General features: G+C 35.3%; 1 protein-coding gene, 1 non-coding gene and 2 pseudogenes across 4 annotated transcripts; 2 read left to right on the plus strand and 2 right to left on the minus strand.

Moving 5' to 3' along the window:
* The first annotated feature begins 11555 nt into the window (after positions 1-11555).
* LOC118528032 (small nucleolar RNA U3) lies at positions 11556-11761 on the plus strand. Its single transcript, XR_004913418.1, has one exon. It is a non-coding gene; the product is annotated as a small nucleolar RNA U3 (small nucleolar RNA).
* Positions 11762-22044: 10283 nt separating this feature from the next.
* CNTN1 (contactin 1) lies at positions 22045-381967 on the plus strand. Of its 3 annotated transcripts, XM_078075892.1 has the most exons (26): positions 22046-22210; positions 104295-104342; positions 139461-139559; positions 216105-216212; positions 217606-217638; positions 225923-226055; positions 229782-229954; positions 232065-232160; positions 234615-234821; positions 238395-238494; positions 238652-238833; positions 243572-243696; positions 244357-244474; positions 251365-251515; positions 254588-254715; positions 255032-255207; positions 274064-274184; positions 300312-300470; positions 310722-310871; positions 319787-319857; positions 331890-332124; positions 334634-334737; positions 342674-342860; positions 345295-345407; positions 346203-346359; positions 379679-381967. In XM_078075892.1, exons 4-26 carry the CDS (start codon positions 216152-216154, stop codon positions 379753-379755), a joined length of 3057 nt encoding a protein of 1018 aa, XP_077932018.1. In that variant the 5' UTR covers positions 22046-22210; positions 104295-104342; positions 139461-139559; positions 216105-216151; the 3' UTR covers positions 379756-381967. The 3 variants fall into 3 exon arrangements, with proteins under 3 accessions (XP_077932019.1, XP_077932018.1, XP_077932017.1); XM_078075891.1 differs by lacking the exon at positions 139461-139559; XM_078075893.1 differs by lacking the exons at positions 139461-139559; positions 300312-300470; positions 310722-310871; ... (5 more) ...; positions 346203-346359; positions 379679-381967 and adding an exon at positions 291860-293885 and having other exon boundaries at positions 22045-22210.
* LOC144382128 (elongation factor 1-alpha 1 pseudogene) lies at positions 74673-76441 on the minus strand (annotated as a pseudogene).
* On the minus strand, positions 186949-187298 carry LOC118528029 (non-histone chromosomal protein HMG-17 pseudogene; annotated as a pseudogene).
* Positions 381968-439942: the final 57975 nt, after the last annotated feature.

The raw sequence follows: 439942 nt of genomic DNA on the forward strand, positions 1-439942 counted from the left end.
TAGAGTTATACTTTGATACATACAATTTCTAGAGTTTCTAATATTCTGTCCATAAGGTGATGGGTGGAGGAGGTCATCAAGAGGATGTGACCACCTGTTGACCACCAAACTGGACTTGGGCAATCAGAGGCTCCTCACCCCCTTTCCTATCCTTGGAAAGTACAATTTGCTCACCATTCCCACAGTAGGGTCAGTTTCAAGTAAAAGAGGACTTAAACTCCCTCCATTTTGACCTCAAACTTTCTAATTATTAAGTTCTTCTTTCCAGCTGTCTCTTAACTCAAGCAAAGGACCTTGTGGGCAAAGCATTTCTTGATAGGAACCAAAAAGACCCCTGAAGCAATGAGGACTGCCCTGAGCCCACAGGATCCCATGACTCTAGGACAATGATCAACTTGACCTTCATTTCCCACTGGTATGTGACCACCTACCTTTGTCCTACATTTTCTTCATATAAACCTGGAAGTATTTTTGGCGCTTTGCAGACAGTCTTTGAGACATTAGTCCACTCTCTTCCCAGTGTTGGCCTCACTGAAATAAATTCCTTTCTTGATTCACCACCACCAGTCTCTCTGCCTTTGGATTTTGTCAGTGGCGAGTAGCCGAAAATGGTCTGTTTGGGACCCCCAGAGCCAGGTGCTCTTGTTCCCTTGCACCCCAGCTATACAAGGACGCAATGTTGAGAGAATAATATGTTGTTGAGACTATCCCAACTAAATTATGTGGCGTAACCCAGTTAAGACCTCTATATAAACTTTTAAGATTCTAACAGGCAGAGGCAGAGATCTGTCTGTCTTGTGGCTGCCCAAGACAAACCTTACAGGTAAGTTCCCTTGCTTATTAACCTGCCACCTACCAGTCTGGAGTGACCTGCCTCTTTCTTCAGTCTCTCTTTGCCCTCCCTTTCAGATTTCACCTGGGAAGGTCCAGAGTTTATAACCAACAAATAATGTATCCAATCCCTCTACCTCTCCTTCCTGCCTAAAAATCTCTGTTTTAGCCCTGATTTCCCTTTTCTTATGTTTATTAATCCATTTTTTTACCACCTTTGCATCTTTGTACTTCTTCCCCTTGTAAAGGATGCATAAGTAGTATACTTTATGAGAACCAAATTTCTAAAATTGTATTTCTTTTGTCCTTGCAAAGAAAAAGAAAAGTGGATCTTACTCTCAAAAAGAAAGCAAAGATAGGATCAGTGAAAGCTCAGTGTCAGGATGATGTACATTTACATTTCAGTTAAGACCAAGAGTAGCCATTTTTTTTAAGTGGGCTCCACACCCAATGTGGGGCTTTGAACTCAGGATCAAGAGTCACATGCTCTACCAACTGAGCCAGCCAGGCACCCCAAAGGTAGCAATTTTAAGTCATAAGATTTATAAAGTGTTTCTCATGCTGTGACTTTTTACACCTGTTATTGCATTAAATAACTCCAAGAAATTTGTGTTTACTTATCTAGGACAAGAAGAGAGAGGACAAAGTTACAAGTATACTTCTTCTTTTTTTTTTTTTTTAAAGATTTTATTTATTTATTTGAAAGAGAGAGAATGAGAGAGCATGAGAGGGGGGAGTGTCAGAGGGAGAAGCAGACTTCCCACTGAGCAGGGAGCCCAATTCAGGGTTCCACCCTGGGACTCCAGGATCATGACCTGAGCTGAAGGCAGTTGCTTAACCAACTGAGCCACCCAGGCGCCCCTACAATGATACTTCTTGATCCACAGTGATGAAATGGTAGCAAAAGAAGGGGGTTGGTGGACAAAAATGTGGGGCACAATAGAGAAAAGGACAGAGGAATGACCTAGAGTATCATTCTAGGAGAATAGTTCTAGAATGATACTATCAGATCATTCTGTGATAGTCTGCAACCTAGCTCTTAAAATATGTCACCATTTCATGAACAATTTCCTTGTAGGGATACAAACTTTTAAAAAAAGTCATTAATACTACGAAATATGAGCAAGTGTCCCCTGCACTACTCCCCTCTCACTCTCAATTTCTGTTTTCCCAGTCCAAACTTTTAACTCTTTTGATTAATTTTTCTCGCATTATTGCTATAACTGTAAGTTGTATGTTTATTCTATAAAACATCTATTGTCTACATGTCATTTTCAAAATATCTAATGATCTAAAGATGAAGACTGACTTCTCATATGTTTCCTTCTGAACCTTCTGCACTCTTTCATTCCCCTTCTTGTAAAACCATTTAACCAAAATTTTTTCAAAGTAGAAGCTCTTATTGTGTTCTATGATGACATCTCCTTAGCTGAATACATTTCGGCTCTGGAATTAATAAATATTGTGTATATTTATGATACATGCATATGGATACACTATATTCAAAAGATATATTTTTATATTTATAGGACAAATTTTTTTGGAAGGGCATCCAGAATCCTCTGTTGCCTCAATTCAAGGGAGACTTAATACTACCTTAGCCTATTGCACAGCTGGCTTCCTTGTCCTTCTTTCCCACTGACCCTAGAAATCCCCTATGTTTATTTCTCTCTTCTGTTTGATCCTTTGTTTCCTATATGCTACATCTTGTTCTGTATTGCCATAGGGGTGTCATTGCTTCTAGGATCAAAAGACAGAAAGCATAAATTTATAATGACATTTCTAATTTCAGTGCTATACCACAAGCTTATTCTTTGCCCTGTCCCCATTCCATATTTGCATTTCCTTCTCTTACAGTATTAACACTACCTCCCAACAATATTAACCAACTGTCTCATGTGCTCATTCCTACAATACATGTCATGTAGATGAGAATTGATACAGTTATAACAGATTCAATGCAATCCTTATCAAAATTCCAATGGCATTTTTCATAGAATAGTACTAACAATCTTAAAATTTGTATGGAACCACAAAAGACCCTGAATGACCAAAGCAATCTTGAGAAAGAAAATCAAAGCCGGAGGCATCACACTCCCTGATTTCAAACTATATCACAAAGCTATAGTAAGCAAAGCATATGCTATCGGCATAAAAACAAATGTGTAGATCAATGGAATAGAACAGAGATCCCGGGGGGCGCCTGGGTGACTCAATCCTTAAGCGTCTGCCTTCGGCTCGGGTCGTGGTCCCAGGGTCCTGGGATCGAGCCCCGCATCGGGCTCCCTGCTCGGCGGGAAGTCTGCTTCTCCCTCTCCCATTCCCCCTGCTTGTGTTCCCTCTCTTGCTGTGTCTCTCTCTGTCAAATAAATAAAATCTTTAAAAAAAGAATAGAGATCCCGGAAATAAACCCACACATATATGATCAGTTAATTTATTGCAAAGGAGGCAAGAATATACAATAGGGAAAGGACAGATTTCAATAAATGTGTGGAGAAAACTGAACAGCTACAAGCAAAAGAATGAAACTAGACTATCATCTTACACCAGACACAAAAATTAACTGAGAGTAGATTAAAGACTTGGATGACCTGAAACCATAAAACTCCTAGAAGAAAACATAAGTGATAAACTTTTTGGCTTCAGTTTCAGCAATGATTTTTTGGACCTACCTACAAAAGCAAAGGCAACAAAAGCAAAAATAAACAAAGGAGACTACATCAAACTAAGCTTTTGCTAAGCAAAGGACACCATCAACAAAATGAAAAAGCAACCTACTGAATGGAAGAAAATATTTGTAAATTATTTATCAAATAAAAGGTTAATATACAAAATACATAAAGGATGCATGCAACTCAAAAGCAAAAAACCAAACAATCAAAAAATGGGCAGAGCACCTTAACAGGCATTGTTCCAAAGAAGATGTACAGTTGGCCAACAGGCACAGGAAAAGATGCTCAACATCACTAATCATCAGGGGAATGCAAATCAAAACCACAATAAGATATCACTTCATACTTATTAGAATGGCTATTATTGAAAAAGAAAAAAAAAGAGAAGCGTTGGGAAAGATGTGGGGGAACAGGAACCTTAATGCACTGTTGGTGGGAATGTAAATTGGTGCAACCACTATGGAAAGCAGTATGGAGTTTCCTAAAAAAAAGAAAATAATAATATGATCCAGTGATTCTAGTACTAGATATTTATCTGAAGAAACAAAACTCTAATTTGAAAAGATATATGCACTCCCATGCATTATTTACAATAGCCAAGATATAGAAACAACTTAAGTAACCATCAATGAATGAATGGATAAAGAAAATGTGGTATATATATCGATACAATGGAATACTACTCAGCCTTAAATGAAGAATAAAATCTTGCCATTTTTAACAACATGGATGGATCTTGATGGAATTATGCTAATAAGTCAGAAAAAGAAAGACAGGTACTGTCTGATTTCACTTATGTGTGGAATCAAAAAAACAAACAAAACAAAACAAAACAAAACTCATAGATACAAAGAACAGAACAGTGGTTGCTAGCAGAGAAGAAGTTTGGGGATGGGTGAAATGGGTTAAGAGGTACAAATTTCCAATTATAAAATAAATAACTCATGGTGATATTATGTACAGCATGGTGACTGTAGTCAGTAATATTGTAGTACATACTTGGTAGTTGCCAAAAGGGTAAATTCTATAAGTTTTCATCACAAGAAAAAGTCATTTTTTATGGTGACAGATGGTAACCAGACTTAATTGTGGTGATCATTTAGCAGTGTATATAAATATAGAGTCATTATATTATACACCAGAAACTATTATAATGCTATATGCCAATTATACCTCAATAAAACCAAAACCAAAACAAACAGAAATAATTGACAGTTATGAATAATATATTTACTAAAATGCCTGTAAGATTTAATTTGATTTCTTTTTCTTTTTTAATAGATTGCAGATATATAGTCAAGTATTCTGTTTAAAAGTTACTTGGGTTAGGTCTCCCTATACCACTTCAGTATGATTATGTACTTCATTTGGGTTCATTTGTTTTTGATTGCATAAGGTTTTAGTTTCTTTCTTTCATGCTAGTGTTTTAATATGGAGAACATTAATATGTTTCTAAAATCAAACTACACAAAAATGTAAACCAGACAGTATCACTCTCAGCGATATACCTTTCTCTGGCTCCTGCCCCGCCCCCATACCCTTGCCAGTAACAAATTTCATTGTTTTCTGGCATCTTTCCTGTTTCTTTTTGCAAAAGTAAGCACACACACACACACACATACACACCACACAACATACACACACGCACAGAGTATATCATATACTGATACGCACTGTGCTTTTCTTTATGACTATATCCTAAAAATCACCCCATATCTATTCATAGAAGTCTTCCTCATTCTTTTTATAACTATGAAGTCTGTGGGTGTAGTTTAGTAGACCAAGCCTTCTATTTGGGCATTTAGGTAATTTGCAATATTGTGTCATTACAAATAATGTGCAACATATATTTTCATACTGTTCCAAACATACCTTCGTAGAGGTGGGATTTCTGGTACAGAATGTAAATGCATATATAATTGTGTTAGCTATTGCCAAATTCTCCAGAAGAGTTGTACAATTTTGCATTCCCACAGCAATGTATGAGAGTGCCTGTTTCCCCACAGCCTTGCCAGCAGAGTGCATTATTAAGCTTTTGAATTTTTATCACTCTATTGTGAGAAAAGGTAACTTAGTGAGATTCTAATTTAAATCTCCTTTATTATAAATAACATTGAATGCCATTTCATGTGTTTAAGGATCACATGCTCTTTGTGAATTCATCTATATTCATGTCTTTTGCCACTTTTTCTATAGAATTTTGATTTTTTTCTTTACCTAGATAAAAAAAATGCCTCTTTATATACTAGGTATAGTATCCATTTGTCCTTTGATATACGTTGCAAAAAACAGTTTCTCCCTATTTGTTGTTTTGGGTTGTTTTTTTTTTTTAATTTGATCTTTCACTGTATCTTTTACAGAAATTATTCTATTGTCTACCAGACAATTTTGACAAATTTTATTTTTCTAATGAATTATTAATTATTGATTTTATCTATGTCTTCCATTTTTTATGCAGGTGTGCAAAATTTGTTTCTAATTATCTTATATTACATACATAATATAATATAGATTTCTCCCTCTGTATCAATAGTTATTTCTTCCATGTTATTTCTTCTCCCTTTTAAAAAAAATATTCATTTAGCTAGCATTTTGTCTATTTTTTTTACTTTTTTTAAGATTAAAATGTTGATTTAATTAATTAATTAATTTAGTTAAGATTTTATTTATTTATTTGAGAGAGAGAAAGAGAGAGAGTGAGCAAGAGAGCAGAGAGCACAAGCCGGGGGAGGGGCAGAGGGAGAGGGAGAAGCAGACTCCGCGCTGAGCAGGGAGCTGGACCTGAGCTGAAGGCAGGCACTTTACTGACTAAGCCACCCAGGCACCCTAAAATTTTGATTGAATTAAATAGATGATTTTCTTTTCCCTACCTAACTAATCTCTGTGTTTATCTCTATTATTTTCTTCATTGTGCTTATTTTGGCTTACTTTTAATGACTTTTTTAAGTTGGGAATTTATTTAATTTTTATCTATCTTTCTACTGCTCTGGAGTAAAAAGCAGCAAACTTTTTTTGTAAAGGGCTTATAAATGGTATAAATTTTAGGTTTTGTGAGCCATATAATCTCTGTCACAGCTATCCAACTCTGTAGTTGAAGTGCAAAAGCCGGCCTAAGACCTACATAAATAAATAAGCTGGACTGTTTTTGCAGGTCATACAAAACAGGCATTGAGCTGGGTTTGCCCCAGGGATGAGTTTTCTGACCAGATACAGATGTCTAAAACTGAATTTTCCCCTGATCATTATTTTAAATATACCCCACAGATTCTACAAGGTATTGTTTTAGTTCTTTCCTTTTTCAGAGGTTTTGTAACTTATGATGGTATTTCCTCTTCCACTTTATTTAATAGACTAGGGTTTTTAATTTCCATGTGAAATTTCTTTTAATTTTCAGTTGTTTTGCATTGCAATCGGAGTGTTGTTGTAATTGCTTCTAATATGGAAATTACTGATGCTTTCTTCGTAACCTAATATATGGTTAATTTTTTGTGAATATTCTATGTGCATTAAAGAAGAAAACATATTCTCCATATTGCTGTGTAGTGTTTGATATATCCCCGTACACTCTATATTGTTCATTTTGTTATTTAGATTTTCTCTAGCCTGAATTTTTAAATTTTATTTGTCTTGAGCTGAAAATAATGTGTCAAAATCTCCTATTTTTAATGTAACTATTTCATCTTGTATCTCTCCTGGTTTGTTTTCAATAAATGGTTACAGTATTATTTGGTGCATAGGTATAACTTTTATTTCCTCTTTGTGAAACGTGGTGGCTTCTAGCATTTTAAAATGCCCTTTTTTTCTCATTTCATGTTTTTTGGCTTGAATTTTACTTTGATATCAGAAACACAAGCCCTGCTTCCTTATTGTTCCCATTGCCCTAGTATGTCTTTGCCCGTGCCTTTAGGTTTCAAACTTTTGAGTTACTGTTTTCAGTGTGTCTCTTGCACACGGCAGAGCTGGGTTTGCTCTAGGAGCCAATTTGAAAACCTTTTCCTTTGGTATGTAAGTGAAGCCTGTTCACATTTATTGTTATGCTTGATATGTTGTTTTTTTAACATTATTTTATAATTACTGTGTCTAGCGTATTGTATTTACTGCACCTCTTTCTGTATTTACCTCTTTCTGCATTTATTAAGCCTTCTTTGTTTTATTTAACATTTCTTTTGATATTGAGGGAGTTTTGTCTTATGTTTTATTCACGTATACCTATTCATGTATACCTTTTATAGTGCCTTTAATCACCTTATTTCTTTTTTTAAAGATTTTATTTATTTGACAGAGAGAGACACAGCGAGAGAGGGAACACAAGCAGGGGGAGTGGGAGAGGGAGAAGCAGGCTTCCCGCCGAGCAGGGAACCTGATGCGGTGCTCGATCCCAGGACCCTGGGATCATGACCTGAGCCGAAGGCAGATGCTTAACGACTGAGCCACCCAGGCGCCCCACCTTATTTCTTAATGTTTCACTCTGCCATTCGTGAAATGTAAATGGTGTCCTTTGATTCCCACCCATTACATTTACAACAGCCAATGCTCTAATCCCATTTTCTCCTTCCATTTACTAGTTGCATTATTTTTTTTTCACAGAACGTATGATGTTTACATACTATTTTCCCTCATATATCAAAACCCACATCTAACCCTGTATTAGTTCTACAATTAAGTATATGAAATGCTCATCTTCTGTCCTTTTGTAGAAGCTTCCCAATTGTCTTTTGTTTTCCACTGAGTTCATCTTACAGTAGAAGCTTCATGAAGAGCTCTTGGTTACAGTGTGTCTTGAGTTGCTTCTCATTCAAAGTTGTTCATTTTTATAGGCTTGATACTTATTGGATATAAAATCGGCTCACACGTTTTTTAGATTTTTGAAATGCTATTACTCTGTGGCCTTGCTCTTGAAAAGTCTGGCACCAGTGCAATTTTTAAATTTTTATTATTTAATGTCTTTGTCCAGGAATCCTGACGATTTTGTTTTTGTCTCTAAAGACTGATAGTTTTACTAAGATTTTGAGAATTTATTGTTCTGGGTCAACTTTACAAGATACACAAGGGGCCCGTTCAGTATGTAATTTAGCTGTTTTTTGAAAGCTTTGTTAGATTACAGTTTTAAATATTACTGCTATTAGATCGTTTTGCTTTTCTTCAGAAACTCTAGTTATATGCATGCTGGGCCTTCTTAGCTTGCCTTCTGTTTCTTTACCATCTCTTTAATCATTTTTATTTCTTTATCTCATTTTATTTTCTTGATTGTTTTTCTTCCTTCCTTCAATGGCCCTCATTAAATTTTTATTTGGATTTATTATCCCTTGAGCATTTTGTAATTTATTCTTTTTTTAGAAATGGTTTATATCGGTGCGCCTGGGTGGCTCAGTCGTTAAGCGTCTGCCTTCGGCTCAGGTCATGATCCCAGGGTCCTGGGATCGAGCCCCACCTCGGGCTCCTTGCTCAGCAGGAAGCCTGCTTCTCCCTCTCCTACTCCCCCTGCTTGTGTTCCCTTTCTCACTGTGTCTCTCTCTGTCAAATAAATAAATAAAATCTTAAAAAAAAAAAGAAATGGTTTATATCTTTGTTAAATTTCTTTTTTGAACTAACTAAACTCTTGTTGCTTTCTTCCTATGAGAGTTTTGTTGTTGTTATTTTGGGGACCATTTCTATTCTTAATTTTTAAATTTTTGATTCTTATTTTGTTGTTGTTGTTGTTGTTAAAAGATTTTATTTATTTATTTGAGAAAGAGACAAACAGGGGGGAGAGGGAAAAACAGACTCCCAGCTAAGCAGGGAGCCAGATGCAGGATTGGATCCCTGGACCCTGGGATCATGACCTGAGTGAAAGGCAGACGCTTAACCACCTGAGCCACGCAGGCACCCCTAATTCTTACTTAAAAAAAAAAAAAACTTTAAATTTGCATTTGAGGATTTAAAATTCTGATTCAAGTGCTGTGTTGCAGTTTTCTCTAGGGGTGTGTGTGTGTGTGTGTGTGTGTGTGTTTGAGGAGAATTTTCTCAACTGAAATCTTTGATTCTTGGTTTGTATTTTGTTCTTTCAATAGCTGTGTATGAAATTTGACTTTTTTTATTTCTGAACATCTGATGGACAAGATTCCTGGTTTGAGACTGACCTCTTTCAGTTTGTCAAACCATAGTTTAATTAAAGGATACTATTGTTTCTTTTGGGATGGTAGAGCTGGCCAAGTTGTTTTATTTTTGTCCCCTTTGTTTCTGTAAGATTGTTACTTCTCTCCCCCATCTTTTTACTCTTTTTTTTTTCTTTTTTACTAACACATCTTCCCAAGAGGCACTAATTTTCTCTATTGACCTTTCTCTCCCAGCAATAATTCTCTAAGTCTACCACCTTCTCATTTTCAAGTACCTTCCAGATGCTTGGTGATGTGAATTTCCAGATTCAGACCACTATTCGGATTTTGGTGCTGAATTCTGTTTTTCCTAGGGTGCTTTTCCTGCACCTCATATGTGTACTGTTCCCCAAGGAATCTTTTTGTTTTAAAGATTTTATTTCTTTATTTGATAAAGAGAGAGTGAGCACAAGTAGACAGAGTGGCAGGCAGAGGGAGAGGGAGAAGCAGGTTCTCCTCTGAGCAGGGAGCCCCACCTGGGGCTCGATTCCAGGACCTGGAGATCATGATCTGAGCTGAAGGCAGATGCTCAACCGACTGAGCCACCCAGGTGCCCCCCACAAAGAATCTTTTACCCTCCCTTTTCTTACTCTTCAGACACAACACAGGCAGGCAGCAGCAGTGAGAACTCTGGAATTTGGTATTTATTTATTTACTTACAAGTAATTTGAAGTTGATATTTTCTCTCTTCTAGCAATGCTGAAGATTTGGGTCACATGTGCTTGATTTGCCTTCCTTGTTGCTCTTAACGTTTTGAGGGGTAAGGTTTGAAGGGATTGACATTCAGGCAATCATTATTATCCTCCATACGTGAAGTTTTACCTATAAAGGTGTTTTGAAATTGAAACGATATTAGAAAATACACGGCAAAGTCTCCATGTGTACTGTCCTAGCAAGACAAGCCTCTCAGTCAGCAGGTTTATATTCTGAAAATTTCCATTTCTTTGTAGCATAGCAATATCATTTTATTCTCCTAGGAATGCGTCTTTCTCTGAATAAGTTAGTATGTTTCAGAAATGTTTTTCATTAATTTATAACAGAAATAAATTAGAGTTAGTATCTCTGGACTCAATCTTGTGATCGTGCTGCCTAATCTGGTCTATTTGTGGTTTAATTGAGTAGCTTTCTAGATCTTCCTTTCTTCCCTTTGGTGTAAAGCTTATCTTTACTCCAAGTTTAGGGAAATTTAGTCTATATAGGGGGAGTGAAAGTTTGGGTACATAATCAGAAATTATGAGGCTATTTCAATCATTTGAAGGAATTAGGAAATGACACCACTAGTAAATAAAACACCAGGTTGTTTGATATAAAAATGTCAGAAAGCTTTTCTTAGATGTACTGTAGCAATGGAGTGCTAACTCTCTGGAGCCCACCAACTGCCCCAGTCACAAAACCAAGCAGCCTGCTCTGGAGAGTCCAGATGGACAACTCTACAGGACAGTACATCCAGAGGGAGTTATCAGTCTGGACTGTGTGAGTGCTCACCAACAGTGTTCACTGATCCTTTATGGCCTGCCATGGATATTAAAAAAAAAAAGTCACATGTCATAATTATCATTTAGTTTTTTAAAAGTATTTGTTGAGCAGTACCATGTGCCATGCACTGTTCTAGCACTGGGAAGATAGTAGTTAATATGGCAGCCAGCGTCCTTGTTCTCATGGAGCCTATATTCTATAGAGAGAAGAAAAAGATATACAGACAAACATTTAAATGCCAAATATTATGTCTCACAGTCAAGGGCTCTGAAGGAAAAACAATAGTGTGATATGATAGAGAATCTGAGTTGGGGGATATAGGTTAGGAGTGTTGTCACAGGAGTCTTCTGTGAGAGGTGACACTTAAGATTAGACTTGAAAAATCACAGAAAGCCAATCATAGGAAGAACCAGGAGAAGACTTGTAGAAAAAAGGAACAACAAAGACTATGCTTTCAGGGATCATGTCTATGGTTTGTTACTAGAGAAGTTTCTCTGAATGTAGAGTACCTGAAACCATGAGGAGGAGGTGCAGTGTTCTCTCCTCAGTGTGAACCTGGCTCTAGGTGTTGCTTCTACAACTGTCTATTGCCATTGATGATCGTTCTTCTCCTCCTTCCAGGGAGTAAGAGGACACAGTCTGAGTGGAAGGAAAAAAAAAGAAAAAAGAAAAAAGGAACAACAGACTGAATTTGGCACATTTGAGGAACAGAATCAAGCCAGAGTGGCTGGAACTTAGTAAACAAAGAGCTGGGTGGTTTGAGATGAGGTCAACGAGGTAGGGAGGAGACAGACTTGATAATGGAAAAGTTGGACATTCAAACCATAATGCAAAGTCGTTATAAAACATTTGATGGGTGAGTGATCTAAACTGATTCCTGTTCTTAAATGACTGATTTAAGAGTGGGTGATTTGACAAATAGGTAGGAATGAAAGGACGGAGACCAATGATCAGGTTATTGCACTAAGCTTAGAAAAAGGGAATGGTAGCTTTGATCAGAGTGGCAGCACTGTGATACATTAGAATATGATCTGAGGATGGTTAATAGGAATTATTAATAGATTAAATCGGTGAGTGAGGGAAAGAGAAGAATGGAGGATGACGTCTACATTTTGGAATTGAGCATCTAATTGAATGTTGGGAAAATAATCCAAACAAATCGGCATTTAATGTTGCAAGAACTGTTGCTGATACACTGTAGCATGATCACAAAAGGAGGAAGGAGGAATGAAAAAAAGCGAAACAGGAGACTGGTAGGAAGTTTCTGTTTTCTTTTGTTGCACCTGATTGAATTTATGGTTTAATTTCACAGTGTTGTCAGGATTCAGCTGATGACCCAAGAGCAGTTGTTCCTACTGTAATATGCCCAGTCATGTCATCACCAAGTGTTCTCTGAGAGGTAATGTGTAAGATTAGACTTGAAAAATCATAGAAATGTAATCATAAAAGAGCCAGAAGAACCTTTTAGAAAAAAAGGAACAGACTGAGTTTGGCATTCGAGGTTCACAATCAAGGCCAATTAAGGCTGGAGCATAGTGAGCGAAGAGCTGAGTGATTTGAGATAAGGTCAGAGACGTAGTAGGAGCCAGATCACTTACAATGGAAAAAGTTGGACATTCAAAATGTAATTGGAGAATTTTACTTTAAGATTTATTTAATTATTTATCTGAGAGAGAGAGAGAGATGGGGGAGGGGCGGAGAGAGAGGGAGAGAGAGAATCTCAAGCAGACTCCATGCTGAACATGGAGCCCCACTTGGGGCTCCACACAGGGCTTGATCCCAGAACCCTGAGATCATAACCTGAGCCGAAATCAAGAGTTGGACACTTAATCGACTGAGTCACCCAGGCACCTCCATTAGAGAATTTTAAATGGGGGGAGGACTTAAACAGGAGGGTTTTCAGATATTTTTCAGAGTGAGAGACCATCCCAGAATGAAGTAATCCTTGTGTCAACAGCTTTGTATTTCCTATCAATCCTGTTGACCTCTGCAAACATCCTCTCCAAAGAATTGTGCAACACATGAGAAATTCGTCTTTCATATCATTTTCAAGCCTACAGTCCAAATGAACCACTGTAGTCTCTCTTTCCTTTTGTAACTGACTTGACCCATGTCCTATTTCTTTGCCTTCTTATGGGAAATTTGCTAATCAACAAAAGAATTCTTGATAGTATAAGAAATACCCACTTAAGCTAGAGTGACTAATAAAGTTGTAACAGCAATAGCAACATAGAAAAAATTCAGGTATTCAGGTAAACTGAAAAGGTAGGGTAAGCAGTTTCTAGTCATGTATACATGATTGACATATATTTGAAAAAATATATATCAACTTTCTTCAGGTAGACAACCAGGAATCCAGGCTTTCAGCCAATTTTATTGCAATGTCAAGTGGTACAGACTTTTGGAAAAAAAAGATTATGTCCATATAAAGGTTAAAGTAAATTTTCTTTTAAGTATTGCTTCTAATTTGATAATTGGATGGCAGCATAAAGCTCAGATTTACTGGTGGTAGGTAATGCTTTCTTCTTAAACTGCTTTGTGCATTCCGTATGTACTGAGATATTTGTGCTACATGTTCCTCTGAATACTGAATACTCAAAGGAAGGGCAACAAGACTAATGGAATGGCATTTCTGATCTCCTTTTCTTCAGAAACAAGCAAGATTCAGAGTCCCCAAATTTGAATTTTACATATTCTCTACTTGTTCAGGTGGATTTATAATTTTCCATGCTTTTATCAGCAAATTTTCATATTTCTCATAATTAACCTTTAAGTTAATACCGCATTAAGGTAAAAAGTGATAGCCATTCTTTCCATAGTAACTGTTAACGTGATCCTCAAAAATCTATGCTTTCCATTTCAAATATAAGTAAACTAAAAAAGTCATGTAATTTTTAACTCTCATGAATAAAACTGTATCTTTGTTATTCCTTACGCTCTTTCTAGTTAAATTTATTTGTTTTTAAAGATCTAATTCATATGTCACCTTCTCTGAATGCTTCTAAGATAACATGTAGTAGGAAGGAGAGGGCAGTAACAGATTTTTTAGTTCTCACCAGAATTCCCAACCAACCAAATATAGTCCTTGTCTTCAAGGAACTTTTTATTTGTACCAAAGAAAGATATACCAAGGGGCGCCTGGGTGGCTCAGGTGGTTAAGCATCTGCCTTCAGCTCAGGTCATGATCCCAGGGGCCTGGGATCGAGCCCCGCATCAGGCTCCCTGCTCAGTGCAGAACCTGCTTCTCCCTCTCCCTCTGCCATTCCCTCTGCTTGTGCTCTCTGGCTCTCCCTCTCTGTCAAATAAATAAATAAAATCTTTAAAAAAAGAGAGCTCTACCAAAAAATGCATACAATAAAATGTAATAGTAGAATAATAAATATATGTGTAAAATATAAAAGTACAGAAGTAGTTGTGACTATCTGGGTGTGGGTGTGTGAGGAGAGTTTGAGTTTCACAAAATAAATACCAGCTAACACTGTTTTAGAGGATAAACAAGTTTACCTGGTTGAAAACAGTCTGGGTAGGGAAGAGGGGGGAGTAGATCCCAGGTTCAGAGAACAAGTGTGAAGACAGAGTCAAGCAAAAGGCATAGCATTACGAGTACTCTGTTTTGTTTGGGTTCCTAATTCTTCAATCCTTTCTTTTTCACAGTCAACAAATATTTATTGAGTACCTATTGTGCCCCACGGACTATTTGTTCTATCAAATAAGCATTCAGAAGTGAACAAAAGAGAATCAATTTAAGCCACAGTGGAACTCAAATTCCAAAGGAAAGATAGGGTAGTCAAGATAGTCAATAAACCAAATGAGTACAAAAAAATGTATTGTATCGTAGTTGATAAAAAGCACCATAGAGAAATAAGGAGGAAGAAATGGAAATGGGAGTTCTGCAGTGGGGGGATGTCAATTTTAAGTGAGATGATCAAGGGTAGGCTAATAGAGAAGGTAACATTTTAATAAAAATCTGAAAAAAGTATTCACATAGGAATTGAGGGAAAGTATTTCAGGAAGGGAGACCAGCAAGAATAAAACTCTATGATTGAGTGTGCCTCAGTTGGGGAATAGTGAAGAGGTCAATGTAGTTTCCAATCTGTTTTTCATTCTCTTTATGCTTATGCTTTAATCATAATCATATCTCAATCTTTGAGCATGCCTTGATATTTTACATTATATCTTTCACACTTTGTTCTAATTAGGAATGTTGTCTTAAGTTCTAGATACTGATAATTCTTCCTGTAAGAATATACTTAAACATCATCTCTATTTCCTTTTCCTCTCCCAGGTATATTAAGGTTCTCTTTTCATAATGTTCCTTTGTAACTTGTACCAAGGTGATTATTTCAGTTTTGGACATTTTAAGTTTGACATGATTTTGAATCATCCAAGTACAGAAATGGACTTATGAGTCTGTAGTGCAGAGTAGATCCAAGGTTGGAGATGGAGATTTATTAAAAAAATATGAGAAGTTGGAACCAAAAGAACTCATAATATCATACAGGAGAAAATGTAAAGTGATAAGAGGGTTAAGAATTAGCACAATTCTACATAAAATCAACATTGAGAGAGAAAGGGAGAGAGATACAGAGAAAGAGAATTTGGGGAAGGAGCTTTAGAGTTCTTACAGAACTAGAAAGAAAACCGGGAGAGAATTGGAAAGTGATAAGGACATGTAAGGGCCACAGTGGAAAATTTTCAGTTCTCAAGGTCTTATACTGTAATTAGAGGAAAATTTAGGGTCAGAGTAATTTTCTGTGAGGGAGATTTGAACATACATTTATAATAAGGGTAAGTCTAGAAAAATGGGTGTTGAAAATAAAGGAGATATAAACAATAATTGCTGAAAAGGAGACAGGAGGAGAAGGGTTATAAAAAAAAACAAAATATTTGGGTGTAGTTGAAACTAGTCAGCTTTTATTGGAACATCCATGAAAATTCAGAGAAAATTTATAGTTACAAAAGCTTAGTAAATTAATAATATCAAACAATAATTTATCAATTTCTGGGTAGATTTCTTTCCAACTATTATGTCTTCTAGTTTTTTTAATATGTTATATAACGAGTGTGTATGATTTATTAAATTGTGTTGAATTACCCAGGAAACAGATTCTAGGATGAAGATTTGTGTGTAGATTTCCAATTTACCTGGGAAAATACCCATTATTGACAAATTTCCCTTTTTGCTCTTGAGCATAACTATAATAGCAGTTTTAAAATCCTTGTCTCCTAACTATCATATCTGCCTTTACTCTTAAGTATAAATCTCATTTTTTTGGTTTGTTTTTGTTTTTCTTTTGAGAGGCAGGCAGTAGTAGGGGGAGGCAAGTATGTATAGTAATTTTAGATTATATCCTGGACATTGCAATGATACACTGTAGAGATTATAGATTCTGTTATGTCATTGCAATGATACATTGTAGAGATTATAGATTCTGTTATGTCTTTTTGAAGAGTATGAATATGTTTCATTTGTTCATTTAAAAGGTGGTTAACTTGGGTGTACTCAAATTCCAAATTCTGTCTCCGCTGTGGCAGGCAGCAGTTGAAATCTCTGTTAAATTCTTGTACTAGTTTCCTATGGCTTCTGTAACAAATTATCACCACAACAAAACAACTAAATTTATCCTCTCACTTAAATCAACAAATGTCTTAAAACAGTAAAAAATATTCTCTCACAGTTCTAGAGACTGGAATGTCCAAATCAGCATCACTGGGCCATAATCAAGGTGGCCCAGCATGGCCACCCTCCCTCCAACGGCCCTAAGGAGAATCCATTCCTTGCTTCCTCCAGATTCTGGTGGCTGCAGGGGTTCCTTGGCATATGGCTGCATCACTCTAATTTTCAAGGCCAACATCCTCAAATCTCTCCCTGCTCTGTCTTCGCATCACCATCTGCTCTGTGTATAGTGAAATCTCTTTCTGCCTGCCTCTTATAAGGATACATGTGATCTCATTTAGGACCTAGCCAGATAATCCAGGGTAATCTCCCGATCTCAAGATCCTTAATCACTTCTGCAGAGACCTTTGCCATGTAAGGTAACATTCACAGGTTCCAGAGAGTAAGGGGCCATTATTTATCCTAATACAACTCTTTTAACTTTATCTGTACTGCTTGGAGTCCTGCTTGGAATCTGTCCTGTGTATATATGGTTTAGGAGTCAGTTTAAAATTTGGGTAGAGTTTATACTCTGAACTGACAATTCTCCCTTTCTGGATGTCTCCTTCCTGGGACATTCCTGTCTCATTTTCTTTCTTTTGTCATCTATAACTCTGTTTTCTGGTAAGTAAGTAAAGTAAGAGGAAGGAAATAATGGAGGTAAGAGAAGAAATCAATAAAATAGAAAACACATACATATTACAGAAAAATTAAAAAGCCAAAATTGATATTTGAAATGATTAATAAAATTTCTAAACACTAGAAAACTAATAAGGGGAAAACCCCACAATTTATCAACATTGAAAATGATAACTGGATCATAAATACAGATCTAATAGATATTAAACACACAAAAAGGGGATTTTATGAACAACTTTAGGCCAATAAACTTGAAAATTTGGGTGAAATGGAAAATTATTTCCTCTGTACCTCTCCCTTTGCTTCTTTTGGTTGTTTTGGGGAGTAGGGTGTATATTTGGGTAGATGACCTTTTATAAAGATGCTGGTACCATATTATTAACAAATAGTTTTGTGTCATTCTGCTCCTCATTTTATGCTCTAGGAAACTGAGTATTACAGTTCCATCCCTAGCCTCTTAGCTATTTACTAGATCAGAGTAGAACAAAGGTCTTCTAATGTCTCATCCCATGTCCACTCCAGATGTGAAGGTATTCATCATTTCAAGGATGTACTCAGAAAATGAAATTTTCAGTGTTTCTAGGTGGCTATTGGGAAAGAAGGGAAAGGAAATGTTAATTAAGGTTAACAATGGAGTTCACCAATAATAACTGACTACCTACTCTCTGTGAGTAGCAGAGACCAAACTCCAATTTAACAACTGAATTGAGCATTGTCCTTCCCCATGAGTTTCACAAGTTGAAAGAATTTTGAGGACATACTGGCTGACTAAGGAGTAACATGCCTTTTTGTTATATCACAGGTTGATTCCCGTTATGCAAATGGAGTAATATTAACGGGAAATAGTGGGTTCTACTGTGAAACAATGGAATCTGTGTGAAGATGTCCTGGCAATATCAGTAATATCAGTGGCTTTTCTGTAAATCTGCCCTTGTGGTGCACAGCAGTCACTAACAAAACAAAAGGAATTCTAATCCTACTGTTCATCTCCAAAAATATTGCAGTGACCCCGGGTGAGTAGCAAACTGCTACTGTCAACTGTGTTTCCAGTATTTACTATTTGAAAACTATCTTCCCCACCTCTTTCTCCAGCCACATGGTGCAGTGTGTGTGTGTGTGTGTGTGTGTGTGTGTGTGTATCCCTTTGCAATCATTCCCTATTGGCTATGTAAAAGCTAGGTCAGTGGGCTGATGTGATCTTCTTTGAGACACTGCATACTGGGTTTAGCATGACAATCTTTGTACTAGTGGGCAGAGCCTCTGTTGTCTTTCTGCTCTGTTGAGTTTCATTTGAAATTTTGGTTGGAAAAGCCCCTTTTTTCTTATTCTCCCCTGTCTTTGCTACCACAGGCTATGCATGCAACCATTCTGGGCAGCTTCGGAGTGAGGAAACAGTGGGTGGGGCACAGGAGAAAGAAAAAGAATACACACTGTGGAAACTGCACTGCTGCTGTAAGATTTAATCACTGGTTGGAGGAAATTGGAATGCTTCAAGAAAGAGTGCCAATGCAGGGTGGAAGAAGGAGGGGATGGATGGCAGGAGAATTCAATAGTAGGGCCAAGGGAAGTTTAGCAATGTAATACCCAGTACACTGTGCTGGGGAACTCTGCAAGTGATGAGGCAATCAGAGCCAGCCAGAGAACCAGGCAAAATCTTCCTACTGTTTCTTTTCTTTTCTTTGTTTTCCTACTGTTTGTTTTAGAGTTTTGCAAATAGGTTCTTTACCAGGCTGTCAGATAGTGAGGGTTCAGACTAATGTTTCTGCTGTTCTCCTCTTTCTTATTTTAGGGACAGTATGTGCTAGAGGCAATCTGCCTAGCTAGCCACCCATTTCCATCAGCTTTCTGTATACCTGAACACCAGCCCCAATTACTCTGATCCCTGTCTTATGAGGCAGACCCCCAACTGACAAGCAAACTTAATCTCAGCTACTGATTATGTCCTGCTTAATTTCCAGTTAAAGTGGCATGCTCTCATATATTTTTATAGATGCTGGAAAATGAGTATGCTGTTGGATCAGTCTTGAAAATTTCAAAAGGCTGTGTGGTTCAGGGAGGAAAAGGGGCAAGAACTCTGCTGGAAGAGATACCAAAGTTATTGTTCATTGTGGTGAAAAAATAATGAAGGAGTAGCCCTAAGATCTGAGTTCTAGACTCACCTTGGCTTCTAAGTAGGTACGTGATCCTGAGCTAATTATAATAATTGAGTCTCTCCTTCACAGAATAATGGTGGAAACTGAGAGTTTCTAAAGTTCTTTAAATTCTCACATTTTATAAACCATATATTCACCTTTAAGTACTGAATGTCTCTTATACACCTAACATTATATACATAACTATATTTTAATTACCTTTACTTTCAAAGGAATACATTTCCTTGGCTACTTCAATTTCCTCATTTGTGAAATGGAGCTACTAATGACTCTTCTGCTTACTTAAGGAAAAGGGAATTTTGTCTGAAAGTAATTTGAAAAGTGTAAAATGCACTGTAGCAGATACTTTTGATATATTCATATATATAAGAATATATGTATTCTGGGAACAGATGTACAGGTTTTGCTCTCTGAGATAATTACCAATAACCTGGAGATAGTCTGTTTTATCTGAAAATATATGAGGTGCCTGATGCCCAGATAGAAATTATAATCCTCGTAATACTCTTCCCAAATTGTGTGTGTATGTGTGAGCTGTAATTATATCAGTAAATATGCAAAGTAACATTGTCTGTTTGAAAAATCAATATGCTCCATGAGAGCTTGCCTACCTTATTCATCACCATATTTACAATAGCAATATTTGTTGAAAAAAATGAATGAATTAAGGAATGAAAGAATGAGGATAGCAGAGATTTCTTTGGTATTCTTTTCACTTCCAATTTCAACTTTTGTGCTAACCTCAATGTTCAGTTTCTTTCCTTGATACTTCACTTTCTCCTCACTGCTTAAATCTAGGGGAGGGTCTGCTATAGTTCACTGTTACTCAAAATAATATAGGCTTAGGAATCAAAAGATGTTAGTGTTGAAAATACATATTCCTTACTATAATATTTTACTATCTTCATTGCTTCCTGAGTCTCTCTTTAACACGGTCTATGGATTATTCTTGTTTAGTTCCCTAACACCTAACACAGGGTGTGGCACAGAATAAGTGCTCAGTAAATGCACTAAGTAATGCATGATTTGTCCAATTAAATGGAACAATTGGTGTGGGTCCCTGGAGTGGAGATGCAAGACTAATGGCATATTACATAGAACCATGACTGATTGGTTTTGAAACTTGCCATTACATTTCTAGTTATTCCCATTCAGGGGTAAGTGGGTTCCCAGCATAAAAGCCATATGTATTGCTCTCTATAAGTTATCTTTAGGGTCCCTTCCCACTTCCAAATACATTGATTCGAATCATCTAGTTTTATAAAGAGAACATTTTATGAAGAGTCTGGCCAATAGTCATAACAACTATAAGCACTAAGGTATGAGCCTACATTTATTGAGCATTTGATAACAATGCCATTTTCTCTAACAGGTGTCCAGTGAGCTGTGTCATGTTCAGCACTGGTTAAGATGACTACTTAATTTAGGTGGATGCAGAACATGGCTATTTGCAGAAAGGAGGCAGCCTGCAAGTGAGAAGATTGTTTCCTTGTACAGCACTAAAATAAGATGCTTCCCTTCCTCCAATTTTGCTGGTAATCTTTCTATCATTTTCCCCCATTTGAGAAGTGCCTTGAATCCCACAGCTTCCTGATTCCACCTGGACAAATGGCAGAGATGAAAGATGGGAACAAGCTTGTTTTATCCTTGGCCCCCTTCACCTAAAAGGCAGGCTTGGGATCACCTAGGATTAGGTTGGCTTATACATCCTCTGCAGCCTCAGGGTTTGAGCACAAAAGGAATGAGGGACTAATATCAGTAGAAAAGAAACAGATTGATTATCAGTTAGTCTGGTGGTGATTATTTTAAGACTTCTACCACCAAATGAACTGCCCAAGGTAAGTCCATCATGCAGTTTGGCCTTGCTTTCCTTCCTTTACTCTTTCTGGAGAGGTTATTTCCCATTTAAAGCACTGTTCCTACCAGGGGATATTTTGGAGTTTCTCTGCAGTACAGAACAAACAGTTCAACCTTTACTCCACGGGAAAACTGCCATGTTACGTTTAGGCAAAAATGGGAACTTGAAACAAACAAAACCCTCATGTCTTTTTATTTCGTGTGATTTTTTTTTCACTTAAGTGTATGTATTTCTGTATTTTGCTCCATTCTTAACTGAAGTTCGTGCTTCTCTATCAAGGCAGTGCTCCTGGTATTTTCTCCTGTCATATCTCCCAGAGCAGATGGTCCCTTCAGGGAAGCTCTGGAAAGTGCTGGGTGTCTGGTTATGCCTGGCCCTTTCCTCCCTCTTGGGGCTCTCAGATGACAAGTCATCAAACCAATTTCCCTCCTCTTAGGGGTCCTTGATCCAGTGGCAGCAGGTTTGATGCCAGGGACTGCAGAGACCCTTTGCAGTTAGGTTTAGCAGCAACCTCAGTCCGCAGCGAGAACCTGGTCTGGCGTGAGAGTGGCATTCCGCCTATCCAATGAGAGACGCGGGTTTCTCTCTGGTGCCCGCCCCCTTTCCCCGCGGCCCCAATGACCGCTCTAAAAGGCCCGGCTTCTGCTGTCAAGTAGCTAGGCAGGGCTCCGCGGAGGCTAGGAGGGGCGCCGGGTGCGGAGATGCGCTCCCAGGTGTTGGCAGCGGAAGTGGGAAACCTGTAGGTTATGGTCCAGCTGTGCCGCACCGAGGAGAGCAGGAGCGGAGACCAGGTAGGAGGCAGGACTTTTCCTTCTTTGCAGATAGAAAAAAAAAAAAAAATGCGTATTTTCATGCTACTGTTGCCTCCCTTCCTCTTCCCCTTCCCCCAGCCCCGCCCCGCCCTCGTCACCCCCAAATCTGGTGAGGTCGCTGCAGCTCTCGTCGTGAAGTGCGGCTGGAAGGGCTGGGATGGAGGTCGTCTGGGTGCTGGGAAGGAGGGGTGCGGGAGCCCCGGTGACGGGCGGGGCAGGCGGCAGTGCCTAGGAGAGGGGACCGAGCCTCCATCTGTGTCTCGTCAACTTTCCTCTCAGAGGCTTCGGCGCCGCGGCCGGTGTCGCGCCCAAGGCATGCCATGTCCACCCGCAGGGGAGGGTATGGGGGAGCAGACATGTCAGCAGCCGGGAACCCGCAGGTCTTCCTAAACCGAGTAGAGCTTCTGCTCCTCCCCACGCATGTCTGCACCTACTCATTTACCCTCGTACCTTGCGTCTAGACTAGCAAGCGCATCCCTGCAAAAACTGGGAATGACTGGGCCGAGGGGAGGAAGGCACTTGTTTGTTCCCTGGCTCCTCTGTTAAGGACTGGCTCCCTTCAGGAGCGGGGGGTGGGGAAGAAATCCCGCAACTCTAAGGGTATTTACCGATTAATTGCGTCTCTATTGAGAAGACCTGGGCCCTTCTCGCCTATCTGCTGCAGACCGAGGAGGGGAGAGGCAGGGAAGCCTTCGCCTCTTCTCTCCTAGCCTGGTGTTGTCTATGGGGAACCTTTTCGCCTAGTTTGTAAAAAACGGGTTTATCCTCGGAGATTCCCAGAGAGTCAAGTAATTGTGCCCGGCTGGGCTCCCTGCGGTTGCAAGGCAGCCTCCCTGGGTGACCGCATCTGGGAAGTAGGTGTTGGCCCAATGCCGGTTCCTGCCGGAGTCAGATTGCTGGAAGCAGTAGGCAGAAGAATTGCAGAGAAATTAGAGGCTGCATCACTCTAGGGAACCGATGACACCCTGCTTTGAAAATTTGGGGTGATGGGGAAAAAGGAAAGGGGAAGGCTGCAACCTTTTCTCATTTATTCATGCCAAATGCAGCATGGGCATTTGTATGTGTGCTTGTGTGTGCACATCTCCAAGGTGGAGCTATATATAGCTCATGCACACCCAGCCCTGTTTGCCTGCTGCTGAGCAGGCTGCCTGGGCCTTCTGAAGCAATCTGGAAGCACTGAGTGGGAGGGGCAAAAGGGAATCAAATTCTCCATTGGGGGAAAAGCCAGAGAAGATGTGTTCAGACCGAGGAAACCCTGCATGGAATAATGTCTCTGTAACGCACATGAATAGCAGTATTTCCAAATACTATTTTGAATACATTCTTAGAGTGCTATTTGATCTTCATCCATTTCCCTGAATTTTTCAGCTTTACAATGTACCTATGAACCTTACCAGCCTGAAATGTAACACACATATCAAATAAATACATATCATATTGGGGATATTTTATTAAACTCCTCAGAGCACAATGGTTTGTGTATGCCCTACCTTCGTTGGTGGGTTGTAAATTTATTTGGGTGGTAACTTATAGCTAGTAGCATTTGGAGATCTGGGGGGAAAAGATCCACCCACCTTGCAAGATGTAAAACTAGATAGTTTTAATCTATTTCTTTGTACAAATTTTACTTGTGGATCCAATATTTAAATGTGTGCTGCTTTTTCACATATTTATTTGCATTACATGGACTTTCATTTATAGATGTATGTGCATTTATTTTTCCCATTGCCTGAAGTTATTTAATCCAGATGGTAACTTTTTCATTTTCTTAGATGAAAAAACTAAGATTTAGAGGATACCAGAAATTTGCCTAAAGCCTTCTAAAATTCCACTATTTCAACCCTAATATTTCAACAACCTACTATGAATTATATTGCATAGCAGTTACCCTCAAACAGAATCCTTCAGCTTCCTGTGATTTTTGGTATTGATAACAAAATTTGGTCAATGTTATACCAGTAACAATACAGGCCAAAGTTATTCAGTTATTCAGATGCTTGGTCTTATTTATTTATTTGCTTAACCCTTATATACATGTCTGATTTGTCTTCTAATTAGGCAAAGAAGCACTTTGCAGAAAAAAGACCATGACCTATATTTTTGTATACTCCACCACATTGAACACAGTTCTAAGTAGGCTTGAAGATTCTTATTGAGAAAGTATCATCATAAGGAATGATTTGGAGCAATGATTGAGGCATAATATATTTATTAATAGAAGGCTATGTGTTGGGAACTACTTTTGGAAACTTCCTTTGGCTCTGTTATCTTCTCCAAGAGGAGTAATGGGAGACATGAGGCATTTCTGTATCCTGCCACAGAGTGATTCAATTTTCCAATAGGGGTTATGGCTATGTACAGGTTATTCTATATATTCTCTCTTATCTGTGCCCCTTGAGACCAACTACAGACCAAGCTGAAAGATAGACCTTTTATACTTTTCTTTTTTTTTTTCCTTTTATACTTTTCTATACAAAACATGCCATGTTATATCTTTATTAAAAAAGAAAACAACAATGTCTATCCATTTCCCATCACCATCTATTTCTATATATAAATTGGTCATGGTTTACGTCATAACAAAGAACCCATTCATCAGTAAGTTCAAGTCCAATGATTGTTTTTTTTTTAATTGATGTATTATTATTCATTTTTCTTTCTCTTTGAACTTTCAAAGTTTTCCATATTCTCCATCTCCTCCTTGAGATTTTACTTTATGATACTGCAATGATCTGATGTTATAATTTTTCTCTTTTTCTAAACTTCTCTTCTTTGCCTCCCTCTTATCTCCTCTTCCTGCTTCAGGTTTTCAAGTGAATTCCCCCAACTGATGCAATTTATCCTATTGGAAACAAAATTCTCCTTCTGCATTTCTTTCCTAATCTCTCCTCCATTAGGCATTCCAAATTACTAACCTGGTGGCTAAGAGCACAGGCTTTGGAAGGAAGCCTACTTGTGTTAATATCTATATATCATTATGCAGATAAGTGAATGTCAGTAAGTCAAATGGGTATTATAACAGCACTTACATCAGAGTTTTCTGTGGGTTTATTTTTTTTAGTATTAAATAAAATAATCTACGTAACATATTTAAAATAGGGCTTGGTTGTATTCATTACTTATAAGTAATAGCTATTAGTAGTAGGTAGTAAAAACTTTTTTTTTCCCCCAATACTGGCTTTTAGCAAAGGATACCACAGTTTTCCAGGCTTCTGGTTTGTGATTAGGTTTTTTTTTTTTTTTTCCAGACTTCCCTCCTCTATCTCCAAGTGCCATTATCTATTCAGTAATTAAACTATCCATTTTTATTCTGATCTCTAATTTGTATCATATATTTCCCCCAATACAAGTGTATATATCGTTGCATGTCTTGGATTAGTACAGTAGACAATTCATCAAACCTTCCAACGTATGTCTCTCTGCTTTAATCTAGGATGCCACATACTACTGACATAATACATTGTTAATTTTCATTATTGGTTATACTCTTCTTTGCAACTTTCACTGTGATTTACTTCATATCTTCATATCCACAGTGCTAACTTTGGAGCAAGAACACTTGGGTTCAAATCCTGAGAATAGAACTTACTAGTTATAGGACTTTGGAAATGTAGCTGGAGGAAGATAGGTCATTATTTCATGATGGTTGTATGAATGACCTATTGTATAAAATGACATTCAAAAGTATACTAATTTAATATTACATTTAAATGACATTTTTATGATTATAAGGAAATACAGGATCTTTCAAGAAAAGTTGAAAGTGAAAGAAAATTCCACCACGCAGAGAGATCCACTCTCAACCTCCCAATTTTATTTCTTTTTTTTTTTTTTTGAAGATTTTATTTATTTATTTGAGAGAGAGAGCATGAGAGAGATAGATCATGAGCAGGGGCAGAGGGAAAGGGGGAAGCAGACTCCCTGCTGAGCAGGGAAACCGATGCGGGGCTCTATCCCAGGACCCTGGGATCATGACCTGAGCCGAAGGCCGGTGCTTACCTGACTAAGCCACCCAGGCGACCTCCCAATTTTTTTTTTTTCTATGAGTATACACAGGTATTTTAAATGTGCAAATTTGGAATTAGAGCAAATATTCATTTTTATATTTAGCTTTTATCTCCACTTAACATCATACCATAAGCATTAGTTTATTTCATTTAATATTCTTACTAACCATGTATTTTTTTATGGTTGCCACCTATTTTCTTATATAGATTCACTCTTTAGATTGTTTCCTGTTTTTCACATTTATAGAAATGAACATGATTATACATTAATCTTTGCATTTCTGACCATTTCCTATAATAACTTCATAGATGTTACTAGGTCATACATTTAAATATTTTCAGACTCCTAATGCTTGTTGCCAAATTGCTCTAGCAAAAAGTTTAGGCACAAATTAATACTCAGTATAAACCAATTGGGCAATAGTCTCATTAATACTTGGTATTGTGGTTTAAAAAATTGTGACTATTTTGATATAGAAATTGTGTATCTGGTTTTTTAATTGTGTTTCTATGATTTTTTAATGATTTTGAAAAATGTTTTCATGTTTATTGGCTCTTTGTATTTCCTAATTTGTGGATTTCATTTGACTCTTTATTGAGTTATGGTTCTTAACTCATTTAATAGAAAAATCCATTGTATACTGTGAAAATTTTCTTCACCTTTTTTTTTTTTTTTTTTTGGTCTTTTATCTTTTATGTTTTTGGACATATAGAAATTTGTAACCTTACTGTAGTTTAACCTGTAAGTCTATTTGTAGTAGTATTTTTCATTGCTTTAATGCTCAGAAAACTTTCTTCTACCTGACGAAGAATTGAATATAAAAACACACATTTGAGGGTGCTATTGCTGAACTTCTTTTATTCTTTGAAGTGGGATTTGGCTTATGTATATTGTGTATATATCACTGTGTGAAGTGGCTCCTGGGGACATATAAAATACCCTCTCAGTCTATTAAGATCCCATTATTATTTATGTGGCTTTTCCATGAAGTGAATAGTATCTTAATTCTTTCTGAGCTACTATTGTCCATTTCAAAAGTGCCACAGGGCAAAACGTACTATGGAAGATATTAATGACCAGGTTACTCAGCCAGAGCAAGGCACATTGTTTGCACAATTATCTGAATGACTCAGGCACTAAATCTGCTTTTGCTGGGATTATCCAGATGGTCCTTAATTCACTGGATAATTGTTCACCCCTGTACTTGATTTTGATGATGTGGACCTGACTGTCGTTGCTTTTCCTACACAGTTTTATTTGTTACTGGTCTCTGATACTGAGGGTTAGCCACATTCATTTCTTTTATGAGAGGTAGTTTCCTTGGTCCTTAAAGAACACACGTATTAGAGTTGTGCAGAGCTTTGCAGGAAACCCAGCTCACCAGTTACAAACCGTGTGATGTTTGGCAAATTACCTAATCTCTTCAAGTCTTTGTTTCCCATGTAGCAAATGAGGATATTCAGAGTTGAGAGTCCTTACTTCAGTCTCCCTCTCTTACAGTCTTCTACTCAAGCACATTCTCCACACCATAATCAAAGTTCTCTCTCTAAAGGCAATCTCATCTAGTGTCTATTAAGAATAAGATGCCTAGAGCCCTTTGCATTTTACCTAAAGTTCTGTATTAAATGGTCCATGATTAATTGTCTGAATTCATTTTTTATTGTTCTACACTCTTCCATTTCCAGTCTCCCATAATGCCAATCACACAGAATTGTTTGCATTTCTCCTAATGTATCATATTTTCTCTCCTTTTTTTCCAAACTTCACTCTCCCTCCATACTTTCTTCTCTGCCATAAATGACCTTTCTCCTTTCTGCAATATAATTGAGTTTGCCTAATGTCTTCAAGGCTCAGATGAGCTGCCACATTATCTAGGAGGACTTCCCTGAACTTGAAGGCTGAGTTTGGAGTCCTTATTTAGTCCTTCCATAACAATACATAGAAACCCCAACCATACATAGCACTTACTGTGCTAAATTGTAACTGATTGTTTACTTGTTTATTACCCCCACTGTAAGCCCCTCAGGATAGAGACCTTTTTCCTCTTATGTCCAGTGAAGGCTCTGACATAGTTGATACTCAATAAATATTTTTGGAAGAAATGAATAAAGGAAGGTTAAGATTAAACTTGTTTTTCAGATTTCAAGGAAAAAAGGATTTATATCTCTACCTTGGAAACAAACAAAAACTAGAAACTATGTCAATTTTCACATTTTTTTAAGAATTAACTTCCTGGTTCTGTTGATTTATATGAGATGCATAGAAAAGAGTCCCTTAATAAGCAATTTTTTTTTAAAGATTTTAAAGATTTTATTTATTTATTTGACAGAGAGAGACAGCGAGAGCAGGAACACAAGCAGGGGGAGTGGGAGAGGGAGAAGCAGGCTTCCCGCTGAGCAGGGAGCCCGATGTGGGACTCGATCCCAGGACCCTGGGATCATGACCTGAGCCGAAGGCAGACGCTTAATGACTGAGCCACCCAGGCGCCCAATAAGCAATTTTTAATGAAAACTTATGCCTAAGACATTGAATAATCCCCAAATGACTGACCACTAGGTAACTCCCTTTTAAATAATTCTACATTTTAGAATGAATAAGAAATGTATAGTTACATGATAATGTACATATATACATTTAGCTATGTTGGAATTAATATTGACAAAATTAATCCCCTTTTTTCTTCATTTAATAAGAGGTCTTCCATTGTGTCCAGAAGTTTACAAAACATGGTTACATCCATAACTGTGTTTGACTCTGCAACAATTCTAAAAGTTAGATAGAAGGCATGATTATCCACAATTACAGATAAGGAAACAAGCTCAGATAAATAAGTAGTTTGCCTAAAATCATGTTAGTGGCAAGTCCGGACAAGAAGTAAGGTAATCTTACGTACAGTTGCATGTCTGGTGTATTATGCTTAGCCAAAACATCTCAGTGAGAGATGCCAGCCACCATTCTGTCCAGGTCAAGGACGTTGGTCTTGATAATCTACTGAGACTCCCGAACAATCCAGTAAAAATTCACTGCACTGGGATGCCTGGGTGGCTCAGTCAGTTAAGCGTCTGCCTCCCACTCAGGTCATGATCCCAGGGTCCTGGGATCGAATCCCATATTGGGCTCTTTGCTCAGCATGGAGCCTGCTTCTCCCTCTGCCTATGCTGCTCCCCCTGCTTGTGCTCTCTTTCTCTGTCAAATAAATACATAAAATCTTTAAAAAAAAATTCGCTGCACTAATACCTACATGTAGTTTTTACTTTGGTTTTTAATAATCTAAGGTGAAACCCACTGATAGCAATATTGTGTTAAACATATTTTTAAAATCTTGTGTTTATTTGATTATTTACACTACATATGTGTGGTATGTGTGTGTGAGTACATATTATACTTAGAACTTTTTTTACTTCAGAGTGTATTTTTTTAAATTTCTGGCAATAAATACAATACTCTTCATATTTTCTTTACTAGAATTATTAAAGTACCTTTCCAAGATATTCTTTTTTTTTTTTTTTTTTTAAAGATTTTATTTATTTATTTGAGAGAGAGAGAATGAGAGAGAGCACATGAGAGGGGGGAGGGTCAGAGGGAGAAGCAGACTCCCTGCTGAGCAGGGAACCCGATGCGGGACTCGATCCAGGGACTCCAGGATCATGACCTGAGCCGAAGGCAGTCGCTTAACCAACTGAGCCACCCAGGCGCCCTCCAAGATATTCTTAATTAAGTAGACAATATTTACTTTTCCAGCTTGGTTTAGTATATGGTCTATACAGTCTTAAGAGTATCTGATGAGTCAAGTATTTTTTCAGAAATAATGTTTAAAAAGACATTTATGAAAAATAGATGGATACTTACCTACAGCACTTATCTAGCCTAGTTTGAAAATTAAAAATACTGAGATATAACACTGATTTTTTACTATTTGACTTGTGTAAATAATATGTCATCTATAATCTCACCTCAGTTATTGACAACAACCATTTACTGAGTGTTCACTCTGTATTGGGCATTGTTTTAAATGTGTTTGATGTGATATCTCATAATTTAATCAAATCCAGTAAGTGGGATTTTATTTATCATTTTTTACTATTTTACAAGTGAGAAAAATTAGAGATATTAAAAAGCTAATGATTATAGAAGATAGAATTTACATGTAGGTTATCTAACTCCTAAACCTAAATTATTAGGCTTAATCCCTCTCCATGACGTCCAGTTTTAGTTTTCTGTGAGCCACATTTTAAATTTTCTCCTTTTTGGTGACTGGTATCTATCCCAAATAAACTTAGTATCCACACAAGAGATTAAAGCAGTTTAAATTTATATATGTTGTATTTATGGGTATCTTATAAACAAAGTGGTCTTCTACTACAGTGATTTACATGGGGAAGTATCCCAAACATGAATTAAGCAATTGCAACGTGCTATTTAAAAATTCATTATTTTAACTTAGAACTGAGCATCAGAAGTTTTTATGCCTTTCTGCCCTAATTTTGCTTCCTAACACCACAAACCATAAACAGTAATTCTATCTTAAGGCATCTAATCTTATAGTATTTGTCATGGTTACTGAAAGTACAGATGCACTATCTGTAACAGACAAGATTGCCTGCTAAAATATTATAAACAACATTTATAATATTCCAGTTTGGGACTCAACTTGTTTAATGTAACAGAATTTTATATCAGATAAAAATTCCCATTGCATAATATTTTTATACATTAAATATGATACTGTATTTTAACTGAAAAATTGTTTTAAGATCTTATTTATTTATTTGAGAGAGAAAGCAAGAGACAGAGCAAGAATGGAGGGGGAGAGGGAGAAGCAGACTTCCTGCTGGGATCATGACCTGAGCTGAAGGCAGACACTTAACCGGCTAAGCTACCCAGGAGCCCCTTAATTGAAAAATCTTTAAAAATACCTACTGATTGATTGACTGTATTTTTCTTTTTGTTTGCATATATTTAGAGATCATAACAACTCTTTTGGTACTAGAACGTTACCCAGTTTTTCCAAAAAAAGTTATTTTCGATTTCTGGTTTACACACAAGTTAAATGGTAATGAAATTAAGGCATCTGTTTTCAGTAAAACTTTGTACTGCTTTTCTTTACCTTTTTAATTAAAAAATAACAGAAATACAGAAAAGTGCACAGAAAAGGGTCAGTTCAGTGAGTTTTAACAAAGTACTTATACCCATGAAATCAACACTCAGTTCAGGAGAAAGAACTTGTCTGCACCCAAGAACTCCTCTTCCAGCCCCTCCCAATCACTACTACCTTGCTCTTTCCCCAAGGTAGCCACTATTCTGACTTCAAGACCATTGAATAGTTTTGCCTATTTTTGAAATTCATATAAACGGAATCATATATTAATGCACTTTCTTTTTGCATGCGATTTTTTTGCTCAAACTTTTGGGTAGGAATATCCATGTTCCTGCATGTAATAGTAGTTCATTTTTATTTCTCTATAGAATTCCATAGTATGAATACTCCAAAATGTATATATATATCTGTTCTACTTGTTGGACATTTGGGTAGTTTCCAGTTTTCTGTTATTACCGATAGTTCTCCTATGAACATTTGTTATTGTATGTGTCTTTTGTAGTACATATATGTGTACGCGTTTTTGCTAAGATTGAGCTAAGATTAAAATTGCTGAGTCATAAGCCAATGCTTAGTAGGAATTGTTTGCTTTTCCCAAGTGGTTGAGCCAATTTCCAGTCCAGCCTGTAGTGTATGAGATTTCAAGTTGCTGCTTAGCTTTGCCAACTCTTGGTATTAATAGTGTATTTAACTTAAACTATCTAATGGAGATGAATATCTAAGTATGGTTTTAATTTGCATTTTTTGATTAATAAGAAGTTGAACACCTTTTATATATGTTTTGGCCGTTCGAATATGCTGCTTTGAAGTGTCATTCAGAAGCTTTGTCCATTTTGCTATTGAATTATCTGTCTTTTCCTTATGGATTCATAGGAAGTTCCTTATATATTCTGAATTTGAGCCCTTAGAAAATATTTGCCAGTATCTTCTCCCACTCTATGATTTGCTTTGCCATTCTTTTAATGTTATCTTTTATCAACAGATGTTCTCAGCTTTAATGCAGTCTAGAGTTAGTATTTTTTTTGTCTTGTTTAATAAATCTTTCCTTACTAAAGTTATGGAGATATTTTTTGTATTGTGTTCAAAACACTATATTGTTTTACATTTCATCTGGAATTGATTTTTGTGTGTGGTTTGAGTTTTGCTTTCTTACTTTTATGGATATAAAATTCATCCAGAGACATTTACTGAAAAGGCTGTCCTTTCCCCACTGTTTGGCAGTGTTACCTCTGTCTTAAATCAAGTGTTCCATGTATGGGCAGATTTGTTCTTGGACTTTCTATCTATTCCACTGGATTATTTGTCTATTATTCCATAGACATAGTATTAATAACAGTGGATTTAAAATACGTCTTAATATTTGCTAAAGTAGGTCCTCCAGCTTGGTTATTCTTTAAGTTTGTCTTGACTGTTAATGACTCTTTGCCTTGCTATATACATTTGAAATTCTGCTTGTTAATTTCTACAAAATCCTTGTTGGAATTTGATTAGGATGGCATTTAATCTAGAAGTCAATTTGAGTATAATTGACATGTTAAAAAAATTGAATCTTTTCATTTATGATCATGGCCTAAATATATATCACTTTTTTTTGATCTTTTAAGATTTCTTTAAATGATGCTTAAAGTTTTCAGTGTGAAAATCTTGCACATCTTTTGTTATATTTATTCTTAGGTATTTGATTTTTTTTTATGCTATCGTAAGCACTGTAATTTATTTCATTTTCTAACTCTTTGTTAATAATAAAAAGTATGAGGGTGCCTGGGTGGCTCAGTGGGTTAAGTGTCTGCCTTTGGCTCAGGTCATGATCCCGGGGTCCTGGGATCGAGCCCTTCATCGGGCTCCCTGCTCAGAGGGGAGCCTGCTTCTCCCTCTGCCTGCCACTTCCCCTGCTTGTGCTCTCTCTATCAAATAAATAAATAAAATCTTTAAAAAAATTAAAAAAATAAAAAGTATGTAGTCAATTTTATATGTTGACCTTTTATAGACTTACAAAGCTCACTTATCAACGTTAATTTTTCTGTTGATTCCTTTTAATTTTCTAGACTCAATTGTATCTAGAGAATAATGAGCTTATTTCTTCTTATCTATTATTTATAACTTACTAAAATTTTGCCTTTTTGTGTTGGCTAGAATCTCTAGTACATTTTGAGTAAAAGGGGTGATAACTGACATTTTTGTCTCATTCTTTGATCTCATAAGAAAATTTCTCCATACTTTACCATTTAATAGATAACCTTTATCAGGTTAAGGAAATTCCCTCCCATTTCTGTTTGTTTAAATTTTTTAAAAAATTAATAATTTTAAATTTATTTAGATGACCGTATGATTTTTCTCTTATGCTAGATTAATGCAATGGGTAATATTGATTCATTTTTCAGATGTTAAACCAGCATTTCTGGAATAAATTTAACTTCCTCATGATCTGTTTATTACCCATTATGTAGATTACTGTGTTGGGGTTGATAATGTATTACTTAGGATTTTTTTAGCTATTTTTTTCAACTTTTGTAATTTTCACAATTTGATGTCAAGTTTATGTTGGTTGAACTCATGAAATGAGTTGGAATAGATTGCCTCTTTTAATTTGGAAAGAGTCTGGATGATTATGTTAATTTCTTTCTTAAATATTTTATAGAATCCACTGGTAAAGCCATTTGGTCCTAGAATTTTTTTTTTTTTTTTGTGGCACAATTTTAAATGAAATAATTATCTTAGGAATTATGCATTTATTTTTCTTAATTATTACTTAATCTTTTTTTGGTGAGTTTTTTTCTAGGAATTTATCCTTCTAAATTTTCAAATATATTCAATAGTATTTTTCAAAATAATCTCATACTATTTTTAATAGCTATAAAATTTTAATGATAACTCTTCTCATTTATTTAAATTCAACCACAGACCTATTATTGACATTTTATATATGTCTTAAAAATATTTTCATGCATATACTATAGTTTTAAATTTATTATTACCATCAAAATATAGTATGATGTATACTATATGTAATGTTCTGTCACTTTTTTTTCAATCTTGGCCAGCTTTTATTTCCAAACATTATAGTGCTCACATATTCTTTTTAGCATTTGCCAAGTACCCCTTTGCAATGGAACCCAATTTATTTATGTACCATCATTGGATCTTTGGGTTATTTCCAATTTTTTTTTAAGAATGCACAACATTGGGATGCCTGGGTGGCTCAGTTGGTTAAGCATCTACCTTCAGCTCAGGTCATGATCCCAGGGTCCTGGGATCGAGTCCCACATTGTTCTCCTTGCTCAGCGGGAAGCCTGTTTCTCCCTGTACCTGCTGCTTCCTCTGCTTGTGCTCTCTCTCTCTCTCACTATCTCTCTCTCTCTTACACGTAAATAAATAAAATCTGAAAAAAAAAGAATGCACATTGTTCTACATGTACTTTTGCACATTCCTAGAAATATTTCTCTAAGATACATTTCTAGAGTGAAATTGCTGGCAAGAGGAATATCTTTTACAGATTATCAGTGTTTCCAAATGGTCCTTCCAAGAGACTGTAGTAATCTATAATCCTAGTAACATGAATAAGAATGTTTGCTTTTGGGGGCACCTGCATGGCTCAGCTGGTCAAGCATCTGACTTCGGCTCGGGTTGTGTTCTCTGGGTCCTGGGATGAGCCCCATGGTGGGCTCCCTGCTCAGCAGGGAGTCTGCTTCTCCCTCTCCCTCTGCCCCTCCACCCCTGTCATGCTCTGTCTCTCTCTGTGTGTCTCTCTCTCAAATAAATAAAATCTTAAAAAAAATTTTTAAAAATAAGAATGTTTGGGGGCACCTGGGTGGCTCAGTCGTTAAGCGTCTGCCTTCGGCTCAGGTCATGATCCCAGCGCCCTGGGATCGAGCCCCGCATCAGGCTCCCTGCTCCGCAGGAAGCCTGCTTCTCCCACTCCCCCTGCTTGTGTTTCCTCTCTCGCTGTGTCTCTCCCTGTCAAATAAATAAATAAAATCTTTAAAAAAAAAAATAAGAATGTTTGCTTTTGCATATTCTCTCCAGTGCTGAATATTGTCAATCTTTCAAATACTTGAAAGATGTTGTCTTGCCAAATCAAGCTTTAACTTAAGAAATAATATTAATGAAGCATAATTATGTGCTGATGACATCATAAATTCTTTTTGCTATAGATCAAGTTTTGTTATTTTATACATAAAATATTTTAATTATTATTGGAATTGTAAAACATTTCAGTTAAAATGGATCCTAAGTTGTTTTTATAAAATTCAAGCACTAAGAAGCTCCCCTGCTTTCATTGTCATTTTAGGGTCATAGACTTTCAAAATAATATATGACTATGTTTGCTCATGCAGGAAAGAGTATAATACTAGCTATTCAATAGACCTAGATTTAAATCAATGTTCTGGCACTTAGTAGATATGTATTCTTGGGAAACTTACTCAACTTCTGTAACCCTGAGTGGCTTCATTTTCTAAAGCAGAGAAAATAGATATGAGAGTAAGTTTGCTGTATTTTCTGTCTGATTGTTTTCTAGGTTTGATTTAGGTGATTGTCTTAGGCAGGTGCCTCTTCTCTTTCACTTAATTATTTATGACCCTCTCAAAGTTGCTTGTTCTTCAAGGAAAACAAAAACATCAGTTTTCAGAGGTGGCAAAGGATCTGTTTCCCATGAATAATCTACAAAGTAGGTCCTGAAAGAAACAATGATAATAATATATTTTTTCATCATTTGTTATACATTATATTTGTAAGGGGAGGGAGGGAAGGAGGGAGGGGTAGAGAGAGAGAGAATGAGAGAGAGCACAAGTGCACACAAGAATGCTCAGACATACAGATCCACTGTGTGGTAGGCATTGCACTGGGGCCTGGAAATAGAGTAGTAATGAAAAAGTCAGACTTTTCCCTGCCTTCAGAGGCTTCTAAGCTAAGTGGGGAAAATACATAAAAAGATAACCCCAAACTGTGATGAGTGCTTTAATACAAGGAGAATCAATGTGTTAGGTGATTGTCTATGTCAGGGACATTTAGCAGAGCATGACTGATTCAAAACATTGAAAGAAGTCTAATACACGATAGAGTGTAAACGATAAAGTAGCAAAATATATGGCTGAAGAGGAGAAAATAGTAGATCACAAAAGTTCTTTTAAAGAAAATTCTTTGTATTTTAGCCTGGGAGCAATGGTTCCAAGTAAGGCAGTGATTTACTATCTTAAAATGTTTTTTGAGGATTTAATGAATTAAAAGAAAGGTATTAGTTATTAGAGGACTTTGTAATTTCAAAAATGTTAAGGAAATTTACTCTAGATTTGAAGCAGCATATCAATTCTTAATAAGAAATCTTGCTCCAAAATTGGCAGGCTTATAGTCTCTAAATCATCTCTTTTAATAAGTTGTAATAATAATTTCATTTTTGACTTCATCTTGTTATTAGAATGTTATAAAAACTCCCTTTGAGTAATTAAGGAAAAAAATTAAATAAAGGTACTGAGTCACATATTTTCATCTTAATTTTTTCATAGCCTCTTTGAGAGCTAGATTTCTGCTGAGAGATACCTATCTTTTTAAAAGTCCCAGACGTCCACAGATGTACAGAACTTTGGATTTAATCCCCAGCCATGGCTGAGAACACCAGAATGTCACCATGCTTATTTCATAAACACATATGGTTTCCAGTTTGCATACAATCATATTTGTTATAGGGGGATATAAAAATAGTCATTTATAACATGACTAAATCACTAAAGAAAGATGCCTAGTACTAATGAGATTTTTAGAGATATTTGAAACAGGGGTTTTTTATAAAATGCTTCCTGTGTCTCATATCACTAGACTATAAATTTTTTCCTTATTTATTTTTACTGTGGTAAAGTGGCTAGTTGTAAAGAGGAAAAAATGCCATTACTACTGGCCTAAATGATTTTATTAGTCAGAGTAAAATGTGCTTGAAGAGTGACTCCTTGGCATGTGAAAAGTTTATACTTGCAATAAAAATTCTTATATTTTCTGATACCTTGCTAAAATTATATACTGAGAAGTCACAACAAATAACTGATGTTTAGTGATTGTGCATAATTTCTTATTTGTTTCTTTACTTTCTGTCTCCTTTTAATGCTGCTCTTGTTCAGGTAAGTATTATCCTGGGATATATTGACAATACTGGCCACTTTTTGAATGTCCAAAAATTCTCTAATGTACTTTTCAAAGCCAGTTATTGCATATAACTTGTTTCATTAGAGATTTAAAGTTTAAAGAAGCCTTTCCCCAAGAGGATTTTGTTTCATCCAGAGAATATATTCCTTCACAATTGCTTGCAATGTTCTTTGATTTGATACTACTATTTGAATCTTGATTTATTATTTCTGCTTCATTATTGTCATAGCCCTTCTGTTCAGCTGATACATGCTTACCTGTTCACTTATCCTAAATTGGCTTATGTTTGAGATGGGGCAAATGCTTGGATGATGGGTAGTAATGGAGAATTATTTCATTCATACCAGATCATAGTTTTCTTTAACATTTCTTAATAATGGACCTCAGACAGAATTCTGAGTAAAAGCAACATCTATTTTTTTTTTTTAAAGATTTTATTTATTTATTTGAGAGAGAGAGAATGAGAGACAGAGAGCATGAGAGGGAGGAGGGTCAGAGGGAGAAGCAGACTCCCTGCCGAGCAGGGAGCCCGATGCGGGACTCGATCCCGGGACTCCAGGATCATGACCTGAGCCGAAGGCAGTCGCCTAACCAACTGAGCCACCCAGGCGCCCGCAACATCTATTTTTTTAAAGTATCTTCGGTGCTGTAATGAGATAGGCGGTTTTTCTTGGGTCTGCATTTGTATCTAGCAAGCATCCGCTCATCTTCAGATTACTCTTTGCCCCCCTCATTCAGGAGGCTTCTCCTAGCCTGACTTCTCCCGGTTAGATTAGCACCTTTCTTGTTTATGTTCCCAATGTACCCTTACAAACTTCTGACACTGGCCCTTCATTGTCCATACTTATACCTATGTCTGCCTTTCTTTACTAAATTGTACATGTCTTTTCAGGTTTTGTTTTGTTTGAATTTACAGTGCCTTGGACAGTGCCTCACATTTAGGGATACTCAACAGTCCATATATATCTTTTTTATTTTAATAAACAAATAACATATTTTAGAAATGTTCTAATTTTTTAAAAAGATTTTATTTATTTATTTGAGAGAGAGAGAGAGAGAGAGCACAAGCAGGGGGAGCTGCAGAGGAAGAAGCAGGCTCCCCACTGAGCAAGGAGCCCAATGTGGCACTCGAACCCAGGACCCCGGGATCATGACCTGAGGGGAAGGCAGACACTTAACTGACTGAGCCACCCAGGCGTCCCTGGAAGTCTGCATTTCTAACAGCATCTCTGGTACTCCTCAGACTACATTTGAGAAGTAAAAATTTCAGTCGACCTAGATGGAGCCAATGCTCATATCCCAATAATACATACATATAAACACACACACACACACATACACACAGAGCAGCTCAGACTAAGCCTAAAAGGATTGCTTTTAAATACCGTAAGGATCCCATTATTTCTTTTTATCATTCTGTTCACTGCTTTTCTTCCCTTCCTCTTTCTTTTTTATTATCTTTTTTGTTTGTTATCAAAAGAGGACTTATCATGATCATCACTACTCAATTACGGCTTCCTTTTCTTTTATGTTAAATACTAGCCTATTTCAGTGCATAAAATAATCTTTGGGTCTTCTGTTGTGCTCGCCATACTTTTTTTTTTTTTGATGATCAATCATGGGTGACTGATTTGTCTCCTTATTGGAGGAGGAAGAACAAAGATATGTAGAGAGGGAACCATATTTTGGAGTCTTTAGTTTCGTGGGTGACCTTTGGAGGCATGGTTTCTGGATTGCTAAGAATACTAAAATAAGATTTTTGTAGCTTGCCAAATTCTCAAGGTGGTTGGGAACAATGAATAATTTATTTACAAACTCAGCAAAGATCACTTGCTCTAATTCTTATATAAATATTAATAAAATTGATGCATTATTTTATAATATTAACTTTCTCAGTGGATTTTTATTCCTGAGTACCTTTCTCCAGTGTAAATTATATTATGTAGTAGAATTTTGAGTCTAATTTGAAATTTATGTTTTTCTTCCATTTATTTGGTTTTATATTTGATTTTTTAAAAAGATTTATCTATTTATTTGACAGAGAGAGAGGGAGAGAGAAAGCGAGAGAGCACGAGCAGGGGGAGTGGCAGAGGGAGAGGGAGAAGCAGACTTCCTGCTGAGCAGGGAGTTGGAATTGGGGCTCGATCCCAGGACCCCAGGGATCATGACCTGAGCCAAAGGCAGATGCTTAACCAACTGAGCCACCCAGGTGCCCCTGGTTTTATATTTTAGAGAAATAACGGCATATTACTTATGGTTATGCTTTTATTTTAGAAATCAAAATTGTATCACTAAGATTTTCTGTTCATATTTTCCATTAATTATTGGTTTCTGATCATATATTGAAAAATTTCCACTGAAAATTGTCTGATCTAAGGTGGTAGATAGGACTATGACTGCCTGTCAATAAAACACTTCTTAAAAACCAACTGAGAAACAATGCTACAAATGTTAGCACAAATCATGTTTATTCATACTGCCTTCTATTTTTTAAAAGAATACTGAAGAACAAAGGAATTTCTTTTAAGTTTTTGCTATTCTACTAATTTGTAGGTAAGGAGACAATCTTGCTGGACTCAAAAACCATTTTATTTCTTTTTAGATTTCTTAGTATAATTCACACATAACCTAGTTATTTCTGTTTTTGAATTTTAAACCCAGCTTTCCTCCACAACTCTTCTGGAACATATTTGGGAAGATGACACTAATACATATGTTACTAAAAATATCAGCGTAAAGTGGAATGCCTTAGTTAATTAAATTTGGCTTCACTCAACATGTCTGTATCCCTACTGCTGTTCTTTAAACCTCTCAGAGAGAGTGATCTTTTCTCTTTCCTAATTCCAATACCTCTACTTATATTCTGGCTCTCAATTTTCCACAGCACGAGAAAAAAATTTGCTCTTATTTTTATATGCTTTCTCCCCAGAAATTCCAATCTTTCCTTCTCAACGCCCTAATTTTTCCCTATGTTCAAACTTTTCAGTTATGTTTTTCTACTGACTTTCCTACTTTTTTTATTTCATTTTTTTTCTTTCTTATTTTAGAATTACTAGTCTGTAGTTTCTAAATATATGACCTAAACTACAGTAACATTCTCCTTCCATTTTTTAATTCATTGTAATGGAAGAGGAAAGTCAATTTCTGTCTATGTGTTTTTTTCTTCTTAGGTTCTAGATTATGTCTTCCCACCTTTTTAGGGTCATCATTATTATCCATTATTACCTCTTTTTGGATCTTCAACCCTGACCTCTCTCCTGGCTTCCTGATGTCAGCATTTAAGCATGCCTACTTCTCTTTCATCTTAGAAATGATGCAGACCAAATTAAACAGGATCTTTCCTTGAACTCCTGCCTCCCACGGGCTACTACAGTCATTTTTCCCTTTTCTCTCCCACAGCCAAATTTCTGAACTTTCATCTATGTTCACTTAACTATTCTTTACCTTCAATTTATGAAATTTCTAACTATTCTTTACCTATTCTCTAACCTCTGAAACCTGGTTCTTACACCAGACATTTCAGTAAAACTGCGATTTACAAGGTCACACAAATACCTCTTTGTTCCTAAATCCTATGGGTACCTTTCAAATATTACCTACTTGACCCTTTAGCAGAAATTACACTGTTGAATTTTCCTTCTTGTTAAGATCTTTTGGTAGCTTGGATTTATTGTTAAGAAATTTTCATTTTTCGGAACTCCTGGGTGGCTCAGTCAGTTAAGCATCTGCCTGTGGCTCAGGTCATGATTCCAGGGTCCTGGGATCAGGCTCCTTACTCAATGGGGAGCCTGCTTCTCCCTCTGCCCCTCCCCCCTGCTTGTGCGCTCTCTCTCTCTCTGACAAATAAATAAATCTTAAAAAATTTTTTTTTCGTTTTTCTTCCATTCCCACTGTTGATACAGCATATGGCCACAACAATTGATGTTGTGCTCAGTCATACGACTTGCTCTGCACAGTGGAATAGAAGTGGGTGTGAATTAAGCAGACATTATGCATCTGCAGTTTGGCTTAGTTCTTACACCCTGTTGTCTGCTGTGAGAAGCCCACATGCTGGGAACCTGCTCATCCTGGGTGAATGTGGAAATGTGTGAGCAGACATGAAGTTAATACAAAGCTTGGAGCCAAGCACAGTCACCCTGTAGGCTGAAGCATCTGGCTCAGTCAAGTTGTGGACCCATGAGCAAGAAAAAAACATCTCATTATAATTTTGGAATGTTTGTTTTGCAGCATTAGTGGGCAATAGCTGATTGATATAACTCAGTTCCTTGGGATTTCATGAAACCATCATCTGGTTTTTCTTTTAAGCCTCAGAAACCTTTGTAACCTTTGTAGTCTTTTCTTCCTTTACCTTGCTTTTAAGCATCAGAGTTCCTGAGGCTTCTGCCCTAAACCCATTACCTCAATTTAAATACACTTACAATGAAGTATTATACCCAGTGATGGTTTTGATTGCTATCTATCTGCTGATAACTTCTAAATCATTAACTTCAATTTGACCTATGTATTAGGCACATCTTGTCAAAAATGCATTGGCCATCTCCACTTTGTGGTTTCATAAGCACACTAAATTCCATTTCCTGAACACTGCTTCTCTCCACAATCTGTTTCATACTCAACCACAGAAGAAACAATTTAAAACAGTTCTGTATTATTGACAGCATTTCAAAAATTAGCATGGGGTTATGATTTATTTCATTTTTGCTTTATGCCTTTAAATGAATTACCTGTCTTAACTGTCAAAATATCTCTGTGCATTACATATTATTATCCCCCCCTTTGCTGATGAAGGACATGAAAGTCAAATAACCTGTGATCAGTGGCTAGTAAGGGGCTGAATTAGATTAAATGCAAATCTGAATGACCCCAATGCCCACATACTATGGACATTTCAAAACCACTGATGCAGAAATAGCCTGTTTGAATATTTTCCACTGACTGGAAGAGCTCTTTAGAAAGTATGTACCACATAAATTTAAATAAGTATCAGCTAATAAGCAAAAAAGAGGATTAAAAAGTATGTCAGAAAAAAATTATTGGCTGCTTATTTAAATTCCAAATTTAAGGACCAAACTTTCCAATGATCTTTTCAAGGTGACATATATATATATATATATATATATGTATGATCTATTCAACAATGACCATTACTGCTCCCTAAAAAGAAACTTCCTTGCTATTCTCACACAAACCACCCACATTAATGTTTCTGTGTCTTTGTTCTTGCTATTTATTATAAATAGTGGTACCTTGTCTCTACATTTATTCATTTTGAAGCTTAAGGCTTCTATAAATGATTCCCAGATTATTTCCAATGACACTAGTCAATTTCTTAAGTTCCTATAATATTTTTTCTCTAATCAGATCAACTGGCATTCATTGCAAACTACCTACAAGGCATTGATCTTATTATATGGAAGTTTTCGCACTCTATATATAAATAGTATCTACCTCATGGGAATTTTCAACTTAGTTGGAGTTATGCAAGTAAAATATTACTAAAATGTAATTCTTCTATATTACTTAATAGCTTCATATTCCAACTTTTTAAGCTGTCTCTTGAACACAAAGACTGTCTGGTCAGCCTATTTTGTGTTCATTTCAATATCGAGTACATTTCATTGAAGAGTTGTTAAATGAACTGAATCTTTTATTTTTAACCCCATATCCTTGCTTTTTCTTTTACTGCTTTCTCAAAAATATCATTGAAGTGACATAACATCTAGAGAAATATTTCTCTCCCTCAAATCATGAATTCATATAATTCATGGAAGTCATTATAGGAATTGATTTATTGAGCATAAATTTAAATAAACTTGAAGTTAACCAAAATCAAAGCTGCCATCTCAAGAAGCTTATATGTCAAGGTCTTCATCATACTTGTTTATACGGTAGTAAATTAAAGTATGTGGAACAAAAAGTAGAATCTATTTACTCCATGATTTCTATTTCTTTATGCTAATAACCTCTTGATTTTGTGATGCATTTTCATAGACAGATTTTTTAATTTATGAATGGCATGACACATGTACATTGTTCAGCACAGTTTCTCACAAAAGAAGCATTTGATAATGGAAGTGGTGGGGAAGTCATGCTGTAAATATTATGTTTTTAAGGTCTTATCATGTCAAAAAAATTATCATGAAGGCAGAAGAGAAGAAAGTTAGTATTCAGGGAGAGTACTGAGGAGTTATGTACATAATAAAATAAATGAAAAAGTAAATGTCCAACCAGAAACTCTGTGCTTTGTTGCCCTGAGAACCATTGGGAAGTAAAGTTATATGTCTTTTCCATATTTAGTGCTTTAGTTTAATCTATTATTAAATGGCAGAATTATACTGTTTTCCCCCCACCCTGGTATTTTCAGATTACACTCTGCTCAATTTCTCACTGCTAAGAGGAGCTAGAGGAAGTCAGGTGACCTCCCTGGGTGGTATTTGGGATTCTTCTGATCATTCCAAGATCTTTTTCTCTTTGACTACCTAAGTGGTAAGAGATGGGATGATTAATTATGGCCTCAGTCTATTCTCTTGTTAGAATTTGGGATACTAACTAAAAAAAAAAAATCAGACTTAACCACCTATGAATATAAATTTGTAGTCTATTATAAAATATAATATTTTATATTAAAGTCAATATAAAAATTTAAAATTATAATTTTTTCTTGGATTATCTATATAGTAGGTCTTCTGTAATTATAAGGATAATTGAAAGTTGACTTAAGCATCTTATCTGTTTGAAAATCTCCACCAATAGACACATTAATGATTTTCAGAATTTCAAGAACTAGGTATTCATTGGAAGCATTAGTAAACCCAGGAAGTTCATGCAATTTGGGTAACACATGAAAGTGGAGATTTCCCAGAGTGGTAGTATGGGACATTTCTGGAATTAATAGGTTAGGGAGTAGCAGTTGTAAAATCTCACTCAAAGGATCCCATATTACTGAATTATATCTCCTTTATCTCTCCATTCTGGACATGATTAAAATGTTGATCATTAATGAAGTTATATTGTCATCTTTAGTAGAAAGTGAAAAGATACAGTAGCATATTGAATTGCTAATCCTTTATCATTGAGATGCTCTCTTCTCTTGTATATTCTCAGAAATAAATGTTGCTGGACAGTATTATATATTCTTTGCTTTAAGAAACATATTTTGAATTAGCCTTCGTGCAGACTTTCATTTATTCAATTCTGAACTGGTTACCTTATAAGATGTAATAGTTGTCAACAACTCTCTTTAATATAAATTCTTTTATGAGCATATATATAGGCATTCATCATAGAACAACCAAAATGCAAGATTTTATTTCAGTGTGCTAAAAGTGAGTATATCATGTTAACTCTCTTCAGCTTGTTCAACTTTAGAACTTTATACTATCCAGCTCCTGGTGATTCTGATTTCTTCAGGAACTGCTGAAACAGAATATGACTTTGATATTAAACTCTCTGTTCTGTATGCAATCCACTCACTAAAAAATGGACTACAAATGTTTAGTTTCTTTCAAAATGATAACTATTTATCCTTTTATACCAGAACCTCACCAAATCCTCATGGTCATTCAACAGCTGAATGAAGTAATTCTCTCTGGATGAAAATTATTTTGTAAGCATTTTTTTTTGTGTGTGTGTGGAAAAAGGAAAAATGGACGAAGAAAGGAATGAGATGAGAATATATAACATGATAAATTATGAACTGAATTTTATTTGCTTTAGACATCCTCTGAGCCTGTGATTATCAAGTGTGAATATGCATCAAATATCACTGGAATATCTTGTTAAAACAGATGTTCTCCAAGATCCTGATTCTGTAGTCTGGAATGGGTTTGGATAATCTGCATATTCACAAACTCTCAGGTGATGCTGATGTTGCCTTTCTGAGAACCACCCTTTGAGTAATACTGCTCTAATTAACTTTTGTACCAACCCTTCTTTGTTAACAGATAACACTTTTTTTTTTGGTTAACTGGTAACACTTACTTTCAGAAAATAATAGCCACACCAAGGGTATTAGCTAATGGAAGAAAATAACAAAGCAGCTTAATTTATTGTATAGGATGATGCTGCATTAGCAGGATTCTTTTTTCCTTGCTTTAACATTACTAACACATTTTTTCCTTACTATCAAAAAATAACACAAGTAATTTTCCAGGGCCTGAATTTATGAATTGTGTTAAAGAAAATATTGACATTCCTGTTGCTTTTAAGAAATAAATCTGTTAGGGTCTCAAGTTTTTATTACAATCAAGTCTGGGGGAAGCAATGGGACACCCCTGATGCTTTCTCATTACCAAGTAATTTCAAGCTTTTTTTAGTCTAGCAGTTAGAGAATATGGGGCTGAATTTGGCCATGACAAGTAACTAGTAAATGTACCCGTGAGATTAAGGATTAAATTCCACAGATATTTCTAATAGTTTGAAAGTCAGGATGATAGAATATCTTACAACCTATGCTAGATATTAAAATCACATGGGTAACTAGCAGTACTGATGCCTGGACCCCACCATGCAGATATTCAGATTTAATTGATTTGGTTCCTGTTTTGACATAGGGAAATGGATAGAGGAGAATGATTAAGGAGGGAAGTGCAGAGAAAAAGCCAACTGCCACTTCTTGGGACCTACTTTGCATATGTTAGGCATTTCATAAGATATTTTGTCAATATTACCCCTAAACTTCACATAAACTCAAAAGATAACTATTAAGTAAAAACATTTTTTTTTTAATCTAAGGAAAGAGATTTGAATATAGGGATAAAATAACTTTCCTATGACAAGAGGTTATTTACTAAGTAGGGGGCTGGCCATTAGAACCCAGGTTGAGGTAGCTCCAGTGTCCATCCTTCTCCATTTCCTTGTAGAGATATTAGATGCCTCTTTCTTTCTTCCTTTTCTTTCTTTTCACTCTTCTTTGTCTCTAGTTCTGCTACTACTAGTAGAGTACTACAGATCTAAACAGCTTGGAATAAGTGACAAACTCTAACAAATGTTGAAAGGCTAGAGTGCAATGTGATGAGCAATGTTTCCTTTAGAATACAGGCTCAATATAGATGATAAGTAAAAGCTTTGCCTATAGGACCTTGCTATTGGATGTGGGCAAATACGACTGTCTGGATATAGGAACTCTGGCTGTATTTCCCAAGCATGTCTGGAATTCATAGGCTTGACCTGCGGTGAAAAGGGCATCAGAAGATATCAGGTAAAATAGCCTAAATTCAGAATCTGGAACAATTACTAGTGTAATCATAGTTGAAAACCAACTGGATCTCTTCACATGGTTATAGGGACAATAAAATCAATAAAGGATATTCACTAGGCTAAAATAATAGTAAATTCATTAGACTAAACTAAAATGAATATTGAACTATTTTTTATATAAAGAGCTTAGAACAATGTCATGTAGTATGTAACCATACTTTTCATATATTCATACAGAATTTTTTATATATTGGCTTTCCAACTTAAAAAAAAATCTTGCTTTGAATTCTGGAGTAACCTCCACTTAAGTTTCATCTAGTAAGGTAAATTAATATTTAAAATGAGAGAATTTCTGCTTATCAACTGGGTGTCAACATTAGCAAATATAAAATCATCTTCAAATTTACTTCATTTCTTTTGGTCAAGTCAATTCTACTCTTTCCTTGAAGGAGTGCTGTAGCTTCATGAGGAAAATCATCTTCAAATTTACTTCATTTCTTTTGGTCAAGTCAATTCTTCCGTGATGCGGCAAACCTCCTTGGTCAAGTCAATTCTACTCTTTCCTTGAAGGAGTGCTGTAGCTTCATGAGGAAAATGGTTTCACAGCTCTATATGAAAAAAAGTTTTATTTTTCTTGTTTTGGTTTAAGTTGAAGCCAGCATTATAGTCACTATTGGTTACAATCACTCCTTTAAGCATGGTGCCCAGTAGGTTAGAGGAATCTCTTTTACTATTTCTCAAGCAAAATAGGGGCCCCTTATAAAGGAATTGTGCCTATGAATTCTTGTAAAATTAGGTTTATCATAATTAGGTCTGTATTATTCATTCTTTAATCAGCTTTAAAGCTACTAAGTAAACGGATTTCTTTGGGAATAGGTTACATACGTTGTCTTTCAAGAAGGAACTTATAAATGCAGTAGATTGTTTTAATTTTTTTCTCAGCTTTTTATTTATGTTTTCATGTGAAATTGGGACTTTATAATGTGTTTCTTTTATCCCACCTGATGGATATCCCTTTTTAAAGCAATGTGCATTTTTATTTGAAACCAAGAACATGCTGGATAGTTTTAAAGATATTCTTGAGGATTATGAAAGTTTTTTTAGTGCCTTCTCTAATGAGTGACCCAGGAGGCGTCCAGTCAACACTAAGAGTTGACTTCAGTGAATTCAGTCTTGCCTGTAGAGCCCATTAGTCCGCTTCTCCTCCAGTGGGCAAAAAGAGGCTTTCAGGGCAACGGCTGAAGCCCTCTAAGTGCCAAACATGCTGGAGCAGTGAAATTGAATAGATTACTTACGTGGCTTCTATAAGGCAGAGATTATCCTCTTTTTACAGATGAAGAAACTGAGGCCAAGTAAGGTTATATATTTAGAGTTATAAGTCATAGGCTAGGATTTAAACTCCTATATGATGGACTTTGTAAGTATCCTTCAAGGTTTTCCCAGGCTCTACCCTCAATTATCTTAATTTTAACAGACTGTTTTATGCATTTCTGGGCCCTGGTTGTCCATTGATGAAAATTTAAGATTTCTTTCCATCAAAGCATATTCAAAGGTGCCCCTTAGGTAGATAGCTTCATTGAATTTTGTTTCCTTTCACCTTAGCTCGTGTGAGGAGTTAAAGCTTTTAAGGGAAGTTATTTGAGATCTCTACTGTCTGATTACCTGCATGTTATTAAAGTTTAAGCCTTTTTAAACACTGGACAATTAAAGTGAATTATATAGTTATTTGCGCCTTGAGGACAGAAGTGTTACTCATTCGGTTGGAAATAATGTGCTCAGGATGGAAAAGTTAAGAGTTGCTGATTCATCTTATGGAATAATGCACATTTATGGATTTTTTCATAGTAGAGCACCTAAATCAGTAATATGTGAACACAATGGAAAGATGAAGTAATAGTCACTTTGATTTAAAATTGAGGATAGTTATATTTTCAGAGTATAGTATTTAGGGAAGCTTTGCACATAGACCTTTTTAGTTATCATGAAATTTTTTTACCTCAAGAATTTGCTATATAATTTCTAAGCTATTTTATAAGCAGCTTCTAAATAGCAGTCCTTCTTAACCTGACCATCTGGAATGTAGAGCAGAGTAACTAAATATAACAGCTGAAAGGAAGTGTAGTGGCTTTTATTGAAAAAAGCATTAAACCTTGAATCAGGACGAGAACCTTGAGTATATTTCACGTGAAATTGTGGAACTCACATTATCTCATTGTGCTTATGTGGTCAATAAAATAAATCATTCTTATTTGCTTAATGTACTCTTGCATGGTTCAGAGGAAGAACATAATATGCTTGCCAAATAACTGCAAGGGCTCTTAGACAACAAAGTAAGTATTTAAGTATTTACCTTGTGTCAATACCATGCTAAAGTTAAAAGAGTAGAATATTGTTAAAAGATCTACCCTATTGGCCTAACACTTTAACATTCAACAATGTGGCTTTTTTTTTTAAATTAATTTGCATATGAATTTATTCTATATAATTTTCATTCAAATTTGTCTCTAAAGTATGTCAGAGTCAAAAAGGTATGTTTAGGGGTACCTTGGGTGGCTTAGTCGGTTAAGCTTCAGACTCTTGGTTTTGGCTCAGGTCATGATCTCAGGGTCATGAGATTGAACCACACGTGGGCTCCACATACAGCACAGAGTCTGCTTGAGATTCTTTCCCTTTCCCTCTCCTTCCCGCTCTGTCCCCTCTGTCCCCTTCTGCCCCTCTCCCTGCTCCCATGGATGCATGAGCATGCTCTCTCTCTCTAAAATAAATAAACAAAATCTTTATTAAAAAATAGGTTTAGAAGAGCATGTTCATTTACAGTTATTTGGTCTCTTAAATTCTAGCTTTTTTCATTGACTTTTGAAGTGTTAGTTCAGAGTATGCTTTTTTTTAATTGTTAAACACTATAGATAGGTCTTTAAGTAATAGCTACCCATCTTAACGGGTGTGTGTGTGTGTGTGTGTGTGTGTGTGTGTACAGATGAAAGTAGAGAAGTATAAAAAATGATTAGAACACACAGTCAAATAGCATTTAGTTTTTGCAGCTATGTGTTTTGTGTTTTTGGAAACTGAATTTTATTTGAAATGCAAAGGTAATATGGTTGCCAGATAATTGAATCCTGTTTTAAATCTCTGAAAAATTAACTATAACAAAAATATTTCCTTTGTGTAATTCAGCATTTTTGAACGTAAACCTGTCAGACTATTTTAGAATTATTTTTTAAAGACTTTATTTATTTATTTGACAGAGAGAGACACAGCGAGAGAGGGAACACAAGCAGGGGGAGTGGGAGAGGGAGAAGCAGGCTTCCCGCAGAGCAGGGAGCCCGATGTGGGGCTCGATCCCAGGATTCTGGGATCATGACCTGAGTCGAAGGGAGACGCTTAATGACTGAGCCACCCAGGCGCCCCATACCTGTCAGACTATTTAAACTTAAACCTAGCTATGGTTGTATAAAATAGAAAGCGAGGAAAATACATTTTTTTGCCCTTTGAGAGAACAGTTGTCTTTACTAGTTGATCCTCTCTCTCCTTTTTCCAAACCCCAAATTTCACAGTTCATATAAATGTCCTCATTTATCAGAGTTATCTTTCAGACCAGGATGCTTGTATAAAGATGCGACATTTTGTGTATCAGTCCTCCTTTATAGCAATCCCAAGTGTTAGACTGTCACCCTTCCTATCATATCCTCTGCCCAAAAAGTCAATAAAATAAGCTACATGGATGACCGCCATAAAAACAGCTCCTATTTATTCTTTCATGTTGGATCTTTTGTCTAAGTTTTAAAATTTGTTGTTATATAAAGGACTCTAAAAAAATCATCTCATTTTTATTGCAAAGAGTAATGCCCATTTGACTTTGATACTCAATCTCAAAACTTAATATGTTCATTTTTGTAATTTATTGTCAAAGAGTGCTGTTTGGTAAATTGGAGCATATCACATGAATCTAAGCTGCAGAGGATGACAGACCTCTCCATCAGCTAAGAAGTTGATGAAGCTACCCAGGTTACTAACGATGTACAGGTCAACATTTCCTTTCTTATAATTCTGGAATTCAAAAAAGCTATAAACGTGCAGACTTTGTGACTCATTGGTGACAAAACCTCATCTTGACCTGATTTGGTAGCAAAACATATTCTGAACTGATTTAAGGTCATTCATTTTTTTCTTCTGGTGTAAATATTCACAATTTTTCCTGAAGAAATATTGATGTTTTACATTACACATTGCTACTCTAGACAGGTATTTGCCCTTCCAAAATTCCAAAATATGTCTTAATCCAAAACATATTTAATGCCATAGGTTTTGGGAAAGGATTATAAGTCTCTATTAGATACTGTCCTTGCCTTCAAAGAGCTTGTAGTTTTTTGAGGTATGTGACCAGGAAACACTGCCCTCAAACAATCAACAAATAGTTACTGAAAGTCTACTTGTTGGTAGATACATACATACATGTATATGTATATACATATACATATAATATAAACCCATATACTATAGTTTATAGTACATGACTATAATTTATATGTTAATTTTGTATCATAGGAGAAAAGTAATATTAGTTTAGAATAAGTCTAGTGATGTAAAAGGTTTCAGAGAGTAGTAGGACTTTTCGCTTTTCTTAACCATTTTTGAATTTGTTTTTTAATAAAATAAACCACAGTCAACAAGGAAGCCTCTGTGCACTGAAGGGAAAAGAAAATAAGGCAGTAAAATTTTGATGCATGAAAACCCTCCAGCAAATATGTTTCTCTTTCCATGTAATAGAAAGCTGTTTTGAGGATAGATGAGTTTAACAAGTTTTGAGCAAAGAACCAAATAGAATTTAGTTGACTTTTACTTCTGCCCTTACTAGATATGACTTTAGGTAAGTTACTTAAAATCTTTAAGCCTGCTCTATTATCTGTAAAATATTAATAGTAAAAGTAGGTATTCCACAGAGTTGCCAGAAGATTGCATTAGGCAGTGCATGTGTTGGAAGATGCCTGGAGCGTTGGAAGCATGTGGTAAATGCTGCTTATTATGAAGTTGTTCTCATCCAGGCCCAGTGGATAAAGATAATCTTAGGCCATGGAATTCTACATAATTAATTACATAATTAATTCTTAGCTATTCAAGAGAGTTATTGTCACTGCATATTAGATTTCCTTTTGTTAAGATAAATTGTTCCATCCTCTTTAACAATTATCTGGTGAAGAAACCATCTTCAGATTCTTTAGGCCTTCATGTTTAGTATTGGAGCCTCTTGGCTGACTCACATGAGACTTTTAGATTCAACTTGGAGAATTTTTTTTCTGGGAAGCAAAGGATATAGAAGCTGCAAAATGTCTTATGAAACATTTGATGTGTTTTTTTATGGGATTACTCCTGGTGACTCCTAGTTTAATAGCTAAATCATTCAATATAAGGTGATCACACCCTCTGTCCTATAAGAATCTTATGAAATAAACAACTGGGGGAAATAAACTGGGAGGATGGCAATGGATGAAAGTCACAACTGGACACTCTGATATATTTCTGATAGATATAGGGAAGTCATACTAGAATGAAGGAACTACTCATGTGACCCAGAATCTCTGTATGTATTAAAAAGACTCATATGAAAAGGAAATGGAAGAGACAATAGTAGGGCCATATTATGATTGTCATAAATCCTAGGCACTTCTACTTTTGTGGGCCCCTTCCTCCATAAAAAAATAATTTCAAATTATGTTTTACAACTGTCTTTGTATAAAGATGAATATAATCCCAGCTAGATTTATTATTATATATTCACTATTACTATATTTATTTTTATTTTATTTAAAGCAAACTAAAAACATTTTTGTGAACACCTAAAAGTAATATGGACCCGAGGCATTGTGCCTACTGTGCCTAAAGGTTAGAATTGACCTTGAATGCAAGTAGAACTTCACTAATCCTTCCTCTTAAAAAGCAAGTGTGAAGAGATGTTAGCATATTTAGGGGAGGAAGAGAGGACAATTAATGCAATACCCGGATTTCTAGAAGTGCATTTTACAGGCATACAATGGAAGCATGGCCCAGCCAACTACTGGCTCCTTCAACAAACAAAGGGAAAAAAAACAAAAACAAAACCAACTCCTCTTCAACATAGACTGACAGACCATGTCCTCACTTCTATCACCACGAACCATTGCAGGCTATTGGAATGCCTGCTTAGCAAAAATGAAAGTAAAATAATTGAAAGCTACTCCCTTCTTTCATTTGTACTTAGAAGATTTAGAAGTAGATTCACAAGTTTTTTGGCAGAACTCTACTCAATGCTCAATACTGAAAAACCACAAACTCTCCTCTGTTAGCAGGAGCAAACAAAAGAATACTTACTTTGATTCAAGACAATGACATTTGAAAAATAGGGTAGAGTACATTCTTTTGTATTGGTTACTACAACACAATAGAAAATTTTAGAATATGTTACGTTGATATAAAAAAATCAACTTTTGATTTTGATCAAATAAATCAGACTTTTGTAATTAAGATGAAAGAATGATCTTAAACAAGAAAAATTGCATGGAGTGAAAAACACAATTGCCACATTAAGACCCGAAGGAAAATAGAGACCACTGATGGAACTGCACCAAATCAGCCATGCAAATGGCAAGTTCAAGAGATTCTCCTGGAACTCAAAAAAAGTATGAAGAAACCTAAATAACAAAAGACAAGTGACATATAACCAAGCTAGCCTTAAAGTTCCCCTCAGCTTGACTAACTTTAGACAGGCTTGTTCCTGACTCTAGGTCCCAGATACCCCTTTTCTTGAAGGATTTACTTTACAAAACTTGTGATTGCAATTTTTTTCTCTGCTCCTGTGAAATGTATATAAATCATTCTTCAGCTCTAGCCCGTTTTAAAATCCAGGAATATCTTTCTCAAGGACCTGGGAGCCATCCTTTGAAATGTAATCCTCAAGAAAGATAACACTCCCATCACCCAGTTTCTGTGGGAGGGCAGAAACTTAACTTAAATATGCATCAATTAGCATACACAGTTGGCCTAATCACACTGACCATCCCTGCTAAGGTCTTTCTGTACTTTTCTACTAGCTCACCCCAACTCTTAAAACCTCTACCTATTTTTTCAATGAGGTTGAGTTCAATCTCTTTTTCCTATTGTATTTGTTTTGGATAAAGTCTTCCTTGCTTGTTTAAATTTGTCCAGTGCAATTTTACTCTTCCTAATCAAGGCCAGATCTTTGAGATTCAACAAGTGTTTAATAGGCATTCAACAAATAAAAGTTAAAAAAAAGACCAGAGCAAACAAAGAAGAAATCATTTATGACAATGGAAGAAAATTTCCTGAATTCAAGGAAATCTTGAGTCAGGAAATTAAAATGGCTTAAAAAAAGTACAGGAATAACTAATGAAAAGAAAGAAACATAGGGTAAGATAAATGTAAGATATCTTACATTTCAAGGACAATAAAGGATAATAAAAATCGTTATGACAAGGGGGGGAAGAAGGTAGCAAATAGAAATGTTTGAATAACCTCTGAATTAGAACATCAGTAATGAGTCTTTATTTTTTATTTTATTATTTTATTACTTTTAATTTTTTTTAGAGAGAGAGAGTGCGAGTGGGAGTGGGGGGTGGAGGGAAGGGCAGAGGGAGAGAGAGAATCTTAAGCAGCTTCCCTGCCCAGTGCAGAGCCCAATGTGGGGCTTGATCTCATGACCCTGAGTTCATGACCTAAGCTGAAATCGAGAGTCAAATGCTTAAGGTACTGAGCACTCCTATTCTTTATTATTACTGATGTGATTATATAGTAATAAAATGTCAAAATATTTTGGAAAAGTAAAAATATTAAAACAACTCAATAATCCCACTCTACATTTGGATTATATATGCAGAAACTTGGTAAATGAGTTTTACCAAGGCAATAGACACTTTTACTTTTGGATTAATGATACCAAGAAAAGATGTAAAATGTGTTGACATTTAAAAAAATTCTGTTGGAATAAAAATATAACATTTATCTTTAAAACCGCTAATAAACAATAAAGAAAAATAAGTCAAAATAAACACACAAACAAATCCTAACAAAAAGGAAAATAAGGAAACATTTAAAAGAAAATCTATGATATATCATAGTTAATGTAAATGGATAACAACACTTCTGCAAAGACAGTTTCAAAATAGGAAAGAAAAGAAAAAAACAAAGGCTCTAAGATTGGGACAAAAATACAATTATAATATATGCTATTTAGAAAAGAGAAGTTTAAAAGTCAAGGTTTAAACAATATTGGAAAATATGTCATGAAAATATAATAACAAATAAAAAGCAAAGTGACAATATTGAAATATTCAACAGAATTCAAAGGAAAGAGCATAAAATGAATATAGAGATTGATTTTATTGATAAGAAAATTTGTCACAGATAAGACAGATGTCTACCTGAATGAATCAGAAAACACATGCAATTTTTTTAAGAAAGATTTTATTTATTTATTTGTCAGAGAGAGAGAGCGAGAGCACAAGCAGGGGGAGTGGCAGGCAGGGGGAGAAGCAGACTCCCTGCTGAGCAAGGAGCCTGATGTGGGACTCGATCCGGGGACCCTGGGATCATGACCTGAGCCAAAGGCAGATGCTTAACCCACTGAGCCACCCAGGCATCCCCACATGCAATTTTTTAAAAAATAAAGAAAAACTGGTATAAATACAAGGGAAGTCAAATCATAAATAAGTATGAACATACTGGATTTAAGTGATACAACTAATAAGATTAATTTATATATCAAACTTGGTAACTTAGAGGAAAAAAAACCTTTTTTTAAATTTCAAATATCCATGCATCTAAACAAAATCCTTCCTATTTTAGGTCATAGAGAAATTATTTAAAATTATTTAAAAATTAAATTTAAAGGCAAGAAGTCTCTGTCTCTCTCTAAAAAATAAAAAATTAAAAAAATTAGAGGAACTGGGTGGTTCAGTTAAGCATCCGACTCTTGATTTTGGCTCAGGTCATGATCTCAGGGTCATGAGATTGAGATTAAGATTTTCTCTCTCTCACTTTCTCACCCTCTGACCCTCCCCTCAATTTACGCGCACGTGTGTGTGCACGCAAGAGCTCTCTCTCTCTCTTAAAATGAAATAAATAATAAATTTAAAATTACAAGAAGCAAAAGTTAACACATGCTATATCCTTTATTCATAGTATAATAAAACAGGGTATTCATTTAAGCAATGACATAAAAATACCCACTGAATCAGATAGACTTTTCTAGAAGAAAGTGGTTGCTCGCTCAATAGAGTAAGCTAGAAAAATCTATAAGAAAGTGAGGGAATCGGAATAGAATGGGGGTGGGGAGGATTGAAATCTAGCCTCAGTCACTCCCAGTAGCGACTGTGGAGTATGACTCCATGGAAGTATCCCACCTTCAGGCAAGAGAAGCCAGGCTTTTGTACTGCCTTATCCCTAAATAGCTCTTCTTAGTCCAGGGCAGTATTTCAGAGGAGTGTACAGCTCTGAGTTTACCATAGCTGGGGGACATGTGGACTGACCAATAAAGGAGATCTGAGGTGGGGAGACAGACAACATCTATAGCCACACTTTGAGTTAAGATGAATTTGGGCTTCAAGAAAGAAAAAAATCTGATGAAAGTTGGCTTAAATAAAGCAAAGGCCTTATTTTTCTCATGAAACAATAAGTCCTAGAGGTAGGCAGTACAGATCTATGCACCAACTCCAGGATATCCTTAGCTCTCTCTGCTCTTTTCTCCTTCCTGCTACCATATCCTAAGTGTGTGGTTTCTCCTCATGTTCATGATGGCTGCTAAATCTTTGGGCATATGACCACATTCCAGGAAGGAACAAGGAGAAAAGCAGAGGACTAAAGGGACAAGCCAACCAGTATACCAAGCTGTATAAGGAAAAAAAAAAAACCTAATAGAGATTTCCCAGTAGCACTACTAAGAGACTTCTGTTAATCTCCCATGGGTGAGAACTAGACAATACTTTCACCCCTAGCTGCAAGGATTTTTTGAGAATTTTAGCGGTCCATCTTCCATAGGAAAAGAGGTCAGATAAGAAGGGGGATTTGGATTCGCTCTAAACACAATATTTCCAAACCAAATATTTTACCTTTGAGATAAATGATTTAATTAACTTAGGAAAATAGAGATTCAATTCTATAATTATATCGTACTTAGAAAAAAATAACAGAGAAAAAAGTACATATAAAATTATGCATATTATATAATAGGCCTAAACAGTACTCAGAAGAAAATTATTTTACATAGTAAGGACTGAAAATAAGTGAACTAAGTATTACACTAAGCAAAAATTAGAAAAAGAGTAAAAAATGTACTTAAGGAAAATAAAAAATCACCAAGAGCAAAAGCTGACATTTAAAAATTAGGCTAAAAAAGGGAAAAATCCCATTGCTAACTTAATCCAATATTTATTCTTTGACAAGATCAGCGAAATAGACCAACCTCTGACAACACTTAACTGAAAACAAAAGAGAAAGTCACTATATTATGTTAGGAATGATGGAGGGGATATAACAATATATTTCAGGTGTTTTTCTCCTTAAGACTGAAGATGATACTATGACAATTCTATGTTAAGAAAAAGCAAAAACGTGGATGAAGTAAATGGAATTTTTTAATAAAAGACCAAAATTTATTCAGTAGATAATAGAAAATCATGGGGAAAATGGATAAAATAATTATTTAGTTTCAAAATAACATAAATCAAATGGAAATGGAACCGACAATTGAACAAAATATATTGAGCTTATTATTTTTTTTTTTTTAAAGTAGGTTCCAGGCCCAATATGGAGCCCAGTGCAGGGCTTGAACTCATGACCCTGAGGTCAAGACCTGAGCTGAGATCAAAGTTGGATGCTTAACTGACTGAGCCATCCAAGCACCCTTCTCAGCACGATTTAAAAATAAATTGTAGGATTAAAAAAAAGAGTTTTATCTTAGATATTTTGCTTACAGGGGATTTTTCTTGAGGGGAGAATGAGAGGTGTATACAAAGATTTCTGTGACTGTATATGTAATTTAACACTATGTATTAGCATTACTTATAGAAAAATATGGAAAATTATTTAAGTATGCAACTATAGAACATTGTGGTTCATACACACTGTGAAATATATTAGATTGAATTGTATAACATTGCTGCAATTGACCATTTTAAGTCTATAAAACAGTGATTTCATATGTTCCAACACACAAACACAAACATACCCCAATATTTTAACTGAGACTCTCTCAGTGGAGGGATTATTAATGATTTTGATTGTCTAATTCTAATAAATGAACAGAATGAATACATACCATGCATGTATTGCTTTGTAATGTTCCACCAAACTATGCATTCGTGGGGAACAGGCATTTGGTTTTGGTAATCATTATATTCATGTTGCAGAAAGAGCTCTACAAATATTTGTTTAATCAATGATTGAAAACATATCTATGTTATAAAAAAGAAAATTTTAAATTACAAATGAGGGGAACTAGGGAAATTGCTAATTAAATTATTTGCCTCGCCCTGTGAAAGGGTTAAAGAAATTTTAAGCCTATCATGCTCAATTTAGGCAATTATTTTTCCTTAATGTATTCAGTATGTGTAGTTTCTGATAAGATTGCATTATGAGTTGTTATGTCAACTTTATGGTTTTCGTTGAAAACATCCAATTAAATTTCATGAATATAACTTGATGTGGGAAATAATGAAAACATCAATGATAAATGGAGATATACAATCTCAAGAGGAATATTTCTGCCCTGAAGTTCAGAATAGAATGGTAACATAGTATTTTAATCTGTTACAGTGATATATGAAATTGTACCAAATATACTTTACTGATTCATTATCCAGATTCTCAAATTTCAAAAATGAAGTCTTAAAAGATGTCACGATTTTGTAGACCAGGCTTATGGTCTACCAGGAAAACTGCATTTCAGCATTGTAGTTATTTTCTTCTCTAATATAAAGGGGCACACAAGGAAACCATTTACTGTGATGGTCTTTATTGCAAAAGAAGATTGAAATCCATATTTGCTGAGAAATCCCATGAGTGCCTCTACTGAGGAAAAGGCAAAGAAAAGCAGTGAAATGTTAACGATTTGCCCACAATTTTTTTTTGGTTCAAATGTTTGGATAAGCTGACAAGAGTTAATTCCATAAGAATCCTTTCTTTTAAATGATTTTACTGATGTAAATCTCCTAATTCAGTAGCAGTTGATAGTTCTCTTAAACATCAAAATGCTAATTTTGGCCTACATGATATTAATACGTGAGGCAGGTATTTTGTATCATTCTCTGCCCTTACTCATAGAGTTGATGCATATTTTCATTAGATAGAGTATTTTTACTAGGAAATTTATTCTCCAAGTTGTGGATGTGCTAACCTGCAGAGAGATTGGGAACAAGTCTTTGCATTCTGTTCATAAAAGAGATTTAGCTCCTGGGTATGAACTTGGGCTTTGAGTTGAGACAGGTAGGCCAACGCAGGTATTTATGAATATTGTAAGTAGGTGAATTTGGTCATAATATTTTGTGGCTGAGGTCAAACCTGATTTGCAGTTTTTGAAATACAAAATAATAGTGTTCTTGAAATTCAATGTTGCTGGTAACAAAGAGCTTATAAACTCAAAAAGGCTCCATTTATTTTCTGGTATTGTTTTCTCTTGGTCATAAAAAAATAGCTTAAAAATGAAAGCTAAAATATACCTTCAGAACTTGAATGCCTTATATGCCATGAAAGTTAGATCTTTTTTCCCACAAATTGAAATATATTTAGTAGCAAGACTTGGCAGCAAAACACAAGGTTTGTATTTTCCTATCATGATATCATTTTCAAAAGTGTTCAGGTAAGGAGATCTTTTTCCGCCCTGAGAGGAAGAAGTCCAAGAGGTTTTTATCACCCTGAGACAAAGAAAGTCGATAAGCTTAAAAGCAGCATGAATGACTTAGGTTGACTGTGAGGATGTCTTTACCCTAATAGTGTTTGTTCAGTATTGAACTAGAAGGGATTGCAGAATATTTTCAATTTGATCACAAAGTATACAATAAATTTTAAATATTTTATATTTAATAAAGATACATTTTTTCTTTGTCCTGTCTTTTTGCTTTCACTCTTAGTACCACACAGTTCCATTTAATCTGGAAAGTTTGTACCTGAAAAACAGAGCACAATCTCTCAGTTGATCTCTGTGTTTGTCAAGAGCACTGATGATTGATTTGATTGCAGCTCTGGTGGTTAGAGGAGTGTTCATTTCATGATCAAGTAGCTTGAAAACACTTCTTTAAAATGAATGCTTCTTTTATATTTGGTGATTCTTTCAGTGCACACCAGGGTCCCTCTTGCCTGGGCTTTCCCTGCAACCCTCCTTTTGACATTTCCATTAAACTGTAAAAAATTAGTGTTGACTGATTAACATCTCACTTTAAGAGTTCTGCTAAAAGCCATATTCATGAATCAAAGTCAATGTGTACCACTGGTAATTAACTTGACAAGATTCAGCTTTCCTGGCTAATCTAGGGTTTTCTGGTTTCTTTCTGTAATGGCTGTCGATTCAGATCTACAAAACAATTGGAGTCCACTAAAAGGGAGGGGGAAGCATCAGAACTAGTGATTAGGCCATGTTCTCTAGCTGAGAACATATTCTAATTAGAATTCTGAAGTATAATGAGGAAACAGAAACATTCAAAAATGTTGACTTGAGATTCCCACATTTATAATTACATAAAAGCAGCCTAAATAAGATCAAATGGATGGTAGGGGTTAAATAATGAGATTCAATGGAATAAATATCCTAGGGTTGACCATATGAAAGTTTCTGAGCAAGACCCTGACAAGGCAATTGATCACCTGCAGCACTGCAGGGCATTGTGGTTAAGAATGTGGTTAAGAAGGCTGCCTTTGCAGTGAGACATGTTCAAGTACCAGCTTTTCTAGTTGTGTGATTTTGGAAGAACTCCTACACTTCCCTATGCCCATATTTTCTCATTAAGAAAATAGAAAAAATAATTTTATAAACTTTATATGTTTAAGGGTTAAAGCAAGTAATGACCTTAATTCATTGCCTGGCATGTAGTAGATGCTACATAATTATCACATATTATAATTCTGTTATCAATTATGATCTATCACTATGGGAAAAATCAAGCACACAAATTATTATCATATAATAATATAATAAGCTTGTCAAGAAATATACAAATGAATTGCCCTTAGGTTTCAGAAATGAAGAATGAACATCTGGGTTGGGAGAACTTGAAGGAAGAGGAGAAATGGACTTTGAAAATGTTCTTTATAAAGACAGGTATAATTTATCAACTAAGGTGAGGATATCTATTTCAGTTAAAGAGTAGGAGCAAAATCATGCAGCAGGGAAAGCATGAAGTATAATTGAGGAACAGGAAAGCAATCATTTTACTAGATCATAACTTTTGTAATAAAAAGATTTTACTGCAAAGAAAGGTTGGATATTGTAGGTTGACTATATTTAAATCACCCATCAAGAGATTGTTCAAATTTCAAAGGATACTTTGTTCACTTTTGCAGGCTAACATATTCCAACATCAGGGAGTCCAACAGAACCCAGATTCAACCTTCCTATAAAATCGGAGTTAACTTCTGGTTAATAATTAAAGCCATTTATAAACTTTTAGAGAGTAAAACCGGTAGCTCTTATGGAAGTCAATCTAGTACTATATTTTTTTATAAGTAGCAAGAATCCTAAAAGTGTCTAACAGCATGCTTAAAAATGTACATTTGTTTCATACAAAGACAATAAAATTAAGTAGAATCTTTTAAATATTGCTAAAATCTATCTTTGTTTAGCTAAGACTGTAGGTCTCACTCCCAAAGAAGAATCACCTGTGGAGTTTGTCAACTTACACAGCTTTTGGACTGACCCTTGAAGATTCTGATTCCATTAGTTTAGAATGCTGCTTAAGGCATCAATAATTTTCAAAGGCACAAGGGAATTCCAATTGTAAGAAGGAAGAGCAAAGACATTTCTTTTCCTTTCTCTACTCTGAAATCACTGAAACAAAAATAGTGAAAAAATATATAAACCATGTTTTTGACAAAACTAAGAATATCTGTACTCTTGAATCACAGTTTAAGATGAAGCATTTTCATTTCAGAATAATACTCCCTTAGTTCAAATTAGAGCACATGATCAAGGACAAGGGAGAATATATTAAGTTATATTCAGTCATTTCCATGGCTCTTCTAGTTTAAAGACCAAAATATGCTGAATAATCTGCTTTTTCCTGAAGAGCTTCTATCTGAAGAATTAAGAAAAAAATACATAACTGTCAGCAACCATGCACATTTTACTCAATGTTACATGTTAATCATGGCAATGACGTCCTACAGTATGAACAGTACTAGGGTTACGTGTCTGAATCCTCACATTCTGGCATTTTTAATGAGACAAAGCCTCAACCTGAAATAAATTTTTTGAGAAAAAATATATGGATGAAAGACACAAACGTTTTCAAAGTTGGATATGAGTGCCAGCAGGGAAGGCAAAGAGATGTGCAGAAATACCTCGGACTTTGCAGCCAAACAAACTTGGGATCAGTTTCTAACTCTGCCTCTCACTGTCTATGGAATCAGAGGCATGTTACAAGAAGTTGTTGATCTTCTGTTTCCTTACCTGTAAAAAGGAAATAATGATACATACCTCATGTGATTCTTGTGTTAAAAATGATATGATGTGGATGAAAAGACCAAGCACTGTGTGCGCAACAAATAAATGCTCAGTTACTAATCATTTACTTGGGAAAAAAAAAAAAAGATGAAGCATTTTCATTCCATTTTTTTTTTAGTATATGTGCTGCCAAAGCGAGCACAAGATGAAGCATTTTCAAATTCAATAAATATCCATCCAGGATACAAGAAAATACTGACAGAGAACATACGCAGTTACATTGTCTTAGACACAGCCAGCTAAACACGAACATTGTTGAGACCTTTGGATTATGTGAAAGAGAAAGGCAACAATCCTTGGTTTGAGCCAATGGAAACATGTTTGAACTATATATGTAAGTTTTGAAGACCTGCAAAACAATGCTGTCAGATGTTTAAGATTACATAATGTGTAACAGTAGAGTTTTGAAATGTTTAAGCATGATAAAAAAAAAAACAACTTTGGGATATTGCTATACCTCAAGAGGTAAAGTCCGATTTAGCAAATAAAAATGTATTCATATTGCCTATTGCATGAGATATATTAAAAATTGAGTCATTGTTTATCTAAAATTCAAGTTCAATAAGGAATCCTGAATTTTATATGGCATCCCCACTCCAGAGGGGATCTAGAAAGGTAAATAGAGACACCAATCACATCTGTAATGTTTGATTTCTTTAAGGAAAAATCTGAAACAAATATAGTCAAATGCTAGAATTTGCAGAGGTTGATGTTTAGTACAGGGGTCTCCATTTTATAATCCTATTTACTATTTTAAAAATAATTTTAAGGAAAACATAATGGGTGAACAGACCTCCTTGGTAGTAACACAAATGAAAAGCTATCTTGACATAACCTTATCAATAAATCTGAGATCCATATGAAGAAAACATACTACACTATTGAGGGTTAGAAAAGAAGATATGCATAGACAGAAAGACACGCTATATTTTATTTTTGAATAGGAAGACTTATGTAAAGAAACCTGTGCTTTTCATGTTAATCAATAAATTTAATCAATTTCCCTAAAAAAAACCTCAATATAAATTTTTTTTTTAAAGATTTTATTTGTTTATTTGACAGAGAGAGAGAGAGCGAGAGCAGGAACACAAGGAGGGGGAATGGGAGAGGGAGAAGCAGGCCTCCCCCTGAGCAGGGAGCTTGATGCGGGGCTTGATCCCAGGACCCCGGGATCATGACCTGAGCCGAAGGCAGATGCTTAACGACTGAGCCACTCAGGCGCCCCACCAATATAAATTTTTGTGAACTAAACAATATAATGGATTCTAAAGTTCATAAGGATAAATAAATTTGCAAGAATTGCCAGATAAATCTGAGAATGATGATTGATAAAGGGGATAACCCAAACTTGTAATAAAATACATTGTAAATAAATGTAATTATAATACTACATTTGAGCTGCGATTGTGTCCTGTCTTAACACATTAGATGGCCATACAAGTAAAATTGTGACCATCATTGCATAATGTGGATTTACCCACAATCTACTCTTGAGTCTACTATCATTTTCCTCTTTTTTTTCTTTTTGCCTTAGTTCAGTTCTCCATCACCTTTCATATGGAAATTATAATAGCTCTTTAATTGCTCTTTATACTTGCAGTATTTTTCAAGTCTTTCCTTCCACCTCAGTCAAAATGATCTATGGCAAATACACGTAATGTGTTAGCTTCCTTATATAAAATAGTTCGATGCCTCTTCACTGCATAGAATGAAGGACACTTTAGGGCTCAGCCCTGCCTACCTCTTCAGCCCTGTCTTTAGCACTCAAATAACTCTGAAAGCTTCTCCCCATGCCCTCTCACACACCAGGCCATTTTTCACTGCCTGGAATTTCCTTTCAACTTACTTCACCTGGCCAATTTTTATTCATCCTAAAAAATTAATTCAGCTACCTTATCCGCCCCTTCCCAGTGGGATGGAGTAATTGTACCACGTCTGGATATCTCCCTGTAAGTGTGAATTTTATAGCTCACAAGTGAATCTCATAAGTAAATCCTGCAATTTTTAAATTATATGCCGGTCTTTTCCATCACTCAGTGCACTCCTGGGGACAAAATTTCATTTATCTTTTTGCACTTAGTTCCCAGCATGTTGTATACATAATCAATGGTTAATAAATATTGAAATGACTTGTTGAATGTCAATTGAAGTCCTTTCAGTAAAGTACCACACACATGCTTAGACAAATAATATCTCACACAAACAAGCAGGGAAACAAATATATTAAAATTCCTAGAATATTTCTAAATTTCAGCAATATTTCTCATTTTATCGACTATATCCTTATGTCTATTTGTTTACTTCACTTTAAATCAGCTTCAACAAGTTTTACTTCAGTTAAACTTATAAATTAAATAAACTGTAATCCACATTTTTTAAATTTCCAAATGTGGTACAAAGAAAGCCCCTAATGAAAGCCCTCTTTTTTATGGTCCATCCTTCTTTCTCCCCATATATGCTCTATAACGTATCATATACTTTACTACAAAAAAATATAAGAATGATGAACTAAAACAATGACTCTAATTAGAAATAATTTGACCATTTGGTCAATTAGAAATAATTTGACCAATTAAAGGCTATTGAGCAATCCCCTCAATGAGAAACTGAATTTGATTCCTTTACTGTGTTTAAATTTCATTTCAAATGACATATATTGATCACCTATTTGTACCAAATATTATAAATATCAACTGAATACTTGAAACAACCAGTGCATTTGCATATTATTTTTATTTTACAGATGAGGAAATGTGATATTGAGTGGTGAAGTAAATTTTTCAATGTAATGAATAGTAAATGTCAACTCTCAGAGAAGCAAAGAAGTAGATTAATTGATTTTACTTCAGACTTATTTTCCTTGATTACAAGTATGACCTTGTTTTATCTTTTGTGTTAGATGTTTATAACTATTATTAGATCAATTGAATTTTAATGGAAAAATTAAAAATCCTAGCAGTGAATTTGTAATATATTATCATCACTAATTAAACACATCTGAACTTGTTACTTTTTAAATTTTACTTTGAGAGTGAATTTCTTTTCTTGTTTTCCCATTTACTCAAAAGGGAAAAAAAATCTAGATTTCTAACCTTTCCAAGTGTTTTATGTATACTCTCAAAAAATGAAGCAAAACTACTTCTACTTATAATAATAGGGCTTTCTCTCAAGTTAGACAAACTGGCTCAATAATATCACATTACAGTGGGAGTTTGGCCTAAAATGTTTAAAATATAACCCGTGTAACCTAGCCACAACTGGAGGGAGCCAATAATGTTCTCCTACAGTTTGAAGATAAAGAGAACTTCAGGGAAGTTTCATTTATCCTGCTCTTTCACTGTGCAGCAGGTGACTGCCAAGTTGAGTTTTACAATAGCTTAAATGGGCTAAAACTGAAAGCATTTAGTAGAGTGGTATTTCACCATAATAGCTCCATTGGTCAATAGCTGAACCAAGAGTTTACACAAAGAAGGAAAAAGGAAAATGCTTTGTCTTTGTTGCAGAGAATTCTATCCAAATCAACTTGCATTTGATTATTTAATATCTCAGAAATGACAAATTTTCAAGGGAGTAAAGTTTGTTTTTGCTGCTTTTGAACTCCTTCGTCATTTCTATATCTCATCCTCTTTCATGTTCTTTGCCTTTTATCCCTAGAGACCTTTCAGGCTCTTGTATTAGTTCTCTTATAAGTCTCCTTGATCTTGAAGGCTATCTAATAAGAATTACCCTTTCCATGAATATCTGCTTTGTATTATGGTGCTCTGGTAATTTTCTGCATCCACCATTTATTGATTGTCTACTATGAGCCAGGCACTGAGTTAAGCATTATCATGTGGTAGATATGCAACTAATATAATTGGATGAGAAAATGATACAATCTCTGACTCTGGAGGAGATTATCATTTAGGAAGGAAGATAGATTTAGGAAGGAAGATAGATTTTCCTTCCACCTCAGTCAAAATGATCTATGGCAAATACACGTAATGTGTTAGCTTCCTTATATAAATTCTTTTAACTTACAGTAGAGCATGTGTCAGATATGTGAATATAATGTTATGGAAATCTGGAGAACAGAACAAGGTTAATCTGCAGTCTGGTGATGAAGGAGAGGCTTCATGGAAGAAGAAAGCTTTGTGTCTGGTTGTAAGGTATTTTTGGGGGAGGGATTGGGACAATTTTCTAAGCAGTTAAGGCATGCACAAAATCATGGGGTTGAGAAAGGATCCATCATGTCCTGAGTTTCATTCTGTTCAGTTCAGCAGGAACACATGGTGTGGGGTAAGGAGTGTCAGGAGGTAAGCTTGGACAATTACACTTGCTGTAGACTTTCAAGAACTTTATTTGAGATACTAATAAGTTTGAACTGTTATGTGGGCAATGACGGGCAAAACAATATCTGAAAAAGATAATTAGAAGGAGTGACAAAGAGATAGGAGATTGTTACAATAGTGAAAGATCTCAGCTCTGCCACTCACAAGCTATGTTATCACATTACTTACCTTTTGTCCATCAGTTTTGTCTATAAAATGGTGTTAATGTAAATGATTGTTATAAAGATGAAATGAGGTAATATGGACTAAGTTTTTGGAATGTGTGTGTTAAAAAAAAAAAAAGATAGTAGGAAGGGAAAAATGAAGGGGGGGGAATCGGAGGGGGAGACAAACCATGAGAGACTATGGACTCTGAGAAACAAACTGAGGGTTCTAGAGGGGAGGGGGGTGAGGGGATGGGTTAACCTGGAGATGGGTATTAAAGAGGGCATGTTCTGCATGGAGCACTGGGTGTTATATGCAAACAATGACTCATGGAACACTACATCAAAAACCAATGATGTAATGTATGGTGATTAACATAACATAATAAAATTAAAAAAATGGAAAAGAAATGAAAAAGCACCAAGGATGAATGCATGGATGGAGTGAGACTTGAGAAGGCGTGTCACAATTGGGAAACTTCTAGAGTGGAAGAGCTGGTAATTGGTGACTTGTTATTCATGGTGGGAGAGGTAGAGAAAGAAGTGAAGTTAGCTAGTAAGGTTTGTAACTTGAGAAACAGGTATGGTAACATGAAACCCCATACAGGAGGCCAGAGGTGATAAAAGAAACTCCAGTTAATATTTTTGTACAAAATCCTTTCAAGAAAAGTACATTCAGTTCCTTTAAAAAAGGACATAGGGCAGGAACTTAGAATAGAGGTACTAAGTGGGAGAGAGAGACTTGGGAATTAGTGCAATAAAAGTGGTTGTTAAAGCCATTGAGGGTGAATGTAGGAAGAAGCAGAAAGAATCTCTGGGGTTCCCCAGTTTTTAAGAATGGACAGAGAAGAAATCTCTAATGATAGATTCATAGGTTTACTGGGACGAGAGATGTGTGGGTATGAAGACTCTTATATGGAGGCATAACACATATAATATTAGCGGGATGTATGTGAAAAATAAAATCACTTTCTTGGAGAACATTAGAGAGAATAGAGAATTTAACTTTTTAATTATTAGTATTCCCATAATTATTATTGACATCTTCAGTCCCTTCACTATTACAGTCATTTTCAATCAAGATATGGGTATTGGCATCAAATGCTTTACTTTTAAAAAAGATAAAATGTTGGCCAGTCTACTATATACCAATGATATTTAATTTCATAACATTTTAAAGTATTAAAAATACTGTTTCAAAGAGTCTTGGATATTCCAGAATTTATTAAAGAAATTAGTTCTTTATTCATTATTAATTAAAAAACAAACTGTATGAGTTATGTTTATGAATATAAGCTAAATGATTTGCATAGTTGAGGAAATTAACTTAATGATATAAGTTAATATGAAAACCCATTCTGTCTCTATTATTTAATTTCCAGTTGAAAAATTCATAATTCCTTTCATCTCAATTGGTGTGTATCTTTTACAAGTGCAATGATCACATACTGCATTTCTATCTCACTTTTTTAAACTGGTTGACAGTTATACTAGTATTATAATAATATTCTGAGACCAGATGTTTTGTCATGTTCCTTATTGAGGGTCCTTTAAACTGTTTTATTTATTTTCTTAAAAATAGTCAGTGAATGATAACTACGTGCCAGGCATTTTGCTTACCCACTCTTGTCTGCTTTTTTATAAGTACCGCGCGCTAACCGATTGCGCCACTGGAGCTGTCTGGTCTGCTTTTTTAAACTTTTCACTGTAAACTTCAGCATTGAGGTTGAGTAGGGGGATGGAAAAAAAAAATAGCTCAACAAAATAGTTTGCTGTTAGATTTCGAATTATTGTGAATTATTATGGTTCCCTTTGAAGTTTTAAGTGTATCGGTGTTTTTATTGATTTATGCTACCCATCTATATTATCATAAAGAGAAATTTGTCTGGCGACGCTAAGAAAAAAAGCTTAGAAATCATTGTCCTGATTTTAGAAATATACACTTGACTGACCAAAAGGCCCCTTGTGGGCTTTGTGGGGCCTGGAATTAAGGAATTCAATTTATTTAGGATTTGCAAATCCTTGTGATTTAGTTTGATTTCAAAAGAGCTAAAATTCTGTACAAAATAATTTTGCAGATGATTTTGGCAATGAAATCTCTGCATAAAGCAGTTTTTCATAGCACATTGAATAAGAAACCAGATATTTTATAAAATGGGTAGAAAGATATTTTAATTTTATGTTCTATTTTCTGTTTCACTTTGGAAATTCTACTTTGCATGTAATGCTTAGCATGCATTTTACTTTAAACTGTCGTTCTACTTGATTTAAAAAAAATATCAAGAACATTAGAGCATTCAGACAAATCTCTTTCCTTAAGGAACTTATATTCTGGTTAAGGAAACAGATTATATGCTTTTTAACAGGAGGATTAATTTACTAATTGAACAAATGTTTATCGAGCATTTCCAATATAGTGAATTACGGATACGGCTGTAAAGAAGATTATCTCTGCTCTATGGAGTTTACATTCCATTTGAAGAGTTGGGAATATGGTAACATCAGAAATTAATAAATAAGTACAGATGATGATAAATTCTAAGAAGACAACAAAGCAAGGGAAAGGATGGAGTGATCATGTGTGACTGTGTATGTGTGTGTATATGTGCCCGTGCTCACGCACGTGTGTATGTTTTGGCGAATCTTTTAGAAAAGGTAGTCACAGAAGGTCTTGTCAGAGAAGTAAGCCACGCAGAGATGTGTGGGAAGAATTACATAGACAAAAAGGGATAAAAGTGTAGGGTTCCAGGAGCTTAGTGAGCAAGGGCAGAGTGATAAATCCCAGAGCAAAAATGAGGAGGCAGGGCAGGCAGCTGCAGAGTGATGCCTGATGCTTTGTCTTTTCTTCTGAGTATAGGAACCCAGTAGAAGCTTTTCAGGAGGGCTGTGACCTGATATGATTTGCTTTTTTAAGATATCAGTTTGGCTGCTATACGGAGAATGTATTTTGGAGGGCAAAAGAAGAAATAGTCCAGTCAGGAGGTTATTTCTGTAAAATGATAGCGTAAATAACAATACAAAAATTGTAAGAAAAATAAATCATAATGAACATTAATGGACTTGACTGTGATTTGCTGTTAAAAAATGTTCCTTAATAGGAAGCTGTAATACAGAGAAGGGCAAGTCCATTGCAGGCAATGGAGAACTGTTTTGATAAAGGAGGTTTGAATTTGCATTACTTCTTTCTAGGCAATGAGTAGTACTAGTTGAGTTAAATGGAGTATTCATGAAGGAGACTATTAGGTTATAAAGCTGTGTAGGCAAGATACCAGACTGTGGATGGCATAAAATAAATTCAGGAATTTGTACTTCATTCTATAGGCAGTGGGGGTCATTACAGATATTTGGAGAGGACGGTGGAATGTACAGTTTGGTAGTGGTTTGTAGTACTTTTGAGAGCTAATATTGGGTGCAAAAGGATCTACAGGGGAGTAAAGGTGGAATATGAGGTGACCACCTGGGCAGAGGCCAGGTTTAGTGTTAATTATTAGGTGAGAGACATTGGAAAGAAAGACTGCATACTGAGGGGTTGAAGGAGAAGGAAGAATGAAAAGTAACTCCAAGGTTTACATAAAAGATATATATCACTTTTAATCTCTGCAACAAACTGATGAGGTAGGTAATAGTCTTACTTTACAGATGTAGAAGTTGAAGGGCTCAAGGCATAGTAGCTTGCAAAATTCTCACAGCTAGTGATTGTCAGATGGAATTTTAAACCCAGGTAAATTATATAACACTGTTCCCAAAATGTTCTGAAATAATCTAAAGTTTCTAAAGATTGGTTATGCATGCATACAGTACTCTATTCTTAAGATATTTATTTTCATATTGGAATAGTTGTTATACTTGAAAATTGTGCTTATTTATAAATGTTGCTGTTCTCAAGATATTTAAAACACAATACAAAATGAAAACTGTGTTTAAATAGAACTTTGGCTTTCATTTTCACTGTTTAATCACAAAAATGACATTAACATATTGATTTCTAATGTCTTAATTATTAGATGTTTTATTACAAATATTTCATTACTGATTCAATCACCTGTTTATCTATCTACAAGTCTAATTGGAAACCACCAAGCATAACAAAAAAGAGTGGGATAAAGTCAGAGGAATCAATCTAAGAAACAATTTAGCAGAAGAGAAAATGCTTTTCTAATAAATTATAGGTGCAACGTGTATTTTTAATCTATCTTTTCTTGCCAAGTTAAAATTACAATATGTTAAGCCTGAAAAGAGATAAAACACCTCTAAGTTCTTTTTTTTTTTTTTTTAAAGATTTTATTTATTTATTTGAGAGAGAGAGAATGAGAGAGACAGCACATGAGAGGGGGGAGGGTCAGAGGGAGAAGCAGACTCCCCGCCGAGCAGGGAGCCCGATGCGGGACTCGATCCAGGGACTCCAGGATCATGACCTGAGCCGAAGGCAGTCGCTTAACCAACTGAGCCACCCAGGCGCCCCAAAACACCTCTAAGTTCTTATATTTGGTCTTAGAGCATAGCATTCTTGACATCAATGAATTATTTCAATTCTTTCAGTTGTTACAGGAATGATTAACTTGGTGTTCTGATTTATTAGTGCTAATTAAAGAGCACCAATACTTTATTATTTCTCTGGATTCTATTCCATTTTGTAAGAACAGTTTAGGAACTAAGCTATATCATAATTATATAGAGTTGTCCTTTTTTAAAGATTTAAGGTACATTAACATAAATTAATATTTATTGACTTTACACAGTGGACCAGGTATTGTAGCAAAATAGATATATAGTACATTTAAAGTAGGCAGCCTGTATCTCCATTGTCCACTTTTCAGTTTAACCCACCAATGATATTTTTACTGAAAAAAATATTTCTTTTGATGATTATGCTTAGTCCTATACATGTGAAATTCTTAGTGAGTGCAAATAGTAAAAACTGGTTTTTAGTGAGTGCTTAATATGTGCTGGACCTGATATAAACACAAGTCCTTGCTGCCATCAAGCCTCTATTTCACAAGTAACTATATGTCAGGCAGTAACAGGTACTGTGAAGAGCTTCAGTAAAGCTGGCTAAGGGGGAGAAGAGGTGTGGGGAAGAAGGGGTATCAAGGTCTGGGATATTGTGGACAAGATGTTCCCTCTTTTATATATTTGGTTAGGGAAGTCTTGAAACTCTCGAGAAGGAAGGAGTGCTATACTATGTCAAATACTCCTACTAGTTTCTTTGGAAGAGAATTGAGGATTGGCCATTAATTTGGTGGTGCAGCGGTCACTGGGACCTTGACAAGAGCTACTGCGTAGATCCGAGAGAATATAAGCCTAATTGAACTAGTTCAAGAGGATGGGAAAAGAAGAAAGGGGGATAGTATTTACACCTCTTTTGAGTCTTGCTGTAAATGAAAGCAGAGAAATGAAATAGTGGTTGGATGCAGATGTGGATCAAAAGAGTTTGTTGTCATTTTTTAAGATGGAAAATTTTTTAAAATCAGTTTTGCATGATATTGGGAATCGTTTGGTAGAAAAAACAATCCAGGAGGCAGGTGGGGTGGGGACAGATTTTGGAGTGTTGTCTTTGAGTAGCTAAAAAGGTATGGATATGTTCCAAGTACATAAGGAGGGATTAGCACTAGGTAGGAGTAGGGCAGCTTATGCATATTAACAGAAGAAAATAAGTGGTTTATGGACACAGATGAACGTAAATTGGTGGATGTGGTATTGGCAATATTTAGGACTTCTCTTTTGGTTGCCTCTTTCTTTTCAAAGAAATAGAAAGCATAGACATCAGCTGAGAATCAGAAAAAAGAAATATGCTAGTGAGGGAATAGAAGTGTGAAAACTCAGTTTGGTGAGAGGATTATAAAGAAAAAAATGTCTATTTTGCAGATGTTATGTTTGAGGTCCTGTGGTCATTCAAGAAGACAGGATGTGCAATCTTTTTGCTCAGTCAGGAGATGAGGTTCACAAACAGTTTTGGATATTAGTGGCACAGTTACAGTAATTTAAACCATGATGTAAAAGATACGGCCAGGGAGAACTAGCAAAGTGAGGAGAGGAGGCCAAGGTCATAATTAAATAATTTTATTATTTATTTAGGTAAGGGAAGCAATGCAGCAAAGGAGAAAGAAAACAGAAAGGGACAAAGAAAACAAAGATAAAATAGCAATAATAGTGACTAGAATAACATTTATAAGAAAGAGTGTTCAGTTTGTAAATGAGTTCTAATAGGATGAAAACTAAAAAGATACCATTACATATTGATTATTAGGAGGTTATTGATTACCTCCCAGTTGTTTATGAAGCTACAGTACAGTGAACTGAAGTTTCAAGGTATTTGACCATGATAGCAAAAGGACATCTCATGAGAGATTAGTAGCTTTAAAGTGAGGTAGACCAAGGGAACTTTTATATTTTAATAAAAGTTTACTAAGTATCTCCTTTATACCAGACACTATTCCAGGTAACCTTAAACAAAGTGGACATTGTGAACAAAATTTACAAAAATCTCAATCCTCAATATTTTATATTCTAGTTTAGGTTGTTTCTTTAAGCTGCTTCTTTTAGCCTAGGAAGACTTGAACATTTAAAAATTTTATATCAGGAGAAAGTCAAAGGAGAGAGGAAAATAAAAGGTGTGGTTCTTGGGCATGGCAGACTAAGGGAAGAGCATGGTGTCACTTGACATCACAAGAGGAAACCATGATAAAATATCGAACAGGCCTCCTTAATTTTCAGTTTATGTTGGACAAGGATTTTGTACAAAAACACTATGGTTCAATGAAAGGAACAATATAATGGGTTTCAGAAGACTGTGGTTCTATACCCACAATTTGACTAGCTATATCAGCAAAAGAACGAGGCTTGAGGAGCTGTAGCTTCCTCATGTGTAAATTAGAGCTATCTCTTCTATCGCAAGATGTGGTTACATTGATCAAATGAGATTATACATTCTTTAAAGAGCCTTATAAATCAAAGATCTTTTTATAAGAAAATGATAATTGATAGGGCACATCTGCAAAATCTTGTGATCTATATTTTGTGCTTCTTAAAATCCAATTATTTTATAATCATTGTTAATTTGGAGTGAAACTACATCTTTTTATTTCACATTTTTATTTTGTATTTGTAAAAATATATTTATATTTATAAAATCCCTGATTGTTTTTTATGTGCAAGTTAACAAAATATAGAATATATCATTTCTTTTGATCACTGTGCACTAACACAAGACCAAAGACTTTAGTATGCCCTGTGTGATCACATGTTTATAATAGATGAGCCTTGGCTTACAATGACTGCTTTGTTTGATGTTTATTAGCCCATGCCTTAGTGCAATTGAACTTGTCCTAAATTCACTGTTTCAGAGCTACAACGTGTGTAGGACATTCATTGTCCTATGAGTGATACTCTCTTACTTGAGTCCAGACAGTAACCTTAGGACTTTTCAGGTTCTTTTCCTTATAAAGTCTAGAGCTTCTGTTAAAATATTGAAATATGTGAAACAATTAAAATATTTCAAATGGTGGACCCTTTATGTGATACTATTTTGAAAAATATCTGATTATGTATGGGATCAGGCTTGTTTCTCATCCTACATCTAGGTGCTAGCATTAATGAGTGAGATCCGAGAATAGATTCCAATTTGTGGTTATTTTATTTAATTCCAAATAAGACAATTTCATGGTATATTGAATTGTTTATAATTCTAATCTCTGTTGCCAAGAGTTCCCAATAATTTTGAAAACTATTACTTAACATTTTAAAATGATATCACAAAAGTTAAAGACAAAAAATTTGAAGTGTAACATTTTAAACTCTACAGTACCATCTGATTTATAAAAACAATAATACTATGCTTCCCCTTATTCTCCTCTGTATTACTAAATCAAACAAACAAGTAATTAAAATACTAAACTAAAGGGGATATCTCATTCAATCCATTTTTTTTTCCTCATTAAGCTTTTAATGGGTCTCAAAATTCTGTGACAGATTTTTGGTCAAGTTGTTTCCATTAAAAAGTACTGATTTTAAAAACTAATAACTTAAAATCCCCCCCACACACACACACCACAAAACAAATGGTTCACAAAACATTCTCCTTTCCTTCTGAAGGTTTTACAATGCATTGTTATCTTAACTAGTCTTTTACTATTAAACTTAAATGGCCAATTGACATGAACAGTTCTGAGACTGTTCTTCCACCACTGATTAAGACTGGGGTGGCAGGTATTGGGTATAATATTCATTTAGCCTTCTGAGCTTTCTGGGCGGACTTGGTGACCTTGCCAGCTCCAGCTGCTTTCTCGTCCACTGCTTTGATGACACCCACGGCAACCATCTGTCTCATGTCACGAACAGCGAAATGGCCCAGAGGAGGACAGTCAGAGAAGCTCTCAAAACACATAGGCTTGCCAGGAACCATATCGATGATGGCAGCATTACCGGATTTCAAGAACTTGGGACCATCTTCCAGCTTTTTTCCAGAACGATGATCTACTTCTTCAGCTCAGCAAACGTGCAAGCATTATGAGCTCTGTGACAATTCAGCACAGGTGCATATCCAGCACTGATTTGGCCTGGATGGTTCAGGATAATCACCTAAGCCATGAAGCCAGCTGCCTCCATTGGTGGGTCATTTTTGCTGTCACTGGCCACATTGTTAGGATGAACATCTTTGACAGATACATTCTTGACATTGAAGCTCACATTGTCCCCATGAAGAGGCTTACTCAAAGCTTCATGGTGCATTTCAACAGACTTAGTTCAGTTGTAACATTGAGTGGAGTAAAGGTGACCACCAGGCCAGATTTAAGAACACCAGTCTCCACTTGGCCCACAGGGACAGTACCAATACCACCAATTTTGTAGACGTCCTGGAGGGGTAGATGAAAGGCCTTGTCAGTTGGACGAGTTGGTGGCAAAATGCAATCCAGAGCTTCAAGCAGTGTGGTTCCACTGGCATTGTCATTTTTATAGGTGACTTTCCATCCCTGAACCAAGGCATGTTAGCACTTGGCTCCAGCATGTTGTCATCATTCCAACCAGAAATTGGCACAACTGCTACTATGTTGGAGTTGTAGCAAATCTTCTTAATGTAGGTGCTGACTTCCTTAATGATTTCCTGGTATCTCTTCTGGCTGTAGGGTGGCTCGGAGGAATCCATTTTGTTAACACCAACAATTAGTTGTTTCACAGCCAGTGTGTAAGGCAGAAGGGCATGCTCAGGGGTCTGCCCATTCTTAGGGATACCTGCTTCAAATTCACCAACACCAGCAGCAACAATCAGGACAGCACAGTCAACCTGAGATGTGCCTGTAATCATGTTTTTGATAAAGTCTCCGTGTCCTGGGGCATCAGTGATGGTTACATAATACTTGCTGGTCTTGAATTTCCACAGGGAGATATCAAAGGTGATACCACTTTCACATTCACTTTCGGTTTATCCCAGACCGAGGCATACTTGAATGGGCCCCTTCCCATCTCAGCCTCCTTCTCAAATTTTTCAATAGTTCTTTTGTTGATCCTACCACATTTGTAGATCAGATGACCAGTAGTGGTAGACTTGCCCGAATCTACATGTCCAATGATGATGATGTTGATATGAAGCTATTCCTTTCCCATTTTCGTTTTGGTTTAGTGGTGGTTTTCATGACACCTGTGTTGTAGCAAACCCATTGTGAAAAAGTCAGTCCATTTATTTTATAATTAAAACTGAAGTTCAGAAATATTCCCTGACTGCCCAAGCTACATGTTTGTGATATAGAATATAGAATCTCATCACTGTGTCATTGCCCTCAGTGGTTTTCATAATTAAGTATCCGCAAATATGATGGTGATAGTGGTGGCGAAGACCCTGCAATAAGCTAATTTTTCCTGTACAAGGGGCTGCAAACCATGTGACTATCCTGAAACTCTAGTTATTCTAACCAATTCCCACTAAAAAAAAGTGAAGAGAAGAAAACTTTATCCCAATTTGCCTCTTTGCTTTTCTTCGTCTTCATCTCTAATATTTGTTGCTTTTTTAACTTTCTGAATATACTGCTATTAAAAAAGGTAGAAAATACTGAAGAAAATTGCAATTACCCGTAGCTCATAACTCAGAATAGCTACTCCTAATTCCTTGCTCTCTTATCATTTTTGGTATATTATTTATAATAAATATTACAATGAATATTTTAGAAAAATGAGACCATTTGTTTTACACTGTTTTATAGGATGTGGCAGTGTGCCTGGAGCAATGTCAGATATCGTTACACATTCTTCAAGATTATGATTTTTAATTGCCCTATCATATCTAACATAAGGATGTATTATAATTTATTTAATCTACTGTTGGGAATTTATATTTTTAATTTTTTGCTGTTATAAAATAACCACATTTTTTAGACTTTTGCTTTATATTGCCAAGTTACCTTCAGGAAGTTATCAGCTGATGTCCCAACTAGTATGAGAATAGCTACTTTCTTGTATGTTTCACAATATTGGGTACACTACATTTATAGATAGGTAAAAATATAGATACATAGGTGTGTGTATGTTTTGCATGTATATATGTAGGTATATAGACATGTATGATAAATTATAATGCATACATTTAAGTATAAGCAAGAATAGTATCTCATCTTTTATTTTATTTTATATCATTAAATATTTATAAAGTTAAATATGTTTTATATGTTACCAGCTATCTCTACATTTTCTTTTGAATTTCTTAACCATGTGAAATTTTCACCACATTAATTTTGTAATATGTTCTAATACTTTTAATACAACCACAGCTTCATCAATTCTGTAAATTTTAAAGTTTGCTTGGTTAGTCTTACCATTTATTCTTCCAGAAAAAAAAAATTATTTTCTATTTCTAATTTGCTTACTCTTCTAAAGAAATTTATCTGGGAAAAGAGAAGTCACAGCAAGTTTGTATGTTGATAGAAATGAAAAATGAGTGTAGAAAGAAACTGTTGATACAAGAAGACAAGGGGAGATTTACCAAAATGATACCAGCAGGCAAGAAGGATGGAATCTTATGTACAAGTGGAGGTTGTGGTTTTGTAGACTAACACTTACATGGTGTTTATTCAGTAAGGATGGAATGGGGGAGGAAATGTTCACAGTTTAAGGAGAGAAGAGTAAGTATAAAACAGTAATCTAGGACAGTGGGAGAGTGAATGGTCTGTTTTAACAGCCCTTTTCAGGATACTGTTCATGAATGTAAGGCAAAACCATTCAGTAATGTTGTATGGTAGGGATGAACTGGGGATGAAAGACAGGAAATAGGTGGTAAATCCATGGATTGTAGGTCCTGCTGGGATAGGAGAATCATTGCAGTCAGGGTACTTAGAGTGAGTGAACTGGAAAGAAAGGAGGTATAGTCATCCGGGAGTGTGGTGCTAGAAATTGAGATATGGAGGGGTTTTCTTATTGATATTACCAGAGGAGCTGAGGTAGTGTTGATGACAAGATCACTGAATGAGAAGTAGTCAAAGAATCTAGAGGCCAGAGGGTTGAAGGAGTCATACATATAGATATTGACCCAAATTGAGATGAGATTGACGTTGGAGGTTTTTTTTTTTTTTTTTTTTAAAGATTTTATTTATTTATCTGAGAGAGAATGGGAGACAGAAAGCATGAGAGGGGGAGGATCAGAGGGAGAAGCAGACTCCCCGCCGAGCAGGGAGCCCGATGTGGGACTCGATCCCGGGACTCCAGGATCATGACCTGAGCCGAAGGCAGTCGCTTAACCAACTGAGCCACCCAGGCGCCCCGACGTTGGAGGTTTTGACAATAGGCAAAGATTTCTGAGAAATGGGTAGATGAGTGTAGTAATAAGAGGTACTCTACAGTGCAATCTGAGATTCAAAATTGAGGGTTAATATAGAGAGCCAGTGCACTAGAGGTTCCCTATGCCTAGAATATTTTCCACCAGACCCCCCAATAGTATGTTCCTTCTCGTTGATTAGGTGTTTGCCTGTCACTGCCTTCAAGAGGCTTTGCCCCATCATCCAATCTAAAATATTCCCTAAGGCATGTTCTATTTTGTATTTTACTTGTTTTATATTTAAAGAGCATTTATAACTAACAAAATATCTTGTTTGTTTACTTGTTTTTATACACTGGTTCTCTTATAGAATATAAGTATTTTGAAAACAGTGATTTTGCATGTCTCATTTGTGGCTGATTTCCCAGACTTATGATTACTGACACATAGTAGGCAGCCAATAACTCATTGTTGAATGAGTGAATATTTATAGGATTAACTATTCTCTCCCACTTTCCTGTGACTTCTTCCAAAATCCAAATATACTTTTTAAAGGAATTTTCCAACTCAGAGCATCCATTCTTCTTATAAGAATTACTATTCACAACCTTCTCCTCAAGAATGGTGAATTAGTAACACGAGTAGGAAAAAGGTATAAAGTGTTCTGTTTGCCTATGTAGTTATTAGTTAGGACTCAAAGATGTTGTCACTCATTACTTAAGAAAATTCTCACCAGTAAGATAATGAACTTGAAGTATAATTATCTTAATTGGTTTCAACTATCACTATCCTGTTATGCTTAGCCAATAGTCAGCTTCTTACAGATTAGTACCCCACAACTGTAAACTTGAATCTCCTCCCCCATATGAATATACCCTTTGCTTACTTTTTTTTTGAAAGCAGATTAAAGATAAGTTGAAAATCTTATTAGTCAGAAAAAAAGTAAAAATAAAATGATTTATCTGTATTCAGTTGTTCTTTTTTTTATATAAAAACTAATCTTTTTATTTTTGTGCTAAATACAAAGTACTGGAGATAAATCTATGTTCTTATATTTTGGCAATAAGTAGAAATGTTATATAAGTAGTTAACATGCTATTTAGTTTATATGTAGAAAACTAGATATAGTATGGTATAGTAGAATGAGCCCTTGGTGTTGTCAAGGATTAATTAAGATAACAAATGTAAATTAGTTTCCCCTTTTTTCTCTCTAACAGACCAGATATGTGTTATTCATCTTCTTACACAGAATAAAACTATCCACCTTAATTTGATGCCCAAGGCAAGAAATTTTTTCCACATTGTAGATGGTTATTATGTAGCATGATTCTAATTGTTACTGCTCTATTTTTATGAAGTACCATTCTGTAATCACATCGGTGATTTAATGTTTCTAATCATTTACATTTTTAAGCCTCTGGTACTATGAATATTTTACAGAGTAGTTGATTTATGTTTGTATACTCAGAATATTTCAAGTTTAAGACAAAATGTTCTTTTGGTGTTTTGAGAATTTTAAAGGCAACTTAGAAATCTACCATTTTAAATTCTGCTACCATTTATTGAGCACTACCAAGTGAAAGGCCCTGTATCAGCCAACTTGGGCTGCCATAACAAAATACCATTAAAGTAGATGGTTTAAACAATAGAAATTTATTTTTCAGGGTTCTGTATGCTGGGAAGTCTAAGATCATGGTTGGGTTCTGGTGAGAACTCTCTTCCTACATTGCAGATGGCCATTTTCTCATTGTGTCCTCACACAGCAGAGAGAGAAGACAGCAAACTCTCTAGTGTCTCTTCTTATAAGGGCATTAATTCCATTATGAAGACTCCACTCTTAAGACCTCACCTAAAGCTAATTCTCTCCCAAAGGCCTCATCTTCAAATATAATCACTTTTGGAGTTAGGACTTACATGTGAATTTGGAAAGACATAATTCAGTCCATAGCCAACTTTGAGCTAAGAAATACATGCAGCTTTTTTGAAGTAAAAATCAGATCATAATTGCAAGAGGTTACCATCATTTAGATTTTCTTTGGAATGTAGCCCTTTATAGGAGCTTCAAAATTGTGTTTTATATAGATTATAAAGCATTTATGGACCCTCTGCATTATAAAATTTTTCATCCAAATAGACTATGGGACCAGGTTCTTTTTGTTTTATTTTGTGTGTATTATGAAAAATTTCTTATATGTACAAAACTAGACTGAAAAGTCTAATGAATTCTTAATGTACCCACTACACACTTTTAACAGTTACCAACTCAAGGTGAATCTGTTTTTTTCTATAAACCACCCACTGTACATAACTTGCCTCTGGTCTGGAATCAACCATTGTCTCCAAGTTCTAGGATTTCTTTAGTATTTCAAGTCTTCAATTTTGTTGCTAAGAGATCTCTTATGGCTACTTGGTTGATTATTGGGTTTTTCATTTGTTTGTTTTGTTGGAAGACTTAAGGAAAATGTTTTGTTTTGATTTTGAACAAATATATTGCTGGTTCATACTGAGTTTTATAATTAAACTTCAAGCTTTCAGGAATTTTAGTTAATTCCTCCCATCTTACATCTGTATCTCCTTTCTCCCTTGCCAAGAATTCTATATCAGGAAAATCAGGAAAAATAAAATTATATTATCACAAAAATCACACATTTATTTCATCCAACATTATACATATAACAATGTGTGCAATAAAAATACTACCACCAATATTATTATTACTGATAGCAGGTAATTTTTTAAATTCCTTTTGCCCATAGACTAGCCCACTAGGAATCAGCAGTCAAATTACTGTGTGTGTATGTGTGTGTGTGTGTGTGTATTTAATTTTGTGTGTGTGTGGTAAGAACACAAGATTTATCTTCTTAAGTTTTTATAAGCAATACAATATTGTTCACTATAGGGACAATGTTGTTCAGCTTGTCTCTAGAACTTATTCATCTTGCATAATTGAGACTTTATGCCTGTTGATTAGCAGCTCCTCATTGGTTCCTCTCAGTGTGGCAATGCCACCAACTGGATATACATTTGGGTTCATTGGTTTTGCTTTACTTTTTAATTTTAGAATCTCTTTTTTAAAATTGGTTCTGTTTCATAATTACTTGAAATATTTACATGGTTCAGTGACAAAAATACAAAACAAATTATATTTTTTTAAAAAAATCTAGTTTGTAGTTCATGTCCTGCACTCTATTCTGTTCATCTACTTACTTATTAAAAAAATAGTTTGGGATGCCTGGGTGGCTCAGGTAGTTGTGCGTCCAACTCTTGGTTTCGGCTCAGGTCATGATCTCATCGGTCCTGAGATTGAGCCAGGTGCCAGACTCTGCGCTCAGCAGGGAGTCTGCTTGAAGATTCTCTCCTCCCACCCTCCCCCCTTGCTTGTGCGTTCTCTCTCTCTCTTAAATGAATAAATAAATCTTAAAAAAATAGTTTATACTTACATTTTTACAAATATATGTTTTAAAAATATATGCCTATATATTTTAGTAGATGAATAGTAGCATAGGTGGGCTATATATATATACATATATATATATGTATATATACACACACACACACGTGGCCATATATGTATGTATGTATGTATATACGTATACACATTAAAAGGTGCTATTGAAATGATAGTCTGAATTTCTTTCTCTAATAAGTGACTTGGCCATTGTATATGGCTGCCCAAAAGATTTTTTAATTTTCTTTAAAGCCTGATAATTTTACTAGGATGTGTTTTGGGGTGGGATAAGTTATTTTCCAAAGTATGCAGTATGACCTTTCAAAATATAGTTTCAATTTTTTTCCTTTATTCAGGAAATGTTTTTACATTGTAGCTTTTGATACTTGTTCTGTATTTTGTTTTTATTTTATAAGGATATAAATGAGCTCCAGTTCAAATTATTTAATTAATAGCTATTAATATAAGGTTTACCACATGGGGTCAGTTTTGGCCAATACAATCAGAATGTTACTAGTTTTAATTAGAGGTATGTTACACAGCATTTCCTTTTTGATCTCATAGTTAAAGGTTAGGGATGTACTCTGTGATTTGGCTTCCCTGAATTCAACTTTATGCAAACTGTAAGCTCCAGGACACTGAATTGTTTCTTTGGAAAAATAATAACTCTGTCAAATAAGTTTAGAAAAAATTGGATTAGTCAAATTAAACAGGTTTATTGGAAATATGCATTATAATCTTCAGAGAAAATTACATGCAGAATTTTACAAATGTATTTGATAGCTAACACTTCTGCAAATAAACACATTAACATCTCTAAGTGAAATACAATTTGGAAGATATTGACTTAATACATTTACTGTGGAACTATCAACAGATTTATCAAAACACATTCAGATTTTTAACATTTCTCATTTGTATCAATTCCTAGAAAAATATACTCTATACATTAGTGTAGTAACACTTCCTTTTATTTATGCAGCACTTAATTTTTTCATAAAATAGTAGAGTGTATCTTTCTTTCTTTTTTTTTTTTTTTTTAAAGATTTTGTTTATTTATTTGACAGAGAGAGACACAGCGAGAGCAGGAACACAAGCAGGGGGAGTGGGAGAGGGAGAAGCAGGCTTCCCGCAGAGCGGGGAGCCCGATTCAGGGCTCGATCCCAGGACCCTGGGATCATGACCTGAGCTGAAGGCAGACGTTTAACGACTGAGCCACCCAGGCGCCCCGAGTGTATCTTTCTAAAGTGTCTTTGACTTAGGGAATTATGACAAGTTTTGTTCTTTTCTCAATACTAGAGTACTTCTATCCCTTACTTTGCAGTTTCCTTTTCTTCCCCCTGTGAAGTTTTAGTAAAGTATTTCTAAGTTATATAATTCAATCATTTTTGATTACTGGCTCTCAAGTTGGCATTTGAAAAATGACATTAAAGCATATTTTGTGGGTAGCAGTTCTTCTTAATCAGACAGAAATACAGAGACAGAAGTGGATGTCAGAGGGTGGGAGATGTTGAGTTTGTTTTGGAAGGGGCTAAGGGGCCCATGGGAAATATCCAGGTATCATGGCCAGTAGATAACTGAAAATAGGACTATGGCCTTTAGAAGAGAGCTTGGGAATGGAAATAGATTTGAGAATCATATGTTAATAGTAATGAAAACCCAAAGTGGGTAACATTTCTCAAGAACAGTTAGCAGGGGGGCGCCTGGGTGGCTCAGTCATTAAGCGTCTGCCTTGGGCTCTTCCCTCTCTCGCTGTGTCTCTCTCTGTCAAATAAATAAATAAAGTCTTAAAAAAAAAGAAGAGTTAGTAGAATAAAGAGAAAGGAGAAATTGATCAAGATAAAAAATAAAGTTTAAGAATTTTATATGCTTTATTCAAAATTCTTTTGTCATACAAAATATGTCTGTGTTTTATAAAGTTATTTTAAGGAAACCAAATGTAACAATTCAAGAAACTATACATTTTTTAATATACCTGGTAAGATTATTTGAAAATTTCCAATTTAATTTACATATTATCTACTCTGGTTATTACTAGTAGTCAAATAGTACTATGATGTAAAATTTTTACTCTTCAATTATTCCTTTATAATGGAATTGTCTTATTTTTAGTATCCATTATTTTTATGTTACTTAAAAACCACTTGGAAAGTTACCAAACCAAAGTAATTTTCCATCTGCTTTTCTGATTTTTTTTCTGTTTTATTCTTGTAAGTGAAAATAACTTTTAAGGTGTATTTTTAAAATTAATTGACTTTCCCAAGCTAATAAAAATTGAAAAGATCATTAATATTTCTTTAGTCTTTGAATTCATGTTCCTAAAAGGGAAAATCTTAATGTAAGAAATGATTTCATTGCAGTATCTCAGTTTATTAGCTTATACTTCCATGGACTGATAACAATAATTTAAAAATTAATTTTATTTCCAGATTGGCTTTACAATCCTAATTTATATTCTTATTATATTTTGTTATCTTTTAAAATCCTTCATGACATTTGTGTAACCATTCATAATTTATAGATTATTTATAGTTGTCAGTTTACTTAATTCTTACAACAATTCTGTGACATGGGTATTGGTAATGCTGTTTTATGGAAAAGGATATTTCAAATCAGAATTCAATGTCCTACAGCTAGTAAGGGTAGAGAGGGCCTTCAAATCAGCTCCTCCTCCTCCTCTATAACCAGAGTTCTTTGACCATACTTGAGCAATTTTGAAACGATATCATATTTTTGTACTCTTCTTACAAGTCCCTTGGGAGCACATTCTAAGTTAGGAAATTATATCCTTTATGGAAAATGGCTAGGGCATGACTAATTCCACACCGCATCCTACCCCTCACTTTTTAAAAAAAACTAGGTACAAGAGTCTCCTATGAAACTGAAACAAATACTACATTTTGGGAGTCATAACAAAGAAAGGTTATTTTCATCTCTAACAGTTCCTGGCTGGTCACAGTGTTCCATGCCACAGAAAGCCTGAATAATTTCTTTAAAGAAAGCACTGAAGAATTAGCATTCTTTCTGGCTGAACTGCAATTGCACACAGATTGGCCTCTTATTTTTGCAGCAGTGTTTCATTAGGTCAGCTGAAAGACTGCCCCCTCTGTTCTAATGCAAAATGGTAAACTTAGACAAGGAAGGGGAGCTTCAGCAAGAAATTATCTCTATGATGCCCATTATCTACATTTCTCGAATTTTAAATAATTGAAAACTTCATGCTTATTGCAATCAAGGTCTGTTTATTTTTATTTTATTGTACATAAGCACCTGTTTTTTAAGTTGTCTTCCAGTTGTAATTCGTTATTATAAATTACACAGTTACACTAGTGCTTCTGTATGGAAGTATAAAGAATTTATTATGTTATTTTTATTTGTGGATTCAAATGCTTTTAAAAAAAAACTTAATAGGTGGAATAATTCCATCAAGGTGACATTAGTTGTAATAATATCTTTACCTGAAGCACATGAACAATTTAATTATTATTAAGAAGGGGAGAAGAATAACATTATATTAAATTGGATCTCCTTAAAATTCTTTTGGAAATAGCAGCTGAATATAAAGTGCATCTCATAAGTGTCCGTGGCCAACAAGTAAAATTACAAGTATGGAAAAACAATACATTTATAGCTTTAGTGATTAATGATATTTGTACTGACACTTATGAGTTGAAAAGTAGTTACTCTACAATTAACTAATGCAAGATAAAATAAATGGCAAGTGTGAGGGCTTATTTAGCTAGATATAGCATATAATATCTTTTCTTTATTTAAAATTTTAATATTTTGTTCACCAGGAATTTTTGCATTAATTTTTATGTTTTAGAATATTCCATTAAAATATTACTTATACTGATTACTGAATTTGGGGGGTTGCACTTAAATTTTGCCTTTCTGGCAAGTGCCTTATTATTATCATCATGGGCCTGGCCCTGGACCATGTTTAGATATTTTTAGGGCAATAATAAATTGCACTATTTGTGGAAATATACCTCTTTTTTGCCCATTATCTTAAGCAGTTGTCTGTAATATCCCTTTGAGACAATGTTATTAGGGGAAAAAAAAAAGAGAGAAAAATGTATATTGAGGGGAGGAAACAGAAGGGCTTCAGGACTACATTGCTGAAAAGTGAAAAGAGTGTTCCAGATTGTTTTGTGCTCTGGTACAGGTCATGAAACTGAAAGTATAATCCCATCAAGTTTGAAGAAACCATGTGGCCTTATTTCCATAAATATTTCAATAAATATTACTGTATTTCGGGGCGCCGGGGTGGCTCAGTTGTTAAGCGTCTGCCTTCGGCTCAGGTCATGGTCCCAGGGTCCTGGGATCGAGCCCCGCATCGGACTCCCTGCTCAGTGGGAAGCCTGCTTCTCCCTCTCCCACTCCCCCTGCTTGTGTTCCCTCTCTCGCTTGTCTCTCTCTCTGTCAAATAAATGAATAAAATCTTTAAAAAAAAAAAAAATTACTGTATTTCAATAAATATTATTAAATCCTTATTTTGAAGCAATCAGATTACTTGAGCACCCCAAAGGATGCCAATATTACCTGGAGAGAGGGTCCCTTATATAACAAATTGGCAGTCCTCAAAATCCCTGTTATTCTGGAAAGGCAGATTCACCAAGTTGGCCATTTGGAAAGAGAATAGCTCTTAGGACCAGTGTTTCATTCAGAAAATTTTCAGAGGAAGTAGTTAAGGTCCCTTTAAGCTTTTTCTAAAGAGCCATTTATGTGTGATATTATTTGGAACTGGAAATAAAACTAGTGCTAGAAGAATTAAATTTATACTCGAAAAGTATATAAAAATGAAAACAAAAATTTTCTATCTCAAAATTGTTTAAATATTTCCTTCAGATTTTATTAACTATTTATATGTGTGTATTTTAGAGCTTTGGGCATTGAGACCATGAAAATAATGTTTAAAGGTTGTCTATATAAAAAAAAAGTTTGTCTATATAATTAATACCAATTTGCATATTAAGGTTCAAATTGGAATTTTAGAGGTTAGATGCTGCCATAAGGAGTACAGGAGGCTTAAGAGATAACATATAATTAACAAAAATATAATCACAAGAATTTCTCAAATGTGTGTATAAAAGAGGATGATCAGAGACCATGTAAAAAAAGACTGAGACTGGCCTGGCTTGATTAGTGCTTTTTCTATTACTTTTTCTAATCTGAAACACATACTATATGCAAAATAATAAATATGAAGTATGAAGCAATTAAATTTTACTAGTGACAGTGAAATAAGCAGAAGCAGATACATTATGAAACTAATGATGTGGAAACATCCTTATTAGGACTGCAATTTTAATTAATTCTTTTCCAATCCTATGAGTTGGATCTTACTTTGCTTATCAAGCTAGAAGCCTCAGTGCATTTCCATTTGTTAATAAAATATTTTGTGCACATACTAGAGAAGACTTCTCTAAGGAAAACCTGGGAAAGAAATCCAACAGGGTCTCATGAAACCCTTAGACATGTGTGTTATTCCAAGAAGAAATCACATTAGGAATAAATCTCATTGTACTATATCTAAAAGAAAAAAAAAAGAAGAACAAAAAGTGACACCTGTGAAAGCTTGTTAACTTACTTAGAATCACAATTAGAACATATTAGAATTTAGGCTAAAACCACTTCTCATGGATAACAAACCAGATGTTTTTCTTCTACACCAGCCTGACTCCCTGTAGTCTTTTCTTGAGTGGTCAATATGCACATTTTTTCTACACTGGCTTGAGGATAATTTACTGAGCAGCTTAATTTTCAGCTAAACTAAAGTCAAAGTCTAGTGTTATTTTGTTTATAATGTTATTCTTGCAAATATTCTGCTAGAGATGGGAAACTATATATTTAAGAGGATATGTTCTAGTGTAGGTTGTTAGAATTAGGAAACCTAAGAACTTTTAATCTGTGTTGTTGCAGGAAGTCCTCAGTTCAGGGTTAATTAATGATGATATTAATAAATAAGAAAAATTTGTATTGCTATTTTTGTGAACACTTGAGCTACAGACTTAACATGCAGGATGGGCAACTATGGGCTGTGGTTGCTTAGAGCATTCATTATCCGGGAGGAGAATGCCCAATTATAAAATCAAAGTTGGCTTGGGTTGAGTGGTGGATTTGTAACATAGCTGACTGAAAATAAAAAATAGAATCTATTGTTATTATTTGATAACACCAATTATTTAACCAAGGTCAATCTGGAAGGTATTGAGAGGTAAAACAGAAGCAAAGCAGAGAAATAGATATCAGTAACATTTATAGGATGAAAAATTCTGGGTAAGTGCATCATTATCACTAAGATAAATGAACAATAATGATTAATGAAAAGTTCTGATACCATGAATCTGGAGTCTGGGGTTAGTAGAAGAACCAATTCTTTGTTTCAGAGACAAAACTATATTGCTGGGTAATATTTTATGGTCAGTGTAGCCCTGGCACTCTGCAAAGTGCCTAGCATAATATACATTCTGTAAATAGACTAGGAGTTTAGTGAATGAATGAAAGAAACAATGGGGGGCCAGTTAAAGGATTTTGAACAGGAGAGTGAAATGACTAGCATAACATTTTAAAAAGGTCACACTGACTGCAATTAGGATACTAGATTTGATCTGGTAACAATTGTAAGCAGCTAGGCTAGTGCAGAAACAGATGTGAGCTGTGGAAGAAATGGCTATGATTGCTTGAATGGAGATGAAGACAAAGTGGATAGACTTGAGAGATGTTTGAACTGAAGTGTCAATATAACTTGGTTATTGGATGTATGAGGTTGAGAGGGAGGAAGGGGCCGGATGGTGCTCAAAGTTTATTGCTTGAGCAACAGGATGAAACTTAATGCCAACAACTAAACCAGAAAACCTAAAAAGAGGGTTAATTTGGGGAGGGGTAATGACATAGCAATGAATTCAGTTTTAGATTTGTGAAATTTGATATCTCTATGGACCGTCAGTAAAACCGATCAGCAGGGAGTTGTATTTATGTCTGGAACTCAGAAAAGAGACTTGAACTAGCAATGTCGAGATTTGGGTTTATCAGCCTAGAGTTGACCATTAAAACCATGGAAGTGAGTAAAATTGTCCATAGGAAATATGCATAAGAAGAAAATAAAACCCAAGACAGATTTCCGAGGAGTGTCTTCCTTAAAGGATGGGCAAAGGAGCTCACAGAAGAAACCAAGGAGGAGAGACAAATTATGGAGAGTGTGGATAGTGTGGTGTGGCTTGAATAAAGAAAGCTTTTCCAAACAGAAAGAGGGCTAAAATGTAATAAAGCTACATAAAGGTTAAGTAAGATCAGAACTAAAAATACATGTATTTTTTGAATTACTTGTCATTAGGCAATCGACCTTGATGAGAAAACTTTCAGGGCAGGGAGGGAAGAGGGAGCCATCTGTAGTGTTAAGAAGTAGATGGCATGTGAGATCTTGGAGTCCGATAGTGTGATGGGGCAGTGAAGCAGTTTGAAGGAGAGTGATATAAGGCTGAAATAGAAGGCAAAGGCTCAAGCTCCCTCTTTCAGAAGCTAGAAATTTATATTATTATATTATATCCCCCAGACTTCATCTAAATTGACTCCTGTTATGTGGAGTGACTTAAATGTAGATGAGGGGCAGAGTCCTAAACATTATCTGTGTGTTTTTGGGTTTTCTCTGTTATTCAAAGTTGTGGACAGGAAAGAGAATAAGCGTTGAGAGTCATTGTTCTAAAATCAGATAAACCTCACTTTTCCTGCTTCAGTAGTGCTGCCTTTCTTTGATTGCTTTCTCACTTTCCTTATGTTCTTCTTAGTCAAAACAGGCCAGAATATTTTGTCTTTCTTCTACCTAAGATATAAGGTTCTAAAAGTATTCCTCTTGTGGAATTTTGAGTCACACAGCTTACTCAAATTAATTACATAGTTTATGAAAAACCTTATAGTGCCAAAATAGATATTTTTATGCCTTAAGTGATTCCTCTTCCCTAAGAATATATGTGTATATATAATCTGAGTGAAAGTCAAAATATTTAACAACAAAACAGATCCTGTATCTATACTTTTATGAATCTGTGTCTATCTATTTGTATAGATGTATATCTCTATGTATGTATTAGCACAAGCTATTGGAAATTGATCTTCTATAGGCAAATGTGCATTACACATTACCCCGTGGCAATATCATCTCTTTTAAAGATCAATACAATGTAGCCACCATATCTCTTGACTTTGGTATTAATGTTTATATAAAGTAACGCCTTTAAAAAATTTAACTCCATGAAAATTAATACCTGAATTTAAGAAAACCGAATTCCAGACTTACATGAAACAAACTTCTGATAAAACACTTTGTAAACCTGTAGCCTATTTCCTTTTGACAGTGACTGGCTTGGCACTTTCTATTTGAAAAAAAATAGCAGTATGGTTAAATGCACTTAATTTTTACTTTTACATTCATCCCTTGGAACAGTGGTGATTCAGATATTTTTCCATCCTCTCACATGCAAAAAAGCTATATTTGTTCAAAAGATAAGAATATATGTTAAACCTAGAAAATAATTTTATTATACATTTTATTGACTTTCAGAAAGTTAAGTTTGTGCTGTTGTGCAAGGATTTCACTTGAAAGCCTAGAGCAGTAACCCAGGTAGTAGCACAGGCCAGGTTGTTAGCAGAGGAGATGGTGACAAGGGGTCAGATTTCAGATTTGTTTTTGTAGGGGGAACCAGGGCCAGCTTCATGTGTATGACATCAGTGCTGTCACACAAAGTCCTTCGCTCAGAAAAGGCCATGCTTAGTTTTATGCTCTGCTGTTATCATCTTGAAATTATTTTTCCTGTCTTTATTGAGATACAATAAACATATAACATTGTGTAAGTTTAAGGTGTCCCATGTAATAATTTGATACACATAAATATTTGTGAAATAATGTCCACAATAAAGTTAACAACTCTATCACTTAAAAAAAAAAAAAGTGCTGTTGTGCACAGTGGGAAGCTACAGAGACTTTGAAAATCAAAACTGAAATGAAAAAAAAAAAAGATGTTTGCTTTATGATAGTGCTCAGAACTCTTTAAAAAAAGATTTTTCTGACCTCTGCTCTGTTGATGTTGCTATTCTAAGTACTTTGTGGGAAGTGTTAGATACAGATCTCTGTTCTTAAGAAACAAATTGTGCCCCAAAGATAGAAAACAATTACAAACAATTTCAAACAAATTCAATTACTTATCAGCAAACATTAGGTTACATGATTTATATTTTATCTGTAATTGTCAGAAGCATGTGTTTAGTATTGGACAGAGGACTTCAGATATGGTCCTGATCAAATGCAATCTTCATAACACTTATTTTTATCAGCACACTTTGTATCTCCTTTCCCTAAAATTTAAGCTCAATGGGAGCAAAGATGTGTTTGACTTGTTCTTGTTGGTTATCACTGTATTTGCAATACCCAGAAGTGTGTGGAACATAGAATGAGCTGAATAAACTTCTGTTAATGATTTTTATTATCCTTAACATAAATTCTTATTCTGTAGTTACTGATGAAATTTTATTGTGCATTCTCCTTTCACCTCTCTCATTAGTGTTGACTCATATTCAACATTATCAATTCAGATTTGCATGTTTATGTTGTTTTTTCCTTCTTTGGTTTTAAAACCATCCCCATCCTATATGAGTGTAATTGGAAAGTAGTAGTCAATACTACTTTACAGAAGGTAGCAAGAATCTCATGAGCAAAAACACAGAATTGCAAAACAAGAGGACTGTAAGATAAAACACTTGACTGATGTAGGTGGGCTGAGTTGATCAATGAAAAGAGGTGAGTAGAAAACAACTTGGACATGGGACAATTTCTTTCAAAACTAGATCTAAAAGTGAGGATTGTTGATGGAAGGGGCTTTACATTTGAAAGAGTTGCTTGAAAGATTCCCAAGTGGTATAGGTTTTGTGTGGTTAGAATGGCACTCTAAGAAGGCAGTAATGGTTATTGTGTCAGAAGAATTTCAAAGACCATAATTCATTTTTGGATGATTAAAGGAAGAAATGGATCTGTCAGTAGTTTTATCATCCCTGAGAAAATTTGCAATCTCACAAGACAACATATAGTTGAATAATGATTACAGAAAATGCATTTGAGCTGGTAATAATTTCCTTTCATGGAGGAAAAAACTAATGGTGATTGTCAACTCCTGTGAAAATTTTAACAGATAAACTAAAGATGATAAAGTCAGTGCTTTGAAAAAGTACTTCATCTCTTCCTACCCAGTTTAATTTCATGAATACTTATAGAAATCACACATTTAACTCCATCTCAACATATATTTTAGTTATTATTTAATTTTTTGTTATGATAGAAACATATAAATTAGATTTATACTCTTCTAATTTTAAGCTTTTCTTTTCACTTTTCTTTAGCTTTTTAAAAAATCAGTGTTTACTAAAATTTATGAGAAAGAGGTTAGAGCAAAGTAAGTCTTACATATTTCTTTCTAATGTTTAATAAGAAAGTGGCTATTTTTCTTTGTCTACTATATGAAGGAGAGATTTGTTTTAATAACTTTACATATTGTATTTGAAAAAGAGCTAACATATTCAAATGGGTTCAATTAAATGGTTTTAATAATATATATATTATCATATTGTTATAATTTTTTTAAATTTTATTTTATTATGTTATGTTAATCACCATACATTACATCATTAGTTTCTGATGTAGTGTTCCATGATTCATTGTTTGCATATAACACCCAGTGCTCCATTCAGTATGTGCCCTCTTTAATACCCATCACCAGGCTAACCCATCCCCCCACCCCCCTCCCCTCTAGAACCCTCAGTTTATTTCTCAGAGTCCGTAGTCTCTCATGGTTCATCTCCCCCTCCAATTTCCCCCCTTTCATTTTTCCCTTCCTATTATCTTTTTTTTTTTTTAACATGTAATGTATTATTTGTTTCAGAGGTACAGGTCTGTGATTCATCAGTCTTACACAATATAATTTTACATTATAGTTATAATAATTTTATAATATAATAACATATATGTCTTTAGGTAGGTTTCCTTCTCTAGATCTTAACTTGGGGAAATTTTTAGATATGAGGTATAATTACTTAGAAGCTTGGGTGGTTTAGATTTAGCTCTACAATTCTTTTTTTTCTGTTATATTTTTTAATATAAAATAAGTATATATTACATCTCTGTAATCTGATATCCTGACGGGCGGTAACATATGTAGGTATGTTATGAGTAAACCATGGTTAATCTTCATTTTTGTACTGTTTATTTTTTACTTACTCGAAGAGCTTTTTCTCAATTTAGGTAAAGCATGAATATGCTGTAAGTCTGGAAATCATTCAGAAACCAAGTATGCAAGTATCTAAATTCGTGAATTTCACAAAAAACTACAGAAAGGGATAGTTACATGATGTTTGTTATTTGTAGGCACCAGCAAGTTTTCACAACCCAAGATTGAGGTTAAACACAAAGAACTAACACAATGGCTACTTTAAATGGTATGAAATTGCCTTGGGATGTATGACCAAAAACAAGCAAGTGAACAAATTAAAAAAAAAAACAAAACACAAAAACCTAAGAGGTCAATATGAGGCAAAAATGTACTATAGGTAATATGTTACTGCATAGTTACTTTATGAGTCAATTATGGATCTAGATAGATTCTTAATGTTATTAAACAAAAGCTTACTTGATTCATAGAATGTGGCTTATTAATTATCTATTGTAAAGGCTACAAAAGCAACTATTTAGGGCATTTGCCTCATTCCACATGATGAGCTGTAATCTTATTGCAGCCCATCACACTGATGTGTCTCTATTATTTTGTTTTATGTTTCTATTCTTATGATGAGGTTCTGTGTTCTTGCAATACTCTAAGACAGATAAGACTAAGAATTCTTTTTTTTTTAATTTTTATTTTATTTATTTATTTATTTATTTTTTTAAAGATTTTATTTATTTATTTGAGAGAGAGAATGAGAGAGAGAGAGCATGAGAGGGGGGAGGGTCAGAGGGAGAAGCAGACTCCCTGCCGAGCAGGGAGCCCGATACGGGACTCGATCCTGGGACTCCAGGATCATGACCTGAGCTGAAGGCAGTCGCCCAACCGACTGAGCCACCCAGGCGCCCAAGACTAAGAATTCTTATGATTATGTCAGTTATTGGACATGTAAGATTAAAGTCTCTGCAAATATACTAAAAATCATTGAATTTACACTTAAAATGGGTCAATATTATGGCATATAAATTATATCTCAATAAAGCTGCTTAAAACAATAGATAGAACCAGGACAGGATTTTACTTGCAGCCACTAATTATTTTGACTTGGGATTCTTGGGTCTTCTATAACATATAGTAGTGTCACTTATTTATCCCTCACTTTTATATTTCCCAACTTCAAAAGTTTCCAATGAGCTTCCATTCTTTAAAAAAAAATGAAACAACTCTGTCAAATAAATAAATAAAATTTTAAAAAAATGAAGCAAATCTTTATCCTTTCTTCCTCTTTTTCTGCCTTCTTCTAAATTTTAGATTAAAAAAAATAGTCTACACACTCTATTTCTACATCCTTTTCCCCCACCCTATTCTAGCCCCTTCTTTTACTAGTGGATTGAGACTGACTTTGAAGAATTCACTAGTTACTCCTGAATTGCCAGCTGAAGTGATTTCTGCACAGTTCTCATCTTCCTAGAACTCTTTGAAGTAGGAGACATTCTTATGAAACTCTTCATTAACACATGTTTTGTTTGTTTTTGGCTTCAGTGATCCTATTTTTAATTTGTCATATCTCTTCTCTGATCACACTTTTTCTTTCTTTTTATTTTGTGGCTCATCTTGTAGATTCCACCTCTCCCAGTCCTAGATTCTTTCCAACTATGTTCTCTCATTCTCTTGGCATTAGCTCTTATACCTTTATGGAAATGACACCCAAATCCCTAACTCTAGCTTTGACCACTCTCTTAGCTTTGGGTACATATTTTCAACTTCTTTTTGATTTCTCCACCATCTGTATCCTTTTAGCCTCAAAAATAAGTCATCTTCCTTCTTCCTCCAGACACTATCTCCCAATCTTAATCAATAATATATTTCTACATCTAGTCAATCATGCTCTAATGTTCAGAGTATCTTTAATTCCTATCTCCTTTTTCATTCTCTATATTTGTTTTCATGGTAATTAACGATTCCCAGGACTTAAAGGCAGGGAAATGGCTAATGTTACAATGTTACACATACAGTGTAGGAACACGGAGTTCCTCAAGACCTTACTCTTTGTAACCTTCCAGGTGGCTGTCCTGGCACTGAGTTCATTTGGTATAATGTAAAAGAACAAGGTCTTTAGAGTCAACCCAGGATTGGAGCTGTCATATATGGCACATTATTGTGAATTACAAAAAAGGGTGCTTCTAAAATATATATCCTTTCGTTAAAAAAGTCATAATACTGATTTTGTAAGATAAAATTTACTTTCACCTGTGGAAAATTTCTACAATAAACATATAAATCTATACGATCTATGCCCTTTTATGTTCTAAGGGGTGCATAAATTGCGCAACCATACATAGTAGCTCTAAGTATAGGACTACATTGTTCAAATCCTGGCCTTATAGTTTAGTATCTATGTAACCTCGGTAATATACTAAATCACCTTAAACTTCATATTCATGACCTATAAAAGGTGACTTATAACACTATCTCTTTCAGAGAGTTTTTAGGGTAAGTTAGGAAAAATTATATATAATTAGAAACTTCAAATTTACCTGCAGATGTTCTCAGTCTCTCCTTCAAAGGCACACATCATTGTAAGATGCCAAATTGTGAAATTCTTTACACTAAAGAGGAGATGAAAATACTGTTGGTTTTAACAGCTTACTATAAGTCCTTAAAAATTTTGTATTTGAGAATATTTCATTTGAGGACATTCCAAAAGAACTAAAGGAATAGTTGGCCTATTTTTCCACGACTAAAGGTCTAGCCTAAAACCTAATGTTTATACCTGAATGTTGCTGCTAACTATTTGAACAAAGCAATGAGAAGGCTTTTAACACATTATGAGAAAATGTCTTGGCTTCACCATTTCCATGTTATGATCGTATTTTATTATTCTCCTATTCAGGGTCAGCAAACCACAGGCCCTGGGCCATATCCAGTCCAGGTACAGTTTTTGTAAATAAAGTTTTATTGGGACACAGCCATACACATTCATTTATGTATTGTCTAAGCTGCTTTCCCAATCTACCAACCAATGGTAGAATTGTGTAGTTGTGACAGAGACCTGTTGGTCCAGCCAGCATAAGATATTTACCATCTGGCCCTTTATATATAAAGTTTTCTGACCCCTACCTTTTCAACCTTTTTAAAATATTAACACACTCGAACTTCCACTTTGCTCAAGTCTACACATAGAAAAAAACAAAGACTGTGTTGATCTGGAATATGGTGAGTCTTATTTTTTCTTCCAAAATATCTTTTATTAATGAACAATGGAAAGCTCGGTGCTGCCTAAACACATACAGTTCCTTAAGTTTTATTAAAAACAAAACAAGACAAATGAAAAAACCCTAAGGCAGAACAACCTGTTCCTTTTCACCAGATTTTACTGGCATTACCTAGAAAATGTTTCCTATAGGAAATAAGCTTTTAAGAACTGATCTTTTCCCTTCTTTTGACATTAAAAAGTGATAGTGGGGAAAAGCCCATTTAATAGTTAGAAGAACCATCTATTTGATGACAGAGTGAGTGACTCAGTTCCTTGTTGAAAACAAATTTGGATTGGAACTTGGGGAATTCTATTAGTACCTATTTTCATTAAAGCAAGTGGTTGAAACCATACCTTTCACATGAGAAAATAATCCCTATTTTGCAAGATTTCTAATATAATAGTGTATGTTAAAAACTTGGTAAATAATTGTTTCTCAATAGTAGCTATCATTTTTATTGTAAAGATTAAGTTCATTAACTAAAATATATCAAATTGGGCGCCTGGGCGGCTCAGTTGGTTAAGCGACTGCCTTCGGCTCAGGTCATGATCCTGGAGTCCCGGGATCGAGTCCCACATCGGGCTCCCTGCTCAGCAGGGAGTCTGCTTCTCCCTCTGACCCTCCTCCCTCTCATGCTCTCTGTCTCTCATTCTCTCTCTCGCAAATAAATAAAATCTTAAAAAATATATATATATCAAATTAATTCAACTTATCCTTCAGAAACTCTATTTAATACACAATTTCCCATCTGTTTCTTTTAAATTACTTAATTCCTTCTGTGTATTACTTCTCATTCTTTAAAAATGAATAAAAATTTAACCCTCCTCACCTTTTTTCACCTGCCACTTAAAAGAATTCCACCAAGGAGATTTATAATTTAAAAGCTAGTTGTCTGGTAGTGTTTGGATATGTAGATATACCTGAAGGTATAATTATTTATGAAGCACAAAAATATATAGCAACCCTTAAGAAATTTATTATTATTATTTTTTTTTGTCAAGGTTTCCAATGTCCTAAATACCAATAGCTATGGATTGGACCTCAATTATAAGTACACTCTCCCAGAAGTTTGCCATCACTTAATACATTCTTTGTAATATGTTTAATTTTTTTTTAAGATTTTATTTATTTATTTGAGAGAGAAAGAGAGAGAGAGAGTGCACAAGCAGGGTGAGCAGCAGGCAGAGGGAGAGGGAGAAGCAGGCTCCCCACTGAGCAGGGAGCCTGATGTGGGGCTCGATCTCAGGACCCCAGGATCATGACCTGAGCCAAGGGCAGACGCTTAACTGACTGAGCCACCCTGGCACCCCTGTAATGTGTTTTAGAGTCAAGTCATGAAAGTTAAGTTTTTCTCTTATTAACTGTGAAGCAGTTAAGAAATACTTTGGGATCCAATACAGTAGATCCCCAAAGTTAAGTGAAAATGGGAGCAGAAGTGAAATCCCTTTTTAAAAGAAGAAATTGGGGGCGCCTGGGTGGCTCAGTCAGTTAAGCATCTGCCTTCGGCTCAGGTCATGATCCCGGGGTCCTGGGATCAAGCCCCACATCGGGCTCCCTGCTCCGTGGGAAGCCTTCTTCTCCCTCTTCCACTCCCCCTGCTTGTGTTCCCTCTCTCGCTGTGTCTCTCTGTCAAATAAATAAAATCTTTGAGGAAAAAAAATAAAAAATAAAAAAATAAAAGAAGAAATTGATTTTTAAAAGTATCATTTCCACTGATATCAAAACAGAGCTAAAATCAAAGTACAATAGGATACAAGCATAGTTTAAACCAATCTAGTTCTGGTTTCTGCTCCTGTCATTGTTATGAGGGCTCATTTTTTTTTTTTTTTAAGATTTTATTTATTTATTTGACAGAGAGAGACAGCAAGAGAGGCAACACAAGCAGCGGGAGCAGGAGAGGGAAAAGCAGGCTTCCCGCCCAGCAGGGAGCCAGATGCGGGGCTCGATCCTAGGATCCTGGGATCAGGACCTGAGCCGAAGGCAGATGCTTAATGACTGAGCCGCCCGGGCGCCCCATGAGGACTCATTTTAACTGGAAATCTAAATCTCCCTAAAGTCAATGTAGTTTTGGAGCAAATATAAGGAGTTTAAAGTTAGAATTTTATCTGGATTCCTAAAATCTGGATCATATATCTTTCTTCTGAAAAGACTTCAGACCAAAGTGTTGTCTATATTTTATATTCATTGTAGACCCATAGTCTTGTGAAGCTTAAAAAGTTACCTGCTCTGGGGACTATAGTTTATCAGTACAAGGATATGAATGAAAGAGATGTTCTCTACTCTTATTATACCAGGAGCTCTGCTCACTAAAACAAACAGCATTTTCAAATATACCAGAATTTGAAGTAATTGGAAGCCAGTGTGGAGTATTTACATGCAGTAAATACAGCCTAATTTGAAAAACATAGTTTGGGGGAAATTATAAGAAGTTAGGGTTGGACAACATGATGATGAGGAGCTACCTGTCTCACAGTTTGTGTAACATGGAACTACTGGAAAGACTTGTTGCTTGTACATCCCAACTGGGAAAAGTTATAATAAATCAATTGAATGATTAGGCTTTGAAGTTTAAGGCCATCAGGGATTTGGAATGTTTGAGATGAAAATTCTGAAACATCAGCCAAGAATTTATTTAGTTGTCAATTCTATGGGAAACTACAATATGATTCTAGGATAACCAACATATAAAGTAAAATTTGAGAAGATTTCTCATACTCATCTTTGTCTTATATTTTCACAGAGAGTGGTATTTTTTTTTGTTTTTTGAGAAAAAAATGGCCAGTCCTCATTTTAAGGTTCATCTCAAAATTCCATGAATTGAAAGAGAAGGACTTTAAAGAAAATAAGCACTCTATTCAAGCTTCTTGTTTTGGTTAGAGGTTCAGGACTCATAGACTAGGAAGATGTGATCTATTTCCTGGAATGACTGACTGATCACACTAATGGGTGGTAGACTTTTCTTTTCTTTTTTTTTTTTTTTTTAACATTTTTTGTTTAAATACCAGTTAGTTAACTTCAGGTATACAATGTACTGATTCAACACTTTAATGTAATACCCTGTGCTCATCACATGTGTACTCCTTAATCCCCATCATCTATTTAACCCACCCCCCAATCTACTTTCCCTCTGGTAATCATCAGTTTGTTCTCTATAGTTAAGAGTCTGTTTCTTGGTTTACCTCTTTCTTTCTTTTTTTTCCCCTTTGCTCATTTGTTTTTTTCCTTAAGTTCCACATATAAGTGAAATTTTCTTTTTTAAAGAATTTTATGCCAGGATGATAAAAGTCACTTTTCTTTATGAAGATGGTGTGACTCATTAATGAATCGAGATTTGTCTTACACTAGAAAGCAGTCATATGCTCACTAGTAAGGTTACCTCTGTTAGTAAGAGCTGGCTTGTTCATAAACAACTAAAGGTAGGAGCCAAATACATGAAAATAAGTTGGATGTGAAACAAATTGAAGATCCTTAAAATGTAAGTGAACAGCAAAACAAATGGTAATCTTGGGAATATAAGCAATAACTGTATCAGGACTCTTAAGCCATCTGTGCATGAGTGAAGTGTTAGGAACAGGTGAACTCACAACCGTATCTGGGACAAAAGCCTCAAATGAGAAAAAGGGAGGAAAAATTTCATGTAAGCCACCAGAAGATGCATTAAAACTACACTCCTGCACTTGGGTCTCTATCCCATTGTACATCTGTCTTATCATTCAAAATAGAAAATTTAAATCTCAGTTCAGGCTGAGCCATTGAACATGGCCCTGTTGCTATGTTGGCTATGTGTCAGAGATCCCTGGATAAACTCTCCTTTCCTTTCCTGAGGGTTCCACTGGAGACAAGTATATCCCCCCATGTATAGGAATAACAAGGTAGTTTGAATCTTATTATTTTGTTATTTTATATGGGATAAGGGGAGGGTTGTCATTGTTATTCCTGCCTCCCATAAAATTTGTCACCAAAGTGAAGTACTGGTACAAGAGAACCCAAAAGCAACATCAAAGGGTGAATATAGCAGCATAAAAAGTCATAAATTTAATTATCTCTGTGTGTACACTTTGTCTTCTCGATTGTACTCTATTATAGTCAAAATGGATCTTTATTGATTTGCTTAATGCCTATTTACATTTTGCTTCTGCATCTGATTTCATATTTTCTTAGGAGAAAAGAATAACTTTCCCTTAGAGTGGTGGTATAAACAAAATAAATGAGTTTTGGAAATTGAATGCTATCTTTTGTGTTCTCCTCTTTCTACTATTTTTCATTAGTCAGCTCATGAGATTAAATATTCTTTAGAATACTACTGGGTGCAATTTTGCCTTGTCACTTAAAAAAATATTAATCCTTGAAGTTCAATTTTGTGACAAAACATCTTAATTGATTTACTTTTCAAGCCTGCTGTAATTAACAAAATGTGTCTAATTCTTGAGGAAGAGGTTTATAATGCTTCTGCATGAAAATATTGGATAATAAAAATGTCTGGAAAATATTTTTTTCTCCCCAGCCCATCACATTAAAAAAAAACAAAAGGGGTTATAAATTAAAAAAACAAAAGGGGTTCTAAAATGCCAACTCTGCTTTTTTAATTGGCCAGGGGAAAGCCAATATCACCATCTTCCATCTTATTGAATCCAAGAAATGTTCTCCAGTCCTCATCTGATTTGCACTCTGTGGCACTGTACACTCTTACTCAGTCAGTCTCTGTCCTTCCACAGATCCTTCTTTGCTTCTCTAATGCCATACTCTCTTGGACTTTCCTGGCTTGTTTGTTTGTCTTCAGTCTCCTTTGCTGGTTCATTTTCCACTGCCCATTTCTTAAATGTCTGCATTCCTCAGGGTTCTGTCATTATTAGCCTCTCTTCTCATTTTCCCACCTCTTCTGCCTTCTGCAAAGTAGCCCAGACTTTAGCAGCCCAGGCTATGTAAACCAACTACTCAGGTTTCATCATGTGTTATTAGTCTCCTATTGCTGTATAACAAATTACCACAGACTTATGGCTTAAGACAATACTCATTTAGTATTTTACAGTTCTGTAGGTCAGAAGTCTGGATGGATTTCATCTGGGTCCTCTGCTCAGGGTCTCAACAGGCTGAAATCAAGCCTGAGAAGTCAGCTAGGACTGAGGTCTCATCTGAGGCTTGAGGTCCTCTTCTAAGCTCACTGGTGTTGGCGGAATTCAACTTGTTGTGGTTGTAGGACTGAATTCCCCATTTTCTTGATGGCTATTGGCCAAGGGCTATTCTCAGCTCTTAGAAGCTGCTCCCAATGCTCCACCATGTGGGCCTCTGCATAGGCCTTCTCACACTTTTAATCTCTGATGTCAGGGAGGGCCCAATCTCCTTCAAATGGATCAGTTGATTAGGCCAGGCCCACAAGGATCTCCCTTTTGATTTTGATTAATTCAAAGTCAATTTATTAATAACTAAGTCATGGGAATTTTTTCCCATCACATTTGGGGATAGGTTCTGCCCCACACAGGAGCAGAAACTGTACAAGGTGTGAACACCAGGAGTTGGACATGTTGGAGGCCATCTTAGAATTCTGCCTACCATACCCTAGTTCTGCCATTTACTAGGTGTGTGAATTTGGGAAAATTATATAATTCCTTTGTGCCTTGGTTTTCTCATCTTTATTTTTTTTTATTTTATTTTTTTAAAGATTTTATTTATTTATTTGAGAGAGAGAGAGAGCACAAGAGGGGGGGAGTGGGAGAGGGAGAAGCAGACTCCCTGCTGAGCAGGGAGCCCGATGCGGGACTCGATCCTGGGACTCCAGGATCATGACCTGAGCCGAAGGCAGTTGCTTAACCAACTGAGCCACCCAGGTGCCCGGTTTTCTCATCTTTAAAGTGAGATAAAAAACAGAGTACTCTTTGTGGGGTTATTGTATGGATTAACTGGATTGTAACATGTAAAATGCTTAGAACAGTGACTGATACATAGGGTCTGCAAAAATTCAGTTATCATTATTAAGCTATTTTCTCCCTGTAGATACTGCATCCACTCCCATGGCTTCAATGTTACCAATATTCCTATGACTTCCAAATTTATATATCCAGTCAAGATCTCTATTCTGAGCTTTAGACAGTTATGCTTTCCTAAGTCATATCTCCACTCTCTTCTCCTTTTCCTACCATTCATTCATGAAAAAAACTTTTTTGGAGTATCTACTGTGTGCAAAGTATTGTGGCAGAGAATATAATGATCAGTAAAACATGCAGTCTCTGCCCTCATGTAGCTTACATTCAAGTGAGAGAGACTGATTATAATCTATCTCCCAAAACTTATTAAAACAAACCAATTTTATCAATTTATTTTGCGAATATTCTAGTCAAAGCCACCATCCTTCTTTCCTGAACTAGAACAATACCGTTTGCTCAGTTCCTATATTCACTCTTCCTCCACTTTCTCTTTCCTCACCAGAGCTACCATCTTCAAGGAGATCTAACTACCTCACTCCTCTGCATAAACCTTGCAGTAACCTCCTGTAGTGTGTAAGATAAAAACTAACCTTCCTCTAACCTGCTATGGCCCTGCCTAACCTCGCCAACTTTACGCACACCTACACAACACTCCATTTCTGTGTTTTAACCTGAACAGCCTTCTTCCTGCTTCTCAACAGTGCCACGCTCCTTCCTGCATTAGTACATTGCACCTGCCAGTTCTTCTAAATGGAAACTCTCTCTGCTCTGTCTTTACCCAGTAACTCTCAGTTCAAATTTTATTCCTCTCCTTTATTCCCTCAGACCAATTCAGGATCCCCATTGCACTCAAAGTACTATATGAGCCTTCTTCATGACATTTAATATGGTATATAGTTATGTATTGATTTGAGTCATTATCTGATTAATATCTGCTGTCATTCTGGGAGAGGGATGTTTGAGGCAAGATCTAAAGGTCTAGGTTCAGCCATATGAATAAGTAGATTTTACAACTGTTTGATTTATGAGGAAACATGACATAGTCTGTATTTTAAATGGAAAGGCTATTCTCAGAATGTGCATTTGATGGGACAAGCTTTCTATGTAATTACCTCTGTGTCAATTGAGACCAAGTTTACCCTAACAGTATTTAGGAGGGAACACATTTATGGCTATGAGGGTTACTGAAGACCAGAACAAGAATGTGAAAAGTATTCTATAAACTATCAAACTTAACACACAATTTTTGTTGCTATTATTTTTATTAAAATCACCAAAATATCAGTTTATTTAAAACCTGAGCTAGGTTGAATTTAATCCAGTTGATTTTACCCAAATACTTGGCTTCCTCTATGAAATGTTTAGATCTACCTGTTTTTTTCCCTTAAATTTGTATGTGTATGACTATTAGTGTGCCATCTACCAATATGCATACATATATATGGTATATACATGCACACGCATACACGCTATATGTGTGATGAATATGGTGTATATACAGGTTTCTCTAAAATAAATTCCAGTCTAGTGTTCAGTATCATAAAATGGGACCAGTTCAGCAGTTCTTACCCTGTTTTATTTAAAATGTTAATTTTTAGTTCAGTTCAGTAATGGTGAATAAGAGGATATTTGGGCTATGAACCATCAATAGGCTTTGCAAACAATAAAAAAAGTCAAATCCTTTAAGTTGAGAGTGTTTACTGATTTTGTAATGTATTTTAAAAATATGTTAAAACTTTACTGCAATGGTCAAAGCAACAAACAAAAACTTGTAGAGGATTAAAATGCAACTAATTTTTTGTAAAAAATGTTAAAAATCATAAAGTAAAAACATCTTTATCTTCAAGCTAATTGACTGTAATTTCATAATTATTGATTTGTAGATATCCAACTTGGATCATTTCTGAAGCTGAATTCAGAACAATCTTAAGGTAAGCTGTTTACTTGGAGTGTGTGTGTGTGTGTATGTGTGCGTGTTTTAAAGAATAAAAATAATGATATTGATAATGATATTGGTTCCATTTTAACATTCTGTATTATTTCTCAATTTTATAAAAATATCAAAAAAAAAAAAAAAAGAGAGAGGTAAACCATAAGAGACTCTCAACTATAGAGAACAAACTGAGGGTTGCTGGAGGGGAGGTCGGCGGAGGATGGGCTAAATGGGTGATGGGTATTATCACTTGTGATGAGCCCTGGGTGTTATATGTAAGTGATGAATCACTAGATCTACTTCTAAAACCAATATTACACTATATGTTAACTAACTAGAATTTAAATAAAAAATTAAAAAAATATCAAAACATACAATAAACTGCTTGATGACTGCTTAGTAATGTCTTCTAAGAGTCCTATCTGCTAATACCCATATGAGTAAATCATTGTGCAAATATACAAAACAATTAGAGAAAAATTAATACCAGATAGTGTAGTGCTCAATGTTGCTGAGTTAATAGATGTTGGGATGAGGGGGCGCTTGGGTGGCTCAGTTGTTAAGTGTCTGCCTTCAGCTCAGGTCATGATCCCAGGGTCCTGGGGTTGAGCCCAAATCGGGCTCCCTGCTCGGCGGGAAGCCTGCTTCTCCCTCTCCCTCTCCCCCTGCTTGTGTTCCCTCTCTCACTGTGTCTCTCTGTCTAATAAATAAATAAAATCTTTAAAAATAATAGATGCTGGGATGAGTTATCAAATGTGAGCTGAGTAATGGGGACATGTAATGGAATTAATAATAATAACAACAGTGACAATAATAATACTATTTACTTAACATTATAGTCTAGGCACTCTACTAAACACTTTATGAAATGCTTAATGACTGAGCCACCCAGGCGCCCCTTTATGAAATGCTTTATGTCATACAATCCTCACAAATTCTTGAAGCCAAAGTATTATTATTCTTGTTATTATTATTAATCTCATTTTATAATGAGAAACGTGAAGCATGTCTAAAGTCATGTGATAGTGAGTGGCATGGTTATCAGCTGAGGTCTATCCCACACCAAGTTTTGGTTTCCTCCCACTATATAAACTGCCTAGAGAATGTAAGAGTTCAGCATTTTGTGAATTTTGGATTGATAGGACAATGAGAAGGGGATTTTTTGCAGTATGAAGACCACTTAACAAAATTGTGAAAGATGATCTAGATATGTGCTCGAGTGACAAGTTGGAATGAAGAGCATTTGAGGAAAATGTAATAAAAATTGTACAGCCAGAACAGATGGAGGTTATGGATCTATTTTGGTGGATAATACTAAGTAATTGTTCCAGTTTCATCTCTATTGTCCTCTAGCTAAAAACTACTAAACTGGATTTTTACTGTTGTAGTTGAGTACAATAATCCACAATCTGGTCAGATAACGAGTTAAAAAAAACAATTAGCAATAAAGTGCTAGAATTAGGAGGGATCATTGAAAATTATTTAGTCCTTTCAAGGCAGGAAATGACAGCCTAATCCTGATAGAGGCAGTGGAAATAGAGAGGCATACTATTACCAGAAGACATGAAAGCAAACAAATATGACAGGTCTTCATGATACATTAGATAAAAGGAATAAAGGGAAAGGAAGAGCAGAAATGGTTTCAAGTTTATTCTTATAGCAAAAAAGAAAATTGCAAAACTGATGAAAAGGAAATATTGTTGGAGAACAGAGTGAGTTTGGTTTCACTTTTTTGCACCTGAAATATCAACAAGGCCCCACATTCATACATTCATATATCCTATAGGACATAAAAAGTTACATGAAGAAAAGCGGTGAAGATTGGGTTCTAATTTCATCCACTTTAGAGTGGGTGATAACTACAGAAGGATTAGTATAAAAATAGAAGCACATGGGGCTGATATTTTTTCTTTTTTAATTTTCTTTTTAATTTTTTTAAGTTTTAATTTTAATTCTAGTGTAGTTTTATATAGCATTATATTAGTTTCAGGTGGACAATATAGTGATTCAACAATTCTATACACTACTCAGTACTAACCATGATAAATGTACTCTTGATCCCCATCACCCCGTCCCCACCCCCGGTAACCATTGGTTTGTTCTCTATAGTTAAGAGTCTGTTTCTATGTTTTTTTTATCTCTTTCTCTTTTTTTCCGTTGCTTGTTTGATTTGTTTCTTAAATTCTGCATATGAGTGAAATAATGTGGCATTTGTCTTTCTCTGACTGACTTATTTCACTTAGCATTCACTCTGTAGTTCTATTCATGTCCTTGCAAATGGCAAGATTCTGTTCTTTTTTATGGCTGAATAATATTCCATTATATATATACTACCTCTTCTTTATCCATTCATCTATTGATGGACACTTGGGCTGCTTCCATAATTTGGGTATTATAAATAATGTTGCAATAAACATAGGGGTGCATGTATCCCTTTGAATTCATGTTTTTGTGTTTTTAGGGTAAAAAGCCAGTAGTGCTATTACTGGATCATAGGGTACTTCTATTTTTAACTTTTTCAGGGACCTCTATATTGTTTTCCACAGAGGTTGTTCCAGTTTGTATTTCTACCAACAGTGAACAAGGATTCCTTTTTCTCCACATTCTTTCCAACACTTGTTATTTCTTGTGTTTTTGATTTTAGCCATTCTGACAGGTGTGAAGTGATATTTTATTGTAGTTTTGATTTGTATTTCCCTGATGATGAATGATGTTGAACATCTTTTCATGTGTCTGTTGGCCATCTATATGTCTTCTTTGGAGAAATGTCTGTTCATCTCTTCTGCCCAGTTTTATTTGTATTATTTGGGGTTTTTTTGGTGTTGAGTTGTATAAGTTCTTTATGTATTTTGCATACTAACACTTTGTCAGATATGTCATTTACAAATGTCTTCTCCCATTCCATAAGTTGCCTTTTAGTTTTGTTGATTGTTTCCTTTGTTGTACATAAGCTGTTTATTTTGATGTGGTTCCAATAGTTTATTTTTGCTTTTATTTCCCTTGTCTCAGAAGACATCTAGAAAGAATTTGTTATAGCTGATGTCAGAGAAATTACTGCCTGTGCTCTCTTCTAGGATTGTTATGGGTTCAGGTTTCATATTTAGGTCTTTAAACCATTTTGAACTTATTTTTGTGTATGGTGTAAGAAAGTAGTCCAATTTCATTCTTTTGCATGCAGCTGTCCAGTTTTCCCAACACTACAGTTGGGAAAGTTGAAGAGACTGTCTTTCTCCCATTGTGTATTTTTTTCCCTTTTTATCAAAAATTAATTGGCCATATAATTATGGGTTTATTTCTAGGTTTTCTATTCTGTTCCATTGATCGATGTGTCTGTTTTTGTGCCAATACCATACTGTTTTGTTTATTACAGCTTTGTAATATAACTTAAAGTCTGGAATTGTGATGCCTCCAGTTTTGTTTTTCTTTTTCAGGATTGCTTTGACTATTCAAGGGTCTTTCGTGGTTCTATACAAATTTTAGGATTGTTTGTTCTAGTTCTGTGAAAAATGCTTTTGGTATTTTGATAGGGATTGCATTAAATACGTAGGTTGCTTTGGGTAACATAAACATTTTAACAATATATGCTCTTCCAATCCGTAAGCATGGAATGTCTTTCCATTTCTTTGTGCATTTTCAGTTTCTTTCATCAGTGTTTCATAGTTTTTAGAGTACAGGTCTTTCACCTCTTTGGTTAAATTTATTTCTTGGTATTTTATTCTTTTTGGTGCAATTGTAAATGAGATTGTTTTCTTAATTTCTTTTTCTGCTGCTTCATTATTAGTATATAGAAATGCAACAGATTTCTGTACATTGATTTTGTATCCTGCGACTTTACTGAATTCATTTATCTGTTCTAGTAGTTTTTTTGTGGAGTCTTTAGAGTTTTGTAAATATAATATTGTGTTATTTGCAAATAGTGAAAGGTTTAGTTCTCCCTTACCAATTTGGATGCCTTTTAGGGCTCATATTTTAAACACCATTTTCAGTTGAACATTTTAAAAATAAAATATAGGGCGCCTGGGTGGCTCAGTTGGTTAAGCGACTGCCTTCGACTCAGGTCATGATCCTGGAGTCCCTGGATCGAGTCCCGCATCGGGCTCCCTGCTCGGCAGGGAGTCTGCTTCTCCCTCTGACCCTCCTCCCTCTCATGCTCTCTGTCTCTCATTCTCTCTCTCTCAAATAAATAAATAAAATCTTTAAAAAAAAAAAAATAAAATAAAAAATAAAAATAAAATATAGTTATGTAAGCCTGAAAAATGTATGTGAGATGATGCAACCTGTATAATAGTCTCTCTAAACTCTCAAAACTCTCTAAATTCTCAAAGTTTTTATTTGTTTGGGATTTATTTCTTTGGCAAAATAATCTTCATTGTTTTAAAGAAAGTAAATGAAAATTACTTAAAACTTACCTCTAGAAAACATTTATCTTAAATGCTGAAAATATTGATTTTCTTTTATTGGGTATTAGCTTGTTAACAATGTTTCAGGTAAAATACAATTTAAAATCACTTTTTATTTCAGAATAAAAACTTCATTCATTGTGTACTGAAACATGTGAATTAGATGACAAACAGGAGAGAAAGAAAGAAAGGAAGCTCTACCTAGACTACAAGTTAATTCATTTGGAGAGATGTCCCACTAAGGCTGGCTTACAATACTGTAATATTTTTTACAACACTATAACAGTTTTTTCTTAGAATTGGTTAAAAAAGGACAAGTTGAAATGATACATGCTACAGAATTATAAACTTCTTACATTTTACTAAATATTTTCACTCATAGATTAAATTCATCAGATATTTATTCAGTACCTAAATTCAGTGCTAAATTCTGGGCCTACCACAATATTTTTTCTTTTTTTGGTAGGTTTCTGTTTTTGTTTGTTTGTTTTTTTAATTTTATTTTATTATGTTAATCACCATACATTACATCATTAGTTTTTGATGTAGTGTTGCATGATTCATTGTTTGCGTATAACACCCAGTGCTCCATTCAGTACGTGCCCTCTTTAATACCCATCACCAGGCTAACCCATCCCCCCACCCCCTTCCCTCTAGAACAGTTTGTTTCTCAGAGTCCATAGTCTCTCATGGTTCATCTCCCCCTCCGATATCCCGCCCTTCATTTTTCCCTTCCTACTATCTTCTTTTTTTTTTTTTAACATATAATATAGTATTTGTTTCAGAGCTACAGGTCTGTGATTCATCAGTCTTACACAATATAATTTCTCTTTTCAAGAGGCTCACAGTCTAGTTTAAAAAATGTATAAACAAGTTATTATAGCATGGTATAATTCCTTGCTATAGAAGCACAAGGTGTAGGATTACTTCTGATTCAGTGGATCAGGACTGCTCATAAATATCAATAAGGGAATGTAGATCTTTATAAACCTAAAAGAAGATGTACTTTCTAAATTTAGATTTAAGCTTAATTAGTGTTTTTGAAAAATATAAAGTTAATACAAAGACTAATAGTAGGCTTTAGATTTCTTAGAATTTGATTCTCAAAAGATGTGATTTTTTTTCTTCATTTTGAGTCTGGGGGAGGGTCTTCATATAATGTACTATCAATCTATTTTTAGCAAGTAGGCATTCAAAATGTGAAACATATTGCCTCTGATTTACTATTTATTTTTCTTGACATTAGTACCATCAAGAATGTTACTTGTTGGGGTGCCTGGGTAGCTCAGTTGGTTAGGTGTCTGCCTTCCACTCAGGTCATGATCCCAGGGTCCTGAAATCGAGCCTCCCTACCCCCCGTAGCCCATGTCGGGCTCCCTGCTCAGTGGGGAGTCTGCTTCTCCCTCTCCCTCTACCCCTACTCCCTGCTCTCTCTCTCTCTCTCTAATAAATAAGTAAAATCTTTAGGGAAAAAAAAGAATGCTACTTGTTAAATGTATTAAGAAGTTGATTAGAAAAGCTATCACTTTGTTAACAGTTTTACTTAAGGTAATAAAACCTTTGTTATACAGGCAATGAAATGTATTATTTCAATTTATAAAAATAAATTTGGGTAGGTTTTAAAAAATAGAGAGAGAGTTCATTTTCTGGCAGTTGTTAAATGAAAAACTCTAAAAACATAGCTACAAAACACTTCTTTTTAAATGCTTTTCTGAGATGATAGGAAAAGCAAGACTCTAAAGAGGACAAAAACAAAGCAAAAGCAGCAATCCTGAGAAGTAACCAAGGCCAAAGCTGGGGACAGAAGGTGAAGCCTAGGGCTAGTCCAAGTTGGAGTCTAATAGAAGAATCTCTCAGGAAACCAGGGTCCTTAAGGACAACACTCCAAGAGTAAGGATGTACAAGAAATAAACCTACCACTAAGAACGTGCATCAAAAACATGCCTATCTAGACTTTGACACTGAGTGTAGTGACACGGATTTGCCCTTTGAATTCAGAACTTTTGGACCGCCTTCACTGAGGTTTGGTTGTAGAATTCACCTGATCCAACACACTTCATCCAATAATTTATAATGGTTCCAGATTCACAGTTGGTGGGAAGGAGCAAAAGAAATAATTTTCTGTATGAATCTAAATTCAATATTTTGAAGCTAAATTTTGAGATAAATTAGTTAATTCAAAACTTACAAAGCATATAGAATAAAATGGATTTAAAAGAAGGCTGAAAAAATGACAGAAAATATAGTTTTTAAAGGTATATTATGCTGGAATGATCAGATTTGGAAAAAAAAAATATGTTTAATATTGTGTTAATTTTCTATTGTTTCCATAGCAAATTGCCACACACTTAGTGTCATAAAACAGCAAGATTGATCACTGTACATTTCTATAAGTTAGTAATCTAGTACTAGTACAAGTGTCACCAGATACAGTCAAATTGTAGGCAGGATGCATTTCATTCTGGAGGCTCCAGAGGAGAATTGGATCAGTTTCCTATTCATTTGGCTGTTGGCAGAACTCAGTTCCTTGTGGTTGTAGGACTGAGCTCCTTGCTTTGTTGCTGGCTCTAAGTTGAGAATTTCTTCTAGCTTCCAGTTGCTACCACATGCCTTGGCATTGGTGCCCCCCCTCCCCTTTTTTCAAAGCCAGGAATCACAGGTTGAGACCTTCTCACATCATATCTTTCTGACCCCTTTCAGTTCAAGTTAGCAGTATCTTTGGTTGTAGAAAATTCTCAGGAACTCTGTGGGTCTTCCATGGATGTCACAGGATTCACTCCATCAGACAAGCGGCTCACCATCAGATCTTTCCAAGGAAGTTTCTTCACTATTTTTGGCTACTGCTGAGATGGCTGAGGGAATCTATGGTCATTTCCTTAATCTCTTCAAAGAGTCTTTTTTTGCTCCTGAATACTCTGATCTTTTGATCTTTCTGAAGAATCTCAGAAAACTAATCTCTTCATTTTAAATAAAAATTAAATTCAAAATAATCTCTTAATTTTAGCATCTTTGTGATACAGAGAGGTTAAGAATTTCCAAAATCTTCAAGTCCTGGTTTCTTTTTGTTTAATAACTCCTTCATCAATTTATCTCTCTTTTCTCACATTTTATTCTAAGGAGAAAGAAAAAAATCAGTCTGTACCTTTAACATTTTGCTTGGAAATCTTTTCAGCTGAATATTCAAATTCATTGCTTACAAGCTCTGCTTTCCACATAATTGCATGACACAGTCCTGCTAAGTTTTCTGCCACTGTAAAAAAAATCCCTTTTCCTCTGGTTTCCAATAACATGTTCTCATTGCCTTCTGAGCCCTCTTGGACAGTCTTCAACATCCATCTTTCTGTTAACAGTCTATTCAAAGAAATTTTGACTTTTTTTCATGTTTCTCAGAATTCTTCTTGCCTGCTTCCTGATAACAAAATCAATTCCATATTTTTAGATATTTGTTACAGCAACACTTCACTTCTGATACTGAAATCTGTAATAATTTTCTACTGCTGCTAATAATTGCTACAAACTTAATGGTTTAAAACAACACAAATTTCTTATTTTACAGTTCTATAGATTAGAACTCCAGTATAGTTCTCATTGGGCTAAAACTAAGAGTGGCAGATTATATTCCTTTCTCGACGCTCTTTGGGAGTATCAGTTATCTGCTCATTCAAATTACTGACTGAGTTCAATTTCTTATGGTTATAAGAACTGGGGTTCCCATTTTCTTGCTGACTGTAAACTGAAGTTTGTTCTCAGCTCCTAGAGCCTGCTGCATTTCTTGGCTCATGGCCCCATCCTTATCTTTCTAAAGCCAACAACAGTGGGCCAAGTCCTTTTCACATTCCATCTCTCTGACCCATTCTTCTGCCTTTCTCCTCTGCTTTTAAGAGCTCATGTGATTAGATTGGGTCCATCCAGACAATGCAGGAAAATCTCACCATCTCAAGTGAGTTTACCTTGATCAGATGTGTGAAGTCCCATTTGCTGTGTTAAGTAACATGCTTGCAGGTTTGGAAGATTAGGTCATGGGCATCCTGTGGGGGGTGGGTTAGGGGGATGGGGGGCATTATTCTAACTACCAAAAGTATATTTAAAGAAAAAAGTTTGAAAATATGAGCAAGGAACTAAAGAGTATAAAAATGAGGAGAAGTTTTGGAAAAGAATCTAATAGAAATGAAACATTATAATCAAAGCTACAAACTTAAAGAACAGTTTAGTAGAATTGACCCAGCTAAAGACAGAATTCGTGATCCAAAGAAATGCCATCAAAGAGAGAAACATCACAAGGAGAAAAAAGATAGAAATTACCAGAGAAAATATGGACCATGGAATGGATGATGAACAGAATGAAGATATAATATGTGTAATTGGTGTTCTAAATGGAGAAAATAGAAATAAGGAAGATAAAGAAATATTTGAAGAACTAATTGCAGAGAATTTTCTAGGATTGTTGAAAAATACCTAATTGTCATATCCTGGGAGACAAGGAAACTGAAACAGGATAAATTACAAGAAAATTACATCTAAACACATAAAAATGAAACCACAGAATCCCAACAATAAAGAACTGGCAGCAGCTAGGAAAACATGAGACTCTGCTCTGCTAAGGGAAAGGCAATTAGATTAATGGTTGACTTCTAAATAGCTAAAATGGAAGCCAGAAGTTTTTGGGATATGGGATCTATCTGGAAGATTCCCTTTCCCTGTGAACAGCTTCTACCTCATTCTACCCACTTCTCTCTTCCCATTATGTATTATTGTGAAGGCCTTATTTGTATTTCTTCATCTAACTTTTAAATACAATATAATATCTAATATCTAACAAATATGAGCATAAATGTATAACATATTTATCTATTTATTCAGCAGATAATCATTATCAGTTCACTGTGATGTTCACTATACCCCAGATTCTATTCCAGGCATTGGGGATATAAAAAAAAAATCTATCCTTCTGTCATAGTATCTATTTATATCAATTTTTCATCAGTTAGAAGTTGTAAGTATAGTCATGCCTTTTGTTTAATATTTTTTAAAAAATTTATTATGTTATGTTAATCACCATACATTACATCATTAGTTTTTGATGTAGTGTTCCATGATTCATTGTTTGCGTATAACACCCAGTGCTCCATGTAAAACGTGCCCTCTTTAATACCCATCACCAGGCTAACCCATCCCCCCACCCCCCTCCCCTCTAGAACCCTCAGTTTGTTTCTCAGAGTCCATAGTCTCTCATGGTTCGTCTCCCCCTCCGATTTCCCCCTCTTCATTTTTCCCTTCCTACTATCTTCTTTGTCTTTTTTAACATATAATGTATTATTTGTTTCAGAGGTACAGGTCTGTGATTCAACAGTCCCTACACAATTCACAGCGCTCACCATAGCACATCTTATTTGTAAGATGACTTCTCTCATTTGTTTGTCATTTAAAAACCTTTATATCTGTGTAACTTGTATCTTATATGATTTTTTCAACAATTCCATGGACTCTCCTAAATGCTACAGTTTATATAGGACTTGGCAGCTATCATCAATCAAAAGTAATTTGTTTAGCACCAAAATTGTGCTCACTATTCCGTTTGGCACTTTCCAAACACTGGGAAAAGCATTACAGCCCTAGTGTATCTTTCAGTGTCATTAAAGCCTACTTATTATAGTAAGTCTTGGCAGACTCTCCTTGTTGTTATTTCTGTTACACAATTGAATTATTTTGGATGTTTAATAAGTTGAGTTCCTCATCAATTACATTAGAATGAATTGTAGAATACATATTAAAAGCTATTGCTTTATTTTTCAAGCATGACTAATGTAAGAAAATATCATGACTTTTTATTCCATTTCATCAGAACAAGAATTCCTTATTCAGTAAAAGGGAATCCAAGACAGCACAGGGGATTTAGTGCCTAAGATTCAGTGAAGAATAAAATAAAATGACTGTAACTTTTCATAATGAAAACATAAGCTTTATTGTCTTTCAGAGTTGCACAATGATGTTTATCTGGAGTTTAAGAAAACATTTTACTAATTATTAGCAAATAATAATTTACTGGGTCTTACTAGATATATAGTTTTATCTGGAAAATATATAATTTTCTTGTGACATCTCTTTTGTAGAGCACAGAATATTAGTGTCAAACAGAATTGGTTTGAATCCAAGCTTTGCAATACTAGCTATGACTCCTTAGACAAGGTATAAATCTTCTGTGAGCCTTTATCTCACCATAAAAAAATAAAAACAACTGGAATTCAAATGCAGTCATATCTCTTTTATTTTTTTAAATAACTTTGAATTAGCATGCCTATATTAGCAGGATGACCAATGTTTCCATTTTGAAGTCTTCTCTGTGCCCACTTTCATTGCCCAAGATTCCCGGAAGACTACTCCATCGGATATGGGCTGCCCTGCTTCCAAATCCCATGCAGACAGAAAGAAGTCCATCTGTCACTTTTTGTCATTACACATGGAGTTACTATGGAAAACTGGTGCCCCAGCACATTCCAAATGATGATTTTGCACTGCTACTGGGATGTCCTGACTAAAATAAATCCCTGCACACTCATGGGTTTCATGATTCCATCTGTCATCTAGAAGAAGCTCAGCCATTGTTCCTGCAATGTCTACTGTCATACCATGGCCAGGACAGGAGAAAGATTGCCAGCCTCAGCCTTTCCTCAGGAGTCTCTAAACCATGGTTCTGAGCTTGGGTTATGGCCATGCTCTCCCTTGCCTCATGGTGATCCCTTTGAGGCTCCTGGTATCCTTTCCTGACAACAACCTCAAGAACAGAAATCCTTCAAAGTGGTTCCAATAACATTAAGTCACAAAAGGATCATTCTCTGACCCCAAATAACCTCTTGGAAAATCTACTCAGTGACCCTCTTTTAGAGGAGTGAGCCATAATTTAGCAGGTCATAAAATGTGCTATTGTTACCTTTCCCCAGGGAAATAAGTACCTACTAGGTTGCTAAGACAAAGAAAATAACTCTTTAAAAAGAAATTCTTTCTAGTTGACTTTTTAAGTTCACTAGAGAAGCTTCTCTTCCTTTTAGGTTCTGCCTCATCAGATACATCATGAGAATTAATGAGGTGACATACATGAAGCACCTATCAGTGCCCACGACCTAGTAGACACTTAATACATTTTAATTTCTTCCTTTGTCCTGTATTCTTAATTTTTAGTCTAAACCTTTATTGTTCTTTTCTTTTTCATATATATCTCCCAAGTGAGATTATAAGACATAAGGGAAGAGAGTTATGTCTTGTGCATCTTTCAAACCTCCACAGATTATTCAGCATAATGCCCTATAGATAAATACCAGTTGCTATGTAATTATTGATTTAGTGATTACTTTAAGATTGATTTTTCCATATGTAGATAACATAATCTGTTTTTAAAATTTCCTGGTATGATTTTCTGCTATCATATTAATGTTATTATTCTGAGCAGAAGCTTGGCAAAGAGAGGAGATAAAATTCTAATCCATATATTTGCATTTTGATTACTGAATCAGCTATCAGTCAACAACACTTAAATTGATTAGAAATTTTCATGAACACTTGAAATGATGGCTTTCCTTCTCAGAAATGGTGAGGCAAGAATACATTTGTATGTACTGCAGTGAAAAGAACCTAAAGAAACTTAAATTTGAATTTTAGGTCTCCACTGACACCTGTAAGAGTATAGTCAAGCCATTTAATGCTGATACTCATATGGCAAAAGCGGTAACAATGGAAAGATTTTTATAACAATTAGAGAAAATATGTCTTTAATAGGGTGCTTTAACTTAAAGAATTCACTTACTTTGAAAAAATTGGAAAACAAGAGAAATAACTCATAATCTCACATCTCAGAAATAAGCTTTTTTTATTAACATCTTTAGATATTTTGAAGTCATATGTACAAAATTTTTAACACGGTATTTTTTCACTTCACCATACATTGTGTTGAATTTTGAAACTTTCCCTGTCACAAATTCTTCAAAAACATTATTTTAATGTTATACCTTATATAATTTGGCCATTTCTCATGGTTACATAAGTTATTTTTCTAATGTTTCATTTAAAAATAATATTTATTTCAACATCTTCTTAATATTCCCATATTTGTGTATGTTTTCCCAGAATATAAGCTATGAAAATTTGTAAGATTCTTACTTTTTATATTTACACCCTCGATATTTTCTACTTTAACATTTCTGGATCCATCTAAACTTGAAATACCTCTACAGACCCATGACTTGTATACAGCTATTATTTTATAGAAGTTCACACTGGAGTGCTTCCCGGGGCTATTGTCAATAGCACATACGTTATCGATTGCGTGAGTCTAGTGGCTGCATGCCCCTCCCACCCCCACCCAGTACTCAGTTTAATTGTTCTCTCTGCTCCATAGTCCACATTAATCTCCCTTTACCACAGTGTTATAATAAATCCATAGATTTCCTAACATCAAACCATCCTTTTACCCAAAAGCGTATTAATTTAAGTCATTTTGGAGCTTGATTTGCTAGGGTTTTATTTATTAGCACCTATGACTACATCTATATTTTTTCCTTTTTGTCCTTTGTTAGATTTGGTGTCAGAGCTATAGTTTTAGGTTTATACAATGGAAATGGTAGCTTAATCAGCTCCTACATAGTGCAATGCAAACCTGGGAAAATTAAAGTTAAATGTAACAAGAAACTGTCATAATATAATGCGATAATATAATAGTAGCTAATATTTTAGATGACAGAATCAGCATTCAAACTCATTACAACAATTATAACACTGAGCTCAAACCAACAAGGTAAAATGTTTCAGAAATAAATACAAAATTTCCTCTTTTACACTTGAAAATATAATTCTATAAATTGGGGTGGTAAGGATCGGACTGGACACCGGCTGTACATTCGGGAAGTGTTACATGCACTACCACAGTGCATCAGCTGCTAATGAAGCTAGCCTCACATTGTGTTCATAGAACAGAAAAGGAGTGGCATTTTTCTCACCATGTTTCTGAGGTTCTTTCATAGCTGGAAATATAGTACATGAAAAGACTTGTACAATATGTATGATTTCTGCTGTTGAGGCCCACATTTGGTTGGTCTTTGGCACTTGACATATCCAGCCAATGCCGTTTACTGCCTCTAAGAGTGACACAGATGAACTGCTAGAGCCAGTGAGTCTCCCCAACAGCTTTTATTTTAAAAAAATTTTTTTTATTATGTTATGTTAATCAGCATACATTACATCATTAGTTTTTGATGTAGTGTTCCATGAGTCATTGTTTGCGCATAACACCCAGTGCTCCATTCAGTACGTGCCTTTTTTAATACCCATCACCGGGCTAACCCATCCCCCCACCCCCCTCCCCTCTAGAACCCTCAATATGTTTCTCAGAGTCCATAGTCTCTCATGGTTCGTCTCCCCCTCCGATTTCTCCCCCTTCATTTTTCCCTTCCTGCTATCTTCTTTTTTTTTTTTTTTTTTAACATATAATGTATTATTTGTTTCAGAGGTACAGGTCTGTGATTCAACAGTCTTACACAAGTCACAGAGCTCACCATAGCACATACCCTCCCCAGTGTCTATCACCCAGCCACCCCATCCCTCCCACCCCCCACCACTCCAGCAACCCTCAGTTTGTTTCTTGAGATTAAGAATTCCTCATATCAGTGAGGTCATATGATACATGTCTTTCTCTGATTGACTTATTTCACTTAGCATAATACCCTCCAGTTCCATCCACATCATTGCAAATGGCAAGATTTCATTCCTTTTGATGGCTGCATAATATTCCATTGTGTATATATATATATATATATATATATATATATATATATATATGTATATATATACCACATCTTCTTTATCCATTCATCTGTCGATGGACATATTGGCTCTTTCCATAGTTTGGCTATTGTGGACATTGCTGCTATAAACATCGGGGTGCACGTACCCGTTCGGATCCCTACAATTGTATCTTTGGGGTAAATACCTAACAGCTTTTAAAGGAAGACAGTCTTATTGGATAGGAGGCCACATTCCTTTCTTATGCCAAGTGAGCTGTTACCACCATTATAGTACTATCCCTTCGTTCTGCCAGGATACCTCTTATAAGACTTGATCCCTAGTTAGAGCTTCCAGTCATGGTTTGTGGACTACCTAACCTAACAGGAAACTCACCATTCTTTCTGTGCATCGCTGAGTCCCATGGAAAACTAAAGCAGACTTTGCCCTTTTCTTCCTGTTTGTGCCCCGTGGCCATCTCACAGTAGTTCCAGTCCCCAGGCCCTGACAGCACTAGAAATATCTGGGATTCTGCTGCTCAGTAGCCTGTAAGCAGGAAAGCAGAGCCAGCATCTCACATTCAAAATCACTTGCAAATCTCAGGGAGGGTTTTCTGTCTACCTCTCCTACCCCAGGACCACCCCACAGAGGAGGGGGGTAATGAATCTCTTATTTCACCATGAATTCTCTCCAACTCTTTTTCTGAAGCTTCTTTTTAAATTTCTTCTGTTAAAAGATCCCAGAAAACCAGTTCTGCCTGTTTCCCAACAAACAGTGCCCTCACTCAAATTTGAGGGAGGCTGCTTTGCAGCAAATAATGGGCTGGGCCTTTATTCTCAGGTAGCCTTTCCTCCACAGAATCCCTCTTTTTCTTTTTGACACAACTGATAAGAGAGGCTTTCCACTAGTCTATGGCTGAGGTTAGGAAGGAACATTTTTCTCAAATTTTTATTTTGAATTATTACAACAATTTTTATTACTTGTTGCCATTAGAACTAATTTTCTACCCTTTTTAGGTGCCATATTGGACAAATTTAGAATTATTTGCACACATTGATGCATATGATATGTATGTAATTTATCAACTGGTTACCTTTTTACATTTTAACAATTGAAAAGGTGATCACTTTTGAGATGGCATCAATTATCTTTCATTTTACCTAACCCATGTCATTGTACTACCTTCAGAAATGGTTTATCACCTATTCAAGCAGTAAGTATAGGTTGTGTTATTGCCTACCTTTATTACCCCTCAATACATCCAAATTCCCACTGTTTCACTTATCAATGCTCTTGTGACCAAATTGGGTCATTTTCTCTAGCAGGCCAATTAAAAAATATATGGGCACTATTTTTGTTTGTTTGTTTTCTTTTCATTTGAAACGGACATTGATTCAATTATTAGATTAGTGCAGGGATAAATTTGGTAGGAACTAAGAAGCACAAGTAGATTATTTCCTTAAATATTATAAACATAAACCTATATTTCATTACTCTAAAGTCTATAGCATTCATTTACATACATAATCATTTTTAATCTTCACAAAATGCCTGTGAAATAAGTAGCTTGTGCAGGCTCACAGAACATTAGTAGTAAAACTATAAGGTAATAACGAAACCACTTTGTTAAGATATACAAGAATTGACTCTTATGGTATACTACACGTCAAAAAATAACCTACCTACATCTTCTCACTGAGCACTGACAATAGTCAATGATTCATTATGGGAGGGGGGGAGGGTTCTTCTGAAGTGAAAAAAGGGATAAAACTCCTGAAGATGCAGCCTAATCAGCCCTCAGATGTTGCAAGTCACTTGCTATGTGATCAGCACTGTTTGAAGTTTCATGGGTGATGCATAAGAACATAAAATGTGGTTCTTTTCATCAAAGATCTCATAATCCATGTAAGGGAATAGAATTAACCTGAAGAATTAATTAGAAAAACATTAACAGTTAGGGTGTAACAGCATGCTGAACTTGGGAATTCAGAAGATGGTGTCCTAAGCGAGTGATTCCTCTAGAAGATAACGTGTGAGCTGAGTTTTTGAAAGAGGAGATAGAACTGGGCTCAGCTCTCAGCTCCTCCACTCACCCTTTATATTTTGGGGGGAATATTACTTAACCTCTTTGAATTATGCATGGGTATAGTGGTGAAACAAGGAAGCAATGTCTACTCACTTCAATAGCTGTGAGGATTAAATAAGATGTTTTATATAAAATACTTAGAGTGCTTGGCAAAAAAAAAAAAACCACATTTATTCACTATCAATTTCTCATTCTCCTCTTTTCTTTGAGATAGCTAAAATCTGGATATGTAAAGGAAGGAACTTAAACTATTCAAGAAGGTAGAGAAGGAAAAGTATTGTAAACCAAAACACAAGGTAGGAATGAACAGAGTAAGGGCAGACAGCACTGAGGAAACAGGCTTACCTATGGAGCAATGGAGACAATATATTCTTAATTTCCAAAGACCTCCTTTCTATCTTGATTTTGTCATTGTCATTTTTGAATTGTCATATTTCTTAGCTATGAGGTCTTGACCACTTTTATTTTGCTTTTTTTTTTTTTTCGGTTATAGTTGTTTGTTTTTATTCTCCATAAATTTTGGCAAAGTTTCTTGCATATCGATCCTTAGAAAATGTTATTCATTTATATATTCATTAAGTAAATATTTATTCAGCACCTACTGTGTGAATAAATTCAGGTTGTATGGATAACATAAAACCAGATCATGAAGCATGTTGGACTTGGACATCAAATTTTGATATTGATGGCATGGAAGAGTACCTTTCTCTCCTTTCCACTCTAAGGCATACATCATGCTCTATGGTTCTTTCAACAGCGTGAGCCAGGCTGTGTCATTGCTTAATGCTTTTAAGTGGCCTCCTCTTCCTGGAATAACTCCTCCATCCTCCATCTTATCCAGTTGGAAAATATCTACTCTTGTCCCAATGCTCATCTGAATGAAACATTTCCTGACCTCCCTCTTCCCCCCCTTCTCAGATTGATTTTACCAGTTCTCCTTTCTGCTTCCTCTGAACTCAGTACTTATTCTTATCATTGCACCTATAATACTTTATTGCCTCTGTTCATATCTCTCCCTATTAGGTTAGAAATTTAAATACTGAATGATGGAGGAGGGGGACGGAGGAATTTCATGTGGGTAAATTTAGATTATTTCTCTTACACATACCTAATAAATGTTCTGCAATTCAGAATTTCACTTAGATGTACATAAAATGAGAAAAATATTCAGTATCTTGACAAAAATAAAGAATTTAGTTTAATATCTTTATCATTGTACAATGAAGAAACCAACTGAGATAAATATGCTCTTTGAGCAGCACTTTTTGTGAATATTTTTTAGCTTTGCCTGTGAGAGACAGCAACATTATTTTTGTATTGCTGAAGTGCTTTGAGAGCAATGCCCCGGTGACAGCATAAACAAAATACAAAGGCCAGTTTGTTTTTATATCTAAATGGGGGATTGTTGGTGAAGAGTTGTGCCAGCCAGTACAGAGTGGAATAGTGTTTTATTCCTCTCAAGATAGATGGATTGCTGAATTGCCTGAGTTCCTGCTGTTTTATACTCTGCCCCTTGAATTTGAAAATGAATAACTGCCTTTTTTTTCCTTGAACGGATAGTGAGAAAATATATCATTTAAATAAAATTGTACTCATAATATTGTCATTAAAAAATATGTCCACCTGGTATTTTATCCACATGATATATTGCCAAAAATATAAAATGTCATATTTGTTAAATGTTTTATTTTTTAGTAAATCATAACATTATTTAAACTGGGAATGTGCAGTTTGCTAGTGTGTTACACTTTTAAAATGTTGTTCCTTCAGATGAAGTGAATTAAATTTTACATCATTGATAAAGCCATTATTTGAAAGTTTTTGCTGGGAGATAATTTAATAAGTTCAACACTTATCTTTTGAGTACCATATGAAAAGTCTCTGTGGGGGAATAAAAATAAAAAGAAAGCATAGTGCCCGTAATCAAAGAGCTCTTAGCAAACAGAGAAAAATTATTTCATGTATAGAGGATTATGACACAGAGGGGTACAGGAAAGTCACAATGACTATGAGAACAGAGAAAAGAAAGTGCTTCCCATGGAGATGAATAATTGGCTTCACAAAATGATGGAACTTGAAAAATGAGTCTCACAAATGAGGATGGAGGAATTTGAAGAGAGAAATTGAATTAGATCATGGAAATCCCTAACTATCAAGAGAGAATTTTTTTTTTCTATAGATATAAAGGACTTGTAATGGTTATTTTTTATGTGTCAATTGACTAAGCTTAGTGTCCTCTTTAAATACTAGTCTACGTGTTGTTGAGAAGGTATTTTATAGATGTGGTTAGCATCTAAAATCAGTTGACTTTAAGTAAAGCAGATTACCATCCATAATGTCGGGGATTTTATCCAATCAGTTGAAGGCCTTAAGAAAATACACTGAAGTTTCCCAGGGAAGAAATTCTGCCTTAAATCTGCAGCATCAACTCCTGCCAAGTTTCTAGCCTTCTGCTCTACCCTAGGGGTTTCTTACTTGTCTGCCGCACACCCATAATCATGTGAGCCAATTCCTTAAAATAAATTTCTTTAAATATACATACATATATTCTATATATTATACATATATATTTTATATGTTATACATATACTATATGTTGTACATACACACATCTCATCATATGTGTGTAGGTATATGTGTGTATGTACACATACAGTTGGTTCTATTGTTTCTCTGGAGCACCCTGATTGAATCAGGAGTTATTAAAAATTTTAAACAAAACTGGGTTTATAACTTTTGTGGTATTCATTAAGTCTTATAATTTTAAGCTTTTATTGAACACCAATTTATGCCAGGTTTTTGCTACATGCTATGGAGTAAAACAAAGCGTAATACATAATGCCAGTTTTGGTGATTTTCTGTGCTTTTGTGAGGCATGCAATTGTGCCGTTTTTTCCAAATTATTTCATTTAGCCAATCAATGCAACATTCCTCTGAGATAGGTATTATTAGTGTGGCTATTATTATATTTCTAATTTGACAGATGAATAAACTGAAATTTTAGCTATTAAATGTGAGGCTCAGGTCCAAACTCTAGGCTGCAGCACATGAAACATTATATATTTAGCCACTAAAATGCATGTCTTCTAATGTAAAACAATTTTCCTGTGGTCAATGATCAGTGAACAGAATAAAACTATGCTTTTAAATATTCATAAAAGATATCAAACAGCTAGAAAAACTCTTTAAACGGGGGTGGGGTTCATAGGTTGTAGAAGGTTGATGGCTTAAACAGTAAAAGTAGAAAGGCAGCTTAGATCACAATGACCAGATTCTAGGAAAGTTAAAGCAATCATGGCATTTTCAAAACCTGACAGTCAACTTCCACCAGATTTTAACAAACTTGTCTCACACTATTACAGTAATGCTATTCAAAGTATTATTCTAAGACTCCCAGCAACTGCATGACCCAGTAGCTTGCTAGAAATGCAAATATGGGGGCTTTACCTCAGATTTTATATATATCAGAATTTCTCAGAGTGGGACCTGGGAGACTGTGTTTTAAAAGAGCTTTCAAAGAGATCCATGTCATATAAAGTTTGAAAAGAACTGCACTACAGCAACAGGGACCAGCAAAGAAGGGTCTTGTGATGCTGAGGTGAGCTTCTCTAGGAAAGTAGAATGAAGCAATCAAGCCAGAGTTAACTAGAATTAATAATGGTTGATCAATGTTCTGACTTGGGCTCAGATGCATGATGAGTATCTGAGACAAAAATAAATTCAGGAGGGAAAGAACTTAAGTAGGGACATGGAGAAGATGAAACTCTCATTCGAGTGAAGATGTGTTTGGACACAAAGTCAGAACAGGTAACATAACATTAGTGAAAGAGGTCAGGATGATAAACATCAAGAATCAAAGCAGAACTAAATATTAGGGCAGACTTGGTAAGGCAAGGAGGGGAAAATCCTGGAACAAAGGAACAGCTTATTTTAGAGAGAAACTGAAGATGTAAGAATCCATAGTCAAAGGTCTGAAGTTGAATATGAACTATTTGGAAGCAGGAAGACCAGATATATTCGGGCAAACCTAAAATATTTGCCAATTTTCCATCCTAAAGAATCAGGTCTTAATAGCTAATACAATTAATTAGTAACTAATACAGTCACAAACTGTGCCACTGATTCATTCATTCATGATTTCAAAAAATATTTTTGCTATCCTCTATATGCCAAATACAGTGATAAATAAACAAAGGTAAAATGTAAGTGAAACAAATGTGATCTCTGCCATCAGGAGAGTTAGGCATTAAATAAGCAATTATACAAGTAAGTGATATTGCCATAAGTGCTACCCAGAAAAAGTACAGGTATTATGAGAATGAATCACAAGATACTTAACCTAGCCCAAAAGGAGGAGAGTTAGGATGATTTCCCAGAGGAACATTTCCTGGGGAAGTAAATTTTAAGGTACAACTTCGAAGATGAGATGAAGTTGATGAAGAGCTGGGGGAAAAGCATTCTAAGCCAAGAGAGCAGTCCGTGCAGAGTGTGTACATTAAGATAGAACAGGAAGATGACCAGGGTGATTGGAATGTAGTGAATGACGGGAGAATAATATGAGATGAGACTAGTGATGATACAGAGCTGTTGAAGACATAGAATAGCATCCTAATTGAAGTAGGAAAACCCTGGAGGATTTTAAACTAGTAAATATAGGATGACATTTTCATTAAAAAATATATCCTTTTAGGGCATTTGATATGGATTATATAGGGAAATATTTTTAGGAAGTTACTGTAATACGTTGGTCAAGGGATCATGATGATTTGGATTAGGTTAAAGGCAGTGTCAAGAGAAAGGAATAGATAGATTCAGTATATATTTACCAAGTACAAACCAATAAGCTAGTGGCCATAGAGGAAGAAGAAAATATAAAATATCACATCTATGTTTCTGGTGTACGTACAGACCTGTACCATTAACTAGAATAGGGAAAATTGGAGGAAATAAATTTGGGGAGAAAAGTCATGAATTAAATTGTGGACTGCCTGAGTTTTAGATGCCTGTTAGTAACCTAAGTGTAAATTTAAAGTATATCAGTAGATTGGTGGTCTGGAACTCAGAAAAGACATTTTGCCTGAAGATGTAAGTTTGGATTCATTACACATGATAGGTCAAGTTATTACAGTGTATAAAAACACCAAGGAGGAGAGAATGAAAGGGAAGAGATTTTTTATATTTTAATCTTTTAAGGTTGATAATAAAAATGTTGCACTGGCAAAGGAGACTGAAAAGGAAAGAACAAAGAAGCAAGAGGCAAAGGAAATAAGTTTGTGTCCCAGAAACCAGTTGGAAAAATGTCCGAGTTAGGAGTCAGTAAATGTGTGACAGAGAGCCAAGGCATTAAAAAGAATGAAGTGCAAGGGACTGACCAATTTACTACCCTCTATTTTTGTATATTGATTATACTTTCTTAGTTAATCTCAATTATTGTGTCCACACCCACAGATAATTTTTGAAGTCAGAAGCCTCAGTGTCATTCTTAACATCTTCTCTCTAAACTCCCACATAAAACCTGCATCTTTAGCATCTTTAAAGTACTGAAAGAAAAAGGGGGAAAATCCCTATTAATCTAGAATTTTATACCTAGCAAAAAAATATCTCTCAAAAATGCAGATTCATACTTTTCTTCAAATAAACTAAAGCTAAACAGATTTATTGCAATTAGACCTGCACCATAAGTAATGACAAAGGAAGTTCTTCAGGCAGAAGGCAAATGATACCAGATGGTATTCACTGGAGCTATGCAGTACAGAAGCCCATAATACTAAAGTCCATATTTTATCCACGGTACTTTCAGATCAGAAGCTGAAAACAGTATGAACATAAACCCAAGTGTCATTCTAACCTACTTTCTAACTTTTTATGTATTTATAAATAAACATCAGTAAATTAAGTTAATATGTGTCTGAGGTTATTGGAGTATTATTAAAAGAAGTCCATGGGGGTTGGTTGTGGGAATTATTAGATTTGATAAATCGTATAAAGTACTTGAGAAAATGCCTGGCACTAGTAAATCTCAATGTTTATAAGCTATTATTATTTGATAATGAATATGTAATCAAATCTGTTACCTATAATAAAATCTATTATTTGATGTTTTATACATAATTTGTATTTGTATGCACAATAAAATCTATTGTTGAGTAGTTACTTAATAACATATATATAATAAAATCTATGCTTTATTTTTTTTTTTTAATATTTTATTTATTTATTCATGAGAGAGAGAGAGAGGCAGAGGGAGAAGCAGGCTCCCAAGGAGCAGAGAGCCCGATGCGGGACTCGATCCCAGGACCCTGGGATCATGACCTGAGCCGAAGGCAGACGCTTAACCATCTGAGCCACCCAGGCGCCCTAAAATCTATGCTTTAGAATTTGAATTAAGATGATCTGTTTCACCATGCTGGAGTATTAAAATAGGGTCATACTACGTTCAATATTTAAATTACCTTAAATCCCTGATAAGAAGGTTTTTTTCTTCAGCATTAAGGAGTTAGTAAAAAAATTTTTCTTAATCAGCAAACACTTTAAAAATGTGTTTGTATCATTTTTTGGCAGAAAGTAACCCTTGTGTTCCTATGAATGATTTTCCTAGTGGGAGACAGTATTTTCTGAGTCATTAAGACCTGACAAAACCAAAGCACTCAGAAAATCTGGTTGAATTTATTGATCAGTCAATAAACATTTATTATAAGCCTATTTTATGCAAGCCCTGTGCTAGATATGTATAATCCAGCAGCATAAAGCATGGTGCTAGTTTTCAGGGAGTTTATGAAATAATGGTAACTAACAACTTTTAACTCTCACTATGTTAAGGCACTATGCCAGGTAAAGTTGTGGGTTGTTGTTTTTTTTTCATGTTCTTGCATTTAATCAATCCTCACAGTATTCTTATGATGGAAGTATTATTATTAGTAGTAATATTTTCACCTGACAAAGATGGTGAGATTTTAGGAGGTTAAGTAATTTGGCTATGACAAATAGTAAGTGTAAAACACAATGCTAAACATCAGGATGTAAGAAATGAAAATATATCCTTTCATCTGTTAAATACACTGCCTCTCTCTCTTTACAACTCATTGGGAAGGAAAGGAAGATATAATTGAAAATATGAATACAAGTTAGGAGAAAAATACTCTTTAATTTTTCTTTTTTTAAACAACAATCCTACTGTTAAGCATTATTTGTGAAATTATTAAATTTAAAAAACTACTAAAAGCTTATTTACCAATTGAGGTTTCCCAGTTTTGATGAAGAAGGAAAGTGACAGTTTAATTGTTGAAAGTACATAAATAGATCACACCCTGGAAACCAGAAGTTAGAAAAGTTAAAGACATCAGGGTTTTTCAACATCTCTGGCAATCATCTCCACACCAGATTTGAACACATTAGCTTTAAACTACTGGAAATTTAGGAGCCAGCTAGGAAAATTCTCGAAGTGCTGGGGAGAATCTCCCTGGAGAAAGCAAAGTGAAAACAATAGCTAGAGTTATTAGAATTAATAACAGTTAATCAATGTTCTGTCTTAGACTGAACCTAAGTGGGAATATAAGACAACTGAGAATTCAAGTAGGTCAGGGTGTAGGTAGGGTTGTGGAGAGAATAAAACTTTCCCACTTAAGAATAAACGAGTTTGGACACAGAATCAGAGCAGATTGTCCGGCATGAGTAACAACAGGTCAAAGTCTAGTGACCTGTAGAGGTTTGACAAGCTAGGGAGGCAAAATCCTGGGACAGAGACAAGTAGTGACTTTTGGAAAAAGGCTTAATACACAACTATTCTTAGCTAAAGATCTGAAGTTGGAATTGATCCATTTATTCAAAGGCAGGCAGCTCAGTTCTATCTGGTCAACTCTGTCACAGTGACTGATAATTCAAACCTAAAGAATTATATCCTCTGATACAAGCACACACTGTGCCATTGATTCATTTGTCCATGCATTCAGCAAATATCTTCTATGTCCCAGTCACAGTGATGAACACCAGACCTGTGATAAATGAAAGGCAAATGAAACAAATATGGTCTCTGCTGTAGTGAAAATTACATTATAGTGGAAAGATAGGGATTAAATGCATAATTAATTACAATTTGGATCAGTTGTAAAGGAAAGTTACTGAGTATTTTGAGAATGAATCACAGAAAGAACTATCCCAGTTTGCATAAGGGTTAAATAAAGGATAGAGCCTGAAAGATGAGTCAATTAGCAAAACAAATATTTGGAAAAAAAGCATTCCTAACTTAAAGATAGGAAGAAACAGAGATGACCAGTGTGGCTGGAACATAGTGAAGCTAGAGGATTAGTTTGGGGACTATAGGACATTATATGCAATGTTGAAGATTTTTAATATTATCTTAATTGTAGTGGGAAAACACTGAATGTTTTTATGCCAGTAAACAATATAATGACATTTGCATTTTTAAAAGATTCTTTTAGGTGTTCTCATATGGTATTTTGTATGGAATAGCAGGCACAAGAGTAGAATTGGGGAGATCACCTATAAAGCTGCTTCAGTAGTCTAAGCAAGAGATGAGATGATAGCTTGAACTTCAGTTATTGACAGTAAAGACAGAAAGAAGTAGATAAATTCATTATGTAGTTAGGAGGTAGAAAAGAGAGTTGTAGCCATAGACTTTAGGCATGAGTACATGGTGTAGGGTGGTGCCTTTCACCAGGATAGGAAGGACTGGAGGAAAAAAATATTGAGAATTCAGTTATTTCAGAGTGAGATAACAAAGTGGGAATATTAAGTTGACATGTCTAGACTTCAGAAAAGAGATCTTGCCTAGAGAAAAAGTTTGAGTTCATGAACACATATATGATCTTCAAGTATAAAAGATGCTATCTTAGCTTCTGGCATGAGCAGATGAATGGATGAGGGTACAATTTCCTAGCATAGAGAGGTAAAAAGGAAAACCAAATTTAGGAAAAATAAGTTGAGTTCATTTGTGAACTGCCTGAGTTTGAGATAATTGTGAGATACCCAAGCATAAACATTAGGCGTATGAGGGTTGATGGATCTGGAGTTCAGGAAAAATATCTTAGTTAGAGATACAAGTTTGAATTCATTACATGTAATCTATTGAGTTATGAGAGTAGATGAGACTATTTAGCAAAAAATGAGAAAAAGAGATGAGGGGAGAGGAAAGAACAGGACAGGACAAGAGAGAGAAATCTTTAGGGTTACAGATATTTAAGTGGAAATAAAGTAAATGAGCTGATGATGAGAGAGAAATGCCAGAGAAGCAAGGAAGTAAGCAAGAGAGTATGGTATCCCAGGATTCAAATAAATAAATGTTCTGGCTATTAGAAATTAGAGAGAACACTGAAAAGTCAAGAAAGAGGAGAAGTAGACATATACAGTTTACTGTCTTCTATCATTTTATATTTATTCTAACTTTTGGATAATCAGTTTTAGTTGTTGTTGTCAACATCCACTGAGTTTTCAAGGTGTTCCAAACATTGCTTCTTCTATCCCCAACATAGAATCAGTCAGCAAATCTTATCAATTCTACCTCAGAAAACTCTTTGATCTCTTCTTGCCTCTTTATGCTTATAATCAATGTTTCCTTTCAGATTCAGTTTATTTTCACCATTTGACTACAATATACATAAATGTTTATTTATTTAAGTAACCTCTACCCCTAATGTGGGTCTTGAACTCAGGACCCTGAGATCAAGAGCCACATACTTTAGTGACTAAGCCAGCCAGACACCACCTCCCCCTTTTTAAGTGACTACAATATACATTTTAAAGCCTCATCTCCTCAGACATTGTCCAATCCTAAAATATCCTTGTCCCTATATTATTGGATCTGCTTCTATTGACTACTCTCTTGATACGGGACACAGTTTCTTGTTCCTTTTTTTATATCCTGCAGTATTTTTTTATTGTACACTGTAGGTTGTGTGTAAAAGGACAATAGAGACTAAAGTAATGATATTTATCACCAGAATAAAGCATGCTCCTTCTTTTAGTCTGGACATGAGTCGATGTAATTTATAGTTGATCCAGATGGAGGCTTTATTGCCACTTTGGTTAAATCTAATTCACAACTAATTTCAGATGTTTTAAAGGGTAAGAAAAAGACTAACTTTAGTAGCACTTAAGATATGAGTATACAGAGCTCCAACAGAGCTCTAATGTTAGACATTAGCTTAAGAAAACCTAAAGATGGTTCTAGTCTCTCCAAAAGCTGGTACCATCCTCTTCTCAAGTTGAAGCTTTCTGTGTACCCAAATCAAAGCCTGTCAATTTTAAAGATTCTGAGGTAGTCCTATAAGTGTTCCAAATTTAGAGGGATTTGAAGATCCTAAGTAAGACTTACTAGGAGTGGACCTCCCCAATATCCTTCTCATATACTGGCAGAATCTCATTATCATTCTGTGTTCCTGTATTTTTCTCAAGTGGAATTTGTAATACTTATTTTTGATCTTACTCTCTTAAACCATCGCATTATTCTTAAATTATTGTTATATATTTTTAGGTACCCACCTTACTAACCTATTCAACTATAGCAAAAATGCACATCTGGGACTGATTAGTATATTTGTAATTGTTTTATTATTTAAAAATTCTTTTAATATTGTGGAAGAAGGAAGGACAATCAGATAGTTAAAAACATATTTATAGCTAATGTTATGTAACATTTTTCTATGATTTGATGAAGGGATGTTAACCTCAATATTTTTTCTAAACTCTTTGTTTACCTGGATGATATAACCACCTTTGAAAATATCCTGAATTTTTTCCCAGTTCTTTTTTTTTTTTTTGAAGATTTTATTTATTTATTTATTTATTTATTTATTTATTTATTTATTTATTTAAGAGAAAGTGAGCACAAGCAAGGGGAGTGACAGAAGGAGAGGCAGAAGCAGGCTCCCCACTGAGCAGGGAGCCCAGGGGGGCTTGACCCCAGGGCCTGGAATCATGACTCCAGCCAAAGGCAGATTCTTAACTGACTGAGCCACCCAGGTGCCCCTTTCCCAGTTCTTAATAGGAAAAAAGTACAGATCTTTTAGGATAAATATTCTCAGACATTCCTTTAAGTTCAATCATTGTTCAGTTGGCCAAGAGAGTTTACTACAACTCAGCTTTTGCCTGTCCATACTGATAACATTAGTTGAAATTTTGAGGGAATAGTGTTAAAATTAAAATTGGGAAACTGTGTTCATGGAGTTGGTTAAGGATAATTGCTTTTACAACTTTCTAGACATTGAAATCCAAGCTGAGGAGTGCTGGTAAATGTTTAACAACTGGCTTTCCAGGGGAAAAGAAAAGGCCCTGGTTTTTCACATTTGCTGATTTTGGTCCTGTAACTATTTTCCCCATGGTTGGTTTCAACCTAGCAACATGATGTTATTGAACGTGGAGTTAGAGCTGCTCAATAGCACACTATTATATAGCATTTCCACCATACAGATAGAATAGGTGTAAACAATCTCGAAAGCATTGATAATAGTAAAATGTATAGGAAGTGATGTATTTTGAGTATTTGTCTTTTTAAAATATAATTTCTTTAAATGTAAATTCATATTTAATTATAAATAATAACTGTGTTTAATAATTGGCTTAAAGTTTCTGGAAATTAAAATAGTTGTTTAAAAGCTGGTATGGGCTAACTCCAATAGACCACTGATTCTAAACCTTTTGGGATAAGGGCCATTAAATTCCCAGTACTGAACTGGATTTTGATCCATAGCCCACATTAGTGAATATTTGTGAAAGAAAGGGCTCAAGTCAATATTAGCTGGATCAGAAGAAAGCCAGGTATTTTTTGCATTCACACCTGCATGCCCCAAACTAATTTTTCTCTCCCCTCCATTTCATAAACCTGTTTTTCTTTGTGTCACTAATTGGGATTATTTTCCAAGCATAATTATTACTGGCTTATATAATGGCCTCTGTAGCCAAGAGTTTTGCATCTGATACTTCCGCACTAAGAAGGCAGTCTAGATTGTATGTTATCCTTATAAATTCAAACTTGTAGTCCCTACTTTTTTTTTTTTTTAAAGATTTTATTTATTTATTTGAGAGAGAGAGAATGAGAGAGAGCGAGTACATGACAGGGGGGAGGGTCAGAGGGAGAAGCAGACTCCCCGCTGAGCAGGGAGCCCGATGCGGGACTCGATCCAGGGACTCCAGGATCATGACCTGAGCCGAAGGCAGTCGCCCAACCAACTGAGCCACCCAGGCGCCCTGTAGTCCCTACTTTAAATCACTTGTCTGTTTTTAATTTAAATCATCATACATTTCAGTAAAGTATCACTTTGTTCCCTAAGATCCCTACATCCACTCCCTTTTATGAGTGCTTCTTTAATTTCATAGGACAAACATCTGTGATGAAATCTTATCCAGGAAATTACAGTTGCAAATTTAAAGATAAATCTGCTTATGAAAAAGTGAAGTTGATGGCCGTATATAATAACTCCACAAAAACAAATATTTCACAAAAGAATTTGCTGGTACATTAATATCCTGCTTTGAGACCTAGCTTTTGGTAGAAAATAAAATGTGTTCTAAAGTATTCATCTCAAAAGGAACTTATACAAAATTGTTTTATTAAATGAAAATATAACAGTTACATTTTACATTTTAAAACTATGGTCAAATAAGAATGGGAAGAGTGTGAATAGGAAACACTTTTGCAAATTTATTTTTGAAATAGTTCTACATCTGTGGAATTCTGCATCACCACAGGTTAGTTGTGTAAAAAAATCTAATTTATGTTGTTAGCAGTCAGAACAGTGGCTTTGGGTGGGTGGTGGAGAATGGAGGGGAGAATAAAGGGCCTCTGGACCTCTAATAATATATTGTTTGTTGATCAGAGTGCAGGTGGGATAGCTATGTCAGTTTGTGGAAATTCAGCAAGTTGTAGAGTTAACCTCTGTACACTAATGTGAAATATAGTATAATTCAAGTTTTAAAATATTTGTGCATGTATGCACATCCCACATGAATGTACACAATATATACTTGTGCCCTATAATTATGATGTGATTATTTTAAAAATACATGTATTTAGAAGTTTTTAATTAAGTGCCTTTTTAGTGATAGTGAGGCAAAAACTTATATAAAGTCCGTAAAAGGTGTTTGTATTTTTAAGGTTTTATACAATCAAATATTGTAGTTAATGTATCATCTATTTTGTCGTTGGCATTTATTCATACATAAATTCATAAAATAAACCTTTGTTTCCCCATTAAACCTTATTGAAGAATCGACTCATGGGTTGAATCATTCTTTACAAAAGCTTAAAAATCCTAAAAGACCTAAGAGGGTACAGACTTCTGTTCAATTAAAAAATTGAGACACAGTGAAGTAGGCCTAAATTATCTTGAGACTAGAAATATATTTGGAACAAACTATTTTGCAAATATTTTAATTTGTTACTAGAGAAGACAGGAAGAATATAATTTTTAAAGCTCTTCCCTAATATATATCTAGAGACAGATTGACATATACCCAGAGCTGTTCAGTGAATCTCATGGGGTAGAACTGGTTGCTGATATCTCTTGACCTGAAGTTAAATATGCCTTCCTCCAAGAGCATTTAGTCACTTAAAAAGAAAAACTGCTATAAACACATGATGGGGATTAAGGAACACACTCGTGATGAGCACCAGGTGATGTATGAAGTGTTGATTCATTATATTATACACCTGAAACTAATATTACACTGTATGTTAACTAACTGGAACTTAAATAAAAACTTTAAAAAGATCTGCTTCTCTTAAAATAACTAAAAGTAAATAGGATTAAATAAGGATTATAATAATTATTTGGGAGATATAATACCTTTATAGACTTAAAAGGCTTTAAATTATATTTTTCAATTATACCTGTAACCATTAGTAGGATTCTTAGTTTCTTCATTTTACATAGATATTGAACTACAATTGGGTCATTTTTTATGACACCTGGGAAGCCATGGCAGTATACTGATATCTGTAAGCTAACTGAATATTGAGAGAATGGTGGGTATTTTAATGGAACTCAGGAATCCAATGATACAGGGACAATGTAGAAGTACCTCAGATTTTTGAGACATATTAGGATACCTATTCCCTATAGCTTTTTCTTCCTCCTTATTTCATGAATTTATTTCTTGATGACCAAAGAGATGTTATAATATATATACATATATGTATATGTATAACTACTTGTTCTAATATATATTAGAAGTTTTCCATTTTGCAATCAATTTATAAATGATGTCAAGATAGCAAGTTAACATAGGGCTTTCAGTTCATTTCGTTATCTACATCTCAGGGTTTCATTCTCCACCTACTTTTCATTGCACACTTTCAACCCTGAGTTATTTCTTTGACTTCCATACCTTAAACAATTCTGGTCGCTATCCAAACACCTAAGTGTGTTATGGCTTCATTATCAATATGTCTTTTGGAAATTCTATAAGTATCCATTCCTTACCAACCCCTCCCTTGCTGTGTGCAATATTATAATCTCATCTCACCATCTTCTTATGATATCAGTAGTTCTTTTTTCTTTGGATAAGAGTGACAGAAGGACACTGAGTTACCAAGTCCTGAAAGTCTTCCATGATTCCTCCCAACCTCTTCATACTACTTAGTCCTACTGACTCTAATGTTCAAATATCTCTAGAATATTTTCCATATATCCACATCCCTATGTCTGCCTTGTTTAGGTCCTCATCACTTCTGGTGGATTGCAAATGGTATTCTATTAAACATATATTTTTCATTTGTTTACTGCTCCCAGTCTGTCTTTCAGCTACAAAATCTAGTCATATGATTCTCTTGGTGAAATTTTTAAATCTCTCTGTAGAATAGCTTCAAACTCCTTAACAGTGTAAAAAATGTTCTATATAATCAGAATTTGAACAGAGTTTTTGAAAGAGCCTTATATAAGTCAGATTTTATATAATTTTTCCCTATCACCTGACAAAATGTCTATTTATCCAAATTCTCATAATACACACAATTCAGTTTCTCAAGCATATTATGTGATATCTTGCCTCCCTACAAATGCATGTTGTTCTCTTTACTGAAAATGACTTTTCCTTCAAGACTTTTCTTCAAGATTGAGCTTTGGGAAGAAATGAGTTAATGTTTCTAAAGTCCTTACTGTGTCAAGAACTGTGTTAAGTGATATAAAGACATTGCAATATTTGAATTTCCTAATAACTCTAAGATGTTCATATCATTCCCATTTTAAATATGAAGAAATCAAGGAAGAATTTAAACTCTCATCTGGATGACTACAAAAACTATACTATAACTATTGTGCTCTAAATTATTTATTTAATTCTCACAGAAAGCTAGAGAAAGATATTTAATTTTATTTCTGTATTATACAAACAATATAAAGCTGATATTCATGGAGTGTGGCTAGCATGTGAAGCCTGAATTTATTTTCAAATTTGTCAAACATTAAGGCCTATATTAATTCCGTTATACCACTCAGTTTCTTTAAATATCACCACCGCCATGAATCATTTCCTAAATACACTATGGGCAGTTGGTAATGCCAGTATTTCTTCTTACTATGCCTCATCTAGTGGAGTAAAAATAAGAATTAATACCTAGAAGTCATTTAGCATACAGGCATAGTGCCCTTTAGTAATTATCTCATTTGCATATCTTAACATATATCAAAGTGATTATAATCATCACTCTGTATCTATGTGTTTACCTGTTTCCACCACTAAAGTATGACTACTTTGGAGGCGGCCACTGATCTGTACATATTTATTTTCCTAGCACCTAGCACAATTCCTTTCTTGTAGAAGGTACATAATAAATATGTTTAATTAAATAAATGTGTTATGATTAGGGGATGATTATAGTATTGGTAGGACAGAGCAAGAAAAGAAGAAGGGATTTCTTAAATCTCAGAGAAAAAAAAGCAGTATGCTCCTACATCCCTTGAGCTTAGAAATGGAGAAACTTTGGTAGGCTGAATTATTTTCCTAAGGCTACATGGCATTATGTTTTCTTATAATGGATATAAATTATGCATTTTTCCAAATGGCAGTAGTCAGATAGTCTAGTTATATATCTTAATAGATACCACAAATTTAGCAGACTAAATATGCTTTGATTTATTTGCAAATTTTGATTGACTTTATTGACCCTATTGTACATTACAGAGTTTACTTCATATTCTACATGCATTATAGATTCAAAATACTGGAAAAACCTCTTGATCTGCAAAGAGATCAAATTCATCTAAAATCACCATCTCTGTTTTCCCTCCATTTGAAAAGATCGGTTAAGTGTGTTTCTTAGGCATAGCCAGACTTCTGGAAAGCGGAAATTGGTTCTTATTACAGTTTTTGGCTTTGTTTTATGTAAGAGAATAATTGACTACTTTTCCCCCAGTTGTTCCCATTCAAGGCTTGTTTGCAGCTCCCTCTGTGATGTTTTAGGGATTTATCACCCCTATAGCTTTTCTTATGCCATATTCTTCTTTGCAGACTTCTAGTGTTGTTCTCTTCTAGGTCCATGAGGTGTTTGTGTGTGTTTCTCCCCACCTTTAAGACAATTGAATTTGAAAATGCACCAGGTAGATACAAAGATACATTTTAAACTTGGGTCTTAGATATTTGTATCAGAGAAAAGATACTGACTTTCTTCTTGCTCACTGCAGGAGAGATGAACTAAGTTCTTCCTATCCACCTAGTTATGCATTATTCAATCATATTATTACAGAGAGGTTAAATTTCTAATGCTTACATGTGTAATTATTTTAGTTTATGTCAGCAATTTATAGCTCCTAAATGACTATACTCTATATCCCCATACCTGATAAGTTACATTTTAAAGTTTTCAAATTTTCTACTATTTTTAAGTGAGGTGTTATCTTCATACAAAATTGCTACTGTAGATGATTAAACTGATAAAATTCTTGGCAGGATATTAATCCTTAGCTATAACTTCTATAATTTTTTAAATGTTTGAGGTCTTTCAATCTTCTGTTTAAAGAATAAAGAATATTACTCAGATAAATATTATAAAATAAGGTCTAGGTAGTTCACTTGAAGTATATTAGGTTAGAGGCAATATATACAAGTGTTCAAATAGAATCTTCCTGGGGTAGAAGAAAATATTATGGAATATGAGATATATAATATACATAGTAATTGGATGGTTAATTTCTTAGACTGCCATTTAGAGTATTTCAGTATAATCTTGATCAAGTAGGTGCAATTATCTTTTCTATGACCTAGCAGTCATGCTCTTACATGCTTTGGAAAGAAGAAATATTTCTCTGAACATCCCTGAACTCCATCCCTGTTGTCATCAGCACTCCTACTACCCTCACAGGCTGATCTCAGTTGCTACTGGTTTATTGACTGAAAGTCACTGTGATCATGCTTCCTCCAAGGCTGAATTGCTCCCTGTAGAGTGTAACTGTTAGAAAGGAAACCTTGGTTATACTCTGACAGTTTTTCTCTAGTCTAGCCCCAAGCTATGAACTTGAAGATTTCACTTGGGTCTTACAAATAGTCAGGTGTGACAACATAGAACTATGATAATTGTGTGTGTGTATGTGGTACTTATGTGGATATAAAAAGAGGCTTTGGAAAGACACAACATTAGGTTTCTAAATGATCGCAGTAACATCATATTTAATCTTCTTTTGGTGGATAAATAAAGCTTAATTAATTTTTACACTGAAGATACTTTGGGAAATAGACAAGCGTTTATATACATTTGCTGTTTTACATGGCTCTCCCACTTTGGTATTTTTCACAAAAATCATTATGACATTTTAAAATGCTACCTATGTTTTCCTTTGATGAATATTAGCATAATGAAATGCACATTTTGTTTTAAAGCCTGCTTTTTTGAGGTAGTGAAAAAAGAGTAATAGAAACAAACCATGGTGTGTCCTTAGAAGCTTAAATTCTAAAAGAAAGGACTCTCAGAACTACTGAAACTCCCAGAAAAAAAGGTGCTTACCATCCAAAATACTTAACAATGATGAACATATGTACCCACTATGATGTTTAAAAAAATCTCTTCCATGTTATTCAAATGAAAAATTAGTTATTTTAAAATTAAAGTCTTCTAAGAAAGGTTATCCATATGAATCCGGGTAAAAATCTATGATTTGTAGCCATACATCTCTCTTTATGTTTTTTTTTTTTTTCTTAATTTTCAGTTTAGCCTGTTGATTTTTCAGAAATGGCAGGGAAAAAAACAACTCTGTATATCTCACTTAAAATGTAAAATATTCAGTCTAAATCTTCAGAAAGTATGTCTTTTGAATAAAAGAAGACAGATACTACAGTGTTTCTGCCAAAGAGAAAGTCCAGTTTAAACATTCTGCAGTATGCAAATGTTATCTCGTCTATGTGAGTGTTTTACCCGAGTGGATGTTGCAGGGTTGGAGCCTTCTGTCTGTGATTTAGGTTGTAATTTTATTTGTGGAAATAAACCAATTGCTGAGCTTCAATTGTCTTAGTGATGAGGTGATCAATAGCCCATTACTGGATAGAACAGCGACTACAGGAAGTGCATTGAAGATTTTAATGCATGAATTATGCATGCGGTGCTCATTCTTTAGTCTCCAAACAGAATGACAGGGTTTGTGAAGTCGCCTCAGATAGTTTCTTGCATTAAGTGACTGCAGTGAAATGCTTAATATTTTCAGGCATAGAAGCAGCATTGACTTGGGCCAGCCGAATTTGGAAGATGTAAATCCCCCAGCTCCTAGCACAGAATGCTTTATTTGAAAGTATTGCTATGTAGGGAGACAGCTTCACTGTCATCTAACCTGCTCTCCCCAGAAGGTTGGCTGAAGGATGGGAGCGGCTGTGCCTGCCTCTGAGGTCACAGCTTGAAGTCCTTTTAACTTGCTTTCTGCTGCAGGAGAGAGGCGTATTGTGGTATAACTGTCACTGCATTTATTGAAATGGACAATTTGCAATAAATACTATACTCAGAACAACAGACAACTCAGGATATCAGGTAAGTGCAAGGTTTTTCTCTAGGTTAGGTAATTGTGAGAATGTGCTGAGTTAGGATAATGGTGATGCAGTATTAGTAAGGTTGACTCAGACCTCAGTATTGCGATGCAGTGTCAGGTTCTGAATTGTTTTGTTAATTGAAAAGTGACTTTATTTTATATTTTTGACAGTATTGTGCCATAAGGTATTTTATTTGCATGCAAAAGCTTTTCAAGAATGTACCAGAGCTTAGATGTGTGTGTGTCTTGGATAGATAGCCTGCAAATTGGGGAGGGGCAGCACTGAGCATGAGCTGAATCAATAAAAAAATTAACTCCTTCTGGAGAAGTTTTAGCAAGGCTGTGGTATTCCTTTGGCTCAGATTATTTCCTTTATGTCAACATTTTCACATTATGGTGAAAGATGTTGGTAGACACCCAGAATGTTCAGTCCTTCTCCCAGAAGTAGAGGATAGCACTGAGGTACTCAAATTCAAATACTGTGTTGCATACAAATTGAACAGATGGAATTGAAATAATTTGGAATAGCATGTCCTTGAAGGAAGACCTTGTTGTCAGAAAACAGTTTGAATTCTACCTGGAGTGTTTTGTTTTCTTTCCTCCTGCCCAGTGTGCCTTACTCTAAAAAAGAATGGATAGATGGTATATTCTGAAATTTATGCCAAAAAAAGTTTTATTTTTTTCTTGATGTTTTAAAAATTAAGCTTATATAATTGTAGAACCTACTATATAAAAGCTGAATAAAATTCACAAAAACTCTGAAAAACTGAAAAGTAATATACTACTGTATTTGCCAGTCTTTGTGAATTAAAGCTGCTTGCTTAAATATCATGGCAAATAATTAATAAATATGTAAATGATGAGCAGTATGATATGAATTCCTCAACCTCTCTTTAGAGTGGGAAAATAGCATTAAAAAAACATTTAGTAAGAAACTCTAGGTATAGTAAAATGTTTTAAAGATGATTTTAAACAGTAAATATATACTATTAGTGTATATACACTAATAGTATATATACACATATGTATATATGTACACATATGTTTATACACACATATATACATTATAATATATAATTTGTAAAACATAATATGTGCAATATAACATGTATGTATATGTACTTCTTCAAGTAGGATGCTAAGTTTTAAAAAATATGTTTGCTAAATAATCTATCAAGAACCAGTAATAGATAATGCTAAGTATGCTTTGTGAAGTAGGCATCACTTATAAAAAAAGGAAAGAAATACAGAGCAATGATAATAAGAGCACAGGAAAACTACTTTTCAAGATTTCACAATGTATTTCAATTCTGCTGCGGTATTACTCTATCGAGTTTCCTTTCAATTGCCTGGTAGTATGGTGGCACAGAACTCACATTGTAGAACGTGTTTAAATCTGCAAAGCTGAGCTAGTTTAGGTACAGGAGGAAACTCACACATTGAGTTTTTCCTTAGGGAGGGGAAGATAGGAAGAAGTAACCGCCTATACATTTTAGAGTTCTTCTGATGCTGAGTCATGGTGTTCAGTTCTGCTCAAATGCCCCCTGGCTGAGGTGGCCCATTAACAGCTAGTAAAATGGAATTGAAAGGAAAATGAGAAAGAATGGAGGGGGCAGAAACTTAGAGATATTTATTGTCTAACAGCATACTAAATTCTGAGTAATGAGTATAATGGCAGCACTACTTGTTAGAGGTTGCTGATATGACAGTAGGAGAAGAAAAGCCCCCCATGCTGGATGACAAGATCATAGCAGTAAAATTAATGGACTAACATGCTGAGAGTGTATAAACAAAGGGGTCCACGTAACACTGCACTTGTTAAACCTCTCTGTCATCATTCTAGTCTCAAACTTAACCCTAGCCATTACTAAATATCATTGAAAATACGTGATGGTTAGATAAAGAATATTTCCTGGATCATGTGAGGGAAATCTGGAATGAGATGCTCTCAGTTCCCAATTCCCACAGTAGTTGTAATTAATTTTTATAGATTGTCAATTGGGAGAAACTAACAAGAGATAAATGAGGATATTTGAATATCAATCACAATATATGAGATGAGACACCAAAATGAGGTTAGATAATGATTATTATGGCAAAGCATAATCATATTAGATGCAGTTAGGAAGGAGACTGAAGATCCAAAAAGGATATAATAAAAGGTAAGAGAAAATGGAATGAGAAACCTATATAGCAGTGAAATATTAAATGCAGGATTTTGAAAGAAAAATGTACCTAATGAATAGTTGATACATATTATTAGTGCCCCTTAAAATCAATTTATAAGAATTCTGAAATATTATGATTCACTAATATAAGCCTTAATTTACTTTAAAAATGAATTTTGAAGATGACTTAATAGACTGAGAAATCAGTTGAAGAATATTTCAAAATGGTAAGCCATCAATTTTCTTTTTAGTATAAATATTTATACTAATGTTTGCACATATGATATAAGAAATCTAAGTAGAAACCCATCTATATCTAAAATTCTCTATAGGTCCTGTATATCTCTATATGTGCTGTATTCAGCATTAGCCATAAACTAGGATTATAAAAAAGTTATGAATCATTTATTGGAATACTAGGAGAGTAAAAGAATTTGAAAGGGTTTTCCAAACTTAAAACACACAAATTGATTAAATCTGAGTTTATATATATATATTTTTAAAGATTTTATTTATTTATTTGAGAGAGAGAATGAGATAGAGAGAGAGCATGAGAGGGGGGAAGGTCAGAGGGAGAAGCAGACTCCCTGCTGAGCAGGGAGCCCAATGCGGAACTCGATCCCAGGACCCCGGGATCATGACCTAAGCCGAAGGCAGTCGCTTAACCAACTGAGCCACCCAGGTGCCCTGAGTTTATATTTTTGTGACAAGTCCCCCATGTATATTTTTTTAAGATATATTTATTTATTTATTTAGAGAGAGAGGGTGTGGGGGGAGGGGCAGTGAGAGAGGGAGAGAGAGAATCTCAAGCCGACTCTCTGTTGAGCATGGAGCCCCACACTGGGCTCCATCTCAGGACCCTGAGATCATGACCTGAGCCAAAACCAAGACTTGGATACTTAACCAACTGAGCCCCCCAGGCTCCACCAACCCCGCCCCCCCCCGCCGTATTTTTTAGTAAATAGTTCGGATGAGTTATAAGCTTTGTAAGATTCACAGAAATTTTTTCAAGTATGAATTTATAATAGAGAGTGATACCAAGAAATTGCATCTTCTCTTTTCTCTCATTGGAAAAAATAATAAGATTAGTTCCTCCTTAAAATATATTCCCTAAGAAATTAGTTTTTGAAATATTTTCCTTTCAAAAATGCTCCTAAAATTTGACTCTGAGGATGTGTCATTTTAATACTTCATGCATGTTTTAGCAATCTCTTTCTTCTGATTATAAATATAAATTTCACTGTGTTTTTCATTTTAATCACTTTCCTCTCATAAGACAACTAGGTATAATGAAGAATCATTTATTTAAGGATCTTCCTGTGTGCTTTTGCTAGGTATTCTGGCTTCATAGATATGAAAAAAGATGAGGGGCAGTGCTTTCAATAGAACAAATAATTCAAATGTAGGAAAAAATTATAATATAGCACCATCCAAAATATTTGGTAAAAAGTTTAAGTGTCATAGGACAAGTAAAGAACCATACTCAAAATTTTTAAATGAAGTCCAGGAGAAGAATATATATACATAAAGGCATAGAAGCAAAACTTTATATTCTAGTGCCAGGACTGAAATAGAGGAATTGCATAAGTATAGTAGAGAATAAACAGGGTGGGAGCAGGTAATTAAGAATTTAGACTTGGTTTTATAGTCATCAGGCACTCACATATGTTATTTAATCCTTTTGGAGGCATTTAAAGCTCAAAAAGTTTCTGACCCTTGAATCAGATGAATGCTGAACATTTTTTAGTGATTGTTAACTCAAAATTAAATATTATAATATTCTTGCCTTTTAGTCTGTATTCTCATGCTTTGCTGACCCTGGAGGGACTGCCCTTCCCAAGGTTAGCTAATTACTAGAATTAGTGAACCAATTACCCTTGAGTTCACTTTTCAAATGCAAAGCAAGCAACCAGGAACCCACACCTTAAACTTCCTTCTTTATCAGGGTTCTCACATCTGGCCAATTTCTTCTTGCTCTAATCACCCCAGGGACAAGTGCAGGACAACTAGGGACAGTTCTAGTGCCCCCAGAGCTTCCTCAAGTAATTCAAACTAGCCAATCCTAAATCCACTTATTCTGCCTCCTTTCTGAGAAAACCACAATAAAGGCTTTTGCTCATAGTTTTCTCCCTCCTTCTGTCTCCTGATTGGTCCCTGACCCCCAAGATTCCCTGTGTGCCCCCCGGCATGGTATGCCCTCTTCTCTTGGGATGTGTGAGTATAACAGCTATGTTTTAAATGGCAAACATCATCAGATCTATTGGTTTTACCATACCAAAATAATAATAAAACCTATATAATAATAAAACCTATATAAAAAACAAGCATGAGAATGTCTTAATATCTTTAACACCAATTAACATCAATGGAGATGTTAATAATATTCCCAGTATTTAAAATAAGTCAGTCAAGTCTTTTTTAAAAAATCATTACTGTTTTATTAAACTGCTATATTCAGATTTAAGGATAAATCCTAAGTGAACCTCTTATAAACATAAGCTTAACTCCTTTCTAAGTTGTGGTTGATAGAGGGAGGGTATATCCTCCAGAAATATGAATGGACAGTTAGAAGTTTTCAGTCTAATGACAAGCTACATAGGTCTAAAGTTTAAATATTTTCCTGAGTCTGTTTTAACTTGTGGTGTATCTGCTTCATAAAAACAAGCATCTACCTTATCCAGCAACTAAATCGATGTCAAGGGAAAATGCCACCTTATGCTCCTAAAATATCAAATTCTGAAACTGTAATAAGCAAATGCTAGTGTTGTTTATATAATGTCTTTGGTGTCCAGTAAGCAACACACATCCTAATTAAGAAATATTTCTGCTACATTAAGCCTACAAAATTGAATTGAATTGTCTTGAAAATGTGGTGTCCAAGAAAAGCTTGTTGCTAATCAGTAAATGCCAAACATTGGAACAATGAACCAAGCACAATTAACCACAAGACTAACAAGAATTCAGCCACACAGAGGTAGTGCTCTGAAGAATATATACCAAAAGACAGTATTGATATCTTTTAGTGGTACACTGTATTGCTTCAAAACACTATCACTGAAAGAAATAGAGAACAGTAAATGACTTTGAAGGGTAGAAGAATTAAAAACTTAAATGCGTGTTTGAACTTAATGGTTTTTAACTTCCCTTTCTACTCCAAGAGTGTATGCTATGTTATGAATGCAATCACAGTAGTCCTTTAAGATATGAACTTCTGATAAAGAAATTCAAGTAGAAAGTTGGAGATGATTTAGATTGAGAATAGGTTAGAAAAGATACTAGTCATGCTAGCAGATGGAAGGGCAGCAAGGTAGGTGGCTGAGAGGGAATCTGGAGGCAGAGCTGTGCCAGAAAGAACATAGGAATTTAAACAGATGGAAGATGATATATTAGTTGGCAAGAAGAAAAGCTGGGTGACAAACAGGAGGATCTATTGAAGAACTGGGTGAGGAGGCAGCCAAGAGGTGAATTGGATGGACCAGTAATAAACAAAATAGGTCAGTATGAGGGCACCCAAGTTCCAGAACAAATAGGCAAGAATAGTGGAAAACAACTATAATTGCCTTTATGTGAACCTGGGAAATGACTTTTATTAATATTTTTTTAAATGTTTGAAATTATGATCAACAGTCATGTTCTATGGAGGAAAAATTTTAGTGGAAAATTAAAAAGTGCTTACCACTGAGGAATATTATTCTATAAAATTATCGTGAGCATGGAATTTATTTTTTATTTCCTAATTTTGTATTTTCTATATTTGAATTCTGGCCCTGGCTTAGCTAATATTTGAGGATTTGGCTGCAAAATAATACTGAGGGGTAATATAAGTAGAGAATAAGAACTTTAACACCTACCAAAAAGAATTTGTCAGTCTATAGAAAATTTGAATATAATTATATCTTTAGAAAAATTCCATATATTGTATTGTCTGTTAAAAGTGGTGGTAGCAGTGCCTCAGTAAACATACAGATGATTACAAGAAATCTCTCTTTTCTGTCTTCAGACTTATCTACCTTTAAATCACTATATTCTTAGATAATTATTTATGCTTACAAACATTAAGTGGAATTATTTAACATAGTTAAGTACTTTTTACATGAAAACATAACAATTGTGTTACCATAAAAAAAGTGCCAGGCATAGTAATGTTTGTATGAGGGTGTTGGCTTTATGGCATTTTCTTAAAAAGATTTATTTATTTTAGAGAGAGAAAGAATGCACATGCATGGTGGGGAAGGTAGGGGAGAGGGTCAGAGGGAGAGAATCTTCAAGCAGACTCCCTACTAAGTCTGGAGCATGATCCCGTGACCCATGAGATCATGACCTGAGCTGAAACCAAGAGTCCAATACTCAACCGACTGAGCCACCCAGGTGCCCCGGCTTTCTGGTTATTCTGATTGACCTTCAGATAGATACATGGGTCCTTAGCAGAAGAGATACTTCTATTTGTCACATATATAAACTTAGAATTAATACTACTCTTTTGTTCTCCATCTAAACTATAAACATATTTTTCTGATACATCAACCATATTTCTCAGGTCAATCCATTGCTATCTATTTTACTAGCCAAAGCCCTTATGCCAATATGCCTGAAACTTTGATGTTTATTGCCAGTATGATCATTTCTAAAGTATCTGCATTCTGGGGTACCTGGCTGGCTCAGTCAGTAGAGCATAAACTCTTGATCTCAGGGTCATGGAGTTCAAGCCCCGTGTTGGGTATAGAGCTTACTTTAAAAAAATAAAATCTGCATTCCAATTAATCCCACACAACAGAAGCAAGGATGATTTATCACGGGTTATCTGGGCTGTTTGACTTTTTTTTAAGTGATGCATGTAGTTGCCATTTTAATCCTTTGAATTAAACTTTTGAGCACAAGGCTAGCAGCAATATCTTCCCAAGTTCTAAGTAATTCTCTTGAGTTGGGAAACCACATTTGGCAAATTCTACACATATGCCAGCCACTATGCCAGACTTTGGGGATACAAGGATGAATAAAACATGAATCTTTCCATCAAGGAGTTTATATTCTAGTGGAATAAACAGATTTATATATACCAGATACTATGGCACAATTTAATAGATGGAATGATGTTTTATCCATGGGTAATAGATATGTATATTACCCTACATAGTTGTTAATCTCTTGAGGTCATGGAACATACTAATTTATTAATTCAGCATATGTTTATTAAGCCCCTTCTATGTGCAATGGCTATGCAAGGGGAAGTTTATTGCCTATTGCCAAAACAGTCTATTGAAAAAGAGACCAGAGCAAACAGAAAGTTTATTGGACGAAGACAGCTCTTGTAAAGATGTAAACCAAGAACAATAAGTGCATATAAATTGGGCTTTAGCCAAAAGTAAGGGAAGGCATCAAGAATAATTTCCTGGATGCAGCAATCAAAGGATAGTTAGAATGGTTTTTCAATAGTTGTATAATGGTTTATTCAGTGTAGTTATAAAATAAATGGTGTTCACTGGAAAATTTAGAGGCTTACACTAAAAAAAGGTAGTTAATGAACATAGTTTGAAAGGAGAGAGGAAGCAAGCTATGTGTTTGATGCTGAGATAATTGCTTTAATGCATATTCTCATTTAATCCTTTTTAGAAGACTATGAGATTCTCACTTTAAAGATTAGAAAACTGAGATTGAGTTTACACTGTTATTAAAACTCTAGGATTAGGAAATTAAAATCTCTCCGCTATATCCCCATAATTTGCTTTTTTGTTGTTGTTGTTGTTTGTTTTTTTGTTTTTTTGGGTATTTTTGCAGGAATCTTCAAATATCAAAGCATGTATATATTCAATGAGATTTTGGACTCCTATGTTCATAGGTTTGTTCATCTATCATTTATTTAACTAAAATGGATATAATGGAACTGGTGCAAAGTTACAAGTTAATTTTTATTAAGATATTTGTAATTAGAAGAAAGTCAAATATAATTTGAAAAATAAACCATCCATAAACATCCTCTAAAAATAAAAGGTCACTTTGCTCAAGTATGGAAAATTTGACTGATGGATAAAGAACAAAATGACACGAGGAAATACATTTAACGAGATATCTAATATATGGACCAGCTTAAATATCATTGAGTAGATTGATGAGTAATGAGTTCTCAATAAATTTATGTTAACCAGTTTATTATTGTTTCCTTTTTTTTTTTAAAGATTTTATTTATTTGACAGAGAGACATAGCGAGAGAGGGAACATAAGCAGGGAGAGTGGGAGAGAGAGAAGCAGGCTCCTTGCTGAGCAGGGAGCCTGATGCGGCACAGGATCCCAGGACACTGGGATCATGACCCAAGCCTAAGGCAGACGCTTAACGACTGAGCCTCCAGGCGCCCTTATTGTGTCCTTTAAAACGTAAATTACTGATAAGAATAATTTTATAGTGCTTTTCCCTGAGAGGTGCTTTTAGAAGCTTTTATCCTTCTTAAGTCCTTCAGGGGAAAATGTGATATTAACCAGGTGAGTTTCCTACATATAATTGAATAATAGAAAGAGTATCAGTTCTGTTTTACTTATCATTGCATTCCTGGCGTCTAGACCAATGCCATGAACATAGTAGATGTTCAATAAGTATGTGATGAGTGAGTGGTCACATGAATTAATGTTATATTTTATTAATTTGAAGACATTATTTTTAAGTTACCCCATTCAATTAGTAGACTTTGGGGAGCACAATTATTATGTAAATGTACATACCGAATGTAAAATGAATCCTGTAGTAGTAGGATTATTTTTTTTATGACAAAAATCTATCTTGACCTAAAGTACACCTGTACCTGGAGATCTGAATATCAAGTCAACAATGGTAGCTTCTTTATGAGTGTGGCCTTCAACCTCAATGAAGAACAACTTTGCTATGCCTTAGGGAACATGCTTGGCTACCAAGATTTAGAAATCTTTCTGTGTTGTAGCACCCTCTTTCCTACCACCATGACCCATGAGTATATTTTGTGATAGTTTTCACAAGGATTATTTTGTAAATGGGAAGTTCAGGCGGCTGGAATGAATATACAGTGTTTTGTTTTGTTTTTTAATATGTTATTGATTAGAAAATTAATGTAAAGTATTTGGTGATTTAAAATGTGAGTAGATATTCTGTCCAACAAAAATATTGTGGATATTTTAATAAAAGAGAAATCATGTGTTAGGTAGAAGTTATGTCAATAACAGGGATGAAAATAATTCAACTATTTTAAATAATATTCAAAATGTTTTCAGACTCTATAGGCACAATTATCATTCTGTTTTTGTCCATATCCTCAGCATTTAGCACATTGCCTGACATATTGTAAACAGTTGGCAAATATTTGTCATTAATTTACTGATAATAAGGTCTTATTGGCTTATGTAATCAATTCATAATAGTTATCGTAAAATAGATCACAATGAGGCAGTAGCATTGTTAAAGAAGTATTAAGAAAGGGTGAATATATTCCATATTGTGACCTATTCATAGCTAAATGACAAATTATATAAAACAATGTGTTTAGAAATAAATGACCTGCAAGATAAACAGAGATCTAGGCCATAAAGAATGTGTCTTACTGAGTCTAGGGTTGTCTCATGTTGTTAAGGTTGACTGGAAATAGTACATTGTTTCTTTGGAACTTACTAAAGATGTTAAATAAATAGAAAATTCATGAGGGGAGTAGAAATAAGCATAAATAATAATAAAGTTATTGAAAGATGAGATTATTTGTGCCAGAATACTCAATTAGAGGAGAGAAAAAACACGGCCAACTGTGCACATAGATATATTTGGATGAGACCTTTGCAGGGGAGCATGAATGCCACATATTGTTGATTTTTAAATAAATCATTTTGTAGGAAAAAAATGCTTTGTCATAATGACTGTTTTGAAGTTATGAAATACAATATAATATACAAATATGATTATTTTCTGTGTTCTTTATTGCAATAGGATGTGGTCCTCACTTATGGAAATATTAATGCCTTTAAGTGAATCCCTCCTTTCATTTAAATTGAACTTAAATTGATGTTTTTACAGTAATGAGAAAAATATTTTTGATAATCCAAGAGAAAGATTATTTAGAATTTGTCCATCTAGTCCCTCATCAAGAATAAAATGAAATCTTAGAGTTGAAAGTGGTCATATAAAAACTGTGACTAATCTTCGGGGCGCCTGGGTGGCTCAGTTGTTAAGTGTCTGCCTTTGGCTCAGGTCATGATCTCAGGGTCCTGGGATTGCGCTGCATCAGCTCACTGCTTGGTGGGAGTCCTGCTTCTCCCTCTCCCACTCCCCCTGCTTGTGTTCCCTCTCTCGCAGTCTCTCACTTTCTGTCAAATAAATAAAATCTTTAAAAAAAACTGTGACTAATCTTTAACTTTTACATGTGGAAATAGAGTTTCTGATGATTGAGGCTTATTATCTAAGGATCTACTATTTAGGCATACCTACATATAGAAAAAAAGTTTCAAAGCATCCTAGTTAGAAATTGAATAATAATATAAAAATTACAGTAATTTTTTCCTTAATTGTAGGATTCTTGGTTCATATTTAATGTTCTTCATAAAATTAATTTCTTAGTTTAAGGGAAAATGTTCTTTAATGAACTCTTTTGCTTCTCTAAATTATCTGTTTTGAGAAATTCTTAAGAAAAGAAAGGAAACTTCTATGAAAGAAAATCATTCCTCTGTGATTCAAAACATGTAGAATTCTTAGATTTTAACTACAAAAGTATAATGTTAGAAGAAATTCATGAGCATGGAATAGGAAATGGGTACTAATTTAGACATGCTTAGTGTCAATATAAACTTAGTTCTTCTTTAAAAGAGTTAGTCATGTGTCAATCAATGTGCCAAAAATAAATGCTTTGGTTATATTATTAAAAACAAAAATTTCAGTAGCTTGTAATTTAGGAAGAAACAAGAGTAAATGTGTTAAAGATGAAATGGAGGAGGTTGTATAAATCTCCGTTTCTCATATGGAAGACTGATTAGGATTAAAATAGTCCAGCAAAGTGTAGATATGCGATAGATATTACAGAAGAACTATGAAGATTATACTACCTAGGAAATGGTAAAATAAGGATAATGAAGAACAGAAATTTAATTTGTTAATTATCTGAAGATGTTATCACCTGTAACACGGTAAAATTACTCTGTTTTGTTGACATAATAAAGCACTATTTAAAGGGAGAAACGGGTACACCAACATTTATTCATTTTATACTTTGTGCTAGGCAGTGTAAGTGTTTTTCATGTTTATTTAAATGCTGTCACTGGAGTAACAATATACATGTTTTATTGTGTTAATAAAACCCAACATTTTAATTTTGTCTGGATATTATATTTTTGTCATGTATGTGTCATATATGTGATTACTATTTAAAGATAATTTAGTATTTAGTCTTTATAAACCATTACATAATTGCATATGAGACCAATTACAAAGAAATACAGCCTTCTATTTGTTTATTATTTAGTTAAGAATGGAGTGGCTAAGTTTGAGCTATAAAGAAAAATAACAAAAATGCATATGAGTAGAATGAAAATTAAATATTCCATGTAGGCAATAAAAATGATTATATGCAAATTGAGAAAATTGGGGAAATAGAATCATGTGATGACTTCAGAGTCTGATCTAAAATGAATTCAGCAAGGAGCGCCTGGATGGCTCAGTTGGTTAAGTGTCTGCCTTCTGCTCAGGTCATGATCCTGGGTCCTGGGATGGAGCCTCTTGGTGGGCTCCCTGCTCAGCAGGGAGCCTGCTTCTCCTTCTCCCTCTTCCTCTGCTCCTCTGCTCCTGCTCTCTTGCTTGCTCTCTCTCTCTATATCTCAAATAAATAAATAAAATTAAAAAAATAAAATGAACTCAGCAAACAAATCAACGGAAAAGTTTCAGTTTATAGGTGTTAGAAGAAGTTACTTTAGCAATGGCATTTCAGTAGAAGTTAGAGAAAAACAGTAAACTCATACAGACAATTGATATGAAAAGAATAGAGCAAAATTTTTCCTTTTTTTTTAAGAAAGAGAGAACGTGAGACTGGGGAGTACAGGAGGGGAAGGGAGAGGGAGAGAGAGAATCCTAAGCAGGCTCCAAGCCCAGGGCAGAGCTGGAGTTGGGGCTCAATTTCACAATCCCAAGACCTTGACCTGGAAATCAAGAGTCAGATGTTTAACCGACTGAGCCACCCAGACACCCTAGAGCAAATCTATCTGTAATTGAAAAAAAAAGATGGCAGCGATGGGGGTCAGAGTATTAAGAACTCAAATGCTTCCGTGAAGTCTCCTGCAGACCTAAGTATTCCTTTAATTTCTTCCTATGCATCATCACCCAGAGAGCAGTTTTTCTTTTCCAGTACCTGTAACAAAATGACTCAAATTAGCCAGAGCTGTTTTTTTTTTTTTTTACATGCATGTTTCAGAGAAAAAAACTGAATTACCTAATGCTTACTCCTTTTTCAATTTGTGTCACTTTCAAACATTGTGTGGCCTATTTATGACAACTAAAAATATGAGCTGAAAATTATTTGAACTTTATTATTTTCAAAGATCTTTAGAGAAAAGCTGAAAAACAATGAATTGATAATGTGGATAGCAATTGGAACTATATCCTACTAGTTATGCACAGGTGCATGCTTAAATAAGGAGCAATGTTAGTTAGTTCAGCAGGAAGGAGTGACTTGTTCCTCTAGAGCTTCTAAACTCATACCTTTTATTGTCAGAGGAACAATAAGCTTTACGCTTACATAGAATGGATTTTAAGGGCTGCAATTTGATATCAGAATTAATATAAGAATTTATGAAGAATGCATCTAATATTCATTTAAATGTTTCTTTTAAATTGTTTTTTCCCAGTGACATTTCTGTAAGTTCAGAATTTCTCTTAGTGTTTCATACTGGGAAAATGTTTTAATTTAATTAAAAATTATTCTTATTTCTTTTATTCAATATGAACTATATAATTGATTGCCCTTTATTTTACTTTGCATTGGCAGCTAGGCAGCTTATAGCTAAATTTTCTATTCAATTCATAAGTAATGTGCCCTAGGCTAGGTTACTTGATTCCCTTCATGCTGGAGTCTCATTCGTTATCACTATGAAGCTTTATTGACTATGTAAGCTATCACAAATTCCTTTTGGAAGTATTATGTATATAATGAACAAACAAATCTGTGAATAATTTATGAGTTAGCATCTAGACCGTCACCTGTTTTGATGAGTCAAGAGATCCAAATGCTATTTTGTATTTATGATAAACACTAATCTGACCACATCCAGTTCTCTTTAAAAGAGATGCAGATATAATAAAAAGAAGAAGTGATATTTCAAAGGCTTTCCCAATTAAATTATTTTTTTCAAGGCCTTTCAAGAATATGTGCCATACGTCTTGCAGCTGGTACCTAGTCTTTAGATCTTCTCAAAGATGAAACTCCTACTGAAGTTATACTTTATTGAATGATATATTATAGTCATGTAGTACAGATAGAATGTAAACCATCAACTTTTTTTCCTGAAAAAAGGCATTAGGATTATAAAGGAGAAAAATCACTTCTTGCTCCATGAATTGCCTTCTCAGACAAAATAATCCAATATAATATAGAACTGTGATGTGATAGAATTTGCGATAGATCCATATTAAGCAATACATAATGAAGTATAAAAAGAAAACATCCTTGCACAATTAGAAAGATCAATAAATATTAGTGGGGTAGTGTCATCAAACTACTGAACTAAGAACCAGAAAACCTTGAGATTTATTCCTTGAGGTTTTAGACAAATGGCTTAATCCCTTTAAGCTTCAGGTTACTAATCTTTAAAATGGGAATTAGTAATATCTGATCTCACCAATTCTCTAACTGCTTGTGCAGTACAAATAAAGCATTCATGGAACTGTTAGTACTTTTACACCCCTAAAAAAAAGTATAAAGACTGAAAAAAGTAAAAATATTAATAGCAACAATGAAACCGTCACCCTTGATTAAAAAGGTAAATTTTAGGGGCACCTGGGTGGCTCAGTCGTTAAGCATCTGCCTTCAGCTCAGGTCATGATCCCAGCGCGCTGGGATTGAGTCCGGCATCGGGCTCCCTGCTGGGCGGGAGGCCGCTTTTCCCTCTCCCACTCCCCCTGCTTGTGTTCCCTCTCTTGCTGTCTCTCTCTCTCTCTGTCAAATAAATAAAATCTTTAAAAAAAAAAAGGTAAATTTTATATCATGTATAAATAGAAATAGAATGTATGAACAAATGAAAGAAAGAAAGTCATTCATTCAGGGAAAGTAAAACATAAACAAATGCAAAAACTATATTAGTGATTAATCCCAAAACAAACAGTCTTTGAACCATTTCCTGCAAAACTGACTCAAACAGTTGTGCTTCAATCCAATTTCTCCATCTATCCTCTTGTTGCATAAGTACCAATAATGAAACTTGGTTGGGAAACAGTGGAGAAACACGTGGAGAAACAGAGTTAACCAGTGCTAGACGTTATCCTGGAGTTTCTGGTTTATTCTCCTATCATCTGTAGAATTTCTACTAAGGAGACTGACAACAATACCTTCTATGCTAACAATACCTTCTATGATACTTTTGTAATAATTGTTAATATCTAATAGTGATTTGTATTATTAAAATATTTTCAAACAATTTCTTAGCCATGTCATATGTAATTAAAACAAACTCAAATCAGGAAAAGCTTCTTTATTTTTTTCCCTGTGGGACATAGAATACTACCTTAGTGGGAGACGTATATGAATCCAGTAAAGAATAAATCAAGTGATCAACTCTTCAAAAAATGATATTTAAGTAGTATATTTGTTAATGCTTGCATCTTTAGCATTATAAGTACTGCTTATAGATTTCTATTTAAATTAAATTGTGCTTTATACATAGGCACCTGACAATTTGCTTGTTTTTTCTGAACTTTCTTACTATGGATTATGCCTTGCAAATATATCTATATTGTTCATTATGAAATTAACTCATAAAAATCTAATTTTGTTCATTTCATATTTTTTAACAGTTTGCAGTCATTTAGCTTGGATCTTCTAAGAATTGGGTCAGAATTCTTATTTTTCTTTCTGTTGATTTTTCAGACAAGAGTCTGAATTTATTCAATACTTTGCAACTGTTATGTTAGATGCATTCCAAACAATGTCCTGTGGGGGCTGCCCAGAAGGAGTGTGGTAAGAGGAGTGAAGAGTTACTGAACTTTGCTCCTTTACGTGTAATAAAACAAAATGGAATTGTTAAAGCCTCCAACCTATTCCTTGATCATGCTTTGTATTTTAGAAAAAGCTTTCAGAAGATGCAGACACAGTCTGAATCTATTATTGTTCCTATTTCAGCTGACATAATCAAAATTACCCAAAGTGATGATATCAAAATATGAGCTAGTCTTGAGTAACTTGCATGTCTAGATGAATAAGCATAGATAGCTTTTGTATTCTTCAGCTGTCTCTGAGATTATAGTTGGTTCATATATATACCAATTGATTTGACATTATTTTTTATTATTAACGGGAGTTGTAAATGAGGCTATTTACTCATCTTTGCAATTATTATTGTACTAAACCAAAACCAATTATGAATTATCCAGATTCCATTTTATTCTTTTTCATTTTGAGGTTTAAAATACCCACCCCCCTTTTTTGGCATAAGGATGATAAAATGATCAGTGTTAATGATCTTGTCCATTCAGTTCTTTAAAAAGGACATCTAGATCATTTAGATCACTTTTAGAGTTTAGCACATAAAATGGAAATATTCCTGCTGGGATTCGGTTTGAGATTGTATTGCCATGCAGTGAATCTTTGATTTGCTACAAAGTGTTTTCCATAGCCTTTGAGTAGACTTCTAATAATGATGGAAATGGGGACCCTTTGGATCATGTTCTTCATCACAGGTATTGACAAAACTCCCAAGAGCTCAGAGTATCAAAAAATACTTTAGTAAAAACAGACCCTAGAAGTAGGGATCACTCTCTGTCTTTAGTTTACATATTTTTTTTCACTTTTTCTTTCTTATGCTCCTTGTTTTTTTCCAGTACATTGAAAATGAAAGCCCTGGCTTAATATGTATATGTATGTATATATGCTAAATATGTATACATATGTATGTACTTATCCACACATGTGTGCATGCACCTGTGCTTTAAATCCTAGTTCACAAAATAGTAAATATTTCATGTGAAATATACCGTCAAAAAGGAAGTTCCATCGACATTTCGGGAGCTCCCTGGGATATCTTTCAACCATTCACATTTTGGGCTGTCTTGGGTTAGTCTTGTTATAGAACTATATGCTCATTTTTGTAAATCAAACATTAATTTGCAAATTGTTAAACATCTTATCCTCCCATAATATTTTCTTATTCTTAAGATTGGTATGAAAGGTATTTCTATTACCATTTTATAAATGAGGAAAGATTCAGAAAATTTGGCTTCATAAATGTCACCAGGCTCAGCAGCAATACTTATTTTTAATCTAGACCAGCTCTCTCTGGGACATTGCTCTTTCTGTACATGGTATGATTGTGGCTTTTTACCAGATTCTTTAGATTTCATATTATTTATCCAAAATTATTAATATTTTATGAATTACATGTGCCTTCCTTATTTAGCAGCATATTTTTCAATTCTAAATAGCACATTTCCCTCAATTTAATGTTATTGAAATTAAGATGCCACAAAAATTAATACCACAATGAGTTTTTAAAAAATCTGAAATTAAATTGATAAAACAAATGTACTAGAACTGATAAGGCACGGTTTTTTGTGTTCCATCCCTATGTTTAGAAAAGTTTTTTTTTTTTTTTAAGATTTTATTTATTTATTTGACAGAGAGAGACACAGCAAGAGAGGGAACACAAGCAGGGGGAGTGGAAGAGGGAGAAGCAGGCTTCCCCCTGAGTAGGGAGCTTGAGGCAGGGCTGGATCCCAAGACCCTGGGATCATGACCTGAGCTGAAGGCAGACACTTAATGACTGAGCCACCCGGGCATCCCCCTATGTTTAGAAAACTTACTACATTTATATTTGTCTTTGAATTCTCTTCTCCCTGAAAAAAAATTCTCTACTTTGATGTGTAAACTTTATATAAGGATTGAAATCCTTTCATTATTTCTGTTCTTATAATTGCTTCAAACCACTGGCAAATCTTCCTTTATTAATTTTCCTAAACTCATAAATGTATTTTTTGAGGTTAGTTTCCTCCTGAGAAGATAATTTTCATTGTATAGTTTTCTGAGAGAATTTGATCTAATATCTATGAGTTTTTCAAAGTTCTCACTAAATAGTTACTGAGGTGTTTCAATAACAACTTAGTTTATTGGAACATCTTTTCTGCATTGTTTTAATGTAAACATTACTGTCTTCAAACTTACCTATATTTCATGACTTCTCCCCAGTACTTTTTCAGCTTAATGAGGAAAATTATTTGTGAAAAATTGAGTTTTAGAACTTCTTGCAGAACTTTCCTACATTTGCCTTAACTTGTGCAGGTTTTGTTACCAGGGATGACAGGACTTGAACAAAGTGAAAGTTGAAGTTGAAAAATATTAAACTGTCCAAACCATTGACACTAAGAGTTAAGGGAAATGCAGAGGTAGATTGTGTTCCAAAAGATTATGTTCATTTAAACTCAAAAGAATGGCTCCATTTTGCATGGCTAATAAAGTATAGAATAAGAAACTGAGGCTGGATCCTTGTTGAATGGACCTAGTCATTAGTAAAGGTTGTGGGAAACTCAAGTGAGGCCTCAATCCAAGGCCCACTTTAAATTAGACCAATGACATCAAAACTATCTTTAACAATTAGTGAAACAGTCACTCATTTGTTCGTTGTCTTGGTATAGTTTAATTCACTCATTCAGCATCTATTTATTGAATGCTTGCTATATGTGAGATGCTATATTTGGCATTGGAAGGTCAATGGTAAACAATAGATATATGATCCATTTTAGATTGTCACCTTGTTATAAATGCTAGGCAGGAGTTTATGGAAGTATAGAATTTCCTTGTTGGGTAAAAGTGAGTAAGAGCTAATTTGTATGACAGTGGAAAGACTCTTGGAAATGTGATTTATTTTGAATCCTGAAGGATAAAGATTTATCTAAGCCAGAGCACAAGGGAATAATCAGAAAGTAGCCTCAGTTCATCTCATATTTCTAGATTTACAAATTTCATCTTGTTCTATGAAGATGTGAATTACTTAAATTTATATGTCTATAAACCTGGATCAGAAATTAGCTGGAGAAATAAGAAAACAAAAAAAGACTGTCATGCAAGTATCTATTTAAAATATGAGGATTCAAGGAGCAAAAGCAGGATGAGTTACGTGAAAGCTTTCAGCTTCCTTTATAATTTATGTTTCTTCTAAATCTGAAGTTATGTGCTATGACAACATAAATTAAGGGGGTTTCTAACTTGAATTGGAGGGCCAAGGAATATTTTTGAAATAATGGATTTCAGAATTGAGACCTGACTGATGATTAGGAACTAATTAGGAGAAGGGCAGATGGTGGAAGGAGAAGTGAAGGGAGGGAGTGAGGATGAGAAGCCATTGTATTATATTAAGTAGAAAAGTGACTTGATTGAATTTTTACATTAAGGAAGATTAAGAAAGATCACTCTGGCAGCAGTTCTGAAAACATTTTTGAGTAGAGCATGGATGCCAAGCAGGAAGAATATAGAAGGTATTACAGTAACCTCCGTGAGAGATGATAATGGCCTAAACTAGTGGTTTTCAAACCTTTTTTCTTAAAAATCTGCGAAAGAATTTTTTTAAATTACATATCCTCACATATACTTATGAATCAACATACAAATTCATCATAATTTTAAATAGCTGCAAAAGATGTAGTTTTCAGCACATTGCACATTTTGACATTTTAAATAAATCTGTTATATCACTGTTAAGAGTCTGGATAGTATTGAGATTCCATGGTCATTGTTATCCACTTAAAAATATTTGAAATAGCTCTTGTAAAACTTTAAAAATTTTTATGTGGTTCTCATTTCTTTTGAATTCATATTTGTATTCCCATGGATGTTTAACCTATTATTATATAACTTATGCTTGAAAGTATTTAACTTATTACTCTATCATATTTTTAGTTATAAAATATACTTATAATTTGATTTTTTAAATTTCTTTTAGCTGTAAGGTTTAAAGGTTAATTTTTTTTCTTCTAGAATTAATCAACATGGTTTTTACTAATGCACAATTGACCAAAACTATGTAACTGTATTTCAAATTCTGAAAAAATTGTTAGTGACAAAAAAATACAACTTTATTAGAAATGCAGTGCTGACTGTGACAGATGGCCTTCTTTTAATTCCTCTACGTTTGGAACAATGTTACTTATTGCCAAAATGAGACAGAATTTAGTATTAATTCTATTTTGACTTTCCACTTTTATAGATGTGAACTAGAAGATGAAGACTTGAGTTACAACAGTGTCATTCAATTACTGAACTCTTTCTGGTTATACATAGAGAATCACATGGTGATCTATTACCAAAATTTATCTTTAGTAATCTATTAATTTTGTGGAAAGCAAAGAATTGGATTTACCAAATAATCTGACAGTCATTTATTTTCTCATTAGTAACATTAGTACTTCTTTTTTTTTTTTTATTCTAGGGCTTCTCAAAACCTTTAATAATGTACGCTAGAAATTTCTGGGGGAAGTGATGTAGTTAGTAGTTCCTTCTTGAGGTTTTCTTTTTTCTTTTTTTTTTTTTATTATTATGTTATGTTAATCACCATACAATTACATCATTAGTTTTTGATGTAGTGTTCCATGATTCATTGTTTGCGTATAACACCCAATGCTCCATTCAGTATGTGCCCTCTTTAATACCCATCACCAGGCTAACCCATCCCCCTCCCCCCCTCCCCTCTAGAACCCTCAGTTTCTTTCTCAGAGTCCATACTCTCTCATGGTTCGTCTCCCCCTCCAATTTCCCCCCCTTCATTTTTCCCTTCCTACTATCTTCTTCTTTTTTTTTTTTTTTTAACACATAATGTATTATTTGTTTCAGAGGTACAGGTCTGTGATTCATCAGTCTTACACAATTCACAGCGCTCACCATAGCACATACCCTCCCCAATGTCTATCGCCCAGCCACCCCATCCCTCCCACCCCCCCCACCACTCCAGCAATCCTCAGCTTCTTTCCTGAGATTAAGAATTCCTCATATCAGTGAGATCATATGATACATGTCTTTCTCTAATTGACTTATTTTGCTTAGCATAGTACCCTCCAGTTCCATCCATGCCGTTGCAAATGGCAAGATTTTGTTCCTTTAGATGGCTGCATAATATTCCATTGTATATATATACCACATCTTCTTTATCCATTCATCTGTCAATGGACATTTTGGCTCTTTCCATAGTTTGGCTATTGTGGACATTGCTGCTATAAACATCAGGGTGCATGTACCCCTTCGGATCACTACATTTTTATCTTTGGGGTAAATACCCAGTAGTGCAATTGCTGGGTCATAGGGCAGCTCTATTTTCAACATTAGTACTTCTTAACATTGATCCCAGTTGTCTTTTTGTTTGGTGCCCCCAGAAGATTTACATTTACACGATTTAATGCACATAAAATTCTGGGTGGGTAAGAATTATGTTTTTGTTCTGTAAAAAAAAAGAGAGAGGAAACTAAGAGAGGGGTGGTTGGAAAGTAGAACCTGTACCTCTATCATAGATGTACCTTCAGTTCTTCCTTAAATCTCTTTCTGAGAACACCATGGAGAGGATTTTTGTACTCTCAAGAATATGTATACACCAGTTTGAAGACTACTAAACTAGACTAAGGCAGTAATAGTGGTCATGGAAAAAATAGAAAAAATAGGAATAAATAGAAATATGAGGTGGAAAAAATCAATAAGTTTTGGTGGTCTAGTAGATTTGGTGCATGTATAAAATTTCTACAATTTGAGAAGGCGGAGTGCATTTAAAATATTCCTATAGAGCATGGAAAATAATTGACCAGAGAAACATGGAACAATTTGTCTGATAACTGGAGATAACAAGTTTATAGGTCACTGATCTGCAAAACTGTGCAATTTTTTTTATATCATTAGCCACCAGTGTGAAGGTACAGAGAGGACATACATTGAAGGCTTTTCATGCTAATTTCAGAAAGTTGGTTTTGAAGGATATGGAATGGATGCGAATTATTAAGATGGAAGATTCCTGGGTGGAGGAGAACTTTGCTCCATTGACCTAAACATCTACCCAGGACTGCTATATTAGGAGCGGGAAAGACCTTTATTATGTTGAGCTTTAAAAAAAAAAGAGAATAGAATTGAAGAATTGGGAAAGTAGCTTTGCTTCTCTAGAAAGGATAAAATAAAAGTATATGCAGAGGAATATACAGTTGACCCTTGGACAATGTAGGGGTTGAGGTGCTGACCCCTCTCACTGTCAAAGCCATGTATAACTTTTGACCCCCCCCTCCAAAGTTAACTACTAATAGTCTAATGTTGACTGGAAACCTTACCAATAACGTAAACAGTTGATTCACACATATTTTGTATATTACATGTATTATATGCTATACTCTTATGCTAAAGTAAGCAAGAGAAAAGAAAATGTTATTAAGGAAAGCATAAGGAAGAAAAAAATACATTTACAGCCGTGCACTGTATTTATAAAAAGTAATTGGCATTTAAGTGGACCTGTGCTGTTTAAATCTATGTTGTTCAAGAGTCAACTGTATGTTTAATAGTACAGGGAGACTTGCCAAAGTATGTCAGGGATGGAGAAGAACTTGAGAAAAAGCATAGAGGCAGGAGGCCTGGGAGTTCCTCCTAGGGTGACTTTAAGGCAACACATATCCAAGATAATTTAAAAATACATAGTTCCTGATGAAGACTCCCTTGAGATCAAAGCAAGATGATTTCTTATCATAAGAGATAATCAGAGTGGCACATTATTTCATTCAGGAGACAAGCTCATAGAACATTCTAATCTATCTAACTAATCTTTCTCCAATATTTTTTAATTGAAGAGTAGTTGAAATAAAATATTATATTAGTTTTAGGTGTACAACATAGTGATTCAACATTTATATATAATGAGTGATGACCACAATAAATCTAACTACCATCTGTCACCATGCAAAGTTATTACAATATTATTAACTATATTCCCTATGCTGTACATTGCATCTCTGTGCCTTATTTATTTTGTAACTGGAAGTTTGTGCCTTTAAATCTCCTCCCCCTATTTTGCATAATTCCCTAGCCCCTCCCCTCTGGTAACCACCAGATTGTTCCCTGCATCTATGAGTCTGTTTACATTTTGTTTTGTTTGCTGGTTTATTTTGGTTTTTAGATTCCTCAAATAACTGAAATCATATGGTATTTGGTTTCCTCTGACTTATTTCACTTAGCATAATACCATTTTGGTCCATCCATGTTGTTACAAATGGCAAGATTTCATTCTTTTTTATGACTGAGTAATATTCCATTGTGTGTGTGTGTGCGTGCGTGTGTGTGTGTGTGTGTGTGTGCATCACATCTTCTTTATCCATTTATCTATTGATGGACACTTAGGTTGCTTCCATATTTTGACTATTGTAAATAATGCTGCAGTGAGCATAGGGGTACATGTATCTTTTTGAATTAGTGTTTTTGTTTTCTTCAGATAAATACTCAGAGTGGAATTATTGGATCGTATGGTAGTTCTATTTTTAATTTTCTGAGGAATCTCCTTACTGACTTCCATAGTGGCTGCATCATTTTTGCATTCCCACTAACAGCTCACAAAGGTTCCCTTTTCTCTGCATCCTTGCCAACACTTTCTTATCTTTTTGATACTAGCCATTGTGACAAGTGTGAGGTGATATTTCCTTGTGGTTTTGATTTGAATTTCCCTGATGATTAGTGATGTTGATCATCTTTTTATGTATCTGTTGGCTATTTGTATGTCTTCTTTGGGGAAATATGTATTCAGGTCTTCTGCCCATTGTCTTAAGTGAATCGTTTGTTTATTTAATATTAAATTGTATGAGTTCCATATACTGATCTTATTCAGAGTTTATCAATTTACCCACACATGTCCTTTTTCTGTTCCAGGATCCAATGCAGAATACCACATTGCATTTACTTCTTGTTTGCTTAGTATCATAATTTTGGATATTAACCCCTTACCAGTTGATCATTTGCAAATATCTTCTCCCATTCAGTAGGTTGTCTTTCTGTTTTGTTGATGGTTTCCAAGGTTTAAAAAATATGTTTAAAGATTTTTTGTTTATTTATTTATTTGACAGAGAGAGAGAAACAGCATGAGAGGGGATAGGGTCAGAGGGAGAAGCAGGCTCCCTGCCGAGCCAGGAGCCCGATGTGGGACTCGATCCCAGGACTCCGGGATCATGACCTGAGCCGAAGGCAGTCGCTTAACCAACTGAGCCACCCAGGTGCCCCAGGTTTAAAAAATATGTTTAAAGCAACTATACACATTGGGTGTTATACGCAAACAATGAGTCATGGAACACTACATCAAAAACTAATGATGTATGGTGATTAATATAACATAATAAAATAAAATTTAAAAAAATAAAGCAACTATACAATACACACTAAATACACTAAAATGATATTCTTTCAAAATATATATATTTCAATAAGAGCTCAGATACCAATTAATAATATACAATTGGCTATGTTACTTTTTCTAACTTACTTTAGGGAATTCATAGGCAAAAACTTTGTTTGAAGACCCCTGAAATGAAGTACTTACAATTAAGAACAGAGGTTGAGGGAGGTAGATAGTAAATCTAGATGCTAGGTAACATATGATATGATATCATTGTAGTGGTAGTTTTAGAGACAAAAATTAATGACTAATCTACATAATTTTTCCAAAGAATTGAGTGACTGTGTGTTCCAGAGGTGTTCATTCAATGACCTATTTTAGGAGATGGTTACAGCTGTAGAAAATAATGGAGGGAATGTGGAGAAATATTACTTCTTTTAGTGGAAAAGAATTTGATACATTTCTTTTTATTACATTATGGCTCGGAGCAGTTTGTTCACAGTGGAGATGCCATGTGAGTGCTTAGGGAACGTTGATGGGAGGCAGGCCTGGGGCTAGAAACACTTATATCTTTAAATCATTCACAGGTAATTAATGACCTGAAAGCAGGAGGGGTCACAGAAAGTAGGCAGAACCATGGTATTCCTCCAATAAAGATATGAAGTTGCTTACTATTGAAAACATGAAATCAGAACTCTGAAGCCTTAAAGCAAAATTGTATGAAATTAATGAATCAAATTATTCCAAATGGGTAAATCTCATGCATTTATATAAAAACAAGAATGTCAGTCACTATTGAGGTTCAGGTACAAAAGGCTGAGCTCTGTAGATATACCTCTCTTATCCTGAGGTAACTCATGATCATAAATGATCTAGCCAGGCTCCCCGCTCCCTGGATCAAACAGATCCTTTATGGGGTTTTTTTGTTTGTTTTGTTTCATTTTGTTTTCCTGTCTTTTGTGGTGGTAATGGAATATTACTTTTTTCTGTTATGCATACAAAACACTGCAAATTTATTATCTTAAACCTAATTATCTCAGTTTCTTTGAGTCAGCAGTATGGGCACAGCTCAGCTGGGTCCTCAGTTCAGAGACTCATTAGACTACAGTCAAGTTCAACTGGCTCTTTCTTTCTGGAGCTTGGGGTTCTCTTCTGGTTGTTTGCGGAATTCAGTTCTTTGCCATTAAATGAATAAGGTCCCCGTTTTCTTGCTTACTGTCAGGTCCTAGAGGCCATTTGCCCTTTTCATAGGGCCTTTCAACCTACAAAGCTAGTTTTTTCACATCACATCTGTGGCTTTGACATTTGCAATGTGTAGCCTCCCAAGCCACTGTGTTGGCAAGAGGTGGCTGCAGAATTTTAAGGGCCAGCCTTAGACAAATGCCTTCTGCCATTTCTGTCTACATGCCACTGGCTTGGGGCAGTCATCATGCTCCAACCTTATAAATGCAGAAGAGCAGGAAGATAGCACTTGCAGTCTCTGCGGATCATTAAAGCATTTTATGATAATAAAATCAATATGAATCTACTATTTTACCAAAGCGTTCTTTCATATCCTGGCACTGTCAAACAAAGCTGGCTTTCTGCTCTATTCATTTATTAATGCTTTTATTCAAATAATATTTATTCAATGCATGTGGTATGCTTAGAATAGTAGAAAAACTTAGAAAACAAAGACATACTAGACACAGAATTGTGAATAATCAGAAGGCAATGTACTCTGTATGTTATTGCCAAAACACTAGAGGGATACAAGGAGAGACAGTGTTTAACTCTGCCTTGGGCAGTCAGAGAAGTTCAGATTTTAATTCTCAAAGTCAAAAGGAGTGACACATGAATCCTGTTTTGCTAGGTAGATAGGAGTGGGATGCTTAACTGACTGAGCCACCCAGGTGCCCTGCTTAGGATCCAGTTTATGAAACAAGATTATAGAGTATATTTATTTCTATGATTATTGCTCTTTGAAAGAATGTTAAAAGTTTTCTACCCCAACTTCCTCTCATAGTAATATCTTATTTAGAGCCCCCTGATTATGTAGAGGTGCTTACTGAAGTAAATGTTTTTTAATCTCTATTATTGTGAGGCTAGAGGCTTTAGCAACTATCACTGACATGCTGAACCATGAAAAAATCAATTGGGAAATTGTATTTCCTTTGTGTAGGGTGTGTAACTTATATATGGAGAAGTTAAGGTATCTTTTTAAAACCTTTCCTTTTCCTTCCTGTGATAGTCTATCTGCTATAGACAGAAAGTTTGTTTCCCCTCAAAATTCATATGTTAAAATCTAATACCCAATGTTATGGTATTTGGAGGTGGGGCCTTTGGTAGGTGATTAGGTTCCAATGATGGAGCCCTTATGGGGTTAATGCCCTTAGAAGAGAGGCCCTGGAAAACTCCCTTCACCCATCTCCCATGTGAGGACACATTAAAAAGACCTGCATCTGTGAACCAGGAAATAGTCCTTCACTAGACACCAAATCTGTCAGTGCCTTGATACTAGGCTTTCCACCCTCCAGAATTGTGAGAAGTACATCTCTGTTCTTTTTAAAAACTAACTAGTCTATGGTATTCTGTTATAGCAGCCCAAATGGACAAAGATATCATCCCTCTCTAAATATTTTAAAACAATTCAACTATTCCAAAATTTTCTGTGCTTTGACTCATAAATATGCCAGTACACAAGGAGATATTTCCACATATCAGTCAATCAAAACAGAATATGTGGAACATTTCTAACCACTTCTAATTCAAACTCATTCCTTAAAATTAGGAAGGATGAATCAATATTGAGAAATCTATAATTTAATTCATATAATTAATAGGCCAGAGAGTATTCAAGTAGTCAAAAATTGACCTGCATTTAAAAAAATTGGTGGTTTTAATTTAATTTCTAAAATATATCAGGATATAATTCAGAGAGAATGCAAATGTTGTGTAAGTGAAAACCAGAAAGTCTGAGGATTGTATAATCAACTACATGGAACATGTCCTTACTTTTAGTAGAATTTTTTTTAACCTATCAAATTCAGAAATGTCAATGAAATTATAAATATATTCATGTATTTTTACTGGTTAGAATTTTTTATTTTTCTCTTGTTTGTATTATTTGTTACATGCTTCTAGATTATATGTTTTGTTTGTTATCCCTTCATCCCCAGCATTAATATCTTCTAAAGGATCTTACCCTCTTTCTTGTTCATTTGTTGTAAGGATTAAGTAAATTAATTACATAGAACACTTCGATCATAGTGAATGTTTATTATTAGTTGTAGTGAATGCTCAAAAAGATATTAAGTGAATTATAAAATAATTAATCTAAACAGAATTATGCCATTGTCTGTTTATAATTGGTCCTATTAATTTATTCTTCACGTCTCTTTGTATAAAGCACTATGCTAGGTACTAGGGATCTACCCATATGAGTATAGCCATATCTGACCTTAAAAAGTTTATAAGCTGTGGTAGAATAAAAAGGTAGTTATTTACTTAATAGAGTTTTTGTTTTAGGTTACTGTGTCTCCCATATATCTTCAGCTATATTCCAATTTCACATTTACTAGGTCATTGCTTTTATTTAAGTAATTTTTTCTTGAAAACCCCTGTTCAAATCTTAAGATGCCAAGTGGAAAAAATAGTCATTGAAGCCATCATGATCTGTTATCACAAGAGCACAGATCATACTAACCAGCATCCCCACAAAGTTCTGAAGAATGGAACATGAATCATTATATTTTCATTAGGAATGAGTATATAGGGAAGAGAAAAACAGTGATAAAAATTCTTTAGCCATATGAAGAAAAGTTTAAGGCCCCCCTTATGATAAAATTTTTCTTTTATTTATTGAATTTATAGTAAAGTTTGGTATTCATGTTGATTCTTGGATCTTGAATCTTAGATTCTGGTACTCTCATGGGCCATATTCTATAGGATTGGAAATCACTGTGCAGTTGGACAATACTTAGAGATAGGAGCAGATGTTTAGGTTGACTGGGTACCTACCTATATGACTAAGAATCAAAAACCCAGGCTGCCTGAGGTACAATAGCCATAACACTTTGAATAAAAGCCACAAAAAGGGTCGTGTAAAGATGCTCAAAGCAAACACTGACCTCAGCGGTAGCATCTCTACTCCTCATCTCCAATCCTTACCAGGCCTGCACTCGGCTTCAGCCTCTTGGAACTACTTTCACCTCCCTAAAATTTGTGTACTTTGCTCCTCATGATGCTTTTGCACATGCTCCTGTCTCTTTTATTTTTATGCTGCCACTGATCTCTGCTGGCTGCATTTCACGCCTTATAGCCTACACATGTGTTGTTGGTTGTTGTCATTTACTTGTCTGTACATCTCAGTAGATTATAGATTCCATATGGATTGAGATCAACTGTGTTGTCTTTAACAGCAGCTGGAATCTCATGAGGCCCCACTACTAGTTTTATTTTGGAATGCTTGAGAAAAAGTTGTTAAATGGATAAAACTCAAAACAATTCACAGTTTTGCTTGAGTTGTGGATCTTGAGGTTACTTATTATTTAGAGATTTTAAATATTAACCTATCATTATTCATTTTAGGTTCCTTCCAAAAATATTAAGGTCCGTATTATGTTAAAAAACCCTTGATTGATTGATCAAAAAACTTTCTGATTAAATTTATGATTTTGGATAATTTTGAATAAGATGTTACATTTTATGGGTATTTTATATAATGTATAATTTAAGTGATATTCTACAAGATTTGATCTTGAGACATTCAAATGCTGAAAAAAATCTAAATAACAGGATATTAAAATTAAATCTATCACTGCATTGTTTTAGCATATACTTACATTATTATAATCAATCAGAATGAATTATAGGAATATATTTCTAGAAAATATTTTGTATGTAGTTTCTCAATTAACGATGCTTATTATAATGCTAAACTACTGAAAAATCTGTAATGGTTTTTCATTTCATACTGTTATTGTGATTTTCAAACTAAATAAAAATGAACTACCACTGATTTTTTGTTCCTTAGGGAAGATATTGGAATGGAAAGGACATTATCTTAAACTGCAAATACTAATATATACTTTGAACACAATGGTTATTTTTTCTCATGTAAAATATACATATCCCTTTGGAATTATTCAAGGAATAAAGCAAAAAGAAATTAATATAAAATGACAAAGTTATAGAAAGAAGGAACTATACAAGGCAGAATCCATTTATTATAGCAAAAATGATTACACTTTATCTAACATGATACTTTACTAGAGATTCTTTTTTCAATTCTTAAGCAAAAAGTAGTGTAATATGTACATTAATTTTCAGTCTAAGGAAATTTGGAATTAGTTTAAGTTCTTAAGGTTGACACTCCAATCATCAAATGTCTTTCAACTTCCATTTCTTAGTGTAAGGTATTTATTGGTCCACAACCAATCAGACAGATTATAGATGGTCATTTGTAAAACTAATATTTCTAAGTTCTGGGCATCATTTTTGAAGGTTAGTAAATTAATAAATTTAATTTCCATCAGTATATATTGAGAACATACTATGATGGATGCTATCACAGGGATACATATGGGTTAAAGAATGCCAGAAGTTTATGAGACACAATTCCTGATCCAAAGAAGCTTATTATCTGGTTGTATAGACTATACACACACATGCAAGTAAAGGGCTTAATATCATTGAGCTTGGTCAGATCATAAGGGGTTGTTCTGAGTATAAAAATAAAGAGAATTATGACATTCTGGGTTTAAGGATATTTTTGTGTTAGGTTACACAGAACTAACAAACAAGCAGCTAAGGGTACAGGTGAGTAAGTAGATGCACAACTACTTACTGAGGCACACCTAAAATTTGTGGTCAGTCTCTCAGGAGGAAATAGTCAAGCAAGGATCCCGTTAGGCCACAAAGCATAAAACAAGGTCTCAACAGTCTTTATACTCTTGACTGACTAATCCTTACTTGTATTTCTACTTGCTACCATAAAAGACAATTCTTTACTAGGTGTAGGTTACATACTAGTGTGAAGACCATAAGGAAGCACTTGGATCTATTAGAGAGAGAAAAAGAAGCTGGAGGATAACGACACAGGGAAAATGTTATGTGATATGCTCTGGGAATAGATTAGAGCTGAGATAGGTTGAGTCCTATGAGCCTTTTAAGAAGCCTGGTTGAGATGAACATTCATTGCCGGATTCTAGGGAGGGGAGGAAGACAGCTTACCTTTTAAAATTTATTTATTTATTTATTTACTTACTTACTTATTTATTTATTTCTGCTTATCTTTTTAAAAAGATTACCCTAGCAATTTTATGGAGAGTAGACCATAGGGAAGCCAGTTAAGGGAGGGGGCTGGATGAGGGTCTTAGGAGAAGATACGGCGCAAAATGTTTGTATTAGGATATTCTGAAGCTAGAGTCTGGAGGACTTGGAGATAGTTTGGAGAGAAAAATGTCAAAAAAGAAAAAGAGGTAATCAATAATAATCTCTAGGTTTTATGTCTGATCAACTGAATGAATGATAATTCCATTCTCTGAGTGATCCACAGTGAGGGAGTGAGAAGTTAAAATATTTTATGTAAAATTTTAAGTTGATATTTTGCCTTTTACATTGCCAAAACAGAATAGAATCAGTATGGGGAAAATTACTGAGTTTAATGGACTGAGTCAGACTAACTTGCCTCATTCTAAAATAATTTGAATGCTCATCCATTATTTTTCTGTGCCTGGGGGCTGTAGTTGTTGTTGATGGTGGATTAACACAGAAATTTCAGACATTTTTTTGCCACCCAGGAGGAGCAAAAATTCGGACATACAAAAAATATGGTTTAGTGAGTGATTTCCTATAGATGAAAGGTATTTTTCTTTTTTTATATTGTGCATTTGTGTTTGTTCTTTGTCCATCACTGATTATGGTTGGATCCTTTTTGAAATGGAATAGTGAAAAAGTATTTTCAATTTGCTTGGACCCATTTCTTGAAGTTACCTCAGAAATCATCCAGTGTGACTCTTTTGTTCTACCTTGAATATTTCCTATTATACAGATATCTTGAGAGGTATTAGTAAAATTTATCTGATATTCAATTGGCCTTTAGGAAATAATAATGGTAATAATAATAATATAGTTAATGTTATGTGCGTTAGGCATTTTTATATGCATTGTCTTAATGCATCCTCTCAACAACCTTATGAGTCTGATACTGTTGTCACTTTTTAACAGATGTATAAACTTACTCTGAGAGGGGAGATAAATTTCCAAGTGTTACCTAACACCTCGATTACTATAATCCTCTTTACTAAATGCAACTTTGATAGAGCTTTCCTTGCTTAAGGTTCTCATTATAATGCATGTATTTTAAAATATGTTGCAAACTCTCCACTTTGGTTTGATTCTAAGAATATTTTTCAAACCAGAACATATAAAACTTAGCCATTTGTCCTTGCTGCTACCAAACATTCATGCTAAATTTCAGTGTTTTAGGTCAAAGGGCATATATGATTATATGAATCACTCTAACTATCTTTGTGGATTCTAGGATATTTGGCCAAGAATCTTGCTTTAAAAACACAATACAGTTTAAAAATATACCAGTGTGTTTTTAAAGGCTATGTCTGTACAAAACTAAAACATAAGTTTAATCCTTCCAAATTTTTCTGCTCTTCTCCATCCTCTACAAATTGTCTCAGCTTGACATTTTTGGACGAAAAACCTGCAGTTATTCCTCATTTCCCCCAAACTAAACACCTACCAATAGCAGTCAACCATTGGATATTCACTATGTGCTGGACCTTTGCATATATTACTTCTAATCCTCCCAAACGCCCTGCTGTAAATATGGGAAAACCAGGGAGCCAAAATTGAGACTCAGGTATATCTGATTTCACCTTGAATTCTTGCCACTAAAAAATAATGGTTCTCAGTAATTGCATCTCCCATTTAGTAAATGCCTCCCATGTTAAAGGCGCTATATTTGGTCTGTCTGGGTTCAAATCCCATTTCTACCACTTCCTAACTATGTATTCTTGGGCACATCATTTAAACTCTCTTAGCCTCAGTTTCCTCATCTATAAAATAGGGCAAATAAAAGTACCTTATAGGGTTATAAGAAGAATAAAGTGAATAACCTATTTAAGGAGCTTAGTACAGAGCCTAATATTTATAAAAAATTACATTTTGGCTGTTATTATTTTTATTATAAAATACTTCAGATATATAAAAGTTATGAAGATAATTTAATATCAAAGTACTCACAATGAACTTGAAAAGATAGAGCATTATAAATGCAATGGAAACACACATGCACCTATTCCTGATTATATTCATCTCTGTCCTTCACAGATATAGCTATTTTAAAATTTAAAGATTTATCCTTCTCATACCTACTTTTATTATTCACTACAGGTATATATATTATTAAACAATATCTAGAAACATTTTCAAATTTTTAAATGAATGAGATCAATTATATTTTTTCTATAACCTACTTTTCATGACTTTTGCAAAAGTCATTATAATTGGTACATAAACTTCTAGCTTTTTAAATTTCACTAGTATACCGTATTCTATTTTATGAATGAAACTGGTTTCCTCTGTTCTCTTATTGATGTATATTTAAGTTTGTTTACAAATTTTTATAAACTTCTAAGTAATAATAAGATAATGAAAGTAATATAAAACACTTTTCTAGTGTTTATTATGTTTCAGACACTGTTCTAAGTGACTTACATAAGTGACTGAATCACTTAGTCCCACAACAATTTATAGTAAGTACTATTATTGAATGTAATGTAGATAAGGAAACTCCATCAACTTCACACAGTTAGTACATGCTGTTGCTAGAAATCAATTTGACAATCAGGCTCAAGAGTCCGTTTTCTTAACCACACATCTATTTAGGCATACACATGACGGTAGCTCTAAGACCCATCTCAGTCCTGTCTGAATATCAGATTTATCTAGGCACTTAAAAATGATGTATGCCAAATTTTCCCTCCAGATCAGCTGACTCAAAATCTCTGGGGATAGGGTCTATACATAAATATTTTTAATTCTTATTTATTTTAAAGTTTTATTTATTTGTTTTAGAGAGAGAGGGAAAGAGAGGCAGAGAGAGAGAATCTCAAGAAAACTCTTGGTTGAGCACAGAGCCCAACGTGGGGCTCGATCTCACAACCCTGAGATCATGACCTGAGCCAAAATCAAGAGTCAGATGCTCAACTGACTGAACCACCCAGGCGCCCCAAATCTTATTTTTATTTAAACTTTTGAGGCAATTTTAAATTGGCATCCAGTTGTAAAAAGTAATACAGAACAATCTCATTTACCCATTTTCTCCCAGTGATAATATCTTGCAAAACCATAAAACAATACGACAACTGGGATCAACATTAATATAGTCAAGATATGGAACATTTCCATTACCACAAGGATCCCTCCTATAGCCACATCCATTTCCCTCCCACTGATTCTCTTCTCAAACTCTGGCAACCACTAATCTATTTTCCATTTCTATAATTTTGTCATTTCAAGAATATTATGTATATGGACTTATATGGTATGTAAATTTGGGGGAATTGACTTTTTTCATTTAGCATAATTCTCTGAAGATTCATCTAAGTTGTTGCATGTATAAATAGTTTATTCCTTTTTATTGTTAGTGGTATTTCAGGGTATGGATGTACCACAGTTTTCTTAACAATTCACCTGTGGAAGGACATTTTGAGTATTTCCGCTTTTTTGGCTATTACATATAAAACTGCTATGATTGTTTATTTTTAAGTTTTTGTTTGAACTTGTTTTTGTACTTCTCTGGGACAAATGTCCAGGAATGCAATTGCTGGGTCACATGGTAGTTGCATGTTTAGTTTTTTAACTTTCTGTATAATTTAAGTATCATGGTGCTAGGGTTTATAGCTAGGAATGACATTTCTAGGACATATGGCATATGTATTTTCAACTTCACCAGATTTTGGCAAACTGGCTTATAAAATCAGTAACCATTTATTTTTCCTAAGTGAGTGTGTTGCTCTTTTCTCACCATCCCTTAGTATTTTAAAAATCTTTAAATATTTGCAAATTGATGAGTGTTTAAGGACATTCTATTATGGTTTTGTTTTACTTATTTCTATTTACTAGTGAGATTAAGCATCTTTCTATATATTTATCGACTTTACAGTTTTCATCTTCTTTAAGTTGCTTGGTCAAAGTCTCTGCTTACTTCCTAATTTTTTTTCTCTTTTGTCTTTTCCTTTATTGATTATGTGGCTTTTTTCAACATATTCTGGACATAAAAATTTTGGTAGTTAAAGTGAATCACAAATAGGTTCCCTTGAGCTCTAGCATGTTGTTTTACTTTGTTTCTGGTGTCTTTTGATGAATAGAAGGTTTTTTGTTTTTTTTAATATACCGAAATTTATAAACCGTTTCCATATTAATTTGTGCTTTTATTTTTTAAAGAAATTCTTTCCCATTATGAGGTCATAAATATATTTCTATTTTTTCTCTAAAAGTTTTGAAATTTTAGGCTGTGAATTATTTTTTTAAAAGATTTTATTTATTTATTTGAGAGGGAGGGAATGAGAGAGAGAGAGAGCACATGAAAGGGAGGAGGGTCAGAGGGAGAAGCAGACTCCCTGCTGAGCGGGGAGCCCAGTGAGGGACTCAATCCTGGGACTCCAGGATCATAAACCTGAGCTGAAAGCAGACACTTAACCAACTGAGCCACCCAGGCGCCCATGAATTATTTTCTTTACTAAACTTGGAATTAATGTGAGGGCAGGGTCATCATTGGTTGGATCATCAGTTGCTCCAGCTCCAAATTATTAAATAATTGATCCTCCCCCTTGTAGTTACAGGGCTATTTCTATCATTTATCTGGTCTCCTTGAGTGGTGGGTCTGTTTCTGGACTTTCTCTATTGATCCAATGATTTGTTGTTCCACCCTGCATTGTTACTGAACTGTCTTAATTATTATAACATTATAATAAATCATGGTTATTCTAAAGTAAGGACCCCACCCATTTCTTTTTGTCTTGACTCTTCCTGGCTATTTGCTCTTCAACATAAGTTTTAAAATCATCTTACTAAATTCCCTACCAAACTCTGTTGATATTTTGATTGGAATTGTATTGAATTTATAGATTAATTTGAGAGTAAATTGAAATCTTTATTATATTGAGTTTTCTTATTCTTGGACATTTAACAATATTTCTTTGTTTAATTAGCAATTTTTCAAACTCTTTTAATAAGTCTTGCAATTTTCTTCAGAAGGGTTTCATACTACTTTTGGGAAAATTTTTCCTAAATGTCTAATAGTTTTGTTGCTAATGTAGATATTTTTAAAATCACACTTTGTTTCCTCCTTGTTTATAGGACTGCACCTGGTTTTTAGAATTGATCTTATATGAAGAAAATTGCTGTCCTATTATTAGTTTTAATCTGTAATTTGTCTTTCATGTTTTCTGTTTAGACAATCATATTATCTGTGAATAATGAAATTTTTCTTTCCTCCTTCCTAGTCCTTCTTTTATTTATTTTTCTGACCTTGTTGTACAACGCTCAAGTGTAATATTGAATAGAAGGAGTACGAGCAGACATTCTTATTCTTGACTTTTAAGGAAATTATGTTAACTTACCAACACCTCTCCTTTTTGATCACACTTGAAGGTCAAAATGTCTCTCTTAGGGTAAAAATACATATTTTTTGAGTCTAATGATGACTTTTATCATGAAACTTTTATTTTTAATTTTGGGTATGAATGTTCTTTATTTTTTTTAAGATTTTATTTTATTTATTTGTCAGAGGGAGAGAGAGAGCACAAGCAGGGGAATGGCAGGCAGAGGGAGAAGCAGGCTCCCTGCTGAGCAAGGAGCCCAATTAGGGACTCGAACCCATGATCCTGGGATCATGACCTGAGCAGAAGGCAGACTCTTAGCTGACTAAGCTACCCAGGCGTCCCATAATTGTTATTTCTAAGACCTTGGAAAACTTAAAATAGCCACAGTTAATATTGCTAATGTTTTTTAGTAAAAACAGAACTTACTGTTTAAGATTTTCTAATCTGTGATGCATACTATAAGTTTACTAGGATTGATGCCACTATGCATCCATTTTACTAGATTTGTTTTTTAGATGTAGCGTGTGAGAGAAAAAAAATTCAAATGCTTAAGCCCTTTTGTAGTCATCTAGAACCAAATTTTAAAAAGCATATTTTTGTAATGATATGTTCATTGACTTGAAATCAAAGTAACAAGAATACTCTGAAGAAAAAATACCCAACACTTTGTAAACTGGATATAAAACTTTATAGAATGTCGTGGAAAATTTAATCAACTAGCATTGAGTGATATTCACATCCTAGAATGATGTGTCTTCTTTACTAGAAGTGGGACTAAACTATCAATGTGGCCATCTTTATTTTCAAAAATTTTTAATACAGCATAATGCTTTCATAAGGGAAATATAATTAAATCATCACAGAAGTAAAAAAACAACCCTCCATTATGGTTATTAAAATATTTTAATATGTTTATTTGTATACCAAAACACTTTCTATTAAATATATGTACTGAATATATTTTAGTTATTAGCTTTTCTTTCTTTTCTTTTTCCCACCTGCAGCAACAAGAGATTTCTCTGCTTCCTGAAGACAGAAGTATAATTGTATATCTGTAGGACACATATCATTTTCCTCTTTTAACAAACTCTGATAAAAGACCTTTGTGATGATATACTTTTCATGAGTTCAGTACATTTGTAAAGGAACTGGTAAATCCAGTATGTTTGCCTCTATGCATTATTTTCTTTAAAATTTAGCCTAGATAAATTTGAACTATTTGTGTATAATGTTTCAAAACCTAAAATTCAAGTGTATTTTCGTTTTCTATCATGATTAGTCATTTGGTGTTGAGTTGCTGTAAGAACTGAATTTCACCAAAATAATTGTGGATATCCAGTGAGCTTTCTTAGTTTGTGACCTTCTTCTCTGAACATCTTGACATATTTTCCCTTCAACAGTCCTCACCACTGCCAATGTGCCATTATGTCTAGCTTAACACTTACATTTAATTCTCCCACTGTGGACTCAGTGAAGGTCAGGGATTTTAAAAAAAATTTATTTTATTTTATTTTATTTATTTTTTTATTTTACTTTTATTTTATTTTATTTCATTTTATTTTATTATTTTATATTTTATAATTCAAGGTAGTTCACATATAATGTATTATTAGTTTCAGGGCTAGAATTTAGTGATTCATCAGTTGCATTTAACACCCACCGCTCATTATATCAGGTGCCCTCTTTAATGCCCATCATGCAGTTACCCCATTCCCTACCCACTTCCCCTTCAGCAACCCTCAGTTTGTTCCCTATACTTAAGAGTCTCTTATGGTTTGCCTCCCTCTCTGTTTTTATCTTATTTTATTTTTCCTTCCCTCCCCCTATGTTCAACTGTTTTGTTTCTTAAATTCCACATATGAGTGAAATCATATGGTATTTGTCTTTCTCTGACTGACTTGTTTTGCTTAGCATAATACCCTTCAGTTCTACCCACGTCATGACAAGATTTCATTCTTTTTGATGGCTGAGTAATATTCCATTTGTGTGTGTGTGTGTGTGTGTGTGTGTGTGTGTGTGTGTGTGTGTACCACATCTTCTTTATCTGTTCATCCATTGATGGACATCTGGACTCTTTCCATACTTTGGCTATTGTGGACATTGCTGCTGTAAACATTGGGGTGCATGTGCCCCTTTGAATCACTATTTTTATATCCTTTGGTTAAATACCTAGCAGTGCTATTGCTGGATCATAGGGTAGTTTTATTTTTAACTTTTTGTATTAGTAATATTTTTAACTTTAACAGAGTGGCTGTACCAGTTTTCATTCTCACCAACAGTGTAGGAGGGTTCCCCTTTCTCCGCATCTTCGCCAACATCTGTTGTTTCCTGATTTGTTATTTTAAGCATTCTGACAGGTGTGAGTTGATATCTCATTGTGGTTTTGATTTGTATTTCCCTGATGCTGAGTGATGTTGAACAGTTTTTCATGTGTCTGTTAGCCATTTGTATGTCTTTGGATAAATCTGTTAGTGTCTTCTGCCCATTTCTTCACTGGATTTTTTATTTTTTGGGTGTTGAGTTTGGTAAGTTCTTTATAGATTTTGGATATTAACTCTTTATTAGATATGTCATTTGCAAATATTTCTCCCATTCCATAGGTTTTCTTTTAGTTTTGTTGATTGTTTTCTTTGCTGTGCAGAAGCTTTTTATCCTGATGAAGTCCCAATAGTTCATTTTTGCTTTTGTTTCCCTTGCCTCTGGAGACGTGTCTAGCAAGAAGTTACTGTGGCCAAGGTCACAGAGGTTGCTACCTGTGTTCTCCTCTAGGATTTTGATGGATTCCTGTCTTGCATGTAGGTCTTTCATCCATTTTGAGTTTATTTTTGTATATGATGTAAGAAAGTGGTCCAGTTTCATTCTGCATGTGGCTGTCCAATTTTCCCAACATCATTTGTTGGAGAGACTGTCCTTTTTCCATTGGATATTCTTTCCTGCTTTGTCAAAGATTAGTTGACTGCAGAGTTGAGGGTCCATTTCTGGGTTTTCTAGTCTGTTCCATTAATCTATGTGTCTGTTTTTGTGAGAGTACCTATTGTCTTGAGGACTAGAGCTTTGAAATGTAGCTTGAAGTCTGGAATCGTGATGCCTTCAGCTTTGTTTTTTCAGGATTGCTTTGGCTATTTGGGGTCTTTTGTGGTTCCACACAAATTTCAGGATTGTTTGCTCTAGCTCTGTGAAAAATGCTGGTGGTATTTTGATAGGGACTGCATTAAATGTGTAGTTTGCTCTGGGTAGTATAGACATTTTAACAATATTTTTTCTTCCAATCCATGAGCATGGAATGTTTTTCCATTTATTTGTGTCCTCTTTAATTTCCTTCATAAGTTTTCTGTAGTTTCCAGAGTACAGATCTTTTACCTCTTTGGTTAGGTTTATTCCTAGGTATCTTATTGGTTTGGGTGCAATTGTAAATGGGATTCATTACTTGATTTCTCTTTCTGTTGCTTCATTATTGGTGTATAGAAATGCAACAGACTTCTGTGCATTGATTTTATATCCTGCGACTTTGCTGAATTTCTGTATCAGTTCTGGCAGTTTTTTAGTGGAGTCTTTCAGGTTTTCTACATAGAGTATCATGTCATCTGCGAAGAGTGAAAATTTGACTTCTTTGCTGATTTAGATGCCTTTTATTTCTTCTTTTTGTCTGATTGCTGAGCTAGGACTTCCAGTACTATGTTGAACAACAGTGGTAAGAATGGACATCCCTTTCATGTTCCTGAACTTGGGGGAAAATCTCTGTCTTTCCCCATTGAGGATCATCTTAGCTGTGGGTCTCTCCTATATGCCTTTAGGATGTTGAGGTATTTTCCCCCATCCCTACTTTATTGAGGGTTTTTATCAAGAAAGGATGATGTATTTTGTCAAATGCTTTTTCTGCATCTATTGAGAGGATCATATGGTTCTTATCCTTTCTTTTATTAATGTGGTGTATCATGTTGATTGATTTGTGTATGTTGAACCATCCTTGTAGCCCAGGAATAAATCCCACTTGGTCATGGTGAGTAATCCTTTTAATATACTGTTGGATCCGATTACCTAGTGTCTTGTTGAGAATTTTGCATCCATATTCAACAGGGATATTGATCTGTATTTCTCCTTTTTAGTGGTGTCTTTCTGGTTTTGGGATCAAGGTAATGCTGTCCTCATAGAATGAGTTTGGAAGTTTTCCTTCCATTTCTGATTTTTTTAACAGTTTCAGAAGAATAGATATTATTTCTTATTTAAATGTTTTGTAGTTGGGATGCCTGGGTGGCTCAGTCAGTTAAGTGTCTGCCTTTGGCTTAGGTCATGATCCCAGGGTCCTGGGTTCAAGTCCTGCATCGGGCTCCTTGCTCGACAGGAAGCCTGCTTCTCCCTCTGCCTGCCATTCCCCCTGCTTGTGCTCTCTCTCTCTTTCTCTCTGACAAATAAATAAATAAAATCTTTTTAAAAAAATAAATAAACGTTTGGTAGAATTCCCCTGAGAAGCCACCCAGCCCTGGACTCTTGTTTGCGGGGAGATTTTTGATTACTGCTTCAATTGCTTTGCTGGTTATGGGCCTGTTCTGATATTCTGTTTCTTCCTGTTTCAGTTTGGTAGTTTATATGTTTCTAGGAATTTATCCATTTATTCCAGATTGCCTGATTTGTTGGCATATAATTGCTCATAATATTTTCTTATAATTGTATCTCTGCGGTGTTGGTTGTGATCTCTTCTCTTTCATTCATGATTTTATTTATTGAGTCCTTTCTCTTTTCTTTTTGATAAGCCTCACTAGGGGTTTATCAACCTTGTTAATTTTTTCAAAGAAGCAGCTAATAGTTTTGTTCATCTGTTCTACTGTTTTTTTGATTTCTATGTCATTGATTTGTGCTCTAATCTTTATTATTTCCCTTCTTTTGCTGGATTTAGCCTTTATGTGCTGTTCATTTTCCAGCTCCTTTAGGTGTAAGGTTAGGTTGTGTATTTGAGACTTTTCTTGCTTCTTGAGGATGTACTGCTATATAGTTCCCTCTTAGGACAACCTTTGCTGCATCCCAAAGGTTTTGGACTGTTGTGTTTTCATTTTCACTTGCTTCCATGTATTTTTTTAATTCTTCTTTAATTTCCTGGTTGACCCATTCATTCTTTAGTAGGATGTTCTTTAACCTCCATGTATTTGTGGTCCTCCTAAATATTTTCTTGTGGTTGACTTGAAGTTTCATAGCATTGTGGTCTGAAAATATGCATGATATGATCTCAACCTTTTTGTACCAGTTGAGTCCTGATTTGTGACCCAGTATGTGATCTATTCTAGAGAATGGTCCATGTGCACTTGAAAAGAATGTCTACTCTGCTGCTTTAGGATGAAATGCTCTGAATATTTCTGTTAAGTCCATATGGTCCAGTGGGTCATTCAAAGCCCTTGTTTCCTTGTTGACCTTCTGTTTAGATGATCTGTCCTTTGCTGTGAGTTGAGTGTTAAAGTCCCCTGCTATTATTGTATTATTATCAAAGAATTTCTTTAATTTTGTTATTAATTGATTTATATATTTGGCTGCGTCCAAGTTAGGGGCATAAATATTAACAATTATTATATCTTCTTGTTGGATAGACCCTTTATTATGATATAGTTCCTCCTTATTCTCTTATTATAGTGTCTGTTTTAAATCTAGTTTGATATAAGGATGGCTACTCCAGCTTTCTTTTGATATCCATTAGCATGATAAATGGTTCTTCACCCCCTACTTTCAGCCTGAAGGTATCTTTGGGTATAAAATGAGTCTCTTGTAGACAGAATATCAGTGGGTCTTCTTTTTTTTATCCATTCTGATGCCCTATGTCTTTTGATTGGAGCATTTAGTCCATTTGCATTCCGAGTAATTATTGAAGGATATGAATTTAGTGGCATTGCATTACCTATGAAGTCACTGTTTCTCTATATTGTCTCTCTTTCTTTATAGTTCTTGTTACTTTTGGTCTCTTTTTCTCCTCAAAGGCTCCCCTTTGATATTTCTTGCATGCTGGTTTAGTGTTCATGAACTACTTTAGCTTTTGTTTGTCTTGGAAACTCTTTATCTCTCCTTCTATTCTGAATGACAGCCTTGCTGGATAAAGTATTCTTGGCTGCATATTTTTCCCATTTAGCATGTTGAATGTATCATGCCTCTCCTGTCTGACCTGCCAAGTCTCTGTGAACAGGTCTGCTGCCAGCTTTATGTGTTTACCCTTGCAGGTTAAGCACCTTTTCTCACAAGCTGCTTTCAGAATTCTTCTTTATCTTTGTATTTTGCAAGTTTCACTATGAAATGTCTTGATGGTGAGCTGTTTTTGTTGATTTTGAGGGCTGTTCTCTCTGCCTCTTGGACTTGAATGCCTGTTTCCTTCCCCAGATTAGGGTAGTTCTCAGCTATTCTTTGTTAAAATAAACCTTCTGCCCCCTTTTCTTGCTCTTCTTCTGGGAATCCTATGATTCAGATATTATTTCATTATATGGAATTGCAGATTTCCCTAAGTCTACCTTTGTGATCTAATAATTTTCTTTCCTTCTTCTTTTCAGCTTCATTATTTTACATAATCCTCAGTTTTGTCCATCCTCATTTTTATGGCCTCTATGTGGTTCTGTATCTTGCTTATAGCATTTTTAATTTTGGCCTGACTAGATTTTAGTTCTTTTATCTCTACAGTGAAGGATTCTCTAGAGTCTTCTAGCTTTTTCAAGACCAGCTAGGGTCTTTATAATCGTTGTTTTAAATTCTAGTTCAGACATCTTACTTATATCTGTATTGATTAAATCCCTGGCTGTGAGTAATGCCTCCTGCTTTTTCTTTTGGGGTGAATTTCTCCATCTTGTCATTTTGTCCAGAAAAGAAAGAAGAAAGAAAAAGAAAAAAGCAAACAAAAAAACCCAGTAACAACAACAACAACAACAACAAAAACAGCAACAACAAAACACTAGATCCTGGGTGTGTTGTGGTCTGCTTATTAAAAGAAACTAGATCCCAAAATAAGAAGGAATGAAAAAAATATATATATATATATACATATATATAAAATAAAATACAATGAAAGGAAACAAAAATAAAAATTAAAGCATATATAAAAATTTTAAAAAAGTAAAAAATTGAAAAAAAAGAACTGAAATGAAAAAATAATAAAAAATAAAGAATAAAAGTACAAAGGAGGCTAGATACTATTTTCCCCTAGAGCTGAAGCTTTGTAGCCCCCTATGATCAATAAACTTGGTGTGAGTGTGTTGTTTGTGCTGGTCTTCTGGGGGAAGGACCTGTTGCACTGATTCTCAGGTGGGCTTGCCCTAGTGGAAATGCACCTCCAGTGCACAGGGAGGCAGTCTTGGTGTAAGCAGCTCTGGACTCCACTAGGTTGCTCTTTGAAAGCTTTCAACACTGATGGGTGGAATGAATATGGCAGCACCCTGCTCTCTACCCTGGAGCTGAAAACTTGTGCCCTCCATCCTTCAGTGAACCCTTACAGAAGAGCAATCAATGACTGTTGTCTCCCTGGTTTCCATCAGAACCCTGTATTTACCCTGCCTGTGTTCCAGCTTTTTTATCTCAGGCACATGACTGAGTTTCAAAACTCCAAATTTTAGGGACTCCTACAGCATGGATCCCCACCTTTCCTACCAGGGAGTATCTCACCATGTTTCTGCCATTTGTTGAACCCCTCCCAGCAAAGCAGTTGCACAACCGCACAGTGGCTCTTAGGGCAATACAGAGCAGAAAGCTGGCACCTAGACTCACTGTTCCCATCCAGCTTCCATGCTCCTGTCCCTGGGAACAGTGCAGCATTTAAACACCATCCATTCTTCTTGTGACCCAGGGGATCTTCAGACCATTGATTTGATAACTATCTAGCTATATTTGAGTGACAAGACAAACTTAGGGTCCCCCCACCTCCTCTAATCAGGGATATTTAGTAAGCATTTTCTACATCAACTTTTAAAGCTTATACCTTGAGGTTTTTTTGCAATTGCTACTGTGCATTCAGTAACCATTCTAGGTTAACACCCAAAATGGTATGTATGGTCAATTAAATAGACTCATGATTAATTAAGAAATGCAACCATAACATCTTGCAGCAATTGTTTAAATAAATTTTCATAGAATATGATTTTTACTCTAGAATTTTTTTTGTGTGTGAAAGAATCAAAGTAAGGAACCTAAACATATTTGAAAATGTTTCTTTTCAAAGGAAGAGATCATCTTAATCTTCAGGAAGTTGACATGCTTAATGTACTTTCTATGTGTTAATTAGACTTGTTTACACTATTTAGCTTCTCATGAGATGTTTTGGATTAATTTCTGAATTCCATGTAAAATTAATAATATTATAAAAAGAAAATCAACATGACTGGGGAGTCTGAAGGGCAGTGAGGTCAGATCTCCCTGCCTTGGTTTATTAAGAGATTGATTAGTAACTAAGCTGTGCCTTGGAGGTGGCTCATGTGCAAGAGCTAAATCAATGTCATGGCTCTTCAAGTTGAGATTTTGAAGCATTATGATGACCTTAATTACATATATTAAATCATTTATCAACTACTATACACAGCACCGTTTGTCCTTTCCTTATAGAATATTCATGAACCTCTCTTTAGGAAGAGTAATCATCTAATCAGTATTTTATTTACTACTACTACTCAGAAGATTTTCTTTAGCCCTCCTACAAAAAAGAAAATTCCATTTATTTATTTATTTATATGTTCTCTTAGAATCCCTTAGCTTAGTAAAAAAAAAATCTCAGAAAACCACAAAGATCTTGCTGCTTGAAGAAATACAAGACATGGGATTCCCAAGAAGAAATTAATTGGAACATTTTAAACTGCACCCAGAGTGGTCCTCTTTTTCTCTGTCCTTTCTTACATGTTATGCAAAATGAATCAAGTGGTTGAGATTAGGAACGAGAGGAAGAAAATCAGGAAAGAAGTGAGATTAGGATTGAAGAAGGGACTAATATTATCACCACAAAATAGCAAGACATATGTGTCAGGAAACAAGGAGGGAAATTGAAAAACTAACTGAAGACTGGAATAAGAAAATTCTCTCAGTCTTGTTCTTGATTTCCTATGTATAGAAGTAAAATACAGTCTTCTCTAATAAGAGAGGATAAGAAGATCATAGAGATACGTAAGTTTTTCACTATAATCAATCCTACATATATTGTGACTTTTAGCTTGAGTACAATTTTATTTCATAGTTTGTTTATAGGTTGTTGTACATTTACAGGTTTGTGACAAGAAAAAAATAGTTAACTCTTTAGAAGCAAATAGTTCTTAGTGATAATTGTATGCTATCTGAAAATAATTAACATTATTGAGTAAACTAAATATAAATTGTAAAAATATCTGTAATAATACTTGTGCTTCAAGGAGTTTGGTGCTGATTGCTCTAAGGAATACAGAGTATTATAATACAAAGTGTTCTTTTTTGGGAGCAATTTGCTTGGGGTGATAAATATAAACAAAATACTATCAATAGAGAAATAAGACAGAATATCAATAAAGAAAAGGCTAATTATTTAGTTGATACATACTAAGAATATGTATTCATTCAGCAACTCTTTGTTGAGTAATCAAGAAATCTAGAATAAATTAGATATTAGAGGTTGAAAGATCATTGTGAGTTCCATAATTTAGGAAGTTTTTTTAGGAAGAGGATTCTCTTTTGCTGAGTTCTTATGGATAGATAGATTTCTTCCTTCCTTCCTAAGTGGATACAAATAAATTTACTAAGTAAAGCAAAGCCATGTTTTTAGTAGTGATAAATCACTTGGCTGGAGTTAGGGTACAAACAGATTTTTGTTTAAATGATATAGAAGTGAAAGTTTTAGAAAAGACAGATTTTAGTCATTAGCCAGGATATTTGCAATTGGTGTTCTGGGCAAAAAAGAATTTACTCTTAAGCAAGTAAATGGCATAGTGAAAGATTGTGCATCACTTCATACTCCTTTGCTGATCATTTTTGGATAACCCAACTATAGCTAACTGAAGAAAGAAAGGATTCGTACCAGTACATGTCACTGAAAAGTTTAGTAAAGAGGGCTTTGGGAATATCCTGGAGGTACAGATGATATAATAAGGAATTGGCTTTTATCTTTCTCTGAACTCTGTTTTTAATCCTAGGCTCCATATGTTACTTTCTGTCAGTTGTCAGTTTACATCCTCCTAGGATTAAGTCCAGAAAAAAAGAGACAAATTTCTGTTGACTTCTGAATAAAGTTACTATATTTTATGCTTGAAACTTGAGTCACAAACTCATCTCTGAGCCAATTACTATGGCTAAAGGAATAGAATTATACAGATTTACAGGTGTGGATCACAAGCCTATCCCTGAACCATAACTCCTATGGATAAAATAATTCAGTAATTTAATATTATGGCTGGCTGGGCATAGAACCTATGTATTATTCCCCATATCCACATAAATAAGAATTGAGGAAGGGTTGTTTCCCAGAGGAAATTTTTTTTGTATTATGGGGAGAGAAAGACAGAGAGACAGAAACAGACAGAGTACACCAAGTGCAATGTGGATTTTGGAGGCTGAAATCAATCCAAACATTTTTTTAAGGTTGTTATATGATAGCAGTATGTAAAATGGATTGGAAGAAAGAAAGCCTGGTGACAGGAAGATCAAATACTATTGCTATAAATTGTATGAATTTGATCTATATAAATTGAAATGGAAAGAGTGCAAAATTTTTCAATATTAACTTGGTAGAACTTGCTGATTAATTAGCTATTGTTGGTGGTGATGATGATGATGAGCTTGGTGATCAATTAGCTATTCCAGTATGAGGTATTTTCATGGTTACACATGATTTAGAGTTATACTATGGCCCAGAGGTTCCCAAACTTTTTCAAATTACATCACCCTTAATATCCCAGTCATTTTTATTCATGGCACCCCTATACCAAATAAATACCTAAGAGATCTGTTTAATAAGTACTTAAGTCTGAGAAATAATGTGGTTGCATTTCACTTAAAAGAATTTTAAACACCCTGTGGGACCTCTATTTTATAAACCACGGCTATAGCCATTTTCTTACAAAAATGGGTCATTACTTTTTAAGAGTAATCAGGAAATCGAAAATAGATAACATAAGAGTTTCACAGTTACTAGTTTGGTAGCATTGTGTATAAAATATTACCACACTCATTCATATAGATCTTGAGTATGTGATTATTGTATATCCTTTTGTCCAAATTTTGTCCAATTTGAATTCTGATTAATAGAGTCTGATTAGAAAGAAAATTTGATGAACCTAATTTCACATTTCAGGCATTTGTAGCTGGGGAAAAATTGACTTACGTTCTATATATTCAGTTTAGACCATTTGCCTCCTTTGCACAATATGATTTATTTTTGGATATGTAAAATGATTTTTTTTCCAAGCCGAACTATATCCAGCTTTATTAAAGATCCTTTTCATACACAATCATGGTATTTTAGGCAGTACATGGGCAGACAATTGTCAACAGTATACAACAACTTTCAAACTCCCTCTTCAATGGACTACCAACATTAGAAAGCCACTGTAAAACCCAATGAAGTCTTCATGTGGTGCTCTGAACAGGGAAAAGTTTAGAGTGAAGGTTGACAGTTCACACTTAGCATGTTGTTTAACAACTTTTCACAAGCTGACCCTGACTGTCAGGAAATGAAATGAAAATGGCAGAATTATCAATCTGAATATCCACAAGCTAAAAAGGAACTCTTTTGAGGGACGCCATCTCAGTGGTGACAATGTTAAGTCCAGATTGCCTGATATACTGGGAACCATTTATTGGGTTCAGGCTCCAACAGGTCTCTGGGTTTAAGGGAGTCAAGTCTATGTTGAAGACAGAAGAGGACATAAAAAATGAATTTTAATTTTTTCACACCACCAAGGTGTTCGTGCCAAGGTAGCTAATGTGTGTCCACATCAAGGAATCCATCCTCCTGGGAACCACGAGGAAATTTCTCAAAACTAGAAGGGTTTTTCCCTTGTATCAATCTAGCTTTGAATCAATCTGTTCTATTAGTAACATATGTCCTTCTCCCAAAACAATGAAGTGTTCTGTGTGCTAATAACATAGCTTAAAAAAAACACAAAATTCTGCATTTTTATAAAAGTTAATTAAAAAATAGTATTTCAAAGTGTACAATCACCAGAAGTACACAGTTATAAAAAATGCACACACTTCACTTGCCAGCTCCAGCACCTTCAGCTTTCTGTGCCTGGTCTGTTTTGACATCTCCGTTTTCTGCAGGGTTATTCCCATCCTTGCTAGCATCAGCTTTCCCCTTTTTCCCTTTGGGTATCTTCTCTCCATTCTTTGCAGGGGCCTTTTTAGGCTTGGGCTCTGGCTTTGGAGGAACAGGTTTAGCAGATAACCTTGCAGATCTTCTCTGTGTCTCATTCTTCACCTTGGCTTTATCTCCTTTAGCACCCCCTTCAGGCTCTCTCTTGGGCATGGTGGCGACAGCACTGGATGGGGTGGGGAGTGGATACCGCAGCAGGTGGGCTTTGGCCAGTCTGGGGATCGTTCTTGCCCCTTCTTCTTCACACTGCTCTGTGAAATGATTTTTACGGCATTTATAACTTACTGTGAATGATTAGAAAATAATTTTTTTGTGGGGAAGAGAAAGCTAGGAGATAGGAGCCTTATTACAATGGGCATCAGGTGGTCAGAGAGAAAGGGCACAGGGACAAGAAAGATACATAGAAATGGAGCAAAAATAACCTAAGATAAATTTGGATCACTTCTCAATTTTCCAAGAATTAACCTTGATTATGATTGGATAAGTCAACAAAAGAGCTAACTAAGTATCAGACAAGTAGGCATACAGATAGATATTTACAGAACAAGTTGAACTAGCAAGCATTTTTATATACTTTAAATTTTATTAGTGTTTCATTCTGATTATTTAGACATATGGGTTAAATAAATCTCATCAGTATATTTGTGCCTTTTCTTAATTTGATTCAAAGACTGTTACACAGGGGGTGCCTGGGTGGCTTAGTCTGTTAAGCATCTGTCTTCTGCTCAGGTCATGATCCCAGGGTCCTGGGATGGAGCCCCACATCAGGCTCCCTGCTCAGCGGGGAATCTGCTTCTCTCACTCTCCCTCTGTGCTCTTTCTCTCTCAAATAAATAAATAAAACCTAAAAAAAAAAAGGACTGTAAAACACAAGAAGAAACATGTCATTGACAATAATAAAAGTAGACAATTATAAAGCTGTGAAGAGTGAAAATAAATGGTATATGTCCTAGATTATTTTTGCTTTCAGATTCACTCTCCCAGAGAATTCTTTATATACTGTCTGGAATGTGCAACACAGAAAACTGAGTGATTATTCTCTCTTCTAGGACCATAGGGACTAGTCCTTTTAGAGGATACAATCTTATGTGGACTTTTTTCACCTGTTGCTCACCCTAAAGGTCTGTGCCACACTTCATGGTATGTTAGAGCTCAAAATAGTATTCCACCTTCAATAAGCCCATGTGATATACACGCCCTCCTGAAGGAAATATAAATACCAATACACATGCACATATAATTTCTTTTTAAAATGCTTTGAATTCAACATAGTCATTATTTAGTATAAGTAACATAGTTTATAGTAAAATACATTTTAAAGGTTTTGACTTTTCATTTTGGGTTTGTATGGTTTCATTGTTTAAATTTTACATTTGACTCATTATAGCAAATCTAGGTATAAATTAGTATATTTAAGATATTCCTGAAGATCATCTTTTATTAATTTATTCCAGAAACTTTAGTTATCACGTACTACATCACTTACTACATACTTGCTACAATACTGTGAGGGAAACAAAGATGGTATAGGGAACACTAACAATGCAGTGGTTTTCAATTCAGGTGATATGTTACCATCACCTGAGCAATTTTTAATCATCATTCAAGACAGAATAACTGGGGTTTTCAACCTGGACATGGGTATGAGTCCCAGGTATTTCTAATTTTCATTCAAGGTAGAGAAGGACTCGTCAAATGAGAAGTATGCTCTTTTAAGTTAGAGGTATTCCTTAGATTCACTTGCTAATTATTTCTGGTCTTGAGAAAATAAGGATGATATGGTTATGGTATCTGTTCTTTTTCAGTCCAAATCTTGACAATTAAAAGTATTACTGAAATCAGAGGACTGAAAAAAATGCAAATACATTTCCCCAAACTTAAAGCACAGGCATCATAGTGTTCCAAAGCAAATAAGAGAATTCTAGTAATTATAGAATTGATATTCCTTTTCTTCCTTTGCAACTGCCTGCTGGCCCAATTCACATTGTTTATTCACAGGATAAGAGAGATGTTTTTAAGCATTCTCCACAGATACGAGTGATTGATATTAAAAAAGACACTCTGGTTTAAGGATGCTGCTACAAAACACAGTTTGAAGATGAAATCCCCTACAAAGTTATCTTCCATCCTGCAACAAAAAAGTGTAGTGGTAGCATGTTCTGATGTAGAAAATAGGAAATAATCTATTAAATCTGTACCCAGAGAGAATCTTTTATTGATTTACTTAAAGAGCTTAATTTTAAAAATAGTTTTATTTATACTGCACTGAAACTTCCACATATTCTGTTATTTATTTGGGCAAGGATAAAATTGTATGCAAAAAATGATATATTGTCAAAATAATCACTTTTAAAAGAAATGCACATAAACATAAAAATAAACTCATCTTAATTTTTGCTTTATTTTCCATTAAAGTAATGTATCCTTAATCACAGGAAAATTTGGATTGTAGAAAATATAAAGAAGATAATAGAGATCACCCATAATGCCACACAGAAATAACCACATTTGGTATTATTACTTCATAATTTTATTTCTTCTAGATACTCAGTAATGCTAGCTAAAAGCTTTTGAAGTTTAAGTTCTGAAATTCCCTGTCTTCTAGCAGATAAATTAGTTTAATCCATGTGTATTTGTTGTAACTTATTATGACCTTGATGTATTTCTAAAACTTTGTCTTATTGTTTTACTGCCAATACTTTCTTCTCTCTTTCCTCTCCCTTCCTACCTTCTATTCAATTGAGAATCTTTTGTATACCTTGCATTTTTGAGGTAATAATCTATTATATTTAGTACTGCTTTTTTACATAATAGTAAACTTTTTTGTGATTATGATTCTGATTATTATAATGCATAATTTCAAGGCCTGCCTGATATTTTATCATTTTACTTTATTATAATCTAAATAAATACAATTATTTCATTAGAATAGAGTTCTTATGGAGAATCACTGTATCAAAATGTCTGAACTTTTTAAAAACTTTTCATGCATATTACTAAATTATTTTCTCAAAAGATTGTCTTGGTTACTGCTTCTTGTAGTGATATTAGAAAATATTAATCATTGCATCCATACCAGCAATGAATATTATTAATTTTAATGCTGTGAAAATTTGATTAAATAAAATATACATAGCATTTCTTAAAACTTGCATTTTTTGGTTTATTTTTTAATCATTCATTTTTTTCTTTCATGTAAGTATCTAATCATGTCTTTTATCAATTTATCTATTGTGATCTTAATATTTTTTCACATCTGTTGCTGTGAGCTCCATATAACTATGTCTGTAATCTTTTTGAAGCTTTTCCCCGGTTTATATTTTGACTTTTAAATTCATTAATAATTTTTAGTATGTGCAATTTAAAAATTATCCTTTGTGTTTTCTTTTATTCAAAGATTGGTAAATGTTTTTCCTTTTCCTATTAGTTTTTATTTAGTGGGTTTGATTTTTACATTTCAACCTTTAATTCATCGGAGTTTATATTGATGTATGAAGTGAGATTAGAATATTTATTGATTTTTCCAACTGTCTAATTGCCTGTGTCCTTAATTATATCAAATATCATATCTTTATCTGTTGGCACTTTGACAAATGGAAAATATAAGCATTATGAATGTAAGCCTGGGTTCAAATCTCCGTTCCCCTATGTAATGACACCCTTATCTTGGGCAAATTGCTTAATCTATGTGCCTCAGTTATGTCATCTCTAAAATGAACACAAAGAAAGAGTCTGTATCACAGGATAATTGTGAGGGGTAAAAGACATAATACATCTAAAGTCTATGGCATAATGATGTACTGTATGGTGACTAACATAACATAATGAAAATAAATAAATAAATAAATAAATAAATAAATAAATAAAGTGTATGGCACATAGTAAATGCCCAGGAAATGTTACCTTTTATTGAATATGTTTATTCTTGGAAGAACATCACACTTTAATTTATGGAGCTTTATTTTATGGTTTTCTATCTGCTAGGATTTTTCTCATTTTATTAGCCTTGAGAAACAATTTGGCACAGTTATTTAAGCACATGAACTCTAGAGCTGAACTGCCTGGGTATGAATCCCAACATCCAAACTAACTATATGACCTTGGGTAAATTGCTTTACATATTTGTTTTTTAATTTCTCTATCTGTAAAATTGAGATATTTATGTCATTTGGCTCAAAGATTTACTGTGAGGATTAAATATAAGTAGTGGGTACTTAGTAGTAAAAGTGTTGCTAGCATGAGCTATTACTTGTTTCAAAATGTTCTTAGTAGCCTTTCATCCATTTTTATCCTCTAATGAAATTGAGACCTATTCTGTCAAGTTTAGAGAGATTCCATTTCTATTTTGATTGCAAGTACGTTGCTTTGGAAAAATTAATAATACTGAGTCTTCTTCCCAAAGAAAAAGCTGTATTTCTCCAATTTTTCAATGCTGCTTTTAGATATATCAGTAAATAATTATAGTTTTTAAAAAATTTTTCACACTATTTATTAAGAGTACTACTAGAGGGCGCCTGGGTGGCTCAGTTGGTTAAGCGACTGCCTTCGGCTCAGGTCATGATCCTGGAGTCCCTGGATCGAGTCCCGCATCGGGCTCCCTGCTCGGCAGGGAGTCTGCTTCTCCCTCTGACCCTTCCCCCTCTCATGCTCTCTCTCTCATTCTCTCTCTCTCAAATAAATAAATAAAAAATCTTTAAAAAAAAAAAAAGAGTACTACTAGATAATTGTGTTTGATATTGTACATAAGGGCTTTATTTTTCTTATTTCTAAGTATTTATTGTTAATACACAAGAAAACCATTGTTTGGTTTATATTTATCTTCTGTATAGCCACTTTGCTCCTAATTCTAGTATTTTACTTAAATCCATTTTCTTTCCTATTGTATATAATCACATAGTATGCAAATAATAGTTTTGCTTCCTCTTTTCTAATTGTTTAAAATCTGAGTTTTTACTTCATTTTGTACTGTATTTGCCTAAGCTTCCAGAGTAATGCTGAATTCATGTATTTAACAAATATTCAGTGGCTGTTTTCCATGTTTCAGGTTCCATGGAAAGCACTTGATAAATGGCATAAACCAACAGACAGCAGAGCCATGGACCCTGTCCTTACAGAACTTTAAAACTAGTTTCATGGTCTTAACATAGTATCTATCAAATGTTGTGTGTGGGTTTATGTTATTTGGAGAAGATGTTATAGCTTTCATTAGATTATCAGAAAGAGTTTATGACCATAAAAGGTTGAGAATCATTAGTCCTAATTTATGGTGATAAATTTAAGCCTTATTTATATTCTGATTAATTTTACTTCATAATGATTTAAATGTTCTTATTCTCTACTATAAACTTTATATATTTGAAAGTAACTATGGTCACATTATCAATTTCCTTAATGTATTCATATTTTAAAAATTACCCACATTCTAAAATATCAGTTATTACTTTTCCATAGGACTCTGTTAAAATAACCTACACATTATAAAGAAGACTCTCTATAGATACATTAGTTTAAATTTTAAAAACAATATTTTAAGTGTTAAAAGACAATATTGAAAACACAATTCAAGTTACAAATTAGTCACCCATGATTTCTAAGAAACATAGGAATAAATTGGCTTATGGTTTGCAATCTTAACTTGTGATTATTTATTCTAGACTAAAGATTAGGTATTTAAATAAATGTGCTTAAGTGAAAAATAAACAAATAGGCGTGTGTGTGTTTGTTTGTTTGTTCTTTTGCCAGCAATTATTCTTTGCACATTTCTATTACCTGATTGCTAGGGAAGACAGCAGGACTTTCTCAGGGTTTGGTATAATGTCTGCAGGAGCACTTTGTCACTTGAGAGAACAGAGTAAAGAGTCTAGCCAGCTGGGTGGCTCTCCACAAACAAGGTTGAACAATGTGAGAGATGCCCACTCTTGAGGACAAAGAACAAGCCTCACTTCCCCACTGCCTCTCACTTTACCCCACAATAGCATGCCAGTAGGTATGCAGTCCTGGACCAGCAGATGAGTTGCTTCATGGAGTCAGTCATTTCAAATCCTTGAAAGTATTTTGAATGCAGCTATAAAAAGTTACAGCATTGAACATTCCCTTCTCAAGTTATTATCTGTAAGGGTTCAATCTGCCATTTTAGGAAATTCACTTTCCATCTGTTTGCCTAATTTATTTACAAATAAACTAGAGAGATTCTTTCAAAGGTTGATGAGAAGTGGCTAGACTTGTAATTGGAATCACTGACCCTCATTGAATGGATTTTAGCCACAATATGAAGAGGAAAAGACAAAGATAGTGGATGCTATGAGTGATTTAAAACAAAACGAAATTACCAAGACAGTTAAATATGACAGTACAGTTAGAATGTGATTGAGGAAAGAGAACAGGGCAACAGGTATATTCTTCCTTCTCTTTTCAGTCTCTTCGGTTTATCCCTTCAGGTGTTGTACAATATTACATAATTATTATTTTTAGGTCAATGAAATAATTATACTCTAAAGGCATTTATCCATTCAAGGATTTAAAAAGTGTTCATTGAGCATTTCATGTGTAAAGGCAGGTGGTAGCTTCTGGAGCTTTCCCTTTTGAAGCTTATAGACCAGTGGGGGCATCATGCACTGATAATTGTTTAATCATAAAATCCAATGCTTGTAATGAAAGAAAGGCACAGGGAACTATGAAAGTGCAATAGGAAAACCTGATTTCACCTGTGGATTGGGAGACAACTTCTCTAAGGAACGTTTAGGTTCCACTCTGAGAAATGTATGTGTTAGACACAGAAAAGCATGCGATAGGCAAGCAGGAATTAGACAAAGCAGAACCTTGTGGCTCACATTAACACATTTATTATTATTATTATTATTATTATTATTATTATTATTATTATTATCATTATTTTAAATTTAGTGGGCCATAAATGGAGGAGGACCATATCATATTCCCAATATTAAAAACCACTGTAACTTCAGTTTGGGAATATTAAAAAGATCTGGAGATCAATAGTGGTGATGATTACACAACAATGTGAGTATACTTAATGCCACTGAACTATACACTTAAAAATGGTTAAAATGGTAAGTATTATGATGTACATATTTTACCACAATAACAAAATAATATACTCAATTCTCTCTGAAAATATGCCCTTACATGGATAATTATATTAACCATCTCAGCGTGTTATGATAGTATTAAAAGAGGTAATTCACGTAAAGAACTTGACAGATACCCTGGCAGAGTTGAATTTTATATGTATATTCCAATGATGAGAAGAATGAAGATGACCACTGTGCTGTGGATGAAGATGTTAGGATCCAAATACCACCATTTATTATCATTGGCAAATAGTGTAACTGCTTAACTTCATTTTCTTGATTTGGTTTTTGGCATGAAAAGCAGTTACCTATACGTTATTGTGAAGGTGAAAGATATGTAAAACATATCTGCCCAGTATCTGGAAAGTAGTAGGTGTTCAACAAATAAGTAATTTCTTTTACTGGACTACTACTCATGGGATATTAATCCCTAAAACTATACAAAAATTATCAATAAAAATCACATACAAATATATCAGTTGTAAATTCTTTTTTTTTTTTTTAAGAATTTTTTTTTAGGATTTTATTTATTTTTTGACAGAGAGAGACACAGTGAGAGAGGGAACACAGGCAAGGGGAGTGGGAGAGGGAGAAGCAGGCTTCCCGCGGAGCAAGGAGCCCGATGCGGGGCTCAATCCCAGGACCCTGGGATCATGACCTGAGCCGAAGGCAGACGCTTAACGACTGAGCCACCCAGGCGCCCCTATCAGTTGTAAATTCTAAGAATAATAAAGATACTGGACTAGTCCTGAAGTCATTTGTAAGGAGAGTGATTGCTGGATCATATGCTATAAGTATGTTTAATTTTGTAAGAAATTGTCAACCTGTCTTTGAAAGTAGCTGTACCATTTTTGCATTCCCACTAGCATTGAATAAGATTTCCAGTTGCTCCATACTCCTCACCAGCACTTGGTGTTGCCAGTGTTCTGGATTTGAACCATTCTAATACATGCGTAGTGATATTTTCTTGTTTTGATTTGCAATTCCCTAATACATGACATGTTGAACATCTTTTCATGTGCTTATCTGCCATCTGTATATCTTCTTTGATGATGTGTCTATTCAGATCTTTTGCCCATTTTTTTAATTGGGTTGTTTTCTTGTTGTTGAGTTTTAAGAGTTCTTTGTATATTTTAGATACTAGTTCTTTATCAAATATATCTTTTGCAAATATTTTCTCCCATTCTGTGACTTGCCTTTTAATTCTCTTGATACTGTTTTTGCAGAGCAGGAACTTTTATTTTAATGAAATCCAGCTTATCAATTATTTTCTCCATGGATTGTGCCTTTGTGCCTTTGGTGTTGTAGGTACGCAAGGTCACCTAGGTTTTCTCCTATGTTACTTTCTAGGAGTTTTGTAATTTTGCATTTTACATTTAGGTCTGTGATCCATTTTATGAAGAGTGTAAAGTCTGTGTCTAAAGTCATATTTTGCATGTGGATATCCAGTTGTTCCAGCAACATTTGTTGAAAAGATGATCTTAGCTCCATTGTACTGCCTTTGCTCCTTTGTAAAGATCAGCTGACTATACTTAAGTGGGTCTATTTCTGGGCTCTCTATTCTATTCCATTGATCTGTTTTTCTTTTGCCAGTATCACACTGTCTTGTTTACTATAGCATTATAGTAAGTCTTGAAGTCAGGTGGTGTCAGTCCTCTGCATTTGTTATTCTCCTTTAATATTGTTCTGTGTTTTTTTTTTTTTTCATTTTGGTGAGATTCATTTTTTTTATTAACATATAATGTATTATTTGTTTCAGGGGTCCAGGTCTGTGATTCATCAGTCTTATACAATTCATAGCACTCACCATAGCACATACCCTCCCCAACGTCCATCACCCAGCCACCCCGTCCCTCCCACCCCCCCACCCCTCCACCCCCTACTCCAGCAACCCTCAGTTTGTTTCCTGAGATTAAGAGTCTCCTATGGTTTGTCTCCCTTTCTGGTTTCATCTTGTTTCATTTTTCCCTCCCTTCCTCTATGATCCTCTGTTTTGTTTCTCAAATTCCTCAATCAGTGAGATCATATGATACATGTCTTTCTCTGACTTATTTTCTTAGCATAATTCCCTCTAGTTCCATCCACGTCATTGCAGATAGCAAGATTTCGGTTTTTTGATAGCTGCATAATATTCCATTGCATATATATACCACATCTTCTTTATCTATTCATCTGTTGATGGACATCTTGGCTCTTTCCATAGTTTGGCTATTGTGGACATTGCTGCTATAAACACTGGGGTGCACGTGCTCCTTCAGATCCCTACATTTGTATCTTTGGGGTAAATACCCAATAGTGCAATTGCTGGGTTGTACAGTAGCTCTATTTCCAACTTTTTGAGGAACCTCCATACTGTTTTCCAGAGTGGCTGTACCAGCTTGCATTCCCACCAACAGTGTAGGAGGGTTCCCCTTTCTCCGCATCCCCGCCAACATCTGTCATTTCCTGACTTGTTAATTTTAGCCATTCTGACTGGTGTGACATGGTATCTCATTGAGGTTTTGATTTGGATTGCCCTGGTGCCGAATGATACTGAGCACTTTTTCATGTGTCTGTTGGCCATATAGATGTCTTCTTTGCAGAAATGTCTGTTCACGTCTTCTGCCCATTTCTTGATTGGATTGTTTGTTCTTTGGGTGTTGAGTCTTATACGTTCTTTATAGATTTTGGATACTAGCCCTTTATCTGATATGTCATTTGCAAATATCTTCTCCCATTCTGTCAGTTGTCTTTTGGTTTTGTTGACTGTTTCCTTTGCTGTGCAAAAACTTTTTATCTTGATGAAGTCTGAATAGTTCATTTTTGCCATTACTTCCCTTGCCTTTGGCGATGTTTCTAGGAAGAAGTTGCTGCAGCTGAGGCTGAAGAGGTTGCTGCCTGTGATCTCTAGGATTTTGATGGACTCCTGTCTCACATTTAGGTCTTTCATCCATTTTGAGTCTATTTTTGTGTGTGGTGTAAGAGAATGGTCCAGTTTCATTCTTCTGCATGTGGCTGTCCAATTTTCCCCACACCATTTGTTGAAGAGACTGTCTTTTTTTCCATTGGACATTCTTTCCTGCTTTGTTGAAGACTAGTTGACCATAGAGCTGACGGTCCATTTCTGGGCTCTCTATTCTGTTCCATTGATCTATGTGTCTGTTTTTGTGCTGTACGGAAAGCTTGCAGGGAACAAAAGCTACCAAGAGCAAACCCGAGTATATTACTTAGCCTGGCCCCTGGCAAGGACGGGGCAATTCCGACTGGGGCAAAGACATTTGAGAACCACTGCAACAGGCCCCTCCCCCAGAAGATCAGCAAGAACAGCCAGCCAAGACCAAGTTTACCAATCAATGAGAACAGCAGAACTCCAGCACTAGGGGAATACAGCACATAGAATTCATGGCTTTTTTCCCCCTGATTCTTTAGTCTTTCAAAGTTAATTTTTTTAATTTTCTTTTTTTTCTTCTTCTATTTTTTTTGAATTTTTCTTTTTCCCTTTTTCAACCAACATCTTTTTTTTTTTGATGTAGTGTTCCATGATTCATTATTTGCATATAACATCCAATGCAACCAACATCTTATCAATCCCTTTTTTAAAAGTCTTTTTTATTTTTCATTTTTAGAGTCATATTCTATCCCTTCATTGTAGTTAACCTTATTTTTGGTATATATAAGTTGTTCTCTCTTTAAAATTTTGGGGTACAGTTTCTCCTAACAAAATATACCCTAAATTTCTAGTTTATGGCTTTGTTCTAGTCTCCTGCCTGACCACATTCTCTCCTTTTTTTTTTAATTTCTCTTCTTTCCTTTTCAACCAACTTCTTATTTTATCAATTCCTTTTATAAAATCTTTTATAATTTTCATCTTTACAGTCATATATTCCATCCCTTCATTGTATTAACCCTTATTTTTGTACATATTCTTTAAAATTTTGGAAGGCACTTTCTTCTAACAGGCCAAAATACGCCCAAAATCTGGTGTGTGGCACTGATCTATTCACCAGCCTGATCATATTTGATCATATTCTTTTTTTTTTTTCTTTTTCTTTTTTTTCTTTTTTCTTTTCTTTCCCTTTCTTTTCCCCCGGTTTCAGGTCTCTTCTGATTTGTTTAGTGTATATTTTTCTGGGGTCGTTGTTACCCTGTTGGCATTTTGTTCTCTCATTCATCTAGTCTCTTCTGGATAAAATGACAAGATGGAAAAACTCACCTCAAAAAAAAGAACAAGAGGCAGTACCAACTGCCAGGGACCTAATCAATACGGACATTAGCAAGATGTCGGAACTAGAGTTCAGAATGATGATTTTAAAGATACTAGCTGGGCTTGAAAAAAGCATAGAAGATACTAGAGGAACCCTTTCTGGAGAAATAAAAGAACTAAAATCTAACCAAGTCAAAATCAAAAACGCTATTAATGAAGTGCAATCAAAAATGGAGGCTCTAACTGCTAGGATAAATGAGGCAGAAGAGTGAATTAGTGATATAGAAGACCAAATGATGGAAAATAATGAAGCTGAGAAAAAGAGAGATAAACAACTACTGGATCACAAGGGCAGAATTCAAGAGATAAGTGATACCATAAGACGAAACAATATTAGAATAATTGGGATCCCAGATGAAGAAGAAAGAGAGAGAGAGGGGCAGAAGGTATATTGGAGCAAATTCTAGCAGAGAACTTCCCTAATTTGGGGAAGGAAACAGGCATCAAAATCCAGGAGGCACAGAGAACCCCCCTCAAAATCAATAAAAATAGGTCAACACCCCAACATCTAATAGTAAAACTTACGAGTCTCAGAGACAAAGAGAAAATCCTGAAAGCAGCTCGGGAGAAGAGATATGTAACCTACAATAGTAGAAACATTAGATTGGCAACAGACCTATCCACAGAGACCTGGCAGGCTAGAAAGGACTGGCATGATATATTCAGACCACTAAATGAGAAAAATATGCAGCCGAGAATACTATATCCAGCCAGGCTGTCATTGAAAATAGAAAGAGAGATAAAAAGCTTCCAGGACAAACAAAAACTAAAAGAATTTGCAAACACGAAACCAGCCCTACAAGAAATATTGAAAGGGGTCCTCTAAGCAAAGAGAGAGCCTAAAAGCAACATAGACCAGAAAGGAACAGAGACAATATACAGTAACAACTCTTAGTTTCTTGAGAAGCTCACTTTTACAAGGGCAAGAGTTTTGCAACCTGAAACTTTTAATTTTTTAGTTGACCTGACTGTGAGTTTGCCACATCTTATTATATAATGTATTTAAAAAGAAATATAAAAGGCAGTACATGGTGCTTTTGTTTTTGCTGGAATGCTGAGAGTCAAAGAGGTTCAATTTAGCAGAATATAAATCATTGCAAATTCTTCTTCCCAAAAATTCAAGACACACTAAACAAATGGAACTCAAAAATGAGAACAACTGGAGAGTGAATAAACAAAAGCATGATGGGGTTGAAAGCAAAATGTATCTACTGATAGAAAAAAATACTTATTAAAATACCAAAAATATTAAGCAGGAATATCCTGGTTATTATTATTATTAAAAATTTCAGATATAATTCAAATATAAATAAAGAATGAATGGTCACTTAGATAATTCACGTTAAAATATTTATTTTGCCTAAAGTTTACTGCTTAATTGTGTAAGGTTTTTTTTTTTTTTTTACCTTAACTGTGGAGATCATTATATCATTTCTGTATAGTCATGTAAGGCGTTTAATTTTCAAGCTAAATCAAAATCGCTTAAAATGTTGATGATTTAAGATTTGGGGATATAAATATGGACATATTGAATTCAATCCTGATACTTTATTGAATAAGACTAAAAGTCTTTTAGTAGCCTTAATAAGTCTTATGCATTCAAAATTAGCTCACAAAAATAAGAGAGGATGAATTACTGCATTCTCAAACCTATGAGTTTCTAACATCTTTACTCTAAGGAACTGAAACTACGGTAGTGATATTCCTTAAATCTTTGAAACACCAAGCAACATTTTTAAAAATCTGTTTTAATTCAGCAGGGATTTTTGAGCCAAAGCCAAAAGTATTTCTTCTAAACTCATAGAAACTTGAAGAAAGTAAATAATTCTGGCAACTGAGCAAAGGGCTGCAGGGCTCCTGCCAATAGGTACAGCTGTCACTGCTTTCTTCCCTTATTTTTTTAGTTAGTGAGAGGGCCATGTTGGGGGAAAAATCATTTTGGGTTTATATTTCTGCTGTTTATTTTATTTTCCTTTCATTTTTCCATTGCATAAGACAAATTGACTTGGAAGTTTTACCTGTTATTGGGCTTCAAATGTTATCTCTAGGAAATCAACCTATTCCCAACCCCAACACCCTCTATACTCTGTTCTCATTTATTCAGATGTTTACTTGGTATTGCCCCTTGGATGTATAAGAGGAAACTGAAGCCTACCACATACTCAAAACTAAATCTCTGGTCAACTCACTTTTTCACCAAAACGCTGCTTCCCCTTTGCCAAGTGGCAGTGCCTTCCAAACCAATGGGCAAGTCAAGAGGTGAGAACTCATCCCTGACCTCCCCCCTTTCCTGCACCTCCTACTTTCAAGCAGAGTTTATTTGTCACAGGTCTGGAGCCCCCTTGAAGCTGAGGACCATATATTTTGGGTCTGTTGAATCTCTAAGGACCTAACACAGGGTACAGGATAGACCCTTAAATATTTTTAAACAAATCAAATTGCCTACATAACTGTTTCTACATTTGCTAACTAAATTACTGATTTTATATATCTACAGTGCAAATTGTATTGGCAACTGCACAGCATTAGAGAATCCATTAGATCTTGGAAGAGAAATAGTGTCATATCATTCCTCCCATTTGTAGAAATGCATGGAATTATGCTCAATCCAATGTTAACTGTTTAAAGCGAATCTTGTGCTCAACAGCTTCTAAATGAAGGCAGTTACATAGACATTCACAGGTGTGGTGCTTTTTCTTTTAATTATCAGTTTCTTCTATGACGTATCTTCAGTGCCATTAAATACACACATACCCACTCACATGCACATGCACACACATGTATTTATTGATCACACACGATGCAAAGTATTTAAGACCCAATAGGAATATGAAAATATATATGTCATGTTCTTTTTCCTCAATAATTTCTAATCTAGCTAGAGGTGAAGAGGAACTAATACAGGTATCTTGTGTACATTTTTCATGTAATTCTCACAAGTACATATTAATATTTCCATTTGCTAATTGCTGATATAACTTGCCCAAATGAAATAGTCATATGAAATAATTCTGACTGCATCTACACTCTTGTGTTTTAATCTCATTGCCTTTTGATAATATAAAAATCTAAAATGCTCTTACCATATGCCCAGACTTTCCAGGATAGTTTTATAGTCAGATGTTCTGCTATACTTATCCTCATAAGCCATCAAGACCTGTCAAAATACCAAATTTTGGCAAAGAAAACACTTTTCCAAAATAATTTTTTTCTCAACCCCTGAAATTGTCTTCAAATATGTTTTCTAATAAAGTGTCCCTAAATTCAGTTGGAAGTGGCTTTGCATTTGAAAGATAAGCAAGAACCTGATAATAAGGAATCCATGAGTGAGTCAAACAACTCACTCCATGATTTTATTTATTTATTTTTAAAGATTTTATTTATTTATTTGACAGAGAGAGTGGGAGAGGGAACACAAGCAGGGCGGAGTAAGAGAGGGAGAAGCAGGCTTCCCCCTGAGTAGGGAGCCCGAGGCGAGGCTGGATCCCAGGACCCTGGGATCATGACCTGAGCTGAAGGCAAATGACTGAACCACCCAGGAGCCCCTCACTCCATGATTTTAGACAATGGAGAAAACCTCATATGAGGTTGCCAGAGGATAGACTTTCCTATAAAGATAAATCTTGATCTAGGTCTTGAAATATAGAAGAGATGTGGTTTCTCATCCATAAAGTGAGGTTAATAATAATAACTGCATCATTGGTTCATATGAATATTACTTAATACTTAAGCTTCTAGAACAGAGCCTGGCTTGCAAGTTGACTGATGATGGAGTGTGTTTATCTTAATTATTAAACTAAGGACTATTTAATTAATCTTTTAATTTCTATAATATTTCTAATGATAATTATAATTATAGTATATACAATATGATTATAAAGTATAATATATACTATAATATTATAATTATGATTTCTATAATCTAGTATAATATATAGTATAACATATAAAATAGATAATAGATATTTGTTGAATGAATTATGAAATGATGGTGTATCATTGACAAATTTGGGGGCAGAGAGTACAAGAGAGTTAACTTCTTTGAAGATCACTTTAAATTTTGTATTATTCACTGAGCTTCAGATATTTGGATACATGTTCATTAAAATAATAAACTTATGGCACAGATTACTCTTGGTAACAGGGATCAGGGATAGATCCAGTGAAATAGCTCTGATCCTTGTGCCTAACTAGACTTTAAGTTTCTGAAGTTTGAGAATTTGTCTCCACTTCTGTTATCAAACTGGGGTTCATCTGTGCTCTTTCATATAGTAGGTGCTCAATAAATACTTGTTTGGTAAGACTTACACTTGATACAAAGAAATAATTACTTATGTTAAGAGAGAATAAAGTTCTTATCAGAAACTGTGGAATCCCTCTCCCTTAGATTTCAGTTTTTGCATCAGCCACATCTTTGTTCTGAAATTATATATAAATGGAGGGATGTATCAACTCTTATCTTATTGGAAACTTAATATTTGATACAAATTTGAGTAAAAAGGGATAAACCTCTTTGTACAGCTCAAGACCATGTTGTTGCTGGCTGTAAATCTGAAACCTCCACATCAGGGCATCAAAATACATGAGTTAGGGAGCTTCCTCAATATCTCTTCTGTCAATGGAACCATGAAAAGGAGACTGAAGAACAGAGTGTTCATCAACCAAAGCACTTAGGATTAAAGAGAATGATGATATTTTCTTGCAGAACAGTTCAGCAAGGGAAACTCACTCACTGCCTGTGGAAGGAACCAAAAGTTCAACACTTGGCATTTAAGTTTCCATAATTTGAATACACGCTTCTTCCCACTTATATTTTTCTAATGCTTGCTCACATGAGTTCATGCCCCGGCCATATTAAACTCTGGAGAGTTGTCTGAATTTAACCTTTACTTTCCTACTTTATGCTTTTACTATTGCCACTTCCTTCTGCTTGCATAGATCTGCCTATCAACTATAGACCAATAATTTGCTTTTAGTAATTACTCCATAAATGTATTCAACAGACGTTAATTGAGTGCCTTCAATGTGTAAGGCTTTGCATTAGGCAATATGGAGTATAGAAAAAGGAATGAGACAAGCTGCTGTTGAGACGTTTAAATCTAGAAAGTCTCTCACTGAATGTATATCTTTGATTTACCAATATGTTTGCTGCTACTACAAAATGTCGTGACTTGTTAGGTGCTTCATAAATATGCATGGGATGAATGAATAATTAAAATTACCATCCAGCTACATTAATGATTACATTATTTTATAATCTTCAAAGAAAATGAAACAAATTTCTCGGTCTTTGAATAGCATGCATTAAAAAGTGATAATCTGATTAAATAGCACAAATATTATATGTGTTTCAAAAATAAGTACTTGTGGAATTGTTTTAATAGAATTGAAATGCATTTAAAAAATAATTCTCTTATATTGTTTCTAGCTATAGGGGCTTAAATTATTTTGGTAGGAATCATGCATCAGTTTAAGTACTGATACAATGACTTATAGCTAGTGACTCTTCTCTGTTGTTTAAAAAATAGAATGTCAAAGGTTATATCCTACTCTTTCCTTCTGTGTGGCATCTCTCTTAACCTGAACAGCAGCTAATAGGAGATATAAGATCATCAGGCTTGTTCTTTAATCATGGGTGGGTCTCTTGTCAGAAGACAGTAAGAAATTTTATGTGCTTTTAGATTGGTGGGGTAGAACAAACACCTGCTCTTTTACATGCAAGACATACAGATATCGTGCAGCAAGAAGCAGCTCTGACATCCTGAAACTTTGCAGTTGCATTAGGGAGAATGGCTTCAAGTGGAGCTTCAGAAAGCAGAGTGGCAGTAACAGTGAAGCCTTTTTATTAGACATGGCCATCTCTACAGAGGAATAAAGTCATACAAAGGAGAGATTACAGCCCAGGAAGTCTTTAAACTCCCAGTGTAAATTGAGTGAGTGTTTCAATCTGGTATGGTTTCTTCCCAGGTTTTGTTCTTTTGTGAATGTGTGGGAGAGCAAAAGGGAAAGAAGTTTGAAAGTTCTGTCTTGCTGGCATGGGAATTTTTTTTTCTGCTGTCAAAGACTTATTAAATCCTGTTTTGAATTGTTAGATGTGAATCACAGGGAAGGTATCATGGAACACATTTCTTTGTAGTAGTACAGCTATCTCAGATCAGTTTGAACTGCCGTTGGGCAACAAGACAAGTTAACAGCACATTCAGTCATGTCATTATAGTCCAACAGGTCTCATTTAACAGTAGGAACCCTTCCAGGTATTAGTCAAAGTGATATATCAAAAGGCCTTATTCATTATGACATGGTAAAGTAAATCAGATGTAGACATACAGGATATTCAATTCTCACCCAGACCAAATGCCACAAGAAAGTACAGTTCAGACATAATTTCAAGAGGTAAATTATTAAATGTTGCATACCTTCTGATATTTAGATTGTACTTGTTTTAAATGTGGCCTTATGAATTCAGAAAACATTTGATTGTTCTCTGTGAGTATTGGAAATATTCTGACCTTCACTTAATATACTTAATACAATAGTTTTTGAACTTTAGTATGCTTACAAATTACCTGGGAAGCTTGATTAAAATGTAGATACTTGGGTTATTTTCCCACAGACTCTAACTTTCTTGGGAGTTTCTCAGAAATCTATTTTTTTTAACGAGTACATCCAAATGCTGTTAAGGTAGGTGGCCCCTAGCCTGTGTTTTGGGAAGCAATAACAGCATTTTGAAAAATATGTTGATCAACAAATATACAAAATATCCTTTCTTGTAATCTAGAGCAAGGATAAATTCTAAGTATCTTTTAAAAAATAAACAGTGAAGAGTATAGGGCTTATATCTGTCTGGAATAGAAGGATTCACACCCTGGCTCTGTGTATCTTTGGGCAATCCACATGATACTGATGACGCAGTTCATCTCTAAAAATCTCAGAGACATTTAGTAGGATCAGATGAGATGATCTATAGATAAATAATTTGTAAAAATTTTAGCACATATGCTTGTTGTTGCTCCTTTACTGTCCCCATTAGCTGAGGTTACTTTGTTACCTTCATCACTCCTACTCATTATTTGGCTCCATTCAGTTGCTTCCACTGATCCTTTAGGCAAATCATTGACAACACAAGGATTATCAGTTCTGCTTCCCAGTGTCCTTCTAAACTTGTACTAAAACTCACCTGTCGTATTTCACCTTGTATTTGATATTCATCTGTTATTGTGAGCAGCAATTCTTTGCCAAAAGTAGCACTATGTTTAAAGTAGAATAAAATATGTATTTGCCCTTGAGTAATAAACTGATTCATATTAATACACTGATAGGAAAGAAGTTGAGTGGAATCTCATAAATATACGTTTGAGTTTTAAATCTTGCTTGATAAAACAGCTCCTGAATCAATAATTCATTGACTGAATCAATAATTCTTGGAATTGCAAATACTTAAAAAATCATATTGCCTGATTTGTTCATGATTACTATCTCCATTTTCCATTAGTATCTCAATTTTATACTTTCAAGCAAAATAATTGGGTAGAATTGGCACCATGTCATTTTCATGGGAGCGTAGGGGGGAGAGTTTGGAATCAGCAGGGCCTTTCTGCATTTTCTCAAATTTCAAGAGATACCTAACCATATATACATAGACTCCTAAAATGTGGAACAAAATATATGTAGGACTTTCTATTTACTACCTAAAAGTGATGGTTTCCTGAAACTGTCTCAATGAATAAGCATGACTGTATCAGTTATAGTCTTGTATGACATCATTGGCTTAAATTAGCCTGTGAAAAATAATGTGCTATAAATATCACAAACAGGGATTCTACAATTTTTTTAAGTTCCTCTGCATGTATTACATGATTTTAAAAATAAATGAGTAATTAACTTAATCATAAATCCAATTATCTAAAAATGTGAGTAGTTCAATTGTTCTATAAAACGCAGGCCGTGCTGTCAGCACTCAGTTAATATCCATATCTTCAAAACGCCTTCAGATTTTTTTTTCTCAGCAGGCTCTAAATCATATTTCACAATCTGGTGATGTTATATTTATTGAAATGTTTTGAAATGTATTGTATCGCTCCTCCTTTTACATATACTGCACACAAAATCAAGTGGTGGGTGTTTCAGGGACTAAGATGGTTGCAATCCAAAGAATATTATGCTCTACCCACCAGTGGAGCAATATATATGACTGTTCTGAGAAAGGATACTGTTTATGATTATTTTCAGAAAATGGGGTGTTTTCCTTGAGTATGTGCTCTTATTCTTTGGCTTCGAACAGCAAGTTCTTCAGAAAGTTTTACTAATTATATTTGATCATAGCAGTAAGCTGCTACAATATTGTTAATGACTTTGCAGAAAAACTTTTGAACTGAGATAATAAGAATTTGATGATAGAATTTAAGGAAGCCAATGTGAGGCTGGAGAAGAACATCTAAAATAGGCAGTCATTCAGCTAGAGGCAGATATGTCACCTATGTTTAAATTAAATTTCATCTGAAAATTAATTGGAGAGATAGAATATTGATATGAAGATGTTTAATGGACTTAACACTTAAATATATAATATCCCCTTTCTAAAGGCGTAGTGTTTTTTGACTTCAAAACTAATTTTGTTTCTGGAAGATTTAACTTATTCCACTTTAATATTTACTTTTATTATGTACATATGTTGTAGGGTTTTTACTTACACATATACATACATGCACACATGTATCCAAATCCATACATGTGTTAGTATTCACAATCCTGTGAAGAAGGAACTTGAATTTCCATTTTCCAGACTGGGTGACTGACCGCTCAGGAAGATTAAATGACTTGTTTAGCAGAGGCAGAATTTCAGAATGAGTCTGAGGATAAATGTCCCCTGCTCTTAAAATGTAGAGTAGGAGATATTGGTGTCTTTTCACCTAGACTAATCCGTGTTCAATTCCAATAAGCTTCTTCTAACTGTTTTCTGGAAATAGTACTTTATAACAAATGTTTCTCAGAAATAATATGAGTGGCATGAGTAAGTATTCTTTTTAACATGGCCTTTCATGAACTGTGTTGAGGGTAGATCAGGATAGACTCCTGATGTCCCCGCAACTGTCTTTTTTTTTCTTTCTAAAATGGAGGTGTGACCATTTGATTATATATATTAATATTTTATCAGTAGTCCTAAAATCTTGTTCTCTGTCAATGTAAATGATTGTATAACTGTATAACCATCAGTTGAATGAAATATTAGTTGCGTTGGCCTTAGTTATATACATCCTTTAATTGTATAACAGTACTAAATACTTTGCAAATAATTGTTATTGGAGAAATGCTTGCTAACGTATTATTGAAGCTTTTTGAATAACATTTGGATTAGCCTATGCCAGAACGAAACTTAAGAGCTACATGGTGTCTGACCAACAGAAAAATGAATATCTAGATATGGACCAAATTTCTCAAAGAACGCTAGCATTGTCTAAGTTAGAAAGGGAGAGGTGGGGAGAAAGACGAGTGTGGGAGAAAGGAGGAAAAGGAAGGAAGGGATAGAATGTGCCACACTATGTTGCCTTGTTGTAACATGTTGTTGTTTTAATGTGTGACAAAGACATTTAATAAAGGATACTGGAGAAAAGAAGTTGAATTCCCTTGGAAATTAAGGTAGAGCCAGTCTGTGTCAGGGTTACAACAGTCACTAGACGCCTAGAGATCTGTAATGGTTCGGGGGATGCTGCATCTGCAGTAGCAGCGGGGAGAACTCCGCCGGCTAGAGAAGCCACAGGGCTCCGAAGGCCCTCTGAAGGCCAGCAAGTCCAGGGAGCTGGCCAGCACAACGTGGCCTCAGGGACAGGAATGCATCCTTGGTTCCACTTTTAATCATGTATTTTCAACTACTGAGAAGAAAAAGGTCTGCTCCTATAAATGGCACATCTTTGTCAGAGTTGTTTGTTTTTCATTTGCTGAAGCACTTTCAGGCCTGTGGGGGCTGGGAGTGAGCTGGGAAAAGCTGAATGGTATGTTCTCCAGAGTGAAGGAAGAAGAGCAGTTTCTTCTGCATGCAGGAGTGAGCTCAGCCTCTCTGCCTCTCTGCTCTACATCACTGCTGAGGGGATGTGATCAGGGAGTCACAAATGATAGGATAACTGGTGACACAATAGAACAAATCTCTAGCAGAAAACAAATGTGTGGACAAGATGTGAAAGATGCTTTTATATTTGAACAGCAAGAAACCCATTAAATGAAATAAATTACATGCTGTCAGGCTGATGACTCACTGTCCTATTGAAATAGGCAATATTTTGGAGTGAAGGAAAAGATAGCATGGTATGACACAGACAGGCTCAAAATAATGAAAACTTTTCCTTCTGACTGGAGTGTGAATATTCAGATTAGAAGACAGACTTCCAATAACACTCAATAAGTGCGTATTAAAAAATGCTTTAAAATATTGCTAGTTAGAATACTCTATTTTAGACTATGTTTATAAGCAGCAATATTCCCTAACAAAGACCAAAGCTCCAATAGGCGACGTTCCTTGTTATTTATTTTCACCATCCTACCCTTATTTTAAGGAATTAAAGTTAAATTTCAGTTTGTTTATGGCAAGTGCTTTGGAATAGTTATGGAGTGGTCTGCTCACTCCTTCATTTATTCAATAAATGTATATCGAGAGACTTCTATGTGCCAGGCTTTATAAAAGCCAACAATAAATAAGAGCCATGTCCCCTGACCTGGGTGGGCCTATGGCCTAGTAGAATAATAAATTAATATTTATTAAATACTTTCATAATAGGTATTTCACATGCACAATGTTATGCAGCTCTTAAAATAGTCCTATGAAATAGTCGTTCTTTCCTTATTTTACACATGAGGAAAACTAGGGTCAGAGATTGAATAACTTGCCATAAGTTGCAAGCTAAAGAATGGATGAGAAAAGTTGAACTCATAGTAACAGAGAGTAGAATGGAGGTTATCAGATGCTGGGGTGTAGGAAAAAGGGGAAATAAAAAATAGAGAAGACTCTTGGTTGCCAGGGGCTTGGAGGAGGAGATCTTGGGCTTGGAGGAGGAGATCTAATAAGTTATTGTATAATGGGTACAGAGTTTCAGTTTTGAAAGATGTAAAGACTTATGGTGATGGATGGTGGTGATGGTTGTTCAACAATATGAATTTACACAATACAGTGAACTGTACACTTTTAAAATGGTTGGGATAGTATAAGTCTTGCCATTAATGGGGAAACATTTCATGACAAGTACCCAGGGTGTTTATACGTGTGCTATTTGTGAAAACTTTGACAAAATGAAGATTCCATTGCAAAAAATCAAGAAGTTCATTATTTAGTACATTAGTAATTTATCACTAATTGTATTAATATTTAAAAGAAAAACAACCACAATATCTTATATGTCTGGTGTATCAACCATTAGACTTGAGTTATGGCCCTGATTCTAGTAGCCAAATCTACTAGCATAATTAATTTTTGGAAAATATAATAAGGATAAGGTCTTTTTGTTAGAAAATATACATTCAGATATAAATAAATCTTTACTCTAGTAGTTCTGAATAACTGAGAAAACCCCAACTATAGTTTTAAAACTGGTTAATGGCATTGGCTTTAGTTTTACAGCAAGTTTTGATTAACATTTTCTGACAGAGGAAGTGAGGAAAGCTCTTGTTTTGTGACTTGCCTAGATAATAAAACATCCAAATCTGGCATGAGTGAAGATGAATTCTAATTATGCTGGATATATTTTCCTATTTATCCCTTTCTAAAGAGAGAAATTTAATTATATTAATATGTCCACTCAATTTATATGAGGACTTTCTGAATTTTTGAAACACCTGAGGTGGAATTCATTTTTACTTTGAGAATCTAGTTATATGGCAAATAAAAAATATTTTTATCATAAGAAATGGATGAGCCAAAATTCAGACAAGATCTGGCTGAATTCCCTTGTTCTCTTTTCACTATGCCTTGCCATACCTTCCCACATATTGTGATTGTTATCTAAGGAGGAAATGTCAAATGACATCCCAGATCTAGAAAATTCTTATGTATTTTATTTCCAATTTTCTGAAATCACTTGCTTTGTGTGGGCAAAGCTAATCTTTCTTTTGACCAGCTCTCCTTTCTGAGACTACCTGTAAAGTCAATGAGATACATAGACCAAAATCTCACTGACACACTTCATCAAAATTATAAATCTCAAGAAAACTTTCACAGAGATTGTTCTTCATTCTTTACCTCTATATACCTGATTCTTTTTCTCTCGGGTCAGTGCTGGTTCCTCTACATTCAATATCAAAACTGCTGTGCCATCCCTTGCTCTTAAAGTTGAATATCTATGAGAATTATTTAGAGTTCTCAAACTATAACAGTTTATTAATAGGTAAGTCAGAACTATTTAAATCCAATAATTATTGCCACATTAAACTGAAATGCTTTATAATCTGTAAAATTTTTGCAGTATATTACCAAAGTCAATATTTACAAAAATAAGTGATTGACACAACAGTTTTGGCATAGTTTATGTTTGCTTTTTCTACCTCTTTCTTTGTTTCTTTCTTTCTTTGTTTCTTTGTTTCTTTCTCTTTCTTTCTTTCTTTTCTCTCTTTCTTTCTCTTCTTTTTCTTTCTTTCTTTCTTTCTTTCTTTCTTTCTTTCTTTCTTTCTTTCTTTCTTTCTTTCTTTCCTTTCTTTCTTTCTTTTCTTTCTTTCTTTCTTTCTTTCTTTCTTTCTTTCTTTCTTTCTTTCTTTCTTTCTTTCTTTCTTTCTCTTTTCTTTCTATTTTTTCTTTCTTCTTCCTTCTTTCTTCCCTGAAATCAAGAGTCCCATGTTCCACCGACTGAGCCAGCCAGGTACCCCATCTTCCTTTTAATGAAAAGAACTCATCCTAATTAGTGTACATAACTCAGTGAGAGGAAATAGGACCTAACAGATTAAGAAAATGCTCAAATGTACATTTTTTAGACAAACTTTAGAGGACATAAACAATGTGTATGGGTTTCAATAATTTTCGTTTAGGTCTGCCTTTAGATATGAATGATACTATACATCATAGAAATGAAAAGCTAAAAATCTTTCCATAGATCATTTAATTGATTTCCCTGCCTCCTAAAGGAATTTTTTCCATTTACCTATTTCTTTTTCTTCCTGCTTAGTAAAAGAAATAAAATAAAATTAATATTAAGAGTCTAGAAAATACAATTTATACAAACCTATAGTTCCACCTTCCCACCTCTGTCCAAGAAAAAGAAACTGGTCATAAATTGATCCTGGCATTTAAAACATAACTGTTATTTTTCCTCAGTTAAGAATATTTTTAAATATTTCCTGATGCTAATTTGACCCATTTCCACTATATTTTCTCTGTTTCTCTAAAAGTTGAGAATTCACTCAGGTCATGATCCCAGAGTCCTGGGATGGAGCCCCTGCTCAGCAGGAAGCCTGCTTCTCCCTCTGCCACTCCCCCTGCTTCCGTTCCCTCTCTTGCTGTGTCTCTCTCTGTCAAATAAATAAATAAAAATAAAAATAAATAAAAAATAAATAAAATTTGAGAATACAACTCAACTTTTTTTTTTAGAAATAATTGTTTCTTGATTGATTTTTCAATTTAGAATAATCGACATACCAAAAGGAAAAATGTGTTTATCCTGGCCTATGTAGTACCACTAAATATTTTTACTAGTCTCTGCAAATGCTAGGATTCTGGCAAATCAGGAGGGTAAATATGGTCTTAAAATTCATCACAACTGAAAAAAATAAGTAGGATCCCATGTTGGTTTTTTTTTCCCCACATCATTATGATGCAGGCAATTAGTACCATTTTAGTTTTGCTATTTAAGAAAATGTTTAAATATACTTATATATTGAGCATTGTGACATTAGGTATTTTCTTTTCAGAATTGTTTTCATGTTCTATCTTAATTTAGATTTTACATTCAACTCTATGTCATGAGATTTTTCACCGTTATTATATGTTATTTGAAAACATGAGTTAATATCTTTCAAAGTTGGAATTCTATTATGTCCCAATTGAAGAGGTCCCTTTTTAGTGCCTTGGGACATGTTGCTCTCAAGGAGTTACAGAAAGAAGTGGTTGGGTTCTGAAGTCACCAAATGACTCAAACCTAACTAAGTCATATGTCCTGGCTACCATAATCAGATCCATTCCCACTATGATGTATTTTACAGTGCTTTTAGTTAAAATAATTAAAAGTTTTCAAGTTTAGTAACATGTAGGTCTAAACAACTATTCCATCACACTGATTTTTGTACACATCTGTGTTCCCATTGATCTACAAACTTCTTATGGGCAAGCCAACTATCTCTTTCTTTCTGATTCCTCTATCTCTATGCTTGTTCACAGAGATGGATGTACCACAGATAATGAAGCTTAAGTTGTGGGGTACCTCCCTTATATGAGACTATTCCAAGGCCCTGCTGGGCAAAGCCTCACCAGTATAATTACATGATGCTGTGTTTTTGCAAAATTTATAAAAGCAAGGTATTGTAATTAGATTACTGCATAGTTTTGTGGCTTAGTTTACCTCAGTAATTTTTGTTTTCTTCTCCTTTTTAAATACAGCTCCCCAACTTTTAAAGATAAGGCCCCACAAAACCTAGATTCTCCCTTGCTGACACATAAGGATCTTATTTACTTTTACTTTTTGTTGAATGAATAAATGAAAAAAGGGAAGGAGAGGAAGATGGATGATGTGTTATTAGTCAATATATTTTAGTTTTGAAAAAATTAACATTTCTGGCAAAAAAATTTCCACAAGCTACCAACAGGAAATCCTAATATACCACTTTTGTATGATGTCTATAAGTTTACAAAGCTCTCCTTCTATTTTCAATGACAGCCTAGCTGGATATAGTATTCTTGGCTGCATATTTTTCTCATTTAGTGCTCTGAATATATCATGCCAGTCCTTTCTGGCCTGCCAGGTCTCTGTGGATAGGGCTGTTGCCAATCTAATGTTTCTACCATTGTAGGTTACAGATCTCTTGTCCCGAGCTGCTTTCAGGATTTTCTCTTTGTCTCTGAGACTCGTAAGTTTTACTATTAGATGTCAGGCTATTGATCTATTTTTACTGATTTTGAGGGGGGTTCTCTGTGCCTCCTGGATTTTGATGCCTGTTTCCTTCCCCAAATTAGGGAAGTTCTCTGCTATAATTTGCTCCAATATACCGTCTGTCCCTCTCTCCCTTTCTTCTTCTTCTGGGATCCCAATTATTCTAATATTGTTTCGTCTTATGGTATCACTTATCTCTCGAATTCTGCCCTTGTGATCCAGTAGTTGTTTATCTCTCTTTTTCTCAGCTTCATTATTTTCCATCATTTGGTCTTCTATATCACTAATTCACTCTTCTGCCTCATTTATCCTAGCAGTTAGAGCCTCCATTTTTGATTACACTTCATTAATAGCCTTTTTGATTTTGACTTGGTTAGATTTTAGTTCTTTTATTTCTCCAGAAAGGGTTTCTCTAATGTCTTCCATGCTTTTTTCAAGCCCAGCTAGTATCTTTAAAATCATCATTCTGAACTCTACTGACATCTTACCAATGTCCGTATTGATTAGGTCCCTGGCAGTCGGTACTGCCTCTTGTTCTTTTTTTTGAGGTGATTTTTTCCATCTTGTCATTTTGTCCAGAGGAGAATAGACGAATGAGAGAACAAAATGCTAACAGGGTAACAACGTCCCCAGAAAATATACACTAAACAAATCAGAAGAGACCTGAGACTGGGGGAAAAGAAAGGGAAAGAAAGAAAAAAGAAAAAAAAAGAAAAAGAAAAAGATAAAAACAAACAAAAACAAAAACAAAAAACAGAATATGATCAAATATGATCAGGCTGGTGCACAGATCAGTGCCATGCACTAGATTTTGGGTGTATTTTGGCCTGTTAGAAGAAAGTGACTCCCAGAATTTTAAAGAAAGAAAAACTCATATATGTACAAAAATAAGGGTTAATACGATGAAAGGATGGAATATGACTGTAAACATGAAAATTATAAAAGATTTTATAAAAGGAATTGATAAGATAAGAAGTTGGTTGAAAAAAGAAAGAAGAGGATTTTAAAAAAAAAAGAAAAAAAGGGAGAGAATGTGATCATGCAGGAGACTAGAACAAAGCCGTACACTAGAGATTTAGGGTATATTTTGGTCTGTTAGAAGAAACTGTATCCCAAAATTTTAAAGAGAGAACAACTTATATATATATACTTATATATATATAACTTATATATATATATAACTACTATGAAGGGATAGAATATGATTCTAAAAATGAAAAATAAAAAAGATTTTTTTAAAAAAGGGATTGATAAGATGTTGGTTGAAAAACAGAAAAAGAAAAATTAAAAAAAGAAAAAGTTAAAAAAAAATTAACTTTGAAAGACTAAAGAATCATGGGAAAAAAAGCCATGGATTCTATGTGCAGTATTCCCCTAGCACTGGAGTTCTGCCGTTCTCATTGATCGGTAAACTTGGTCTTGGCTGGCTGTTCTCGCTGATCTTTTGGGGGAGGGACCTGTTGCTGTTGTTCCCAAATGTCATTGCCGGAGGTGGAATTGCCCCGCCCTTGCTGGGTCTGGGCTAAGTAATCTGCTCAGGTTTGCAATCGGGAGTTTTTGTTCCCTGCAAGCTTTCCCTACAGCTTTGGAGGGCGAGAATGAAAATGGCGGCCTCCCACTCTCCGACCTGGAGGAGCCAAGAACTTGGGGCCCCACTCCTCAGTGCACCCCCAGAGAAAAGCAGTCAATCACTCCTGTCTCCCCAGTCTCCGGCCGCACTCCATGCTCACCCGGCCTGTGACCCAGCATTTCTATCTCTGGCACCTGACCCCGTGTGGAGTCTCCAAACCCAGCAGAACCCTGTGGTGCCCTCCCGTGCCACTCCTCCCAGGGGAGGAAGAGGAATCTCCCCGGATCTGCCGCTTGTTGGGTCCCTGCTGGAGGAGCAGTGGCCCGACTATGCCACGGATCATGGTTTATGGCAACCCCGAGCTGAGAGCCCGCGCCTCGGCTCCATCTCTGCAGCCGGCTTCCCTGTTCTGATACCTGGGAGCTCTGCCGCACTCAGGCACCCCCGGTCTTTCTGTGACAGCGAGGGTCCTGAGACCACACTGTCCCACGAGGGTTCCAACCCCCCTGCTTAGCCACTGGAGCGACGTCCCTTAGTGGAGCTGACTTCTCAAAGTTCCGATTTTGTGCTCTGCTCTACAAAGCTCTTATACAAACATATCTTTAATTGAATCTTCCTACCAGCCCTCCTTCAGTTAAATATGATCTTCAATTAAATTGATCGATATGGAAATGTTTGCAACTATGCCGTTTGTAGAAAAAAATACTGTTATGATCAATTGTTAGAGTTAAAAACTAGAACACACCAATTGAGTGACTTGCTCATGTTCCTACAGCGTCAATCCTGGAGGCAGCTGATAACCCTCTGATACCAAGTCTATTGTTTCATAAAACATGGTGCTTACAAATATATTTAAATAAGCTAAAACTTATTCTATAAACAAGAAACATAAAATAAAATTGAATCAATAATATTGTTGACCCCAAATAATGAGCATTTACCTTTCCTTTTTTTTTCTATCCTATCCTTTTCCTTTCCTTTTTTTTTTTTCTGTTTTTGATGCAGGTGTTTATTATCCAGCTACCATAAAAACTAACCTTTATACATACAAGATGAAAATGTGGTTGCTCGTCAGTCACCTTGTGATAGTATCTTTTACAACTTGTTTATCAGGTAAGAAATATCCTTTGCATATTCTCCATGAATTATGTCAATATAATTAATATGTGTGTATTCACTTTATTAAATCTGGTACATGAAGTTAAAATTAATATTTTTGACATTTGTGTCAGATATGTAAATTAATATATATTAAAGCTGACCCTATTTTTCTTTTTATTTTCAAGTAAAATTTCACAAGATTTAATCAGTCTTATGTAGTGGTAAGCTGGTAAATGTTTAAAAAATGGACCTCTGGGAGAGAAAAATATCCCTGCTGTGTAGCATTCATCAGTTGCTGGGGAGTAAATATTCCTGCTATGGCCAATCTTGGCAAATTGACATAATTTAATGTGCTGTTGGAAAAGATATACAACAGCTTACCATTATATAGTATTTTCACCATATAGATACAGTATATTCAGGTAACCTCAATAGCTTAAATAAAAGAAAAATGTAGTAAAATAATTAGACAGTAATGGGTTTTAAACGTTTGTTACCTTTGTTTTTAATTTATTTATTTGTAAGTTGATATAATTTAATTTTTCTTACTGGCTGGTCAGTCTTGTGAAAAACAATTTTAAAATAATCTACAATGTGTTCAAGGACATTAAGAATAACAAAGTAGTTTTGAAAGTGCTCTAGTTTTAGGACATATACTATAACTCTATCTTTCAAAGGCAATTAAGGATTCAGAAATATTTCCTACAGGGAGAGATGCATTATATTTTTATCTGAAAGCAGCATGTTTTCTAACAATCAATTTTTCTAACACTGTCATCTCAATTACCTTAGCTCAGTAAATACTTGTTGAGTTGTTAATTAAGTTCAAGACATAGATGGATCTTATCCTTCATGTATCAATCCTCATTGATTGTTTTAATGATGAACCTGCTAGGCATCCTATTACATTTCTTGTTTATTATTAAGGAAATAAAAATGCTATTTTATTTTGGTGGTAATTTTTATTATTATGACTTCAGAATTCATAAAATATAATAATTTCATCAGTGCTTAAGAATTTTAATGACATTAAACTATATGGCTATAACCACAGGAGTTATACACACACACACACACACACAATTACATGCATATTTATATACATATTATACAAATATAATAAAGAAAACTTTGTGGTAGTTTTATTGTGGCTAAGTCTTATCTTTATGAATGAAATAAAACAATAACCTTATTAGTACTGAAAAATTCATCCTAATTCTATTGACCACAAATTTTAATGCAACTATAAAAATAAATAGTTGCATACGTGATGATACATCAGCTGTAATAGTAAAGGGCCGCCAGTGTCATTTCATTAACTAGTATCTCCGTTATTTGATTGATGTTTGAGACCACAACTTGAAAGCTGCTTTGGGATTAAAATTGCTTTTTCTTTTATTTTTAGAGTTTACATGGTACAGAAGATATGGTCATGGAGGTAAGTTAATGAAAGGGTAAATTTTAAAAAATAGTTTTTCTCAAATGAACCATATTTCATCTCTACTTTAAGCTATTAACTCTCTAAACTTAAAGGCAAATGGTTAATGTTAGATCACTTGGAGATTTTATAAGATGGTTTATCTGGGGTCACAAGACAAGTTGTTTGATTGCCAGAATGAATTGAATGTATACACCAAAAACAAATATGCTATTAGAGGATTGTAGCAGATAGAAAATATTCCATGTGGCCTATATTTTTTCCTGCATGCTTTGTAACAATTCTATGCTATTAAATTTTGAAGCAATATTTTAAATATTGTAAACACCTAACTTACTTTGGAAAGCCTCTTGCTTTGCTGAAAGAGATAGAACTAAAGTTAGTGACCTCAGAACCTTAAGATTCAGTTACTTAGGATACCAAAGATGTTGCAGAATTTATTGTTTATGATTTATTACATATAACTGTTAATTCTGCTAGTTTAGATTCTACTTCAACCACTGAACACTTCTTGCCAGAAATAGAGGCAACCTGTAGGAGAAGGCTTCTTCCTTGCCTCTCCCAGCTTTGAGTAGCCTTGGACTTTCCTTGACTTGTGGCATCATGACTCCAACGTCCACCTCCATCTTCATATGTATGTCTTCCTCCCGTGTCTGCCTCTGTGTCTGAATTTACCTCTTTTTAAGTTTGCCAGTCATACTGGATTAGGGCCCACCTAATGACCTCATTTTAACTTGATTACTTCCATAAACATCCTATTTCCAAATGTGGTCCCATTCTGATGTACCAGGGATTAGGACTTCAACATATCTTTTGTGGGGGCACAATTCAACCAATAATATTAAACTAAGAGAAAAGTATTGTGAATCTCTGAGGAGGGAAGAATTGTAAAATATCCAAAAATTACCAAACTTTTTTGATCACCCAGCTAATTGTTACTAAGAAAAAAAAAAACTCATGTATGCTGACTGACATCAAGTTAAATTCATAACTGCTACCTTCAAGTGAACAGCTGGTACTGCCCAGCAAACATACTCCACTTCTCCAATGAATTCATTTTCTTATTTTCCTAGATCATGTCATAGTTGCTCCCCTCCCTTCAAAACTCGACAGCTTCTTGCCATCCTTACTTTGCTTCCTGTTACACAGAGGTATTAGAGACAACCTGAAGATAATTTCCACAAATTCATGCTACTACATTTACTCTCCTCCTACATCTATGCTCATACACTCCATCTTCCTGCTCGTCTCATACATGATGTCATCATACTAAACCCTACACTTGTACTTGTCCCATCCCATCTGGTTTATTTATGTTCATTGCTCCAGCAATTGCCCCCTGTGTCTCCTCATCATCAGTTTCTCCCTCTACTGGATTATTGCTGTCAACATACAGTTACATATACAAATACATATAATTTCTCTCATTTAAAGAATCATTTATCTGCAAACCCCACACCCTATAGCTAATATCCTACTTATCTATTCTTCTTTTCAGTATTATTACTAAAAAAAAAAAAACAAACTATGCTTTCTGTCTCAATTCTCTGACCCGTATTTTCCTTTGAACCTACTGCAATCAGACTTTCACACCAGCATTCAACCAAGATGCCTTGTCCATGTCACCAGTGATGTATATATTGTGAACCCAATAGTCAACTCTCAGGCTTTCTACTTGACCTATTGGAAACAGTGCTGCAGTTGCAGATATTATGTTGTAGACCTAACATCTATAGGTGAAAGAGGTGTATTTTTTTCTCATATCTATTTCTTTTTAAAAGCAAGAGACTTCTCAATAGATCTCTAAACACCTCAATGTCCAGAGTTGGGTCACGAATTTACCACCAAGCTTGTCGTAGGAAGGAGTAATGGCATTAATGATAGTCAACCTGTACTTCTGAGTCATGGGAGGGAAGATTTGATCCTTGAGCATATCTGACATTTATCATCAGGGTAGAAGGGGAGGACTGGCACTGGTGAGTCAAGAAACAATATCTGCCACACCACTTAGGTGAGTTGAAATTAAGGTGTTTTTTTTTTGTTTTTTTTTTTCACTAATGAATGGGAGAGTTCTATCCAATGTATTATCTTGGATATATAATAGTTTTTAACTATTACTACATAATAATCTTAATAGCCTAGGTGACTAGCTTTTAAGTAAAATATATGCATTAAGAATACATAGATATTCTTAGTTTGAAAAATAAAGTACACCAAGGCTTATTAAAAAAATCATCAAACCTAACTCCACTCTTTTCCACATTTCTTAAAAATTTCTTCCCTTTCTATTTTTTGGATTGTATGAAATCAACATGTATCCTATTGAGATAAAAGAATGAATACAACTAAGTTCCATATAGTGAACATGTAATGTTCAGATATTTAATTCATAACTAAATATTTGAGATTAAATATTTATTTTAGATGCTTTTCTCAGTTATGGTCTTTTTTACTTTAATAATAAGATACAGCTATCTCAGGACCAACTTTAACTGAGGCTAACCTAAAATGAAAATAAATATCTCTTTAATTCCTTTGTAATTTAGTGACAAAAACAATAAGGGGAAGAGGTAAATTAGCAGTATAATCCTTATTCTATAGGAATTAGAGTATGACATAATCTTTAATTTATACAATGGGATTATCATATGACGATAATATTCAAAGCTAATATCAAGGAAAATTAAAATTCTGAAGAGAGAGCTGATACGGAATTTCCTGTGTCTTCATTTACTTATACCCAAATTTTCATGATTTTTTTAAATTAGCATTATTTTCATTCATAAAGCATTATTCTATCTCTAATTATGACTGAGATTTTATAGCATTCACTAGCTTATCATTATTTTGTGATACAGTCACTGTTATCAATTAAAATAGACTAGAGATAGCCTGAGGAGGCAAACTGATAAAAGTAGGCGCACCAACTGGAGCATGCTACATAGTGGGGTATACGTGAAGTAGGTATGGCAAGATGCCTAGACAGTTAAGGAAAACACTGTGTAGAGGCTTTAGCAGTGGACCTTAGGGCAAGGAGGTGGCTGCTATCAAGAGACTTCATAGGCTCTTGGGCAGTAAAGCCATGCAAAGAGAAATTTAGTAAACCTTTCTGCTAACCTGACCCCAGTCTTTGTTCTAACAGTTTGATTGCTACAAGTTCTTCAAACCAATTCCTTTATATTTTAGTTATGGCAAATTACTGCAATATTATATATTACCCATGACCCTAAAGGATTAGGGTATCCAAGTATTCAAAGCCCAAGCTCTAAACATCCTTGTTCCCTTACTAGTGGGGAATGGTTGACAGTGAAGACAGGAGGAAAAATGATTCTTTGAGTCAATTTAAATACTGTCTCACTTGGAGAATTTATTGTATTTCAAGAGGCTTGTAACCCTCACCATCCCATAATCATTGTAACATTGTAAATACTGTAAAAATCCCAGTATTAGACTCTATTCAAAATTTTTTGCCATTGCTTTTTTTTCTAATATTTCTTTTCCTGTGACTCTTCTTATAACATACTTATGTAGAAGTATGTTTTTATAACTAACAGATTGAGATGACATATTACGGAATGAGAAATAGAATTTGTTTCAAAATAGATATAAAATGAATTAAAAAAATCTCTCAAGTACAAGTCATAATTATACTTTCAATTTTCAAAAATAAAATAGAATAGCAAGATTACAGTGGACCATCTCCACATAGTGAGAGGTGAAGTAATCCCATTTTAAATAATAAAACTGATTATGTTAATGATGGAACTGAGAATGGTACAGAAAAAAGCAGTAGTTTTTGCCTGTCATTTACATTTGTAAATTTGACAACAAATAATCCTATATGATTTCATTCTTTCTTGTTAATCTTCATGATTAAATTTAAGAAATGATCTTACTTCTCCACAAGACTACCATTATGTGGTAGAAAACTGGTGAATTTGCATTAAGAGCAGATCAAAAGAAAGAGTGATTTGAAATGCTGTCTTTAATTAGCTTGAGAAGCCATCTATAATTTTGTGCTCCTTTTTAGAAGAATCTACCCAGTAAGAAAAAGGACACGTATTTAAAAAGTAATCTTATTTTTCTGAAACATAATACCTATTTCTTGTTCCATGTGCCCTGTAACCCCATAATACATCCAAAGCACCATAATTTATCATCTAATTACTTCCACAGCTGTAGAAAAAAAGCAGTAAGATGGACATATTTTCTGTTGGCTGAGAGTATAATGGTTGCATTAATGAATCCTTTTCTGAGCCTTGTATTCTCCCAGAAATTTATTTTCTCCTCACCCGAGTGCCCTAGCTGAGAGAACAGAGTGATGAGCTCAGATACTCTTCAAGGGGGTTATGAGGATAACATTCAGAGGTTCACTGAGCATGCCCAGGCAATTCAAAAGCTTGTTTTGAGTAATTTATCTTTCAAGGGCCCAAATATATTCCCCAAATAAAATATATGCAGTAATTGCTAAACCATCTAATGGAATACATTCTTTTATTTCGGCCTGAACATTTTACAAAAGCATGAAACATATATTTGTAAAATAATACCAGAAGTACTACTGTGATGAGAAGTGTGTCCTATTCTGCTTTTTGACCTAAAGAATGAGCCAGGGGAACTATCTTAAATGCAATGTTCTTTCAATGTGAAAAATAAATCCAATATTTTGGTGGAAATTAGCTTCATATTTTTATCCCCTGAAGGTTTCACTGTCTGTTCCTATAAAGGCCAGATGGAAGTGGAGTATGAAGAAGTATATACATATAATTTATGAAGAGTACTTGTCATGAGAAACAAAAATAGCATGGGGCACTAATATTATCCAGTTTGGCATATAAATTTCAACCCAATTCACCCAAAAAGTATTTAATCTTTATATATGCCCCTTGAGGTATTGCCCGCAATAGATATAGTCTCATCATTATTATTATGTGACATTCCATTGTTTTCAATGGAAAATTTCATTGCTGTTATCTTTTCTAGAAAAAATTAAACTTATTTTTAATGCATATGATTAAGATGAAGAAACTACTTAAAACATCCTCAGTCTTCTAAAAGCTGACCAACATTTGTCTCAAAAGCATTTGCCTTAAAATCAGAAGATACACTGTGAAATGAAATATTTAAGACTATGCATTTAATTAAAATATGCAAATCTACCAATCTAATCTCGACCTTCACATAGATGTATGCTTATGTCTGTGTTGAATTTGATGGCAAATACGGTACTTTAAATAATGAAGCCCATTTGGTCTGAACGTAACTACTTCAGAGTGACAAAAGTAGTTGTTTCAAGAAAGCTAATGAAATTATAAATTGAGAATTTAGGATTATTACAACCTCTCTAATGGCACTGTCAGTGGGCACTGTGGAAGCAGATGCTAGACAGGCTGGGACTGGCTATTTCTACATTGGAATACAATAATGTTAAAGAGGTTTTAACTAATACAACCCTGCACCTGTTGAGATGAGGACAAATTTTGTGAAATAGTGTGCAATCACTAATATATCCCTATTATTAAATAAGATAGGGATTTAGTTAGTTGCAAGTCTCTCCAATTTGCCCCTTGTGGAATACAAGTTGGAGATAACCCAAAGGAAAACCCCCAAACTTGAACACCTGAGATTCTCTTGAGAGTGTCTTTCACAGAACATAATTTTTTTATTTTAATAAAATCCAGCTTGTCTTTTTTTTTTCTTTAATAAATCACGTTTTTTATGTTGTGTCTAAAAACTCACCATCAGGCTTTTTATATAAACAATGTACTCAGAAGATATTTATGAGCTTAAAAATTCTCTAAATAATATTTATTTTTACCCTGTAAATATCTAGTCTACTTAAATTTTTAAAAAAATTGAAAAATTTCACACTAAAATTGTCATTGATCAGGGTTAGAGTTGGAATAGAAGTCATCTTGTCTTCAAGAAGAGAATGTAAATATATTGATAAAATTGCGCTTCTCTGCTTGTCTTTTTAAACATTTTCATGTGAATTGGGAAGAAACAACAGAATCTCCAGATTAGCAGGTGTTACTAAATTGTTCCAATCAGAAAAGCTGTGCAATTGGGAGAGACCCAAGGAAGAGCTTATAAAGTTGTTCAAATGGGAAGAAAAATGGCATATGATTTTTATCATAGATAAGTACAAGGTCATTTCTTTAAGAGATTGAAAAGTCTAGAGCCTACATCCAAATGAAAGTCTGTAGTTGTCAGTGATTTGGGATTCATTCTTCATTTCCCCTGGTGTGCGGTTATATCCTAAAAGGCCAGGAAATATTGGGCATCATCAGGAAAATTATTAGAAGTGAAGCAGAAAACGTTATATGCATTTTTGGCCTTTACAACCTCAAGAAGGATATGGAATAGACATTGCTCACAGCAGGACTTTCAAAATCATTAGCATAGGGCTTCTGTGAACACCTTGCATTTGTGATCTTATTAATGGTTGTCTTAGGTCTGTGGGCCCTTAGGGCATGTGTGCCTATTCCTTTCTTTTTTAAATGTTGACTCCACATAGGACAAATGGCTTGCATAAAACAACAGTTAGGAGAAGTGCATTGGTGAAACTAAATCTCAGTTTCTCTGATTCCTTTGATTTTGATCCAGCAATTTGCTATCTGAAGTAGGATGGTGATAGGGAATGAACTGAGGTCGTAAATTCTTGAATGGCAATTTCAGCAAATTCCAAACTAAAAATGAAGCATCTCCCTTTGAAATATTTCAGGCAAGCTTAGAAAAATTAATGCTTCAAACTAGGAGAAACTAACTTGAGGATTTTATTGATCACCTACATGTATACAAATATGTGTTGATACAACACTAATAACACCAGAGCAACAAAAGTGAGTAAAACATAGCCTCTTGCTTTTAGGAATTTCATGACTTGATATACATATATATATACATGTATGATGAGATATGCATAAGATATACATAAGATATATAAATCAAATTTTGAAAAGATTGGCAAATTCACAAGAACGTTGACAAAATCAGTATTTATTGAATGCTGACTGTGAGCCAGGAACACTACTGTCTTATGTGTATTGTCTCAAAATAATTCTCACAGTGTCTAATGGGATAGATTTTATTATTATTCTCATTTTGTAAAGGGTGATATTGAGGCTTGGAGAGTTTAAATAATTTTTCCAAAGGCACTGTAAATAGTACTGAGGCAAGATTTAAATGATATAATGAAACTGCTCATTAATAGAAGCTGGAACAAAGTTCTCATCTTCAAGGTTGATGTTGGAGCAGACAAAATGTCTCTGGTGTTTGCTTTAAACTCTCTCTTAAAAAATAATTGGAGGAATGAACCATAGCTTTGCTCTAGCAGAGACATTTTAATGATCTTATGTAAGAATATCATCCTTCCTAGCCACATATGCTAGTATTAATTCATGTGGGGCATATGGCTCTTAGCTCTTCTCTGTAAATGCTGCCACATTGATGTCATATGAGTGATTCTCTTCTCCTCTTCCTGCTGTGAAGCATCGCTCTTCCCTTCCAGAGAACCAGCTGCTTCCCAACTTGGGTTTGCTTGTGATGAATTCTGAACCAGTTGGTCAGATCCCAATAATTTGTTCATTGACTGTTCTAGGTGTTACTGAGTACAGGTGCTGGTCACAGGTTTAGAAAAACTAAATAAACAAGAGACTAATCTCCCCAGCGCTTCTAGAAATTCATCCATTCTCTTATTAAAAAATCATTAAGCACCTATTGTGCTCCAGACTGCTTGACAGCTAGCTGGGAGATTATGGACACAGCCACCTGTTCCAAACATTTGCAGTCTCATGGAACAGACAATTGTATCAAGAATCACAGAAGGTGTGCTAAGTACCATAAGCTGTGTGAGGAGGGGTGACAACACAAATGAGGACCAACCAAAGCTAGGAGGGGTGAGAGGTGGCGAAGGAACTAACTATGGCTGAGTCATAAAGGACTGTCTGAGTTTTGATAGGAGGAGAAATATGAGACGGTGATTCCAGAAAGGGGAAAAACATGTTGCAAAGGCTCAGACGCATGAAGGCCTGACCTGTTTGAGGGGCTATATAGTTAAGCATGACAACACCGGGTGCTTTGGGAGAAATAATGAGAGATGGACAGAAAAGAATTTTGAATAAAGCACCTAAATGTTTTCCTCAGGATTGTGGAGGCAAATATCTTTGTTTTGAATGGAAATGGAGATTTGATGTTTCTAACATTTTTCCAAACATTTTTAAATGTATCCAAATCTTCAACTTATAAGACAGCACAATGTAAAATAATTTTATTTTTCTTGTAGTTTCTGAGGAAGATAAAGGATTTGGACCAATTTTTGAAGAGCAGCCAATCAATACCATTTATCCAGAGGAATCACCAGAAGGAAAAGTTTCACTAAACTGTAGGGCACGAGCCAGCCCTTTCCCAGTTTACAAGTAATGTACCTCACTGCTCTTTTCACAGTGGAGTGTCAGACTAGATATAGATGAGCATCTGTGACCCTGTACTGATAGAGAAAGCTATAAGGTTGTTAACAAAATGCAGGGATATTAACAAAAATATTGACATGTAAGTTATTAAAATAGAGTTGTTTCATGCCCAAATTGATAGTAAGTTTTCTTAACTTAAATATGTGCAAATAATCCACTTCCTATTTCCTGCACAGATAATGCTAATGCCATTTGATATTATCCACTTAAAAATTGTCAAATGGTGATCATGCTATTAAGCATATACAAGGTTATATGAAAATCATGTACAATTTAAATATACATTTGAGGATAAAATGTTCTTAGATGCATCAACCTGAATAACTCATACTTACATATTATAGATAATATTCCTATATCAACTACATCTAGAGAACTTACATACATAATTCTAGACAGCACCACTTTTTTCATTGGTCTCAAATCTATATTCTAGGCAATACAGCAAATTTCTTAAAATTAGATAATTTATATCAATATGTCTCTGTTTTTCTGGGATACCTATTTATGTTATAAAAAATAACTTTATAAAAGGTAACAATGGGTTTTTCTGCCTCAGATGGTTCAGAAAATTATACTAACAGTTTCTAGTCTGATACAAAGAATAAGATTAAAAAATTAACCAAACACCAATGGATCTGAATTTCACCTGTGAAATAGTTCCATGAAGACAAAGCAAGTGATTGATGGGGAAATTGGGGCTCTAGTATGTCAATGTCAGCTAACTTAATTGAAGCTTGTCATTCAACAAGATTGATTTTCATAGTATTTTTTTCTCAATAGAAAAACAACTTTCTATTGTTATAAAAAGTTGTCAAATTTAATCCTAATTGAACTCATTTTCTCTTGAGTTCAAGAGACTCTTGTGAATCTCTGGGCTAAATTACAAAATTATTCTTAAAATAAAATATGAATTTAGGTCCAAAAGCACCATCCCTTTGAAATTATTTTTATTGTTTCAATTTCATGCATGGGAATGCAAAATAAGTAGATATTTTATAAATTGTAAGTAACACATTTATTTTGAAAATATTTGATGGGCTAGACTTGTTTCTACCCTTAAGCCACACGTAATGGGAGTTTATATACATAGTTATGGACATGGAATAGTATAACTAATAGGATCTGTAGAGGAGATCTAATCCAAGCACATAATTTTATAGGAGAGGAAGCTGAATCTTGAATAAATAAACTGACTGGCTCCAGAGTTAGTAAGTCACAGATCCAGGGCTGAAACACAGGTTTTATGGCTTTCAAAGAAACATATAATTTTTTCAGTATGTATCTATCTAGATAGGTTGATAACATCTCAAAAGCTATTTCTATGATCTCAAAAGCTATTTCAGTGATGCTTATTTTGTGACACCTTGTCCTTGACATTCATACATGGAAACAGCAAATCAGTCTACAGCCTGAAATGGAGGCAACAAAACAGAAGAGATTGTTCTCAGATAGTGTTCTAGAAATATGTGTTTTTTGCTGTGCCTACCCGACCCCTACCCCGCAGACACATTAAGAAGGAAAGCTTTGCATAACTAAAATTTTATAAACATTGATTAGCAACTCCCTTTTTCCCCTTTTCTCCAGTCCCTGGCAACCACCATTCTATTCTTTGCTTCTATAGTTTGACTATTTTAGATACCTCATATAAGTAGCTCTCATATTAAGTGTTCTTACCAAAATTTAAAACATAAAATAAGAAGGCAAAGCATTGCTTGACAAATACATTCACCAACTCCCTCCCATAGGTTGCACCAGCACTGAAGTCCCCAGGATGAGTGTGGCCTATCTACACATTAATGTAGAGAGCTGGAAAGGAGAAGTAGATGTTTAATTCTGTTATGAAGGCAGTCTGCATTTGACAGGGAAAAAAAAAAAGGAAAGAATTCAGTTCATGATGCAGCTTGTCTGATGGAAAAGAACATTTGAAGTTTTAAAAATTTACTTAATATTCAGAACAAGCCATACTAACCTCGGTAATCATGCAAGGTGTCATTCACACAGTAGTTTTATATTTATGGCATGTTCTGTGATAATTTCTTATTCATGGCAACACCCTGAAAGGTACAACAGGGAACTTTACCTTCTACTTATCAGCCTTGAAGCTTTCATTATCTTGCTTTGACCCTCAAAATAATGAGAATGCTAATAGAATTGCATTTAAAACTGTCTGAAAGGAGTTACAACAAAGGTGTACATCCTGACAGTAAAGTAAACCAGTGAACTTACCCAAACACAGCAAAACTTAATCATTATATGATATCAAAGGCAGAATCAAATCCACTAAAGAAGAGTTAATGCAATAAATAAAAAGTTGGAGTCAACATAATGGAAAAAAAAAAACAAAACAATTGGTATTGCTCAACAGGGAAACCCATTGCCTTGGCAAATGCTAAGCAACTTGACATTGGATTTTTCAAACAGAGCCAATATTGCCATCAACTGGGGGAAGGGGGAAGATACACTCATTGGGTTGGAATTTGGTAGGTTTTCAAAATGCAAAAGCATCATTTTCTGGGTTTGCTTTTAAATTACCTCCTACATTATAAAAATTAAAACTAAAAACGTTCCAGTAATTTGATTTAATAAAAGATATTCAGAAATAATTAGGCTTTTTTTGGTAAGATTCTGACCTTGATCAGAAGTGTGCAAGGCCATGAGCCATGAGGCCACAGCCCACTATTTGATCATGGCTCTTGCCTATGACATTGCTGAAGACATGAATCCTGATAACAGAATGAGTATAATACATAGATGGTCAGCTTAATTGAAAACTATTTTCTTTTTATTTTTTTAAAGATTTTATTTATTTATTTGACAGAGATAGAGAGAGCACAAGTAGGCAGAGCGGCAGGCAGAGGGAGAGGGAGAAGCAGGCTCTCCACTGAGCAGGGAGCCCCATGCGAGGCTCTATCCCAGGACCCTGGGATCAAGACCTGAGCTGAAGGCAGACACTTAACGACTGAGCCACCCAGGAGCCCTTTGAAAACTATTTTCTACATTTATTCTTCTCATCATCTCACCAAGAAAGTTAGAGTCCTGTTTTTAGTCAATTTATTTATAACACAATCCCTCTAAATATACCTGCAATATTATATTGGAGGCTTGGAAACAAAAGATCCAACTGATTTTTACAATTTTCAAATTGTGTGATCGGCCTCTAGTGGTCAGAGTGTGACATTTACTGAATAGAACACTGATTTCAATTAGTTTTATTGAAAATTTATTTTGATATTTAGAATCAGGTATTGATATTTTATATTTTACTTTTGGTAGAGTAGTGCTTTTTAATATTTTATGCAACACATCTGGATATGCATGAATCTAACTAGTACATAGAAGGTTATAATTTATAATCTATGTATATCTGCTAAGAAACTACTTAATGTAGCAAAATTCAATGAAATATTTGTCCTTTCTGATGCCTCACGAATAAAGAGAACACATTTCATGCACTTGAACATTTACCTTTCTGTGCCTGAACTAAATTATAAATCATGAGCCCAGAGACACAGAATTATAGGGTGTGAAGAAATACCACACTGAGTCATCTACTTAATCATCTGATTTCACATGGAGCTGTACCCATATTATTTTAGAATGATATTAGGCCAGTATGCAGTTTGCAGTCCTCATGACCTTTGATATGACATTTGTTTTTCTCTCTCATAGATGGAGAATGAATAATGGGGATATTGATCTGACAAGTGATCGGTACAGTATGGTAGGTGGAAACCTTGTTATCAACAACCCTGACAAACAGAAAGATGCTGGAATATATTACTGCTTAGCATCAAATAACTATGGGATGGTCAGAAGCACGGAAGCAACCCTGAGCTTTGGATGTAAGTAACCGTAACTTTAACAAGGTCAAGTGTATCTAGGTGACGTAAAAATTAAATGTTATCGTAAGAGTTCAACAAGAAGAAAAATCAAGATGAAAAGAAAATGAGAGAAAAGGTCCATAGATGGAGGGGGTCTTACAAGATCAGTGGGCCTTAACTGTGTGGAGAAAAAAATTCCAAGAGAGCAAAGCATCCTGAGAGGTATTGGAAAATAAAAGAAGGCTGTGTTCTGAGGGATCTTGAATAACTAGCATCAGTAGACATGCTAGGCCATGCATTCTCTCTCTCTCTCTTTTTCTTTTTATTTCTTTTTCTTTTTTATTATAACATTACAGTTGTGTTCTCTAAAGCTTGACTCTACCTGACAGAATCTTACTCCATAGTATGTAATTTACCTTATTAGGAGTAAATTAATTTAAACTAATTAAATTAAGTTTAAATTAAATTAAAATTTCTCCTTATGGATACTGTAATAAAAAAATATTTTCATTGTTTAAGACTGATGAATCACAGACCTGTACCTCTGAAACAAATAATACATTATATGTTAAAAAAAAAAAAGAAGACAGTAGGAAGGGAAAAATGAAAGGGGGGAAATCGGAGGGGGAGACGAACCATGAGAGACTATGGACTCTGAAAACAAACTGAGGGTTTTAGAGGGAGGGGGGTGGGGGAAGGGCTAGCCCGGTGATGGGTATTAAGGAGGTCACATATTGCATGCAGCACTGGGTGTTATACGCAAACAATGAATCATGGAACACTACCTCAAAAACTAATGATGTAATGTATGGTGACTAACATAATAAAATAAAATTAAAAAAATATATTTTCAGAAACCTTGTGCTAAACTTAAAGTTAGAAGCTATTCTAGGAGAAAATTGTGCATCGAAAGAGGAGTTGGACTAGATGATCTCCAGTATGCAATTTTGTAAATCAGCACTTAAATCTTTTGCAAAGTGGATTATAGGATGAAAATGATGTTTTAAGAGGATCCATGTGGCAGTGATTACCAGCAGGGAGTGAGCAGTCTGATTTCATTAATGTGACAATGGGAATGTAAATAATAAACAATCCTTGAAGAAATAATAGATTACATTGCACTGAAGAAAAAAAGGCCCTAAATATTTTTTAAAGGAAAGTTGAGTCAAAGGGCAGAAACATTCTGCTCTCTTTAAAAATGGAATGGGAGCAAGTAAAACAAATTTCAAGGTTGGGAGGAAGCATTGAAATGATGGCTTCACATGCAGAGGTTATGGTGACATTAAGTTATTGTTGTTGAAATGTCAACTAAGTATTTGAGGATAGGGGTGGAATTCAAGTGAAGTATTCAGGATTAGAGATGTAGATCTGAAGGGCTTTCTGCAAAAAGGTAACAATTAGAATGATGACTTTTCATAGATATAAATATATTGAGAGAAGTAAAAATTTGATTTTATAACTTGAGTACTGATCACAGAGAAGAAATAGGAGATGAGGCAGGGTTGGAACAGAATGAGCACCAGTAAAGCAAATAAAAAATCAAATAGAGTATCATGAAGCCAAGGAAAATGTGAATTCTAAATAAACAGAAAAGAATGAAGGAAATGAGACTAAGGAAAACTCAGACTTCAAAAAGAAGAAAAAAATTGATGACCTTCACGTCACCTCAACTAGGATTCTACTTTTCATCCTTATTCCTTCACCACGTTGGAGTCCTCCCTCAGGAAGAGAAATATACTTTTCAAATGAGTCTGTTCCTCCAAGTCACTCCTCTTTACTTAACTTCTTTCGTAGATTCCTGGTTTTGCTTGAGTCCATTGTATTTCCAGATACCCTTACTGAGATTCTTCCTAAACCTGAAGCAAAAGTTGAGGATATTGTAATTTTTAGGGTTGTCAGAATACTTATGCAGGCAGCTACCAATATCCATCTGCTGGTGTTTACCACAGAAGTCTTAGAGTATATGCAAATGCCAGCATGTAAAATAGGGAATTGACTTTCATAGGCTCCACCAAACCAACTGAGAAGTATAATATCCAAAAGTGAGTTAGTAGATGAAAGATAAACTTTAATGAAAATCTCTTTCTATTGACTAGAGAGTGAATATTTTCCTTTTTGCTTTCATAATTAGATCTTGACCCTTTCCCACCTGAGGAGCGTCCTGAGGTCAGGGTGAAAGAAGGGAAGGGAATGGTGCTTCTCTGTGATCCTCCATACCATTTTCCAGGTAAATTTAAAGTTCCTCTGTGACTACAAGCATCCATTCAATGAATGACTACGTTTTAATTTTCTTAACAATAATGGTTCATTTATGATTAAATAAGACTCAGTATTTGCCTAATCTTGTAATGCATTGCTTATGAATGGTTAGAGACACTTCCAGGCTCTTTAGTCACTTGGCCCTAATCCCAAATATCTGTAATCATTTTGGTTTATAAACAACATATATGTTAGATTATGTCCTTATTAACATTCCTGTTACACAGGAAAAAATATGATAGATAGTTTTACAAATTACTTTTAAAATAGAACAGTGCCAAGGAGTGATATATAGTCCATCATTTCATTTAAAATATTACATCTACAATATTCTGTGAATTATATAAATGCTAAAAAAGGATAAAGACATAATAAATTGTTCATCTCTTTAGGAGCATCTAGCAGCAAGAATAATCATCCAATTTAGAAAGGGGTTAAGTTAAATGTCATCTGTAACAAGATTCAACCTTTGAATATGTGTTTTCTGTAATCTGATATGGCTAAAATAAAAACCTCCAAAGTGCTAATTAAAAGATAAACACTTTATATGCTTTCATTAATTTTCACTTGTTTTATTTGTCAAATACCTTCTTGAAATAATATGTAAATACTACTTTTCACAATGAAAAAATAATGTTTTATATTTTTAGAGTTCTAATATTATGTCATAAATTTGACTTTAAAGACTCCATAAAGAATAGGCTATTATAAATCATTTTGTGTGGAATACATTGATGATACATATATAGAGAGGTGAACATATGTAAATATATAATGCATATCATAAAATATATGTTATATATATAATTACATATACACATCTATATGTATTCTATTCCAGTTATATGTATATAAATTCTGGTTGTTTATATATCAAATGTCAGTAATTTTCTCTCCAATAAAACAGGAAAAAGACTATTAAATGGTAAATATAGGAGGAACATAGAATTCAAAATACTGTAACAACATTTCAATGAGAGAATAGTCTTTTTCTTTGAAGAACTGCTGAAACTACAGGAAAAAAAATCCCCTCATCTCCATAGCATTTCCCACAAACAAAGTAAATGATCATAAATAGCCAATGACTACATTTGACTACATTCAGCACTGGATGGGCTTCATTTCATTGCTTATTCATTCAACAAATCTCTTGTGAGCACTTGTTACACAATTATGTGTGCTAAGCACTGTTTATGCCACAAGAATACCTTGGTGAGGGGTGTCTGGGTGGCTCAGTCAGTTAGGGGTCTGCCTTCAGCTCAGGTTATGATCCCAGGGTCCTGGGATCGAGTACCACATTGGGCTCCCTGCTCGGCGGGCGGCCTGCTTCTCCCTCTCCTGCTCCCCCCGTTTGTGCTCTCTCTCTCGGACAAATAAATAAATAAAATCTTAAAAAATAATACCTCAGTGAGTGAAACACAAAAATCCACCTGTCCTCAGAGATTTACTACCAGCAGATACAGCCAATATACAAGATACATAGTTAACAGGTATATCATGCCTAGATATTGGTAGGTAAGCACTAGGAAGAAAAACTTATGCGGGGAACAGGGAAGAGTAAGTATTAGAGGGATGGCTGAACTTTTATAAAGGACAATGCTGTAAAGGTAACTTTGAATAAAGGCCTGAAGGAAATGAAGAAGCTAACAATGCAGATGTGTGAGGGAAAGACATACCAGGCAGATGCAACAAAGGCGTGAGTTGGAACTATCAAGGAAGACCAAGGAAGCCAGAGTGGCTAGAATAGAGTGCATGAGATAGAAGGTAATAGGAAATGAAATTGGAGAGATACAAGAGCTATATCACATAGGACCTTATAATTCATAGTAATTACACTGGCTTTAACTTGAGTGAGATTTACTTTGGAGGGCTTTGACAAGAGGAGTCACATGACATTGCTTAAGTTATAGAAAGATGAGTCTGGCTACTGTTTTAAGAAAAGACTGAGGGGAAATTCATTTCTAAATCTGTAATTAAAAATAGGAGTACAAAAGGAAAAAGATAAAGACACAGTGTGGCTATCAGTCTTCATTTTATTTTTAAAGTGCAGCAGGGAAGATAGGTCATGAGTTCTGGAATTATCAGACCTAGATTAAAAATCCCAATTATATTTACCAGTCATGAAATTCTAAGCAAAACATTTAACCGCTCTGAGTTTCATTTAGCCCATCAATGAAATAGAAGTTAGAATATTAATAGGCCATAAAATAATTGAGAAAGATAAACATAATTGCTTAGCACCATGCTTATATACACTCAAAATATGGTAGCTTTTGGAAAATTTGAATTATTTGTCTTGGCCTACTTCCAACATTTAATCTACAACACCCTAGATTAGATTATGCCCTAGCTTGCTCCTAGAAAACAAAATTTTTGCTTTTGGAGAAGAATTTAATATTTAGAAGACAATATTCCCTTCCAGATGATCTTAGCTACCGCTGGCTTCTAAATGAATTTCCTGTATTTATCACAATGGATAAACGAAGATTTGTGTCTCAGACAAATGGAAATCTCTACATTGCAAATGTCGAGGCATCAGACAAAGGCAATTATTCCTGCTTTGTATCCAGTCCTTCTATTACAAAGAGTGTGTTCAGCAAATTTATCCCACTCATTCCACTACCTGAACGTAAGTATTTTATTTGTTACACACTGTTTTTGCAGGTTGTCTGCTTATGGAGCACTTACAGTGATGGAAAGAAATATCCAACGGGAAGACTAGCTGGCTACTCAGGGCAAACAGAAGATACACACTTTTTTTTTTTTAAGTTTAGAGTTTTTATTTATTTATTTTTTTATTATTATGTTATGTTAATCACCATACATTACATCATTAGTTTTTGATGTAGTGTTCCATGACTCATTGTTTGCGTATAACACCCAGTGCTCCATGCAGTACGTGCCCTCTTTAATACCCATCACCAGGCTAACCCATCCCCCACCCCCTCCCCTCTAGAACCCTCAGTTTGTACACACTTTGAAAGTCTTGGTCATTCCTTAGTTTTTCTAATGGAGATTTACATGATAAAAGTTCCCTAAGATGGTTGAGTTTGGACTGGTTTCCTCTAGTTCAGAGAATGCATAGGGTACTGATTCATTAGCCAAATATCCATATATCAGTTACAGTGGGAATCACTGGCCTCTGCTTTTTTGTTTTTCATGTCCATTCCTACTTTTTAGTAACTTCATGAAAGAAAACAAATGATTAGATCAAAACAAACTATAGTGATTACAGAATTAGGGGAAAAATGCAGTTGCATTATTTTGATATTTTTAAGAAACTATTTTATGAAACAAATAAGTGTATAAATTGCCTTTCTACTGTAAGTAAGTAGCATGGGTGCCATATTTGATGGCCACTGACAGACCTGAATGGCTTTAGCAAGATTCCAATTGAACTACATTCCTTTTTTAATGCACCACTTCTAAGAGAATCAGATTTCAACATATTTGCTTACTTCACATTGTTTTTATCACAGTCCTGCTGTTACCACTCATAACAGTGAGTTCAGGCTTCTGAAGAAATACTGGGTTTTGTTGTTCACAGACTTAGGTTTGGTTCCTGCCTCCACTCTAAGTAGGGTATTACAGTGGGGAAAATGTCATATCACTGTGATTCCATTTTTACTACTCTCCTCGATTGTGGTCACATGGTTGGTATTCAATAAATATTTTTTTTGAAGATTTTTTTTATTTATTTTTTTGACAGAGAGAGAGCGAGAGAGGGAACACAAGCAGGGGGAATGGGAGAGGGAGAAGCAGGCTTCCCATGGAGCAGGGAGCTCGATGCAGGGGCTCGATCCCAGGACCCTGGGATCATGACCTGAGCCAAAGGCAGAGGTTTAACAACTGAGCCACCCAGGCGCCTCAATAAATATTTTTTGACTTCTGGCTCTTTTTTCTCTCCACAATCTTGGGAGATGCTCTCATCCACTACTTTAAAGAATTACAAGGAGGCATCATGTAAAAGCTTCCTTAAGTTTCTTTCCTACTCTACCCCAGAAATTCATCTCTTCTATTTATTTCTTACTATTGTCTTTGTGGAAGAAGTGTTTCTCCTCTGTTCTAGGTAATTCCTCCAGTTGCACTGGTTCATTTACCATTTGATTCATTTAGGGACTTCCCTATATCACTTATTTTCTGCTTTTTTCTGAATCTTTAAACTCTCCTCTGTACATTACCCTCCATATATTCTTCTGTGTTCAATGCAAACAATCTTGATTACTTCTTATTTACTAAATCCAAAGGACACTTTCAGTTCTGATTCTGTATGAACTTTGACACTGTTGATCTCCTATGCCTCCTTGAACTCTTCTTTCTTTTCCAATTTTCCCAATTCCTGCCCTTCCTGTATCTCCCACCTGCCTCTCTGAGAAATTCTATGCAGTATCCTTCCCCACATCTTCCTCCTTCTTATATTTCTCTTTAATCTTTTTCCAGATATTCTCACCAATTTATACCTTTCAACAGCATCCCTACGGAGATGACTCCACATTCTTATCTCCAAAACTTTTCTCTTGTTTAGGACTTAATTCTATCTACCTCCTGGGCTTGTCATACAGAAGGTTCTCGGGAATGTTAAGCTCAAAATGTTCCAGACACATCTGTCATCTCATCTCATCTCATCTCATCTCATCTCATCTCATCTCTCTCATCTCATCTCTAAAACTTCTGGTGTTCTTTGTCTCATTTGGTGATACTGTCATATTTCTAACTCAGGATAGCATTTTTAATCATCAACTCCTCTCCTCCCCTCATCCTCCAGACAGCTAATCCAGTGGTCCCCAGTTAGTATGTAGTATCCCCAATTAGTATACACACTTGGGAAGTTTGCAGAAATTTGGAACCCAGAAATACTGATTCAGCAGGTCTGGGATGTGACCCAGGAATTTGTAGGTTCAGCAAGCATCCCAGGTGATTCTGATGAATTGGATCTTTGATCTACACCTCAAGAAAACATGCACCCAAAGGGCAGTATTGCTGATTCTGCCTCTCAGAGACAACTTGGATCAGTTCTTTCCTTTTTGTTCCCACGGCTCAAGTGCCCACCTGTTTTGCATGAAGTAATGACCTAGCCCCCCTTAGACTCTCTTCTATATTTCTCTTCTCCATTTCCCATTCTTTAAAACTTCCGCCAAGATTTTCTCCTTAAACCAAAGGTGATATTCATGTTACTTCTCTTACCAAAATCCACCAGTAGTTACCCACCAAGAAAATTAACCTCAAAATGTTTAATGTCACAGTTTCAAGCCTTCTAGATAATAGGTTCAAGCTCATCTTCAACTACATATACTTTGACATCGCTTGATTTCCTAGACTTAAAAAAAATCCCCTTCATACTCCGGAGCTTTGTCATAATATACTGTTTCCTCAGTCTGAACTGGTCTGGTGAATTCACATGCTCTTCTTGCCTGAAATTCCCATAGCCCCGGCATATTCAGCAGTCCTCCTTAGCTGCCACTCTTTCAGACCATTTACTTTCATTTTGGCTTGTATTTTAGGGCATGGTGTATCTACTTGTCTCTCAGGTATCATACAGGATAAAATACATATTCACGTTGTAATCTTAAACAATGTATTTTGCCTTTCTGAGCCTGTTTCTTCCCCTGTAAGATTAAGGGAATAATATGCCTTGCAGTAGAGACATGCTCAATAAATTCAATAAAATAACTATATTGATGAGCCCAGTAATGTCTGAATAATCACTCTTCTTTCCCTCTCTCCTTCCCTCTTTTCAACTTGTTTCCCTTTTGCCTTCATCTCCATATGCACATCTTTCTCCTATTCTCCCTCCTTTCTTGCCTGTCCTCTTTCTTTTCCACTCTCCTCTCTTCCTTCCTTTCTTCTCCCTCTTTCGCTTTCTTGTTTCTCTGCCTTCCTGAGTCCCACGTAGCCCCTGGCACAATGTTTCACACGTTTGATGCTCTCTAAAGACATCTTGGATTTTTTTGGTGAATTGAGTCAGATTAGTAACATAGCTGTAAGAATGAGCCAATATGATTGGAAATGCTTGATGAAATTTATGCTATATACATACTGTGCATAAACAAATCTGTGCATTGTGTTATGAGCAGATATTTTCTAGTACTTGTACAGAGAAATGCTTTGCATAGTGAAGTAATTCTATAAAAGTCACAATATTTAAAAAAAACTATTCTGCCTAATAATTAGTGGATGGTTGTTGTATTTTTCTTAATATTAGGAACAACAAAACCATATCCCGCTGATATCGTAGTTCAGTTCAAGGACATATATGCACTGATGGGCCAAAATGTGACGTTAGAGTGTTTCGCACTTGGCAAGTAAGTATACTTATATTTTTTATTAATATATGTAGAAATATATTAATCTTTGTACCGTTTTAGGAAATCAATGATGTAATTGTTTAGTTATATACTAACAAAGTAATAGACTTTGAACTATTGTGGACCTTTAGCTTTTGTTATTTCCTATTTAAAGTCCTGTTCCTGATATCCGATGGCGGAAGGTCCTAGAACCAATGCCAAGTACTGCTGAGATCAGCACCTCTGGGGCTGTCCTCAAGATCTTCAATATTCAGCTAGAAGATGAAGGCACATATGAATGTGAGGCTGAGAACAATAGAGGAAAGGATAAATACCAGGCAAGAATTTATGTTCAAGGTAGACATGTTTTTTCAATTTTTTATAAATTGCATCAATATCTTACTTATAGCCATTTCCATAACTGAAGAGTGAGTATATAATGAATAATAGTTTAAAAACAGTGATGTATATTACATTATGCAAAAAGAGAAAATACTTATCTTATGTCTAAGTCTCAAATATGGCTTATGGAAGTTATGAACTTATACCATTACCATCATACTAACATCAATGGATTGGTAGTAGTGTCCTTGATAATTTTCAGAAAATACAATTAATATAACTTGTATACTCCCTCCATTCTTCTTTTTTTCCAATACCTTTTTATTCATAGAAGAAACTATGCATTATGACTTGGTCCAAGCCACTGACTTGCAAACTTGTATATGCTTCAAAAAAAAAAAAAAATCATATGGAGGGCTTGTTAAAACACAGATAACTGGTTCCCAGAGTTTCTGAGTTACAAGTTCTATTTGGGGCCCAAGATTTGTATTTCTGACAAGGTCCTAGGAGATGCTAATGCTGCCAGACCAGGAACTACAGTTTGAGAATCACTGCTCTAAGGAAACCTTTTTTTTTTTTTTTTTGACACAATTTTCTTGGCACAAGTGTTTGATTCAAACACATTGAAATAAACTTATATTTAGGAGGATAGAATGTTGTTTTTCAGGAAACACTCGAAACTTTTCATACTGAAATCATTTCCATAATGTCTACAATATAAAACTTACAGGTCACAACTGAGTAAATGTCTAAGGTTTCAATAAGACATTCATTTAAATGATAAGCATACATTGAGTGTCTACTCAGAGGCACACACTCTGACAGGAACAAGGAGAAGTAGATAAAAGAAATATTCTCTCTGTCCTTAAGGTATTCATACTCTATACAAAGCCTCCAAATTTATACAAGTATACACAGGCAAAGGAACATACATTTCCACACACACATGCATATGCACACACACAAACATACATAGTTATAAAGAAAATTATGAGAGTGCACTATGGAAATTTACACAGGATATTGATGAAGTATATGGTAAGGGGTAGCTTAACCATGCTGAGAAGATGGATGATAGGATAAACTGGAGATGAATACCAGAATGAGGAGACAGCTTATGGCCCCTACCCAGAGCCCAGGCCTCCGTCTGTACAGGGATGAAGAAAGTGCCTCCAGTGGCCCTAGTATCATCTCAGAATCCAGCAGGATTAGGCTCATTTTGCCTTTACCCTGTTTGTCTCTTTTGGCATAGAAAGCCATGGCCTCTAGGCCTCCCTCATCGCCTGAACTTTAACACCCACACAGCTCTGCACGCATCCTGTTCCGACTCCATCTCCTCCCCATGCCCAGCTTCTGAAACCTTCGCACCATGCTTTCTAAAACACACCGTCTGCTATTGTCACAATCCCCTATATTCTCAGCTTCTACATAACTTCTACTCGGAACTTCTCACCCTAACTAAAACATGGTTCTCCCTTAAAGACACTGCTTCCTCTCAAGCAGTGGCTAATTTTTCTTCCACAGCTCTCATCCCCTTTGACTTGTAATATAACTGCTCTTCTTGCTCCTCATGCCATTTCTAGACTATCTTCCCTTTTTTCCTTTAAACATCCAGTTAACAATCTCTCTGGATAACCCACCTTGTTTCTTTAAAATTTTTACTCTTGTCAGGTCTTACAAACTAGAACACTACTCTTGACATTCTTAGTGACATCAAAATCAACTTTGACTATGATTATTTTTTTAGTAGTTTTGCCTCTCAGTTCTATTGAACTCCTCTTCTCCAATGATCTTGTCCTTCAATCTACCTCAGCAGCCTACTCCCATGGCCACACTTTAGACCTCATTGTTACCAAAAAGTACAATCCCTTTAGAATCTCAATCTCACACATTTCTTTCACTAACCACTACCTCCTACCTTTCCAGTTCAGTCTCTTTAATACCCTGAGACTCTACTACCAGGAACTATGATCAATTAGTCTAACAATTGTTTAATTTTTCTTCACATCCCCTAACACCTACTCACCTCTTCCCTAAATCTGTGATCAATCATTCTTTTTCCCCTGTACACCCTCCCAGCACACTCACCACTCTCTACTTTGTCTTACTACCTTTATAGAAGGCTAACCCTGGAAAAATCTAGCTCTCCGCCTATCAGAGCCTGAACCCAGGAACTTGAGTATGACTTAGATAAACACTAGTATGCTGATTAGTTCATTTTAAATTAATGATCACTAGATTCAAGTGGGTGTTTAGTGTTGCCTGGCAATTATACACAATTCCCAAGGTCCACTTATGTCCACTTACCCACTCTCTTAGATGATCTTCTCATGCTTTCACAGTTTCCTTTAAACCCTTAACACCTCCTCCTCCAACCTTATGCTGAGCTGATAACTTGGCTTCTTCTTTGACAGAAAAAATGAAAGATCAAATTAGAACTCCCACAAGCTCCCACCCCACATCTACCCAATACGGGCATCTTTACCCCTCTCTTATGGCTATGGATTCAGCTGCTATCTGAGGCCAACATCACTACTATGTGCTTGATTCTACCCTCCTACCCTCCTTTTCAATTTTTCTTCTTTTTTAAATGCACTCTTATTTAATTTTCATCCCTACTTCTCTGCTGGAATTGTTCTTCCCATGACCACCAATAACATCATATTGCTGAAGTGGATGGTCACTTCTCAGCTGTATCTTATTTGATCCAACAGCAGCAGTCACCATTGACCATGCACTCCTCCACCATTCACCCTCTGTGCTTGGCATCTGGAACCTACACTTTGCTAACATCCCTGTACACTGCTTGCATTCTCCTCCTCACTCCATGCCCTCTGAACACGGGAGCAATCAGGGTTTGTCTCTGAAAGTCTTCTTGATTTCATTTCTAACCTTTATGATTTCATTCATCATCAAGGCTTTAATGAGGCTCTACACCCTGAAAATTCTGACCCAGACACCTCCCCTGAACTCCAGATTTGTGTATTCAGTACACCAACAAAATTCACTTGATACATATCAAATATGCATAGATAGCCTCCTTAAGTGAGGAAAATTCTGGTTAGACTCTTACATTTGTTAAATAAACCTGTCACTCTACCAGGTTTCTAGAGCTTACAGATCTGTTTTTATTCATACATATTAAGAAAACTGCATTCCAGGTTCTTTTTTTATTTTATTATGTTATGTTAATCACCATACATTACATCATTAGTTTTTGATGTAGTGTTTCATGACTCATTGTTTGCGTATAACACCCAGTGCTCCATGCAGAACGTGCCCTCTTTAATACCCATCACCAGGCTAACCCATCCTCCCACCCCCTCCCCTCTAGAACCCTCAGTTTGTTTCTCAGAGTCCATAGTCTCTCATGGTTCGTCTCCCCCTCCGATTTCCCCCCCTTCATTTTCCCCTTCCAGGTTCTTAGCAGAGGTCTAAATGTCTAATATCTAATTCCTTAGAAGAATCAAGGTGACAGAGCAGATATTTATAAGGGAATATTATTAAGGGAGCTATTATCTCTCCTTTACTAATCAAGGGCACTCAGTTTTTCTCTTTTGGTCTAATCAAACAACCAGAAGGTTACATAATTAAATCATAGATAGAATGTATCAAGTTGATTCAATTACTTAGTCTTCTCATTGTATTTTTTAATGTGATATTTTGTGTCACCTGTTTGAGGCCAAGGCAGGGAAGGGAAGGTGCTCATATTCCTGTTTTATTGCCAAGATTGTGTACAAAATAAAACCTCTATCAATTAACATAATATTTTTATCAATATTTAATTTTTATAACTACATGTTACAAAAATGTAATGATAAGTGAAAATATACTAAATCATTATAGTACTATAAACATATATATATATATATACATATAATATTGATGGGGTTCAGTGAGATCATAAAAATGTTTTCTGTTCTTTTTTATGTGTATTAAATACTTTCTGTAAGTTATATATATTATTTTGTCATAAAATGTATATACCAAAGTTTTATTTTTCAAAGAAAATAAAATACTTCCTCCACTCAGGATTCTCTCCTCCTACCTCCTTCTTTATTTTATGTTAATTTGTTTACCTACATTTATTTAAACTATTTAACTTAAATAAATGCTCAAAAAGATTATCACATTGTTCATTTGCTTCCTCTCCAAAAATATATTTTCTTTTGGGAAATATCTAGCATTTTTCTCTAGGTACCAGAAGATCAGATCATCAATTTCACTCAAGCATAGATTTCAGCAATTAAAGCTACTGTATGATCAAGCCATTTTTCTAATCCTACAGTAAGATGTGACTGTGGCTGCTAGCTGAAAGTTACATCAAAAGGAGGAGACCTGAGGCAGTGGGAAAAAAATGTGATTCTTTATTCTAAAAGGGAAGACATAGTGTCATAGTCAATGAAGACATAATTCTTTAAAACCTTAATTGTCATTTTGAAAGATTTAAGTTATAAGAAAAAGATCAATTACTTTAGTGTTATTCATGAATTAGCTCTCTAACAAAACATGGTTCACAAAGAAAAATAATTATGAATTGAGTTATAGTTACTTCATGTTGTAACAGTGTAGGATAAAGTTTACCTGAAGACCTATGGAAATACAATTTCAAAGGCTCTAACACTGATTTTATGGCATATACGATATCTGGTATATTCTCCATAAGGTCAACTAAATGTAATATTTGTACTCTTGAGATTATTATGAGTGTTGAGATTTGCGTTTGACATTTACAATGTTCTTTACTTTTCAGCATTTCCTGAGTGGGTAGAACATATCAATGACACAGAGGTGGATATAGGCAGTGATCTCTATTGGCCTTGTGTGGCCACAGGGAAGCCCATCCCCACAATCCGATGGCTGAAAAATGGATATGCGGTATGTATGTTCCATTGTTTTGCAGTTCTTGAGTCCATGTTCAGGCAACACTTCCAGTGGCCCTGGGATAAATTTAGCAAGAGAGTCAACAGAGTAAGGGTATCTGGGCCCTGAGATAAAAAAGTCTTCTAAAAAAGGCAAACAAGAAAGTGAGCATAAAGTATCTTCTTTCAGGTTAATCAACTGTCTGCAATCTTATGTCTACCTTCTCTCTCTTTCTCTCTCCTTATTTTTGCCTTTGTTCCACATTTTACCCTTCTTCCTACTCATCCATCTCTACTACCTGATACTGTCCTCTCTTTTTTTGCCACTGTTTCCCTGACCCCACAGAAACAGAGGTAAGAGGGAAGGTTCTACCTTTAGCCCTGGGGACAAGTAACAGCAGTGGGGCCTTTTTCTACCTTCCCTCTGTAATCTCCCAGCTGGGCCAAGAGGGAAAAAGTGGACTCTCAGCTCAGTAGGATGAATAGCACAAGAGCCACTGGGCATGGTAAGTGGGTTTTACTTTCCCATGCCATGAAAAACCTTCCGTATTTGACTTAGTTAACAGTGGGGGCAAAATAACGTATCTAAATGAAAAGTCAAACAAGCCCAGACGTAAATAAAACGTGTATATTAAGGTTTATCAAGAAAACGTGTTTTACTTTGTGTTCTTTTCAGTATCATAAAGGGGAATTGAGACTGTATGATGTGACTTTTGACAATGCCGGCATGTACCAGTGCATAGCTGAAAACACACATGGAGCCATTTATGCAAACGCCGAGTTGAAGATCTTGGGTCAGTATTATTTCTAGTTTCTGTTAACGTTCAGCAAGAGAGCAATGCATTCAACAATGATCATAGGGTCTTGAATTGCTAAAGTTAAAAACTTTGAAAATGGGGTTTGGAACAGGATGATATTATTGTGTTATTTTTTTTTTTTCTTTCATTAGAGAACAGCAAATAAGTTAGAGGCAACACAGAGTACAATAGTCTTAAAACATCTTTAAGCAAACTTTACACATGCCAATTTTTACAAGTCTTGTTCTCTCCTGTGTCTGGGCTGTTAAATACTGCTTGAAAATCACATTGCGATGATTGATGCTTCCGCAATGCATATGACCCAGGCTCAGATGGATCTTGGGCACTTGCTAGTTTTAGCATTCTTTGGATCTCATGCCCTGCAGTTGCTATTTAAAATATTTAGGACATTCCTCAAGCTCTTTACCCCACTCTGACTCCTACTTTGGTATTGCTTTTCTACTCCTCCATGAAAATTGAAACCCTTTGAAATAAAATATTTCAATTTCTCATCCCTCATTCAAAAGTATTTAAATCTTTACTACACTTGCCCTTTCATATTCTCTATCCAGAGGAATAAGTATCTGTCCTTTCCAAAAACAGGTGTACCTCATATTATTGCACTTCACAAATACTGCATTTTTACAAATTGAAGGTTTGTGCCAACCCTGCATCAGGCAAGTCTCTAGGTGCTATATTTCCAACAGCATTTGCTTACTTTGTGTCTCTGTGTCACAATATTTCAAACTTTTTTATTGTTATTATATTTGGTATGTTGATCTGTGATCATTGGTCTTTTTTTATTAACATACAATGTATTATTTGTTTCAGGAGTACAGGTCTGTGATTCGTCAGTCTTACACAATTCACAGTGCTCACCATAGCACATACCCTCCCCAATGTCCATCACCCAGCCACCCCGTCCCTACCACCCCCCACCACTCCAGCAACCCTCAGTTTGTTTCCTGAGATTAAGAGTCTCTTATGGTTTGTCTCCCTCTCTGGTTTTCCTCTTCTTTCATTTTTCCCTCCCTTCCCCTATGATCCTCTGTCTTTTTTCTCAAATTCCTCATATCAGTGAGATCATATGATACTTATCTTTCTCTGATTGACTTATTTCGCTTAGCATAATTCCCTCTAGTTCCATCCACATTGTTGCAAATGGCAAGATTTCATTTTTTGATGGCAGCATAATATTCCATTGTGTGTATATGTGTGTGTGTGTGTGTGTGTGTGTGTGTGTACCACATCTTTATCCATTCATCTATTGATGGACATCTAAGTTCTTTCCATAGTTTGGCTATTGTGGACATTGCTGCTATAAACATTGGGGTGCACGTATCCCTTCAGATCACTACATTTGTATCATTTGGGTAAATACCCAGTAGTGCAATTGCTGAGTCATAGGGTAGCTCTGTTTTCAACTTTTTGAGGAACCTCCATACTGTTTTCCAGAATGGCTGCACCAGCTTGCATTCCCACCAACAGTGTAGGAGGATTCCCCTTTCTCCACATCCTCAACATCTGTCGTTTCCTGACTTGTTAATTTTAGCCATTCTGACTGGTGTGAGATGGCATCTCACTGAGGTTTTGATTTGTATTTCCCTGATGCCGAGTGATGTTGAGCACTTTTTCATGTGTCTGTCGGGATCATTGTCTTTGATATTACTATTGTAATTGTTTTCAGTCACCACGAACCACACTCATATAAGATAGTGAACCTAATCAATAAATGTGTGTGTTCTGATTGCCCCACCAACCAGCCTTTCCCCCATCTCTCTCCCTCACCTTGGGCCTCCCTATTCTCTGAGACACAAAAATATTGAGATTAAGCCAATAGCCTCTAAGTGTTCAAGTAAAAGAAAGAGTCAGACATCTCTCACTCTCACACAAAAGCTAGAAATGATGAAGCTAGTGAGGAAGGAATATCAAAAGCTGAGAGAGGCTGAAAGCTAGGCCTCTAGTACTAACCAGTTAGCCAAGTTGTGAATGCAAAGGTAAAGTTCTTGAGATTAAAAGTGCTACCCCAGTGAACACATGAATGATAAGAAAGCAGAACAGCCTTATTGCTAATATGGAGAAAGTTTAGTGGTCTGAAGAGATCAGACCAGCCACAACATTCCCTTAAGCCAGAGCTTAATCCAGAGCAAGGCTCTAACTCTTCAGTTCTGTGAAGGCTGAGAGAGGTAAGGAAGCTGTAGAAGAAAAGGCTAACACTCTTGTTAGGGGCTAATGCAGCTGGTGACTTTAAGTTGAAGCCAATGCTCATTTGCCATTCTGAAAATCATAGGGCCATTAAGACTTATGCTACATCTAATCTGCCTGTGCTCTGAATGTTTTGTTGCCATCCAACAAAGCCTGGATGACAGCACATCTGTTGACAACATGGTTTACTGAGTATTTTAAGCCCTCTGTTGAGAAACACTGCTCAGGAAAAAATGAATTCTTTCAAAATATTCCTGCTCCTTTACATGGCTCCTGGTCACCCAAGAACTCTGACGGAGATGTACACGAGATTAATGTTCTTTTCATGCCTGCTAACACAACATTCATTCTGCAACCCATGGATCAAGGAGCAGTTTTGACTTTCAAGTTTTATTATTTAAGAACTACATTTCATAAGGCTCTAAGTGTCACAGATGGTCAATTTTGTAATGCATCTGAGCAAAGTAAATTGAAAAACTTTTGAAAATGATTCACTATTCTAAATACCATTAAGAACATTCATGATTCATGGGAAGATGTCAAAATATCAACATAGGCAAGAATTTGGAAGTTGATTCCAACCCTCATGGATGACTTTGAGGGGTTCAAGACTTCAGTGGAGGAAGTAACTATAGATATGGTGAAAATAGCAAGAGAACTAGAATTAAAAGTAGAGCTTGAGGATGTGACTGAATTGTTACAATTTTATGATAGTACTTGAGTAGATGAAGAGTTGCTTCTTATGGATGAGGAAAGAATGTGGTTTTTGAGATAGAATCTACTCTTGGTGAAGATTCTGTGAAGATTGTTGAAATGACAACAAAGGAATTAGAATATTATATCAACTTAGTTGATAAAACAGCGGTAGGGTTTGAGAGGATTGAGTCCAATTTTGAAAGAAGTTCAATTGTGGTTAAAATGCTATCAAGCAGCATCACATGCTGCAGAGAAATCTTTCATGAAAGGATTAATCAATCAATGAGAGAAACTTCAGAGTCATCTTATTTTAAGAAATTGCCACAGACACCCCAACCTTCAGCAACCACCACCCTGATCAGTCAGCAGTCATCAACATGGAGGCAAGACCCTCCACCAGCAAAATTATTATGACTAGCTGAAAGCTCATATGATGGTTAACATTTTTTAGCAATATTTTAAAATTAAGGTATGTACATTGTTTTTTTTCAGACATGCCACTGAACACTTAATAGACTATATAGTATAGTGTAAACATAACTTTTACATGTACTGGTAAACAAAAAAAACCCTCATTTTTCTCGCTTATTGTGATATTTGTTTTATTGGGGTGGTCTGGAACCTAACCTGCAATAGCTTGAGGTATGCCTGTAATCCCTTTACCTCTGCCCTATATTCATTTCTTCTCCCTTACTTCATATGAACAGGTATCTCTTCTCCATGTACATATGTGTGTTCATATTTCTCATGTAGCCTCTTCTTCATGTTTTATTCTTGAATTCTCTGCACCTTTGTCTTTGGTGACTCCATGTTTTCTTGGAGAAATAATCTCCCAGATTATTTCTTCTCAATTACTTTCATTTTCTTCTCTTTACCCCTTCCTCTGCTCAGTTAGAAATCTTGCTTGCTCCCAGAGTTCCTTCTATGATTCCATTCTATTCTCTTCTTCCCTTTTTCATGTATTCTATATTATTCTTCTTAAATTATTGTTATTTTCAAATTTTTAAAAATCCTGGATAATTTCTTGTTTTCCTCCCATTAACTATCAATGATTCTTTAATTTATATCACTGGCCCAGATTTTTATCCTCAGCTTCAAGCTCAACATAAAGCTTCCTAATAGAAATCTTCATTTGGTAACCTCACAAATAACCCAAACCTAGTGTGTCTGAAGCTAAATTCATTATCTCTCACCTGCATCCACATTGTCTCCTCGAAAATTCTGTTCTATAGAATGACACAATTAACTACATCCTTTCTTCCTATTACATCTACTAAATTTCTCAATCTTACTCCATAAATCTCACATTCTCTTTACATTCATTACAACTACTTTAATTAAGGTCTTACTGTATTATGTCTTTCTCATTTTATTTGAAGTAGCTGTCATCAGCTTTATTCATATGAATCTAGATAGCCAGGTTTTCTCTTTTACAACCAAAAAGAATACCAAAAAGATAAAGCAGTGACTCAGTATGGTCTATTTTATTATTGCTACACCAAAGGGAAATTCTTTAGAACATTGATATCACTACAAATTGAGTGACACTAAAAGAATATGAAAGGAAATGAGATAATTGCAAGAAATTATTTTTAAAAATTACCTTTAAAAAGAGTTGAGGCTGGGGCACCTGGGTAGCTCAGTTGGTTAGGTGTCAGACTTGATTTCGGCTCAGGTCATGATCTCAGGGTCCTGAGATCCAACCCCATGTCAGGCTCTGCACTGAATATGGAGTCTGCTTAAGATTCTCTCTCCTACTCCCTCTGCCCCTCCATGCTAGTGCTCACTCTCCCTCTCTAAAAGTAAATAAATAAAAATAAAAATGAGTTGAGGCCTTCTTAATTTTAATTTTCCCTGCCTCTTATTATAAGGCTGAGGATAATATTCCATTTATTCCCCCCAAAGTAAAAATTCCTCGCTAATATATTTAACCTAGCTTATTTGGGTATCAAGCAAACATTCAGGTTTAGTCTTCATGCCATATTACTTTGGTATGAGGTGCAATAAAATCGTTTTGACTCATATAAGATATGAGGTGACTTTAAATGCTTTCCCAAATGTTAACATTCTATTTTTTATAAAAATTTGTTTGTCATCATACATTACAAAATTATATGAAAATTCAACTGCTCAGGCTGAAAGATCTCTCCATATTCAAGCACAAAATCTTGTAATAATTTAATGACTATTATTGTAGTAATTAAATAAATAACATTTTCAGCCTGAGAGCAATGTTTCTGGGCATCTTTATATTTGTTTCCATCTATTTTTTGTTTACTACCTTCAGAAATAGTGTTTCTCTCTCTCTTTTCTTTCGTTATCTAGGTAATTCATTTATTCATCCACCAAATATTTTTGGGAACTTATTCTACACCAGATACCATTCTTTTAATAGGCCCAGTAAAGAATGAAAGAGACAAATAATTCATGTCCTCTTCTTATTTGGGGGAAAAATACTCCCTTATTTTTTTCCCGCTTCTAAAATATATAGGAACATAGTCTAGATTCTGTCACTATAAATTCAAGTATTAGTTAAGTATGAAGTCATTTAAACAACTGTACCAAATCAACTATTTCATTAAAACTTAACTGACTCAAGAAAAATTCTCATTTCTAGATGAATTTAGATTTTTAAAATATAATCCTATTAGATTTTCTCTCATATTTGACAAGCAATATGTCACCCAAAATATCTATTGAGCCTATACAAAATACCACACACTGTGTTAGGTGTACAACACAAGTTGGTTGGTTACTTATTTATTGTTAATTATCAAAACTCAGGTTAAAGGAACAATGGGATAAATTAAATCCTTGCCCTAGAAAGTGTGTCCCACAGGGCAGCAGGAGCAAAAGCAACACCTGAGGGCTTGTTAGAAGTGCTGAATCTCAGGTTCACCCCAGGCCTACTTAATCAACATTTTATCAAGATCATCAGATTACTTTTATGCACAGATAGAATTTGAGAATTTGAGACTAGAGGATGAAGAGTCAACATCTGGATGAAGATGCACTTGGGCCTAGAAAAGCCTCCCAAAAGGACACAGTTACATACAGATGATTGGATGTGCAAAAATAAATGGATGGGATTCCCCAGAAGTCTGCTAAAATACAAGGAAGTTGAGAAATGAGCCAGATGTAGGAGACCTAAAGAAAAATAGAGCATGTCATCAATAAAGTAATCTTTTATGAGACTCTGTATCCTATTTTCATAATTATTGTTCTGTACTTTGATATAAGGGGAAGCTATACCTATAGCCTGTTTCCCTCAATTATTTGCATCCATCACTCCCATAGCTGTTTGCAGGTAGGTCTGAAGGCAGAAGTCTTTTTATTTTGGTATCTCATAGTGTCTGCACACAGTTGATGCTCAATAAATGTGTGCATAGTGAAGGAGGAATCATTGTTTAATGAGGAGAGCATGCTTGCAAATCAGAAGAAAATTGATTCAATTGTGAATCCTACCTGATGCTGCCCGGGGTACCTTTGGCAAATTATATAATTATAATAGATATCAGTTCCCTCATTTGTATACTGGAGACAGTTCACTGAAAGTGTGGTTGAGAGTACTGATTATGACCATATCTTAGTGTTAATAATGGTGTTCAAATTCCTCCAGTCTTTCACTTGATTTCCCTTGTGCAATTGAGTCAAAACAACTAAATTAGATGTTACCTTCAAGGTAAATATATACATAGCATTTGATTGTAACTAAAATTTATAATAATTAATCCTGTTATCACTAAGATTTGTACATATAAAATGGGTGAATTTTATAAGTAAAATATACATCAATAAAGTTATTAAATAAAAGAAAAATATATTAATACTAGGTATGGAATGTCTATTGGTTATATCTGATAATATTTGGTGAGATTAATCTTTTCTGGTGATTATTAATCAAAATAATAAAAGATGGTATAGAAGAAATGTGTTTTTTTTTCCTTTTTAATGAAAGAGAAAAATAATAATTTATTTCCTTTTAGCTTTGGCTCCAACTTTTGAAATGAATCCTATGAAGAAAAAGATCTTGGCTGCTAAAGGAGGAAGGGTCATAATTGAATGCAAACCTAAAGCAGCACCTAAACCAAAATTTTCATGGAGTAAAGGAACAGAGTGGCTTGTCAATAGCAGCAGGTCAGTTCAAAAACTAGAAATCCAATTGCAATTTACTGTTTGGCAAAGTTCATTTTAAAGAGGGCTTTAAAGAGGACTAATGTAAATGTTGGTTGTTCTTCCTTTTCTCCACAGAAGACATCATAATTCTAAGATAAACAGAGGCACTTACCCTTCACTCTTATTATCTGTTATAATCAGTGTTCAATTTTTTAGGTTTCTATAATTTATAAGGAATTTAGAAAATGGAGACTCAGAAATTTTTGGTAAATTGCCCAAGGCCTCAGAAAAAAAATGAACAATGGGAATAAAATATGATCTCTGACTTTTCCCCTTGTAACAAGGCCTTCTGTATCCATTTAAGTTTGTTTTAGTTTTACGCAGTTAGCCTAATAAGTATTTCAATAGGAAAAATTTTTAAAAAAGGTGATTCAAGAATAAATCACTCCTTCCCATCTTTTTAAATTAACAGGAATTTCTCATCTTCCTAATAAGCAGACCATTACCCGCTTTAAGATAAAACATAAAACTGAAGTTCCTAACAAGATAAAACATAAAACTACTTCCTAACAAGTAGACCAGTGGTAGCTTTAAGATAAAACATAAAACATGTGACTTGCATAGTATTTATTTAAAAACCACACTGAATGGTTTCTTTAAATTTCCTAGAGGAAGATATAGTAATACTGAGTACTAAAGTGCAAAAGTACTCAGTTGAGTGCTAAAGTACAGAGAAAAGAAAGCCGGGATAGGAAATGGAATGTGAAAGTGAGGGAGAAGGAAATATTCCAGGCAGTGAATATTTAATAGTAAATATTTAATATTTATATTTACTTTACTAAATATTAATATTTAAACAATTAGATTAGATTAGAATAGTAAAAAAGCACGTACAAAGGGCCTGGGGCAGAGAGTATAGGATGGTGAAGAATGTAAGACCTAAAATCAATATGGTTTGTCCTTAGAGGAAAATGGAGAAGAGTTTTAAGAGATGAGACATAATAATCCAGATCATCAATAATGTTTTTTGCTAGGGGGCTTGAACCTCATCTTTGAGTAATGGAACTTGTCTAAAGGTGTAAATAAGGGAGAAAATGTAGATTTTTGCCTAATAAAGGAATATTCTAGCAAAAGTATATAAGAGATATTCTTCACAACAATCCAAAAAAGTAGGTAAGATAGGTATTATTATCTCTATTTTGATGTATCTAAAGGCTGGAAAGGTTAAAGTTAAGCCTTTTGAAAGTATATTGATAATCTCCAAACTGAAACTTGAACTTGTGGAATGAACCCATGCCAACACAGTTCTCTTATTAAGGATGATCACAAGTATGGCTGTGTATGGGACAAAGATAGGTTGGGTTGGGGAGAGGGAGTACACAGGAACAGCAGTTATTTCCCTGAACAAATTAACTTTTAAAGTGAATATGCTTGACTAAGTTTTTAAGACTTTAGCAAAATGATGCTAGAAGAATCAGTGTTAAAGGAAGAATTAATTTGTTTGATTTTCTGATGAAACATTTAACAATCAGACAATGAGCAATGCAGAGATGTGATCAAAAGGTAGTCCCATTTCTAGGTACTTACTCCTGCAACAAACTTGTGACACAGCACTCCCCCTTAGACCCACCGTTAACTCTGTCCCCTAAATAAAAAATAAAAATTAAAAAGTTAAAAATCTTGCTCTGCTTCTGATGAGGACCAATGAATGGTACAAGTCTCTCCAACCAAGGATTTCTTAGAACCATGTTTCATGGACTTATTTTTCCTAAATATCAACATGTGTTCAAAAAAAGGAAAAGAAAGGACTGGCTCCTAAAATCTTACTATTTTAATCCTGTCAGAATATTTTTAGTCTTTGAATCAAATTGTGTTACTTCTTGACAAAAGAGTCTATAAATCCAGTTTTCGCTCACTACTTTAATCCATTCATATTTTAGGTTATAAGCACCACTTTATAATAGATACAGTACTTCATGTAAAAATCAAATTAAATATTGTAAAATAGTATGCATAAAGAAAAGTTCAACTAATAAATTATTTTCAGAGAAATAAAATATTTCTGTTTCAAACTAATATCCAAGGAGTAACCTTCAAAACTGTCTTTAAGCCTAACTATAATCTCATTCTGATTAATATAATTACAAAAATTGGTTCCACATTACAGAGTTACTACAAGCACTTGATTAGTGGCTTGTAAATGATTTATGCAATATTTCCAATCAGTAGAGAGGAAACATAAATCTTGATGAATTGTAATTAGGTTCTCAATTGTATGATTTTACTTTGGGCTAAATGATATACCTTCTACAACAGAATTTATTTGTAGTTGTTCATTTCATATTTGATGGACTATTACCAGCTCTAACGTGATCTTTATCTGAGCCATTTATATGAGAGTATCTCCAAAATTCTTTTCTTCTCTGGAGTTAGTATGCTCTAACAGTTAATGAATAAGATGGAAGGATAGGTTAGTAAGTAAAACCGAAGTATGTCTGATGGAATGCATATTAGGAGAGAAAACCTTGGAAGCGGTATGGGATGGAGGGTGGCAGGACAGCGGCAGTGCCATGTGCATGCACGTGTGTGCACGCATGCATACAATACTAACTATAATTTAGCAATGCTTTGCTGAAGGTGCAAAACCCTGTAAGACTGTCAGGCCTGAAAGGGAATCAAAGGACTCTGGCTCTTACTATGAGTGAGATAGAAAGTCACTGGAGAGTGTTGAGCTCTAGAGTGCTATCACTGAGCAGAGGGTGACATGGTGTGACTTACATCACGTAGGTCTTCATGTCTGGCTGCTATGTGGAAAAGAGACTATGGCCAGGCAAGGGTGACACAGGAGACCAGTTAGAAACTACTGCAATAGTCCAAGAAAAAGATGAAGATCGCTTTCTTAAACAACTTGTCAATGCTGAAAAAAAAATATTATAAACAAAGGCTAGGATGTTTCATCTTAAAAAAATCTTACCATCAAGTAATTTGTATAAAATGTAATGATCAGAAGATAGTATTTGTAATCTAAGACAGAATAATAAGATATTTCATTAGATTAATTTTGTGAAGAATGTATTTCTTTCATTTGAATAGAATACTCATTTGGGAAGATGGCAGCTTGGAAATAAATAACATCACAAGGAATGATGGCGGTATCTATACATGCTTTGCAGAAAATAATAGAGGGAGGGCTAATAACACTGGCACTCTTGTTATTACAGGTAAGAAACCATTTGATTAATATTGTTTTTTTTCTAGTTTAATAGTGCTTAGTTTCTAATATTACTATAAGACATGATTCAGCACTAAGCTTCTAAGACATTTCATGTACTGATAAGTTTCCATCTCAAAAGCCTTTGGGGCAAATCTCTTGCTTAATGAAATTGTTCCTGGAATTTGAATCTGAAAACATCTTTCTCCCTTTGCTCAGAGAAATAAAAATATATTGATTTTTATTCTTTTAATGTGCCAGATAATATGGTATCTAATATTTTCTTGAATTGTGCTTTCCTCCTTTTTTTTTTTTTAAATATATAGATCCCACCCGAATTATATTGGCCCCAATTAATGCTGATATTACTGTTGGAGAAAATGCCACCATGCAGTGTGCTGCTTCCTTTGATCCTGCCCTGGATCTCACATTTATTTGGTCCTTCAATGGCTATGTGATCGATTTTAACAAAGAGAACATTCATTACCAGCGGAATTTTATGGTATGTGTTTTAAGTCTCATCTGATTAACATTCCAGTGACCCTATGTGACTGCAGCCTATTACTATAATCATTTACAACACTGAAAAACAGGCAAAAAAAGCTTGTCATGGGTTTCCTTATATTAATTGTAGCACTCCTGAACCTTTTTAAAAATGACTAGCTATAAGGATTCTGGTAGAGATATTGATCAATAAATATTTATTGAGCTTTAGGTCTATTTTTCCCTTAATTATAATATAACTTTTATATTGATGTGTACTATGCCTCATTGTATCTGTACTCTAGGTTCTAGGGCCTTCTTGTTCATTTTAAATAAGGTAAGAGCATAGAACTTATCCTTTGTTATAATGATGACTTTAAGGCATTTCTCTTATTCTTTGAGGTTAAGAAATAGACAAAATATGTATATGGGAGGGTTTGGAGAACTAGTCCATGGGATTTTTAGAATGCTTAAATGGCTGTATTTTATTAAGAATAGGAAAGCATACATGACACAAGTCCTATAATTAAGCATAGTGGTGTCCTTGTATAGAAATAAAGAAAATAGAGGAAAAAGACTGGGCAGTAATGCAGGAATACTGACTTGTGTAGGAACATCACTGGTTTGAGAACATCACTAGGTTACAGTGAATAGTTGATCCTTGAAGAACATGGGTCTCAACTGCTGCTAGGTCCACTTATTTGTGGATTTTTTTCAGTAAGTACAATACTGTAAATGTATTTTCTCTTCCTTATGATTTTCTTAATAACATTTTCTTTTCTCTAGCATACTTTATTGTAAGAATACATATAACATACAAAATATGTATTTATTGACTATTATTAAAATTTCCAAAGGAATGGCCCTTAGTAGTTAAGTTTTGGGGGAGTCAAAAATTGTAAGTGGATTTTCAACTGTGAAAGGGGTCAGTGCCCCTACACTCTGTATTGTTCAAGGGTCAACTGTATATAAAATGCAAATTGGCCACTGTTCCTACCTGCCTCTTTTCTAGAAAGGCCATTGGTTAGGAGTGTAAGACCTATTTAGAGCATATGCTTATTGAAGAAAACTAATTTTAATTTTAGAAGTCAATTATTAGTATAGAAATAAAAGTTTGAACTAACTCAGTAAAATAGTAGTAGAGTAGAATATTTAGGATATTTAAAGTCCTATGAAATGTGAAGATTGATATGTACATATAATAATTGTATCCTTTCAAATTGTCTAGCTCTTTAATTTTTTTTTCTAGAGCTTTATGCTTTAAAAAACCAAAACAAGCTTTCAATCAAGTTGGGTGAGACTGATTTAACTTTTCTTGTTAAATTTTTATTAGATAGATTAATAAAACAACTACCAATGCAGTAATCAATGTTTATCCTTCTACATGTTAACTGTAAATTCAGTTCGTTTTGTTTTAATCTAACTGTAAATCTGCAGCAAATCTGCTGATTGTCTTTCAGTTTCTGAACCAAACTTACACTTTAAAAAAATAACAACTGGGAAATGGCAGGGAACTATTTTAACATTATACCATGTGATATTTTTCCTTATATGTCTGAAAATATTTTGATACACTTAATCATAAATATTCCCAACATTAGTAAAATTGGCACTGATATCTTTAATAATTTCTTCAAATTGTGTTTTGTTTTGCAAGTAAAACAAATACTACTTAGTTTTTACTCATTTTAAGGAAAAATAAGTGAGCTAAACAAAGATCTTACTTAAAAAATAGACTTTTGAATTTGCTTAGTTTCTTGGTGTTATATATTGAGTAATTTCAAAACTACAACAACCATAGTTCATATAAGTAGCTACTTAACAACTGCAGTGAAGTCTTCATAAATAGATTTAGGGGTATAAATTGTCCTAAATTAAGCTAAAACTTCATATGTAGAGCTTCTTTATGTTCTTCAAAATAATATTTACATTATATTTGTTGATGCAAATAAACATTTCCAAAAAAAGAAATTAAGAAAAGAAGAGAAAGAAGGAAGGAAAAGAGAGAGAGAGGAAGGAAAGGAGGGAGGGAGAGAAAAAAAAGGAAAAAAAAAGGGAAAAGAACCCCATGGCTTAAAAAGAGAGGAAAATAAAGAAATAACTGGAATAATAATTAAGAAATAAATAACAAATTGGATCATAAAAACATAAAAGACTTTGGTCCTTACTTACTGGACTCCTTTTGCTGATGATAGCCACAGAGGTTCATGTACTTGTCCCTCAGCTAATCCAGAGCAGAACCTAACTGCAGGCCCATGCTCTGGCCTCACTAACTCACATTTCAGCTTCAGTCCAAATAATGATCAGTGGTAGAAAACATGCTCACTGGCTAAATATGTAACTTAATTGAGTAAACATATCAAATGCACATTTGTAACACATTAGATGGGCAGTTTGATTCAGTTCTCTAAATAATTAAAAAAAAAACCTAGACAAGAAATTTATTTTAAAATAAATTATTAAACTTAATTCTGTCTTTTGAACCTGAGACCTATAAAGCCTTCTCTTGCATCTTCCTTCTCTTTTAAAGCAAACTTCAAAGTCAGACTTCACTACTAAATGCACCACATGAAGTTTGAGTAAAAATACTGTATGTGTTTGATCCATCTTTTGGTAGATCATCCTAATGGCTAATAATTGCTTCTGGGGGCATTAACAGACCGCTCTCAGAAGGAGCAGCTCTTATCTCAAGCTTATGAATCAAAACCATGAGAATGGCAGGTACTGGGACAGCAAATGCAAAGGAAGGAATATTGCTGACTGCATTTGTCGATTATTCACATTGCATGGGCAAATGTGTCAGTACATAATTTTGGGGTTCTTCTTAAATAATGTTTTGATATTTGATTCTGGCAACATTTCAATTAGTGAATATCATTTGTTCATTTAAAAATATTGTACTGTGTATATACTACAAGCAGAAACAGTGATGGGCACTAGGGTGAATAAAACACTGAATAAGATAAACACAGGCACTGATCCAAAATAAATTAGAGGTACTCTGTGAGTTTAAAATTCAAATGTAAATAATTTGATAGCTATTAAAACTGATATCATTATTATCATTAGTTTTAATAAGTTTAATTGCTAAAAGTTAATATCAGAAGCTCTAATTAATGAAGAAAGAATATATAAATCAAAATTTAAGTTTTTAATTTCAACAAAGTAAGTTTGTATTTTCCAATTTAGTTTCAATGATAAATTTTATTCAGTGTCAAGTATGCTTTGATTTTAGCTTGCTATTCTTGACTTTGACCACCATGTGGCAACCTTGCATAAGGCTTCAAATTTCACAGCCTAGAATAATTGGGACTTGAAGCTTTATGAAATTAAACAAATAGATTTTCCCATAGTTAGGTCTAAGATATGTGATTACAGGTGATTTAAAAATTTCTACTTTATACTTTTTCAATTATATTCATATAATTATCAGGAAAAAAGTAATTGCACATTTTTAAAGAGGTACATTTCTTTTAAGAATTTATAGTGAACTCCCCCAAAATAAATTACATTGACATTACATTTAATGATCCTGCTTCATGAAAAACTCTTTTGAATTAATCATTTAAAAAATATATAGATCCTAATTTTAAAGCTGTGTGTAAACACTTAATACTGATTATAGAAAAAAAGTAAGTATCTAATTTACCTGTTACGTCGCTTATTCTTTCATTTAGTCAATAAACATTCACTTAGTGTTATATTAGTATGTAAACAGGTTCAGGAAATGTTTCATTTGAACTTGAACTTATGCATAAGGAGGATATTAAGAATATATATAAATATGTATGAATCATAAATTTAAAAAATTGAAGCTTTGCTACAATAAGCATACAAGCAGTTTATCTGGCATTCTTTTATTCTATCAAAGTTATGGGGCAAATACATAAATTTTTCAAGTCCAGCTACAAAATGGCTTCTATTTTGATTTTCCAGCTCAATAGCTGTTTACTCCCTTAAAGTAAGTACAAAAGGCAGAAGCATTTTACTTATCAATTTAATTTATAACTCCTTTTGTTCTGGAAAGGACTTAAGACTATCCACGAAAAAAATACAGATTTGTAATATACCGTTTTATGCCTCTCCCATTGTGATGCCTGATCTGTGGCAATTACTTTTTTTCAATAACCATCTAACTTTTGACATCTCCTTTGAGTCATTTTCTTTCAACTATTTAACAACAATCTCCCTGTCAGAGCCATCATCTTAGTTAACCACATGAGTTAAACTTTCCAATTCTGATTATTGCCACTATAATATCTTTTTTCCGTTTCTCTTAATACACATAAATGTTAACATTGTAATTCAGGAAAAAGTTATTATGTATCTGTTTTGAATTTATAAATAGCATATGAATTGTTCAGAGGCTTTGCCACAACCAATCCTGGCCACTAGGCTTCATTTTGTCACTTATTGTGTGACTCTGAGCCAGTGATTAAACCTCTCTAAACTTCAGATTTCCCTCTCTGTAATGTTTTATTAATAATTCACTTACTTCATACAGGTTGCTTCACCGGGTTTGCAAAACTGGTTACTTCATAGTATTTGTGTGAGGATTCAATGAGAGAATGTCTATAAAGTGCTTGGCACAAGTTCTGGCAGATTGTAAACAGTTATTATTAATACTGTGTATAATAGAGCAATCATTCCCAACTGAAATTTCCAGAGGCTATTGCCATATAGTTTGGGTTTTTTTTCTGCTTACAGATCTCAATTTTCATACTTTAATTCTTGCATTGCTGCTACGCTGGGTAGCTGATCTGAAACAAAAATTTCTAGCTATTTCCTTGCTGGGGGCAATGGGAGAGATAGTGATAGTCAACATTTATTGAGTGCTTTCTGTTTGGCCAGCGTTGGGTTCAATGTTTTTCACGTGTTTCTCAGTTGATCTTCACAGCAATCCTCTATAGAATACATATTATTGTGATTTTTCTCAATTTTCAAAATGAAGAAAATAAGGATTAGAAAGGTTAAGTAATTTGCCCAAAGTAATCATACCACTTGTTGGTGACAAGGAAGATTTGAAACCAAGGTCATCTGACTGCAGACCCTGAGGCCTTCGCCACTCCAGTTTCTAATCTGTTGGTTAATATGCCTGTCTGTGTCTGCTTAAATAATCCCCCTCCCATTATCTGAAGCACTGTAGGACCGTACTGTTCAACTCATTTATTCTATAATTTTGTTTAACAAACTTTTACGTTCTCTCAAGTTTATCCAAATTACCTCATTCTCCCTATACTATTAGCAAGTTTTGCAATACATTGTAAATCAAGTCTACATAGTTTCAGGTGGTCTTTAGTTCCAGGCAATTCTTTAAGATCTCTTTTAGGTAGGTAGGTAGGTGTATGTGTGTGTTTGCAGGTATATGGATTTGCTTTGTTCTCCCTGTATAGAAAACACCATTCAAAACAAAGGAAGACAGATCTCTTACCCTGAGGTTTTCTTTTTAAAATAAAATATTAATTATATGGAACATGTCACAAAATTGTGCTTAAATTTGAGACATATATATTTCATACTAGAATATATTAGGAATCTGAACAGAAATTTTGCTTCTGCACATCCAAAGGGAGAGAGTAGAGGGGCGGGAGGAGAGGGAGAGTGGAGAAGGAACAATAATAATAAAAATGTTATTGGATCTCTGTTACTGCTGAGCAAGAGGGTGAAGATTGTCCAGAATTATGGGGTAAAGGTTGGAAGAGAAAAGGAAGGTCAGGCCATAATCCAGGCAAAGGCAAGGGTCAAATTAGAGCTGAAGAAAGTAGAACAGAAGACCAGCAGGCACAGTGAGATGATGTGAGCCCTAAAATGGTGGTTCTAAACTGGGAGCAATTTTTCTTCCCAGGGGACTTTGGCCATATGTGGAGACAATTTTGGCTGTCGCAACTATGGGAAGGAGGAGGGAGGGCTATGTATTATGCACATTTGTTTAGCACAGGTGCTGCTAAACATCCTATAATGCTGAGGACAGTCCCCCACAACAGAGAATTATCTGGTCCACATTGTCAATGGTACCAAGATTGAGAAATGCTACAGTCAAGGAAGATGAAAAAAGAGAGACATAGGAATAAAGAGACCAGCCACTGAAAGGTTTTAAGCATGATGTGTTAGAAACAAAGAGAAATTGTTTTGAGCAGATGAGAGTGCTTAGAACAACAAAAAAAGAAAATTCTAAGAGGCTAGCTAAAACATTTTCCAAAATAGTATGAGTAGTAGAGAATTATAGATTTCATGTGTTTTGTGAATTTAAGACTTAAATTTTGATGGGCAGTGGAAGAGAGAAAGAAATGTGTAAAACATATATAGTCCCCTAACATAGTTCTGTGACCCCCCACAAAACTGACAAAGATATTCTACCTGTTGCCAAATCCTTTCTCTGCTCTTATGAGTAATTAATTGATAAGCATGAGAGCATTCTGATAAGGAGGTAAAACATTCTGTTATACTTCACTCTGTCTAAACATGTAACTTTACTGGCCTTCCTTTTACTACCCTAATAAATTTTACTTATACCTAACTGTTGTCTTTTATTTGCTATTTTCTACCACTAGGCATGGAGGTAGGTATCTATGCTCACTAGATGTGTCTATACATGGGTTGACTTTTAGATCATTATGCTTCCTGTGTAGAGACCATGTCAGCTAGGGTTATTCTTTAGCACAATGCCCCATAGTCTGGTCCTTAGTAAGCATTTGTTGATGTCAGTGCTAAGTAAATGGATTAGGACATACATCAGCAAGTCTTTGTTCTTCAGAAATGTATTGCCTTGGAAGAATCTCCAAAAATTCATTCAAAGTTAAAGTCCCTTTTGTTGTACATAGAACTCCTTACATACCTAAGCATCACTGCAGTAATTGTTCTGGCAAAATATGGGAAGTATTTAAAATAAAAAGAGGGAAAAATAAATATGTAATCTTTTGGTATCTTAAGAATTTTTAAATTTTACGTGTGGACTTTGATGTTTTATTTATGATATCACACTAGAAATACACTGTTTTCATCATTAGCTGGCATATTCCAAAAAAATCTATCTGATTTTTTCACTTTGTCTTTAAGATCGGAACAAAGATCTGGAGTTTTGTTCTGTTTGGCCTTTGACAGGACAGTCATTCTGAGCCTTAGGCTTCTCATCTACCATATGAGGAAGCTGGGCCACATCAGAAGTTTTAAAATAACAAGAATAAGTTTTTAGCAGCAGAATCCTTTCTGCAAAGAGAATTTAAATCAGAAGCCCAATAAATAAAAAAGGTGAAAGTGAGCTTGCTCTAAGTAAAGAAATTGTGTGCAGGTGTGGGTGTATGTGTGGGAGACTACAGGGCCACATCATGAGGCCTCTCGTTTCTTCCTGTCCCACAAAACTTCCCATCTGATCCCTTCCTTCTACCAAGTGATCCTTGAAGATGTTCAGAACCCCAAGGCTAATGGGAACCAATGTAAAAACCACATGAATTAATATCCAAGTTTACTTTCAACTCTAAAATACTGGTTCTAAATCCAAGGCTTTGATGTTTTGTCCATCAGTCAAAAGGATTATAAAAAATGTTCTTCTTTTTGAATTTTAATTTAAAATTGTCCAAATGATCAAAATTGGACTCTTCAGCCATCAAAATAGACAAATTTAAGGATATTCAACATTTCCATTGATTCTACAAATATTTCATGATCTCTTAATAATTCTAGACCACTTTCCTAATTTACTTAAGTTTTTATATTTATGATGATATTACTTCATTTTCATAAGATTTTTAAGTCATACCTTTAAAAATATTTTTCACATTCAGGCAATCTTAATGCTCAAACATTACTTAAAATAACACTAACTTAAATATTAGGTAATATTAGGAAATTAGTGTTAATTACGTTATGTGTGAAAATGGTTTTGTGATTATGTAAGAGAATGGACTTTTTGGGAGAGTCAACCTAATATTTGAGGAATGAAGTATGATAATACCAGTAATTTGTTTTTCTAGGGTTCAATAATAGATGGACACATTGTATATAGAGACAAGGAAAGATGGAGCTAGCTATATAATTAGATAAAGCAAACATGGTAAATTGAATCTAATGGTTTTTATTCAGGTGACCATGATACTATTCTTCTATTCTTCCTATTTTCTTTTTTTTATGATTTTTTTATTATTATGTTATGTTAATCACCATACAATACATCATTAGTTTTTGATGAAGTGTTCCATGATTCATTGTTTGCATATTAACACCCAGTGCTCCATGCAGAACTATTCTTCCTATTTTCTTATGTTTGAACATTTTAGTAGATTAAAAATTTAATAAATAGATACATAAAATAATAATGTTGTATTCCTTCTGCTATGAGAAACTACCCACTTTTACCTACCGAACTGTGAACTTAAATCCCATTGTCTGATTCATAAAACAGTATCTTGGAGACAGTTTGACCTGGTTAAACCAGTAATGTGTGTTAACTATGGAGCCTTCCACCAGCCACTTAACTGAAAATCTCAAATTCCTTGTCTTTAAAATGGAAATATAGGGGTGCCTGGGTGGCTCAGCGTCCCATTCTTGATTTCAGGTCGGGTCATGATCTCAGGGTCATGGGATGTGGAGGGCTGCACACTCAGGGAGGAGTCTGCTTGAGATTCTCTCCCTCTTGTTCTGCCCCTCCCCATTCTCGCGTGCACACGTTCCTCTCTCTCTGAAATAAATAAATCTATAAAAAATCTATAGATCTATAGATTCTATAGAATCTATAGAAAATACAATAAAATCTGTAAAAAATACAATGAAAAGGAAACAAACAGTCTCTCCCTGAGTACTATAAAAAATTAAATAAGAAAACATATGTACTCCATGCAGAACGTGCCACTGGGTGTTTTACGCAAACAATGAATCATGGAACGCTACATCAAAAACTAATGATGGGATGTATGGTGATTAACATAACATAATAATAAAAAAAATTGAAAAAAAACAAAACAAAACCAAACAAACAAAAAAAGAAAACGTGTGTGAAGTAGTTAGTACATTGCCAGACGAACTAAAAGACAGGTAATAAATTAGATCAGGTATTCCCGGGAGTTCAGGAGTAGTGGTCAGAGTAGTACAGCAAGAATGCAAGTAGCAGAAGCTGTTTTTATAGTAGTATTAGTTGCAGCAAACGTATTCTATCAATAGCAACAGTACTACCAGTCGTGGTGGCTATAGTTAATAACAGTAATGCATCCTCCTCCCCCAAATATGATTAAGAATACTATCTATCTCACAGAGTTGCTGTTAAGAGTAAGTGAGTCTGCACATGTAGAATATTTATTTATAATAGTCCCTGGCACCTATGAAACCCTCACTAATTATTTGTTGTAAATCGTGTTGGTGATGGTGGTGTTGAAGTTTGCAGTTGCAGTGATGCATCTGCTATAGTTACTCCTTCTTTAATCTAACAAGCCAAAAGTAAAAAGAAAAGTTAATTTTTCATGGATATAGCTTGTATCAAACATATTTAATAGCTTTTGCTTATCAGTTTCTAGAATATTCTCTTTAAAGGATATTCTTTCCTTCAACCTTCTGTATGTGCCCTTCCTTCTGAGCTTCAATGGAACAAAAGAGATGTTTTTGTTGATATATAGCTATTATGAGCTCTAAGCTTTATCTCAACCTTGTATGTACCATCCAACATATTTCTTTGTTCATTATGATTAATTAAATTTGTTAATACAACTTAGTAATTCAGATTCATTGATATGGCAAGGATGAATTTGTAGAGTCAGTTCACGGGGGAAGGGGAGGAAAGGAAGGGACATTTATATTTTGGAAGTCTTTTTATTTAAATTTGGGAAATTTCTAAGTGGTAAACCACATCTACACTTTGGAACATCCCTGAGCTGTGCTATCACAATTTCCAGTATGTGATTCAACTCTCCTCACATGAAGGGAAGCATTTTGTAATTCAGCCAAGCTGTGGTTTTTTAGTGAAAATATAGAGAGCATTCATATCTAATTTGTGGCTAGAATGTGCTGAGGTCCATGATCTTTACTTGCTTTGTAAGCGTTCTGTCGACCACTGAGAACCTCAGCTTCTCCTGAGGTATGGAAAGAGCTATTACCATTTATAAAAATTTCAGGAAAGTTTTTATACATACACACTATATTGGAAATAATATAGTATATTTTTCCTTTGCTTTCCTTCTTGAGATATTTCAGTCCCACACCTTTACCAAATATAGAGCAAATGAAAATAAATGTTAAGGTTGCTTATTATTGCTTTACACAAGTAGTCTATCATTACATACCTAAGTCCTAATGTTTAAAACAGAGCTGACATTTAAAAGTACTTTAGCAGTGAACTTTTAGAATAGTTTAATTAAAAGTTTAAAGAGTTTATTTGGAAGATTCAATAAATTTAATATAATTTTAAGACATAAAATAGGTTGTGTTTTTAATAACATGTGAAAAGTATAAAAATCATGACCACATTATTTCTCTGTGAATAAAATAAGTGAATATGTAAACAGCAATATGTTTCAAACTGAGAGTCTGGGGGGAAAAAGATAGCAATTTTATTAAGAAAAAAAAGAATATTAGGTGTACAGAATATAAATATTTTACAAAAGGCAATTACAGTGTCATAACTTGTTTATTTTTATATTATTTTTCTGCCCTCAATTTTTTTTATTGTGAGAACTTGAATTAAAAAAAACATTTTAAATTTCAGAGGTGTTTTATTTTTTTAATTTCAGCCTAATCACCTGACTGCTTAAAATAGTGTGAGTTTAGCAACAGGATTATCTTTCATTTAGGCATAGGAAGCAAACAAAGAAGTGTGAGTTCACATAATGAAAGCATGTAATAGAACTAAGTGCTTTTTACTTTTGTGCAAACATTATTTTCCTCAAATATAACTTATCTTCATCATAGTAACTTAAAAAGATTTTACTTAATATCTTTCCATTACTGAATGTAATGGATGTGTCACAATGCAGTGCTAATTAAGAATGTGAAAACACATTAAAGCAGTGTGTTTTACAAATATACAGTGTTTAAATTATTTTATTTTTTCTCACTAGAAAATTACTCAGAAATATGTGCCAATTAGCCTTTATGACAGCTCAAGAAAAACATATGACCTCCACCATACACACACATTTATTCTCTCCTTGCCTCAAATATTTTTAAAAAAGTTATAAATAATAAAATAATATTTCTTTACCTCCTCTCATAAATGAATTCTATTTAGTAAGGCAGTATGAAGAGTTAGGCCAACTACAAAGGGGCACCATCCCCAAGACCATCTTCACTTCTGAAATGAACTACAAATTCCAGGGGTTGCCAAAACCACCCTCAGTTTTGATTTGCTAGAAGGGACTCACAGAACTCCCTGAAAGCTGTTATATTTATGGTTACAGTTTATTACAGGAAAAACATACAGATTAAAATCAGCCAACAGAAGAAGTGCACAGGGCAGAATCCCAGAGAAGTACCAAATACAGAGCTTCTATTGTTCTGTCTCTGTGGAGTCAAGATGCATTACTTTATCAGCTTAGGTGTGTGGCAGTATGCACAGAGTATTGCCAACTGGGAAAGCTCCTCTGAGCTTTGGTGTTCAAAGAGTTTATTGGGGCTTAATCATGTAGGCATGACTGATTGATTGCCCAAATGGTTAATGTCAGTCTCTGGACTGACTGATACCACATGACCCAAAGCCCCTACCCTAAGTCACTATACGATTTCAGACCCTAAGTCTAAAACATATTATACAAGAGTCTCTAATACCCACTCTAAATCACATTGTTAGACTATCCAGTATGACCCAAGGCAAAGAAAGACACTTTACATTACCTTCCAGAAGCTGAGGAAATAGCAGACCTCCCTTGGGGCAAGCCCAAATTCTTTACAACGCATACAGGTAGTTGGAAAACTTAGAGGTTTCCATTCTCTTATATGTTCACTGCATTTTTTTTTCTAGAAATTTATACATTATTGCTAAAACTTTTATTTCCTCATGAAATTAGTTCATAAATAGTTTGAAATATATTATTAATGGCAGTTTATCTCAAGTATATGGATACCAACAGTTGTTCTCAATTCAGTTATTTTATCTTATAACATTGTCATTATCTTACCTGAAAAAATCATACAAAATTACTAAAAGAATTTAGTAAGAATATTTTAGATAATAGGTATTTATTAATTCATTTGTGTAATATTTATTTGCTGAATTCCTCCTGTATGTCAGATATTACAATAAGTAATTTGTATGTAATAATAAATAAAACCTAGTTCCTCCCTCAAAAAATTACAGTCTAGTAGAAGACACTGTACACATATATAACACAGGGATACAATGATGAACAAAACAGGCATATTCCTCCTCACGTAAAACTTTTTTTTTTTAAAGATTTTATTTATTTATTTGACAGAGAGAGAGACAGTGAGAGCAGGAACACAAGCAGGGGGAGTGGGAGAGGGAGAAGCAGGCTTCCCGCTGAGCAGGGAGCCCGATGTGGGACTCGATCCCAGGACCCTGGGATCATGACCTGAGCCGAAGGCAGACGCTTAATGACTGAGCCACCCAGGCGCCCATCCTCACATAAAACTTAAGAGTCCTCTAGGAAGACCAACTTTAATCCTATAATTATACAAATATTTTATTGCTGTTGAGATATATTATATGACATAAGGTAAAAGGTGCAGTGACAAAATATAACAAGAGAAAATGGAAAGTCTTGCTTGAGGAATAGATTGGTATTGGTGAGTGAAGAGTGTTTACTTAGGTGAATGTGATAAGAGTGTGGGGATATGAGGGGATCACATTCTAAGAGAGGAAATACCATGGAGAACCAGAGATGGGAGAGAACAAGTTGCATTTAAGGTCCTATAAAGGGAATGTTCTCCTGGAGAGCAGAGTAAATGATATGGCACTAGCTGAGCTGGAATATTGGACAGAATTTAGAAAATGGACCCAGATTGGCCATATTCCAGGAAGAGGAAAAATTTTAAAGCTTTCAGTAAGTTGTATTTTTACAAAGAGGGGTGAGTTGGTCATATTGGTGTTTTTAAAATGTCACTCTGTGTGCCAAGGAGAGAAAAGAATAGAACAGGGGTGGAAGTTGTGACCAAACAGAGAATAGTAGTTCGGTGGGAGATGTTGGTAGCTTAGAAAAGGAAAGAGACAGTAGTGATGGAAGGAATGGATGAATTCAAGAATTTATGATGGAATTATAAGGAAGTTGAAGAAGAAGAAGAAGAAGAAGAAGAAGAAGAAGAAGAAGAAGAAGAAGAAGAGGAAGAAGAGGGTTGAGAATGTCCTCAAAGTTTCTGGGAAGTGTGTTGTCATAGATGATTAGAAAGTTGAATATGTGGGAAAAGGTCAAATGCTATCAGAAGTCAAATAAAATAAATTGAAGAGGTGGGGACCAGATTCAAATGAATTGAGGAGTAAGAGATAAAGAAATAGAAAAAAAAAATCTAAGAACAGAAAGTCAGGTTTTGAAGAATAGGTATTATCTGATCCAAGCAACAATCATAGAATTAAGTAGCTTAACATGAGGAAAAAAGAATAATTCTCTGTTTCCAGGGGCAAGAAGAGAAGAGCAGAGAGAAGTAGGAAATGAGAGTGGGAGTGGGTACCAGCAAGGGCACTGGCAAAGGGAAAAGTCACTGAGAAATCCCTAGTAAAAATATGGCCAACAGGAATTTAAGAATAAAAATATGTAGTGAATGGTAATTTTCAATGTTGATTTGCCCTGCCTTGTGGGATACAGCCAATTCCATCATCTTCCATTCAGTGGAATGGGGGTACTTACTAGAGGGTACTTTGTGTTATTAAGTTTTATGACAAAATAGGGAAAGGACTGAATTTCTTGTCTGGTACTCCTTGGTGTGACAAAGAAGTAACTGACCATTGGAGCAGAAGGAAAGTACTCTCCTACCCAAGGAATTTGCAGAAATCTTGGGAACTAAATTTTTAGACCTCAAGGTACAGAAAGACCCCCAACTGACATTAAATTGTATAACCTCTAGCTACATTTTTACTAAGACTGGCTAATATCAAGGAACTATGCATGTGGCCACGGACCAGTTCTTTATATGGAGATAGTAGCATTCTGTTACAACCAATGGAATCAATCTGCTCACATTATAACTAGCAGTTACAGGCATACCTCGTTTTACTACATTTCACTTTATGGTTCTTTGCAAATAATGTGTTTTTACAAATCGAAGGTTTGTGGCAACCCATTGTTGAGCAAGTCTACTTGCACCATTTTTCCAATAGCATTTGCTCACTTTGTGTCTCTGGATCATATTTTGGTAATTCCCACAATATTTTAAATTTTCATTATTATTATATTTGCTAGATCTGTGATCAGTGATCTTTGATGTTACTATTGTCATTGTTTTTGGGTGCCAAGAACTGTACCCATATGAAACAGCAAATTTAATAACTGTTGTGTGGGTTTTGACTGCTCCACAGACTAGCTGTTCTGACTTTCTCCCTCTCCTTGGCCCTCTGTATTCCCTGAAATACAACAATATTGAAATCAGGCCAATAACCCAATGATGGCCTCTAAGTGTTCAAGTAAAAGAGTTTCACATCTCTCATTTTAAATCAAATGCTAGAAATAATTAAGCTTAGAGTGGAAGGCCTGTTGAGAGCCAAGATAGGCCTGAAGCTAGGACTCTTGCACCAAAGAGTTAGCCAAGTTATGAATACAAAGGAAAAGTTCTTGAAGGAAATTAAAAGTTCTACTCCAGTGAGCATATGAATAATAAGTAAGCAAAACAGCCTTATTGATGGTATGGAGAAAGTTTTAGTGGTCTGGATAGAAGATCAAACCAGCCAAAACATCCCCTTCAGCCAGACCCTAATCCAGAGCAAAGCCCTAACTCTATTCAATTGCATGAAGGCTGAGAGAGGTGAGGAAGCTGCAGAAGAAAAGTGTGAAGCTAGCAGAGGTTGGTTCATGAGGTTTAAGGAAAGAAGCCGTCTCCATAACATAACAATGCAAGGTGAAGTAGCAAGTGTTGATGGAGAAGCTGCAGCAAGTTACCCAGAAGATCTAGCTAAGATCATTAATGAAGGTGGCTACACTAAACAACAGATTTTCAAAGTAGACAAATCAACCTTATATTAGAAGATATTATCTAGGATTTTCATATCTATTTAAAAGTCTCCACAACTTCAAAGGACTGCCTGACTTTCTTGTTTGGGGTTAATGCAGCTGGTGAATATAAGTTGAAGCCAATTCTCATTTACCATTCTGAAAATCCTAGGGCTGTTAAGAGTTATGCAGAATCTACTCTGCCTGTGCTCTATAAATGGAACAGCAAAGCCTGGATGACAGCACATCTGTTGACAACATTTTAAAATATTCAGTATTGTTGAATATTTTAAGCCCACTGCTGAGACCTATTGCTCAGAAAAAAAAAAAATTCTTTCAAAATGTTACTGCCTGTTGACAATGCACCTGGTCACTAAACAGCTCTGATGGAGATGTACAACAAGATTAATGTTTTCATGCCTGCTAACACAACATCCATTCTGTAGCCCATGGATCAAAGAGCAATTTCAACTTTCAAGCCTTATTATTGTTTTACATTTATTATTGAAATACAATTGACGTACAATGTTATATTAGTTTCAGGTGTACAATATAGTAACTCAACACATTCTATACATTACTCAATGTTCACCACAGTGAGTGTAGTCACCATCTGTCACCATATAACATTATTACAATATTATTGTAATATATTATAATACAGTATATTATCTATGCTGTACTTTTCATCTCCATGACTTATTTATTTTATAACTGGGAATTTGTATCTCATAATCCCTTTCTTCTATTTTGCCCATTCCCCCACCAACCTCCCCTTTGGCAACTACCAGATTGTTCTCTGTATTTAAGAATCTGTTTCTTTATTTTTTCATTCATTTTGTTTTTTAGATTTCATATATCAGTAAATTATATGGTATTTGTCTTTCTCCATCTGACTTATTTCACTTCAAATAATACATCCAAGTTGTATTAAATGGCAATATTTCCTTCATTTTTGTGACTAATAATACATTGTATGTGTATAGAAGGACACTTGTGTTGCTTTTATATTGTAGCTATTGTAAAGAAGGCTGTGATAAACACGGGGGTGCATATATCCTCTCAAATTAGTGTTTTCATTTCAAGTCCTATTATTTAAGAACTATATTTCATAAGGCTATAGCTGCCATAGATAGTGATTTCTCTGATGGATCTGGGCAAAGAAAATTGAGAAACTTCTGGGAAGGATTCCCAGTTTTAGATGCCATTAAGAATATTTGTGATTCATGGGAAGAGTCCAAAAATATCCACGTGAACAGGAATTTAGAAGAATTTGATTCCAACCCTCATGGATGACTGTGAGGTGTTTAAGATTTCAGTAGAGAAAGTAACTGCAAATGTAGTGAAAATAATAAGAGAACTAGAATTAGAAGTGGAGTCTGACGATGTGATTGGATTGCTGCAATCTTATGATGAAACTTGAACAGATGAAGAGTTGCTTCTTATGGATGAGCAAAGAAAGTGGTTTCTTGAGATGGAATCTACTCATGGTGAAGATGCTGTAAAGACTATTGAAATGACAACAAAAGATTTAGAATATTATATCAACTCAGTTGATAAAGCAGCAGCAGGGTTTGTGAGGATTGACTCCAATTTTGAAAGAAGTTCCATTGTGGGTAGAATGCTGTCAAACAGCATCACATGCTACAGAGAAATCTTTCATTAAAGGAAGAGTCAATTGATGGGGCAAGCTTCATTGTTGTCTTATTTTAAGAAATTGCCACAGACACTCCAACCTTCAACAACCACCATACTCATCAGTCAGCAGCCATCAACATCAAGGCAAGACCCTCCACCAGCAAAAGATTATGACATGCTAAAAGCTCATATGGTGGTTAGCATTTTTTAGCAATAAATTATTTTTAAATTGATGCATGTATATCGCTTTTTTTAAAAAGTTTTATTTATTTATTTGAAAGAGAGAGAGTAAGCACATGAGCGGGAGGGACAGAGGGAAAGAGAATCCCAAGCAGACTCCATGCTGAGTGTGGAGCCCCACGCAGGGCTCAATCTCACCACCCTGAGATCATGGCCTGAGCCAAAACCAAGAATCAGATGCTCAACTGACTGCACTACCCAGGCGGCCCTGTAGGTTGCTTTGTTAGACATAATGCCATTGAATACTTTAATATAGTGTAAGTGCCATTGCATACTTTAATATAGTGTAATGCCATTGCGGACTATAATATGGTGTACATAACTTTTATATGCACTGGGAAATTTAAAAAAATTGATTTGACTTGGCTTATTGTGGTGGTCTAGAACTGAACCCACAATATCTTCAAGGTATGCCTATATTCTTAACCTCGTTAATTAAAAAAGTATAGCAAACCCAAACACTTTCCAAAACCAGCAGGAAATTTGATATATGAAGGAACCACTGGCAAAACCTATGGTGAAGCAGAGCATTCATTCCACATGCAGTCATTAAAAGAATCAAAATTTAAAAATGTGTAAGTCTATTATATTACATAAACAATATTCTCATCTATTATGTAAAATATTAACCTAACCATTAATTTTTCATCTTTTAATATAGCTGGATCTTTATGATTAGAATAGTAAATCAGTATACTTAGTTGTCCAGAAAACCAAATGTCTACTCAAAAATTGAGTTTTCCAGGGGTGCCTGAGTGGTTAAGTCTGTTAAGCATCTGACTCTTGGTTTCGGCTCAGGTCGTGATCTTGGGGTCATTGGATTGAGCCCTGAATCAGGCTCCATGCTCAGTGGGGAGTCTGTTGGAGATTCTCTCTCCCTCTCCTTTTCCCCTCCTACTCATTCTCACTCTCTCTCAAATAGATAGATAGATAGATAGATAGATAGATAGATAGATAGATATATAGATAGATGATAGATAATTGAGTTTTCCAAATTTTTCTCTAGATGAATAGTTTGGAGATAATGAGCATGGACTTTGGATGCTCCCACTACCAAACAAGCTCAGTGACCTTAGTTAAATTATTTGGCTACTCTAAGTCTCACCTTTATCTTTAATAAAATGGACAGAATAGGACCTATCTTATAGGACTGTAGTCAGAAGAGAATGAAATTACACACACACACACACACACACACACACACACACACACACACACTTGCATAGCCCAGAGCCTGGTTCAGAGTGGGCATTCAATAAATACTAGCTATTTTTAGAAATTGCATTGAGATAGTGCCTTATCTCTCACAGGCAAGAGTCCCTCAGGCCTTCTTCAAAAAATGTATATTGAACAAACACTGGGAATAGAGCAGTGAACAAAACAAATATCCTTGCTTACATGGAGTTTGTGTTTCGACCAAAACAGAAAATTTTAGAATTGTCCATTTTGACAGTTTCTTACACTTTTAGTATCTTTGTGTAATTAACTGTAGTACATCTTGAAATTAATCAATTAGATTGGCTTTGCAAAACCAAATTCTTCCTATCCATATACCATTTATCTTCATTGACATTTAGCATGAAGAGTTTTAGACTTTGCCATTTATCTTTAAAAGCTATGAATGAAATAGTTTCATCCCTTAGTTTATCTCTGTATGGCCCTCCTTCTGATAATAGGAATAATAGAATGTTAAAGATATTTGGGCTAAAAAGGATCTTAATTAATTCACTCACTTTACTTTTTGCTTGAGATACTGAAGACAGACTTGAAGTAACCTAAGTAAGGACGTAATTAGCGTATCTAAGAAAGATACCTTTTAATGGTGCTCATATTGTTAGGGGAAAAATGTACCTCTTGTATCCTAAATGCCATATAATTGGTGAGGATTGTAGTGATGTGAATGACTGCTATTTTTGCTAACAGCTGGATTCCAATGGGGAACTGCTTATCCGAAATGCCCAGCTGAAGCATGCTGGTAGATACACATGTACCGCTCAGACAATCGTGGACAATTCTTCAGCTTCAGCTGACCTTGTTGTTCGAGGTAAGAATTTCAACATTTTAAATTTACAAAACCAGAGGTATTTGACTTGCATAACTATTGTATAATCTTCTGGTAACTCTGGTAAGAATTCTTATATATTTAGAGTCTTGGTCCTTGAGAATAGCTCCTCATCCATGCCTAAGAATGATTTATGCCAGACAAGTAGTAAACAACACTGATTTTGTTTGTTTTACTAACTACATATCTTCTAGAAACTTATACCACATACCTCCTACTAAATGTTTGTGCTTTTAAGCTTAGTACTTACCAGAAGTTCTCAGTTTCTGGTAATACTTTTCATGTGTTGAGTATAGTGTTGTTTCCTTTTGTATTTTTTTGTATGGAAAAAACATACTGATGCTGTTTGCTATACCTTGAAGTGTTACATATTTATCACTATCATTTTAGAATAAAAAGTTAATTTATACATGTATCATGTTTCTATTTGTTGCTGGTTTTTAGGCTAGTGCTTTTGTTCTTATATATAATTGAGAATATGCGGCAATACACCCTTATTGAAAGTACAGCCCCTTAATGCTGACCTTTGCTGTAGAGCTGTGAGGCCCGCTCAAAACTTCATTCGTTGGCTCTTCACTCACTGCCTACAGAACAAAGACCACTCCTTTTAGCTAAGTACCAAAAAGCTTCTTGTATTAACTTCAGCCTTTTTAGCTTTAATCTTTTACCATTCCATGTAACCAACTCCACTGTCCAACCCGTCCACAGAAATATCCTAGGGTTTCTACTTCCGTTCCTTGGATCACAGCATTACTTCCATGTCCCACAGTCATTGTTTGTTGCCCAAATCTTAAGCCATCCTTCAAGGCTAGGCTCAAGCATTGCCAAATTCATGAGTCCTTTCCCGATGTCCCAAATACGTGTCCCTTTCTTCTAAACTTTATTAGCAGTCAATACTTTCTTTAATGTGTTTTATAGCTATCTGTGCATATGAGTTATCTTCTCTACTAGGTTGTGAAATTCACATATGCATTTTTTATTAATCCTTAAGTAAGCTGAAGAATTCTATCCCATAGTTTCATAGCTCTCTTTATCAGTCTGTGTCATGTTAAAATTTTTATTTTATTCTTTTTTTATGTTAAAATTTTTATTTTTTCACATTTCATCTACTAGAAATATTTATTGGCTATTATTTATTACACACTTTTTCAGTCAGTTTTTGTACAATTAAACAAATAATTAGTAAATGAGATGATATCTGTGGTTTGTCTTCATACCCCTTTGGATCTAATATAATTTCACCCAACCTCATATATCTCTTGCAGTTGCCTCTAGAGCAGTGGTAATATGGAGTCCTCAATTCTCCATCTGGGGAAATGCTGAAAAGCCCTTTATTCCAGCTGAACATATTCTCCAATAGAGTAATAGAAGTTCAGCTGAAGTTTCTTTATCCAAATGAACTTAGACATTCATTCCATATATCCCTTATGCTAAATTGAAGAAAGTTCATTTAAGTTCTGTATTTTTATTAAAAGTATTTTATGATCTGGGACATCTATTATATTCAAGAGTCATCAGAGAGGGGGACTAGCTCACTGTTTTTTCTAGTTAGATTACTAGCTGTTAAGCCATTTTCAAAAATAGCCTATGTATATATTTAATTGAAAGTGTTTGCATATTTAAAAATTCACATTATGATACAATAGGGATTATGTTTGGGGCGTCTGGGTGGCTCAGTTGGTTAAGCACCTGACTCTTGATTTCGGCTAGGGTCATGATCCCGGGGTTGTAAAATAGAGCCCCCCATGTCGGGCTCTGTGCTGGGTGTGGAGTCTCCCACCCTGCCCCCCTCCACCTCTCCCACATTCTCTAAAAACAAAACAAAACAAAAACAAACAACAAAGCGGTTATGTTACCATGCTCGTACAGCAGTGTTTTCATGTAATTACAATGTGGTAAATTCCCAGTATTCAGAGGGAAGAGGAAGTTAGACAAATGCAGTCAAAGAGCATCAATGGTATTATCCACACATACTTAGGTAATTAGCAATCATCCTAATGTGTATTCTTTTTACAGAGGTAAAACCAATAAAAAAAACTATTTTAGGTATTGTATGGAAATATTAAGTGTTTTCTTTAAGCTTTTTAGTTACAGGAAAAATACTTTAAAGCAATAGAACCTGGCAAGTGCACTCAGTAGAAATATGATATAACATTTTAAGTCCCTACACTACAGCGGGATATTAAAAATACTCTACATGTAGATAAAAAGTATTACCTAGCCCTGTTAAAAGCCTACAAGTTGTAATCACTCTCCAAACTTTATTTCTAATAATCTAAAAGGTATTCCTTTTATGTCAAGAGAAATTTGCAATTAAAATAGTCAAATATATATGTGCATAGCTTGTGTCAAAAAATGTATATAAATTAGACCTTCAAATATGCTTTATATACTTAAGTCATGGGATATAAAATTAAACAATTTTCTATATTTATTATAGTAATGATGAGTAGTATATAAGAAAATATAGCATACCTCAAGTAATATTATTACTGGTCCATTTATCCACTTAATTATGTTTTGTCATCTAGTCCAGGAAATCATAATCTGTTCCTTGGACAGGTTTCAAGAGGTTCATGGACTTTCTGAAATCATATGCAAAATTTCATGTGTGTGTGGCATTTCCCTGGGAAGAGGATTTATAATTTTCATCAGATTTCCAAAGCCAGCAATGGCCCAAAAGGCCATTTTTGGCCCAGAGGCCAAGAAACTTAACCTGCTTCTCTTTCCTTCCCTCATCTAGATCAAGACTCTCTAAAAAGAAAAACTAAGGGATATTCACTTCATGCTAGTAATAAAAAAAAAAAAAAACCCTAATAAGTTCCATGTAGTGAGCTCTAATAGCTCATTTAAATTATGAATTGCATGTGAAAAATTAAATTTTCACTAAACCTTTCAAAAATATATCTGACTAAAAATGTATTAAATATGTTACATATTAGACATTAGATATCTTTAAGAACTTGCCGTATTAGAGATGAAATAATTCTAGTCACTAATTCTAGTGACCTAAATTGCAGATTCTGAAATTAGTGCAATGAGTGGGACAGTGAACAGATTAGAGAGGAAAGTAATTTCCTGATGATCACTGAGAAATTTTTTGGGCAATAGAACTAGCTTAGTGCATAAACTGTTATGCCCTATGAAATGAAAATAGAAATATTCAGACATAACTTAGGTAATGTGGTTTCTTTTAGCCTATGTTACCTTGAAGGGAATGAATACATAATGAAAATTATTGCTGCTATCCGTGTGTGTGTGTGTGTGCGTGTGTGTGTGTGTGTGTGTAGTAATAATCATGTATTGGTGAGTGTGGGTATGTGTGTAAAGTTTGATAAAAGTAATTTGTATGAGAGAGAAAAATGTATTTTAGGCTTATACCTTTCATCATTATTTTAAATTGAGTTTAGAATAGAGGCAGTGAATTAGTAAAATCTGAGTGTTTCTAAATATAAAACTGGAATTAAATATAGGAAAAACATAGACAAAGGAAAATGTAACATCGGATCTGATTTCATGGAGCTTTTTACCCAGAGAAAACTCACCTCCCACCTTTTATCTGTTTATGTATGATAGGATTGAGAAATAAGGAAAAGAATAGCAAATGTTGTCAACTAAAAACAGTTTACAGAAAATGGTCCAATAATCATTTATAAGTCATTGTCTCTGTAGCAGCCATAAATGTTTATGTTTAAAAATCTATAGCACTTCAATTTTTTTACCCGCTAATTGAGTCCGCAGGTGCTCAAGGATTAGACCATAAAAGTGGCACATATTGTCTGTTCCTCCAGTAATGTAAACAGTTTCAAACCCTGGAGTCATATTGGCCATGTAATTTTCACCTTTGATTTCCAAAGCTGCCCTTTATGCTATTTCTATCCTTTCACTTTGGATATATTTCTGCTAGTCTTTGTACAGTATAGAGATTATTTTTGCAAAAGTAACTTTTATTCAAGCACTATTGTCCTGGAAGCCTTACACATAGAATTCAGGTTGCAGTGATTGGAAGAAATCAAAACTATTTACTTTACTGGCAATACGCTAATTCAATGTTCTAAAACTCTTTCACTAAAAGCACCACAATTTTTGGATAAACCAATATACATTCTTCCTCACAGCCCTGGCGAAGGCAAAAAACTACCCTCTCTAAATAGCAAGCCTTCAAACCAGCCCCTTCAGGAGTCCAACAAATTTAGATAAATCAAATATGAAATTATGTAAGAAATGACAAGCAAGCCATAATGAGAGAGAATCAGCAGTTAGATTGATAACAATAGTGTTTGAGTTCAGAATACTATACATATTTTAATCATTGGAATAAGAATGAGAATATTCTTGCCCAAATCTTTAAATAAATAAAAGAGGAAATGGTAAAAATGAGTTGGAAACAAGATACTATAAAAATGAAAGTTTGGAGGAAAAAACAGGAATAATACCTATAAATGATAAACACAATCATTGAAAATAAAAAATCAGTAGGTTAAACAACAATCAGAGACAGATTAGAAAATGAAGGAGGGAAATCGGAGGGAGAGACAACTCATGAGAGACTATGGACTCTGAGAAACAAACTGAGGGTTCTAGAGGGGAGAGGGGTGGGGGGATGGGTTAGCCTGGTGATGGGTATGAAAGAGGGCACATACTGAATGGAGCACTGGGTGTTACATGCAAACAATGAATCATGGAACACTACATTAAAAACTAATGAAGTAATGTATGGTGATTAACATAACATAATAAAAGAAAAAGAAAAGGATTAGGGACCTAAGAGATAGTATATGAGGAAACAAACACAAATAAATAAACACAGAAAGACAAAGACAAATTATAAAAATGAGATTATTATATTAAGGATCTAATGATAAAGCAATATTTGTCAAATCAGATTACCAGAAGGAATATTAGATAAAGTAGGAGAGAAAAGTTTTCAAAAAAGATACTGACTACAAATTTAGGAAGATTAGTGACAAATATAGCTTCTCAGTTTTAAGAATCACAATGAAATACAAGAACAATTAATGAAAATAAATAAAATTGCAGAACATTAATAACCAATAGAAGATTATAAGAGCAGCAAGAGGGAAAAATATTTTTTGCAAAGGCATAGCAATACACTGACCACAGACTGCTCAGCATTAGCAATAAAGAGTCACAAAGTGGGGCGCCTGGGTGGCTCGGTCGTTAAGCATCTGCCTTCGGCTCAGGTCATGATCCCAGGGTCCTGGGATCGAGCCCCGCATCGGGCTCCCTGCTCTGTGGGAAGCCTGCTTCTCCCTCTCCCACTCCCCCTGCTTGTGTTCCCTCTCTCGCTGTGTCTCTCTCTGTCAAATAAATAAATAAAATCTTAAAAAAAAAAAAAAAAAAAGAGTCACAAAGTAAAAAAAAAAAAAAAAAGCCACAAAGTAACGGGAGGAGCCAGACTTCACAATGGCCCCCACTCATTTTGCTTTCTGGTATACCAACACTTGAATAATCCCTTTTACACTGGGAGTTGCTGTATATGCCAACAGAAGTGACATTGCTGAACACTGTCATAAATCACATCACTTCTTCTCCCTTGGTTCTTGGAACTCTCAATCTGGAGGAAGCCAGCTGTCATGTCATGAGGACATTTCAGCAATTTTGTAGAGAAGGCTACATGAGGTGTAGGATGACCTACTGAAAACCAGCATCAATTCCCCAGTCATTCAACTAAGCCATCTAGAGAGCAGATCCTCCAGGCAAGCTTTCAGGTAACTGTAGCCTTGACCAAAATCCTGATCAAGAACTCTCCAGCTAAGCCACTCAAGAATTCTGAATCCACAGCAACTGTGAGAGATAATGTTTATTGTTGTTTTAAGCCACTGGGTTTTGGGGTAATTTGTTATGCAGCTGTGGATACTACTACAGCCATGGAGTAGAGTGTTCAGTATGCTAAACAGAAAGTAACTGTCTATCAAAAAGTGTATATCCAGACAAATTATCACTCATAATGAGGAAAAATAAAGTTATATTTGGACAAACAGTAACAGAGTTTATCCCCCAAGAAAATGTTATGTATAAAGGAATGTCTGATGGGTAAAATTCACGAAGAGAGGAAAATAATCCCAGAATTAAATTCTGAGATGTCAGAAAGCATGGTGAACAAAGAAACTAGTAAACGTGTGGGTAAATCTAAGCAAACTGAGCTAAACCAGACTTCAGGATATGCTGTGGTCTGGGTTTGAAGGCTGATGAGAATGATAATTTGCCCTCTGATCAAGTTGGTAGTCGCTTTTATGTCAGACTTCTAGTAAAATAACAAATTAGACATATATCTGTATATATGGTTGTATATGCATATGTGTGTGTATTTTATATTGTCAAATATAGAGAATGTGTAAAAATGATAATTATAAAATATAGGAGAGTGGTTACCTCTGGGGTTGGAGACAGAAAGGGAGGAGGATGTGATTGAGGAGGGAGAGGACCGACAAGAAGCTACATCTTTATAGGTAATGTTTCATTTATTAAGCCAAGTGATGAGAACATAGGTGGCCATTTCTTGTTTTTCATAACTTTCCCTAAATGTTAAATATTTCTTAATTAATTTAATAAATGGGAGAGTCACAAAGTCACCTGCTATCCTCTACTTCCTCACCACCAACCTTAGCAAAGATTCATAAAAAATCCTTGTGTAACCTCTGAGCAGGGTTCCCAAATATGGCTATACACCAGATTTACTACTATGATTAAAGACACACAATTCTAGGCTCTCTCTTGGAAGATTTTGAATTAATAGCGCTGGGATAAGTTTAGCAAAGTTAGAATAAAGATTGGCTTGATGAACCATGGTGCATAAGCACTGGACACAGAAAATAACCCATACAGATATGCTCAAATGATTTTTAACAAAGATGCGAAAGTAATTCAATGGAGAAAAGATAGTCTTTCCAATAAATGATGTTGGAACAATTGAGCATTCATAGGCAAAAAAAAGAGCCTTGACCTAAACCTCAAACATTATAGAAAATCAACTGCAAGTGAATGAATCATGGACTTAAATGTAAAATGTAAAACTATGGAACTTTTAGGAAAATTAATAAAGGTGAAAATGTTCAGCAGCTAGGAATAAGGTAAGAGTTTGTAGACTTGACACCAAAAGCATAATGTATAAGATGAAAAAGTGATAAACTAGACCTCATCAAAATTAAAAACTTTTGCTTTGTGAGTCTCTGCAAAGATGATGAAAAGACAACCTACAGACTGGAAGGAAATATTTGCAAACCACACGTTCAACAAAAGATTTATATATAGAATCTATAGAGAATTCCCAAAACTCTAAAACAATCCAATATGACAAATGACAAAAGACATGAGCAGAAATTTCAATGGGGGCGCCTGGGTGGCTCAGTCGTTAAGCGTCTGCCTTTGGCTCAGGTCATGATCCCAGGGTCCTGGGATCGAGTCCCACATCGGGCTCCTTGCTCAGCGGGGAGCCTGCTTCTCCCTCTGCCGCTCCCTGCCACTCTGCCTACTTGTGATTCCTCTCTCTCTCTCTCTGTGTCAAATAAATAAATAAAATCTTTAAAAAAAAAAAAAAGAAATTTCAATGAAGAAGATATACAAATGGGAAATAAGCATATAAATGGTGTTCAACAACATTAGCCATTAAGGAAAAGCACCATTTAAAACCACAATGATATATCATTATATACCTATCAGAATGATGAAACTTAAAAAAGAAATAGTGATGTAGAGGAAGTGAGTCACTCACACACTGCAGATGAAAATGTAAAAGGAGACAGCCACTCTGGCAATGAGTGCGGCAGTTTTTAATCATGTACTTACCATACAACCCAGTAGTTGCACTGCTGGGCATTTATCTCAGAGATATAACAACATCTGTTCGCATAAAATATGTATCCAAATGTTCATAGCAGCTTTATTCATAATAACTGAAACCAGGAAAAAACCACATGGCCTTCAATAGGTGAATGATTCAACTGTGGTACGTCAGTTCCATGGAATACTACTCTGCAATAAAAGAGAAATGATCTATTGATACATGTAACTTGGAAGTATCTCAAGGGAATTATGCGGAGTGAAAAAAAGCCAATCTCAAAGTTTACATACTGTATGATTCCATTTACATAACATTCTTGAAATGACAAAATTATAGAGAAGGAAAATAGATTAATAGTTGTCATGGGTTAAAGAGGGCAGAGGAAGGGAAGTAGATGTGGCCATGAAAGGATACCACAGGGGATCCTTGTGATGAAATTACTCTATAACTGCAATGGATAAAAGTTGCACAAAACTAAATAAACATTCAGACATACAAATGAAGGCATGTAAAACTAGTGAGATCTGAATAAGGTTGGTGGATTATTAGCAAAGTAAACTTTCTGGTTGTGCTATTGTACTTTAGCGATACAAAATGTTATGGTAAGGGATGAGCAAAGGAGATACAGGATCTCCCTGCATTATTTTTCACAACTGCATCTGAATCTACAGTTATCTCAAAACAGGAAGTTTAAAAAGTCACTGAACATATAAGACACTGAAAATATAAAAAAAAAATAAGTACTTATGGGCTCTTTTTTTCGAGGATAGTATAATTTTAGAAGTGCAGTATGGCACACCCAGAGATAATGTTTGAGCAAGTGATGGCCACAAACTACCTTCTAAGGCAGTGGGTTCAGTTAACCTCCAGACCTGAAAAAAACCAAGTGGGGCTTGTAGCTTTGGGACCAGAGCTGAATTACTGAAGGCAGCAGAGGACAGTGTGTGTGTTACGCTTTTTTCCCCAGAACCCATCTTCACTCTTTTTTTTCCCTATGTATTTCTATCTTTTCTTTAAATAAATACTAAATATATTTTCTAGTATGATTATGGAGGACATCAAATTAATACAGCATTCCAAAGTGACCAAATATTCAAGCCTGGCTTGGGTTGGCCAATCTTTATTTTTAATAAGGCCCTAAGATGATTGCGATAAAGTGGTCTCTAACTGATTTGGAAATTATTGTTCTAGGGAATCCATGGAAAATAGTTTGCAAATGATATTGTTTTGTTTATCAAATGTATTTTGGAGATAAATTACTTTAGAAATGTGTTTCATAAGATACTAAGGTCCTCTTTTCCTCCAGTGTGTCCTACATAAACCAAATAGAAGTCAATCAGCAGACAACTGAGAAAGTGATATTAATGTTTTGCCAGAAGCCACAGAAGGGAGCTCTGATATAAAGGCCATGAATGGTATGGGAATGGGAAACAGCCCAGGTGGGGAGAAGAGCTAAGTCCATGAGTTTTTCCCACCCCTTCATCATCATTTTAGCACAGCTAAACTTAAAGCCTGAGTCCCACTAAGTAAGATAATTTAGCTTCAAAACCTCTACAGTTAGTCACAGAACTACTCAATCTGACTATGTATCAACAGTAAGGAAAAAACAAAAACAATACGATGAAATATTCCCCAACTAGAGCACTAACATAAAAATTAAGATAACCTTACAAGAGATTATAATGCCATTCTTGGTATTATGACATTTAAAGTTGCTTATAGAAGATTTTAGTGAAAGATTTTTTTTCTACCAAGATAGCATATATACTCAACTAAAAACAATATTATCAGTGAAGGATGTAACTTCAGAATTAACCTTTTAAAATAGATGTGTGTATAATATAGCCAACGGATTTAGAATTTAAACAATGGTTAATTGCTTAATATCTAAAAAATCTTTATAGTTTAAACTATTTCTTTTTTTTAAAGAGTTTATTTATTTATTTGACAGAGAGAGACACAGTGAGAGAGGGAATACAAGCAGGGGGAGTGGGAGAGGCAGAAGCAGACTTCCCGCTGAGCAGGGAGCCAAATGCGGGGCTCAATCCCAGAACCCTGGGATCATGACCTCAGCCGAAGGCAGACACTTAACAACTGAGCCACCCAGGCGCCCCTAGTTTAAACTATTCGTAATTCAAAAAAAAAAAAGAACCAGTTATTAAACTTCAAATGTTTTTAGGCTTCTTAATAAAAATCTAAACTAATAGAATTGATATAAATGCCCTTGTTGTTGCTGTTATAATAAATGTTTTACATCTTAGGTCCCATAAAAATGTATTTCAGGTTGTTTCATGAAGCAAGCTTTGACACACATGAAAAGCCCTGTATGAATATTCTTTAACAAAAGACATTTCTGGAGAACTTAAGCTCTTCAGCTAAAAGATTGTCCTTTAGAGGGAAAGGTTTTTCAGGATTTATTCAGCAGCACTTGTGGGGATATTTCTGCAGCTTGCCAAACCTAAATTCTCTTTCATGAGTGCACTTTTGGACAACATTCAAAAATGGACCATAAAATTAGTTCACAAAAGCAAGAAACTAGGCTTTGACATCCGTGTTTTACCACTTTCCATGGTATTTCTGCTGTGTTATAAATATTCTTGGCATTGCTACCAGCTGTTAGGAAGACCTTCCTGACACCCAGCTGAACATAATGTTTGCCACTAAAATTGCCAAAATAGAAAATGCAATCAAGACTATACTTTTCAGATCCCCCCCTTTTTTTACATCTTCTATACCATATTAAACAAAATTTCTTGATGTAAATCTGAGATTTAAAGACAAAAGAAAAAAGACTTTCACTATCTGAAACTTTTTTTTTGGTCTAATTTCCAAAGCCTAACATATGCTACATGAAATTTGGAAACATTCTGGAAAAAGAGTAGCTGAAATTAAAACAGGTAACACAAAAACTGTATAAATCATTGTATCCCAAATCAAGTTTGAATTGTTTCTATCAGAAGCTTATATTCATAATGCTTTATGTAGATTTTTATTTAGATGAGTAGTGTCTGTGTGTGTGTGTGTGTGTGTGCGCGCGTGCGTATGAAGCTTTCCACTTTATTCCTAAAGCCAAAATACAGTTGCAGAATGGAAATGGATGTAAATTAGATGCCATCTTTATTTGATATAATCTGTTGAAGTTTTTATTACTTGGCCTAATGACATGGTTACCAGACTGGTTCTTAAGGAGATCATTTTGGTTGATGACTAACCCAGTTTTAAAACCTGTGTTGAATAATTTAAGATAACATAGCCAAATAAATAATCTGATGGAAGCTGTCAATATATTTTTTAGTCTAAATAATATTGCTATATATTAAATCATCAATGGTTGGCTAGTGGTCTTTTCTACAGGAAATGCTCCTGAGTATTTATTACTCCCAGCTGTTACATATTAGCAGAGTTCATACCCAAAGCATACATCTCTTTGCTGTCCAGGCCAGATAGGTTCTGATGCATCTACTCAGAGATTGTTGTTCCAGGTTAATTAGTACTCTTTCTTTAAAAAATATGGAATTGATAAACATTTTCTTTAAGATAAATGGGTTTTATTCGTCCTATTATTGTCAAATCATGCATTAGTTGCATCTTGTTTCCTCCTTCTTCACAGTAGCTATATGAAATCTCTGCATTTATGTCCAAATTTGAATATACAATTTGAAATCTAGATTTAATCCTAGAAGTTATCTAGATAATTCCTATCTCTTCATTTTGTAAAGTTGAACTCAGAGAAACTTGCCCTGTCTTACTCATGTACTTAGTGATGATCATCTTGGAAACTCAGTTCAGTTTTCTCATTGTTTTAGGCTCCTTCCAGAGAATACGAATAAATAAAATTGATAGTTAATTTCTAAAACTTCTATAGCTAACACTTTAATACTCTAAAACTTTCTGTAGTTAATTTGGTATAGTACCAGAAAGATTACCAAGTCCATTCTAGAACTGCTGCAACTAAGTAGTAAAAGTTACTGCTTGCAGCTTCTACTCTTCTCTCTTTTCCTTCCCATTGTCTGGCACATGCTAATAAATAGTAGTTACAGTTTTAAAACATTGTGGAAAAAGATAAGCTATAGACAGTTATTAAAAAGAGATTAAATTACTCCTGGATTATTTAGAGTTCGATTTGTATGGCTAACTCAGAGACCTAGGATATCAGTGAAAGCAAAAGGAAAGAAAGTCTGCCATCATGTTAAATTTGTGGAACTTCTGGTGTTAAATCGCAATTTAGATTTCCATGGTATCTGGCGTAAATATTCCCATTGTGTTTTAAAAGTCCAAAATTCAGGGGCGCCTGGGTGGCTCAGTCATTAAGCGTCTGCCTTCGGCTCAGGTCATGATCCCGGGGTCCTGGGATTGAGCCCCGCATCGGGCTCCCTGCTCCGCGGGAAGCCTGCTTCTCCCTCTCCCACTCCCCCTGCTTGTGTTCCCTCTCGCGCTGGTCTCTCTCTGTCAAATAAATAAATAAAATCTTTAAAAAAATAAAAAAATAAAAAATAAAAGTCCAAAATTCAAATTGTTATGAAATACACAACTGTGGATTTATATTCAAAATTATTAAGACATGCTATGTCTAAATGAATTCAAAAGGACTTTGAAATTAATCAATTTAGTCATTATAAAATTAGGAAGAACGGACAAAAAAGTTTCCTGTAGAATACATACCAAGTTAGACAGGCTACCAGTACACACACACACCTTACCACCCCCCCAAACTTCATGAATTTCTGTGAAGAGATGCAGAAAAGAGATACTCTTATATAGGCAGAAAGATGTGCCCAGATCATCATAGTCAACCCAAAAGACGAGTTGAGGTAGTTTTTCAAGTATTTGGGTCAGAAAAACACACATTTACCTCAGATACTTGGATAATTGCCTCTACTTTCCGCTTGCGTGGTCCAAGAAAGTTTGCCACGGAGACAGACTAAAGATTCCATCTCCTCAGCCCTCGCAGGACTGGGGCAGGAAAACGGCCCCTGCTGCCCACACGGGCTGGAACAATGACTGACTGGGCGCCGTCCTGAGGCATCCCAACCTCACCTGGCACTAAACCACAAGGATACATCTGTTAATAGTGAAGCCTGCCCAGAAATTGAGCATTCTCCTTTCCATTGAGATCAACACATTCAAAAGCTGCTAGGGGGCAGTTCTCTGTAACTGTTACATGAAAATGCTGGATTAATGAGCTGGGATGTGTATCTGTTTTTAATACAGAATTTAGAAAGTAGCTTGATTGTTTCATTAATCGTTCTCTACTAAAAGCTTTAGTAAAAATAACAACTTATCCAATTTCTAGTGAAGTTATAAAGTACACCAATGATTTGAAATTGTATTTCTCAATGTAAGTTCATGTAAATTCAAGGTAATTTTCAAATATATCAACAAAGTATGCAATTCATTCAGAATAAGTCACCTATCTTAAGCTTTAAGACGGGTCTTGAAAATTATCTAGTTCAACAGTTCATTTTACAAATTTAAAACTTACAACTGTGAGGATAATAAACTGGTAGACAACACTATAAGGCATGCACTAATATAAATTTAGATCACTTTTCTCTTTCCTCACTGGAGTACAGTGAGAGAAGTTTCCCTGGAAGATTTCTTCTCCTCTTCTTTAATTAATTGCTCCTGACTCTCCTCGTCTCCTAATCAAACTGGTCAGCTTTTGGCAAACTGGAACTTAATCTTTGCTACACAGTCTGTCTGTATCCATGGCTCCCTTAAAAAATAATCATCAAACTTGCTGCTCCTCACTCAGATTCCAGGAGAGAAAAGAGAAAAGCTTTACAGAACTTAATAGCCACGGTATGATTTTAGACGCTGCATGGCAGTGCTGTATACATCTGTTATATTTACCAATGATGCCAAATTCCTCTGACAATTATGCCAATTATATCAAATTACAATAGCAGTACAGATAATCAGTGATACCTAAAAGTCTTTATGAGCATAAATAAATGGCAATTAGTTCATATTTTAAAAGTAATTTCAATTTATATTGGCAAAATATTATATGTTTCCAACTCCAATCTTTATGCCGTGAAAAGACATGTATTATGAATACAAAATACAAAATAAAGATACATAATTACATAATTTAGTGTATAATATAAGACATAATAAAATATTATAAAGATATATATTATAAAAATACATATTCCATATAATGTATTGTGTATTTTTATACCATATAAAGGTATATAATATTTATTAAAGCCTTATTACTTACCAGGCACCACTTTAAGAGATGGATATTATTATTATCCCCAATTTACACATAAGAAAATTGAGTCCCACTGAGGCTAAGTTACTAGCCCACGGTCATACAGGTACTAAGTAGAAGAACAAGATTTGAATCCAAGCAGTCTGACTTCAGATGTAATATCCAAGCTCATTGCTGGATCACAGTATAACCAAACACTAATTCAGATATATTCAAAAGATGAAATAATCAATATGGAAAAATTAAAAAGTAGGTCTCTTTCTTTATGGTAAGAAGTATTTATTCTATAGAAAGTCACAGATGCAGATTTTTGCAATTTTATTTTTGCCCATGATATATTTATGGCTGGCCTAATAACAGGAAATTATAGTAATTTAAAAAATATATATTTTAGCTACTCAACATTGTACAATTATAATAGCAAAAACAATTAATACAGTAGATGGTTTTAAAGCTTAATTTTAAAATGTGCTCTTTAGCTTTAAAATTAATTCATTCAAAATGTTTAAATGTTTACCTTATAATGTATATGCCTATGGGATTTTCATATAAATTTTATGATGTCATCTTAACAAAATTGCTGTGAAATAGTAGTGTAAGAACTGGTAATCCCATTTCATAAGCAAAGGAAGTTTAAAAAAGGAAAAGAAATAGTCTTCCGCTCTTATTTTATAAAGCCAGAAAGTGGCCAGATACTAGTGCTCCAAATATACTATGTTACTTATTTTTCCTCACTACTCCTTAATGTTCAACTTCCTGAAATATAAAAACCAGATCATATAATTTTTATTTTACATCTGCTTCACTGTTGGCATATGGTTTAATAAATTGCCCACCCAAACCACTGTGAAGCATTGATGATAATTCTAAGTTAAGTTAGAGAGTAGAGTAAAATTTTAAATTATTTGAAATTGGAATTTCAAACCTTCTCTTTTGGGTTCATTTTATCAAACAAAAGAAGACAAAAACACCTTAGCTTCATTGCTGAAAATATAACCAAGGAAAGACTTAGTAGTATAAAATCCCATTTAAGCAAAACAATTTTCTTACGTATGATTTTTGTGGAATCTGCCATTTCAAGGTTCTGGAACATCCAGTTCTTTCTTGATGGTGTTTTTGCAGACTGGCTTCCTGGCACCAACATCTCTCTGCCACCAGCCAACCTCACCAGCCCAGCCCCTGAGAATTTGATTGAGTCACAGGTTTTTTTCACACCTAAACAAATGAGAATAAAGGAAACTCAAAAAAAGTCTTTACTCTATAAACCTGTGATCAGTTTAAGAAGTTGCAGGGAGGAGATTTTAGTGCTTTTGAATTCCTATCACACAACTCCTTACACTACCATCATCCCTGGGATTCATTAAGACATACTCGAAGAGAAAGGAAGAAATGTGAAAAGTGTTCTCTGACTCTGTAGATTCTCTCTCGGTATCCTACAAAGCCACCTGTACCATAGTTCGCACCCTCTCCACTTCCTCTCGAAGGTGACCACGGGATCCCTGTTCTTGTGTGACAGAACACCCCATGTGTTATCTAAATGTGACTTAGGATGTATCATTACATCAGCACAGCAGTGAATTCTGTCTTTCCTCTGCTACAGCACTTTTCCATTGTCGTGTTTGACTGCACAATACACTCGCAAGTCAATGCATATTCTGGCATAAATCCCAAGGCTTTTTTTTCCCCCTAAACAGTAACACACTGTTTTAATTTCTAATTATCCAATATTCACAGTCAGTAATGGTTGCTCTGTGGACACAAGAGGAGGTGAGGAAGTTGGCTGTGATTTATGTGTATTTCCCAGGGCAGTGGGGGAGTGCCAAGTCCTTTGACTGAAAGTGGACTGGGATGGTGCAAGTGAGTAAGACTTAGCATATTGAAGGGACAACCTTGAATCCACTTCATTTTAGAAAAGAAGTAATGCACAAATTTATCAGTAACAAATAACTTGTGATATGCCAAGATGTAGTGATCCCTTGTGTGAGTGTCACTAAATAATCTAGGGTCTGTCACACTGAAGAGCACACATCTGGGCTTCAGCTCCCTACAGTCTTGCTGGCTGTCAACAACCAGAGCTTGAGCAGCTCCACACGTTCCCGAGAATTCCTCCAGGAGCACAGGACCCTTACTGACAGGAGTATGTCAGATCTGTCTGGTACTGGTGTTTTAAACAACTTGGAGGACCACTGTCTGATATGTTCCTGTGTATGCTGGTAGCTATGGTGCCTAAATCAAGGAAATGATACTCCGTTGTGCAGCAGTTACACTCACTGTGTAAGTGTGCATAGTACCCTCTCGCCAGACTTAAAAAGTCAGGTTTCAGAGAAGCAAACTCTGGTAATATAGCAAAAACTACCAAAACTATTTAAAGGTGGAGGGAGGGGTGCATGGATGGAATATATCCAAAATTATTAATTTCACTTCTCATTGAAAACTTAGAAATCTCGACAAAATTTGCAATAAGTAGTCAGCAGAAGCAAGTTTTCTCGTAGATATTGTTTTTCATATTTAAATAGCTATCACCAGGGAGACAGTAATGGTTATAAAGTGGTCTACTTCTAATAATCAAATTATCCTTAGTTATGGTTAGGGGAAAGAGGTGGATGATCATCCTATGATTTTCTCTAATAAAATAGTTATTATATCATCCATGATTTTCTCTAATAACATAGTTAATATACACATACAGTCATTAAAAGATCTATATGGTGCAGTAGAAAAGGTATGACTTTTGGCATTAGGCAAACGTACCTTAGAAAGCCACTTCAGGGACACCTGGGTGGCTCCGTCGGTTAAGCGTCTGCCTTCAGCTCAGGGCATGATCCCGGGGTCCTGAGATTGAGCCCCTCATCGGACTCCCTTCTCAGCAGAAAGTCTGTTTCTCCCTCTCCCTCTGCCATTCCCCTGCTTGTACTCTCTCTCTTTCTCTCTCTCTGTCAAATAAATAAATAAAATCTTTAAAAAAATTTAAAATAAAAGAAAGCCACTTCACCTACTATTTAAGCTGTGGTCTTAACCTAGTCAGTTCATCACTATAAGATTCAGATTCCATATTTATGAAGAGAATAATAATAGTTAGAATTCACACATTGACCATGGAGACTTTTTATAAATATCTTCCTTTACTTCCTCCTCCTGTGCTTTTAATGTATATATATGCATAAAAAATAAATACCATATTACTCATGGCACAAATTCCTGTGACATCCATTCCCAAATACTGATTAGTTTCTTAGAATCATTGCTAAGTTCACCCTTTGTATTTTTTCTTAGTTAGAAGCCATCAAACATATGTTTTAGTAAGTAGACTTGCACTATATGGCATGAAATTACAAAGGTTCTAGTGTTTGTTTGTTTAAGGCAGTGGCGGGGGAAGGGATCCAGGTACAGCTCTTGTTCTTTAGAAAGGCAGTCACTGTTACTGGGGAATGGAGGTTTGATTGGGCCAAAGCTTGTCACTTTAGCCTTTTTTCTTTTGGACCCCCATCTCCAGTGTCTAGAAGAAGATGTTTTTCTTTGCTCTTATTTCAACTTACCCATCAAGGACTCATGGCAAATCCCCAAAGTACATGGCTTCCTGCCCCTAAATGGGCATCCACACTGTCCCTTCAGCCTTGATCTTTCCTCTTGCAGGTAAAAACAGAAAAGGTGGAGAGAAAAACATGGTGGATCCTTTTCTCCCCGTCTGTGCCAGCCTGCCTCCAACCTGGTGATCGTTGACACTCACCATTTGTGTGAAAGCTTTTTTTTTCTTTTTTCTTTTTTTTAACATATTATACTAGATTTTACTAATTAACTCAATATTATAGCTCCTGCAGTTTTCCCTTCCAATCTAGTTCTTAGAGGATTTTTCCTTTTGAAACTTCTAAACATACTTTTGAGCAGGAACATATTTTAAAATATAATTATATAGCTTCACTAATATGAAAAATGTCTAGTGAACTAACCTAGTACATCTTATAATGGCCAAGTGAAATTTTTGTGTTTTCATGTCCTGTTTTTCTTTGAAATTATATATCTCATAAATTAGCTCATTACCTGAAAAAAATTATGAAGAACTGGTGAATTTTAATACAAAAGTATTGCCACTGAATGGACTGTTTGATTTAGCCAAGCAGGTAATGAACAATATTGTTGTCAAATTCACTAAGGAGTCATCTTAATTAAGACACAGGCTAAGGGGCATTACTCCAGTAGTCTTTTGTATCCTGGTGCCATATATATATTCTTTGGCAAGAATGGATGAAAAGCAGCAATAAACAACTCACGACTGCCCATGGCTCTGTAGGGTTTTTGGCACAATTCCTGGGATTGGGAAGTGAAAATGGACAGCATGTGGAGAAAATTGTCATCTCGGTAGCGAGGTTTAAGTGAAGATACCAAGTCATTAACAGCATGTATGCGTATTTAATTTTATTAACTCCTACTGTCAGCCTTCTTGGATCTTTAATTTGGGCAGGAAGTTGGAGACTTTTACTGGAAGGACTTGAGGAGAAGTGAAGGATAAAAAGGAAGTGTATATAATTCTTTCTGGAACTGCTTAAATTTCATTGTTTGAAAATACTTTCATTTTCCCTCTTTGGTCAAAGAGATATGCTTAAAATTCTTGTTTCTTCACCAGAAATAGTTTTGCTCTGAAACAGGTTTATATTTAGGTATAGGGTATTATATGAACTTCTCATTTAGTAACTCAAGCAACTCCATCTGTTGTTGGAAGAACTCTCAGGAAAGCTTTGAGGGATATGGATATGACTCTTAAATACATATGCAGTGTTCTTTTTAAAATAATTCATTAGTCATCATAAAAGAATAAATGTTTCTGGCTCAAGATGTTACTTAATTTCCATCTTTTTAATTTTTTAAATTTTCTCATCTCAGTCATTGTCACAGATGGAACTGTCTTAGAGTTTAGACTAGAGATCCAGATCAATTACCATGTTAATACGATATTTAAAATTAATTTGAGATTCTCATGTACCTATAAATATCATCATGGAGATATATGCATGAATCATCATTGTGGGCATCTTCTTACATAGTTCATAATTGAAAGTATACCACCAAGACCAGATGGCAATATAGTTTGAAAAGAAAGAATTTAAAAATTAGGAAGGAAATCACATGACAAGTATGCCTTTCCTGGTGCCAGGAAAGGGAGAATATTCTTGTTTAAATAAACTGCATCGATGACAAGTACAGGTTCTACAAATTCATTGCTCTCCCTTTAGCCTTATTCTCATTACTAATGGATCTAAGTTCACTTTTATAAATGTTAGAGGTTAAAAAACTACCATACTCCTATTAAATGGTAGGGATATTTACCATTTAGCTTTATCTTAGGACAGCTTTAAACATTGACAAAATCACATGACATTGAACTGTATTTCATAACATTATGGTAGAGCCATTGTCTTAACTAATTTTGAGAACAGAAATAGGCCTGTAATAATAAAGGAACTTTAGCTGACACATGGAAAGAAGAGGAAGAAGTTGCTTATCCTAATATAACTGATGTTCTTTCAGTAATGTCATTTTAAGATTATTTTGTTTTAAAAGAGGAGATAATTTGTTCTGAAAAATTTTTGTTTCCTTAACATTCAAACTTTTCATTAAAATTGGCTATTTTAGTAAAAATAAACAATGAACCACAGAATATTTACATGTGGTGTTTGCTTTAATTACTTACCGGAAATTACAGGTAGAAAGAGTGATACTAGATATCTTTCATGCTTGCAGCAACTCTGGAACATGAAGGTTTCTATTAAATACATGTGCCATGTGGAAGGGAGTCCCAAAAGGACCAGGAGTTTTGGGGTCCGGTTGTTTAGAAAGTCCGGGTTTAAGAGGAAGAAAGTACACTTGTATTTAGCACTGCCTGAGGACTGGCATAGACTCAAGTGATGTCTGGGGTGTAGTCAAGGCTGCTCTGCAGCCCAGTGAATTCTGGAGGCTCCCAATTTCAAGTCTTCTATCCCATTTGACTCATCAGAAAATGTGTCTCAATTACTGACTGAGAAAATATGGTCAGACTATAGTGTGTGAGTAATCATTTTGAAAGTACTTTTTTGGGTGCCTGGGTGGCTCAGTTGTTAAGCGTCTGCCTTCGGCTCAGGTCATGGTCCCAGGGTCCTGGGATTGAGCCCCGCATCAGGCTCCCTGCTCAGTGGGAAGCCTGCTTCTCCCTCTCCCACTCCCCCTGCTTGTGTTCCCTCTCTCGCTATTTCTCTCTCTGTCAAATAAATAAAATCTTAAAAAAAAAAAAGTACTTTTTTTTGGCTATTTTTCCTCAAATGTCTAAACTCTTTTTCATTGAATGTTACTACATTCCTAAAGAAGAAATGACAAAATTGATAAATAATTGTGTTCTTGCTCATTTTTTCCTCTGATTACATATGAATAAGAGCTGAGTGGAAATCACATCTGTATTTTGTTCATACATAGGTATTTTTTCCTAAAGACACTCGTAAAATTCAGGAAAGACTAACAGATGCCTTTAGAGTGATCAAGAAAAACTGGGGGTGTATTGAGTATGAATTTATAGATGGGTGATGTGTTTATCTTGATTTATCTGAGTTAACAGATCAAGCAAAGATTTAAAAGTTATGATCAATGTATTACAGTTTTTGTCCTTTTTTCTAAAGTGTACAGCTGTGCCCAAGTAATTCATATGATTCCCAACAAGAAAGGTCTCCAAAGAAAAGCTCAATACCATTTTTGAATTTGATTCTGATAACGCTGTTTTAAATAATTGTACTATAGTTATTGAAAAGATGGTCTCATGGCAAATTGGTTGTGTTTACATCCTAGCTTTCTCATTTGCTAGCTGGATGACTATCGTCATTTAATCTCTCCATGTCTCTGTTTCCTCATCTGTAAAATAGGGAAAATAATGGCACCTACATCATTAGTTATTGGTAAGAATTATGAAAGATTTAGCAAGTACTTCAATATGATAAGGACTCAGTAAAATATTTTTATTAAAATATACAATATAAAATTTTTACTCACTAGGGTACCTGAGTGGCTAAGTCAGTTAAGCGTCTGCCTTTGGCTCAGGTCATGATCCCAGTGTCCTGATATCAAGCCCCACATCAGGCTCTCTGCTCAGCAGGGAGCCTGCTTCTCCCTCTCCCTCTGCCTGCCTCTCTCTCTGTCAAATAAATAAATAAAATCTTTTAAAAAAATTTTATTCACTGTTTTATGTCATGTAAATTTTATGTTGTTATGAGTTCACACTTGTTTTAAAAATAACAGACAAGCCCAAGAAAACAACAGGGTAAACTTGTCAGTATTCAGGTAGTTCTTTGGAGGTCTTTTGCAGACAGGCACATTTGGGTGACAAGATCTAAATTTCAAATGGGCTTTTTCTCATTTCATGTGGGTTATGCTGGAAAACCCAGTCTATTGTCCTGATTCTGCCCTCTGTTACAGACTAGCTGTGTAATGCTGGCCATAGCCCTTCTACGCTTCTGCGTCCTTTGTACAGATATTGGCTTACATGAGCTCTAAAATGTCTATGATCTATATTACATATTGAAGTGTTTCTGTTATTTGCCTGCAATCAATGATTTCATAGTTAAAACATTGAGAACCTAGAGGAATTTAGGGAAAGAGGGTATAGATGTTACAAATTGATACTGCATTGAACCACAGAGGATAGGGGACCATTCTGGCAATTTCTACAGTCCTTCAGTAGGTTAAAAAACAAGATAGAAACACATTTCGGTAATTGTAGACTCCTGCCTGACTTTGAAGAACCTACAACATAGAAACATAACACTAACAAGGACCTTGGTAGACCACTAATTATACCCTGTAGGTGAGATTTTATGGAGCATTCTCAATCAGCAATCTCTGAGAGGGATATTTCAAGCCAGAGGGAAAAAAATAGTGAAAAACAAGAATAGTAAGAGAGAAGGTAATGTAACTGGAAGGGAAGTATATAGTAGCAGCCTCTATGGGGAGAAGTATAGAAAGGTAACTCCTAGAAAGATAGAGATAGGGGCGCCTGGGTGGCTCAGTTGGTTAAGCGACTGCCTTCGGCTCAGGTCATGATCCTGGAGTCCCGGGATCGAGTCCCGCATCGGGCTCCCTGCTTGGCAGGGAGTCTGCTTCTCCCTCTGACCCTCCTCCCTCTCATGCTCTCTGTCTCTCATTCTCTCTCTCTCAAATAAATAAATAAAATCTTTAAAAAAAAAAAAAAGAAAGATAGAGATAGAGCACTGTGATTTTGAATAGGAAAAGGAGATGCAGAGTATCAACACTGAAGTTTGCACTGTTAATTCTATAAAAGGAGAATTTGGTCAGACTGTCGATAAAAAACAAAAAGAGAAAGTATACTTTAAATAGCTTTTTATCTCCTCCCCCAGATCTTTCTCATTTTTCTCCTCATTTCCTTCTCTTTCCAGCTTCCTACATATTTAATGGTAGTGAGAAGAATCGAAAGAAAGCTTTTACCAGCACTAGTCAGAGAAATATCCCAGTTCCTCCACACCCTCACCTGCAATCTTTAGTGATTAAAAACAAAAGAAAGAAAGAAAATGGAAGGCTAAAATAATTTCTAATCTAATGTATCTAGACATTTAAAATGCATGTGAAATTCCAAAGGTCCTTTCTATCTAAACAATGTCTCTGTTTCATTATAATTTAAATTTGGCATAAATAACATTCTTAGGAACCATTAGCTATCTGCCTGAGGACCACCTAAGATATTGGAAAGACATATTAGTAGAGTAATAATGAAATAAGCTGCATGTAACAGTCTATTTGCTTACATTTTTCCTGGCTTCAATTCTTTACTTACAGATTTCTTGGGAGTATACAACAATAGGAGTTTAAAGAGAGGGAGAGAGGAGGCAGAAAAAATAGAAACAGAGGGAAAGAGGAGGCAGAGAAAAAAGAAGGAGAAAGAAAGGAGGAAGAGAGAGAGAGAAAGGGAGAAAGGGAGGAGGAAGGAAGAAGGAACTCTTAGTCAGAATCATGTATTGCTTTTTTTTTCCCCACTGATGAAAGAATAACCAAGGGTGACCAGTTCCTAATGCCTTTTTGTGTGTGTGCTAAGGAACAAGTAGTTGCATTATTTTACTTTCTACCATAACACTTTTTTTCTCCATTCTGAGCAGAAAAAATGAACAAGTATTATCAGCTACACTGCTTTGAAAATCTTCCTCCTGGAGACAGTACAGTACTGGCCCTGAGTTTAACTCCAAGGCTGTGCAAGTTTGTCTCTATAGTACCACTCTGTTTTTGCTACATCCTGATTTCTTAGTACAAACGAAGGGACTACACATTCCCAACTTTTCCTCACCTTCAACAAATTTATCAGAAAACACTTTATTTTTAAGTGAAAACAAGTGGTAAGTGAACAATCTGATAAACAGATCCCTCCCAATTATTAACAAATACTAATAATTACTCCTGCTAAGTAACTCAGATGCCCAGAAAGCTCTTGCAGGAATAAAAACAGTAATACTTTTAGTAGCTAAAGTTTACTGAGGGCTTTTTATGGACTAGGTCTACCACTACCTTCTTTAAAGATATTGTTTCAATCCTAAAAAATGGTTCTATATGATCAACTTTTATTACTCCCATTTTGCAGATGAGAAAATGGAAACAATAAATTTGAAAAACTTGCCCAAGATAAATCAGGGCACAGAATTTTAAGTCAAGCCAATTTTAAACTCTGAAATCTCTGCCTTTAATAGTGTTTTTCTCTCAGGTATTTTCCAGGAGATATTTGGAGTCGATTACTAGATGGATAGGTCTACTCCACATTAACAAGTTACACTGCCACACCAGGGTTTTGAGGATTATCAACCAACACCTTTCCATTTGTTCTCTTAACTTCACCTCTTTATGATGATATTCAAGGCAAATGGAAGAAGGGAGCTTGTATTGTGGATGACTGCTATCTTTATAGAACTATGTGGGAGTTTAATTGTGATAAACTCATTTATATATGCACCAAAATATTTATTAAGAACCCATTAGAGGCCAGGCATATATCAGAGGGAAAAACTGTAAAGGTAATTACAGTATTTTGTTCAACAATGTCTCTCTTCCTTGAATGGATGACTGAGTAAAATTATTTTGCATATAGTATTCCAACAAATATGTTCATAACATACAACTCTAGTCTGACCTTTTAAAATATTACTCATTTGCCACTCCAAGAACTTCAGAGAATAACAGCAGGCAAATAATTTACACTTGCACAGTTAAAGCCTACCCTATGACAATTTTGTCTTAAATTCCCCTTAATATTTTCTTCATACCTTTGTGCTCAGAAAAAGTATCTGAATGCATGACTTTCTCTTCCTTTTAAAAATAATTTCCCTTATTTTTCATCTCTATTTTTAAATTTTAATACCCTGAAATATTCCATTTAATCATTGACTTGGGATGATGCTTTATGTGAAGTAAAGGGGTAATGAAAAATGCAGTTTTTTCTTTCTGAATATTGCATGTGTTCTATATTACTTATGTGTCTATTTTCATTTATTCTGCGTGTTGTATTTTTTACTTTTAATTAACATCAAGAAGTATAAGTACACTATTACAAATTATACATTTATAAAAGTTTATTTACCTTTCTATTCATATGTTATATACCTCCAAATAATAAAATTTACTGCCATCAATAGGATGTGTCTTGTGTTATTTTAGTATTAGCAGTAATATATTTGTGTGAATCTACCTACACCTCTTCCCCCTCAGGACCAACCACTAGGAGATTGTCTATACCTTTTCAAAGACCAAAACCCATTTGGAGGAAAAAAAAAGCCATGAAACCATGTAGGCTAAACATCTGATTTGATCAATAAATAGTAAGGCATTTATATTTAGCTAAGATAAAAACAAATGTCTTATTTAGTACTACATTCAATACGAAAAACTAAAGATATCATTTTAACAAAGTTGTAATTATATTTAATATGCCTAAATTAGTTGGGGATGGACCCTTTCTGGTGCAAAGAAAACAAGTGATAGTATTTTCTGAAATGTCTATTAAAGGATGTCTCTATTAACCGGGAAACTTCTTTAGCATTGTAAGCAATGGATGCCACTGTACCACTTAAAGCATGTTTTTTCTCATTTTTAAAAACAAGAAATTGTGATGCAAAGTATAAATATCTTGTATGCCATTATCATGGCATTTTTGCTTTCAATTATAGTTATTTATTTGCTGGTCCATTTCACCCTTTTCAAGACAAAAAGCTCTTCAAAACCCAGAAGTTATGTCTCATTTGTCTTTTCATTTCTACCACCAGGTACAGTGCTCTCATTGAATAATATTGGTGCTGAGTTAGGAAGCATCTATGAAAACCTATTTTTAACATTGTTTTATGTTTTGCATTAATAACTTTTCTGTCCTAAGCCTCTTCAATATATTATTCAATGTTTCAGGGCATTTCTGGTATATCTCTGAGTTGACAATTGTTTTCTACATTTTATAGAAGTAGAAATATTTCTTTTAATATTATTTATGCCTGTTATTATAACTAACATGAAATATATTATCCAAAATGATACATATAATCATTCCCAGATTGTATGTATTTTCTACTCCAAGTAAAATAAATTTCCAATAACCATTTAGGGATATAGAAAAGTATTTGCCATTTATGGGAGGCACAGTGAAATATTTGACTAACTATTCTCATATCTGGACTGAATTGTGCTACCATATCTGATTTATGCATTCGGCAAGCATTTCTTAAATTGTACTGTGCCACAATCTGTTAGGTCCTCTTAATGCCAACTGCATTTTCTAAGTCAAAGATTTTCATGTGTATCCATTTTATGAGCCAAAGATTGTCATATGTATCTTGAATGATAATGCCATTTTAAAATGATAGCATGTATCTCCTTATTTAAAAAGAGACACTGTGAAATCATTTAGTGAAGACCATAAGTACTATTATTATCACCTCTTATAGTTTATATTTAAAAGGAATGTGGTAACACTGATTATATTGTATAAATGTTCTTTGGATTAATTTCAAAGAAGATGCTTTTGTATTCTAATGTGCACTTAATTCACTAATTGGGATTCACTGATTCATTACCCAAATTTTCATTCCAGGCCCTCCAGGCCCTCCAGGTGGTCTACGAATAGAAGACATTAGAGCCACTTCTGTGGCTCTTACATGGAGCCGTGGTTCAGACAATCATAGTCCTATATCAAAATACACTATTCAGACCAAGACTATTCTTTCAGATGACTGGAAAGATGCAAAGACGGGTGAGTTTCATTTGTCTGATTAATCTGTACATTTTTTTAAATGAATTCCTTTATCAAAAATGAATATCTGGATTTTTTAAGGATTTCATCTACCTTGAAGTTCTTTCCTATTTTTAAACTTTTTTTTTTTAAGTATCCCAGTGCATTAGTAGTGAAGGAAACCACAAGGAACTTAGACATTTTAAAACTGCAGGGGAAGAAGCAGTGGGTCTGTATCTATAATGGGAAAGCAAAGAGAGGCCTCCTGGTTTTCTAATTTGAGCTCTGTGTAATTCTAAGATTTACTAGGGGAAAAAGAACTTTGGGAAATCTTTTTTTTTTTTTTTGGCAAATGACATCTATAGCTTATTATTTATGACCCATTTTTTACAATTATATAGGTACTATAATTCTGCATTTTTAAAAGCCACTTTCATTATAAATATTAATTTAAGCACCCAATTCTTATTACCATAACCTTTACTTTTCAAAGATGATCTTACCTGCTTTGAATTTCCTCAAAACATCTTCAAGGAAGTTTTGGATTTTAATTTTTTTCTTATATTAAGATTTTCTAAAAGTTGATCAGGAAAAAAAATAAATGAGTAAATGGGCTCCTTCCTGTCCGTAATTATTACATCCTCATTTGTCATGACTAGCCTGTAATTTCACACAGCAGTTTATCTCTTATAATATCAAAGAAGATAGATGATCCTTTTGATAAAATAACCTGCTTCTGTTTGTCATTTTGACATTATTTTTAAACAAACTTAGTGTTGCTAGAGTTTCTTTTAGATACATAATGAAGACATAGAAATATGTGCTCAGTTGTCATCAGAGGAGAGAAAAAAAGACAAAAGTGAATAAAATGTTTATCCTTTTTAAAAAAATGAAAAAGAATTAATCCCAGCGTATCCCAAACCTGCTCTCATTTTTGCTTCATCTTAAGGTAATGAGATTTATTTGTATTGATCACTGAGAGGTTTTAATTTAGAGTTAGTTTACTTTGATAATTTATTGCTATCATGGAAAATGAACCAAATATGAACTTGAAGCCTGTTATGAGGGTTTACATATATTCTAGTATTAAGTGATTCTCCACATAAGTGTATAGAATACACATGAGTTAGAAATAGGTAAAATATTTCTATTACATCATGTTGCTGAGTATAAGAGTTACTTATAAATATGCTTGGCAAAATCAGACCATTTGAAAAATTACCTAAGAAACCATTTAGATGTTTGATAAACCTAAAGTGTGGGCAGTTTCTATTTCTCTGAAGACAATGAAAATGGATGATAATGATGAAACTATAGATAATATTAGATATTTGGACAAATTGACACTGATTATAGATACTAGAGAACAAAATGTAATAAACACATTTAAAATTTTTGTTTGCTTTGAAAAAGGAATAATAATTGTAATCATTTCCATTAATTATGTATGCTTACTGGGTAGCTCAATTAAAATACCCTTCTCATTAAAAAAAAAAATCTATCTATCTATCTATCTATATATATATTCCACTAGAAAGCAAGTTCCATGAGGATAAAGATTTTGTTTTATTCACTACTCTATCCTTAGCTCCTAGATCATGGCCCTTAATGCTTATTTATTAAACACATTCACTGAGCCTCCGTTGTATGTCAGAACCAGTCCTACATGCTGGATATACACCTGACCATCCACGAAAAAAACAGAGAGAGGAAACACACACACACACACACACACACACACACACACACACACACACACACACATCAATCCTGCCCTCAAAGCTTTTACATTCTAGTAGGAAAGATGATGATGAACAAATAACAAATCACTGAACTCTACCTCTGAAACTAATAATACACTATATGTTAATTAATTGAATTTAAATAAAATAAAATTTAAAAAAAGAAAAGAAGAAAAAATAAAATGTATAGTAAGTCATATGGTGATTAGTGCTAAAGAGAAACATTAGAGAAGAGGACTCAGGCTGCAGGTGTTGCATTTTAAAAAGGGTGCTTTTGATATTAGTATAGTCACCCCAACTTTCTCATGGTTCCTGTTCACATGTTTTATCTTTTACAACTGTCAACCTATTTGTATCTTTGAATCTAAAGTATGTTTTCTGTTGAAACATATAGTTGCATCTTATTTTTTTTAATTTTTTATTGTTATGTTAATCACCATACATTACATCATTAGTTTTTGATGTAGTGTTCCATGATTCATTGTTTGTGCATAACACCCAGTGCTCCATGCAGAACGTGCCCTCTTTAATACCCATCACCAGGCTAACCCATCCTCCCACCCCCCTCCCCTCTAGAACCCTCTGTTTTTCAGAGTCCATTGTCCGTCTCTCATGGTTCGTCTCCCCCTCCGATTCCCCCCCTTCATTCTTCCCCTCGAGCTATCTTCTTTTTTTTTTTCTTAACATATATTGCATTATTTGTTTCAGAGGTACAGATCTGTGATTCAACAGTCTTACACAATTCACAGCGCTCACCATAGCACATACCCTCCCCAATGTCTATCACCCAGCCACCCCATCCCTCCCACCCACCCCCCCTGGAGCATATGGCAGGGGAGAGATGTCCAGGTGGGAGATGTCACCGGCTGGCACTATGGGATAGCAGTGGGAATGGAGAGGAGTGGGTGAGTTTGAAATATATTTTTGAAGGCAAAACAGAACTTTCTAACAAATCAAGTATGGAGATTTGAGGGAAAGGGCAGAATTGAGGATGATTCATGGGATTTTGGCTCTAGCATCTGGGTAGAAGATAGAAGCACTTACTGGAGAAAGAAGAGAGATTAAGTGCAAGTGAGGACTTTGTTCCATTTTGGAATGGGTTCTCCATTTTTTTATGTACAACTGAATTTCCGTCTAGTATCATTTTCCTAAGAATTTTTTAAATATTTCTGAGTGTGCAGGTTGCTGGAGTCAAAGACTTCAGCCGTAGTACATTAGAAAATTTCTTTCATTTCATATTTGTGATAATTTTTTGAATGTAAGTTCTAAGTTGTTTTTGAGCATTTTTAAAAATATTATTTCTTCATCTTTTTGCCTTCATTGTTTGTGATAAGAAGTCAACTATTGTTTTTACTTTATATTCCTATATTTATTTAATGTGTCCATTATCTCTAGCTGCTTTCAAGATTTCTTTTCCTTTTTGCTTTTCAGCTTGATGAAAATATATTTATCCTGATGAGGGTTTCCTGGCAACTTGGACCTTTGGGTTGATATCTTCCCCAACTTTGGAAATTCTCTGCCATTATATCTTCCAGTATTTCTTCTGTCTCATTCTCTCTTTCTCTTCTTGGTCTCTATTGCCATGTATGTTAGATTGTTTGATGTGTTCCATGGATCATGGATGTATGTTTGTGTGTATTTCTGTTTAGATAGTATCTAATGATTTGTTTTCACTTCCATAGATTCTTTCCTCCGCTACATTCAGTTTGCTGAAAATCTCATTAAAATGATTTTGATTTTGTATTTCTTTCTATTTCCAGGATTTTTTTTTTTTGTTTTAGCATTAAGCTCCTTTTAGTATTATTTACATAGTATTCCATAGAAATTTCTTATTTGTTTATACAAGTTGTGCATCTTTACCATTTGATACTTACACATATTTATAGTAGTTATTCTATCATCCCTGTCTGATCATTTAACACCTGGGCCATCTTTAAGTTTGGCTCTGTTGATTTTTTTTCCTTTGTTAAAAACAAATCACATTTCTTTGTTTTCTCATGTCATGATAATTTTTTTTATATCCCAACATTGTGTAAAAAAGACTAGTAGAGCCTAAAGTAAATATTACTTATGCCCAGGAAAATGCATGTCATTTTTTCAAAATTGTCATTTTGTCAATATAATTTGTAGTTGAGGTGCTCTGAGCTTTGCAGTTGGATTCAGTTCAGTAGAGGCCAAGCAAATTTGAGTGTAAAATCAAAATCCTCTCACATCTGAATGTTTTCCAGCCTTACCATCAGACTTCAGTTTGCTCTTCTAGCCTGGCTCTCAGGAAGGGTTCTTTCAGCTTCCCTTCTTTTGCCCCAGACAGCTATTTTCTGATAACTAGTCTAAAATCTGGAGTTCCTGAGGGTGGGAGAAGTTCTCAGTTCTCCTGTGTTCAGTCAGACTTCAGCAGACCCAAAGCACTAGTCTTTCTCTGGGGAAGCCGATCTGTCTTCGCTTTCCTGCCACTCACCCAGCCACGCATGGTCACACGCTTATTCAGTAGAAGGCCTGAAGTGCAAGTGGCAGGGTCTCCACTTTCCTGCTTTGCTCTGGGACTTGAGCAGATCTGAGATGTCTGTGCCTCAGAGGGAGGTCTCTCTTGGCTCTCTTGTCCTGCCCCCAGCTTTTTTGAGTACTCTTGGTGAAGTCCTACAAAAAGAATTGGCTAATGGGTACAGAAGCTCCTTGATTTGGAGGCTTCTGGGGATTCAATACAGTCATTCCAACCTACACTTTGTCTTTAAATATCTTGAAAAGTTAAACTGTTTTCTTCTTATGAACATTAATGACTATGTCCTCCTCTCCCCATTGCTCTACCTATGATGACTTTAGTTCATTAGACTTCTTCACAAACTCAGCTCTCTGATAGGCTCTGAAAAATGATTATTTTGTAGATTGTCTTACCTGTTCTTTTTGTTAGTTATGTAAGTAAAGTTCTCTTGTGTCAGTATCCTAACTGGTTTTTTCAATAAATGCAGTCATGTAGTCTTTATTTCTAGCGTTGTCCACTAAAAATGGAAGGTGCAGGACTAAACTCAATTTTATGAAGGTAATTATTTAAGGTGTTCAGTAAATATTTTTCAAAGATATAAAGTTTCAGCAGTAGAAGGATTACATTTAGAATAAGGAGATGAAAGAATAGACTATTTATCTTTAAAACAATCTACTGTAAATATTACTTCTCTTGGACTTTCTAGGGGATAGGCAGCAGAAATATGATGCCATTCTCAGGATTCTACAAGATACATAGATAACATTTAGAATGTTGTGTTTGATTCTATGCTGCTACTTAGAGAAGAAAAATTATAGAATATTGTTGGTGATGGGGTGTATGTATGGAAGTGGGTTGAACAAAAAGAGGCCTAGAAACCATGCTATGAGATCAACTGAGAGACCCAACCTGGGATATGATCTCTAAAACGAAGAAGAAAAATGTTTTTAGATTTAAAATTCTGTCATGTGGAAGCCTAGAATTATAAATTAACATCCTAGCACAAAAATGTTTCTCTGAACTTTAGATTATTTCCTTAGAATAGTCATTTTAAAATTAAATTATTTAGCGTAAACATGCTTAAACCCGTGAGCTATACTAAAAAATTGCCCTGTAGAAAGGTAGAAACAATTTTTATTCCTGCCACCAGTCTATGAGTATCTCGTCTACCATATTTTACTTATTACTTAGTATTTTTTAATTCTTTGCCACATTGATAGGTTAAAAAACTGGAAAAAAAAAAAACCCACTATGCTCATTGTAGAGTACTTACTTCTTAGAATTTACTATTCTCTTTTTTGCCTTTCTGTAGCTTCAGTTTTTGTTGTTCTTATTTCAAATATGGATTTCTGGTTTTTTATGAGGCTACATTCAAATTTTCCTTAAAGAAGAATCAATGAATCATATCTTCTGGGATGCCAGAGCACAGTTTGCTTCTCTTTTGCTGCAGAGAACTTTGCCAAATCTATGGCATCTGGCCAAGTTCTGCCAGAAGCCCTGTGAGTTGGGTCTAGAGATGCTAAGGTAACACAGAGCCAGTGAGATGCTTTTAAATGCCCTTTTCCCTTCTCAAACACAGACCTGCCTTATCAGTTAGAAGCTCTGAGTGGGTTCTGGATAATTTCAAGTACTTGGATTTTGGATTGAGAGGGAAGAAGCTAAAGGTCTTGGTTGTATTTAAATCCTAAGGAAATACCAGGATTCACTAGACAACTTCAAAGAATCTAGAACAGGTGGGATAACACTACCTACAGTTTTTCTTGAAACAATTTTTTCTTTTTAGTCCTGAGGTCATCCTGGCTATTTCTGAAGCTTTTCAAACAGCTAGTCCATGTGGTCTGAAGGCAGAGTGTCATTAACATGGCTGCCAGGCAACTAAAGCAGTATGAATTATTGGCCTTAAGATACCCATGAGGCTTGCTTCTCTTTTCCTCCAAAGAGTAGTTAGAATCATTTTATTCTGAGCCTTATGGACTCAAAGTATTTGCAAATAAATCTATGGATTACTGTTTATGGTTGGTTGTTAAAATAAGATCTTCTCAAGAGGGTCTTTTGACCTGAGTGTTTAAAGTAAGGAGTATGTCTCCTGCTCTATATCCCTTTGATTGAGATTTACACTCACAAGTAAAGCCAACATTTAAATAACCATCAGGTTAATACTCAATATGTTTTGTTTTGTTTTGTTTTTACAGAGAGAAGCTTCTGACAGGCATTATACAGTTAAGATCTGATATTTCCATATTGAAATTATCTGTAGAAAAAAATGGCCTAGGTCCAAACTGACCCACTTAAAACTCAGGAACTTGTGACCCCAGTCCTGATTTCTAGCACTTGCCTCTGTTGTGCAAAGTACTCTCCTCTCTTTCTGACTCTAGGAATAATAAACGGATTGTAAAGAACTTGGCTGAAGAGGGGGGACACGAAGTCCCTCTGCTCCTGACTGTTCTCCATTTGGCTTGGGCATGAATCTGCTTCCAAAGCAAAGCTGAACTCTGCTCCCAAACTCTCTATGTAGGTGGTTTTAGAAAAATAAAATATATCCAATAGTTCCTCCCAGGACTGAAGGAGTAGGGGGAAGATGGCATGGGGTAAAAATCCATTTATAAGGATATTTAAGGCCCAAATAAAACAAACAAAAATGTATAATAGAGGTAGAACAGAAGCAGTGGGGGAGAAAGGATCAACTCACAGTTAGAGTAGGAAAGGGATTAAGTGGATTGAGACAAGGTGTATTTTCTGATAAGATAATTTATGGGCTGAATATAGGCATAAGAGCCATAGAGTGTTGGCTATTTTGTGGTGGGGCAAGGTAAAGGAATGCCCTCTTTGTCTTTCACCAGTAGCCTATATGATTCAGAGATTGTTAGTAATCAATCAGTAAAGTGATTGTTATACACAAGGCTGTACTTCTTGCATTGAGACATTGTCTACTCTAAATAAGCATAACTTTTGTATTTATACATTATTTATATTTGTTACAAATATTTAATAAGTAGTACTATTTGCAAAACACTATGCTAGGTATACTAGGCCCAGAGAAGTTCCAAAATAAGAAGTAGAAGAAACATGTGTATGTCCACAAATGAACAAACAAGAAATATTTTTAGTGTGGGATGCCTGCATCGAGATTGGAGCTGGGCAACAGTAAAAGAGAAAGCAAGCTTTAAATCTTGTTCTCATTATGTGGTGTTCAAATGTCCTGCCTCAATCTGGAGGAAAGAAAACAGGCCAGATAGAAGAGCCACTTCTAATTCTAGATACATTTTTCTAAAATGAAAATGTTAGTCATTTTTTTTGCTAAGTTATTCCTACTTCTTACATAGATGGTTTTCTTTAAGGGGTATTATAAATATATACCAAAACATGTTTGTTTTGGATATTTACATTCTCATAAGTTCTGATGTTAATGTATATTAAGAGGAATGATTATAATTGGTTTTATTCTAAAAAGAGCGCTTTTCATGCCTTTAGCAATCCTGGTAGAGAATGTTATCCTTAACTTACAGGTATCAAATTATTTCCTAACTATTCAGAAGGTACGTTCTAGAAGTCCATCTCTCTACCATCCACTTCTTGTTTCCCCTTCTGAGAGAGTTGTTTGCATCCCTGAGCCAATGGTTTCTTACTGGAATTTACCTAATGGTAGTGACTCCAAGGCTTTTTGCTTATTCTTCCTTTCTTCATCTCAGTCATTAAAATCAAGGGACTGACAACCTCACCTGCAATCCAAAGCCCACCACAAAAGGAGCCCCGTTGACTTTTCCTTCTTTACCTTTCATCATTCCTCCAAATATTTTCTGTGGTCAGTTAATGATTTTCTAGTCTTTGAACATACACCTGATCTTCCATTTATTTGGGGGTATTTTCCTACTGGATCCTCACATGTGCTCAAAAATCAATCTATCAGCTGCAGCTTCTACTGCACACCCATCTGGTTCTTCTTGTTTTGACCCAACCTACACTTGCCCATATCTGTTGACTGCCTAGCTACTTGAAAAAGCCTGGGGTAGCCTTGACCATCATGAGAATACCATACCCTTGTCAAGAGAGTGCTTGACTTGTTGGAGTGCTTCCAACATTTCCATTCTTCAGGCATTTAAATGATGCTGGGATTTTGCAGCATAGGAAAGAGAGGAGAGATTGGACTACCTCCTTGAGCCTTCTACTGTATGTTTTTACTTAGGCCTCCAAACTTATAAGATCACAAACTCATAAATAGTTTCATCAACTTCTGATTTTAAAACCCTATATTAGTTTCCTAGGGCTGCTGTAACAAGTTGGTTGCTTAAGACAACAGAAATTTAGTCTCTCATAGTTCTGGAGGCCAGAATCCAGAATCAAGATGTTGGCAAGTCTGCACCCTCTCCAAAGGCTGTAGGGAACAATTCATTCCTTACCTCTCCCAGCTTATGGTGGCTCCAGATATTCCTTGGCTTGTGACCACAACACTTCAACTTCTGCCTCTGTGGTCACATTGCAGCTTCCTGTTCTACGTATTTCTCCCCTCTGTGTTTCTCTTATAAGGACACTTGTCACTGGATTTAGGGCTCATCTAGATAATCCAGCATGATCTTAACCCAAGATCTTTAACATAATTCCAGTCTTAAACTTAGAAGTTTATACAAAAGCTATTTTTTCCAATAAGTTGCATTCACAGGTTCTAGTAATTTGGGCATAGATAAAACTTTTTGGTAGGCACAATTCAACCCATTATTATAAAAGCTCATCTTCTCATAGGAGGCTCAAAATTATTTGAAGGTCTCTAGAAGGGAAGAGGGACCACCCTACCCAGTGTCACAACATCCAGCTGTATTTTTCCCCTTTCTTTACGAAGAGCCCTTTACAAACTAAAACTTCACCTTCCTTCCTCCAACTACCTAAAAGAAGTCCCTTGGTATATGAAGTAAGGCAAATTCTGATTTGGTGTGAGGGAAGGGTGGAAAAAATAGGAAATAGGCAGAATCAAAACATGAGAAGGTAAAGCCTAACTTTTAATCAGAAAGTAAAAAATATATGTCGAATGTAGAGAACAAGTTCATAACAAAATAAGAGAAAAGATGGCAAAATTTGTGTCCAGGAGAGTTAAAATTGTGGTAGGGTGAGGCATGGCATGGTGTGAGCCACACAGGTATTTGTTCAAAGGCAGAAACTGGACACTAGGACCGTTAGCATTTATTGTGGAGACGGGTACAGCACCTTGAAAAGCTAGATATTCATGGTCTGCATTGACAGAAAAAAATTCCCTAAATGAGATGATGAGTCATAGACAAGCCTGAAGGAAAAAATTTTCCAAATAAGTGATGTGCAAGTATTTACACGCATATGTATGTGTAGATTAGTTATTAAAAACACATGTGGAAATATTTTAAGAGAGCTTAAAATACTGGATAGTTCTGCCTTCGTTGTATGTTTTATCATATCTCAATGCAATAAGCAATCTTGGATCATATCCTACCTATAATTTGTAATCTTTTTATTACTTAGAAGCATGAATTATGAGAAGTACTTAATAAATCTTAATAAACTATCATAACATTTATTATCATTGCCCCAAATAATTTGGGTAAAAATGTACAAAACCAACTAAAAAAGGGTATAAACATATAGGTACACTAGTAATAAATCATTCACTACCCATATGCAACATCAGTGGCAGTCCATAAAATTTTTAAGTGCCCCAATTATACACTTGCCTCAGTGTCTTTCTAGATTCTACCTTGAGAATATAGCTTCTTGCTATTCAAGGTGGAGCCCGGGGATTAGCAGCAAAAGCATGACCTGGGAGCTTGATAGAAGTGTAGAATTTCACTCTCTGACCTTAGGTTTATGAAATAGATGATTCATATGCATATCACTTTTTCTAGTTTATTATTTATTTATGGTCTCTCTGCTTACTCCCTTGAACTTAACATTTTGTCATTTCTAGTTTGTATTTTTATTTCAACTCAATGGAATATGTGCCATTTTCTCAAAATAATAAAATAAAAATGGGGGATTATAAAATTGATGTTATCCAACTAATATTCTCTGTTTAATATTCATTTTGTTTAGATCCCCCAATCATTGAAGGAAATATGGAGGCAGCAAGAGCAGTGGATTTAATCCCATGGATGGAGTACGAATTTCGTGTGGTAGCAACCAATACTTTGGGTATAGGAGAACCCAGTATACCATCAAACAAAATTAAAACAGATGGTGCTGGTATGTTGAAGAAACTTTTTAAAATTTAAAAGGTTTATAAATACAGTGCCACTTTAATATATAGCTGAATGTATTTCGAAATAAATAATGCTCTGAGGTAAGTGATTCATCTAAAAAATGTGTATATGTATTTCACACAGGTGTGTGTACTCTGTGTCAAGACAGTCAAAAATTAAAAAAAAAAAGGAAATATGAAGTTTAAGAATATTTTTACATAATTAATATAAGGAAAGAGGTAAATAGAAATCACTACATATTCCACTAGGGACCCCTAAAATGAAGTTGGTATTTAGAATATAAACTTTCATGTAAATTCTGAATCTTAACCAGGCAGATTCTTAATTAAGCAGATCCTGTGATTTAGAAGGTTCACAATTTTGCATGTTACTCAAAGATGTTTATAACTGAGTGGCCGTGGGCTATGGTCAGGGAGGATAAGTTGAGTAGGGAGTAGAGAGAATGGGATGAGAACTTCTCAGATCTATACCACTTGGGGAGTCATAGCATTTCTGAGTAATAGCTGTAATGTGTTCTTTTAATATGAGGTGGGACTCTAAATATGCTCTTTTATCACTGCTCAGCCTTGGATGTTCTTCCAGTTTAGATTCACATTTTTATGCTAAATACCAAGTCCATTTAAATAGTCTTTAGTAGGAGAAGTACTCAGCTCTATTTTCCTTTTCCCCTGCATTACCAAGCAAAAATATTGTTCTGATTCTAATAATAGCTCTTTTTTATTATTCCTTGTCTACGAAAAAGAAAATGTTTTGTAGGATTTCTGAGTTTATTTTTATTATGCCTTGCCAAAGTTCAGTGCTTTATTTGGGAGAAAAGATTTTAAAAGGATGACAGACTGCTGTTAAAATTCTGCTATGATATCTTCATATCACTAATCCACATTTCTGGCTTCTTCAATTTCTTGGGCTAACCTCTAAATAGAATGATGAACTATAATTTCTTAGTTTTTAAAGCCAAGTTATTCACAGAACTGCCATCAATAAACTCTCTTAAAGTTCCATGTAGTTTACTGCATTATTTACCAGATACAAATGATGATTCTGTAATAAAGGGAGAAAATAAACCCTGAAGTACTGATCACAGTACTGATTCACACATATTTCAGTTAATTCCTATAATAATATTTTAAAGTAGGTAATACAATTCAATGCTCATTAATGGGCAGTAGACTCACAGACAGTAAATAGTGTTGAGTGAATGTAACTACTTGCAAGACTCGGTTCAAATCCAGATCTGTTTGACACTTCTCATATATTGAGCTTTCTCTCTTACAAGTGGTATCTCAAGCAGGACTCTCGAAATGCCTATTTATATAAAAGTTTATTAGTGTTCTAGTAGAAGTTTAGATTTCATCCTTAAATATGGAACTAGATATGACTAAATAATAATTTTTTTTTTGTTTTGGTATATCCACCCACGAAATAAACACAACTGTTACTTTTTTCTCACCTCATAGAAATCTCATTAGGATAGGGAGGTAACATAAGTTGAAGCTTTGCAGAACACAGATACCAGATAGCCAGGATTCTTGTGTTTGGTTTTTATTATTAGTCCCTAGAGCCACTTATGTTTTTTTTTTAATTTTTTTTAAAGTTTTTATTTATTTATTTGACAGAGAGAGACACAGTGAGAGAGGGAACACAAGCAGAGGGAGTGGGAGAGGGAGAAGCAGGCTTCCCGCGGAGCAGGGAGCCCGAAGCGGGACTCGATCCCAGGATCCCAGGGGGGAGGGTGTGAGCCGAAGGCAGACACTTAACGACTGAGCCACCCAGGCGCCCCCACTTATGTTTTAAATAGAAACTTCAGTATGATGGACTGAACACAGTTGCCCTTTCTTGAAAGACAAAAATAAAAAGGAACACAGGCGTGATCTGACTGGTGGTTTTAACCACATAATTTCATGCTGAGAGATCTTGCACTTGATTTAACAAGTATTCATTTTCAAAATAAAATTGCAAAAATAAAATTAAATGATTAAATTTATGCCTAAGTAAACTTATTTCAGTTATAATTTTTTAACTTTTTTAACTAATTTTTAAAAAAATTATAACTGAAATATAGGTCTTTTTTATTTTTATTTTTTAAAGATTTTATTCATTTATTCATGAGAGACAGAGAGAGAGAGAGGCAGAGGGAGAATCAGTCTCCCTGCAGAACAGGGAGCCCAATGTGGGACTCGAGATCATTACCAGTGCCGACCGAAGTCAGACACTTAACCGACTGAGCCACCCAGGCGCCCTATAGGCTCTTTTTAAATCTCATTGAGCTTGATTAACTTTCCATTATTTCTTAACTAACATGATATAGAACTAAAACTTAATCTGAACACATTTTTTGAAGTACAGAATTCTTCGTAGGAGAGGGAGGATACTTTCTCTGGCATTGGTGATAGATGTATACCTTCCCCTCTCCTAGGAATTCTGATACAAACAATATCAATTATTTAATCTCAGAAAGTGACTGATCTGGTATACATAGCTTGATCATCTGGAAAGAATTATTTCAAGATCTTTTTTTTTTTTAATCTCAAAGTAGAAATGATTAAATATGTTTTCAGGAATAACAACAAAAAGTGTCTAAGAGAAAGATTCAATCTGATTTTTGAATCTCAGCCTATGAATATAATTTATATTTAATATCATATTTAGAAAATCAGGATCCTTTTGATATACTTATCACCAACAGTTTGTATGTAACTGTGAAGACTTTTCAACCTCAGGGTCTTCTTACCCTTAGAAATGCTGGGAAAAACTTGTTTTTTGTTGGATTGTTTCTTTCAACCAACAAATTTTTGGCATCACCTTTCTTAAGCATTGCCTTTTACATTGTATTTGCTCAAATGGTATTTTGTAAATGAATTAATTCTCTAGTGTGCTTAGAAAATAACTTCCTTTGAGAGCCTTCAGAGCCAAAACAAACAGACCTACAAAGTGATAACAGTCTTGGTCCCAATGCAAGGTACAGCCCTCTAGTGATATAATGAGATGATTCATTCATTTCTATTGTGAAAAAATAACTCCTATAACCTCTAACACATTCATTAATCTTTCATAAGAAAAACTGTAGGGTCTTATATTAATCAACTTTTATAGCTACCAGCATTTCAGCCCCTGCTATATATTATGACACGGTGCTAAGCTTTCTATTTGCATTGCTCCACTTAATTCCCACAATAACTTCATGAAACTGGTATTGTTATCTCTAATTTTACAGACAAGGAAGTTAAGATTACAGCCTAGCTAATGTGAAGCAGAGCTGGGATTCAAATCCAAGACTTTCTAATTCTAAAAGCTCTGCTCCTAAAACACTTTCTAAAAGGACTGTATTGAAGTTGAGAACACTATTTCAGTAAAATTTTGGTGCCATCTTTTAAAACCTTGGATTAGAGGCAGATCATTTAACTTCTCTGAGCCTTAGTTTTCTCATTTCTAAATGGAAATCATTTATTCTATGATATTATTTTTTATGATTAAAAAATGTAAGGAGAGTAGTTAGTACTATCTAGTGCATAATATTTGCTGAATAAAATTTCTTTATGATTCTTCTAATTCTCATTTTAAACTTTAATATGCTTATAAGAAAATATTGTCTACTCTGTAATTGATCACCTCATTTGGCAATATATTTCCATTTTTTTTATAAGCCTAGAGAATCGTAATTTCATGTAATTTCTAATCATCTTAGAGGAAGAATTTTATATATTTACTCTAATAAAATTCAACAGAATATCTCTAAATGTTGTTTTTCTTTTCATCCTGCTTTTTGAAAATTTAATATGCATAAAATTAGACACTTACATTGTTCATTCTTACAAAAAAATAAAAATACTTTTTCAAAACAAGGGGATGTTTGTCTTGTCATGTACCATTATAACAACTCTGTAAGAGATGCCAGCATATGTTATGTGGGATAAAGCCTGGTTCCCATTTGATGGAAAGGTTGCCCCTGCACCTCATTATGCTGATTGAAAGACACAACATTATCTAATGCAGCACATGCCCTTATCTGTCCAATTACTTAATGTTAAGATCGCATTGCACAGTTGCATATATCCTTTGGATTCAGACAAGTGCATTATAAAATGGATGGTCCCAAATGAAGAATTAGAAAATGTGTTTGTAATTCATTGTAGCCCATTTAATTTTGACTGTAAGAAAGAGATAACAAAAGCATCCTTCAAAGTAATGTGTCATTATAAGACATACCCCCATAGCTAATGGATCTGCAGGTGCACTTGGTGAGTTGATATCCTAAAATGGTGCATTTGGGTTTGTTTTGAAAGCTTTGGCATTTATTGACGCAGGTTTAACCTAAGAAGGAAAAGAGAAAAAAAAAAATGATACAAGAATCGGCACTTTCATCCTTTGTATAGAGCTTTAATTTCCTTTCTAATGAAGCTATTCTGCTCTTTTATTTAGTTTTATTTTTAGTTTTTTAAATTATATTTGATAAAGGTGAGAAATGGTGCTAAGAGCGTATTTTGTAGCTAGCAAGGTACTGTTAAATTTAGTTGCTATCATTAGTAATAAAAGAGATCAATCTTTTTTTAAAGTAGCAAAAAGTATAGATTTTTCAGCCGCGAGGAGGCCTGTGTTAAAGCTATGGCTTCTCTACGTGTGAACAGTGTGACCTGGCTAGCTCAGTAACTTCTTTTGGGATTCATTTGCCTCACCTGTCAAAAGAGGATAAAGCTACTTCTCTGTATACTTCTTTCAAAGTGCTGATCTGAGTATCCAGTTAGGTGTGGTACATAAAAATCATTTCTATGTTCTAGATGAGTCTTTTATTAAGCTGGGCTTCTTCATTCATTCAGCAAACTTTCACAAATTAGGGATATTTAACACATTGAATTAAAACTGGTTGTACATATTTACTTGTTGCTATATTAAAGAAAATGCATCTTTAGGCCTGGAATCAGATTCCATTTATGTTGTGATCTTTAGTGGCTACAAAATTATTTGTAGAAGGAAAAGGGAGGAACAAGAAGGGTAATACGGTGGCTCTGGCAGTTGGAAGTTAATAGAGGAGGATGAAAAGAGAAGCAGCTATCAAAGCCACAGTGATATTTGCACATTATGATTTAGAAGAACCCATTATCAATTGTAATTTGTTTTATTTGAAAATAAATTTCACATGTGCCTTAGATACTTTTGTTTTTAATACACTGAGAGGGAGACACTAGGAAGTTTTAATTCTTTTCCTTAATTTAAACAAATAGTGTGTGTTTGGTTTGAGTTCTTCATAATAATTCTACTGTGCATTATGATTACTTCAGTTTGTAGCAGTCTTTTCTGTCAGCATTTCCTCAGATGACTTATTCTTAGATTATCATTCTGTTGAGCAGTTAACAGATTTACTCTACCACCCGTTTAAAATTCCTGTTTAAGATCAAAGCATAGATTAATAAACAGGCCTACAATTTCAGCTTGATAAGAGCCTAAGACGTTAATATTTTTATGAACAATCTCGGACCCTGTATTGTTTTTACCTACTATGGAAAGAACATCAGTGTAACATGGTAGATGCATCAGGAATGTTACCAGTCTGTTCCCGCAGCAGAACAGGAGACCATAAGGGTTACAAACATCTCCTCTCATCTGAATATCCAAGTATTCTGCAGTTCATTTGATTTTGCTAACAGCTAATCAGAAAGAATATATATTTAAAAATAGAATAAAAGCAGATGTAAGATGTTAATCTATACTTTAATTCCTTTGGTATTCTAGATTCTAGAGCATTACGTTTATAACCATTTGAATCTCTTCCTAAAAATTTGGTTTTAAATCACAATGAAATTTTGATGCAAATTAAAATGGAAAGTTACATTCATGGTAACTTTATTTCTGTAAAAATGGCTCTACAAGTTAAGTAATAATTAACAAGAACTAAGTAGTCAACAGTTTATTTTGGGTCAGGGGCCTGTCTTCAAATACTCCATGATATTCACAGTTTAGGATTTGTTGTAAACCCATTTCTATACTGTTAAATAAAAATCCAAAGCTCAAATAGGTACTTATATGCAAATTACCTAAGCTTTCAAATCTAAAAGTAAAATTGGCTTTGTTTTTATAAACTGAAAGAATAATAGTGACGTTGGCTTAATTTTCTTTTTAAATAATTTTTAGTTCTGTGATCGAAATACAGAAGCACTCTTCTAAACCTCATTAGGGAATCACTTAGACTGAACTCATGGCAGAAGGATAAATATAAAAACTCACTATTTTTAACCTTTCACAGTAAAATAATATATTGTTTATTCATGATTAATTCAATAATTTTGTATTTTTCCTAAATAATTTATTAAAATCTTTTAAATGATTTATAGTTAAAAGAAAGTTTAGTTTGTTCACTGTTAAATTACTTTGGATCCAAAAGTTGAATAAGCTGCCTTGTGCTTAGAGTGATTTACTTCCCTGAAAGGAATCATGATTTGCCCAAGTCTTCCTGTTCATACAAGGCTGAATGCAAATATAGAGCATCTAGGTGCTCAGATTCTTGTCAGATATGTAGGTTATATTTCAATTCCGCCTGTGAAAAAAGGTCCCATAACTGTCAAAGCTACAACTGAACATTCAAAGCTAAATGGAGGACATTAAGTCAATAATTAACCTAAGATACAAAACACTCTATTAAGAGGTACAGTACCTTCATTACTGCCTTTTATTTTAGCATTATGAGCTCAGTGAATAATCTTTGAAGAGCAAGTCAGTCTCGACTTATTGAAGCATGTTAAAAGAGCTTAAAATAAACATTATGAAATGGAAAAAAATTCAATCTAACATAAACATATTCCATTTTTAGCTCTGTTCTAAATAAAGAGGCTAATATTGATTATAATGAAAAGGATAACAGTGACATGTTTTGGCAAATAATATTTGACCTGATGAAAGCAATATTTGATTCAACAAATTACAGTATAATAAATTATTCTAGTTATTTTTGAAATTATTTGCCTGTGACCAAAATACTTGTACTTAGAGTTAAATGCACAAAATTTGATTTATTCATTGATTATAAAACAGCATGTTCTTTGTTTCTTGTTTCTTGTAGCATGTAGAGTTTTAACTTCAGAATATGAGTTATGGGGTTTAAAGGGTTTCCAAGAGTTACTTTAATATCCAGCCTTCAATATGTATTTTATCTAAAGTGCTACAATTATCTTTTAACACCTCTGTGCACTCAATTTTTATTTCTAACACTTATGTGGCAACAGTTGAATAGTAAAATAAAATCTCTCAAATTCATATTAACTCTTAATTGGAAATGGAAATCATCATATGGTTTATAGACATAAAGAAAACCATGCATGTTTTTTTGTTTCTGTGCAATTAATGTACCTTATTCAACAAAGAAATTACTAGGTTAACATAGGAGAGGTTGTGAAGTATTTATCTTTGAATCACAATTATTTGTTGGGTTCTGCAGCTTAGTAAATGGATGCATTGCTTTGAGCACTCTGAGGAAGGCATGGCTATTTCCTATCGGGAAGGATCTGGGGAATCAAGGAATAACTCATCTTTCATATGTTCTTTAAAATGTTAACAGATCTTGGGGCGCCTGGGTGGCTCAGTCGTTAAGCGTCTGCCTTCGGCTCAGGTCATGGTCCCAGGGTCCTGGGATCGAGCCCCACATCGGGCTCCCTGCTCAGCGGGAAGCCTGCTTCTCTCTCTCCCACTCCCCCTGATTGTGTTCCCTCTCTCGCTGTGTCTCTATCAAATAAATAAATAAAATCTTAAAAAAAAAAAAAATGTTAACAGATCTGGGAGTGATATCTCAGACTGAGCCACAACAGTTGTATGTAAAAACACACACCATCCATATAGCTGAGTAGCTGATCTCTAAGTGCCTCCAGTGCAGGACAAACTATGTTTATCTATTGGTACAACTCCAGTTAGATGCAAATCCAATAAGACACAGCATACTATAAGATACAGGATGCAAATCTGATAAGATATAGTGACTATCCTGAAGGACTTTCAGGGAGAGAGAATAACTTGAAGAAAAACAAAGAAGAGGCCATTGGACTTGGCAGTTAGAAGCAATTGTGTGATTTTTGAGAGAGTGATTTCAGTAATATAAAGAAGTAGAAAACAGATTATGGGTTGTTAAAAAGTAGTTATAGAGTGAAGTACAAAAAATAGCCATATACCAGTTCTTCTTTGCTGTTCAGTGACAGGAAAGTGTTTGATGGCATGGAGGGTAAGTGGAAGGCAATATTACAGATAATTTTTAAAGATAGACTGCAGAGTAGAATCCAGTAGAATAACTGAAAACTGAAGGATGATAGAGAAGATAGGAGTGTGGGAGTGTTGGCATCCCTGATGGGGCAAAATTCTAGAAGAGATTTAGGACCTGGAAGTGAGAGTACCAGAAACAATATTAGATTTCTAATATTTCCAGATATTTTGGGGTAACATTATCCAATGTCAGTGGACAGGCACTCTTTAACAGTTATTTATAGGTTAAAGCATAAAATTAATACCACAACAGTAAATTATTAGAAGGTCATAGGGTTGAAAAGTAAAAGCTGTGAAGTATTCTCCCAACAAAGTGGATCTAATCTTTCAAAATCATACTAAATGAAAGGACAAAGGGAAAAAAAAAAAAAGAGAGAGATGTGTGTGGGGGGAGGGCAAATTTGCTTTGTTACCATTACTGAAGAAAACCCACACTTTCCTATGGCACTGAATCAATGTTTGTCTTGGGAGTAAAACACATTATATACATATTACAGTTACTATGAGGCATTGTTGTTATAACTGAGCGGATCATGTGTACAGCTTGTCTTTCCCAGTGAAAGAAAAAATTCATGGTTTTTGTAGTGAATAAGAACTCTAGAACCAGAAAAAAATTACATAACCTAATTTTTCATTGTTTCATTTGTTTGTTTGTTTCAGCACCGAATGTGGCTCCTTCAGATGTAGGAGGTGGCGGGGGGAGCAACAGAGAGCTGACCATAACATGGGTGGTAAGTATTAATAAGTTGTATATATTATAGACTGCTTTACCTACACTTAATCTCAAATCCATTTTGTTTCCTGAAATAAACTGAAACAAAAGACATTGCCCAGGGTGAATTGTTTGTATTTTGTTTTGTTTAAATATACTAAGAAAAATTCTAATACAATTAAGGAAATTATCAACAAGTAGAAGAAACTGTGAGTTCACCAGAGGTTTCAATGTAGGTATTTTTCTCCATTAAGTGAGTATAAAGAGAAATTGAAGTTTAAATGGAAAGTAATCCACTCTTATTCCACATATGGTTGTTATTTACATTCATTTGTTGATTTATATCTTAACTAAGTCAAAAGCTTTCTAGTGAGTGTACATTGACCGCTTTTATTCATGGTCAAGATAGAATCAGAGGCCAAGGACACTGGCTATCTATTTGTTTTCTTTGCATTACCATATCTACTACCTTTTCTTGATTTATAAGAATCACCTGGAGAAAAGTAGGAATTTTGTGGCTTATATAGGAATAATATAAAAATCATTGGTATTATTTTTGGTGAAAGAAATTTTTTACAATGTATTTTAAGTAAAATGTGAATTTCATTTTTTAAAAGAAAATTACAAAGGGTGGGGAGGAGCAAGATGGTGGAGGAGTAGGAGACCTAAATTTCATCCAGTCCCAGGAATTCAGCTAGATAGGGATTAAACCATTCTGAACACCTACGAACTCAACAGGAGATCAAAGAAAAGAATAGCAACAACTCTCTGAACAGAAAAGCGACCACTTTCTGGAAGGTAGGACATGCAGACAAGTGAATCCGAGGTGATATTCGGGAGGATAGATGGCGGGGGAGGGAGCCTCCGTCCGCCGCTTCTGGCAAGTGATAGAGCAGCAGAGCACAAAATCGGAACTTTTAGAAGTCGGCTCCGCTGAGGGACGTCGCTCCAGTGGCTAAGCGGGGGGTGGAACCCTCGCTGGACAGTGTGGTCTCAGGACCATTGGGGTCACAGAAAGACCGGGGCTACCTGAGTGCAGCAGAGCTCCCAGGTATCGGAGCGGGGAAGCCAGCTGCAGAGACGGAGCCAAGGCGCGGGCTCTCAGCTCGGGGTTGCCATAAACCGTGAACCGTGGCACAGTCGGGCCACTGCTTCTCCAGCAGGGACCCAACAAGCGGCAGATCCGGGGAGACTCCCCTTCCTCCCCCGGGAGGAGCGGCATGGGAGCACACCGCAGGGATCTGCTGGGTTTGGAGACTCCACACGGGGTCATGAGCCAGAGATAGAAATGCTCGGTCACAGGCCGGGTGAGCACGGAGTGCGGCTGGAGACAGGCAAGACGGGAGTGATTGACTGCTTTTCTCTGGGGGCACACTGAGGAGTGGGGGCCCGAGCTCTTGGTTCCTCCGGGGCGGAGATTGGGAGGCCGCCATTTTCACTCTCGGCCTCCAAAGCTGTACGGAAAGCTTGCAGGGAACAAAAGCTCCCAAGAGCAAACCTGAGCAGATTACTTAGCCCGGACCGGCAAGGGTGGGGCAATTCTGCCTCTGGCAAAGACATTTGGGAACCATGGCAACAGGCCCCTCCCCCAGAAGATCAGCGAGAACAGTCAGCCAAGACCAAGTTTACCGATCAATGAGAATGGCAGAACTCCAGCGCTAGGGGAATACTGCACATAGAATTCATGGCTTTTTTCCCATGATTCTTTAGTCTTTCAAAGTTAATTTTTTTTTAACTTTCTTTCTCTTTTTTTTTTGAATTTTTCTTTTTCCCTTTTTCAACCAACATCTCATCAATCCCTTTTTTAAAAAATCTTTTTTATTTTTCATTTTTAAAGTCATATTCTATCCCTTCATAGTAGTTAACCTTATTTTTGGTATATATATGTAAGTTGTTCTCTCCTTAAAATTTTGGGATACCGTTTCTTCTAACAGACCAAAATATACCCTAAATCTCTAGTGTATGGCTTTGTTCTAGTCTCCTGCCTGATCACATTCTCTCCCTTTTTTTCTTTTTTTTTTTAAATCCTCTTCTTTCTTTTTTCAACCAACTTCTTATCTTATCAATTCCTTTTATAAAATCTTTTATAATTTTCATGTTTACAGTCATATTCCATCCCTTCATCGTATTAACCCTTATTTTTGTACATATATAAGTTTTTCTTTCTTTAAAATTTTGGGAGGCACTTTCTTCTAACAGACCAAAATATGCCCAAAATCTAGTGTGTGGCACTGATCTATGCACCAGCCTGATCATATATGATCATATTCTGTTTTTTTGTTTGTTTATTTGTTTGTTTATTTTTATCTTTTTCTTTTTTTTTCTTTTTCTTTCTTTCTCTTTCTTTTCTCCTGGTTTCAGGTCACTTCTGATTTGTTTAGTGTATATTTTTCTGGGGTCATTGTTACCCTGTTAGCATTTTGTTCTCTCATTCATCTATTCTCCTCTGGACAAAATGACAAGATGGAAAAAAATCACCTCAAAAAAAAGAACAAGAGGCAGTACCGACTGCCAGGGACTTAATCAATATGGACATTAGTAAGATGTCGGAACTAGAGTTCAGAATGACGATTTTAAAGATACTAGCTGGGCTTGAAAAAAGCATGGAAGATATTAGAGAAATCCTTTCTGGAGAAATAAAAGAACTAAAATCTAACCAAGTCAAAATCAAAAAGGCTATTAATGAGGTGCAATAAAAAATGGAGGCTCTAACTGCTAGGATAAATGAGGCAGAAGAGTGAATTAGTGATACAGAAGACCAAATGATGGAAAATTACGAAGCTGAGAAAAAGAGAGATAACAACTACTGGATCACAAGGGCAGAATTCGAGGGATAAGTGATACCATAAGATGAAACAATATTAGAATAATTGGGATCCCAGAAGAAGAAGGAAGAGAGAGGGGAGCAGAAGGTATATCAGAGCAAATTATAGCAGAGAAGTTCCCTATTTGGTGGAAGGAAACAGGCATCAAAATCCAGGAGGCACAGAGAACCCCCCCTCAAAATCAGTAAAAATAGATCAATAGCCTGACATCTAATAGTAAAACTTACGAGTCTCAGAGACAAAGAGAAAATCCTGAAAGCAGCTCAGGACAAGAGATCTGTAACCTACAATGGTAGAAACATTAGATTGGCAACAGCCCTATCCACAGAGACCTGGCAGGCCAGAAAGGACTGGCATGATATATTCAGAGCACTAAATGAGAAAAATATGCAGCCAAGAATACTATATCCAACTAGGCTGTCATCGAAAATAGAAGGAGAGATCAAAAGCTTCCAGGACAAACAAAAACTAAAGGAATATGCAAACACAAAACCAGCCCTACAAGAAATATTGAAAGGGGTCCTCTAAGCAAAGAGAGAGCCTAAAAGCAACACCGACCAGAAAGGAACAGAGACAATATACAGTAACAGTCACCTTACAGGCAATACAATGGCACTAAATTCATATCTTTCAATAGTTACCCTGAATGTAAATGGGCTAAATGCCCCAATCAAAAGACAGAGGGTATCAGATTGGATAAAAAAACAAGACCCATTGATATGCTGTCTGCAAGAGACTCATTTTAGACCCAAAGACACCCCCAGATTGAAAGTGAGGGGGTAGAAAACCATTTACCATGCTAATGAACATCAAAAGAAAGCTGGGGTGGCAATCCTTATATCAGACAAATTAGATTTTAAACCAAAGACTATACTAAGAGATGAGGAAGGACACTATAAATGTTTGGTTTTTTTTAAGATTTTATTTATTTATTTGACAGAGAGACAGCGAGAGAGAGAACACAAGCAGGGGGAGTGGGAGAGGGAGAAGCAGGCCTCCTGCTGAGCAGGGAGCCCGATGCGGAACTCGATCCCAGGACCCTGGGATCATGACCTGAGCCAAAGGCAGATACTTAACGACTGAGCCACCCAGGCGCCCAGGACACTATATCCTACTTAAAGGGTCTATCCAACAAGAAGATCTAACAATTGTAAATATCTATGCCCCTAACATGGGAGCAGCCAATTATATAAGGCAATTAATAACAAAAGCAAAGAAACACATCGACAACAATACAATAATAGTGGGGGACTTTAACACCCCCCTCACTGAAATGGACAGATCATCTAAGCAAAGGATCAACAAGGAGATAAAGACTTTAAATGACACACTGGACCAAATGGACTTCACAGATACATTCAAAACATTCCATCCCAAAGCAACAGAATACACATTCTTCTCTAGTGCCCATGGAACATTCTCCAGAATAGATCACATCCTAGGTCACAAATCAGGTCTCAACCAGTACCAAAGATTGGGATCTTTCCCTGCATTTTATCAGGGAATGCTTTGAAACTAGAACTCAATCCCAAGAGGAAAGTTAGAAAGAACTCAAATACATGGAGGCTAAAGAGCATCCTACTAAACAATGAATGGGTCAACTAGGAAATTAAAGAAGAACTAAAAAAATTCATGGGAACAAATGAAAATGAAAACACAACTGTTCAAAATCTTTGAGGTGCAGCAAAGGCAGTCCTAAGAGGAAAGTATATAGCAATACAAGCCTTTCTCAAGAAACAAGAAGGGTCTTAAATACACAATCTGACCCTACACCTAAAGGAGCTGGAGAAAGAACAGCAAAGAAAGCCTAAACCTAGTAGGAGAAGAGAAATAGTAAAGATCAGAGCAGAAATCAATGAAATAGAAACCAAAAGAACAGTAGAACAGATCAACGAAACTAGGAGCTGGTTCTTTGAAAGAATTAACAAGATTGATAAACCCCTGGCCAGACTTATCAAAAAGAAAAGAGAAATGACCCAAATAAATAAAATCATGAATGAAAGAGGAGAGATCAGAACCAACACCAAAGAAATACAAAGAATTATAAGAATATATTATGAGCAACTATATGCCAGCAAATTAGATAATCTGGAAGAAATGGATGCATTCCTAGAGATGTATCAACTACCAAAACTGAACCAGGAAGAAATAGAAAACCTGAACAGACCTATAACCACTAAGGAAATTGAAGCAGTCATCAAAAATCTCCCAAAACACAAAAGCCCAGGGCCAGATGGCTTCCCAGGGGAATTCTACCAAACATTTCAAGAAGAATTAATACCTATTCTTCTGAAACTGTTCCAAAAAATAGAAATGGAAGGAAAACTTCCAAACTCGTTTTATGAGGCCACCTTTACCTTGATCCCAAAACCAGACAAAGACCCCATCCAAAAGGAGAATTACAGACCAATATCCTTGATGAACATGGATGCAAAAATTCTCACCAAAATACTAGCCAATAGGATCCAACAGTACATTAAAAGGATTATTCACCACGACCAAGTGGGATTTATCCCTGGGCTGCAGGGTTGGTTCAACATCTGCAAATCAATCAATGTGATACAATACATTCATAAAAGAAAGAACAAGAACCATATGATCCTCTCAATAGATGCAGAAAAAGCATTTGACAAAGTACAGCATCCTTTCTTGATTAAAACTCTTCAGAGTATAGGATAGAGGGTACATACCTCAATATCGTAAAAGCCATCTATGAAAAACCCACAGCGAAAATCATTCTCAATGGGGAAAAATGAGATCTTTCCCCCTAAGGTCAGGAACACGGCAGGGATATCCACTATCACCACTGCTATTCAACATAGTACTAGAAGTCCTAGCCACAGAAATCAGACAACAAAAGATAAAACACATCCAAATCGGCAAAGAAGAAGTCCAACTCTCACTGTTTGCAGATGATATACTTTATGTGGAAAACCCAAAAGACTCCACCCCAAAACTGCTAGAACTCATACAGGAATTCAGTAATGTGGCAGGATATAAAATCAATGCGCAGAAATCACTGGCATTCCTATACACCAACAACAAGACAGAAGAAAGAGAAATTTAGGAGTCAATCCCATTTACAGCTGCACCCCAAACCATAAGATACCTAGGAATAAATCTAACCAAAGAGGCAAAGAATCTGTACTCAGAAAACTATAAAATACTCATGAAAGGAATGGAGGAAGACACAAAGAAATGGAAAAACGTTCCATGCTCATGCACTGGAAGAACAAATATTGTGAAGATGTCGATGCTACGTAGAGCAATCTGCACATTCAATGCAATCCCTATCAAAATACCATCCACTTTTTTCAAAGAAATGGAGCAAATAATCCTAAAATTTGTATGGAACCAGAAAAGACCCCTAATAGCAAGAGGAATGTTGAAAAAGAAAAGCAAAGCTGGTGACACCACAATTCCGCACTTCAAGCTCTATTACAAAGCTGTAATCATCAAGACAGTATGGTCCTGGCACAAAAACAGACACATAGATCAATGGAACAGAATAGAGAGCCCAGAAATGGACCCTCAACTCTATGGTCAACTAATCTTTGACAAAGCAGGAAAGAGTGTCCAATGGAAAAAAGTCTCTTCAACAAATGGTGTTGGGAAAATTGGACAGCCACATGCAGAAGAATGAAACTGGACCATTTCCTTACACCACACACAAAAATAGACTCAAAATGGTTGAAAGACCTCAGTGTGAGACAGGATCCATCAAAATCCTAAAGGAGAACAGAGGCAGCAACCTCTTCAACCTCAGCCACAGCAACTTCTTCCTAGAAACATCGCCAAAGGCAAGGGAAGCAAGGGCAAAAATGAACTATTGGGACTTAATCAGGATAAAAAGCTTTTGCACAGCAAAAGAAACAGTCAACAAAACCAAAAGACAACCGACAGAATGGGAGAAGATATTTGCAAATGACACATCAGATAAAGGGCTAGTATCCAAAATCTATAAAGAACTTAGGAAATTCAACACCCAAAGAACAAATGATCCAATCAAGAAATGGGCAGAAGACATGAACAGATATTTTTCCAAAGAAGACATCCAAATGGTCAACAGACACATGAAAAAGTGCTCAACATCGCTCGGCATCAGGGAAATCCAAATCAAAACCTCAATGAGATACCACCTCACACAAGTCAGAATGGCTAAAATTAACCGTCAGGAAATGACAGATGTTGGCGGGGATGGGGAGAAAGGGGAACCCTCCTATACTGTTGGTGGGAATGTAAGCTGGTGCCACCACTCTGCAAAACAGTATGGAGGTTCCTCAAAAAGTTGAAAATAGAGCTACCATACGACCCAGCAATTGCACTTCTGGGTATTTACCCCAAAGATACAAATGTAGGGATCCGAAGGGGTATGTGCACCCCGATGTTTATAGCAGCAATGTCCACAATAGCCAAACTGTGGAAATAGCCAAGATGTCCATCAACAGATGAATGGATAAAGAAGATGTGATTTATATATATACAATGGAATATTATGCAGCCATCAAAAGGAATGAAATCTTGCCTTTTGCACAACGTGGATGGAACTGGAGGGTATTATGCTGAGTGAAATAAGTCAATCAGAGAAAGACATATATCATATGACCTCACTGATATGAGGAATTCTTAGTCTCAGGAGGGTTGCTGGAGTGGTGGGGCTGGTACGGATGGGGTGGCTGGATGATAGGCATTGGGGAGGGTATGTACTATGGTGAGCGCTGTGAATTGTGTAAGACTGTTGAATCACAGACCTGTACCTCTGAAACAAATAATTATACGTTAAAAAAGAAAAAGAAGAAGAAGAAGATAGCAGGAACAGAAAAATGAAGGGGGGGAAATCGGAGGGGGAGACGAACCATGGGAGACTATGGACTTGAGAAACAAACTGAGGGTTCTGGAGGGGAGGGGCGTGGGGGTATGTGTTCCTGGTGATGGGTATTAAAGAGGACATGTGCTGCATGGAGCACTGGGTGTTATACGCAAACAGTGAATCATGAAACACTACATTAAAAACTAATGATGTAATGTATGGTGATTAACATAACATAATAAAAAAAAAAAGAAAATTACAAAGGAATACCCTTTATAACCACAGATACAAAACTTAACAAAATGTTGGCAAATTAAAGCCAACAAAATACTAAAAGAATGATGCACTACGATGAAGTAGTTTATCCCAGAAATGCAAAGTTAGTTTCACATTCACAAATCAATCAATATTACTCATCATATTGGCAGAATAAAGAAATGAAACCATAGGATCTTCTCAAGAGATCCTCATTCATAATTAACACTTATTCATGATTTTAAAAAAATTCTAAGTAAACTACAAATAGAAGGGAATTTCCTACACCTGATAAAAGATATTTATGAAAAATTTATAGTTAATAATAATGCTCAGTGGTGACAAGCTAAATGTTTTCCTTCTAAGTTTGGACATAGAGCAAAGATATCCCCTTTTAATGTTGTTAACAGAGGCCCTAGCCAATGAAATAGGGCAAGAAAATGAAATAAAGACCACAGTGTGTGGGCAGAAAATTCTAGGGAACCTATAAGCAACTATAAGAGCTAATAAACACAATTTAAAATGTTGCAGGATACCCGGTCAATATTCTAAAGCCAATTGTTCTTTTATATTTTATTGGTTTGCTGCTAATAAAACTTAAAACAAACAAACAAAAAACTAAGTTGCAAGGTTTACACTATGAATTCAAAATTTACTAAAGCCACACCAATTAAGACAATGTGATACTGGCATAAGGACTGATATCAATGAAGTAGAGAGCCCAGAAATAGACTCACACTCATATAAACAATTAATTTGCAAAAAGGCACCAAAGCAATACATTGGGAGCAAAGAAAAACTTTGCAATGGAAGGTATTAGAATAATTGGATATTCAACTGGGAAATGTTTATCCAAAATGAACCTGAATGTTCTTCAGCATTGCTTTGTCCAATACACTAAACTGATGGGTTAGTCCTTTTCTAGTTAACATTAGTTAAATATGTATTATCAGTGTAATAATGTATTATCAGTGAGTCAAAATACTATTTCCTCTATTATGGTAATACTTCTACTGCAGAGGTATTATTTTTTTTTTGTAAAAATAATTATTTAAGTTAGAAAGCAACAGATGTTTTATTGATAGCTTCAATGTTAAAGTATAAAGTAAACAAAAATTACCCATGATCACACAACCTAGAAATCACCCAATTTGACATTTTGGGGTGGTCTTTCTAGTCTTCTATATATAAAGTCATAAAATTTGTATAATGCATGTTTAGACTTATTATTTTGCATGTAATTTTCTTTTTGTAAGACTCCTTGAGATTTAATTATTTTTATTACTTTTAATTATTATATTTTATATATAATATGTTTATTATTTTTGTTTGCATGGAATATGACAGTATTAATTTTCATTTCAACATATTTTCATGACATCTGTAATTGATTTTCAAAAGACAAATTTTAACTGCAAGCTTTATCCAACTTGCACTTCTAATAGACATCTATTTCTGGAGTATCTGCCAAGCTCATAATGACTTTTCTTCTGTGGAAATTATTCATTTCACAATCCTCTATCAAAATGTAACTTTACTTAAGGAAAAAAAAGAAAAGAAAGAGAAAAAAAATCAATGCTCAAAGCACAAGAATAGATTACTAAAATTATTTTTTTCTTAAATGCATGTCAGATTTTACCTGGCTTGCTATGGCTTCATATGCAGTTCCTATGCAAAAATAGATCCTGGATGTTAAGGGATCCATTGATCTAAAAGATTAGACAAACATTCAGCTATCTAATTCCAGATATATCTTGAACTCACTGTGGTGTGGTAACCCAATATTAATTTATAGCATTTTGTCTGGACATTCAAACCCCAAAGACTTAGTTAAAAAAAAACTTTTGTATCAACACAGGTTTTTATTTTTTTATTTTTTTAGAGAGAGAGAAAGAGAGTACACATGCATGCGTGTGCAAGAGCAGGGAGGAGGCGGGGGTAGGGAGGGGTAGAGGGAGAGAGAGAATCTTAAGCTCCATGCCTAGCACAGAGCCCATTGCCAGCTCCATCTCACGACCCTAAGATCATGACCTGAACTGAAATCAAGAGTTGGTGGTTCAGCGGACCATCCGAGCCACCCAAACACCCTCAACACCTGTTTTTAAATTGGAGTTTGCTTTTGCACTTGAAACGTACTTTGATCACTAGTGTAATCTATTATGATAAATCTGTCTCAGAAGTCACTCAAGGGACTTGTTATTAAAGCATCCAAAACATTTTGTTAATTTTTTATGACCCATAGAGGAGTTCTGTATCAGAGACTGTAATGTCTGAAAAAAACTGCATTTCAGCTGGATATTTGAAGTGAGAGATATTGTGACGGAGAAGGCTGTGATAGTACAGGCGTGTCTGAATTAGACACAGTGACATTTACTTAGGTAACATGTTGATATAGCTCCATGCACCCATTAAATATTTTTAGTGTTTAATCACTGCAGATAGTCAAAGAGCACAACCTAGGTTCCAAAGGATTTTTTGAGAAGTGCAGAAAAAATAACAGGTTTTAATCTTTGCAAAAATCAAATTGATTTCTATAAGTGGATATTTAGCAAAAATTGACTTCACTCAGTGCTCTGTAGTCATATTTTATTCTTGGCATTTAATTTACATTCTTAAGTAAGATTTAGAAATAAAATGTTGAATCTCAAGTTATTTAATTTGTAAGCTTTAGTGTCAATGTAACATATATAAGTGCAGATATTAAGAAAATTAGAATACTTTACTCTTTTATATGTGGCTTGAATATTTTTTTTTTAACTCAGTGGGTATCTGTTTCAGAATAAGATGGGGATGTTATCAAAATTTCATGATTAGGAAGCCTTTTCTAAAAATTTTAAATCAAGTCTCTGGTGATACAGCCTGAGAATCATTAATTTTTTGAGTTTTATTGAGGTTTTTTTTTTTTAGTTTGCAAAGTTTTTTCCACTTTCATTAAGATTTGAAAACTGTAGATGATTCTGGTATACTCTAAATTGCAAAAACTAGGGAGATAACTATCAAAAAGAAAATTGTTTAAACTACTGTAGAAACATTATATTTTCTAATAATGTAAAAAAAATCAAAATTAGTACATTCTTGGAATCATGCTTTATGATTTACATTTCTATACCATCATGTTCAACATAAGTGTATTCAAGCAACTGTGGTATATTTACTTCAAGGTTTTTCCTCATGAAAACTTAAGTTTGATATTTCCAGTGAAAAAGTAAATATCAATTTGCATATTTATCTTTTTGACTTTTTTAAAAAGACTAAATGATGAGTATTTACTAGAACTAGCTTTGCCATTATTTATAAATAATGAATTGTCAAAGCTGACATGAACTTTATTGAGCAGTTGACGTGTATAATTATAAGAAACTCAGAAAATAATGCCAGACAGAGCACTTTCTTCAATATTGTATCAGACAGGGGCCCACAGCCAGCCTCTTACAGATGAGGGCAGCATCATCTCTTCCTTCACTTTCTCTCTTTTTCCCTCTGACCAGTTTCCACTGTTTGATTATAAGACAGATCTTCTAGAGTCTTGTATAACTCTCTTACCATTGCCTTTCAATTCTAAAGAAATTAATTTACTCATTCATTAAATATTTCTTGAGGCTTTGTTCTAGGTCCTAGGGATAAATATAAATGAAATTCACAGAAACTCTTCCCTCATGAAACTTATGTTCTAGTAATTGAGAGAACAATGACTTGGATAAATAAGTTAAATATGTAGTGTGGATCATAGTAATGTTAAAGAGAACAAAATAAAGCAGGGAGGTGGGATATGGGGGTATTATGGAAAGACTCTTGAAATGGCAGATTCTGTGGCCAGGAAAGACCACAAGTAAGTGATTTTTACCTCAAGAAAGTGAGGGAAGGGGCCTTCTGTTGTATGGAAGAGCATCCTAGGGATAAGGAATTGAATGTAAAAAGGCCCAGAGAAGGAGCCTCCCGAGATATTCCAAGAAGAGTATCTTTGGTAAGTGAAGTCATTACTTGTTTGAACATGTTTTTGCCTTGGCATTTTCAGGCAGCACTAACTTGTGAACATGGTTTTTAAAGTACATTTTTACAAAGAACATACTTTCTTGTGTATTGTTATTATTATTTGCTTTGAATTTTCCCCCTATTAAACTGTATTGCTTAAACCTGTTTAACATTTCAATTTCTGTGTAGCCTTTGTCAAGAGAATACCACTACGGCAACAATTTTGGTTACATAGTGGCGTTTAAGCCCTTTGATGGGGAAGAATGGAAAAAAGTTACAGTTACTAATCCAGATACTGGCCGCTACGTCCATAAAGATGAGACCATGCGCCCATCTACTGCATTCCAAGTTAAAGTTAAGGCCTTTAACAACAAAGGAGATGGACCTTACAGCCTCACAGCAGTCATTAATTCAGCACAAGATGGTAAGTAAAAGAAAGACCTTACTAATATGATGAGGGAGTGGAGAAGCCTAATCCTCTGTAGGCATTTTGTTTGCTGCCTTTTAGAACCTACTTACTAAGATCTTTTCATACTACTAGGCATTTCTAAATGAGTATTCCTTTGATCCAAATTAAAATGTCACTCTGTACATTTAAAGAAAGACAAGAATGCCTCCAAAATCTTTTTCATCCTTTAGATCATGTCCATGATAGTTAGGAAATCTCCACTAAAATAATTGGCTTAGACCCCTGTTCCTGGCCTCTTGATTCTAATTTTGAAGTCAGAAATTCTCCATACTTGATTGGAACCTCGGTATGTCTGTGCATTCACAATATTTACTGCTTATAAATTACTTAACGTATACTTTTTTGGGAGTAAAATTTCCCCCCTTTAACCTAAAAATTGTATAATTATAGCATTTATGTGACTTTTTTGTCATTACAATAGAGTACTAAAATTTTATTAAAGGGAATATAAGCATAATTCTATGAAAAAGGAGTCCGAAAGGCAGTTGAATTTTTTTCTTGGAAAAGAAAAAATTTGTCTGGAACACTATTTAGGGGGTAAATATATAGATACTGGCTGTCTTTGTTTTTCTAGAAACTTTAACTGATCTGAGCATGCTCCTAAAGGACTCTATAGATCTATGCTAAATAATATATAGTTTTAGATTATACATAATGATATTAATTTCTGTGATTTCCTATTTAAGTTATTATGCTTTTTATTATGATTTTCCTATTTAAAGAAAGATAAGACCTCCTTATTTTTTAAGATCTCATTATATCTCCGTACTCATCAGCACTATGTAAATATTAATGACTAGAAAAGCAAATAGGGATTTCATTGCCTTCTGACTTAACACTTTTGTCCTTGGCCAAGTTCTCTTTTCACATGTATGAAAAGCACAAATGGATAGTGTAAAGACTTAAAATTATAAGAGATACTCCTCTGATCTCTTAAAGGAAAAACACTCTATTCATTTACCCAGTTTGCACTATTTTTACTTCAAAATAAACAATTAGCTATCCCATAGAACTCACATATGCTCTTCAGTCATAGAGTTACTAGGTTTCATATTTGTTAAAAACTTAATGTGCATTCAAATCATTCCATGCTCTTTACCGACAACACAAACATGAAAGGCAACCATATATATATGAATATATATGTGTGTAGGTACACACACACACACTTTTTAAGTTAGTTAACTAAATACATAGAAAGAATAAAAATAGAAATTATTTAAGTTTATAATCAATTCAGGTCTTTTTAGTCCCAAGTAATAAATCTTACATTCTCTGTGCTTGTGCTGATTCAGCAGAAATATGATAACTTGACTCAGTGTTACCAGTTTGAACAATATGAGTGCATTTCACAGAGGAAATGAAAGTAAAAAGCATTTTACAAGTTATCTTCTCACCCAATATCAATTTTTTATTGCTTTATTTGATGCTAAAGTAGTCAGGCAAAAGGCCATGCCTGTCATTTCTTTAGTCATGGCCATCTGCCTTTAATTATATTTCTTTTCTAAATGTTTCATGGGTCTCATAAAACCTGCATGTGCCAAAACTTGTATAAGTGTTCATCTTTTCTTTTACTACTAAAAAATCAATCATAGTGCTACATGTTTACCTTGATTCAGAAAGGCAACAGTGTTCATGTGCAGGACATTTCTAACATAAAAGAGGATTATAGCTTGTTAATAAAAGACAATAAAAATTGATCATTCTTGCTTAAAGATTTCCTTAGTTTCTTTGTGTAATTTTCATAAGGGATGTAAATTACTTTTTTTTCACTGAACAGAGGCCTTTTTGATACATACTTGACTTGATGCCCAGTTGGAAGATTAGACTTATAAAAGCTTTCCTGAGCCCAAGAAGCAGTAGATGTCACAACTTGTTTCAAAGGATCTTAAAAAAAAAAACAAAAACTTATGCATAAAAGAGAAAGAAGTATCTCTACGTAGTATCTTTAGCTCATGTAAATACAAAGTATGAGAAAATTAAATTAATTGTAGTGAATAATGTTTTATAATAAATATCAAATTTTCTATTTTTGATAATGTAGAGTTGATAAACTAAATATAATAATTTAATCTGCATCAATGGGCTTTCTTAAGCAGATTAGTTGGGAGAAATGCAAAAAAGAATTAGTACAGTTCTTGCTCACAGATATTGGAGAACTCCATGAAGCTTTCCATATTTTTTGAAAGTGTGTATGTATATGTGTATATATATGTGTATAAGTCTATGTTAACATTCATGTAGATGTGTGTGCATATATCATTGATGACCATGAAATAAAGTAATATTAGTAAAACTAGAGAAAAACATAATAAAATTATTTGACTTATTTTATTTTACAAATATTAAAACTACTTAAAATATTAAAATATAGTTTTAATCCATTCATTCAGCAAATGGTGCTATTTGAATTTTGTTATATAAGCATCTTATATAAAAATATAATGTTCTCATCAAATTTCAGCTCCCAGTGAAGCCCCAACAGAAGTAGGTGTAAAAGTCTTATCATCTTCTGAGATATCTGTTCATTGGGAGCATGTTGTAGAAAAAATAGTGGAAAGCTATCAGGTGAGTTCAATTTTTATCAAACTATGTACATTTATTCATAAATATATTAGCATAAGCTTTCAAATATGTTGCATCTTTCAATGCTCTGTGGCCATTGATTTATGTGGCAACTAATACTATAATCTCTGTATTTAATATGTCAGGCATTAATAAACTATTGGGTTTTTTTTAAGATTTTATTAATTTATTTGTCAGAGAGAAAGAGAGAGAGCAAGCAAGCACAAGCATGGGGGTATCAGGCAGAGGGAGAAGCAGGCTCTCCACTGAGCAAGGAGACTGATTGAAGGCAGACGCTTAACCGACTGAGCCACCCAGGCGCCCTATAAGCTAATTGTTAAGAGTAAGGCAGAGGTTCCTAACTGGCTTATCTAGGAGAGATGTAGAGTCCTGTGCATTCACAAACAGTTAGCCAAAATAAAAACTAAGGTAATAACATTCATGGTTAAACAAGATCTTTTGAAGCATTCTCATAAAATGCTGGTGAATTTTAAGTTTTTTGGAAATCATTTCAGTAATTTATAAAAACATCCTTAAAATGTTTATTCTATTTGTTTCAATAGTTCTACTTCTAAAAGTCCCTATAAAAGAAATAACTATAAAATATGCCAAATATGTGTCTCATAAAATAGACACATATTTTCGTAAGGGATCTTTCATAAGATCACAAATATGTGATCTATGAAGGCAGAAAATTGGTAACATTCAAAATATCCCAAAGAAAACTTCCCTTGATTTGAGTCTTTAAAGACCAGTAGGAATAGCCAGTTAGAAGGGGGAGGATTTATATTAGTTAAAGGGAAAAAGACATGGAAACCTGAAGCTGGAATGATAGCTGGGGTCTTTAATATGATGCTAGCAAAATGTAGATGTGATTATGCCGGGAAAGTGAAATCATCTCATATTTTTAAGCACAAAGAGTGAAAATTAAGAGGAACTGGCAACATCCTATCTTTGCAGATGAGGAAATGTATGCCAGAGACTCAACAACTTGCCTCAGCACAAATTAAGTGTCAAAGCAGTATCTAAAACTCAGCTTTTCTGATTCACAGTTCAGGGCTTTATACCAAACCACAGACTCCTCTCTGTTTTAGGAAGTGAATGGACAGTGAGGGCCCTTCTGAAGCCACAGGCAGTGGGCTGCCTGCCCAATCAGCTAGCCCTCTCAATTCTGGTGCTCTCCCTTCTTCATCTGTCCATGAAATATTAGCTCCTCTAGGGCAGGATTTTGTCTGCTTTCCTCTCAGTGCCAAGAACAATGCTGAGCACAGAGTAAACACTAAACAGATACTCACTGAGGGCTGATTGTGATACTCAAGTATGATCAAATCAAGTGTTACAATCTGGCCTTCTCAAAGCCATGTTCCTGAGATGTAACCACAAAACCAACCCCAGGTTTTAACTTTTAAACATGTAACATATCAGGAAACTCTTTTTTTTTTTCTTTTTGTACTGTAGGTTAGGATTTGGGTACATCTCAAAATGTCTTCAGATAATCTTTGCAAGGATTCAGCTGAAGTTATTATAAAAAGAGTGGAATGGTGGGAGTGAACTGGAAAGACCTAATATTCATAACTTATTAAATTGACAATTACATTTACAGCTAGTAGAAAAGGAATGGGAAAAATAGAGAAATTCACTAGCTGTTGCAAACCCCTGTAATAAACAAGTTCAAGTTTTCTTGGGAGAAGACATCAGTATTTGGAGTTTGAAAGTCATCTCTTGGACCATAGCATTTTTTCTTATTTCATGGTATTCATTTTTAAGTAATAAAAAAGAGGAAAAAGGATTATTTAATATATAACTCACTCATGAATCGAAACACTAAATATATATTTTGCTTTTTAAAAAACATTGTCTTTGCCTAAGAATTATATATTGACTATTTCATAACTTCCAACTAGCAGAGAACCAAGGAAATATGAGGTGGGAAGCAATGATAATTATCAGAATATAAAAGCTTTTTTTTTTTATTGGAAGTAAGCATCAATTAAGGATTTCCAATTAAATAGCAAAAAATCTTTAGCAGGTAATATTTTCTCAAATGATAATTTTCAAGGAAAAAATGTATGCTATTGAGGAATTTAGTTTCACAGATATCTGACTTTTGCAACTCCATAGTAAGTATAAAATTGTGAGCCCTGTTCCCAAGCAGATATAGGTTGATATCTCAGCTCTATCACTGAGGAATTTGGTACAAAATTTATTTGAAATTTCTGAGCTTTGGTTTTCTCATCTGGAAAGCTGGAAAGAGAGTAATCATGCCTCATAGAACTCTTGTGTGGAATGAAATGAAAGCATTTAATGCTTTTCCCTATTCTATGTCATTGGATATTTGAAGACAATGATGATGATGACAGTGATGAAGATGATAATGATAATATTAATTATAAGAATAATAACATTTGTTGAGCCCTTACAATGCTAAATAGTTAAGCTTATTGTATTTAATCTACATGATCCTAGGGAATAGACCCTATTATTATCCCTGTTTTAAAGATGAAAAATTTGAAGTTTAGAAACATTTGTCTGAGTAATAATTGGCATAACCAGATTTGAGCCTAATAAATTAAATAAATTAAAAATATTGGAAATAAATCTCAAAATTATTGTTCCATTTGTTCTTTCTTAAAAACCTTTTGAGTCTTTGACACAGAACCTTGAATATCAAAGAGACAAGCATGAAAGAAAGCTTAAAAGAGAATATCTGTAACATGTATTCTCCTTTAAGAAAATGCCCCTGTAAGGGAGGGGGGTGTCGCTTGACTGAGTATAATGTGGTTATTGTTTCTATTTTAAAATATGATGGGAGAAGCCAGCAGTTTAACAAGATAGATGATTGAGAAAACTAATATCCCAGTGCACTTCCTATAAAAATGTACTCAAGTTCTAAGTTATAAAGAAACAGAGGGGGGGAAAAGTAACACATTAAGAAAATAAAGTAAAAAGCTGGAGGAGCCCATCTCCTATGTGACTGACCCCATCTCAAGGTTAATTTCCTGATATTTCAAGTGAGAACTGTAGGCAATTGAGTTTAAAAATAATCTCTTCCCTTGTGGTTTTAAAATATATCTCAGTAGAGTGTTTAAGTTTTACTCATTTTTTCCTCTTGCCTAGTTAAAGAGCTCCCCACTTCTACCCTTAATACTACTAAGTTTTCCTGCAGTGTAGATGAACTAGAAGAATATAAGAAGTGCTTATCCAACAGGTAAAACATTCACTTAACTTAATGAAAAAAAGCAAAATATGCTATCAGGAACAATGAATGCAAAAACTCTTAGCAGCTGAATCAGAGATTAATGTAGATGATTGGTTTCACAATTATCTTAAAAGATTATCAATCCTGAGTAACCTACTCAGATGTTTTTAAAGGTTAATTTATTATGGTGAGCATAAACTAATATTTAGGAAGCGCTTCATTTTCTTATTTTGATGAAGGCATCTGTCTTCATCTGGATCTCCCCAAAGCAGAGCCTCACACATAAGTGTGGGAAAAGGTAGTGTTTTTTGTTGTTTCTTTTTTTTTTATTAACATATAATGTATTATTTGTTTCAGGGGTACAGGTCTGTGATTCATCAATCTTAGACAATTCACAGCACTCGCCATAGCACATACCCTCCCCAATGTCCATCACCCAGCTACCCCATCCCTCCCACCCCCCCTCCACTCCAGCAACCCTCTGTTTGTTCCCTGAGATTAAGAGTCTCTTATGGTTTGTCTCCCTCTCTGGTTTTGTCTTGTTTCATTTTTCCCTCCCTTCCCCTATGATCCTCTGCCTTATTTGTCAAATACCACATATCAGTGAGATCATATGATAATTGTTGTTGTTATTTGTTTGTTTGTTTTAATATGAACCCAGGGAGCAAGTATGAGGAAAAAGCATAATGAACAGGAAAAGGGGAAACTCGGGTACAAAGATGCTTTATCTTTTTGGCAAACCCTTACAAGAAGCTAATTGAAGCCTACATAGAATTGGTTGGTCCCAGCACCAGTGGTCAAATTTTGAATAGTTCCCAAAAGGTGTAAGGATACCTATTTGAATAATTTATATTATTGCTATTCCTTTCCCATGGAATATGCTAATAATCAAAGTAGTCTGGGATTTGGATAAAATAGTTATTATATAATATATTTTTAGAGATTGAGATTTTTTTATGTCAACATCTCATTTTTTTCACTTAATAACCACATTAAAATTTTTTTGGAAATACTGTATTATATCCTTAACAAAGGAATTTTTACTTGTCACATGATTTTTTTTTTTTCAGAAAATTCAGATTAAAAGGACAGAACTTAGAAATCTGATACAGGGACGCCTGGGTGGCTCAGTCAGTTAAGCATCTGCCTCCAGCTTAGGTCATGATTCCAGGGTCCTGGGATCGAGCCCCACATCAAACCCTGCATCGAGCCCCTCATTGGACTCCTTGCTCTGCAGGGATCCTGCTTCTCCCTGTGCCTGCCACTCCCTCTGCTTGTGCTCTCTCTGTCAAATAAATAAATAAAATCTTAAAAAAAAAAAAAAAGAAATCTGATACAAAGGCTTATCAAAGTAGAAAATAGTAAAATGGAGCAAGCCTAATTTTCAAAAGTACTAAACATCTTTAGGCACTTCCATAATTGTAACATCCATTTCTATATTCTAAACCCCTTGGTTAAAAGAGTCATTTTTCCTGCAAATTTCTTAAAATTTTCTGGGAAGAGATATAACTATATTATCTTTTTACAAAAGTGGTATTAGTGTAGCACACAAATTTATGGAAAGTATAATATTCTTTTGCTAAGGTTTTTCTTTTTAGCTTCCTAATACTTTTGTAAAGAGTAAGCTTTCTTGGGGCAAAATGATATACTTAGATCTCTCTGTCCGAGATATTAGTGATTTTATGTGAGCTTAAACATTTTGATTTCTTCCTTTATTTTTTTAATGAGATCTAGAACAGCAATGAACATGTCGGCTTGGGTCCTCACTGCATTCCCAGCACCTAGCACAGTAACTGGTACAAAGTGGGTACCTGATAACTATTTGTTCAATGAGTGAAAGAGTGTCATACTTCAAATGCAGTCCTATGCACCAAAAATAAATGATAAATACCTTTCTGCAAAGAGTTTCTAAATTAGTAGTGGTTGAGAAAGACAAGTCATGAGGCAGTTTCATAATTGTTTAATAAGCACTATGACAGGTTTACAATAGACGAAGGATGCTGTGGGGATTTTAGAAACATGTAGGCAAAGAGTGAAAATTATAAAATGCCACATCATTAAATAAAAATAAAGATATTTTTTGTTACTGTAACAGATGAAGATGAATTTATGGTTTACTATCCATAAAGCGGGACCCAATCTATGGATGTATGTATATATTTTCTAGTCATGATAATCCATTTCTACTTCATCCAGGCTCTCTTTTGGTCTCCTTAGTGATTAGTCAAAAACAACATATGTGTTCTGCTCCATGACTACAGGTTGTACACTTTACTCCAAGCGATTTTCTCACAGATTACTGTCAGCGTTTCACCACATTGAGAAACTCAGTGAGATGATCAAGATGCAACAGCCCAAATTTATTATCTATTTGGAAATGAAGTGCATGACCAGTGGCTAGTTCAGTGAAAAAAGATGGTACCATATATTACATATATGTATCTACTGTTTATTTTAGTATACTTTAAAAACATTGTAAGTTTTATGTAAACATATACTTTAAAGAGGGACAGATTATTAAATCATTTTGTCTCAGATGCTTTCATTTGTAAAGAGGAACGATACTGTGAAAATTTCAAACTCTCATATTATAAAATAAGGAAATCTATTTGGCACACTTAATAATTCTTTCTGCTCCCTAGTTACAAAGGCATAGATAAGTCACTGCTTTAATTAATTGTGAATTTTGGGCACCTGGGTGGCTCAGTTGGTTAAGCAACTGCCTTCAGCTCAGGTCATGATCCTGGAGTCCCGGGATCGAGTCCCGCATCGGGCTCCCTGCTCGGCAGGGAGTCTGCTTCTCCCTCTGACCCTCCTCCCTCTCATGCTCTCTGTCTCTCATTCTCTCTCAAATAAATAAATAAAATCTTTAAAAAAAAAAAATCCTTTAATTAATTGTGAATTTTAAAAGAGACTGACCATACAATCCCTGCTAAAATTAGATGAATAAAGTCATTTCTCATTTCAGATATAGGTGTAAATAGTAAATTAAGGAAAGCTTTGTTCTTTTCTTTTGTTATTGCCAAAATGCCTCATGGAAATTTGAGAAGGCAGAAAAATTTTGTCACTTTAATTCCTCATTTTTGTACATAGCATCTTCTAGAAATGGTCTTTATTATATTAATCTGGTTAAAAAACTTCTCTTCTTTAAACTGGATAGAAAAGTTGTTATAATGGAATGAAGATTTTGAAATGTGGTATACATCTCAGTCAATAAGCATACATATAAAAATACATGAACTTCAAGGACTTTGGTTTTGATTGCTATAATACATTCTAGATTCGTTGTGAAGATAATGTATGAGGATAATACTACTTTAGTGCCTGGCATTTCATTAGAATACAAATGTTCATTTTATTTCTCTTTAGTCAAGCAATAGAAGAGGCCTTATGTATTATCTAGTTCAAATGCTCACTAAAATATAGGCCATCGCCCTCCTCAGATGAATGTACTCACTGCTTGAACACTTTCAGAACCCAGAAACATTCCTTCTCGAGGAGGCTCCCCTCCTTAGAAAGTCTTGTCTGCCAACCGAGATCTGCTTCTGGAGACATTGGGTGAAATTCTACTTCCTTGGTTCCAAGGCCATCCTTCTGGTCAGATGACAGGAATGCCAAGGAGATCCTCTCAAAACCATTAGGAAGAGTATTATCGACATGAGAAAAATGAATACTAGTAATCAAAATAAAAATATTGCAAAGGAAACCAATTAGCAATTTAGTAACTAGCTTTTGCTCTGAAATGTGCTCATTCTACATATAAACCTTACTTTGTTACCAAGTGAATTCGAGCTGTCTAGTTCCATTTTATAATGGTTTAATTTGTTTTATTTAAATGAATCACTCAAGATTATATAAATATTAGATATTATTGTCTAGGCACTTTGGTTAATTGTGAAATTAAATTTCCATTACTTTATAGACAGGGAATCTAAATATATAAAATACCAGTATATTTTTAAACAATCCTCTCCTTTTCATTTACACCTTAGATGTACAGATTTCTGACCAATAAAACAGCCTTATTAGAAGGATGAAAATCATAATTCACAACTTTTACTTAAACTTTAAGAGACGAAGAAGACTGTCATTGATACATTGGTTGGTAAAAGTGATCAGTTCTAATCACAACTGGATAACATTTTTTAAGATAAATTTATTTTAAGGATAAATAAGTTCCTCAACTAATTATTAGGTATAATTTTTTCTTTGATATCTGGCCTCAATATAGGTTCAAAGGAAATGATTTTGCATGCATACTTCTGAAATGAGCTCGCAGAAAGTTATTACACTGGCGTGGTTAGGCCACATAATGACTGTTTCTGTCAAAAAAGTTTATTCCTGTCAAACTGTTTTATCAATGACTCATAACAAATTTGACATCATATAAACAGAAATAAAACAGGAAATAAAGGATAAAAATTATTGTGGAAATACTTCCAAACAGAGACCAGTGTTGTATTTTGAAGGTAAATTGTATGCAGTTTTTTGTTTTTTTTTCTCGTGTTAGTGTGAGACTATTTCAGGCCATGAGGTGAGCCTTTGATTTGTCTTTGACATCTTTAATAGATCTACGTTCTGTGCCTTGCCATATTCTGACTAACAGAAGTGTAAGTAGCGCTAAGACTTGAATATATGACACTCAGGCTACATCACTGGTGTCAGAACCAATTGAAAAGGATTTTCACAATTGAAATGTCTGAATCATGAAAGAATCTCACTCAGTTTGAATGTTTGCAGATTCGGTACTGGGCTGCCCATGACAAAGAAGCAGCTGCACACAGAGTTCAAGTCACCAGCCAAGAGTACTCAGCCAGGCTAGAGAACCTTCTGCCCGATACCCAGTACTTTGTGGAAGTCAGGGCCTGCAATAGTGCAGGGTGTGGGCCTCCCAGTGACATGATTGAGACCTTCACCAAGAAAGCACGTGAGTTTCAACATCTACATTTTAGACTTGTCAAGAAATAACAATTCAATCCTGATACAGTTACATTTGAGAGAAATTTACTACCTAGCAGTCTTAGTACATTCAGTTTTCAATTTTATCCTTGACAATCACCCAAGATTAAAAAAAAAAAGTTGTTAGTTATTGTATATGATGAAAAAAATGTGGACCATGCCTTCACACATTTAATGTTTTACTATAGAAATAAAATTATAGAACCTCTCTTTGTAAAGGCTACCCCCCAAAATTTTGTATCATTAGATAATTAATTTGTCTTCTCTGTTTTTATTTTTAACATTGTTTTTAATAGGACTGCATCAGTAACATGAGAAAATTAAAATTCTGCTTATTTTCTATGCTTTTATTTATAAGCCTTTGTCAGTGCACAGTGCAAATGCAAGCTAAATGTTGTAGCAGTCTGTTTGCTCTCTTATTACTGTATGTTCTCACTGTTTATATAACAAGACTGCCTACCCTGCTTATATCTTCCAGGCATTCTTGCCTCTCTGGCTTCACTTTGATATCTCCTTCTTGAACCCATGTTCAAGAAGAGAATTTATATTTGAGGCTCTAGGGAGTTTTGCAAGGATTTAAAGACATGAGTACTATTAGGGTTTGACAATTTATGAAATCACTTGGCGAAAAGGTAACTGAACACGGGGTAAAGTGGCAGACTTTGATGTCGGATATGGGTTTCAGATCTGTTTTTGCCACTTACTAAATGTGTGAAGAAAGACAAATTACCTCACACCTTTAAACCTGTTTTCTAATTTGTAAAAGGAGCATTCGTTTCTTTGTTCTTTTTTTCCATTTATTCATTCATCCAAAGTATACTATGTGCCCATCACTGTTCTAGTGGTTGAGGATACAGAAGGGATCAAGCCAGATCCAGAGCCTCTTGTCATAGGATTTACAACCCAATGGAAGGACTTGGGGGAAAAAAAAAAAAAAAAAACCTGACAAATAAGTATGTATGATAATATCAGATGACAGGGCAATAAAATGAATAAACAGATGATAAAATTGAAAGTGACTTGGGTGGAGTTAAACCCCAATTGAGTGGTCAGGAAAAGCCTCTCTGAGAAGATGTCATTTAAGTCAGATATCTGAGTATATGAGTCATAAGAAGGACCCACGTGATGTGACGATTGGCAGGAAGGGGATTATTTCAGGTAGGGAAAGTAACTAGTGTAAAGCCTTAAGGTGGGAATAGTTTGGTATGCCTTAAGTGTAGAAAGGCCAGGGGGGCCAGGGTGTAGGCTGGAGGTGAGAAGGAGGAAGTGTGCTGGGATTGAAATATGAAGGGTCTCATAGTTGTAGGTCATGTTAGGAGTTAAGAGTTTTTCTAAGTTTCATAAGTGCCATTGGAAGATTTTAAGGCAGAGAGTGATATCTAATTCATATATTTTTTACATCATCCTGGCTTCTGGATGGACAATGGGTGGTGTTGGAGTAAGAGTAAAAATAAAAGAGCCAATGGGGGACAATTTTACGTAGTGGTCGGAATTAAGTGATAATGGATATAGAGAGAAGTGGAAAATTTTCTGTGGAAAGATTTGACATCTTGGTGCTGGTTTAGATGTCGGCTTAGATGGAATGGAAGACTGAGTACTGGATTTTTGATTCAGAAACTGGGAGTCCAATTGTGCCATTTGCCAAAAATGGGAAAGACCCACAGAGAGGAAGATTTGGGAGTACATGGCAAATGTTCCATCTTGATTACAGTTGAGAAGACTTTTAGACATTCAAGTAAAGAGAGGCAATTGGACACATTCTTCTAGAGGTCAAGAGAAAGATTAGCCCTGAGATAAAATTGTGAATTATTAAAGCCATGGGCTCAGATGCAAGATTTAGGGAAAATTCATAAATAGAGGAGAGAAGAGTACTCAGGATCAAGTCCTAGGTCATGTCAACATCTAGAAATTAGGCACAGGACATGGAGCCAGGACAGGATGGGTAATGAGAAGGAGCAGCCGGAGAGGTAGGAGGAAACCCAGATGTTAAAAGAACATGAATTTAAGAAAAGAACGAGATTCAGAAAGCGATTAGAAGGTCAACTCTGTGGAATGCTGCAAAAGTATTAAATCTGAAAGAATAAAATGTGACATTAGATTTGGCCAACTGGAGGTGATTGATGACCTTGAAAACAGCAGTTACAAAAGGCTGGTGGGAAAAGAAACCTAAGTAAAGAATAATGACAAGAGAATAAAAGATAGTTATATTACCTGCCTCACAGGGCCATGGGTACATTAATGAACCCAAGGATATAAAGTGCATAGTCTAGTGTATGGCGTGCAGTAAGCACTCAACAAAATTAGCTCTTGTTGTCACATCATTATCATCACTGACTTGAGGCAGTTTGCAGAACTGAAGTTGGAGACGGTGGCTGTCACTTGCATATTATTACTTTCCACAGCTCCAAGCCAGCCGCCAAGGATCATCAGTTCCGTAAGGTCTGGTTCACGCTACATAATCACCTGGGATCATGTGGTCGCACTATCAAATGAATCGACAGTGACAGGATATAAGGTATGTAAAAGATTACTGGATTATTCCCCACATGGGCTTTCTTCTTACAAAGAGTGACTGATGTTTGGACTTGATTGAGGTTTGTTGTACCAAAGCCATTCAGCTTTCCTACTCTAGCTATACAGCAGAATCAAATGACATGGTACCATGTTAAATTCTGAAATGTGCAAAGATCTTGAGTGAATTCTACAAAAATGCTATGTCAACTGAACAAGATAGGTAGAATAACTGCTTTAAGGAATAGAGTTGTTAAAATAATCAGTGCATAAAGAGGAGAAAGAATCCATTTTTGTTTGGCAGTGATTAAGATAGTGTTGCCTAATGCACAGCAGACTGATGTATTGAGTTACCTTCCATAAATGAACATAAAAAGGAAAAAAGATTATTTCCATATATTCTCTGTATCACACATCTTTTATTGGATACCAAATTTTAGGAATAATGTGAAAAAATTAAATTGTGAGGCAATGTTTTAAGATGACTTCAATATGTTGAAAGAGCCCTCATTTTATACCTATTCTGTAAGAAAAAAAAACCCCACATTTTTCCCTCTCTTTATTTTAGGACATTTAAAAAAAAAAGATGCTTAAGGAACTTCCCCTTGGATCACCCTAAAAAATAGGTGAAATCAACTTTTGTGAATTAAAAATGAGTTTTCCAGCTAGTGTTACACATAGTTCCTAAAATTTTTTTATTACTAATAAAAGTCTAAAGCATTTTTATTATGGCTTTAGTGTTTTGGCATTGGCTCATTAGTCCACTTTATTAAATATACATCTTTTGGCACTTTTTCAGGTACTCTATAGACCTGATGGCCAGCATGATGGCAAGCTGTATTCAACTCATAAACACTCCATAGAAGTCCCAATCCCCAGGGATGGAGAGTATGTTGTAGAGGTTCGTGCACACAGTGATGGAGGAGATGGAGTAGTGTCTCAAGTCAAAATTTCAGGTAAGCCAGTCATTTGAGACACATTTACATTAAGTACTTGTAAGTTTTTAGACCATATAGATTCTCAAGAGTAAAGGTAGGATTGATATGCACACCAATGTCAATGTTTTCCTAGGTAAATTTGAAATGTCAAGGATGTCCTAAAACTTGGTATTTCTTCCGTTATAAATCACAAAAGTAACTTTTAAACATACCTCATGCTTTTTGATTATTATCTGGATGACAAAGCATAATTAAAATACCACAGTGCAGGTATGGTAATAGCATTGCATGGTAACAGATGGTCGCTACACTTATGGTGAGCATAGCATAACATACATACTTGTTGAATCACCATGTAGTATACTTGTAACATTGTGTGTCAACTATACTTCAGTTAAAAAAATACCATAATGGGGCACCTGGGTGGCTCAGTTGGTTAAGTGACTGCCTTTGGCTCAGGTCATGATCCTGGAGTCCCTGGATCGAGTCCCACATCAGGCTCCCTGCTCGGCAGGGAGTCTGCTTCTCCCTCTGACCCTCCCCCCTCTCATGTGCTCTCTCTCATTCTCTCTCTCTCAAATAAATAAATGAAATCTTTAAAAAAAATACCATAATGCATTATAGTTTTACATAACACTAGACCATTAGATAATAATATCCAAACTTCTCTTATAACAAAAGGAAATTCACTGGACTACTGTTAATACTCTCTTAACTCCTTTTTCTTTGTTCTACACATATTAATATAGTAATAAAATAGAAAGACAGTAGATGGTAGCTCCTTCCTTTACCATCTCTCTCTGTGCCTCAGCATATGTGTTCTTTTTCTGCAAACTCTATTTCTCACAGCACTGGCTAATCCAAAATAAATACTTGAGCCAGTGACCTCCTCTCTTTTTGGGATTTGTAGAACTCTATTATTTAAATGTTGATACTTTTTTCTCACCCTGCATGATATAGTCTAATTATAATGAATTAAAATTGATGTTAATTTGAGAGTTTTATGAGACTCTGAAATTCTACGAGATGCTGAATTAAAGAGAAGAATAACTGATTTAGAAAACAATGCTGATTTATAGCTAACTAGATGAATATGTTAGATATTTAACTAATAATCAATTCTTGAATGCTAAAATTTTTAGTCTGATCCTAACTGAACAAAGAAACTGTAGAATTAACACTAGGAAATGTCAAATATTTGGTGAATAGTACCATTCTAGAATTTTCTTATTTAAGTTTGGATTTATTTACAAATTGTTTAAATAGGTTTTCTCATAAATTTAATTTACATTGAATTTTTTTTTTTGTTTAGACATTATTATAATGTCTCTTTAGAAATTTTGGAAATTACCAAAATTTGAAAGGAAAAAAAATCAGTCATATTCCAAATAGTCTAAATTAGCTACAATTAATGTTCAGTGGAATTTACTTCTAGTTCTCTTATACACATATGTAATTTTATAGTTTTGTTTCTATTAAATGTATCATGTTATATCCCACTTTTATGAATCGTGTTACATGAACAGTCAGTCCCCATGTCATTCAAAATTTTGTAAATTTCACTTAAAATTATACATAATATTCTCTCAAACAAATGTACAAAATTTATCTACCCATTTCAGTTTTCACTATAATAAAATGCTACTTTGAATACATTTTTTATAAATTAATCTTCCCACTGCACTACTCGGATGTTAGTCTCTTCTTTTTTAGCCATTACTAATTTGATAGGAGAAAATGGCATCTTTTTGTTTTTAAAACACTTTCTACATTCTGAACTTTGATAACACACACTTTCCGTAGTTTCACACTTAACTCAGGCTGTTCCACTAAAGGAAATGAGAGGGAAATGTGGACATTATTTCAAGGGTGGTGAGGTGCAAACTAACCCAGTAATTTGCTTTTGAAAACTGACCTTCCCTGTCAAGAAGTCTGTCATAGCCCACCGTTGCTCTCTTCATTTCCTTACTCTTCATTTATCATCCCTAATGTGGAGCTGAACCCAGTTTCATGGGTTTAGACTACAGAAGTTTGTAGCTGGAGATGCTGAAGTAGTGACGGGAGCATCAGCATAGGTATAACTAGTGACGTGCCAGTTAATGTGAAACAACAAGCTCTCCTGGGGTAGGGGGAGCCCTGGTTTCATTTGCCAATTTCTGTGGTGTAAATATTTCCATCATGTCTGATTTCAAACTTCCCACATGACATCACTCAGTGGGGAGCCAAGAAGAGATGCTGAGTAACACACCATTAATGCAGTAATGTTGTGTTATAGGCATAACCTTAAGAGTATTGATAACATTAAAATGCAGTAAAATAATTAGGAAGTGATGAGTTTTGAGAATTTACTCCTTTTGTTTTAAACTTTCTCATTAATTAAGAATTTTATGTAATTTCAATTTTAATAACAGTGGTTTTTAACAACTTGTTCATAAATTTCCTAAAAAAATTAGCAGTTGGCTGTTGGGAGGCGGTAGGGACCACTCGCAGCACACCATGATTACCCTCTGACAGCCCCGTGTGCCCACGTACAGAAGGCACAGAGTATGCTTTTTTTTTTAGAAAACTCAAATATATTCAGAATAGTTCCCCTTTTTTGCCAACTAATGGACAACGTTCTTATTAAGGCAGAATTTCTATTATTTATTTCTTATTCTAACTATGACTGTACAAAGAAACTATACAATTAACATTAGGAAATGTCAGATGTTTGGTGGATAATACCATTCTAAAATTTTCTTAACTTAGGTTGATTTGCAAATTGTTTAAATTATTTGTAATGAGAGAAACATGTAAATGCAAACAGAAATTTTAGGCTTTCTTATAAATTTAAAAGACTTAATACTTTCCCTAGTTTCTATTTTCATGACTAAAATATGTAGTCAGGAAGAAAGTACATTGCTAGATTTTAATGTTAATAATAGCATCTGCTGTTCATTTATTCACTCATTTATTTATTCATTCAATAAATATACATTAAATGCCTAAATTTCCACATCCGTCCTATTCCACATCACTATTATCCCTTGCTGGCCCTACTGTGATTCTAACGATTCTCTTGACTTCTGGTTTTGGCCTCTATTCACTATGCAGCAACCAAAGGGATCTTCTTATACATAAATCAAATCATGCAATTCTCTGCTTAGAAAGACATCCCATAGCATAAAATCTAATTTCCTTACCATGGCCTATAGTGCTCTATAATAATCTGGCCAAACTCTCTTATCTCAATTAAGTGATTTCATCTTTGTTCCACTGATCTTCTTTCTCTTCTTGAACGTGCACCAATGTTATCCTGACCTTGAACCATTTGTACTTGTTCTTGCTGCTACCTAGAATTCTCTGAATCTTGGCATGGCAGGTTCCTTCTTGTCATTTTTCTTTCTGCTCTGATGTTAACTACTCAGAGAAGATTTGTATGAACAGCAATTTAAGAAAGCCCCCTATTCTATGTCACTCTTTTATTCATAATATTTATAACTATTCAAAATTATCTTACTTATTAATTTATACTGCTTATTGTCTATCTCCATCCTTACTTGAACATAAGCTCCATGGGAACAAGCTCTTGTCTGACTTCTTTAACCTTTGAATCCCCAGTTCCTAGGGGACATATTTGGCACATAACAGTGTTTTAACAAATAATTGTTAAATGAATTTATGATTTCTGCATAGAATAAAATTTAGTTATAAGAACAGTTTGGGTAACTTAAATTACAGTTCATTTGTCTAGAATGTTGATATACTTCCCCATTAAGCACATGGTTTGTGTTATGCCATGTGCTAATCCACAATTTGATTCTTACAAAGCTTAAGACTTCATATGAGAGATAGTCTAGAAAATTATTAGACATGGTAGCTTGCTTCTCCACTCCTCTCTGACCTGAACACTGTTACTGCTGTCTTAATACATCATTCCCTATCAGATATTTACAGCTCACATCTAGGCAAATATAACACCACAAATGATTCATCAGAAATATACTATCCCTAAGAAATTCCATATTGTCTTTTAAGAATCTTTTGTTTTCATTTATCAGTGTGAGCTAAATTAAGAAAGTGCAAATAGCTACAAAATATTTTGAATATCAATTTTAATAAGCTAGTTTGCCTTATTACATATTCACTATAAATTTTAGAATTTAGATTATCAAGCATCTGTGATCATAACTAAATACCGCAAGAAGCATACAATTCATTATTTGTATGAATGTGTATATTTTGAGCTTTTATTTTTCTTTCTAGTTTTAAACAGACAACAGATATCTTGGTCAAATCAAGAAAGACTTTTAAGGGCATTTTAGAGGCCAGACTTCTTCCTAAGGGCAAGTCATAATCATTTGAAAACTTTAAGGTGGTAGGAGTAACATGATCAGATCTTTGCACTTGAAAAATCACTTTGGTGATTGTGGAAAATATATATAGTAGGGAAGAAAGATGTAAGGAGATGAATTACAGGGTTATTATTATAGAATGATTAAAAGATGTTGATGGTCTGGACTGGACTGGAAAGAGGGCAGTGGTTAAGTCTAGGGTGGGTTCTAAAAGAACAAGGCATCTTTGCCGTTTGATTTAAAGTTGCTATATACTCAGTTTTGATTTTGTAGCTTCTAATAAATCTGTAATTTATTCTGATGTTACCATAGATGATGTAATCTCATCATTTAACCTACTACTTTTGGTAACTCCACGTTATTAAGTTAGACTATATAACCAAAGCCACTGATTTAAACACTGATGAAAAACACATTTTATGTTTTCACTTTGTCCTCTTCTTCCCAGTAGCAGGAGAGGAAGGGCTAGGAAGCCATTCTCTAGGTGCAACCTTCAGATGTTAACTCCATTACTCACAGGTTCTCTTCTCTAGTACCTAAGTAAGTAGTACAGTATAAAAGGACTAAGAGGATAGTTGGGATGTTTAGATTTAATCCATACATTATGAAATCAAAATGCTATATTGACATCATCACGTTTGCAGATACTTCTGTAAACATTTCAAAAACCGAAGTTATTTTGAACATCTAATCTTGTACACTAACCCATTCTTATAAGTCCATCATCATAACTTTAAAAACATATATTTGTGATTATGGCACAATCAAATATTATTATTTAGGAAATGCTATCTCTCCAACTATTTTGAAGTAATCAAATAGTTTGTTTTCCTTTGCTATGTTCTGTGTGGGATCAATTTGAGAGTTCAAGTGGACAAATTCAGCCTATGTATTTCTAGGCTGACAAACAGCTTACATTTAAAATTACCTCTAGGAGCACTTGGGGTGGCTCAATCGGTTAAATATCCAACTCTTGATTTCGGCTCAGGTCATGATCTCAGGGTTGTAAGATCGAGCTCCACGTTGGGCTCTCCTTTGGGCAGGGAGCCTGCTGAAGATTCTCTCTCTCTCTCTGCTCCTCCCCACCCTCTCTGTCTCCCTTTCTAAAATAATAAAAATAATAAAATAAAATTAATTCTAAAATAAAAGTAATTCAGATTTCATTAACTTTGAACTTAAAATCTTTTCCAACATTACAGCTGTACTTAACACTTCTAGTTTTGTAACAAGCATGGAAATAGAGGAGAAATTATCTGAACAAAATAATATTTTGTGCATCTCTGAATTTGACTTAAAGATAACACCTCTGCATCTAAACTAACTTGGGCTTTCCTAGATCTTCTCCAAGGTTTCTTTTAGCTACTAGGAAATTAACACAACAATCCCAACATATTATTTTCTTCATCTATTTAGACTTAGAAATAATTAGGTTGGGAAACTCCTCAGTGGAATACATTACACTCATACAGGGATAAGTGATGCAACCTGATTGAAGATCATTTTTGGTGTAGTGTAGACAATACAGTGGGGTGGAACAAAGGGGAGTTGGTAAGAAGAGAGCAAGTCTGACAGCCCATCAGAATAGGCAGTTTCCCTTCCAGAAAGAATCAATTTATGGGATAACTTAAGTTTTTTACTGCTCTAAGATGCAAAGTAAATTACCAGACGTTTTCCAGGACTAATGACTAAAGAATGGATAGGGAGACATTTTATACACTTCCGAGAGGAAAATGTACATTTTAGAATGTTTCTTATATGAATTATCAAAATATGTAAGATTTAGTAATAAAAAGATTGGAAAAGCAAAATAATAAAGTTGCTGGAGAAAAATGTCTAGATCATCTTGTTTGACTCCTTTCCAAGGGTTGGACTTCCCCGCGAGACATTCACGGCTTATGTTCTCTCAGCCTCAGTTTAAACACTATCTGTGATGGGGAGCGAATTCACCATTGTACTAGTCAGTATATTATGGATCTCTGATCAATTCTGTAGTGTTTGAACTAGTTTCTGATAAAATCTAGCTCATAGGATCAACCGATAGCTTTCTCTAAAGTTCTTCCTTTTCTCTCCTCTTTCAGTGAAAGATGATTATCTTTCAGGAAAGATGAAACGTATCTGGATAGTTTAATCAAGTATTGAATTAGGTTCTTAAAAGAGAAAACAAAACCTTTTGTAGGAGTTGTTAGAGTGAATGTCTGCTGGCTTTGAGAAAAACAAGAAATTGCAGTTGAAAGGAACCCCTGCTGGTGGTCCATCTGCCTGCAGCATCCAAGTGGGGGAACCATAGGGGAAGCCCTGAGGGCACTGGCAGCCCCAGTACCTCAGACACCCTAGAGGCCCAGAGCCCTGCCCCTCACTGCAAGAACAGCAGTGCCTTCTGTGTTTCCATGCCCTTCCAGTCCCCCACCCTGACTCTCGGGCAAGAGCATCTAGGAAGTGTAGATTTCACCCTTTTACCTCAGAGACAGACAGAATTCGAACAGAGAAAGCACAAGAAATGCTGCTGAAATTCCCAGAAGAAACACAGCACACTCTCTCCAAAAATAAGTATGTTTACATGATAATATCAAAACTAACAAGAAAACCCCAGCCAAACCTGGATTTTTGGAAATGTTAAAAGAAGTTAAAGAAAATAAGTAAAATGGCTCTTCGCTTCTGAATTGATTTCATGATATAGAAATTCATATTATTAGAAACACCATTAAAATTATAGGACAAGAAAACCTGTAATTATTGAAGCTATATCACAAAAATATCTAAAAGGGGATTTACCCAAGATACAGAAAATAATGATTAATACCACTTGATCACCAATAATCACAGATAACAATGTGGCTACTACATTTAGTTACTCTCCACATTTTCTTTTTCAGGGTTATGACAAGATCATAATGTATATAAAACCTTTTATTCAGAATTTCCAATTTTTTTAGAAAAGTTTCCTAGAAGTAAAATTACTGGATTAGAAGGCAGAACCTTGCAAAGACTTGGCAAATATTTGATAATTGCCAAATTGCTATCCAAACAGCAATGCCCATATTTTATCATTAAAGAATTTTTACTAGCATTTTAGTATTCAGAAATTCTTTTTAATTAAGCAAAAACACTCTCTCAAAATTTTTATTATTTTTAATTACTCTTGAGATGAGTATATTAATATATTTAATAGCTACTTATATATTCATTTCTTGGAAGTCTGTTGATGTTCTTTTCTCTGTTTGATGTTAATAATTTTCCTTAACATTTTATGATCAATTTATAAAGCAAGGTTATTAACATTTCCATGCCATATTTGTAGCAAATATTTTTTCAAGCTTGCATTTCAGTGTTATTGATGCTAGATAAATATGGTTCATTTTTATGCAAAATAATGAATTCTCATTATAAAACACTTCAAATATTTATTGCACGTGAACAAGCCATAGAATAATAGATACAATTTAAGTCCGCTTATGAAGTCCAAAAGCAGAAAATATTGAGGCAGTGTTTAAAGAGGTATATATATGACATGTAAAACTTCCCAAAAAGGAGAATGATTAACACAAAATTTGGTACAGTATTGCCTTGTGAGAGGGCAGAGGGCAATCAGAAAGAGGCTGATAGGGTGGTGACAATGTTATGTCTTTGATTGGCTGCTAAGTATGCAGGTGTTCTGTTGTAGTAGTTGTTAAATTATAGTTTTTAAAATACTAATTTACATAACTTATTTCAAAGTTGTAAAAGTTAAAAGAGTGTTGAAGAAGTGGAGGAGTAAGAAAGTTTACTGAAGTTGTCATTTTACAGGTGTGTATTAGCTTGCTAGGGCTACCATAATGAAGTACCACAGACTGGGTGGTTTAAACGATAGAATTTACTCTCACTGTTCTGGAGGTTAGAGTCTGAGATCAAGATGTCAGTAGGGTTGGCTTCTTCTGAGGCCCTTTTCCTTGGATAATAGATGGCTGTCTTCTCCCTATCTTCATGTAGTCTTCCCTCTGGGTGTGTTTGTGTCCTGATTTTTCTTCTTATAAGTACACCAGTCATATTGGATTAGAGCTGACCCTAATGACCTTATTTTAACTTAATTACCTCTTTAATGACTATCTCTAAATACAGTCACATTCTGAGGTACTGGGGGTTAGGGCTTCCACATGGGATTTTGAAGGGACAAAATTCAGCCCATAACAAAGTTATTGGTAATTTCGAGAGAAAAACTTCCATAAAAGAGTGTGGGTGGAGGTCTTATTTCTCTAAGCCAACCTCACAGAGCTTGCATTCTAAAGAGAGGAGGCAAGATCAATCAATATATAACAACAGATAGTGATAATATCTGAAGAAGAAAGTAAAGCAGAGGGAGGTGGGTAAGTAGTGATGGAAGACAGCGAGGGCTGTGTTTTCAATATGAGTGGAAGGAATGGCTTACTCTGATGGGATAACACTGGAAAAGAGAATCAAATGAAGTGAGTGAATGGTCCATGCAGTTATCTGGAGGACAAGTACTCCTATTAGAACAATACAAAACCCTATTCTAGGAATATGTTCGGATTCTCAAGGAACAGCAAGGAGACCAATGTTATTGGGGTTGAGCAAGGCAGGGGGAGAGTGGACAAAATTAAGGTAGAAAAGTAGATGGAACCTGAATCATCACAAGGTTTACAGGTCCTGCTTAAAGAATTTGGATTTTACTTAAATATGATGAGAAGCTATTGAAGCATTTTAAGATGGGAAATGGCATGATCAGATTTATATTTTACAAGTCTTATTTTATCTGTTCATTGGAAGGAAGTAGAAATCTCATGAATGGTGGGGGAAAAAAATCTCTGTGAATTTTTAGAAACAGGGAGAGCAATTAGAAGCCAAAAGGTGATAGTCCAAGCAGGAGATGAAGTCAGCTTTGACAGGTATGGTCACAGTAGAAGTGAGAAATATAGTCAGGATTTATTTGGAACAAGACCCAACAATATTTTCTGATGATTTGATAAGGGATATGAAAGAGGACTTGGCATAATTCAAAGAATTTACATTAACGAACAGAATCATCTACTGAAATGGCCAACAGAATAATCTACTTTAACAGAATCATCTGCTAAAAATAGATGATCAAGAAAAATAAGAAGGAGTTCAAATTTTGACGTGCCAGTTCCTGCTATGTCCATTAGTCATCCAGGTGGAGATAGATTTTTAAAAAAAGGAAGAGTCATCATCTAGCAAAACTGAGAAAACAGCTGAGGTCAGATTACAAATTTGTCAGAGAACCAAGTGGCATAATTATGTAACTATCTGCAATTCATACCAGCCTGGATAGAGAGATAGCAGATGGTTGTTGACATTGCCCAAAGTTGGCAGCTTGTGTGGTTAATATAGGAGATCAAGGGAAACAAGGATTCATTACTTCTAGTTACAGAATAATTTAAATAGCTGAGTGGAGAGTTTGTATCTATTAAAATGTTTTCAGCTGTCAGTAACAAACCCTCAACTCAAAATTGCTTAAGAAATAGGTGGTCTTTAGGCCTTAGTGAAATCAGCATCTCAAAAATTTCCTCCCAACCCCCTGCATCTCCACATGAGATGTCTCAGAATCAAGTTCATTTAAGGCTCGTCCTCTCTGTGGTTATAATATGGCTACAGCAGAACTAGGAATTATTGCATGCAGACCTTATAATGTCCAAGGAAGAAGGGGTCTGTCTCCATTCAAGCTCCATCTTAAAATGAAGGACCTTTACCAGAGACTCTCAGAAAATCTTTTCCATATTGTCTAGAATTGGGTTTGTTAAACTAGTAAAATGCCATTTGCTCAAAGTGATCAAGATTTATCTCAGGTCTGGGGATGGTAAAACTTTCTTTGGGGAGTGAACATCTGAGCAAAAACTGGAGAGTGTATTGGCAAGGAAATAGAAAAAGATTTCTATTTAATATCAAAAGTTAAGTAACAAGGTGAATAATAAGGTAAATAAATAAAATAAATAAATGAGGATATAGGAAAATGAAGAAGAGGAAAGTAGGTCAAAGAACAGCTTCATAAAAGTACAGTAGAGGCATGAAAAGTTACAGGAAAGATACAAAGTTAGCTTCAAGAGCAGACAATTTAAGCAGGATTGTTTTTATTGAAGTAATAAGGAATGGTAATCAATGTGAATTTTGAGATTAAGACAAGGATTAATAATGTTGAACAAATTACCAAGGATTATATCAAATTGAGAGAACTATGATCCAAAGTCAGTAAACACAGGTTTATCATTAAACATATATATCTAGCACTACTGTTAAAGAATATTTAAATGGATAAATAGAAATGTTTAAGGAACAGTTTAAGTAATTACTATCATGGGAAAATTGTAAATGTTTTTGCTTTGTTTTGTATTTTAGATTAGATACTCTACAATACCCAAAACTATGAGACAACCCCTTTCCCTCAAAGGCTGCATTTAGTGGTGTTTCCTAAATTTAGAAAGTTATACTAGGAGGGTAGAATCTGGAAAGAGTATTGCTAAAGGAAGCTAGCATGAAAAGGGACTCCTATATAAAGTAACTGCTGTAGAAGAGTTGAAAATTAAAGGAATTTATCATTTTTTTCCTTCAAATTTTTATTTAAATTCTAGTTAGTTAATGTACAGTTCAATCTTGGCTTCAGGAGTAGAATTCAGTGATTCATCACTTACATACAATACCCAGTGCTCATCATAACAAGTGCCCTCCTGGGACACCTGGGTGGCTCAGTCGTTAAGCGTCTACCTTCAGCTCAGGTCATGATCCCAGGGTCCTGGGATCGAGTCCTGAGATTGAGCACTGGGATCAATCCCTGCATAGGGTTCCCTGCTCAGTGGGAAGCCTGCTCCTCCCTCTCCTATTCCCCCTGCTTGTGTTCCCTCTCTCGCTGTCTCTCTCTCTGTCGAATAAATAAGTAAAATCTTAAAAAAAAAAAAAAAAAAAGAATAAGTGCCCTCTTAATACCCATCACCCATCTAGCCCATCCCCGCCCCCCACCAGACTCAACAATAGAGAACAAACTGGGGGTTGGTGGAGGGAGGAATTTATCATTTTTGAAATGTAATTACACAGAAGAAGTTTCAGAAAATGAACTGATGGTCCTAAGAGAGATACCTTCATTCAAAGATAAGCTTTATTTTTCTGAATTTTAGATATGAACAAAATTCCAGTTTTACTAAATAGTAATCTATTTTTTCATCTTGTTTGCATAATTCCAAGCTTTGTGGAATATAGTTATAAAGTTTCAACAAATTTTATAATGGGTCATAATATTTTACATCAATAAATTGGTAATGAGAAAATGAATAATCTTGTGCAATGGCATATCTTATATGTATAACTAATTATTAGTAAGCTCAATACATTAGTGGCATAAAAAGTACATTAAGATATCTATTCTCTACACACAAATGGAGTAGAAATACTCTATAATCCTAAGGAAGGAATATTAGGACAGATGTACCTCCCCTCAAATCATGGGATATTGCTTTATATTTTCTCCTTAAATAAAAGCAACAAATAAGTGAATTAAAATAATTATATTATCTTTAGTGATATACACATCAGCCATCAAAACACCATTTCAAAATTAATTTTCCTTTGGACCATTATAGGCTATGTTGAAATTTGTAACCTTCTCAGGAAAATATAAAGATAATTGTTTGTGCTGAGAAAGAGAGTTGAATTTTAAGTTTTTGCTCTGGAGGCTTGATATTTGCCCACAGTAACACAAATATTAAAACTATTTAGAAAAGAAAGTGAGTTTGCCATTGTTAAAACTAAATCCCTGGGAATCTCTCACAAATAGAACTGGAAACCTTTAATGCTATAAGAAGGAATATAAAACACTTAAACTGGAAAGTGATATATCAACATATTAAAATGGTCCATTTGATACTACCTTAGGGACCAGCTTTAGTGATTTATGAAAGGAATGTTTACATCTCAAAGTACTTCCCAAAGTTAGGTAAGGCTAGAAGCAGGCCCCTCAGTAGATTATTCACAGTATGAGAGCAAGGCAGTGAAACAAAAGACATTCCAGAGGCACTTTTTACAGTCACCTTCTGCAAAATGAGCCAGACCAAGAGGAAATAAATCATTTAGAACATGTTCCAAAAGTATGAATTTCTCCAGCTAGTTGTCTTTCTTCGATAACCTACCAGTCCAGGCCTATATAATTGACTCTCAGCTCTAAAGCAAATCACCAGCCTTAGTCAGCAGGCCATAAGAAGCAGGAAGAGTGTTACAGAGGACTAGCTTGGAGACCCTTAGCCCATAGGCGATGCTTCAAAGTCCAGACGTGCCCGAAAGTTGTGAATTCTTTGGATATCAACATCTGTGTAGATAGATGATCCTTCTAATGCCCTGGCCTCTTAATTCTTCTTTCTTGATGATCTTGTCACCTGTTCATGATCACAGCCCAGACAGAATTCACAGACTTGAGTGTGAATTAGAATCTGAGTGCTCCCTGAAACTTGAATGAGAAAAAATAAATGGTAATTTTCACTAATTTTTAAATCAAATTCATTATCCCTTCAAATATGAATTGAAGCAATAAATCACTATCACCAATAACATCCACAGATATTCTCATATAATATTTCAGCTGTTACACTATCACTTCTTCAAAAATATGATATTAGACTTGATCTTAGTTCTTGTTTTCAGTGTGCTTATAAGGGGCCTGGGTGGCTCACTGTATTAAGCGTCTGCCTTCAGCTCAGGTCATCTCAGGGTCCTGGGATCGAGCTCCACGTCAGGCTCTCCGCTCAGCAGAGAGTCTGCTTTTCCCTCTGCCTCTCCCTCTGTGTGCTCTCTCTCCCTCTTAAATAAATAAATAAATAATAATAAAAATTAATGTGCTAATAAATACACTAATGTGTTAATAAATATAATAAACATATATTTGCTTCCTTGATATTTTTATAAATGTATTTCAATATACTTGGTTTTCCTTTAATTCTATGTATTATATTTTATGTATGTGAAAGCATTATTTGCAGCATTCTCAAGAGATTTACAGTCTGCCAAAGTGTTTATGACACACAAAGAGGCCTAGAATCCTTACAATTCTTGATATGACTAATAACTGCAAAAAAAAAATAAAAATTTAATTTTAAGCATTTATTTTCTGACCACTAACTCTTATTTTTCTAGTTTATTCCTTCAGATCTCCTCCCAACTCCACCATTTCTTTCACCATCTCCCACCCGGACCTCCCATTCAACCTATTGCTTGTTTATCACTCATTCCACTCATGTCCAAAGTTCCCTCAGATTCCTAATTAAAACCACTTCCTTATCTATACTTAGCCTTTTTCTCCCTCTATGCTCCTCACATGGCCAAATCTAAACTCGGATTAAATACAGATTTCTGTTGTACTATGTGCATGAATACAAGCAGAACTCTATGTGCTCTTGCCAAGACCTCTCTGTGCATCCCCATCCCCAACATTTACCGTCTCCCCAACACTATTTGCCCGGAGACCCTCAGGTCTAATCATGCCCATAGGTCACATTTATGGCACTAACCAAAAGAAATCCAGGAATCCTTGATTAATACAGTTCCGGGTGCTCCATTTTCTGACTCCATTTCTATCGATACTTAACTCGAAAAACCTTCCCACTCTGCCCTCTGGAATTCATTGCCAGTCATCAGCAAAGTCTCCTATAGTGTTCATCTTTTCACTGAATGTTTCCTTCCCGTTCTTTCTTTTTTTAAGATTTTATTTATTTCTTTGAGAGAGAAAGAGAGCACGAGCAGGGAGGAGGGGCGGAGGGAGAAGCGTACTCCCCACTGATCACGGGGCTCGATCCCAGGACCCTGGGATCATGACCTGAGCTGAAGGCAAATGTTTAACTGGCTGAGCCACCCAGGTACTCCTTCTTCCCTTTCTTAATGCATTTGAAACCTTGCTCTAATTGCTTCTCCTGGAGTTTGTTCAGACCCCCTCTGGACACTGGGCCTGGTGGCAGGGTAGTTGTCCTTCTTGCTTCTTGATGCCTCCATAGTATTCTCCTTCTTTCTTGCCCAAAAAGCCCTGCTTAGAATCCCATATCATCTGCTTCTCTCATTCATTGTCCCTTTTTAAAGTTTTCTACCAATCCCCTGGATCATTTCTACTCATTCCTTGAGGAGTTAAGAGCCCAGATGACTGTCTCCAGAACTACTTCTGTCATACATTTGTTGATTTCAATACACATGTAGATGATCCTTACATTGCCTGTCCTCTCAGTGCCTTCAAAAACTCTCCTCATTTTTGTTGTCCTTCCTATGATTCTACTCTAACTTTATTATTGCTATTTTTATGATATCAAAGACTCTAGTCTCTGACCACTGCCTATCTTTTCTCATTTTTTTTAGTACTCTGACTCCTAAAATTTTTTTGACCCACCAGAAACCATAAACCACTGATCTTACCACTTTTTCTATGTTTCTCTCTCGATTTCTTCATATGTAGCTTAAATCCCACAGCCACATATTATAATTACTCCTGTGTGTAGAACCCCCATTTTCTTTGCTTCTCTTACTTCATTATACTCACTTGGATATATCATGGATTAAGTCCAACTGTCCACTTACATCTATGCCTACAGTCCCAAAGCTAAAGGTGGCTAGAGAAAAATACCCAACTTTAAGACTGGTTACAACACCTTGAATTCATGACCACTCACTTCAAGGAGGACTGCAGTGCTGCTGGGCCATTCCACTAGGTTTTCCTAATACCTTTCATTCTTCTCTTCTTGACAGCTATTTTGCTCTTCTCCTTCCTTAAATTTCCAACATATCTTTCCTATCATCCCTCTTTAGTCAATAACGTGCTTCTATTTTTCTGAGAAAATGAAAGAAATCAGAAGCAGCCAATATCTAAATATGTACCTTGCTGTCCCTCCTAAAAACCTGAATGAACTCTATGTTCTTATCTAAGAGCCACTCTCCATGTGTGAGCCAGTTCCAACACCTCTTGTTAACCCAAGAGTATTGCCTCAACCATTCTTTCTTTTCTCTGCTGCGTCATCATTTTACTTTTTCCTATTTGATTTTTTTGCTTCAGTATACAAGTATTCAGCAATAGTGCCCATCTTTAAGGGAAAACAAAGAAAAAAAAAAAAGGAAAATCTCTCCTTGTTGCTATTGTGTGGTTCTATGATTTTCTTTAGAGCAAAATGCAATAGATAATTTGTTCATCTTCACCATTTCAAATTCTGTCTTGAATTTGCTTCAATCAGGTTTTCATCCCAGCACTCTATCAAAAAGCTCTTGTCAAGGTCACCAATGACTTTCATGTTTTTATTCCAGGAGTCAGTCCTTATTTAATCTCTTAGCAGCATTAATACAGTTGATCACTTTCTCCTCCTCGGCTTTCTGGGCACCAGTTTCTCTTGATTTTCCTCCTCCCTCACAAGCTGCTATCCAGAGTTTCCTTACTGGTTCCTGATCATCTTTTCAACTTTTTGAACTTAAAATGCCCCAGGACTCAGTACTTCAGTATCTTTATCTCTCTTCATCCCTAAGTAATCTTATACAGTTTCAAGGCTTTAAATGCTGAAAGCTCTCAAATATAAGTCTCTAATTTACTCGACTACCTAATCACTAACCACTATTTCCACTTAGACAGCTAAAGTAAACCTTCCCTCTGCCCCACCATATTTCTTTTCCTACATTTTTACCCATCTCGACAAAACATCTCCAATAGTCCTTGAAGTCATCTTTGACTTTTTTTCCCTTACATAAAACATTCATTTCATTAAGAAATCCTATTGGTTTTACCACTAAAATATATCTAGAAACCTCCAGGTCTGCTACCACCATCATGGTTCAGTGATCATGCTTTCTCCCCAGGATTATTGTGCCAGACATCTCTGTTCTCTGCTTTGTGCTTAGCTAGCACCCTATAATTTATTCTCAACAGAATGACCCCAGTGATTCGTTTCACATATGCCAGCTGTGCAAAAACTTACAGTGACTTTCTATCTTAGAATGAGACTAGGTCATATTCACATTTGGATTTTGTCTGATCTGTGTCAACCTTGGCCATTACTATTAACTCCCTAGCTCATGAAATACAAATCTATTTCTGTGAGGTTCTTAATTGGTTTTCCAATACCTTGCAAAATTTGACTCCTCTAATCAAGATGCCAATAATATTCCAATATATTTGTATTACTTATATGCAGTGATTATTTAGCAAAGGTGTAGTCTATTCTTCATATGTAGAATGGGATTCAATGTCTACCTCTTATGTAACTAATAAGTAATGAATAAATAGTTACCTCCCATTACTGTGGATAGAAAATGATAAATAGGTTCTTACTATTGCTGTGAGTGACAAACGAATACAGCAAAATCTGTTTTCTTATGCTTTAAACTTTTGCCACCCAATTCCAAACAAAAGCATGAGTGGAGAGACAATCCTCCATATCAGTGTTTTTCAACCTTTTTTCATTACTGTCTCTCTAATAAGCCCTCTTACACATTTTTTTTTCCTAGAAACTTTTGCCACTCATGACATTTTAATACCACAGCTATATGGCATACCTGTTTATGTAGAGTAGTCCTTTGGAGATGCAAAAACCATTGTAATATCTCAGGTCTTTTCACCCCACAAGATTGTTTTCGTCTCCATAGGGGCCATATTGTCCCTGTGGAGAACGCATGCTCTATGGAGACGCCTCCTTCCATCCATTCCCAAGAGATGCAGTCATTTTATGAATTCATCAATCCAAAATTTTGGTAAACTGTGTGTTTGGAGACATTGTTTTGCACCTTCATAGGATTAATTTTTATTGAATTGTACTTTGATATTTTGCTATTGGCTTATACTGAGGAACATTATAGAAAAAAAGAACAGAAACAAAAAACAATTACACAAAATCTACTACCATATTCCATGATTGTAGAGGATATGTTTGCTGTGCTAAACAGTGTCCTTCTTTTAAGGAACCATGATTAAAAATTTCCCCAGGTAGGGCTGAACCTAGAGAAGTGAGTACCTGGGCCAGGCTAATAAATACATATTTAAAAAAGGTAATTTAATATTTAACATTAAATTAGTAATCTTGAAAATGTTGTACAATATTTAATGGCAAGGATGAGATCTAATTAGAGGAAGGATGTGAAAGAGGACTACTTGTCTAAATTCTAGAAAAATTCATCTCCTCAACATCACTCCCCCTCTCTGACATATACAATGCACACTCAAAAAGGAAAAATACATACTATTAAATAATCCATTCTCTTCTGGAGACAACTTAGATATTACTTATTAGAGCACATTTATTAGAAATCTTATGTTCTATCCATACATACTCTAAATATCTATATCTTCTTTCAACACAACACCCTCCATGAAAAGGACTTGGGGTGGGGGAGGGGAAAAGAAGAACAACCCCTCTGGTAAATATAATTTCCTAATATTCTAATTTGTTGCATTTCCAGTACTATGTTAGCATCCATGATGGATTGTTATCCCAGGTACCTGCCCAGCTGGACTGTCCTTTAACCTGTGTCCATTCTCTGGTCTGAGGACCAGAAGTAGGAGAGCTTTTCTTGGGCACATTCCCTGTTTCTTAATCTTTTGGATAATGAACTTAATGACTGATCTATTTCTCTGTTGCCTGGCCAAAGCTTAGAGCCATATTTCTGACATACCTCTAGCAAAGTATATAGACCATTGTATATTTTAATTAAAGATATGTAATATATCTTATCTTAATATATCTTATAATTAAGTGCTTTTTAAATAGCTCCTTATAAATATTCATAATATTAGCAGTAGCATTAGTGCATGCTGTTGTTGCTATTTTGATATCATTATCTCTTAGCTTAGTCTAATTTTTCCTAAATTTATTTTCCTTCTTCTCAATTTCCTTATTTTTTTCCTTTATCATAATTTATGTATCTTTGTTACAATCTTAAAACCTTTTCAGAATGAGGTAGCTTATAACTTATAAGTAAATATTTTTATTTTATTCTCCAAAAAACCTGACAAAGCATTTTGACTCAGTATTTATTTTCTCAGATAAACTAGCAAAAAAATTATCTAAATAAATATTGCTATGTTAAAATGTCTCAAAAACTCAGATCATAAATGACTTAAGAGCATGTATTGACCTTCAAGAACTATAAAACACATGTATCAAATTTCTAACAGATGCATTATGATTAAAATATGATAAAAAGAATTCTTTAAATATAGAAAGTAATAAAGACAGTATTCTAAAACGTGATAGCCAATAAAATCTAGAGAAAATATTAAAAATGAAGAAAAATTGATACAATTAAAAAGTGCTTACATATTTAGTATGATAATTTTCATGGCAATTGGAGAACTGACACATATGATTCTAAGACTACAAAGAAATTGTAATCCAAGGAGAAACCTAAAACATAAGGCAAACCAATTTAATAAAGATTGGAAATAGGAAAAATGGTGCCACCATATATGAAATATATAGCCATCATAATTCTTATATATATTCTTCCAAAGACCTCAGGTAATGTAGTAACATTATATATTTTGAGGTTTAAGAGAGAGCTTTGGTTTTTATAAAAGAAAGGACATTCTTTCTTTTTATATAGTCATTATAAGTGGCTGCCTAAACCCCCAAACATATAAATATACTGTCATGAGTACCTGATACCCAACATGGATTTGATATAGAGAATAAAGTCCTACACAGATAAAATTTATTTAGCTTCTGTCTCTTTTGTTTTCACTGAATATATTTTTCTGCCAGTAACGCAGAGTTGGTCTTTTAGAAGATTGCTCATTTCTGGGAACACTGGTTATTTTGTGATTTTGTTAACTACTTTGCCTTTTGTGAGGATGATTTTAATGGTTGAACACATCTTTTTTGCCATATACTATTTTTTGTGTCTTTCCTAGGATTGAAAAACTGTCTTTACCAAACAAATTTTAACTGATCTTTAATATATTTAAGCTAACTAAGGTATATTTAAAAATCATTACAAAAAAGATACTATCTCATATCTGTTGAATTATCACTTTTGTAGAACTTTGGGTTCAGGTAAAGAAATAAAACAATAATTTAACTTAGATTTTCCTATTCTGATTTTTATCAATTTTTGCATAATTTTCAAATGAATATAATTTATCATTAAGGTAAGAGCCCCAATAACTCTATTGTCTTATTGTTCTCTAATTCTTTAAGGAATGTTTTCTGTACCAACCATTAAATATATTCAGAAACTTTTTTAATCACTACATTATGATCAAATAAAATAAATAAAAAAGGAAATAGTTCTATATTTGAATATTATATGTTAATTCTCTTTCCTCAGAGTGGGAAAAAGTTACATTGTGTTCTCAAAGAAAATAAAATGCAAAATGAGGATGCTTTTTTATTAGAGTGTGATTATTTGAAATTATTTACTATTTTAAAATCTCATTACTGTTCTTCCTAGAAGAAGATTTATTTTACTAAAATTGAAGATTAAGAAAGTGAGTTATAAGTTATAACTGATAAAATAAGTAATAAATGCCAGGAGTTACAGCATTGATATTAAAAGAAAAGTAAAACATATATATATATATATATTACAGACAATATTAAACTCAGAATTGTATTTCCTAAGGTATATTTGATTATAAGCATTTTTCTATAAATAAAGAATTGCTGTTAATGTCTAGCATTTTAGATTATATATATTTTTAGAACATAGGATATATGAGACAAAGTTAGCTAGACAAAAGATGGAAAATCACAGTGAGAATATGATCAGAAACAGTCTCTGCTTTGGCAAGGAAAGAAATGGTTATTCTCTCCTTACTTTATTTGAACAAACTGCCTGTCTTTATAACTAACCTATTGATATATATGCAATAGTACTTACAATAGCACATAGCAGTTACTCAATTATTTTATTTAATCAGCAGCAGCTAATAATGAATGCTATAAGCTAGGACATAAATAATGTGCTTCACACAGTATGATGTCTTCATATTATATTATTATCAATTACCATGTTATATTTAAAGAACTCATTTTTAGTTTCTAGGTGTACTTAAGTGTATTTATACAATTTAGAGAGTGTCAAATCGTGGAATACTTTTTTGCAAATTTGATAAATTCCCATTTATATGTGTTAGAATCTAAAAATACTTAGTCTCTATTGTTGATTATATTTTCTATACTGATATGCCGTATAGTCAGTGAACAGTATGTCTTTAAGAGCTTGTCCTCAGCCATTTTTATTAAATACATGCAACATTGCAAGTTTAAAACTAAAGATTAGGCATTATTTCCTGTAGCAAATGTTTCTGTTGTGGCTATTTTCCCGAGTTAATAACTTCTCTGATATTTGAACAACTATGTTTGAAATATAGCCTAGCAGAATGTGTTCTTGATGAATCTTATAATATCAGTGAGAATTTTCCAGGCATAAAAGAGGGTTCCAGTCCAAGGAAACAAATGTTGACTCTGAGAGAACATAAAAATGGCATCCTCCTCAGTGCATTTTGGGATGTGACATTCAAAAAGGATGGTAAGGTAGAAATAGTTGGAGTATAGGTTATATTCAGACTGCGAAAAAGGGGCAGATTGAATTTGTGGTTTTTTTTTTTTTCTTCATGTTTTACTTTTTCTTGTGTTTAAATAAGAGGTGATGAGGTCCTGAATTACTAAGGCAGAGGCAGTAGAGTGGAGCAGAGAGATTCTAGAGTTGTACTGGAGATAGAATCAATTGTACTTGGTGATGAAGTTGATATATTAAAATTGAGGGTAAAAGGGTTTTGCAAATGACTCTATGTTTTCTATTATGAGTAGTATTAAATGCACGGCAACATCATTGACTGAGCTGAGTAATTCAGAAATTCAGAAGGATAGGTACATTTTATAAGAATAATGACAGTGATAGAACAGAGAAAATACAGGGAGAGAGAAATGGTTCTGTGACAAACTCTGAAGAACTCTAACATGGAAAAACCAGATCAGGTAAACAAGAGGTACGGCGGTCCAGGTAAGACGTACTATCTCAAAACAAATCATAAGTCTCAAACTTATTTCTAGATTTTACAATATTGTCTCAATACCTAGAAAATTAATTATGAGTTATTTCAAACATATTGGTATAGCATCAATCAATGTCTAAAAGTCCCTCTGTATAAAATACACTGTCAAGAGGCATAAAGACACAAGGCACAAGTATTAAGGGAAGAAAGACAGTAATAACTCCAAAAATTTTATAATGAAATGACTAGAAGAAAACTGGCACTATTGGTAGGAATACAGACAGATGTTGAAAGAATTTCAATTTCCACTCACTGTGTGGGAATTTGGCTTGTTCACTATAAACAAAATGGTTTCTTAAAGAATATTCCAGAATTCCTGGGGGTTAGCAAGGAGTGACTACTCTGCTGATTTTTAAAATAAACTCCTTGCGGAAGTGATGAAAGCCAATCTTCTTTTTTTCCACTTTTTTGAATTTAAAGAATTTGAAAAGAACTTAAAATTTTCAGAGTTTAGCACGTGAAAATAAGACTGAGAGTGAGCTTTCTGGAAAGAGAAAGAATTCTGAAAAATGTATAAACAAATGAAAATTCCATGTAGATACCATCCAAAGTGACTGGATTATTTTATATCTTCTGGATGAGAAGCTAAACAAGCACAAACTTAGAAATCTTTAGAGTAATCAGTGGTGAGTTTCAGCCAGTAATTCCTTATACGTTTCAGACAGTTGTTAAAACAGCTGAGAAATTGTTTCTCCTCTGGAAGTGCAAGAAGAAGATTTGACTGGTTGTAATCCTTATAAGAGTTGAAGAAAGTCAATGAATTTGGACAGTTTCTTATAAAAGCTTTATGTGCATGTGGAAAACAGAGAGGCACCAATTAGTCCTTGCTGGTAGATGGATGACACTGAATCCTGCAGTGAGGCCCCAAGGTTGGACAAATGAGTTCAGGTTCATATTAGGACAGAAAATCTTAACTACCAAAGTACTACCTCTAAGAGGTGAGTCTCTTATTTGTCATAGCCCCAAAGCAAAGATGAATCAAGAAAGATCAAATGGGACCTTGTTCACAGTTTGACCCTGTGAAAGCTTCCAGGGTAGTTGTGTCTCTGAATCACCATGTGAAACCAATGGAGAACTAGGATCCTTGACTGTTTTTGCTATGGAGCTGTTTAGATATTGGTAGTAATTTCCAACTCTCAGCTCATTACATTAGGGAGGTTGGATCACTATACTCTCTAGCCATAGTAAGTTAAGAGATACTCATGAAGCATCCGTGGGATAAGGAAAACAACACTGGAGTTAGAATCAGGTTTCAGTTCAATACCCAATTTTACTTTTGCTAGATGGGCAAATCTGAGCCTTAGCTCCCTCATCTGTAGATGAGGATGATGATGCATACTTCAACTGTGTATTATATGAATTAAGCAAAATAACATGTTACAAACTTCCCCGAACCGAGTTGGCACATAATAAATTATAAAAAATAAAAACAATCCATTGAATGGATATTTGTTGATGATATATGATGGGCCAGACTATCCAGAAAACTTAGAAATCAACGAAATAATTTTAAATAAATGTCCTTTTTATTCTCATATCATTACTATCTGTATATTTAAATTTTGGAATTTTCCTCATTTTTAGATGAAGATTTTATTTAAAAAGAAAAGCAGAGCTAAAATTTAAATAGAAATTAATCTGCATCTATACTTTAATAAGACTAGCCAGGTGAAATGGAAATTACTCCAGGCAGGCCAGCCACTTGAGTGACTGTTACTGATTAGGGTCCCACAAAGGAGTTACATGAAACTGGACACAACTCTCATTTTGGGGCTCATAGAACCAATTGACAGAGTATATTTTATGTTATCCTCATAGTGCTCATCTTTTTGAAGGGCCTGCTATTCTAAGCAAATTTAAAAGACTGGGGAATGATTTGTCCCACAAATATTGATACTGAAATAGACATGCAAATATGTGTCTCCTAGAAATATGTCATATTTCCTACAAATTGAGGGATGCCTTTACAAAGTGACACTCTATGCATGACATCCCGCCACATGATAAGAGTAAGACTTTTGGGTTCCATTGTCTCACATAAAAACAAACACTGTGCCCCACCCTGACCTTGAACATGAGTATTAAAATCAGCAGAAGATCATTTACTCAAATTTATTTAAAGAAGAACTGAGGAGATTCAGTGGGCTTTATGGGAAGACATATCTGCCTGCTTCCCTTAGTTTGGATTTCTTTTAATTGGAAACAATTACAAGTTTAAGGAAAATTGACTGTCATGGACCAGTAGGTTTTACTCTTACTCTTTATTGTCAATAAGCCAAAATGCTAGCTGGTCTTCCAAAAGCATAAAGAGGCAAAGTTATAGAATAAGCAAGACTGTCTGTGGGGTCTTTCTTCTTCTGTAAGTAAACCCAATAAGTCATGTATCCCTCCCTCCTGAAAATGTCTAGAAAGTTTTAGCCACAGACGTACTCAAGGGGTTCCTCAAGCCTAGCACTAAAGAGGAACCCATTAGCCCTAGCAAGGGGAACATACAAATTCTTAAACTTTCTGGCTCTACTTGCTGTCCTTTTATCTCAAAAACTGATTAAGGAAAGGGAAGGTCAGGGCAGAGGAGGAGATAATTTAATATTTGTTTTGATGAGTTTGGCAAAATAAAATAGTCATTCAAAGTCCCCAGTCTTGGCGCGCCTGGGTGGCTCAGTCGGTTAAGCCACCGACTTTTGATTTTGGCTCAGGTCATGACCTCGGGGTCATGGGATCACCCAGCATTGGGCTCTGTGCTCAGTGGGGAGTCAGCTTGAGATTCTCTGTTCTCCATCTCCTTCTGCCCTCCCCCTGCTCATACTCTCTCTTCCAAATAAATAAATAAATCTTTAAAAAAAAAAATAAAGTCCCAGTCTCTCTAACTTTAATCAAGTTTGAGAAAAACTAATTCTTGTGGTAGTTTAACGCATTCCACGAAGCCAGGGCTACCCATATAAGAATGTTCTAATAGCTATTTCCAAAGCCAAATGTAAAGATGATCTAACAAGCTGACTCTGGTTGTGAATTAATCACAAATAAAGAATTTGAATGCTATTTGTTAAAGGTTTTATACAAGTTGGAAAACAATAAACCCATGAAATCCATTATACACATGTTGCACATTTGGTAGAATGGGACCCATGTCTCCTCTGTCTCCTCTGTCTCACCCCAGGCTCAATATATTCTTATGAAAAATTCATGAGGGGCACCTGGGTGGCTCAGTCGGTTAAGCAACATACTTGGTTTTGGCTCAGGTCATGATCTCAGGGTCATGAGATCTAACCCACATCAGGCTCCATGCTCAGTGAGTCTGCTTGACATTCTCTTTCTCCCTCTCCTCCTGCCCCTCCCCCCACTCTCTAAATAAATTAATTTAAAAATTCATGAAATAAGAATTGTTTTAATGAAAAAATTATATTTCATATTTCAAATTTACAATTATCAGACAACTTTTACTATACATTTTTATCATTGTTTTTTTTTTCACTTAATTAGCACAAATACCCTGCTATGTATTACACTTCCTATTTTGCAGATAAGGAAATGGAGGCTCTGAGTGCTTAAGGACCTTGTGAGGGCAAATAAATTCAAATATATTCAAATAGGGCACTGAGGGCAAATATACTCAAATAGAATTCTTTCTAATGTGGAGTCTCATGCTCTGGTGAAAACATCACCTTGCATTTCTAAAGAAGTAGGTAAGCTAATTTAAAAGATCATTTCTAAAGAAGTAGGTAAGCTAATTTAAAAGATCCTCATAGTTATAGTCTCATCTTGCCCCCAAATCATATCAAAATTAAGTTATTTGCACATATCTTTGTTGATCAATAGGCAGTTAGAAGTTACTCTTATATTTCCCAGCAGAGAATTGGTCATCACTGTATTGGAAATGTGTGTTTCTTTCTCAAGAGGAAATTCATCCTGGCAATCTAGTGTTCTGACCTGGGAAGGGCCAGAGTCAACAGTAAGGAAAGAACACAACTGGCAGGATAAGCTGCCAGCAAACCATGTCCCCCTGCCAAAAAAAAAAAAAAAATCTTATTTTGCTTGGCGTATGGGTTTAAAATTGCCAAACAAGTAGGAGCAGTAAGATTAGTGGGTTGCATGAGTTTGAAAAAACCCATCAAAGCCACTATCACTTACATGATCAAACTTTTAATGTGTCTTTATAAACTAATATCAACTTTGATTATTATAAATGAGCGGAAATATGTCAAATATGTTTGCAAATTTTATGGCTCAATGCTTGATATTCTTAAATATATTATGGTTTGCTTAGAATCATAGACTCATGACCATAGTAGGAAACTTAGGACTTATAATATTGAACCCTATCATTTTCCAGAAGGAAAATCCACATCCTTGACAAGTAAAATAGCCAAAGATCACACCATCCTCAGAGCCACATCTTGAGTCCAAATGTTATTTTGCCTAAAGCTATACAACTAACTATTGACAGAATTGGAAGTAGGCCTTAGGCTGTCTTTCTCCTTCTCCACATAGCTTAGTATTTTCCAATCCAAAGGGACATAAAGAAATAAAATTATCAAAAGCAAAATAAGTAAGCCGATATACATGGACACCATATAAAATAGATATCTAAAGAAAAGAAAATGAGGAAAAATATGTGGAAAAAGTCTGCTTCGTTTTATTTTCTGATTTCTCTTTTGTTCTTTTTTTTTCCAGAAACTCTTAAAACCAACTGGGTTAAATATCCATTACTTCATTTTGTCAAAGGCAGGTGTTAATGCTTATAATAATTGATTTAAGATTGAAACATGTCTCGACATTTTCCTCCAGAGACTGGAGCAAACCCAACTAACTACCTTTCTAAAAAGCCACCTCCTCTAATTTTAATAAGCACTAGACAATTTATAAAAATAATTGTGGTATATGGCCTAAAGGAAATTTTAACATTAACCTCACTGAATTGTAGGCATTATATTGCAAATTTTATGCCAGTTTTCAGGCAAGTAAAACTGTCCTGCTTTATAAGTTTTTCAGTTTTATACCTCAGCTCTACTCTAGATTCTCATTATTGATAGTGTTTAGACAAGGTGAAGAACAGGGTGGGAATCTGGGGGTGGTGGGGTAAGGGAATCATAAAAGAGGAAGAAGAAAAGATAGGGTGGAATTTCCAGAAATATATCAACCAAAACCAAAATTTTCATGAAATCCCAATGTTCAAGACAAATTTTAAAATAATTTGCTTTTGCCTCAATGGCTTCACATTACTCAGGTGTTCAGTCCTGCAAGAAAATTGGATTGCTTAAATTTTGTTTTAATTATCTTTGTAAGAAAATTCATCCAGACTTTAAGTTACATTTCCTTATCTCAAAGTCAGAAACAGCTCTTCCTCCTTTAACCTTTGTTTTCACCCATTTCTGCCACATGATTTAAAAAATAAACATCATTTTCCAACATAATACAATAATCCAGTGGAGAAACAGATACAATTAAATAATTTACTAAAGGGTATATAGCTAGTAAAAGATAGATGGAGAATTCCCAATTGCTTAGGCTAACCAAAAACAAAACTCTTCACCACTACTTAACCAGACTAAATCCTTATGGTTGTTTGAATTTGTAAAATGACAAACTCCTTCTTGGTCTTCCTGTACAAATAAATTAAGGTCAGAAATGGTGATCTTACATAGACCCAGCCATAGTGATTTATTAAATTTCTTAGCTCATTCTTCATGTAATTATCACTGCTGCTGAAATTCCAGATCTTAGAGTAAATATAACCATACATATTTATGTACTCCACCCCACCCCACCCAACCCCCCCAAAAAAGTAGCTTCCAGGCTTACAGCATCTAATGCTACACCTATCCTGAGTGGCTTTCAATGATTACTCATAAGAATGGCTCCATTACCATGACTAGTTTACAGAACTAAATGGTCCTTAAGTCTTCAGTAGCTAAATAGATCACTTGCTTTTCTTATCTTGATTGGTCTCAAACAATTAGAAAAATGTGTAAAAGTTGAGGAAGGCAAGTTAGAGAGGTGAGCAATTACCTGAAATATACTTTTCCAATTACCACAAAACACATTTTACAAAGTTATGGACAGAATGTTATTCTTGTGACATGTTTCTTGACAAAAAGTTTACATAGTCAACAAATTTAGGAGATAAGGATTATTCTCTTTTGCTTTTGGTGACTCAGTGTGCATTTGCACTTTTTAGTTGAAATGTATTCTCAGTTTTTCTCAGAACTCTTGCTTTACTTCTTGATCCCCATAGCTCTTTCACTGGGGAAAGTACAAATCCTCCTGAGATCAGAATGAACATTGACTTTTTTCTGAAGTCCCCTTGCCTCCCTGGCCACAGTGCTTGGTTAAGGGATGAGAACCAGTTCCAAGCTAGTTCTATCACAGAAATCCACTAATTCAGCCATAGTCATTGGTCTGGGGAGGGTGTGTGACCCATACTCCGCAAATCAGAATCTTTCCTTAAGAGTTTTCTCACTAGAGTTTGGGTAAAAAGATGTCATCTTTTTTTGCTCTTGAGAATATATGGCTGTGAGCTTGGAGCTCTTGTCTATCTTGAGGGGAATTCTGTCTGAGAACTTGAGACAATATGCAAAGGAAGAAGAGATGAAAGTCAGAAACATGGAAGACACAGGGGTTCACGTCGCTGGTTGTAGTTGTTCCAAAGCAGTATGACATTGGCTTTTTAGTTGGGTTCCTGTTACTTGAAACCAAAGATCCCAACTACAGTGCCACAGAGGAGATGACACTTGAGCTAGACCACTGCAGTGAAGTTCAATATGCCCAGTCTTGATAGGTGGAAGGACATTCTAGGAATATTTGTGCTTAAAAGGAAATGTGTATGATTGGAGAATAGTAAGTAGACATGTGTCTCAAATGTAAGTTATATGCAGGGGACACCTGCTTTTTGAATTGTTTTGCTTTGCTTTCCACTCATCTATTTTCAAAAAATACAATGCAAGATGTCTATAGCAAGAAATAAACAGCATCAAATGGAGTATGAATTACTACAATTTATAGGAGTTTTCTGTTAGCCATGCATTTTCTGAAGTGTTTTACATAAGGCAGCTGCTTTCAAACTGTGATAAGCAGACCCCCACATGTTGTATGGAGTGACGGGCTTGGGGGAGTACCGGTACCAGCGTGAACATGGAGGAGGTAAAGGCTGGTAGTCTCCTGCTCCAGACTGTACAAATAAATAAGGTCAGAAATGTTAATCTTAAATAGACCCAGCCACAGTGGTTTATTAAATTTCTTAGCTCATTCTTTATGTAATTATCACGGCTGCTGAAATTCCAGATCTTTGAATAACGCATCCCTTTCCTTCCTACTTCAGTAATGAACTTCCACATATGATTGCTTCTAAAGAAAGGTTATGCTGCTAAAAAATACATAAGAACCATTGATAGGCATCTTCTCAATTCTCACAATAAGGCCGTGAGACATATTATTATCCTCATTTTATAGTTGAAGGAACTAAGGCTTAAAAATATTAAATAACATGCTCAAGATTACCAAGCCAATAAAAGGCGGAGGTAGGATTTGGACTTTGCTTTCTTTTCTCAGCCCCAGAGGCCTGACTCTTATCTGCCACACACTACTATTCCCAGGACACCCATATGGCTCCTACCAGGACAGTGACCTGCTTACTGATCCTCATGTTTGCCTCTTCATTCTGTGAAAACCTAAACAGCCGAAGACCAAGCACAAACCAGACAAAAGTCTGATAGGTAGTCAGACTACCTGTAATTGACTGGATGCAGCAAGAAACAAGCCAGAGCAGTCGTGGAACACCACTCAAGTGGGAAAGAGAAGCTTTTTACGTAAGGTTTGAGTTCCTGCTGAAGAATTCGGAAGGGGTTCTAAGGGAGGTAGCAATCAGTTCTGGATCTGCCGTTTCTGAGGTTGAGATAGGAGAAGCAGGGATTAACTAGGGTTGGGGGCCATCATGAAGGGAGGGTGGTTGAGCGATTGAGTATTCCCAGTAATAGATGGGAAGTAAAGCAGTCCTGGGCATCATGGGTAACACAGCACTAGCCACTCAATGAAGGGGTCGTTATGGCATTTTATAGCTGTGGCTTGACCTTGGAAGTATCTCGAGGTTAAGCTTACAGTTAGCGTTATCTGTGTGTGTCACACTAACCTGAATAAAGACATGTGGCTTTGTTCTTTTTCCATCTGAGCTAATTTTTCACTCTCAGTCCCAGACAGACTTATACTCTTTCACTTCTCTAAACTTGCTGCTATCCCAGCAAGAGTTCTGTTGAACTCAACAAATTTCAACAGCAAACATCTACTGATATGCACCTAATACACTGAATTTATATTAAGCATGCCTCTAGGCAGTGGGGAATCAACCATCTTATCTTCCCTAAGCCAGAGCAAATGATAAGACTGAAAGACAAATTGGAGGATCTCTGGACAGAGCAGTAAAATAAATGCCTTTGTTTAGAAAAAGGATTTTATTTTTAAGTCATCTCTACACCTAATGTGGGGCTTGAACTCACAACCCTGAGATCAAGAGTCATGTGCTCTACTGACTGAGCCAGACAGGAACCCCAATAAATGCCTTTTTGATACGTGTTTTTTTTTTAAAGTATTTATTTATTTATTTATTTGAGAGAGAGAGAAGCAGACTCCCTGCTGAGCAGGAAGCCTGATGCGGGGCTCTATCCTAGGACCCAAAGATCATGACTTGAATTGAAGGCAGACGCTTAACTGACTGAGCCACCCAGGCGCTGATGCATCTTTTTAATATCATCTCTCTGATGGAGGGAAAAAATGATTTCCTGAGGAAAAGCATTAATGGGAATGGGTAATCCCCTTCCTTTCCCCAGGTCCCTAAAAGTTAGAGAGATTATGCGACAGAGAGAATCTAAAATGTAAAGAAATACCAAGGGTTCCACTACAAGTCAAGTGGTTTCCTTTGCTTTCTTCCTTAAAACCCCTTGTTCTACCCTTTTGCTATCCCTCCCATCTTCTGCTCCTAATCAGAAAAGGCTCAGGGCTTACAGCTGGAAGAATTATTGTAATATTATGAGTCAAGTACTCACTATATACTGCACTTGGTCTTAGTCAACACAGCTGAAAATACAATTTGGATATATTCCTCCTCAGAATCTAGAGGTATTAATAGTTGTGAACACAAAAAGTGACACCACAAGAAGAAACTTCTCTGTCTTATAGCATCATCAGCAGTAGCAATTCGGATTGGACCATGGTGTCCAAATTTAAGCATCAGAAAAGAGATTTGTATTTAAAACTGACTAGAATGGTTCTCTACTTATTGTGAAACTTGCAAAGATTGTTAAGTACTATTTAACTTTTAATTGGAATTTCCCTTCTCAATATATAACTCTCTCCAGCAGGAATCCTTCCTGAAAGAAATAATAAATCAGGGCAGTTTAGTTTAAAAAAATCAAGAAAATGCAATGAAAAAGATATAGTACTCTAAATTGGCATTACCTTTGTTCTGATCGGGAAAAATGCTTCACAAGATTAATGACTTGTTCATGTTTGACATACAGTAAATATATGAAAGCAAAATATATGTTTACTGCATACCATATAATTACTGACATTATACTTGATAGCAGTATTATGATACACATTTTGTTAGATATAAAACCAATATATATTGAAATGCTTCAAGAATATAGGGATCCCACATTTAAAATGACTTTAAATAGTAATTCAGTCAGGTCTCTAATTTGTGCTTGGAATGTGAAAGAGAATTGAAGATGAAGACCACAATTACATAAGCTTGAGCCATTAGAGAAATTAAATATAACACACATAAACATGAAGAGTTTATTTAAAATAAATCAAATATCCTGATGTTGAAGCCACAAATTATGAAATTGTGTTTGGTTTTCATACTAACACCAAAACTTCAAAATGGCATCCACAATTGACTAAAGCTTCTTTCTGCGGCCACCGTCTGTATGAGCCAACCCACATATTCAGGCAAGTACATGAACGTGTATCCGTCCCTGATGTAATTTGTGGTCAGAGGACAGAGCGATGCACAGACCCTGCAGTCATTCTCAGACAAAAGTCTTCAGGACAGACCATTTAACTTAGGTCAAACATTGAAAACTGATGTTTTTCTGTGTGATTGAGGTTTATTATTGGTCACCTTATCGGAATAAAATAACAGGTGGGCTGTGGCATATTTTAAAAATATCTATGTAGAAAAATAGGATGAAAAACACTATGTGAATGCAAAGACTCTCTTTGAAACAACTTAGGTGCTGTGCTTTCTCATATGTCATTAATTTTCCTTCTGTGCCTTTATAAGTGTGGAGTGGAGTGTCCTTATGCATTTCTAGAACTGGTCCTTTTCCAAAGCTGTCTACACAAAGTGGCAAAAAGAGAGTATGGCCTTTGGAGCCTGGCAGATCTGCGATGGAATCCTGGCTCTGCGCTCTACTGGCCATTGGCTTTGAGCAAGTCATTTTTACCTGGATCTGAGTTACCTAATCTATAAAATCAGGATAGTAAGACCTACCATCATAGGTTGTTGTGTTGGTGTCATAATATATATAAAAGGCCAGCCGAGGGGTGCCTGAGTGGCTCAGTCGTTAAGCGTCTGCCTTCGGCTCAGGTCATGGTTCCAGGTCCTGGGATCGAACCCCGTATCGGGCTCCCTGCTCAGCGGGAAGTCTGCTTCTCCCTCTCTCCCACTCCCCCTGCTTGTGTTCCCTCTCTCGCTGTGTCTCTCTCTGTCAAATAAATAAATAAAATCTTTAAAAAAAAAAAAAAAAGGCCAGCCGAGTGTCTGTCTCATGACTATATGACAGTAAGTAGTAGCTTCCATAGTCGCTGTTAGTGGTATCATTGCTATTCATGATGTGATTAGGCAGCAGCAGCATTAATGCTCTCCCAGCAGCTACTTGACTTTTCTACCCTCACTGTGCTGCTTATTTCTTTATCTGGTTCTGATAATACTTCTCTTATGTTTTCCATGCGGCACTCAACACTGCACTAGGGCACTCGTGAGATACTGCTGTGCGGGTAGATAGGATCATGTTCCACCCGGTGGGGAACGTGAATGTGGTTTTAATGACTAGAGATTCCAGACAAATGCCCTGACTCTTCCTAATATAAGAGGAGTATTCCAAAGGGCTGTTGGGAGCCACTGTTAACACGGTAGATAATAAGGTTTTAAGGTTTCAAATTAACTTCTACAACTTGACACAAATCTATTATATTTACGAGCTGTTGGTTGTATTTTTTAGCTCAGCATTCATTCCAACAGTGTGTTCATTAAAGGTAGCCTAATAGATGTGGGGAGTGGAAAGGAAGAGTGTGCCTTCTTGATCCCATTTTTTAGCCTTTTCTCAAGAATTCCAGTGTGGGCAGGACCTGCACCCATAAACTTGACCAGAGGAGGAGCCCTTCTAGATATAATTAATAGCCCAAGATGTAATATAAGTCCATAGTACATTACATCGTATTTATTTTTAATTCATAACATAATATTTCAGGGCATTTTTTCCTTAGATAAAAATTTGAATAGATTATTTACTATTATCAACAACATATTCCTCAAATCATTAGGTGCTTAGGTGTAAGCACCTAAATGTCTTAAAACCATTGGGATATTAAATTATGTAAAATCTATCCAGTGTACCCGTGATATTTTTATACCAGGTAACATTATTACATCTTTTTATCTTATTTTTTAACAGCTTACATATGTGCTTTTTTTCCATTTGTTTGTTTGCTTATTTACATATGTTTCTTGACTTAACACCTTCTGGTAGGAAAACATAAACATTTGTGATTTTATCATAAATGATTTATAGAAACGTGTTATAGAAACAGCCACTTGCTCTCACACACGAAATTCTTGATCAAATGTTTTTGTTTTCTTTAAATCACTGAAGTACAGAGAATTATTTTTTTAAAGGAACCTTTTGTTTTTTAGGCCTGCATACTCTGGCCTTCCCCAAAACAGGGTAAATGAGAAATAGTGCCATTCTCAATGAAATAATATGCACATTTTTGGTTTACTCTGCAGGTGTGTCCACCCTATCACCAAGTCTTCTCGGCTTACTGCTGCCTGCCGTTGGCATCATTGTCTACTTGGCAGTCTGAATGTGATGTGACAGTTGCTGTTCCCAGCCCAGCTCAGAGGACACCTTCATCCCTATGATGACTACAATTCCTTCCAATTCCTGTGGCTCCGCCCGAAGCCAAATAAATTACACTTTAACAAACTATCCAACTGATTTACAACACACGTTATGACTGAGGCATTCAGGAACACTTTCATCCAAAAGAATAAACTTTTACATGGATATAAAATAATTTTTAACTCGTTCCAATATGCCTTATAAACCACTTAACCTGATTCTGTGACAGTTGCATGATTTAATCCAATGGGACAAGTTACAGTGTTCAATTCAATACTATAGGCTGTAGAGTGAAAGTAAAAAATCACCATACACAGGTGCTTTAAACTTAATAACAAGTTGTGAAATATAATAGAGGTTGAAATGTTGATCGTATGTGGTAAATGTAAGAGTAATACAGTCTCTTGTACTATTCTCTGTTTCGGGTCCTGCATATTTTTGAATGGCCCCTATCATTCATGACATTTTGAGTTGTCTTGACAAACGATAGAGTATAACTGAAACATTCTGACATAAATTCCATGACCAAATCATTTTACGGAATGAGTTAAAAGATTCTGAATATTGAAGACCAATTCTAGAACCTGTTATCAGTATTTTTATTTTGGAAGAAAATAAATTCTAAATATTTGGCTTTCAGAATCAGTAATACTTTTAAGTTAGTTGTTTAGTAGTAAAGTTAACATACCATATGAAGATTTTTCTTTACTTTTATATTATATTCTGAAGTTATTTTATGCTTTTCTTGTCATCAATTTCAAACCTCAAAAATCACAGCTCTTATCTAGAGTATCATCCTATTGCTGTATTTATTCATATGTGGGATGATGAATTTTGAAAAGTAGCGTGCTTCCATTTTTTAATTGAGATGTGACAGTCTTTACACAGCTAGGAATAAATGACAGTTAAGTGAATATCAGTGTGATCTAATAATATTCTAGTATCTTTGTTTTTGTGCTTCATTTCTAAGTAAAACTTTCATTATTGAAGGTATCAAGAAATCACCTGTTGGTTGGAAAAACTACAGTATACCTTATTTTTTTTAATTTAGTTTTAAGCTCATTTCCCACTTCAATGCAATACTGAAAACTGGCTAAAAATACCAAATCAATATATTGCTAATGGTACTTTGAAAGTATGCATACTGGAAGGCCAGGGGAGACAAGTAATGTGTCTGTCCAGTGGTGTCTCCCAAGCGTTGGTGCTTTAGGTTTTCATAAGTTGTAAAAAGGAAGATGCACATTTCTTCATTCTCCATGGTGTGCAAGGAAATGTGTTTGAGTGTGGATGTGAAAGAAATGGAGTAATAAAGGATTAGCTGGCTCACGAAATAGTGCAATGTCTGATGATTCAGGAGGTATAATCCTATTTTATTAGCACAACCTTGCTAGCTAATTAGAGATAGAGTTTATCTTTTTAGAAAGGATACCTTATAGGTTCATAAAAAAAAATATTTACAGGAAGCAAAATAGATCTATTACACTTTACCCCCCTTTCTTTAATTTGTATAATTTTTGTACTATATATCTATGTGTAAATGTTTAGAGCTTTCATTATGAAAATATCAATAAATATTTCATTAGTTTACATTCAACTCTTTGTTATAAAATGAAACTTTTTAAAAATAAGTGAAATGGGTGATTTCCCAGTGGAAGTATGTCAACAGTCTTAAAATCATGACCAGATTTCATAAAATACTTAATTATTTGAAAAGGAAACAAAATCTCTTCATACTTTAGAGAAATGAATACTCTGTAAGCCTTCTGTACAAATGTTTGTGTTTTCATTGTTACACTTTGGGGTTTTCCTTTTGCAATGTGACCCATGTTGGGCATTTTTATATAATCGAGAACAACTAAATCTTTTGCCAAATGCATGCTCGCCTTTTATTTTCTAATGTAGTGCAATAAAGAGCAAAACTGGCTAGATTTTGCATGAAATGCTTTGGAAAGGTAAGAAGAAAACAGATTTTGGAGGTTGGTTGTTTAATTTTAAATTTGTGACAGAGATAAGGTAGATTAAAATCTCTCATACACTGATAACGCAAGCTTTTCATCTCCCATATAATTGTACAAATTTGACTGGGACCATCAGTTTTCAACTGTTGTCAAACTAACTAATGTATCATCAGCTTAAGATGCAAGATTCTTGATTAAACTTTATATAGATATAGACATATTTGTTGTTTCTTTGTATTTCAGGAAAGGTGATAGTAGTTTTATTTGATACTGATAAATATCGAATTGATTTTTTTAGTTATTTTTTATCATTTTTTCAATGGAGTAGTATAGGACTGTGCTTTGTCCTTTTTATGAATGAAAACAAATTATAAAGAAATAAATGTCTTACTGTTACCCAAGAAATAACAACTGTCCTTTCAATTACCTAAAGTTTAAAATTCATTTTTAGAAGGTTTTCTTTGTAAGTTCAATAACACAGAATAAATATTACTTCTTAAGCAACAGTTAATTGTTTGAAAGGTTCTACAAAAAATATACACACAGACATAAAGAGACACACACATGAGCTTGCGTGTGCGTGTATGTGCACACAAACCAGCGCTAGTTCATTGAAATAAGATTACCTGGTAGATAACTTCAATTTTGGAGATTTCAGTAAATATCACTCAATCTAATGCTAGACACTAAAGCAAGCTGCTAAATGCTCAAGAAAAGAAGGAGGAGAAGGAGAAGGAGAAAGAGAAGCAGCTAGTTCAACCCTGAATGAGCTGGTATTCTAATAGAAGAATTCACATAAAAGCATGACTCTACAGACAGGTCTGGTACAGGTAAAGCCTTCTCTGAATCCTGATTTGGACTAAGCCCAAACTTCTGAATCCCAGGGCTCCCTGTGTTCTGCCTTACGATCTTCTGTGTCCTGATTATTATTTCTCATTGGCATTCTGACCTCCCTTCCTGTTTCATGAAACTTGCTTCCACCCTGGATCCTGGTTTCCCTTTTGGACCATGACTCTGTTTCTTGACCCTAAGTATTAGATTACTTCCATTCTAATTTTTTCTTTTTTTTTTTTTTTTTTTGGTATTTGACCTTGGATTGACCCTAGCTCTAATTGCCCGGGCTTTGAGAGATCAAAGCTTCTTTCTGTGAGAGTGTTTTCCATATTAGTGGTTCTCAAACCTGGTTGCCCATCAGGATCACCTGGAGAATTTGAAAAAGTAAAGTAGAGTCTCTGGGTCCCAGTCCAGACTTACCAAATCAGAATTTGGAAAGTGAGGAACAGGAATCTGTATCTTTTTAGGTTGTTCAGGAGTATCTGGTGGGGAGCCAGATTTGAGAATCAAAGATTTTTATGATTACTACAAACTACATTTACTGATATTTTTAACTGAGTCAACAAGATCAACATGATGTATACATACTTTAAGGATCTCTTAAGGAAAAAAAAATACATTTTATTGGCTTGTCTAAAATGCTAATTTACTGATGACTGAATTTCTTATCTTTTAGTTACATATCTTAAGTATCAAAATGCTATACACTTTCAGTCTAATAAAACTATCCATATTTATTTATATCTAAAATTCAGGTAGCAGACTGAAATGTACTTTAGAAGATTTCTTCTCTAAAGGAATGTGGATTGTCTCTACTCTTTTTTTTTTCATGTCACTTGGTGACTTAATTAAATTTTAATACTTAATTTCCTGAGTCTATAATCTTCTGAAGGTTGTTAATAAAAAGATTGATGAAAGGTGTCTCCTCCCCAACTTGAACTTTTTTTTTTTCCCAGAATAGAAACACAGTGGTTTTGGATGAGTTGACTTTAAAATTAGTTGATGGGAGGCCAAGATTAGGTTTCTACATTTTTATAATATCTTAAAAACTGGTTTCACTTTTTAGTTACTAGTAATAAATTTGATACGTGGGGTAATATATAACAGTGCCTATGATGCTATTACTAATCTGGTTGTAGAATTGAGTCAAGCCCATCCTAAGGCAAAATTGTGAGGTGAAGACACTTGGTCTGCGCTTATCCTATCTCCGCAGTCAGGCCCCTTTGCTTTGGTAGAAGCTGCCTTGAAAGTAGCACTGAATACCTCATTAGCTTAGTTATAATAGTTTCCTCGGGCTGTCATAACAAATGACCACAATTCAGTGGCTTCAGACAACAGAAATCTATTCTCTCACAGTTCTGAAAGCTGGAAGTCTGAAATCAAGGTGCCAGTACGGTTGGCTCTGAGGGAGAATCTGTTCCATGCCTCTCTCCTAGTTTCTCACGGTTGCAGGCAGTCCTTGGCATTCCTTGGCTTAGAGCTGCATCTCACCATCTCTGCTTCCATTGTCAACTGGTGTCCTCCTTGTGTGTCTTTGTGTCCAGATTTCTTTCTTCTTATAAGGACACCAGCCATTGGATTAGGGCCCCACCCTAATCCAGTGTGGCCTCCTCTGAACTCGATGACATCTGCAAAGTCCCTATTTCCACATACAATCACAGCCACAGATTCCAGGTGGATGTAAATCTTAGGAGCATGTCATTCAACCCTGTATTCTTCTCTTTCCCACTTTTTAAAACCTGTATATGCTCTACTAACACCAATGAGGATATGATTGAAACGCTTCTGTAAGCATGCTTTTAGAAAACATTTATGTTGATAACATACAACAAAGTAAGTTAATCTCAAGTGCATTGTGTTAAGTGAAAAGAAGCCAGATTCAAAAGGCTGTATGATTCAATCTATATGACATTCTGGGCAAAGTGAAACTCTAGAGACAGAGAACAGGTCAGTAGCTGCCAGGCATCAAGAGTAAGGAGAGAGTCTGACGACACAGGAACAGCATGAGGGAACTCCTAGTGGAAGGGACCCAAATCTATGCATTTGTCAAAACTCATAAAACTCTACAGAATAAGTTTTACTGAATGGACATTTTTTAAAACATTAAGGGCGCCTGGATTGCTCAGTTGGTTAAGCATCTGCCTTCAGCTCAGGTCATGATCCCAGGGTCCTGGGATCGAGTCCCATGTCAGGCTCCCTCTGCCTGCCATTCTCCCTGCTTGTGCTCTCTCTCTCTCTCTCTCAAATAAATAAATAAAATCTTTTTAAAAAAACTTTTAAAAACGCAGTTATGAAAGGATCGTGGGCATTGGATAGACTTGTGATAGTATTCTAACTCTGTTATTACTTGTGAGACCTTGGACAAGTAATGTGGCATTTGGAGGCAGTTTCCTCTTCCATAAAATGAGGATAACACTCCTCAGTCATTCATAATTCTTTCAAATACAAATGACAGACACTCAACTCAAATAAATGGAAGGGGGAAACAAGGAATTTATTGGCTCAAACAATGGGACCTACAAGATGGACTTGCTATAAGGCCTTAAATAATGTTCCCAGGGAACACTCTCCATCTGTTGATTCCGCGTCTCTCTGCATACGCTTGGTTTTCAGGCAGGCTAATCACGGGGCAGGAATCCTGGGTGCTGACTTTATACACCCTCCACGCCAGTGTTCCAAAAGGAATAGAGACTCTTTCTGCCATTCTAAATCTCATTAAAGACTCAGACTACCCCTGGGAGTTTGGTGTATTTTATTTAGCCATCGTGGGCCACCTGTCTACCCTTCTGGATCACTAGAAGGTGGCAAATACACTGTGACACAAGTGGGGGACCAGGACCACATGCAGTGAAGAAGGGCCATCAGGTGCTACTACCAGGAGAGTGTTGGACTGGTAAAAACGTTCTCCATGCCTCTTCTTCCTCTTAAAGATCTATACAATTTATACAGATTAAAAAAGATAAGAGAGTTAAAATGCCTGACGTGTAATAAACCCCCAACAAATCTTAAGTCTCCCCTCCCACCATTACTTTTCAAAAGATACACACAGTTTAGCAAGAGGGCTTCTAAAACCCCTAGTGCGGGGGACTGCATGGCTATCTGTTTATAGCGAGCAGAGTTTCACGTGCACAGTCAGCTCAAAGTTAGTTCCTCCCTGATCAGGTGGAGCTGATTTAGCTGAACTGAGTGCCATATCAGGGTGTAAAAGAATAGGAGAAAAGGCCCATCGACACTGAAATCTTCCTTTTATTACATTTTAAATGTATACCATTCCCAATGATGAGGGTGAAAAGTCACCAATGCCAAGCGGTCTCACCCACACTTTTTTTCCATTATTTCTAAGAATGATGTGTATATCTGGGTATACACTTCCAAAGGATTTCAGAACTTCATTGGAAAAGTTCATCCACATAGGCAATCATTCTAATTCATCAATGGGAAGGAGCATGCCATTATAAAGTACTAAAGACACACATACCATTTTAAGCGAACTACGTTATTTATTGCCACTATAATGCTGCAGAAATACAACCACAATACTTCAGTGGCATATAGCAATAAATATTAATTGCTCACACATCTGGGTCAGCAGTGGGTCAGGTATGTGGCTTTGCTTGTATGAACTGGGCTTTCTCACATGCTTGAGGGCCAGCTATCAGCTATTAGAGATTGCCTGTCAGTGGGGACTTTCAGGCAAGTTGGCTCTGCCCCACGTTTCCCTCATCCTTCAGTCGTCTAGTTCTTGCATGAGGGAGTCAGCAAGAGGACATAGAAAAAACCAGGTGAGAAAGGATGGTGGCCCAAAATCCTCTTGTGGTGGAGAAAAATCAAGAAAGTGGACAGACTTTAAAGGCTTTTAATTGACCAAATTAAGAGAACTCATGAGTTGATTGGATATGGTGAGTAGAAGAAATGAAAAAAGTTAAGTAGCATTTACTGATTTCAGGTTTAGCTGTTTTTCTTAGAAATTAACGGTGCTTTCAAGTGGTTTCAGAAATGGCTGTAAGTGCTTTTAGATATCTGCATTGGATTTTCATAATAATAGTAATTATATTATGCTTATATTGTTCATACCCATGACTAGAAAAAATAATAAAATATCTGAAGGAGGACAGCTTAATGCATGATAGCCTGTGGAAGTAAAGTAAAAGCCTGAAATATCTTCATAAGGCTAAAATGACTTGCTTAAGGAAGCAGAAATAAACCAGATTGCTCAAAAGTTTCTCTAATGTTTTGTTTTTTTTTTTTTTAGATTTTTTATTTGTTTATTTGACAGAGAAATAGAGAGCACAAGTAGGCAGAGAGGCAGGCAGAGGGAGAGGGAGAAGCAGGCTTCCCGCTGAGCAGGGAGCCCGATGCAGGGCTCGATCCCAGGACCCCGGGATCATGACCCAAGCCGAAGGCAGCGACTTAACCAACTGAGCCACCCAGGCGCCCCTGTTTTGTGGTTTTTAAATAATGAGACTTCAGACCCCTTTTGAGAACATGGTCATATAGGTATTTTTAATGGGATAAATTAACATTCCCTGCCTCAATCTGCTGTGCTCAAAAACATTGACCAATTGATTAACTGCTTACATATTTGCCATTCCCAGAGTCAAATATTGGGAAGACAACTGCTGGTACCATGTGATTTGAGAATTGCCAAAAGAGCCATCTGTCTGACAGATTTTAGATTTTTATATTATTATCTCTTTTGGCCTTGTGTCCCTGAAACTCGAGGAAAGCGCAGCTGAAACCAAACAAATCAACCAAACAATCATAAGTGATCCAGGGTGACTATAATTATTATTAAAAATGTTACCTAAATATATACAACATAAAATTAGTTAGAAATTTCTTGTCTTTATAACTCATACCAAAGCAAGCTTAAAAATTAGACAAGGCTGCAAGGCTAGCAATATTGAAATTAATAATTGATTTAATATGATCATGGATGTTGTTTTGCCAAAATTAATTTGCCACTCGCAGCCCTGTACCAGATGACTGAATTCTCCTATCACATCTCACTCCTAATTACTGTGAAATCTTTCGGTAAGTGGTGCTGACATTTGGGTGTCATTTAGTGCACACTCATCATTTACCATTGAGTGCACGTCTGCTTATTTCTTATTAGCTAGAGACAATAAAATAGTGCTACTTGGCACCAATACAGCTGTAAATACGAACTCCGGGGCTAAAATGATAGGAAATATTAAGCTCTTCAGTGGTCATTCAGATCAGAACATGCTTACATTATTTTTTAAGATATCACCCAAAGATAATCATCAAAAGTTTTAAATTGTCCTTGAGAATTCTCAGAATTTGTAAGAAGCAGTTTCTTTGAACAGGCTCAGGTTGAGAAACAGTGGATTAAGACTCGAAAGGCAAGAGTTAAATGCAAATATTATGTGAAAAGAATAGCACACCAAATTTTTTTACACCCTAACTTGAAATAATCTGAGAAGCTTACAGCTTTGAAGAAATGGAAAGACAATCCTCTTTGGCTGGAGTTAAGGGGTTAGGAAATGGTCATACATAAAGCATTTGTAGTCATGATAGGAAGCCTTTGAAAGTATTAGAAGGCACTAGGTAACAGTCCAAAGTGGCCGTCATACAGGAGAAAGAATTAAATGATTAAAAGGAGTCTGATGAAGAGTATAAAGCAAAATTTGAATACTTAAAACATTTTGTTTATGGCATTCATAAATATTATAGATGTAGTTCTATTCTATTCAATTCAACTATGTTCCTGTGGAAGTAAAAGTACTCAGGAGAGTGAAGAGGCAGATTTCTAAAATAAACAGTTTCAGTCTCCAGAGAGATTGTTTATCCTGCTAACTGAGGCAAACTAGCTCTCAAAAAAGATTTACTGATTGGCATTTTTGGCATACGACGCACTATTGATTCTGCATATTCGTGACTTGCTCTGATTTGAGTAGAAATGCCTATTTTTTCTTTAAATAATTCTATTATGGAATGTATATTTTAGAAATGGTTAATCTGGTATGAAATGGAATATTCCTAGCAATTCAGTTTGGGAAGGATTTTACCATTTGAAAAATCTTGGGAAATACAGTAGCTCTGTGAAAAAAAATAATTCACTAGGAGTCTTCAACCATAAATTTGAGTGTCAGATCTACTGATGTTGAGTTGGCTACATGAGTCCTATGGGTTTAAGTTTTATTCATTGTAATAAGAAGGAGTTGGCACAAATAATCACTAGCTCAACCTCTCTGTGTCATTAAATCATGCAGATGAAGAAATTTCCTCCAATCTGCATCCTAAACGTCTGCAATATTAATATTAAACAAAAAGAGAAATACATTATTTCTCCCTTTAATTATTCAGTTGGAGCTCATATGTATCATATAAACAGTATTTCCATCTCACCTTAAATATGTGCTTGATCCTAACAGTCTGTGTGCTAAGTCCTAATTGACAAACAAGCTACTTCTGGGCTTCAATTGCAGAATGGAAGAAAAATACACTCTATTTTTATAATACTGTTTTTATTATCCCACTCTTTGAAAAAAACATCATTCTGGTCTCTCTTATTGCCACCCCCAAGGAAAGAACCTATCCCCAGGACTTTACAATGAATGTATTTTCTCTGTTTATTTAGCATAATCAAGCACTCCTCAGCCAGAGAAATTATACCTCAAGGCTACTGCAGAACTGTACAAAAATCTAAGTTCATTAATGATCAAAAAAAGAATGCGACCTTTCCAAGGCCCTAAAATAGTTTCTTACTAAGAATCTGTTTGGGTTTCTTGTTTTGCTTTTTTTTCCTTTCTCTTCCCTTACTCCTTTTTTTTTTTTTTAAACTTCCAATTAATCTAACAATGTTTGTACCAGGGATGACTCTTCAAGACAAGCAGAACCAACTTGGTTAGATCTCCTTTTCTTCCCATGACAGGGTCTGTTGCCAGGTACTCGGAAAATCTCAGTTTGGGTGGCCATGTTAGAGAGGCTTAAAATGCCATGTGGGTGGACAAACCCAAAATCAGAGTTGCTTCACACTTCTGTCCCCAAAATAGCAAAAGGAAGCTCTCTGATCTCCAGCCTGGTCCATCTGTTTCTACATCAGGCTCTCCTTCAGGTTGGGTTCCTGAGTAGCTAATCCCTTTTTGCTCAGAATCTGCTATGGAAGATGTCAGCTTGTCAATCATTCCTTGGATTGCTTTCATTTACCTGAGTCTTCTGATAATACTTCTAAAGAATTTAGTGTTCTGAAAAGTTCCTATGAGGTTTCTATAATTGCAAATGTGTGATTTAAATATACAGCCACTTAAAAAAAGAAATCCTAAACCACAGAAAATCCTGCAATCGCTATTTATAAAGGAAATTTTAAAAGATAAGAGATTAGACTCTTCTGACTTATGAAGAAGTAGACCCATAAAATCAGAAGAGAGGTAAGTAATGGAAACCATACACTTCTCATGAGCTGATGGACACCTAGTGCCGCACTTGAATTTTGGAATGCAAACCCTTTTAAAGCCATTAAAATATATTTTCTCATTAATTATTTAAAGAAGCTACCAGATTTGGTTTGATTTGGTTGGATTTTTAGTCCTAATCTTTGAGAAGTTGATTCAAAAGGTTTAGAACAGATATGAAGATACATAGAGACTTACTTGAGTTTTCATTGTGAATTGCTGTTATCTTCTCCCATAACTGGTGGTATCCAGGAAATGAAAAATTGTAGACCACATATAACATAATAGCTCATTTGATAATTTCCAATGCATAATCTCTTAGGTGGTAAAATTGATATTGCTTTAGAAAATACTGTAATTCCCTTTGATAACTATATTAGTTTCCTGTGGCTTTCTATAACAAATTACCCAAGGTTGGTGACTTAAAAAAATAGAAATTTATTCTCTCAAGTTCTGGAGGCCAGAAGTCCTAAATCAATATCAGTGAACTGAAATCACAGAACTGCCAGGGCTATCCTCTCTCTGGTGGCTCTAAAAACTGTTCCTTGCCTTTCCAGGTTGTTAGCTGATTGTATTCCTTGGCTTTGTCCTTATCATTCCAGTCTCTGCCTCCAATGGTTACATCACCTTTTCCTCTTCTGTGTATAGACAAATCTCCTTCTATCTCCATCTCATAAGGATACATGTGATTGTACTGAGGGCCCACTCTGATAATCTAGGATACTTTCCCCATCTCAAAATCCTTAATCATATGTGTAAAGTCTTTGCCATATAAATTAACATTTACAAATGTAAATTCGTATTACAGAGGTTAGGATCTGATATCTTTGGGGGCCATTATTCTGCCTACTACAAAAACCATCTGTGCTTCAATTTATGCTTCTCTTCTTGGAGTGATGACTCCAATAAATAAATCACCAAAAGCAATTTGGGTCTAATACAGTTAACACTTTGTGTTAATATTTGGAATAACAAAAGCTTTAAAAGGTTATACCATACTATAAATTATTTGGTAAGCTTTTAAACTGTTTTGAAAAGATGTTTTCTACAGACCTAGTTTTGCAAAATTGTTTATTAACATTTATTTCACCCCTGAATCAGTATATTTGCAACCTAAATTTCCCCAGGTAATCACCCTCAAGGAATATTTTATTCCCACTTTCTTTCCTGGTTCTCCTGAACATAGGAGAAATAAAATACAAAAGTTTATCCTTCATTAAGTATCTACTTAATGGAACAATTCCATTATGATCTACATTCAACATTAAGTAAGTGGATTATAAATCTGGGATTTTCCTAGATACCATCAGTCTGAAAATGCATTCCTATCACCTGCTACCACTGATAATTTATCTCTTGTTGGAACTGGCATGTAAGATTTGTGATCCTCTTTCTGTTACTATTCTGCAATAAGAAGAATGGAGAAGGGGTGGCTTAGAGACTCCATTAAAAAGGGTAGAAAGGAGTAAAGGACATAGATGAAGCAAGAACAAAGTTACGTCCCTAGTAGAAAGGCCAACATTAAATGTCAAAATAATCAAGGAAGGTCAGAAGTTGGTGGTTCACAGGACTGGCTCTAGGAGAGAGGCTAGAATGTGTGTATGACTAGAATGGCAGCATAGTTTCTGGGGTAGAATCAGATATATAGAAAAATCTAGTAGTCCTGACAGATGAAGCTATGACATGAGAGAAAAACTGAGGATCTTACAGAAATGAAGGAGAAAAAGACACCATGCCCTCCCCTTAAAAAGACCACAACTGTCAGGGCACCTGGGTGGCTCAGTCAGTTGAGCATACGACTCTTGATTTCAGGTCAGGTCATAATCTCAGGGTCCTGAGATCGAGCCCCACCTGGGGCTCCACACTTGGTGCAAAGTCAGCTTGAAGTTCTCTCTCTTCCTCTCCCTCTGCCCCTTCTCCAACTTGTGCCCGCATGTTCTCTCTAAATAAATAAATAAAATCTTAAACAAAAGAACAAACAACAAAAAACCCCACAACTGATAAGTGCTGGGATGACAGCAAAAGGTGCTCTCAAACTAAGAACGTTATCCACAAAATAAATGAGAATAGGAAAAAACAAGTCACATAACATAAAACTACTTTAAATAATTAGAAAATATACATCAAAATACTCCTGCTGTTGAAACTTTACCCCGCCCCCCCCCCAAAAAATCATGGAACTGGAGAAAATGGTAAGAGAACACTCCAAACTTAATTATCTATCTTCAGACAGCTATTTTAGGATATAAAAAAGTACCTCGAATCAGAATGCAAACATTAAGAGGAAATATGAAAAAAAATAAAACAAGAAATGAAGTGAGAATTAATTGAACTTAGCAAAGAAATAGAAGAAAATGACAAAAGTCGTATCATAGGTGAAGAATAAATTACAGTATGGGGTGAAGGTAGAACAGAGTCTACTAAAAATTATGAATAAGTAAAGGTGATTGAAGGAAAGCAGAAAAATAACTGAGAGCATGCAAATGAGATGAAGAAAAAAATAAAAGGCATCAGAAGAAAAGCAGTATCAGAGAAGTGGTTAAAATGGAAAACAAAGAATATTCAACATATATACAACTGGTGTCTCTGTAGAAAATTAAAACAACATAATAGAATTAATATGTAAAGCTATAACATAAAGTTTTCAGAAATAAAAGAAAATCTAAATCTTTGCATTGAAAACACACAGTGTGTACAGAAAATGGACTAGGAATGACCAACTCCAAGACATAATCTGGTAAAGAATATTAAACTTTATAGGTGAAGAAAACAATCCTCAGCACTTCCTCTTGAGGAATTAACCTACAAAGAGAAGAGAATTAGACTCGCATCAGGCTTCTCCAAAACAACATACAAAGTTAGACAATAGCCGCATATCAAGAAATATAAAAAAAGAAAATACTTTCACTGTCATTTAGACTAAATATTTCTTTTTTTTTTTTTTTAATTTATTTGAGACAGAGAGAATGAGAGAGAGAGAGCACATGAGAGGGGGGGAGGGTCAGAGGGAGAAGCAGGCTCCCTGCCGAGCAGGGAGCCCGATGCAGGACTCGATCCAGGGACTCCAGGATCATGACCTGAGCCGAAGGCAGTCGCTTAACCAACTGAGCCACCCAGGCGCCCTAGACTAAATATTTCTAACTTGTGTTGTGATTTTTTTGAACCCATGAGTTATTTAAAAATGTTTTGTTCAATTTCCAAGTTTGTAAAGAGTTTTTAAGTATCTTTTTAAAATTGATGTTAATTTATTATTGCAGTGGTCTCTGTTGATTTCAGTACTCTTAAGTTTATTGAGAGTTATTTGACAATCTAACATATGGTCCATCTTGGTGAATATTCCATGTGCACTTGACATAAATGTGTATTCTGCTGTTTCGGTATAGCATGCTCTATATATGTCACAGAACAAGTTGGTTGATAGTCTTGTTCTGGTCTTCTACCTTCTTGCCAATGTTCTTTCTTGCTCTATGATTTACTGAGAGAGAAATGTTGAAATATTTTATTATAATTATGAATTTAGATATTTCTTTCAATTTGAACAGTTTTTGTTTGTAGATTTTGAAGCTCGGTTATTGGGTGCATACAATTAGGATTGTTATATATTCTTGACAACTTGATCCTTTTAGTTTTATAAAATATCCTTCAATATCTCTGGAAATATTTCTTGTTTAAAGTTTATGTTGTTTCATACTTAATATAGCCACCTCAGTTTTCTTGATTAGTGTTTGTTGCATAGTTTACCTTCTTGAATCATTTTATTTATTTTTACCAATTTGCATCTTTATATTTAAAGTGCATTTCCTGTATACAATACATGTTTCTACAGTTCCTCCTAATTTCTATTTTTAGGGCTTACCACCACTGTTCTCATCTCTCTGCTTTTGCTTACTGAAATCTTCCCGAGTCAAATAAGTTTGTTCCTGCAATTCACAAAAATGAGTAACAGGATTATCTGACCTTCGTCTCTTTTGAGTTTCTGGCCACAGGCTGAAAGAATGTCTAAACAAGGACATATGCCCTTTCCTTTCTGTTTTCACCTGTAAAGTCATAAAGTATTGGTATGTTCAAGTCTATGGAAGAATATGATCAGAATAAGGTTTGTGTCTTTCTTGTACATATTCCCTGAAGTGGGGGAAGGGGGATGTTGGCCCAAGAAGTGGCCACCACTTCGCTTCATTCTGACATTTTCCTACCCGGTAACGTAAAGCTTAGCAGCTACTTTATATAAAATGCTACAGGCGGCAGTTTAATGAGCTGCTTTGCTAAAGCCTAACAAGTTTCTCAGTTTTCTAATTTAGGATTTTCCAGTTTAATTTCTCAAAATAAGATTAGCTTTAGCCACAGATACCATTGATTTAAACAATATAGAATATATTCCTTCTCCTGAAAAGTCTGGAGGTTCACAGAGGAGGGCTGGTTTGGTAATTTTTGTTCCACAAAACCTTCAAGAATTTTGGCCCCTTCCAGTTCATCAGTCTGCTATCCCGAAGGTGTGGCCCTTCATTTCTAGGTCTCAGAGCGTTCCAGGCAATAGAACGGATAAAGGAGCAAAAAAGAAGAGGACAAGGGCATGTTCCAGGTCTTTTTTGTTTGTTTGTCTGTTTGTTTAAGAGTGAGAGCATGCACATAAAGGGGGGAAGGGGCAAAGGGAGAGGGAGAATCCTAAGCAGGCTCCACGCTCAGTGCGGGAGGGAGCAGGGCTCAATCTCATGACCCTGAGATCATGACTTGAGCTGAAATCAAGAGTCAGATGCTTAACTGATTCAGCCACCCAGGCACGCCCCAGATGTTTTTAACAAAGCTTCCTAAAATCTACTAGATGACGAAAATTCATCTTCTTCCTAGAGAAGCTATTAAATGCCTTTTTTCCTTAGAGGGCCATGTACCCTAAAATGAAGGCAGGGCTTTACTGTTCTATTTTACCTTTTACTGCCTTACCCAAGCCCAAAGTTGGCCTGTATCCAATGCTTCTTTGGCCTTCATTGTTTAACTTTTCAACTAATTGTCAATTAATTTCACGTAAAATATTGGGTGTAAGGCTTTTTTTGAAAATGTGACAGATCTGGAAACAGCTGGTCATAAGCTACATGGAAATAATCAGCTGGAGCTGAAAACAGCCTCCTTTTCTAAAGGACATCAGCACTGTGCAGGTAGTAAGGTTGCTATCAAGCCATATTCTTAACTCTCACCAGTTTCCGGACCTGCAGGGATTTGTTGATACTTCCCCCGCTGTACACATCTCCCCCAGGGCTGCCCATTACCTTACACTGAGGAGAGCCACTCCATAAAGATCTTGACTTACTATAAGCAACTTTAAACGCTGAAGCTGGTTATAATTTAGTTTTTTAATATGCCCAAATTTGCTTAATCTTAACTTTTACTAAAACATATTTAGATTGTTCCTAAATTTTTATTACATATAATCTTGTATAGTATGTATTTATATAGTATGTATTTATTCTTTTTATTTTTTCTATGTACTATTATATAACACACACAGAGTAGTTATCTCATGAGTATGTATGCTTTTATATAGTATGTATTTATTCTTTTTATTTTTTCTATGTACTATTATATAACACACACAGAGTAGTTATCTCATGAGTCGTGTCATTAAATCCAATTAGATAATCCAGGTAAGACACTTAGGAGAGTGTATGCTAAATAAAGGAAGAACTGAATGATCAAGTCTCAGAAATTACAGAAACTATGACATCGCTAGATATCTATGGTGGAATAATCATATTTACTTGTTTCCAAGCTGTGCATTTTTTCATAATTTAACACCTCTAAAATGGAGTCTCACAATCATGGTTGGACAGAGGTATTTTTAAAGTAGATGACCTTGTCTGAGCGTGTGAGAACTTGGCTGTGATGTTAATATTGTCCTCACTACAGTTAAGTAATGAGCATGGTTGGCACCACCACACATGTTTGGTTTAATAACATTTAAAATTATCTTGATTATACTATGAATTGTTATTTATTTAAAATTTACTGTGTATGCAAAAAAAGACGGGAAAGCAGCAGCAGTGCATAAATTTTGTATTAGTGAAGTTAGTTATTCATTGTTGAAGAAACCACCGTAAGCTCCACATTTGCTGAATGGATATCAGTAGCTGGAAAGAAAATATCTGAGACTAAAAGGGCTCCATCAATTACCCTCTTTATAGCCCAGACACTCAAGAACACTGAGAACTCTGAGCCAAAAAGTGATTTACAAGAGGGTTCTGAGTCAAAAGTGGTTCATAAAATGAAAATGATTTAAGTATACCTTAGTCAATTTGTTTTACTTAAAGTTTTCTTTGTAAGTGCAAGAATGATATGTGACAAAAATATATTTGTAAGTACATGTAAAGGAGCTCATTTACCAAATCTAGAAAATTCTAAGTGGAAAGAAAGCATTAGCTGTGAATTCGGTGCCTGTTTAAAAGTGATGCATGCAGTAATGGTGTATCTTTCGTGGCTGGCATCTTAGACTGAAGAAATCTAGAAATGGACAATTTTCTTAGCACTCCAGTGATTTTAGGTCCTGATGTACTTTTAATCGAGATTCAAATTCCAAGAAGGGCACTAACCTGCCTTATTTAAGTCACATGCTAATTCTTTGCTCTTGGAAAGGGTGGGTACTCTGGTAGTTTCAACAAGATTTAATCCAATGAAAATGGGGTAGATTCCCAAAGGAATATCAGAATTTTATTTATATTTTATTTATATTTATTATTTATATTTAATAAAATGCATTATTAATGTTTGTAACTACAATACTGACAGGATGTTTAAAAGAACTGAAGCAATTTAAATTAACCGAGAGTTCCGAGAATATTCATCTCTCAAACTCTTCATCAGCACTGGATATGACCAAACTTTTCTCAATCTGATGAAATCAAAAAGATATTTCGCAGTTGTTTTCATTTGCATTCCACTGCTTCAGAGTTAAGGTAAGCATCCTTTACATGTTTTTGGTTATTTGCATTTTCTCTTTTGCAGATGTTAAAAATTTTGCCTATTTTGCTATTGTGTTTTGTCACTTCCTTACAGACATGATGGAATATTCTGTTTACTTATTTTCTCTTCTATGTTGTCACATATATATTTTTAGTCCATTACTTTATTTTTAACTTTGCTTACATGGTGCTTTTTCACACAGATAATTGCAATTGTGTATTGTCAAGCATATAGATCTCCCAACCTGTAAAGGAAAGGCAGTTAAGCTCAGCAGAATAGGTTCTTCTGAAAGCAGCCAGTATAATTAGGTTTAGGGCAGCTAGAGAATGGAGGCAGATACTCCAATATGCGGAGGAGCTAATTCACTGGGCTGAGTCAGAGATTTCACCTAAGACTTCATCAGAGGAACTGGTCCCCTCCAAGACTCAATCTTCAGTTCTGTCCTCCCTTAGGCTTTGTTGGAGATAACAGTTCACAGAAGACATTTTCCACTGGGTCATTATTGATCCTTGGGGACCCCAAAATTTTAAGAACATGTGAATCCCATCAAGATTAAACAATCCATGTGCACTTGCAAATACCCTTATCTCATATTGACTTTACTCCATGATTCCCGTGACATCTTTGGAAAAAGAGGATCATAAATATGCGGAATATTGGCCTTTAAGAAATCGCGATTTTTTTTTCTTTTTGTGCTAAATTTCTACCTCAGCAGTAAAGTGGTAATTATATAAATGTAATATTTATGCCAAGTACTATTTATTAAATATTCAAAAATAGTAACAGAGATGGAAACTGTGTACATAAAACTTTGTAATGCAGAAAATAAGACCAGTATTCATTCAACCAAGTATTTTGACCCAATAATTGAAAATATTAATTTTTAATACACCCTGAATTTATTTTTGTACTTTATAGTTGGTTTGTTTAATCTATAAACAACATTAAGAAAATTCTTAACTTCAGAAATATGATGTAGAAGAGTTTATTTCCATTCATACAACATAAAAATTTCTCTTTATCCTCTATGGTTCAAGAAGAGGGTCTGTTTGCAAGCATGTATTATAAAACTTGGTAAAGTTATGGAACCAAAGACTTGAAAAGATGCAGAAGAGAGGGAATCACGCTGAACCAAATGTATAAGGCATAACCATCCGCAGTATCAATCTCATCACAAGGTCATGGAATGTTTGCAGAAAACAATTCCAAGTTCACACAATAATCCATTTTAAGTACTGTTGAATAAGATTTGTGTGGTACTGGAAACCCCAAATACTATTATTTTTGAAAAGCAATTAATATAAGTCAGTGGTATTACATGGGTATCAACAGAGTAACTCATTAATATAAATGCTTTTCCCCAGTTATGGGAAGGCATGTTGATTATTCTTAAGCAGGGGAAATTAAAATAACTCTAATATCTTGGGCCTTGACATTTTGCTTAGTAAGCAAGAGATATTTTAAACTAATCCAAGAGATTGGTTGGCTCAATGCCATTATTAGCTCAGATCCTGGGTTGCTGAAGGGAAAAGTTGGTCCTAAGAAAAATTCATCCTTCCTGGGACAGTAAATGTAGTTGATGCAGGTACCATTTAAATTCCCAGAAACAGAAAAATTAAGCCAATATATCTGATAATGAAATTCCAACATGTCCAACAAATATTTTTGGAAGCTCTGTAAAATGCCTCATACACAGATCTAAGTAATAAAAAAGGTTTTGCATTATGCTGAATTGGAGCTTAAATAATTGTTATTAAACTAACTCTATAAATTAAATCTATGGCCAATACTCGTTCATTCAAAGACTAAGATTTGAAGATTAGTCCAGATCCTTGTTAGCCCTGAGACCAGTGGTCTGTCTACAACGACATCATCATTTGAAAGTTGACTTTCACTCCTGCTCAAAAAAAATTATTTTTTTATATTTTGTTCTACATTCTAACATTAGTTAAATCACTGGATAACGCATAATTTGTCTTGCTTTTTTTGAAAAGGTGACTTTATACGAGTAACATACAAAATAAAGTGGATACAGTCTTGGCCAACTGGTGCATTTCACAGTTAAAGTCTGAAAGGTTAACAAGTTCTATACGTGAAAAGATGACTTTAAAAACTGACCTAAAGACACAAAGATAGTAATACAAATGTTTTAGAGAAACATCTCAAAAACACCTTCCTCATGGAACAAATTAGCTTTAGACTAGCGCTGTCCTTTAGAACATTCTGAGACAATGGGAATGTTCTATGTCTGCACTGTACAAAGGGTACCTGCTAGCCATTGAGCACTTGAAATGCAACCAGTCCAAGGAGAAACTCAATTTTGTTTTATTTAATCTTAATACATTTAGATAGTCTCATGTGACTAGCAGCTACCGTGTTGGACATCATAGCTCGAAGCTGTAGACTACGTATTCAAATAGCCAAAGAGCCACTGATTATTTGGTAAATATAAAAAAGGAGAAACAATGAAATTAACTGAAGCCACTCAGCTCCTCTGGGTCAGAATGAATAAAGATACCGCATTAAGTGATCCCAAAATGGACAACTAGTTGGTCATTTTATGTCTTACCTGTGGATGTTTTTGATGTCAAACGTTCTGCTAATGAATAATCCAGTCTCATTATTAAATGTGATAAACTACTGTCTATAAAAGTGATTATATTCACTTCTTACTTTTTCAAACAAAATAATATGTTAATTATCTTAGACGGAAGTGTTTATTTATAAGGTTACCACCATCAACATGGTACATATAGGCATGCCTGGTCATGTGTCTGGTTTGGAGATGAGTTTCCCAGAAGTACTTTCAGACATTTCCTTGCTATTATGCAATTTTTTTGTTAACATAAAAGAAATAGAAAACACTTTCAAAATTTGTACTTTGTTACAAATATAGTAACTCACATATATTTATTTGATTATAAAACTTGCATGTTTAAAAAACATCCAAGCCATTCGGCATAAAAAATAAAGTTTAAAGAAACACCTAACCATTTTATCACCTAGAAATAATCATTATTAAATTTTCAGTGACCTGCATTCCAGGCATTTCTGTATTCATACAGATACATGGCAGTACAGATATCTTGATTGAGACCAAAATAATATTAAAATGGAACAGTATTTATTTCTTTTATTTTCAAAATTATTACATGCTGTTTTATTTTAATTTAAAAAAAAAAGAAAGAAACAAAATGGATTGTTGAATGTTTGGTAATTGTTTCTTCATCAAAAAAGATACCATGACCTAAAATGTCTTTCTAAACTAAATTTTGTTTGTTTTTGTTTGTATTATGTTATGAAGATTTATATCATTTATACTCTATTCTGTAACTCTTTCAATTCCTAATAAACCTCTCAAACTCCATAAACCCAACAACCAGCTCTCCAGGAACTGAAAACCTGCTCCTCCCACAATCTTGTCCATCTTGGTTATGGGCAACTCTATAAATCCAGTTGCTCAGCCCATGAAACTTGGAGTCTTTCTGAGCCCTCTCTTTCTCCCTCAGTGCACATCCAGACTATAAACAAATCTTGTGGGCTCCACCTTCTAAACATGTCCAGAACCTGCCCACCTTCACCACTGTCATTCTGGTGCAAGTCATCATCAGCCTTACCTGGACCTTTGCAATAGCCTCCTTAACCATCTCCCGATTTGGCCCTTGCGCCCCTCAGTCACTTCTCAACACAGCAGGCGGAATGATCCTTTTATAAAAACAACACAGTTCTGGGGTGCCTGGGTGGCCCAGTCTGTTAAGCAACCAACTCTTGGTTTCTGCTCAGGTCCTGATCTTAGGGTTGTGAGATCAAGCCCCCATGGGGCTTAGTGCTCAGTGCAGAGTCTGCTTGAGATTCTTTCTCCCTCTCTCTGCCCCTCCCACTTGTGCTCTTTCTCTCTCTCTCTCTCTCTCTCTCTCTCTAAAATAAATAAATAAATAAATCTTTTAAAAAAACCACACACCTAGTTCTGTCAACTCTTTGAGGGAAACTCTTAAAAGTTTAACCACAGCCTTCAAGGCCCTGCACAATCTCACCCTGTTATTTCACCTCATCTCTTACTAAAGTGGCCTCCTCACATAGACCGGGCACCTACCTCATGGCTCCCCTACTTGATGTTTCCTCTGCCTACAATCATCTTGCTTCAAGATCTCTGAGTGGCTCACTCCCTCTCATTAAGCAGGCTTTCCTGGGATGCCACCTTCTCGAGGTGGCCTTTCCTCTCACCCTATTTAAATTTCAACCCTCCCTCCAAACGTTCTCTCCACCTCTTCTGGTTTATTTTTCTCCATAGCATTTATCACCAATAACATATTACACATTTTACTTATTTCTTTCTTTTCCCTTCCCCATTAGAATGTAAACTCCACGGGGTGCCTGGGTGGCTCAGTCGTTAAGCGTCTGCCTTCAGCTCAGGTCATGGTCCCAGGGTTCTGGGATTGAGCCCCACATCGGGCTCCCTGCTCAGCGGGAAGCCTGCTTCTCCCTCTCCCACTCCCCCTGCTTGTGTTCCCTCTCTCGCTGTGTCTCTCTCTGTCAAATAAATAAATAAAACCTTTAAAAAAAAAAAAAAAGAATGTAAACTCCACAAGGACAGGGAAATTTGCCTGTTTTGTTCACTGTTTTTACCTTCAGTACCTAGAACAGTAGCTGTCGCATTAGGTGCTTGATATCTGTTTAAAGAAAAACAAATACTGGGGCGCCTGGGTGGCTCAGTCGGTTAAGCGTCTGCCTTCTGCAGGGTCCTGGGATCGAGCCCTGCATGGGTCTCCCTGCTCAGTGGGGAATCTGCTTCTCCTCTCCCTCTGCTGCTCCCCCTGCTTGTGCTCTCTCTCTTTCTGTCAAATAAATAAATAAAATCTTTAAAAAATAAAAACAAGTGAATAATTGCTATTAATTTATTTGTATTTTTGTTAATGGTTATTTATATAATTTCTGTATATGTAAATTCACCAATCAACCCTAACACTATTGCTTCTACTTTCTTGAGCTCTTTATTGTGAATTGCTTTTTTTGGTCTAGTTAGATTCTGCATTTGTTTTCTATTACTGAGTAATGAATTACCACAAACTTCATTGCTAAACATAACACTCATTCTTGAGTCAGAGTTCCGTAGATCAGAAGACAGGCACAGAGTAACGGTTCTGTGCCCAGGGTAGCACAGAGTTGAAATAAAGATGTCAGACAGGTTGAGGTCTCATCTGGAGGCTCTGAACCGTCCTCCAAGCCATTCTAAGTGTTGGCTGGATTCATATACATACAGTTGTAGGACTTAGTTCCCTGTTTACTTGCTGAATATCAGCTGGAGGCTGCTTGCCTTCCTTGCCACGTGGCCCCCTCCATCTGCAAACCAGCAATGTTGCACTAAATTCTTTTCATGCTACACATATCTGACTTTTTAAATTCTGCAGTCAGTTTGAAAATGCTCTGTTCTTAAAGGTTCATGTGATCAGGTCTGGCCTACCTGGATGATTTCCCCCTTTTAAGACCAACTGATTTGGAAACTTACTTATGTCTGCAAAAGCTCTTTGAGGTAGTATCTAGACTGTGTTTAATTGAATAACTGGGAGCAGGTGTGTGCCTAGCAGAGGCTGGGAATTCTGGGAGCCATCTTAGAATTCTACCTACCACAGGTTTCAATAATAAGATTCTTTCCTTCTCACAAGAAGGGTTTGGAAGATCTGTATCCGGGCACTGCTGCAAGCTTGAGAAACTTGTCTTAGAGCTGGGTAAACAATTATTGTTTTACAATATTTTTTACAAGAAAGCTGTAAACGTCTCCCCTCTAGGTAGTACACTGCTCTTTTTCCTGCCCGTTTCCCAATTGTCTTCTGATTCACTGGATTTAATCTTTCAGTCATTGGGTTTTCTTTCAAGAAGGAATGGATCCTGAATGCCATATTCCTGGAGGTTTTAAAGCATGTTTGAAAAACACTTGCTCATTGAACGGAAAAAAATGGCTGGACATGATATTCTTTCTGTCCAGACTTGGTAAAGATGATCTGTTATCTCCTCATACTGGCTTCCACTGGAAAGCAGCTTGGTCTCTCCTTTCAAGCCTGAAAAATTATTTATCTTTGAGTTTCAAACTTAAACACATCTCAATATTTCCATCTTTTATATAAACTTTTAAGAAATGAATTCAGGTCCTATACCAAAGAATTTTTTATATCTTCAACTATATTTTATTTTAGAGGTTTTCTACTTAAAAAAAAAATTATCCTTCAGAATTTTTTATATCTTCAACTATATTTTATTTTAGAGGTTTTCTACTTAAAAAAATAATTATCCTTCAGAAGCGTATTTGTCTACTTTTGTTTTCAAGATCTTCAAGCTTTTCCTTAGGTCATTAATTGGATTTTTCCTTTCTGTTTTCTCTTCTTTTCCTCGAATTCAGGATGATTCTCTAGAATACTGAGCCCAGGTGGTATTTCTCTGTCTCTGCTAGGATGCAGCGATGGTAAGCATGAACTTCTGCATTTAAGTATTTTTTACTGGTTTTATGTGTGAAAACCCATTCCACTTAGGAGTAGAATGAGTCACATGATATGCATATGCTCAATTTCATAAACAATGTCAAATGGTTTTCCAATATGGTTTTACCAACATACACTTACACCTACAATGTTTGAAAATTGCTGTCACTCCACACACTTGCCGACACTTAGAATTGCCACTCTTTTTATTTCTAGCCATCTGGTGGGTGTGTGGTAAACTCATTTGCAGATTTAAGTTTTATTTTTCTGATTTGGAAGGAATGATGTCGGACATTATTCTAAACTATCTGTTGTCAACCTGGCATTACTACCAAGATATTTTCTGCATCACAGAGAAGCCAGATTACATTTCCAAGAACTTCCTGTTTGCTTGATTCTGGGTTAGAGTCTGACATTGAGAGGCAGTTCTAAGAAGGGAAGGAAAGGTTATATTGTCTAGAAGAGGTTGTAGCCAGACTGACAGGTATGTATTGTCAGCAGGTTCTTGAGCACCACTTGCTTTGCTGATGCAGCCTGAGAGATGGTGGGAGCGTCTCTGAGCTTTGCTCCCCCGCCAATGTTTACATGTTTGTGGAAGTTTCTAATTCTCTGTACTAAAGCCCTTCATACCCAAAATACATAATGTGGCTTCTGTTTTCCTATGCAGAGACTTGCTGGTATCAATAGCCTTTCACATGTTTATTGATCCTTGAGATTCTTTTGTGAAGTGCTTGTTCACGTCTCTTGCTTTTTTCCCACGGTGGACAGTCTGTCTTCTTATTATTAATTGGTAGGAGACTTTTATATTATTTTTAGATGGTGTTATAGATGATATAAATACTTCTCCCACTCCATGGCTTGCTTTTTTACTTTCCTACATGCTGTATTTTGATAAAGAGTACTTAATTTTGAAGTAGTTTAACAAATTTATGATTAAAACTTTTATGTTTTATTTTTAAAAAGCTATTTTCTAATCAGTAGTCATGAAGATATTCTCCTACGTTATCCTTATTTTTCCTTTCACATTTATGTCTAAAAGCTAAAAATCTATCTGGAAAAAAATTTTTTAATAAGACATGATGAAGAAATCCCTTTTTCCCCGCATATAGCTATGCAATTGACTTAACACTTTTTATCAAAAAGACCATTGTTTCTCCCATTTCTCTAAAGTGCTAACTTTTGCATAAATTGAGTGTCTATATTTATGTGGGTCTCTTTCTGGGTTGTATATTCTACTATTTTGATCTATTTGTCTATTTTTCAGTCATGTTTTTCTAGAAGCCTTTCCTGAATCCCTCAAGCAGGGCTAAGGACTCTCTTCTCTAGGCTATAGATATTGTACAAAATCTCTATAATTACTGCCTGTATATTACTCTATAGCCTTAAAATTATTTAGGCATCATTCCCATCTCCCCAATAAGAGGACAGAGATCCATATTAATCATCTTAAATAATCAACATTTAGGGCAAATGCCTCTTATATATGCTTATTTATAGAAACAGAGAGTTGACATTTTAGCTTGGTATAATATTGGTTTATATTATTTTCCTCTAAGTCATTTCTAGAGACTTCTTTTGATGATTTTAAAGAACTCAGGGACACATTTCAGAGCAGCATTAAAAATAGATGGGGATTCTATGGGGAAATGGCTCTGCCCTGGTGCCTTGGTGATCTTATGTGACTTCCATAGGCCCTGTGGCCAACCTTGACCATAGTCTAACCCAAGTCTCATTGGAAAGTCCTGCAGCTCCTTGTAGAGCCAGGAGAGGTAAGCCTTGTAAGAAATGTCCACAAGGCAGTTTCTCATCCCAGTCTTAGGGGAAGAGTACCACAAATCCGATTCCCATCCATCTCCCTCGCTTCAGTGGAGCACAGGACCTTCTAACTCACCTCATCCATTGGAGTACAGCTTCAGGCTTCTACGTAAGTTTATAAAACCGTTCAGTTGTGGTTTAGAAGCTGATCCTCAATGAAGGAGTAACCCTTCACCTGTGTCATCTGTCATCTGACCCTTCTGGTTTAGTGTCATAACATGGGGCTAGGGATGTGAGGATCTAGCACCATGCTGATCTCACTTTGCTTTTGCATAAGTTGTAAACTGAATCTATTTGAATTTGTTGACTTTTTACTGGCCAAATCTATGGAAAGGTGGCAAGACAACCTGCCAATTGCAGTACTCACACTTGTGGTCCTGTTACCACCATGCTGCTAGCTTGGGAATGTTTGACCACTTGATAGATTCTTAAAATGTCAGCTGGTTAAAAAACTCTGCTGCAAATTCTGTCAGCGGCCAACAAAAATACCTAAAAATATGCTGTTACAGATTAAAAACTCATTGATAACATTAAAAAAAGAACCTACAATCTACCTGTTGAAATAGAAGCCACAAATTTAAACAATAGAAAGGATGGGTGCCAACATGTATCAGGTTCATTTATAGGGAAAGTCACGCTTCATATCTCCCTCACTGCATGGTTTCTGTTTCATACACAGGAGATCTGTGCCAGGTTCTTTTCTATCAGGACATTGGCAGGCTGTGTTTCCTCTTCCTGTTCACCAATCTGCTCTTACTTGACAATCACATATATACTCATCACATGTTTGACTCCTTTTCACCCTTCAGTCCTCAGAGAATCATCCTCTGAACTACTATCTGTGTAACACTCAATTTTCTAAAGTTACTTCATACTTTCACTTCATCAAATTTACCACAGTTCATCTTTAAAGATAAAAGAGAAAACCAGAGAAATAGAAAAATTGATGTTGATTATTCACATTTATCTCCCTAGACTGTGAGGTTCATGAACACAAAGATCATAGTTTTTGTTTATTTATTTGTCTGGTCTTTGTCACCACCGTATTTCCACCCCTTAGCTCGTGGCATATAGAGGAGCTTAATAAATAGTTGTTGAATAAAGAAAAAAAATGATGGAGTGATAAACTAGAAAAGTGAACCACAACCTTTGTTTTCTTGGGTGCTAATTCTTGAGTGCTATATTTCTCCCACCCCTTAAATTTTCCCTTTTCCTGCTATATCAAGTCAGGGATTTAAAATCCCAAAAGTATTTAATAGAAAGCATGTGGTTGGATGGAGTGGTGGGGACTGAGCTGAAGGTTTGGTGGAGAAAAGTGATGTCATTGAAGGGAGACTGGTAGGAAGGAAGGAGGTTGGCGATGTCACATTGCAACTTTGGAAATAGAATCCTCACAAGTAAATTATGCAGGTAGAGTAGATGTCAGAAAAATGTGGAAATGTTTTGAATGAGTGGGTAGTTTTTTTAAAATATATTTTTTCTTTGGTTTCATGTCAAAGTAACAGGCTGAGGAATTATAAGATGTTCCCATGTTGGTCCTCAGATCTGAATTAGATATTGGTTTTGGGGATTGGAGCTTTACATATCAAGAAGCAATATATCTGAGTAGTTGTGGTCATCACCTAAGGGGTAAAAGAGCCCACATCAAACAAATAAACAGAGAAAATCATTAACTGTAGTTATTTGCCTATATCAAGTTCTTTGATGATCTCTATGAAGTTAAAAGTGAGTTAAAAAAAATTACAGACATATAATGACCTTGCAATATTGCAGCACAAAGAAAAAAGGACCAGTATCCTAAAGATTCAGAGTAATACCAATGTTTTTAAACCAGATGAAAATTTTAGGAGATTGACACCCTAATCTAAGAAAAAAGGACCCTGGCCAGGAACAGAAACAATTATAAAAATGGGTATAGGTGCTAAAGTTACATATAAGAGAATATAGAGGTGATAGATGTAACTGGGGTGAAGGAAAATTTATAAACAAAACAAATTAACTAAAAAGCTAGGTAACAATGAAAATCAGTGGCTAGAAGACAGACAACAAGCTCTCTAGGTGACAGAAGAAAAAGACAGATGAACTCAAGTATTATAGTTATTCCTGAGGAAACTACAAGAACTAAGAAAATAATCCAAAATCTACCATGCAAAATTTCCAAAGGCAACATTCCTCCAGGAAAGATAATATAAGTCATTCAAAGGAAAAATAAATTATCTTGATGTACATGATTAGAAGGAAAAATATTTGTGGCAAACAAACTTCACCATAAAAATTATAATTATTTTTATTAAAGCACGAAGATGGAGAAGAATAGACTCATGTACTGGATACCAGAGGGTCCACAAGGGAAAAAATAAGACCATGGACCTAACTCAGGTCATAGGATCTCAAACCAGGGGAATTTACTAAAATGTAGGTTTCAAACATGCCTCTTTTTTTTATCCACTCTACTTTTGATCTTATACCTATAAAATTTATATTGACATTCTCTCCCATTACCTATTAAACAACAATTTTGTGAACATGCTAAAAAAAAGAAGTTTTAAATACTCCAGATGTAGTTTGGCAGAATTAAGGAAATAGAAGTAGTCTAGCAAAAGAAAAATAAAGAATAAGAATAAAAAATGGAAAATCATTTTATAAGAAGTTATAGAAATATTGTGGATTGTCTGTGTGTACCTTTAAAGAAACATAATTTTAAACAGTATTCTGAACACTTGCAGAGGAGATTTGCTAAGAATTAATTTGACAGACCTCTCTTTAAGAAATGAATTATTGGCAGTTTGTGTAAAAGTCTAAGTAAATAAATCATAGAAAACAATTGCAGGATAAAGGGATCAAGACAGCTGTTCTGCAAGCAGTATAAAGCCCAACACAAAATAATATGTCATGTGGAACTTCACCCACCAAATTGCAGTAATATGCCCATTTTAATCTATTTAATAACATACTCACTTTATTATGTTTTAAAAGTAACTCATGTCAGTTCATTGACCACAAATCTTTAGGTATTTTTCCTGGACAAAAAGTTGGAAATCGTAGGAGAATGGCATGATCTCACCACCCAATAGCACAACTATAATAATTTTGTTATAATCCCATCTAATAATTTTTCATATTAATAAATTTTATAATAATTTTAAATTTAATAATAATTTTTACTTAACTTGTTTGCAATCATTGTACACATGTAATTTTATATTTTGACATTTTATACTGAATACTAGATAATGAGCTTCATGTTACAACATAGTCTTCCTAATTATTTTGTTACATAATATCCCATTGACTAGATGGGTCCTAATTTTCTCATCCTTTTTTCTTCATTTTAACATTCAACTTGCTTCCTATATAGAACACAAATCATGTACACCGTTTTTATTTTATTATTTCTTAAAATGGTTTTCATGCATATTATTACCATATCAAAATGGTACCAAAATGGTACCAAACCAATATCAGTCTTGAGCTATATTGCCCAATTAAACTAAAGCATGGTTTTGCCCCTATGTGATGAGAGTACAAGCTTTACTCCATGTTTATTCTTACTGAATTTAAATTTTTTTTTCCAATTTGAAAGATGTTGTTTCATTATATTAAAAACATCTTTGAAAATTGACAAAGGTGAAAATTTTCCATATATTTATTTATTGGTTTACTATATAATAACATTTACTTCTATTTATTTAAAATTTGATAGCTACGAGTAGAATACAACAAATCACACAGCCGCAATGTAGCAGTGACTTTAGCAGAGGTGGAGAGGATCTAGATATTGGACTTTGGAAAACTGGTAACTCTTGTTAAGAAATAGAAAACATTTGGTCAAAATGTTGCCTACTGTCCTTTGGGAGGTGGATCAAGTTCCAGCCAAGAGGTAAATAAGTGGGGAAAAAAATCAGAATGTGGTTGTGTGCTGGCTACTTCTTGATACTTCCAGTAAACAATTTTATCAAAAAATTTCTGCAGTAGGGACGCCTGAGTGACTCAGTCGGTTAAGCGTCCAACTCTTGATTTCACCTCAGGTCATGACCTCAGGGTCATGAGATCAAGCCCTGAATTGGGCTCCCCCTCTGCCCCTCCCCCCAACACCCCCTCGTTCTTGTGCGCGCACACATGCTCTCTCTCTCAAAGGAAAAAAAAAGATATCTGCAGTAAACTCGTGTTAGAATAAATTAGCATGCAAGCAGAGACAAAGGTAATACAGCTTTGTGAAGAAAGATATTGTGTGTGGACTGCAGTCTAAAGTGACTGAGAATCCAGAAATTTGAAATCTTGTTGCGTAAAAAAGTCAATTATGTCTATGCCCAAATTGAAATGGTTAAGCATTAGAACCCCACCTGACAAACTGTGAGACTGCCAATAAAGGCAGGCTTCCGGGGGTTGCCTACTACCCCTCATGATTTCAGAGTTGGGGGGCTATGGGGAAGAGGCGAGGGCCCAGAAACCAAAACACCATGGTCTGGGTCTAAATAAGAAGTTTGGCATGGTTATCCCCATCTTAGTTCAGGCTCCTATAACAAAGTACTATAGACTAGGAGGGTTATAAACAACTGAAATTTATTTCTGGAGGCTGGAAGTCCAAGATCAGGATGCCATGATGCTCAAGTTCTGGTGAGAGCCTTCTTCAGGGTTGCAGACTGCTGACTTATTGTCCTCCCATAGCAAGAGCAGAGAGAGGATGCAAGCTCTTGCAAGACCCTTACAGGGCACTAATCCCTCTCATGAAGGTTCTACCTTTCTCATCAAATCCTAACTTCCTAATTCCCAAAGGTCCCACCCTCTAATACCACCAACATTTGAATTTTGGGAAGACACAGACATTTAGTCCATAACATTCTACCCCTGGCCCCCCAGATTCATGACCTTCTCGCATGCAAATACATTCATTCCATCCTAACAGCCCCCAAAAGTTTTGAGTCATTCCAGCATCAACTCTAAAGTCTGAAGTTCAAAATCTCATTTAAATCAGACAAGGATGAGACTCAGGGTACATTCATCCTGAGGCAAAATTCCTCTCCAGCTGTGAACCTGTAAAACCAAACAAGTTATATTCTTCCAAAATACAATGGTGGGACAGGCACAGGATAGATATTCTCGTTCCAAAGAGGAGAAACAGGAAAGCGGGAAGAGGTGATAGGTCTCAAGCAAGCCCCAGACCTAGCAGGGCAAAGTACATTAGACCTAATTAGACCAATTAGAAATCATGGTCTTGGGCTCGATGCTCTGCTTTCCAGGCCCACTGGGGTGGCTGTCCTGTCCTGGCAGCCCTGCGCCCCGGAGGCTCCGTCAGGTGGCCCTGTCCCCGAGGCTTACTGACAGTGAGGCAATAGTTTCCCTATTTTGAAACCAACGAGGGAGCCCTGCTGGTCTCTGAATTGCCTTTAGGGTCATTCTTCCATTGTCTTGAAGAATAGTGCAACTTCAGAGGCAATAGCTCTATGAACTTGTCCTGTGAAATCCAAGAAGTCCAACAGCCTTCCTTCACACACTCCTGCCCCCCTCTGTAGTTCAAACCAGCAGTTTCCTGCTGGAGTGGCTGATTAAGTCCATTGTCCCCATGCATACTAATCTCACCAAATAGATGCTTGGCCATACTTACGTGTTCTTTTCTGAACATACTTTCTCATTTGGGGCAATAGGCTAAGTAGGCTGAGAATTACCCAAACCTTTTAGTTCTGCTTTCTTCGTGCTTAACAATCCCGTCTACGAGCCCTTTCTCTCTTCTTGCATTTTACTATAAGTTGTCAGAAACGAAATGGCACCCACAACACTTTTAGAAATGTCTTCATCTAAATATCCAATTTCACCTCTCACTAGTGCTACCTTCCACAGAACACTGGCACATGAACACAGTTCAGCCAAGTTCTTTGCCACCTTATAACCAGGATCTCCTTTCCTCCAGTTTCCAATAACATGTTCCTCATGTCTGTCTGAGATCTCCTGAGCATGGCCTTCACAGTCCATATTGCTGCCAATATTCTGTTTGGATTACTTAGAGATTGTCTAGGAAGAGGGAGGCTTTCTCTGCAGCTCTCCTCTTTTCTTTCTGAATCTCTCTTACAGCTTTGTCCATGGCAATGTCGGTTTTTTCTAGCATGCACCTCAAAACTCTTCTAGCCTCTGCCCATTACCCCGTTCCAAAGCTGCCCCCAAGGATTTAGGTATTTGTTACAATGCCACCCCCACTTCTTGGTGCCAATGTCTGTCTTAGTTCAGGCTGCTATAACAAAGCACCACAGACTGGGTGGCTTACAAACAACAGAAACTATTTCTCCCAGTTCTGGAGGCTGGGAGACCCAGCTCAGGGTGCCCGCGCACTCCTGTTCTGGTGAGAGCCCTCTTGGGGGTTGCAGACTGCGGGCTTCTCACTGTATCCTCACGTGGCGAGAGCAGAGAGAGGAGCAAGCTCTCTCCCGAGGCCCATAGCGCATTCATCCCACTCAGGAGGGCTGCACCGCCTCAGCTAATCCTAATTACCTCACAAAGGCCCCGCCTCCTAATACCGTCACAAGAGGGGCAGCATTTCAACAAATGAATCTGGTGGGGGGGTGGTTGGAGAGAACACGTTCATTCCATAACACCCTCACGTAGAACTGACCAGAGTAGTTTCTAAATGTCTTTAAATAGTGTACAATACGCTCCCTTGCTTGTGCCCCCCTCTTACTACTTTCATCAGTCTCTGCTCTCTTCATTCTCCACTCCTCCGCAGAAGCATGAGACTCCCATTTCCCAGTGCATGTAGCTTTAATGACAGTCCATTGGGTTCTAGAGCTAGCTCACCGTGACTGTCACTCCCTTTCTCCTTTTGCCCCGATTGAACTTTTACTCATTTTGGAATCCATGGGAGTATCACTCACAGTGTCATAAATAAAGAAATAAAATTGTGATAAGATTGAATTGAAACAAATCATCAGAGAAACATGCCTCCTTCTGGTGGGTCATGATGGTGGAGAGGGCGCTTTTGTCTAAGTGGGACTGTTTCATGATATTGTCCCTATTCAGTTAGGACTGAATACATATTTTTTATTTCAGTAACATATATCCAGCCATGGAAAGAACCCCCGCTCTCTCTTTCTCTCTCTCTCTCTCACACACACACACATACACACAAACTACTTTATACCCATTATTACATGAAACATATTAGCAGAATGTAAACATGCCCCAAATTCCACTACCAACAAATTATTGAAAAATCACTTGAACTAAAACCTGGTTAATGACTGGCTTATTGTTCTGCTTGCCCGTATATTCATTTTTTCTTATTTTTCCCGTATTTTTATTATTCCAAGGTATCGCCAAGACAGCATGTGTGAACCTTAGAAAGGCCCCTTTCCTCAGGGTAACCCCACAGCCATCAGGAAATGTTCTTGTAAGCAAATGAACGGCACAGCATAAAGGCTCAGAATTACAAATTTTATCCCATTGCAGATATAGATCCATTCCCTGTCTTAAAATGACATTGTGCCTTTTACGGAACAGCAAGCCAAATGTGATCATATTCACAAAGCAACCGGCTGAAGAGCATGTGGAATGCTGAACAAATAATAAACAAAAGTGTAAATGAAACTGGGCTTTCTGCCTAGAAAACAGAATCTGTGTGCAAACAACACAGATTCAAGCCAAATTTTAGACCCTCTGAGAGGCCATTCAACTGCGTTTGTCTCTAAGCATAGAGCCAAAGAGGAAATAGGTGAATTTTCTATCAGTACACAGTGGGAAGATGTAAGGTGTAGGAATCATAAATCTGCTTCGGGAAAGACTGAACAAAAGGATGAAAATTCAACCGAGCTTCATCCTTAATTTGACAGGTTGTCATGTCAAGCTAGGAATAGCCACCAACACCCAACAAGTCCTAGGAATCATTTCATGGTTGAGCTCCATATTGTGTAGTTTCTTTTGGTTCATCAAAGGCTACTTTTTGTAGCAGTGAGACCTCAAAGGCTAGAATTGGTATTAAATGACATGTATCTTATTTCAGATTATGTAATGGACAAATCACTTTCTTCTGGTCCCATCTGTATTTTTTTTTTTTTTTTTTTTTAGTTTAATTCTGGTCCCATCTTTACAACAAAGTTAACCGTTTCACAAAGTCAGAAGGATGAAACGCTCTATCAGTACCAGGTGCTCTTGTTGTTATAGTTAGCAGGGAAGGGGAAGCACATTCCAGGCAGAATAATGCTCAGTCGGGCTGAGGATTCCTCAGGGCAGCAGGAGCAGGGAGCCAGGCCACAGCTAGGAGACAAGTGGTACATTTCTCTGGCTGGTCCAATAAGTTTTACAGATTTTTTTTTTTAATTTATTTGATACAGAGAGAGAGACAGCAAGATAGCACATGCAGGGGGAGCAGCAGAGGGAGAGGAAGAGGCAGACTCCCCGCTGAGCAGGGAGCCCACTCAGGGGGGGGCTCGATCCCAGGACCCCGTGATCACTACCCGAGCCAAAGGCAGACACTCAACTGACTGAGGCTCCCCTTTACAGATCTTTTTAATGCTCCCATTAGTCTGTAACTATTAGTTCAGAATAACCATTCTCTTCCTTTGATGGCTTCTCAACTCATTTATCCACAGGCAGCTAATACCTTGCTATAGTTATTATCTGAAAATTAGGGAAACAATCTTCTACATGATTTGAGGGGCCATGGCCTCACTTTCTCTCCGTTCTGATCCATCATGTCCAAATCTCTGTTTCCATGTACCTGCTGAAAATTCTACAAAAATTCACTGTAAGAAGCTGAGCATTTCAACATCCTTTATTATCTACCCCTGCTCAAATAATCTAAATTTGCTTTCCATTAAATTCTGGTCAGGGCCATATCTTCTGTTTCTAGAGAACATGCTTAACCAGATCTTCCTCTCCCCCCAAGCTCAGTCTCTTTCTCCTAAAATTTCTTTCTTCTCTTCCTACCTCATTCTTCTTTGCCCACTCATCAAGGGCAGGATGTCTTGAAGTTTCTGCCAACTTTTGCAGCCTGTTTACTCCTGTGAATCCATTTAGCCCTTTCCAATTGTATCATGTCACTTAACACTTGATTATATTTTGTCACACATATTTTATATTTCAAGATAGCCCGATTAGATTATAATTGGGCATAGGGAGTTTTGCTTTTCCCATGCATAATAGATGACTCAAAATGCAACCTGATTGATACATTAACTGATTGGGAGGGAATCTGGAAAGTCATTCAGAGTCTGAAAATACAGCAAAGCCACTTCTTTTGAACATTCAAATTCGCAGACTGCCCAGTATCTCCCTTGACAAAAGCTTATGAGATTTAGGATTGTACCTTCAAAATTATAATGAATATCAGTGGAGACAAACTTTACTTGAATCAAATTGGTAGGCTTAAGCCACTACTGTAAAAGACAGAATTATTTAGAATAATAAATTGTCCCTGTTGAGTTTTATGATAAGATGTTTCATAAGTTTCCTTTGAGGGTTAAGATATGATTTAAATATATTAGTGATCCATAGATTAAGTGTAGCTCTAAAACCAGAAGTGTGGCTTTCTGAAATTCAAACTATCCATCTGTTTCAGTGTAATCTATGTAGTATGTGCATAGTATGCATTATTTATATTTAGTATTTAGATTTTTCAGGACTGAAAAAAGTCATACCACACCTAGAAAGGGTGTGAACACAGAATGCAATGCTTGTGGAAAGGTGTGCATCTCTACAATATTTTTGATCTAAAGTTGTTTCTATGGTTACAAATACTATCACCCTTATCATGCACGGTGGACTAAGCCACTATATTTTTTATGTTACTTGGTTACTGAAATATGAAATTCATGTGACGCTAAATAATATCTTTAAGAATAAAGCAGCCACATCTACTATGCTTTTTCTGTTAATGAGAAAGACATGTTGCTCTCAAGTCTCCCGTAATCTAGTCTTTTGGAAATAGATAGGTATGGCTGGATCTATTCTCAGAGAAATTATCCATTCTAAAGAGCTTGATTTGAGGGACTATGTTTATTATTTGTATTTTATTTCACTACTAACCTATTAAGTGAAATGACACTGTGCTTCAAAAAACTGAACCCGTTCTGTAATTATGCAGAATACTATGTATGACGTTGTGTTTACCATCCCTTTCTTTTTTTTTTTTTAAGATTTTATTTATTTGACAGAGAGAGACACAGTGAGAGAGGGAATACAAGCAGGGGGAGTGGAAGAGGGAGGAGCAGGCTTCCGCTGAGCAAGGAGCCTGATGTGGGGCTCGATCCCAGGACCCTGGGATCATGACCTGAGCCGAAGGCAGACGCTTAACGATTGAGCCACCCAGGTGCCCTGTACCACCTCTTTCAAAGACAAATGTAGGCCTGGTTTCTATGGAGAATTCTAGAGAGGAGATGAAGAATAGGGACTTTATCACTGAAAGGAGTGTCACACCACTCCTGACAGTTTCCAGTGTTACAACCCTAATCTGATCTATTTTAAAGGGCCGTGGCATGAAGGCAGACTAAAATGATTTAGTGTGCAACTGAAATGTCACATGCCATGTGCCTTTAAACTTGGGGAATTCCTTTCCTAGATAAAATAATCTTAGCAGCAGTCTGGAGCCGTGCATCAGCTTGGGCTGGAGCACATGACATGTGAAGGTCTGCAAAAGTGAGGCTGAAGGTATTGTGTGAAGGAAAGGACAAGATGGCAGAGGTGAGGGAGGAGGACCTCGGAGGTTGCCGTCTTCCTGCAGCTCCGCATTTCCTGGCAAGAAGCTCCGCTGGGGAAGCCCGGAGCTTCATCAAGATCTGAAGTAAATGGAACATCCAGCAGTCTGCAGGATTAGAGTTTCCTAGTTGTTGCCTCCTACAAAGAACTTTTGTTACCCTTTGAGGAACAAAAGCACATTTATATCCATCAACTTCCATTACTCAAACCTCCCTGCATTGTATCTGTTGACTACATATTTACAGATTAAATATGATGGGTGTGAATATCAGTAAGTGGCTGCAAAGTGTAACTAACAGCAGTGGTGTAACATAAGGGAACACTAACTTGATCCCCTCCACCTGTCCATGCCAAGAACGCCAAAATGAAGACCATTTTACAGTCCCTGCACCTGGACTCTGTATTAAATTTCAGGTCAACCTTTATATAAATTTCACTTTAATTGAATACCAAAACCATGAAATGAAGTCCCCCTGAAAGTACTATGTGGACTCAAGTAAGTTAGATGCTTTGATATGATATAGTTATATATTATCAAAAGAAGCTTAGAGCTATTCTATTTCCATGTTTATTCTCCAGTTAGTCATTATAAAATTTAGTGTTCACATAACTTTCCCAAAGGAATCAGTTTCTCTGCATGGCACTGTGATAAGCATGGCACCATTAAAAAAAAAAATGGTAGTTGTACCTGTGATTTATGGATCTGGGTAAGCCATATGATATATATGTCATTAGTTGAGCTGGATGGAATCCAGAGTAGTCAAATACTCATCTTCCCATCTCTGCACAGAAAAGTTCTGAATTTCAACCTGCCAGAAACATTATTTATTAGCACATTAGATGCTTCATGCTCTGAAATACTCAAAAGTCTGTCAGCACTTTCTGCTGAAACCTTCAAATGTCCCTATCAACTTTTCTTCTTTCCTTTTATACTGTTTCTCTGTGTCTTTCTTCTCTCTCTCACACATGCTACACAGGGTTGATACTTCTTGTCTCCTTTTGCAGTATATAAATTTGAATGCTCAAGAAAGTTTGGCAAACTTGTGATCATGTTTACTTTTTTTTTTTTTTTTGGTAAAGAAGTTTGAATAAACAAGTTCCTCCTCAACACTTTGCCTTCCCTACTGGGCCGTTTCCCTCTCTCGATCTCTTTTAACTCTAGGGGGAGAAAAAAGTATGATTTAGACTGTCCTTATTATGGGACTGGCACTGCCTTAAGGATTTTGCCTATTTGTCTCATGCAATCCACATAACTGCCCCAGAAAATGTACTCATTTTAGTCCTTTTTCTGTTCCAACATCACTGTTTCAAGTAAGCCTTCTAGGTCAAGGCCTTATCTACATAAACCTGTCTAAATAGTAGCTGCTTCTATCATCCCAATCCCCTTTCCCTAAGTTATTTTTCTTCTTGGCACTTATCACCAATCCTATTATAGAGATTTTGTTTGATTATTTTGTTCCCCCTGCTATAGCAGAAGCATCATGAGAGTAACCAGTTTGCTTTTTTTTTTTTTCTTTCCAGCTCTATCTTCATTGCTTAGGAGCGTAGCTGACACATAATAGATGCGAATAAATATCTGTAGAATGAATGATTAGATAAGTGATTGACCTCAGGGTAAAGAGCCAAGACTCTGTCTTCCTAATGTCTGGGCTCAGCATCCAGAGAGACAAGAGAAGGTAGCTGTCAAGTGTGTGGTCTTGGAGCCAGGATATTTGGTTCGGACCCCAGCTTTCCCATTCATTAGCTGTGTGACTTTGAATGAGATACTTAATTGCCAGGGCCTCTAGTAATACTGGAGGTAATAATAACAACCAGCTCATGGGGTTGTGTGAGAGGTGAATTAATAAATACTATGTGCTTAGAAAAGTACCTGGCATTCATGTTAAAGGTTATCATTAACCTCAGTTCACAGATGAAGAAACTGAGTTTCAAAGAAGTCCTACCACACATTAGGTGGGAAAATAGGACTTCCAACAGAACTGCTTCCGATGCCACAGATGATTTTTTTAGTAAACAATTCTTTTCTCTAAGCTGCATTTCTTCTCCTCTTCTTATTCTTCATTTTCTCTATACTTTTAATAACATTCTTATTAAAAATAATAATTGGAATTCGAGTATGGCTTAGATGTGAACATTTTAGGTTGTAAATAAAGTCCTCTCTTTAAGAACACCACTGTGGGAAAAGATAGAGTGTAGAAAAATACACTTGGATATATAAAAGGAATAATAATTTGTAATCCCATTTTCCCCTAAAATCTTCGAATACTGAAACTTCTACCTACAGAGATAGCTCTGAATTGCTTATTTAAAAAATGTTTGACCATGACATGATATGCTATCCGAGTACCACAAATACAGATCCTCTTATAGTGTTAATAAGGCCCCTGGATTGCGAATTTTATGAATTTTGTCTTAGTCCTTTCTTTAGCGTCATAGGTTTTTTAAATGTGTAGTGGGATCTACCTTTTAATGGAATCTAAGTCATCTCTCTGACACCTATAGCAGTTTTGTACCCATCTTTTTTTTAATTTTGTTCAGACAATCCTTTCTTCAGAAATTTACTGGGAAGTTAAATATAGAAACTAAGTGCAGTTGCTCTTACTGAAGTAGGATGGAGTCCTGTGGAGTCCAGCTTCCCCAGCCCCCCGGCCCCCCCAACCAGCCCTCCAACACACAGGGAGGACTCTGCGGAAGATCTTCATTTCGAAAGAAATGTAGTAAAGGCTAGTTTCTTGTATAGTAACTTCTCCTTAAAGGAGATTTAAAAAGCAAAGTAACATTTAAACTGACAATTTTAAGAAGCTTCAGATGAGCTTCAAATCAGAATTAATTTTCTCTTTATTCCCCCTTCTCTCACTCTAAGCTTGATTTATTACTGTCATTTGCCTTTTTAAAGAACCAGTGATTTCTAATTTATTCCAATTATGAAAGCTTTATCTCAAAACTCATTGCTGTCTTCTCACTTACATTTAAAATGTGACCAGCAATCAGGCGGACACGGTAACCTGGGTTGATTCTCACTGTACTGTACATCCATCTCTTTCCTTCCACCCCACCTGTCCCCCGTGCCCCAGTATCATGTGGCCTGGCTGTGTAAGAGGTCCTGCGGGGAGTCTGCTGGAGCTGAAAACTGCTCTGGTCTTAGCGCACCAGAGAAGTTAGGACGGGAGATCAGCTATACGCATACACGTGTGCACACGCACTTGCACGCACGCACACACACACGCACCCACACAGGAGAGACAGTCCGGGAGCCACTTCCATGGACAAGGAGAGGGGTGGTCTTGGGGCAAAGTGACTTCCAGGGCCTTAGGTTACCCGAGCAAGGTACTAAGGGCCCCCAGCCAGGCCGCTCCCCAACATGGACTACTGAATGAGAGTCCCCTCCGATCAGGGATTCTGCCCCCTTGGAAAATAATTACATGTGAGAGTGCAGTTAGGAGCCCTTTCCCTGACAGGGAGGGCAGGAAAAGCTTAGATGTTGCCTCTAATCATGAATAAACAGCCATTTTGCAGTGTCAGTAAAGTGGAAGTTTATTTAAAGCAGGTCAAGAAATTGAATTTTTTTTCTTTCTTTTCTTTTCTCTTTCTTTCCCCACACCATTTGCCCTCTAAAATGTACAAATAATTTAAAATTATTTCTGGTGAGCATAGGACAATGTATAGAGGTGTAGAATCACCAGGTTGTACACCTGAAACTAATGTAAACTTATGTGTCAACTATACAACAATAAAAATGAATAGCTAAATAAAAATAAAAATATTCACTTTAGGTTTTTTTTCTGATAATCTCTAAACGTACAAAAATTATTTCACGTGTTTTGGGTGTACAATTGTGTATTTTGTTTTCCCAAGATTGGATATTAACTTAATGTGTTTGTCTAATAGTATTTTCAAGTAGAACAGAGAGTCATCAAAGACTGATATTGAGAAGATGGTGATGGGGTTTATTGTTCCTGACTACATACCATATATAAGTGAATATTTTAAATTTCCTTTAGTCGGGGCACCTGGGTGGCTCAGATGGTTAAGCGTCTGCCTTCAGCTCAGGTCATGATCCCAGGGTCCTGGGATCGAGCCCCGCATCGGGCTCCTAGCTCAGCGAGGAGCCTGCTTCTCCCTCTGCCTCTGCCTCTCTCCCTGCTCATGCTTTCTCTCTCTCTCTCTGTATCCCTGTGTCTCAAATGAATAAATAAAATCTTTAAAAAAAAAAATTTCCTTTAGTGAACAGTCTCCTCTTAAATATGTCCAATTTCTAACCTGATACTTGATTTATAATATTAATTTGTTAGCAAATACTTTAAAGAGTAAAATGCTAAGGTTTGTTAAAAACTAGTCCAGCTACAATCATAAGATAAATTGCTACAAATTGTATGGCAGTTTTGTTGTATTTACATTGCTAAGATTTAAATGCTACGAAAGACATTATTTAGCATTGATAGCAACAATTTTAATTCTGTAAAACAGAAGTGAGAAAAGACAAACACAAAGGAATGTCTACATATCCTTTCAGAAGTGTTTAATTTTCTTTCCACATAATCTTATTCTTTAATAAAGGGCACAATCTTCTGCGGAGCCCCCCCATAAAGGCTTAAATGACTGGTTTTTGTGGATAAGGGAGTGATGATAAAGAATGGGTGGGGAGAACTTAATAAATATTCTGTATACTTTGTGTTTAAAAGAATTAAACTAGCTGTAAGCAGTAGCTTTGTGGGCAGTTGTAACTACAAAACTCATTAGGTGACCAGTAGCTACAAGGCTTTCCCATACAGATCTCCCCTAGATTTGGATTAGAGCTGATTAATAGCATTTTTTTAAGCAAATCCAGTTTCATTTGCTGCTTGGTTTCACTTCAGGCCTTTCTGCTGCCACCTCATCCATCATAAAGCCTGGGTTGCCTGCTGGGATAGCAGTTTCCCAAAGGGTTGTAGTAAGGCACACCATGTGAAACTTCTTTCTCTGCGCTCTTTGGTCCACCCCCTCGCTTAGAGTTGCTATAAACCAACTGTACTCTATTAGCTATTCTTTCAATAAATACAAAGTTATTAAAATTAAAACAATGCCTGACATATGTTAGATACTTAATATGTTCAGCACAGTGCTCAGCATTTTAGACTCCCTAACTTATCCCTATGACACAGATATTGAAACAGAGAGAGATAAGGTCATTTTTCCATGGTTAATATTAGCTAATCAGTGTCAAAAGTGGGATTCAAATCTAGATCTGGTTCTAAAGCTTGTTCTTTTACATCCTGACAATATGTTGCCTCTGTGCACCCAACCTGCGTCATTGTGTTAAGTTCATTCATTCGTGGGTTTAAACAACATCATTCAGTATCTAAAGTAAGGTGTTGGAATATAAAAATGCATGGAACAGAATGTCCAGCCTCTTGGGCCTTTCTGCATGGTGAGAGGGGGAAAAAATTGTTAAATGGGTAGGGAGGAAAACACAATTCAATTCTTTTGAAGTACCCAAGGATAAATTTCTCAAATGATGGTGATGTTAGAATTGATTACTGAAGGATGAATAGGTATTGGGATATAAAAAAATCATGTTGGCTTTGAAGAAGAACATCAAAGTTAGAGCACAAAAGTGGCAAAACTGGAGGGGTAGACAAAGTCACATTTTGCTTAGCATTCTAATAAGAATGAATTATACTCCAGATGTAGATATAGGGTAAACACAGGAGTATTTCAAGTGGAGAATTTCCATAAGCCTGACTTTTTATCAAGGTTACTATAAAGTATATCAGAGAATATTAAGCCTCCTTGAAGACTGGTTGAATTCTGGATCTCAATTTTGGTAACTGCCTTTCCTTCTAGAAAAGAAATAATAATTATTTTTAAAATAATTATAATTAAAAACTTTCTGGCATTTGTTTTTCCTTTGATCATATTTCTTCCTTTAGAGTTGGGTAGAAAGTTAAAAGAAATTGAAAAAGCAACAAGCTTCTGAATGAAAAGGCATTAGTAGAATATTCATCAGTGAATTCTAAGAAATACTGGGGTTGTAATTAGAAGAACTGGGTTTAGATTCTGCCTCCACTAATTAGGAAAGCTCTTTATTCTTTTGTAAAAATTGGGATTTTTTTTCTATGTATCTCACAAAAATAATATGAGCTTCAAATGGTAATGTCCATTAAAGTGCTTTGTGAGTTTTGCAAGTACCAGAGAAGGAGTGAGCCTGAGCTTCCAGTGTGTGAAGAAGTTTGAGGTGGAGGCCTCTTGTTTGCCTCAATTGGAGAGCCTTAACGTTTTAGTGTGGTTTATAGTATGGTGATTGTCATGCTTACCCCTCATCAGAATAGGGGGCAAAATAAGAATCACTGCTCTTGTGAGTTTCATGATCAGGGAAACATCTCCCTTAGGGATGGCAAAAAAAGTTACTGAGATAGGAAAGAACTCATGAAGTAGAGGTATGGCAAGGGAATGGCTATCAGTCTTCTAACACTCAGCCAAGGGCCTCCAGTTGATACCGGGACCCCAGTGTGATCCAAAAGATTTTCCAATATAAAGCTTTGCCTTTGGAACTTCCTTCCCTTTTGAATGTGGCAGAGCAGAGAACAGCCACAGTTATAATGAATAGGGAAATTACTATAACTACATCATTTTAATTTATTTGGAGCTATTAATTTCATCCTGTGCGTTAATGACTGAATTGTGTATCCGTAATTTATATATGGAAGCCCTAAACCCCAAAGTGATTGTATTTGGAAAAAAGGTCTTTAAAGGTGTAATTGAGGTGAAATTGGGTCATAAGGATGGAGCCCTAATCTTGTTGGACTGGAATTCTTATAAGGGGAAGAGACACCAGAGCTCTCTCTCTCTCTGTCTGCGTGTGCCAGAGACAGACTAGGTGAGGACACAAGAAGCCAGCCCCCCAGAAATTTATACCCCATTTATCCCCTAAACAGGGCCTATTTTTTCCTCAGCTATATTAATCAGTCTACTTGTATATCCTTAAAAGGACCTACACCCTTCTTTGCCTTTACCTGATATTCCCTAGAATGCCTTTACCATCATATTTATTTCATCAAATGCTAGTCATCCTTCAAACCTTAGCTTATGTATCTGTCTTCAAGACTCTTCTCTTCATCTATCGGTCTGATCGAGTTGACTCTCCACTGTGTTTCTATTACTCCTAACGTATACCTTTATCAAAGCCTGATTATGTTTTGCTATAGATCAGAATTGTCTTACTCATTCCGAGTAAGCCCTCTAAAGGGAGTAAAGGGTAAGCTCTCCAAGGATTCTCATCCCAGCAGTTAATACCTAGCCTTTTAGTAGGTTGTTCAGTAAATATTTTTTGAATCTGTCTAGTGGATTACAAGAAAGAGACATAAGGAATTAAAGTAGAGAAAGAAATGAAGAGAAAGCACATGAAAAAGGAAAAATGGTAGCCTCAGTTGAGCATAGCTTGAACACAAAATCATTAAGTACGGAAAATTAGAAGAAAGAATGGAAATTGAATGTGTGAATATGACAAACAGTTTGCAGAAATTAAGTAATCACACTTAAAACTTTATGTGGACGCAAAAAAATACAAAAGGTTACAATACCTGGCACACAGAAAGAGCTCAGGATGTATTGGCTTTAAAAAAATGAATGGATGAATATTTAATAGGTAACTGAATAAAAAGTGAAGGAATGGGCAGTAGAGTATAGGGTAGAGAAGGTACTGAGGATAAATGTAAGAACAAAGAGATAAAGCAATAATGACAGAATGTGGCTGATATTCCATATGATGAACTTCCAAATGATGACTCCCAATGGTGGATTTCTTAGACATCCTAAGACTAGCATTTGATCTTCTGAGTAATTATCTATTTCACTCATCTTTAATAATAATGATAAATTTGAATGGATTTCTATTTTGTGAAGGACGTTCATATGCATAACTCTATTTAATTGTACAATCAGTAGGTGAGACACTTAAGGTAGGTCAGGCTTCCATTTTACAAATGAGGAAGCAGAGGATAGACTAAGTCATTTGCCCACTCGTACTTTCCAGTCCATGTTGGAGCTAGAGTAGATCCTTGGATCATGGCAGCTACCTACTTACTTTGCAGAAAAAGACAGCTCCAGGTGTTTGCCATGACTAGCTATGAGTTAAAGACCTGCTAGTCAGATTTACCCAGCTCGGAGCTTCCAGTCACGTGCATTTCTATTTAAATCAAATTGTTTCTTTATCATTGTCTATATCATATGCTTTAATTTTTTTTAATATCCAGTGCTTTTAAAATGTCAGAATTTTTCATGTATTTTGTGCTACATTTTTGTAATTTTGTGGTAATATTCCTATATTAAAATATTGCACCTCATAACCTTGTCCTAGGGAGGTTTTATTTGCACAAACCCCAACTGACAAGGTTCTGTGAAGATTGCCCATGTAAGAAAGTGAGGTGATCCTGTTTTGGTTTTTTTGTTCTTTTTTCTGGTTCCCCAGCTGAACCAAGACAATGGGGAAGAATTTGCAAATAAAAATAAAATCTATAATATGACATTTTTCTCACTGGCATAGCTTCAATTTTGAGGCTCTTTCTTGTGGCTGCCAGTATCTGTCTTTTTAAGGAGGAGGTTCAGAGAAAGAAATCAACGTGTTCACCTGGTCACATACAACACATTTGTACCTCTACCAACTCCAGTCTCATCCAGCTACACACATAAATCGAAGCTTAGAATTCCTTCTTCTCATCAGCTGCCAGTATTTTCTCTTTAAATATCAGAAGAAACTCCTTGCTGATTTTTCAAAATACCCAAAACATGCCTACAGTTAACAGAGGAAATAATTCTACATCTAATATCTTATTGTATTAAAAGGTCTATTTTAGGGATATTTCATTCAGAAAATCCCTACAAAAAATGAAACCAATGTTCTTCAAGTTTGGGGGGAAACGTAGACTTACTTGAAGTTGGAGCAACAAGAAAAAAATGTGAAAGCATACCTCAAAGGGCTTTTGTGAAAGTTAATGAGCTAGTGTTTATAAAACATGATGGGAATCTGTCTTGAAAGGAACGCTGTGAGCAAAATGTTTTAATATTATCATATATGCTCATATTACAAAGATTTAAAATTACAGGTTGAAGGGTGTGCAATGGAAAGTTTACTGCTTGGTTTAAAAAGTTCCCAATTAATACTCTACCAGTTGGGGTCCACCTGAAGGTGCCTAGCTTAACTCAGACAGCATGCTGTTAGACCAGTAAGGAGAGAACAAGTTCCCGCTTCGACTTCGCTTATTTTTGTCTTTTAGACCAAATAATCTCTAAATATTTTAGATGAAACAAATTATTCTACTATTTTGCCACCTACCTAACAGCATCGGAGCAGGAATATTTGTAAATGTTGACACCATGACTCCTGTGAGAAAGAATTATATTTATTAAACTTGACTCCTTTGGGTTCTACAACTTAATTTCTGTTTGCCCAGTACAAAGATGATAATGCACCACAGAAAGTTATCACACCACGTAACTTCGTAATGAGAATCGCTGTAAAGTTTCAGCCCCAGAGAGAGATGCAGAATTAAAATGATTTCTAAGTAAAAATGTGGTTTGATTCAAATCATCAAGAGAAAATTTGGAGAGTAAATAGAGGGAAGAAAGGAAAGGGGAGAGAGGGGAGAAAGGGGAAAGAAAAATGGTAACATTTTCTATCTGCTTAATATATACATCTTTCTTTACAAACCCTTTTCTCACAGATGAGGCAATTTATTCAGTGGTGAATCCCGTGCTTTTGTCTACCCTTATTCCTTTCTTCAGGGAACCATCTTTTCTGCTCCACCCATTCCTAGAGATGCATGTAAGACCACCCTTCCCCTGCAGTTCGCTGCTCCTCAGGAGATAGTGATTAGTGTAGGGACAGGCATGTGACCTAGGCTGCGGTAATCAGAGTCTTTCTGGAAACTATAAGAGAGGATCTCAGCTCCCTTTGGGTTATAAGATGTAAGAATACACGGTGGGGGCTCCCGGCATCCCTCTCTCTGTGTACACAGTAAAAGGTTGCTTGAGATTTAAGCCCACAGAAAAACCTACGTAATACCGTTTGAGTCCCTGTTCCTAACTCTGCTTGGACTTCACAGTTACATGAGTCAGTATGTTTTCTTTTATTTTTTAAGTGGACTAATTTTTGTTGAATTTCTTTCAACCCAAAAGATTTGACTAATACAACCTTTAGATGACTTTTTCTCAATTAATCCTCTCAAAAACCTAATGTTACAAATGAGAGGCTTAGGGAGGTTGAGCAAATTATCCCCGTTCACATGTAGGAAGCGTCACAGCCAGATTCAGATCCACACAGTCTGACTGGGGTTCCCTTAAGCACGATGCCAAAGCCATTAAAAGACTGGACCATAGGGGCTGGTATCCATGCAGATCACACTCTTTTTCCTTTTTCTTTTTTTTTTTAATTTTTTATTTGTTCGATTATTTTAATTAACATATCTTTATTTCTTTTCATTCTAATATACCTTTCATTAAATTTCAAATGGAAGTTCGTCCCTTGTCAGTAGCAAAAACTCACCTTTGGCAACTATGAGATCATTGTTGCATATATAACTTGGTAATTTAGAACTATTGCCACTGAAAAGAACACATAAAACAATGATTTATAATTCTAAATTTATATTACTGACTTCATGTAGTTTTATAAATTGATCACATTTCTGATATATTTTTCTCAGATGTTTTGGGGAGATGTTGAAAGAGAATTGCTTGGCAACAAAAGGCTTCTGTGTCCCCAACATGCCCCTTTCTTCTCTCAATAAATCCAGCTTATTATTTCTCTCTCTGACTCACGAAGTTTCTGTTCCAATGTCATGCTCCCCAAATCTTTTCATGCATAAATCAAAAACTTCCTTTCTCTCACCCTCTTTTACATTTCCTCCTTGGTTCTACTGTTCCATTTGCTGCTACCAAACTTACTTGGAATTTAATTTTCTGCCTGCCTACTTGCTCTGCCACACGTGAAGAAATTGTACTAACTAGGGCCTTGTACCCTGCCCAGCCATGGATGTGCAAAAATTATGACATGACCTATAGCCTTAAAGAGCAATATGTTTAGTTGGCAAGACAGGCATGTTAACAAAATTCTGTAGCAAAGCCATTAGTCTTATGATATAGGTACATACAGCTTACAAAGGGGGCCCAGATATAGGAGCAACTAACACAAAGAAGACTCAGTGAGAATGTTAGAAGTCAGTCATCAAGGATAGACAAGGGCTGTTGAGACACAGTTGGAGAGGAAGCAGTGGTGTCAAACAGAGGCAAGCCAGACATATAAAACAAGAGGTGTAAAGACATGAGGCATGAAAGAATTTAGCTTGGGTCACAAAGGTAATTTTGAAATGCCTACCCGGTTCACAGTGGGCCCTTTAACAACATCTCCCTCCCTTGACAGTTCTATCCATAGTAGTTGGTCCCCCAGAAGCCATATTTATGCAGTATGTCCATAATTGCACTCCTGATTATGGTTCAGTAGACCAGAGTGCTTACCTGATTCAAGTTGAATGAACAAGCATCCCATCCACCAGTTTAGAATTTGACTGAAAAGAGAAAGAGAGAAATAGAACAAGAGATTTCTAGCCATTGGATTTATACTTGGGAGTTTCTCTAGTGCACCTGCTATGTGGAAGAAAGAAGCAAAGAAAGCCATGAAGAGAACAATGGAACAGACTGAACAGAGGGAATCCCAACCCATTCATTGATACATCAAAATGCATTACAGGATTACACCATGGAAGACATTGTGAAGGTTCAGAGAGCTGAAGGGTAAGAAATAAAAATGCAGGCTATTTTCATGAAGCCAACAGTCTAATGCAAAGGATAGACAAAACAAATAAACAAGACATCAAATAGTGATTAAACTATAGTGCAATGAATCAAAGGGATGTGGTAAAGGATATCTTGGGGACTAATTTGGATTGGGGTTCAGAGAAGGCCTCTATAAGGAAATAGCAACTAAGCTAAGATCTTAGTTACAAGAAAAACTGGTGGAGATACAGGGAGGAAACTTTCAAGCTGAACTTGAAGGAGAGAAAACATAACATTTAGCATGTCAAAGGCACAGAAAGGTCAGGGTGATTGGAGCTCAATGAGAGAAGGCAAGAATAGTAAGAGGTGACAGAGAGGGAAGCAGGGGCCAGATCAAGGAGGACCTTTTTGCCAGGTTAAGGATTTGGGATTTTATTTTATTTTTTTTAAGATTTTATTTATTTATCTGAACAGAGAGAGAGATTGAGAGAGAGCACAAGCAGGGAAAGCAGCAGGCAGAGGGAGAGGGAGAAGCAGACTCCCCGCTGAACCCGAGAGCCCAATGCGGGGCTCGATCCCAGGACCCTGGGATCATGACCTGAGCTGAAGGCAGTCGCTTAACCAACTGAGCCACCCAGGCACCCCTGGGATTTTATTTTAAATTCAATCATAAGCCACTAAAGATTATTAAGTAAGCCAATGATATTATCTGATTTAAGTGTTGAAAAACCATTTTCACTTGCAAAATAGATTGTAGTGAGAAAAGAGGGAAGCAAGGAAACCAGGACACTGATAACCTGAAATAACTCAAAGAAGAGAAAAAAAACTTTTACTGCCAGGCTGGTAATAATGTTGATGTAAGAAATAAAACATTTGGAGATAGAGAAAAGACTTGCTAATAGATTGGAAATAGATGATGGAGGGTAAAAAAGAAAGCAAGAATGATTTCTAGGTTTGGGGATTAAGTGATTAAGTAGATGAAGATGCAGTTTTCTGAGATGGGTATGACTGTTAGAAAAACAAGTGTGGGGTTTAGCGGGGTGAATTCAGAGCTTCTATTTTGACTGTTCTGAACTTGAGATGCCTATTGGACATCCAGGTGGGTGTATCACGTGGGCAGTTAGATATTTGAGTCTGCAGTCCAGGAGAGCAATCTTGGGTGAAGATATAAATTTTTGGTGTGGGTAGTGTTACATTTTGAGCTGCAAGATACTACCTAAACAAAAGCATAGATAGAAGGAGAAGCTCTGGGCAGTTAAAGATTAGGAGAACGAGAAAGTCAGGAAGGAAAAAAAAAAACAAAACTGAGTGACAGTATGGTAGAAGGAAAACACTAGAGTGTGACATTTCAGAAGCCACCAGAAGTAAGGGTTTCAAGGAGGAGGGAGTATTTAACAATGTTGAATAGTTTAGGAAGTTGAGCCAGATGAGGACACAGGTGAGGACAGTGGGTTTGGTGAGGAGGGAGACTTTGATACATGGCAAGTATCAGTGCCAGGATGGTGATAGAGACAGAAACCCTACTGTTGAGGCAAGAATAAGAAGTGATTTGGTGAATGAATTAAATTGGTACAATTCTTTCAGGATTCTGTTGTTAAGAAGACCAGAAACAGGCTGGGGGAGTGGAGGAAGAAAATTGCTACAATGTGACCCTGTGCCAGGGAGAATGAAAGAATGAAACACTACAGACAGTGAGGCCAGTGCAGCCGGAGAGAGAGGAGATAGATGCAGGTGTAGAGTAGGAGTTGGGTTCCTGAGACAGGGCTAGGAGATGCGAGTGGGGAGGGAAGGAGGGAGAGCGTGATTCCGGGTTGAGTGGGGGCAGCTCATCTATTGCAGCAGGACAGTCAGCACAGGGTGCTGGGATAGATGCCAGGAGAGTGGTAGATTTGGGGATAAGAAAGTGTGGGAGTTCCTGCCTGATCCTAGTTTCTCCTTGAGGATATTAGCTAAGAGTAAGGAAAGAAGGTGGAGTGTTGGAGCTCCACGAAAGGGAGGCAGTTTAAAAACACTGTTTCAGAGAATAGGAGAGCAAACATTCTAGAGTAGTTGGTAGGATTCCTGGCCAAGATGAATCCTCGCTTGAGACTTGTGGTCATGAACATAAGGTGAGACCAGTTGGTACAGTTGTGGTTTTTCCAGCAACATTTATATGCTCAAGTATTGATAGGAAAATAGCTGGGATTTACCAGACTTGGAGCCTTCCTGAGCAGGAATTGAAAGAAGGAGGGAGATACATAATTGTTGAGGAGGTGTTTTTGTTTTGTTTTGTTTTGTTTTTTAAGAAAGTGATTTTCATTACTGGCTATGAAATCTAAGCTGTATAACCATTAGCAATGAGAATTAGAGGGATATGGTTGATATAGAAAGAAAACAGTAAAGAATTAGAGGTCTCAAAGAGGGCAAAGAATTACTGGACTAAGAGAACTAGAGTAAGTAAGCTAAATGGGTAGGAGGTGGTAGTTAGAGTCTGAAGATTGATAAAGAAATCATGGCAGCATTTGAGTTTTTGATGATTATAAATGTCAAAGGTAAGACCATGGGTGTTGGTAAACAAGATGAGGAGAGAGAGAGAGAAAAAAAAAAAAAAAACATAAGTGAGGACAAAGAATTAAGAAGCCAAGGTAAGGGAAAGAATACCAACAGATACTGAGTCAGCAAGAACTGTCCCAGAGTAACTGTGGTGAAGAAAAAAGGGAGCAACTACTAAAGTCCTGAAGAGAAGGGGAGCGGCCAGAGGTCAGCACAGGACCCTCAGAAGGATGGGCAGCAATTGATGAAGTCTGTTGGCATAAACTTCAAAGGGCTTGATGTATTTAAATGGGAAGGATGCAGACAGTTTGGAAGCAGCATTGGGGAGCAAGAAAGATATGCACCTTCCCCTTTGCTGAGCCCTGAGGTCTGTGGAGGGAAGGGAAGACCAACGCTTTCCACTCCTGAGCTTTGCCTGGCATGCAGGGGCAGTGGGAGGTGGCAGCTTTCCTTGAGGATAAGACAGGAGAAGGAACGTTCAGAAAAAATTTACCTTAAAAGGGGAGGTGGCTACTGATCAACTACATGTTCCAAAGGGCACACGGAAGAGATTTGGAGGGTGGAGATGGATGACAGATTGGGTCCCATCAGCCTCTGCGGCGTTGGATCGTGAGCCACGTTAAGGAATATGTTTTACATCCAAGTCCCAGCACATGTACACAGCATGCACACAGGTGACTGAAGGCAGAATTTCGCAAAACCAGCACTCTCTCACTTAGTACGGGTGATGTACTCTGACCAGTCCTAATCTCCTTCTCTACAAAGAAAATGCTATTTTGGACCCACTAAATCACTTTGACCAGTGTTTGAACACTTATAAACTACCCGGTCTTTGAATAAACTAGATTGGCTCCTGCTTTGCCTTTGGGTGTCTCAGAGGTTCCCCTGTTGTCTTCTAAAGTGGCTCAGTTATTCTCCATCTTCTTTCCTTATTTATTTGTTTTGTGACGTTGGTAACCTGTAATCCTCCTGCTTCCTGTCTAGTTATTATTGTTCACAACCTCTCTAAAATGTGAGCTTTACGGAGGCAGTGGCCGGGATGTCCTGTCTGCCGTTCGACCACCAGCGCAGTCCCTAGTGCCTGCCTCACACTCTCCATGTGAAGAGTGAATGGGTGCATTATTGAGAACACCAGCTGTTCATGTGCTAGGCTGGAAGATAGCCAGCTTGTCTCTAGCATGAAGTTTTAGACCTTGACTATGCTCGCTAAATAAATACCCTGTACATGGTGCCTGACAAGTATTTCTTTATCTTTTTGCTTCGTCTCTATGTCAAACAATAAAATGAAGAAGAAAACCCTGCTAGGTCTTCACCATTGGTCCCTCCAGATTCACCTCCTTTCCCTTTCCACCCCTTTAGGGGACTCTTTGTTGATTGCTTCTCCTCCGGCTTCCACTTGGGCCTGGCCAAGAAAGTGGAAGGGCCACTTCCTTCCAATGGACTAGAGGAACTAGAGGAACGGAAGCCAGGTGTTTGTTCACCTGACTCTCTGACTCTGTCCCTTTGGGCAGGTTGAAGTGGCCGTGCTCCTCCTTGGAAAGCTTTCTGGGGTTTCTGTGATTGCTGCTTCTCTCTGTGCCTTGAGGCCTAGAGGGGGTAATGGTCCTCTCCCCACCCCCAGCCACCATACCTTGTTTCATTCTCCCTACACTGCCCACATCTAAGTACTTTCTTCCAGAAACTCTCCCAATCACCTCGTGGGAGTGTACCATTTGTTTCCTGCCTGGACCCTGACTGAAAGAGAAATGTTTCGTATTTAAAGTATTACAGTACTGGGCGCCTGGGTGGCTCAGTCGGTTGAGCGTCTGCCTTCGGCTCAGGTCATGATCCTGGAGTCCCGGTACGAGCCCCACATTGGGCTCCCTGCTCAGCTTGTCTGCTTCTCCCTCTGCCCCTCACCCTGCTTGCGCTCTCTCTCGCTCTCAAATAAATAAATAAAATCTTTTAAAAAAATAAAGTATTACAGTACCTACGTGCCTCTGGGTTTAAAAGTCATGCCAAGGGCATTTCTGGACAAGTGTATAGATGCCTCAGAAGATAGATCCTCCACTCCCCACCTCTACCCTAAACTCAGCAACTGAAGAGGGTGTTTCACAGCTCTAGGCAAACCTTCCATTATCACCATGCCAGGGTCATTCCTTCAACCGAAAATCGTTTGCCAACCACCTACTATGTGCCAGAGCGTGCTCAGCACTAAGACACAGGCAAATAGGTCACAGTGCCTGTTGTCAAGGGACGTAAAACATTCTTGTGAAAATCCCAACCCATATTGGCATTCAAAGCAAAATAAGGGCTGAGGGCCATAGTTTTAAACCCAAAAATATCCAATGTGAAAGCTCTGGAAAGAGCAACCAAATATATAGGAGATATTCAGTGTTTTGACAGATAAAAAGTAAAAATACTAGTTCTTTCTGAAGCATACACCTAGCAGTTATTTGATATAAAATTAAAAATCGGAAAGAATATATGCACAAAAATATCAGTTTTTTTCCTTTGAGGTTCTAAGGAGTAAAACACTGATATAAAGCGGAAGGCAATTCCTTAGATAATCTGGGACAAAATATTGTTGGATTAGGTAAGGGACTGTCTTCAGTACAACATGGTCTTCAGTGTAAGAGCGTAACATCTAATATGAAGCACTTGCACTTCTAATTTAAGATCTGTTAAATGGTTAAAATGGTTGGTATGTGTTGTGGGTAAATTGTGTAGCCTCCAAAGATATGTTGAAGGCCCAACACCAGGCACCTGTGAATGTGAACTGATTTGGAAATATAGGGTCTTTGCAGATGTAATCAAGTTCAGACGAGGTCATCCTCTGTCAGGCTGAGTCCTAAATCTGACTGGTTACTTTGTAAAAAAAAAAAAAAAGAGAGAGAGAGAGAGAAATTTGGACACAGACACCAGACACACACCCACAGAGGAAAAGGTCATGTGATAATCATGGAGGGAGAAAATAGAGTGACAACTACAAGCCACAGCTTGCCAAGGATGGCCGCTGCCACCAGGAGCTGGGAAGAAGCAGGCAGGATTCTTCCCGAGAATCTTCCGAGAGATCACAGCCCTGCTGACAGGACTTCCGGCCTCCAAGACTGATAGAATAAATTTCAGTGTTTAAAGCCCCACAGTTTGTAGTACTTTGTTACAGCGGTCTTAGGAAACTAATACAGTTATATAAGGTTTTCACAGATGACCAGATTTTTCTCATTCATGGGTAAAGAAGGCCAAGTACATGAATTCCATCAAAACAAACCAAATATATACAATTATAAGCAAAGCATAAATGGATCATGAGGCCATCCATAGAAGCCTGCTGGAGTAGCTATGCTAAAGACTTCTGCAAGGTCCAGGACAAAACATTCATTTGACATTCAGCAGCGATTTGATCCTAGCTCTGCAATCATAAGGAACATACAATTCATCTTCAAATTGGATTATTTGAATTTATGTTAAACAGAGAGGATCTAACACTTAGTTTCTGTGATATACCAGGCCCGGTAAAAGTCACTTTATTTTTAGCATGTAATCTAATCCTTGCAATGACTCTGAAACAGAAGTGTAGCATGTTCATTTTCCAAATAAGGAAATGATCAAGAAGTTGCCCAAGTTATAAACTGAGCTGCCTGAGATCACACAGTGGTAAGTAGCAAGGACGGAATTTGAACCTACGTCTAAGGCGCAGATCAAGGTTTTTGGGGGGCTTACAATTTATACAGTGTGTAAGGATAAGCATTATTTAAGCAAAAGAAAACAAAATTACGAATCAAAATGCCTGCTTCAGGCAAGTAAGGGGCCCCAAAACTTAAGCAACGTTTGGTCAGTTACTGACTGGGGGTCTCTGATTTCCAGGCATTTTCTTCCAGGCATTTGATAAGTAATTAAAGTTTGTTACAGAAAAATTATAAACTACAATTAATTATTTTTAAAATCACTCAAAATTCTACCACCAAGAGTTAACTACTGTTAACTACAAATTTTTGTATATCCTCCCAGAGATCTTTCTGTACATATGCCTTTATGGTCTGATTTTTTTTTTCTACTTAATATGTTATTGACGTTTAAAATACAAACCAGACTTAAAATCACAATACTCCCCTGTTCATAACCATCTAATGGCTTCCATATTCATTGGGATTACTTTCATTTGTATCAAAATAACATAAGTTCTTAATTAAAAAATGAAATACTGCTGGGAAACTTACAATTAATAATAGGAACCCCCTGTCACAACATTATCAAATCCCACACCCTAAACACAATGCTTTTAAATTCTTTAGATCTTTCTTCTTGCATTTCCTCTAAAGTTTAAATAAGATATTTATACAAACTCTCAGATATTATCTACTGACCTTCTTATAAGGAATAGATGAATTTAGTATTTTTACATTCCCTTTCCCCAATTTTCTCTCTTTTTACTCTCCTAACTTTTTAGGTTAACTCGATATTCAGGATTTAACTTATTAAAATTATGTTAATATTATTTACTGTGGAGCCAAGAGACACACCTTTTCTTTCTTGTGCCCCAGCACCTTTTCTTCTGGAGTTAAACTTCTTCTGGAGTCTGCTTATTTTTGTTATCCCCTTCTTATCAGTTCTTCCGAAATTGTCAAACAGAACTCTCAGACCCTATAAGTACTACATTCCTCACCGTCCCACATGAAATAACCTTCCAATACCAGTTTGTTGTTGTTTTAAATAAAGATATTCCTTCTGGAGTTCAAATACACTGCTGTCCTGAGACCTCCCTGGGCTTCTCTCTCTTTTTTTTTTTTTTTTTTTTTAAGATTTTATTTATTTATTTGAGAGAGAGAGCATGCACAAGCAGAGGGAGAGGGAGAAGCAGGCTCCCTGCTGAGCTGGGAGCCCAAGAACTTGGAGCTTGATCCCGGGATCCTGGGATCATGACCTGAGCCAAAGGCAGACGCTTCACCGACTGAGCCACCCAGGCACCTCTGGGCTTCTCCCATATGCCCACGGCTGTTCCCTTTATCCCAACCTGCAACAGAGAACAAGTGGTTCTCTGTTCACTCCCTGATTTTGGTGGGATGCATCCTACAGTAGCTTCCAAAGAATGTGCATATGGAAAACAAATTCTTTGAGAACCTCGATAGTTTGAAATGTCTTCATCCTACCCCCACACAGATGTATAGAATTCTAGCTGAGAAATAATTTTCCCTCTGCATTTTGACAGCTTTATTCTATGATCTTTAAGCTTCTAGTATTGTGGGGAGTCCAAAGCCATGCTAATTCCCAATCCTGTCTAGATAACCAGTTTTGTTTTGTTTTGTTTTTGTTTTATGCAGATTCCACATTATTATTAAAATACATCATGAAAAGATATCTGCTTAGAAGATCCACAATGGTGTTATTACAGTGCAAATACAAATGATAAAAAGATAAAATGATTAAATATTCATTGTAAGAAAATAATATCTAATGTATGGTGATTAACACAACATAATAGGTAACCAGTTTTTATTCCCTTTCTGGAAGCTTTTAGAGTCACTGTTTTTTTTTCCTTCCTTTTCTGAAATTCCTCGCGGAGCCCCTGGTGTCATTGTTTCTCGTTCATTGCACTTTCAATGATATCGCCAGGCTCACATTTGGTCCATCCTAGGAAATTTTCTTGTATTTTTTCCTTCATAGAAGTTTCTCTTCCCTGCTTTCTCTTTCTAGAACTCTTTTTTATTTTATTAAAGCTGTGGAAGTTCCTGATTTAATATCTGATTATCTTCTTTCCAACCATTTTCCCATGTCTGTCCCGTTTCTTGTTCTTTCTGATGTCTTCTGTTTTATTTTCCAACACTTTCACTGACATTTTATTTCTGCTATCCTATTTTTAGCCAAGCTCTTGCTTGTTTCTGCATGTTCCCTTCTCCTTTCAAGGCCCCTTTTTAGGCATCATGCTCTTGTTGTAAGTATACAAAGTATTTTCTTATTTTTCTGGCCATATCTATAGTGGGTGGTTTTTCTGTTTCCTGCTTTATGTTTCTTCTAATATTCTCTTTTTCTGCTTGTTTTCCATTCTACATTTCATATGAAAATCTCTTCACAAATGTCTAGAAACCCTTCCTTATCTACTCAAAACATTTAAGAGGTGGTACTAAGAAATCAATTGAAAATTCTATGTGTATGGGGATAAAACTCATCAATGGATAGATCTCTCAGAAAGTGATTGAGTTGTGTGCAGGTTATTACCACCATATGTTGGGGGAGTCAGGAGGTAAGCAGGTATAGTGTGTGTGTATGTTGAACTGCACTCTTCTTAAAGCTTCACCATTATTTTTCAACTTTTACTCAATTTTTCTGTTTCAGTGTAAGAGTTGAACTTTCCAGTTAAATACTGCAAATAGATCTCAGATGTGCCATGAGATATTGATTTCCTAAGTCCTTAGATGACCAGCGGAAGCCTGGGTGGGGCCATGGCGAGATAACCATACTTCCCAGTAGACCCAACAGTCTTGCTTGACACCAGTTGCCTCATCGTAGTTAAATAGCACCCTCTTTCACTTTTAAATGTGTCCTGATTTTGATAATAAATTTTATGATCACCAGCCTGTCACTTAAAACAGCAACAAGGAGCCTTGCTCAGGGTCTCTCAAGGGTGGCATGTTTGTTCCCTTCAATCTCTATGGGTGGTAGCATGATGAGCAAATCCAGAATTAGCAGATTTACTGGGTTGCATCTCATCCCCTTGACATATCCTTTAGCAGCCTGCTGCAGACTGTCGCCCTGACCATCATAGACAAGAATCCCATGGAGCTGACAGAGGGGTTTGTATTCTGTTATTCAAAGAGGCTCCTGGTAGGGACTAGGGAACAAGGATGTTAGGTAGATGTCCAGAAGATAGCCTGACTTTTTATTTCCATTTTTTGAATACTTTATTTGCAGTTTATTTACTTGGATGTATGTAATTATATACAATGCCTTTGTAGTCCCTTCAAGCGAGCTGCAGGGAGATTGTTCTAGCAATGCATATGTGTTCTAGAAATTAGAGCTTCATTATTTTACTGAAATAATTTGTATGACAATGTTAAATTAGAAATGCACTATATTCAAAATAATACGAGTAACTTTAACATTTCATTTTAGAACAAGGTTAGCAAGGGGAGTTAAGTAATGTTTGACTGCTTGCAGAAATATTGCAATAAAACAAACCCATGATATCCTAAGTTCTTTTTAACATTGAAGAACTACTGTTATGACAAATCAGATTAGTCCTCCATCACACTATCCCATGGTATGAAAGAACACTATCAAAATCTGCGTTGTTAGTCTATATAATGCTGAACAGCCAGTTTACTATTATCCACATTTAGTGTTCAACTTTACTTTTTAATAGGAGAAAAAATAATTCTAATTTTTTGAAGGCTTTTTCTCTATTATGATACATCAAAATAGTCACTAAATCAATATTTGCAAATGTCATTTTTTAAAGACTATGACTGTTCTCTGAGTGCTTTCAGAATGTTCTAGAGAGTATGCAAACTTTCTCTCTCTCTCTCTCTCTTTTTCACTATCCAACTTTTCTAAAGATTGATGATGCTTTTTATTCAACAAATCCACTCATTCTGGTCATTGTTTCCTTTTCTCAAATGGTACCAATGACTTACTTCTTGCTGATCCAATGTTATTTCCTCTCTCACTCAGGCTGCCTTGATATTGTTAACTATTTATTCACTACTCTTAGTGTCTAAGATGAATAATTTTCTTGCATCTCTCAAAATCAATTATTGTACTTTACACATGACTCCATCTTTGGTTCTTTGTTTCTGCCTCTATATCCAGTTCATGCTTCTGCATGTTCATGATTTCAATTTCCATTTGAGTGCCAATGGCTGCAAAATGCATGATTACCTAATATCACTTTTCATTACATTAACCTTTTGAGTTCTAAACAATTGGTGGGGTATATATACAGTTGCCGTTTTATGTGCCTATTTAGCTAAGTGTGTACGGAAATCAGTTGTAGGAACAAGAGGACCACTGAAATGCCGTCCTTTTGCACATCCCTTCAAAGTTTACCTTCTCTACAATATTATTTTCTGATCATTCTAAATCACAGTTCTTATCCTCAGATTTCCTATAACATTTCATTTTTAGCCATTGAGCTTTTGCTAACTTTTCATCTGCTCACTTCCTTTACCCAATCGTATTGTAAATTCATGGGTAGCAAAAATTGTATCCTCTACCATTATATCCCCTTGAGTGCCCTTCACTGGGCAATGGGTAGGTACTCATTAAATACTCATTGAAAACTTTTTAATCATATTGGTGGGATTTTCCCCATACTTTGGATTCAATTCAAACATCATTTAATACATATCCTTTCTTAGTAAAAAAAATTACAAACTAAGACTTTTTAATCTGGTTACTGGCCTTTAATTATGCTAACTGCCACTACTAAGTTGCATGACTGAGCCAAAGAAAACACTGACTGTTGGTTATTTTCTGACTTGTGATTGATGAAATGTTATTAAGTAACATTAGGTCATATTCTTTGTCAGAATGTGACTTGGTATTTGGCAGCTACACCATCAATTAGCAATACTGCTGATAACCTCTATTTTATATAGCAAGCAATTTGTTTTTCCATATAAGCTGGGAGAAGGAGAGAAGGAAATGATAGTCGCTCATTGCCACAAGTCATCTGTAGTAAGAATACTAGATTAAAAAAAAAAATTCTTTAAAGCTTTTTTAAAAAAATCTTTAAAATATCTATGTGGTTAACTACATTTTTAGGCATGCATACATGGCCATCTTGGTAGGATTTCTGATCTATCATTAAGTATTAATTTATTTTTATTGCCCACTTTTAATCTAGCTATTTGATGCTTCATTTCTTACCTAAAACTTTTGAATCAGAGTCAAATATCCATGTCTCCATACCAAGGTTCCAGGAGCATTCACATTGCCAAACCAGAATTGCTAACTTAACTTCTTTTCCCCTCCTTTTCTGAAATACATTCTACTGAAGTAAATTCAGACCTCAATGCTTTTATCCCAAGTACTAAAAAAAGGAAAAAAAGTATTTATTTAATATCTACTATGTGCCAAGTAATATGGTGGCCATTTCTCAGAAATTAATAAACAATAAATGAAAAACATAGGCCCTGAATAACTCATACCAAAACAATATGTAGCTCATTAGGTACCAATCTAGTTTTCAATCTTCAGTCTTTTTCATTCCCAACTTTAATTTCCAACTATTGCTCTACCACTAACACAGACCTAGTCTTCCCTTTATACATAATTAGAACCATAATTGATATTGCTCCTCTAGGGCATACATTCAGCAATAACTTTTATGACCATGTACTAGTAAAAGGCCATAGTGATACTGCATTGGCATAGAAGTAACTCAAAAAGTCTAAGAGAGTAAACTGTTTTTCAGTGTTTTTCAGTGTTCTGAGTAACTTATAATTAACATGCAATCAATAAGGAGAATCATCTACTTTGGAATTAGACTGTTAAAATCATCTGCATTAGTGGCATAAGTCCAGTTCTGCTTCTCCTCTAAAGATAAGAATTTTAGAGGTTTTCCACTTATCTAATATTGTTTTTATATTTACCAAAACTGTCAGTTGGTGTGGGGAAATATAAATTCCATATGGATTTCTAGAGTAGATAGAACATATCCCAAGCTTCAAAAATAAACATACGTATAGAAGTATGCGGGAAGAAGAAAGAGCTTTTTTTGATGGAAACTGAAACATATTGGGTAAATAATAAACTCCAAAAGTCCT

The sequence above is a fragment of the Halichoerus grypus genome, chromosome 6 (assembly GCF_964656455.1).
Source record: "Halichoerus grypus chromosome 6, mHalGry1.hap1.1, whole genome shotgun sequence".
In the NCBI taxonomy this organism is placed as follows: Eukaryota; Metazoa; Chordata; class Mammalia; order Carnivora; family Phocidae; genus Halichoerus; species Halichoerus grypus.

What these genes read in the sequence shown, in the direction of transcription:
- CNTN1 (XM_078075892.1), top strand. Translation starts at nt 216,152, where the DNA reads ATGAAAATGTGGTTGCTCGTCAGTCACCTTGTGATAGTATCTTTTACA. An exon ending in GAGTGTTTCGCACTTGGCAA is followed by an intron (nt 238,495 to 238,651) that starts GTAAGTATACTT and finishes TCCTATTTAAAG; the next exon opens with TCCTGTTCCTGATATCCGAT. An exon ending in TGGCTTGTCAATAGCAGCAG is followed by an intron (nt 251,516 to 254,587) that starts GTCAGTTCAAAA and finishes TCATTTGAATAG; the next exon opens with AATACTCATTTGGGAAGATG.